The sequence below is a fragment of the Somniosus microcephalus genome, chromosome 3 (genome assembly GCF_052327205.1).
Source record: "Somniosus microcephalus isolate GS21.2 chromosome 3, FLI_Smic_1.0, whole genome shotgun sequence".
In the NCBI taxonomy this organism is placed as follows: Eukaryota; Metazoa; Chordata; class Chondrichthyes; order Squaliformes; family Somniosidae; genus Somniosus; species Somniosus microcephalus.
The window spans coordinates 312,258,434-312,819,784 of record NC_140989.1 but is presented as its reverse complement, the minus strand read 5'-3'; the positions used below and the strand labels follow the sequence as shown (position 1 = coordinate 312,819,784).

Sequence of the window (561,351 nt, the reverse complement as noted above, 5' to 3'; positions counted from 1 at the left end):
TGGCAAGGCCAGCATTTATTGCCCATCCCTAGTTGCCCTCGAGAAGGTAGTTGTGAGCTGCCTTCTTGAACCACTGCAGTCTGTGGTGAAGGTACTCCCACAGTGCTGTTAGGGAGGGAGTTCCAAGATTTTGACCCAGCAACAATGAAGGAATGGCGATATACTTCCAAGCCAAGATGGTGTGTGACTTGGAGGGGAACTTGGAGATGGTGGTGCTCCCATGCGCCTGCTGCCCTCGTCTTTCTAGGTGGTAGAGGTTGCGGGTCTGGGAGGTGCTGCCGAAGAAGCCTTGGTGAGTTGCTGCAGTGCACCTTGTAGATGATACACACTGCAGCCACGGTCCACCGGTGCTGGAGGGAGTGAATGTTTAAGGTGGTAGATGGGGTGCCAATCAAGCGGGCTGCTTTGTCCTTGGTGGTGTTTAGCTTCTTGAGTGTTGTTGGAGCTGCACTCATCCAGGCAAGTGGAGAATATTCCATCACACTCCTTACTTGTACCTTGTAGATGGTAGAAAGGCTTTGGGGAGTCAGGAGGTGAGACACTCGCCACAGAATACCTAGTCTCTGACCTGCTCTTGTTGCCACAGTATTTGTGGATGGTCCAGTTAAGTTTCTGGTCAGTGGTGACCTCCAGGATGTTAATGGTGGGGGATTCTGCGATGGTAATGCCTTTGAATATTATGGGGCGGTGGTTAGACTATCGCTTGTTGAAGATAGTCATTGCCTGGCACTTGTGTGGCGTGACTTACATACCACTTATCAGCCCAAGCCTGAATGCCGTTTAGGTATTGTTGCATGTGGGCATAGACTGCTTCATTATCTGAGGAGTTGCGAATGGCACTGAACACTGCAGTCATCAGCGAACATCCCCATTTCTGACCTTATGTTGGAGGGAAGGTCATTGATGAAGCAGCTGAAGATGGTTGGGCCTAGGACACTGCCCTGAGGAACTCCTGCAGCGATGTCCTGGGGCTGAAATGATTGACCTCCAACCACCACAACCACTTTCCTTTGTGCTAGGTATGACTCCAGCCAGTGGAGAGTTTTCCCCTGATTCCCACTGACTTCAGTTTTACTGGGGCTCCTTGATGCCACACTCTGTCAAATACTGCCTCTGATGTCAAGGGCAGTCACTCTCCCCTCACCTCTGGAATTCAGCTCCTTTGTCCATGTTTGGACCAAGGCTGTAATGAAGCCTGGAGCCAAGTGGTCCTGGTGGAACCCAAACTGGGCATCAGTGAGCAGGTTATTGGTGCCGCTTGATAGCACTGTCGACGACACATTCCATCGCTTTGCTGATGATTGAGAGTAGACCGATGGGGCGGTAATTGGCCGGATTGGATTTGTCCTTTTTGTGGACAGGACATACCTGGGCAATTTTCCAAATTGTCGGATAGATGCCAGTATTGTAGCTGTATTGGAACAGCTTGGTTAGTTCTGGAGCACAAGTCTTCAGCACGAGATGTTGTCGGGGCCCATCACCTTTGCTGTACCCAGTGCGCTCAGCCTTTTCTTGATAGCACGTGAAGTGAATCGAATTGGCTGAAAACTGGCTTCTGTGATGGTGGAGACCTAAGGAGGAGTCCGATATGGATCATAGAAACATAGAAGATAGGAGCAGGAGTAGGCCATTCGGCCCCTTGAGCCTGCTCCGCCATTCAATGAGATCATGGCTGACCATCCAAATACAGTACCCTGTTCCTGCCTTCTCTCCATATCCCTTGATCCCTTTAGCCTTAAGAAATATATCTAACTCCTTCTTGAATATATTTAATGAATTGGCCTCCACTGCCTTCTGTGGTAGAGAATTCCACAGGTTTACCACTCTGGGTGAAGAAATTCCTCCTCATCTCTGTCCTAAATGGCTTACCCCTTATCCTTAGACTGTGACCCCTGGTTCTGGACTCCCCGACCATCGGGAACATCCCGCATCTAGTCCATCTAGTCCTTTTAGAATTTTATAAGTTTCAATGAGATCCCCTCATTCTTCTAAACTCCAGCGAGTATAAGCATAATCGACCCAATCTCTCCTCATACGTCATTCCTGCCATCCCAGGTATCAGCCTGGTGAATCTTCGCTGCACTCCCACCATGGCATAAACATCTTTCTTCAGATAAGGCGACCAAAACTGCACACAATACTCAAGATGTGGTCTCACCAAGGCCTTGTACAACTGCAGCAAGACATCCTTGTTCCTGTACTCAAACCCTCTCGCTACGAAGGCCAACATACCAATTTCCTTCTTAACTGCCTGCTGCACCTGCATGCTTACCTTCAGCGACTGGTGCACAAGGACACCCAGGTCTCGTTGCACTTCCCCTTCTCCCAATCTATTGCCATTCAGATAATAATCTGCCTTCCTATTTTTGACACCAAAGTGGATAACCTCGCATTTATCCACGTTATATTACATCTGCCATGCTTCTGCCCAATCACCCAACCTGTCCAAATCATACTGGAGTTTCTCGGCATCCTCCTGACAACACACACGCCCACACAGCTTTTATGTCATCTGCAAACTTCGAGATATTACATCTAGTTCCCTCGTCTAGGTCATTAATATATATTGTAAATAGCTGAGGTCCAAGGACCGATCCCTGCGGTACCCCACTAGTCACTGCCTGCCACTCGGAAAAAGAGCCGTTTATTCCAACTCTTTGCTTTCTGTCTGCCAACCAGTTCTCTATCCAAGTCAATGCCTTGCCCCCAATCCCATGTACCTTAACTTTACACGCTAATCTCTTATGCGGGACCTTATCGAAAGCCTTTTGAAAATCCAAATACACCACATCCACTGGTTCTCCCTTATCTATTTTACCAGTTACATCCTCAAAAAATTCCAGTAGATTAGTCAAGCATGATTTACCCTTTGTAAATCCATGTTGACTTTGTCTGATCCGGTCACAGTTTTCCAAGTGCTCTGCTATTACATCTTTTATAATGGACTCTAGCATTTTCCCTACTACCGATGTCAGGCTTACCGGTCTGTAATTCCCCGTTTTCTCTCTACCACCTTTTTTGAATAGTGGGGTAACATTAGCTACCCTCCAATCCATGGGTACTGTTCCAGAGTCTATCGAATTTTGGAAGATGACCAGCAATGCATCTACTATTTCTAGGGCCACTTCCTTAAGTACCCTAGGATGTAGATTATCAGGCCCTGGGGATTTATCGGCCTTCAAATCGTCAATTTCCCTAACACCATTTCCCTACAAATACTGATTTCTTTCAGTTTCTCCCCTTCATTAGACCCTATGTTCCCTGACATCTCTGGGAGGTTATTTGTGTCCTCCTTTGTGAAGACAGAACCAAAGTATGTTTTTAATTGGTCAGCCATTTCTTTGTTCCCCATTATAAATTCCCCTGATTCTGACTGCAAGGGACCTACGCTTGACTTCACCAATCTTTTTCTCTTCACATATCTATAAAAGCTTTTACAGTCAGTTTTTATGTTCCCTGTAAGCTTACTCTCATACTCTATTTTTCCCCTCTTATTTAATCCCTTTGTCCTCCTTTGTTGAATCCTAAACTGCTCCCAATCCTCAGGTTTACTGCTTTTTCTGGCCAATTTATATGTCCTCTCCTTGGATCTTATGCTATCCCTAATTTCCCTTATTAGCCACAGTTGAGTCACCTTTTTTGTTTTATTTTTATGCCAAACTGGGATGAAAAAATTCTGTAGTTCACCCATGCGATCTTTGAATGTTTGTCATTGCCTATCCACCGTCAACCCTTTGAGTGACATTCTCCAATCAATCCTACCCAACTCGCGCCTCATACCATCGTAGTTTCCTTTATTTAAATTCAGGACCCTAGTCTCTGAGTCAACTACTTCATTCCATCTTAATGAAGAATTCTATCATATTATGATTGCTCCGACCCAAGGGGCCTTGCACAACAAGATTGCTAATTAATCCTTTCTCATTACATAATACCCAGTCTAAGATGGCCTGATCTCTAGTTGGTTCCTCGACATATTGGTCCAGGAAACCATCCCGTATACACTCCAGGAATTCCTCCTCCACAGTATTGTTACTAATTTGGTTAGTCCAATCTATATGTAGATTAAAGTCACCCATGATAACTGCTGTGCCCTTATTGCACGCTTCTCTAATTTCCCGTTTAATGCCATCCCCAACCTCCGCATTACTGTTTGGAGGTCTATATACCACTCCCACTAACGTTTTCTGCCCCTTGGTATTTCTCAGTTCTACCCATGCAGATTCCACATCATCAGAGCTAATATCCGTCCTTACAATTGGCGGCGGAGGAGCGAGTACAAAGGAGGCGGCGGCACAGGTAGGTCCCACAGCAGCGGCGGACCTGGTTGGAGCGGCAGCGGAGGAGCGAGTACAAAAGAGGCGGTGGCGCAAGTAGGCTTACTAATCTCAGAGCGGGAGAGAGAAGTAAAAAGTAATTGAAGTGTGACATCACCAGAAAGCAGGTAAGTGATTGGTTGGTGAGTATTTCTCCCTTTTTTCCAAACTTAAACTCTGTGGTTTATAGTTTCTAAGCTCTCTGTGGTGTAGCGGGGACTGCTGTTAAACAAGGGCCCTTAAGTTTATCATTTAACTGTAGTGTAATTGGTGGTATTGATTTGATTTAATTTAATTTGAATTAATTAAAGGGTAAGCCATGGCAGGAGAGCCCGGCCCCGTAGTGTGCTCCTCCTGCACTCTGTGGGAAATCAGGGACACTTCCTGTGTCCCTGATGACCATGTGTGCAGGAAGTGTATCCAGCTGCAGCTACTGACAGACCGTATTGCAGTGCTGGAGCTGCGATTGGATACATACTGGAGCATTCGCAATGCTGAGGACGTCGTGGAAAGCACGTTTAGAGAGTTAGTCACACCGCAGGTAAAGGTTGCACAGGCAGAAAGGGAATGGGTGACCACCAGGCAGAGTAGCAGGCGCAGGCAGGTAGTGCAGGACTCCCCTGTGGTCATCCCCCTCTCAAACAGATATACCATTTTGGATACTGTTGAGGGGGATGGCTTATCAGGGGAAAGCAGCAGCAGCCAACTTCCTGGCACCAGGGATGGTTCTGCTGCACAGGACGGGAGGAAAAAGAGGGGTAGAGCTATAGTAATAGGGGATTCTATTGTAAGGGAAATAGATAGGCGTTTCTGCGGCCGCAAATGAGACTCCAGGATGGTATGTTGCCTCCCTGGTGCAAGGGTCAAGGATGTCTCAGAGCGGCTAGAGAACATTTTGGAAGGGGGGGGTGAACAGCCAGTTGTCGTGGTGCATATAGGTACCAACGATATAGGTAAAAAACGGGATGAGGTCCTAAAAGCTGAATATAGGGAGTTAGGAGGTAAATTAAAAAATAGGACCTCAAAGGTAGTAATCTCAGGATTGCTACCAGTGCCACGTGCTAGTCAGAGTAGAAATAGAAAGATATTTCAGATGAATACGTGGCTAGAGGAATGGTGCAAGGGGGAGGGATTCAAATTCCTAGGACATTGGAACCGGTTCTGGGGGAGGTGGGACCAGTACAAACCAGACGGTTTGCACCTGGGCAGGGCCGGGACCGATGTCCTAGGGGGAGTGTTTGCTAGTGCTCTGGGGGAGGGTTTAAACTAAAATGGCAGGGGGTTGGGAACCTGAGCAGGGAGACAGAGGAAAGGGAAACAAGGATAAAAGCAAAAGACAGGAAGGAGAAAAACAAAAGTGACAGTCAGAGAAATCAAGGGTTTAAATCAAACATAGCCACAGTAAATAATAATTCTAAAAGGTCTAAGAGCGTTAAAAAAACAAGCCTGAAGGTTTGTGTCTTAATGCGAGGAGCATTCGTAATAAGGTGGATGAATTAGCTGCGCAAATAGAGGTAAATGAATATGATTTGGGATTACGGAGACATGGCTCCAGGGTGGTCAAGGCTGGGAACTCAACATCCAGGGGTATTCAATATTCAGGAAAGATAGGCAAAAAGGAAAAGGAGGTGGGGTAGCATTGTTGGTTAAAGAGAGGATTAACACAATTGTAAGGACGGATATTAGCTCTGATGATGTGGATCATCCACTTGGCAACCATCTTCAGCCAGAAGTGCCAACACTTCAGCCTTGTCTTTTGCACTCACGTGCTTGGGTTCCACCATCATTGAGGATGGGGAGATTCATGGAGCCTCCTCCTCCCATTAGTTCTTTAATGGTCCACCGCCATTCACGACTGAATGTGGCAGGATTGCAGAGCTTTGATCTGATCCATTGATTGTGGGATCGCTTAGCCCTGTCTATAGCATGTTGGTTATGCTTTTTAGCATGCATGTAGTCCTGTGTTGCAGCTTCCCCAGGTTGGCACCTCATTCTTGGGTACGCCTGGTGCTGCTCCTGGCATGCTCTTTTACACTCCTTATTGAACCAGGGTTGGTCCCCTGGCTTGATGGTAATGGTAGAGTAAGGGATATGCCGGACCATGAGGTTACAGATTGTGGTGGAATACAATTCTGCTGCTGCTGATTGCCCACAGCACCTCATGGATGCCCAGTTTTGAGCTGCTGGATCTGTTCTGAATCTGTCCCATTTAGCACGGTGGTAGTGCCACACAACACGATGGAGGGTGTCCTCAGTGTGAAGACGGGACTTCGTCTCGACAGGTAGATTGGCAAGGACGAGGTCAAGTAGGTTTTTCCCCTCATGTTGGTTCTCTCACCAACTGTCACAGGCCCAGACTGACAGTTACGTCCTTCAGGACTCTACCAGCTCGGTCAGTAGTGGTGCTACCAAGCCACTCTGGTGATAGACATTGAAGTCCCCCACCCAGAGTACATTCTGTGCCCTTGCCCATGCTTGACCAGAAGCCATGAGACTTCATGGGGTCTGGCATCAATATGGCTTACTTGGTTTTATAAATAGAGGAATAGAATATAAAAGCATGACATCATGCTAGAACTTTAAAGTGAAGTGAGTGATGGGCTGTCTTTCAAATGAGATGTTAAACTGAGGCCCATCTCCATGTTTAGGTGGACATAAAAGATCCCATGGCACTATTCAAAGAAGAGCAGGGTGTTCTTCCAGCATTCTAGTCAACACCACCAAAGCATATTTACTTGTTTTTTTTTTATTTCTTTGCTGTGTGTGGGACCTTGCAAATTGGCTGCCATATTTGTCTACATATTAACAGAGACTGCACTTCAAAAATACTTCATTAGCTGTGAAATGCTTTGGGCATTCTGAGGACATAAAAGTGTGAGTTCTTAGATAGGCTGGTCAATCATTTAGCAGTGCCCTGCAAACCACCTTGGTTAATTATAAGATTACCAAGAGGCTTGACCATTCTGAACTCCATTGCCAGGTGTGTTATCTGGAAGCCACTTTGGCCCCAAGGTGACTTTCTTTCCCCACCCCCAGGTTAGTTAGCGGCTGGTTGTTAGACAACTCCAACAAGAGTCAACAATCTTGGGGTGGAGGGAGAAATAAATAGACCTTTTTGGGAGGTCTGAGGATGTCATCCTGAGCTAGTTTCCTGTTGTCTCTACGAACTGCTTTACAAGCAACATTGCTACATTTCTGGGAGTAAATAACATGACTGCCTTTTCAGCCAGGCATGGAGGATTAAAAATTACATAGCGCGCCGACAGTTGAAGCCTGGCCCTGCGTGGATTTCCTGTCAGTGGCCCGGTTCAGCTCCCGGCGCGCTGTGCTTGCGTGATCCAGCGGCGTAGTTAGTTCGATGAGCCGGCTGGGATCACGTGAGAACTGGGCAACCAATCGGAGGTTGCAAAAGTTCATTCATGAGTTTGATAGTAAGAACTGTCAAACTCATGAAAACTCCGGGCGCCCAAAACAGTACTTAAACTTGAAATAAAATTTTAAGAAACATCACACTATTTAAATCAACTATAAATAACTTTAAAAAACTATTTTAAACAATAATTTTAAATTTTGTAAAAAATAATTTTATAAAAAATCGGGGCTAAAAATACACTTACCTTACTGTAAAGTCTTTAAAAATAATAAACCAGTGGAAAAAATGTTCTAATTTTAATTAATAGACCACTTACCTTTTAAAATGAAGTCCTTACGTCTGCTTTTTTCATTCGTAAAAAGTTGAGGCCTTCACGCACGGGCAAACCTGTAAAAAAGAAGGAAGTTCAACGCGCACGCACAGACTCCTGCACGCACGCGTTCGACCTCTGAACCCCTTGGTTCAGAGGATCGGAAATGCCAGTTTCCCGCGCATGCGTAGTGCATGCAAGAAACCGGCACTTCCATCAGGTCCACGCGTGGGTACTCCGTCCGTACTCACGCGTTGGGACCCGAATTACTAGCAAGATCCCTTTGATCTCTCTGTTGTTTTCCCATAATTGTATCTCATTTACATAAATGTCCTGGACTCAGAAACGCAATGCAAAGTGGTCAAATTTGCTGGTGATACTAAAAGGAGAGGTGTAGGGATTTAGAGGAAGCATCTCGGAAATTACAGTGAGCTGCGTAAAATATATATATGAGAAGATGAAATTTAATGTGGACAAGTACAAGGTACTACACAGCGGCAAGAAAAATAAGCAATGCACATACTTCATAAATGCTGCTGCAGCTAGGGATGAAGTTGAAATTGAACTAGGAGTCTTAGACTCAATGCTAAATGCATCCAACCAATACAGAACAACAATCAACAAAGCCAATAGAAAGTTGAATACAATGCTGAGGAAGTTGTGATCAAACTGTACAGTGGTCTACACCACTACGTTTCTGCACTGGACTACACTACCTGCTGTGTCTCTATCTGCTGCTAAAAGATTTGTACTTTTTAAACTGCGCTGTGGCTGCTGAACTGGTTCTACTGTTTTTTCAGCTCTGCTGGCTTCTAGCTAGCAGTTGTGCTTCACTTGCTGTCTGGTGTCTCGTTCTACTGGTTTTCAGGTTTGCTGGTCGCTGGCTTGTGGTTTTACTTTTGCTTTGCTGCTTTGATCTACAGTGCCCGCCAACTTGCGTCAATTTCGCCATCTTCTTTCTACACCACTACCAACTCTCATTCCTACAGCTACAACCTCCATCCTCGAACTCTCTACCCTTCAAATAGCTTCTGGACTTCACTCGCCTGCCTTGGACAGCAGTTCGTCGATGCTTCTTACCTGCCCCATCCTGCTTATGTCGGCTTTGTCTTTCCATGGGACTGTTATGTTCATTAATAAATAGACATTCTTATTATGAACACAGCTAGCTTTTGCTAGTTACTATATTGAGCACATGTGGACTGGTACAGTATCTGTAGAGGCTTCCATCTTGACTGTTGCCTTGTGGGTAGCCTAGTGCCTCATGGGTAATGTAGTCTTAATATATATACAGCTGGGTAGTGTAGTCTTATACATACAGCTCTACACAGCTCTACGGCTCCACCTAGTGTCCACTATAGAATGACATGTTATTGATCGTTACATCCCCCTTTCTTTGAGGTTTAACAAAATCAATATCAATCAACTTTCAAGAAAACAATAAAGATAATATCAGTAACACTTTTGTTAGTGCTCTATAAACATAAACATTTTCAAAACAGTCAACACATTTTCAAAGCTTTACATTGTACTCAAAGATTAAGTCTATCAGGCTCTTTTACTTCACGTGTGGATCTTCTCAACACGGGTAAGTCTGATGTGTCTTCATGAGATTGTTCTGGCGGTGAATGACAAGATGCAGTTGCGGCATTGTCATCAATCTGCTCTTGTATAGATCGAGGTCTCCTTGCGATCTTTGCTTGGAGAGGGTTTCAGTGTTTCCTTCACTCTTCATGCCATAACTCTCAATGTAGTCAATGCACTCTCGAAAAACTGCTGGCAGCTGGATCCCATCATACAGCATAGTCCTCTCAGCAGCCTCGGCTAATGGAACACCAAAGATTGGCCTGAGGGAAGAAGGAGTATCCACCGGAACTGCTTCCTGCTCTGGTGCAGGCTTCTTCTTTTTCTTTTTCTCTTTCCACTGCTTAACAACATCTGCTGCGGTTATATCTTTGGACTTTTTCTCCTTGTGTTTTTCCTCTTTGTGCTTTTCTTTGACCTTAAAGTCTTTTCCTTTCTTCTTGGAGAAACTAGGCTTTTTGAAGACATGGATACCCTTTGGCCTTTTCATCCTTGATGGGCTCTCTGCTTCATCACCTGAGTCATCTGGTCTGCTTATGGCACAGTTTATACGGTAGACTCTCTTGACCAGTTCTAAGTCTTCACAAGCTTTGTCACCTAGTATCGAATCAAGTCTTTCAGCCACAACAGAAAACATGAGATGATGCACTTTGTCTTTGACTGTCACTTTGAGTCTGCATACACCTAAGCTATCTATTTTCTGTCCATTATAGCTCTTCAGTAGTACTGACTTTTTCTGTATTTTGGGCTTTTCTTTCATATTGTTAATGTCACTCATACTGATTAAGTTTGCTTTTGCCCCAGTGTCCAGTTTCAATGTAACTAATGCTCCATTTATCTGCAGTGGGATCATCCATTTGTCCTCTTTTACTGCATTAACTTTATGTTCAGCATTGTCTATTTCTGAGGGCTGCACATTTTCTGTATCTTTTTTGATATCATCACATGACACCATTCCTACAAAAAATGTCTCACTTAAATCAGTGTCCTCAATCACATTAACTCGTTGCCCTTTCGTTGTTTTTACTTTTGAAAAGCATTGTTTGGCAAAGTGATTCTTTCCATTACACTTTGTGCACATTTTTTCAAATGCTGGGCATTGTCTTAACTGGTGTTTGTAACCACAGCGTTTACAATTAAAAATTTCATCCTCCGATTGCTTTTCATTTCTGTTGTGCCCATGCTTCTTCCCCTTATAGGACACAGCACCGACAGCAGCATTATCACTCGTTACAATCGCATCATTATTGATTTCACTGAAAGTCTTCTCGTGCTTTCGAGCTAGCTCGCTGGCTTGGCATATTTTCACCGCATTTTCCAAATTTAGTTCGGTTTCTCTCAACAGACGTTCCCTGACTTTTTTATCATGAATACCAAACACAATCTGGTCACGAATCATGGATGCTTTGAGCTCAGAGAAATTACATGTCTGTGCTTTCAGTTTCAGATCAGTTATAAAGCTATCAAAAGTCTCATTTTGCTGCTGTGTCCGAGAACAGAAGATGTATCTTTCATAGGTCTCATTCTTTTTGGGAGAGCAATGTGCATCAATTTTTTTTAGCACATCTTCTAATTTTTCTCTGTTCTCCACTGGATTAAATACAAATGTATTAAATACCTCTATCGCCTGTGGGCCTGCAACCGTAAGCAGCAACGCTATCTTCCTTGCGTCTGGCTTCGTACCGAATCCGATGGCTGCAATGTAGAGTTCGAATTGTTGTTTAAAAATCCGCCAATTGTAGTCGATTTTTTCTGTGAGATTCAAACGCTCTGGTGGCTTCAAATTCTCCATGTCGCTTTTCACAATTTTCAGCAGATCTTCACCACCCTGGTACCATGTTATGTTCATTAATAAATAGACATTCTTATTATGAACACAGCTATCTTTTGCTAGTTACTTTATTGAGCACATGTGGACTGGTACAGTATCTGTAGAGGCTTCCATCTTGACTGTTGCCTTGTGGGTAGCCTAGTGCCTCATGGGTAATGTAGTCTTAATATATATACAGCTGGGTAGTGTAGTCTTATACATACAGCTCTACACAGCTCTACGGCTCCACCTAGTGTCCACTATAGAATGACATGTTATTGATCGTTACAGGGACCTCTGACTTTGATCCTGGTCTTCCTACTATTGTCTCCAACCTATTCCCTACTACCAGGAAATATGTATCCCATTAATTACTACATTTAAACAGGCCTATGTAACCTGAGCTTTCCCCTGTGACCATTCGCATGCGCACTTTGGCTGCTGCTTCGGACCCGAGCCATTCAATATTTTTCCACTTTTTCCCCCTCTTTTCCTTTTCTCTCTATCCCTCTCTGACCGCTCTCTCCTGTCGTTCTGCCTCCTTTCATCTCTCCTCTCTTGGATACTCTGCCCTCCCAAATCCCTACCCCAACCCTTCATTACTCTTCGACTTTCCTACTCTCCTGCCGCCATCCCAGGCTTGACTCCCTCTTAGATAAGCCTACAGCTTCCCTCTGTGCCTCTCTTGGCATCCGAGGAAGGGCCCATCGAGGTATTCGTCGCTGCCTCCTCACGAGCAGCAATCTCAACTGTCCCATTCTACTCTCGCCGACCTTCCCACCCAGCGTGCTCACTGGGGGCAAATCTTACCAATCGCCTCCCCATCCAACTCATTCTCCCCGCCCAGCGCTGACCCTGTGGATGCTGGCAGTGGGGCAGCCATCACCGAATCTCCCCACAGAATGTCCGTTCACTTGCGAACAAGGCCCTTGCCATCCATGAGCTTAGCGTGGATGATTGCATCGACATCATGGCCCTGACGGAAGCTTGGTTGAGGGGTGATGACACCTTATACTTAAATGAAGCCTCCCCGCCTGGCTATACCTTCCACCACTTGCCCCGCTCAGACTGCCGTGGTGGCGGTGTGGCTCTCATCACCAAATCACACCTTGGTCTGCCCCCTACTCTCCGGCACTTTCGCCTCCTTTGAGCATCTCCCTTTATTCCACCCCCTCACCTCTCATTTAAAATTCTCGTTCTCTATCGCCCGCCCAAGTACCACAAAATGTTATTACCGAGATATGTTCACTGCTGTCCTCCCTCAGCCTCTGCGCCGAACGATTTCTCATCCTCGGTGATTTCAACCTCCATCTCAATTCATCATGTCTCTCTCTCCTCTGAATTCACTACCCTCCAATCCTCCCTTAATCTCTCCCTCCATGTAAATTCTCCAACCCACACACGGCCACCCCCTCGACCTTGCCATCTCTCGTGGCCTCGCTACTCCCATCGTGTCAATCGCAGATAGGGCCATCTCTGACTGCTTCCTCGTATCGCTCTCCACCCACATCCCCTTTCCACCCCCACCCCCGCCCCCCCACCCAATCCTACTTCCTGTAAGAAATAGCTGTTAGATTCAAAGATGGAGTTTTAATTCTTAGAACAGAGACTGACAACATGCAGCCAGGAAAAGATGGCAGAAATGCCAGCGAGGTCGAATAACAAGCACCAGAAGACCCTCTCTAGGGCCTTCGATGGTGAGCATGGGATCACTCTTAAAAGAGCGTTCGACCAGCTGTTCGGCTTTCCCTTCCACCATCTGTGTGCAAGCCCTTGGGGTGTCACTTTTTATTCTCTTTTTAGGGGTGGGCCTGAGGCCAAGTTATTGACAAGACCATTTAACCTGTTGAGGTTCCTCCAAAACTTCATCAACCAATGACAGCTTAAGTTCTTTGTCTTGGTGTTTGTATGAAAGCCCTCCCCAGGAGAAGGTCTCATTACTTCATCCTTGTTTTTACATTTTGAAGGTTCCTCCATTGGAATCCATCTTATCTCTTTTTACTCTCTTCCCCCTTTTTCCCAGCAAGTACAAGGCCCGGCCCTGTCCCTCTTAATCATGGCCCCAGCCAGAGCTGTCGCTCATTAACTGGTCGCTATCTCACCTTCATCTAGTAAATGGCCCATTCTAAGATGGATACCTTATCCTCCTCAAATTCCTTTCATTCTATGTCTTTTCCTAATTAACTTTTAATTATCTTCACAAGCAGTTCTGCTAAACAAACTCCAAATTCTATCTGTGGCGATTATAATATGGTTATTAGTAATAATGGAAGAAACATAGGCTGGGCCTTCACTGGCCAAATTAAAGATACATTAACAAAGTCAAAACCCTAACTTACAAACAACAGATAACTAGCCTGGCAGGACCATCCTATGGGCCCCCGTGTGGAATGTTTATGTTTCACCTAATCTAACTGATTAAAAAGACTGTCTCAAATTCTAATGCAAGCTTCCCAGGAAAACGAAACTTATCATTTAAAAGCCATGCACATTTTTAGGCACTCCCTAGTTTCTAACAGTCCCCACATTGAGAGGGAGAAAAACTCTATTTTGACCTCTCATTTACGAACCTCTACCAACCGTGCCAACTCTAAATTATTGCTTTGACGGTTCAAATCACTATTCCGGTGTTCCAATTCTACCCCGCCTGGGGTATCCTCTGTTTCTTCTATCTTTCCTGATCTTACCCCGCCTGGGGTCTCCTCTACATTGCCTCTGATTTTCATCCGTCATTAATTCATTAGTACAGTTAGTCATCATACTTATAGATATACATTTGGCTTATGCATCAAAGTCTTACTACACAGGTTACATATATCAAATATACTGTCATTACAAGTTGGAGAACTACCAGAGCGTGTGAAATGATACAAACCTATGGGTGAGCTGATATATAAACCCCAATATCCACCAGTGTGAATCGTCCCTGATGCTGTCAATTTCAATATCTATTCTCGAGTTGTCTTGCTCCAAAACATAAAATTGCTTTAGGGGGGAGTTCAGTCGCATCACGAGCTCACTGAATTCCTCAGACAGCAGGAGAATGTCGTACCTGAATTGTGCCACATAATTGTGCAGCTCATATTGATCGTATTGGCTTTTCCCACGCTCTGTTACCTACAAAACACAATTATTACAGTCACAATTATAATTTAGTCTTACAATCATTAGCACGTCAACTAAGTACATATATATCAAGCGACAATGATACAAAACAAAGAATACAGAAATTGTGAAGAAAGCTACAGTTTATCATCTAACCAGGAATACTTATTCTTTCACTGTTTTCAACTGATTGATATGGTACCATTTAGCCACCTTGGCCCTCCCTTTTTTCCCAGGGAATTGGACCAGATAAACCGAAGGACTGGCCCTGTCAATAATCGGGACGGGGCCATTCCACTTTGGTTCGAAGCAATGTTGCTTCTTCCCATAGTTTAGTACCATTACAACATCTCCCACTTGATACTCAAATGGTCGGACCTTCTTGTCGAAGTATTTCTTTGCCTGGTTTTTTGATATGCCTGTTTGTGTAGCTACAAACATGTTAGTTTGTTCTATGTTCTCTACCACCATTTCAAGCCATTTTTGGTTGGCAATTCCCTGTACTAAGGTTGTGGCTGAAGGGGTTAACAGATGGGCTGGCATTCGCATTAGTCGCCCGGTCATAGCCTGGTAGGGTGAGATACCCGTTGTGCTATGCGGGGTGGCTCTAATAGCCATTAGACACATTGGCAACATACTGGACCATTTGGTGGGGTGATCTGCACAAAATTTGTTTAACATAGTTTTCAGAGTTTGGTTTCCTCTTTCCACCACTCCAGATGATTGTGGGTGATGGGAGATGTGAAGTTTATGTGAGGTACCCATTATCCGTTGCAATTCGGTAAAAATTTGGGCGGTAAAGTGTGATCCCTGATCACTATCAACTTGAATTGGCACTCCCCACCTGCAGATCACCTCACCCAATAAAAGGCGAGCTGCTGTCAATGCGGTGTTTGTTTTACATGGAAAAGCCTCCAGCCATTTAGTAAATTTATCAACTATAACCAGACAATACCGCAAGCCCGAAGGTCCTGTAGGTAAGGGCCCTATAAAATCAATTTGAAGGTGGGTCCACGGCCCATTGGGAGGAGGGGGACTGTGCAACAGTGCCCGATTAGTGTGGGCACTTGGATTGTGCTGTAAACAGGGCAGGCAACGATTCACCCGATGAGTGACAGAGTGGGGAATGCATTTATACTTAAGTTCTCGGTCAGGCATGACTATTGCAAATCCAGTAAGGGGCTTTTCGTCCCTGTGATAGGATGACCCATCAATGTAGACGTTCTGGGCGTCACTTAGCGGAGTAGGAGAGACGGGGTGATGGTCGAACTCCTGTGGTGGAAGGGGGCACTCATGGCTTCCCCCCTCATACAGTAGGAGCTGAGGTAGTAAAGTTGTCTGCCTTGGCGTTATTTCCAAATCTCTCTGAGCTAACAGAAGTGTCCAGTGACTGAGTCGGGCAGAGGAGACCAAAGTGTCCCCTGGTTTAAGTAAAAGATTCAAAGGGGTGTGGGGGCTATGTATGATCATTTTGTTCAGCCCAGTAATAAACGTGAAGTGTTTGACTGCCCAAAAAGTGGCTAGCAGATGTCGCTCACACACAGTGAAATTCTTTTCCACGCCATTCAAAATACGGAGGCGAATGCGATTGGCATAAGTTTACCCTGTACCTCTTGGCACAGAACAGCACCAAGACTCTGATCGGTGGATCCCACCTCCAGGTGGAAAGGCTTCTCTCGGTCAGGGCTTGTCAGGCATGTGGCTTGCATAACAGCAGTTTTAAGGAGGGACACAGCCGTTGTATGTTTGGTGGTCCAGTCACGGGCCACAGCGTCCTCTTCACCCTTTAACAGTTCATATAATGGTTTGGCTAGCTCCGCAAATCTGGGAATAAGTGAGCGCTGGTATCCCACTAGGCCCAGGAAGGAACGAAGTGCAGTTTTGGATGCGGGCAATGGTAAACGCTGAAATCACCTCAATCTTATGCTGGTCAGGGCTAAGTCCCTTTTGTCCCACAGAAACCCCTAAAAATGTCACTTCTGGCTGTAACAATTGTACCTTTTTGGGGTTAATTTTCAGCCCAGCTTTTAGAAGAAGGTCTAATAGCTCTTCCATTAATTTAATATGAGTCTTTTTGTCAGGCGTTGCAAGCAAAAGGTCGTCAACATACTGCAGCAGGCAGTCGGGTCTCGAAAAAGGTTTCAGTGCCTGAGCCATCCATTTGTGGAATATAGTTGGGGCGTTGTGAAAGCCTTGAGGTAAACATGTCCAAGTATAACTTTGATCTTCAAAAGTGAAGGCAAACTTGTACTGATCTTCTGACTTAACAGGAATACTCCAGAAGCCGTTTGAAATGTCAAAGGTGGAGAAGCAGCAGCTACCTGGTGGAATCTGGGACAGGAGAGTGGGGGTCTCCCGAACAACAGGGGCGCAAGCTGGGGTTACCGAATTAAGCTTGCGATAATCAATTTTTAGATGCCAGCTATTGTCTGGCTTCTTAACTGGCCAGGTTGGAGAATTAGTGGTAAAAGTGCCAATGCGGATAACACCCTGCTTTAACAATGAATCGATAGTAGACCGAACATAAGGTTTACTCTCAGCCGGAATGGAATACTGCTTAACAGGAGGGTGTGAGGGTCCATTAATCTCCTCATCTCCCGACATCCTACCACAATCATGTTTGGACTTAGCAAAAACCTCTGAAAATTTATGAATTAATGTATTATCCATGGGGTCTTCAGTCCCGGGAAGGGTGAAATCCTCGGGTTTTTTAATTGCATATATTGAATGGGCATCTGAAATAGGTGTCAGTGGTCCCTCATTAAAGAGCCACCAAAGACAATCATTAGCATAGTCGAGGACAGCACAGTGTTTATGCAACGTGTCACTTCCGAGGATACCTTTCTGGTCATGGGTGGTCATATATACAGGAGAGGTGACATCGATGGAATTCCCATCAATGGACAAGGCTGTGGAGCTCAATCCCTGATTAGCTAACTGAGTAGAAGCATTAAAGCCAGAGAGGTTTAGGGTGTTGCCAGAATGGGAAAAGGGAGCGGGGTCATGTAAAATAGTCACGGCAGAACCGGAATCCACAAGCATTACATGGTGGCGGCCTCCATGATCAGTGGCCCGGACAAAAGGTCGTCCGTCCTCCCCGTACCAGACACGAGAAGACGTGGGCACCGTGGAAGCCTCTGACTGTCACTGGGGCCGTGAGTCAGGGAGCGCATCTCCACTGTGAGAAACAACCAAAACGTTTTGCTCCCCCCCCCCCCCCGCCTGACTGTGCTTCATGGCCTCAACTACTGCCAAAAGGTGTTCGAGCTGCTGCTGCAGAGAGTTCAAATCAGACCCGTTACCTTCACGGATTGGGGGTTGGTAGCGTGGGCCATTATTTGGACGTCGACTATTGCGGCAGTTACGATCATAGTGTCCGGGCTTATAACAGTTATAACAGATTACGTGGCGTTTGTCTCCCCACTGGGGAGGGGTTTGTGGAGTCAGAGGACCCTCCACCACCGACACTTTGGACTCAGGAGGGGTGAGGGACGATTTAACTCGGTCCCAAGCTCGAATGCAAGCGTCCTCTAGATCAGCCCACGGGGTTCCCTGATGAACAGTAATACCAAGAGCGTCCCTTACAGGGGGTAAGAGAGCATCAATGAATGTCGGCTTAAATCCCTCCGTGTCCCAAAACTCTTGACCATTATAGTTTTTCTGTGACTGGTTGTACAAATCATAAAATCGATTTGCAAAGGATGCTCATTAGCCTCTTGCCGGGCGTCCCCAGCCGCACGGGTGAAATTAACTGCGTCCATGCCCAAACGGGAACAAACTGAATCCATAACATCCCACCACCCGTTACTTTTATCATAGATTTCCCGTGAAAGTGATAACTTGAGTTCCCGTGAAATGCATGACAATAGAACTTGTTTTAAGTCTGTCAACTCTAACTCAGGGTGACAGTGACGGAATGTACCCCAATCACTTGTTAGGGCGACTGGGTTCGTCCCCCAGTTTATTGGCCCCATTTCTTCGGCTAGTGCTTTGCACTCTGCCGGGGTCAAACTTCTACTGGTGGTAGTGGTTACTTCCTCATTTGGGGGCAGGTTGTAGGCTACAAAAGAGGTATCATTATTGAATTCATCATCCGAGGGTGTAGGGTCACCAAATTGGGTGGTAGTAGTGACTATGTTAACCTGCTTGGTTTCTACCAGGGCAGTTTGTCCTGGATAGGGAGGCAGAGGCACAGAGGGTGAGTTGGGGTTACTATTGCACTGGGCTTTACTTGTTAGATCATCCCAGTTAATACTGGGATCCCCTGGTTTAAGGCAACTAACGGCCGCAACAGCAGTTGTTTGTCTCCCCAGCTTTCCCTTCAATTCCATAATTTTTAATTCGCAGTGAGTATGGTCAGTGCTCACCAGAGGGGGTTTTTCAAGCAATTCTCTCAAGGCTCCCCTGGCGTCCTCAAGTTGTGAGATTAGGGATTCATTTTTTATTTTTAAAGCCTTGTTATCCTCAAACACCTGATGGTGGCGTCTTGAGGCAAGTCGTGCCTCATCTGCCAAGGCTTGTTCTTGATGGAGAAGTGTACGGAATATGACATGTCGGCCTTGCCAGTCCTGTAAGTCTCTTTCAAGTTGTGCATTTCTCTCTTTCAGGAGTACAACTTCGCCTCCCAAGCGAACAGCACACAAGTGGGCCGCGTAAGTCAGCCTATTCCTGGCTTCCTTAACTTTACATTTCTTCGCACCCACCTGGAAAACTATCTCACCCCAAATCTCAGAGTAACTCTTCTCACTCTTCTCATCTCCCTGCACTATTCTGATTACTGCTTGGGCCCCCGGAGCCCCTAACTTATCCGAAAGACTGTTCACAACCTTTTTACTTTACAACCCGATAAGAACGCCTAGTAACTTTATAGACCAAACCCATCCTCAACTTGTTTTGACCACAACAACCCTGTTGCGCCTCCTGGCTGGCTCGCCAATTTGTTGAGATTTATGTATCTCTGGTAAACAGGATCGAGTGCAAACCAATATGGTGGGTATATTGTGTTTAATCAGTGTTTAGGACGGAATATAACACACTAGTAATACAGCAAAAACATACGACCATGACAAGCAGCTGGTACCGGACCCGATCAGACAGACGGCTGGCAAGAGTGAACGGTTCTCTGGCTTCTGGCCTCTCTCTCTCTCTCTCTCTAGGGCCTTCGATGGTGAGCATGGGATCACTCTTAAAAGAGCGTTCGACCAGCTGTTCGGCTTTCCCTTCCACCATCTGTGTGTAAGCCCTTGGGGTGTCACTTTTTATTCTCTTTTTAGGGGTGGGCCTGAGGTCAAGTTATTGACAAGACCATTTAACCTATTGAGGTTCCTCTAAAACTTCATCAACCAATGACAGCTTAAGTTCTTTGTCTTGGTGTTTGTATGAAAACCCTCCCCAAAAGAAGGTCTCATTACCTTGTTTTTACATTTTGAAGGTTCCTGTGGTGTATGTAACCTGTACCACCTTAAGAGACTACCTTAAGAGATGGACTACTTTCTCTTGGCTACTGTATATTGTAGTACCGGTGGTGACCACACCGGTATATAAACTCTGTGTAGTAATTTGCTAAGCAGTTCAGCCCTGACCTTCGATTAGTAAAGACCTGTTTAAGTTATTCTTGTTGTCTGTGTCCAGTGATTTAGAATAAGCATATCTGGGACACTCAGACTCAACAGTGGCGACGAGTCTGATCTTACCCTGCGGCAGTTTTGCATCCAAGGCAGCTTCGTCCTCAGAACGGGCGTCGAGAAGAGGCATCCGCCCTCATCATCCTGCTGAGCACCGCATCGCACGGGAGGCATCGAGAACCCGGGTTGAAATTACTGACCACGAAGTCCTCCATCAGCGACAGGCAGTGATCATCCTTCTACCACGGTGGTGGGTAAGCCGATCTAGCGACACGGGCAGAAAGTCGGCCGTGTTGTCAGTGGAGAAGGGGAGGGAAACCGGAGGAAAAAGGGCGGAGAACTCGACCGCAGCCGGTGAAAAGGGCCGGGCTGCAATCGGGGCCGAGAGGCGCAGCGACAAGGGCAGCGTTAATGCCACGAGAACCGTGGAGAACTCGACCGCAGCCGGTGTAAAGGGCCGGGCTGCAATCGGGGCTGAGAGGCGCAGCAACGAGGGAAGCGTTAGTGCCCACGAGAACCGCGGGGGAGCAAAAGCAGCGTCGGGGAAATTAAGAACCGCTGGGAGGCGAGAACGGCAACAGCGCGGTCACCGCCATTGTAGCCAGCGGGGGAAGAAGACAAGCGCGGGAAGCCGCCATTGTAGTCAGCGGGGGAAGAAGACAAGCGCGGGAAAAGCCGCCAAGCGCGGGAAGCCGCCATTTTAGTAGGCGGGGGAAGAAGACAAGCGCGGGAAGCCGCCATTTTGGAAAAATAAAATATTTAAAGAAACTCTCAAGGATGCCTAAACACGGTAACATCACTGCTTTTGATAGCGATGTTGAAGATTGGGCCACGTATGTAGAACGCATTGAAGTTTATTGTACAGCAAATGAGGTACCAGATGATAAGAAAGCACTAACCTTATTAAACTCAATGGGTGCGAAGACGTACGGGTTATTGAGGCACCTTGTAACACCAGATAAACCGACGGATCAGACTTTCGCGAATATTGTTACTATCCTGCAAGAACATTTAAACCCCACGCCGTTGCTGATAGTGGAACGATTTAAATTTTACAGAAGAACGCAGCTGAAAGAGGAAAGCAACGCTGAATTCTTAATTGAACTGCGCAAGCTATCAAAGTACTGTCAGTTTGGTACAGGACTAGCAGATGCTCTGAGAGATAAATTCGTGTGTGGATTATTAAAAGAAGGAACACAAAAGCGACTGCTAGAGGAAAAGGACCTTACGCTTGATAAAGCTGTCACCATTGCAGCATCGCACGAGGCCGCAGCAAGAGGCACCGCGGAAATGCAGCTAAAGTCATCGGAACTCAGCACCAATCAAATGGCATTGGGTGCAGTAAAGTGTTATCGTTGCGGAAGGACAACGCACGATCAGAACCAGTGCTGGTTCAAAAATCAGAAATGCAGAAAATGTGGCAAGCTCGGTCACATAGCTAAAGTATGCCGGTCAGGAAAGAAGACCAGCAACAAAAAGTCACCGCAGGAAAAGTGCAAAAAGGTACACAAGGTGACAGAGAACAGTTCGGATGAACAGAAGATGGATTCAGACTCCAGCAGTAAGGAACTGGGTTGTCTAAGAATACATAATGTGGGTAACACAGCAGACCACCAAACTATCTGGGTCACACTTCAGATAGCAGGACTCCAAGTGAAGATGGAATTGAACACTGGATCGGCATTGACGGTCATGAATAAGCAAGATTACAAAAGGTTATTTCCACACATTCCCCTAAGGGATACGGAGATTGTATTGAAAACATACACGGGGCAAAGAGTATACCCCATTGGAAAGATAAAGGTAAAGGTGGTCCACAAGGGTAAAGAAAGCCGAGGAATGGACTTATATGTGTTACCTGAGGGAGGTCCACCACTACTGGGACGGGAATGGATCAGGAGAATAAATATGGACTGGCATTCCTTAAAAGCACTAACTGTAGATTCCGGTAAAAAGGACGATGTCAAACCTAAACGACTGTCCAGAATATTGGACGATGCTAAAGAGGTGTTCCAGCAGGGACTGGGAACACTGAAAGGAATTACGGCAAACATCAAGGTTGAAGAACATGCAAACCCGAAATTTTTCAAAGCGAGACCGGTACCTTATGCGATACGACCTGCTGTGGAAGCTGAGCTGGAAGGACTAGAACGTTCCGGAGTACTGTCAAAGGTGGACTGGAGTGAGTGGGCCACGCCCATTGTTCCCGTCATGAAGCGTTCATCGAGTAACAAGCCGGGGGAACTGGGGAAGGTTCGCATCTGTGGCGATTTCAAGATCACTGTTAATCCGGTGCTTCACACGGTGCAATATCCGCTTCCACGGATTGAGGATATCTTCGCTTCATTGTCTGGCGGGAAACACTTCACCAAGATAGACCTGGCGCAGGCGTACTTACAGATGGAAGTTGATGAAGCGTCACGCCAGTATCTCACGATCAACACGCATAAGGGCTTATATCGGTATAATAGACTGGTTTTTGGAGTGGCATCGGCTCCAGCGATTTGGCAAAGGGCCATGGAGCAGGTATTACAGGGAATTCCAGGCACACAATGCTACCTGGATGACATTCTGATTACAGGAGATGATGATGAGGAACACCTTGCAAATTTGGAACAGGTGCTCACCAGATTGAAAGAATATGGACTTCGAGTTAATCGCCAGAAATGTGAGTTCTTTCAGAAGCAAATCTCGTACTGTGGTCACGTCATTGACCAGGAGGGGCTTCACAAGTCACCTGACAAGATCAAAGCTGTTGTGAAGGCTCCCGCTCTGGAAAATGTATCCCAGTTGAGGTCGTTCCTAGGGTTGATTAACTATTACCATAAGTTTCTGCCAAATTTATCCACGGTGCTACACCCGCTGAACGCTCTTTTGCAGAAGGGAGTGCCATGGAAGTGGAGCGAGGACTGTAAGCGGGCCTTTCACAAAAGCAAGGCATTGATCACCTCTAAGGAAGTGTTGGCTCACTTTAACCCAATGCTGCCTATTCGTTTAGCTTGTGATGCTTCTCCATATGGTATTGGGGCAGTGCTCTCACATAAGTTGCCAAATGGCTCGGAAAGACCAGTCGCATTCGCATCCAGATCATTGACCTCCGCTGAGCGCAACTATGCTCAGATAGATAGGGAGGCTCTCAGCCTTGTGTGGGGAGTAAAAAAATTTAATCATTACCTGCAAGGGCAAAAGTTTACGCTGCTGACAGACCACCAGCCGTTGGTTTCCATTTTTAACCCTAAGAAGGGTGTTTCGGTGATGACAGCGCAGAGGCTCCAGAGATGGTCCCTTTTCCTAGGGGCACATCAATATCAGATCAAATTCAAAGGTACAAAGCAACATGGTAATGCTGATGGGCTGTCGCGCCTGCCACTACCTACAGCGGAAGAGGCACCGACAGTTGACCCTGTTGAGTTATTTCACTCGACCATCATCGAATGTTTACCAGTCACCAATGCAAGTATTGAGAGAGAAACCAGGAATGACCCGACACTGTCTCGGGTCTACGAATTGACAGTGAAGGGATGGCCAGCTCATGGTGAACCACTGTTACCGGCATTCTCAGCCAGACGAGAACAGCTGTCCGTCTGTCAAGGAACATTGATGTATGGAACAAGGGTGACTATTCCTCCTAAATTAAGGGAGAGAGTTCTAAAGGAACTGCATGAAGGTCATCTGGGGGGGAGTCAAGATGAAAAGCCTTGCTAGGGCTTATGTGTGGTGGCCAGGTATCGACCAACAAATAGAGGATCTGACTAAAAGCTGCTCAGGGTGCCAAAAAGTTCAAAATGCACCTCCAATTGCACCGCTGCATCCATGGGAATGGCCTTCAACCCCATGGCAACGTGTACATATTGACTTCGCAGGTCCATTCATGGACTCCATGTTTTTAATTGCGGTAGACGCACATTCTAAATGGCCAGAAGTGATTAAGATGGCGACCACTACCTCGGAAAAGACGATCGCAGTTCTAAGAACGATATTCGCAAGAAATGGATTGCCAGAACAAATATGTTCAGACAACGGACCGCAGTTCGTGTCAGAAGAATTCCAGAAATTCATGAAGAAGAATGGGGTGAAACATTATACCTCTGCCCCATATCATCTGGCTACAAATGGGTTGGCCGAGAGATTTGTACAAACGTTCAAAAAGGCGATAAAGCCCATGAGCGAAGACCAGATTCCACTACAACACAAGGTGGACAATTTCCTAATGGCATATCGAAACGCCACTCATGCTGTGACAAATCAAAGCCCTGCCATGATGTTCTATAACAGGAGGTTGCGGTCCAGGTTGGACTTGTTAAAACCAAATGTGCAGAGGGAAGTCGAAAACAAACAGTTCCAGCATATAAATAACAAGACCACTCGGAGTTTCGAAATAGGACAACCAGTGTTAGCCCGGGACTATAAGAATGAGAAATGGCAATCTGGAACAATTCGTGCCAGACAAGGACCCCTGATGTACACGGTGGATATTGGTGAAAACGTAATACGACGCCATGCTGACCAACTTGTAGAATCGAGAACAAGGGTCGAACCCATGACTACGACAGAGACACCAGTGGAAGAAGTTAGTGAAGCATCTGTATATTGTAGTACCGGTGGTGACCACACCGGTATATAAACTCTGTGTAGTAATTTGCTAAGCGGTTCAGCCCGGACCTTCGATTAGTAAAGACCTGTTTAAGTTATTCTTGTTGTCTGTGTCCAGTGATTTAGAATAAGCATATCTGGGACACTCAGACTCAACAGTTCCTCCATTGGAATCCATCTTATCTCTTTTTACTCTCTCCCCCTTTTTCCCAGCAAGTACAAAGCCCTGTCCCTCTTAATCATGGCCCCAGCCAGAAGCATCTACCTCAGACGCCAATGTATCTGATGATGTCCAATCCATAAGAGATTAACTAGATGAGTCACCCCAGCAACGAGAATCAGAGACCCCTGAAAGGCGTTATCCAACTCGGATCAGGAGGCCTCCTCAGAGACTGAATCTTTGAACAGTTTTGCATGAAGTTGTATATATGTTATCCATGTTATGTTTAAATTGGGATGTACACTGTTAAGCTAAAAAGGGAGGAATTGTGGTGTATGTAACCTGTACCACCTTAAGAGACTACCTTAAGAGATGGACTACTTTCTCTTGGCTACTGTATATTGTAGTACCGGTGGTGACCACACCGGTATATAAACTCTGTGTAGTAATTTGCTAAGCAGTTCAGCCCGGACCTTCGATTAGTAAAGACTTGTTTAAGTTATTCTTGTTGTCTGTGTCCAGTGATTTAGAATAAGCATATCTGGGACACTCAGACTCAACAGTTCCTCCATTGGAATCCATCTTATCTCTTTTTACTCTCTCCCCCTTTTTCCCAGCAAGTACAAAGCCCTGTCCCTCTTAATCATGGCCCCAGCCAGAGCTGTCGCACATTAACCAGTCGCTATCTCACCGTCATCTAGCAAATGGCCCATTCTAAGATGGATAACTTATCCTCCTCAAATTCCTTTCATTCTATGTCTTTTCCTAATTAACTTTTAATTATCTTCACAAGCAGTTCTGCTAAACAAACTCAAAATTCTAACTGTGGAGATTATAATATGGTTATTAGTAATAATGGAGGAAACATAGGCTGGGCCTTCACTGGCCAAATTAAAGATACATTAACAAAGTCAAAACCCTAACTTACAAACAACAGATAACTAACCTGGCAGGACCATCCTATGGGCCCCCCGTGTGGAATGTTTATGTTTCACCTAATCTAACTGATTAAAAAGACTGTCTCAAATTCTAATGCAAGCTTCCCAGGAAAACGAAACTTATATAATTTAAAAGCTATATACATTTTTAGGCACTCCCTAGTTTCTAACATTTATGACCGGTGGGCACCGCAGGGACTGGAATGCATCATCACCCCCGGCCAACCAAATTTTAATTTAAGTTGTTACGTTTTCTTTAATGTTTTTTTAAGTTACAGTTTATCGTGTGCACCAAAAGAGTACACCAGTCTACTGGCAGGATTACAGACAGCAGCAGCTCCACACAGGCCAATGGGGAGCTTCAGCGGACCGGAAAGGAGCATCAGTGAGCGTACTGAGTCTGCGCGGCGGCAGCCTGGAGACGGGCCGTGTGTCGGATGAAGGAGGCGGTACCGATCTTGTCCCGGGCCTCCCTCAGTGTGGGCACGCAGACCTTCCAGTCACTCAGCCTCACTGCTCCCCTTGCAACCTTCAGTCGGGGTTATTTAAAAAAAGAAATCTTGACAGTCTGTGGAGGTGTTTGTAAGTTTCTGGGGCCCCGGGGCGAGTTGTACAAACTTGCCGCCTGTCGGATGCACCATGTTTGCTGTCAAAAACAGAAAGAAGCCGCCGGCCAAAGGCCAGGGCGCAGCAGCAGCTAAACAGGTAGGTGCATCGAAGAATGAAACCGCTTGGGGTTTGTTTTTTGGAGTGTTTCCAGCAGTGACTGCGAGTCTAATTGGAGATGGGGAGGGGGCAGTGAGATGTTTGCGGAGTTTCACACTGTCATTGGTGGGTTTGCTGCAGTTTGTTTATCAAACACGTCCTGTTACCAATTGCATGACGTTTTGCAATAATCCTAGACAAGTTAAATTGTTCTACCAAAGCTTTTAAGGTTTTTTTTCAGTGCATCTTTATGTTGACAGCGATTTGATATGCTTGCACTTGCTGCTATTTTAAAAAGGAACAACATGGAAGGGAGAGATGCCCGTCTAAATTTTGCAAACTGCCAGGAAATATCCTGTTTATACCATGCTTGGGTGGGATGTTATTGCACACATTTCAGAGCAATGTAAAGAATGATATCCAGCAAAAAAAATTCTGTTGTATACTTTTGTTCCAGGGATGTGAGTGACCCCAGCAAGGTTGCATTTATTGACCATCCTCATTGCCCTGAGATGATTGTTCTGGGCTGCCTTGGATTGCTGCAGCCCTTGTGGTGATGGTGCTCCCATGATGGTGTTAGGCAGGGAATTCCAAGATTTTGAGCCGGTGACAATGAAGGAATGGTGCTATATGTCAAGTAAATGATAGTATGTGGTTTGCACTCATCAAGGTGAGGGATGTTGGTGCTGGGGAATAGAGCTTTTCCTATTTCAGTCAGCATCAAGCACTCCCAGGCACAACTGGATGCAGAATACAGCTTGTTCGACTCTGCCCCAACAGCATGCCTCAATCCCAACCCCAGAAAAGCACCCCTACTGTACCAGCGAGACAGTTTCATTTCCCACACCAGCTATCTTTTTTTAATTTATCCTTTGAGTGAGATTGCCAATTAGTTGTAGGGCTATGCTTACTAGGAACTAGATTGAGCCTACCCAAACTTATTTCAAATAGGGCTTGTACAGGCTGCAGACAGAGGGGACTTTTGTCCCATTTGTCTGAGCTTGATTTGAATCCAGGACCAGTGGTGAAAGACCAGTTCTAAATCAATACATCACTGAGTTCCTGTATGATGCAATTTTAAAAGTAAATTTCTGTGTATATTTGCTGATGTTTTGGTTTTTATTTTACCTTTTTTCAATTTTTTTTCATTTTGGTTTGCTTTCTGGTAAGCTAGGCGGTACATGGATGCAGGTAATATTTCCAGACAGTTTACAATAACAATATTGTTTGCTAAATAGTGATGGTGGCTGACATATATTGGTTAGCACTTTTCAAGATTGCTTTTATCAGTTGCAGGTGGGTATTATACATTGCATGGCAGGGCAATTCAATTCAGATGTAAAATTTGCATTGCTTTATTATATATATATATATGGGGTCCTTACAGGCAGATTAAGATATGCTTATCGGGAACAGTAGCATAGTGGTTGATAGGCAATAAATGCTAGCCTTGCCTAACGAATAAATAGTGGTGGGGAGATATGCTGAGCGGAAATTAAAAAAGTCAAAGAAAAATGAGAAGGCAAAAGTGCAGGGTAGCAATAGGGGTAATGATAACCAGAGTGTGATGGGAAGGGACAGAGCGTATACACGAGTGCATCAGAAAGAGGGGTCAGAGTAGGGAAAAATGGTAAAAGGACAAAATTAAAAGCTCTATATCTGAACACATGCAGCATTTGTAATAAGATAGATGAGTTGACAGCACAAATAGAAATAAATGGGCATGATCTGATAGCCATTATAGAGATGTGGTTGCAAGGTGACCAAGGCTGGGAACTGAATATTCAGGGGTATTTGCCATTTCGTAAGGATAGGCAGAAAGGAAAAGGAGATGGTGTAGCTCTGTTAATAAGGGATGAGATCAGTGCAGTAATGATATGATATTGGCCTAGAAGATCAAGATGTAGAATCAGTTTGGGTGGAGATGAGAAATAAAGTCACTGGTGGGAGTGGTCTACAGGCCCCCAGACACTCTAGGACAGAGTATAAATCAAGAAATAATAGAGGCTTGTAAGAAAGGTCCGACTATAATCATGGGAGATTTTAATTTTCATATTGATTGGACAAAGCAAATTGGCAAAGGTAGACTTGTGGAAGAGTTCTTAGATGGTTTGGTTTCTTGGAACAATATGTTGTGAAACCAACCAGGGAGAAGACTATTTTAGATCTGGTAATGTGTAACGAGGCTGGATTAATTAATGATCTCGAAGTGAAGGATCCTCTTGGGAAGAGTGATCGTAGCATGGTAGAATTTCAAATTTAGTTTGAGGGTGAGAAAGCTAGGTCTCAAACTGGTGTCCTGAACTTAAACAAAGGTAATTACAAAGATATGAAGGCAGACTTGGTTAAAGTGGACTGGGAAAATATATTACAGGGTAAGACTGTAGAAAAGCAGTGGCAAACATTTAAGGAGATATTTCATAACTCTCAGCAAAGCTATATTCCAGTGAGGAAAAAAAGACTGAGAAGGATGAACCATCCGTGGCTAACTAAGGAAGTAAAGGATTTTTAAAAACCAGCAAAGGACGACTAAAAAATGATAGAGAAGATAGCTTATGAGAGTAAGCTAGCAAGAAATATAAAAACAGACAGTAAGCGCTTCTACAGGTATATAAAAAGGAAGAGAGTAGCTAAAATAAACGTTGGTCCCCTAGAAGATGAATCTGGGGAATTAATAATGGGAAACAGGGAAATGGCGGAGACTTTGAACAAATATTTTGTATCGGTCTTCACGGTAGTAGACACTAAAAGCATCCCAATAATGGATAATCAAGGGGCTATTGGGGGGGGGGGGGGAACTTAAAACAATCACTATCACTAGAGAGAAAGTTCTAGGCAAACTAATGGGACTAAAGGTGGACAAGTCCCCTGGACCCAATAGCCTGCATCCTAGAATCTTAAGAGGTGACTGCAGAGATAGTGGATGCATTGGTTGTAATCTACCAAAATTCCCTGGATTCTGGAGAGGTCCCAGCGGACTGGAAAACCGCAAATATAACGCCCCTATTTAAGAAAGAAGGGAGACAGAAAGCAGGCAACTATCGACCAGTTAGCATAACATCTGTCATTGGGAAAATGCTGGAGTCCATCATTAAGGAAGTGATAGCAGGACATTTAGAAAATCATAATATAGTCGAGCAGAGTCAGCATGGTTTTATGAAAGAGAAATCATGTTTAACAAATTTGCTGGAGTTCTTTGAGGATGCAGCAAGCAGGGTGGATAAAGGGGAACCAGTAGATGTGGTGTATTTGGATTTCCAGAAGGCATTCGATAAGGTGCCACATAAAAGGTTACTACACAAGATAAGAGCTTACGGGGTTGGGGGTAATATATTAACATGGATAGAGGATTGGCTAACCAACAGAAAACAGAGTCGGGATAAATGGGTCATTTTCAGGTTGGCAAACTGTAACTAGTGGGGTGCCGCAGGGATCAGTGCTGGGGCCTCAACTATTTACAATCTATATTAATGACTTGGATGAAGGGACTGAGTGTAATGTAGCCAAATTTGCTGCTGATACAAAGATAGGTGGGAGAGCAAATTGTGTGGAGGACACAAGGAATCTCCAAAAGGATATAGATAGGCTAAGTGAGTGGGCAAAAATCTGGCAGATGGAGTTTAATGTGGGAAAATGTGAGGTTATCCACTTTGGTAGGAAAAATAAACAAGCTAATTATTATTTAAATGGGGAGAGATTACAAAATGCTGAGGTACAGAGGGATCTGGGGGTTCTTGTACATGAGTCACAAAAAGTTAGCATGCAGGTACAGCAAGTAATTAGGAAGGCAAATGGAATGTTGGCCTTTATTGCAAAGGGAATGGAGTATAAAAGTAGGAAAGTCCTGTTACAACTGTACAGAGCATCAGTGAGACCACACCTGGAGCACTGCGGACAGTTTTGGTCTCCTTATTTAAGGAAGGATATACTTGCATTGGAGGCAGTTCAGAGAAGGTTCCCGAGGTTGATTCCGGAGATGAAGGGGTTGTCTTATGAAGAAAGGTTGAGCAGGTTGGGCCTATACTCACTGGAGTTTAGAAGAATGAGAGGGGATCTTATTGAAACATAAGATTCTGAAGGGGCTTGACAGGGTAGATGCAGAGAGGATGTTTTCCCCTCGTGGGGGAATCTAGAACTAGGGGGCATAATTTCAGAATAAGGGGGCACACTTTTAAATCGTAAATGAGGAATTTCTTCTCGGAGGGTCGTGAATCTTTGGAATTCTCTTCCCCAGAGAGCTGTGGAGGCTGGATCATTGAATATATTTAAGGTGGAGATAGATTTTTGAAAGGTAAGGGAGTGAAGGGTTATGGGGAGCGGGCGGGGAAGTGGAGTTAGGCCAAGGTCAGATCAGCCATGATCTTATTGAATGGTGGAGCAGGCTCGAGGGGCCAAATGACCTCCTGCTCCTATGTCTTATGTTCTTATGTAAAAGAAAAACAGTCTCTGTATTGCTTGCCTAATAGCTAAATGGGTAAATTCTGCCCGGGCCTCCAAACAACTGGTGTGGTATTGAATGTTACAGACCAGGATGGCTCCAGGTTTGATGCCTGATTTGTGATGAGTTAAGTTGAGAAGATCTGATAAAATCCTGAAGAGAAATAGTGACGCAGGAGTGATTTTTGAATATTCTTGTAATTTCAAGATTAGATTGTAGGGTGGACCTCACTGACACAACTGTTTACTTAATATGTGTACATTATAGCTTACTAGGAATGATGGTGTGATAATGTTTACCATTTAACTGGGTGAGAATATACAATTTTAGACAAAGAATGTGACAACTTGCGATGAGAGGGGCTGCTAATTTAATGTTTGTGTATAATTGAAAATAACTTCACTGTATATTTTAGTTTAATAGGCATCTGTGAGAGTCTTGTGACACTGATGTTCTTACTCTCTTTGACACAGCTTGGCCTGTTTGTAGACTTTTCATCTGAAGATATGATGATGGATACAGAAGAGGATGGTGACGATGGAGATCTGGAAGCAGAATTAGCTGAAATAACTGGAAAGAAGCCTGTCACTAAACCAAAGCCCAAAGGAAAAAGTTAATATAATCTGTATTTATCATCTACTTTTCTGGTTAATCCTTGGTTGTAATTAAAAACTGCTATTACATCCTGAACACTTTCATTTTTAAAATAAGTTCTCTAAGTTAAATACTTGGTCTAAATAGTGGAATTACATTAAAAAATTTTAATGAAAAGTAAGAAAGCTAAGCCCATTTAAGGTATGAGCACTATACAAATGTAAATTATTTTTGTTATGGTGTAGACTTAAGAGCTGTCCTGAAAAGTAGTAATATTTTCATTGGGAAAAAGTCAGCAACTGAACTTTGACATCTTTCTAAGACATTAATTATTTCACATTTTAAGAGATGAAGCTGAAAGCAAAAGAAAACGTTTCAGGAAAAATTGCCTGGAAAAACATATGAAAACTCCAATTGATTAACTGTTAAAGGGAGGACGTTCTGCTGAATTGCCATCTAATCTTAAATGTTATAGCAACTTTTGGTTAGAGACAACTTGGAGCAGACATTTTGTGAAAAGGCTTCTCTTCTAATGTGTGTGTTTTTTGATCATTATGTGTACTTTACTTCCTTGGTTACTGCTTATTGGTTATTAAAATGTTGTGCAACACGGGTGAAAACGATGGACTTCAGCACCATGGAAACAGCAGCAACAATGTATGGAGAGGGGAGCTGTCATCGCAGTCAGCTCAAACAATTGGAACAACTGCTCCAGGGCAACAGAAGAAAGCAAGCACAGATGATGAGCAGCTTCCAAAGTGCACATCTTGGCAAAGGGCAAGCAGCATTCAACCGTGTTCTAGATGGAGAGTAGGGGTGGGTTTGGCACATCTTGTGCGAGTCAACATTCTTAGCAACCACCCTGATGAAGTCAAAAGTATCGCTCACGACTGCTGGACAAAAACCTAGAAACTGTACTAAGATGTGCTCTCTCTGACAAATTGATTACAGAATTCCAAACTTTGTTGAAAGAGAAAGATTGCAAAGTTCTACACTGAATGGCGGTATATATTTGTTAAGAAAATATACATGTGAATTACATTTACCTGTATTGTGTATAAGGCATTTTCTATTAAAATTAGTGCAGTTGGCTAAAACAGTGTCACGTGTAGGCACACCTGTGGCTAGTCAGAGAATTCTATTGGCCAACACTGGGATAGGAGACAATGTGTAGGCATCTCTTACTATAATATTAAGGATTGTGTGAGAGTGCAGTAGAATACATTTCCTTTTTAATTTGTGCATCCATTGTTTTGTCTTCTAGAAGCTTCATGTATTTGTCAGTATTGGCTCTGGTGCCTAGTCAGGTCTGCCGCACATGAGCTTTTTTGGTCTTTCCAGTTGTCAAGTTAGGTGTCGGGGAATAGAGTGTGGGGGGATTGAGAGTAACTGAAACCTAAAAACAGCAATGGTACCTTTTGGGAGAGGCAGAAGGGGAAATGGAGATGGTATGAATGGGGGAGATGATGAGTCCAACTGTATTTTGTAACAAGTGCAGAGGATTGTGATTTAAGGACTAAGATACATGGTAATCATTTTAACCTAGTCATGTGAACCCTTAGAATGCTAATGCGAACCATGAAAGCAAAGTTTAAGTGGTTTGTAATAATTTTCTGAAACTCTGCATCTTCGCATTTGCTTCCTGGTATCCATTTACAATTATTGGGGTTTTTTTGGGGTGGGATAGTCACCGTTGGGGCATAATGTTTTAATGTGTGATGGCATTTAGAAATGTACCAGTAAGTTAAAGTAATCAGCATTTGATCACTGTAAAAACTCTGCATCATAAAGCACTAAATACAGCTTTCTTTTGCTATTCAAAGTCAAACATCTGTAAAGATAGCACTTTATGAAGAACATAGTGCTATAAATGAGAAAACTAAAATTGGCAGATTATACCTTAAAGCTGGCTCTAGCACTGTAATAGCTTTTTCAAGAGGAAATTAATAGCCCAACTGTTTTCCATCGGTGTGTAAAATAGCCTCTGGCATATTGCAGCTGACTGGCTGTTGATTTATGTTTTCTGCAGCTGAGGCACACAGCTAGGTCTTGTGTGACAATACCCAGCAGTTCTGCAATTTCCATCGTTGAGTATTCTGCCAGTGGACCAAATACACAGCTATTTTAATAGGACATAATAAACTGAGAAAAGAAGGCATATATAAATAATAAACGGGTAGTAGGAGCAGGGGTGGGGCCGATTAGGGACCAAAAAGGAGACCTACACATGGAGGCAGAGAGCATAGCTGAGGTACTAAATGAGTATTTTGCATCTGTCTTCACCAAGGAAGAAGATGCTGCCAAAGTCATAGTGAAGGAGGAGGTAGTGGAGATACTGGATGAGATGAGAATTGATAAAGAGGAGGTACTAGAAAGGCTGTCTGAACTTAAAGTTGAGAAGTCACCAGGACTGGATGGGATGCATCCTAGGATGCTGAGGGAGATTAAGGAGGAAATCGCAGAGGTACTGGCTATAATCTTCCAATCCTCCTTAGATACGGGGGTGGTGCCAGAGGACTGGAGAATTGCAAATGTGTTCAAAAAAGGGTGTAAGGATAAATCCAGCAACTACAGGGCAGTCAGTTTAACCTCGGTAGTGGGGAAGCTTTTGGAAACTATAATCAGGGTCAAAGTTAACAGTCACTTGGACAAGCATGGATTAATTAAGGAAAGCCAGCACGGATTTGTTAAAGGCAAATCGTGTTTAACTAACTTGATCGAGGTTTTTAGATGAAATAACAGAGAGGGTTGATGAGGGCAATGCGGTTGACGTGATGTATATGGACTTCCAAAAGGTGTTTGATAAAGTGCCACATAATAGGCTTGCCAGCAAAGTTGAAGCCCATGGAATAAAAGGGACAGTGGCAGCGTGGATATGAAATTGGCTAAGTGACAGGAAAGAGTAGTGGTGACCGGTTGTTTTTCAGACTGGATGAAGGTATACAGTGGTGTTCCCCAGGGGTCGGTACTGGCACCACTACTTTTCTTGTTGTATATTAATGACTTGGACCTGAGAGTACATGGCACAATTTCAAAATTTGCAGATGAGACAAAACTTGGCAGTATAGTGAACAGTGAGGAGGATAGTGATAGACTTCAGGAAGACATAGACAGGCTGGTGGAATGGGCGGATACGTGGCAGATGAAATTTAACACAGAAAAGTGCGAAGTGATACATTTTGGTAGGAAGAATGAGGAGAGGTAATATAAACTGAAGGGTACAATTCGAAAGGGGGGTGCACGAACAGAGACCTGGGGGGGTATATGTGCACAAATCATTGAAGGTGGCAGGGCAGGGCAGGTTGAGACAACAGTTAAAAAAGCATACGGGACACTAGGCTTCATAAAAATAGGCATAGAGTACAAAAGCAAGGAAGTTATTATGAATCTTTATAAAACAGTGGTTCGGCCTCAACTGGATTATTGTGTCCAATTCTGGGCACCGCACTTTTGGAAGGATGTGAAGGCCTCAGAGGGTGCAGAAAAGATTTACGAGAATGATTCCAGGGATGAGGGACTTCAGTTACATGGATAGACTAGAGAGGCTGGGGTTGTTCTCCTGCGATCAGAGATTGATGGAGGTGTTCAAAATCATGAGGGGTCTAGACAGAATAGATAGAGAAACTGTTTCCGTTGGCGGAAGGGTCGAGAACAAGAGGACACGGATTCAAGGTGATTGGCAAAAGAACCAAAGGTGACATGAGGAAAAACTTTTTTACGCAGCGAGTGATTAGGATCTGGAATTCACTGCCTGAAAGGGTGGTGGAGGCAGACTTGATTGTGGCTTTCAAAAGGGAATTGGATAAGTACCTGAGGGGAAAAAAATTTGCAGGGCTACGGGGAATGGGAGAGGGAGTGGGACTAGCTGAAGTGCTCTTGCAGAGAGCCAGCACAGGCTTGATGGGCCAAATGGCCTCCTGTGCTGTAACCATTCTATGATTCTAAGAAATTTAGTGAGCCGGGCCTATCTTCCCTGATCTTATGCATTTTATCCACAGCGCCTTTGCCAATGGACCATATAGAACAAATGGCGGAGGAATGTATGAAGGATGTTGATGACATTGACGATCATGATGATTTGGAAAATGATGAAGAACTCTTGGTAAATGAAGCTTTAGGGCATAACTCATTTGGATATGGACAAAATAAATAAGTACAGTACTGAGGACCGTGATACATTAGAGTTCCAATAAGAACTCCATGTTTTCATATATTCTGCTGTTTGCAGTAATAGAACAACTTTATATTTCATTACGAACGTAGACACAAAAATTGTCTCATTGTTGTCATGGAGTTAATTCTGACATTTAATCTCTGGATAAAACTTTTTTTAAATAGATATTTTTAATAGGCTACTGGAGGAATTCAGTTTTTTTCATTAAGTGTTATTTCTAAACATTTTGCACGGTACATAAATACCATTTATTATGCTTAAAGCTGCAGTGTTGCTTTCTTTTCAAACGTTTTCACTCTAATTTACTTCCCTTTTTCCCCTTCCTTTTTGAAGGTACTGGCATTGTGTGTACTCAGATGATGAGTGTCAGCAGGCTTTTCAGTTAAATGTGGAGTCACATGTCCTCAGCTGATGCTTACACAAGTGCACTTATCCAGAATGAGTCACTGGATAGGCGTCCTAAGCAGGAATCGTGGCTGATTCCCGCTCCCCCCCCCCCCCCCCCGGTCTCCTAGCCCCTAGTCCAGATGAAATCGCCCAGCTCCATGCAGACCTTTCACCTTGCTGGCTCAGAATCCTGTCAGGTGGTGCTTTAAACCAGTAAGCCATGTAGGAAATTGTTGTAGTGTCTCTTTTGCACAGTGAATTAAGAATTGGCCAACCTGGCATTGGGTAAAAAAAGCTTGGTTATCCATATAGCAATTGTTTTAGTAAACAATTTGGAACTATGGCATTTCTCTTATAGCTTATCATATGTGTGTGTGTTAATCATGTCTTCAAATAAGCTGGAGATGTTTGGAGCCATGGATGATTCTTTTATTCAGGTTATTCTCAGAATAGATTTTTGAAGCCAAAATATGTTAATTCTTTACTCAGAGTTAACCTTTTATATAACCACCTCAGGATGCAGCCTGTTAAATTATATCCATTGATTCCACGTGTTTTTGTTTCACAAATCAAATCTTGTGCAAAGCACCTCCCCCTCTGCTAGCTTGAACTTGTTGTTTGCTTTCCAAACAATGTTCCCTTTAAGCTGCGCGTTGTGGCCAATCAGTGCTCTGGAGGACCCACATAGCCGGCTCACTGGCTGTTCAGTGGAAAAACCGCGCATGTGTGGAATTTTGAATGGACTGCACAGCCCATTAAAGGGGCCATGCGGCCCAAAAAAATTGGAGGGAACATTGCTTCCAAAGGGTTAAAGTATGGGAAGGGCCTACAATATTAATATTCTAATTGAGAATTTTTGTTTCTATTAAGCAAACTATATTTTGCAGCAGTTAATTTGTCAATGGTACAGTAATGGATTGCATAATGGTAAACAAAGGATAGCGTGCAAAAGAAAAATATGTGGTATTTAGTTGTCTGCTTAAACCATATAAGGAAAATTATTTATTTTATAATTAAGGCAGAGCTGATGGAAGTGGTTGGGGAGGAGGAAGAACCACCTGCAAATTCACCTGTTCCCACAGACTCTACTCCAGGACCAATAAATCAACTAACTGTTTTGCAGCCTCAGGTAAACCTTGTTTTTTGTAGTTTTAAAAAGGAAAGCTTATTCTTGTATCTTTTCTAAAACTATGTACTTAAAAAAAAAAAAAAAAAAAAAAAAAAAAAAAAAACTTCTTAGTACCACACCATGTGGTGCTTTTATCTGCAGAACCTGTAGAGCCGAAGTTTAATTTTACAAAGTAAGCTGCAGTGTCATTGGGAGAGTTCAGATACCCTTCAGTTTCAGAAATCTTTTGCAGTGCTGCAAATGTCTTAGAAGTTAATCATCGTTTGACGCATGAAATTTAGAATAATAAAAATATACTTTCCTAAATTAAGTGTTTTCTTACAAAGAAATCACTTGAACTGCAGTTGCAAAAGCCTCCTAAACTTTGATTACTGTGGTACTAGAATGACTCTGACTCTAGTATGGTTGGTGTATGATTATGAATTTCTGCAGTCTCAAACACACTACCTTTCCAAAGGGGGAAACTTCTGATGAACAGCATTGCAATTCTTAATCCACATGAGTAGAGAAATGGCACTGAGCAGCTATCAATGGGATAGCGCCAGAAGCTGGATCACAATATTGACATCTTAATTTCTAGCAACTTGTAGAGGAAGTTGGGTTAGTTATTCTTAGCATGACTTGGTCTCAGTTCAGACTCGCAGTAAAATAAACCCACTATATCTTCCATGAGGTCTTTGTGACATTTTAAAACTAGCCTAATCTTTATTTTACACTGGTTATATTTTAATCTGTACAGTTTATCCTTGAATAAAGCATCCATTATAAATGGGGTTGTAAAAATTGACTGCCGTGGCGGAGCTTATGTTATGCCATATAGCAGTATTAAGTAAATCTATTCAAAAAGCTGTATAAACAGCAAGGCATATCAGTCAGGCTATGAAAATAATTAGATCACACTGACACAGCCTATACTAACAGTATTAGTACAATAATGTGTTTTGCAGGTAAGTGGAACATAATATTGACCCATTTTATAAAGCCACAGATCACTTTTTAAAAAATCCTGGACAGATTTAGGCTAGATATTGTTTTCAGAGTATCTTATCCAGGCGAAGGAAGTAGTGGTTATTTAATCCTAAATATTTACATTGTATCGGTGACTAAATATTTAGTGAACAGAAAAAGGACTTGTATATATTTACAAAAAGTTAAATCACTTAAGTAAAAATGAAATCCTATGCATATGGTCTGAAAAATGTAACCCAGTTGCTGAAAGTTATTTTCTTTTTCCAAGTCAAGTACAGTTCCTGTGAATGCTGGTGGATTGCAAGATACACTGGAAGAACGCATTCAGATGTATAGAGTTGCAATTAGTAATGCAAAGCAAACTGGAGAAACATCAAAAATGAGAAGATATGAACGAGGGCTGAAGGTATGCTTTAAACTATTGATAATTTGTATTCCATCTTCCATGTAGCTTTTAAGCTATGAAGCTAGGGTGGTTCTGGTTTCTCTAGGACTGTTGCCAGAGCTGCTTTACAATCAGTTGATGGGAAGCATGTTTTTGTAGCACAGCCAAAATACCAATGCTGGTTCATGTCTAACCCCCACCTAAAAGATTAAACTAGGTTGCTGTGAGTCTCCTTTTTAGTGAATTGGCCAAGAGTTAACAGAACTGCTTGAATGACAGTTTGCACTAGGACAGTATTGTTACTGGGATTATTTTGGTTAGTTTCTTCTACATTGCTTGAACATTAAATCCTAACATCTCTTTTGCACTCATGTACTCATCCACTAAGGCATTTTCAAATTATTCTTTGTAATAACCCTATTACTCTGTCATTGTACTTTCATAGCTAAAATTGGGCATTTTGGGTGTAAAAGCAAGAGCTTATGTTGTGTTCTCTTAACCTATTTTCTAATTTGCTATAGGAGCTGTTCATAATTAGAAGTGTGATTTCTCAAGAATATTGTGGAGACGTTTGTTCCATCTTCACTGAAATAGTTTGGATCAGTTATTTGCAAAACCCTTTTGTAGTTTTGTCAGAAAGATGACCATTTCCAAACTTAAATTTTGTGGTTTATAGTTTCTAGGGTCTCTGTTGTGTAGCGGGGACTGCTGGTAAGCAAGGGCCCTTGAGTATATCATTTAATTGTAGTGTAATTGCTGGGATTGATTTGATTTAATTTAATTTGAATTAATGAAAGGGTAAGTCATGGATGCACAGCTCGGCACTGTGGTATGCTCCTCCTGCACTATGTGGGAAATCGGGGACACTTCCTGTGTCCCTGACGACCATGTGTGCGGGAAGTGTATCCAGCTGCAGCTACTGGCAGACCACATTGCGGCGCTGGAGCTGCGAATGGATACATACTGGATGCTGAGGACGTCGTGGATAGCACGTTTAATGAGTTGGTCACACCGCAGGTAAAGGCTGCACAGGCAGGAAGGGAATGGGTGACTGCCAGGCAGAGTAGTAGGCGCAGAGGTCCCCTGTGGCCATCCCCCTCTCAAACAGATATACTGCTTTGGATATTGTTGAGGGAGATGGCTTATCGGGGGAAGACAGCAGAAGCCAACTTCCTGGCACCGTGGGTGGTTCTGCTGCACAGGATGGGAGGAAAAAGAGTGGGAGAGCTATAGTAATAGGGGATTCTATTGTAAGGGGAATAGATAGGCGTTTCTGCGGTTGCAAACGAGACTCCAGGATGGTATGTTGCCTTCCTGGTGCAAGGGTCAAGGATGTCTCTGAGTGGCTGCAGAGCATTTTGGAAGGGGAGGGTGAACAGCCAGTTGTCGTGGTGCATATAGGCACCAACGATATAGGTAAAAACCGTGATGAGGTCCTAAAAGTTGAATATAGGGAGTTAGGAGGTAAATTTAAAAAATAGGACCTCAAAGGTAGTAATCTCAGGATTGCTACCAGTGCCACGTGCTAGTCAGAGTAGAAATAGAAGGATATTTCAGTTGAATATGTTGCTAGAGGAATGGTGCAAGGGGGAGGGATTCAAATTCCTGGGACATTGGAACCGGTTCTGGGGGAGGTGGGACCAGTACAAACTGGACGGTTTGCACCTGGGCAGGACCGGGACCGATGTCCTAGGGGGAGTGTTTGCTAGTGCTGTGGGGGAGTGTTTAAACTAAAATGGCAGGGGGTTGGGAACCTGTGCAGGGAGACAGAGGAAAGGGAAACAAGGATAGAAGCAAAAGACAAGAAGGAGAAAAGCAAAAGTGGCAGTCAGAGAAATCAAGGGTTTAAATCAAACATGGCCACAGTAAATAATTCTAAAAGTGTTAAAAAAACAAGCCTGAAGGCTTTGTGTCTTAATGCGAGGAGCATTCGTAATAAGGTGGATGAATTAACTGCGCAAATAGATGTAAACGGATATGATATTGGGATTACGGAAACATGACTCCAGGGTGACCAAGGCTGGGAACTCAACATCCAGGGGTATTCAATATTCAGGAAAGATAGGCAAAAAGGAAAGGGAGGTGGGGTAACATTACTGGTTAAAGAGGAGATTAACACAATTGTAAGGAAGGATATTAGCTCTGATGTGGAATCTGTATGCGTAGAGCTGAGAAATACCAAGGGGCAGAAAACGTTAGTGGGATTTGTATACAGACCCCCAAACAGTAATGCTGAGGTTGGGGATGGCATTAACGGGAAATTAGAGACGCGTGCAATAAGGGCATAGCAGTTATCATGGGTGACTTTAATCTACATATAGATTGGGCTAACCAAATTAGTAACAATACTGTGGAGGAGGAATTCCTGGAGTGTATACGGGATGGTTTCCTGGACCAATATGTCGAGGAACCAACTAGAGATCCGGCCATCTTAGACTGGGTATTATGTAATGAGAAAGGAATAATTAGCAATCCTGTTGTGCGAGGCCCCTTGGAGCGGCGTGATCATAATATGATAGAATTTTTCATTAAGATGGAGAGTGAAGTAGTTGACTCAGAGACTAGGGCCCTGAATTTAAATAAAAGAAACTACGATGGTATGAGGCACGAGTTGGGTAGGATTGATTGGGGAATGTCACTCAAAGGGTTGACGGTGGATAGGCAATGGCAAACATTTAAAGATCACATGGATGAACTACAGAATTTGTTCATCACTGTTTGGCATAAAAATAAAACAAAAAAGGTGACTCAACTGTGGCTAACAAGGGAAATTAGGGATAGCATAAGATCCAAGGAGAGGACATATAAATTGGCCAGAAAAAGCAGTAAACCTGAGGATTGGGAGCAGTTTAGGATTCAGCAAAGGAGGACAAAGCGATTAATTAAAAGAGGGAAAATAGAGTATGAGAGTAAGCTTGCAGGGAACATAAAAACTGACTGTAAAAGCTTCTATAGATATGTGAAGAGAAAAAGATTGGTGAAGTCAAGCGTAGGTCCCTTGCAGTCAGAATCAGGGCAACTTATAATGGGGAACAAAGAAATGGTAGACCAATTAAATACATACTTTGGTTCTGTCTTCACAAAGGAGGACACACATAACCTCCCAGAGATGTCGGGGAACATAGGGTCTAATGAGAGGGAGGAACTGAATGAAATCAGTAATTGTAGGGAAATGGTGTTAGGAAAATTGACGGGATTGAAGGCTGATAAATCCCCAGGGCCTGATAATCTACGTCCTAGGGTACTTAAGGAAGTGGCCCTAGAAATAGTAGATGCATTGCTGGTCATCTTCCAAAATTCTATAGACTCTGGAACAGTTCCCATGGATTGGAGTATAGCTAATGTTACCCCACTATTCAAAAAAGGTGGTAGAGAGAAAACGGGGAATTATAGACCGGTAATCCTGACATCGGTAGTAGGGAAAATGCTAGAGTCCATTATAAAAGATGTTATAGCAGAGCACATGGAAAACAGTGACCGGATCGGACAAAGTCAACATGGATTTACAAAAGGTAAATCGTGCTTGACTAATCTACTGGAATTTTTTGAGAATGTAACTGGTAGAATAGATAAGGGAGAACCAGTGGATGTGGTGTATTTGGACTTTCAGAAGGCTTTCGATAAGGTCCCGCATAAGAGATTAGCGTGTAAAATTAAGGCACATGGGATTGGGGCAAGGTACTGACTTGGATAGAGAACTGGTTGGCAGACAGGAAGCAAAGAGTTGGAATAAACGGGTCTTTTTCCGAGTGGCAGGCAGTGACTAGTGGGGTACCGCAGGGATAGGTCCTAGGACCCCAGCTATTCACAATATATATTAATGATGATCTAGACGAGGGAACTAAATGTAATATCTCCATGTTTGCAGACGACACAAAGCTGGGCGGGCGTGTGTGCTGTGAGGAGGATGCCGAGAAACTCCAGTATGATTTGGACAGGTTGGGTGATTGGGCAGATGCATGGCAGATGCAGTATAATGTGGATAAATGCGAGGTTATCCACTTTGGTGGCAAAAACAGGAAGGCAGATTATTATCTGAACGGCAATAGATTGGGAGAAGGGGAAGTGCAACAAGACCTGGGTGTCCTTGTGCACCAGTCACTGAAGGTAAGCATGCAGGTGCAGCAGGCGGTTAAGAAGGCAAATGGTATGTTGACCTTCATAACGAGAGGGTTTGAGTACAGGAACAAGGATATCTTGCTGCAGTTGTACAGGGCCTTGGTGAGACCACACCTTGAGTATTGTGTGCAGTTTTGGTCGCCTTATCTGAGGAAGGATGTTCTTGCCATGGAGGGAGTGCAGCGAAGATTCACCAGACTGCTACCTGGGATGGCAGGAATGACGTATGAGGAGAGATTGGGTTGATTGGGCTTATACTCGTTGGAGTTTAGAAGAATGAGAGGGGATATCATTGAAACTTAAAATTCTGACAGGACTAGACAGACTAGATGCAGGAAGGATGTTCCCGAAGGCGGGGGAGTCCAGAACCAGGGGTCAGAGTCTAAGGATAAGGGGTAAGCCATTTAGGACAGAGATGAGAAGGAATTTCTTCACCCAGAGAGTGGTGAACCTGTGGAATTCTCTACCACAGAAGGCAGTTGAGGCCAGTTCATTAAATATATTCAAGAAGGAGTTAGATATATTTCTTAAGGCTAAAGGGATCAAGGGATATGGGGAGAAGGCAGGGACAGGGTACTGAATTTGGATGATCAGCCATGATCTCATTGAATGGCGGAGCAGGCTCGAGGGGCCGAATGGCCTACTCCTGCTCCTATCTTCTATGTTTCTATTTTGTAAATTTTAACATTTGTATTTAAATATAATGTAGCAAGCATTATACGATCTTCATCTGGTTTCCTCTGTTTAACAGACATTACAGACTATGCTGGTTTCTGCAAAGAAAGGTAAAAAGATAGAGGAAGCAGAAATTCCTCCTGCAGTGGCTACTGGTAAAAGCAGTGCTACAGTACCCCAACCTGATGGCTTAAATGCAAAAAGTTTGGAAGCAGAATATGTGGAAGATAGAGTAGCTGAAATACGTCAGGATATGCCAACACCAGCAAATGAGGCACTACTACCGGTGAAGTCTTCAGTGCCTGAACCTGCCAGCATTCTTGCAGAGTCTGTAACTTCTGTTCAGTCAGAGATCATTGATGTATCCACTACTGCTGATACAGCAATTAATGATGGCTCAGGTACTGTATCAAATTATTATAAATTTGCAGGACTTTCTCTTGATTTAAATAAATTAGGTGGAGCCCATGATGGGGCAGATTATACATGTGTGGAAGTGAACTTACTCGACTTGTTGCAGGATATTTTTTGTGACTGTTGGGGGGAGAGAGAGGGGGTTGGTAATGCTGGAAGCATAAGCAATTTGTCAACTTATACTAGTTTGATGTGACACAATATCCGTCTGATGTGACACAATATCAGTCTTGGCAATCAATTTTGATTTAAGCTTGAATGCAAATTAGGAATACCACCCGAAACAGTCATCTGAAGCCAGTTTTGCTACAGATTGATTTGACAGTGCTTTTTAAAGGTAGTTTTGTTTTTATGCTTTGCAGGGTGTGATGATACAAAGACCAAAGTATTATTGATTGGAAGACAGAAGGAATATAAATTGGCTGCACTGAGAGCAAAGCAGCAGGGAGACATCACAAAGGCTAAAGAATACATGAAAACCAGCAAAGTAAAGCTTTTGTCATTTTTTTAAATAAATCCATTGACTTGTAAAGTAACGTAATATTTGGCATTGAAGATATGCTGAAATGTAACCATTACAAAACCCATTTCTGAAAAATGTTTACATTTGATTCCATTTTTCAACATTTTGAATCTACCATCAGCAGAGACTACTTCATGGGCGCTGGTGTGTTTTAGTATTAGTGAAATAGTTAAATATCTGATGAGTAGCAAAGTTGTGTGATAATAGAAATTGTCGATGCCATTGGGTGGTTTGACAAGTTTTATATCTGACTATCAAAAATGAGATCATATCAATTGTGCCAACAAAGGAAGTGACAGTAGAGACCAGGCACCATCCCAGAGGGAGGAAGGGAAAATCAGAATTGCCCGAGCTACACTCAACTTTTCAATAGGCAATTAAGAGTGGCATTGGTTGAGACTTGGGATCAGTTATCCAACCATATTTTTTGGGAAGAGTATGCTGCAAAAAGACCTGGGGAAGACAGAAAAATTAATTTACAAACACATTGTAGTACATCAGCAGCCATGAAATATTTCTCAGTTTAAAAACTGAGTAGATTCATTGTAAAATATATTTAACATATATATGAAAAAATGGTTAGTCTAGCAGACATCACTGTTTATTACAGATGCAAAATAGTCTAAAAATGCTGGCTGCTTTTGACCTGCAGCCCAAAACCGATGAACACATTCCAATCTCTAGTTCTCTGAACAAGCAGCGATTAACAGTTAAACTCTGACTTGACCCTCTGTTTACTGAACAATAATTGGGCTTTGTGGCTTTGAAGGAAAACAGCTCTACTGTTGCAGAATAATATATTTTGAAACTCCCCTATCCATATAAAACAGTGTATCATCGGAAATAAAAACAGAAAATGCTGGAAAGTCTCGGTGTGTCAGCAGCATCTGTGGAGAGAGAAACAGCTAACGTTTCAGGTCAGTGGTTCTGATGAAAGATCATCGACCTCAAACGTTAACTCTGTTTCTCTCTCCACAGATGTTACCTGACCTGCTGATGGTTTGCAGCATTTTCTGTTTTCATTTCAGATTTGCAGCAGCTGCAATATTTTGCTTTAGTACATCATTCAAGTTAGCTGTGAGCAATGCCATGACCAATTCTGTGTGGGTTTTTTTGGTTGAGAAATCAGACTGGTGAGATCACTGATTTGGTGACTATTGCTTTATTGCATGTGAGCACTATAAAGTCTTGACACTATCATGTCAAAACTTTGGTTGAGTACCACAAGGATTTCTTAACCGTTAATATAGGAAACAATTATGCCAATAAAATATTTATTTTCAAATCTATTGGAAGATACGGTAGTTTAAAATCTTTTCATTTTAGAATGTCTGATTCATTGGATGTATCTGACATCTGTGCTGTTGGAGGAAACCATCATGTTTACAATAGAGTAGGTTTCATAAGCCAACAAATATGGAAAAATGGCCAATATGCAGTAGTTTTTTCTACCTACCATTTGTGAACTTGGAGGAAATCTGAAATTTTGTTTTGAAGTATGCTGTGCATTGTATTTAAGTAGTGTGTGTTTCCCATGATTTTAATTTTCACAAACCTTCAGGTGCTATACATTTTCCTTGTGGCTACAAAGGCTATTTTTATCTCGGATGGCTCTGTCATGTAATGTTATGCATACAGCTCCACCTACAGATGCAATTATTTTGGACTGTGGCGACCACGTACCATTTTTAATATATAATAGATTTAAAAGTGTAAGTGTTTTCCATTTCATGTTTCTTCAGAAGTTTGATGTTGCAATAAAAGCTTTGGACAGTGGGGAGCCTGTGGATCTGAGTAATCTGCCACCATCACCAACAGGTGTGAATACATAGATTTGTAATATTGTAGAATTATTGCCTTCATTATTGTCTAGTTATAAAACTTGTTATTTTTCTGTGATAGAACATTGCAATTTGGGGGAAAAACAAAATCTCTGGGTTTTATTCTTTTTAAACTCACATACACACACAAAATAGTGACTTTTGTATTACTACACAGGTGATTTAAGAAACCGTTCATATTACTCTGATCCGAAGCTAATCACAATAGGTTCAAAGCTGAGGTAGGCACATTGTGCCTCTCACTATCAAGTGCAAATGCATAAGTGCCTCTCACTATCAAGTGCAAATGCATAAGTATCACAGCAATTCATTTCAGCTTTTCAAACATTGAATTGCTCTCTCTGGACAGTGGCATTCACAAACTGTATGTTAAAATGCATGAAAATTGCTTTCATATATGTACAGATTTAATGACCATTTCTTCAATTGAGGCCTCGTATGGGCAGCAATTATAGCAGCCCTGAACCATTCTTTGGTTTTAATGAAAACTCTCCCCTGAAGTTGCAGACTCGTACTGGGTAAGTACTACAATTGTCATCAATCCTTTAGTATTCTATCCAAATGAGCATTAAAAAGTGAGTGTTAGTAGTCTGTTTGACCATGGGACATCACCGTGAAGCCTGATCTTTACCCAAAATCCCCATGCATGCATTATTCAACAGGCACTCACTGGATAATGGTCAGGAGCAGGAACCCTGGTTGTCTAATGTATATAAGATTATTAACCTCTTTCCAGCAAAATGACACGAGTCAACAAAAGTGCTCTTTCCACCACCCTGACTACTGGACCAGCGGAAGTAGTTTGGGAGCCCTTATAAGAATTGCTCTGTGACACGCCTGCCTCCTGTTTTTGGATTGCCATAATCAAACACTAGAAGTGGGTTATAATAGCAAAATACTGCGGATGCTGGAAATCTGAAATAACAACAGAAAACGCTGGAAAAACTCAGCAGGCCAGGCAGCATCCATGGAGAGAGAAACCGAGTTAACGTTTCTGATCTGGGACCCTTCATCAGAACTGGAAAAAGCTGTTGCATATCCAGCTTTTTCCAGTTCTGATGAAGGGTCCCAGACCTGAAACGTTAACTCTGTTTCTCTCCACTAGACATGTGTTGTTATTCAAGGGGTCCCGGGACACCCATTCCCTGGAAAATTTCAAAATGTACATGTAAATTGGTACAAACTGTGATGTGATGGGGGCGGGCGGGAAGCAGATCTGCACAGTAATAACAGCTTCTTGCCAAAATGCAATGGCCTGGCCTTTCCTTTCCCATTACCTCTTTTCTCTCCCCCTCTCAAAATGTAGCGCATGTATATTACTGGCAGAGTGGTCAATGGAAGGGCTTGTTCCCAATCTAGGAGTTTGGGAGACAATTGTTAGCACATGTTAAAATTACTTAACTAGATAAATAAAATAAATAAAAGGTGGTGGATCGAGTCAATAGTAGCCTTCAAAAGGGAATTGGATAAATACTTGAAGGAGAAAAAATTGCAAAGGTATGGGAAAAGAGCAGGGGAGCTGGCGTGGACTCGATGGGCCGAAAGGCCATCTTCTGTACTGTACTATTCTATGATTTCTATAAGAAAAGCAATACATCAGAGCTGTGCAAGAATGTGGTTCTACATTGGCGCCCCTTAAATCGGTTCTCATGTAACCGCAGGATCTGCAGGCGCCTTAAGCTGGCCCTGCGGCTGAGATCCGCTGACTCGAACGGTACCTGCAGCCTTCCTAATCTATATGGCTCAGTACTACATTTTGCTGTGCATTTATTCACAGCTATCAGGAGTGCTCACATTCTGATTTTTAAATTAATTTCATTTAGGTTGGATTTCTGCGCAGTGCAATTTATTTTGGCAAATATAAATTTCAATAAATATCTTTGAGGAAAAGAAAGAAAAGCAACCTTTCATTGAGATGCTAGATGAATGTCTGATCCATCCTCCACATAGTACTGCTGTCATATTGGCTCCTGTGCCTGATAGACACAAAAATTTGCCCAATTTTTGGTGTGTGTGTATAGATATTTTCACATGCCAGACGTGAAAGCAATTTCATGTTTGAAATACTCATGACCATTTGAAATTACTTTTATTTTCTCATTTTTAACTAGTCATAATTAATAGGCTGACTAGCCAGAACAAATCAGTATTAAGTAAGCAAAATAAATTCATGGTATCTGTTCTTCAAACAAAGCTGATCGACTATTTACAGCTTGGACCAACCACTCTCAAAGCACAGTTCTGCCTCCTGGCAGACTATTAGAAATACGTGCTACAATTGAGTTAACGGATGATCTGTCAGATTAAAGATTTCCTATGCTTTGAAACTGAAACAGAAACTGAATACAAACTTGTTACCATATATCAAAATGACATTCTTTTAAAAATGTTTTCATCTGTAACAATTTATTTATTTAAATATTTTGACAGATACTGCAGCCCAAGAACAATCATTCGGTCCTTCCAGTGTAGTAACTCTTCCTGATCAGCAAGGATTGGATCCCAAAACTGAACCTCAAGTCACTGTAGAATCTGGTATGATATATTTAGGTGTACAATGTTGATGTACTGCATTATTGACACCTGACACATTGTAGCCTTTGTTGTTTTCATGAGAAAAATAAACAATTCAAAATTATATTAAAATACAGTGGATCATGCTGTGAGAATTTGAAGCTTTGGGACATATCTTGCATTGAAGCTTCCAAGCTTTGGGTTCCTCAGTATTTAGTGCAAGCAGCAGCAAGAACTGGCTCAACTTGGGAAGCGCAGCTGGGGCTGGTTACAGGAAATGAATTGATGATGACATTTTGGTGGTTTTAAACTAAAAATGTTGGTGTTTCAGAGCTGCTGCTATTTGACATGTTTATTCAGTTATGCAATGCACATGCAACAATAGGAAAATAAATATTTTAGTTTGCTTAGTTAAAGCCTTACAGAATTGTTTTTGGATCTAGTTTTTCCCCATTGTCACGGCGCCACAAAATTAACCAAAGCCTGCGAGTGATTTAATTTCATTTAGAAATATCTGCTGCTGCTGTTCTCAACCTTAAATTTTGATTCTTGACTAATTAGCCTTAAAACTATTGGACTGGAATGATGTATAATTTCCTTCCTACCAATGAACTTTGCAGACGAGCTTCAAAGACAGTCAAAGTCCTAAATTTTGAGCATGTTCAACATTAAACGCTATTTCACAATTTGTGCAATTCTGTCATATTTAGGCAGGGTTTCACAATTGTACAAATAACAAGATAGTCTCTGTGCATACAGCAGAATAATAGATAGTGTGTTATAAAGTTGCTACGCCTTGGGATTCAGCTGACGTCCTAAACCTTTGCTCTTATTCTTTATATACAACCCCACGAATCTTGAGAAAGTATTAGAACATCATAAAACGTTATCCAAGCCACCTATTTAAATTCTATTTTGTCATTTTGAGATGTGTGTATGCTTTTATTTCCCCCTGTATCGTGACCAAACTTTGGTGTTTTTGGGACTTAACCTTTTCCAACAGTTGCAATGTTTTTAACATTCAAGTTTGAATCTGCCATTCACAGTGAAGCAGTTATTTTTCCTTAACATAATGTTTGCCTTCCATTAAGTGAGTTGGGTCAATGGCACTGTGCGTGTCTGCCTAATAAGCTTTGCCATAGTGAAAGAAGGTGGGTGCTTCCTTGCAATTCTCCACATAGTGAGATGCTACCCGAGGTACTAAGCAGACACTAGTTAACCCTTGCTAGTCTGTTGATGATTATAGAAACATAAATGCTTCGGAAAAGGTGGTCTGCCTTAATCAGAAAATGGTATGTGGGATTTAGTCACGACTCACACCTGCGGCTGGGGTAAGAGGGAAGGGGCAAGGAGGGAGGGGGAAAACACTGCAATAACAGAAAATGCTGGAAACACTCAGCATCCTGCTGGGTGTTTCCAACATTTTCTGTTATTTCAGATTTCCAGCATGTGCAGTATTTTGCTATTGGAAAACACTGCAAATTGAAGTAGACAAATGGTTTCTTAAACTGGAAGTTAAATTAATTAAATATGCATGTAAAATCTTTTGATAGCAGAATACAAGAATTTCTGTTGAATATTTAACTATAGTGGGGACATTTTATGTTTGTGATTCTAGGCCTACCTCCACCACCCAAAGATGTTCTAGAGGCTCTACAGCAAAGAATGGAGAAATACAAAACAGCAGCAAGTCAGGCTAAAACTAACGGGAATGACCGTAAAGCAAGGATGCATGAGAGAATAGCAAAGGTACATAAATTCTTGGGGGGGGGGGATAATAGTCTTGACAATTTCTCTCCCGTCTCCTTTTAAATGTGTTGATTTCTTGCTAAGGTAAAGTACCCCCAGGTGCCCTTGGTTATCTTGCCTAATTAGTCATTATTCATGTGTGAGACTTCTTCGTGTGTGAGCAGGCTATTCAATTCCAGTGGTGATCATTTAACAGATGCACACTCACACTCACTCTGTGGGAGCTATTTTTGGGAGGGAATCCCAGTTGACGAGCAAAGGGTCACAATGAAGACCCTCTTTGTTGTATGTACTAGATATCATGATCCTCATACACATCCTCTCATTCATTTCCCCAATCATTTGAAAGGCTGAACTGATGAATACCCTGCTGAGATTCAATCAATGGAAAGATAAGAAACTGGTTTATTTTACAGAATACTTGTGAATGAAACAGGCTGCTTTTTAAAACTTCTATTACACTTCCCATAATATACAAGGTACCCCACACTATCCTGGATAGCAGGCTAAACATTAACTTTTTTCCTTTCTGCTCAGCCAAGTTGACATCTGACTAGTTCTATCTTAATTTCCAGCCTAGGCTGAGCCTACCTCCTGCAGCGACTTCCAAATTAACATTGAACATGTGGGTCTTTGGTTGCACAGAAAGTTGCAGGCATGTCCTCCAATTCCTTCCCTGTCCAGGGATTGGCAAGTAGAGCTGCCAATTAAACCAGCTACTGCCCCCACAGCACCCTGGTGGAGGTCCGTGCCCGATAACTTCTGATGTATGTGCATGAATTCCGTTCCTCTCAACATCTCCAGTGTGAATTCATACCGGAAGTGTCTTAAAGATGATATCAAAACTCCTATTCTAGATTTTTAAGGATAACTGATTCGATGGTTGGCTAATTAACTATTGGGTGAGTTAATTAATATACCAATTCCTTTCTTTGACTTGATGACTCCAGTCTGTCTTCCTCTGCCAAGGTGACCGAAAGGATCCCGGACCATTGAGGACTTGCCCTTAAAAATCCTGAACCTGAATTCCTATCAGAAACCTAATGGCTAATCCAAAACTCCCTGTTGGGTCAAATAGCCACCGATCCCTCGTCATAACACTTGTGTATTTAGAGCTTGAGAAGAAAGTTGAGAGGAGCGGTGGCGATAGTAGCATCAATAAAATAAAGACAAGAAAGATTGCGATCAGGTAGAGACAAATGGCTTTTTTATTCATTCCTGGGATGTGGGCATCGCTGGCAAGACCAGCATTTATTGCCCATTAATTGCCCTTGAGAAGGTGGTGGTGTGCCGCCATCTTGAACCACTGCAGTCTGTGTGGTGAAGATACTCCCACAGTGCTGTTAGGGAGGGAGTTCCAAGATTTTGACGCAGTGACGGTGAAGGAACGGCGATATATTTCCAAGTCCGGATGGTGCGTGAATTGGAGGGGAACTTGGAGGTGATGGCGTTCCCATGCGCCTGCTGCCCTTGTCCTTCTAGTTGGTAGAGGTCGCGGGCTTGGGAGGTGCCGCTGAAGAAGCCTTGGCAAGTTGTTGCAATACATCTTGTAGATGGTAAACACTGTAGCCACGGTGCTTCGGTGGTGGAGGGAGTGAATGTTTAAGGTGGTGGACGGGGTGCCAGTCAAGTGGGCTGCATTGTCCTGGATGGTGTCGAGCTTCTTGAGTGTTGTTGGAGCTGCACTCACCCAGACGAGTGGAGAGTATTCCATCACACTCCTGACTTATGCCTTGTAGATGGTGGAAAGACTTTGGGGAGTCAGGAGATGAGACACTTGCCGCAGAATACTCGGCCTCTGAGCTGCTATTGTAGCCACAGTATTTATGTGGCTGGTCCAGTTAAGCTTCTGGTCAATGGTGACCCCCAGGATGTTGATGGTGGGGGATACGGTGATGGTAATGCCATTGAATGTCAAGGAGTGGTGGTTAGACTCTCGCTTGTTGGAGATAGTCATTGCCTGGCACTTGTGTGGCGCGAATGTTACCTGCCACTTAGCAGCCTAAACCTGAATGTTGTCCAGGTCTTGCTGCGTGTGGCACACTGCTTCATTATCTGAGGAGTTGTGAATGGAACTGAACACTGTGCAGTCATCAGCGAACATCCCCACTTCTGACCTTATGATGGAGGGAAGGTCATTGATGAAGCAGCTGATGGTTGGGCCTAGGACACTGCCCTGAGGAACTGCTGCAACGATGTCCTGGGGCTGAGACCATTCAACATGCTTTTTTTTAGATCATGTTCAAGAATGCAAAGTTTCCCAAGATAGAGAGTAGTATTTGAGGCTTGGGCACCTTATAAAAGAGTTGCTGAGGAGCAATGCATTATTTGGTACAAAAGCGGAAGCCCCCAAGCTTCCTGGAGGCAGGTTTAGCACTGAAAATCTGGGCGTTCTGTTAAAAATCGGACTCTTTTTCTCTTTCACACCCACACACGCAAGGGCTATTTTTACATGTATTAAGTTATTTGGATATTGACCAATTGACAACATACTTAATTCTGATGGAATGTGTGATAGATAATTTCCACCTTTTTGTTAATTTTGAAGCAATATCAAGATGCCATCAGAGCACACAAAGCTGGAAGGAAAGTGGATTTCGCAGATCTTCCAATACCCCCAGGCAAGTAATGATGCCGATATTTGTGTCTTCAAAAACAGGAATCCATGTTTGTATATACGGGCTTTAAATGGGTGCGTTTGTGGGAACGTGATTTCCCACTATATGCAATGGACGTTTTATATGAATATAGCTATGTTCAATATTTTTGTCTGCCCCAAACTATTAAACGTAGTAAGATTCCACTGTACTTGCACATTCACTTTTATATTTCAAGGCAAGCTTAAGTGCTTCAATAAATCCTTTCCACTTAAAGGGGATTAAGTATACACGGTGTTGCACTTTAACGAGGTGTGAACTACTTTTTTGCTCAAAAGTGCCAGCACATTTAACAGGCTGTAAGCAGTGACTTTTTAATTGACAATAATGGTAATGGAAAATGGTTTGTGCTATTTGCCTAATTTAAACTATTGCCCGATGTAAACGTGGGTGGTTTATTTTGTTGGGACTGTACCTCTACATAAAACCTACTTGACATGTTTTCCAGGTAATTCTGTTCCCTGATATTGCTAAATATTTGAAGCAGAGGAAGATGCAGACTGAGGAAAGAGCAGATAAAGCAATAAACTAAACAAAGCGAACTAACCTGCCAACTGAAAATGTAAAAGTGACGGGTGTGATTTTAGTTTTGAGCGTTATTCGGTGGGCAGGGTGTGCACGGCAGTCACCTGGAGGAGTCGGTATGAGCCTCGTGTTGGTCCCGGGTCCTCAATGTAATGTGATTGGCAAGATGCCAGCGCGAAATACGTACCCCAATAGGCAGGAAATTGATCACGGTGCCAAATGTGAAAGGCCTGCAGCAGCATCTTCAAAGGGTGGGATATAAGCATTGGGAATGAAAACATTTTCGATGTGCCAGTATCTTGTGTGCAGAACTTACAGCAGAAAATGCATTAAATGTGGAAGCTTTTAAAGCTCAATACCCGCCAGAAACTGCCATAAAAATGTCTCCCAGAACTTCATCCAGCATTTCCTGACTGCAGCTGAGAATCTATTACATTTTTGCAGGAAATGAGGCTGCCTTCCAACTAGCCCACCAACCATGGATGGTATAGGAGCTGGTGATATTCAGGCTGGCTGAGATGAAAATGGCATTGGGGGTCCTAATTATATCATCTGAACCTGATAAGCATATATGCATGAGCCTCCCGCCCCTTTCAGGCAGGAGCTGTGGTTGCCAAGATTTAATTCTGCCCTAAAAATTCTGTCTAAATCTGAACTGAGTTGGTGCTTCGACCAGTTGTGCAATTTTAGGTCTGCTACTTCCCCATTCTTAGCACAAACAGGGTGGTATTGACACAGATATCAACCCCAATACCTTTTTAAGAAGCCATCCATACACATTTATATTATCCCTCTCAAATGGAAGCAATGAAAAAGCTGCAAGAGTTACATAGGGCTCGAATTGCCAAGCCCCTTGGAGGCAGGAGTGGTGGGAAAATTGCAGAATCGGGGGGCAGGAACCCATCCCGCCCCCAACCCGCCTCCGTGCCAATGTCCCAGGAGGCGGGTATCCGACCTGTGCTGGGAGCCGCCTCCCCGAGGCGGGAAGGGGATTAGTGCCAATTAATTGCCTGTTACCAGGTAGTTAACAGGCAGTTTTTTGCCTAATCCCTATTTTTAGCCCTGAAGTGTGGGCTTCCCGACGGCTCCGAACCACGCCAAGTTAGCGAGGTGGACCGTCGGTTTGGAGGGGCCGAGATGTCCATTGTGCAGGTGAGTGATGGGTGCATGTGTGCAGAGGTAAGTGTGTGAGGTAAGTGTAAAGTGTTTTAATAAGTTTTACTTACCTTTACTTTCTCCTGCAGGCTTCCTTCCTACAGTTCTCGGGAGTCCCTCAGTTCACCGGCACAGAAAGCAGAATGGCCGCTGAACTGTCAAAAGCTGCAGCATTCTGCTTTCTGGTCTGGAGAGATCTCTAACTGAGTCTGAGTAGAAGGACTCAAGTTAGAAGACAGATTGTCAGTGTTTGACAGCTTCACAGAGCTGTCAAATGCTGATTTTTCATCTGTCAAAAGCTCTTGACAGATGAAATGTCAATCGCTGACGTCACCAGTAACCAGCTGTCCCTTAATTGGCCTGCAGAGCCCGCTGGGTGGGCTTAACAAGGTCAATCAAGGGAAAATAGCGTGGGTTGACCGCAAGTCGATGGAGGCGGGACTACAACCCAAAAAGTGGGAGTACCGCCTCCATCACGTCCCCATTGACAAAATCCAGCACAGAAACAGGCCATTCGGCCTAACTGGTCCATGCCGGTGTTTATGCGCCACACGAGCCTCCTTCCACCCCTTGTCATTTAACCCTATCAGCATATCCTCCCATTTCTTTCTTCATGTGCTTATCTAGCTTCCCCTTAAATGCATCCATGCTGTTTGCCTCAACTACTCCTTGTGGTAGCACATTCCACATTCTTACCACTGTTTGGGTAAAGAAGTTTCTCCTGAATTTCCTATTGTATTTATTAGAAGGGTCACAGACCTGAAACGTTAACTCTATTTCTCTCTCCACGGATGCTGCCTGGCCTGCTGAGTGCTTCCAGCATTTTCTGTTGTTATTTCAGATTTCCAGCATCCGCAGTATTTTGCTATTGTATTAGACCTCGGTTTAATATCTCATCTGAAAGACGGCACTTCCCTCAGTGCTGCACTGGAGTGTCAGCCTAGATTATGTGCTCAAATCTCTGGAATGGGACTTGAACCTTCTGACTTAGAAGCGAGAGTGCTACCACTGAGTCAAGGCTGACACAATAAAAGTGCAATTTGTCTTGCTTCTTTTATATGCGTTCACCAGAACTGTAGTTGTAAACCGGTTTGACTCATTTCTGTTAAGTGCATAATTTGGACATTTTAGACAATTGTATGCACAAAGCATGGGGCTAATGACGACTAACTCTTTGGGAAACCAAGCAAGGTGGTACTGCTATATGATGTGGTTTATAACTTTGTCACAGATTATGCAAAGTGAATGTTTTCCCCAAACCAACTTTCACCTCCCTCTTCCTTTTCTGAAGACATTGGGGTTAAAACTGGTCACCACCAGTAGTGCAAAACGGGAAGTATTGTTTCAGCTGCCCCATATACTCCCCACCCGATATTCAGTTCTATTGACTTCAATAACGTCGTCTTAGCGCTACCGTCCAAAACGCATTTCACTCCATTGACTTTTTTTATTATGGCAACCCAGGCATCAGTCACTGCCTGGTTAAACTTGCTGTGAAACTATGATTATGATTATTTTAAAAATAATTGAGTAATTGGTCAATAAGTTCATTTAGACAAGCTGTGTTGACTGAGGTTGTAATTATAACTTAAAATTAGGTTGTGCTATTCTGCAGAGGGAGATCATAGACATGATTTCCAACACAGTTCACGGACTCGGCCAGGTTCGAGGGTGGAGAGGAGGCTCCGAAGGAAGATGAAGCATTTGTCACAAGGAAGAGAACTGAAAATCTTGGGTTGAGTCAACTTGGCTGCTTTAACACTTCTCCCTAGTATGGAATGAAAGCGATGGGCAGTGAAATTATCATTAGTAACCAGAAAATGAGTTTCTAAATGGTTAATTAATGTTGTTTTAAGATTAATACTTTGTCTTTCTTTAGGATTCCCTCCCATTCCAGGATTGGAAGGGACATCTGGAGACTGTGGTATTGCTGGAACGCTTGAAGCTGCATCCAGACTAGCTACTGCAAAAGTGGAGGAGGATGAGGATGAGGAGGATGATGATGAGGTACTGCATGCAATCAAACCTACAGAGCAAATTGCTTTTCCTGTCTCCATTTTCTCCTTTCTCATGAAGGTGCGGATGCCAGCTGCCCTCCAGTACCGTGTCAAAGTGGCTGTTCTTTATATGCAAGGCAAGATATTTCACTGAGAGCTGGAGAGGTATCACAGGTGGGCCTGGTCCTGATTCTCTATATATACACCGACACACAGACAGTAAGGGAAGCTATCTCAGTGTGAGGGGGTTTGAAAGTCACTCAGTGAAGGAGGGTGGGAGAAAGTACCTTGTGGGTGGTTGGAAAGGTACCTCAACACAAAGGGGTGCGAGGGGAAACTATCTCACTGGAGGGTGAGGAGGCTCCAATTTTACTAACATTAGCAAAGCTTAACATTGAAAACCCCATCACATGTAACAAGTATTTCCAACAAATGTGGACACTTATGGGAATTTCCATAGAAAATCCTATGTCAACCTGGTTCTAAGATACTGGCAATGGAATGCTGTAATCCACCTCCCCCCCCCCCCCCCCCAAAGACTGTTTATGTTCCTGTCTGCATCATTAAATCATGCTACTTTAAACCTCTTGTTTGGATTTTCATCACCCATTAGGCATGAAGTGACTTCCTTTGATTAGCCTCTGTGTTTTTAAAACTGGATGTGTTGGGAACCATTTTTGTGCATCTTTAAGCACTTGCTTCCTGAGCATAGGTTTGCTTAATAGTATCAGGACAATCTGGAAAAGGTTCAGAGGAAGGCTATTTGATTAATACCTCATTTAGGGGCCCTTAACTATTAGGATAGGGTTCGGCTCTGACTTTTTAATCTGGAGAAACATAGATTTTGAGGGAATATGGTTTAGGGCTTTACAGTAATGTAGATTAGATTCTGTTCACGTGGATGGGTTATTTGAGCTAGATATGCAGGAGAGGACTAGCAGGCATCAGTATGAGTTATAAAAGCAGAGAGATGGCTAGGTAACAGGAAATATTTCTTTTCAGATTTGTTAACCTTTAGAATAGGGGGTAAGCCATTTAGGACTGAAATGAGGAGGAATTTCTTCACCCAGAGAGTAGTGAACCTGTGGAATTCTCTGCCACAGAGGGTGGTGGAGGCCAGTTCATTAAATATATTCAAGAAGGAGTTGGATATATTTCTTAAGGCTAAAGGGATATGGGGAGAAGGCAGGGACAGGGTACTGAATTTGGATGATCAGCCATGATCTCATTGAATGGCGGAGCAGGCTCGAGGGGCCGAATGGCCTACTCCTGCTCCTATCTTCTATGTTTCTAATAGGTTGCCAGTGAGTGTGGATTTGCTGCAGACTTTCAAAAGGAATTTATAGAAGGTAGGGGGGTTTACTGGAACTAGTCCTATCAGTTACTAGCGGTCTGCTGGAGCTTACTTGATTGCTGTCGGGGATTGGAAAGGAATTTCCCAGAATTTGTTTCCCCTACATTGGTCTAAGATTTTTTTTTGCCTCTCTGGTGGGATTGCATGATGTGGGGATTGGAGTTGATGTGTGTAAAGTGCACCATGTCCTTTTTCATATGTTCGTATCAAAGTAACAGATTGGAATTGGCTTGCTATAAATTATTCTTGCACCCTGTTAATTGAGTGTTGTCTGTTACCTTTTTCTTGTCTGTTACTTTTTTCTTGTCTCTGAACTGTTTTAAATTTATTGAAATCAATCCCCTTACCCAGAGAAACAATATGCTTTCCTTCAGCAATTGGGTGCATCATGGCATAGATAGTCTGTGCTACGGAATAGTAGGATACAGGCACTTTCCTGTAGTAAGTGATAAGTTGCTAATCTTAAGTGGGCAGTCTTAATAGTTGTCGAGCAGAATCAAGTTGTTTCCCCTGAAGGAGGGAAAACTAGAGGATGTTTCAGCTGTTATGTATCTAATAGTCACAGGTTCAAGAGTGGCTCAGACCTGAGAACTGTTGCTGTATACAGTATTAGGATTTGGAGACTGAAGGAAAGATGGCTTGCAGAATTGGAGAGAGGAAGGTTTGCATTTTGATGACCTATTTATCCAATTGGATTGATCTTGTACCTAAATCCATTTAGTTTTTGAGATACTAAGGTAGAACATGGACTAAACTGGATTTGAAGTTTTTTTTTATTCTGCACTACTCTACTTCAACATTTCAATTAAGATATAATTGCATATTTTGAATATTGAGCATACATCATGTGATGAAATATTCCATTCATCACTGCCTGTGACTGTGGTTGGTTTCAGTTTCACTTCCCTTACCTCTGTTCCGTTTCCTCACCATTGTATTGTACTATGTGTAGGGCTCCGCCCATACCTGGCCCCTATGTAAGCTGGCCCAGCCTGCAGCACATCCAGTACGGCAGAGCTCTGGATGGAAGATACCTCTCTCCTGTGTGTTACCTTCTAAGTCAATAAAAGCCTTGTTTTGTTTCGCTAACATCGAGTCTCGGATTTATTGAGGCACATCACATCATACTGTACCACACAGACAACTTCTGCAGTTTAGACTGTTAGTGCTAAGAAACGGTTAGTAATAATGAGCCATTTGGTCATCCTACAGCTTGAAACTGAATTCACACAAGGAATATCTGTTCTGTAGTAGATCTGAACTCTTGCTTATCTTGTGTGCTTTATCGTAGAGTGGAACTCCTCAACCAGCTACACAGCCTCCAGTTGCAAAGAAACCGGCAAAGCTTCCAGTCGATGCAGTACAAACAGCTGGGCCAACCTTACCGGCTGCATCAGAGGAAAGACAGTCCCCAAAACCAGTAAAGAAGCCAACACCAAACGATCACCTGATTCAGCTCAGTTCAATCGGTATATTTTCTTTTTAATCACTGTAGCATCTTAATTTTAAGGCGGAGTAGACATGCGACAAAATAAGCAGGCATTCTTTTGTTTGTGTGAAAAGGCTAATCTCCAAGTGATCACCTGAATGAATTGGAATAACACTCCTACCGGTCAGAGATACATGTGCAAGGAAGCACTTGATCTTCACTCAGTTTTTTCCTGCATGTCCTGTCATGTCAGATAAAGATCTCAGCTGAGTAAGGGGCTGGGACTTCTGTCCCCCTATTTAGTGCCATTGTGAGCTAGTTTAATGGGCTTTCAAAAAAACTGCATGAATAGTGAATATTTTTTTTAATGATTGGTCAGTGTTTGAATGGAAAATGCAGGTTCCAGTGTTTTACTTTTCTCTCTTACAATAACGAATGTAGTTCTTAAGGCTTTTGAGATCAGTAAAGGAATTGTCAGCTATACCATATTTCACCTAATCACTGCTTGTGTTTTTCTGTAGCTCAGCAACAATTGGAATTTCTTGAGAATAGGAAGAAGCAGTACATGAAAGCTGCTGTGCAAGCAAAACAAAAGAAGAACATGGAACAAGCAAAACATTTCCTTAGAACTGCCAAAGGCTTTGATCCAATGATTGTGGCTGTCCAAAGTGGGAAACCAATTGATATTTCCAAGGTTTGACAAAGCTGATGGGTAATAATGTAGATAACTTTTAGTCATCAAGCTACTGTCCTTTATAATGCATATCCTAATGGTAAGGGGTAAGATTTGGATTTCAGCCCTGCCCCTGCACCTTCACTGCCTTCAGCCACCTAGGTCCCATTGTGTGGAATTCCCTCCCTAAACTGCTCCATTTCTCTACCTTCCTTTCCACTTCTAAGACCCTTCTTAAAACCCACTTGTTTGATCAAGCTTTTGGTCACTCCTCCAAATCACTTCTCCTTTGGCTTGGCGTCTTTTTTCCTTCATCTCTGTGAAGTCTTATGACATTTTGCTACATTAAAGGTGGGTGCTATATAAAGGTAAGTTATTGTTGTAGCATGGGGATCAATGATGGGCCCATTGCATTTTACAGTACATATAATTGATTTGGAGCTGAGGACTGAAACATATCTGTCATAAGTTTGGAGATGACACCAAATGGAAGAGAGGAGTTTTAGTAATTGGGATAGGTTCAGAAGTAGGCTGATGAATAGCAAATGTGAACAAATACAAGGTAACAAGACTAGAGAAGGGAAATCAACAGTGAGAATATAAGCTCAGTGGCTAGGATACAATAAAGGAGAGGGATCTGAGGATATTGGTAGATAGCTCACTAAAACCAACAGTGCAGTGTGCTGTAGACCAGTTAGCCTGACATCAGTAGTAGGGAAAATGCTGGTAACAGGGCACTTAGAAAATAATAATATGATTGGGCAGAGTCAACACGGATTTATGAGTGGGAAATAGTGTTTGACAAATCTGTTGGAGTTTTTTGAGGTTGTAACTAGCAGAATAGATAAGGGGGAACCAGTGGATATGGTGTATTTGAATTTTCAGAAGGCATTCGATAAGGTGCCACACAAGAGATTATTGGGGGTAATATACTAGCATGGATTGAGGATTGGTTAACGGACAGAAAACAGAGTAGGAATAAACTGGTCATTTTTGGGTTGGCAGGCTGTAACTAGTGGGGTACCGCAAGGATCAGTGCTTGGCTCTCAGCTATTCACAGTCTATATTAATGATTTGGATGAGGGTACCAAATGTAATATATCCAAGTTTGCTGATGATACAAAGCTGGGTGGGAATGTAAGTTGTGAGGAGGATGCACGGAGGCTTCAAGGGGATATGGACAGGCTAAGTGAGTGGGCAAGAACATAGCAAATGGAATATAATGTGGAGAAATGTGAAGTTCTCTACTTTGGTAGGAAAAATAGAAAAGCAGAGTATTTTTTAAATGGTGTGATTGGGAAATGTTGGTGTTCAGAAGGACCTGGTGTCCTTGTACACTAATCATTGCAAGTTAATCTGCAGGTACAGCAAGCAATTAGGAAAGCAAATGGTATGTTGGCCTTTATTACAAGAGGATTTGAGTATAAGAGTAAAGATGTCTTACTGCAATTATATAGGGCCCTGTGTACAGTTTTGGTCTCCTTACCTAAGGAAGGATATACTTGCCATAGAGGGAGTGCAATGAAGGTTCACCAGATGGTTCCTGCGATTGGGGGGGATTGTCCTATGAGGAGAGATTGAGTAGACTAGGCCTATAATCTCTCGAGTTTAGAAGAATGAGCGGTGATCTCATTGAAACATACCAAATTCTTAGAGCTTGTCAGCGTAGATACAGGGAGGATGTTTGCCCTCGCTGGGGAGTCTAAAACCAGGGGTCACAGTCTCAGAATAAGGGCCATGATGTGAAGATGCCGGTGTTGGACTGGGTTGGACAAATGTAGGAAGTCACACAACACCAGGTTATAGTCCAACAGCTTTATTTAAAATCACAAGTTTTTGGAGCGCTGCTCCTTCGTCAGGTGAAGTGGAGAGAAGCATACAGGCACAGTGATGCGCCATCAATTACTCAAAAGACTGAAGTTGAGCGAGTAACAATCAGGCTTTTATTAACTAAAGAATGAAGGTCTTGTCTCGAGTGGTCGACCCGTCCAGAATACTAAGGGACTGGGAGGTAGTCACTTATATACCTGGAATAGTGGGAGGAGTCAGCCGAGGCATGTCCAGACCTGTACCTAGTGGAATACACATACAGACACAGACAGGTATGACAGTGGTTTACCACACACAGCATATATAGTCAGAGAAAACTGCAGTTTTCTCTAACTATATATGCTGTGCCTGTATGCTTCTCTCCACTTCACCTGACGAAGGAGCAGCACTCCGAAAACTTGTGATTTCAAATAAAGCTGTTGGACTATAACCTGGTGTTGTGTGACTTCCTACATCAGAATAAGGAGTCAGCCATTTAGGACTGAGATGAGGAAAAATTTCTTCACTCAGAGGGTGGTGAATCTTTGGAATTCTCTACCCCAGAGGGCTGTGGAGGCTCAGTCATTGAGTATTTTCAAGACCGAGATCGATAGATTTTTGAATATTAAGGGAATCAAGAGCTATGGGGATAGTGCAAGAAAGTGGAGATGAGGTAGAAGATTAGCCATGATCTTATTGAATGGCGGAGCAGGCTCGAAGGGTCAAATGCCCGACGACTCCTATTTCTTACGTTCTTACGTAGCAGTAAGGAAAGATAACCAGATCTTTGCATATATAGTCAGTGGGATAGAGCACATACACCAGCAGCTAATGATTTTGTACAAGGCTTAAGTATGGCTGTGCCTAGAGTACAGTGTACTGTTCTGAATGCCATATGACAGCAAAGCTATCCAGGCACTGAAAGCAGTACAGATGAGGACAACTTTTTAAGCTTAGAAGAGTGAAGACACATCGACAGTTTAGATGTAATTACTTTATACAGAGGGCAGCGAATGCATGGAACACACTGCCCCAGGGTTTCCATCCTTGGTTACACCTCATTCATCATCCATGTGTTAGTACTTGGCGATGTCATCTGCACATGTACACTAATTCTGCCTCTCTGCTGCCCAACATTGTCTCCAGGACAGTTGCTGGGCAATCATTTTGCTCATCTAACACCATCCTGGATGAGTCATAACTTCTTGCAACTCACCATTGGCACAACTGAAGTCATCTTGAGTCTTGCCAGCACCTCTGTGTCTTTGACACTGACTGTATCAACCTCACTGGCTATTCACTCAAGTTGAGCCTGGTGGGCCAACATTGGTATTTCTTTTGACCTTGAGTTGAGGCTTTTAACCCACATCTCCAAGACTACTACTCCCACCTCCAAATATTGCTTGCTTACATCCTGACCTTACCTCCACCTGCTAAAATCCACATTTGAGTCTTAACACTTCAAGGACCAATTTCTCAAGTGCTTTCCCCATCTCCACCCCACAAATTCAGCTAATTCAGGTTGCTGTGGCTCAAAACCTTTCCTGCACAAAGTTCCACACACCCATAACCTCGGCCTCATTCATCTGCACTCGTTGCCTGTGCCTAAGCAAATTGATTTCAAGTTCCTGAACTTTATTTTCAAATCCCTTCATGAAGTTTCCCCACTTTATCAGGGTAATATTCTTCAGCCATACGTCATAGCGATCATGTATGGGTGGCTTCAGACTACTACTTGTTCCTCATCTCCTGCATTTTACCAAAGAGGCTGATCTTTGAGTCCTCTGAAACTCTTTTGTAAAACCACCTTGCTTTGCACTCTCTCTCCCTGGCTTTGAAAGTCTCCTTAATCTATTTTTTCAACTATAACTTAAGTTACTCTTACTTTCTGCTCAGTGTCCGATCTTCTTAGGCAGTCCCTCGGAACTGAGGATGACTTGCTTCCACATTAAAAATGAGTTCTCAGGTGACTGATGAGCCCAATGCGGGACCGACAGTCTCTGTCACAGGTGGGGCAGACGGTGGTTGAAGGGGCGGGTGGGTGGGGTGCTTGGGTTGACATGCGTTCCTTCCGCTGCTTGCGCTTGGCTTCCGCTTGCTCCCGGTGAAGAGACTTGGTGTTCAGCGCCTTCCCGGATGCTTCTCCTCCACTTTGTGCGGTCTTGGGCCAGGGATTCCCAGGGGTCAGTGGGGATGTTGCACTTTTTCAAGGAGGCTTTGAGGGTGTCCTTGAAGCATTTCCTCTGCCCACCTGGGGCTCTCTTGCTGTGTCGGAGCTCCGAGTAGAGCGCTTGTTTTGGGAGTCTCGTATCGGGCACGCAGATGATGTGACCCGTCCATCAGAGCTGATCGAGCATGGTCAAAGTTTCGATGCTGGGGATGTTGGCCTGAGCGAGAACACTGACGTTGGTGCGCCTATCCTGCCAATGGATTTGCAGGATCTTGCGGAGGCAACGTTGGTGGTACCTCTCCAGTGCTTTGAGGTGCCTGCTGTACATGGTCCATGTCTCTGAGGCATACAACAGGGCGGGTATCACTGCTGCTCTGTAGACCATTAGCTTAGTGCTGGGTTTGAGGTCCTGGTCTTCAAACACACTCTTCCTCAGGCAACCGAAGGCTGCACTGGCACACTAAAGGCAGTGTTGGACTTTGTCATCGACGCCGGCCCTTGTTGACAGTAGGCTCCCGAAGTATGGAAAGTGGTCCACGTTGTCCAAGGCCTTGTCGTGGATTTTGATAATGGGGGGGGGGGGGGGGCAGTACTGTGCGCCGGGGGCAGGTTGGTAGAGGACCTTTGTCTTACGGATGTTTAGTGTAAGAACCATGCTCTCGTATGCTTCGGTGAAGGTATTGACGATGGTTTGGAGTTCCGAGTGAGCGCAGACGCAAGCGTCGTCTGCATACTGTAGTTCGACGACAGATGATGGGACGACCTTGGATCTGGACTGGAGGCGATGGAGATTGAACAGTTTCCCGTTTGTTCTGTAAATTAGCTCCACTCCAGCGGGGAGTTTACTGAGGGCGAGATGGAGCATTGCAGCAAGGAAGATCGAGAAGAGCGTTGGTGCAATGACACAGCCTTGCTTGACCCCGGTCCGTACGTGAATTGGGTCTGTGGTGGAACAGTTGGTCAGGATCACGGCTTGCTGTCGTGAAGCAGGCGGGGGATGGTGACAAACTTTTGAGGGCAGCCGAATTTGAGGAGGGCACTCCATAATCTCTCACAGTTGACGGTGTCGAAGGCCTTTGAGGTCAAAGAAGGCCATGTACAGCAGTTGGTGCTGGTCCCTGCATTTTTCTTGTAATTGACATGCGGTGAAGAGCATGTCCATTGTGCCCCTTAGTGGGTGGAATCCGCATTGCGACTCTGGGAGGAGCTCTTCGACCACTGGGAGAAGGCAGTTGAGGAGGATTCTTGCGATGACTTTCCCTGTGGCAGACAGCAGGAAACTTTCGATTTACCGGCACCTAAATAACCGGAAATCTCGGTTAACCGGCAAAATTCAGGAGTAGGTTCAAGTAACTTTTATTACTTGCCTTCCTCAATTTGTTGCTGTGCAAGGGTGTGGCTGCAGCTGTTGCTAAGCTACAGAGACGCTTGCAACTTTTGTGGCCATTGTTCTGAAGCAAGCAACCGGGTTTGTTGCTTTATATGGAGCTCTCAGCTCCGTATCTTTTACTGTAGCTTTTGGTTATCCGGAATTTTTGATGAACCGGCACCACGTCAGTCCCGTCCGTGCCGGATTTAAAAAAAAAAAAAAAAAAGTTTCCTGTAATTACCGCAATCGGACTTGTCACCTTTCTTGAAGATGGTCACAATTATGCCATCTCTGAGATCCCCTGGCATGTTCTCCTCCTTCCAGATAAGAGAAATTAGTTCATGAATTTGTGCCAGTAGTGCTTCTCCGCTATGCTTTAGTGCCTTGGCAGGGATTCCATCTGCTCCTGAGGCCTCCTTGTTCTTCAGTTGTAGGGTGGCCTTTTCAACCTCATGCCGGGCTGGGGTTGTGCTGATATGGTGGCGGGTAGCATGCTGCGGGATGGAGTTGAGGACACTCGCGTCGAAGACAGTGTCTCGGTTAAGGAATTCTTCGAAGTGCTCCTTCCAGCGGGCACTGACTGCCTCTCTGTCCTTGATGAGTACCTCTCCGTTCTTGGCCCGCAGTGGGGTAGGACCTTGGGTGCTTGGGCCGTAGATGGTCTTGACTGTGCTAAAGAATCCACGCACGTCGTGGTTGTCGGCTAGCTGCTGGATCTCCTGTGCTTTCTCCACCCACCATCTGTTCTTTAGGTCGCGAGTTTGTAGAGCTGCTTTCTTGCTCTCGAGTTGTGTTGCTGTTTCCAGATCAGGTATTGTAAAGTATATGAATGTATTTTGCTATAGTGTTGGGGTATTGTAAGAGATGGAACAAAAAAGGAAAGAAAATCGTCACAAGGTGGCAAGACCCTGCAAAATGACTGCGCTGTCACTAATTAATTTAATGTTAACTTTTAGTGTGATTTAAAAAAAAAAAAAAAAAAAATTATAATCAACCCAAGTATATTTTCTTTACAGGATAGATATGCTACAAAAAAAGAACATTGAGTATATGGTTATTCCCTTTCCAGGTTCCTTCACCCCCTGAGGATGATGATGATGATGACTTTATAATGGTGCATCACAAAGATGTGCAGATTTCACCAAAGATGGATGAAGTGTACACACACCTTATGAAGCTTCTGAAGGAACAGTATGAGGTATATGATGAGACATATTCTGTAGTGCATACATAATTGCCTAATTCACTGGTAAAAGTTCATTGTGTTTACAATATTACATAGTGATGGTCCTAGTGGTGTAGCACAGGTTGCATTACAAAATATTTACAACACACTTCTCCACCATCCCCCACATGATGACTTTACATCTCATTCTGGGAGATTCTGAAAGAGCTTCAGGTATTTAACGTGATGAAACAAAATGCATGAGTGAAACAAGCTATGTCTTATCTTGCCCTCCAGCCAAATTGAAGTCGAGAAACATGATGCTTTGTTCTCTGGTGATGAACTAGAGGAGATGGGAGAAAGACAATTTACAAAATGGGAGCAGAAGGAAGAGAAATAAGAAAATATAAATACATGTAATTGTATGCAAAATGTCAACTTTATTTCAAAAACAAATGCATGGCTATTTGGTTGAGGAAAAAATCAGTGAGCTGTGATTGTTAAACATATTTTATTTTAGTCCTTAAATGGCTGTTTCTGCTCCCCTGACCATCTTGTGGATAAAGCCAGGTCTGTGCTGAGTTAGTTGACCTTACCCAGGATACCAGTAAGGATGAATCACTTGATCTCTGCACCGCTGGCTAGGAAGGGAGAGGGGGGGGGTGGATTTTGGCCAGTATTACTGTCCCTAATAACTATCTAGTGAGTCCTGCTGGAAAGTGCATGTGTGAGCACCGGATAAGGCTCTGCCTGATGCCTTCCATGGTTGAATAATCTGCCAGAACTTGCTGTGAAGAGTGGCCACTGAGCCGAGATATTAGAGAATTACTAATACCTGTGGAACGGTAGCCTAACTGGAATCGGTATCTTCAGAACAGGGGCTGGGGGTGGTGGTGGGGAACTGCCTAGATAAGTCTGCTACACCGAATATCTTACCAAAGCTGTCTTCCTGCTTTTCCCTTTCACATTTGATTTTTAAATCTCTCCTTTTAAATCTAGAAATGTATGACCTATTCCAAGCAATTTACACATCTCGGTAATGTGACAGAGACTACAAAGTAAGTGCAAATGGTGTCCTTAATCCATTTGGAGCATGTAATTGTAATAGAAATTATAACTTGTAACCAAACAAATCATAAAAGTAGCAATGATAAAGTAATACTTTCTACACAAACAGAATAGTTATGTCTAAGAATATAATTGAAACTTAAGAATATATGCACATTGGTTTAGCAGTATCCTTGCATCAGAACATGTTTTTATTATTCTGACACCAGTAATTTTTAAAGCTTTCACCTCTAGTTACATACACTTTATGTGAAAATGTACATTGTTGGTTTTGTAGATTTGAAAAGATGGCCGCTGATTGTAAAAAAAATATCGAAATCCTTAAACTGGGACAAGCTCAAGCTTTGGATCCACCAAAGTACCATTTTGAGGAGAGAACCTTTAAAACTGTACGGTATGGATTTCTGCTTTTGTAAATAATTGTAATTGCAGCATCTTGCAGTTTAAAAAGTAAATTTGCTTCTTGAATGGAGAGAGTGATTCTTGAAATTGAGAATAACTTCCCTGAGGGTGTTGAATATGATCTATTTTGGTTTGGATTGTAAAGGCAACGCCACATTTCCACAATATCTGGAATCCTGTTGTTGGTTTTGCAATCTGGACTAATAATAAACTTGGAAGCTTTCCTACGGTAATTGGTGAGCATCTCATAACTGAGGTTACCTCTCTGTAAAATTTAAAGATCGCAGAACATGGCGAGATGTGCCATTTGAACAAAAGAAGTTGGTAACACAAACAGTAGTAGCCTTTTGTCTGTTACCAAATCAATCGATCATTACCAACATAATCTTTCATTAACAAAACAAACGCCTCCCAGCCCGGCAACTTCTATTGCTGAGAAGGAGAAAAGCAGCAAGTTCCCCATCAATTTGCACACCATCCTAATTTGGATAAATGGTGCTATTCCTTCATTGTCACACGGTTGATTGAAATCCTGAAATTCCATACCTAGCAATGTTGTGGGAGAACCATCACTACAAGGACTGCAGCAGTTTGAGAGCCCACTACTACCACCACCATATCGGGCAACTAAAGACGGGCAATAAAGGAAGAGTCTTGCCAGCATTATACACATCCTGAATAGATTTTAGAAAAAATTGCATTTCTTCACCTTTATCGTTATATTATCATGGAGTGTGACACTGAGATGCCCAAGCAGGTTGATGGGTGTCTCCTTGACCAACCATCATCTGACCTGTTCCATGTTATGCTGTTACCGCTCTGCCATTTATGAAAACGTACAGATATACAAAATGATTCAATGTGAAGCAACTAAAAATTGTTGCCCTACAACAAGAATTTAGTACTTGTTCATTTGAGAGATGAGAAAACTGGAGGGGAAAAAAGAAAGCAACATTTTATTCAGCATTACTGTCAATATTCTGATTCTGAATAAACGTAACAGACTAAACAAAAGGTATTTTCCTTTTTTTTTCTCCCCCTTAAATTTTCTCTCCCCTCCTGAAGGTATTGTGTTGGGAGTTGGGTTTCACGGGTATCGAGTGACACTTGGCTACATTCACGTGAGCTTCGATAGTATCACCATATTAAATCCTCCTTGTAGGTTGACACCTATGAGGATTAGTGCCATAAAAGTTCAAAATGGCTCACTTTGAGAAAAATGTAAGTTGGTATTCAGTTTATTCTACTTGTGTATTATCTCCTAACAGTGAGTAGCTTTTCAAAAGCCAAAATTGCCCTGTTCCTTCCTACGGGTGACTGTTTGACTTAAGTTTTACATTGTATGATTATATGCTACTAGGCAGACCAAAATATTCTGCTTTATTTTGTAGGATATTTTCAGACATCAGCAGTACTGAAATGCTTCTCATCATTGTAAAAGGAATAAATCTCCCTGCTCCTTCAGGTAAGGCAAAATAGCGCCCCATGTAACAGTAGCGTAATGCAAAAGTAGCTGATAATGGCTACATTGATAAACTCATAGTTTCTAGTAACAAAAATAAACATTGGCATATGAGTTAGGTTCGAGGGGCCGCATAGCCTACTCCTGCTCCTAATTCTTATGTTTGACACATTTGCTTTTTTTCTAACGAGAGTTTAATTGCAGTCTAGACTAATAAGATGGAAATCGTCTCTTCCTACTAGTTGGAAGGGTTTAATTGAAATTAATTTGGATGGTATGAATTAGCTTTCTAATGGGCACAAGGTTGCAGCATAAAGCAGTCAGTAATTGGCTAAAAATTAGCATTTCCACTCAGAAAAGCCACTAGGATGTCTGGTATCGCAAATGAAATGTCACCTTGTAATAGGGATTGTCCTTCAGAAATCAAGGATGAAGCCACATTAATATTTGGCATTCTTGTGCTGTAACCAACATGGGCATGCTTGATGCTGAAACTGAATTCAAAAAAGAAGTAAAATGTTCCATTCCCCAGCACTGACATTGTATATTTTTATGAGCACACCAAAAATAAAAACATAATAAAGTAACACCTCTGAAAGGTTTGTTTAATAAAGGTATTGTATAACTGAGCCATACAGACCATAACATCCTATTTTCAGTCTCTTGTCTGTACTGAGTTAACTGATTTCAGCTGCAGCAGTATTAAGTGCTACAATTGGCCTCCGTATGCATGAGCTTTGGGAGGGAAAACGCAGGGTTCCCAATTGTGTTTGCTGTCCAGTGGCTTCTGAACGTATGCATATGTGGACATTAGGTGAGTATTGTGGTAAACCACTGTTTGTATTCCTGTTTGTCCTGTTTGTATTCCACTGTGTACATGCCTGGACATGCCTCGGCTGACTCCTCCCACAGGTCCTAGTATAAAGGTGACTGCTCCCCAGCCCTTGGTATCCTGGACCGGTCGACCACTCGAGGCAGACCTCCATTCTGTTGTTAATAAAAGCCTTTAGTTACTCTTCTAACTCTCAGTCTTTTATGAGTAATTGATAGCGCATCAATTTTATTAACAACATTTTTATAATGGAGAAGATCCTCACACCAGCATGCCTGGACTTAGATCATCGGGAGGCGGACTCATCCACCAAGTTTACTCACTGGCTTAAGTGTTTCGAAAAATTCCTGACCGCCTCCGAAGCAATCAAATCGGACGAGGACAAACTGGATGTCCTGACCTCCAAAGTGAACCACCGAGTGTACTCGGTCATCCAAGACGCGACCTCGTACGCGGATGCTATCAAGCTCCTCAAGGACCAGTACACGCGCCCAGTGAACGAAGTGTACGCCAGGCACCTCCTGGGGAGTCGTAAACAACAACCTGGGGAATCGACCGTGGAATACCTTCAGGCACTGTCTGTGCTTGGCCGGGCCTGTGGTTGTAAGGATGTAAAGGCCGCCGTATACACAGAGGAACTTATCCGGGACGCTTTTGTAGCGGGCCACAGATCCAATTACACACGACAGCGACTGTTGGAGCAGAGTAACCTCGACCTCAACAAGGCCTCTGAACTCGCACTATCGTTGGATGCAGCCTACCAGGGCATGGATGCCTACTCCTCTGCACCGTGGACGCCGCGGGGAATGACAGCCTGGGACACGGTAGGACCGCCTCATAGCGCCGTGCCACCCCAGCCACACCCCAACAACGGCCCAACTACCGCAGCAGTGTCCCAAGGCCAGACAGCAGTGCCCCAAGGCCAGAAATGCTACTTCTGTGGCCAGGCAAAACACCCCAGAGCGCGCTGCCAGGCGAAAAACGCGATCTGCTCGGGCTGCGGGAAGAAGGGACACTACGCTAGCGTCTGCAGGGCCAAAGCCACCCCGAACACCAGCAGCGCTGCGTGTGGGCCATGCGGGCCGCCATTTTGGACCTCCCCGGCCGTGTGCGAATCACCGGTACAGCAGCCATTTTGGACGCCTCCAGCCACATGGGGATCATGGACGCCGCCATCTTGGACGACAGCCGGGACGCAGCAGGCCCCCGACACCGCCTCATCTGATACCCGCAGCGACACACCGACCCCTACGCTGGCATCCGTTACACTGGACCAAGCGAGACCGCACCAACTGGCCAGTTCCACAATGGACATTAAGGTAAATGGTCACGATACAATCTGCCTTTTTGACTCTGGGAGCACGGAGAGCTTCATCCACCCCGACACGGTGCGGCGTTGCTCTCTCCCAGTCCTGCCTGCGCAACAGCGGATTTCTATGGCCTCCGAGTCCCAGTCGGCGGACATCGGCGGCTACTGCGTGGTGACACTCGTAGTAGACGGGACCGTGTACGATCATTTTAAACTTCTGGTCCTGCCTGACCTCTGCGCTGCCGTCCTGCTGGGGTTAGATTTTCAGTGCCACCTTAAAAGTGTTACGATGGCGTACGGTGGACCCCTACCCCCACTCACAGTCCGCAGCCAGCAGCTTCCAAATTGCCCGCCGCGCACCAGGTGCAACCTCTCCACACTCAGAGTCACCCCCCCACCACTGTTTGCTAACCTCACCCCCGACTGTAAGCCCATCGCCACAAAGAGCAGGCGATACAGTGCCGGGGACAGGGTTTTCATTAAAACCGAAGTGGAGCGGCTCCTGAAAGAAGGGATTATTGAGGGCAGCACCAGCCCCTGGCGAGCCCAGGTTGTGGTCGTTAAGACCGGCGAGAAGCAGCGCCTGGTCATCGACTACAGTCAGACAATAAATCGCTACACCCTGCTGGACGCCTACCCACTCCCCCGTATAGCTGATATGGTCAACCAGATCGCGCAGTACCGCGTCTTCTCGACCATTGACCTGAAATCAGCGTACCACCAGCTCCCCATCCGCCCTGAGGACCGCCAGTACACTGCCTTTGAGGCAAACGGCCGCCTCTATCACTTCCTTAGGGTTCCCTTTGGCGTCACCAACGGGGTCTCCGTCTTCCAAAGGGAGATGGACCGGATGGTAGATCAAAATGCGTTGCAGGCCACTTTCCCATATCTGGACAATGTGACCATCTGCGGCCGTGACTTGCAGGACCATGACGCAAACCTCGAAAAATTCCTCCGCACCGCCCAACTCCTAAACCTGACATATAACAAGGAGAAGTGCATATTCCGCACAAACCGCCTCGCCATCCTTGGCTGTGTTGTGGAACACGGAGTCATCGGCCCCGACCCCGACCGGATGCGTCCCCTTATGGAACTTCCACTGCCTCAAGGCCCTGAAGAGGTGCCTAGGGTTTTTCTCCTATTACGCCCAGTGGGTCCCCTACTATGCGGACAAGGCCCGTCCGCTGATCAAGTCCACCTCTTTTCCCTTGACGGCAGAGGCCCGCTTAGCCTTCCACCGTATCAAGGAGGACATTGCCAAAGCCACCATGCACGCAGTGGACGAATCCATCCCCTTCCAGGTGGAAAGCGACGCGTCCGACTTTGCCCTGGCCGCTACCCTCAATCAGGCGGGGAGACCCGTGGCCTTCTTTTCACGAACCCTCCAAGGCCCGGAGACCAGACACTCCGCTGTTGAGAAGGAGGCCCAGGCGATTGTGGAGGCTGTGCGTCATTGGAGGCACTACCTGGCCGGAAAACGATTTACCCTGCTCACTGACCAGCGTTCAGTTGCTTTTATGTTTAACAACAAGCAGAGGGGCAAAATCAAAAATGACAAGATCTTGAGGTGGAGAATCGAACTTTCCACCTACAACTACGAGATCTTGTACCGGCCCGGGAAGCTAAATGAACCCCCGGATGCGCTATCGCGTGGCACCTGCGCCAGCGCGCAGATCGATAGACTACGGGTCCTCCACAATGACCTCTGCCACCCGGGGGTCACCAGGTTCTTCCACCTCATCAAGGCCCGCAACCTGCCTTACTCTATTGAGGAGGTCAGGACCATGACCAGGAACTGCCAAGTCTGCGCTGAGTGCAAACCACACTTTTATAGACCAGACAGGGCCCACCTGATAAAAGCCACTCGCCCCTTCGAGCGCCTGAGCGTTGATTTTAAAGGGCCTCTCCCCTCCTCCGACCGCAATGTGTACTTCCTCAATATTATTGATGAGTACTCCCGTTTCCCGTTCGCCTTCCCCTGCCCGGACATGACCAGTGCCACGGTCATTAAATGTCTGAACAACCTCTTCACCCTGTTCGGCTTCCCCAGCTATATCCATAGCGACCGGGGCTCATCGTTTATGAGCGACGAACTCCGTCAGTACCTGCTAACTAGGGGTATTGCCACAAGCAGGACCACCAGTTACAACCCCCGGGGGAACGGACAGGTGGAAAGAGAAAATGCGACAGTTTGGAAGGCCGTCCTGCTAGCCTTAAAGTCTAGGGGCCTTCCAACCTCCCGCTGGCAGGATGTGCTCCCCGATGCGCTCCACTCTATTCGGTCTCTGCACTGCCACTAACGCCACCCCTCATGAGAAAATGTTCGTCTTCCCAAGGAAGTCCACATCAGGGACATCGCTACCGCCATGGCTGACGTCCCCAGGGCCGGTCCTACTGAGAAGACACGTGAGGACCCATAAAACGGACCCCCTGGTCGAGAGGGTCGACCTCCTCCACGCCAACCCCCAGTATGCTTACATCGCATACCCGGACGGGCGGGAGGACACAGTCTCCATAAGAGACCTTGCACCCTCGGGGACCACAGTAACCCACTACCACCCCCCCCACCCCACGATCCGATATCCAGCCCCAGCAGACGGCAGGCCTGGGCCCCGCGACCCGCTCGACATCTACGAGGACGACACGCCTGTGCCACAGCCTACGCTGGACTCGACGCCGGAAGCTTCACTACCCCTGCCGTCGCCACGCCGATCACAGCGGCAGACAAGACCTCCGGAGAGACTCCAATACACTAACTTTTAATACACTTCACCCCGCCGGACTCAATTTTAAACAAGGGGTGAATGTGGTAAACCACTGTTTGTATTCCTGTTTGTCCTGTTTGTATTCCACTGTGTACATGCCTGGACATGCCTCGGCTGACTCCTCCCACAGGTCCTAGTATAAAGGTGACTGCTCCCCAGCCCTTGGTATCCTGGACCGGTCGACCACTCGAGGCAGACCTCCATTCTGTTGTTAATAAAAGCCTTTAGTTACTCTTCTAACTCAGTCTTTTATGAGTAATTGATAGCGCATCAAGTATAGAATAAGAATATAAGAAATGGGAGTAGGAGTAAGCCATACAGTCCCTCGAGCCAGCTCTGCCATTCAATAAGATCATGGCTGATCCTCGACCTCAACTCAACTTTCCTGCCCAATACTCTCATCCCTTGATTCCCCTAGAGTTCAAAAATCTATCGATCTCGGCCTTGAATATACAGTACTCAACGACCGAGCACCACAGCCCTCTGGGGTAGAGAATTCCAAAGATTCACAACCCTCTGAGTGAAGACATTGCTCCTCATCTCAGCCCTAAATGGCCGACCCCTTATCCTGAGACTGTGACCCCTGGTTCTAGACTCTCCAGAATGAAGCTCGGCTACTGTGCCTTCGTTCCCCAGGTCAAATAATGTGCCAACAATTGCTGTCTATGTCCACTCATGAAGAATGAGCATTTGGGCAACATACAGGAGAATAGCTGGCAACCAAGGAATTGTACCCCATTATCAGTCAGCATCTTCAGGAGAGGAGTAGGACAGGAGACCATAATTACAATTATATAAGAAGTCAAAGATTAAAGTATTATGCTTTGTCATTTGGGCCCTGTGCAGTTGTAATCCAGGCTCTGCTTAAGAGATATGTTCACCTCAAGATAAACATTGGCCCTGAATTTCTGATTGGAGGCATCTGCACGCAGAAAGCCTCCAAACGGAAAAAATCTACGCACTTATCTGCTGGTTCTGTAGGTCCCGAGACTTCCGATCCTGGAAGAGAGGCCCAGGCAGCCCAGGGGCGCACGCGGTTCGCAAGTGTCCCTGGGATCACGTGGGCCACGGGGAACCAATCAAAGAGAATCCCCCTGCACACTTTTGACAGGTCTCTACGCATAGATCTGTCAAAAGTATGAATGGGGATCACTTAAACACAGTTAATCATTAAATACATTTTTTTTAAATCACATATTTAAAATTAGTTAAAATGACATTAAATTAAATATTTTAAACAAATTCAATATTTTGAAAAAATATTTTTTTTACGGGGCTAAAAATAAACTTACCTTTTTAAAAGTATTAAAAAAAATTTTTTTAAATTTTTTAAATTAAAACTCTTATGCTGGTAAAAGCAGGCCTTACGCCTGCTTTTACCAGATGTAAGATTTTTAAAGGTTTTCAGCGGGCGGAGATTGTGCCGAAAGTGGAACTCTGCCCGGAGGCCCTTTCCAGGGCAGGCAGATGCCTGCAACTGGCACTTGCGAGGCCCCTACGGGTGCATACACACCCGTGGGGGTCGGAATATCCAGCCCATTGTTTTTTGCCAACTATTCGTAGCAATGTCATTTAAATATTTTATTCTTGGGAGAAGATTAAAGTAATATACAGTACTGTGGAAGATTCTATATAAGTATTTGCGCTGTGGGATCAGTGGGTCGGTACTGTCTTTGTATATAATAAAAAAAAAGAATTATTGCATTTTTCTTAATTGAATAAATTATATAAAATAAGTTTGAAAATCCAAATTATCCCTATTAAATGACCACCTGAGTCTTTGGGAGCTCTTGAGAGCCAGATATAGCAACATTGCCTTGCTACCTTTTGATTGTTATGAAGAAATTTTCACTCATTTTGTTGCTTTGATTTTAATGTTAGCTTGTCATCACTACAACCGAAATTTCTTTTAAATTATGCATAAATGATAATACTGCTACAATATCAAAGTAAATCTATAAAATTGTATCTAAGGTTTTGTATTTCACACAGATTGTTTCTTCACAACACTGCTGCATGCCTCCAATGTCTAGTCAAATATGCTGTTTCTCTTTAAATATGTTGTAAAAGAAAAATACAGAAAACTTTGGTTTATCCGGAGGTTGTATGTCCGGAAACCTCGATCTAACGGCAGAAATCAACAGCCGTTTTGGTTAGGTTTTTTTTTTCTTCTAGCATTTTTTTTTAACAGTCAGGCTCTGGAAAGTGTCTCTGTAGCTTAGCAACAGCTTCAGAGATGCTTCCAAGGTACGGGCTGAGTGTTTACAAGCTGTTGCTAAGCAACAGTGTTTGTTGTCAGATACGGAGATGAAAACCTCCGTATCCTTCAACATTAGCGCTGGTCTATCCGGAAGTTTTGATAGATCGGCAGCAGCTCGGTCCCGTCGGTGCCAGATATCGCGAAGTTTCCTGTAAATTGTAAATGTAAAACTTAGTGTATATTACAAAGCCTGTGGTACTAGACACCAGTGAAAGGTGTATTGTAGATGACATTCCTGCATCGTGTGCTGTTAATAACCTTGACTTAACTTGTTTGTAAAACCCTTTACACAAATGTCTATTTTTAAAAAATCAACTAACCACAACACATTTATGAAGTTAAATTGAATTTATTTTCTATGTTGTGACTTGGATGAGGAGCTAATTCCTACTGGGAAACATAGCTTATTTTGTTTTATTTTACACAGGTGTGGCCACACATGACCTTGATGCCTTTGTAAAGTTTGAATTTCAGTATCCTAGTACAGTGAGTAAAATTGTGTAATAAATATTTAGACTTTACATTCTGGTTGCAATCTAGCAACAATGTTCTTCTTCTCTTCAGTTACAGACTGCACTTAATTCCAAAAAGTACAACAGAAATTTACAAATGTAAATCACTACGTATTTGTGAATATATCTTGTTGATTTTAACTAGTTGAATATTAATATCAATTTTTATTTCATATGATAATTATTCACGAAGAAACTATAAAATATATAAATGTTACTGTTAACCGTAAGCTACAGCCTTTTTTAACAGGCGCAAGCCCAACGAAACAAAACGACTGTGATCAAGAATACTAATTGTCCAGGTATGAGACTAGCAGCTTTTCTCTGTTTTCAGGAAGGAGCTGTATGTTTGTATCATTTTTGTTTAAATATATTAATATTCTGAATCTGAATAAATGTGTAGCTTGAAATGACATATTTTTGATGAGGCCATAATGTAAAGCATAACTTTTTCAATGACACTTTCGTATTTTGCCATTCTATTTTATGATCTATTCAACTAAATTTACAACTATAGTTCTTTGTGTTGATTTTATGCCCAGATTAATTGTTAATGTAACCAAGTCCAGCTATCGCAAATATGTTACTTACCTGTACTTAGTGCACCATTGAGGGACAGTTGCAGTCATGGTCCTTCTGATTTTTTTTTGATGAGTGGTGTGTATCTGCACTTTTTATTCAGATTTCCATGAACACTAGGAACTACAGACCCACTGTTCTAGAGTCTCAGACGATTTCCATTCTAAAGTACACAAAGTATGAAGTTTACCAATGGCCTGCTGGGTACTGAAAGAGGCACTGCTCAGTATTGTATAAACCTTGGGGTTCTAGGTTTGTTTTCTGCTTTGTGCTGTGTTAGCTGGGGGTAGCAGTGGAGGCACCACATTGGCCTCAGTGAGCCTAGGCTATGGAGCAGAAAAGTCAGCTAGGGGTTCTGCTGATAGCCCTCTAGTGATCCCATTGAAATATTTGCATGAGTGTCGGCTAAGAACAAGATTGAGCATGAGTGCAGGAGAGGAGAGAAAATTGCGGGGTAGAGAATACAAAGTCCGTTATTGAACTATTTTATAGTATGCAGTCTTTAAAGGCTCTGCATGAAAAAACTTCCACTTTCTTACAGCCTATATATGTATATTATTATTTATATCCATTATAGGTTTTGTTATCTGAATCGGGGAAACAGCCTCTCAGCATCTACCTTGTCATGCTCGCTTAAGAATTTTATACGTTTCAATGAGATCACCTCTTATTCTTCTAAACTCCAGAGAATATAGACCATTTCTACTCAATCTCTCCTCATAGGACAGCCCTTTCACCCCAGGAATCAATCTAGTGAACCTTTGTTGCACCCCCTCTAAGGCAAGTATATCCTTTGGTAAGGAGACCAAAACTGTGCACAGTACTCCAGGTGTGGTCTCCCCAAAGCAAGACTTCCTTACTCTTGTACTCCAACCCTCTTGCAATAAAGGTTAACATACCAGTTGCTTTCCTAATTGCTTGCTGTACCTGCATGTGAACTTTGTGATTCGTGTACAAGGACTCTCAAATCCCTCTGAATACCAACTGCTTTTTAAAAAAAAAAAAAAAAAAAATCTGCTTTTCCATTCTTCCTACCAAAGTGGATAATTTCACACTTTACTTCATCTGCCACTTTTTTGCCCACTTACTTAGTCTATCTATATCCCTTTGCAGCCTCTTTATGTTCTCCTCACAGCTTACCTTCCCACCTGTGGTTAGACTACAGTGTTGTGTCCAATTCTGGGCACCACACTTTAGGAAGGATGTCAAAGCCTTAGAGAGGGTGCAGAAGAGATTTACTAGAATGGTACCATGGATGAAAGACTTCAGTTACGTGGAGAGCCTAGAGAAACTGGGGTTGTTCTCCTCCTTAGAGCAGAGAAGGTTAAGGGGAGATTTGCTAGAGGTGTTCAAAATCTTGAAGGGTTTTGATAGAGTAATAAGGAGAAACTGTTTCCAGTGGCAGACGGGTCAGTAACCAGAGGACACAGATTTAAGGTGATTGGCAAAAGAACCAGAGGTGACATGCGGAAACATTTTTTTATGCAGCGAGTTGTCATGATCTGGAATGCACTGCCTGTAAGGTGGTGGAAGCAGATTCAATAGTAACTTTCAAAAGGGAATTGGATAAATACTTGAAAATAAAAAATTTGAAGAGCTATGGTGAAGAGATGGGGAGTGGGACTAATTGGATAGCTCTTTCAAAGAGCCGGCACAGGCACAGTGGGCTGAACGGCACCTGTGCTGGATTATTCTATGATAAATTAATCTTGAATGAGACATGTAGCTTATTATAAGGTTCTGCATTTTAGAATTAGTGTGAGCACAGTGTTAATGCCCTGTAATTACGTTTTTATATGAAGAGATGATCTAAGGAGGATGATTTTATATTTTTGTGTGCTGACTGCACTAATGTAAAATACCTAGCCTGTTTGTGATTTGTTGCAAGACTATTTGGTAGTTGAAATCAATTAGGAATGTGCATTTCAAATCCTTTTAGCATGTTTTATCCAAACTCTGTGAGGTTCTATGTGTCATATAGTTTTTTTTAAAAGCATTTTTTTTTCTTCCAGAATATAATCAGAGTTTTATGCTCAATATTAACAGAAACCACCGAGGATTTAAACGAATAATTCAGACCAAAGGAATTAAGTTTGAAATATTTCATAAGGGGTAAGAACAGCAACGGGTAGTGTATTCTGCATAAAAATCCGAGTGTATCTGTTCTTTTGTATGACGGTGCAGGGATGTTACAAAAATATTTTCTGCCACAAGAAATTTGTGCTTGACTTTGGAGCAGGAGGAGGAGTTTCTTTTGAGAAGCTTTCTACTGTTTGTGTCGTGTATATTTTTACAATGGTGATTCTATTTGGCAATTTTGGTAACCATGTATTGTTGCTAACTTACCAATTTAAAAAAAAAAAAAAAAAAATGTCCTCTAACCAATTACTCTCTTCAATGAGACTAGAATCCTAGAAGTTGTAAGCATCTTTTGACACACCACCTAGTTTCCCCATGGCACACGCCAATCCCAACAGAGAATGCACTGGAGACCTATTCCAAGGCTACTGCATGTCCTGCTTTGCAGTTGACCACTAGGAAAGCACCCAGGGACGACTGGCCCTTCTGTATGTATATACGTATCTTTCTCCTATCATATAAAGATGCAGCTGATCTCCCTAACCTAGTTCAGATCAATCACTATGAGGGAGACTGCAGCTTGTGTCCTAGAATACCCAACGCTGTGCCATGGTTATTTTATTTCTCTGTGAAAGCACCCTTTAGAGTTCCATACTAGCCTATTGCTTTAATCTTTTGTATTTGTATTAGTCAACCACTATTTCTATACTTAGTACTGTTCTGTTTTTTAGCACAGCAATTTGGAGGCAGGTAAATATTGTTTTGTTTTGCAAGATTATTTCTGTTAGACATGATTAATTGCTTTGACTTTTTACAGCGGATTTTTCAGGAGTGACAAACCAGTGGGAACTGCACAGCTAAAACTGGACAAACTAGAAACTGAATGTGAAGTCAGAGAAATCGTTGAGGTAAGATACTTGATTTTGATAAATTTGTATGTTTTAAAGTAACCAGTACTTGAAACCCTTTCAAGCATCCCATGTGTCAGCACTTTCAAGTTATGTCAAAAATAGTTCACTGAAAATAATACCAAAAAAATTATTTATTTATTTCTATTTCTTTTTCTTACAAATTTTACACATGAATTAATTTAGTTTGCAAAATAACTAGTACATCAGTTTCACTAATTTTCAATAATATTGCAACCTTTGAAGGAAATAACGCTGGCTGGACAGCGTCATAAATGCTGGCAGTCCTTTGGTATCTGGTCAAGTGGCCATTCTACATGCATGTGGGCAGACTATTCAACCATAGTGGGCATCACAGACAACCCTGCTCTTTTCATCACCCAATGCACATGCATCCAGCAGGGTTCATGGGATAACAATCAAGAGCAGAAACCCTGGATGACTTTTCCCATTCCTTACCCTATGAATGCTGAAGCTAATCATCTTGTCCCCACTGTCACCTGACTGAAATCAGTAAACTCAACACACACCGGGAATTGAACTTGAGGCCTTTCACGTATAAATAACTTAGAGCTGCACCATTCTAGTATTTAGCCGCTGTTATTGTTCTGTTTTTATTGCTTCAATTTCATCACTCACCAGTTGTATGAAAATTGCTTATTCTGTTTTAGTATGTGTTACATTGTAAAATGGGTTGGTGTGGTGGAACAGCATGTTGAAGTCTCAATGTGTGATAAAATACCTGTTTCTCTTTTCCATGTGGTGAGTTAGTCGTTTTAGGCTTTTTTTTTTTAAGAAGGTGCCAGGCAGCACTTTCCTAGCTCAATAACTGATCATTAATGATACATATTAAGGAAAACCTCACTGATCTTTATCATTGATGTCAGCAGAGTGACTCCAGCATTGTGACCACCTCAAATGGAGAGCCTCCAGGTTGGAGAATAAAAGAGATTTAAAAGTGCAATTTGTATCATTCCACATGAGAGATTCATTTCTATGTTTCTCTTTCCTAGAATTCCGATGCTTCCAGCAATAAGACTCCACCCCCACCCAATTCTATCACCAATAACTTTTCATAACAATGTGGAATTCAGGCACAACATCTCTGTACAGAGTCCCGCTATCTTAATTCAGATTCAGCATGTGAATCTTGGGCTGCCCACCAAAAATTAAGTGTAATTTTTTTGTGTGTGCATATTGGATGTTGCACTTTTGGGAAGTGGACATAAATCCAGTGGGCATTTCTGTCTCTGAATTGATCCTGGAATTAACCCTACTCCAAAGCTGGGACTGATTCAGAGTGCAGAAATCACCACACCTATACAGGCATTCGGAGGTTAGAATTTGGATTTGATCTGACTTCTCATTGCTAGTATTGTCCATATATACTTGGATCAAATTTGATGAGAATTGAGCTATGTACCATGGCCCCATAAACACACACGTAGCAAAATCTAAACTAACATTTCCCTGTGCTTTTAACCTGCAGCAGACTACAATCATACCCAAATTATACTGCACTTTTTGAAACCAGCACAACTCTTAATTCCGTCCAAATCTGGTTTCAAAAGTACTGTATAAATTCAGGATGCGCCACAAGACCAGAATAAGCAAGGTGTGCTATTTAGATTCTGATTTTGCAGGGAGGTAGCTGCAGTATGCTTGGAAGTTAGTTTGCATTAGAATATATTGTGTAGGCAGATTACTCCTGATAATTGTAAGTCATTTTTTGTGCTGAAAAATTTGAATGATCCAATAATTCAAATTAAGCAGAGGGAATTTAGTGTTTAAAGAAATTCTAATTATCAGGTACTCTAAAGTAAGCAATTTGGAATTGAGTATATTTTATTACATATCAATGCACGTGAGATTATATTGTTGCGCAAGGCATTGTGATCGATAGGTGTGCCCTAAAGCTTTTTAATGTTTTAACAGAGGGGCTTCTCCAGTGGGTAAAACAGTTGGTAACTGAGTCAGACAGTCCAGAAAGGTCACAGGTTTGATGCCTGGTGTGTGCTGAGCTATCTGATCTCAGCAGGGGTGCTGCAGTTGACCTCGTTACCCTTGTGTTATTTCTATTGCAACTGGAACAGCACCATTCAGATTCTGACAACAGAAATATAACCAGGGTATAAGTCTGTGTGCTGCATGCTGTTAAACATAAGGAGATATTCTCTGGTCTACAGAAGACCAAGGGGGAATAATAGCTTTTTTTTTTGTGGCCCATGTCATTCTGATTTCAAGACAGAGTACATCTGGAGTAGAATTAATTCCACCGCAAATTCACATCAGCATTATTCATCCCACTAAGGAGCTGGTATTGTAGAAAATGAACATTTTATTCAATTACAAATTGAATATCTCACCAACTGCTATTTGACTTGCAAATTAACAAATGCAATTTCAAAGCTGGTGTAAAAAAAATTCAATGTGGGAAAGTTGAGTTGTGAAAGCCTGGAAAGTAGTTACTTGAGTAATGAGGTTAACTGTATGAGGACAGAGAGGGCTGTAGGGAACTAGAAGAGGTGTCAGTCTGAAATATGAGAAAAGATGAAATTGTTCAATGCATCAGCTATTTTTTTTAACTGAAGTCCTCTCTAACAGTAATCGAATTATAACACAAAATCCTGTGGCACAGAGAAGGGAGTGTTTACTTTTTTAATTACAATTATTCTTTAGTCACAATTTGTTGACCTATTCATAGCAATATGTGTTCATTGTGGTCATGAGTGAGTGATATTAATTGGCTGGGGTTGTGGCTGAGCCTGGGGACTGACAGCAGCTTATGCTGCTCGTGTGTACTGCCACTGTATTAGCGCTTGGTGAGTTGATTGTTTGTTTACTTTGCGTGACTTGGCTAAAGTCTGTGTTTAAGTCCATTTAGAGGTGGAAGAGCTTTATCGTTTTGAGTTTCTACTGTTTTTCTCAAATACAATTTACTAAAATATTTAAGTATAGCTGCTGCCATTTTTAAATTGGCATTATAGACCAACATTGTTTAAGTTAAATGACAACATTTCAGATGCTATCAATTCTAAACTTCATTTGCAGCATGTCGCATTTTATTGGCCCAGAAATTCGGGTCTCCACGGGTGAGTACGCACGGGGTACTCACCCATAGGCCCAATGGAAGTGCCGGTTTTCTGCATGCACTGCGCATGCGCGGGAAACCGGCACTTCCGATCCTCTGAACGAAGGGGTTCAGAGGTCGAACGCGCGCGCAGGAGAGGCTGCGCGTGCGCTTTGAACTTAGGTTTTTTTTGCAGGTTATCCCGGGATCGTAAGCCTGCAGTATTTAGAAATGTAAAAAGCAGGCGTAAGGCCTGCTTTTTACAAGGTAAGTGGTCAATTAATTAAAATTAAAACATTTTTCCCACAGGTTTATTATTTTTAAATACTTTAAAGCAAGGTAAGTTTATTTTTAGCCCCGTTAGAATAAAATTATTTTTTTCAAAAATTTAAATTGTTTAAAAGTTATTTAATGTAATTTATAGTTTATTTAAAAAGTGTGATTTTTAAACATTTATTTGAAGGTTTACTGCTATTTTGGGGCCGTAGTATTCATAAGTTTTGACAGGTCTTCCTGTCAATCTTATGAATGGGCTTTTCCCTCCTCCGATTGCCTGCCCATGACTCACGTGATCCCAGGGGACGCATCGCACTAACTACGCCCCTGGGACATGCACTGCGCGCCGGCAGCTGGGCCAGGCCCCGGAGCGGAATTCCACGGGGCCCTACAGCTCAACTGCCGGCGCGCAAAGTAAGTGCAGGTCGGGGGCTTACACCCGTGGGAAGCCCCCGACCCGAATTTCTGGGCCAATACTGATTTGTGCTGGCTATCACAAACTGCTATTTCAATTATTTTTAAATGTTGCAACAGTATTTGTGGATGATTTTTCAATTCTATAGTATTTTTCTAGGACTGTGTTTGAATCTCACGTTTGTTTTCCTTACCTTAGATTTTTGATGGTAGAAAAGCTACTGGTGGTCGATTAGAACTGAAAGTTAGGATCAGAGAACCTCTTAGTGGACAGGATTTGCAAATTATCACAGAAAATTGGCTGATCCTTGATCCAGCCACTAGGTGAGAACATCTGTAAATAATTTTCCTTCGTATGATTGTAGATATGCATTTTAAGTTATGAAACTTGTGATGGATATTGCTTATGGTTGCCTCTCAAACAATAGATGGTCTGCAAAAATATATTTTCCCATTTCAAATTTTTTCTCCCCCATTAATTTTTTTGTTAGTTTGTGCCATGCATCATTGAGGGAAGAGGGAAGGCAGTATGAGAGCAGCAGCTTTTACACCGAGTTGTCCTCTCCCTTTACAAAAGTGGTATCTGCTCTGAGAATTGGGGGTGTGGTGGGAAAGAGAGGAAGTGGAATCTAGCGCTTCTAGCCACTTCGTAAAAGTATTAATTACCTGACTTTTATGTTTGTCTAGGGCGCAGGACTAAAATGACTGCCTGAACTTCGTCAGGTATGTTGCTTGTTTGTTTTTGGCTTCCTATAGTGCACCAGCTGGTCTTTGCTTAGCGCCTCAGCCCAGAACCACAGCTGAGATTCAAGAATTCAGCAGGATGAGGATCGAACACTCGCCTCACTGCTCAGTTGCACTAGTATGTTAATGTCTTTATTAACTGATGGTGACTTTAGATGAGTACATGAAGAGAAGTTTAGATGACATGTTATAAAATGGATATTGAGCTTTAAAATTAAGTTTGGAGAAGTGCTGTTTTGATGAAGTGCTTTATTGGGTCAAAATTGTTTCATAAAGGAAATAGCCAGATTGTAACAGTATCATCTGTGGCCTGAATATGGTTTGTTTATAGAGTAGGGTACTCTGTTTGTTTATCTTTGGGCCAGATCTGGCTGTAGCAGGGCATCTCGTGACATGCCCAGTTAGTTAGACTTTTTTCTGTACTCTTCAGCGCAAAAACATTTTGCACCGTAACTTGCTGGGAGTGCGAGCTGATAACGAGGCATCTGGGACCTTGGTGAACGGCAAGACCAACAGTGTATCTTAGTAACCAATGAGATGTAAGAATTGAGAAACAATACAACTTGAGATGGAGGGTGAATTAGTCAAATCAGGTACAGAAAGAGAAATAGAAATAAAGATTGCATTGAGAGAAAAAAGAGACAAAGGAAAAGTAAGTTTTTTTTGGTGACATTTTTAAAATCTCCAAGAACAATTTACCACCCGAAGGAATGAGACTCCACAACTTATATTGTTCATTTTTTGGACCAGAGAGGTTGATTGGCATTGCATTAACAATGATCACATCGTTAAATGCACTTATGCTGTCAATTACCCATCTTAACTTTCTGTGGCATGTTTAATGTGCAAATCCAGCAAGTTCTTAAAAATAACTGGAGACTAAGGGCAAAATGTAATTTGTGCAAAGCAAACAGCGGAGCGGCATAAATCACCAAGTACTGGAAATGTGCAACTCACGGTGTATCACTTAATCCCCTGAACTTGCTGGCCGATTTGCACATTAATAACTGCGTGCGTCATTAACATGCCATTATTTTTACAGCAAGATCCGGCCCTTTATTCTAGTGGTTTAACCAGAATAAATAATTTGTTTAGGTACAAGCTGTGGAAGGAAGCTCAGTGTCAAGTGCACACATTGATGTGCACTTCTGATCTTATCCTAAATGTTTAGCTTGTAGGAAACATATATAGGAATTTGAAAACAAACAAGAGTCTCCTCTACATTGGGGAGACCAAATACAGATTGGGTGACTGCTTTGCGGAACACGTCCGTAAGCGTGACCCCAAGCTTCCGGTCACCTGTCATTTTAATTCACTGCCCCATTCCCACTTAGACCTCACTGTCCTCTTGCATTGTTCCACAGAAGCTCGGCGTAAGCTCGAGGAACAGCACCTCATCTTCCATTTAGGCACTTTACAGCCTTCCGGCCTCAATATCGAGTTCAACAATTTCAGATCATAACCTTGGCCCCTATCATATTTATATATATTTTTTATCCACTTTTGGTTTGTGCCTTTTCTCTTTTTTCTCTCCCACATGACAGCTGTCTTTCATTCTACTAGCGCATTTCACACTTCATCTAGAGCCATCTTTTGTTTCTTAATCTGTCCTATTACCATCTCGTCTCGCCTTGAATCTCTCAATGTCTCTTCTCACCAAACCGTCCCTTTTGTTCTTTCATCCCCTCCCCCATTTCCCAGCCCCCAACTTCTTTTCATCTGTTTCATTTCCTGCTTTTTTTTCTCCGTTCTGAAGAAGGGTTTCGACCTGAAACGTTAACTCTGTTTCTCTCTCCACGGATATTGCCTGGCCTGAGTTTTTCCAGCTTTTTCTGTTATTTAGTTAATGGTAAAAAGGCTGTAGTCTTTGAAGACAGCTAAATTGTAGCCAGCAGGACCTGATAACAGGTGGATGGAGGTCTTAAAGAAAATTATATTTTAAGGGAAGGTTGCTAATTGACACCCATCACTGGCTTTGTGTCTCAAGGACACATTTCAAAGTTGTGAAATCTCAATTTTTAACACTTGCATTTTGTCTAAATCCAAAATACACTTCAAAGACTTAAAGCAAATTGATATATAAATAACCACAATGTTATCAAAAATCTGTCTAATGCTTCAGCAGGCTTAACAAAATTATTTTAATTTGTTTAAAAAAAAAAATTCCCATCATCCATAAAGGTATTGACTCCCTCAATTAAGAAAAAGGCCAATTAGCCATTATTTGTGTGTGAGTCTTGACAATGAGTGCAGGTTATCTAATTATGGAGGACATTATGGCAAGCCCGATTTTGTCTTTGCCCACTTTCCACATGCGCTTCCACTTGAGATAGTTGTATAATGATCAGGATCAAGAATTCTGCTCGATAAGATTGATTGATTTATTTAGTCCTTGTTTCCCTAATCGAAGAGTACTGTGGCTAATTATAGCCTCAGTCCTGACTGAGCTCAGTTAACTCGGGACAAGCTGGAAATCAAATCTGGGACTCTGGTCTGTATAGTTCAGAGAAGATTTTACACATGAGCCATCAGAACAGCTCTATTTCTTGAAGCCAAGAAATCATAATGACTAAACTCTTGGTTGTGTCTCCGTTATGTCCATCTTGTCAGGTGTTTTCTATCTTGTTCTTCAATACGTATGCATTGAAACTTTTGTAACCAAACACGAGTCCATTGATTGCTTGAAAATCCTGTACCAAAACCCTGCTGTATTATTGTTATGCCGGATAGTGAACCATGCCAAAATATTTTGGCAGGCATGCCAGTTAACAAATCATGAGTAACACACCGTGTTGCAGTCACCGCATTCATATGAAACAGAAAATGGAAGACAAAAATTATTTAACAACAAAAGCAGTAATACATTGGATTTTTCTTTTTTTGTAGGTCAAATGGTAAAATTGATGCACCTCTTTCGTGACTGCTACAGTAAAGAACAGAATCTACAAGTATCAACTGCTGCTATTGAGTGCCATATACATACAATGCCAAAGATGTTATGAAAGTCTATTTAATGCTGTATTTCTTTATTGCAAATCTGTACATTCAAAACTATTTTGCTGTGCCCTGTTTCTTTAAAGGTAAAGGTAATGTAGAAAAACCCATGATTGTGAAAAATAAATTTAGTAATAAATTTGCTACATTTTAACTCAGTAAAAATTCTGTTATATCCTAGGCACATTGTATTTTATTACTTGGATTTAGAAAGCTTCCATGGAGGTCAAGAGGCTGAATGTGTTAAAGCTCTTTAGGAGTGGTCTGTTTTGAGAACTGAAAATCAAATGCTGATTGGAAATGGAGGTCATAGGATGCTGACAAAGTCCCTAAACCTGAAGCCAAAATAGATGTTTTTGTACTTTGTAAGTGGTATTTAGGTAAATGCAGAAATCTGTCCTAGGCTTTGTTTGCACTATATCACAAATTTCTCCAAGTGAGAACATCGGTTTCCTTTATCTTTCTTTTCTTTGATATATTTTGCATAAATTTTACAATTAGTGAAATTCTAATATTGCCCTGATAATGATCTAAAACAAGAAAAAGAAAACATTGCCATTGTGGCCAGTAAGTAACCATAACTGTTTGACATAAGTACAGGAAATTGTGCGCTATCCGGCACCGATGGGACCAAGCTGTTGCCGTTCCCTCAAAACTGCCGGCCACTCCAGCGCTAATGTTGAAAGATACGGAAGCTTTTGAGCTCCGTATCTGTCAACAAACCCTGTTGCTTAGCAACAGCTTCTAAACCGTCCAAGTGTTTCTGTAGCTTAGCAACAGCTTCAGCAGACCTTGCCTGTCGAAAAAAAACCTAACTAAAACAGCTCCTGATTTTTGCCGGTGGCTCGAGCATTCCGGACAGTTAGCCTCCGGATAACACAAAGTTTCCTGTATAATATTGCAACTTTCATATCTGTGTGAAGTGTTGCAGATGCAACAGTGGCAATATAACTTGGGAGTTATGTCCGCAAAGACAGTCTTGAGTCATCTGGATTTTGCATCAGGTGTTAAGTCTAGCCCAGTGCAAAGCTACATTTAAAAAAAAAAAAAAAAAATACCCTGGGGTCCATTAGAAAAATATTGAAAAGTTTATAGAAGACTGGTATTGCCACCTGTTATAACATTGACAATTAGACACCTGGGGAGCAGACCTCTGTACATGAATCCAAGCACAGATGCCCAGAGCTTTGTTACTGCTGAGTAAGGTGCAGTCAGCAGCGTAACAAGTATCACACTGTACGGATACCAGCTCAAACCAGTACTTGAGCTAGGACTGTTCCTAGATCTACAAGAAACTGTCAATTTAAACACAGGTTGGAGAAGGTATTGTTTTAAGGTTAACATTACAGTTCGTTGTAACTATGAAGATACCATTGGATGCACATAATTAGGATGGAGGAACTTGTGCTTAATGCATTACTTGGGTCTGTGTCACCATTGAGTACTCCCAGTGTATAGCAAAGAATTCTGATGAGGTCAAACTTTCTCTTTGTTGCACCACTAATAGAAACATAGAGAAACATAGAGATAGGAACAGGAGTAGGCCATTCGGCCCTTCGAGCCTGCTCCGCCATTCAATGAGATCATGGCTGATCTTCATCTGAGATCATAGCTGATCTTACCAGTTCAGTACCCCGTCCCCGCCTTTTCTCCGTAACCCTTAATCCCCTTAGCCTTCAGAAATATATCCAATTCTCTCTTGAAAATATTTATTGAATTAGCCTTCACAGCCCTCTGTGGCAGGGAATTCCACAGGCTCACCACTCTGAGTGAAGAAATTCTTCCTCATCTCTGTTTTAAATGATTTGCCCGCTATTTTTAGACTGTGGCCCCTGGTTCTGTGCTCCCCGGCCATTGGAAACATTCTCTCTGAATTCAGCCTGTCCAGGCCTGCCATAATTTTATATGTTTCGATGAGATCCCCTCTCAATCTTCTAAACTCCAGTGAGTACAAGCCCAAACTATTTAATCTCTCTTCGTAGGTCATTCCCGCCATTCCAGGTATCAGCCTGGTGAATCGCCGTTGCACTCTTTCCATGGCAAGAACATCCTTCCGCAGATGGGGCGACCAAAACTGTACACAATACTCCAGATGCGGTCTCACCAGCACCTTGTACAGCTGTAGTAAGGTATCCCTATTCCTATACTCGAACCCCCTTGATATGAAGGCCAACATACCATTTGCCTTCTTGATCGCCTGTTGCACCTGCATGCTCTCCTTCAGTGACTGGTGCACAAGAACACCCAGGTCCCTCTGCACTTCCCCATCTCCCAATCTATTGCCATTTAGATAATAATCTACCCTCCTGTTTTTACCCCCAAAGTGGATAACCTCGCATTTATCCACATTATAGTGCATCTGCCACGTATCCGCCCATTCCCCCAACCTGTCCAAATCGCACTGTAGCCTCCTGACATCCTCATCAGAGCCCACCCCTCCTCCTAGTTTAGTGTCGTCAGCGAATTTGGAAATATTGCATCCAATTCCCTGATCCAGATCATTTATATATATTGTGAACAGCTGGGGTCCCAGGACAGATCCTTGCGGCACCCCGCTGGTCACTGCCTGCCACTCCGAAAACAAGCCGTTTATTCCAACTCTCTGTTTTCTATCCGCCAGCCAGTTCTCTATCCACGTTAATACTTTGCCCCCAATCCCATGAGCCTTAATTTTGCATGATAATCTTTTGTGTGGAACCTTATCGAAGGCTTTCTGGAAGTCAAGGTACACCACATCCACTGGCTCTCCCCCATCTATTTTACCAGTTACTTCCTCAAAAAATTCCAGCAGATTAGTCAAACACGATTTACCCTTTGTAAATCCATGTTGACTCTGTCCGATCCTTTCCCCATTTGTCAAGTGCTCCGCTATTTTATCCTTAATAATGGACTCTAGCATTTTGCCCACAACCGATGTAAGGCTTACTGGTCTATAATTCCCTGCTTTCTCTCTACCCCCCTTTTTAAATATTGGGGTAACATTAGCTACCCTCCAATCCACAGGTACTGTTCCCGAGTCAATGGAGTTCCGGAAGATGATCCTTAGAGCATCTGCTATCTCCAGGGCCACCTCCTTAAGTACCCTAGGATGTAGTTTATCAGGCCCCGGGGATTTGTCGGCCTTCAGTCCCCTCAACTTACCCAACACCATATCCCTAGAGATACTAATTTCTGTCAGCTCCTCCCTCTCATTAGTCCCTATGTTTGCCGATATTCCTGGGAGGTTATTTGTGTCCTCCTTTGTGAATACAGAACCAAAGTATGAGTTTAATTGGTCTGCCATTTCCTTATTCTCCATTATATATTCTCCCGAATCGGACTGCATCTTGCAGCCAGTTTCAGAATAGTACACCCTACTGCACTGTACGAGAAATGTCACTGTAGACTTAACTAGCATCTCTCTGCCCTATTTTCATAGAAAGTTGTGAACCTAGACAACGCTGGTCCAACTCCATGAATTCTTAGTGTTAGGAGGTGGGGTATGGTAAATACTCCAGTTGTCAGCATCGGTTATGCATCATGCAGATTAAAGTACAATATTAACCCTAAGAATGTAGATTGAGTTAAGTGGTATCAAAATGAAGATTTTGGTTTAAAAGACATCTTACAATTGGAAGAATTCACATAGCCTCACACCATAGTGCAAGTATAAGGAATGAAAGTTTGATTAAATAAAATAATTCATCATTTTAATTGAATTCCTATCATCTCCTTTTCCAAACCTGCGTAATGTACTCTGCTAAAACGTTGTCATAAACATATTGAAGTACAGTTATAGTTAAACAGTAGGGTGATGGTCATCTGTTATTTTTACCAGCTTTTCACAAACCTACACAATACAGGCTATGCCTGTTGTATTTTGGACAGGTACACAAGGATAATTTACAGCCTTTGAATGCAGATTGGTCTGAATATATAGAAATATGGTGTACTTTTCAGGGTTGTGCAAATATTTTTTGTAATGGGTGATCAATCTAACAGGGCTATCGTTTTAAGTTTGCCTGAAATGTAAATAGTTATGTTTTAATTTTGCCTGAGGTATTGATTTAAATGGAAGTGAGACACTTGGTAAAGTTTGAGTCTCTGATGTATATCACACTGGAGCAATGCTTCTATTCTGATAGGTAAAGTAATGATTTTGAACTTGATTTGAACCACAAATATCAGTACTGAAACAGCCTTTTGATGTATATTTGTGATCAGAAAGAACAGCCTAGTGAATGTGGCAAGACAAGGGGAGGAAGACAAGCATGTGTGCTGAACAAATGAAAGACTACATACAGGAATATGGATGCTCTCTCTGACTGAAGATTACATTGGTTCAGTCACAAACATTTCAACCAATCAATGTTTACTTAGTACACACCATGGGACTTCTAGTGCACTCCTGCCCTAAGACAAAAGGCTGAGATCCAAACATGCTGGCTCCTGACCTCTGATGAGTTTCTGTAGGGCCTTGTTTGGGGCAGAACCTGCATCCACCCAAAACATAGGCCCAGTGTTGAGAGTAGTGCATAGCTATGGGGTGGGGAGGAGCCCCAGCCTGGCAGAAGACAAGTATGTCCCAATGAATGAAGCAAATGGCTGATGGAGGGTGGAAGTGGGGCCCATGAATGGTGTATTGAGGTTGAAGTACCTAGCTCCTCAGAAATAAAAACCACAACAGCCTGAGATTCCAAACAAACTGTTGTCTGTTCCCTTCAGAATTGTATTTCAAATGTGGTGGAATATCCCCCTTTGATGGCAACAAACTTTAAGAAGTGTCCACATTGAAACTGAAGCTGCAAATCTCGGTGTCAACAGGATTTCTCTAGGCCCATTTCAGCAGAGAGCATCCATAATCCAGTATGCAGTCTTTCACTTGGCCCAGCACATGCAACTCTCCCCTTGGATTGCTAATTCACCAGGCTGTTCTCTTTCACCATAATTTCAGTTATACTATTTTCAAAGGATACACAAGCACACATCAAAAGGCTGTTCACGTGCTGATGGTGGTGGTTCAAAATGATTTTCAAACCATCCATACTTCAGTGACTTGTCTTATTTATTGTAAAATTTACAGACGGGAGAGAGCAATTCTCATGCCCGAGTCTGATCATAGCTTCAAGAACCCACTCTAGAAACTTGAGCATGCAATCTCAGCTGACATTCCACTGCAATACAGAGAGAGTGCTGTAGAGTCAGATGTCATTTTTGGATGAGATGTTAAACTGAAGTCACAGCTACTCTCATTTCTTTGCTGTGTGCAAATTAGCTTTCATTTCCCTACAAATACTTCATTTGCTGTAGTGCTTGGGGACACCCTGAAGTTGTGGAAAGGGGCTATATAAATGCAGGTCATTCTTTTGTTAAAAGGTTTTGCTAAACTGAGCTTGAGTTAATGCAAGTTCACCTTTCTCTCCCCACACACCACACCCCCAAACTTCCTTGTTTTTGATTAAGTAGAGTGTGGATCCTTCAGCTGTTCTCAAATCAGTTAAAGCCTTCACACTATCTGAATACTGAACTATTGTGCTATTTTCATAGACATGACCCAGCCAATGCCCCCAATACAAGCATTTCTCAAGACTAATAGAACTTAAAAAAAATTTTTTTTTTAGTGACTGCTGTAATTTAATTTATTTTCTATTTAATTTAATGATTTCTTCTGGATAAAAAATTTGAATACTTTACCATGTGATGTCCTGATTTATGAACTTTGAGGCAATTAATCCCCCCCTTGTGTCCATGTACATGTACAGATCAATGCCTTTCGAAAATAAAAATGTTCAATGTAGCATTTTCCCTTGCTTTTTTGGCAAGTGAGGAGCTTTGGACAATTTATTTTTGTTGCTTTCATCTCTGCTCTCAGGTGATTTACTTTTATTCTTACTTATAGAAAGTCATAGCAATTATTAAAGGCACACCCTCCGGTATTAATCTCAATTTACTATGCCTACCTACTTGCCTATCTGAAGTCCTTAAAACATATTGCCACCCTTCAGATCTATGCCCATCTCTCCACCCTGACTGCCCTTCTCAGTACTGAAATGGCTCTACCCAAAGTTATAAACAATGTGTGAGGGAGACTGTGGTCCTGCATTGCTTCTCAACCTCTTTGCAATGGTTAATAGTTGACCATTCCATCCTTTGCCATCATCTAGTTTTGTGGGACTGCTGTTGGATGGTTTCATTCTTGCCTATCTGAATGTAGCCAGTGCTTCTCCAGCAATGGCTTCTTTTCCATCCCCCAGTCACCTACAGAGCTCCCGAAGATCTATCCTTACTCCTCTCTTCATCTATGTCAGTGTCAGCTGAGGCTCAGTGGGCAACACAGGCACCTGTGAGTTCTAATAAATCTAAGCTGACACTCCAGTGCAGCACTGCACTGTGAGGTGCTGTCTTTCAGATGAGATGTTAAACAGAGGCTCCGCCTGCTCTTAGGTGGACGTAAAAGATCCCATGGCACTATTTTGAAGAGCAAGGGAGTTATCCCTCAACATAACAAAAAACAATTATCTGGTCATTATCACATTGCTTGGTGGGAGCTTGCTGTGCACAAATTGGCTGCCACAAATCCCACATTACAAGTTACTACACTCAAAGTACTTCATTGGCTGTGAAGCACTTGGAGATGTCCGGTGGTCATGAAAGGCACTATATAAATACGTCTTTTTAAAAAAAAAAACAGCCACCACTTAGTGACGCAGCTGCAGGGTTGGATTAGCCTCCACCTCTAGTAACACTGCAGAATTGCCTGTTTGTGGCACTACTTCAGTCCCTTTGCTCCCAAAACCCTTACTGTAAGTTCAATATTCTGCCAAACAATCTATCCCTCCGACTTGAGCCTTTTGTAAATCCCTTTGTCCTGCCGTTTGCGACAGCAGCATTTTCTCCTATAGAATTTAAGGTTAAGGATGAGGAAGGCCATTAACCAAGATCCTAAAGTCCTTCCATTACAGTAGCCAATTGTTTAATCACTAAGAACATTGGCATCTTTTAATGTATGGAATATCCTTGTGTAAACAAGAATTTCCTGACCACCTTAAATTTACATTGAATCATTGTTCCCCTGTCCAACTCTTGCCACTTATCTTTGTGGTTACCTTTTCCATTCCTAGAACTATCATTTTCTTTCACAAATGAATACAAGTTGATTGCAGAAAACACAAGTTATTTGTATTTCATAAAATCTTTATCTGGGTGTTAGGTATAGTATGGTTGCTGCCCTTGGGGGAAAAAAAATCCCCAAATCAAATGAGATTTTATTATGTATGATACATCATTGGGCAATGTTAGTCAGCTGCTGAGGCAGGCTAGTGTTTTAACCAGTCAAATCCTTAGGGTTAGTGAGGGAGGTCTTGGATTTGATCCCAAGTGTCAGCATCACTGCCAAGGCCAGAATTTATTGCCCATCTCTAATTGCCAAAGGTTTGATACAACCAAGTAGCTTGGTCTAAACTGCAACTGGTACCAAACCTAAAGGGAACACCATCTGGGAAACAGTACCAACTGCTAAGGCAGTAGTAACACTGATACTTTAACTATTCAAAAACTGTTGGACAGCAATAGACCCCTAGAACTTCAGCAAATTTAGGACTAGTTCTGGAAGTAGGTAAGCCCCAAATGATCCAAGAATCTTACCAGCCATGAGTTAATGCAGAACATGGCATGGTCAGTAGAACTTTCCTGGGAGCATTGTATGCTAAACTTAATTATCTATAGCCAAGTCTTAGTACACCTGAAGGGCCTGCTTGTCATCAGGATAACCTTCCAGTAATTAAGATTGTTACACCAGCCATTCCACAGTATCTGAAGAAACTTGCTGAAAACTTTACAATGTAAATTTTAAAACCAGACAACAATTTTGAATTGTGAAAAAATGGATAAAAAGGAGCAGCAAATGAGCCATATGCATGTACAAGAGTTAAAAACTAGTCAGTGACAGGAGAAAAACTAAGGATACAATTCAGAATGAGGCCTTGTATACATTGAACTGGGGAAGAGCACCTGACCACAATAGCAACATGGCATGCCCTGCTTGAAGGGACAGAGTTGTTGATGATTTCTTCCTCTCCCGCCCCCAGGACAACAGCAATCCCTATTTTTGTGGGGTTTGAATTAGTGAGGAATAACAACTTTTCAATCTTAAAATGAAAGTGTTCTAAAAAGGTACAAGTAAAAAAAGTTAACTCGTGGTTTAAGATTTCTCCCAATCATTGTGTACCTGTTGCACAACTAACAGGAACTGCAAGGCATCACAGAATACTGTTTTAACATAAAAAAGTCACAGATTTATGCAAGAATAATTTTTATTGCTGTTGTGTATTTAACGTGATAAATACTTAATATGCTATTCAATGAGGTTTTATTAGGAAACCATTTATTTGTAACCAGTTTCTAAAGTGCACATTTGACTACTGCCAATAGAAAAACTAAAAGGAAATGGAACAGCATTTCATCTAAATGTACAATGATTCTGTATATTTATGTCTCTTATATGCAAGGTAAAACCATATTTCCATTCAAAAAGTAATATACAGTTGAAGGAAATAGGCCAGACTAAGACATTACACCTACTTACTAATTCTTAAGCCAACGCTACACTTTTTAAATAAAGGAAACATTTATTTCCCTTATATTAACTATTCTTGAATTGCAGGTGTTTCTAAATGCAAGAAAACAAATATACAGAGTATTTGGCTTTTAAATAACCACATTTTACATTTACTTACAGGAGTTCATTTGCCCAGGATTCTGCTTCATTCCAGCACCAAGGATACTTTTCTATACTTGGGAGACTGTCCGTAATAGCCCAACAGAAGCAGTTTCCTTCCATGGAGGCTTTAAACACTAATCCCTGTTTATATGAACAGTTATTACCTGAGGTGCTCGTGCACCAGCAAATACAATTAATACAGCTGATACGAAATGCAGTATGGCTGAGGAAGTCATTAAAAGGTCTTTTACTTTTAGACTAATTTGTTTATACACTACTTTTATTTCATGGCTAGAGATTACCACAATGTTCCCATTATGTGGTTTACAAGGCATAGGTTAAGTGCTTCAAAACTTCAGACATACATTATATACAAACTAAATAGATTAACTGCTGATTGTGTCAGGAAAGTAGTGATACTGAGGTCAGTGAGTATTGGTGTCACCTTATGCATCTCTATACCATTCTCATGATGTAGTGTCACTATAGCCACTGATGTGTTCTCATTTTACTTCAACTTGCAAACCAGTCTCAAAATCCTCAAGAATGATATGCTGTCAATCCAGGCAATGTAAACTAGTAGCAGAAATTCAAATTCTTTCATGCTTCAGTACAGTATCAGTCCAACAAAAGAGCAAGTCCACATTTTAAGGAAGTTGAAAGGCAGGTAGCCTGACCTGCATTACAATAACCACAATGGTCCATGGTGCATAGTAGATTCAGCAATAATGGAGCACCAATTCAATTTTATCATACCAACAGTTTAAAGTGCAAATGTTTCTAGTCATGGAGCAATGCACACCAGTGAGATGGAAAAGATTTTTTCAGGTTTCTAAGAGAAGCTCTCCAAGATGTAAAAGATGAGCTCCATCACAACTGGCCCTTCACTTAGCTGACAAGCTCCACCATGGATTACAGGGACCAAAGCACTGTCCAGGTCATTCATGTACTGTGAAGGAAGGGGCTGTCCATTGCTACCAGCTTGATATCCAACCTGAATAAGTAAATGAAGAGTCATGAATGTAGATTGACCAGTTTTAAAAATGAATTTCTCCAATGTTATTCATCGAAATTAGACAGTTTGCACACAGAAAAAATATTCAACTCCACTTCATTATAAGCAATGATCAGAAAAGCACAAGGACAATGCTCTACGTCTAATCTCCTTCAGCCCCCCCCCCACCGCCGAGATATCTGCGCACCTCAAATTCTGCCCTCGAGCATCCCTGATTATAAATCGCTCAACCATCAGTGGCCGTGCCTTCTGTTGCCTAGGCCCCAAGCCCTCCCTAAACCTCTCCTTTAAGACGTTCCTTAAAACCTACCTCTTTGACCAAGCTTTTGGTCATCTACTAATTTCTTTGGCTCGGTGTCAATTTTTTTGTCTTACAACACAGTAAAACGTCCCATGTTAAAAGCACTATATAAATACAAGTTGTTGTTCTATTCAGTATTGAATCAGGAATGAGTCATTCCTTAAAATGCTTCAACTAAGTTTCCATTTACTTCCCAAGTGGCAGTCTAATTCATAACTGAAAAGTACTAAACTCCACTGAACTCTTGGCTTCCTTTGCTATTTTAAAATCACATTTCCTGGTTCTCCACGTCCATGACAGACTCCCAGCACTATTTTAAGCTTGCATCTCATTCTGTTCTCTTTCCCCCAATCTTCTTCTCATTCCCAACTCCACCTCAAGTTTAATGAACCATGAAAAGTGCCTGTAAGGCAAGTCAAGACCCAGTACCGTACTTGTTGCCCCTCTCTGATGCTTCTGATCTTTCCATGATTAAACACAATCTGGACAATTCATCCGTGCAGTTTCACGATTCTTTATACAAGCATTACTTTTAGATTTATAGTTTATGGATCTGTAACATCAACATTCTAGCTTTTTTGAAAGTGAGGAAAACATGTTATTAAAATTTAGTTTGTTTGAGTACCTGGTCCGAATCAAGTGTGACACGGAGACCCAGTTTTGCCTTTCCGTCTTCTTTCAGCAGTTTAAGGTGGGGGCAGAGTGCTAAGCAAAACGCCTTGGCCACGTTCTCTGTAAGTTTGCTATGATCAGCTGGGTCACTTAGACCACTGGGCTGGTCCTCACTCTGCAGGAAAAACACCTTAAAACAGGAAAAGATTATTCAAGTTTAAAGACTTTACATGAGCCAATATGCAATTGTGTAACTGGAATTCATAAACTAACAACAACTTGCATTTATATAGCGCCTTTATCAGTAAAATGTCACAAGGCACTTTACAGGAGCATTAACAAAATTTGACCGAGTCACATAAGGAGATATAATGACAGGTGACTAAAAGCTTAGTCAAAGAAGTAGGTTTTAAGCAGCATCTTAAAAAAAGGCAGATAGTGCAGGAGAGGTTCAGGGAGGGAATTCCAGAGCTTCGAACTGAAGCAGCTGAAGGCACGGCCGTAAATGGAGTATTAAAAATCTGGGATGAGCAAGAGGCCATAATTAGAGACGCACAGTGATCTCAGAGGGTTGCATGGCTCAAGGAGGTTAGAGCTAGGGAGGGGCAAGGCAATGGAGGGATTGGAATACAAGGATGAGAATTTTAAAATGATGTAGTAACCTATATATACTTATAAAATTGCAAGATACTCACTTTCAGGAAAATTAAATGCCCATCAGCACCTCACCCAGTTGTGATATGTCATTGCAAGCACTGCTCTACCCCAAGTCAGCAAGATCCAAAAGGCAGTTAAAGACCTATAGTCTGGCAAAGCTGCAGGTCTCAACTGACTTGCTATACTTCTATAAAGCCTTTCTCCATGTGCTGAGACACTCCTGTTACTGGAGCTTTGCCATCATGTTCTAGAGATGAGTGCCTTCAATGGCACTTCAAGAGCTGCCACTTACAAGAACAAGGACCCATTTTATGCATTTCGTACAGATTTGCAATAGTGACCATCAAATACTGGCCCCTAGAACAGGTACAAAAATGGACTCATGGGTTGCTGCACCCAGACAAAATGGTGCCATTCACAGAACACCAATAGGCACTAATCAATCAATGAGGTACACCACTGCGACAGCACAAATATCGCAGAATACTCTTCCTTGATGTAGAAAGGCGTCGGACGAGCCAGGCTGCAGCAAGTGACCTTCAATAATACTCAGGAAATCGATCAAAATCTTGTAAATCACACCCTGCTTCAGTGAGCATCTCTGTACAGTATCCCACCATTAAGCATTGAGGCAGGTCTGTTGCAGTTCCCTCTCTTTTTGCTGTGTACAGAACTAGCAACACCCAAAGAGTAAACTCACATCCATAAAGTACAGAGTGGAACAGAACACAGCATTACTATAGACCAACGATGTACTATTAAACATTAGCAACACTACTACCTCCCTTCACGGCACATTCTGAGACAAAGGACTTTTGGCAAACCTTGATGTACAAATTGAACTACTCCAAAGTTTATGACACATAATATTCAACTTACTTACTAGAATCTTACTGTTTTAGTCAGGCTTTCAACCTTCTACAGAAGAAACCATACTCCTTCACCCAGCCAGCACATATGCTAATCGCCACAGGCGGAAGAGCCTACCATCACTACTTCTAGGAAGGGCAAAGTCTGAAATCCTGCCTCCACTGTCTATATCCAATATCGTCTCCAAATCTCAGACAGGCAAAAGAACATGCAAGAATCAATCTCGACTTTATGGCATAATGGAAAGCTCCCAGGAGCACTTACACAGAGCAGGTTTATTCAAAGCAAAATTAAGATAGGGATAGGGCCACTAAGGAATGCACAAGATAAACTCCCAGGTAATGACAGTGGGATGGCAGAAATATTGAACAATTACTTTGCCTCAATATTTCCCAGTGAGACTAACAGGGTGGACATGACATTAGAAGAATAGATCAAAAAGGATATCAAGACATTTAAGATAGAAGGGAAGGATATAATTGATAAACTAGACAAACTTAGAGAGGATAAAACACCACAATAGACTCTGGAACGGTACCCATGGATTGGAGGGTAGCTAATGTTACCCCACTGTTCAAAAAAGGTGGTAGAGAGAAAACGGGGAATTATAGACCGGTAAGCCTGACATCAGTAGTGGGGAAAATGCTAGAGTCCATTATAAAAGATGTAATAGCAGAGCACTTGGAAAACAGCGATAGGATCGGACAAAGTCAACATGGATTTACAAAAGGTAAATCATGCTTGGCTAACCTACTGGAATCTTTTGAGGATGTAACTGGTAGAATAGATAAGGGAGAACCAGTGGATGTGGTGTATTTGGACTTTCAGAAGGCTTTCGATAAGGTCCCGCATAAGAGATTAGCGTGTAAAGTTAATGCACATGGGATTGGGGGCAAGGTATTGACTTGGATAGAGAACTGGTTGGCAGACAGAAAGCAAAGAGTTGGAATAAATGGGTCTTTTTCCGAGTGGCAGGCAGTGACTAGTGGGGTACCGCAGGGATCGGTGCTAGGACCCCAGCTAGTCACAATATCTAGACAAGGGAACTAGATGTAATATCTCCAAGTTTGCAGATGACACAAAGCTGGGTGGGCGTGTGTGCTGTGAGGAGGATGCAGAGAATCTCCAGGATGATTTGGACAGGTTGGGTGATTGGGCAGAAGCATGGCAGATGCATTATAATGTGGATAAATGCGAGGTTATCTACTTTGGTGGCAAAAACAGGAAGGCAGATTATCTGAATGGCAATAGATTGGGAGAAGGGGAAGTGCAACAAGGCCTGGGTGTCCTTGTGCACCAGTTGCTGAAGGTAAGCATGCAGGTGCAGCAGGCGGTTAAAGCGGCAAATGGTATGTTGGCCTTTGTAGCGAGAGGGTTCGAGTACAGGAACAAGGATGTCTTGCTGCAGTTGTACAGGGCCTTGGTGAGACCACACCTTGAGTATTGTGTGCAGTTTTGGTCACCTTATCTGAGGAAGGATGTTCTTGCCATGGAGGGAGTGCAGCAAAGATTCACCAGACTGCTACCTGGGATGGCAGGAATGACGCATGAGGAGAGTGTGGGTCGATTGGGCTTATACTCGCTGGAGTTTAGAAGAATGAGAGGGGATCTCATTGAAACTTATAAAATTCTAACATGACTAGACAGACTAGATGCAGGAAGGATGTTCCCGATGGCCGGGGAGTCCAGAACCAGGGGTCACAGTCTAAGGATAAGGGGTAAGCCATTTAGGACAGAGATGAGGAGGAATTTCTTCACCCAGAGAGTGGTGAACCTGTGGAATTCTCTACCACAGAAGGCAGTAGAGGCCAATTCATTAAATATATTAAAGAAGGAGCTAGATATATTTCTTAAGGCTAAAGGGATCAAGGGATAGGGAGAGAAGGCAGGGACAGGGTACTGACTTTGGATGATCAGCCATAATCTCATTGAATGGCAGAGCAGGCTCGAGGGGCCGAATGGCCTACTCCTATCTTCTATGTTTCTAGTCCAGATGGATTGTATCCATGCATACAGAACAAATCCAGTGAACTATAGACCAGTTAGCTTAAAGTTGACGGTAGAAAGATATTTGAATCTTTACTCAGATGTAACAGAAAAACATCTAGAACCAAAAATATAATAAAGAACAGTCAACACAGATTTCAAAAGGGAAGATCATCCTTGACCAACCTTATTGAATTCTTTGAAGTAACAGAGTACACAAGGGTAATGCAGTGAAATGTAACATACACGGACTTTCAAAAGGCACCGCATAGTGGGCTCATGGCTACAGTCAGGGCACGTGGTGTCAGAGGGCAAGAAGAATGGATGGCAAATGCTACAAAATAGAGAATAGGGGTTAACAGTAGTTATGCAGCCTGGCGGAAGGTGGGGAGTGGCGCCGAGAACACTTGCTCATCATTTGCATAAATGATTTGGACTCGGGAATCAGATGTACTATATCAAAATTTGCAGACACCACCAAATTGGGGGTATAGTTAATACTGAGGAAGACTGCAACAAAATATAAAGAAAAAAAAAGGTGCTGACTAGCAGAATCAAAGCAGGAGGCGATCAGCACCTCTTTCCTCCCCCAACCAAAAAATACACAGAGGTGCCCATCCCAAGATGCCCACGAAATTAATGCAAAACAATGATGCTGACCAGAAACAATGTATTTAGGTACATTTTTCCATTACCTCTGTCCATCTGATGACCTTGCCATTTGTTTTGAATTCTGACCCATGAAATATCTTCACACTTGCAATTTCATCCATGGATTTTCCATCAATTGGACTGACAACACTACAATTTTAAATCAAAAAGTTTAAATCAATGCATTGATAATTTAGTAAATTACATTCAGAAGAACAAGCGCTTTTATTACAAGCATTCAGTATAAAGCTGCATTTTGCTGAAGTCTTGTCATATTCGGAAAACAAGCATCGGATTTTACAGATTATTAGGAAGTCTGTTCTACCCCCACGAGCAACTGCACATGGATAGCAAGTATAAATCAGATCAGTTGCCAAACAAAGGTGACACTCAAATACAGTGTGGCATTCTAAATGGCTGATTACATGCACAGCCATTTCAAACCTCAATGCCCAAGGCCAGCATTGTAAAGTGATCTGTCTAGATTTCCACTTCCTTCTATCTCCAGAAAAATGTGCAGTAAATTCAGGTAGGGAGCAGGAGGGTATGAGGTTTATAGCTCTTCAGCACCATCATTTTGTATTGCAGTGACTGATATTATGCCTCACGAGACTACACAAATTCCTGAACATTCTCAGTGAGAAGTTATTCTGCTAGTTGTATTTTACAAATAAGTTATACTAGTTTTCCCTCACTGCCTAGTATTTTAAAACCAAATATTTACCCTTTGTTGATATTTTTGTCATCTTCTGTCCACTGGATGTTAACCTGTTCCTGTGGTTCTTCTGCATCAATTTTGCCACAGGTTATGATAAAATCTTTCATCTCTCGTAGTGCCTGTCGCAGAGAATCCATTGTTTCAGCTGAGATTTGTACCATCATACCATCTGAAAATACAGCATTCAAATAAACATCAGTTTACAGCAAAATAATCAGAACAAAACAGCACAGATTGTCAACCAAGAATTTTGAACAGGATGCAAATTTGCATATTTTTGTAGCAAATGTAAAGGTAGTATTGGACAGAGTTAAGAAACCATCCAGAATTATTTGAGAAGCGTGCAAAAGTTATTGAATTTAAAACAAGATTCTAAATTTATTAACCCCCACCTTGAAGAATATACTTTTTATCCTTGTGTAAACAATGATGGGATGGTAACAATAAGAAGCCCGTGTGTCCAATTACAATATAGAACTTGCACTTTTCGATTGGACAAATCACAATCAATCCTGGATCTATGGCATGACACATTGGTGCTCCAGCGTAGTGGTTAAAATATCACCTCTGTAATGACAACTGTGGAGGGATGGAACCAATGTGCTCCCCAAACACAAGTTCTGAACTATACAAAAATTAGCTGCTAAAATTGATCTTTTCCCCTTAGTTGCATATCAGTCTTCTCACTGAGGACACCCTTCATCGTGTTGTATAGCACTACCACCATGCTAAATGGGATAGATTCAGAACAGATGTAGCAGCTGAAAACTGGGCATCCATGAGGCGCTTTGGGCGATCAGCAGCAGCAGAATTGTATTCCACCACAATCTGTAGCCTCATGGCCCGGCATATCCCTCACTCTACCATTACCATCAAGCCAGGGGACCAACCCTGGTTCAATAAGGAGTGAAGAGCATGCCAGGAGCAGCACCAGGCGTACCTAAAAATGCAGTGCCAACCTGGGGAAGCTGCAAAACAGCACTACATGCATGCTAAAAAGTGGAAGCAGCATGCTATAGACAGAGCTAAGCGATCCCACAATCAACAGATCAGATCAAGGCTCTGCAGTCCTGCCACATCCAGTCGCAAATGGTGGTGGACCATTAAATAACTAACGGGAGGAGGAGGCGGCGGCTCCATGAATATCCCCACCCTCAATGATGGTGGTGCCAAGCACGTGAGTGCAAAAGACAAAGCTGAAGCATTTGCAACGATCTTCAGCCAGAAGTGCCAAATGGATGATCCAGATTGGCCTCCTCCTGAGCTCCCCACCACCACAGAAGCCAGTTTTCAGCCAATTCAATGCACGCCACGTGATTATCAAGAAACGGCTGAGCGCACTGGATTCAGCAAAGGCTATGGGTCCAGACAACATGCCGGCTGTCGTGCTGAAGACTTGTGCTCCAGAACTAGCCGCGCCTCTAGTCAAGCTGTTCCAGTACAGCTACAACACTGGCAACTATCCGACAATGTGGAAAACTGCCCAGGTATGTCCTGTCCACAGAAAGCAGGACAAATCCAAATCGGCCAATTACCACCCCATCAGTCTACTCTCAATCATTAGCAAAGTGATGGAAGGTGTCGTCAACAGTGCCATCAAGCAGCACTTACTCATCAATAACCTGCTCACCGATGCTCAGTTTGGGTTCCGCCAGGACCACTCGGCTCCAGACCTCATTACAACCTTGGACAAAAGAGCTGAATTCCAGAGGCGAGGCGAGTGTGTGTACCATCTACAAGATACACTGCAGCAACTCGCCAAGGCTTCTTCAGCAGCACCTCCCAAACCCGCAACCTCTAATACCTAGAAGGACAAGGGCAGCAGGCACATGGGGACACCACCACTTCCAAGTTCCCCTCCAAGTCACACACCATCCTGACTTAGAAGTATATTGCCGATCCTTCATCGTTGCTGGGTCAAAATCCTGGAACTCCCTCCCGAACAGCACTGTGGGAGTACCATCACCACACGGACTGCAGCGGTTCAAGGCGGCAGCTCACCACCACCTTCTCAATGGCAACTAGGAATAGGCAATAAATACCGGCCTTGCCAGCGACGCCCACATCCCATGAACGAATTTTTAAAAATGTAGTACTATTACCTTCTACAATGCTAGACTTGGCCAGGTAGCCAGAAGATGATTTCAGAGCACCGCTGAACACAAAAAAGCTGGCCCCCGTTACTGCAAAACAGAATTACAGAAAACTAGTCACATACTAACTGTGGGTCATCTTAATGTATATTCACAGCTATCAAGAGCTAAGCAATGACAATACTACCTTTTTACAGACTCTATTTGACAAAAAACAGTTACATTACTCTTATAAACACTCGGAATAGAAGTTTCATACAGAGAAATGCATGCCAACACAAAAATAAACCAAAGTGTTGGAATAATTTTGTTTTATCATGTTAAGACAAGGCACCTCACAAGCACTTACCTTTTCTGGGCTGGTTGTGGATACTGATGGCCTGTGTCTGGTAGTTCCCATCATCATTCTGAACACACACTAAGTGTGAATCTGCCTTCTCATTGAAGCAAGCTCCGAATGCTAGCACATGCTCATTGGATTTGTTCATCGCTTTCATCATCTTCATCAATTTGGCCCCATAACAAGGAGAGACAGCTCAACATAACTAGTCTTTAAAGGATTAAAAATGCTACATGTACAAATTCCGTTACGGTCTATACAGAATCCATTTTTGCACCAGATAATCTAAACTGCACGTATGACACAGATGTGAACAGAATTTAAGCACAACATCCAAAACTGTGCTCAATGCCAAGCTTTAGGATAATTTCAAAAACAGCTGCCTTTGTATGTTTTTATGGGTTACACATACTTCCCTAAAATTAACAAGGGAACAGTATCTGGTACACAAACGTGGGAATGACCAGTATTGAGATTCCTATCCAGTTAAATTAAATGATTTAGTAAACATTGGCAGTATTGACCATAATGTAAGGTGGTTGGGGAGACAGAGGTGGGCGAGAAGAACGCTCGATCATTAACTTACCTAAAGTGGCACTTGATGCAGTTCTGCTTTCCTCCCACCAGATGCTGCATTAGTGTTAAAACACCACCACCTCCCTTCCATCTCATGAGCACCTCCCACTTAAAACTCTAGTGCCCTGCTTATATTTTGGAACAATTTCAATTATTTACTCAGACAGATAGCACTCCATAATTTACTCAGCTATTACAACCCAGGTCGCTTAGCTCATTGTGTTCAGTCGGGCCCTTTATTTTATAATCATATTTTAGCACCAGTATTTCTCTATTAATTCTCAATACCAATTGCTTCACAATTTCATATTTTATAGTGAAATCCAACAGGTAGTATTTCTTTGCTTTCCATCTCATATCTGGCCTTTTATTTTGTCCTAGGATTTGCTAATTTACAATTTTTCTCCTCCCCTCTCCTTTTGAATTATGCACTTTTTGTTCTGCACACCACTAAGATAAATCACTACTGTACATTCAAAGATCACAGATGAAAAGGACATTCAATCCATCCTTACAAAGAAACCTCCTGAAAGACCCCAGTGTTATTATCTCCACTGCCCTGTCCAGAAAATCATTCGAGGTTTGTGAAAGTTGTTTCATTGCTTGCATAGCATAATACTGAACTATATAGAAGAGATCTGTGGTCCGTACTGAGTCAGTTAATCTCAGCATGCGCTGTGGCAGAGGCAGAGGCAGAGTTTTTAGGGGGAGGAAAAAAACAAACACGGTTTCCACTCCAATCTGTATTTAGTGCATATGGGATGTGCAAACATTTAAGTCAGTCATTATCAGCTTTCAAATAATCGAAATATAGTACCTCATTGTATCGGTTGCTGGGAACGTTGATACATGTCTTCCTCACTTCCATGTCCACAACAAGCCCCTGCACAACAGGTAGCTTGTACTGGTAATTCCTGAAATCCTGAATGAAGAGCTTTATAAGTACAGTATTAATATATTAACAGTCAGGCCTAGAAATTCAGTATAGCCAGTTTTGGGGCGGTAAAGTCGGGCGGGCGCTAAAGTTTGCGCCCGGCGCAAAGTCGAGGGCACTTCGCCGATATTCAGTAGCTTCGCCCCAAGAGGTTGCTGGAGCGCTAAAACTGGCGATGCACGACTATCTTTAGGCGCTAAGCCGGCGGTGCTGAGGGATAGCGCCGAGGCCGGGCGCAGCGCAGGTGCGGTCATTTCTTGATTGACAAGAGACACCATGGCGCCGGGCAGCTCTTAAAGGGGGAAGGGTCGACTTGGTCTGCTGCAACGGCCTGCACACTGCAGCCTTCCAGCTAGGCCTGAACACTGCTGGTGAGCAGAAGGAGCCATGGCAACGGTACAGAAGGCCCGTGAGCGTGCCCTGCGCTTCTCAGCCCATGACTTGAAGGTGATGGTGACGGCCTTGGAGAAGAGACAGCACATCTTGTTCCCGGACACTGGCAGGAAGCCTCCCACCAGCGTCTATAGGAAAGCCTGGAGGGAGGTCGCCCGCAGGGTGTCGGCCACCGGCGATGCCCCCAGGGACAATGTCCAATGCCGGAAGAAGTTCAATGACCTGACCAGGATTGTCAGGGTGAGTACCCTTTCCAGTCTCCTCATCCTTGCATGTACACCTGACATGATGGGCAAAGGGACCTGAAAGCCCTAATGGCCAGCCCTCAGCCAGCAGCTATGGGACAGTCATGAACATCAATTGCACATTCTGCACTTTACACCATGGGAGGCAGTGCACACCACATCAGGGCTACACACTGGTCAAGCTATTCCACCATGGGAGGCAGTGCACACCACATCAGGGCTACACACCGTACTTACAGGCCGTCCTTTCTCTTGCAGGCAAAACTTGCAAACAACCGAAGGCACCAGGAGGAGACCGCCCCCAGATCCAGGAGCTCACTCCCCTGGAGGAGCGCGTGAGTCGCCTCATGGGAGCCCGGGTGATTGGGCCCGTCGCCTGTGGAGATGCCGACCCTCTTCTGGGCCACAATGGTAAGGACATCACCTTTTGGACCTCTCTCGTCGCACTTGCGCATCCGATCTACCTCCTTTGCCACTGTCCGACCAATGCGCTGAATGCCACCAGTCATGCCTCCCTTGCTGACGCCCTCTCCTCACTCTAAAGCTACTCTTGTGCCTTCCTGCTTTCAGCTGGTGATGAGGAGCTCCCTGAAGCTGCCAGTGACAGCCCCTCCGAAAAGGAGGAGGAGGAAGGCGGACCATCAGGGCAGCACTCAGGTCCGGCTGCAGATGCCGAAGTAGTGGACACGTCTTCCCTGGAGGAAGTGTCGGAGGGGAGTAGAGCTGCTGGGACCAGTGGCGTCCAGCAACCCAGGAGGGCTGCGGTTGGTCCGCGGCCTTCCCCCCAGAGGGGGGGGGAAGGGTCGGAGGGGAGTGCAGTTGCTGGGCCCAGTCGCCGCCGGCAACGTGGCAAGGGTCGGGCAGCTCGGCCCCCTGCTCCCTAGCGGGCGAGTCCGGACTCCAGTCCGGGCACGTTCAACTCAGAGGAGGCGCGCCACCTCGATCAAATGGCCCAGGATTCGGATCGCCGGCACACCGAGCTGATGGGGGTAGTGGCACGGATGCCGGAGGCGATCGAGTCCCTGGCTAGCAGTGTGCGCGAGTTCGGGGCCTCACATGCCGCGAGTGGCCGGCTGATCAGTGATGCCGTCCAGACAGTGGCTGCTCTGTTGCGGTCGCAAACCAGGGCAACAGGGGCACTCACTGCTGCCACACGCGCTGCGTCAGCCAGGCATCGCCTGGACACCCGCCGCGCTGCAGCAGCACAGCGGGCTGCCCTTCGGCAGATTGGTGCGCATGCTGCAGTGCGGGCCCGGGCGAGTGCCAGCGTGCCACATCACCAGCCAGCGCCTCCCATCCGCCAGCTTGCACACATTCCTCCAGCCGTCACTGCCACTCCCCCAGTGGAGCCTCAACGGCAAGTGGCTGCGAATGATGTTGGCCAGGCACAGCTGCGCCAATCACCAGCCGGCCCCTCGAGGGCCAAACCCCGTCTAGGCCGCCCCCCCCAAGGGCATCTGCCGGAAGGACATCTGACCCTCAGGAGCCTTCCCCCAGCCTCGCAGCAGCCACTGGGCAGAGCTTGCGGAGGAGCAGCAGGCCGGGCAGGGGCCCCAAAAGGCTCGACAAGGTCTCGCCCTCGCGGCCCAATAAGTAGACGGTGTGGCCAAGTGTTATTTTATATGGCGATGGCTATGTTTCTTTTGGGGATGGTTTTGTTTTGTTTCTGGGGATGTTTTTTGGGTTAAGGCAGAGGATGAAGGCCATTTTTGTCCAAATGTTCAGTTATTCCTCCCCAGGTTGTGGGAGTGAGTCATTTGATGTACTGTTTTTTGGGGCCGTTGAATGTTTCTGGGTTTCATGTGGGAAGGGGTTTCATTGGTCTAAAATAAAGATTTCTCTTTATTCAGAGAGTGTCCATGTTTGTTGTTGTGTTTGTTGCCTTCGCCGGCTGAGGGCTTGCGGAGCGGCTGCGTTCATGTTCCTTCATGGCCACAAGGCATTCCCTGACAGGGGGTTTAGAAGTGATGTTCAATAAGCCGCCGACGGACGGCCCTTGGACCTTCTCGCTCCCTCCTGGGATGGTACTCCTCCTCCTCCTCCTCATGCTCCTCCTCCCGAGGTGGTGGTCCAACGTGAGGTGGCAGTGCCCGAGTCCTGCGGAGAGCCAGGTTGTGCAGCATGCAGCAAACTACGACGAATTGGGAGACTCGGTCCGGCGAATACTGCAGAGATCCGCCGGAGCGATCCAGGCAGCGGAACCGCTGCTTGAGGACGCCAATTGTTTGCTCGATTATGTTCCTGCTCGCTTGATGACTCTCGTTGTATGCCTCTTCAGCAGGGGTCCTGGGCGCGCGGAGCGGGGTCATGAGCCAGGTACACAAAGGATAGCCTTTGTCCCCGAGAAGCCATCCTCTTGGGGGAGGCTGTGCCTCGAACATGTCACGCACAGTTGTCTGCCGCAGGATAAAGGCATCGTGGCTGCTGCCTGGAAAGCGGGCATTGACAGCTAGGATGCGCTGCTTGTGGTCACACACCAGCTGCACATTGAGGGAATGGTAGCCCTTCCGGTTGCGATAATCCTCGGCATGCTCCACAGGTGCCCGCAAAGCCACATGCGTACAGTCAATGGCGCCCTGCACCAAGGGGAAGGCCGCGAATCTTGCAAATCCCAGTGCACGCTGATGCTGCCTCTCCAGGGCCATGGGGAAGGAGATGAATTGGCGTCTCCTTCTGAAAAGGGCATCGGTCACCTGGCGGACGCAGCAATGCACGGCGAACTGGGATATGTTAGCAATGTCCCCAGCAGCGGATTGGAAGGAGCCGGTGGTATAGAAGTTCAACGCCACCGTCACCTTCGCTTCCACCGACAGAAACGTCCTGCTCCTGAGCTTTGGACGCAGATCTCTGCGAAGCAGCTGGCAGATCTCTGCAACCACCTCCTTTCGGAATCTCAGCCTTTTTACACATCGCGCGCCACTCATGTTGAGGTAGGAGCGCTGCTGGCGGTATGCCCTGACTGGGTAAGGCCTATGTTGCCGACGCCTGTTGCCCCCTCTGCGTCTAGCCAGGGCTGTCCCTCTCACACCACGTCTGCGAGCCCTACGGACATGGCGCTGAAACTCAGCGTTGGCACCCCATGCAGCCCCCATAATATGCTGCCAAACAGTCAAATATCCAAGAGGCCACTTGCAACACTCTGGCCTGAAGCCAGAAATACCTGAGCTAGTGTTGGCCCAAACCAGAAAGCTCTCTTCCTTGGTCTCTCTCCAGAAATCCGTTGCACAAGAGTGTTTGCTGCAAAATGGCTGCCCTTTATAGTGCAGGGTAAGTGCCCTTTAATTTGCGCTCCCCGGGGCCCGCGTCGGCTCTGTTGCGTTCCACCAAACAAGCGTTCGGGCCGCCGGCCGCACAATATAGGCGGTCCCACTGAAGTTCTGGATCGGGGCACGCAAAGGGCGTTGCACAAGGGTATGACGTCATTTTCTGCGCGCACAGGTGAGCGCGCGCTAAGACTTTGCGCCGGCGCTAAAAGTCTACTTAATTTGGGGCGAGGCGCAGATCGCGCTGCGCCCGGACGCTACACGCATAGCGCCCGAAATTCACTTCTCTTAAGGCGCTAACGGCTGGCGCAACCAACTGAATTTCTAGGCCTATATTTCAGAACAATTAATTCATTTGCAATTGTTAACACTTATGTACTTCCAAAAGAAAATCCAGATAATAAAACTACTGCCAAGCTATCAATAAATGCTGCAATAGTATCCAGTGAAATGAACAGGAAAAACCCAAAAATAGTTCTGAAGAGCACACGTCACAATCTTTGAGAAGACGCCCGTATTAATATGAAATTCAATGTCAACACAACTGGCTTTCAGAAGTACAATGCAAATAGCCAACCTAAACCGCCATTGGACATCTATAACCACCGGTAATTAGGTTACATTTTCCTCTGGAAGAATTTAACTCAAATAAATTTACTTCATAAAATAAATTCATCAGTATTTGTTAGAGAATAGCGGCCCACTAGCATTTAAATGTGTAGGTCATGGAACTCTGGTGTGACAAATGCTTTTCTATAATCCTCATCAATTCTTATGCCACCTGCTCTACTTTATGACCACTGTACCATATCCTTCCAAATATACAATCTCACCACTTACCCTGTCCAACACAATCAACAACTACAGTGTTTTCAATGACTGGTTATATACAAGCCATCTGGTGAACTTTAAATCACTCTCAAGAAGTGCCCTGATGTGAACCCATTCCTGTTATCAGCAACTGACATTGAGCGCTATGTAGCAGCAAATGACATCAGGTGGACAAGAGTTACCATAGTGATACAAAAAGAAAATACTGCAGATACTGGAAATCTGAAATAAAAACAGAAAATGCTGGAAATACTCAGATCAGGCAGCATCCGTGAAGAGAGAAACAGAGTTAACCTTTCAGGTCGATGACCTTTCGTCAGAACTAGAAAAAAAAACAGGAAATGGAACAGATTTTTAAGCATATATAGTGGCTGTGAAAGAACAAAAGGGAAGGCCTGTGATAGGCTGGAAGGCAGGAGAGATTACGGCTGGAAGGCAGGAGAGATTAAGAGACATTGAGATATTCAAGGCAAAAGGGGATGGGGAGGGTGAACAGCCAGTTGTTGTGGTGCATATAGGTACCAATGATATAGGTAAAAACCGGGATGAGGTCCTAAAAGCTGAATATAGGGAGTTAGGAGGTAAATGAAAAAATAGGACCTCAAAAAGGTAGTAATCTCAGGATTGCTACCAATGCCACGTGCTAGTCAGAGTAGAAATAGAAGAATATTTCAGATGAATACGTGGCTAGAGGAATGGTGCAAGGGGGAGGGATTCAAATTCCTGGGACATTGGAACCAGTTCTGGGGAAGGTGGGGCCAGTACAAACTGGACGGTTTGCACCTGGGCAGGACCAGGACCGATGTCCGAGGGGGAGTGTTTGCTAGTGCTGTTGGGGAGGGTTTAAACTAAAATGGCGGGGGTTGGGAACCTGTGCAGGGAGACAGAGGAAACAAGGATAGAAGCAAAAGACAGGAAGGAGAAAAGCAAAAGTGGCAGTCAGAGAAATCAAGGATTTAAGTCAAACATGGCCACAGCAAATAATAATTCTAAGGTCTAAGAGTGTTAAAAGAACAAGCCTGAAGGCTTTGTGTCTTAATGCGAGGAGCATTCGTAATAAGGTGGATGAATTAGTTGCGCAAATAGATGTAAACGGATATGATATAATTGGGATTACAGAGTGACCAAGGCTGGGAATTCAACATCCAGGGATATTCAATATTCAGGAAAGACAGGCAAAAAAGGAAAAGGAGGTGGGGTAGCATTGCTAGTTAAAGAGGAGATTAACACAACAGTAAGGAAGGATATTAGCTCTGATGATGTGGAATCTGTATGGGTAGAGCTGAGAAATACAAAAGGGGCAGAAAACATTAGTGGGAGTTGTATACAGACCCCCAAACAGTAATGCTGAGGTTGGGGATGGCATTAAACAGGAAATTAGAGATGTGTGCAATAAGGGCACAGCAGTTATCATAGGTAACTTTAATCTACATATAGATTGGGCTAACCAAATTAGTAACAATACTGTGGAGGAGGAATTCCTGGAGTGTATACGGGATGGTTTCCTGGACCAATATGTCGAGGAACCAACTAGAGATCAGGCCATCTTAGACTGGGTATTATGTAATGAGAAAGGATTAATTAGCAATCTTGTTGTGCGAGGCCCCTTGGGTCGGAGCGATCATAATATGATAGAATTCTTCATTAAGATGGAGAGTGAAGTATTTGACTCAGAGACTAGGGTCCTGAATTTAAATAAAGGAAACTACGATGGTATGAAGCGCGAGTTGGCTAGGATGGATTAGAGCACGTTACTTAAAGGGTTGACGGTGGATAGGCAATGGCAAACATTTAAAGATCGCATGGATGAACTACAGAATTTGTTCATCCCTGTTTGGCATAAAAATAAAACAAAAAAGGTGACAACTGTGGCTAAGGGAAATTAGGGATAGCATAGGATCCAAGGAGAGGACCTAGAAATTGGCCAGAAAAAGCAGCAAACCTGAGGATTGGGAGCAGTTTAGGATTCAGCAAAGGAGGACAAAGGGATTAATTAAGAGGGGGAAAATCGAGTATGAGAGTAAGCTTGCAGGGAACATAAAAACTGACTGTAAAAGCTTTTATAGATATGGGAAGAGAAAAAGATTGGTGAAGTTAAGCGTAGGTCCCTTGCAGTCAGAATCTGGGGAATTTATAATGAGAAACAAAGAAATGGCAGACCAATTAAATACATACTTTGGTTCTGTTTTCACAAAGGAGGGCACAAATAACCTCCCAGAGATGTCGGGGAACATAGGGTCTAATGAGAGGGAGGAACTGAATGAAATCAGTATTTGTAGGGAAAAGGTGTTAGGGAATTTGACGGGTTTGAAGGCCAATAAATCCCCAGGGCCTGATAATCTACATCCTAGGGTACTTAAGGAAGTGGCCCTAGAAATAGTAGATGCATTGCTGGTCATCTTCCAACATTCTATAGACTCTGGAACAGTTCCCATGGATTGGAGGGCAGCTAATGTAACCCCACTATTCAAAAGAGGTGGTAGAGAGAAAACAGGGAATTATAGACCGGTAAGCCTAACATCGGTAGTGGGGGAAAATGCTAGAGTTCATTATAAATGAGCACTTGGAAAACAGTGACAGGATTGGACAAAGTCAGTCAACATGGAATTACAAAAAGGTAAATTGTGCTGGACTAATCTACTGGAATTTTTTGAGGATGTAACTGGTAGAATAGATAAGGGAGAACCAGTGGATGTGGTGTATTTGGACTTTCAGAAGGCTTTCGATAAGGGTCCGCATAAGAGATTAGCGTGTAAAGTTAAAGCACATGGGATTGGGGGTAAGGTACTGACTTGGATAGAGAACTGGTTGGCAGACATGAAGCAAAGGGTTGGAATAAACGGGTCTTTTTCCGAGTGGCAGGCAGTGACTAGTGGGGTACCGCAGGGATCGGTGCTAGGACCCCAGCTATTCACAATATAGATTAATGATCTAGACAAGGGAACTAGAGGTAATATCTCTAAGTTTGCAGACAACACAAAGCTGGGTGGGCGTGTGTGCAGTGAGGAGGATGCCGAGAAACTCCAGGATGATTTGGACAGGTTGGGTGATTGGGCAGAAGCATGGCAGATGCAATATAATGTGGATAAAAGCGAGGTTATCCACTTTGGTGCCAAAAACAGGAAGGCAGATTATCTGAACGGCAATAGATTGGGAGGAGGAGAAGTGCAACGAGACCTGGGTGTCCTTGTGCACCAGTTGCTGAAGGTAAGCATGCAGGTGCAGCAGGCGGTTGAGAAGGCTAATGGGATGTTGGCCTTCATAGCAAGAGGATTCGAGTACAGGAGCAAGGATGTCTTGCTGCAGTTGTAGAGGGCCTTTTGAGACCACACCTTGAGTATTGTGTGCAGTTTTGGTCGCCTTATCTGAGGAAAGATGTTCTTGCCATGGAGGGAGTGCAGCGAAGATTCACCAGACTGATACCTGGGATGGCAGGAATGACGTATGAGGAGAGATTGGGTCAATTGGGCTTGTGCTCGCTGGAGTTTAGAAGAATGAGAGGTGATCTCATTGAAACTTATAAAATTCTAACAGGACTACACAGACTAGATGCAGGAAGGATGTTCCCGATGGCGGGCGAGTCCAGAACCAGGGGTCACAGTCTAAAGATAAGGGGTAAGCCATTTAGGACAGAGGAGGAATTTCTTCACCCAGAGAGTGGTGAACCTGTGGAATTCTCTACCACAAAAGGCAGTTGAGGCCAATTCATTAAATATATTCAAGAAGGAGTTGGATATATTTCTTAAGGCTAAAGGGATCAAGGGATATGGGGAGAAAGCAGGGACAGGGTACTGAATTTGGATGATCAGCCATGATCTCATTAAATGGTGAAGCAGGCTTGAGGAGCTGAATGGCCTACTCCTGCCTTCTATGTTTCTATATGGTAATGGGACAGGTTAAGAAACAAAGGATGGCTCTAGGTGAAGTGTAAATTGCGCTGGCAGAATGCAAGACAGCTGCCCTGTGGGGGAGAAGAACAGAACAAAAGTGTGGATAAAATATATATATATCTGAAATTGCTGAATTCTATGTTGAGCACCTCCGTTCAGTCCGTAAGGGAGACCCCGAGCTTCCGGTCGCCTGTCACTTAAATTCACTGCTCCACTCCCACTCAAAACTCACCGTCCTCAGCCTCTTGCATATATATATGATCTGAAATTGTTGAATTCTATGTTGAGTCCAGAAGGCTGTAAAATGCCTAATCGAAAGATGAGGTGCTGTTCCTCGAGCTTACGCTGAGCTTCCGTGGAACAATGCAAGAGGCCGAGGACGGTGAGTTTTGAGTGGGAGTGGAGCAGTGAATTAAAGTGACTATAAAAAATATTTTATCCACACTTTTGTTCTGTTCTTCTCCCCCACAGGGCAGCTGTCTTCCATTCTGCCAGCGCAATTTACACTTCATCTAGAGCCATCCTTTGTTTCTTAACCTGTCCCATTACCATCTCCTTTTGCCTTGAATATCTTTTAATGTCTCTCAATCTCTCCTGCCTTCCAGCCTATCACAGACCTTCCCTTTTGTTCTTTCATCCCCTCCCCCATTTCCCAGCCACTACACTTCCTTAAAAATCTGTTCCATTTCCTGCTTTTTTCCAGTTCTGACGAAAGGTCATCGACCTGAAACGTCTGTTTCTCTCTTCACAGATGCTGCCTGACCTGCTGAGTATTTCAAGCATTTTCTGGTTTTATTTCAGTTACCATAGTGAGTTTGCTTATGGAATCTTATAAACTAACAGAAAATTGGAAGATATTTCCTGTTTGACTAAACAGGTGCTGGAAGCACAGAGGATAAAGAGGGTTTAACCATTGACCACATATAACTGGAGGTCTATAACCTACTCATTTTTGCAACATTCAAATGACCAAACCCATCATGGTAATGATTTATTATCCTAGCAAATTATTCCTATAGTTTTGTACATAATGACTGTGACATCATATTTTTCAAGGGAAGGAAGCCAAGGGCCTTGTTCTAGAATAGGACCGTTAACGACTTACCGCAAGTAGGTTCATGATTGTATGTCCAGTCTCTCCGAACAGAGGTTTACGAAAACGCACACTGAACAATGGACATGGATAAACTGCAAAAGAAAGAAAGTACTCATCAGAAGATGCCGCTTCATTCTTACCCGAATTGGCCAATACATGTATGCTCAGTTACTTACATCTATATTCTGCTCCAAGACGTAGCATAAGACGAATGGGGAAAACCTTAGCCCAAGGAGTTTCCCATTTCTGAATTAGAATGCCAAACAAGTAAGGTGGGTTGGGAAGCACCAGGTCTTGCAGGGACTGAAAAGTAGCTGTAACATACAGGAATCCACCATGTTCCCTACTGCCAAGAAAACTCTGGGTAAAGAAAGAATGACCCAAGTCTCCCACCACATTACCTACAAACAGAAAAACAATGTTAAGTTGTAAACTGAAATTATGTAGCAAGAGGCAGCTGAAGTTGCATCTGTGCACAATCTTTGTAAATACAAAAAGTGAGTGGAGATGTTCAATACTAAGTTATATGTACTCAGCATAATTTAACAAAAGGACTTCTATCAAAAAGAAGTTGAACTAAATTATGTACTACATTACTGCTCTGCATGAATGCTCTCTAGTGGAGAAAACATGTTCTCAGATATGCTAAGGTACATATCCTGGCACATAATTCAGTTCATTACAATGAGCCCATTAGTAGGAGCGTGTCTAGGTCATTTGATTATACCTGCCAGAGCATCCTGATAAAGCTGTATGTAGTGATTGAAGATGTCCTTCGGGATGCATTTCTCATCAGGTAAACACTGCAAGAGAATGACTATCTCTGCCTGCCCCACAGCATGCATTCCCTTTGTGGTGAAGGACCAACACTTCCTGTTTACATCTGAGAAAACACATTGCATTAAACGTTCCATTTATGATTGTGAAAGCTATGGTTATCAGACACATTCGCCTCGATATAAACAGCAGCAAATGATTACAAGTGCATTTTCTAATTTTCAAAAATGTGACGCTCTGCAATTCACTCAGTAATAATTTCTTCAATTTAGGACTATTAAAGGTAACCTAAGTACAAAGTAGTAAACTGTATAATTTGTGCTATGAAAAAAGTTAAACCCAGGGGTCAAGTGACAAAGGGATCAGGACTATACAGGGGTGTATTATTTTTCCAACAACATTAAGGTTACCCCAATGCTTATTACGATCACTGTTAGCCAAATCATAATACCAAACTCCCAATCATTCTTGCATTCGCTAGTTATCCTGTATTTCAGACCAGTCCAATTTTATCCTCAACTGAAGTGGACAGTGGTTGGAAAACATAAGGGTGCACACTGTTCCTCCTTCAATCATTTGTTATGCTTTATTTGGAAACCAATACTTTGAGAAATCTATCCATGCATTTGCACACCTGTTTTTTTCATGGTATTTTATAAAGCACATGAACCCATGTGTACAAAATTGCTCCAGTTCAGAGCAACAAAGACAGATGCAGAAAAAGAGGGTCCATTTTGATATTTGGACGACTTCAAAATCTGCCTAACTTCTGACCAGTTTTCTGTCAGTAACACATGTTCATAAACATTGGGTGAGATTTTCATAATTGAAACCAGAAACTTACAGTAGGAAAAATAAAAATCTATGGCTAGAAGGGGGAACAAATACAACAATGAAAATCTGCTGTCTCATGCTGGCTTTTAATCTCCACCAAAAGAATGAAGTAAGTCTTTACTTTATGGTCATCAGGTGCAACACTACACATGGCAAATGTATCCAATGGTAGCTCATGGACCACATGGAGTGCCAAGCCCTGGCAATCAACTCTTGAAGTCCATGCAACTCCGCCCCATTTGCACAAATTTCTTGTGTTGGCTTGTCCTGTTTGAATGTTGTGGGCTTGCAGCTTTTAGCAGTGTTGCCTGATTGGCAGCTAAGTTCAAAATCAAAACACAGATCTGTTTGTTTTACTAACTGAAGATAGATACAAAGTAATGGGAACATGGATTTCCAACTTTGTGGTACTGAAGGTTCTAAAGTACACAAAAAGACAACAAAACACATTTTGCACCCTAGGATTCAGAACTTAATCTGGTCCCATTTCATTTAATGAGGTTATAGCTTTAGATTGAGATTTTTTGATTTTAGATATTATTTAATTGTAAAATTGATTTCTAAAAGACACAAGTTGTAAAGCAATCTGAGGGTTTAGTCATACTAGAGAAATGAAAATACATTACTTACAGTTGACAAGTTTGACCATAACAAGCAAGTTGGCATTTAAAACAAAAACAAGAGGGTCAGGGCTTCCTTCTTCCAACTGCAGCATTAGAGAGATCTGTGAGGGTTGTTCCTCTACTGCATAATCTAGCACAAAAAATAAATTTCCTTTTTTTTTTTTTTTAAAAAAAGCATCTCATCAATACTTTCACAAATGTTAGTGTCTCACACAATTAATTGGTAACTTAAGTAGGTGAAACAATCTTCAGTTTTCAGAGTTCAGAAACTTACAGCCTTTCATTTCTCCTCTCCCTCATCACTCCCCTGAAACAATACATGAATCAGATGTGGAGGAGGAACAGGGAGAAAAGGAGGTGGTACCTATGGGACTGAAATGGTTTTAAACTGAAACTTTAGCAAAGAAAGCTCAGAACCAAGTCAATGGTACAGAACAATTTTGCAATTGGCTGCACTGGTTTAACTGGCTACACTCCATCAGTACCCCCTACACACTTGGCTGTCTCCAAGCCTTGGCGCTCGTCAACCCAATCCTAAGCTCTCTAAACTTTGCTAAATGAGGCATGTCCCTACTCGCTAGGTGGGAGACAGTATGAACTCCATATTGAGCAAACAAAAATTCTTCCTGTGTGGATTTCTTAGCAGCTTGCAGATTCTCAAACATGAGGGGAATCCTAATGCAGCTTATCCTTTGGAGTGTTTTACTGTGCAAATACAGCTATCTAGGAAGCACTTGAATTGCAGCGAGAGATAAGCGGAGTCTATTAAATATAAAAACCATGACAGATGGTATCTATGCAACAGGTTTAACTTTAGGACACCCAAGATAGTTTGCATATAAATCATAAAACTATGGCAATAACATGCAAGGTCGGTGAGTGAACAGTACACTGATGCAAAAACAAACTTTAACACTAAGTCACATGATAAGTAGATATTTGTTTACATCACACTATTTGTATTCACAACTCAAGTGAAGTTTATTGGATTGTAGATTCCAATTGTTAATTTGCTCCATCAGACTGCAGAAGCAAGAATCAAATGTATAACCACACTTACCTCCTTTGACACCTGTGGAGATGAGAATAGGTGGGAGCCCATCTTCTGGGACTAAATTAATTGCACTTCCAACGGGACTGCCGATCGGAGCTGTACTACCAGTCGATGATGTAGCCACATTCTAAAACAGAATAAAATTAAAAAGGCTCAGTTATTAACCAAAGCATGTGACTTACATTTGAAATGAGTTTACTTTCTTGCACTGAATTTAGAAAAAAATTATAGGACTGCCATTCAGGTAACCAGAGGGGAAAAAAGACAAATTTAAATAATAAAACTTCCAGCATGGTGTACTGCACTTTGATGGGCAAAAATGAGCAAAGAAAGCAATGTTACATTGTATCATTTTAGTAGCTCAGGAGAAACAGTTCTAAAGTTAATAGCTAATTTAATAAAAGAGACGGTTGTTTGATTTTAGTTTTCACTGTTCTCTTTCCCCCTTCCCCAAACATTTTCAATACTACAATATCCTTTGGTAACTGAATGAACCAGTTATCGCAATAGTGCGTCAACTAGTGAGGGCTACTTTATTTCCATCTTTTGAATAAAAACATCTCCACGTATTACAGGACTAAATCTAGCTTGCCAATGTGCACAGTCCAATAGACACGGTCCCTTTAAAGGCAGTATTGACACCAAAACTGTGCCACCGGTACAGCTAACATACAATTTGCTGTATAAAGGCACACATCTTGTTTTAATGTAGCAATTTCTTAAATATACATATACAATACTATGTCTCTATACTGTATATTTATACACACACAAATAACTTATGTAGATAAACATGGCTACAATATTGTACAAACACCCTTGAGAATAACTAATTACAGGAAACTCTCGTTTAAACAGCACCTAAATATCCAGAATTCTCTATTAACCGGCAAAATTCATACTCCGAAAACAACACCTCAATAACCGGAAATATTGCCGCGTCCGAGTCTCCCGCGGTGGCCAAGTTAGTCAGTGGGGGTAGTTCTCCAAACTGCCACTACTTGGCTTCTTGGCGCTGTCGGAAGTTCGAACACCTCAATAACAGGAGTCGGACTCTCCCGCGCTGCCAGTAGTCTCTTCCGATTCACCATTTTTGTGTGTGTGTCTCTCCATCTTTATCGTGAATTATCTCCTCCATCTTGCATTATGGAATTCCCAAAAGTTGGTCCAAGCAAAAGGACTTGGAATAAGTAGTCAACTACAGTACTGTATAGTCGTTTACTGTAAGTTTTGTTTTACAGTTGCGTAATTAAGTACAGTATTGCCAGTTGAAAGTAATCTGTAACTCTTTAATCAAGCATCTTCCACCATCCATTTAAAACAACATTCTGTAGGGGAGTACCCAATTACTGTATACTGCACGTCTTGATTTTTTTTATTTTTGTTTGTTAAAAATAGCCTCGGTAGATAACCCTCTCAGTCATCCGGAATTTTTAATCAACCGGCACCATCTCGGTCCCGTATACCAAAGAGTTTCCTGTATTTTTTTTTTTTTTTTTTTATAAATATAAATGGTAACTTCTCTTCGGCAGTCCCTCGGAACCGAGGATGACTTGCTTCCACATTAAAAATGAGCTTGCATGTGACTGATTAGTCCAATGCGGGACCTACAGTCTCTGTCACAGGTGGGGCAGACGGTGGTTGAAGGGGCGGGTGCTTGGGTTGACGTGCACTCCTTGCGCTTGCTCCCGAAGAGACTCGAGGTGTTCGGCACCTTCCCGGATGCTTCTCCTCCACTTTGTGCGGTCTTGGGCCAGGGATTCCCAGGTGCCGGTGGGGATGTTACACTTTTTCAAGGAGGCTTTGAGGGTGTCCTTGAAGCATTTCCTCTGCCCACCTGGGGCTCTCTTGCCATGCCGGAGCTCCGAGTAGAGCGCTCGTTTTGGGAGTCTCGTATCGGGCATGCGGACAATGTGACCCGTCCATCGGAGCTGATTGAGTGTGGTCAGAGCTTCGATGCTGGGGATGTTGGCCTGAGCAAGAACACCGACTTTGGTGCGCCTATCCTGCCAATGGATTTGCAGGATCTTGCAGAGGCAGCGTTGGTGGTACCTCTCCAGTGCTTTGAGGTGCCTGCTTGTACATAGTCCATGTCTCTGAGGCATACAGCAGGGCAGGTATCACTGCTGCCCTGTAGACCATGCTTAGTGCCAGGTATGAGGTCCTGGTCTTCAAACACACTCTTCCTCAGGCAACCGAAGGCTGCACTGGCACACTGAAGGTGGTGTTGGACTTCGCCGTCGACGTCTGCCCTTGTTGACAGTAGGCTCCAGAGGTATGGAAAGTGGTCCACGTTGTCCAAGGCCTTGTCGTGGATTTTGATAATCAGGGGGCAGCACTGTGTGGCGGGGGCAGGTTGGTAGAGGACCTTTGTCTTACGGATGTTTAGTATGAGGCCCATGCTCTCGTATGCTTCGGTGAAGGTGTTTACGATGGTTTGGAGTTCGACCTCCGAGTGAGCGCAGACGCAAGCATCGTCTGCATACTGTAATTTGACGACAGAGGATGGGACGACCTTGGACCTGGAGGCGACGGAGGTTGAACAGTTTCCAGTTTGTTCTGTAGATTAGCTCCACTCCAGTGGGGAGCTTACGGAGGGTGAGATGGAGCATTGCAGCAAGGAAGATTGAGAAGAGCGTTGGTGCGATGACACAGCCTTGCTTGACCCCGGTTCGTATGTGAATCGGGTCTGTGGTGGAGCCGTTGGTCAGGATCACTGCTTGCATGTTGTCGTGAAGCAGGCGGAGGATAGTGACAAACTTTTGAGGGCATCTGAATTTGAGGAGGACACTCCATAATCCCTCATGGTTGACAGTGTCGAAGGCCTCTGAGATCAAAGGCGGCCATGTACAGCTAAGCTATAAATGCCAACAACTTGCTGCTATTCTATGAATAGGACTAGGGATCTGCATCCACCTGAACCAACAAATGGCACTTTGGCTTAATATTTCATTTAAGGGTTGACAACTATATACACCAAAGTCTTTTGGGTGAGTGAAAATAATGAAGTTCAGCGTGAGGAATGACAGACTTTACAAGAGTGAGCCAAATAATCACAGAATTGTACCTTAGTGGTAGGCAGAAGCCTAGCCACCTTGGTCACACTGAAATAGCAACATTTCAGTAGATTTGCCAAAATAAAGACTCTCACCTGCTAAGTAACTTCAGATTAGTCAAAATACAATGCCAAATCAAATGAAATGCCCTTTAATTGTTTGAAGATTTCCAGATTAGTAACTGAACATATGTTGCATTGCTAACCATTTAGCCAATATCTGCTTAACAGACACCAGTGCATATGTTCTGCATGACAACTATCCAGATTTGCAAAGTCGCCAAAATCTGATCAATGTAATAAATAAAGTACTTTTAAGATCTATATAAATGAAACTATGCTCCTTTTCCAGAAGTAGATAAATCATGGAACTGTGATTTTTTTGTTGAAAGTGAAATTCAGAAAATTAAAGTACTGTAGCAAATTAAAATAAGTGAACAGCTCAAAATTAATGCAAAATGAAGTATAGTAGGCAAATCACATTTTCCTGGAATTCACCAACTCTCTGACAAATGCACACCACCAAAATTGCTTTTTTTAAATTAAAAAACGCACAAGGAATTTCAAATTGCAGCAGTACAATTTGCTAGTGGCAGGGATTAGGGGGTAGGGAAGAGCGAAAGAGATACTACAAAGGTTAGAGAAGTATAAAATGCAAATAAATTCCAGAAGGAAACTAATAGGACTAGATTTCTCTGCACCCTTCATTAAAAATGTGATGCCACACAATGTACCTTCCAAATGAAATGGTGCTTTGCATACATACTATGCTATTGTAGCTTTTCAAGAAACAAATAGAACAAGGTTTCTAACCAAGAGCAAATGTTGGAAGTAGCCCAGGATGGGGCAGGGCAGCAGGAGAGAGGATGTCCCAAATATAAGGATCTAGGTAGTTCAGTTTACTAGCAGAGTTTTCATAATGTAAGGTTGGAAGCTCTAAGCTAGTAGCCAGTCCCTTTTCTATAACTAAACCGTGAGACATTTGCTGAGTCCAGATGAACGATCTGACCCTCCAACTGTGATAGAAGGTCATTCTTTAAGTGGCACTGAATCTTAAAATTCAGCATATGAATCAAGGTTTGCAAACCTAAGGAATCAAAAGGTTTGCACCTTCCAGTGCTGAATTGGAGGGAAACTATAAAGAAATCTGAACTGCCAGAATGATAGAATGCAGACCATCCATGGAATCAAGTAACAGAATTTTGGAAGCAGTTTGTTGCTCAAGACCAAAAGCCAATCCAACTCTATAGAAGCTAAATTCTGGACAAGCAACTGTACCAGCTAGAATATTGTCTACAATAGCAAAATACTGTGGATGCTGGAAATCTGAAACAATAGAAAATGCTGGAAACACTCAGCAATTCAGGTAGCCTGAAACGTTAACTCTGTTTCTCTCTCCACGGATGCTGCCTGACCTGAGTTTTTCTAGCATTTTCTGTTATTTTTATAATATTGTCTATTCTGTCTGACTATTGGGCCATAAGGTAACTTACACAATTCTAACACCACTAACAACCTGAACCATATAGAGACCAAGGGATCAAAAGAAAGTCTTCCCCAATTTGTTAAGTCTAACCATACTGGTGTTATTTTAACAGAAGTACTGTATACACATGCTTGGATTCTAATCCACAGCCAAAGTTCAGCAAGGTTAATCATAGCAATCAAAGGCTCCGTTTATGCCACTTTGACTCTGCTAGAGTTAAGAAAGCTAGGGATATCTTTCAGATCCCAACTATACCTTTCTTAGGATTCCAGAAGATCTTCTACCCAATTTGTAAAGTTTCTTAAGCAGATGGCACCTCAGAATGCCAAGGAAAACCCAAAATCCAACACTTCTAGGGTTATGGATCGGACATTATTTGCTTTGGCCATCAAAGACAGAGTTTACCCAATTCTCATCACATTCCCTGTGATGGCAAAGCATAATTCTTAAGGCCATCTAAAAAGAGAACTTCACTATTAAGTGTAAACTTAATGAAATACACCAAAAGGAATTAAGTTTGAATATCAGGCAAGAATAGCAAACAAGTGGGTCTGCTAAACTTCAGTCAATCTCTTCACAGTTGGGATCATTTAGTTCTTTATAATTGAATTAAACACTTAAAATTTGCAATATACTAAATGACTTTAAAAAAAAATCCATTTAGAAGCTCACCAGCTATATGCACATTAGAGTAGCAGCATTCATTCTCCACCTATCACAAGCATTCAAAATCAGCATAGGCTACAATGCAATTTTACAGATCTCTGACCCTCAAAAGCATGTTATTCTATCATAAGGCTTTCCCTTTTTATACATTTTATCTATTTTCTACTGGGAGAAACTAAATAGCAACATTTACAACATACTTTTAAGTTCTGAGATCCTGACCCTCAAGCAAAATCAAAAATGTGTTCATATCTTCCCAAAGAAGAGCTTTGATGTAACAACTTGCATTTACATAGGCCTGGATTTTGCAGTCGGTGGTGTACCTACAGAGTACGCTGCCGGCATCCGAATAGAATGCGCACTTACCTGATGGGGACCCTCCTTGGCGAACTTGCTGTTTGACGTTGCGTACTAGAGGGCAGCGTATCGTCCACGGATCCCAGGGGCGCAGCATGTGCGGAAGCGTACATGGGATCACGTAGGCCTGGTGCTCTAATCAGCGCCGAGTTTCCTCTTAGTGTTGAGAGATACGTGGGAACCATTGCATCAGGCTTATGAGAAAGGAGGGTGCAGACTGGCATCTTACAGGCTGAATGTTGCATAGTCCACTCACAGAACGGGCATGGTCAATGACAACAGCAACGTACAATGACTTTAAAAGCTTTGTCAGGAAATAAGATATAAATATGTAGTTAGGTTTCACATTTCGTTCTTTATTTGGGATTTAGTATTGGTTAAATTCAGTCCGTCACCACCACGAGATACAGAGAACTGAACAGTGGCACTCAGATTGCCCCACACAAGGAAGATGATTGTGGTGATTGAAGGGCAATCATCACAGCCCCAGGACATCGCTGCAGGAGTTCCTCAGGGCAGTGTCCTAGGCCCAACCATCTTCAGCTGCTTCATCAATGACCTTCCCTCCAACATAAGGTCAGAAATGGGGATGTTGGAGGGAAGGTCATGGGGCTGATGACTGCACAGTGTTCAGTGCCATTCACAACTCCTCAGATAATGAAGCAGTTCATGCCCGCATGCAACACCTGGACGACGTTCAGGCTTGGGCTGATAAGTGGCAGGTAACATTCGCGCCACAGAAGTGCCAGGCAATTACTATCTCCAACAAGCGAGAGTCTAACCACCGCCCCTTGACATTTAACGGCATTACCATCGCCGAATCCCCCACCATCAACATCCTGGGGGTCACCATTGACCAGAAACTTAACTGGACCAGCCACATAAATACTGTGGCAACAAGAACAGGTCAGAGGCTGGGTATTCTGCAACAAGTGTCTCACCACCTGACTCCCCAAAGCCTTTCCACCATCTACAAGGTACAAGTAAAGAGTGAGATGGAATACTCTCCACTTGCCTGGATGAGTACAGCTCCAACAACACTCAAGAAGCTCGACACCATCCAGGACAAAGTAGCCCGCTTGAATGGCACCCAATCCACCACCTTAAACATTCACTCCCTCCACCACTGGCATACCGTGGCTGCAGTGTGTAGCATCTACAAAATGCGCTGCAGCAACTCGCCATGGCTTCTTCGGCTGCACCTCTAAAACCCGCAACCTCTTCCACCCAGAAGGACAAGGGCAGAAGGAGCATGGGAACACCACCACCTCCAAGTCACACACCATCCTGACTTGGAAGTATATCGCCGAGTCAAAATTCTGGAACTCCCTACCTAACACTGGGAGCACCTTCACCACACTGATTGCAGCAGTTCAAGGCGGCGGCTGACCACCACCTTCTCAAAGGCAATTAGGGATGGGCAATAAATGCTGGCCTTGCCAGCGACATCTACATCCCATAAACGAATAAAAAAGGCAAAATGACAGCACCAAGCTTCAACATCGGGATTTTAATAATGGAAATTAAATGTGTAGACATTAAAACAAATAAAAAGCTCTTGGCAATTATACGAAGCTCACGGCCAAATTATTCAAGCGGAGCTCAGGTGCTTCCATCTGTTGTAATGTTCCAATTTCACTTTTATGTGTGCTAAATAATGTTAAAACATGCTGAATGATGCTTTGGATCTTTTGAGGTATCCCCTTATGCTGATGCAAACAAGCCCTGCCCCTGTTGAATCAGCTGTAAAATTTTCGTATGTAATTGCTGGGCAGTTGGTGAGCAATTGACAGATTGCAAGTTCGGGATTTAGCGCATGTGGAAGTCCCGGATTTGTGGTCCATTTCAAAGGCAGTATGGCGGCATACTCGGAGATCATACTCACCGTAAATTCTGGCCCATAGTATTTTAATGTAGAAAGCCTCAAGACACTTTACAGAGCGGAAGAAAAATAAAATAAATCAGATAAAGAAACAGACACGAAGCCACAGTGGGAGAGTTATGAAAAAGCTTGGTCTAAAAGATGGCTTGAGAAAGCTTTTCAAAGGTGGAGAGAAAAAGAGGCAGGAGTTTATGGAGGGAGCTCTAGACAGTAGGGCCAAGGTGACTGAAAACTCTCACCAATGTTGCAGCAAAAGGAAAGCAGATGCAAATAAAAGAGGCAAGAGGACCTGGAAAACGAAATGTCTGCTAGAGTGGATAAAAGACTGGAGGTGATTGCAAAGATAGGATGGGGCGAGGCCACAAACAGATTCAACGAGGGGGTGACAGGCAAGCACGACATACTGTGCAGCAGTATTATGGGCGATTCTATTCTTGACAAGTTCTTTTATTGGATGGTAATTTAGAAAGCAGTGTACCACAATTCTGTAGCATAATATGCAATAGAGCAGCACCACAACTTTGTGAATGACATATATGGCCACAAAAATCTACCCAATATACTACCTGAATAAAGGCAGTACCTGGTGAGAATTGGTTGAGAGAGAAAGTAGAGCGCAGTGGTGAATGGCTGTTTTTCAGACTGGAGGGAAGTGTGCAGTGGTGTCCTCCAGGGGAGGCATGAGGACCAGTGCTCTATTTGATATATATTAATGATCTGCACTTGGGTATTGGGGGGGTGGGGTGGGTCACACAATTTAAAAGTTTTCAGATAACAGAAAACTTGGAAATATAGGCCTAAATTTAATACTTTGGCGGGTTGAGTGTGGGGGCTCGCAAGCGGTCAGGAGACCCGGTTTCTCACAGGAACTGCCGAATTAAACAGCAGGGCCTGATATGCATTTGAAGCCTGTTTCCCACCTGCAGCCAGCCAGATGGAGGCGCTGGCTGGCTGCAGATGGGTAGGCCTGCAGCAGTAGGTCAGAGAGAGGAGGGAGAAAGGGATTGCATGGGATCCAGGAGCTGATTGGGCCGGGGGGGTGCGGGTGGTCCAGAGCACGATCGGAGGGCCAGAGGAGCATGGGAGGGGAGGCAAACGACATCGAGGGGCATTGTGGGGGGTGGGGGTTAGGCAAGGATGCTGGATACAGGAAATAAGTGTAAAGGCACTTAATCCCTGGATCCAGCAGTCCTCACCTATTAGCTGGCGGGTTGCACGAGGCCAGCAAAACCCAACCAGCGACAGTTAAATTTAAAATGGTGGTTAAATCTAAGGCACGCCAGCCTCATTACAATATTTAAATGGGCGACCCGCCTTCTGGGAGTGGGTTGGTTGTCCGCCCCCCGGCTCAACTCCGTTAAAACCGGAAGTGGGTTCTGGTCGGGATTCAGATTTTTAACACTTCAACTTCCCACCTGACCCCATCTCATCCCTTTTTTTGGATTAAAATTCCCCCATAGTGAACAGTGAGGAGGATAGCAGCAAATTTCAGGAGGACATAGAGTGGTGAAATGGGCAGATACATGGCAGATGAAATCTAATGCAGTGATGCTTTTTTTTTTTTTTTATTTTTTTATTTTTTTTTAATAAGAGGAATGAGAAGAGGCAATATAAATGGTAAAAGTGAAAGGGGGGTACAGGAACAGAGCGATCTGGGGTTCACATACATGCATATTGTGGCAGGACAAGTTGATAAAGCTGTGAAGAAAGCATATGGGATTCTTGGCTTTATAAATAGAGACATAAATACAAAAGCAAGGAAGTTATGTTAAACCTTAATAAATCACTGGTTAGGTCTCAGCTAGAGCACAGTGTCCAATTCTGGGCACCACACTTTTGGAAGGATGTCAAAGCCTTGGAGAGGGTGCAGAGGAGATTTACCAGAATTATTCCAGGGATGAGAGACTTGGAGAAATTGGAGTTGTTCTCCTTGGAGCAGAGAAGGAGAAGGGGAGATTTAATAGATGTTCAAAATTATATGGGGTTTTGATAAATAGAGAAACTGTTTCCACTGGCAGGTGGCTCAGTAACTAGAAGACACAGATTTAAGCTAATTGGCAAAAGAATCAGAGGGGAGGTGAGGCAAAATGCCACAGCACTGAAACAGCCCTAACCAAAGTCACAAACGGCATTCTGCGACTGTGGTGCAGTTTCCCTCCTAGTCCTCTCTGCAGCATCCAACACGGTCGACCACATGATCCTCCTCCGATGCAACGCCTCTCCCTCCATTGTCCAGCATGGTGGACTGCCCTCATTCAGTTCCACTCTTGCGTATCCAACCATAGCCACAGATCACTAGCAATGGCTTCTTTTCTTGCCTGGTTACCTCTGGAATCCCCAAGGATCTATCCTTGGCTCTTTCCAGATGTAGGCTGATGACACCACCTCTCTCTACTCGTGCACTGCCAAACCGCTGATCTAACATCCAATGTTAAATGAACCACAATTTCATCCAGCTAAACATTTGGAAGACGGCCCTAACTCCACTTCCACTCAGTCAAAGATTGTCTACTTCCACCTCAGTCCATCTGCCATCGAAATACTCATCAATGTCTCATCTCGAGACTCTACTATCCCAATGTTCTCCTGGTCACCTACTCATCTTCCACCCTCTGTAAATTTCAGCTCATCCAAAATGTTGCTGCCAGTGTCCTATCTCACACAAAGTCCCACTCACCACTCACTCATGTCCTCAATTTCCTACATTGGGGGGGGTAGGGGGGGCCTGGAACCAATGTCTCAAGTAAATTTCTCAATCGTGTTTGATCACTTCATGGCCACGTCAGTCCCCACCTCCAACACCCTCCAGCCTGAACACGCTCTGCCTGTGACTTTGGTCACTTGTGCATTCCTCCCTCCCTGCACCCTACCATCATTGGTGGCCTTGCCTTCATCTCGGGCCTAACCTCTGGAAGTCCCTCCTTAAACCTCTCTGCCTCTTGACCCCACCCCCCCACCTTTTCCTTCTGTAAGACAGCGGTTCTCAAACTGGGGTCCACAGACACCTAGGGGTCCGTAGAGACTTTCCAGGGGGTCTGCAAAATCATGCAAAGGGGACCAGTTACTGCGATGGTGCAGGTCGCGTGCTGTTATTTTGATTTCCTTCATCCACTCGAGCAGTGCAGCTGAAAGCTCGCGCACCGTGGAGTTCAATGCCCGGCCTGGGACCCTGGTGCACTTGCATAGCGAGACACTGATAAGCGATCGCCAGGCAGGCAACTGGGGCCAAGGCAGCTCTGGAAACAAATATGTAACCGGATTAGTGGGGCCTCGGATTGACCGAGAATCCAGAGAGAGGAGAGGCCCCAAGAGCCACCAGGAACAGATTTGCAGGGCTGGGGGAGGGGGAGGGTAGAAAGGAGCCACCACATCAGCCTTGTCCAAGGGCCTGGAATGACGATCAAGCCGAGCTTCATTCACTGAATACAACTGCGGAGCCTGTGACTGGACCCAGACTAAAGCCACGGTCCCAGTTACTGGCGGTGTCCCGATGGCAGAAATGCCACACACCAGGCAACGTGTCAGCAATATTGCAGCACAGACAGGCTGGTAAACAAGAGAGAGGGAGGAAAAGACCTTGAAACACTCAGCAGCAATGCAGGGAGTAGGTGGGTGGTTACACTTGAAACAGTGCCAGTGTTCCCAACCGGTGCCACTGAGCCTAATCCCACTCCAGGATGTTATTTATATGGACTTCCAGAAGGCATTTGATAAAGTCCCTCATAAGAGACTGTTAACTAAGGTAGATGCCCATGGAATTGAAGGCAAATTATTGACCTGGCAGGAGACAGAGTAGGGATAATGGGCAGGATGTGACTAGTGGTGTCCCGCAGGGATCTGTGCTGGGGCCTCAACTATTCACAGTATATATTAATGACTTGGATTATGGCACAGAAAGTCACACATCCAAATTTGCCAATGACACAAAGATAGGTGGCAGTGTAGATAAAAGCATAACCTGGAATACTGCGTGCAGTTTTGGTTTCCATATTTAAGATATACTTGCTCTCGGGGCGGTTCAGAGAAGGTTCACTCGGTTGATTCCAGAGATGAGGGGGTTGACGTATGAGGAAAGGTTGAGTAGGTTGGGACTCTACTCATTGGAGTTCAGAAGAATGAGGCGCGATCTTATCGAAACATAAAAGATTGTGAGGGTCTTGATCGGGTGGATGCGGTGAGGATGTTTCCACTGATGGGCGAGACTAGAACTAGGGGGCATAATCTTAGAATAAGGGGCTGCCCTTTCAAAACTGAGATGAGGAGAAACGTCTTCACTCAGAGGGTAGTAAATCTATGAAATTTGCTACCCCAGAGCGCTGTGGAAGCTGCAACATTAAATAAATTTAAAACAGAGATAGACAGTTTCCTAGCAGACAAGGGAATTAGGGGTTACGGGGAGGGGGCAGGGAAGTGGACGTGAGTCTAGATTCGGATCAGCCATGATCCTATTGAATGGCGGAGCAGGCCCGAGGGGCCATATGACCTACTCCTGCTCCTACTTCTTATGTTCTTATGTACAAAGGGATATCAATAGATTGAGTGAATGGGCAAAGCTGTGGCAAATGGATTTCAATGTAGGCAAATGTGAGGTCATCCACTTTGGAACTAAAAAAGGATGGAACAGGGTACTTTCCAAGTGGTGAAAAGCTAAAAACAGTGGAGGTCCAAAGAGACTTTTTTTTGGGGGGAGGGGGGGAAAAGAGTGACAGTCCAGATACACAGATTATTAAAATGTCTAATGGAATGCTGGCCTTTATATCTGGAGGACTAGAATACAAAGCGGTAGAAGTTATGCTGCAGCTATACAAAGCCCTGGTTAGACCGCACCTGGAGTACGGAGAGCAGTTCTGGGCACCACACTTTAGGAAGGATATATTGGCCTTGGAGGGAGTGCAGCGTCGGTTTACCAGAATGATACCCGGACTGCAAGGGTCAAATTACGAGGAGAGATTACACAAAATAGGGTTGTATTCCCTAGAATTTAGAAAGTTAAGGTGTGATCGGATCGAAGTTTAAGATATTAAGGGTAACAGATAGGGTAGAGAGAGAAACTATTTCCGCTGGTTGCGGAGGCTAGGACTATGGGGCATAGTCGAAAAATTAGAGCCAGACCTTTCAGCAGTGAAATTAGAAAACGCTTCTACACACAAAGGGTGGTAGAAGTTTGGAACTCTCTTCCGCAAATGGCAATTGATGCTAGATCAGTTGTTAAAATTTTAAATCCGAGATTGATAGATTTTTGTTAACAAAGGCGGGTATATGGAGTTAGATCACAAATCAGCAGTGATCTCATTGAATGGTGGAACAGGCTTGAGGGGCTGAATGGCCTATTCCTGTTCCTATGTCAGGGAGGTATCATGCGATGAAGTATTCAACAGGCATGTTGCTGAACCTGTAGGGTTACCTTTCGGGAGGGAACATAAAAGTTTACATATCACCAATCAAATCAATGTTCACTATATTGGACAGCCCTGGCAAAATTTCATGCAAGTCCCTTTAACAGGACACTGATGAACTTTACACTCAGAAATGTAAATGTGCAAGGAGTTTATAGTGTTGGCCCGTATTTTCCGATCGCAGGCCTCCAGTGGGCGGAGGCCTGCGATCTGGTAAAATCTACGCCCTTACTGGAGGACTCCCGGGACGCACACGCTTCCGATCTTGGGCCTCTCCAAACTACAAGTGCGCAGGGCCCATGTATCCCAGAGACGCATGTAGTTCACAGCGTCCCTGAGATCTCGTGGGCCATAGGGAGCCAAAGAAGGCAATCTCCCTTCATATATTTGACAGGCCTTCCTGTCAAGTGTATGAATGAGATCACCCCAAAAACATAGTAAAATTTTAAATACATTTTTTTTTTTTTTTTTTAAATCACATTTTTAAAATGACTTGAAATTACTTGTATTTTAAACAAAAATTTAATTTTTTGAAAAAAATTAGTTTTTTTACAGGGATAAAAATAAACTTACTTTTTTTTTTAAAAAGTATTTTAAAATGATAAATCAATTAGTGAAATTTTTAATTTTTTAAAAACTTTTTTCCACTCTTATCCTGGTAAAAGCAGGCGTAAGAATTGTAAGGGTTTTCTGTGGGTGGGGGGTCTCCAAAAAGTGGAACTATCCGCCCGCAGAGGCCCTTCTCCCGGGCAGCCAGAGGATCTGTGAAGACCATTCTTGACAGATCGGAAATGCCGCTTTTCAGCACATGCCTGAAACCGGCATTTCCGATGTCCCTACGGGTGGGTACACAGCGCATACCCACCCATAGGGATCAGAATATCTGGGCCATTATAATTTAGAGGGGGGGGGGGGGGGTCCGTGATTACTAATCCATTTGAAAAGGTGTCCTTCAACCAAAAAAGTTTGAGAACCACTGCTTTAAGACACTCAGTAAAACACACCTCTTTGCACGTGCTTTTGGCCACCCCTCCCAATATTTTCTCCTTTGGCTCGTCATTTTTTTGATTGTGCCCTTCTGCGGGAAGTTTTTCTACATTAAAGGAGCTATATATATTAAAAAGTTGTTAATATAGAACTTTGTATACAATTTTTCTTTCAATACAATGTTGCTATCCTTTCCTGTTGTCCCCACACCATGTACCAGCTGCAGTCAACTTGCTCCGAGGCCTCTGCTAACATCATGCTGTATGAGCCAATGAGGCACATAAGATTCTCTGTGGATAAGTGCTTGCATACTCCACTGTTCTCTCTCAGCCATGTCGTTATGGGAAGAGGGGTCATGGACATAAACACAAACACATACTACCATCAAGAATTGTATGCTAGGAATAAATGCCAGACTAGTATGATGGATTTTCCACTCCCTCCAACCCTGAAGTAAAATCAAGCTTCATCCCTCTCATTCCACCCAGAATCCTCAGTGCTACTGAGTTACTTCGGAGATTGGAGGTCCTAGCAGAGCACGAAGGAGATGGTCAGGACCATACCACTTTCATGTCCTCATATTGCATGCAAAAACAGGAATAGAAAACATGTACATCAGTGCAAGGTCATTAGTAGGAGAAGCAAACACACTAATGCGCAAGATGCAAAGCAATTCAGAGCACTCAAGTTGTCCCTTGAATTTTGTTCTATTGCCCCAACCCTCTCTCTCTCTCTCTCTCCCTCCCCCTTCCCCGCCCCCGCCCCCCAAAAGTGACAAACGCGACTACCCTGGATTCTGTACTGGACCAATCTCAACCTCGAGGTGAAACCATTTTTTCTTTAAACTTGCGCTTACCCTACAAAGGCATCAAGGATGAGGGTTGGATCTGATACTCCTGATGCATTTAGCAGACTTTTCCCCATCCCAGGAAGGAGCAACTGAATGGAACAGTAATCGAGGACTTTGCATAGGTCTATGCTGCAGCCACTCTTTATATTAGCTCGTCTTGTTTCTCAAGCTGCTTCTTTTTGGACCTTCCCAGTAATCTTTTGCAGAACTCAAAGGCTGTGAAGTTGTGATCCACGAAAGGCAGATACACTGGTCAGGTCAGTCAGTGTAAAATTTCTTCCTGCAGTTTACACAAATTTTCAAGTCAGGACTTTGCAAGATCATCATAAAGAAAAAAGAGCTTGTTAGGAAACAAAGTTTGTGCCCGTCCGCCCAAACAGATGTGGGACACTTACTGCTGCTGTTTGAGAAGTTGTAACACAAACTAATGACAAACACAAAATAGAGGCAACAGGGAAGTACAAGGTGAAGTCATATGATGTAATCTTAAAAAGGGACAACTTAAAACTTCCAAACTATGATGATATACTCATCCAAGTTATGTCTTTTTTTTTTAAACCATTAAAACTTCTTGCTTTTCACTCCTTTCTCCATATACTGGAGTACTTTGCCTACTGTATGTAGTCATCTTTAAAGCATTTGGGGTAGATAATGAAAATTGTAGCATAAACAATCCTGTTTGCAATTTACATTTTCCACAAACCTAATATACATGCAGCTTGTGCTGCTCAAAATCATACCGATAACACCAAGCAATAAAGGTACACATGCACCAGAGGGTATGTTTTAACATTTATAAAAAGGGATGTTCAGTTTGCACAGTACTGCACATCAACTAGACACATTCTAGAGTCCAATAAAGATCAAGGAATTTTATACCAAAATAATATCTTTTAAAAAAATCTTAGACCATTTTCACATCTGCATAAGCTAGAGTGTGTTTCCAACTATATGCAGTTTGCACCTGAACATGCTAGATTTTCAAAACAGCATAGGGAGCCACCCAGACACAAGACAACACTGAAATACGGCTGCAAAAATGGACAATATTTACAGGAGAGACAAGACAGTGATAATTACTTTGACAGACATAAAAATACAATGTAGGAATACTCAAACCAATTCAAACAGGTTTAGTAAAGTGCAGGACACAGATGAAAGCTGTTTACAGTGATCTTGAGAATTACAATTGACAGGACAAGTTACATACATAGGATATACAGCACAAAAACAGGCCATTCGGCCCAACCAGTCTATGCCGGTGTTAGATGAACTGAACAAATTTTAGTCTTCTTGCCTCCTATTTGTATATTTCACAAACTGCTTCAAATAACCAATCCAAGATAAACAATTATACAGTAACTTTAAAATAAACGAGTAAAATGTATAGTGTCAAAAAAACAATTCTGGTAATATAACCATCCATACTGTATCCATGTAAATATCGACAATCATCTACAACTAAAGCTAACCCATCAGAACCGACCACTAGACGGACTGGCGATAACCTGAAGATCATGATTAACGCAAACCTTGGGGAATGTATAAATGCCGCAAATTTTCCTGGGGAAACAAATTTTATACAGGTTGTGCTATTTAATGTATTATTACAGCAGTGTTAGCCACATGTGGTTAATTGGGAATCCAGAAGTGGCTAATTGTATTTTTGATTAGTAACTAAAAAATGAGTATTAGGTAGTTGGGCAAGTGATATCAATACTCATTCGCATGGCGTTTACACATGTACTTAAGCTTTTTATGTGTTTGTTGTAAAATGGTATGATGAAAAGCAGACTGTGCAAACATTTTTTGATCATTGTGTGTACTTCACTTCCTTGGTTACTGCTTATTGGTTATCTGCTAAAATGTTGTGCAACAGGAGTGAAAACGGTGGAACTCAGCACCATGGAAACACCAGCAACATTGTATGGAGAGGGGAGCTCTGATCACAGTCGGCTCGATCAATCGGAATAACCACTTCAGGTCAGAAGAAAGGAAACTCAGCCAACAAGAAGTAGCCCTAATAGGACAAGTCATGGCAAAGAACAAGCAGCATCCAAACGCATTCTATATGGAGAGCAGAGCAGGTCTGGCGCATTTCATTGTGCAAATCAATATTCGCAGCAATCACTCTTGACAAAATCGAAGTATCGCTCGCAATTGCTGGATAAGAACGTAAAAGCTGCACTAAGATATGCTGCCTCTGATAAATTCATGCCAGAACTTCAAACTTTGGTCAAAGAGAAAGATTTCACTGAATGGAGGTAGAAGTTTGTTAAGTAAATATTCACGTGAAATACATTGATCCATTTTGTGTATATGGCATTTTCTACTAAAACTAGTGTATGTGGCTAAAACAGTGTCTCCATAGCCATGCCTGTGGCTAGTCAGCAATTTCTATTGGACGACACTGTTCTGTAGGCACTTAACAAATTACTTAAGTTTATTGTGCAAAAAAGTTACTTAATATTGTAAACAGTTTTGGTCTCCTTACCAAAGGAAGGATATACTTGCCTTAGAGGGAGTGCAATGAAGATTCACTAGACTGATTCCTGGGATGAGGGAATTGTCCTATGAGGAGAGATTGAGTAGACTGGGCCTTTATTCTCCAGAGTTTAGAAGAATGAGAGGTGATCTCATTGAAACATAAAATTCTTAAAGGGCTCAATAGGGTAGATGCTGGGAGGATGTTTCCCCTGGCTGGGGAAGTCTAGAACTAGGGGTCAGTCTCAGAATAAGGGATCAGCCATTTAGGACTGAGATGAGGAAAAAATTCTTAACTCAAAGGGTTGTGAATCTTTGGAATTCTCTACCCTAGAGAGCTGTAGATGCTCAGTCATTGAGTATATTAAAAGGCAGAGATCGATAAATGTTTGAATACTAAGGGAATCAAGCGATACAGGGATAGTGCAGGAAAGTGGAGTTGAGATAGATCAGCCATGATCTTATTGAAAGGCAGAGCAGGCTCGAAGGGCTGGATGGCCTACTCCTGCTCCTATTTCTTATGTTCTTAATACAATTATATTTGCATTGCTATGAACAAGAGTTTTCCTTTTGCATGTATACGCACAAAGGTTTCATCCAAGGGTGTACTACATTTTTAAAAATTTGCTTATGATATCTGGGCGCAGCATTTATTACCCATCCCTAATTGCCCTCGAGAACGTAGTGGTGAGCCGCCTTCTTGAACCGCTGCAGTCCGTGGTGAAGGTACTCCCACAGTGCTGTTAGGGAGGGAGTTCCAGGATTTTGACCGAACGACGAAGGATCGGCGATATACTTCTAAGTAAGGATGGTGTGCGAGTTGGACGGGAACTTGGAGGTGGTGGTGTTCCCATGTGCCTGCTGCCCTTGTCCTTGTAGGTGGAAGAGGTCGTGGGTTTTTAAATGTCACTATTTAAACTTTATTGTACACAAGCAGTCCCAAAACATTTCTAAATGAGTGGCATTAGGTGCAGATCCATTTTCCAAAAGTACACAAAAATGCAAAGACTGTTTACTGTAACACAATCTGAGCATTGAGCAAGTTACGTGGGGTCTGTTTCCAATATTCACATAACTGAACTTTGGATCAGTGCAATAATTAATTGTGTTTATTGGATCATACTAACAATTATGTTTAATCTACAGTAATCATTTGCTTCTATTCTTTCATCCAGTTCTGAGAAAAAATGGTAACTGAAAAATTAATTGAACTAGAAACTTCTCTGTAATCTGGTATTTGTGTCTGTAACTTGATGTTCTCAGTAATGCTGGTCATGAGTCAGAGATTTGATTAGGTTAAAACACTCGTATGTCATATGATCACCTAACTCAAGCATTTTACGTAGATGTTATTAAAAATGTCTTCATATTTGTTTAATAAAAGACTACTTTATCTCCCCTGCCATTACAGACAGAAAGTCAAGACCAAATGCAGTCTTCAGGTGAAGAGTTGGTAAAAGGCAGTTGATAATTGGACCAGGACATGCAGACATAGTTCAATTCACATTTTAAAAGTCATATCTTCGGTCTTTTAAAAAAAATCTAATTTGATATAAGAACATAAGAAATAGGAGCAGGAGTAGGCCATTTGGCACTTCGAGCCTGCTCCGCCATTCAATTAAGATCATGGCTGATCTTCTACCTCATCTCCACTTTCCTGCACTATCCCCACATCCCTCGATTCCCTTAATATTCAAAAATCTATCAATCGCTGTCTTGAATATACTCAACGACTGAGCCTCCACAGCCATCTGGGGTAGAGAATTCCAAAGATTCACCACCTTTCAAGTGAAGAAATTTCTCATCAGTCCTAAATGGCCGACCCCTTATTCGGAGTCTGTGACCCCGGGTTCTAGACTCCCCAGCCAGGGGAAACATCCTCCCTGCATCTACCCTGTCAAGCCCTGTAAGAATTTTGTATGTTTTTAATCTATAAATTAAAAATCTTGCTTCTGCTAACACTTCCTGTCAATTTTTCTATTATAAATTCCTATATCCACATTTATGATGGAAAGTGCTTATGTAAACCACCTATGTAAACCTGCCACCCTTCTGCACCACCAGTAGTGGGAAGTGTAATTACAGCGTGACAAGGTTATATAGGCAGCTTCCATCATAAATGTGGATACTGGAATTTATAATGGTAAAAGTTGACAGGAAATACACACTGATCTAAGATTTTTAATATAACATGCATCGATAGAGGGCGTCAGAGTTCAGGATCATTTGACCATTTTCTCATTGAAAGAATTTTAAAGGTTTTTTAAAATGTGTTTTTAAAAGCACACTGTATTCCTCCAAATTAAGAGATCTGAGATGGTAGGAGTCAAGATGCTAGTTCTGATGTTTTTTCTTCAGACTGTAAATACTAAATAATTTGGTAGCTTGTCTCCATAATTGATAAAACACATCATACCCATTGTGTTGGAAGGTTTTTGATCCCTTTCTGGTTCTGAACAGTTGGAAATAAAGTAAAGTAGTGTCAGACACCTAAAAAGCAACCCAGTCTTTTCAATAGTAGATACAGAGATACAAAGGCCCCAGAAAAAGCAAACTCAATAGGTCAGTATGCAGAGGAGTTAAGTCTGTTTAAATCAATCAAATGACCTACTGAAAGGGGGTGAGGGGTAACGTAGCATGTACATGATTTTTATATTATGCAGAGATAGATTTTATCAATTAAACCAAGTGAATTTGATCATAACTATTGCTCTGTCTGTTCACCTTACTGTGGAATAAAGGATCTTGACAATTCGAATCAAGCCTCCCCTCAGCTCATGTCAACTCATTCCACCTTTGAAGAAATACACATGCAAGAGAGATATATCTGATCCTGGTCACAAGAGGGTTCCATTGATACACCCCTGGGTAACGCTATTGTACAAGTAGATATAGGGCAGTGCAAGCCTACGCCCATAAAATTAAGATGCTTAGATTGTTTATGGGAGCAACTGGCGCCACTGAACCAGAGAAGATATCTACGGCAGACCCAAATTCATAACCGATGGCGAGTGCTACATCACAAGACACTCCACCAGTGATCAAGGCAGCTCACAACCCAAGAGAAATGCATGCCCTACTGAACTGTCCCATTAATTTATAATTATTATAAATGAAGTTCTGCATGCTTACCAGTATTATCATGCCTTGCTAACTATTTTTATGCTTCAGAAGGGCTAATTAAATGCAGCCTTGCCTCAAAATAGTTTCTTCAACCCCAGTGTGGCATAACACAGCTCTGTTGTAGTGATAGTGAATACAGAGCACTACCATAACCCACTGCTCGCCACCATGGCTCGATTAAAACTTAATCAAATCGGGGGAGCGCTACATAAAATTTCCATTTCCAGATTAAACCCAACCAGCAGCTCAACATGGTACCAAATGGCCAACTCCCAATAAGCATGCAGGCCAAGACATTTAAGGATTACACTTAATAAATGTACTTCCTTGAAGAACAAAATCACCTCCAAATTATTTTTTCTGCATACAACAGAATAAACAGAGATGTTAATATGGCACTATTTCCAAACTGGTATCCTTTAATAAGACTCTTACCTCAGAGGCTGTAGTTTTGGTTGCAACTTCTTTGCCAGGATCATGCGATACTGCCAAAGGTCCTGTCGGGGATGGTCCACTTGCTGACAGTTTTGCTGCATCTGCAACTTCGCCATTAGGTAAGATTCCATCAGCAAACCAGACACGCCGTTGCTCCTTTGGCTGAGTCACTAAACAAACGCAGTGGTCAAAATCAAGGCCAATTAAATTAATATTGTTCAGTACAAGCCAAAATATACATGGGCAGCAAAAAGACAGAAAAGCATATGCAAGAAGAATGTTAGTTTTCTCACATTCAATATTTTTGCTTTCTCAGGCCTACCTTCAACTAAAGATGTAGCAACTGTAGTTAACAGGAAATGACTGGACAGTAGAAGGTAAATTACTTAATGAGTGGGAAACAAATACACTCAAGTCCCAATCACATAGCACATAAATTACCAAAATCTAATTCTTAACAGTAACACCTCAGTCAAAAAAGTAAATCAGCTTCAACAGGACAAAATAAGCAGATCTTGACAGAGCAGTATGAACTTACAAAAGCAATCACGAAAAAGCATTTGGTTTATGTTTGTATGGTGATCTTTGCCGATCTATTAGCTTTGTCTGTTCGATCAAACAATTGTTGGGCTGAGGACATTCTACAAATACTTTCAGATAGGTTCTTGAAGTGAAGATATATCAGATGGTACAGAGTTCTTACTGATTTCCATAGTAGATCTAACATTTAAAATTGGAAATTAAAATACTGACACCTGAATTAAAACTAATTGGACCCCAAGATGTGCAACTTATTTCCTGCATGGACCATATGCACCTCCAGAACTCCAAATATTAATTGCATGGAGCATTTAAAGACAAAAATTCAATTTCTCCTACTGAAAATACTGATGTACTACAACTTATGAGCCATTTCTGGTGATAAATGTGCGATATGTAATTTCTATGGGCCTCAAAAAAAAAACTACCATTGAATAAATCTACTAAGCCCAGAATAAACAGTCAGATATTTGAATGACACAGCTGTGCTCACACTTCCCAAGTCTCTCCTGAAGGCAAATGGCACGGTACTGCTCCAAATAAGACATTTACTCTGCTCCCCCACCCGAGGGGAGTCAGCTCAAGCCAAAATTCAATCTGAAGTTCGAAAATATGTATAAGCTCTACTTTATACAAAGAGAATGCTTTTTGCGATAAAGTCAATCCGACCTCAATGACACAGTGGTGCAACACATTGGCTCTGAACTCCCTTAGTCTTTAAACTGCAGTGGGAGGGTTTTCAGGTTGGACAGGGGCTAACCGGGGTTGAACAAAAGGATAAGATCCACTTACAGCAGCCACTTTCAACGACATCGAATCCACCTTGAACAGGGACCTAAACACCATGTTTTCTGAAATGGAGGCTCACGCCAAATCCCCACAAAACAAGTCACTGCATTCCATCTTAATAACAGGGACGCTAAGTGCACCCTGAAAGTGACCTTCTGCGGCAACACTGACATGATCTCACTCCGACATATCTCAGTGACGTTGGACCGCCACTAACCTTCCACGGCCACCTGAAGGTAGTTGCCAAGGCGAAGACAAGGGTCAACCTGGCAAGCACAAACTGGGGAGCATCAGCATTATGGGCATCATACCCGTGCATCGGTATGAACCAGAAAAGGCCACACTCGACTTGATGTCCAACTGAACAGTGCAATGCTGTGCATTACTGGAACCCTCAAGTCAACCCAAACACCCTGTCTACCCGTGGTGTTGCACATCGCTCCCAGAGATGCTGCAACCCTCCAGGAAGTCCAGAGGATCATGGAAAATGAACGTCTCCCCATTCACTAGGACCTCAACAACATCTCTCACCACTGCTTGAAGTTGCACAAGCCCTTTTGGACCCACGCACTTAACCTTCGACAATGCAACTTCAACCCTGATGAAGAAGTCACAAATAACACCTCATGAAAGACCTGACGCAGAAGATCTTCCATGAAGCTTATGGACAACCCTAAACCGCATCCACACAAACCATGGCAGATGCGGATACTTGATGCACAAATTAAAAATTTTTCCAGTGTGACTGTGGTCACTCAGACCATGGAACATATTGCAATTCAATGCCCGATTCACAAATACAAAGGAGGCAACACAGTGATACATTCCGCTACTCCTGACGCAATTATCTGGTTTAACCAACTAAATGATTATAGTTGTTGCTCTACATCTACATCAACCATACAAAATAACATCCCATTGGGCCTGTACCAGTGTTTTCTGGTTTGAGAGGAAGGAAGATGGAGAAGCTTGAAAGGGCAGGCAGCCACATTCTTTGCACTTGACATCACTGAAGGTGCGAGTGGCAGAATGATGCAATCGGATAGAATTTCCTCCAGTACCACCTCAACCCACTGCATGTTGCAAGGGTATGATGTGATGATGGTGGAATGGGCAAACAAATGATAGATGGAATTCAATGTGAGATGGCACATTTTGATAAAAATAAATAAATGTAATAATTATACTTTGAATAGGGGGAAAACTACAAGTTGTAGAAGAGCAGAGGGGTTTGAGGGTTTAAATTTCAAGACATCAAAAGCAACACCTCAAGTTGACCAGGCCTTAAAAAAAGCTATTGGAATACTGGGTTTTATGGCAAGAAATAAGGGGAAGCGCGAGTAACTGCCCTGGACATCAAGGCAGCATTTGACCAAGTGTGGCATCAAGGAGCCCTAGTAAAACGGTAGTCAATGGGAATCAGGGAGTAAACGCTCCACTGGCTGGAGTCATACCTAGCACAAAGGAAGATGGTTGTGGTGGTTGAAGGTCAATCATCTCAGCTCCAGGACATTGCTGCAGGAGTTCCTCAGGGCAGTGTCCTAGGCCCAACCATCTTCAGCTGCTTCATCAATGACCTTCCCGCCAACATAAGGTCAATAATGGGGATGTTCGCTGATGATTGCACAGTGATTCACAACTCCTCAGATAATGAAGCAGTCCATGCCCACATGCAGCAAGACCTGGATGACATTCAGGCTTGGGCTGATAAGTGTCAGGTAACAAGTGCCAGGCAATGACTATCTCCAACAAGCGAGAGTCTAGCCACCTTGACAGTCAATGGTATTACCATCGCCGAATCCCCCACCATCAACATCCTGGGGGTCACCATAGACCAGGAACTTAACTGGACCAGCCACATAAATACTGTGGCAACAAGAGCAGCTCAAAGGCTAGGTATTCTGCAGCAAGTGTCTCACCTCCTGACTCCCCAAAGCCTTTCCACCATCTACAAGGCACAAGTAAGGTGTGTGATGGAATGCTCTCCACTTGCCTGGATGAGTGCAGCTCCAACAACACTCAAGAAGCTCGACACCATCCAGGACAAAGCAGCCCGCTTGATTGGCACCCCATCCACCACCATAAACATTCACTCCCTCCACCACCGACACACTGTGGCTACAGTGTGTACCATCTACAAGATGCACTGCAGCAACTCGCCAAGGCTTCTTTGGCAGCACCTCCTAAACCACAACCTCTACCACCTAGAAGGACAAGGGCAGCAAGCGCATGGGAACACCACCACCTCCAAGTTTCCCTCCAAGTCACACACCATCCTGACTTGGAAGTATATCGCCGATCCTTCATCGTCGCTGGGTCAAAATCCTGGAACTCCCTCCCTAACAGCACTGTGGGAGTACCTTCACCACGCGACTGCAGCGGTTCAAGGCGGCGGCTCACCACCACCTTCACAAGGGCAACTAGGGATGTGCAATAAATGCTGGCCTTGCCAGCGACGCCCACATTCCATAAACGAATAAAAAAAATAATGTAGCATAGAAGAGTCAATGTAATTGTGAATCTATATAAAATGCTAGTAACACCACAGTTAGAGTGCTGTGGGGAGTTTTGGAAGACATAATTACAGCACGGAAATTGGCCATTCGGAGCAACCAGTCCATGTCGTTGGTGTTTAGTCTCCACAAGAACAGTAGTCCTAATTCCATGTACCTGTTTTGTTCCCATATCTCTTTATTCCGCTTTTGTTCAACCACCTAGCTCACCTATTCTTAAATGGTTATAAGGACCCTGAATTTAACTCCAGGTGGATTCCCCAGTCAGGCCCGAGATAAAGTTACAGTAGGGTCTCAATGATGTCATCGGGCCACAACATGCATATGTACAGGAGGCCCATGTTGGCTCCAGGCGTGTCCTTGCTGCCTGCTCAGGAGAGCAGGTTAAAATTGCAGATGTTGCAATCATGGAGGCTTTTGGACATGCAAGAGCCAGCGTGATTTTAATTGCCCACCTGCCAGGTTTCTGCTGAGCAAGTAGGGTTAAAATGCCCCCCCCCCCTCCCTGCTTCAATCACCAACCCCAGTAATGCATTTCATAACCTCACAACCCTTTATGTTAAGAAATAAAGTTCCCTTGCTCTGTACCAAATCTCAAACTTAATCTTGTATTCATGTCTCCTTGTTCTAGACCCCTCAAATCACTGGAAACAATCGGTTTCTATCAGCTCTCTCCCATCCTTTCAGAATTTAAAACACCTCCATCAAACCACCTCTTAATCTCCTCTGTTCTAACAAAAACAGCTCCAATTTTTAAAAATCCTCTTGTATTTGTATTTACTTATACCAGGCAGCACCTTGGTGAATCTGCATTGCGCTCTGTTGCCTCAACATCCTTCCCATAGTGTGGAGCTCAAAACTGCAGTGTAAACTACTGCCAGGTGGTGGATGTGGGGCCTACCAACTTATGGCAGCCAGCCTCAAAGTCACCTCTAGACTAAGGAAAGCAGCCGGTTGTTTGTCTGGACGGGCCCGCACTAGGGCCCAGCAGCTTGCCAAATCACAACTTCTTTTTCTTCCTCTCTTTCTGCCCGACTTCGTAGGCACCCCAGCTACACGGATACTGATGCCCACTGTATTCTAATTGTCTGACCCAGAAATTCTGACAGGTTCATGGGTGTAACTGGCCAGTGCAGAAGACAATATGTTTCACTATTCAACATCTGAGTGTGGTTGTAGAGATTTTGGGGTCCACTGTATTTTGGGTTGCAAAGCAGTGAAAGGCAGTTCACATGACAAAAAAATATAAAATACATTATAAAACAGTGATACATTCAGGAAAGTGAAACCACCCTTCATACAACTGCCAGGTTGGAAGTCAGGATTGAAATTTTTGAGGAGCTAGGTGGTGCAGTGGATTAGCACTTTTACTTCTTTTAACCTCTGGTACCTGGCTTAGAATCATGCCCAGATCAGTAGATTGAAAATGTTCTGATTGCTGCAAGGCTCTTGCATAAAATGAGTTTGGGAAATCTTAAACTCAGTTCCTAATGGGCACAGAACCATGGCAAAAGACAGTCTATAATTTGGTAAAAAACAGAGAATATCACTCAGAAGTGTGACAAGAATGGCTAGCACCAGAAATGAACAGATTCACTAGTGCAGCACAGGCTGTCTTGCATTATAGATAAGGCACATTATAGGGCAGCAAAGGACACTTTATTTTAAATTTAGTTATGCTGTATACACTATGCTGGCATGGTGCTTAAAATTTTAAAAAAGTTCTATACTGGAGCTTCTCTCACCAAAATACACCACTTACATCAACAGGGCTCAACTCACTCAGATCTGTTACTAATACGTTGATAAGAAGTCACTTCATGTATTTTATATACAAAATTGCTACCCAGACTATACTCACTATAGTTAAAAATATCTTTTAAATCTATAAATAAAACTGGGTAACCCAAATACTATATTGGCCTAGTATAAAATACAGAATTCCAATTTGAGGAAGACCTCAGTGACTCAATTGGGCTTAGTTATCTATCACATACAATAAAATACAGGAAACTTTCTGGTATCCAGCACTGACAGGACCGAGCTGGTGCCGTACCATCAAAACTGCCGTAGAAACCAGCGCTAATGTTAAAACATACGGAGCTTTTGAGCTCCGTGTGAATCAACAAACCCTGTTGCTTAGCAACAGCTTCAAAACAGTCGGCCGCAGCTTAAAAGTCTCTCTGTAGCTAAGCAACAGCTTCAGCTAGACCTTGCAGAGCCTGACTAGAAAAAAAAAAGCAACGAGAAGTAAAAAAAACTTATAGGAAACGGCTCCTGAATTTTGCCGGTAGATAGAGCTTTCCGGACATTTAACCTCTGGTTAAACAAAAGTTTCCTGTATGTATTCCACAGTTCTCCATTGAGGGTTTCACTAAATACACTAACAAGTGTTCACAAAGTACAAAGCGCCTTGCAAAAAAAAACTGCATAGTTGCAATGGAATAATGCAAACATCTGGATTTGTCATACAGCTCATTAAAAACTATAGATCAGCATTAAAAGTTAATATAAACTATTTTCCATACAATGTATTTTACACAAGCTATTACCTACCCTTTTCATGCTGTGTGTTAAAAGCATTTTTTTTTAACTTGTAAGTTAAAGATGCTGAAACTACTCAGTTAAATAATGACATTTTACTCAAAACTTAAATGCAATTTGAATATGGCCATGAAGGTCAAATAGAATTACAGAAAACTTTACTAGCAGCATTCCTAAAAAAAGTCATTTAAAAATTCTCCTTCTACACCCCACTTTTGATATTTGCACAAGAACTCCATGTCCTCCAATAGGAAAACACACTCCACTAAAAGATCAGAACATTTACAAAAAAAACCAGAAATCAATTCCAAGCTCATGTTTTGCAGAACACATATTTAAGTACAAGATTAGCATTACCTTCTGTGCCTGGGTGTTTCAGAACTCCCACAGGTACCATGACTGTGGGTGGTGGAGAACTTAGTGCCCCAGAGGCCTGAGCTTGTTGCAGTGGTGGAATAGTAGAACAATACTCAGCAGGATTGTTGGGATTTGGGCTTGAAGCCGAGGCACTATACATATTCTCCCAGGCTTGAGCTGCAAGAAGTAAATAAAAAAGTCAAAACAAAGAATCTGTAGTTATTATGATTTAAAGCATGAGACAATAAAAAAAATTCATAAATTTGTCACAAGATGAAAGGTACCTTGTGAAAATAGTTGTGTTTTAAATATATCAATTAGAAACATAGAAGATAGGAGCAGGAGTAGGCCATTCGGCCCTTCGAGCCTGCTCCGCCATTCAACGAGATCATGGCTGATCATCCAAACCCGAGCACCCGGTCCCTACACCGACAGCCATCCCACCCAAGCCCTATCCCCGTAACCCCACGTATTTAATCCCCCCTAACACTAAGGGCCAATTTTTATCATGGCCAATCAACCTAATCCGCACATCTTTGGACTGTTGAAATAGAAGCTGGCAAATTTATGAGCTTCAGTCACAAGTTCAGAACCTATTACAGAAAACTGTGCTATCCGGGACCGACCTGTTGCCGTTCCCTTAAAACTGCCGGACACTCCAGCGCTAATGTTGAAAGATACGGAAGCTTCTGAGCTCCGTATCGGTCAACAAACCCTGTTGACAGCTTCTAAACAGTCCAAGCATCTCTGTAGCTTAGCAACAGCTTCAGCAGACCTTGACTGTTGAGGAAAAAAGCAACAAGAAGAAAAAAACTAATGAAAACGGCTCCTGATTTTTGCCGGTGGCTCGAGCATTCCGGACAGTTAGCCTCCGGATAACAGTTTCCTATAATTCACTTTCTGCATTGCTGGTGCCAAGGGTGCACCAACATTCAAGATCTCTACTTCTTCAAATCTGTTTAAAATGTATATTTGTAATGTGAAAAGCAAGGCATGGACTACATGCCCCGTTGCACTTCAGGCTTCTGTCTCAAGTGACAACTCTGAGTTCTAAGCCAATAAGCATAAATTGCTAACTTAGGATCAGCATCTCCAACCTTTTCCAATTCTGATGAAAGGTCATAGGCCTGAAATGTTAACTTTGTTTCTCTCTCCACAGATGCTGCCTGACCTGCTGAGCAATGTTCCCTGTAATAATTTTTTTTTGGGTGGGCAGGCCCTTTAACTGGCTGTGCCATTCAATTTTTTACGTATGTGCGGTTATTGCCATTGAAAAGTCAGTGAGCGGCCTGCACGGGACCTCCAGGCGCAGCTTAGTGGGACCGTTGAAAGGGTCGCAAAATTTCCCCTATTTTTCCCTGAAGATTGAAAAATATTGGTCTACATCGTGGACGAAGAATTGGGTGATGTGACTTGTCTACAATGTTTTAAAATGTGCCTAGAACCGCAAAAGACTGCGCTGAGATGGAAAGAACGTGGACAAAACGGGAGTCAAAGAGCTCTGTGGAAAATATTCACACACCTTAAGACAGTACTTTTATTAATAAGATTGTTCCCTGGCGTTTGGGCAATCACAAAAGGTTTTAAAATGGCCACAGAAAGCATTGGCCAAGAAGAATGGGGCTTGAAAAAGGCAGCTCGAGTTGTCTGCGAAAAAGTGGGAGGATACAGTGGCAGTCAAAGACCTGCCAATCAAAGGGAGGTTCCCTTCAGAAGCACTTGAAGTTGCTTATTGACATAAGGGATTACAGCCCACTTGAGACCAACCGCAGGACAATCGATTGAAACTGCTTCCGTTTACACAGCAATTCAAAGCACTCTCAGTCAATGAGGCACATTGAAACGGATTTTGAATGGGAACAGTTTAAGCATTGAATGGGTTTAAATCACCCATCATTCTGGGCAACAGGGCAGTTGCATTCCCTTTTGTTTTAGCCCAAGTGAGCGGGAACATTTCGGCCCCACAGTGCAGACACATTAACCCATTCCAACCACTTTGAATCAACCAATCATGAGCGTTTCTTTTGTGTATTGGAACTTTTTGGGCACAAATTTTCCAGACAGGCAAACAGCAGGGGGCTCACCAGGTATATAAAAGATAGCTCCTGAGAAGCTATCGTTCTGTTTTTTACTTCCTGGGACCATAGGTGAGCTTCTCTCTCTCTCTCTCACTTACTTCGCTGGACCATGTGAGCAGAGTTTCTGACTCCTCAGCAAAGCAACCTAGTAAGGAGTTACGTGATGGTGAATTAAGGGGATATTGCCAAGATTGTTTAATTAACATTGTAGCCATTTAATCCCTCGTTTTTACCGTCTGCATTCCCCCATTTAAGCAATTTTACTGTAATTACTGTGTTCGTGTGGTATAGTTTATAATTTGATTGTAGTTCATTTAGTTAATAAAACTTGATTTTTTCTCTCATCATCCAAACCACATGTCCGTTTTAATATCATTAATTATAAGTCCTTCAGTCAGAACTGGAAGGTGGGGTAGCGATTCAAAACCGCTGTTTGAAAATTGGTTTATTGGAAATTGGTTTACAGTGTAGCAGCAGGCTGCCTGACCAGGTGAATTACCGTAAACCAGGTAAAAGATTGGAATTGGTCAGAGTGCAGGCAAAGGCTGCAAGACCAGGTAAATTACCTGAAACCAGTTAATAGATGCCCCCCTACACCGTTGCTGCTGAGTATTTCCAGCATTTTCTGTTTTTATTTCAGATTTCAAGCATCAGCAGTATTTTGAAACAGCACTATTGACATTCCCAGTATCCCTAGGAAACACATTTTGTTAAACGTTTATATCTTAAATAATATGGCATCACATCTAAAAGGTTGCATATTTGATATGATGTTGATTTCACTCAAAGGTAACATTTATAAACATTAACGAGATCTAGCAAATGTGCAGTAACCACCTGATCTTTCAGATTCTTAGCTGGTTAAAATGTCAATATGGTCACCAATAGGCACTTAATCTATTCTCATCCACAATTCAGCATCTACTACAGGAAACTTTCGATTAACCGGCCCCTAAATAACCGGAACGCTCTATCCACCAGCAAAATTCAGGAGTCGGTTCAGGTAACTTTTTTTTACTTTCAGTTACTTTTTTTACTCCATTTGTTGCTGTGCAAGGGTGTAGCTGAAGCTGTTGCTAAGCTAGAGACGCTTGCAACTTGTGCCGATTGTTTTGAAGCTGGCAACAGGGTTTGTTGCTTTATACGGAGCTCTGAGCTCCGTATCTTTTACTATAGCGTTTGGTTATCCGGAATTGTTGATGAACCGGCAACACGTCGGTCCCATCCATGCCGGATACCAGAAAGTTTCCTGTAGTTAGGAGCGACAAATGACAAAAGCTTGGTCAAAGAGGTAGGTTTTAAGGAGCATCTTAAAAGGAGGAGAGAGAGCTAGAGAGGTTTAGGGAGGGAAATTCCAGAGTTTAGAGCCTAAACATCTAAAAGCACAGCCACCATTGGTGGCGCGATTAAAATAGGGGCTAAGAGGCCAGAATTGGACTCCTCATTCCTTGCTCATCAGATGAAGAGCTCCCTTGGAGAGGCCTGTGGGGCGATTTTCCCTGGATACTTTAGGCACTAAAGAGCCTCCGAGGTGGCCAAGAGGACCTCGAGCTGCATCACAAATTTAGCCCGCCTTTACTGCAAAACACCATCTTGGTAAAGGGGTTGAAGCACACGCTAGGAACAGCCGCCCGGAGGTTTGTTAAAGGTCCGATTCACAATTAAATTGCCTGCTAGCACTCATTAAAGAGGCAGCTTGGCATTTTGGTGGCTAACGCTTCAATCAGTGACCTCTCCCAACAGTGACCAGCTGAACATGAGTAAACAAGTCGTTGCTGAGGATTTCATGCGCTACTTAAAACTACGCTCAATTTTCACTGTTCATTTGCAGCTGGACGTTTGAAGAGATCTTTTGAGACACATCAGGAGACTTTCTGGAACATTTTGTCAAGACTCCACCAACACTATCAACATTTATTCTGGAAATTCTCCGAGGACTTCGCCTAAACAGCTGTGCTACTCTACCTAATAGGAGTCACCAGGAGAAAGGGAGTGCTTGGTCATGGGCATCTTTCTAGGGGTCCCTCATGGTCTGGAGGAGGACATGAGGCCAGGTACAGCAGCACCAGCTGCTGCAGGAGAGAGGGTTATGAAGGAGAGGTGGGCTCTTTCTCCACACCCCACCCCCAACAGGTACAGGACATCCCTCCTCCTCTGGATCTCTTCCACCAGGAACTTCACTTGTTAGCACAGCACCCACTTAGTGCTCGTTTTTACCATTCTCCAAAATAACCCGTGGTCTCCAACTTGTAGTCTGGGAACTATGCATAGTATCCCCCCCCCCCCCAACACAGTGCAATAGGGAAGTGGGGGGATCCAAAATCAAAAAATAAAACATGTAAAATTTATTGGGGAGGTAAGGAAGGAAAAGGAGGGAAAGAAGAATATTTTTTCAACAAATAACTGCTCCACTTGCAAGTGTTTTCATGAGAGCGGTTATAAAATAAGTGTGTAAAAATTGGCGGCACAGAAATGCTCATCAGGTCAATCTCTTGACTGTTGAAGTTCTAAATAATGAAAAGTTTTTAAATTTCTCAATATTAGTATAATAAGGGGTAGTATGAGGGGTTTGGAATAGGAGCAAAAAGAAAACTGCAAGTTAGAGGACAAAAATATGAAAATTATCTAATTTAACTAATCTTGGCAGCAATCATGTGATTCTGTGTTTCCATAAACCATTTCCATTTAAAAATGCTTTCAATTCAGCAACTCTCCAGTTAGCATTCTAGAAGACTAAATTTGATTGGCATGCCACAATTGTCAAGAAATAATTACTTTAGCAATCAGTTGAGAACTGGGTTCTTCATTTGTCATTAGAAGCCCAGACCCAAGTCAAAAATATCTTGCCTTTCCTTCAAATGTTGCCTTCTGGAGCCAGGAGTTCTACCATAGGTTAAATTACATCAAGTACTCCAAATGTTGATTGCAGTAAATCTTATGTAATATTTAGCTAGAGAATTTACAGTAGTGACGACTAGCATGCCATCCAGAAGAACAAGGCACAAAACAGTCAGTGTTTTCATAACTACAACATGATCTGCAAAAATAGATCTGCTCTTCAGATTTAGATTGCAGCCCACTTTTCATATACTTTATCATTAAATCTGTCTGGAATGGATTTTATAACAATTAGATCTAGCATGATGGAGCCTCCAGCGAAAGTCTGCGCCAACACCTCTACACCCCGGACTGTCAATCTACTTCATTATAGTGTGTGAACCACGCATACTGCATTTAAATTCTTTTGTGAGGATGAATGAGAAGGAGGGAGTGCAGCAGAGTATTAAAGGTGGACTGTAACTGGGGAAATAAGGGCCGTATCGTCTACACTTAAAACTTACCCTGTGAAGTATTGTGCTTGACGTTTGAATTAGGCTCAAGGGTTTTGCTGCGGTTAGTTTGCCGTTAGCCTCTCCTCTGAAGCTGGGGCACGCTTTCACGCAGTCATTTCCCTTTAGAAAGTGGCCACTGTTTGTGAACCCTGACAGTGTCAGGGGGTTCGTGACCATGGGGTGGGAGCGGGGAGTTGTTACTGAGCCAGATACCTTCCTCACTCCAAACACACTTTCCAGTAGGAGACAATGGAGCTGGAGCGGGAAAGCTGGCTGAGTTCCTTACTTAAATAATGACACAGGTTAACAAAGCCATTAAAAGAGTAAACCAAGCACTAGGGTTTATTTCTAGAGGGATTAAATTCAAAAGTAGGGAAGTTATGCTAAACCTGTATCAAGCCTTGGTTGGACCACACTTGGAGTACTGCGTACAGTTCTGGTCACCATATTATATAAAGGTGATAGAGGCACTGGAGAGGGTGCAGAGAAGATTTACAAGGATACCAGAAATGCGAGGGTATACATATCAGGAAAGGATAAACAGGCTGGGTCTTGGAGAGGAGGCGGAGGGGTGACCTAACAGAGGTTTTAACATTATGAAAGGTTTTGATAGAGTACATAGATAGAGAATGTTTCCACTTGTGGGGAAAAGCATAACTGGAGGCCATCAATATAAGATAGTCACCAACAAATCAAATAGGAAATAAAAACAGAAAATGCTGGAAATACTCAGGTGGTCAGGCAGCATCTGTGGAGAGAGAAACAGAGTTAACGTTTCAGGTCGCTGACCCTTCGTCAGAATAGGGAATTCGGAAGAAACCTCTTCACCCAGAGAGTGGTGAGAATGTGGAACTCGCTACCACAGGGCATGATTGAAGCAAATAGTATAGATGCATTTAAGGGGAGGCTAGACAAGCATATGAGGGAAAAGGGAATAGAGGGTCATGCTGATAGATTTAGATGAGGAAAGACGGGAGGAGGCTCGTGTGGAGCATAAACGCCAGCATGGACTGGCTGGGCCGAATGCCGTTTCTGTTCCGTATATCCTATGTAATCTTTAATCTACGAGTCCCAAACTGATCATGAATAACAAGTTCTGTCAAACATGGAAAAATTAGATACAGGTAGACTATCCTTTATCCGAAAACCTCGGGACCAGCCGTGTTTCGGTTTTAGGAAAATTTCGGATTTCGGAAGGTGCGCGAAAACACTTCGGTTTTCAGAGGTAATTCGGTTTTCGGGAGTGCGGATAAAGGATACACTATCCCTTATCTGAAAATAACGACTATAAATACTGTAGTTACAGGGATAAATACTGTAGTACAGTTTATTTGTAAGGAAAACATTCAGTAAAACTTCAAACATGTACAGGTACAAACTAAGCTAAATGCCTGTACATAAACATGCAATAAAAAGGTACATTACATCTGGCTTGAGGATCTTGGAGAAGATGGTACATCAGTGTTGTCATCATTGTCATCAGGTTGGAGTTGGACATCTGAAGATGGGCCAGGAAAAGGATTCTCAAGTGATGAAGCATGACTACGACAGACGGCCTTTTTAAAGACTTCTTCCAGTGTCATCTGTCTCATTAACATTGGTTTCGGTCTAAGCAGTCTCTCTTTAATTGAGTAAACTTGCATAATCTCTTGCTCACTGATAAATGCACGTTTTTCAAGGCCAGCAATTAACTGATCACACATTGTCACCATATCGTCTATGGGGATTTTTTCACCTGTGTTCACAATGTCATCATCATCATCGCTACTGTCCTCATGCTTGTCTTTATTTAACACCATTTCAGCAATTTCCCCATCACTCAATGAATTCACAACAGGTGCATCATTGTCAATGTTCAGCACTTCTTCGATGTCAGCTTCCTCTAACGTATTTACACTTTCGGATGATAAACCTTTGGCGTAAGTGAGGAGGTTTGATATCATCTTCTCCTGACTGACAGGAAATCCTTCAAACTCGTCATCTGCAGGTCCATCTTCATGAAACATCATTGAAGGCCAAAGTCTGTGCCAAGCATTTGTTAATGTTGGTTTGTCAACATCGTTCAAAGCATTAGCAACTGCATAAATGGCATCCTTAACATTGAATTCTTTCAGGAAGCTTTGGATTCCTTCGCCTCTGTTGATTGCATCAAGCATAGAGTTCAAAAAAACGTCTTTATACTTGCTCTTCATGGAGTGTAAAATTCCTTGGTCACAAGGCTGTATTAAAGATGTCACATTAGGGGGAAAGTTAATGCCGAAAACATAACTTTTCACAAGAAGTTCAGGAGGGGGATGTGCGGAGCAGTTGTCCAGGAACAATAAAATTTTGCAGTTTTCTTCCAGTCCAACTTGCCTGCAATGAGCTCGTGTCGCTGGTACGAAGTGGTTATTGAACCAGTGAGAAAATATTCCTCTGGTTACCCATGCTTTCCTGCTCGCATAATAATGCACAGGTAAATTGCATACACCTTTCAAACATCTCGGATGTTGGCTTTTTCCAATCACTACCAACTTTAACTTGTGTGTGCCTGCAGCATTGGCACACCCAAGAACAGTCAACCTGTCCTTAGCATCCTTAAAACCTGCTGGTGCACTCTCATCAGCCGTTGCTAATGTTTTTCTAGGAACGTAGCACCAGAACAGGGCTGTTTCATCAGCATTGTAAATTTGTTCAGGACCGAGGTTTTCATCCGATATTTTTGCAAACTCATCTATGTAATTTTCAGCTGCTTCATGATCAGCAGAAGCTTTTTCACCACAGATTTTCAGATATCTTATACCATGACGCTTCTTAAATTTATGCAGCCAACCTTCTGAATATTCACACTCAACTTCAATGTTCAGTTCTTCATGGTATATTCTAGCTTGCTTCATGACCATCAAACCAGTCAGTGGCACACGTTCACCTCTGCGTTGTCGAATCCACTCAATCAGCACACGGTCAAGATCTTCATTTTTTGCCCTATGCAATGTTTTCCTAATTTTCATTAGTTTATGGTCATCACTGTCAGTGTAAAATTTCAACAACTTGTCTTTGTTTCTTTAAGTCATATACGGTGGTACTTCCCACACCATATTCTTCAGTAAGATGTCGCACAGACACACCACGATCAAGCTTCTGCAATAACTCCACTTTCTGCGATATCGATAATGAGCGATGCTTCCTTCTGCTTCTCACTGTTACCCATTGGGGTATCTGCAGCTCTTTTTAGCATTTTCACAAATTGTTAAAAGCCAGCAAATATCTACGAGAGCAGCAAATATCTACGAGAGCAGCAAATATCTAAGAGAGCAGCAAATATCTAAGAGAGCAGTAAATATCACAGAGCAGCAGAACACCTGCGTGGGTCAAGCATCGGGTCATGCTTTGCGCCACTTACGGCTTTCAGAGGTTTTCTGGTTTCGGATGTGCGGATAAAGGATGGTACACTATCTCTTATCCGAAATTGGGTGGGGTTCGGCGGGGGTGGGGTACGACGGGGGGGGGGGGGGGGTCGGGTTCGGCCAGGGGGGGTCGGGGGTGGGGGGTCAGCGGGGGTCGTGGTCGTGCACATTTCGGTTTTCAGAAGTCATGCTTTGCTCCACTTTCGGCTTTCAGAGGTTTTCTGGTTTCGGATGTGCGGATAAAGGCTGGTACACTTACGCTGAGCGATTTCGGTTTTCAGAAGTGCGGAAAAATGCTACACTATCCCTTATCCAGCTAGGCCTGTAAGTCGTGCGCCACTCTGGTCATGTCGTGCGCACGACTTACGCTGACCGAAAAAACCTTCGGTTTTTAGAGGGTTTCGGAAGTCCGGATAAAAGGGTAGTCTACCTGTACTACATAAATTTTATGCACAGAGTTCATAAGTCATTCTACACACCTCTGTTAAACTACCAGTATGTTTGAAAGTGCCTATACTGAATGAATTAGGTAAATACAGTGATAACCACAAAACAACCTTAGTAGACAGAAGCTGGAAATTTATAAAGGCATTTCAACAGAAAAAGTAGAAAATCTGCATTTTATTGAACTTTTCACATTACAAATTTTTGCATCAAATAATTTGAGATCTTATTCAAAAGTAGGTTAATAGTGCTGAAACATTCAAGGATGAAATTGAAAGATTTATGGGTACTTGTAGACAACACCCAGCATGCCTGATAATTCTGGAACAGCAAACGGAATACTCTACAGCCAAAACATTAAAAGTAAGAATTGGAGGAAGTCATGCTTAACTTGACCAAACAAACTTTGGCCACCAAGACATAAGGGTGTCAAGCCCTAAAAGAGCCATAAAACAGATACCTACAGCCAAAGAAGAGTTATGAGATAACTGGCAAGATTTGGGGTTTTAAGCCTTGAACAGAGATGATCGAAACAGAACCTCAGGAGGCAAGAGTGAATGGTATATAAAATAAAAGGTAAATCCACATTACTTCAAATTAAACAGTGACAGAAGGACAAGGGGGACATGCATTTAAAAAAGTAAATATGAACAATGTTGCAAAGTTCTTCATACAAAGAGTAATCAATATGTGAATAGACTGCCAGGCAGGGTAACAGAAGCAAAAAAACTTAACTCCAAGAAGCAATTGCATATGGTGATTGGGAAGGGCAGACATAACTAAGTTCTGTCTGAATGGATGCGTTTTCCTCATACATAACTAGTGAAATTCATTTTTTTAAGTTTGTTTTCTTCACATAAAAGCAAGATAGGCAAAACTGCTTGAGCAGTCACCCCCCAGCTATGGTGCAGTTTATACCTGCTCTTCATTTAACATACTAGTTAATTGCAGTGAATCTTATATAATAGGAAATAGAACCAATTGCTTTATACAAATTAGTGTACATCCAAGTACATAGAAACTAATAACATCTCCAAATAATCCTTCCCCCACCAAACTACCATCTTGGCCAGATCTTGTCCACAATGCTTTTATTGTACAAATGTAGGACACAGCTTGTACGGTCAATCCTCAGTTTCCAGGCACGCAACATTTCTTGAACTAATGTATTCATCTGAGTATCAATATCTTCATTCACATTTGCAAATTAAATTGCTTTAAGGTTTACTGTGGGACAGAACTGCTATCAAGTGAACTTGTCAGCTTCTATTTATTGATCATCAGCTATCAGTTACTTAAACACCGAGTGACTTCATAACACTGGAACAGTACAAGTATTCATCTGCAGAACAAATTGAACTAAGAGTGCTCTGCTTTTACTTCATTCTGGGACTTAAACCAGCACACATGAATCACCAGTCTTCTAATGTCAAATTAACTTGGAGTTATTAGCACGTGGAGCTATTATCACGTGAAATTCACATCACATTTTAGGAGACTGTGCAAGACACAGCTATAAAAGATTAATAGGCTCTCAGGGCTGGCCTTATGTATTTAGACAGAGCACTATAATCTGGGCTCAGTGCACACCCTCATGCAAATTGAGTAGGGCAGCACCCTTTACAGTATATTGCTGGCTCCCAATGGGCCAGCACCAGTTTTTTGTTTCTCAGACTGTATGGAGTAGATAGTCACAAATCTAAACTATTTATAATATGTACTAACTTAGAATTGGTTCTGGAATGAAATTTACCCTCAAAATGGATAAGCTTGAAGCTAGGACCAATTTGGAATATAGAAATTGTTGAGTTTACACTGCGACTCAAAAAGGTCAAGTTTTGGATCGGATCCAACCTTCAAATCTTAATGCTCTCTGGCTTTCAGTGAGGAGGCAAAGGGAGGTGAAGGAAAAGAGTGATGATAAAGTGGAACCGGTTTTCCAATTTGGGACAGGGAGGCAAGAATAAAACCTAACCAACTATGTGTAGTTGGTGGTTGGACAAGGGAAGAGAGAAATGGTCTCTCACGAAAGTACATCTTCCATGAGTGGCATGGCTGTCTGCAGGCTGAATGATTCCTGTTTGAGGAAAGTAGCGTGGGGAGCAGGAATTTTTTTTTTTTTTTTTTTTTTTTTTAAATATATAAATACATTCGAGTTTCATCCTATTTCTAAAATACATGCTTAAGACAATGTTGCCCCAGGCAAGACAAGCTTCACAATTGTGCTTGTGCATTTTTATATAAATAAAAAGCATTGTAACAAAGCCCATCTATATGCACTCTGAATATAGTTAAAAACACTACACAGATGCTAAACTGTGGGGTCCTTTCAGCTTCTTGAAGAATAAGAAGTTAGAATAAAGCTTAAAGGGTTAAATGAGGACAGGTTGCATATAATTGGCTTGTATTCCTTTGAGTTTAGAAGGTTGAGGCGTGTTATAATCAAGGTGTTTCTAAATGATAAATTAATTTGATAGGGTAGATACAGAGAAACTCAAAATCATAGAAACTTAGTGCACTATTTGACTCGTTGTGCTGACTCTGACAGAGCGGTCGAGCTTAGTCCCACATCCCCACTTTTTGTCCGTAACCCTGTAAAGTTCCTCATCCTCAAGTACCTGTCTAACTCCCTTTTAAAAATTATTTATGGAATCAGCTTCCATCACCTTTTCAGGTAGAGCATTCCAGATCCCAACAACTCAGTGAAATAAATTCTCATCTCCCATTTGACAATGATTTTGAATCTATGACCTCTGGTTATTGACCAACTCGCCAGAGGGAATAGTTTTTCTCTATCTACTTTATCAAAATCTCTCATCATCTTGAAAACCTCTATTCAGTCACATCTTAACCTTCTCTGTTCCAAGGAGAACAATCCTAACTTTTCCAACCACTCCTCATAACTGAAGTCCCTCATCCCTGGTAACATCTTCTGCACCCTTTCTAAGGGCCTTTACAGGTTTCCTGAAGTGTGGTGCCCAGAATTGTCCACAATACTCCAGCCGAGGCCTAATGGTGTGGGAAACCAGAACAAGGGGGCATAATCTTAAAATCAGAGCCAAGCCAGTCAGAAGTGAAATCAGGAAGCACTTCTTCATACAAAGGGTAGTAGAAACCTGGAACACCCCCCCCAAAAGGCTGTGGGTGCTGGATCAATTGAAACTTTCAAGACTGAGATTGATATAATTTTGTTATGCAAGGGTATCAAGGGATATAGCGCAAAGGCAGTTAAATGGAGTTGAAGTACAGATCAGCCATTATCTAACCGAATGGCGGAACAGGCTTGAGGGGCTGAATGGCCTACTCCTGCTCCTATGTTATGAAAAAGTAAAACACTCAAGAATCACTTCTGAGTATTGTGATACTCAGACACCACTTTTAGACAGGAAGCTCAACTTGATTAATGTACCCAAACATTTAAACGGTAAAATAAAAGTTGGTATAGCCTATTTTAATATTTCATCCTTTACAAACCACACTACAGGCCAGAAAAAGGAAAGTAACTTACAACTTGTAAGGACAGAATGGCAAGTTACACAAACGCGGGCCTCTTTCATGTCCATATAACTTAGCTTGCACTTCAGACTGCAACATGCTGCACAGAAAACCTACAGAATAGAAAGGAGGCGTCAAAAAAGTTCACACAAAAATAGTCAATTGCATAAAACAATAGTTGTCAAAAAGACTTAAAATGATTGAATTCTAGCAACGTTCCAACTTTGATCTTGTAGCAATGTTCCAACTTTGATCTTGTATATGGCAAAAATATTTATGCATTGAACTCAAGCTATACAATTTTGTTAAAATAGAAATGATAAAAGCCAATTAGAGTCACTAAAGCCAAGAATAGTAGTGGATGCTTTGACCTGCAGCACTGTTGCATTTGTCACTGAACACTCCAAGTTAATCTCATCTGCTTCAAAATAGTAGAACATGCATATTGAACTGTCCCACCATTTTAATTCCAACCTCTCAGCCTGAACACAAGAAACCACCTTATGATGTGTCTGAAAAGACTGTTAGGCACCATTAAGTATAACTAGAGAGAAAACCAGAAAGAACTGATGACTGTGCTAGAATCCAATAACTGCACTTTGTTATGCCACAATTAAAATCATATACTAATGAAAAGATAAAGACAAAAATTACTAAAAACTGTTCTAAACTGTCCAAAAATCAGATCTAGATTATAATTTTTTTTTTTATATTCTGACTCACACCCTAGAATTGACTAACTGGTCAAACCTCAGGAATCTCTTGCCGACAATTATTTAGCTCATCTGAACCCAACTATCTGCTATGCCTAGGTAGCCTCTAGCACAGTTTCATTCTAATTCAGAGCTTGTGGTTTCAAAGTTCAAATTCAAATGCTCTGTATAAGATTTTAATTTATTGTCCATAAACTACTTCTCAATACCATTAGGTCTATTTTACTTAGGTTACACAATTAGTTCTTAGCCTATCCACCTAGTGATATGAAAGTTCCTGGTGTGTGGGGTGTTTTTTTTTTTTTTTTTTAAAGTAAATTTATTCCAGTGCCCAACTAGAAATTTAAAAATACCCAAGAAATGTTAAAAAACTGAAACATAACCATTATTAATACTCTTTCCAAGGATATACATGTCCAGTTTCCATAATCACAACTGTAGTTCATGCATATCTTGTTCCCAGACATTAAAAGGTAAAAGGTCTTAAAATCTAGAGGCACAATTGCTAAATCATTGACATGCAAGAACTGAAGCCACATTCTGCTTTTAAAATCCTCCCTTCAAGTGTTTGATGGGACAATGTAGAGGGAGTTTTGCTCTGTATCTAACCACTGCTGTGCCTGGCCTAGGAGAGTTTGATGGAGCAGTGTGGAGGAAGGTTTACTCTGTCAGCTATAGTTCAGAAGTAGCACGATTGCCCGAGTCAGAAGGTTTATAGGCTCAAGCCCCACGACAGAGAATTGAGCACATAATCTAGGCTGACACTCCAGTGCAGTACTGAGTGAGTGTTGTAATGTCAGAGGTGCCATCTTTCAGATTAGGCATTAAACTGAGCTCCCATCCAATGTTCCTGCTAAGCTGTGCAGTTGTCTGCAAGGTCCCCCGCAGGCTGCGCTCACTGGCTTTCACATTGTAGATACTGCACATGCGCAAAAATTTGAATGGGCTGCACAGTGGGGAAGGCAGGCCGTGCAGAAGGCAGTGCAGCTTACGGGGGGCATTGGTCCTACTTGCTCTCTCAAGTGGACGCAGAAGATCTCATGGCACTATTCGAAGAGGAGCAGGGGAGTTCTCGGTGTCTTGGTCAACGTTTAAACAGAAATTTCTCTCATTACTGCTTGTGGGACCTTGCAGTGCACAATTTTGGTTGCAGCATTTCCCACAATATAAACAATGATTACAATTCAAAAGCACTTCATTGGCTGGGAAGTGCTTGGTACAACCCAAGGTCATGAAAGACACTATATAAATCCAATTTTCTATTATCCTCCTCTGAAGGTGTAGATTCTTTGTTTGGATACAGTCTGGGGATTCCACTCATCAAAGTGGTCATCCGTAAACCTGGAGCATTGGCAGGCTATTTGATTGGTGTGGGATAGGGGCTGAGCCTTATCCCATCTTCACCAAACATCCACACATATGCACTTCAACAAGGGTCACTGGATGGTGCTCAGGAGCAGAAATCCTGGCCAATTTTCTCAGGAGCATTTGTCTGAAAATCAGAGCAAGCTATTCTGACTATCTACTTCACTGAGGCTACATTTGGAATGTGTGCACTTTTGGGGTTGATTTTGAAGAAATTAATAAAGAATATTGATGCATTGAACAAGGTTCAAAAGAAAACAATTTTAAAGGACATTTCTGGGATTTAATGGTGCAAGTTAGAGTGACTTTCTGAACATAGCTGTTGGCTAAGAATGTCTTCAGTGCTGCAATCAGTTTAACATGAGTTGTGGGGAAGTTACTGGAATCCATCATCTGGGACCAAGTGACTCAGCAGTTGAACAAGTATGAGCTCATCAGAGTCAGCATGGATTTGCAAATGGTACGTCATGTTTGACAAATCAAGTTGAATTTTCTAGGATGTCACTAACATGCTGGATAGGGGAGTGACTATGGATGTTGTCTATATGGACTTCCAGAAGTCATTTGATAAAGTTCTGCACAAGAGATTAGCAAAAATTAACGCACACAGAATCAAAGGTAACCTTATGACATGGGATGGTAATTAGTTGGCAGGTAGTAGGGATAGAAGCCTATTGCTCCGATTGGGATGATGCGATAAGTGGTGTTCCCCAAGGATCTTTACTGGGTCCTCAATTTTTCGCCACATATGTTAATGACTTGAATGAATGAAGAGGGTGTTGTATATCCATGTTTTCAAATGACACCAAGTTAGAAGACACAGCAAGTTGTGTGGATGAGAGCAGGTAGTTACAATGGGATATAGACAGATCAAGAAAAACTATGGCAAACGGAGTTCAATGTGAGGCAGTATGAGGTTATCCATTTTGGATCAGAGAAAGACAAATTGGAACATTTTCTTAATGACGAGAGACCAGGAACCATGGAGAAGTAAAATGATTTGGTTGTCCAGGCAATGTTCCCTGTAATTTTATTTTGCCTTGCGCGGCCCCTTTAACAGGCTGCGCGGGCCAATCAAAATACCGTGCATGCGCGGTTTTTATACTGAAAAGCCGGCTGCGCGGGTTCCCTGGAGCGCAGCTTACAGGGAAGATTGTGTCCAGGTACACAAATCAGTAAAAGTTAGTGCACAGGTACAAAAAGGCTAATGGAATGTTGGCCTTTTTCTCAAGAAAGCTGGAATACAAAGGGGAGGAGTTATGCTTCAATTGTATAGAGGCATTGTCAGAGCCTATCAGGAGCTTTGGGCACTGCACCTCAGGAACTCACCTTGGAGAGGGTACAGCGCAGATTCACCAGAATTATACAGGTGCATAAAGAGTTAAATTAGGAGGACAGGTTGCATAAACATGGGTAGTATTCCCTTGAATTTAGACAGTTGAGGGGTTAACTAATTGAGGTGTTTAAAATGATAAAGGGATTTGAAAGGATAGATACAGAGGAAACTCTGCCCTCCAGTGGGGGAACCCAGAAGGGCTGCAATCTTAAAAATAGAGCTAGACTATTTAAGAGTGAAATCAGGAAGCATTTTTTCCCCCCACACAAAGGCTTGTGGAAATCTGGTGCCCTGTTCCCCAAAAGGCTATGGAGCTGGGTCTCGGCTATGGGCACTAAAGACAGTATGCACTCAGCTCCAAAGAATGCAAGCACTACAACAGTGACCGATACCAAGGATATGGTTACCAATACTGTCTCTGGCAAGAGGAAAGCATTACTAGTACTACTACTGCAGTAATGGATAAGACCAACGAGACTGTCCAAAGTAAAATGATGATCACGATTATGCAGACATTGCAAACGCTGCCCTAGGGTCCCATATAGTTAAGATGTTAAGCAGCGGAATATATTTTGCCAAGCACAAAGGCACTTGAGGATGTCCATCTGTCTCAGATAAGTAAGCTGAGAAAGCAAAAAAAAGTTGAATTTGAAGCTCAAACCAAGAAGCCAATAATGCAATCAGCAGCCGATACAGCACTGATGTGCCAACTTTAAACATTAGTCCAGAGCCTGTCCATTTAAACAAATTCTTGTGACGGTAAGTGGAACCTATGCTGACTATAACAAGCTGGTACCGAAGCCATTCCTCTATTACCATATACGATGGTGTGGAGATGCCGGAGTTGGACTGGGGTGGACAAATGTAAGAAGTCACACAACACCAGGTTATAGTCCAACAGCTTTATTGTGGTGGAGGGAATGAATGTTTAAGGTGGTCAATGGGGTGCCAAACAAGAAGCTGCTTTGTCTTGGATGGTGTCGAGTTTCTTCAGTGTTGTCGGAGTTGCACTCATCCAGGCAAGGGGAGAGTATTCCATCACACTCCTGACTTGTACCTTGTAGATGGTGAAAAGGCTTTGGGGAGTCAGGAAGTGAGACACTCGCTGCAGAATACCCAGCCTCTGACCTGCTCTTGTTGCCACAGTATTTATGTGGCTGGTCCAGTTAAGTTTCTGATCAATGGCGACCCCAGGATATTGATGGTGGGGGATTCGACAATGGTAATGCCGTTGAATGTCAAGGGGTGGTGGTTAGACGCTCGCTTGTTGGAGATAGTCATTGCCGGGCACTTCTGTGGTGCAAATGTTACCTGCCACTTATCAGCCCAAGCCTGAATATCGTCCAGGTCTTGCTGCATGCAGGCATGGACTGCTTCATTATCGGAGGAGTTGCGAATGGCACCAAATACTGCGCAGGCATCAGCGAACATCCCCACTTCTGACCTTATGGAGGGAATGTCATTGATGAAGCAGCTGAAGATGGTTGGGCCTAGGACACTGCCCTGAGGAACTTCTACAGCGATGTCCTGGGGCTGTGATGATTGACCTCCAACCAGCACAACCATCTTCCTTTGTGCTAGTTATGACTCCAGTCAGTTGGAAATTCCCCCCCGGTTCCCATTGACTTCAGTTTTACTAGGGCTCCTTGATGCCATAGTCAGTCAAATGCTGCCTTGATGTCAAGGGCAGTCACTCTCACCTCACACCTCTGGAATTCAGCTCTTTTGTCCATGTTTGGACCAAAGCTGTAATGAGGTCTGGAGCCGAGTGGACCTTGCGGAACCCAAACTGGGCATCAGTGAGCAGGTTATTGGCGAGTAAGTGCTGCTTGATAGCACTGTCAATGACACCTTCCATCACTTGCTGATGAGTAGACTGACGGGGTGGTAATTGGTCAGACTGGATTTGTCCTGCTTTTTGTGGACAAGACATACCTGGGCAGTTTTCCACATTGTTGGATAGATGCCAGTATTACAGCTGCACTGGAACAGCTTGGCTAGAGGCACGGCTAATTCTGGAGTACAATTCTTCAGCACGACAGTTGGGATGTTGTCAGGGCCCACAACCTTTGCTGTATCTAGTGCGCTCAGCTGTTTATCACATGGAGTGAATCAAATTGGCTGAAGGCTGACTTCAGGAGGAGGCCGATATGGATCATCCACTCGGCACTTCTAGCTGAAGATGGTTACAAATGCTTCAGCTTTGTCTTTTGCACTCATGTGCAAAATCGTATTGTTGATCCACGAATGCAAATACAAAAGATTACAGGAACAATTTAAATGTAGAAAGCTCAATTATTTTACAAGCAAACAATTCCAATAAAATGCCTAGAGCACAAATCAATTTTTACACTACACAATTTGATTCATTATGCTTATTTAGAACACACACACACACACACACAGCCAGCAACACTATTTGGGGGAAATTAAGTTACTTCACCCCTCAAGGGACTATTTTCTATGAAAATCAAATTCAATTAAATAGGAAACGATTATGGGGGAGGGGAAAATCAATAAAGCAACCAACGATCATCAGCTTGAAACTAACAAGTTTTTAATCTAAAACTTCCCAAATCCCTCAACGAGCTTCATTTTTTTAAATACAAAACCATCAGAAGCTTACAGTTCATATATTTTATGTAGTAGGTATACCTAATCCAGAATTCATGAAAAATTGAATGAAAAGTAAAATGCAAATTGGAGTATTGTGTACAGTTTTGGTCTCCTTACCCAAGGAAGGATATAGAGGGAGAGCAACGAAGGTTCACCAGACTGGTTCCTGGGATTGGGGGAATTGTCCTAGAAGTGCCAAGCAATGCCTATCTCCAACGAGAGAGAGAGTCTAACCACCTCCCCTTGACATTCAATGGCATGATCATCGCCAAATCCCCCACCATCAACATCCTGGGGGTCACCATTAACCAGAAACTTAACTGGACCAGCCACATAAATACTGTGGCAACAAGAGCAGCTCAGAGGCTAGGTATTCTGCAGCGAGTGTCTCACCTCCCGACTCCCCAAAGCCTTTCCACCACCTACAAATGTACAAGTAAGGAGTGTGATGGAATACTCTCCACTTGCCTGGATGAGTGCAGCTCCAACAACACTCAAGAAGCTCGACACCATCCAAGACAAAGCAGCCCGCTTGATCGACACCCCAACCACCACCTTAAACATTCACTCCCTCCACCACTGGCATACCGTGGCTGCAGTGTGTACCATCTACAAGATGCACTGCAGCAGCTCCTCCCAAACCTGCGACCTCTTCCACCTAAAAGGACCTTCACTGTCGCTAGGTCAAAATCCTGGAACTCCCTACCTAACAGCAATGTGGGAGTACTGTAGGGGGGCTTCTTTTAACTGGTTTAAGGGAATTCACCTGGTCTGCAGCCTTTGCCTGCACTCTGACCAATTCCAAATAAACCAATTTTAAAACAGCGGTTTCGAATCGCTACCCCACCTTCCAGTTCTGACTGCAGGACTTATAATTAATGATATTAAAACGGACACGTGGTTTGGATGAGAAAAATCAAGTTTTATTAACTAAAGGAAACTATAATCAAATATCAAACTATACCACACGAACACAGTAAAATTGCTTAAATGGGGGAATGCAGACGGTAAAAACGAGGGGTAAGTGACTGCAATGTTGATTAAACAATCTTAGCAATATCCCCTTAATTACCATCCCCCAACTCCTTACTAGGTTGCTTTGCTGAGGAGTCAGAAACTCTGCTCACATGTGGTCCAGCGAAAAGGAGAGAGAGAGAGAGAGAGAGGCTCACCTGTGGTCTCAGGAAGTAAAAAAAGAGAGCAATAGCTTCTCAGGAGCTATCATATATACCTGATGAACCCCCTGCTGTTTGCCTGTCTGGAAAATTCACGCCCAAAAAGTTCCAATTCACAAGAGAAAAGCTGTGATTGGCTAACTCAAAGTGGTTGGACTGGGTTGGTGTGTCTGCACTGTGGGCCTGAAATGTTCCCGCCCACATCTGGAGATCACCTGGGCTAAAACAAATGGGAATGCAACTGCTCTATTGTCCAGAATGATGGGTGATTTAAACCTCATTCATAAACGGTTGCAGATCAAAATCCGTTCCAGGGTTTCAATCTATCATTGTCTGTGAATGCTTTGAATGGCTGTGTAAACAGAAGCAGTTTCAAATCGATTGTCCTGCGGTTTTCTCTCAAGTGGGTAATTGCTCGAGTCAATAAACAACTTCAAGTGCTTCTAAGGGAACCTCCCTTTGATTGGCAGGTCTGACTCTCAGCCCCTGTATCCTCCCACTTTTTCCACACAGACAACTTGCTGCGAGCTGTTTTGCTGCTTTGTCCTTTTGACCAAGCTTTCTGTGGCCATTTTAAAACCTTTTGTGATTACCCAAACTCCAGGGAACAATTTTATTACTAAAAGCACTGTCTTAAGGTGTGTGAATATTTTCCACAGAGCTCCACGACTCCGGTGTTGTCCACGTTCTGTCCATCTCAGAGCAGTCTTTTGCGGTTCTCGGCACATTTTAAAACATTGTAGACAAGTCACATCACCCAATTCTTCGTCCACGATGTGGACCAATATTTTTCAATCTTCAGGGAAATAGGGGAAATTTTGCAAAACCCGTACAGTACCATCACCGCATGGACTGCAGCGGTTCAAGGCAGCTCACCACCAACTTCTCAAGGGCAACTAGGGATGGGCAATAAATGCCGGCCTTGCCAGCGACGCCCAGATCCCATAAACAAATAAAAGAGATGGAGTAGGTTAGGCCTATATTCTGTAGAGTTTAGGAGAATGAGGGGTGATTTCATTGAAACATACAAAATTCTTACAGGGCTCGACAGGGTAGATGCAGGGAGGATGTTTCCCCTGGCTGGGGAGTCTAGAACCAGGAGTCACAGTCTCAGAATAAGGAGTCGGCCATGAGGAGCAATTTCTTCACTCAGAGGGTGGTGAATCTTTTGAATTCTCTACTGTAGAGGGCTGTGGAGGCTCAGTCGTTGAGTATATTCAAGACTGAGATCGATAGATTTTTGAATATTAAGGGAATCAAGGGATATGGGGATAGTGCAAGAAAGTGGAGATGAGGTAGATGATCAGTCTTGATCTTATTGAATGGCAGAGAAGGCTCAAAGGGCCAAATGGCCTACTTCTGCTCCTATTTCTTATGTTCTTATGTCACGTTCATTATTCTGTCATGGACATGTAAATCACAAATAAAAACAGCTGACCAACAAATTTCAAGTAGTGCGCTTGCATTTACAAACTTTGAAATTCAATGCTGTTCCTTAAAGTAATTCTGACTGTCTTAAGTGTTAAAAACACTTTGTTCTTACTGCGTAGCCACAAATATACACTTCAATTTTTTTGGACAACTGCCATTGTGAAGCATTAATAGAAAACTCAAGACAGCAATTTAAATCAATTTTGAGGATCGGAGTTAAAGTTTCAAGGTTGTAAAAAGGACACTTATTTACTTACGCTGGGCTGAAAACATTGGATGTCAAGGAATAAATAGCTCCCTTGCGCATGAAGAAATGATTCAAATCTCGATTTTGATATTACAAAGAACTCAAGAAAGAGCTTGCATGTGTATAGCACCGTGTGTATTTTTTTTTGTGATGTCCCAAAGCACTTTACAATCAATGCATTACTTTTCAAAGTCACGTTTATGTAGGCTAACTGAATTTAACTCATTCTTTTCTAGGACATCAGAAATCTTTACCTCCTTACTCTACAATTTCTCCAACAAGCTATGGTCTTTTGAAACCAAAATTGGCATCGTCCAATAAATAGCTCTTGATTTAACTAATTGGTCTCCCACTCTTAAACCTGGAGCTGTGGCTCTTCATAACTTAAAAAAGAGAAATCTAGGTAATTATAAAAATGCCAGCTAAGTTTGATATTCCATTCATTAGCTACTCTGCATTGATGATTCAATGTACTTGCAGATTCACAACACTTGATTTCCGTTTACCAATTATAAAGGCTTAACTATTATGGTCAGTTCACTAAAGTGAGTTTTGCAACAGTCACATACTGCAATCCTCAGTCAACATGTGCAAAATGCACATTAATACAGTTGTACAATGATGTCCTCCATTTCTATTACCTAACCACATTTACAGGTGTGGCCAATGAGGTGCAGCAGATGGAGGAAATGAAGATGGTTGAGGCACATCAAAAGGGACAAGAGGAGAATCCACTGAAGATATACTGATGGCACTAGGACAGACAGGAATTAAAATTAGGGTAGTTTATATATGTTTTGACTTTCAAAAGGGTTTGATAAAGGGCACATAAAAATGTAAAATGATTAAGGCCCATAGCATTAAAGGTAATGTGGTGACAAAGATACAGGGATGGATGAAAGACAGTAAAAAAAAATGTTCACAAATGTGCTATGGTAAAGAATTCATATATCCATTGTAATAATTAGGCCCAAGTCTCTAACTATTTTGTAAACCAACAATATTAAATACAATAGGACATGAACTAGATTTCCTTCTTTGGACTGGAATTTTACTAGTCAATAACCTCCATTCTACTTGCAAAATTGCTTACAATGAAAGCAAAACAGGTCAAAATAGAAACTATGACAAGTACTAGAATACCATAAGATGTAGTCAGGCAAACGTTCTAGCAAAATGCTGCCAAAACGGAAAAATCTAACGGGTAGTTCCAGCTGTCTTAAGTACAAGCATGCTACACTGAACCGGTGAGACTCAAATTACCCACTACAGGCTACAATTCCTAGCCAGGCTGTTGGAGGAGGTGCTGAGCAGAGAACAAACAGTGACCAATGAAGGATAGGGCAATAAAAAGCATCTTTTGAGCGGTTCTAGTGTACCACTAAATTTTACAGCAGCAAACAGGAGTTGAGGCACCACAAGTCATCTCCTGTTAATCACTGTAAAGCAGTGGCATTTCCAACTCAAAATAAAAAAATCTACTTTTTTGGTAGTTTTCCAAAAGTATACCACAGGTCAGCCACTGGATTCACATCCTGTTTAAATCATATAACTGTTTAAAACTGTTGCAAAATGTAAGCATACTTAAATCAGAAAGACAACTCACCTTTCCACACGCTCTGCAGTGATGGCGCCTCTTTGTGAATGTAAACTTCAGCTCACATTTCATGCAGTTTGGTGCTTGGGAATCTGGTACCCATACTGGAGCCACATCACCCAGTGTTGTAAATGGCTTTCTGAGGGGTCCTGGAAACTGTCCAGCTCGCAGGTCATTATCAGGACTTTCAGATCCCAAAGCATAATCCGAGTTGACATCTTTGGAAGCCCCAGCATAACACACTCCTAATTCATCACCATTACTGCTGCAATCCGGTAGTAAAGCACCACCATTCAAAGCACACAAGGAGGAATCCTCAGGGGGGTCTGTTTTATCAATAAAACCTACATTTTTGTTTTTTGCATTGTGTGCAGGGTTAGATGAGCCTAAGTCATTCAATAATTGGTTAGTCAAAGGTTTTGGGATCTGTAGTTTCAGGTTCAAAGGTTGCTTGGGTCTAGCACCTCCAAACGGAATACTGATTGGTTGTGCATTATTTAGAGCTAATTTTGCTGCATCTTCAAGTGCACAAGTCACTGTAGCAGACTGGTTGGGAGTGTTAAAATAATTATCTTTCAACTGATCAGCAATATCTGTAGAAATACTTAATCTGGCCAAACCATTAGCCACTCCTGCTTCCATTACAGCATTTTCCCGGTGTTGGGTGTAGTTGTAACTTTCTGACTTACTCTCCTCAATCTCCTTCTCTTCAGTAACTGAATCCTCCTTTAAAGGCAAAGATTTAGAAACACAGGCTGTGGTTGAACTTGAGATGGATGTAGTGTCTAATCCATCATACGAACAGCAAGGTGTTGACACCTGTTCCTTCATGTCAGCACACAAGGTACTTGATCCTTCCAACCAATCTTCACCAGGAACCACAGATTCTGCCAATGGTTTTGTTAGATCTAAAACAATCTCACCATTATTTCCAGAGTCCTTCTCCATAATTTTGTTTTGTAATAATGCATCTTCTTCCAATGCGTGATGACTGCTTGGTCTCATGTGCTGAGTTAACTGATCAAGTGTTGCTTCGGACTGAGAGGATGACATTTTACTTGAATGATAAGACAGGTCAGTGGTATATCCCTGCATGAACAGAATGTCATTACTTTCACTGGCTTTTTCGCAAACAGTTACTTCATCACTTATACTCATCTTACTGATGTCATTCTCGAAATGGTGACCATCATCTCCACAATTACCATAATTTGAGGAATTATATTGTACTGCAATCAGATTTGGTTTGTTGTTGACATAACAGGACTCCGATTGTTGAGATTGTGTTTTTTCAGAGTCTATTTTTAGCCCAGTAAAATTAGCCAGGTCACCCAATATCTGTGTATTAGCTATTCCATCCAGATTTCCATCCACATCATCTCCAGTTTTTACAACTGAATTATTTTCAATGCGTGTTATTGACTCATCTTTGAGTTCTGTAACGGCATCATTTGCTTCAGTTTTTCCAGAGGATGAATCACTTAATTCATTTGTGTCAGTAGTACCATCCAACCCAGACAATACATTCTGTTCACAAATAACTGATAAATCATCAACCATCCAAGACTCCTTTGAATTAGGAGACACATTTTCTAAATCTGTACAGTTCCTTAAACTTTCAAATGAAGATTTTACAGACAACTCATCTGTACAGAGTGTGTTTAATTGTTCAATACTTTTCATTGGAACAGTCTTCTCAGTTTGACCATTCAGGTCAGATAACAACTGGCCACTTTGTAGGTTTGTGTTTTCTACTATAAAGCTGTTAACATTCAACATATTTTGGCTGTTTGAGTTGTCCTCCTGCAATAAGTCACCACACTGTGCGGGATGGCTGTCAGAATTCTGTACAATTAACCCAAATATACTTGAAGAATTCATATCTTCAGAAAAACTCAGTTCATTTCCACAAGCAGACTTCACTGATGATTCAAAAGAATTTGGCCAATGATCACAATTATTGTTTTTGTTAGTCACAGGAACTCCTTTGTCATTAATCCACTGCACATCAAGCCCTAGATTTTCTGTGGCATCATTTCCATTAAGACAGTGATCCCCTCCCCCAAACACAGCAATCTCTGATTTAGGTGAAGAACAGCATTTTAGTCTTGCTTGCACCTCACTGGACAATGCTCCCACGTTCACATTAGACAAGGCTGGATTTAGTGACAGCAGATGAGAGGGTGGATCCAAAATCTGACTCCACTTTGCTTCAAATACACTTGGGGACTCAGTCTCATCTAGAAAGAGAAAATAATCCAGCTGTTATTACACATATAAACCTACGTTAATCCTACACAGCTATTTAGTGTTATTAACTTATTCTTGTCAAATGCACAATAGTCATACACCTCTCCTTGAATCAACTCGGATTACCAGAGAAATGTCCATCAAAATGACACCTGAAAGGTATCCACGAAAGGATGACATTTCCACTTTCTCTTACATTTATTAATTTACATTCATTTCCATTTAATGCTCTTAAACAGGCAATACAAATTCATAGAAAAATCTCAGATCAATGTTTTATATAAATGATTTAGAACATTTCACTGGAGCTTCAGCAGCACCAGGGAATATTTTGCAAGGACAGTTTGTAATAACAAAGACCAACTGTTCAGTTGAACACGAACCTTCATAAAGTATCGCAGAGTAGGTGACTGCTTTGCGGAACATCTCCGTTCAGTCCGCAAGCGTGACCCTGAGCTTCCCGTCACTTTAATTCTCCGCTCCACTCGGACCCCTTCACTGTTCCAATGAAGCTCAATGTAAGCTCGATTAGGCACTTTACAGCCTTCCGGACTCACTGAGTTCAACAATTTCAGACCATAACCTCTGCCCCCATTTTGTCCAACAGCTGGTGGTGATTCTATGGTTCCCATTGACACCTCTTCTCGACCCATCTTTTGTTCCTTTACTTGTCCCATTACCACCCCCTTTTGCCTTGCACCATCATCCTTTTTGTCATTCAATCTCTCCCTCTCAGACCTTCACTTTTGTTCTTTGCTCCCATCCCCCCTTTTCCCTGCCTCTGTACTTGCTTAAAACCAGGTACTTGCTTAAAACCAGTTACATTTGTAACATTTTCCAGTTCCAAAGAAAGCTCATCGACCTGAAATATTGGCCGGAATTTTCTTTACCTGGGTGGGTCCAGTGCAACCAGTGGCCATGGAGGGTCGCAACCCTGTTGCTGGCTCCATCCTGCTCCACAGAACGGCTTTACGTTAATAGGGCCTATTAAGCCCACCGTGCGCGTTACCCCACCCAATTAAATGGTGTGGGCCTGGTGACTTCATTCATGACGCGTTTTCAGCCGGGATCTTTAAAGGGGCCATGGCCACATTAGATTTGAATAGGAGAGTAAGCTAGCAGGGAACATAAAAACTGACTGTAAAAGCTTTTATAGATATGTGAAGAGAAAAAGATTGGTGAAGTCAAGCGTAGGTCCCTTACAGTCAGAATCAGGGGAATTTATAATGGGAAACAAAGAAATGGCAGACCAACTAAATTCATACTTGGTTCGGTCTTCACAAAGGAGGACACAAATAACCTCCCAGAGATGCCGGGGAACATAGGGTCTGATGAAAGGGTGGAACTGAAAGAAATCAGTATTTGTAGGGAAATGGTGTTCGGAAAATTGATGGGACTGAAGGCCGATAAATCCCCAGGGCCTGATAATCTACATCCCAGGGTACTTAAGGAAGTGGCCCTAGAAATAGTAGATGCATTGCTGGTCATCTTCCAGAACTCGATAGACTCTGGAACGGTACCCATGGATTGGAGGGTAGTTAATGTTACCCCACTATTCTAAAAAGGTGGTAGAGAAAAAGCAGGGAATTATAGACCAGTAAGCCTGACATCGGTAGTGGGGAAAATGCTAGAATCTATTATAAAAGATGTAATAGCAGAGCACTTAGTAAGCAGTGACAGGATCGGACAAAGTCAACATGGATTTACAAAAGGTAAATCATGCTTGACTAACCTACTGGAATTTTGTGAGGATGTAACTGGTAAAATAGATAAGGGAGAACCAGTGGATGTGGTGTATTTGGACTTTCAGAAGGCTTTCAATAAGGTCCCACATAAGAGGTTAGCGTGCAAAATTAAGGCACATGGGATTGGGGGCAAGGTATTGACTTGGATAGAGAACTGGTTGGCGGACAGAAAGCAAAGAGTTGGAATAAACGGGTCGTTTTCCGAGTGGCAGGCAGTGACTAGTGGGGTACCGCAAGGATCGGTCCCAAGACCCCAGCTGTTCACAATATATATTAATGATCTGGATGAGGGAATTGGGTGTAATATCTCCAAATTTGCAGATGACACAAAGCTGGGTGGGAGGGTAAGCTGTGAGGAGGATGTCGTGAAACTCCAGTACGATTTGGACAGATTGGGTGATTGGGCAGAAACATGGCAAATGCACTATAATGTGGATAAATGTGAGGTTATCCACTTTGGTGGCAAAAACAGGAAGGCAGATTATTATTTGAATGGCAATAGATTGGGAGAAGGGGAAGTGCAAAGAGACCTGGGTGTTCTTGTGCACCAGTCACTGAAGGTAAGCATGCAGGTGCAGCAGGCGGTTAAGAAGGCAAATGGTATGTTGGCCTTCGTAGCAAGAGGGTTCGAGTACAGGAACAAGGATGTCTTGCTACAGTTGTACAGGGCCTTGGTGAGACCGCACCTTGAGTATTGTGCGCAGTTTTGGTCGCCTTACCTGAGGAAGGACGTTCTTGCCATGGAAGGAGTGCAGTGAAGATTCACCAGGCTGATACCTGGGATGGCAGGAATGACGTATGAGGAGAGATTGTGTCGATTGGGATTATACTCACTGGAGTTTAGAAGGTTGAGAGGGGATCGCATCGAAACCTATAAAATTCTGTCAGGCCTGGACAGACTAGATGCAGGAAGGATGTTTCTGATGGCCGGGGAGTCCAGAACCAGGGGTCATAGTCTAAGGATAAAGGGGTAAGCCATTTTAGGACTGAAATGAGGAGGAATTTCTTCACCCAGAGAGTGGTGAACCTGTGGAATTCTCTGCCACAGAGGGCAGTGGAGGCTAGTTCATTAAATATATTCAAAAAAAAAAGAGTTGGATATATTTCTTAAGGCTAAAGGGATCAAGGGATATGGGGGGAAGGCAGGGACAGGGTACTGAATTTGGATGATCAGCCATGATCTCATTGAATGGCGGAGCAGGCTCAAAGGGCCGAATGGCCTACTCCTGCTATCTTCTATGTTTCTATGTTAATGTAACATAGTACTGTCAGTGCACTACAGCACTGGAGTGCTGCAAACATTTTGACAATGACTACACAGAGGCAGAGGGCTGCACGCAGGTTCTCCGATGACTCCCTCCATAAGAGGGAGTGAGAGCACGCAGGAAGGTCCTCTTCCCTTCCAATGGACGGAAGAGACCTCCCTAGGAGAACAAAACAGCCTGGTTGGAGATTGCAGAGAACGTCACCAGCAGGGATGTGGTCAGGAGGACCTGGGTGCAGTGCCAAACATTTCATTCATCTCATTAGGTCAGGAAACACAAGTACAAAGCCACACTCAACTTCATCCTGCTGTGCCTCTCATTACATCCCCGTCACTCTGCCTTACCAACCCTAGTCCTGCACATCCTTACTCACACCAACATACCTTGCACATTATCACATCCCCATCTCACTAGCCACCCCTCACACTCACCCTAGTGCAATCATGTCAACTAACAACAGAGGCCACTTGGCTTTGGCACTCCACTCCATCATAGTCTCCCTCTAAAGATCTAACCCATCCATTCCTTACACTCATTCCATCACTCTCACTCAACCTTCTCTTTCCCTCCTTGCAAGAAAAGAAAACCCAAATTAGGAGGGGGGGGGGGGGGGGGGGGGAGGGAACCGGTGGTGACCCTCCAATCATTTGCAAACCTTATAACACCAAAGGCTGCTGTTTCAGGAATATCGAGTCGCTGAGCAGCTGGGAGACGGAGAGAGGGGAACATCTCGGCAATCTGGTGACAAAATTACATATCATACAGCTACATGGCATACATCAGTCACTCATATGGGGACTGATGTCAGCAGCCAGTGAATGGTCATCATGTGCATAATGATATCTGTAGCCATTCTTCATATAACATATCAAATTCCTCTCTTTACTCTCCCACAGGTCCATCAAGAGCACCCCTCCCCCCACCCCTGTCCAGGAGAAAGAGGAAGACAACTCTTCAAAGGAGCCTCCAGTCTCTGAGGGTGCACCATCACCAGACACAACCACACCCAGCACCAGTGCAGATATGTACACCTGGGTGGGTCCCATGCGAGATAGAGTAGTGTTGTCACCTGGTGTCTCAGCTTACAAGTGAGCAAGAGCAGATGGGGACAGGGACAGCAGTGGAGAGTCCTCGCCAGAGGGCGCAGGACACTCCTAGTTCTGCTCAGCTACAGGCAGACGCGGAGCCATCCAAAAGAGAGTGCGATCCTGGCAGTGCAGAAAGAAGTGTAGGGGGCTGTGACAGGTTTTGCGTGCGTGATGTCTGCAAATGATGAAAGAGCCCAGTACACGAGTGCAAAAGACAAGGCTAAAGCGTTTGCAACCATCTTCAGCCCGAAGTGCCGAGTGGATGATCCATATCGGCCTCCTCCGGAGGTCCCCACTATCACAGAAGCCAGTCTTCAGCCAATTCAATTCACTTCACGCGATATAAAAAAAAAAACAGCTGAGCGCATTGAATACAGAAAAGGCTATGGGTGCTAACAACATTACGGCTGTTATGCTGAAGACTTGTGCTCCAGAACTAGCCGTACCTCTGGCCAAGCTGTTCCAGTACAGATACAACACTGGCATCTACCAATCGATTTGGAAAACAGCTCAGGTATGGCCTGTCCACAAAAAGCAGGACAAATTCAATCCGGCCAATTACGGCCCCATCAGTCTACTCTCAATCAGCAAAGTGATGGAAGGTGTTGTCTACAGTGCTATCAAGCAGCACGTACTCACCAATAACTTGCTCACCGATGCGCAGTTTGGGTTCCGCCAGGACCACTTGGCTCCAGACCTCATTACAGCCTTGGTCCAAACATGGACAAAAGAGCTGAATTCCAGAGGTGAGGGGAGAGTGACTGCCCTTGACATCAAGGCAGCATTTGACTTGAGTGTGCCATCAAGGAGCCCTAGTAAAACTGAAGTCAATGGGAATCAGGGGGAAAACTCCACTGGCTGGAGTCATGCCTAGCAGAAAGGAAGATGGTTGTAGTTGTTGGAGGTCAATCATCTCAGCCCCAGGACATTGCTGCAGGAGTACCTCAGGGCAGTATTCTAGGCCCAACCATCTTCAGCTGCTTCATCAATGACCTTCGCTCCATCATAAAGTCAGAAGTGGGGATGTTTGCTGATGATTGCAGTGTTCAGTTCCATTCGCAACTCCTCAGATAATGAAACAGTCCATGCCCGAATGCAGCAAGACCTGGATGACATTCAGGCTTGGGCTGATGAGTGGCAAGTAGTGCCAGGCAATGACTTTCTCCAACAAGTGAAAGTCTAACTACTGCCCCTTGAAATTCAACAGCATTACCATCGTCAAATCCCCCAACATCAACATCCTTTTGGGGGGGGGGGGGGGGGGGGGGGGTCACCACTGATCAGAAACTTAACTGGACCAACCACAAATACTGTGGCTACAAGGGCATGTCAGAGGCTGAGTATTCTGCAGCGAGTGCCTCCCCTCCTGACTCCCCATAGCCTTTCCACCATCTACAGATGCACAAGTCAGGAGTGTGATGGAATACTCTCCACATGCCTGGATGAGTGCAGCTCCAACAACACTCAAGAAGCTCGACACCATCCAGGACAAAGCAGCCCGCTTGATTGGCACCCCATCCACCACCTTCAACATTCACTCCCTGCACCACTGGCGCACCATGGCTACAGTGTGCACCATCTGCAAGATGCACTGCAGCAACTCACCAAGGCTTCTTCAGCAGCACCTCCCAAACCCACAACCTCTACATCTAAAAGGACAAGGCAGCAGGCACATGGGAACACCATCACCTGAAAGTCCCCCTCCAAGATACAAACCATCCTAACTTGGAAATATATCGCCATTCCTTCGTCGTTGCTGGGTCAAAATCCTGGAACTCCTCCCGAACAGCATTGTGGGACTACCTGCACCACAAGGACTGCAGCAATTTAAGATGGTAGCTCACCACCACCTTCTCACAAGCAATTAGGGATGGGCAGTAAATGCTGGCCTGCCAGCGACACCCACATCCCAGGAATGAATTTTTTAAATGTTCAGAGAATGAAGGAGTCCATCTCCAACATGAGCACCACCGTGTCGCAGGCGATGGCGACTGTAGGCTCCTCCATGGATAGGATGGCCACCTACATGGAGCAGCTAATGCACCACTCAGGAGCACATGGTCTCTATGGAGAATAGATTGCAGAGGCTCAGACCTCCTCTCTAGGAGGATGTCAGCGTAGATGTGGGTCCTCATGGCCCAACTGATGTGCAGCAAGGTGCTCTCCAGGTCGTTGGCAGCAGGGAAGTGAGCAGACTGCCTCAACCTCTGCTGAAGCCACAGGGCTAGCACCTCGTAGAAGATGACACACAGGTAGATTCACAAGGGTTTTATCCAAAGATTATGTAAAGTTTCCGTAATGGGCAGTCAAACATAATATTTATTTTCACCACTTTCCTGTCTTGGACACATTTGTGTGCACCTTTGGAAGTGTCTTAGTGAGTTGCAGTGAATGGGAGACATAACAGTACCTCTAGCAATGGTAGCGAGTGTGAAAGGAATGGCTTGGTCATTACAGGGATCCTTTATGGTGTTGGTGTGGGATGGTGCCAACCTGGCACATCATGTGGCAGCCAGAGTGTACAGCGTCAAGTGAAGTAAATCTGGATATGAGGAGGCCATCCCTGGCAGCAATGTGCTCGGGTGCTGATGCCCTGTGCAGCATCAGTGATTGCAGAGAAGGTTGGTGTTGTTGCTGGTGCTGTTGTTCTGCCTGGTGCTCATCATGGTCAGATTCGGAGGACCAAGGCGAGACAGTATAAACGGCACCTATGTTGATGGAATAGATGGCAGGTGAAGTACAGATGACAGAAGCAATGTCAATGTTATAATAGGTTTGAGTTCACAAATTAATATAATGCAAAAGAGGAATTATATAAAGTTTTATTTAAATTGCTACAACTGCTATTTTCATATCTAAAATATCTAATTCTTCCAGGATTTTTTTGGGCTTGAATTCAGAATTATAGTAGCTTTATAGTACATCTGATGCTCTCAACTAATCAGCTGGAGCAATGGCCACTCAACTCCTGCCTCACATTGACAGACGTGGTTCCCGAGCAGCGTGGTTCCCATGGCCATGCATGTAAATTAAAAATGTTGGGGGGAAAAAGGCTCTTAACTGTCTGAAAACAATGTTATAATGATTTCAATTAGGTTGCCCGCCGCCACATGCGCCCGTGGGAGCTGGATTCCGACCCGCTCCCAAAAATAACTTTTCTCTCCCCCCCCCCCCCCCCCCCAACCATTCCTGCCCATATGGACCCCAGAAAATTCTGGCCATTAACTCCGTTTCTCACTCTCCACAGATGCTGCCTGATCAGCTGAGTATTTCCAGCATTTTCTGTTTTTATTCCTTCATAAAAGTACTTCTTTGCTGATGTAAAAATTGTAAGTCAAATTTGACTGGATATTGTGTTAAGAAACCACACTTTTCCACCACTTTACAGAGTACAGTAAATATCTTTAGTTTTAGAAAACTCAAGCACAAGCTATTGATATGGGGAGGCACCAAAACACTACCAAAAAACAGATGACATACAAAATTTGTATGAAAACTGAATTCAAACAGATTAATCCAGAGTTTTATTATAAGCATAGGCCACTGCCATTTGTCCCCTTGCATCTGTGAAAGAGCTATACATGGTCCCATTCCCCAGTTCTTTCCTATACCCTTTAAAAAATTACTTTACAAATATTTATCCCAGTCCCTTTTAAAAGCTATTATAGATTACGCTTCCACCATTGTTTCTGGTAGGACATTCCATGCCCCAACAACCTTCTGCATAAAGTATTTCTCTTGCCCTCTTCCTTTGTTCTTATGATAATCTTAAATGTATACCCTCTATAGTTACCAACCAACACATCAGTGGAAATAATTTTCATGATTTACATTATCAAAATGTCTCAATTTTGAGGAACTCTATTTGATCTCCTTGTAATCTTCCTGGTCCAATGAAAAGGAGGCCAATTTCTTGATTTTAGTGTTTAGAGCAAACAAAGTGCAAATGCTGGAAATCTGAAATAACACAAAATGCTGAAAGTACACAGGTCAGCATTTATGAAAAGGCACATGAATGATGGTTGAAAGTTTAAAACAGGCATTTTGGTACGATTGGGGATAAAAATGAGAAAAGGGAAATAGGCCAATGACAGATGGAGTATATGGGTTGATTACCTGCAAACTGCTTGTTAGAATGCTGTTGATCAATAAAGTGATGAAGTCATAAAAAGGACAAAAGAATGTGCAAATAATATTAGGGTGAAAAGACATAGACCTAGGCAAAAACAAGAGGCAAGCAGCAAATACATATCAGAAATTAAAAACAAAAATGCAAGCAAAGCAGTACCGAGAGAAGTAAAAATAGATCAACCTGTGTCCTGATGGAGCGTACACCAGCCTCTGCATTCACTAGATCACCCTCATGCATTTACGCCACCTACGAGATTTCTGCCCCCCCCCCCCCCCCCCGCCATAAGCACATTTTCCCATCATCTCTGTTTTCCAGAGGGACCAATCCCTTAGTGATACAAGAGATAGAAAGACTTACATTTATATAGCGCCCATTAGAACCTCAGGACGTCCCAAAGCATTTTACAACCAATGAAGTACTTTTGAAGTGTGGTCACTGTTGTAATGTAGGAAATGCAGCAGCCAACTGCACACAGCAAGGTCCCACAACAGCAATTTAAAAATTCTGTTTTAGGTGTTGGTTGAGGGATAAATGTTGGCCAGGATGCAGGCAGAACTCCCCTGCTCTACTTTGGATAGCGGAATCTTTAACGTCCACCTGAGGGGGCAGGTGGGGCCTCTGTTTAATATGTCATCTGCAAGACGGGACCTTCCAACAGTGCAGCACTCCCTCAGTACCCTTATTCCGCCACCCTTACTTTGAGACGACTTCCCTCAGCATCTTCCCATGCAACTACAGGAAATGCAACACCTGTCCCATTTATCTATTCTCCTAAACCACTGTCAGGGTTAAAACACCCCTTCCATTTGATATCAATCGAGATATACTTTGTGTTTCCTTCAATCTATAATACTGTATTCGCTTCTCAGTAGTTCTTTCGGCACAGTACATTCAGGAGACCCAATATAGATTAGGTGACTGCTCGTTTTATTATCTGTTCTTGGGATGTGGGCAACACTTGCACGGCAGTATTTATTGCCCATCCAGAGTTGCCAGAGGGCAATAAGAGTCAACCACAGTGTGAGATAGTCACATGTAGGCCAGAGGAGAGGCACGTTCAATTACCTGAAGGACAGTAGTGAACCAGTTGGGTTTTTACAACAATCTGGCAGCTTTCATGGTCATTTTCTGTTGCTAGTTAAATAAACACAAATTACCATATTTATTGGATTCACAGTAGGGTTTAAAAACTCAAGCTCTGGGTACTCCCTACTGAACATCTCCAATATGTCCACAAGTATGATACTGACCTCCCTGCAGCTTGCCATATGAACTCTCCTGCCCATTCCCTCTCTGGCATCTCCATCCTTAAATTGGAAAAGTATAGCAGATGCAATGAGATCAATGAAAACTTCAGGAACAAATATTGTACTTTATCTTTCTGCAACTCTCTGGACTAAATATCCTTCAGTAACTTCAAACCTTACCTATAACCTCCACTTTCTTCAAAGCACAGGGTGCTTGTGATGTGGGATTGGTCGGTCAATTATCTGGAGAAAGGAGGTGGCCAGACTTTTGAGATGGAGAACCTTTGTCATCACACAATGCTGGCAGTGGTCCAAGTCTGTGGTGTTCAGTGGTTTTTCTCCCCTCTCTTCTGAGGAGTGGCAAATCCACATGTTTTGATAATAGTTTCAGTTCAACTTCTGATCCATTGCATTCATAGCCTGGTTCCCCTCCCCCCTTTTTATTTGTGTGGGCCTTTCCATGTCTTTTCACCCTAGATTATTTGCAGTCTTTGGTGTTTCTCTCCCCACCTCCCCAATGATGTTTTGTGTCATTTAACAGTTTTCTATTACTTTGCAGGTCAGTAAACTCATGTATTCCCTCTATGCAACTGGCATATCTCTTGATATTCTCCTACTTTCTCTCTCAATTTTTTTCTCCCAACCTTATTAAAATCCATATTTATCTTTCAGGTCTTCAGTTCTGATCAAGGGTTACACACCTGAACCATCAATAATGTAGACTTCAATCTTTACAGATGCCAAGTGACCTGCTGTGTATTTCCAGAATTTTCTGTTTTTATTTTATAAATTAAAAATATTGTACTGTGGTATGAAGGGTGTCACAGAACATCTCAAAGATGGGAATAACTTTAAATACAGATTAATATGGAAAATAGCTAGTATGCATAACAGAATGAAACAATAACAGCCACAAATTCAAATGATGCAAGTGCTACCAAACTACAACATGCTTAATAGAAAAACAAACTCAGCCATATACTAAAGTTAAAAGTACACAACTAAAGAAAATATACTAATGCAACATTCCTTTGCATCAGTGTAAAATTTCCAAAATACTAAATCTGAATAGCACTGATAAGACAACATACAATTGTGCAGAACTCCTTAAAATACATACTTGAACTGTCATTTTACAAAAAATAAACAAAACTATTTATGTCCCTTCCAACACAACCTACTCATGTCTGAATGCTGACACTTGTGTAGCAGACAACATTTTTTCCTCCTGTAAACCACCAGTCCCCAACATCTACTCTGTATACATTTCACTGAAAGGTTAAAAAAGGTAGAACGATATAGGTGTCTTACACTCGGATCTCTCTTCTGGTTTGTCATTCCTACTTGCATTAAACATTTCAATTTCATTGCAAACAGTAACATTTGAATGCTGCAGTCTAAGGTCTGTGACAATTTGTCCAAATTGAGTTTTTATTATTCTCCAGTCAGAATTCTCTTTTAATAAGCAGTGTTATTTTATTATACATTCATATTATACAAATCTGGTGCCAAATCCAATCTAATTCTGAATTATAATAGATTTTATAATAGATATTAGAATTATAATAGATAGAAAATAAACAAAGCCATCTCTCCAAAAACTTTTCCTAAATATTGTGCAAAATGTTAAATATTAATAGAGTAGGTGATTCCAAAGCTATATATGGCATGTTTGTTTGGAAATACAACCAGAATAGACTAAAATTGCAGTATCTTCTGATACAAGCCTGAAGTTCCTTTTGCTTTTGTTTATAATCCTCCAACAATTCCTTTACTTGTTCGTAAACCCCTTTATCAAAGGGCACTTGTAATTACTACTGTTACAGTTTCCGAGGGAATCTAACAAATGCAAACAAACAAGCCAGCAAAGAAAGATCCCCTAGTTCAAGAGCATCCGCTGCATTTTGCTGCTGAAATGGGGCAGTCTGGAGCAGGTTCAAAAACAAAACAGAAAAGGAATGTCCCTGAAAGACCATGAACACAGTGTTTGTCACAACACACTGGTGAGGCCCACTGGTGGACAAAAAAAGTCCTAAAAAGCAAAGTCTCCACTTGTGTAGTAAGAAGCCATAGGTCAACAAATGAGGTAAGAGACAGTATCAAGCTAAAAGAAAAAGCTTACATAAATGCAAGGAAAAGTGGAAATATACAGCAAACTGGGAGTGCTATAAAAATCAACAAAGGATACAAAGAAAGTAATGAGGTGCAAAAGGGGATTATGAAAAAAAAACTTGCAACGGATATCAAAGATAACAGCAAAAGTTTTTATAAATAATAGAAAGGGAGTGGTAAAGGACAACTTGGTAAAATGACGGATGCAGGCATGACTATAATGAATAATAAAGAAATGGCAGAGGTTTTAAATGAGTACTTTGTATCCATTTTTACAGTGGAGGAAGAGAACCAAATGAAAGCAAGGAAACTTAAAAATAAGTCATGGGGAGGATCTTACTGGATTTAATATAAGTTTTAAAAAATGGTAATGGAGACTGTAATGGGGCTCAGACAAGACAAATGTCCAGGACCTAGGAACATAGGAACAGGTGTCGGCCATTTAGCCCCTCGAGTCTGTTCCGCCATTCAATGAGATCATGGCTGATCTGTGACCTAACTCCATATACCTGTTTTTGTCCCGTATTCCTCAATACCTTTGGCTAACAAAAATCTATCAATCTCAAGAGTTAAAATCAACAATTGACCTAGCATCATATGCCACTTGCGGAAGAGAGAGTTCCAAACTTCTACCACCCTTTGTGTGTAGAAGTGTTTCCCAACCTCATTCCTGAGACCTGGCTCTAATTTTTAGACTATGCCCCCTAGTCCTAGACTCCCCAACTAGTTTCACTCGATCTGCCCTATCTATTCCCCTATCTTGAAAACTTCAATCAAATCACCCCACAACCTTCTAAATTTCAAGGAATACAACCCTAGTTTGTGTAATCTCTCCTTGTAATTTAACCCTTGGAGTCCAGGTATCATTCTGGTAAGTCTACGCTGCACTCCCTCCAAGGCCAATATATCTTCCCAACGTGTGATGCCCAGATCTGCTCATAGTACTCCAGGGGTGGCTTTGTATAGCTCCAACGTAATTTCTACCCCCTTGTATTCTAGTCTTCTAGATATAAAGGCCAGCATTTCATTAGCCTTTGATTATTTTCTGTACCTGTTCATGACATTTTAATCATCTATGTACATGGAACCCATGTCTCTTTGGATCTCCACTGTTTCTAGCTTGTCACCATTTAGAAAATACTCTTCCATCCACTTTTGACCGAAAAAAGGATGACCTTACATTTGCCTACATTGAAATCCATTTGCCACAGTTTTGCCCACTTAATCTATTAATAATATCTTTGTGTTTCCATCCACAATGTTGCCTATCTTTGCATCATCAGCAAAGTTAGATATGTGGCTTTCTAGCCCATCATTTAAGTAGTTAATAAATACGGTGAATAGTTGACACGCCAACACAGATCCTTGCAGGATACCACTAGTCATATCCTGCCAATTAAAGTATCTGCTCATTATACCCACTCTATGGGGCGATTTTCCCACCGGAGGCGGGTTTCAGTTTGGGTGGGTTTGAAACCTGCCTCCACTGATGGGAAAAATCGCAAATTTTTGAAACCTATGATTGGCCACTTGATTTCAGAGGTGTGGGATGCCCTTGCTCAATTAGTGTTTTGGGACTGAAACTCTCCTCTGTTGACAGCACTTTTCCAGTCTGATTTTATGGCTTCTTACTCCCTTGGGTCATTCCACAGCATTTCTGCATCTCCTGCACCACCTCCAACATCTTTTGAGAAACCACTATGTCCAATCCCAAGGCACGGGCCTACCAGAGGCTCTCGGATGAGGCGCTGCAAATGTTGTTGGAGGGGGTGACAGCTAGCATGGAAGTGCTCTTCCACTCATCTCGGAGGAAGAGGCCTGCCAAAGAAGCCAAGGCTGTGAGGGTACAGCTGGCAAGGGATATAACCTCCAGATCTGTGTATTGATGAAATGCCATCCCTGTTGGAAAGCATTAAAATGATTTGAAGTCAAAACGTTGGCATTATGCCATCTATTCTTTCACCATAGGCAGCTCCACATTGCGGGCACCGCCACACTTGCGTTGTCAGGTTGGTGGCCTGAGTGAAAGGAGGCCAGAGAGTCCATTGTCAATGATGTCCTAGGATGGAGCAAAGGACATGTGCCAACTTGGGCAACCTATGCAAATCTAGCCACGATACGTTCATCCGTTCGGACTCTGACTCGGACCATGCAGAAAGAAAACGAATGGTTCCCATGCTACTTGTAGATGCCTCCTTTGGGGAAGCGCTCATTGCAAGCGGGGAGAGGGTCTTCCAAGGAGGTCCCACAGTTGATGGAATCAAGCTGCAGCACCTCCGACTTCGGAAGGCCTTCTAAAAGTGCTCAGGGGCCTTTTAAAGCCAAGGTCTGGCACCTGCAAGTAATCCTTGGTGCAATAAACGATGTCTTGTTAGACCTGCAGCAGTGAGGAGGCCACCCACAAGTCAAACCGCCAGGTTTACGAGGTGCGTGGATCATGCCGAGAAGCTGGAAAAATCACGAGGGCCTCTCAAAATAGGCTTAGAGAGGCCCTTAATGAGCATTTAAGGATGTTAAATAGCGCAATGGCCAGCTGGAGGTGGGAGCATTTCCCGACCTCCAAAACCGGCACCGGCAAAATCCCACGGAGGCAGGTTCCAAGCCCGACCTCTTTGAATCTGATTTTCCCACCTCCACCGACTTCAGAAAATCGCCCCCCGTCTCCTGCCGCTCTGCCAATTTCCTAACCAGGTCAATAATTTGCTTTCAATTCCATGAGCTACAACTTTAGTTAACAATCTCTTATGAGGGACTTTATCAAATGCCTTCTAGACACTTCACTGTCCACTACTTTAGGCACCTCTTCAAAAAATTCAAAACAGGTTCATCAGGCATGACCTACCCTTTACAAATCCACGCTGGCTCCATCTGATCAGCTGATAATTTTCACGGTGTTCAATCACTCTATCCTTAATTATAGACTGATGGTTTCCACCCCAGGTTGCTAAAAGAAATAGATGAGGAAATTGCAAATGTATAAAGTCATAATTTTCCATAGGTTTCTAGGTTTAGGAATTGTGCCCTTGGATTGGAAAACTGCAAATGTCACCATTATTTAAGAAGGCAGGGAGGTAGAAACCATGTCAGGTTAACATCAATTGTGGAGAAGTTACGGTAATCTATCATCAGAGACAGAGTGATTGGCACTTGGACAGCTGATCAAGAGAACCAGCGTGGATTTGTGAATGGTAACATCATGTTTGCAAATTACACTAAACTAGGAAACACTGAGTTGTGTGGATGGGAAGATGGGTATTACAAAGGGATGTAGCCAGATTAAGGGAGTGAGCGAAACTTTGGCAGATGGAGTTCAATGTGGGGAAGCACAAGGTTATCCACTTTTGATCAGAGAAAGACAAACGGGAATATTTTCTTAATGGGGCGAGCTTATGATCTGTTGAGGAGCAAAGACATTTAGGTGCCCACATACACAAATCATAAAAACCTAGTGCACAGGTACAAAAAGTATTCAAAAGGGCTAATGGACTGTTCGTCTTTATCTCAAAAGGGGGTCAGAATTCAAAAGTGAAGTGATGCTTCAGTTGTACAGAGCCTTGGTCAAACCCCACCCATTTACTGTCAATTCTGGGCACCAAACCTCAAGATACGATAGCAAAATATTGCGGATGCTGGAAATCCGAAATAACAACAGAAAATGCTGGAAAAACTCAGCAGGCCAGGCAACATCCGTGGAGAGAGAAAGAGAGTCAACGTTTCAGGTCGAAACCCTTCGTCGGGACTGAAGAAACACAGGAAATGAAACAGATTAAAAGGGGCTTTGGGGGCTGGGGATGAAAGAACAAGAGAAGTGAAGAGACATTAAGAGGTATTCAAAATGAGACGAGATGGTGCTAGGACAAGTAAAGAGACAAAAGACGGCTCTAGATTAGGTGTGAAATGTGCTGGCAGAATGTCAAGAAAGATCTATTGGCCTTGGAAGTGGTATACCGTAGATTCACCAGGATGATACCAGAGCTTAAGGGTTAAATTATGAGGACAGGTTGCATAAAATTGGCATGTATTACCTTGCGTTTAGAAGGTTGAGGGGTGATTGAATTGAGGTGTTTAAAATGATAAGGGATTAGATAGGGTAGATAGAGAAACTATTTCCACTGGTGGGGGAATCTAAAACAAGGGGGCAAAATCTTAAAATCAGAGTCAAGCCAGTCAGGAGTGAAATCAGGAAACACTTCACACAAAGGGTAGTAACAATCTGGAACTCTCCTTCAGAAGGCATTGGATTCAGAGATTTTTGTTGGGTAAGGTTATCTGATGTACAAACCAACCATGATCTAACTAAATGGCAGAACAGGCTTGAGGGGCCGAATGGCCTACTCCTGTTCTTATATATATGCAAAGGTGGTGGCGAGTTGCCCACATGGTGGTGAGGTCACAGATACATATGAGACACCATGGAGTCTTCCTTTTTGCTGAAATGCTGGCACTCAAAACGTTGCCTGACTAATCGAGAAGGTTGAGATGGGCTACTGAAAAGCCTCACCTTGCTCATCTTCACTTACACTGCAGCAATGATAGCCCAACCCTGTAGTACCAGTACAGAGAAAGGTCTCCAGCACCAGGGCCTGACCAGGCTGACCTATTCTTTGGTACACCTCAAGGATACATTGTAGTGGCAGCTGTAGATGAAGTGGGGCTAAAAGGCCACACTTTTCTGTTTTATGGCAGATACGGTGGAAGGGGCAAACAGTGGATACGGCGCACATAAACTTTCAGAAAGCCACTGACAAGGTAGAACACAGGAGACAATTAAGGGGTATGGAATTGTTTTGTGGGGGGGGGGGGGGTGGGGAGGAGTTAGCAAACAGGATTAAAACTGGTTAGAAGGGAGTAAAGAGTAAGAGTTAAGGGCAGTCTCTCAGTGGTTGGAAGTGTGCAACAGTATCCAATAATGTTCTGTTCTGGGACCACTTCTGTTCACTGCATACATCAATGATTTGGATATAAGGCTAGAGGGAGTGGTGCCCAAATTTGCAGACAATACTAAAATAGGACACATAGTAAATAACTGAGGAACAAAGGAAACTGCATGGGGATATGTGCAAGATGGTGCAATGGACAAAAGTGACAGATGGCATTCGATACCAGTATATGTGAGATGGTACATTTTGGTTAAAAAACAAAATTATACTTTGAGTGGAGAAATGTTGGGTGTTGTGGTTGGGCAGAAGGATGTGTGTGCAAGCACAACACATTAAAAACAGCACCTCAACTCGATAAGGCCATAAAAAAGCTAATGTACTGCTGAGTTTTTAATAGAATGTAAAAGTCATGATGCAATGGGGAATGTGCACAAAACCTTAGTAAGACCACAGTTGGAGCTGTTTTGAGCTCAACACTATAGAAAAGATGTTGGGACAATCACAAGGATGCTTCCTGGTATGAGGAACTACAAATACAAGGAAACACTTGGAAAAATTGGAGCTGATTCCATTAGAGCAAAGGATATTATTGGGTGATTTGATTTGAATTGTTTAAAATTATGAACAAATGGGACAGAGTAAATAGGAACAGGCTAGAACAGGGGTCTAGAACAAGGGGACAAAGATACAAGATGACGTGCAAGAGATTTAAGACACAGCAAGAGCAATTGAATTTTTTTTGCCCCACACAGAGTTGAGCAGCTGTGATATGCACTACTGGATTTAGTGATTAAAGCAGAGACCCAGTCACATTTTAAGAATAGGTTAAATAGGTGGTTAAAGGAAAGGAATATAGAAATAGGGCAGGCACATGTGGCTATGGACTACAGCTTCTGTGGAGGTTAAAACACTAATACAGACTAGTTGTGCAGAATGACCTGTTTGTGGTGTAATTTGGATGTAATTCTTGTCGGGACTGGCACAAGGGGAAGTGCCTTCTCCATGTTGGTATTTTCTCTTTTGCGCAGAGTTATCTTGTAGTAACTGGGCAAACTTTGTAGCTTGCATTGGTCAATGCACCTGCATGTCGATGTGTGAAGGAATAAGCCATATAACCTATTCAGACAAACACACCATCTTATGAAAGAATTCTGGCCTTAGTAAAACATGACAAACTGGGTTTGGAAATTTAGAAACCTAACTGTGAAAGCATTCTGGCTATTGAGAGAAGACCGTTGTTGACCCTGAATAAATAACCTTATTGAAACAGAAGGTGAATGGCTCAGACAAGCTGACCTTTTAGGAACAAAACAATGGTTCACCCTGGATAAGGAGTTCTAATTTAAACTTCGTAAAGATAGCACATAAGATAAGGAACATCTGCCCTCGTAAAGATGACGAAGTAAGGAACACCTGCCGTCACACCATTTTTATATGGTCAACCCAGGACACCAGGAGATGAGACAAGATTCTGTAATGCTACCAGCTGATGTAGCAGTGGAGAATTGCAGAGGTTGGCAGAAAAATGACTAGGGATAATTAACTTACATCAGCAGAAAACCTGAAGAGAGATACCATTGGAAAAAAGGTATAAATATTGAACTCTCAAATGGGATATGAAATTCGCTTTAATCGGGCAAAGCGATTCTCGGCTAGAGCGGCTCTGTAGTCTACCACTCTTTGTACCTTGGGGATCAAAGGTATTTGATATTGATGATATCCTGTATAAGAAACCTTTAAGAACTGTAATACTGTAGCAAAGTTAAGATTTAAAAGATTCTGTTAAAAAGATGGTATGTTTTCTCTTTTTAAAACTGTTAAAGTTGCAATTGACTGATTCACCAACTGTAAATTGCATGTCGGTTCTTTAATAAATCTATATATTTTTAGAATTGTCTCAAGACTTCTATATCAAAAACTCACGAACTCAATCTCTCTACATTCTTTGGTGAGGAGTTGCAGAATTCTGAGGGAGTTTTCCGGACCCTCATAATATCCGGGACGTTACAGTCTAGCTAAACTTATTAAAAACGCTATCTGGAGAACAGTAACATTCTCGGGTTGTTCCTTTCCTTTAGGGAGAGATAGCCCGGACCTTTAGACTCAATTAAGCATCTATAGGATTCGGCTACCTCAAACTTTAGTTGAAAGTGAACGTCTGAAAAATATGCCTGATCCAGGGTCGCCCTAAAGGGGCTAGGACTAGTAAATATCCCTTCAGATGTAGAATATCAATACAGTATCAACTGGTGGGAAAGGAGTCAATCAACTCCAGAAAAAAAATTCAACATGCAAAGAATTTTAAAATAAACCCAAAACAGAACTGCAGAGCAGACTTGCGAGTTGTAAAAACCTTGATCATCACTTTGAAGAACACTCGAGTGCCAAATGTTTATCCAGGTGAAGAAAACAAAGCGACTCTCAAACACACAAGCAGACTTTATTTACAGCACAGGAACAGGGAACCATGTGGAGACACTGACCTAGGTCAATGCACACCGACACAGAAAACATCTTAAAAAAAGGAGACCGTTCATTGACATGATTTCCCTAGAACATAGGCTACTGCTGGTTCTGCTCCAGCAGTGTGTGGAGGATGGTGAATGAATAGAACATTAGTTAAGAAACTGACATTTTTCTTTTACTGTGAAACCTTTGCAATTTGGGAGAATTTGAGGCACCGTTGGATGATACAACAATTGTACTTCTTATCCCCTATAACAAGGATGTCCAAACTTGTTCCCTTCATTAGCCACTTACTCATTATGGAGTCTGTGGACCACAAAAATAGACAACATTGAGAACCCGTTTAGGATGACTCCGTTTTTTTAACGCTCATCACATTGCACAGGAGTACATAGGATATACAGCACAGAAACAGGCCATTCGACCCAACCAGTCCATGCCGGCGTTTATGCTCCACTCGAGCCTCCTCCCGACTTTCCTCATCTAACGATCAGCGTAACCCTCTATTCCCTTCTCCCTCATATGCTTGTCTAGCCTCCCCTTAAATGCATTTATACTATTCGCTTCAACCACTCCCTGTGGTAGTGAGCTCCACATTCTCATCACTCTCTGGGTGGTTTCTTCAGAATTCCCTATTTGATTTCTTGGTGACTATCTTATATTGATGGCCTCTAGTTTTGCTCTTCCCCACAAGCGGAAACATTCTGTGTCTACTCTATCAAAACCTTTCATAATTTTAAAAACCTCTATTTAGTCACCCCTCAGTCTTCTCTTTTCAAGACCAGCCTGTTCATCCTTTCCTGATAGGTATAAGCTCGCATTTCTGGCATCATCATTGTAAATCTTTCTTGCACCCTCTCCAGTGCCTCGAAATCCTTTTTATAATATGGCAACCAGAATTGTACACAGTATTCAAAAGTACGGTCTAACCAAGGTTCGATACAAGTTTAGCACAACTTCTCTACTTTTCAATTCTATCCCTCTAGAAATAAACCATAGTGCTTGGTTTGCTATTTTAATGGCATTATTAACCTGCATCACTACTTTGTGATTTGTGTATTCGTACTCTGAGATCCCTTTGCTCTTCTACCTCATTTAGATTTTTATTTTCCAAGTAATATGTGGCCTCCTTATTTTTCTTAAAATGTAATACCTCACATTTATGCGTTGAAATTAATTTGCCAATTATATGTCCATTCTGCAAGTTTATTAACGTCTTCTTGTAATTTGTTGCAGTGCTCCTCGGTATTGACTATCCCCCCAATTTGGTGTCATCTGCAAATTTAGAAATTGCATTTTTGATTCCGAAGTCTAAACCGTTAATATAAATTGTGAACAACATTGATCTCGGCACTAAAACAAAAGCAAAATACTGCAAATGCTGGAAATCTGAAATTAAAATAGAAAATGCTGGAACTACTCAGCAGATCAGGCAGCATCTGTGGAGAGACACTACCACACCCACCCCCCACCTAAGGTGGTAGACTTCTTTCATTTCCCTCCCCCTCAATTCCACACTGACACTCCTATGCACAGCACAGCTCCAAGTTGCCACCCCTGCTCTAGGTGACTGAATACTACCGAGAGAATTTCCACATTGTGCATCAGCATTTAATCACTTGGAGCGACAACAGGAGTTAGGTAGTGGCAGCATTGCTGAGGAATGGTGAGATGAGCCTGGAGATGCACTTACAGGATTGAGATGAGCAGACAGTGCTGCTGTACGCTTCAAGCCAGATAGCTTGAGCTCGCTGGTTGGGTCCCGACCGCCTACAGTCTTCAAGGGCAGATTTATTTACAAATATTTTTACTTCCAGAATAAAAAATAAAACATCATCAATACACAGCTGAAGAAATGAACTTACCTTCATTCTGCTCAAATTCATCCAACACCTTGTCCAGGTTAAATGCCTCAGCCTGGAAATAGTTCTCCATTTGTTAATATTCACTACCCTGTACAATGCCCTCAGTCTGCCTGAACCTGTCAAAATACAAAAAAAAGAGAAACACCAACCCATCATTCCTTCATCAGTGTCAATGTCCTGTTCATTTGTGACTGGAGTTGATCTAACCTGCAGTTTCACACCAGCATCCACTCCTTGGGTGTATACCTCCTCTTTACAAGATCCACCAGAACTTCTGACCATTTGAATACAGTAAGTTTCCTATTCGAATTTGCACTTCCTTTATTCAGACAAGTTCGACCCTTTGTCATTGGCCATTCGATTTTAAGTCAGGAGCATTGAATTGATGTATAACCACTCAGGCTATTTTACGCCTGATGTGACAGCAACTCACTCAACCTCACGGTCATCCATTCAATTTAGACCATGCTTCATATTTTTGTATTAAAATGATGTGAACCGAGGTGGCATGGGGATATGCAGATATAGAGAGATATATGTAATCCAACTAACATTTACAAAGGATAGTTTGAGCCTGAATGATATCTGTGAACTTCCCACTTTAGTTTTCTCAATGTTACATTTCAGTTAACAATGCAACTGATTTATTTTTCTGAATCCATGGAACACTACCAGATTACTAATAATCAGGATGTAACTTTGTTACAGGTCTTCTGATCTGCACTCTTTCCCCCAGTCTCATCTTATTTTCCTCTGACGGATTTGAAATGGACTATTGTTACATGCAAATGTTTGTGCCAACTACAACAAAGCCTAATGTGCTGACCTCAGTTCTAAGCAGATCAGGTTTTCTTAATCTGTCCACTGGGATTTTGTGGGCTAAGTGTTCCAGTCTATAGCCCTCAACTGGGTTTCTGGATCCATTCAATTTCTACACTGAATCCATATACACAGTACCCCTTAATACGAATTAAAATTATAAATGCACTCCAACCAAATCATTTAAAACCCAAATCCATGTCAGAGTTACTGCATCCCTCCTATGGTACAGAAACAGTCCATTTCAGATCTGCCAGCAAATTCATTATCTACAGCAGGAACACATGTGACAAACCCAAAGGCCCAACAACTGCAACCACCACCTCCTTAAATTGGAGCCCATCCAAGACACCTGGAAAAACAATATACAGAAACTTTGGTTTATCCGGAGGTTGTATGTCCAGAATACTCGATCTAGCGGCAAAAATCAGGAGCAGTTTTCTGTAAGTTTTTTTAGATCTCGTTTTTTTTTTTTCCCCCCCAGTCAGCCACTGCAAGGTCTGTAGCTATAGCAACAGCTTCAGCTACAGACGCTTGCAGCTGCAGCCGACTCTTTAGAAGCTGTTGCTAAGCAACAGTGTTTGTTGTCAGATACGGAGATGAAAACCTCCGTATGCTTCAACATTAACTTTGTATGTCCGGCAGTTTTGATAAGATCGGCAACGCGCCGGTCCCGGATATCACAAAATTTCCTGTATCACGGACCTGGTCTCTGCAGTAACTTATCTCAAAAGCAGCCCTCAAGATTCACACAAGCTGCTGAAATAAAACAAAGCAGCACTCTTGCCCCAGAAAAACCCCCAGCTTCAGCCCTCCCCCAAACTGGGAACTCACCTTCCCATTACACAACAGCGCCAGTAACCCAATTCAGCAAGCAGACGCAATCAATGAACAAAATAATCCCAAGACCCATTACCCTGAGCACAACAAATAGCACCAAAAATATCCCCACAAAACAAGTCTGACTGCGCTTTTAAAACTATAATGACTTGACATTCCTCCGAAAAGCTTACATTGACAAAATGATAGCCGTGCTATAAGACTTTCTACTCAACATATCTCAGTGAAAATGGTTATGTTCAGTTACAACAGTACAGATCTTCAGCCTTTACTGAGCTACTACACAGAAGTCGTGACCACGGAAATGTGGATGGTATTTAAAAGGAAGTAGAACCTGTACCCATGGTTTAAAAGGCCCAGGACATACCAGTAATCTGAAGCCAGGCATATTTATCTTGGGACAACAAACCAAGGCCAAACATTCTACCCAAGATATATTCTGGATCATTTATGTGACCCACGGAAACATTCAGAATTGAGAGTCTATACCCGTGGTACAAAAAGCAGAATTTATTCATCCCTGTTTGGCATAAAAATAAAACAAAAAAGGTGACTCAACATTAGCTAACAAGGGAAATTAGGGATAGCATAAGATCCAAGGAGAGGGCATATAAATTGGCCAGAAAAAGCTGCAAACTTGAGGATTGGAAGCAGTTTAGGATTCAGCAAAGGAGGACAAAGGGATTAATTAAGAGGGGGGAAATAGAGTATGAGAGTAAGCTTGCAGAGAACATAAAAACAGACTGTAAAAGCTTCTATAGATATGTGAAGAGAAAAAGATTAGTAAAGTCAAGCGTAGGTCCCTTGCAGTCAGAATCAGAGGAATTTATAATGGGGAATAAAGAAATGGCAGACCAATTAAATACATACTTTGGTTCTGTCTTCACAAAAGGAGGACACAAATAAACTCCGAGATGTCAGGGAACATAGGGTCTAATGAGAGGGAGGAACTGAATGAAATCAGTATTTGTAGGGAAATGGTGTTAGGGAAACGGACGGGATTGAAGGCCGATAAATCCCCAGGGCCTGATAATCTACATCCTAGGGTACTTAAGGAAGTGGCCCTAGAAATAGTAGATGCATGGCTAGTCATCTTCCAAAATTCTATACACTCTGGAACAGTTCCCATGGATTGGAGAGTAGCTAATGTAATCCCACTACAGGAAACTTTGTGCTATCCGGCACCGAGCGGTTGCTGTCCCATCAAAACTGCCGGACAAACCAGCGCTAATGTTGAAACATAGAGATTTTGAGCTCCGTATCTGGCAACAAACCCTGTTGCTTAGCAACAGCTTCTAAACAGTCAGCCATACCTTGCAAGTGTCTCTGTAGCTTAGCAACAGCTTCAGCGAGACCATGCAGAGCCTGACTGGTGAAAAAAAAACCTAACGAAACGGCTCCTGATTTTTGCCGGTGGCTCGAGCATTCCGGACAGTTAACCTCCGGATAAACCAAAGTTTCTTGTATTTAAAAAAGGTGGGAAGAGAAAAAACAGGGAATTATAGACCGGTAAGCCTGACATCAGTAGTGGGGAAAATGCTAGAGTCCATTATAAAAGATGTAATAGCAGAGCACTTGGAAAACAGTGACAGGATCAGACAAAGTCAACATGGATTTACAAAAGGTAAATCATGCTTGACTAATCTACTGGAATTTTTTGAGGATGTAACTGGAAGAATAGATAAGGGAGAACCAGTGGATGTGGTGTATTTGGACTTTCAGAAGGCTTTCAATAAGATCCCGCATAAGAGACTAGCGTGCAAAGTTAAAGCACATGGGATTGGGGGGTAAGGTACTGACTTGGATAGAAAACTGGTTGGCAGACAGGAAGCAGAGAGTTGGAATAAACGGGTCTTTTGCCGAGTGGAAGGCAGTGACTAGTAGGGGTATCGCAGGGATCGGTGCTAGGACCCCAGTTATTCACAATACAGGAAACTGTGCGCTATCCGGCACAGAGCTGTTGCCATTCCCTCAAAACTGCTGGACATACTAGCGCTAATGTTGAAAGATATGGAAGCTTTTGAGCTCCGTATCTGTCAACAAACCCTGTTGCTTGCTTCTAAACATTCCAAGCGTCTCTGTAGCTTAGCAACAGCTTCAGCATACCTTGCAGAGCTTGACTGTTGAGGAAAAAAGCAACGAGAAGAAAAAAAACCTAACGAGAATGGCTCCTGATTTTTGCCGGTGGCTCGAGCATTCCGGACAGCTAGCCTCCGGATAACACAAAGTTTCCTGTATATATTAATGATCTAGACGAGGGAACTAGATGTAATATCCCCAAGTTTGCAGACAACACAAAGCTGGGTGGGCGTGTGTGCTGTGAGGAGGATGCCGAGAAACTCCAGTACGATTTGGACAGGTTGGTAGATTGGGCAGATGCAGTATAATATGCATAAATGCGAGGTTATCCACTTTGGTGGCAAAAACAGGAAGGCTGATTATTATCTGAATGGCAATAGATTGGGAAAAGGGGAAGTGCAAAGAGACCTGGGTGTCCTTGTGCACCAGTCGCTGAAGGTGAGCATGCAGGTGCAGCAGGCGGTTAAGGCGACAAATGGTATGCTGGCCTTCATAGCGAGAGGATTCGAGTACAGGAGCATGGATGTCTTGCTGCAGTTGTACAGGGCCTTGGTGAGACCACACCTTGAGTATTGTGTGCAGTTTTGGTCGCCTTATCAGAGGAAGGATGTTCTTGCCATAGAGGGAGTGCAGCGAAGATTCACCAGACTGATACCTGGGATGGCAGGAATGACGTATGAGAAGAGATTGGGTTGATTAGGCTTATATTCGCTAGAGTTTAGAAGAATGAGAGGGGATCTCATTGAAACTTATACAATTCTAACAGGACTCGACAGACTAGATGCAGGAAGGATGTTCCCGATGGCAGGGGAGTCCAGAACCAGGGGTCACAGTCCAAGGATAAGGGGTAAGCCATTTAGGACTGAGATGAGGAGGAATTTCTTCACCCAGAGAGTAGTGAACCTGTGGAATTCTCTACCACAGAAGACAGTTGAGGCCAATTCATTAAATATATTCAAGGAGGAGTTGGATATATCTCTTAAGGCTAAGGGGATCAAGGGATATGGGGACAAAGCAGGGACAGGGTACTGAATTTGGATGATCAGCCATGATCGCATTGAATGGCAGAGCAGGTACAAGGGGCCGAATGGCCTACTTCAGCTCCCATCTTCTAATAGATACTAAAATTTAAACTGACTTCTCAGAAACACCTAATTTGAGGTCCTTGAACAAATCCGGAGTCTAGAAAGACAAACTTGTCATAATTGACTCTTTTCTAAAGAACTAGAAATACTGGTCTAACCAGCAGGCGAGTTTATGGACCAGGATAAGAATATAAGAAATAGGAGGAGTAGGCCATTCAGCCCTTCAAGCCTGCTCTGCCATTCAATGAGATCATGGCTGATCTGCTGCCTCAACTCCATTCACCGGCCCTATTGCCATATCCCTTGATGCCCTTACTAGTCAGAAATCTATCGACTTCTGTTTTGAATATACCCAATGACTGAGCCTCCACAGCTCTCTGGGGTAGAGAATTCCAAAGATTCACCGCCCTGTGTGTGAAGACATTTCTTCTCATCTCAGTCCTGAATGGCCTACCCTTTATCCTGAGGCTGTGGCCCCCGATAGTAGTTCTACAGTAGTCAATAAACTAGACCATGTTGGAACAATTGTTTCTGCAAGAAAATGTATGGAATGCTGGAATTTAAGATTGTAAATGCTAAATTTGATCATTTGTCCAAAAGCATGTTATTCTTATATGGAACACCAGAAAGAGCAATGATATATTTTAGTATGCCTAGAGTACATATACTACAAAACTTGCTCCGTGGGAGATGAAATACAAGGGTATTAAAATATTCATGCAAAAATCATATTTTGTTACCAAGTACTTATTACCAGCAAGATTAGTTTTCTTCCTTCTCCTCACTCTATTTTTAAAAAGTTCATTTATATATTTTTTTAATCATCTGGTAGAACCAAGTCTCTTAAATGGGAAATGTAATTTTCACTGACATACTGAAAATCTAATGCTTTGATACAGACTGCCCTTATACCTTCTTAATAATTAGTTATTTGCAGCTCGGTGCCACATTTTCTCACTGCATTAAAAGTAATCGTAGCAAATTCAAAATCATTCATACTTTCAAAAATCAGTATCTATAAGAAATTCAATACTAACAGGCCTAGCAAGCCACTCCGTTGTACCAAACCGCTACAACACACCACATGGACTGCAGCGGTTTAAGGAGGTGGCTCACCAACACGTTCAAGGGTAATTAGGGATGGGCAATAAATGCCGGTCTTACTAGTGACGCCCACATCACAGGAATGAATTTTAAAAAATTTTTTTAAATCTTGCTGTTTACCAAACTCCCTACTTTTGAAGTAGTTATCAGCGATGTGCTGCACCTGAACTGGGCTGAGACCAAGGTCCTGGTGGAAGGAATAAATAGAACTGTAGCAAGAACTTTAAAACTAGCAAAAGGGGATAGTTCAGATTGAAATAACCACCTATAAAAGGAATTTACAACCCAGACACAGGCCATTTGGCCCAACAGGTCCATGCTGGTGTTTATGCGCCACATGAGCCTCCTCCCACCCTTCTTCTAAACCCATCAACATATCCTTCTATTTTTTTCTCCCTCCTGTGCTTATCTAGCTTCCCCTTAAATGCATCTATGCTATTCACTTCAACTACTCATGTAGTAGAGTTCCACATTCGAACCGCTCTCCAGGTACATAAATTTCTCCCGAATTTCCTATTGGTTTTGTTAGTGATTACTGTATCTTGCATCTATGGCCTCTAGTTCCGGTCTCGTCCCAAAAAGTGGAAACACCTTCTCTAAGTCTACCAAGCCCTTTCATAACCTTAAAGGGGGAAAAATTTGGTTGATTTGCGCCTCCCGTTAGCGCAAAGGGTGCCAACAGGGTGTAAAACAACTAGCGCCTGGGCGCGGTGCCGCTAACACCTCCGGTGAAATTCAGTGGGAGGTTAGCGGCAGCGGTAATAGTTAAGAGGACGTCATCGGCGTGCGCAGCGCCCCAACTTACCGCCGGACGCTATGTCCGACGGGGTCAGGGGGGCCGACCTGCGGCCAGGTCAGCACTAATTAAAGGGATGGTGCCGGGTGGCCATTTTTGTTGCTGGCCGCCTGCCAGCACCTGCCCGCTTTGTCGTCATCGTTCCCCCCCCCCCCCCACTGCCGAGTACCGGCTGTGCTCCTTCTTGGGGCGCTACCGGTGAGTTTTGGGCGCGGGGTGCTAACTTTTTCGGGGTGCTAAAAGTAGCACCCCGGCAAAGTTAGCACCCTAAAGAGTGGGTACGACCCAATTTCCACCCCCCCAAATATCTCTATCAGGTCATCCCTCTAACTTCTCTTTTCTAGAGAACAAAAGAGCCCCAAGCCTGTTCATTCTTTCCAGGTAGGTATAACCTCTCAGTTCTGGTATCATCCTTGTAAATCTTTTTTGCACCGTCTCCAGAGCCTCTATGTCCTTTTCAGAATATGGAGACCAGAACTGTTCACAGTGCTCAAAGTGTGGTCCAACCATGGTTCTATACAAGTTTATCATTTCTCTGTTTTTCAATTCTATCCCTCTAGAAATAAACCCCAGTTGCTTTGTTTGCTTGTTTTTTTTTAATGGCCTTATTAACCCATGGCCAGCGTTAGTAACCTAAACATAAGTAAGAGGGATGAGAGCACAAAAAGAGAAAAAGATAAGAAACTCAGGGAACAGAAAAGGTTATATAGAAGTAATAAAGTACTACTTGCTTCAACAGGTGTACACCAGTGACAAACTCCAGTTCTGCCAATTGTCCCAACCACACCACCTAACCAAATCCTGTGTTATTTTTCCATATCCCTCCAGTATACTTGCATTCTTACTTCCATCATTTTTATAAAAAGACAAAAAATTTAATATTTAATATATCTGCCATATCTTCATCTTCCAAATTATCTTTTTATATCATCTTCTAGTCTTTTATTCCATATTCTCCTTTAACCCTTCAAATCATTTTCTCCTCCCCCACTACACTATAATCCTCATGACTTTCTCTAGTATTATTAGCCGTTAGTGTCACATGCCTCCCTTTTAAGTTGTTTAGCTTTAATCTATTTATTGAAGAATAATTCGATCCTTTATGAACCCCTTTTGGAATATATCAATTTCTACTCAATCCCTTTCTCATTTAAAGTTCTACATCAAAACTTATGAAATGCCCCTTTTGTCTCAGCCAATTTTTTTTCCCCCTCAGCTGTTCAATAAGCCCCTTGACCATGTTCACCTGGCCCAGTCTATTGTCTCAAGTGGATGTAAAAGATCCCATGGCACTATTTTGAAGAGGAGCAGGGAAGTTATCCCTGGTGTCCTGGCCAATATTTATCCCTCAACCAACATCACTAGAACAGATTATCTGGTCATCATTACATTGCTGTTTGTAGGCTGCTGCGTTGCCTACATTACAACAGTGATTGCACTTCAAAAAGTACTTCATTGGCTGTAAAACGCTTTGGGACGTCCAGTAGTCATGAAAGGTGCTATATAAATGCAAGTCTTTCTTTCTACTCACAATTACAGGGTCCCTCTTGTCCTCACCTTCCATCCCATTGAAGTAACTGTGGCCAGAGTTTGACTGGAAATTGGTTACGCAGGGGTCACAGAAGTGGAATGTTTATTTGTCCATGACATTTGATGTTTGTTTTAATGGGTATAGATACCAAGGGGGGGGGTTATAGTCAAGCAGCTCAGGGATGAGGAGATCAGGGCAATGCAGCAGAGAGGCTTCATTATTCTTGCGAAGGCAGCTAAAGTCACTGCCTAAATTGCACAAGGCCTGGGGTGTGCCACACCTGAAGAAATGGAGGTTAGAGACAATTTAAGCAGAGGGTTTGATGGATCTGCTCTCGGAAAGTAGCACACCACATGATTCTTGGGATTTTACAGTCTAAGAGAGGCCTGGATAGCACAAATTGAGGGGGGCTAAAGAAGGTGCAGCTTGGCAGCCATGCCTGAAAGCTCAAGGAAAGACAGACAGAAAGCTCACCCCTTTCCTCACACTGAATTTAAAAGGGCATCATATCTGGCAGTGTGCGTTAAGTCACCCAGGAATTTTACCACAAATCATGCAGCATTTTACACCTCTTTCCAGCTTTTGTGGGAAAAATAAATCACAGGTTGGTCATTAACATACATGACTTTTAACCACTGTCCATCCCTTCCACAGTTTTGTTCATTATTACAAAGGGCCCAAGAACATAAGAAATAGGAGCAGGAGTAGGCCATTTGGCCCTTCGAGCCTGCTCCACCATTCAATGAGACCGTGGCCGATCTTCTACCTCAACTCCATATCCCTCGATACCCTTACTAGTCAGAAATCTATCGACTTCTGTTTTAAATATACCCAATGACTGAGCCTCCACAGCCCTCTGGGGTAGAGAATTCCAAAGATTCACCACCCTCTGAAGAAATTTCTTCTCATCAGCCCTGAATGGCCTACCCTTTATCCTGAGGCTGTGGCCCCTGGTTCTAGACTCCCCAGCCAAGGGAAACATTCTCCCAGCATCCATCCTATCAAGCCCTGTAACAATTTTGTATGCTTCAATGAGATCCCCTCTCATTCTTCTGAATTCAAGAGAATACAGGCCTAGTTTACTCAATCTCTTCTCATACAACAGTCCCGCCATCCCAAGAATCAATCTCGTGAACCTTCGTTGCACTCCCTCTATGGCAAGTATATCCTTCCTTAGGTAAGGAGACCAAAATTGTACACAGTACTCCAGGCGTGGTCTCACCAAGGCCCTATATAATTGGAGCAAGACTTCTTTACTCCTGTACTCAAAACATCTTGTAATGAAGGCCAGCATACCATTTGCCTTCCTAATGGCTTGCTGCACCTGCACATTCACTTTCAGTGACTCATGCACAAGGACACCCAGGTCCCTTTGAGCATCTGCATTCCCCAATCTTTCACCATTTAGCAAATACTCTGCCTTTCTGTTTTTCTACCAAAGTGGATAACTTCACATTTATCCACATTATATTCCATCTGCCATGTTCTCGCCCACTCACTGAACCCGTCGAGATCCCCACGAAGCCTCTTCACAATTGACACTGCCACCTAGCTTTGTATCATCAGCAAATTTGGAAATGTTACATTTAGTCCCCTCATCCAAATCATTGATATAGATTGTGAATAGCCGGGGCCCAAGCACCGATCCTTGCGGTACCCGACTAGTCACAGCCTGCCATCCTGAAAAAGACCCGTTTATCCCTACTCTTAGTTTTCTGTCTGTTAGCCAATTCTCAATCCATGTTAGTATATTACCCCCAATTCCACGTGCCCTAATTTTGTTCACCAACCTCGTGTGGGACCTTCTGAAAATCCAGATACACATCATCGGTTCCCCTTTGTCAACTCCACTAGTTACATCCTCAAAAGAACTCCAATAGGTTTGTCAAACAGGATTTCCCTTTCAAATCCATGTTGACTCTGCCCAATCTTGCTATTAGTTTCTAAGTGCCCAGTTATTGCATCCTTTATAATAGATTCCAGCATTTTCCCCAACTACTGATGTGAGGCTAACAGGTTTGTAATTCCCCGTTTTCTCTCTCCCTCCTTTCTTAAATAGCAGGGTTACATTTGCTATCCTCCAATCTGCAGGAACTGTTCCAGAATCTATAGAATTTGGGAAGGTGACAACCAATGCATCCACTATTCCAATGGCCACCTCTTTCAAAACCCTAGGATGTAGATCATCCGGTCCTTGGGATTTATCGACTTTTAGTCCCATTAATTTTGCTAGTACTGGTTTTTTTTTTTTTTTTTTTTTAAACTAATAATTTCTTTAAGTTCCTCATTCTCGTCACACCCTTGGTTTTCTTGTATTTCTGGGAGGTTTTGTGTGTCTTCCTCCGTGAAGACAAACAGTATTTATTTAATTTCTCTGCCATTTCCTCATTATAAATTCTCCCGTCTCTGACTGTAAAGGACCTACATTTACCTTCGCCAGTCTTTTCCTTTTCACATACCTACAGAAGCTTTTACAATCTGTTTTTATATTTTTCGCTAGTTTGTGCTCATATTCCATTTTCCCTTTCTTTATCAATTTCTTGGTCCCCCTTTGCTGATTTCTAAAAAGATCCCATTCCTCAGGCTGGCTGCTTTTTCTGGCAACTTTATAAGCTTCCTCCTTTGACTTAATACTAGCTTTAATTTCTTTTGTTAGCCATGGTTGGATCACTTTTCTTTTTGGGTTTTTATGCCCTAGAGAAATATATGTTTGTTGCAAATTATGCATTATTTCCTTGACTGTTAGCCATTGTATGTCCATCTTTGTGTAGTCTCTCAATCTACCATGGCCAACTTGTTCCTCATACCCTTGTAGTTTCCTCTGTTTCTTTTTGTTCTTAATGTTAAACCTATCCCTTTCTCAGACACGAGTGTACCTACTGTGAATTTCCAGTATTTTCGCTTTTATTCAAGGAACCATGGACGTTCTGTACCTACAATACAAAATATATTGCCCAGATTCCACATCGATTTGACATGGCCATTGTTGCATTCAATTGTGCAAACCAAAAATCCCTCATGGAATTTTTGAATGCAAAGGAATTTGAAGAATATGACTTGACCTTCATAGTTGCAAATTGAACATTTTTCTCTCAATGGACTGCAGTGAAATTTGATATTGTGTACAGTTGAGAATTTATTAAATCCATTTAATATTTTCTGCTGCAAGCAAGTTTTTTTTTTAATGCATACAAGAGTACATTATCTAGAAAAATCACCTGCTAGAAATCAGAACTAAAAGTGGAAAACTAGAGGCGCAAGGCACTCTGACAAACCTACTGTGCCTTTCCAGTATTCCAGCCCAACAAATTTATTCTGGAAATCATGCAATTCAATCAAGAATAAAGTGTAGATTGTAGAGATACAGCTGGAAGACATGGGGAAAGGCAAAAACGAGCAAGATCTTAGACAAGCCAGGATGGCAAAATAAGAGTCTATTTCTGATTAATGCAATTAAAAGTATCTCAGATTTGTAAACATAATGACCTAGAAATTCATCTCTGGCGGTGTCGGATCGGCCGCCCGTTATATGCAGCACCTGATATTCAGTTCCATTGGCTGCGTATAACGGGCGGCCGATCCAATACCACCCATTTTGCGCCATTGCCCGAGATGAATTTCTAGGCCAATATTGTGGTGTATGTGCCTTTAAGAGCCCCCTGTGTACTGTAATGCCGGTAATGGCCACTCGGGCTATATAAGCCTGTATAGTGTCTTGTATCTGTTAGTTCACCTCCAGACTTTGTTCAGTAAACACCTGTGAAACCAACTCCTGCATTCCGTGTCTCCATTAACACACGGATACAACAGTGGCGACGAATTGGAAATGGACTTACCTGCATTTCGGCAGCACCTCAAGGAGATTGATTCCTCAGACGAAAGTCGAAGAAAAACAAGAAGAAAAAAAAGTGGTTTCACCAGCTAGCCGAGCTGGTGGCAGGTACTGCAATAATCCTTCCTGGGCGGCGGGCTGGGGCTCCATCGGCTGGCTCTGCAGCGGGGCCGAGCAGCGAAGGCGGAGGCAAACAGAGACAGAGGGTGGAGCACTCGGGAGACGGCCGGCGCTGCAAAGCAGGTCGGCGTTCGGACCAAGCAGAGGGAAGGAAAAGTCCCAGAGAGTCCGGCAGGAACGAGTCTCCACCGATTAAAAATACCTATGTAAATAAAAACCGCGGAGAACAGTGTTGTCAGCAGCGGCAGGCGCCATTTTTTTTCTGCGGGGAAGAAAGGAAAGCGCGGGAGGCGCCATTTCTTTTTCAGGATGCTTAAGACTGGCAATATTACTGCTTTCGATAGCGATAGAGGATTGGACCATATATGTGGAAAGAGTGGAGGTATATTGCACAGCAAATGAAATAGAGGATGATAAAAAGGCATCAGTACTTCTAAATCTAATGGGCGCAAGGACATACGGGCTGTTACGAAACTTAATCACTCCAGCCAAACCGAAGGACAAGAATTTTAAGGAGACTGTTGATACCCTACAGGAGCACTTAAACCCAACACCGCTGCTGATAGCGGAACGATTCAAATTCTTCAGGAGGAATCAGCACAATAATGAAAGTAACGCTGATTACCTCACCGAATTAAGGAAGCTGTCAAAGCACTGCCAATTCGGGGCAGGACTGGCAGATTCTCTTCGAGACAAATTCGTCTGCGGTCTCCTAAGCGAAGGAACACAGAAAAGGCTACTTTGAGAAAGATTTGACACTGGACAAGGCTTTCAGTGTGGCTGTATCATACGAAGCAGCCGCAAGAGGAGCTGCAGAGATACAGCAAAAGCCACAGGACTTCGGCACCCATGAAATGACACGGGGTTGCGAGAGATGTTATCACTGCGGCAGATCCACCCATGACCAGAGGGACTGCTGGTTCAAGGACAAAGCATGCAGACAATGCGGAAAGTTTGGACACATTGCACGTGTATGCCGATCTGGAAACAAAAAATCCACGGACAAGAAAAAAATCAGTAAGTACAGAAAGGTACAAATGATGACGGACAGTAGCTCCGAAGACCAGAAGAGCGATAGCGACTCTGGAAACAAGAGACTAAGCTGTCTCAAATTACATAATGTAATTGCCAAAGATGATTACCAGACCATTTGGGTTACCCTCACGATAGCGGGGTCCCCAGTTAAAATGGAGCTAGATACAGGATCAGCTCTGACCGTCATAAGTCGACGGGATTACGAGCGGCTATTTCCACATATACCTTTGAAAGACACATCCATTATCTTGAAAACATATACGGGGCAGAAAGTATACCCCAAAGGGAAAATAAGGGTGCCTGTTGTATACAACGGCAAGGAAATACAGAAGTTGTATTTATACGTTCTGCAAGATGGTGGTCCACCGCTGTTGGGACGTGAATGGATCAGGAAGATACGTTTAGACTGGCACTCCATTCAGGCACTGACGGTGACCAGTAACAAAAAAATGACGACGTCATACCTGAACGATTAAAAGACATCTTGGCCAACGCCAAAGAAGTGTTTCAACAGGAACTAGGAAACTTGAAAGGCGTAACCGCCTCAATAAAAGTGGAAGATGCGGCAATTCAAGTTTTTTAAGGCAAGGCCGGTGCCATACGCAATTCATCCAGCAGTCGAGGCAGAGCTGGAGAATTTGGAAAAGGCAGGCGTATTATCCAAAATAGATTGGAGTGAGTGGGCAACACCCATCGTCCCGGTCATGAAGAAAACGTTGAATAATGATAAATCTGAAGAACAGAGAAAAATTCGCATCTGTGGGGACTTCAAGGTGACTGTAAACCCGGTCCTTCACACGGTACAGTATCCTCTTCCGAGGATAGAAGATATTTTCGCCTCACTATCCAGAGGGAAACGTTTCACCAAAATTGACTTGGCACAGGCATATCTACAGATGGAGGTTGAGGAGGCCTCTAAAAAGTATCTCACGATAAACACACACACAAAGGCCTGTACCAGTACAATCGACTGGTTTTCGGAGTAGCATCAGCTCCAGCTATCTGGCAAAGAGCTATGGAGCAAGTCCTCCAAGGGATTCCGGGGACTCAATGCTACCTAGACGACATCCTTGTAGCAGGAGAAAACGACAACGAGCACCTTGCCAATTTGGAGCAGGTGCTCACTAGGCTGAGAGAACAGGGCCTACGAGCAAATCGCCCCAAGTGTGAATTTTTCCAGAAACAAATATCATATTGTGACCACATAATTAACGAGGAAGGGTTGCATAAGTCACCTGAAAAAATTGAAGCGGTCATAAAAGCCCCAGCACCTGAAAATGTCTCACAATTAAGGTCGTTCCTGGGATTGATAATTTATCATAAATTTTTACCGAACTTATCAACTCTTCTGCACCCTCTTAACGAACTGCTACAAACGGGAGTAATTTGGAAATGGAGCAAAGACTGTAAACGTGCCTTCCATAAATGCAAAGGCTTGATCACGTCCAAGGAAGTTTTGGCTCATTACAACCCATCACTGCCAATCAGACTGGCGTGCGATGCATCCCCTTACGGCGTAGGAGCGGTATTATCGCATAGATTCCCTGATGGCTCGGAGCGGCCAATAGCTTTTGCGTCACGCTCATTGAACTCAGCTGAGCGCAACTATGCCCAGATCGACAGGGAAGCACTCAGCCTGGTATGGGGAAGTGAAGAAATTCAACCATTACCTACACGGACAAAAATTTACCTTGTTGACTGACCATCAACCCCTCGTCTCCATATTCAACCCTAAAAAGGGTGTTCCCATTATGACAGCGCAAAGGCTACAGAGGTGGTCCCTTTTCCTAGGGGCACACCAATATGACATAGAATACAAAGGATCAAAACAGCATGGGAATGCTGACGGTTTATCGCGCCTACCGTTGCCAACGGTAGAAGAGGCACCTACAGTGTACCCAGTGGAGATGTTCCACTCAACCATAGTGGAATGTCTACCAGTGACAAATTCTGCCATTGAAAAGGAAACGAGAAATGACAACTCTCTCACGAGTCTACGATTTAACGGTGAAGGGATGGCCAGCACATGGCAAACCACTGTTGCCAGCATTCTCGCAAAGAGGAGAACAGCTGTCAGTGTGCCGAGGAACCTTGATGTGTGGGTCCAGAGTAGTGATTCCACCCAAACTCCAGGATAAAGTGCTAAAGGAGCTTCACAATGGGCATCTGGGTGGAGTGAAAATGAAGAACCTAGCCAGAGCGTTTGTGTGGTGGCCAGGTATCGATGGAGACATCGAAGAAATGACCAAGAGCTGCCGAGGATGCCAGAAGGTCCAAAACGCCCCACCACAAGCCCCTCTACATCCATGGGAGTGGCCCTCATCTCCATGGCAAAGGGTACACATCGACTTTGCTGGTCCATTTATGGACTCAATGTTCTTAATCGCGGTTGATGCACACGCCAAGTGGCCGGAGGTAATAAAGCTGCCTGAACAGATCTGTTCTGATAATGGACCGCAATTTGTGTCCGAAGAATTCAGGAAGTTCTTAAGAAACAATGGGGTTAAGCACTACACGTCCGCCCCATACCATCCCGCCACCAATGGATTGACTGAAAGGTTTGTCCAGACCTTCAAGAAGGCCATAAAGGCCATGGGTAATGAAGACATAAATCTACAGCATAAGGTAGATAACTTCTTGTTTGCATACAGGAATGCAACACATGTGGTTACAAACCAAACTCCCGCCATGATGTCCTTCAACAGAAGCCTAAGATGCCGGCTGGATTTGATCAAGCCAAACATCAGAAGGGACGTGGAGAACCGGCAATTTCAAGGCATGAATGAAAGGCCAACTAGAACCTTCCAGATAGGTCAACAAGTTTTGGCCCGGGACTACCGTACCGAGAAATGGCAGCCTGGAACTATTTGCACACGACTAGGACCGCTGATATATACCGTGGACATTGGAGAAAGCATAATAAGGCGCCATGCTGACCAGATCATAGAGTCATCCGAAAAGGGGCAACCTACACCACAACTCTATACGCCTAATGATGAAGCAGAGATACCCATAGTATCTACCTCCGATCCGGTGATACTGGAACCAGATGAACCAGACACTGGCATTCAAGCCGAATCGACCTTGCCAAAAGAACCTACTACACCACCAAAAACTACTACACCACCGAGGCGTTATCCGGACCGAGTCAGGAAGCCTCCAGAGAGACTGACTTATAATTGATTAACTGCAGCAAATGTGTAGATTATTGTTCTTGTAACATGTTAATCAATGATTACTTAAAATGTTACGTACTGGTTGTCTAAAAGGGGAGGAATTGTGGTGTATGTGCCTTTAAGAGCCCTGTGTACTGTAATGCCGGTAATGGCCACTCGGGCTATATAAGCCTGTATAGTGTCTTGTATCTGTTAGTTCACCTCCAGACTTTGTTCAGTAAACACCTGTGAAACCAACTCCTGCATTCCGTGTCTCCATTAACACACGGATACAACAAATATATTTCAAGTAATAGATCAGTTTGTATGACATCTGTCATTGGGAAAATGCTGGAATTCGTTATTAAGGAGGTAATAGCAGGACATTTAGAAAATCATAAGACAATCAAGCAGAGTCAACATGGTTTTATGAAAGGGAAATCGTGTTTGACAAATTTGCTAGAGTTCTTTGAGGATGTAACAAACAGGGTGGATAAAGGCTGAACCAGTAGATGTTATGTATTTGGATTTCCAGAAAGCATTCGATAAAGGTACCACATAAAAGGTTACTGCACAAGATAAGAGCACACGGGGTTGGGGGTAATATATTGGCATGGATAGGGGATTGGCTAACTAACAGAAGAGAGTCGGGATAAATGGGTCATTTTCCGGTTGGCAAGCAGTAACTAGTGGGGTGCCACAGGGATCAGTGCTGGGGCCTCAACCATTTACAATCTATATTAATGACTTGATTGAAGGGACCGAGTGTACTGTAGCCAAATTTGCTGAGGATACAAAGATAGGTGGGTTAGCAAGTTGTGAGGAGGACACAGAGTCTGCAAAGGGATAGGTTAAGTGAGTGGGCAAAATTTTGGCAGATGAAGTATAACGTGGGAAAATAGGAGGTTATCCACTTTGGAAGGAAGAATGAAAAAGCAAATTATTTTTTAAATGGAGAGACTACAAAATTCTGCAGTACAAAGGGATCTGGAGGTCCTAGTACATGAAACACAGTTAGCATGCAGGTACAGCAAGTAATTAGGAAGGCTAATGGAATGTTGGCCTTTATTGCAAGGGGTATGGAGTATAAAAGTAGGGAAGTTTTGATGCAACTTTACAGGGCGCAGGTGAGACTGCACCTGGAGTACTGCGTACAGTTTTGGTCTCCATATTTAAGGAAGGATATACTTGCATTGGACGCAGTGCAGAGAAGGTTCACTAGGTTGATCCTGGGGTGATGGGGTTGATGTATGACAAAAGGTTGAGCAGGTTGGGCCTATACTCACTGGAGTTTAGAAGAATGAGGGGTGATCTTATTGAAACATAAGATTCTGAGGGGGATTGACAGGGTGGATGCTGAAAGGATGTTTCCCCTAGTGGGGGTATCTAGAACTAGGGGGCATAGTTTCAGAAAAAATGGAGGGAAGATAGATTATGAAAGTAAATTAACAAAAAATATAAAAAGATAGCAAAAGTTTCTATAGTTATATAAAAAGAAAAAGGGTGGCTAAAGTAAATGTTGGTCCCTTAGAGGATGAGACCAGGAAATTAATGGTGGGAAACATGGAGATGGCAAAAACGCTGAACAAATATTTTGTATCAGTCTTTACGGTAGAGGATACTAAGAATATCCCAACACTGGACAGACAGGGGGCTCTTTTGGGGGGGGGGGGGGGGGGGGGGGGGGGGGGGGGGGGGAAGGGAGGAGCTAAATACGATTAAAATCACTAAGGAAGTGGTACTTGGTAAAATAATGGGACTCAAGGCGGATAAATCACCTGAGCCTGGTGGCTTACATCCTAGGGTCTTGATGGAAGTGGCGGGAGGGATTGTGGATGCATTGGTAATAATTTTCCAAAACTCCCTGGACTCAGCAAAGGTCCCGGCAGATTGGAAAACTGCAAATGTAACACCCTTATTTAAAAAGGGTAGTAGGCAGAAGGCTGGAAACTATAGACCTGTTAGCCTAACATCTGTGGTTGGTAAAATTTTAGAGTCCATTATTAAGGAAACAGTAATAGGACATTTGGATAAACATAATTTAATAGGACAAACTCAGCATGGTTTCATGAAGGGGAAGTCATGTTTGACAAATTTGCTTGAGTTCTTTGAGGAAGTAACATTCAGGGTGGATAAAGGGGAACCAATGGACGTAGTGTATTTAGACTTCCAAAAGGCATTTGACAAGGTGCCACACAAAAGATTATTGCTCAAGATAAAAAATCACAGGATTGGGGCGGGGGGGGGGGCGGTAATATTCTGGCATGGGTGGAGGATTGGCTCTCTAACAGAAAGCAGAGAGTTGGGATAAATGGTTCATTCTCAGACTGGCAATCAGTAACTAGTGGTGTTCCGCAGGGGTCAGTGCTGAGTCCCCAACTCTTTCCAATCTATATTAACGATTTGGAGGGGGAGACCGAGTGTAACATATCAAAGTTTGCAGATGATACTAAGATGGGAGGGAAAGTAGTGAGTGAGGAGGACATAAAAAACCTGCAAAGGGACATAAACAGGCTAAGTACAATACTGGAAAGTGTGAGGTTATGCACTTTGGCAGGAAAAATCATAGAGCAAGTTATTATCTTAATGGCAAGAAACTGGAAAGTACTGTAGTACAAAAGGGATCTGGGGGTCCTGGTGCACGAAACTCAAAAAGTTAGTATGCAGGTGCAGTAAGTGATCAAGAAGGCCAATGGAATGTTGGCTTTTATTGCTAGGGGGATAGAATATAAAAACAGGGAGGTATTGCTGCAGTTGGACAAGGTATTGGTGAGACCGCACCTGGAATACTGCACACAGTTTTGGTGTCCATACTTAAGAAAAGACATACTTGCTCTCGAGTCAGTACAAAGAAGGTTCACTCGGTTAATCCCAGGGATGAGGGGGTGGTCATATGAGGAGAGGTTGAGTAGATTGGGACTCTACTCATTGGAGTTCAGAAGAATGAGAGGCGATCTTATTGAAACATAAGATTCTGAAGGGGCTTGATCGGGTGGATGCAGTGAGGATGTTCCCAATGATGGGTGAAACTAGAACTAGGGGGCATAATCTTAGAATAAGGGGCTGCTCCTTCAAAACTGAGATGAGGAGAAACTTCTTCACTCAGAGGGTGGTAGGTTTGTGGAATTTGCTGCCCCAGAAAGCTGTGGAAGCTACATCATTAAATAAATTTAAAACAGAAATAGATAGTTTCCTAGAAGTAAAGGGAATTAAGGGTTACGGGGAGCGGGCAGGAAATTGGACATGAGTCTAGGGTCGGAATGGTCGTGGCCCTGTGGGTAGTGGAGCGGGCCCAGGGGCCGTGTAGCCTGGTTCTGCTCCTACTTCTTGTGTTCTAATTCTGTTAGATTTCAGGAGATGGTTTTATTCCTGTTCCTGGCTGGGGTGGGGTGGAGATCGCCTTTACAGAAGGCAAGTACTGTAGAAAATATAGGGACAGAGTGATCTCCTGGATGAGTTTCGATCGCCTAGATGGGTCGGAGAGGAATTGCCCAGATTTTTTCTCCCAAATTGGCCATTGTTTTTTTTTTAAATCTGGTTTTTCGCCTCTCCCGGAAGATCACATGGGTTCGGGTGGGATGGAGAGTGATAGTAGATTTGAGGTTAGGATCAGATCAGCCATGATCTTATTGAATGGTGGAGCAGGCTCGAGGGGCCAATTGGCCTACTCCTATTTCTTATGTTCTTATGATGACCAAAAACTTGGCTTAAGAGATGGATTTTGAGGAAGTTTTAAAGGATGGAGAGGTGGCGGTTTATGTATAGTGGGACGGAACTGGCGGAGGGAGTTTAGGTGTACAATTAAATCATCAAGGATGAAGAGTCACTTGCAGAGATTTCAGTAATGAAGATACTATGGACTTAGGAGGTCAATCAACAAAGATGATTTTGTGTGAGGCATAGTGTGATTTGGGCATTGCAGGTAATTGAATGTGTAGGAGTTAATTAGGTTATCGGGCATATATGGTACATGAAAGCACTTGGCTCATTGGACATTTGAAACATCTGATATCTGATAAAGTTTTATCAGGTTATCATTGCAGTATTATTTTTCACATGAGGTAGCAATTTACTGCCCATGAAAAACCTACTATAAATCAAATAAATATATTTTCCCCGTACAGCCACAAGACAGGATAAAACCTGATGATCTTTTGCACAATGAAGCAGACACTACCAGTGTTCTATGGCTGGATAGGCCATCCCAGTCATGTGATCTAGTATCAATTAAAAATAACTACAAAAATCAAAAGCAAAAACATTGAGAAGTTGTCCAGTTCATATCAGTTAAAAACATAGATCCAGGCTCCATTAATAGAGACACCTAGAATTAAAATTAGTTTCTAAAGTAGATAAAAGGAGAAAAATAGATGACGGGTTGGTTTTCGCTCCTTCCAAACTGGCCACCACCCACCTCCCCAATTGGGACTACTAAAAATGGGGTGGGGGGGGGGGTGTAAGAAAGAGAAATCCGAAGCCCGATGGTCATGCATTTTTAACACAAGTGCCAAGCATAAATAAAAATTATAGCTGAAAGTGCACCATTGTCACTGAGGCAAAATCAATTCCTTGATCTACAGCCCAAAACTTTAACCTCTCTTTTCCTTTTACAGATGTTAATTGATCTGCTGTGCATTTCCAACATTTTAGATTTCCAGAACTTAGTTTTCTTAATCCAGGTTTCAAAACTGCTGCTTGAAATTGTGCTTTTTAAAGTCATAACACTCAGTTTTCAAACTGCTACTTAAATGAATGTGAAATAGAGACCTTGTTAAATGATCTCCCCAGTTTAGCAACTGCTACTCATTCCAGTAAGTTGAAATTCTTACTACTGCAAATTACGATTTTACACTGTTTCAAACAGCAATTAAGAGTCGTTAAAATCAAGTTATATTTAATAACTTTAAGATTAGCATAATCCCACATCCTGTTACAATTTAGTAACACTTCTGGCATCGTTAATGCTTCGATAAATAACTTTTGTTAATAGGTAACATCTGCAATATATACTTATAAGTCTAATAGGTGGCACTTTGGTACTCCTATTTTTCCTGTTATTCCTACTTGCTCGAGAGGTGGCACTGTAATCACTCTCAGCCTATTACAACAAACACTGTTAAAAGATGTACCATTTGTTCCAACTAGGGATGGATTCGATCAAGCAAAATCTGTCGATACCAAACTGACTGGAGTAACAAACTGCCAAATGTAGAAGACTACAGGAGGCAGATTAATAAATAAAAATTAGGCAACACATTTTAGAAACCAGAAGAATAAAAATGAGTCAAATTTCTCAAACAGTGAAGGCACCGGGGGTCTAGGTACGCAGATACACAAGTACTTAAAAAAAGTGGACAGGTTAAAAAAACTATTAAGGCAGCAAATAGCTATTATTACAAGAGGGATTGAATACAAAAGGCAGAGGTAACAACTGTTCAAAATGATGTTTAAGCAATATCTGGAATAATGTGCATCGTTTTGGACTCCTCACTATAGGAGGGAGAAAACGTGCACAATTACCACAATTATATTACAAATGAGGAGTTCAGAGCAACTAGGGCTATGTTCTCTTAAACTAAGTAGATTGAAGAAGATTTTAATACAAGCATTTAAAATGATAAAAGGAACAAATTAAGCATAGGTAATTTCTACTGGTAGGTAAATCAAAGGCAAGGGCCATGATCTCAAAATAAGCACTATCTATAAAGAGTGAGTTTAGAAGTATTTTCAGTTTTCGAAATGTGGAATGTTTTGCCACAACTGGTCATCGTTGAAAAGAATGATTAAAACAATCAAAAAGATATTGGAGAAATACTTTAAAATATTAAAAGAACAGAGCAAAAGAAAAATGGAACGGTTTAAAATCAGCTCCCAGGAACAACCTAAATTCAATACAGGGTTGAATGGCAACCTTTGGTGCCAAAAATTTGTATTTTTCCATCATGGTGAAAAGTAGAAAAAAATTGAAGGTGCAGCAGTCACTTTTGTTAGGGAGGCAGGGGCAGAAGTAAAGCAAACTTTTGAAGTGAAGATGCTAAAGAGTGAAAATTGCTCCCAAAAAAAAGTACTCATTTAGCCCTCGACATTCAGTGGCATTACCATCTTCGAATCCCCCACCATCAACAACCTGGGGGTCTCCATTGACCAGAAACTTAACTGGACCAGCCACATAAATACTGTGGCTACAACAGCAGGTCAGGGGCTGGCTATTCTGCGACGAGTGTCTCACCGCCTGACTCCCCAAAACCTTTCCGCCATCTACAAGGCACAAGTCAGGAGTGTGATGGAATACTCTCCACTAGCCTGGATGAGTGCAGCTCCAACAACACTCAAGAAGCTCAACACCATCCATGACAAAACAGCCCGCTTGATTGGCACCTCGTCCACTACCTTAAACATTCACTCCCTCCACCACGCCATGTCTTCAGTATGTTCCCTCTAAATTTTTTTTCATGTGCAGTCCATCTCAATTTGCTGCATCTTTTCCGATGACAACAGCTGGTGAGAAGCTTGCGCAGGACCTCCCGATCGATGCGAGACTGCTCACCTGCGCAGCTTCGGGGGAGCATTGTTCTCTACCATCTACAAGATGCGCTCCAGCAACTCACCAAGGCTTCTTCGGCAGCACCTCCCAAACCCACGACCTCTACCACTAGAAAGACAAGGGCAGCAGGCTCATGGGAACACCACCACCTCCAAGGTCCCCTTCAAATCACACAACATCCTAACTTGGAAATATATCACTGTTCCTTCATCGTCGCTGGTTCAAATTTCAGGAACTCCCTACCTAACGCCACTGTGGGAATACCTTCATTACATAGACTGCAGCAGTCCAAGACGGCGGTTCACGACCACCTTCTCAAGGACGATTAATGCGGGCCTCGCCAGCAACACCCACATTCTGCGAATGAAGAAAAGAAAATGAATGACCCAGATTTTGCAGTCAGCGGCAAAATGATGGTGCTCACTGCTGACCTCGAAGAAAGCTGCCCACAAAGATCTAGCGATCTCTGCGGCATGGATTTCACCTCTCCCGGTGTTCATTTCATTCACAAAGGTTATTCAGCAATAATTCTGATTTAGTATGCCATTAAAAAAAAAGTTACACCTCATTAACTTTAAGGGTTTTTACAGCGAGAATAGTGTAAAAAGTCAAATCAAGTGATTTCTAAAGATTTCCGTCTGCGGGGACGTCAACTGCGCACCCTGTGGAGAAGCAGGGAATCACTGACAGCAATTTCTGGATTTCCATGTGTAACTGCGCGTGTGCAGATACCAGAAGCTGCTGCCTGTTTCAGAGTAATGACAGTGAAGGCTGACAGTTTCGCTGTCATTACAACCACAAAATCCGGGCCAATGTATTGGTTTTGTCCTACTTGTTAAAAATTGTACAAAATTACTTTCTCACTATTTTGCAGAGCCTGAAACTCATTAGACATTTTAACAGAATTTTCAGAGTGCATGATAAAGTACTGCTGAATAATTCCATAAAGTCAAATATTTAGGAGCTCAGCAAAGGAGGCTGAATAGTGCAATGTAGAATATCACGGAATTATACTTCCATTTTTCTTCCGCAATCACCAACTGCTTATTTGGATTGATCATTTTAGCTTGATAAAAATCAAAGCAAAATGCAATGCTAACTTTATTCTAACCATCTCCATCCAAAATGAGGCATTACTGAGCTATGATAAAGCATGGCGAATTTCATTTGGATATCAAGAGGTCATGGAGAAAATGACACAGAACTGGCTGTGTTTTGGCATTTTAGATTCAACATTATAACTGTCTACCAATTACAATTTAATATAATGTAGAAAGCAGGCTGCGTGAAGGACTTTTCCTCCAGTAGTATTAAATATAAAAATCAGAGACTTTGTCACTTTTCCTTTACATGTAACAAGTAAATTGCTCTACATTTAACTATAAAATTGACCCATCAAAATTAACTATTTTTAGTATCATTCCCTCACTAGCAAAAATTTCCTTGGTTTTGAGTATAAAAAGAAAGCCATATCCCATAAAGGTGAAAATAACATTTTTGCAAGATTCCCTTTTCTCATTCAAAACAACTTTAAAAAAAACATCAATTTCCAGTCATCATTTCCAAGTAACTTAAACAAATGTCTTCCAATGATACTGGCTGCAAGGAAGTGTACAAGATCAAACTTGGAACTCACCTTTTAGTTTTTCTCTCCCAGTGGTAAACAATCTGGTCTCAACTTCCCTAGGCATAAGAACACAAGAATTACAAGCAGGAGTAGGCCATACAGCCACTCAAGCCTGCTCCACCATTCAATAAGATCCTGGCTGATTTTCGCTCTCAACTCCACTTTCCCGCCCGATCCCCATGTCCCTCGACTCCCCTAGAGTCCAAAAATCCATCCATCTCAGCCTTGAATATACTCAACGATTCAGCATCCACAGTTCTTTGGGGTAGAGAATGCCAAAGATTCACAACCCTCGGAGTGAAGAAATTCCTCCTCATCCCAGTCTTAAATAGCTGACCCCTTATCCTGAGACTATGCCCCTAGCTCTAGACTCTCCAGCCAAGGAAAACAACCTCTCTGCATCTATCCTGTCAATCCCCCTCAGGATCTTGTATGTTTCAATGAGATCACCTCATTCTTCTAAACTCCAGAGAGTATAGGCCCAATCTACTCAATCTCTCATCATAGGACAACCTTCTTATCCCAGTAATCAGTCTAGTGAACCTTCATTGCACCACCTCCAAGGCAAGTATATCCTTCCTCAGATAAGGAGACCCAAACTGTGCACAGTACTCCAGGTGTGGTCTCACCAAAGCCCTGTACAACTGTAGCAAGACTTCCTTACTCTTGTACTCCAACTCTCTTGCAAAAAAGGCCAACATGCAATTGGCCTTCCTAATTGCTTGCTGTACCTGTATGCTAACTCGGTTTCCTGTATGAGGACATCTAATAGTTTCTCACCATTTAAAAAATATCCTGATTTTCTATTCTTTCTACCTCACAATTCCCCACGATGCTCCATCTGCCACCTTACTGCCCACGCACTTGTCTATATCCCTTTGCAAATTCTGTGTCCTCCTCACAGCTTACTTTCCTACCTAGCTTTGCATCGTCAGCAAACTTGGATACATTACACTTGGAATCCTCACCCCTCCCTTAATGGCACATCATAGATCAGGATTCCAGAATAGAGAATTACAGCTGCAAACCTGGTTTCACTACTCCTTTGCAAAACACTGCAAAAGCCACAAACAAAAAAGGCCAATCAAATAGGTGGCAGCCATTTAATTTCTTGGTGTACAAGGATATTTTGTTAAGTTTAAGTCAATTTACCTTCATTACATTAGTTTTAGAAAACAAAATGACAGAAAGCACACTTTAATCATGCATTACTACGAACTAATGATTTTAAAAGTCTTGTAGCTCAGAGCACAGTTCTGCTGCATGCCATCTCAAACTGAAATTCCACAGCTAAGCAGGTGATGCATAGAACCATGGAATTTCATCTCCAGGTTCAAGTACATACATAAACTTCTGTGCTTAGTTAATATTCTCCATACCTTCAATTAACTTAGTCTTATTATTCATACCAACCATTATTCTATCCACCACATGGATTTGACTATTTATTTGAATGCCAACAATTTTATTTTACTGTTAAGCATGCTTTCTAACAAAAACAATTTTTGCATTGTTAAAACAGGTAAAGGAATATGCAAAATGAACAATTCAATATATTTTACCTGCATAATATGCAAAAATAGTTTTATAGATTTACATAAAAGGTAAACTATATATTTGCACTAAGACGTTGGGGCAGAAATTCCTCCCCAAACGCGCGAGTACGGAAGGGGTACTCACGTGTCTGGCCGGAGGAAATGCCGGTTTTCAGCATGCACAGCGCATGCGCTGAAAACCGGCATTTCCTCTCCTCTCACCCAAGAGTTGAAGAGGCTAGCGCGTGCGCTGTAGGGGGCAGCGCGTGCGTCTTGGATTTCCTCTGTTTTGGGGGATTTGCGCATGTGTAAAGGCCTCCGGTCTTTACGCTTGTAAAAAGCACACGTAAGTATTTATTTTTACAGGTAAGTGGTGTTTTAGTGCAATTTAGAAAAAAAAATTCCACAGGTTTATTATTTTAAAGAATCTACAATAAGGTAAGTTTAGTTTTAGACCCTTTTTATTAAAAAATTATTTTTCTCAAAAAAAAATTGTTTAAATTATTTTTTTAAACTTATTTATACTTAATTTAATGATTGGGATGTTTTTTTTAAATTTTATTTAAAGTTTAAGTAGTGTTTTGGGGTGCAGTACTTCATGAGTTTGACAGTTCTTACTCTCAAACTTATGAATGAAGTTTCCCCTCCCCTGATTGGCTGAACAGTGCTCACCTGATCCCAGCCGGCACATCGCACTAACTACGCCGCTGGGTCAGGTTAGCACAGTGCGCCGACATCAGAACCTGGCCACTGACGGGAAATCCACTGCGGGCCAGGTTTCAGATGTCGGCGCGCAGGGTGAGCGCACATCGGGGGCTTGCACGCGCGGCAAGCCCCCGACACCAAGTTCTGGGCCCATATCTATCCCCTAGTTTTAGATACACAAAGGCAACAGTAACTTATCAAGATTTGTATGAATGCACCTTACGAGAGTTACTGAATATTGGGAAGACCAAAGCCATCGTCGTCAGCCCCGGCCACAAACTCCGTTCCCTAGCCAACAACTCTATCCCTCTCCCTGGCCACTGTCTGAGGCTGAACCAGCCTGTTCGCAACCTTGGTTTCATATTTGACCCAGAGATGAGCTTCTGATCACATATCCACACCATCACTAAGACCACTTATTTCTACCTCCAACATCGCCTGACTCCACCCTCCACAGTCTCAGCTCATCTGCTGCTGAAACTCTCATCCATGCCTTTGTTACCTCTAGACTTGACTATTCCAACACACGCCTGGTCAACCTCCCATTTTCTACCCTCCGTAAGTGCAAACTCATCCAAAACACTGCTGCCCATGTCCTAACTCGCACCAAGTCCGATTCACCCATCACCCCTGTGCTCGCTGACCTACATTGGCTTCCAGTTAAGCAACGCCTCAATTTTAAAATTCTCATCTTTGTTTTCAAATCTCTTCCAGCCCTAAAACCCTCAGATATCTGCACTCCTCCAATTCTGTGGCCTCTGGAGCATCCTCGATTTTAATCGCTCCACCATTGGCAGCCGTGCCTTCAGCTGCCGAGACCCCAAGCTTTGGAATTCCCTCCCCAAACCTCACTGCCTCTCTTTCCTCCTTTAAAGATGCTCCTTAAAACCGCTCTCTTTGACCAAGGTGTCAAATTTTGTTTGGCAACGTGCACGTGAAGCACCTGGGGACATTTTACTATGTTAAAGGTGCTATATAAATACAAGTTGTTGTTGTTCAGAAGAAGTTTACTGCAACTTACTCGCAGGCAAGAAATTTCTGTATTTTTTAAATTCCCACTAATTTTCCCGCCTCCTTTCCTACAGGCACTTACTAATTATGCAGCCCCGCAGACTCCCATGCCAGCCAGTCCTTTGCCCAAATGGCCAATATTAATAAGTGTGAACAAGTGTGCGGGCTTTTGGGTCACAGGTAGAAATACAGGCAAGCCCAAACCCATCAGCATCAGATATGCACACAATTCCAAACAGGGTGGAGTACCATAAGATAGAAAACAGAACAGGAAAAGGAATCTTGACTGATTACTCCTGCTTAATCTGTGGCAGTGGATTATAGAGCCCCTACAGTCACATCAACTAACAGAAGAAAAAGTACTGAACCTGCGACTTTTCTGATCTACATGACTCAGTGTGTAGCTGAGTCATCAGAAGCAATTCATGCTGAAGACAAATTCATCATTCATGGCTTAAAGCTTAAAATGTTGAAAAAACATTTTAAAAACAACGATCTAAAGAGATACAACATTTAAATAAGCGAGTGACCTGTTGAGTACTTTGGTAACAAGGTTACACAACTGCAATTGCTTCACAGTAATTTTGCATACCTGTTCATGCATGTAGGTCACAGCTGTTCTTTTATCCGCTCAAGTCACCTTCCAAGCAGCCAATTGGTTTCTCAGTACTAATGGAGCCTCAACCTGCAAAGTATTTAGTAAATTCAGATGTTTAAGAGTTGCAATCACTCTACATGTAACAAAGCAAAACATATTAACTGAGAATTAAACTTTAGAATGGGTGAAATGTTGTCGGAGTCACTTATTGGAGTGTATAGCATTTAAAAAACTTTAGTGCACTCGGTGTTCCAACTTGTATGCATTCCAACAGATTGTCTGGCTTAGTGAGTTAATACCACATCCAGAGATGAACTTGATAATTACTCGTCTGAGCGTTTCTCCTTCTAATCATTATGTCGTGACCCTTGAAAAGCAGCACATGGTCAGGAATGGACTCTGCTTCATGTCCCTAAAAATAGCCTGCCAACAATCACTGTGTAGGATCACAATGAAGAAGTGCCACTTGGCCAAAGTGCCAGTGAGCTGCTGGTGCCTGTGAAACAATAACCCAACATGAATCAACACCCTCAGGAAAGGGAACAAAACTGGGGGAAATAGGGGAGAAGGTAATTTAACAAAAATCTTGCAGTTTTTATATTATTGGGAGAAAAATATTTGCTTTGCTGACGACTCACTTTCATGTGACATGCTGTGTGAACATCAATAAAACTTTTGTTGGGTGGGGCAGATTTATACGCACAACATAATGTATTTTATTGTGTAATTGAATTGAACTCAGGATATTCGGACCAACAACTTAATTGCAGTTAATTAAAAGTATCCTGATAAAACTTGCATTACCACAGTCAAAAGAGCAGAGAAAAATAATTTCTTAAGGAGCAAGTTTTATTAATCCAGAATTAAATTTTGACATGGGCCAGAATGTGCTACAGTACCTTAACCAAAATCTATTTTTAAATGACCCACCGAGAGTCTGGTCCCAGAGGAAGAAGTTCTGGGACCCAGTTAGAAGATCTGGGAAGAAATCAAAATAAAAAGACAACATGCTTCCCTTGATGAAGATGGGTGTCAGAGGTAAGGCACTGCAGTCACTCGTCCAGTGCAGTTCAATAAGGCCACTGACACATTTCTGTCCACTCAAAAACTAGGAAGTAATCTGAAGAGGCATGAAATTATTTATTTTGTTGTATAAAAGTGCAAGTACAACCAGAGAATAGGAAATAAAGCTTAAAGTACAGCATAAAAGGCTCAATAGCAGCACTCTTGCCTCTAACTGAGATGATTCAAGCCCCACTCAAGACTTAAGCACTTAACCTGGGCTGACACTTTAGGGCAGTACTGAGGGAGTGCTGCACTGCAAGAGGTGCCATCTTTTGGACGAGAAATTAAACCAGGTCATCTACCCTCTCAGTGGGATGTAAAATGTTCCAGGGCACTATTCGAAGAGGAGCAGGAAAGTTCTTCTCATGCCCTGGCTAACAATTAATCCTGAGCCAACACCACTGAAACAGATTATCTGGTCAATTATTTCATAGGAGAACTTCCTGTGCACTAAAATGCCTACCATGTTTCCCTACATTACAATGGCGACTATACTGCAAAACTACCTAGTTGGTAATGAAGCGCTTTGGGACATCCAGGTCACGGAAGGTGACACAGACACAAGTATTTTTTTTCTCTCTTTCTTTCTTTCTTTCAAGGCTCCTAAGCAAGGTTGCATCCTGTGGGCAGATATTAGGCTAGATAAATAATTGGTTGTATTTGCATAGACAAAATGGCCCAGTTTAGAGAAGAGACACTCAATTCAGTGTTCTCATCAGGACAGGCTGAAAGAACTGGGACTTGAGCCTTTTCCTGTCCGTGCTCCACAGTTCATGTGCATAAGGAATACGATATCTCACAAGCAATGAATTCACAAATGAATCTGCCCCATTCACAATTGTGCAGGGTGAAATATACAAGCTAAGTAACTTAGAATTCTATTACTGCAACTATTAAGGGTGTGGGACGTAGATTTTTAAATTGTGGTACATGCACGATACAAGAGGAAACAGTGATCCAAAAGTAAACGATAATAGTACTGATGGAAATTTTTCTATGAAGAACGAGGAGAGGCAATATAAACTAAATGGTACAATTTTAAAGGGGGTGCAGGAACAGAGAGACCTGGGGATATACGTACACAAGTCTTTGAAGGCAGCAGGACAAGTTGTGAAGGTTGTTAAAAAGGCATACGGGATTCTTGGCTTTATAAATAGAGGCATAGAGTACAAAAGCAAGGAAGTTATGCTAAACTACTAAACACTGGTTAGGCCCCAGCTGGAGTATTGTGGCCAATTCTGGGCACCACACTTTAGGAAGGATGTCAAGGTCTTGAAGAGGGTGGAGAGGAGATTTACTAGAATGGTACCAGGGATATGGGACTCCAGTTATGTGGAGAGACTGGAGAAGTGGGATTGTTCTCCTTAGAGCAGAGAAGGTTAAGGGGAGATTTGATAGAGCTGTTCAAAATAATGAAGGATTTTGAAAAATAAGGAGAAATGGTTTCCAGTGGCAGAATGGTCGATAACCAGAGGTCACAGAGTTAAAGTAATTGGAAAAAGAACCAAAAAAAAAAATCTTTATTCAGCAAGTTATGATGATCAGAAGGACAGTGCAAGTAGATTCAATAATGAATTGGATAAATACTCAAAGGGGGAAAAACTTGCAGGGCTACGGGGAAAGAGCAGGAGAGTGGGACTAATTGGATAGAGTATAAAAGGCTCCAAGAGACCAGGTAGGCCTCAGTGCGGCGCGAGTGGTGGCAGGAATCGCAGAGCGGCAAGTATAAAAGGCTCCAAGAGACCAGGTAGGCCTCAGTGCAGCGCGAGTGGCGGCAGGAATCGCGGAGCGGTGAGTATAAAAGGCTCCAAGAGACCAGGTAGGCTTACCAATCTCCGAACTCAGAGAGAAGGAGAGAAGTAAAAAGTAATCGAAGTGTGATGTCACCAGAAAGCAGGTAAGTGATTGGTTGGTGTGTATTTCTCTCTTTTTTTTAAAAAACTTTAACTCTGTGGTTTATAGTTTCTAAAGTCTGTGGTGTAGCAGGGACGGTTTGTAAACCAGGGCCCTTAAATATACCATTTAACTGTAGTGTAATTGGTGGGATCGATTTGATTTAATTTAATTGCAATTAATTAAAAGGTAAGTCATGGCAGGACAGCCCAGTGCCGTGGTATGCTCCTCCTGCGCTATGTGGGAACTCGGACACTTCTCGTGTCCCTGACAACCATGTGTACGGGAAGTGTATCCAGTTGCAGCTACTGGCAGGCCGCATTGCAGTGCTGGAGCTGCGATTGGATACATACCGGACCATTCGCGATGCTGAGGACGTTGTGAATAACACATTTAATCAGTTAGTCACACCGCAGGTAAAGGCAGCACAGGCAGAAAGGGAACGGGTGACAACAGGCAGAGTAGTAGGCGCAGGCAGGTAGTGCAGGGGTCCCCCTGTGGCCATCCCCCTCTCAAACAGATATACCGTTTTGGATACTTGGGGGGGGGGGGGGGGGGTTGGGGGTGGGGGTTGGGGGGGGGGGGTTGGGGGGGGGGGGTTGGGGGGGGGGGGGGGGTTGGGGGTGGGGTTGGGGGGTGGCTTACCAGGGGAAGGCAGCAGCAGCCGCCAACTTCCTGGCACCAGGGGTGGCTCTGCTGCACAGGACGGGAGGAAAAAGAGGGGCAGAGCTATAGTAATAGGGGATTCTATTGTAAGGGGAATAGATAGGCGTTTCTGCGGCCGCAAATGAGACTCCAGGGTGGTGTGTTGCCTCCCTGGTGCAAGGGTCAAGGATATCTCAGGGCGGCTGCAGAACATCTTGGAAGGGGAGGGTGAACAGCCAGTTGTCGTGGTGCATATAGGTACCAACGATATAGATAAAAAACAGGATGAGGTCCCAAAAGCTGAATATAGGGAGTTAGGAGGTAAATTAAAAAATAGGACCTCAAAAAGGTAGTAATCTCAGGATTGCTACGAGTGCCATGTGCTAGTCAGAGTAGAAATAGAAGAATATTTCAGATGAATACGTGCCTAGAGGAATGGTGCCAGGGGGAGGGATTCAAGTTCCTGGGACATTGGAACCGGTTCTGGGGGAGGTGGGACCAGTTCAAACCGGACGGTTTGCACCTGGGCAGGGCTGGGACCGATGTCCTAGGGGGAGTGTTTGCTAGTGCTCTGGGGGAGGGTAGCAAGGATAAAAGCATAAGATAGGAAGGAAAAAAACAAAAGTGGCAGTCAGAGAAATCAACGGTTTAAATCAAACATGGCCCCAGTAAATAATAATTCTAATAGGTCTAAGAGCGTTAAAAAAACAACCCTGAAGGCTTGTGTCTTAACGCGAGGAGCATTCGTAATAAGGTGGATGAATTAGCTGCGCAAATAGAGGTAAATGAATACGATTTCATTGGGATGGCGGAAACATGGCTCCAGGGTGACCAAGGCTGGGAACTCAACATCCAGGGGTATTCAATATTCAGGAAAGATAGGCAAAAAGGAAAGGGAGGTGGGGTAACATTACTGGTTAAAGAAGGGATTAACACAATTGTAAGGAAGGATATTAGCTCTGATGATGTGGAATCTGTATGGGTAGAACTGAGAAATACCAAGGGGGAGTGATAGTGGTATATAGACCTCCAAACAGTAATGCGGAGGTTGGGGATGGCATTAAAAAGGAAATTAGAGAAGCGTGCAAAAAGGGCACAGCAGTCATCATGGGTGACTTTAATCTACATATAGATTGGGCTAACCAAATTAGTAACAATACTGTGGAGGAGGAATTCCTGGAGTGTATACGGGATGGTTTCCTGGACCAATATGTCGAGGAACCAACCAGAGATCAGGCCATCTTAGACTGGGTATTATGTAACGAGAAAGGATTAATTAGCAATCTTGTTGTACGAGGCCCCTTGGGTCAGAGCGATCATAATATGATCAAATTCTTCATTAAGATGGAGAATTAAGTAGTTGACTCAGAGACAAGGGTCCTCAATTTAAATAAAGGAAACTACGATGGTCTGAGGAGCGAGTTGGGTAGGATTGATTGGGGAATGGCACTCAAAGGGTTGACTGTGGATAGGCAATGGCAAACATTCAAAAGACCGCATGGATGAACTACAGAATTTGTTCATCCCAGTTTGGCATAAAAATAAAACAAAAAAGGTGACTCAACCGTGGCAAACGAGGGAAATTAGGGATAGCATAAGATCCAAGGAGAGGACATATAAATTGGCCAGAAAAAGCAGTAATCCAGAGGATTGGGAGCAGTTTAAGATTCAAAGGAGGACAAAGGGATTAATTAAGAAAGGGAAAATAGAATGAGAGTAAGCTTGCAGGGAACATAAAAACTGACTGTAAAAGCTTTTATAGATATGTGAAGAGAAAAAGATTGGTGAAGTCAAGCGTAGGTCCCTTGCAGTCAGAATCAGGGGAATTTAGAATGGGGAACAAAGAAATGGCAGACCAATTAAATACATATTTTGGTTCTGTCTTCACAAAGGAGGACACAAATAACCTCCCAGAAATGTCAGGAAACATAGGGTCTGATGAAAGGGAAGAAATCAGTATTTGTAGGGAAATGGTGTTTGGGAAATTGATGGGATTAAAGGCCGATAAATCCCCAGGGCCTGATCATCTACATCCTAGTGTACTTGAGGAACTGGCCCTAGAAATAGCAGATGCATTGTTGGTCATCTTCCAACATTCAATGGAATCTGGAACAGTACCCATGGATTGGAGGGTAGCTAATGTTCCCCCACTATTCAGAAAACGGGGAATTACAGACTGGTAAGCCTGACATCGGTAGTGGGGAAAATGCTAGAGCCCATAATAAAAAAAGCAATAGCAGAGCACTTGGAAAACAGTGACAGGATCAGACAAAGTCAACATGGATTTACAAAAGGTAAATCGTGCTCGACTAATCTACTGCAATTTTTTGAGCATGTAACTGGTAGAATAGATAAGGGAGAACCAGTGAATGTGGTGTATTTGGACTTTCAGAAGGCTTTCGATAAGGTCCCGCATAAGAGATTAGCGTGTAAAGTTAAGGCACATGGGATTGGGGGCAAGGTATTGACTTGGATAGAGAACTGGTTGGCAGACAGAAAGCAGAGTTGGAATAAACGGGTCTTTTTCCGAGTGGCAGGCAGTGACTAGTGGGGTACCGCAGGGATCGGTCCTTGGACCCCAGCTATTCACAACATATATTAATGATCTAGACGAGGGAACTAAATGTAATATCTCCAAATTTGCAGACGACACAAAGCTGGGTGGGCGTGTGTAGTGAGGAGGATGCCGAGAAACTACAGGATGATTTGGACAGGTTGGGTGATTGGGCAGAAGCATGGCAGATGCAATATAATGTGGATAAATGTGAGGTTATCCACTTTGGTGTCAAAAACAGGAAGGCAGATTATCTGAATGGCAATAGATTGGGAGAAGGGGAAGTGCAACAAGACCTGGGTGTTCTTGTGCACCAGTCGCTGAAAGTAAGCATGCAAGTGCAGCAGGCGGTTAAGAAGGCAAATGGTATGTTGGCCTTCATAGCGAGAGGGTTTGAGTACAGGAACAAGGATGTCTTGCTGCAGTTGTACAGGGCCTTGGTGAGACCACATCTTGAGTATTGCGAGTAGTTTTGGTCGCCTTATCTGAGGAAGGATATTCTTGCCATGGAAGGAGTTCAGCGAAGATTCACCAGGCTGATACCTGGGATGGCAGGAATGATGTATGAGGAGAGATTGGGTCGATTGGGCTTGTACTCGCTGGAGTTTAGAAGAATGAGAGGGGATCTCATTGAAACTTATAAAATTCTGGCAGGACTGGACAGACTAGATGCAGGGAGGATGTTCCCGATGGTCAGGGAATCCAGAACCAGGGGTCACAGTCTAAGGATAAGGGGTAAGCCATTTAGGACAGAAATGAGGAGGAATTTCTTCACCCAGACAGTGGTAAACCTGTGGAATTCTCTACCACAGAAGGCAGTAGAGGCCAATTCATTAAAATATAGTCAAGGAGTTGGATATATTTAAGGCTAAAGGGATCAAGGGGTATGGGGAGAAAGCAGGGACCGGGTACTGAACTTGGATGATCAGCTGTGATCTCATTGAATGGCGGAGCAGGCTCAAGGGGCCGAATGGCCTACTCCTGCTCCTATCTTCTATGTTTCTATAGCTCTTTCAAAGGGCTGGCACAGGCACGATGAGCCGAATGGCCTCCTCCTGTGCTTCTATGAAATCTACAAACTCAAAAATGGCACTCTAACCAGCTTAAAAATCAAACTTTGGGTGAAAAAAGACTAATGGCATTTAGGAGATGGGTCTGCACCCAAAATGTTAACTTTTTATTTGCTCCACAGATGCAGAGTGACATGCAGTGTGGTTCCAGCATTTTCCGTCATACAATTCCAAAATTCATAGGATTTTATGAATAGGAGAGCTGGCAACAGTGTTTGCACTGACCATCACTGGTACTCATTTAAAAAAAAATAGAAACTGCAACCTGTTCACAAGGAATAGCTCCTCACATCTTTTTTGCCGTTTGGTGCTGCCTCCCACATGTTTCCCAGGTTCGGGCAGTGCTCTGCACTCCTTGGCTTGGCATTGCTCTTCTACCACTGTCCTCTGCTGTTAAGACTTCACCGCGGTGCACACTGCCCTGCTCCACTCACCCCTATGGCTTTTGCATAGTAGTTACCTTCATAATTTCCCACCACCCTGATTTGCTCCTCTTCCACAATCTTCACCAGAGTTCGCTCGCTGAAATTTGTGTTTCTTCTTCAGTTAGTAACCTTGGAAATATGCCACGGATGGCCCAGGGTTTATTACCCTTTTTACATTTTGATAAAATCACATTTTTTGAAATTTGAGAATCAATTCTGACTGGTGTATGGGTTGCAGTACCACTCCATTGAGTGGCCTCGGTGCCTTAATCCTCTGAGTAAATGTTCCTTGTGCCACCGATTGCAGGCCCACAGATGCAAATGTACCATGGTTGATTCTGTTGTTCTTCCACTAGCAGCAGAGACAATGATGGATTGGTCCCTGCCTTGTGCGGGTGCCTCTCCGCAGCCTTCCTTCCATTGTTCGGAGTCCACAGATGTTGCACAGACAGAGAGCAGATAAAGGCTGGGAGGAGATAGGCTATCTTTATTGCTTGATTGTGGATTGTTTGTAGTCTCCATTTGTGGTAGACTTATGCACTAGACTGGATGGCTGTAGATTTGGAAAGTCATAAGGCAAAACCTGGTGGAAAATGCTGTGCCCACTGACACTAATTGCACACACTGCCAGGAAATTCAACATCGATCAAATTAGCTCACTGGGAGATATCAAACGGAGAGATAGCGTATTGCGTGTCAAATCTTGGCAAAAGCCTTTTCCAGAGCCAGGAACACTGCCAATGTGCACTCTTTCTTGCTAAAGACTGAAAGGATGTGCTCAGTCATAGCAATTTGTTACTGTTGCTTCTTCCTCTTCTGAACCCTGATTGGTGTGTGTTGAAAAAGTCAAAGATCTTACAGTGATGTTGGAGGGGGTATGTGCTGACTCTCCTGCTGTTTGTTACAGCATTTTGAACTTTTCAGGTCAAGAGGATTGGCAAAGGCATCTGCCCAATTGGTGTAAAAAGGCTTTTGTGCATGTATGCATGTAGAAAACAAGCTGCCCGGTGACTTCAAGGGCATGATAATGGGAACTTGCAGGCCAGATCTAGCTGACAGATGTGTGTTGGAAATCCCTGACTTGCTTTACTAAACACTGCAAATGTTGCATTTATACCAGCAATTCTCAAAGCAATATAACTAAATCCAAAGTACACCAGTCTGCGTGTAATATTGGCACTCACAATTTATTGAGACCACATCTGGAGTACTGACACTTCACGAGATGGTCAAGGCACATGAAATAGCTCAAAGGGTAAATGAATGATACAGGAGTTTTTAAAAAGAGTCGTCCCAGAGCATGGAGCCTAGGTGGCTGAAGGCACGGCCGCCAATGGTGGGGCAAAGGCAGGGGGTTTCACAAAAGGCCACAATCAGAAGAGAATTCAGACAGGGTGGATTGTAGGGCTGTAGAGGGGTTACAAAGCCAGGGAAGGGCGCGGCCATGAAGGGTTTTAAACACAAAGATGAGAATTTAAATTTAAATCGGCTAACTTAATTCATTCTACTAAAAGCTCGAATAGTGAACAGGTCAAAAATAATGAACCAATTAAGTTTGGGGGGGGGGGGGGGGGGGGGTGTAAAAATCAGGATTTCAGCAAACCATCTCCAAAGCAGATCAAGAACACTTACCAATTTAAAGAAATTAACACTTGCAATGGCAATGTGGAAAAAGTGCCATAACAAAAGTACAAAACTACAGAAATTAAAAAAAAGAGTCCTACAAATCAGATTGAGGTTTTCAATATTTGACTAGTTCTGAACATGATAATAACCAAGTACAGTACTGGGAAGTAAGAAAAGCATCTTTACAAATACGTATAGACTACAATATAATTGTTACACTACAAGAACCAGACAGTAATACCCTCCAGTCAGTAACATCCTGAAAAACAAGTTACACCTTAATGTCAAGTACACACATGCTAAATTGCATGCAGCGACTATTTAAAAAAAGTTATGGCCAAACAATATAGTTATCTCAGAATTTGAGTTAATTTGCAGACGCCTTTCAAACAACAAACACTGTCACAAGGTGCCTAAGCAAACCAGAGACCAGGGGAGCAGTAAAATAAATCTGCTGGGATTAGCTAGAAAAAAAATCAAAAAACAATACTTCTCAAAAATCAGCAGCTACAGCTTCCCCTGATGGCTTGGTGCATTTATCCAATGATCAAATCATTTAGACCATCTAGTGCCCAGGTTCGATGTTAACTGACTGGAGGGTAGTGGTAGGAGTACTAGAATTTGCCTGGGTTTGTGGAAACTGGGAGTGGGTAGGGCAAGAGGTAAGGAAGTTTTAAAAAGTTAGCAAGGGTTCAGACTTCTAATCACTATCCAGTGACCCCTACTGAAAGAGTACACAATGCCATCAGGTATTTGACAGTCTCGACTCATGAGCAACAAAGTACCAGAGAGCAAGAGGCAATCACGGGGTCATTCTCTAGCAAGGCGTAAATGCCATCAGAAGGCAAAATGTTGGCAAGATTTATGAACAGCACCTACTCCTATATAGTATAAAAACAAATAACATTTAATACATAAACTTTGTGTATGTGTGTTTATGGTATAAAATGAGAGCTTTAACAGGTAGTTCAGTTCCCTTTTTGAATGATAAAAATCACCACTTGCAAATCTATTGGAAAAATTATAATGAAGGTGTTCTGCCGAGAGAAATGATGTCCTGAAATTCACAATCTGAAAAGGTACACTTGTCCCACAGATAAAGTTTATTCCAATTATACTCCAACTGGGATCACCTCAAAAAACATAGAACTGTCCAATTTACAGTAAGTTATCAAGATAGTTGTACGCTACTTTCACTTCAGGTGATTAAAAAGGGAATCACAAGAACATTAAACAGTTGTATTTTGTGCACTTAATCCCAAACAGAACTGGGATAAGAATATCAAATTCAAGAGACTATTTTTTTCCCCCCAACAGAACATTATTCTTTTCACATTTTATCTCTCAAATTTCTGTTTAACAGCAAGTGATGATATCAGGGAAACTGAAGAAACAATTACTCTACCCCACAGCATTGTGAAGTTCAGCATCAGTAGGTACATTCATTAACACAGACTGTTTCCATGACTTGTCATTTCAGCCAAGTAGATTAAAATCAACTACAGCACCAATTCAGGCTTAGCAAATAGAAATAAAATAAAAGATACAGAAGTTAAAATTCTTGGGCATTTGTTTTAAACAGGAGCATGTGGCAGCACAGCAGAAAAGTGACAAATGTGCCACAGACTTAAACTACAGGAGCTCTCCATCACTTTTTTCAGGAAAGCTGAGTACAGGTGAATCTATACTCTTGTCCACCTCCTCAGAACTGGCTTGCGGTGCCTACTAGTCTTCCCAGGAAGGAAGATGAGGGAGGGGAAAGGGATATTTCTGATTGCTTTTTCAAGCACTGTTAAAAAGCAATGCAAGGTAATATCTTATCACTCACCGTCTAGGCTCCTGTGAAGGATACCAATTTGAGTGAAGTACCAGAGGGCTACTGGCATTATAGAACTGTAACTCAGCATTAATCAATGCCTCCATAAAAGCATTAGAAAATAAGGGAGCTATTTCCCAATAACAAAAGGACACCAGTAATCTCAAGACTTTTCACGTACAATGTAAAGAACTTGTAGCAACAGGAAAAAAAGATTTGCAGAGTGGCAACCTTGGTGAAATGCATTATGCGTCACTGACAAGTGACATCGCAGCAGATTTACAGTAACAGCAGCAGTTTGACTGCATACTCTGAAAAGATAGAATAGGTATACTAGAGTACACACACACCACACACCACACACCACACACCACACACCACACACCACACACCACACACCACACACCACACACCACACACCACACACCACACACCACACACCACACACCACACACCACACACCACACACCACACACCACACACCACACACCACACACCACACACCACACACACACACACACACACACACACACACACACACTTTTCCACTCTTCATAATGCAGCTTTGACAATTACCACTTCTATATACTATATGTCTACTTAAACATCACCAATCCATTTCTCAAAAACAAAATGCTAATACAGGTACTTTGTTCCCTTCACTGAGTGCCACATACCTTCAGCTTCCATCATCTCTTTGGTTACCTTTCCCCTATATACCATGTTTATTTTCTCTACTGAAAATTTGAAAAATTATAAATTCAATAGAGTAGTTGCCGAGTGGCTAATTCATTTGTAAGATTCTGCAGAATTTTAGAAACCACATGGACTTAAACTTTTAATTAAAAAGCACCAAAACTGCTCAATTAAATGACATCTTGCAACTCTTTCACTATATCAAGTTTTTTTTTAAACCAACACAGATGGGTAGCACACACAGTTCCCTTATAATTCCACATCACAACAACCCGAATATGCTCCTGCAAAACGCAAGATCCAGATCAATCTGCAGCATCAAAATAACTCCTCAGGCACCGAACTTCAAAAGCAAAACCAAAAGGCTGCAGACCTGAGCTGGGAGTGAGAGAGATATAAAGGGCACGGCAGAGGACCTGAGCAGGACCCGAGCTGGGAGCAAGAGAGATACTTCTTCACACTCACTGGTCCGTTGTAACAAGTAATCGAAGTGTGACGTCACCAGAAAGCAGGTAAGTGATTGGTTGGTGAGTATTTCTCACTTTTTTTCCCAAACTTGGTCTCTAAATTTAAGTGCCTTGGTGTAGATTAAAAGAAGTGTTCTCCAAATTTTAAAACTAATTAATTGAGATGGGAGACCAGGCAATAATGTGTTGTTGCATGTGGGAGCTGGTGGCCACCATTGAGGCCCACAGCGACCACATCTGCAGCAAACGTTGGCTGCTCGAGGAATTCAGCTCAGAGTTGATCAGCTGGAGTCCGAGCTTCAGACACTGTGACACATTAGGGAGGGGGAGCGTTACCTGGATACTAAGTTCCAGGAGGCAGTCACACCCACTAGAGTAATTACTTCCAATTTGGCCCATGGTCAGGAACAGGAGGGTGTGACTACAAGCAAGGCAGGTATTGGGATCCAGGAGGTAGTGATGGAGGAGCCTCAGCCCTCGGCCTTGTCCAACAGGTACGAGATTCTTGCTCCGTGTGTGGACGAAGGTAGGGACTGCAGGGAGGATGTGCAATCTGACCACAGCACCGTGGTGCAGAGAGTCATTCAAGTCGGGGGGGGGGGGGGGGGGGGGGCAGTAAAAAGAAATGTTGTAGTGATAGGGGACAGTACAGTTAGGGGGATAGATACTGTTTTCTGCAGCCGAGAGCGCAAGTCATGAGCCACATAGGTACCAAATGACATAGGTAGGACAAAGAAAGAGGTTCTCGGGGAGTATGCGCAGCTAGGGGCTAAATTAAAAAGCAGAACCACAAAGGTAATAATCTCTGGATTACTACTCGAGCCAATTTGCAGAGTAAATAAGATCAGAGAAATGAATGAGTGGCTCAAAGACTGGTGTGGGAGAAATGGGTTTCAATTTGTGGGACACTGGCACCAGCACTAGGATAAGAGGAAGCTGTTCCGTTTGGACAGGCTTCACTTGAACCATGCTGGGGCTAGTGTCCTGGCAAATCGAATAACTAGGGCTGTAGAGAGGGCTTTAAACAAAATACGATGGTATGAGGCGCGAGTTGGGTAGGGTTGATTGGGGAATGTTACTCAAAGGGTTGACGGTGGATAGGCAATGGCAAACATTTAAAGATCGCATGGATGAACTACAGAATTTGTTCATCCGTGTTTGGCATAAAAATAAAACAAAAAAGGTGACTCAACCGTGGTTAACAAGGGAAATTAGGGATCGCATAAGATCCAAGGAGAGGACATATAAATTGACCAGAAAAAGCAGTAAACCGGAGGATTGGGAGCAGTTTAGGATTCAGCAAAGGGGACAAAGGAATTAATTAAGAGGGGGAAAATAGAGTATTAGAGTAAGCTTGCAGGGAACATTAAAACTGACTGTAAAAGCTTCTATAGATATGTGAAGAGAAAAAGATTGGTGAAGTCAAGCGTAGGTCCCTGGCAGTCAGAATCAGGGGAATTTCTAATGGGGAACAAAGAAATGGCAGACCAATTAAATACATACTTTAGTTCTGTCTTCACAAAGGAGGACACAAATAACCTCCCAGAGATGTCAGGAACATAGGGTCTACTGAGAGGGAGGAACTGAATGAAATCAGTATTGTTAGGGAAATTGACGGGACTGAAGGCCGATAAATCCCCAGGGCCTGATAATCTACATCCTAAGGTACTTAAGGAAGTGGCCCTAGAAATAGTAGATGCATTGCTGGTCATCTTCCAAAATTCTATAGACTATGGAACAGTTCCCATGGATTGGAGGGTAGCTAATGTTACCCCACTATTTAAAAAAGGTGGTAGAGAAAAAATGGGGAATTATACATCGGTAAGCCTGACATCGGTAGTGGGGAAAATGCTAGAGTCCATTATAAAAGATGTACTAGCAGAGCACTTGGAAAACAGTGACAGGATCGGACAAAGTCAACATGGATTTACAAAAGGTAAATCATGCTTAACTAATCTACTGGAATTTTTTTGAGGATGTAACTGGTAGAATAGATAAGGGAGAACCAGTGGATGTGGTGTATTTGGACTTTCAGAAGGCTTTCGATAAGGTCCCGCATAAAAGAGATTAGCGTGTAAAGTTAAGGCACATGGGATTGGGGGCAAGGTACTGACTTGGATAGAGAACTGGTTGGCAGACAGGAAGCAAAGAGTTGGAATAAACGGGTCTTTTTCCGAGGGGCAGGCAGTGACTAGTGGGGTACCGGAGGGATTGGTGCTAGGACCTCAGCTATTCACAATATATATTAATGATCTAGACGAGGGAACCAGATGCAATATCCCCAAGTTTGCAGACGACACAAAGCTGGGTGGGCGTGTGTGCTGTGAGGAGGATGCCGAGAAACTCCAGTATGATTTGGACAGGTTGGGTGATTATACTGCATCTGCCATGCATCTGCCCAATGTGGATAAATGCAAGGTTATCCACTTTGGTGGCAAAAACAGGAAGGCAGATTATTATCTGAACAGCAATAGATTGGGAGATGGGGAAGTGCAACGAGACCTGGGTGTCCTTGTGCACCAGTCGCTGAAGGTAAGTGATGCGCTATCAATTACTCATAAAAGACAGAGTTAAGAGAGTAACTAAAGGCTTTTATTAACAAAAGAATGAAGGTCTGCCTCGAGTGGTCGACCGGTCCAGAATACAAAGGGGGCTGGGGAGCAGTCACCTTTATACTAGGACTTGTGGGAGGAGTCAGCCGAGGCATGTCCAGGCATGTACACAGTGGAATACAAACAGTGGTTTACCACAGTAAGCATGCAGGCGGTTAAGGCGGCAAATGGTATGTTGGCCTTCGTAGCGAGAGGGTTCGAGAACAGGAACAAGGATGTCTTGCTGCAGCTGTACAGGGCACTGGTGAGACCACATCTTGAACATTGTGTGCAGTTTTCGTCACCTTATCTGAGGATGTTCTTGCCATGGAGGGGGTGCAGCGAAGATTCACCAGACTGATACCTGGGATGGCAGGAATGACGTATGAGGAGAGATTGGGCTTATACTCACTGGAGTTTAGAAGAATGAGAGGGGATCTCATTGAAACTTACAAAATTCTGACAGGACTGGACAGGCTAGATGCAGGAAGGATGTTCCCGATGGTCAGGGAGTCCAGAACCAGGGGTCACAGTCTAAGGATAAGGGGTAGGCCATTTAGGACAGAAATGAGGAGGAATTTCTTCACCCAGAGAGTGGTGAACCTGTGGAATTCTCTACCACAGAAGGCAGTAGAGGCCAATTCATTAAATATATTCAAGAAGGAGTTGGATATATTTCTTAAGGCTAAAGGGATCAAGGGATATGGGGAGAAAGCAGGGACAGGGTACTGAATTGGGATGATCAGCTATGATCTCATTGAATGGCCTACTCCTGCTCCTATCTTCTATGTTTCTACAATGCAGTCAAGCAGAGTCAGCATGGTTTTATGAAAGGGAAATTATGTTTAACAAATTTGCTGGAGTTCTTTGAGGGTGCAACGAGCAGGGTGAATAAGGGTGAGTCAGTGGATGTGGTGTATTTGGATTTCCAGAAGGTATTCGATAAGGTGCCACATAAAAGGTTACTGCATAAGATAAGAGCTCAGAGAGTCGGGGGTAATATATTAGCATGGATAGAGAATTGGCTAACTAACAGAAAGCAGAGAGTCGGGATAAATGGGTCATTTTCCAGTTGGCAAACTGTAACTAGTGGGGTGCCACAGGGATCAGTGCTGGAGCCTCCACTATTTACAATCTACATTAATGGCTTGGATGAAGGGACCGAGTGTAATGTAGCCAAGTTTGCAGATGATACAAAGATGGGTGGGAAAGCAAGTTGTGCAGAGGACTCAAAGAATCTGCAAAGGGATATAGACAGGCTAAGTGAGTGGGCAAATATTTGGCAGATGGAGTATAATGTGGGAAAGTGTGAGGTTATACACTTTGGCAGGAAAAATAAAAAATAAAATTATTTAAATGGAGAAAGATTACAAAATGCTACAGTTCATTAGGGACCTGGGGGTCCTTGTGCATGAAACACAAAAAGTTAGTATGCAGGTACAGCAAGTAATCAAAAAGGCAAATGGAATGTTGGCCTTTACTTCAAGGGGGTTGGAGTATAAAAGCAGGGAAGTCCTGCTACAACTGTACAGGGTATTGGTGAGACCACACCTTGAGTACTGCGTACAGTTTTGGTCTCATTTAAGGAAGGATATATTTGCATTGGAGGCAGTTCAGAGACATTCACTAGGTTAATTCCAGAGATGAGGGGGTTGACTTATGAAGAAAGGTTGAGCCTATACTCGTTGGAATTTAGAAGAATGAGAGGTGATCTTATTGAAACATACAAGATACTGAGGGGGCTCGACAAGGTAGATGCAGAGAGGATGTTTCCCCTCGTGGGGAAATCTAGAACTCGGGGGCATAGTTTCAGAATAAAGGGTCGCCCTTTTAGAACCGAGATGAGGAGGAATTTCTTCTGAGGGTCATAAATCTGTGGAATTCTCTGCCCCAGAGAGCTGTGGAGGCTGGGTCATTAAATACATTTAATGTGGAGATACAGATTTTTGCAAGATAAGGGAGTGAAGGATTATGGGGAGCAGGCATGGAAGTGGCTTTGAGCCCAAGATCAGCCATGATCTTATTGAATGGCGGAGCAGGCTCGAGGGGCCAAGTGGCCTATTCCTGCTCCTATTTCTTATGTTATGTTCTTAAAACAATAAATGCGGTGGTTTGAAAAAAAATCAGGTTACATAGGAAAATAGGAATTGCTGAACGAAAAAAGGCTAAGTTCACCTTCTACCATCCCAATAGTCACATGGTACATCAATAATGGCATTATTCACTAATTATAGCAATCAATCTCTATCAATTGATCTACAACACACCCAGACACGAGGCAACAAAACCCCCAGTGGTGAAAAGCTTTGGGAACCATAGAGCCAAAGTCATCTGCTCCTCCCGAGCATGCTGCACTTACCATACGTCATCTCAAATTACTCATACACTGTACCCCAAAATGTTAAATCCATTTAATTCGCACTTGAATGAATCAAAACTTCTTCCACCGTCTCCCAAGGAAGCCTGTCCCACAGATTTACCATTCGCTCACTGATATGTTTCCGTAGAGTATCTGCAATTCCCTCCCTTGTTTCCCTTAAGATTGGCTGTTCTGCAACCATGCTGGTAGTTATGTGACTAGATGTTACAACCTATCTCTGCAAAACCTTGTGGGTGGGTGGTATGTGTGGGTGGTATGAGAGAGTGGTGGGGGCGTGTGTTCATTTTAAATCCATGGCCCTAATCACCACGAATAATTATAACTCTCCCCAAGTTATTCGGTATCACAATTCCCACGGCATTCAATCAATGGCATTTTTAATCGGGACACCTCCCCTACACGTACTCGTTTCTGCAAACATAAAATTACACTTTTTTTAAAAAAACACTAAAAAATATGCTTTTGTTTCTACATCAGATGCATTTCACTGCCAGGAAAGATGCTTGCAATTTCCAGGTTGTTTTGTTCCATTTATATTTTACTCGTCTTCCACCATAGCAGAACAGGTGTATCAAATTGCACTCCACCTGAATGCATGATAAAGTCTGAGAAAAATTCCTGCTCGTCACGATCAGACAGGAAGGATCACAATTTGAGTATAACACTAGGAATAGGCTCTTAAGATACAGCAGAATTTTTCTTCTACTGAATCCTCAGAACAGGTTGAGTAATCAAAATGAATGATGGCAAATTATAAGCTGAGCGACATTTCAAATAATGATGTTTACAAGAATCATGTAAAATACAAGTTTACAGTTTAGAGAAGTTCTAATAAGGAATGACTATGGAATTTACTGTAGTTTAGGGCTCCAATTCAAAATTTACATATTCCAGTTACATGGACAATTCTAAATACTACAGCACAGTTGTTACACATTTAACTTCCTACCTAGTGAGCAATATAGACACAGATTAAGGGTGCAAATGTTTAATAGATCATATGCTGTAACATTTAGGACCCTATGTTTATGTATAAACAGCTAATTTTACAGCCACTGATCTAACCTAAATACCTTATAAACAGCACTCAAAAGGATCTTATTTTAGGTACTGCTTCAGAGACGGGGAAGAAGGCAGTGAAATCGTATCATGAATACTAAAAAATGCACAATTTATTCTGACTATTTGCTCCAAGATACAGCAAGGGATCAAATGGAGTCAAACTTTATGTTCCTGTTAAATTATCATGGGTGCTGCTATTGCACCTATGATCTGCATGGTTCCAAAAGGTCTGGTATAATTATAAATATTTTATTCAAATGAGCTTTCACAAATCTTTGATGCAGTCCATCATTAACCGGTGATCAATTTTAGGCTGATCTGGAGGCATTTTGTCAATGTGAATCAGAGACACAGTGAAATAATTAAAAGGATTGTTGTGTAAAATAAGAAAACTAACATTCTTAAAAAACTTCTGAATTTCACTGCAACAGTTCAATCTGCGGTTTGGTTCTCCTCAAAGTAACCACAAGTGGTTTCACATCTACACTACAGTCTATAAATAAGGAGATAGGAAATCGGTCCAAAATCAATTTAAAAATCAAAGGAAGAAATAACTAGAACCAGAAAAAGATTTTACCTAAACATCAATTTCTGTGAAATAATAGTGCAATTTCCATCAAAAGGTGCAGTCCAGGCTGTATCCCACAATGCACGATACAAAAAAGTACAGGAAACTCTCCTTTAACCGGCACCTAAAATATCCAGAAACCTCTCTTAACCGGCAAAATTCAGGAGTAGGTTCAAGTTAGTTTTACTATATATTAGTGGCTGTGTAACTGGGGTTCCTGGATCTGTGGCCGTGTAACCGGGGTTCCTGCACCTGCGGCCGTGCAACAGGGACGCCTGGATCTGTGGCCGTGTAACCGGGGCTCCTGCACAAGTGCCGTGTAACCGGGGCCCCTGCACCTGTGGCCGTGTACGGGGCTCTCGTACCTTGGTAAGTATACCTCTCTGTAATCCAGATTTTTTGATCAACCAGCACCACGCCGGTCCCGGATAAAAAAAAAAGTTTCCTGTACTATATGTACCATTAGCCAAAACAAGCATAAGCAGCCTAGATGGTCACAGAATAAAAATGGTTATATTTGAAGAAAAGCATTTCTGTACAAATATTCCCCAGACAACTGGTGTTGCAATCTTTGATCTGCATCCCTGATGCCCAACATGATGGGAGAGCTAATGTACAAACAGGATTTAAAAATGTCACTACAATAGCTTCTGGCCAATCTTCAGTTACCACTTAACTACCAGCAGTGATTTAAATTGTACCATTTGGTTCACAGCAAAAATAGAGCAGGTGCTCTTCACTTCCATCCTCAAAAATGGTGCATTGCCACCCTTTTAAAATGCAGACTAAACTGTAAATTAAACCAATTCAATATTTTCTGACAATTTAAGATCTTGAACATGTTCTGCACAGCACTACCTGCAGAGGTCTGCTATAACTATCAACAGTCTCTTGTAAAAAACATGCACTACAAGTCAGAACACAACACTCTGGTCCTTCAGTGAGCAATTCAGCTTATTTCTCAGCATCTCTGTATTCATTTTCATGGGTTTACAATTTATTTTGGCGTTAATCTAACCGCAGTAAAATGCATTTTTTAAAACAAACTAAAAATAAAGTATTCCAGGTTGCATACAATCAAATGCATCAACAACAACTTGCTTTTATATACTGTCTTTAACGTAGTAAAGCACCCCAATGAAGCTTAATAAGACAAAAGTGGACACCAAGTTAGGAAGGATGACAAAAAGATTGGTCAAAGAGGTGGCTTTTAAAGGAGGGTCTTAATGGTGCAGAGGTTAAGAGAGGGAATTCCAACGCATAAGACAGACAGCTGGAGGCTCGGCCTCCGATGGTGACACGGAGTGGGGTGGCTGCACAACAAGCCAGGAGTCGGAGGAATGCACAGTTCTAGGGATGGGGGGTTATAAAGCTGGAGGAGATAACAGAGATAGGGAGAGGCAAGGCCATAAAGGAATTTCAACAAAGAGAATTTAAAATTGGAGGCGTTGAAGGATTAGGACAGGGCTGATGGGTGAACGGGATTTGGTGCAGCTTAGGATACAGGCAGCAGGGTTTTGGATGCGCTGCAGTTTACATGGGGTGGACGATGAGAGGCTGGCCAGGAAAACATTGGAATAGTCGAGTCTAGAGGGGATAAAAGCATGGTTTAGGATATTCAGCAGATGGGCTGAAACGGGTGGAGGCGGGCAATGTTAAAGGTTAGAGGTGAAATGTGGCTTTTGTGGGGTTGGAAGTTCAGCTCGGGGTCAACTAGAATGCCAAGGTGTCAAACCGTATAGTCCAATGCGAGACAGCAGCCAGGGAAGAGGGGTTGACTCAGTGACTAGTGTTTGTGATGGGGGCCAAAGACAATGGCTTTAACTGGTGAAAACTGCCACGCATCCAGGACTGGATGTCATACGAACAGTCTAACAACGTAAAGGCAATGGGGATCAAGACAGATGGTGGAGAAGTAGAGCTGGGCGTCATCAGCATACATGTGGAAGCTGACCCCACATCTTTGGATAATGTTACCAAGGGGCAACATGTAGATGAAGAGGAAGGGATCAACGATAGATCCTTGGGGGACTCGGTAGATAACGGTACAATTGGATATCCCAAGATACTGATGGTAAAATTAAATTTTACTACAACTTAATCCATCTCATTTACCCAGTAGTGAAATTGAAGTTTTATATTTATTGTATCCCAAAGACAAGAGTAAGTTTTACTGCTAAAAATAGACTGAGAAATGCCATTCAGCTCATTAGTTCTACATTAGTCCACATGTTGTTCTTAACTTCATTTGCCCTGGAAGCTTCCACAGTAGAATTTGCTCGTTATCTTTTGAAGGAACCTAAAGACTCCAAATTTACTGCATTAATTTATGCAAGGTGGTCTCCAATCACCTGTTTAGCATGCACTTTCAGCCATATCTTCAATTAATTTCAGATAACTTATTAGCTTCAACTTTAATCACTTAAAAAAAACATTCTAGTGGTTTGCTTATTCAAAAAACATTTCATGGAATCAAAATACAATGTACAAGGCAGCAAGTTCTTCAACTGCAACCATCTACAATAATCCCATTTTCCTTTGGTGTCATCGAACCATAGAATGGTTACAGCACGGAAGGCGGCCATTCGGCCCGTTGAGCACCTGCCAGCTCTCTGCAAGAGCACCTCAGCGAGTCCCACTCCCCTGCCCTTTCCCCGTAGCCCTAAAAATGTTTTTCTCAGGTACTTATCCAATTCCCTTTTGAAAGCCGTGATTGAGTCTGTCCCCACCACCCACCCAGGGTCAGCCTTGGCTCAGCAGTAGCATGCTCACCTGGTGGTCATAAATTCGAGTCCCCTTCCAGAGACTGGAGCACATCATCTAGGCCGACAATCGAGAGCAGTACTGAAGGAGTGTTGTATTGTTGGAGGTGCTGTTCGAATGAGACATTTAACCAAGGCCCATCTGCGCTCTGCAGGTGGACATAAAAGATCCCATGGTACTATTTAAAAAGAGGAGCAGGGACCTAACCCTCAACCAACATCACTAAACCAGATTACCTGGTCAATGTCTCATTGCTATGTGAGGGACCTCGCTGTGCATAAATTGGCTGTCACATTTCCCTACATTACAAAGTACTTAATTAGCTGAATAGTGCTTTGGGATGTCATGAGATGGTGAAAGACACTTTACAACTGCAAGTTCTTTATTTCTTTTCCTGTATCTTCTCCACACACTTGTACAATTCCCTTTTAAATTGTGTTATAATCTCTGCCTCAATAACCACTTGTGGTAAAGCAGTCCCATATTCTAATCACCCTCTGAAAAAAATCTTCTAACCTTTGTTTCCACCGCGCCCCCCGCCTTCTACCACCAATCATAAATGTATTTCCTCATTACCAACTCAACCATCAGGGTGGGTGAAATATCTATTTACTTTCTCAAAATCTTCAATTTTGAAAGCCTATATTTCCACCTTAAATCTTTGCTGTTCTAGTGAAATAAACCACAATTCTCCATACATTTCTTCATAAATCACAATCGCCATCACAGCCTTTCAAAATCTTAAACCCAAACTGTAATCCATATTAAAATTACAAACTTAATTTCTCAACCCTATAACAAGTGGCGTAAATCATTCATGGCACATACCAAGGTTAAAAACCTACCAAATTCACCTACTGCAGATTAATATCTCAAACTTAAATACTCACTCCACGAAGTAGCCTGACTTGCTTTACGTACTAAATTCATAGAACTCAGAACTAGCACTGCATCAGCAACCCCATTCTGGTGACAGAAAACTGTTTACTACAAGCTTTTTGTTCCTTTCCAGCAATAAATCGGACAAACTAGCTTTTGTCGAGAAGAATTGCTTTATATTCAACAATTCCGGAAGGAAGATAAAATTTGACAAGGGCCACTCCACTCACTATTTTGTAGCTTTCGGTTCACTTGTATGTAGTTTTTTTTATCTCCAAAAAGAAAAAAAACATACGCAATGAACCTCCAGCTTTACACAAAACCATTCCCATAATTTACAACATTTATGAACAAAGTTGCTGAGAGATAGAATTCTTCTCTAGACATAGCAGAGGGGAAAACACATACTGAAGCCAACCACTGATATTTTACATTTGTTTCGGGTCCGAAAAGCATCCTGCAATATTTATCCCTGTCGTTATTTGCAGTTTACAACAGAAACCCCGAGGTGAATAATGAGAAAACTTATAGCACGATCCTGCGGCACATTTTGGGGGAGGGAAAGACGGTAACAAGTCGCCTCCTCCCCACGGTTAGGAGTTCAACAAATCTGCACTTGGGAAATGCCAATGAAGCCTACGTGTCTTCGGAAGGTGCGAAACAAATACACAAGAATACAATTTACAGATACGCTCATCAACTAAAGCCGAGTCCAATGAATTCGTTGTCAAAATGCAGCAGCGGTGCCGTAAAGTCCAGGGCACAATTTACACCCTTCAAAATAAATGACTGCTCTCCCCTTCTATTGCTGTGCATGATCGATTTAATCCACAGCATTTAAATCTCGGGCTGGTAACAAAATTCAAATATTTGCAGCTTACTAGACACCATCCCCCCCTACCCCCAAGACAAAAAAAAACCCCACCGTGTTAATAAAAGTAAACGGTGGACTATTCTTGCACTGTGCCTTCCTAGGCCCAGCCGAAGCATCGGAGTATGTGCTTCACTCATATCCGCAAAGCACAGGCTGGCCCACGGCAGCGATCTCCTCGCCAGTCGCATTATCCACCGAGCCTTTGGGCTCGGAGGGTGGCCAGCTCAATCCAACCGTTCACATTGCTTCTGGCGCTTTCTTCCTTACCAGACGCGGGCTCATCGCTTCTTATGCAGGGTGAAGATGTCGCCCGGCCACACTGGTGTGGCTTTTATTCGCTCTGCATCTCAATGGCCGAAATCCGCAGCATTTCCCAGCTCCACCGTCGCCACCAAACTCAACAGCCATCCATCACGCGCTTGACGTTTGGAAAATACGAGCACAAACCCTCCAACCGCCAATCCGACCGCACCATCCAATCTGACCAATCAGCGCTCGCTATCTCCCACACCCACCGCCCACTCCCTATCGTCGACCAATAGCAATCTTCTCCACAATCGCGGCTGAGCAAAGCGCCAATGACAAGGCAGGTTTGAAATGGCCGACTCCCATTGGCACAGATCTTATCTGCTTTTTGGGGACCAACCAATCGAATCTGTACTCCCCGCCAAAGCAGTTCTGATGAAGGATTTGTTGCGAATGGTTCCAGCCGGCTTGGTGCATTTGTTGTTTCGCGTTTGTTAAATGTGCACGAGGGAGAAGAGGAAAGAATCACAATCACGGAAATACAAAAAATAAATAAAAACATCCCTTATAGTATTCAACCAACATCACTAAAACACTAAATCTGGACATTGCTGTCTGGGCGCTTGTTGTGCGCAAATTGGTTGCAGCGTTTCCTGCAGTACAGCAGTGACTGTACAAAAAATTACTTCATTGGCTGTAAAGTGCTTTGGGATCTCGTGAGGTCATGAAAGCACTATATAAATGAAAGTTCTTTATTTATTTGTCGGTGCACCATGCTTTTTACCCAGAATTAAAAGTTAAAATTAAAGATAATTCCATTTTAACAGTCTTTGCCCACTTTCTTACTCTCTTAGATTACCTGTGGCATGTCTCGGCAGCAGAGGCGAAGAGTTAGGGGTAGAGACAGTAAGTATTACAAGATTGCAATAAAACACTCATGAGGTAACAGGTGTGAGGAAGGAAACTTAGCACTGAACAAGCAGCATGTCACGGTCCTGGATTTAACCTCAGGTGGCAATTCAGAAGGTTAATAGAGTTAGGTGCGGTGGTACATAGGAGTTTATGGGAATCAAAAAGGATGACTTTGTTTTTTCCAGCATTAAGCTTGAGGAATCTCGACAGATTCAGTAATTAATATGCAGTAAGCAGTTGGAAAGATAAACAACTGCTTTGGAATCAAGAAGCAGAAAGATAAAGCTGAGTATCATCAGCATGAATATGGAATCAGAAGTAACAGTCTTCCTTTCCTGTTGAGAAGTGCTTGGTTGCCATTTGGCACCACTCTGCAGTGAAATAGCCAAGATCAGGAGCTGCGAGTGGAAAATCAAACCAGTGCCACATCATTGCTTAAGAACATGATTTTAGCACAGTTTACTGGAGTCCTAGGTTTTGTTGGTACCCTCCCCTCCTTGGAATGCTGAACAGTCTCCCAGTCTGGAATAATGTTTCAATCTTTTTGGGGGAATAATGTTTCAATCTTTTTGGGAAAATTCTGTTGACTGGGCAAGGGTAAGAGGGTTCTGAATCCAGTCATGCACGGATCCCAGGAAAAGCTGTGCTTCCGACAACTGAAGAAAATATTTTGATTCTCGACATCTTTACATAAACTTGAGGTCATCTAAAACTCAGTTGCCCGTGTCCTAACTTGCTGACCTACATTGGCTCCCAGTTAAACAGCGCCTCGATTTCAAAATTCTCATCCTTGTTTTCAAATCCCTCAATGGCCTCGCCCTTCCCTATCTCTGAAATCTCCTTCAGGCCCACATCCCACCCAATCCACCCCCCCATCCACTTGTAAATCTTTTTTGCACCCTCTTAAGTGGGGGGGGGGGGGGGGCAGTGCCTCAATATCCTTTGTATAATAATGGCAACCAGAACTGTACACAGTACTTCAAGTGTGGTCTAACCAAGGTTTGATACAAGTACAGCATAACTTCTCTACTTTTGAATTCTATCCCTCTAGAAATAAACCCTAGTGCTTGGTTGGCTTTTTTATGGACTTAACCTGTGTCGCAACTTTGTGATTTCTGTATTTGTACTCCGCGATCCTTTTGTTCCTCTACTCCGCTTAGATTCTTATTTTCCAAGTAATATGTGACCTTATTTTTCATACCAAAATGTATTACCTCATAATTATCTATTTTGAGATTAATTTGCCAATTATATGCCCATTCTCCAAGTTTGTTAATTGTCTTATAATTTGTTGCAGTCTCCTCAGTATTGACTATCCCCTCGCAATTTGCTATCGTCCGCAAATTTAGAAATTGCGTTTTTGACTCCAAAGTCTAAAGCATTGATATAAATTGTTAACAGCGGCCACAGCACTGATCCTTGAAGGACCCCACCTCTTGCCACTCTGAATAGCTACCTTTTACCCCTATTTTATGCTTTGTTTTGAACCAGCTAGCTATTCATTCTGCTACTTGTCCCGACTCCACCTGCTCTGACCTTATTCATTAGTCTATTATATGGTATCTTATCAAAGACCTTTTGGAAATCTGGATATATTACATTACCCTTGTCTATTTTCTGTTACCTCTTCAAAGAATTCAATGAAGCCAGTCAAACAAAACATTCCCTTTTGAAATCTATGCTGACTATTCATCAGTATATTTTTGGTTTCTAGATATTTTATTTTCTCCTTTATTAGGGATTTCATTATCTTTCCTACCCCCAGTTAAGCTGACTGGGCTAGTCACCTGGACATGTTCTTTCTGCTAGTCCTCTGGCAATACACCTTTTTCTAACAAATTATTAAATATGGGTAATAGTACCTCTGCTATCTCTTTCCTAGATTCTTTTAAAATGTGCAGATGCAATCCATCCAGAGCAGGGGTTTTATCCTCTTTGAGTTTGATTAGTTTAATATTTTTTTATTTTAAATGCAGTTGTATCATTTTAAATCTCATCTTCCAATGTCCTGTCCACCTGACCCTGGTAAATACCAAAGCAAAATAATCATTTAATATTTTGACCATTTCATTATCGTTCCTTGTGATTTTATCCTGGCTGTCCTTTAGTGGCTCTATTCCCATCCCGATTGTTAATGTTTTAAATTAAACGGTGAGAAGAACAGCATTAGGGCAGAAGGACAGATTAAGATCTTTTGTCCAAATAAGAGTTTTATATAGTAATGCATGCATGGAGTATAAGAAATACATGGAGTGAATTAGAGGTTCAACTATAGCTCAGAGAGTATGACATGGTGGCCATTACTAAAACATGGCTGCAAGCTGGTCATGATTGGCAGTTAAATATTCCAGGTTAGAAGGTCTTTAGAAAGGATAGAGAAACTGGAAGAGGAGGATGGGTAGTCTTACTGACTAAAGATACTATTACAACATTAGTAGGAGAGGATATAGGTAAGGGAAAGAAATCAGCAGAGACTCTAGTTAGAATTTAAACAAAAATCATGTTAATGCAAATACCTTGTAACGCATTTCATGGTCAACAAGTACATTATCAAATGTGATAGAATGTCACTATATTGAATCTCAGACAAACCTAGCAATTGATTAATAAATGGTGCAGATTTTTTCCCCCCAAAGTGTAAACAAAAACTCAGATGAGCTGGATCGTCAGTAACATATATTGGTTTATTCAATGTACTTAGGTTTAGACGAATAGTGGATTTCTTGGACTAAATTATTTTCTATTGTGGCTTAACAACATAAGCCAGGGTTGGCAATGGGATCTTCCCACGAACTCAGTGGCTGCATCATCAGCTTGCATTTAGAAGGCCAGAATTTCTTATACATTATTCTAGGCAGCTCTATAGGAAACTTTAGAACAAGTCAGGATTTGTCTATTAAGCCCGCCCACTAGCCAAAGCCAACACTAGTTTCTTTCTGATTGACATGTATTGCATTGGGTCTTGGGTGACCGCCTTCCTCACTCCCCAGTCCTAGTACGTACCTCTAACACATTGCCTGCTATTTTGCTATGTAATCTGAACTTTAACATATACAAACTGAGTAAATCAGCTAAGGAACATCTGTAAAAGCTAGAGCTTGGTAGACATACCAGATACACAGAACTGGATGAGATTTGTATAAAGAGCAAGACAAAAAGGGACCAAAAAATTGGAGTCAATCAGAAAGGTAGAGATAACAAAACTGTGATAGAATGAGTGGATGGCAAGCAGATAAATAAGGCAGAGAATTATAAGACACACATTTTAAGAATTTATTTTTACCTGCTGCTGCTTAAAGCCATACACTGCTCAATACCAAAAGGAGTCAAGTGTCATATCACAGATATAGCTATTTTCATTGCGGCTGGTGAAGTATCAGTTACTTCACCATGAATAAAATATATGTTTGATTTGCAAGTGGTGTACTACTTTTATCTGATCACTATAAACCAACCCCCACTAAGTGTGCATATGTATGCCAGGAGAGGTTGCAAATGTGCTCAGTGGATGTCCTCAAGTCAACCAACCTGCTAACACTTGCCACGGTTCACACATGAATAATGGGCAGTTTGGCAAGGTATTGGAAGCTGACCATTATTGGGAACTGTACCTCAATAAGCAAGTAAACGCCTTCAGGAGAGGAAAATTAGCAGGAAAAAAATTAGAAGCAGCATAGCATTTAACGGTGCTTCAACTGTTCTTGTTATGCTAAGATTTCTATGCTAAACATATGCTGTTTCACTATGAAACAAGATTGCTGTCTCCAGAGACTCACTCACAGTGGTCATCTAACAAAGCAGTAAGCTGGTCACAGATCAGGTATGATCTCATTGAATAGCAGAACAAGCTCGAGGAGCTAAATGGCCTACTCCTGTACCTATGTTCCTATAAGCAGCACTGCAGCATCCAATTGAACAGTTATAGCCTACCACCACAGGATTCAACAGATTTATTTGACACGGTTATGTTTAATGTGCCTACAAATTCAACCAATTGAGCTGCTAGACAGGTACACATACAAGTCTGCAGTAAACAGGCAGCACAAATGGGATGCTCTGGCCTCCCTGTAAGTTGGATACATCACAAAAGTACATGCCACCATATGCACAATGATGCTGAACATCAGATCTCAAAATGTAGTTGGGTGTAGCAGTCTGACATGAGTAAGGAAACATTATTTAATCTTTCTCACAATAGTGCTACATTGTTGTCTTTCAGATGATGTTAAACCAAGATCCCATCTCCTTGCCCAGGAGGCAAAAGATCCCCTAGCACAATTCAAAGAACAGGGCGTTTTCCCACTGTCCTGGCCCACATTCATCCCTCAACCAACACCATCAAAACAGATGAACTGGTCAATTATCTAATTTCCTGTTTGTGAAACCCTTGTGCGCACAATTTGGCCTTCAAATGTGCCTACAAAACAAACTGCACTTTAAATGTAATGAATTGGCTGTAATCTGCTTTCGGACTGGCAGAGGATGTGAAAGGCACTATATGTAGCAAATACAAGGTAAATTAACAATTTTTATTTAATACAATATTCATTTTCCACAATGAAATTACAACTATTTGTTAATGTGAGCCTTTACACAGGTGTAACTACATACATTGAAACACTATACATTACCATATTGTGATTTGTGGAAAGTCATTGTCTTGGTTCTTCACGTATTGTAATGTGGTTAATCAAGGTAGAGATCCACAATAAATCATACACAATGAATTACACGGAGTGTGCAAAAACTTACCTTGGCGATTTAGATGAAAATGTATTAGACTTGAACACAAGAACTCTGCTCAATGAGAATTGAAGTACTCTCCACAGAACCCAAAAGTAGCAAGCATTTTGCAGGGTGACGTACACTACTATCCACAACCGTGTAAAATTTGGGAGCTACAGTTCAATTATTGTATATAAGAGGTCATGTTATCAGATTCATATGTAGAAAATCATATTTTGATAACTATTATTCATTATTTTTAACCTAACCTATTCAAAGCCACTTTAATGCTACAAAAAAAAATCAAGGCTAATTTTCTGCCCAACCAAAATCTGCAGCACGTCTGTCTGGGGGTTTTGAGGATATCAATAATTTTTAAACTACTACATAAAACAGTACTAACCTGCTGGCTTTTAAAATTGTTTATAAGAAAATTACTATGCTTAGATTATGACCCATGTGCTGCATAACTATTCAGAGTAATAGTTGCCAGTTAAAACCTCAGCGCCTCAACCGACTATTCAAGCCAGAAAAAACAGTAATCAATACCTGTTCAGTGGACATCAATCTTATGATCCTTATTGATGTGCAGTTTATTAATCTGCATGTCACACCTTGCACAGTTGACCTGCTAAACCTGGCTCAGAGTTTGTGTAGAATCATCTGATTATGGATCTGAGATCCATATGCTTATACAACCCTCATGCATTTCATAGTTTACATACTTCATCTTCAGCTGACTTGTGCAAAGTGTAAAATCGATATAGATTAACAAACTTCAAAATCAATGGGAATTAGACAATCAGTGTCAAATGACAATTTGGACTCTCAACACTTGGTATTGGAACATCGGGTAGGACAATTACATTGGGGAAAACGGTTTTGGAAAAGAAACAATAGTCCTGACCATATTTAATGGGCAGAAAGCATGGTTCTTCAATGATTATTTCACTTGACTTCAATAATTTCATCTGCTATTTTTAAGAAAAAGCGTGAGATTTCCTCTAGCTTACTGTGTGTAAATGTACTGTCTAGACCTGATACATTTCAAGTTTGATCGCCATTATGCTAAGCAAATTTGATCTTGGCCTGAACACTATAATTGGCCTGTTTCCCTGCATCAGGAAGAACGCTAGAGGCACCAATCCTGACTGAATTCCTAGGATATCAGGTACAAGGTGCATGTGTAGCTAAAGTTGGGCTCAGCAGTGATGTCCGCCACGATTGAATCATATGTGAATAATGGCCATTTGGGATTTACCCAGTAGAACCAGGAGTCATTTCCTATACAAAGAAAAAAATCAGTGGCGTTTTAAATATTAGGCAGAGTCTCAGTCCACAACCGTGTTACAGCCACCATGTGTCTGTGTGTGTGTAGGCCGAGTAGAAAACAATTCTACATTTTCAACCACCTGCAGCTTGACACTACTAAACATGGTACAACGACAGACAGAATAGCCTCACTATCCTGTCCGCCACTCCTGTTGATCTGGAGGAAGACGTGGATACTTGGCTAAGGGGTGTGCTTTAGAAAATAAAGGCTAAAAATACCCTCTCGAGAAGATAAAATGAAAATAAATCAAGGTATGTGGTTTAAGCTACTTTCAATAAGTCAAATTCAACTGAATCAACACTAAAATGAAATTATTCACACAATATGCAACAAGGAATTAATCAATCTATTTTATTTGCAGGTCATGAGGGAAAACCTTAAATAAGACTTCTTCTCCAGCTTACTCACCAATGCATTTGCAACCTATTCAGGTTGCTTTTTAATGAAATCTCACCGTCTTACAAACTTCAGACCAAAGGATTCTGTTTTTAAGTGCAAAATGCAAACAAGTGATTTCAACCAATTGAAAGATGCTGAACATTCAGCATAATTAAAATACAAAATGCCTTAGTTCACTGTATTTGCAAACTGTGATTTTTCACTCTTTAATATAGTAAAACTTTGGAATAAGTTTCCTTGTTGGTACAGTCTTTATCCTAGTCTATGGTCTGCCAGCAGCTTTAGTTGGCTTCGTTCTTTGATGCTTCATCAAAATTTTCAACAAGATCTGCAAAAACAAAAAGCATGCACAAGTTTAAAACATAGCTGGTGCACTATTTACTTATGAAACATTTTCATTCTGATTTTAATAGATCAAGACAAAAAATGGTAAAATATATTAATATAGAAATATTCAAGCAGCTTCAAAGACTGGAGCACCAATATATAACGGCAGAGTGGTGGAATATTGATTTGATGCCCCGATGGCTCTAAATTCCTGATTTCAGGCTGTCACCGTGCCATTACTGGGCCATTTTTGATATCACCTGGCAGCTGTTGTTTTCCCACAGAAAGCACATGGCACAGGAAGACAACATACTGGGGAAGACTTAGATGTAGCAGAGTGTATGGATGTTTAGCAAGAGCAGAACACAATAGAAAGGGGGCAAAAGCAAAGAGTAACATACTCTTGAGAAAAGTTTCAATGGCAAACTCCAGGAAGACTCACCGTAGATGGTTGCGGAGTTTCGCATAATAAAGGACTACCAGATCAGGCCAGCTCCTCAGTGAGGACCAGATTATGCCATTCCGACAGCTAAAAAGCCTGAAACACACCTTAATATGCGACCTAGGCTGACCACTGAGGAGGAATGGCAAATGGCATGGAGACAAACCCTAAACTTGCTGCAAAATGTAAGAAGGCTAATTCAAAAATCAAACATTTCAACTTGCACATGCTCCAAATTCCACCCCTCCATACCAGACTGCTGAAGTGCCTGCAGCTACAAAAACACACTTCTCCACAAATTACAGTCACCCTCCTACATCCTGCAATTCTGGTTAACAGTCCAGATCACCAGGAACACAGCTGGTCACACAAAAACATAGTAAAACATCCCAAGGCGTTTCAGAAGCGTTATAAAACAAAATTTGACACCAAGCCACACAAGGAGAAATTAGGGCAGATGACCAAAAGCTTGGTCAAAGAAGTAAGGAGCATCTTAAAGGAGGAAAGAGAGGTAGAGAGGCGAAGAGGGTTAGGGAGAGAATTCCAGGGCTTCGGGCCTTGGCAGCTGAAGGCACGGCCACCAATGGTTCAGCTATTACTATCAGGGATGCGCAAGAGGCCAGAATTAGAGTACAACAGATATCTGGGGGGGGTGGCTGAAAGAGATTACAGAGATATGGAGGGGCGAGGCCATGCAGGGATTTGAAAACAAGGATAAGAATTTTAAAATCAAGGTGTTGCTTAATCGGGAGCCAATGTAGGTCAGTGAGCACCAGGGTGGGGGGGGGGGGGGGGCGAACGGGACTTGGTACAACTTAGGACACGGGCAGCAGAGTTTTGGATGAGTGCAAGTTTATGTAGAGTAGAATGTGGGAGGCCAGCTCGGAGTGCGTTGGAATAGTCACGTCTAGAGGTAACAAAGGCATGGATAAGGGTTTCAGCAGATGATGAGCTGAGGCAGGGGCGGAGTCAGGCGATGTTAGGGAGGTGGAAATAGGCTCTCTTAGTTATGGCGCAGATGTGGTCAAAAGCTCATTTCAGGATCAAATCTGACACCAAGGCTGCGAACAGTGTGGATCAGCCTCAGACAGATGTTAGGGAGAGGGATGGAGTCAGTGGCTAGGGAACAGAGTTTGTGGCGGGGACCGAAGACAATGGCTTCGATCTTCCCAATATTTAGTTGGAGGAAATGTCTGCTCATCCAGTACTGGATGTCGGATAAGCAGACTGACAATTTAGAGACAGTGGTGGGGTTTGAGAGGAGTGGTGGTGAGGTAGAGCTGGGTGTGGTCAGCGTACATGTGGAAACTGACGCGATTTTTTCGAATGATGTCGTCAAGGGGCAGCATGTAGATGAGCAATAGGAGGCGGCCAAGAATAGATCCTTGGGGGGCACCAGAGGTAATGATGTGGGAGCAGGAAGAGAAGCCATTGCAGGTGATTCTCTGGCTGTGATTAGATAGACAAGAATGGAACCAGGCGAGTGCAGTCTCACTCAGCTGGACGATGGTGGAGAGGCATTGGAGGAGGATGGAGTGGTCAACCGTTTCAAAGGCTGCAGACAGGTCAAGGGGGGATAGTTTACCTTTGTCACAGTCACATAGGATGTAATTTGTGACTTTGAGAAGAGCCGTTTCGGTACTGTGGCGGGGCGGAAACCTCATTGGAGGGATCCAAACATTGAGTTCCGGGAAAGATGGGTACAGATTTGGGGGGGGGGGGGGGCCACATGTTCAAGGACTTGAGGAAAGGGAGGTTGGAGATGGGATGGTAGTTTGCGAGAACGGAGGGGGTCAAGCGTTGGTTTTTTGGAGGAGAGGGGTGATAACGGCAGATTTGAAGGAATGGGGGGGGGGGGGGGGGGGGGGGGGGAGAGACAGTACCCGAGGAGAGAACACCATTAACAATGATCAACTAACATGGGAGCCAGAAAAGGAAGTTGGGTGGTCAGCACACGGGACCTACGCAACACCAACCCACCCATTCGCCATGAGACAGCGACCATAACCACAGGGGTCCTTCCAAATGTCCCCAAGCCTGACTAACCTCCAAAATCCAAGACTGAACAAGATACCCGTGTCCCGACCTGCAGTGCTGTGTGTGGGGAGCTTGGATGTGGCAATACATTCTTTCTGCAAGCACCATGCAGTAACTTCATAAACTATATATGGGAATGTACACTCAAAGAATGTATATATTTAGGCGCACAATCTTAATGACCTCAAAATATATTTGCATATACCTTTAATTATACACAGTCTTCATAAAATGTGAATGTCCTCTTTGCAGAACCCAGGTAAAAAAAATATTTTTTAAACTTTACCTTGCAGTACAAATCTAGAGTGATGCATGTTTTTTTTAAATAATCAGAGAGGATGGCAGAATTTTTAAAATGGTCAACTAAACATATCCTGGTGCTCAGACATCCTCCAAAATTCAGATGGCCACCGGCATACAGAAATGGACAAACTGGTCAATGGTAGAGTTCAGTGGTTCTGTTGCTCAAGTATATACATTTAGAGACACTGACAATGTAATGGGAAGAATTGTACAAAAAATTTAAGTGCTAACATTACTTTGATAAGAGTGCTCTGGTCAATAAAGTAACCAACAGCCCATGATCAAGGTAAATACTAGTTCTCATCTACCTGGGACGTCATCATCTTCTTCATCAATGTCTTCAGCTTTGGGTGTTTTATTATCCAAAACTAGATTAAAGAAAAAATGAATTGTTTAACTCAATAGCAAAAACAGCATTCAACAAATTTAACATGTTAACAAAATGCTTCCATGTAGAGGACCGATTGCCACTGTGGATTGTAACAATGTACTTTCATACACCTTTCTTAAGTTAAGTCAAACACATGCACTACAGCCAGCAGAAAGCCACTAAAAATCATTTGCATGGTTCAAAATGATTAAGATTCTACCAAATTGTGATGATTTTAAAATTAAATTGCCAGTAGCAAGTTCAGAGATAAAACAAAGGCAGGCCTGCTATAAGGCAGCAACAACCCTTTAAAATAAGCTCAAGTATCCTAACAGCATGTCAATCAATTATATATCAACACCAATAATTAAGTTAACATTTAAAACAGATTTAGAAACAACTTAAAGATGCCCTGTTCTTGGTCTAGTTTACCCCAGAAATGTAGCTTCTTAGAAAAGGGGCAGTTCGGATCTCACAAGTGTGTTTTTCTTAAGTTCGTTACTGCCTCAGAACTGCACTAGATTGTTACCCTAAATAATGTGCTCAAGTCTCTGGAGTAGGGCTTGAATCCATGACCTTATGACTCAAGAGGCGAGTGCTGCCACTGAACCAAGGTTTACACATCTGAGCCTAAGTCTCTCTACTCCTTTCAAAGTTCTAACATTTTGTGTATTCTTCCTTCCAAAATGTATATTTCTCCACATTAAATTTGTTGTGATATCTAACTGCCTCATCTACTATCCTAAGTCTTCCTGAACATAGTCCTCTTCAGTTACCCAGGTTCCCTATTTTTGTGTCGTCTGCCACTTTGAATGTCCCAATATGCAATTATTATTTATATATTAAGAGCAATAGTCTGACCACTGAGTGACACCATTGTTTACATCCCTCCAGTCTAAAAAAAATGCATTAACCAATACTCATTGTTTTTTTGCCCTTTACATTCATATCCAGGTGGCCACATTCACTTTAATATCATATCCAGGTGGCCACATTCACTTTAATATCATATGCCTTAATTTTATCAACAAGTGTCCTATGTGGCCACTTAAATACTTTTTGAAAATTCATATACACAACATTTACTGCATTTTATCAGCACACTGTTATTTCCCAAAGAATTAAATTGGCAGACATGACATGCCTTTACAATCTACTGACCTTAGCCCATATATTTCCAAGTTTATTAACATTATTCTGTATTATGGCCTCTACAAGTTTACGCACGACCAATTAGGTTAGACTAATTGGTCCATAGTTACCTTGTTTATCTCTTTCTGAATATAGGTGTTACACTGGCAACCTTCCAGTCTCCAGCACAACTTCTATATCTAAGGAAGCTTGAGAGATTGCGGCCAGAATCTGTTATTTACCCTCTACTTCTCTCAGCATTCTAGGTTGCATGCAATCAGGGCTTTTCCAGGGGTATCTTTTCCACTTTAAATTCCACCATTTTTTTCCAGTACTATTTCCTCATCACAAAACAAGGATGAGGAAGGCCATTTAGCCCAGTTTAGTTCATCCATCCAAAATCATCCCAAAGTCATCCAATTGGTTTTTAAATGTTTCCATGGTTCTCACCTCCACATCGCCACCAGAGAGTCAACTGTAATGTTGATTACGGTGCATGAAGAATTTCCCAATATCTGGCCTAAATTTATCCTTTTAGTTTTAATCTGTGGCCCCTTGTTTTATTTTTGTGATTAACTTTACAGTACCACACTCCAGGACCTCACCTCGATGGACCACCTCAAACAAGTACCTACTGTTTCATATCCTCCAGCTAATTTTTTATCTATACTCAAGATTTACCCTGAATACCCACAAACTGGAGTTTAACTAAGCCTTTTGTGTGGAAATTTCTGGAAGTATAGGTACAACACTTTGTATTGGGACGTCACTTCCTCAAAGAAGTCAACAATGTTGGTCAGACAGGATCTCTCTCCCATCCCCATAATAATCCATATATTTTGATATTCTATTCGTTCGGTGGTAGCACTCTCATTTTTCTTGATACCCTTTTGCTTACCATCTGTATTTTCTGTAGTCTGTTTGATTTTCTTTCATATTATTAACTGTAGATTTGTAATATGCCAGAGTCTCTTTTTAATTTTCTCTGGTCATTCAAGGAACACCAACATTTGCTGCACTTTAATTCTTGTGAGAATGTGTCTAGTTTGTACCCCAAGCATCTCTTGGTTGAACATTTCATTGTCTGTCTACTGTCTCATCTGCCATTTTTATCTTATTGAAATAGTTTTCTTCCCTCTAGTCAACTGCCTTTATCTTCAACTGTTCCCTCATGTTTTCAGATCAAACCTAATTATGTTACGGACGTCGTTTCCTAGCTGTTTCCCTATCCCTACGTTAGCAACTTACCCCACTTTATTTTATAAAACAAGATCCAACACCATTTTTTTCCTTGTTGGACAAGAAACATATACTGATCTAGAAAGCAATCCTGGAACCCCCCCCCCCCCCCAAATCTTTGCCAGCTATTTATTTTTTCCCTAGTCTATCTTTGAGTGATAAAAGTCACCAATTATTATGGGCCCACTGCTCCTGCATTTTTCTCTAATTTGTCTACTTCTCAAATCCTCTATTTTCTTTCTGTTCGTGGTCTAAAATATACTCCTAATCAACTAACAGTTCCATTAACTCTAACCATATAGATTCAACTTTTTGCTCCTAACGATCCTCTCTCATCCCTACGCTCCAGTGCTGTAATGGAATCTTTGCTTGAAGCTGCTACCCCTCCTGCCTTTTTCTTACTCTATTCCTCCTTTAAAGTTTGTAGCCAGGAATGTTCAGCTCCTACCCCTAGCCTAAGCCAGTGTGAAAACTTCATGTAGCAATGTACATTGGAGTCAAACAAGACTGCAGTTACTATCAGCACATGTAAGCAAATGCTAACTAAGTTTTTGTTTTGGGCGACTATGGAAAATACGTACTGCACTATGGGCACTAAATCCTGGCTCAATTTATAATAATAAATAAATGCCTTAGCTCAGTGGTAGCACTCTTGCCTGAATCAAAAGGTCATGGATTCAAGTCCCATCCGAGACTTGAACAGAGTCTAGGCTGACACGCCAGCGTAGTACTGAAAGAACAAGGATGTCTTGCAGCAGTTGTACAGGGCCTTGGTGAGACCACATTTTGAGTAGTGTGTGCAGTTTTGATCGCCTTATCTGAGGAAGGATGTTCTTGCCATGGAAGGAGTGCAGCGAAGATTCACCAGGCTGATACCTAGGATGGCAGGAATGACGTATGAGGAGAGATTGGATCGATTGGGCTTGTACTCGCTGGAGTTTAGAAGAATGAGAGGGGATCTCATCGAAACTTATAAAATTCTAACAGGACTAGACAGACTAGATGCTGGATGTTCCCGATGGTCGGGGAGTCCAGAACCAGGGGGTCACATTCTAAGGATAAGGGGTAGGCCATTTAGGACAGAGATGAGGAGGAATTTCTTCACCCAGAGAGTGGTGAACCTGTGGAATTCTCTACCACAGAAGGCAGTAGAGGCCAATTCATTAAATATATTCAAGAAGGAGTTGGATATATTTCTCAAGGTTAAAGGGATCAAGGGGTATGGGGAGAAAGCAGGGACCGGGTACTGAATTTGGATGATCAGTCATGATCGCATTGAATGGTGGAGCAGGCTCGAGGGGCCTACTCCTGCTCCTATCTTCTATGTTTCTATGAATGCTGCACTGTTTGGAGGTGCCGTCTTTTGGATGAGACAATAACCCTAAACCCGATCTGTCTTCTCAGGTGGACACAAAAGATCCCATGGCACGAAGAGCAGGGGAATTCTCCCCAATGTTTTGGCCAATATTTATCACTCAACCAACATCACTAAAATAGATTATTTGGTTATTATCTCATTGCAGTTTTTGGGACTTTACTGTGTGCAGACTGGCGGCCACGTTTCCTACATTACGACAGTGACTACATTCAAAAGTACTAAATTGGCTGTAAAGCGCTTTGGGACGCCCTGAGGTTGTGAAAGGCGCTATATAAATGCAAGTTACTTTTGGTAGTGTTATCTAAAAAATCTCAACTGGATTTTTGTCTTGTAATCCACTGGGACCCATCTAATATTCTCGATTTACAGGCAGTGCATAAAGCTTCAAATTGAAATACTTGCTCAATGTATATAGAGCAAAACTCAGTGGGCCTACTTAGCCAGCATAGATCTAATATTCCTTTGGGAGATGAGCATAGATCCAATATTCTCTGTGAAGATGTCTATCTTTGTACTGCTTTCTTAGCTTGGAAAACCCATTGCACATGTTCTTGTGACAAAATATGAGTAAGATCAAGCTTTTAATTTAAGAATCCAACAATACAAGTACATGCAATTGCACATACCACTCTTTATTTAAAAATTTCTTCGACATACCTTGCCGTGGCAACTGCTCAGCTAACTTTCTAAGACTTGTTAGACTGTCAGCTCCAAGCTGGCTGAGAATGCCTGGAAGCATTTCCGTGATCTGTTTTGTCTCAGCATGGCCGGTAATAGCAAAGGTATTGGCAGATAACGAGGCCTGCACTTTGGGGTTATTGAAGTGAATGACCTGACCATCATCTTTAATCATATTCACCTGTTTGGCACAAAAAAAATCATGAAATGTGAAGTTTCTGAAAATAAAATATTTTCAATATTACTGTTAAATGGCAATTTCAATTATCTGTTAGTCAGGGGAATCGGGTGATCAGCATAAATCATGAAATTCGCCTCTTCCACTATTATACAGGACTTTTCAAATTTTCATCCTATCTTGATGAGGGTAATGCGGTTGACGTGATGTATATAGACTTCCAAAAGGTGTTTGATAAAGTGCCACATAATTGGCTTGCCAGCAAAGTTGAAGACCATGAAATTAAAAAAAAGGGGTAGCATGGATATGAAATTAACCAAGTGACAGGAAACAGAGAGCAGTGGTGAACGGTTGTTTTCGGACTGGAGAAAGGTATACAGGGGTCGGTCGGTACCAGGACCACTGCTTTTCTTGATATACATTAATGACTTGGATGAACAGGGCAAAATTTCAAAATTTGCAGATGACAATACTTGGAAGTATAGTGAACAGTGGGGAGGATAGTGATACAACGTCAATGAGACATAGACAGGCTGGTGGAATGGGCAGACACGTGGCAGATGAAATTTAACGCAGAAAAGTGTGAAGTGATATATTTTGGTAGCAAGAACGAGGAGAGGCAATATAAACTAAAGGGTACAATTCTAAAGGGGGTGCATGAACAGAGACCTGGGGGTATATATGCACAAATCGTTGAAGGTGACAGGGCAGGTTGAAAAAGCAGTTAAAAAAGCATACGGGATCCTGGGCTTTATAAATAGAGGCATAGAGTACAAAAGCAAGGAAGTTATGATGAACCTTTATAAAACACTGGTCCGACCTCAACTGGAGTATTGTGTCAAATTCTGGACACTGCAATTTAGGAAGGATGCGAAGGCCTTAGAGAAGGTGCAGAAAAGATTTACGAGAATGGTTTCAGGGGTGAGGGACTTCAGTTACATGGATAGACTAGAGAAGCTGGATTTGTTCTCTTTGGAGCAGAGAAGGTGGAGAGGAGATTTGACAGGTGTTCAAAATCATGATGGGTCTAGACAGAATAGAGAGAGAGAGAAACTGTTCCCGTTGGCAGAAAGATCGAGAACCAGAGGATAGAGATTTAAGGTGATTGGCAAAAGAACCAAAGGCGACATAAGAAAAAACTTTTTTATACAGTAAGTGGTTAGGACATAGAACGCACTGCCTGAAAGGGTGGTGGAGGCAGACTCAATCGTGGCTTTCAGAAGGGAATTGGATAATTACCTGAAGCAAAAACATTTGCAGGGTTACGGGGAAAGGGTGGGGGAATGGGACCAGCTGAAGTGCTCTTGCAGAGAGCCGGCACAGGCTCGATGGCCCGAATGGCCTCCTTCTATGCTGTAACCATTCTATGATTCTATGATTACAAAAGCAGAGACCCTTGCTGCTGTATGGTTTCTCAGTGCCAGCAGCCTCCATTACCCAAACCAATTAGTCATTTTCCTTGTACAAGACCAGGCAGTGAGGGTTCACGTTATGAATCATGAAGTGACAAAAAGGGGAAAATCGCAGCCATGCCCAATTCTATTCACATCCAATATCCACACGCCCATATTTTCCAACAGGGGTCACTGTACAGCTATCAGGATTCGGAACCATAGCCCAGGCCAATTTGTACTGCCCAACGTGCTGTTTTGATTAACAGCTAACTTAGCAAGTCTAGAGAATGAACCATGTTGTGGCACAGTGCATTTAACATACAAGTTAACAGAAAAGCTACAATACATCCTTTAGGTAGTTCACCAGAACAGTCATCTGCTTTGACTAATTCTGCAGATGTATTTTAAAGTTGTTAAAGTGTATCTCTTCTCACCTTCCCAATAGGAGAAGTAACTTTTTCCATTTGTATTTTCAAGTTTTAAACTAGTCTCTATGTTGGCAACACTGTTGTTCAGCTTGTGGAAGGACACCAGTTTACACTGCAAGCACCCACAACTAGTTCCTAATCTCAGAAGTACAACCTCAGGAAAGAGTCACCCAGGCTGTTGTGCAGTTCCAAGCTTCAGAGTGGCATAGCCAAGCAGCAGCCCATGAAAGGTTTACACAAGAAATACCTTAAAAAGAGAGCCAATTTTAAAAAGTCCCAATGCACTAAACAAGCAGTTCTAAAACTATGGGACATGGGCTAGTGGTTAAAGTGAATCAGAATGCTTCAGCGTTGTTTCCAATTCTTAAACGCTCTCTCTCAGCAGCGTCCTCCTCCAGCCGCGATGGTGTTGCTGCTTTCCTCCCGCCAGAGTCCAATCTAGCTACTATAACTAGATCTGCAGAATTTATTTTAAATATACAGGTAGACTACCCTTTATCCGGACTTCCGAAAACCGAAACCCTCTAAAAACCTTCGGTTTTTAGAGGGTTCCGGTTTCGGAAGTTCGGATAAAGGGCAAGTCGTGCGCACGACCCCCGCCGACCCCGCCCCCCGCCGACTTACGCTGAGCGTCAGCGTAAGTCGTGCGCACGACCCCCCCGGCCCCGCCCCCCCCCCCCCCGCGGATCGCAACAACCGCCGACCCCCCCCCCGCCGACCCCGCCGGCCCCGACAACCGCCGGCCCACCTTCCGAAATCCGAAATTCTCCGAAAACCGAAACTCGGCTGGTCCCGAGGTTTTCGGATAAAGGATAGTCTACCTGTATCAAACAAATTGTGACAAAAAAGTGAATCTTTCCCACATCTATGAAACTGTGCTGGAAATGTCCATCCTGTGCTTTAATATGTAGAATCAAATACCAATGGCCTGTCTTGAGATACAATGAAGCTATGAGTTGCAACAAAAAAAAAGTAAATCTGAATCCCAGCTCCCCTAATGCCTGCCAATCTTAGCAAATTCAAGCCCATATTTCTATAAAGTTTACAAATTGCCTGACTTTTTGTTTCTAATTAAGCTTCAATTGTTTCAATCCTCACATTCTCCTCTTCTTAGGCAGTCCCTCGGAACCGAGGACGACTTGCTTCCACATTAAAAATGAGTTCTCAGGTGACTGATGAGTCCAATGCGGGACCTACGGTCTCTGTCACAGGTGGGGTAGACGGTGGTTGAAGGGATGCATGGGTGAGGTGCTTGGGTTGACGTGCGCTGCTTGCACTTGCTCCCGGGGAAGAGGCTCGAGGTGTTCGGCGCCTTCCCGGATGCTTCTCCTCCACTTTGTGCGGTCTTGGGCCAGGGATTCCCAGGTGTCGGTGCGGATGTTGCACTTTTTCAAGGAGGCTTTGAGGGTGTCCTTGAAGCGTTTCCTCTGCCCACCTGGGGCTCTCTTGCTGTGTCAGAGCTCCGAGTAGAGCGCTTGTTTTGGGAGTCTCGTGTCGGGCATGCAGACGATGTGCCCCGTCCATTGGAGCTGATCGAGCCTGGTCAAAGCTTTGATGCTGGGGATGTTGGCCTGAGCGAGAACACTGACATTTGTGCACCTATCCTGCCAATGTCAACGTCAGTATCTTCACATTCTGCCCAAGTCATGACACCACGAGTTCCTTACATTGCACACGTTTTGCCAGTGTGTAAATGCAAGTTTCTTTTTAAACTTCTGCCGGGCTCACCAGGGTGAAACAAAATCTCAATTGCTCACTAGGGACTGTTGTCTGAATATCCAGATTCAGAACCTGGAAGACCAGGGGAGCCCTCAAAGTTCAGAATGTGGAATAATCAAGAGAGCAGATGAGGAGACTGATTTTGTACTGAGTAAAAGAGTCAATGACCTGCTGAATATAGAAGTCGTTACAACAACAACCACCTTTTGTTGCCTAGGCCCCAAGCTCTGGAATTCTCTGCCTAAACCTCTCTACCTCCTTTAAGATGCTCCCAAAACCTCTCTCTGACTAAGCTTTTGGTCACCTGCCCTAATGTCTCCTTATATGGCTTGGTGGTAAATTGTGTGTCTTATAATACTCCTGTGAAGCGCCGTGGGACATTTTACTACGTTAAAGGCGCTATATAAATACATGTTATTGAGTAAAAGAGCCAATTACCTGCTGAATATAGAAGTAGTTATTTTTATTAGTGTTGGTCAACATTGTCGGATGGGGCTAACTTTTGCAGAAGGTGAGACACTTTCAGGCGTTTTACAATGGGGTCTGGCCTGAAAGTTTTAGGAGCCATTATGCTAAGGTGCTGAGAATACAAAAGCATGATGCCAGTAGAAGGGTAAAGTTTGAGATTATTCAATTTTAGGGTGGGCCGGGGGGGGGGGCTGGGGCATCTAAAGATCAATGCATTTCAGGTTCTTTTAATTTCTCAGAAATTTTCCAGTTATTAACATTTTCTCCCATTCCCTTCGCTCCAGAAAGCATGGAGTTCTTGGTGAGGGTACTGTTTCAGAAGCATTGGGTACCCTCCAGCACTTTGTCCAAATGGCCATGACTCAAGTGTGAGCACCAGCGTGCTTTTCAATCACAGCTGACAACAAAGCTCAATCGTACTCTCAGTTAATGTTCACACACATGCTTCCAGCTGGATTGCAATGAGGAACAGAAATACTGGCTAATCTCTCACTTTCCTCCCCCACTAATGGATGTGCAGCCAGAGCAGAATAAGCAAAGCACCCCACCCCGTGTAAAATAGACTACTAGTGCCTACCGTCAAGGGTCACACTTGAATACGGTTATTTAGGTAAGGCAATGGAGGGTGGCCCTTGCTAATCCAGAGGCACAGAGCCAACTGAAGAACAGGTTATGGTAGCCTAGTATTTATGGTACTGGACTAGCAAGTTGAGAGTTCAAATCTCACCATGGTAATTTGTGAGATAGCACCAGAAATTACCATGAAATGCCAGATTTTTTGTATAAACACAAATGATTCACTAACCGCCACCCCTACCTGATCTGGCCTATATGTGACTCCAGTCCCACATTACATAGTTGACTCAAAGCCCGCAGGGAGCCTAAGGACGGGCAAAAAATCTCACCACATCTCGAACAAATAAAATACAAACTCCACAATATCACCTTATCCGAGATCAGTGGACTCAGACATTAAAGTTTAAATCTGGAAGCTTCCTAGTCTCTAAAGTTCAGATTCTCACTCGATAAACTTCCTCAGCTATTGGGGGTTTAACGAAAGCTTGACCCGAGACGTTAACCCGACCTTCCTCTCTCCACAGATGCTGAGTGTTTCCAGCAGTTTCTGTTTTTATTTAAGCTATTGGGGGGGAACCTTTAGAATTTATAAATTCCATTTTCAACCATAAAGTCAAGAGCAGCGATCAACTAAGTCAGCAAAAATAGGGACCAACTGCAGACCACTAGTACGATAGCAAAATACTGCAGATGTTGGAAATCCGAAATAACAACAGAAAATGCTGGAAAAACTCAGCAGGTCAGGCAACATCCGTGGAGAGAAATTTGAGTTGACGTTTCGGGTCGGACCCTTCTTCAAAACTGGAAAGAAAAGAAACTAGATCGAAGGCAGGGCTGCGATCGGACAAAAGAATAAAAGAAACAAAAGTAGTAAAAGAGATTAGAAGCTAGCCGAGATGGTAATAGGCTGGGATTAGGTGTAAAGTGTACTGGCAGGGCAAAAGATAGCTGCCAGGTGTGAGAGAGAAACAAAAAGGGGGGGGGGGGGGGGGAAAGGAGTGGAACAATTACAAGAAAAAATGAAATGGGGGCCGAGTTTATGATCTGAAATTGTTGAACTCGATATTGAGTCCGGAAGGCTGCAAAGTGCCTAATCGGAAGATGAGGTGCTGTTCCTCGAGTTTACGCTGAGCTTCCGTGGAACAATGCAAGAGGCCAAGGACGGTGAGGTCTGAGTGGGAATGGAGCGGTGAATTAAAGTGACAGGCGACCGGAAGCTCGGGGTCACCCTTACGGACTGAACGGAGGTGTTCCGCAAAGCGGTCACCCAATCTGCGTTTGGTCTCCCCAATGTAGAGGAGACCGCATCGTGAGCAGCGAATACAGTATACTAGATTGCGAGAAGTACAAGTAAATCGCTGTTTCACCTGGAAGGGGTGTTTGGGGCCCTGGACAGTGGGAAGGGGGGAGCTATAGGGGCAGGTGTTACATCTCCTGCGCTTGCATGGGAAGGTGCCAGGCGAAGGGGAAGGGCTGTTAGGGGTGATAGAGGAGTGGACTAGGGTGTCTCGGAGGGAGCGGCCCCTGCGGAATGCTGAAAGGGGAGGGGAAGATACGTTTAGTGGTGGGATCACATTGGAGGTAGCGGAAATGCCGGAGGATGATCCGTTGAATGTGGAGGCTGGTGGGGTGAAAGGTGAAGGACAAGGGGAACCCTATCGTGGGTTCCGGGAGGGAGGGGCAGGGGTGAGGGCAGAAGTGCGGGAGATAGAACTGACACGGTCGAGGGCAGTGTCAACCACGGTAGAGGGGGAAATCCTCGGTTGCGGAAAAAGGAAGACATGTCTGAAGCACTGGTGTGGAAGGTGGCATCGTCGGAGCAGATACGGCGGAGACGGAGAAACTGGAGAATGGAATAGAGTCCTTACAGGAAGCAGGGTGGGAGGAAGTGTAGTCCAGGTAGCTGTGGGAGTCGGTGGGTTTGTAGTGAATATTGGTCGATAACCTATCACCCCAAACAGCTCTTCCCCTTCGCCCGGCACCTTCCCGTGCAAGCGGAGGAGATGTAACACCTGCCCCTATACCTCCCCCTTCCCACTGTCCAGGGCCCCAAACACCCCTTCCAGGTGATACAGCGATTTACTTGTACTTCTCGCAATCTAGTATACTGTATTCGCTGCTCACGATGTGGTCTCCTCTACATTGGGGAGACCAAACGCAGATTGGGTGACCGCTTTGCAGAACACCTCCGTTCAGTCCGTAAGGGTGACCCCGAGCTTCCGGTCGCCTGTCATTTTAATTCAACGCTCCATTCCCACTCGGACCTCACCGTCCTCGGCCTCTTGCATTGTTCCACGGAAGCTCAACGTAAACTCGAGGAACAGCACCTCATCTTCCGATTAGGCACTCTGCAGCCTCCGGACTCAATATCGAGTTCAACAATTTCAGATCATAAGCTCGGCCCCCATTTCATTTTTTCTTGTAATTGTTCCACTCCTTTCTCTCCCCCCCCCCCCCCACCCCCCCCTTTCCTTTTGTTTCTCTCTCACACCTGGCAGCTATCTTTTGCCCTGCCAGTACACTTTACACCTATCCCAGCTTATTACCATCTCGTCTAGCTTCTAATCTCTTTTACTTCTTTTGTTTCTTTTATTCTTTTGTCCGATCGCAGCCCTGCCTTCGATCTAGTTTCTTTCTTTCTTTCCAGTTTTGAAGAAGGGTCCGACCCGAAACGGTCAACTCAAATTTCTCTCCACGGATGTTGCCTGACCTGCTGAGTTTTTCCAGCATTTTCTGTTGTTATTGCAGACCACTAGTGTTACTAGGTAAGATTTGTGGTGAAAAAAACCCCCCAATGTAATCAACATAACTACAATGGAATCATGTTATGCACAACAGACTAAAATTGGAAAAAGAGTTACTTGTAACAAGGCACAAGGTCAGGAATGCATCTTACATTTCACGTTGGTGATCAGATAATGAAGTGAATATGCAAAACGTACCTCCTCAATTCCAGCAATATTATTAACTGCCAGCTTCTTCAGAGAGCTTTGCAATTTTTGTCGTCAGCTGTAGCTGTTCTGTGCACTACCTTCTTCTTTCTGCGAGCTGTGCCCTGAAAAATTGCATTGATTGCAAAGTTAATCAGGCTAGCCAGCCACTGCATGTTTAAAAAACTAGCAATCCGTGCATCAGATTTAATTTCAAATATAATTTACCTGTGCAGGACACAAACATTTTACACACTTAAAGCAAAGCTTCTTTGCAACCTGAAAATAATACATTATTTTTACATGAGCATGGCAATAAAGTGGTATACACGAGTAAGCAAAACGTGATTTATTTTAAATGTCCTTTGTTCAGTTAGTGTTATAATTTTGTTCAGCCTAATAGGCGACAATCAGATTCTTTTTCCAATGCTTCAGTGACCAAATCTAACTGTACAAATTTCTCTCACGGGAAGCAGCTAAAAAAAAAAAAGCAGGAATGCATCAGGCAAATAATCAAGAGACATAAACCCTCGGACTACCACATTATGCCACTAGACTATTCTCATGTAACAGCAATCTTGATCTGTTGATTGACCGCTGGAATGAAGCTAAATATAAGCAATCCATCCATTCACAAAAGCTAGTGCCTGGACTGCGAAAACTAAAGAGGTGTCCACAGGAACACAGAGGCAAAAATGTATTACTAGTAGCCATCTTAGGTTAAAGGTATAACACACAAATTAGTAATTATGGTAAGCAATACTACAAATTAAAGATGGTAAAAGATTTATTAGTATTGCAAGAGTCATATTGGGTCCAGTTTTATGCAATCACACCTAATATAGAAAAGCAGCAGTATTTTGATGCTTGCAAGTTATTTATAAAATTGGATGTTAACTATATTAATCGACAGGTCTTTCAGTCAAGTTAAAATTTTGGATTACTTCATTAAATTAGAAAAGAGAAGGCTTTGATGTAAAGTAACTGCAGTGTTTAGTGATGCAAGAGCTTTCAAAGTCAGTAGTCAAACCTAAATACAGCCTGGTTGCGCAGTATACACAATACATGACCTTACACCGCAGTGGGACATGGGTTCATACCCAGAAGTTCCCACACACTGAGCTCTCAATCTTAGTTGGGAGATCCAAACCAACTGTTCAAACTGAAAGGTTAAATCCACTCTTGCACACCCTGAATTGCCTTTCGAGAAAGGAATGACAAGGGAAAATATTTATGTTTAGCTTTACTTGCATGTCCTAAATGAACGTAGTCATGGTAATTACTTTGGTGCGTACCTACCTTAGTGAGAAAACTTTTAAAAATTAAAGCAATAGAGCCAAAAACATGCACGCTATTGTAATATAATAGTCAAATTTATGATCCGTAACAGCTACGTCTTTTGTGGAATGTTCGAAACCAAGCCAAATACTACCCATTACTTTGAAAAATATGCCAAATTGCACCACAGATACAGTGGCAACACGGAGTTCAGATCTGACCCCTACAACACTCTGACTTCTTTATCTTGCCTGCATTGCTGCAGGGAAGCAATTTAACAGAAAGAGGGAGAATCTACTAAAGGGGTACACTCGCAAAAATCCAAGGAAACTTATTTAAATTGAGACGGTAATAAATAAAATCTGGAGTGCCCAAGAACTTTATTGTTGCAAATGGCTCTTCAAGTGAAGTATATATGAATGTAAAGGACTGCAAAATTCTTCTTGTAAAAACTCAGGTATAAATGGAGATTTTAAGGGTAAAGCAAACATAATTCAGAAAAACAAAGCATTTTGACCAAACCTTTTCTAATCAGAAATAAAACTCCAAAATTGGTAGTATACTGTGAAATTCACACCTTCAACTTTCTGAAAGAGCTTATCATAATTTAGACGTACATCAGTGGTGCTATGCACACTTTGGTTTATGTAAGATACACATTGCCCCTCACTCCTGAATACAATGGCCCAAGCTGGGGTAAGGTCCCTGGCACAGTGCAGACATCTTGTAATGCAACAAAGGGGCAATTCTTCCTGCCTGAGCCAACACGTAAATCAACTACAGAGGAAAGCCAAGCCCAATCCTACTGTCACCCATAGTCTGCTCATGCACCTTCCAGCAGAGATCAGTGGATAGTGAGCAGGAGTAAGAACCCTGGATGATTTCCTACCCACTCCCCAGACCACTGCAAGTTGAGAACATGCAACTCAGAACAGTTGAGTAGTGTGGCACAGTACCACACCACATAGTGCATTTAGCAATAGGCCATCAGGATCCAAATGCACACTCAAACAGGTCTTTTTGACAGAACGTCTAACTTTTCTTTTGCCAGTTAATAAAGAGACATGGAGAAAAAGCTTGAAATTAGACACTCAAAAATGCTGAAAATAATATTGTACTAAGGTCACCATTATATCTGCAACTTGAAGATCAGATTGCATTGCCCATTTAGGCACAACATCCTTTCCAGCAGTCACCACTAGCAGATATTTTAGCTGATATTCATTAAGTGAGGAACAGGACATATTTGCACCAAGTAACAGCACTGATCACTCACATGACAAGACACCTGCCAAATGAATAAATCCCCCTTCAAGTTCAAGCCCAATGCGGCTTAACCCTAAAGCCAGACTAGCACTCCAGCACCAGTTTGAATTCTCAGTGCAAGGGTAACTGTACTTTTAATAAAGTAAGTGTATGCCTCCAAGTTGTCACATAATCCAAAAGGAAACAGTTACATAAAGGCTTCCTTTGTTATTACATTTTATACTACGAAATTGCTAATCAAACCAACCTGAGAGGAGACCTTTTCTGTAGAATCCCACCAATGACGTCAGCAACACAAAGATTTCCTTTGGTATACAGGCTCATTTTGTAATTAATTGACATGATTTGGGCATCATGGCAAGTCGGCATTTGTTATCTATCCTTTGTTGCCAAGAAGGTTGTGGTGGGCCGTCTTCTTGATCTGCTATAGTCCATGTGGTAAAGGTGCTCCCACAATGCTTTTTTTGTAGATGTCTTTGATATAACCAGGCCACTTTAAGATTCAATCACAAAGTCTCCCAACCTTCCCAAAGTTCATCACATACAATGAACTGTTTTGAAGTACAAGCACGCTTAGTAGGCAAATGCAGCAGCCATTTTGCAGACAGCAAGACCCCACAAAAACAGCAGAGATGAAAGGGCAGTTTTTTTTCCACTTTGTGCTGTTGGTTGAAGGGGGATAGGACATTTACTATTCTGAAAAATACTGTCATGGGATCTTGAACATCCATCTAAACCACCAGAATAGGCAACCAGGGCCTCAGCTTCACATCTCATCTAAAGGATGGTACCTATAATAGTGCACGACTCCCTCAGTTCTGCACTGAAGTGTCGTGTCAGGCCAGATTACATGCTCAAGTCCTGGAATGGGCCCTGAACCCACAACTTTCAATTCAAGAGGCTAGAGTGAGCACATCACTGAAATAGGTATCTGCCAACAGCTGACCAATAGAAAAAAAGATGAGCTGCAAGGAGGTACATCTTAGTGACGCAGGAAGATACATCTCTCATAACTCATGCAAGTCAGGTGTCAGATTTGGCTCAGTGGCAGCACATGTACAAGTCAGAAAGTTGTGGGTTCAAGCCCGAGTCCAGAGACTTGAGTGCATTAGGCAGGCATTTCACTGCAGCACACAGTGTCTCGCACTGCTGGAGGCATCATATTTCAAATGAGACATTAACTGAGGCACCCTCTCAGGTGGACGTTAAAGGTCCCACAGCACTGCTCCAAGAAAAGCAGGGGAATTCTTCGGATATCCTGGTTAATATTTATCCTTCAACCAATGTAACCAAAAAACAGATTACCTGGTTGTTTATCTCACCACTCTGTGGGACTTGTGCACAAATTGGCTGCCACATTTCCCGACTTTACAGCAGCAATTCAACTTCTAAAAAGTACTTTATTCGCTGTGAGGCACTTGGGACATCCCACAGCCCTGAAAGGCGCTTTATAAAATGCAAGTTTCCTCTGAGTCTATCACCCTTTAAGAGGGCAATAAGAGTTCTTTCATTCAAATTACGTGAATTGCGTGGACAAGCTCAAGGCATAGACCAATAAAAAAAATGTTTTTAAGTTTCCGTACAAGTCACACCCGCCCCTACTTTCACATATATTGCCATTCCTTCATCATTACTGGGTCAAACTCCTGGAACTCCCTATCTAACAGCATTGAGAGTGCCTTCACCACACGGACTGCAGCGGCTCACCACCACCTTCTCCAGGGCAACTAGGGGTGGGCAATAAATGCTGGCCTTGCCAGCGACGCCCATATCTTGAGAATTAATTTTAAAATATTAAAAACATGAAAAACCCATAACAGACTGATTTTACTGATCAGGACGGTCCCACGATATTAGCCAATCTCAGCCAGGACCACAGTGCGTTCATGACAGCTGTCTTCAACAGCTCCGGGCTTTGGAGGCACAGATTAGGTTTATCTATCTCCATTTAATAATCTTTGCATACAGGCAAAAACTAACAAAAAAAACACAAGCCTTAAAATGATGCAACACACAAATATATTGACAGATTAATAGAAAAATGTAACCCTCGGCGAAAATTAGCAAAAGGCAGTAAGTGGCTTCCGTTGTATAAGTAATTGTAAATGTAATTAGACAAAGAGCTCACCTTTCCTCCTATCCGGACCTGAGCCTGTAATTTAGCTAATTTTTCCTGATTCATAGTGTTTAATCTAGGGGAGAAAGAAAAGCAAAGAGTTGTTCAAATTATCTATATTTACATCTAAATTTCTTTGCACATAGCAAATATGAAATTTAAAAAATCTATTCCTGGTAATTCAAAATCACGCTTCTGCTCAAAAATTTTCAAATCATCCAGTAGTTCCAATACCTGCACATTTACGGCTACTTTTCTGTAAATATAGATGATTCTTAAATTTATTCATCGCTTCACTTTTTTCCAATAATCTCGGGAGTGGGTATTTCAGTGGCATGTCTCAAACACCCAAGTACAAATGGACGGTGCAAAACTGAAAACTTCAGCTGCACTCACGCTGTGTCGCTCTTGAACGTTACCGACAGCAGCAATACAGCCCGCTCCGGTTTTTAAACTCAAGTGTTAGAAAACGACCACATTTCTTCGGTCGGACACAAGGTTATTACACTTTCCCCGCCCGCCCCGCGCCACTCAAGTCAGGTCGCGGCCTAACGTGAACAACAACCAGCCACTAAATTAGCGCAAACAACCCGCTTTTAAAAACCCATCTTCCAACTAGTTTTTTGTTTTCACGCCACAACCCGTCCTTCTCCCCGTCCCCCGGCCTCGTCTCCCCCTCCCCCTTCAGCGCTTAATTCGCTACTACACGGATTTCATCTCGACCTTATCCAAGGGCCGGCTGTCCGGCGAGTTACAGTCACGCGAAACTTTTCGCTCTCACTCACAAACCTTGTTGTGTTTGTCCGGACCCAGAGGAAACACGCGGTGAGCAAGATGGCGGCCGCGGAAAGAGATGGAGATCGGGAAAGGGGGCCGCGCGCGCGTCCGCCGCGTCACTCGGCACGTGACGCGTCCTGCGCGCCAGTTCCGTCACACGGACCCCGCCCTCCGCGCCGTCTGCTCATGCGCAATGGCAAGACACGTGAACGCTTGATGGGAAGCCGAGCCGCCAGGAGACGCTGGGTTGCGCCAGTGTCACCCAACAAAAGCGGTGCCCACCCACTCCCCGCCTTCAGAGGGGCACAACTAATAAAGGAGAATTGTGAAAGTAAAGTAGCAGTTGGTTCACATATTGTATCAAGAAATTTTACCGGCCCAGTTAATCTCCTTTGGAACAGTTGTATAGAATTACGTAGCATTTACAACACAGAAACAAGCCATTGCACGGCACGCCCTGGTGTTCCAGTATGCCATCCGGCGGAGGTGGGGGTCCCCAGTGGAGGGCTCTCTGCGGGAGCCCTTCCCCGTTCCGTTGGGGATCTGGCGTGAAGAGTGTTGCACGGAGCAGTCCCGTCAAATAGATTTTTTAAAACAGATTCACATTCTCATCACTCTCTGATTAAAGAAGTTTCTCCTGAATTCTTTATTGGATTTATTAGTAACTATCTTAAATTTATGTCCCCTAGTTTTGGATTTCACCACAAGTGGAAACAACTTTTCTCCATCTACCCTATCGAACTTCTTCATAATTTTAAAGACCTCTATCAGGTCACCCCTCAGTCTTCTTCTGGATTTCAGTAAGGCTTTTGATAAAGTCCCGCATAGGAGACTGGTCAGGAAGGTAAGAGCCCATGGGATCCAGGGTGCCTTGGCACATTGGATCCAAAACTGGCTTAGTGGCAGAAGGCAGAGGGTGATGGTGGAAGGTTGTTTTTGTGACTGGAAACCTGTGTCCAGTGGGGTACTGCAGGGATCGGTGCTGGGTCCCTTGCTGTTTGTGGCCTACATTAATGATTTGGATGTGAATGTAAAAGGTATGATCAGTAAGTTCGCAGATGACACGAAAATTGGTGGGGTGGTAAATAGCGAGGAGAGAAGCCTCAGGCTACAGGACGATATAGATGGGTTGGTCAGATGAGCAGAACAGTGGCAAATGGAATTTAACCCTGAAAAGTGTGAGGTGATGCATTTTGGACGGACAAGGCAAGGGAATACACAATGAATGGTAATACCCTAGGAAAGACAGAGGATCAGAGGGACCTTGGTGTGCATGTACATAGATCCCTGAAGGCAGCAGAACAGGTGGATAAGGTGGTTAAAAAGGCATATGGGATACTTGCCTTCATTAGCCGAGGCATAGAATATAAGAGCAGGGAGGTTATGATGGAGCTGTACAAAACGCTGGTAAGGCCACAGCTGGAGTACTGTGTGCAGTTCTGGTCACCACACTATAGGAAGGATGTGATTGCTTTGGAGAGGGTGCAGAGGAGATTTACCAGGATGTTACCTGGGCTGGAGTGCTTGAGCTATGAAGAAAGACTGGACAGGCTGGGGTTGTTTTCCTTGGAGCCGAGAAGTCTGAGGGGGGACCTGATTGAGGTGTACAAAATTATGAGGGGCATTGATAGGGTAGATAGAAAGGAACTTTTCCCCTTAGTAGAGGGGTCAATAACAAGGGGGCATAGATTCAAGGTAAGGGGCAGGAGGTTTAGAGGGGATTTGAGGAAAAACTTTTTCACCCAGAGGGTGGTTGGAATCTGGAACTCACTGCCTGAAAGGGTGGTAGAGGCAGGATCCCTCACAACATTCAAGAAGCATTTGGATGAGCACTTGAAATGCCATAGCATACAAGGCTACGGACCAAATGCTGGAAAATGGGATGATTAGACAGGGCTTGATGGCCGGCGCGGACGTGATGGGCCGAAGGGCCTCTTTCTGTGCTGTATAACTCTATGACTCTATGACTTCTCCTTTCTAGAGAAAAGAGCCTCAGCCTGTTCAGTCTTTTTTGTGTCTGGGTGGCTTCCTCCTCCTCTAACCATTCCGTGCCTCTGCTTCCCTATGCTTCTTTGGATAACAAAGTTGTGCATCATGCAGTAGACTACGACGATCTTCGAAACCTTTAAAGGGTTGTTCTGTAAGACACCCTTGATCTGTCCAGATATCCAAAGCACTCAATTAAAATGCCTATACTGTAGTCAGTAATGATTCCGATGCCTCATTCTTTTTTCACTCTGCCACTGATCATAGCTGCCAGGGTTAAAGATAGTAAGTAGACTTGTTCTCCTAAAAGCCATTGGTTAAATAATCCTACCTGTGTTGATTGTCTTAAAATGAAGGTATGATAACTGCTGCCTGATTTTTGCTTTATTGTATTCTGATGGTCACAGAAGACATGCATATTGTTGGAGTACAAGTGCTTGTAATTGATAAAGGTGATGGGATTGTGTGTAGAAGCCCATAGGGTCATATGTGTCCATCAAATACGCCTCATAAATTTTGGGAAATCCTAGCATTTGAAACACTTTGAACAAACTCTTATTCTGCTGCTGTTTCCCATGAGGAAATCTCTGCTGGAAAAAAGGAAGAATATTAAAATATTAAAGCGAGCGAGCAGGAAAGTAAGATTAGACCAAGTGGTGAAGAACACTGGTGAAGACTTGATGGGCTAAATAGTCTGTTTCTGAGCTGCAACATTTTATGATTCTACAATCCACTTCTTCTTCCAAATAACACAAAAATAGAGAATCCAGAAAGATTTTTTTAACCCCTACCCCTCCCCAAAAGATAATAAAAGAAAACACTTATCTAACTATAGTTTCAATGTGATACGGGAGGCACATGATTGTCTCTACGAGGCTGTCACCAAAAAAGTAGACCAGAGTGTTTGATATGCTAATTAATCATAGAAGGGACAGGTGTACAGCATTTGGCAGTTGCTGGGAATGCACAGACTGGGTACTCTATTGTTTGTACCAAAAAAAAAACAAATTGACTGTAAACAAAAGTTCAACTAAAACTTAACAAATCAAATTAAAATGTGGTTATCCGGGTTGATGATGCACTCCAGTCCCCGCGGCGCCCACCGGTCGCGGAAATACTCAAGCGCACCGGCGGACACCGCGTGCTCCATCTCCAGGGCCACCCGGGCGCGAACATGGCCGCGGAAGAGAGGCAGGCAATCCGGCTGGACGACCCCCTCGACCGCCCGCTGCCTGGACCAATTGATGGCTCTTTTAGCCAGGCCCAGGAGCAGGCCCACAAGGAGGTCCTCCAACCTGTCTGCTCCCCTCCGCACCGGGTGACCGTAGATCAAGAGCGTGGGACTGAAGTGCAACCAATAATCGAGGAGCAGCCCCTTCAAGTAGTGAAAGAGGGGTTGCAACCTCTCACACTCCATATAAACGTGAAACACGGACTCCTCCAGGCCGCAAAAAATGCAGGCGGCCTGGGAGTCCGTGAACCTACTTAAAACCTTATTGCACGGGACCGCTCCATGCAACACCCTCCAGGCCAAGTCCCCGATGGGCGCAGACTGGGTAAGGTGGGAATTGTTTCAGTTTAAATGGTGTCATGTGCAAGACGTTCCATTATATCTTTAAAAAACTGATTTGATTGAAAGTATTTGGAAGCCTCAGGCTGTGATTATTACACAAACAGTTGGCCAGTTCTTTAGACATAAATAAAAAGAAATGCCAAATGCTAGAAATCTGAAATAAAACAGAAAGGCTGGAAATATAGAGCAGATCCATCAACATCTATAAAAAGTAAAGACCGATCAACATTTCAAGCATAGACATTTTGTCCAAATAGAAAATTGAAAGAGAAGCCAAAGAAGACTTATTAGTATTCAGTTCTGAAGAAGTATCTACACCCAAAACATTAACCTGTCTTTTCTTTTTACAGATACTTATGGAATTGCTGTGTATTTCCAGTATTTTCTGTTTTTGGCCAGTTCTTTATTTGATTTGTTAGAAATGCATGTCTGTGTCATGGCAACGATACCCATCCAAACCTCAGTTAAAGGAATCTGAAAGAAAAGAAAGTTTATAAGAATTTCAAAACACTTTGTAATTTTAATCTCAGAAATAGTTTAAAGTATTGCTATTTCATCTGCGGATTTATTTTTGCTTCTGTGTAATTTAGTATCTTGCATTAAATGCAATTTGTAGATTAGTAATTTTTTTATTCATTCTCGGGATATGGGCAAAGCCAGCGTTTATTGCCCATCCCTAATTGCCATTGAGAAGGTGGTGGTGATGAGCTTTCTTCTTGAACTGCTGAAGTCCATGTAGTGAAAGTATTCCCATAGTACTGTTGGGTAGGAAGTTCCAAGATTTTGACCCAGTAATGATGCAGGAACGGCGATATATGTCCAAGTTGGGATGGTCTGTGACTTGGAAGGGAACTTGGAGGTGATGTGTTGCCCTTGTCCTTCTAGATGGTGGAGATTCTTGGGTTTGGGAGGTGCTGTCAAAAATGCCATGGAGAATTGCTGCAGTGTATCCTCTAGTTAGTGCACACTGCAGCCACAATGGTGGAGGGAGTGGATGTTTAAGTTGTTGGATTGGTTACCAATCAAGCAGACTGCTTTGTCCTGTATGCTGTTGAGCTTCTTGAGTGTTGTTGCAGCTGCACCCATCCAGATAAGTGGAGAGTATTCCATCACACTCCTGACTTGTGCCTTGTAGGTGGTAAAGAGGGTTTGTAGCACAAGGAGGTGAGTCACTCGCCACAGAATACCCAGCCTCTGACCTGCGATAGTAACCATGGCATTTATGTGGCTGATCCAGTTGTGTCTCTGGTGAATGGTGATTCCCAGGATGGTTGAGGATTTGGTGATGGTAATGCCATTGAATGTCAAGGGGAGCGGTTAGATTTTCTTCTGTTAGAAATGGTGATGACCTGGCATTTGTGTGGCACAAATATTACTTGCTACTTATCAGCCCAAGCCTGCATGTTGTCCAGGTCTTGCTGCATGCGGGCATGGACTGCTTCATTACCTGAGGAATTGCAAATGGAACTGGACACTGTGCAATCATCAGCGAACATCCCAACTTCTGACCTTATGATTAAGGGAAGGTCACTGATGAAGCAGCTGAAGATGGTTGGGCCTAGGACACTGCCCTGAGGAACTCCTGCAGTGGTATCCTGGGGCTGAGCTGATTGGTCTCCAACTATTATAACCATCTTCCTTTGTGCCAGATATGACTCCAGCCACTGGAGAGTGTTCCCCTGAACCTTCTATCACCTTGCTGATGATTGAGATTGGGCTGATACAATGGTAATTGGCTAATTTGGATTTGTCCTGCTTTTTGTGGATAGGACATACCTGGGCAATTTTTCACATTGTTGGGTAGATGCCAGTGTTGTAGCTGTACTGTAACAGCTTGGCTAGCGGTGCCAAGATTAGTCTAATTAGTCTAAAATAAATGATCTGTCAACTTGGTGTTTCTCCTCCTATCAGAAAGATCAGGAAGATACAGTGGGGAGCCTGCACTATTTCTGATATAATCCAGGAACAAAAAGATAGATTGTTAGCCCTCAAGCACAGCCTTACTACATTCATTACACGTAAAGGCCACGAAATTGGGACATTTAGCGCCGGCCAAAAGGCTGACTTGACAGAAAAATGGCGACCACCTCACTTCCGCCCGCTTCCAGCATGGAATGTGGTGATCGGCATTTTGGGCAGGTCAGCAGCACTGCTGTTGCCTGTGCTTGCTGCAGATATTTAAATGATCCAGATTGTGATGTCAATCGGCATGCAATGCCTGAATTGATGCACAATCTGTGATTTTTGACATCACCACTCTAAATACCGTCCCCTCCAATCCAAGCATGGAAGAACATTGGCTGTTAAAGGAATGCCTCTGAAAAGACCACTTGCTCCCAGTCCTGGGGGCTCTAGTTGCAGTCCCCCTTGGGCGGCAACATCACATGGAGATGGAGCAGAGGCAGCAAAGGGGGCAAGTTGCTCGCAGAGGGAGGAGGAAGCAGAAGAGGAAGAAGCAGAAGAGGAAAAAGCAGAAGAGGAAAAAACAGAAGAGGAGGAAGCGGAAAGAAGGAGGCGACCCAAACAACCCCTTTCTGGCCGGGATATCTGGGATCGTATCATCCACCTGCAGTACCAGTGAACACAACTCCAATTCCCCTTTCAACATTTATCTCACACCTTACCTTTCCTCTGTTACTGACCATCGCAGCATACTCTTGGTTACAACGCTGAAATAAAAGCCACCATAAAGTAAACTTTCCAATCTAACTTTATCCATGTATGCATCCAATATTACATCAAGAAATCAACTAATCACCTAGTGACTGTCTTCACGTGTACCTTTGCCTATCCTAGTGATGTTACGCAGTGCTACCCCATGGCTGCAGCATGGCTGGTGGAAGGCTGCTGACTTTCAGTGGGAGGCACTGCAGATGGCCTTGCAGGATGACCTCAAGGTACTGGTGGCTGGAAGTGTGAAATCAAGTGACGATGTTTCTTCTTTTTCTTCTTCACTCACTTCTCCCTCTTCTTGTTCAACTATTGGCTGGGCAGGTTGCATTTCTTGGGTGTCTGAAATGATGAAGGCACCAGGGTAGGGTTGTAGTGATGGGAGGGGGGTACAGCAAGAGGTGCATGCTTACACCATGTGCAGATCTAAATCAGAAGAGATTGTGGGATGAGGGGGAAGTGGGATGTGAGAAGGAGGATAGCGTATGAGGACACCGGCATCTTGTATCCTTTCAGCCCCACCACTGACCAAGGGCTCAGCCATGCCCCTGCCAAGAATGGCCAGCACCATCTCCTCCAAGGTGGTGAGATGAAGCTAGGAATGTGAGGTGTGCCTCGTGTTTGGTAGAGATTGTTGGTAGGTGAGCGATGGCGGGGGGGGGGGTGGCGTCGTTGAGCAGTGTGTGAGGCTAGTGGTGCAGTTGGTAGGAGACGGCTTTTGAAGATTCATTCACTGACCTTGACCACTCATCTGAGGTCATCAAACTTCTTTGGGCACTGGAGCCAGGTCCTGGAGGCGTCACTGCTGGCAGTGACAGCCTCATCGATCTGGTCCCACATTCCTTTTTCTGGAGGGCTTCCTGGCCCCCTGTGGGTAGAGGACCTCTCTTCCAGTGTTGACCACCCCCCCTGTACAAAGCTCGAGTGCTGCGACTGAGACCCCAGGAGCCCTTTCCCTGGCCTGTTGCACCATTTGTGTTAGTGCTGAAACACTTTTAGCTTTCTTTATCTGCAGAAGGCAGTTCAGCTTTAAGAGCTTTAAGTAAAGCTTTGGCCCCTCTGCTGAGCGCAGAGCCAGTCAGCAGCGCGTTCTGCGCTAGGCTATGCACTCCTATCGTGGTAATTATCAGGCAGCACCTGACAACAGAGTCAGTGGAGAGGTTGAGATAGAGCTTGGTGTCGTCACCTTACATGTGGAAGCTGATCGCACATCTGCAGATGATGTCGCCAATGGGCAGCATGTACATGAGGAATAGGAGGGGGCCCAAGAACAGATTCTTGGGGGACTCCTGGAGATAATGGTGCAGGGATAGGAAAAGAAGCCATTGCAGTTGTACCTCACTTTTAAGTTTTAGCATGATTTTTGAGTTGTCAGCTTTTATGAGGCTGCTTGAGCTTATCCACGTTTTGTAGATTGGCAGGCATGTGGTTGTGAACTGTTTTGGGGATGTCCTGAGGACGTCATAAGGTGCCATGCAAGTCCCTATTATTTATTTTACTAAAATTTATCATCAGTTAAGTTTGAGTCTGGTAGCAACCACATTCATGGAGCTTGCGCATATTTTTCCTGGCGTGCCACACATTAAGAACAGCCGACACTTTGCAATCCAGGCGAGCGATGGCAGATCTGCTGGGTCCCCATCTGGGAGCGGGGAGATGTTTGAAATTCCAGTCCAGAAAGTGGTACACTGCGTTCCAATGCGTCACTTCCGCTCTGTTCCTCGTTCCATTGAGTTACCGGCGAGAGGGTCAGAGCTGATCATGAGGCTGCAAACCTTCTCGCATCTCACCGTGCTTTGCATTCTTCTGATCCGCTCCCAAACATCTGAGAGTGAAAGGCTCGGAAGAGGTAGGTCGTTTTTTTTAATGGTGGCTTTGTTCTCTTTTTTTAATCAAAAACTCTGCAAGCCTGAAAAATACCAATTGTGTGGCTACGGTTGACTCGTTTCCTATATTTATGTCATTCTTATTCGGTAAAACGTCCGGTGGGGTAATGCAGCTGAAAATGTATTTTTTTGTTTTGGAGCCAGTCATTGCTCAAAAATGGAAGGGAGAAGAGTTTAATAACACAGTTCTTTCTAGTGTATCCATGGAAGGCAAATAGTTTATTTAATCTCCATTTTGTCTTTCAGTACCCCACACCCTACAGAACCATAAGCACAGTCCTTACACGGACCAGCAGTGTATAGTATCAGTCAAGTTAAAATGATCCAGTCACATTGAACAGGGTCACGTTCGAGTCACGTTTGTGGTTTTGGATGTAAAAGTTTGACTCCGTGCAATTCAACTTGTTGGAGATGGGAATTCACAACAATAACAATGATGTGTTTCAGGATTTGGAGATCACATTCACTGGAGAACACTGGATGATGGGAAAAAAGAAGCTGAAGCCAGGTGTGTAAAACTAAATGGAAGCTTCCTGTTCATGTTGGGAATTGGCGTTTGTGACTTTAAATTTGTATAATTACTTGGTAATTGACTTCTTTCTCTTAAAACATTCTAGTTAGTAACAAAATGCAACATTTTGTCTTGACATGATTTTATAAAAATGTAATTACTGAATTACACCTGGTCATGTTTCATTTCAATGTCAGCATTTACTATCCTTTTAAGTATGTTTGATTTAGTGCCAAGTCTATAGAACAGGCAGGTGCATGATTTTGATAATATAAAAGTACCAGGAAGAATATGGTATTTACAACCAGCAGGACTGGTTGTTCCAGTACATTTGTGCACAGCACCTCACTTCCTGGAAGTAATTTTCTTTTTTGGAATATGCAGATTTAAGACACTTAATTTTTCAGTTACCTCACCACAAGGTGTCAGTAATTATCTTTCCAAAAGGAAACACATTCTTCACCCCATGCAGCAACTGTTGCAATGGGTCAGAATTTACTGTAAAAACAGTGAGGCTAATGATGCTCACCGTTATTTATGCGCAGGTGCAGATATGGCGTTAAACATGAAAATCTGGACGTTGCTGTGCAAAAACGGCATCTCGCTGTCTGGGTCCTCATTCAATGTATTGAGTGGCATGAAGTTCCTGCATGAAGTTCCTGTACTTGTCGTAGATATGGATTAAACTCTCCATGGAAAGTTAGGACTTGTATATTTCAGTCTAAGTATCATTTTTAACGGTTTGATGAGTCTTAATTACTGCCAAACAACCATTCTGGCACCAAAAATTAACTTTTACAAGTGTGAAGTCTCATTCCTTCAGCTTTTAATTGTTGGAGATTTAATTTAAAAAAACTTTTTTTCTTTGTTTCTCTTTCCCTTTCTCTCTCAATCCAATCTACCTATCTTTCTTTTTATTTTGCTTTCTGTACCTGATTTGACATTGAATTCACGATTCTAACTTACAATTCCTGGTTCAGACACTGTTCTGTGCTGTTCATTAACAATTCTTCAATCTGATTGGTTAAGCAGATACACAGCTGCTTGTCCTGTTCACACAGGTCCCAGATGCCCTGTAGAGGGCGCTGTGTTGTTTAGAGATCTCATTTGCGCAACTTGTTGTGCAAAAGCTCATGGAAATTTAACCGGCAAGGGCAAGGCTAACGAATGGCAGGCACTGTTCTTTTGTCGGTTATAGTAAATTCTGGTCCATTATGTGTGTTTTCTCATGCGGCACTACTCCTGGTTAAGTGGCAGGTGATCTGCTCCTGTTGCTTTCTCTAGCTGACTACTAGGAGGAATGTGAGAGATGGGTGACTGATCCTCTTCCTTTTTTTTCTGATTTGGGAAGCATCTGAATTCCAGTTTATGGCTTAGTTCAAATTAAATATTAAGTGGTATTTTAACTGGATGCATCTGGAGAGGTGAAGAGAAATGTCTTTACACTGGGTTGGAGCATGAATGCGTTGCCACAGGGAGAGATGGAGCCAAAAATAATTGTTTCTTAAAAGAGAAAAATGAATAAATATTTAAAGCAGCGGAAGATATGGGGCAAGAGGCAGCGCGATTAATTTTGGATTGCTCTAGCAAAGAGCTGCCACGGACATGATGGGGCAAATGACCCCCCCCCCCCCCCAGTCTGTAAGCCTCTATGAAGAAATATATATCATAAAATTGATTCTAGTGGTTGCCAGAAGTACAGAAAGACCTAGAGAAATTGAGCTATGGACAACACAGAGCCCGCAGTCTGTGCAACCAATGATTTCGCAAATGTGTTTTTTAAATGTCTGTGAACCAAGTGGTGAAAATTTCAGGTTGAGTCTGTCTGAGCATGTGGCACAGCCAAAGAACTGTTGGGTGAAACTTTGTTGCCAATATACTCTCAGATAATACAGAATCTTGATGTGCAGCTAGCAACTGTGTGTGTGCCTGGAAGTTTACCATAAATGCAAGCAACTGTCATGGTATCCCTCCAGTTATAATCCTGAGATTATAATTGGAACATTTTTGTGGGGAATTATGGGTGAGAAGTTTTGCGTGGTTCCCCCCACCCCCCACCCAAATAGTTCTCTCCTTTCATGAAAATATCGATTCTTTGCCGGGTTACAATTTTTGCCAGGGTGCCCTACGTATCTACCTATCCCAAGTAGTTATTTTTTTATATTTGAACAAAGATTGTGAAAGCCAGTAGGCTATTTGTCTGCATGGGCACACAACTGAGTCCAAACCTGTGTTTGCAAAATGTCCACATATGCACAGTAAGGAGCAGGATCCTTGGGGATTTTCCCCTCCCCAGCTCCGGGCCATCGATGCCAATAGTAGTATCCTAGGGTGAGATGGGGGAAATCAAATTATGTATGTGGCTGGGATAAACTAACTTCGAACAGACTGGGGTTTGAATCCATAACTTTCTTGGTCTGGGTGGCTCAGCTGCTGAGTTGTCAAAGGAGAATGTGAATCTCTGTTTTAACATACTGTAGCACGAAGTACTGCAGGTTTTTTTTGTAATGCACTGAACTGCCTTTCACACCTACACCTGAGCTTTTATGGATTTTGTTGGTGAGCAGAGGAAACTAATTAAAAGAACATAGTCTGAAAGTTGACACTTGGAAAGGCAGTTATAAATAAAAATGTATAGCTGTATGACAGAACATGCATCACTTATGATACAAATAGCCTATGGCACAAGTTGCTGTGAGGTATATGGCCTGTTTCATTTTGTAATGTACTTTCTGCAATCCATTACCTCCTGAATAGGCATCTTGGTTTTATTCATTAAAGTACCAGTTGTGAGGTTCCCCCATTGGGCTCAGCTGGTAGAAGCTGTGTGCGACTGAACCATACAAACAAAAAGACCTTGGGTTTGATTGCTTATCTGTGCTGAGTTAGTTGCTTTTAGCTGGGAGCAGTTTGCAGTAGGAGTGGTACAATTGACCTTGGTGTCCCTGGGTGTTGAGAGAGAAGAATCAACCTCATTGATCATTATCCCGTGAACCTTGAAGAATATTTGTGTGTGTGGCTATTGGGTATAGACAGGACAGCTTGCCAGCGCTCACTCAGATTACCACATGAAGAACAGCACCTGGTATCTATCGAACTCTACCCTGGCCTTAAGGATAGGAAAAGGGAACGAGAGGGAGAGTGGTTGAAAAGCAGTAGCCAAGACATTTGTGCAAATGATGTGGCATTTGTTTACCCAGTAGTATTGGTTTAGTTTGTAGATTGCAACATTTCAAACCTCTCAACTTAATATTCATATGAAAATTTAGTAACCATTAAGGTGAGTAATTGTAGTCATAGACAGTAAAGATTTCTTCCTCCTTTTTCAGTGGCCTACCATTGATGTTGATTATACACAAAAGCTGGTGTGGTGCATGTAAAGGTAGGTTCCAATTTTTGGATTGTGCTATGATTTTAAATTGCTTTTCTTTTAACGATGCTAATTTATTTGGCTTAATTACTTTGGATGCTCTTAAGTACCTTACAGCTACAGAGAGGCTCTTGTAAAGTTTTTTTTGTGAATTGTTCTTTTTCTACTAGCACTGAAACCAAAGTTTGCTGATTCTCAGGAGATCTCAGAACTGGCTCATAACTTTGTCATGGTGAATATAGAGGTATGAATATTTTTGATTTAGCCTTCTGAACATATGAAAATGAGGGACAGGTAAGGACTGTCTGGTCCCTCAAGCCTGCCCCACACCGTCATGATGCCTGAAGCATCAGGATTAGATAACCACTGCCCACCGGCAGCCATGTCATCTCCTGGGAGAGGAAAAAAAAACGAGGCCAAGTAGGGAAACAAAATCAGGCAAATTCCCCTCCGACCTCCTTGGGCAATTAAAACTAATCCAGGAGACCATGGGCTGGAATTTGCAGTGGGTAATAATGTCGTACTAACAGCATTCGCCATTATTACCCCTTTGAAACTGACTGCAACTTCAGGATGTAGCGTATCTGCATCTAAATGTGGAAATCCTGAAGTTGCGGTCAGTCATTCACTGCTCTGACACTGGCTGCGCTGTGCACCCCCCCCGCAACCCCTCATAGCTGGAAATCGGTGAAACTGGTGATATCGCTGTTAAATACCCCATTAAATATTGGGCCTTGTTGGATTAGGTGTAACTGGGGTTTTAACAGGCTATTTACTGCTAAACAAACGATATGGTGCTAAAAACTTAATTTTAATTTTGTTCAATATTGAATAGTGACATTTCTCCATTGTGATGTTCGCTGATGATTGCAGAGTGTTCAGTTCCATTCGCAACTCCTCAGACAATGAAGCAGTCCATGTCCGAATGCAACAAGACCTGGATGACATTCAGGCTTAGGCTGATGTGTGGCAAGTAACATTCGTGCCACACAAGTACCAGGTAATGACTGTCTCCAACAAGCGAGAGGCTAACCACCACCCCTTGACATTCTACGGCATTACCATTGCCGAATCCCCCACCATCAACATCCAGGGGGTCGCCAATGATCAGAAACTTAACTGGACCAGCCACATAAATATTGTGGCTACAAGAGCAGGTCAGAGGCAGGGTATTCTGCGGTGAGTGTCTCGCCTCCTAACTCCCCAAAGCCTTTCCATCATCTATAAGGCACAAGTCAGGAGTGTGCTGGAATACTCTTCACTAGCCTGGATGAGTGCAGCTCCAACAACACTCAAGAAGCTTGACACCATCTAGGACAAAGCAGCCCGCTTGATTGGCACCCCATCCACTACCTTAAACATTCACTCCCTGCACTACTGGCATACCGTGGCTGCAGTGTGTACCATTTACAAGATTCACTGCAGCAACTCCCAAACCCACAACCTCTTCCACCTAGAAGGACAAGGGCAGCAGGCGCTAGGGAACACCACCACCTCCAAGTTCCCCTCCAAGTCACACACCATCCAGACTTGGAAATATATTGGCGTTCCTTCATCGTCTCTGGGTCAAAATCCTGGAACTCCCTCCCTAACAGCACTGGGAGTACTTTCATCAAACGGACTGCAGCAGTTCAAGAAAACAGCTCACCACCACCTTTTGCAGGGCAATTAGGGATGGGCAATAAATGCTGGCCTTGCCAGTGACGCCCAAATCCCAGGACTGAATTAAAAAAAAAAAAAAAAGTGATAATTACAATTTTTAAGAAACTTAAAAGAAATTAACTTTTTTAAAAAAGTTTGTTCATGATATTTCAGGTTCTACCTTAGCCACAATCTTTGTTTTTGCTCTCTAACATTTTTAAAAAGTCAGGATAAAAGCAGGTTCTCATTTCCTGCATCTCTGTGAGCATTCTGCAATGTGATTGGCTGCTTACTCAGCTTGTTGACGTCACAACAGATTGCATTAGGGAATCCCCACTATAATGCACTGAAATCACTTGTGCGATGAAAAAGGCAAACCTCTCGCCACAGAGATCGCAAGATCTCTCTGGGCAGCTTTCTTTGGGGCCAGCGGCAAACACCTTTGCTTTGCCGCTGACTGCAAATTCCGGGCCAATGTTTATATTGCCTGGTATTTCACCTACCTTTTAAAAGACATGTTCTCTTCCTGCTTCCCTCCAGCCAGGAACTAGCCAGCTCTCTTTTTTTGGAGGTATGCAAAGAGTAGGCACTCGCTGCATGTGCCGACAACTTGTTCCATAGGTCTTCTATCTTCTGGGAAAAGAAGAAATGCGTAACATCTAACCTAGCCCTTGCATAACTTATACGCATCACCCATAGTCTTCTCCAATCTATCACTAGGAACACAATATAGGTCTCTTACAATTATACCTCTCAAATCACCCCGAAGTCTACGCATCTCTCGGGTCAATAGACCCAACTTTTTCAGCCTATCTGAACCTTTCCAAAGCCTCTATATCACGCACCATGTGAAGGGATCAAAACTGGATGCAGTGTTCTAAATGTGGTTTAACCAAGGTCTTGCACAAGGATAAAATGATTTACTTTATTTAATATTGAGTAGTGAAACAATGGATATTTCATCCTCTGCTTTTGTAGGATGAAGAGGAGCCAAAGGATTCAGTTTTTAGCCCAGATGGAGGCTACATACCTAGGATCTTATTCTTGGGTAAGAACAAAGTATCTTTATGACTTCTGCTTGGTACCTCCGTGTAGCAGCACAGCTGAGATGAAGGAAGTCTGGGGTTAGGGGATATAAAACCTGTGTACCCAATCTGTAGCCCTAAACACTGAGGCGCTACTATACTGTATAGAGCTATATATTAATTTTAGGCCTACAATTACTACTTGCATACATAGAGGAAAAAAACAACTTCTTGCCAACCAACTTTCTTGTCTTAATTATACCACCACTGGATTTTGTGATGTCAGGGTGGACTTAATTGCTATTAATAAGACAGTTGAAATGCAGTGGCGGACATTTAAGGAGATATTTTATAACTCTCAACAAAAATATATTCGTGAAAAAGAAAGATTTTAAGAGAAGAGAGCACTATCCATGGCTAGCTAAGAAAGTAAAGGATGGTATCAAATTGAAAACAAAGGCATACAATGTTGCCAAGATTGGTGAGAGGCCAGAGGATTGGGAAATTTTTTAAAACCAGCAAAGAATGACACAAAAAAATAATGGAGAGAGAGATGAATTATGAGAGTAAACTGGCAAGAAATATTAAAACAGAAAGTAAGAGCTTCTACAGGTGTATATAAAAAGGAAGAGAGTAGCTAAAGTAAACATTGGTCCCTTAGAGGATGAGAATGGAGAATTTAATAATGGGGAAATGGCAGAGACTCTGAACAAATATTTTGTATCTGTCTTCACAGTAGAAGACACTGACAACATACCAATAATGGATAATCAAGGGGCCACAGGGAGGGGGGAACAAAGACTATCACGAAGTAAAAAGTACTTGGTGAAATAATGGGACTAAAAGATGACAAGTCCTCTGGACCAGATGGCCTGCATCCCAGGGTCTTAAAAGAAGTGGCTGCAGAGATAGTGGATGCATTGGTTGCAATATACCAAAATTCCCTGGACTCTGGGGAGGTCCCAGCGGATTGGAAAACCGCAAATGTAACACCCCTATTTAAGAAAGGAGGGAGACAGAAAGCAGGAAACTATAGACCAGTTAGCCTAACATTTGTTGTTGGGAAAATGCTGCAGTCCTTCATTTAAGGAAGCAGTAGCAGGGCATTTGGAAAAATCATAATGCAGTCAAGCAAAGTTGGCATGGTTTTATGAACGGGAAATCATGTTTAACAAATTTGCTGGAGTTCTTTGAGGATGTAATGAGCAGGGTGGATAAGGGTGAGCCAGTGGATGTAGTGTATTTGGATTTCCAGAAGGCATTCGATAAGGTGCCACATAAAAGGTTACTGCATAAGGTAAGAGCTCACGGAGTTGGGGGTAATATATTAGCATGGATAGAGAATTGGCTAACTAACAGAAAGCAGAGAGTCAGGATAAATGGGTCATTTTCCGGTTGGCAAACAGTAACTAGTGGGGTGCCACAGGGATCGGTGCTGGGGCCTCCACTATTTACAATCTACATTAATGACTTGGATGAACGGACCGAGTGTAATGTAGCCAAGTTTGCGGATGATACAAAGATGGGTGGGAAGACAAGTTGTTCAGAGGACGCAAAGAACCTGCAAAGGGATATAGACAGGCTAAGTGAGTGGGCAAACATTTGGTAGATGGAGTATGATGTGGGAAAGTGTGAGGTTATCCACTTTGGCAGGAAAAATAAAAAAGCAAATTTTCATTTAAATGGAGAGATTACAAAATGCTACGGTTCAGAGGGACTTGGGGGTCCTTGTGCATGAAACACAAAAAGTTAGCATGCAGGTGCAGCAAGTAATCAAAAAGGCAAATGGAATGTTGGCCTTTATTGCGAGGGGGTTGGAGTATAAAAGCAAGGAAGTCCTGCTACAACTGTACAGGGTATTGGTGAGACCACACCTTGAGTACTGCGTACAGTTTTGGTCTCCTTATTTAAGGAAGGATATACTTGCATTGGAGGCAGTTCAGAGATGATTCACACGGTTAATTGCAGAGATGAGGGGGTTGACTTATGAAGAAAGGTTGAGCAGTTTGGGCCTATACTCATTGGAATTTAGAAGAATGAGAGGTGATCTTATTGAAACATATAAGATACTGAGGGGGCTCGACAAGGTAGATGCAGAGAGGATGTTTCCCCTCATGGTGAAATCTAGAACTCTGGCATAGTTTCAGAATAAAGGGTCGCCTTTTAGAACGGGGTTGGGGGGGGGGTCCAGAATTTTGACCCAGCAGCACTGATTTTTGGAAATCTATGGTTAATGGTTCAACTAGTTAACATAAGTCAACTAATTTCTAAAACTACTTGATAAGCAGTTTGACAAATGCATCCAGTCTTGTTTACATAATGTCAGCTAGTCATAGGAACTAGTTGCCAATCTGATCAGATTTTCTATTTAGCATTGGGTTTTCTGGTTACCAGCATACGAGAGAAGTAATGACACAAACTCAATTACAGGCAAGTGGGACAGATGAATTACACTTTACTCTAAATTAACCTCTATTAATAGATAGGAATCAAATTCAAGTAACTGTTCAGTAACTGGCCTGTTGATGATCAACTAATCCTGACTTTCTCTTTCATTGATTCCATTTTACTATTGGTTACATTGCAGATGCCAGAGGTGAAGTTCATCCAGAGATCATTAATCAAAATGGAAATCCCAAATACAAATATTTCTACAGTTCTGCTGACCAAGGTGGGTATGCAGCCAATATTCAGACATTTCTTCATAGAACATTCTCTCTCTTTCTTTCTTTCCACATTCTTGGTAGTTGCTCAGCTCATTAGTTTCACATTGAAGATGGGAGAATGGACAAGGAGAATTGCAAACCACTCCTGGCTTCCTGCTTTTGCTGGCCATGTGTTGGAAGATGGGAGCGATTTTATAAGAAAATACTTGACCATGCTTTGTCCTACTGACTTGAGTTGCTCAACTTGGCAATCAAACTTTGAACTAATGTACTTATTTTATCTATTGGTAAGTATGTTGCTGTTCATACTCCCCTCTTTATTTAGGAGTTGAGGAGACTGAGGCCATTTTGAACATTCTCTTTTACCTTAATTCCAAAAGTGTAATTGTACATCTGTATGTATACTGTGTAAAAATCAGCACCCTGTAAAACTGCAATCAACTGATGGAGAAGCAGCATTATGTCTGGAGTGAGGATGGGTGGAATTTTGTGATGTGATCCAACAAGCTTTGAGAAAAGAAATGTTTGAAGGTAGCTGAAGTTTTTGACTTTTTGGTTATATTGTGAATTTCCTGGTTCCTGCCTCCACGCCATTTTAACCTAGGTGTGTCTGATTGACCCGAATCAGTCCCGCCTGCAACAGGCAGGACTGGTCTTTAGGGCCCTTAAACAGCATTGATTGGTCTTTATAATCCCATTTTAACAGGCCCTTGCCTGTTTAACCCTTTTCCCACGTAAAACGCGCCTGGTGGGGATCACGCCTGTGAAACCTGGCGTGAACACTATTGGCTTGCTGACTATCAGCTGCAGGTCCAACATTAAAGAGGAGATTTGATCAGTCATCATTTGCAGGTGGCAGGACTTTGTTGTCTCAGGTCTGGGGCAACTTTTACCAGGCCTAACCACACCTGTGGAAGGTTGGAGCCTCACACACTTCTCCAGTGTGACCTCCTGGGAGACCCCCCTCGCCACCTTCACTCAGCGCTTCCTCAACTGAGGCACCTACCAGAAACATGGGAGGCCTTTTTTTCCTTCCCCTCTTGGCATTAGAGGAGCTCCAGCCCCAATCGTGAAATGGCACACGCCACAACTGCAGAAGTTGCCATCAGAATTTTTATGAAAAACACACAACTGATGGCATTTTTACAAAATACAAGCATTTCACCCAACTGACTACCCTTGTGACTATTTGTGCTTTATTTTCCTCTTACGCATGCTCCTACGTAGTGGTTCCCCTGTGGCTTCAGCAGATGTGGAGGCCCCTTGCTCACTTTCCTGCTGCTCCTGTCTCGGCACCTTTGGCGGGCGTCCTCTGGGGTGGCGAGCCTGCGAGGGCTCGCCAGCAGTCTGCTGCTCCTGCAGCTGTGCAGGGGTTGAGACCTCTATCTCCGTTGGGTGTGTACTTCGGCAGGGCTCTGCAGTGGCATGGAAGTGTGAGCGCTTGGAGAGGAGCCCCGACCTCCTTGAGGTCTGCCACCAACCTCCCTCTCATGGGTCAGGTCCCCCTCAGTGCCTGCAAGTGGCTTGAGAGCAGCTTGCTGCACATCAGGGGAGCCATGGGGACCCGTATCTGCAATGGCAGTCCTACTCGGAAGGACTTCCATGAAGGTCTGGTTTCTCTGTTCAATAGATGCCCATCGCTCCTCGAGATGTCATTCTATTCTGAACACTCACCATGTTTTCCATACCCTGGCGAATAACCTCCTCCATGGCCGTAGCCCTCCTCTCCTCTCCTCTACCGTTGCCAGCCTTGCCACGGAGGCAGCAATCATTTCCACGTAGGTAGCCATTCTTTCCGTGTTGATGCGTTCATGCGCCAATGGCTCCACAAAGGCTCTGCTCATGTTCGCTATGGACTCCTCCATTCACTCCATGCTCGCAGCGACCCTAGAGACAAAACCTGCCAGAGACTCCTGCATGTGTGCCTGGAGTTCCATCACCTCTAATCTTACAGATGGATCCAGAGGCAGAGGGTCGACTTGCAGCTGAGTCGAGCTGGCAGAGTCCTGCACCCTCTGACAAGGACTCCACTGCTGTCCCTATCTCCACAATCTGCTGATGCTCACTTGTGAGCTGTGATACACCAGGTGTAAACTCTACTCTGTCCCGAAGGTCCCACCGAGGTGTGAGTGTCTGCGCTGGTGCTAGGTGCGCTTATTTCTGCTGACGCTGTGCCCTCCGAGGTTGCAGATTCCTCGGAGGAGTCTGGCTGCTCAGGCTCTTCCTCCTGCACAGTGGGGATGGGGGCTCTCGATGGTCCTGTGGGGGAGTCAAGGAAAAAGTTAGAGATGTGATGCCAAGGTTACATGCACATTGCATTTTGCAGATGACCATAAGTCCATATGATGTAGCTTCAGAATCATTATCAGCAACTCATGCAATGCCAATGAGAGAGATGGAAAACTATTCTGTCACCAGCTTGCGCGGATGCTCCTGCCTGTCCTTCCCCAACGTCTACATCTCGGTCAGCCCGGCAATCTCCAGGGCGCCTTCCTCCCAGGGGGTGAGCTGGGCTAATGAGGGCGGCCCTCTTCCTGTCCTGGCTCGCGCTCTCCTGTTGTGAGCTCTCTTTTTCCTGCAATGAGGGAGACAAGTGGAGGTTGAGTGAGAATGAAGGAGTGAGTGCAGAGATTGCATAGCATAGATACTTAGGAGACAAAGATGGAGTGAGGTTGTAATACCAAGGGCCCTCCCTGTGTGTTGTTAGTTGTGTTCAGAGCATCCGAGTGAGAGGGAGTGTGAGGGCTGCATGGTGGCATAGTTCTGTGAATGTGAGCATAGAGAGAGAGGGAATGGGTAAGGGTGCATGGATGTGAGTGTCTAGTGGGATGTGCAGGAAGAGATTGCTAAAGCTGAGTGCTGGTGAGGGAAGGCAATGGGGATCAGATTGAGGGTGATGGAAACATCATACAGTACTTTTCCAGTGCAAAGAAGGTCATGGAATTTTTTCCTGCACTGCAACCACGTTCTTCGTGTGAGCCCCAAGCAGTTGACTTGACCTGCCACCTGTAGCCACACAGCCTTGGTTTGACTGGGAGGCCTCTTCCTCCCTGAAGAAGGGAACAGGACCTCCCTGTGGGCCCTAGCACCATCCAGTAATGCCTGCAGTGAAGCCTCATCAAATCTGGGGGCAGATCTGGCCCTCCTGCTGGCCGTTGCTCCTGTGCCATCTTAACGGTGAAGTTTGGGAGCCTGCAGAGGAAGCGAGGCTTGCTGTGGACCTTAAAAGCAGCAGCAATGATGACATTTTCTGCGACTTTCTGACTGGAAATACTCAATTGCCAAGGCTTCCCACATGCTGGAAATCAATTGGCCAATTGAGTTAAAATTGCATCAATCTCCTAGACCCATTTAGAATCGTGTGGGAATCACTAAATTCGGGGAACCCGCCAATTCCCCGCACCGGAGATGAAAATCGACCCCAGTGAGTTCAACTGGGGCAGTAGGACTTTGGAGCTGGGAGAATTCAGGGCTCCCAACTTCTGATCAGGGCTCGGTGGCACCTTCTGGAAGGTGCATGCATGTAGACATCTGATGAGTAAATGATTGGACAGAGCATCACGGCTAAACCCAATCAAATAGCTTGGTAACCCTCGCACACACAGAATTCCACTTGGGCAGGTCTTAAGTCAGCACCCTCAGAAGAGGGAGCGAACAAGAGAATGAAAAAATTGAGAATTTGAAATAAAATAATTTAGTCCTAATAAACAAATTGGACCTTTCAAAAATAGCTCCATCAAAATGTATATCTTTTACTGCTCTTTAAACTGTAAGCTCTTGGAGCTTCCAAAAGTCCATTTAACTGGAACACTTGACTTTCAGGAAATGTTGATAGCTATTTTCAGATTTGACCGGTGTTACGAGTAAGATGTTTTGGGCTTTTAATATTTTTTTTAAATGTCATTCAGTTAAGAGTTTTTTTTAAACCAGACTGAATGAAGTTGCCAATTTTTATCTCTGGTCTTTCATTGGTCTTTTAAAAAATCTATTTTCTGCCTGTATGTAGTGGTGTTCGCTATGAAGGAAGCCCAAGAAAAGCTGACTGGTGATATCTCTACAAAGCATCGATACACCGACGAATTTTGAGTTGATCTGCCAATAGCATTTGAATGCTGCCTGACAACAAGAGAGATCATTAGCGTTGTGTGAAGCCATTTACCAATTTATCATCGTAATATTGTTCCACAGTTAAATTTTGTTTTTATTTACTGGTTTTTAGCTCCTGAATAAATCCAGAAGTAAAACATTGAACTCTCTCATCTTTGGGAGATCACCTGCTTGAAGCACTATTGAGATAGCTTACCAATGTTAAATAAATTGCATTCCTGTTATGAAAGTATATTAATACCTGTATTCTGGTTGTCCTATAGGGTAACAACTTTTAACCACTCATCTGCTTGTATTTTTCACTTCTCTGGAAAGTGTCACTCAAATCTGTCATGGCAAGCATGTCCCAGCAATATGTGTGGGTTGTAAAGTTAGGTGAAGTTCTGAATAATTATGTGTACAGTTGGAACAATTTGTTTTCAAATGTGAAACAAATGATTAGTGCTGAAAAAATATTCAGAGTGTGCAGTACAACAACTGTGTGCTTGTTAGAATATTTGTCAGAGCTCGTGATGTATTTGCCATGGATACCTGCTGCCTTTCCTCCAGGCTGCAGCTACCTTGACCGATTATCAATGTAGTTCATTGACCAACCTATCAGGCATTATACTTCAGCAGCTTGGGAAAGGGCTATAAACCATTCCCTCCCATTTCCTAAGACTGACTTTACTCAAACTTGCCTGGTGAGAATTTGAGCCTGTATGTCAGTTGATATTTAGATGGCAACTCTGAATTCTGTATCTGGAATCTTAATGGTCCAGGTAAAAAAACACCTGCAGATGTGATTTTCAATTGAAGCAGCAGTTCTTGTAGTCGAAGGCCCTGAAATCATGCCATGGTGTTATAACTTTAAAAACATTTCATGCATTTGTCTGAAATTCCTTCCTCTGCTCTTTTAGCACTGAAGGATGGTTTGACCAAACGGGTGGGAGCCCTGAATTTGGCAGCACTGCACTGTTGCTGCTGGCATTTGGAAACATGGGGGAATCCTTTGGTCTGGCATCCCTGTAGAGAGGAAACATGATGTTTGGTAGACACGGGGAAAGGGGATGGAATGAGAATATTGGCTTGCTGTTGGATTCTAGATGTGTATCAGCAGTGAGCGAAGGGGAAGCATGAGCCTGCTAACACTGGCTGGGAACCAGGTCTCGGGTCTGGCAGTAGTGATGGTTTGTAACTTTCCAATCTCTTTTAAAATGGGTAATGCCTGTGCATTGCAGAGCTATTTCAGATCCTAGTATCTTGCAGCATAATTGTACGGTCATGTTTATAATAGTTTCCTCACTGATCGATTTAATTCTTTATACTTCCTAAATTTAAAATGTTGTATACAGTTCTGCTATGTGCATCATATCGAATTATTCTGGCAACTGGGGGACTTCCCAGTAGCCGTACTTCTGAATTCAAAAGATTTTGAAAGGCTTCGAAAGATCCACTGAATTGGGAATTCTGAACAGCTAGGGATCTCTATGAAAGTAACAGCTGGGATGCAGGACCACTGATCTGGATTCAAACCATAAATATTTTGGATTAATTTCACACTACTTACTTTTGCATTTTACATTACTTTAATGGCTTGAGGTGCTAGAAAACTTTGTTCTGTTCCTAGAACTGTATTTCTTTAGCTTAACATTGTGTTCAATTAACTTGTTAATGGATGCCATATTTATAATGCAGAATGTTTCCAAACCTCTAATAGAATTTTAGCCTAGTGGGGTCCATATGGGGTCGAATACGAGCAACCCCCAAAGCAGAACCATGCAACCCAGTGCATCTGAAGAATTTGGAGATGACCTACCATGAAAAATTACAATAGTGAAGTTAAGAAAATCAAATCAGAGCCAGTGTCATTTCTGTATTTCCTTTTAAACTTTTTAAAATCTTGTGTGTTCTGTATTGTTCAAGAAACAAATCGGAGATGGGCTTGCAAAACAAAGTTTTTCTTTCTGTTGATCTGTATGAAGGGATTCCTTGGCCTATACTTTAGAGTGTGTACTGTAATACAGAAAGTTAATTGGAATTGGACTAAAGTGGTGTTTTCTCACTGTACTGTATTTTTGATACATCTTTTGGAATGAAAAATATAAAACTAAAAGAAAAGAATACGTAACTCTGTCTCCTTCAGTTTAAATTGATTTGTTTCAAAATAATATTCCGTAGTCATTTTCAATAGTGTGATCTGATTACTTACCATCCAAGCAGACAGCTGGGCAGCATTGGAGCAGCTAGTTGCTTCTGTAGGATGGAGGTTTACACTTCCATTAAGCAGCCCTCCGTGCTCTAGATGAAAACTGTTAGAACTGCTAATGAAAGCCAGCAAGTTTGGATGGCTGTCAAAGTTGGAACTTAACCTTGCAAGCCTCTGGTTGTGAATCCAACACTTGTTGTCAGAGGCGCTCATTATGTGATGTTGGGTGAGGTTTAAGTTTGAATGCTTGGAGAGAACAAAAAAAAACATCCTTTGTTACAAGACTGTTTTCTGTCTGCCAGCCTAGAATTGTTTTTTGGTATTGGTTGTGGAAAAATTAGTGACCTATAATGACCCAGACTCCCAACTGAAGGCACATGGATAAAGGCTGGAACATTTTGAGAACAATGTCAGTCTTCACATTTTCAAAACTTAAGGATTTGAATTTTACAGGAAACACCCCTCCTAAGAAATTAGGAATGATTATTTAACAAAGTTTTTTAAAACTCTTTCTAAAGTGACTGATGGGCTACACAGAGGCTGCTGCTATGTTGTGTAAAACAATTTCCCAACTTGTAAATAGGAAAACAAGATGTAATCGACCATGTTTCTGATTATGGCTTTGCAAAAGTAAGTATGCTCATTTTAAAAGTGAAGAAATTATTCCTTTTTTCTAATCTCCAAATTTTTATTTTCAAGACACTAACTTGTTGGCGTACAATTCCAAAGGTGCTGGCAGCCATCCAGTACCTCATCCAAGTTAACCATCATGTAGCCTAGATAAGTGAATGGGTGCAGTCTGTTCCTCCGTGGAGGACATCTCCGCTATGCCTCGTCCTGTTCTCACCAATGCATAAGCACTTTCCAGTCAGGCTCACCGGACAGTAATCAGGTACCGGGACCCTAATTTTTCCCCTCCCTTGCCCAGCGGTACTGCAACTACTACCCATGTAGAGATTTTTTTTTAATGTATTCATTCGTGGGATCTGGGCATCGCTGGCAAGGCCAGCATTTATTGCCCATCCGTACTTGTCCTCGAGAAGGTGGTCGTGAGCCGCCGCCTTGAGCCACTGCAGTCTGTGTGGAGAAGGTACTCCCACAGTGCGACTTCATATCTGTAGCATAACTAAGAGTGCCTATTTCCACCTCCGTAACATCGCCTGTCTCCGCCCTTGCCTCAGCTCATCTGCTGCTGAAACCCTCATGCATGCCTTTGTTATCTCTAGACTTGACTATTCCAACGCACTCCAGGCTGGCCTCCCACATTCTACCCTATGTAAACTTGAGGTCACCCCAAACTCACACCAAGTCCCATTCATCCATCACTCCTGTGCTCGCTGACCTACATTGGCTCCCAGTTAAGCAACACCTCGATTTTCAAAATTCTCATCCTTGTTTTCAAATCCCTCCGTGGCCTCGCTCCTCCCTATCTCTGTAATCTCCTTTAGCCCCACAAACCCCCCGAGATGTCTGCGCTCCTCTAATTCTGCACTCTTGAGCATCCCTGATTATAATCGCTCAACCATTGGTGGCCGTGCCTTCTGTTGCCTAGGTCCTAAGCTCTGGAATTCCCTGCCTAAACCTCTCTGCCTCACTTCCTCTCTTTCCTCCTTTAAGACACTCTGTAAAACCTACCTCTTTGACCAAGCTTTTGGTCACCTGCCCTAATTTCTCCTTATGTGGCTTGGTGTGAAATTTTTTGTCTTTCAATACTCCTGTGAAGCACCTTGGGACATTTTGCTACGTTAAAGACGCTATATAAATACAAGTTGTTGTTGTTAGAGAGGGGGTTCCAGGATTTTGACCCAGTGACGATGAAGGAACGGCGCTATATTTCCAAGTCAGGATGGTGTGTGACTTGGAGGGGAGCTTGCAGGCGGTGGTGTTTCCATGCACCTGCTGCCCTTGTCCTTCTAGGTGGTAGAGGTTGTGGGTTTGAGATCAACAAACTCAGCATACTGTGGGTAATAGACTGGGGTAACTGGAAGCAATTATTTGTGTGGGCAGCAAATTAGCTGATATTGCAGTAGTAGCTGGGAATGAGCCACAGATATACTGCTTAGGACTGCAGTGGCTTTGCTAACCATGAGCAGTGCCATTCGTATGTTGCAAAATGGCTCCAGTGTTCTTTCTGCAGATGACAAAGCTCGAACCTATTGATCCATTACAAACTGAGGCAGTTGTCGTCATTCATTGGCAGGTAGGTGTGCCAAGGCTCTTGAGATGGTCAGAACCTGCTTCTTGTGCCCAATGCAACTATGAAATACTATAATTGAGGCACTGTAAAAATGAACTTCCCATCAGGAATTTAAAAAATGGTGCCCAAAGCATTTTGCAAAAATAAATATCTAACAATTTTATAAATATAGAAAAAAGCTCATGACTACTAAAAAGGTACTATAAGCATTGCAAAAGAAACATATGATACCTATGGCAATTTAAGAGTTCCTTTGCCATGGAGCTTTCCTTGCTCCCATTCCCAATAGGTACACAATGGAAAAAGCACAAACTCTACAAATACACAGAATTTTGCTGTGTTTATTTAATATTTTTGCATCAAATTTGGGGCTTTAATGAGTCTAAGGCATAAAACGGGTGTAAGTCCACTATTTCTTAGACCCATCCATCTTTTCGTACAACCCACTTTTTTGACTAAGTTTTCAGCTACCCATCCTAATCTCCCTCCATGGCTCAGCGTCTGTTCCATTATCTATTCCTTTTTTTGTCCTCCATGAAATGTCTTTGGATAATCTTTAAGTTAAATGTGCTTTCTAAATGCATTTTGTTGGTGGTGTTGTATTGCAGCCTCGTTGGAAACGAATGCAGGGCCTCTTCCAATTCAGCACTCCGTCTGCACTGGTTGCGCACCTGCTCTCCTGGTGCAAAGGAGCACTGAATTTGCCCCTGTATGTCTTGATCCAGCATCACTCATTCTCCACTTTGCCTTCCTTCCACATGTTTCCTTCTTTTAAGAGAGACAAGATTGTGAACTTGACATTTGTGGAAACACAATTGCAAAGTGGTATTCTGCCATCTTGTGGCACAATGTGTTGGAACATGTCATTTTGCCAATGCAGATTTGAACTAAACTATTAAGCCAGGCAATAAATGTTGTCTTTGTTATAACAGCAGGCCCTGTACAGTTCATGCCATAGACAGTCCACTAGTGTCCTTATTATTTTCTTCCAGACACTCGTTATTTTCTATAAAGTGCAGGGAATTCTGGTATATCTAATGGCTCACAAAGCATTTAAGAGCTGTTCACAGTAGAAGACACTAACAACATCCCAAAAATGGATAACCAAATGTAATGTAGCCAAATTTGCTGATGATACAAAGATAGGTGCGAAAGCAAATTGTGTGGAGGACGCAAAGAATCTCCAAAAGGACATAGATAGGCTAAGTGAGTGGGCAAAAATCTGGCAGATGGAGTTTAATGTGGGAAAATGTGAGGTTATCCACTTTGGTAGGAAAAATAAAAAAGCAAATTATTATTTAAATGGGGAGAGATTACAAAATGCTGAGGGATCTGGGGTCCTTGTACATGAATCACAAAAAGTTAGCATGCAGGTACAGCAGGTAATTAGGAAGGCAAATGGAGTGTTGGCCTTTATTGCAAAGGGAATGGAGTATAAAAGTAGGGAAGTCCTGTTACAACTGTACAGGGTGTTGGCGAGACCACACCTGGAGTACAGCGTACAGTTTTGGTCTCATTTAAGGAAGGATATACTTGCATTGGAGGCAGTTCAGAGAAGGTTCACGATGTTGATTCCGGAGATGATGGGGTTGTCTTATGAAGAAAGGTTGGGCCTATACTCACTGGAGTTTAGAAGAATGAGGGGATCTTATTGAAACATATAAGATTCTGAAGGGACTTGACAGGGTAGATGCAGAGAGGATGTTTCCCCTCGTGGGGCAATCTAGAACTAGGGGGCATAATTTCAGAATAAGGGGGCACCCATTTAAATTGGAAATGAGGAATTTCTTCTCTGAGGGTCGTGAATCTTTGGAATTCTCTTCCCCAGAGAGCTGTGGAGGCTGGGTCATTGAATATATTTAAGGTGGAGAGAGACAGATTTTTGAAAGGTAAGGGAGTCGAGGGTTATGGGGAGCGGGCAGGGAAGTGGAGTTGAGGCCAAGATCAGATCAGCCATGATCTTATTGAATGGCGGAGCAGGCTCGAGGAGCCAAATGACCTACTCCTGCTCCTACATCTTATGTTCTTATCATCTGCACATCATATGAGATTGCTCAATTTACCTCTTTTTTCCATGGTTGCTAACATCGGTGAAATGGCAGGAGTGTATTTTATGAAGAGGGGGACAGATTGAAAACCTATATAAATTACAGAGCTATGTTTTTTATTTTTCAGATTAAGATACATCAACATAGGTTACATATTTAAACTAAAATGAGTGACTCACTGTGAATAAGTGCCACTTGAAAGGTCTGATATATAATGGCATTAGGGAAATCAGAGCAGGAAATGGAAGTAGCTCCCTGCCCTGACCATAATATGATCTTACAGTAAACAGAGACCATGAAGCTGTACACATTAGTCTACCTAATATTCTCCTTCAATATTTAGTGATATTAAAGATCGATCATAATGTGGTTAGTGACATGTACCAGAATGGGAGCAGACTGCATAAACTTGGCTTGTATTCCCATTGAGTATAGAAGATTGACGGGTGATCTAATCAAGGTGTTTAAAATGTTAAAAGGATTTGATAAGGTAGATGTAGAAAAACGATTTCCTCTGATATGGGAATCAAGAACTAGGGGATCTCATCTTAGAATTAGAGCTCGGTCATTTAGGAGTGAAATCAGGAAGCACTTTGTCACACAAATCCAGAACTCTGCCCCCAAAAGCTATGGATTCTGGGATCATTTGAGCTTTCCAGCCTGAGCTGGAGATGTTGGGTAAGGGTATCAAGGGATTTGGAGCTAAGGCGGGTAAATGGAGTTGAGGTACAGATCAGCCTGTTGTTATTTCAGATTTCCAGCATCCGCAGTATTTTGCTACAGATCAGCCTTGCTCTTCAGTATTATTTTCTTGTAATCCCACTTATTTTCTCAGTGGTTTCTACAATAATTTAAAAATTTTAAACAATTAACTATTTCAGTACAAAATTACACTGACAATGAATACAAACCAAATACTGCACTTTTAACATCCCCATGTTGTTTTGGATGTGACACTGACCAAGGTGTGGTCTATCTGATGTCACCAACACTTCAGGAAGAAAGTTAGAAAGAGTGATGCGTGCGGCGTGACGTTCCGTGCGTGTTTTAAAAAAAACACCACGTCGTCGACAGGGCGGGGAGACGTTTATATTCCTCGGCTGACGTCTTCTAATCTCATCTGCCCCACCACGGCAGCGAGATGCCTGGATCGTGCAGGAATACCCTCACTCGCTAAAAGCAGCGGCTCCTCACAGCCATCTGCTTGGGATAGCTGGAGCGGCAGCGAAACTCTCTGCTGTGGGATCGCCCTGGCGGCTTCATGTCTGTTTCCATTAAACCTTGAATAAGAATTTTTTTTTGATATCTTCTGACTTGTATCCGGGTTAGCCCAGTTATTTCAGAGAAGCTGGGTCGGACAGCACACAATAAGGTGAGCGTCTCATTTATTTTTACATCTTCCGTAAGGACATGTTTCATTTCCCAATTCTGATTGATCAGACGGTAAGTAGACCAGCATGGTTTGTATTTCCAATTCCCCTAAAAGCTGATATTACTCTTATGTTTTTCTTTCTGAACCCCGAAGTATTTTGTTTTCGGGCAGCTGATCGCTTCTGCTCGGCGGTGTTTCTGCTCATAGACTCACTTTCAGCGCAGGCTTTCATTGTGCATTAAGATCGCAGCGAATTTGCGATGCATTTCCCCCGACTCTCTCAGCACCTCCGCCGTGTTCTGCACCCGAGCCGTCAACCAGATGGCAAAACAAGTATTGCTTTGGAAGGCAAAGCAATTTCCGTCCGATGCAAACAGGATACCTTTTTAATTCACCTCTAGAATGTGATATTTTAAATTGCTACAAGCAGTCTAATACACACATTGAGTACCACTGTGAAACAACACTGCTTTATGTTGAAAAAGCCTATCTAGTCTGGTCTAACATTGTGCGATGTTAAATCTGACAGGCTGCTCATTGTGGTTTTACAACTGGAATCAAAGTGTTTGACCCATATTTGCTATTGTGCAAATAAAAGGAGTAACAATTTCACCCAATCCCCAAAGGGACTTAAATAACGTCAATCCATCTTGTCATGTTTTTGTCCTCCGATGCCAGATAGTAGTTGATTTAACTGTCGTGACTGCAATGCTGTCTATTGGAAAATTATTTAAGTGTGCACCTGGTACTTTCTGGATCGTGCGCCATGTGATGGACAGTTCTTAAGGGATTTAGAACAATAACATACTGGCGAAATAGAAGATCTCCATTTCTATTAACCTTAAATAAAATCAACCAACTGGGTTTTAAATTCCTTTGCTTTTAGGATTTTTGCAACATTGCTGGTTACTTGCCCAGTGTAAAACTTCCAGATCGTGCTATTTCACATGGAATTTCAGCAGTAACAGCTGTGAAGAACAGCAAGATTACCAGTCACGGCTAATCGCACTTATCTTCCTGTTCCTCCCAGATGTAACAGTGAGGCCTGTGGGACTATAGAGCTAAATTATCTAGCTACAGCGGAAGAAGTACATAGTAAAGATTTTTTTAAAACTGAACGTTGGGAATCTGAAATAAAAATCAGGAAATACACAGCTTGCAATCAATTGGAAGAGAAAAACAGATGAACTCCCAACTGTCTAGCTTTAGCCCTCCATTTGCAATGATACTTGTACAACGATCAATCTGCTCATCTACTCCCTTTCCCCCACCTATGATTCCATTGTCCCCAGTAAAACCCTTGCTCTCTTCCACCCTGTTTGTTTCCCCTGGTATGGCCTCCATCTTTGCTCCCTCAAGTCCAAAGGGCGCAGATTTGAGTGTATCGGCACATAATTAGTCTAGCCATCCAACACCATATCTGACTGAACTACCTCAAGCGCTGTCAGGCCTCGCCATTCACTACCACAGGATCATTCTGGAGAACAGAGATAACCCCCAGCTTCTTTTCTCCACTACATTGATCTACATTGGCTCCTGGTCCCTCAACAACTCAAATTTAAAATTCGCATCCTTATGTTTAAATTCCTTCACGGTCTCATCCTTCCTATCTCTGTGACCTTCTCCAGCTCTACAACCCTCTGAGAACTCTGCCATTGGTGGCTGTGGCATCAGCCATCTACGCCCTACACTCTGGAATCCCCCCCCCCCCCCCCCACCAAACCGCTCGACCCCTTCGCCTCTCTCTCCTCTTTTAATACCCTCGATAAAAACCCACCTCTTTGACCAAGCTTTTAATCTAATATCTCCTTTTTTGGCTCAGCATCTATATTTTGTCCGATGACACTTCTGTAGAGTGTTTCGGGACTTTTTTTCTATGCTAAAGGTGCTATATAAATACAAGTTGTTGTTGATGTAATGTTTCTGTTGAAGGGCTCTGATGAAGGGTCACACCCAAAACATTGACCTGTCTCTCCCTCGGTGCAGTACTGAGGGAGTGCTGCACTAACAGAGGTGTCGTCATTTGGACGGGGCCTATCTGCCCCCTCAGATGGACGTGAAAGATCCCATGGTACTGTTCAAAGAAGAGCAGGGGAGTTTTCCCGGTATCCTGGCAAACATTTTTCACTCAAACAGCACCACCAAAAACAGATTTTCCAGACATTTACCTCATTGCTGTCTGGAACTTGCTGTCTGCAAATTGTCTGCTTCATTCCCTTACATTGTAACAGTAATGACACTTTCAAATACTTCATTGGCTGGGAAGCACTATGGGATGTCCTGAGGCCTTGAAAGACGCTATATAAATGCAAGTTCTTTTTTTAATATAAAACCTTAATAAGAGAAGTTAGAGTACTGTGTGCAGTATTGGGCTCAACACTTTAGGAAGGATATCGAAGCTTTAGAGAGGGTATAATGTAGATTTAGTCGGTGGCTGCCTGGTATGAGGGAATACAAATAAGAAGAAAGACTTGAAAAATTGGGGCTTTTTTTGTAAAAACAATGCAGATTACTGGGCAATGTGATAGAAGTGTTTAAAATTATGAAAGAATGGGATAGAGTAGATAGAAGCAGACTGTTTTAGTAGTTGAAGGATCTAGAACTAGGAGCCATAAATACAAGATTAAATGCAAGAATTTTGGAACAGACAACAAGAGAAACATGTTTACATAGAGAGCTGTGAGGCTGTGTAATCCACTTCCTTAGTGTTTGAGGGCCATAAATACAAAATTAAATATAATAATTTTGGAACAGACAACAAGAGAAACATGTTTACATAGAGAGCTGCGAGGCTGTGTAATCCACTTCCTTAGTGTTTGAGGCAGAAACTATGTCAATATTCAAGATTATATTGGATAGGTCGATGAAGGAAAAGGAGATAAAGAGATATGGGAACAAGGTGGGTAAATATGATTAGGACTGTTTTCTTGTGTGGAGCGTGAGTGCCGGCATGGACTGGTTGGCCTTAATGTGTTTGTAACTTCTACGTATTTCAACGACTGCTTTGGATTCTGGGAGACTGGCATTGGTGAACTGGTTCCTGGTGTTTATATCACTAAACCTGGCTCCCTTATCCTGGCAGCAGATTCACAGACCCAGTCTTTTTAGGTGTTTATGATTACTCCACCGGGATATGGGACTCAGATTTAACAATGTTAAATGCTGGGAGCAGACTCACAGAATCTGGACTAAATGAATGCCGGTATAAAAGCTGCTGAATGACTTGCTGTGCATTTCCGGTTTTCAATTAAAGTGGAGGGAAAGTAATTTCTGATTGAAATACCCCTACCCCCTCGAACCCCTCTCCTATTTTATAGTGAAACATTACACTGTCAAAAGCCAGGGAGTCCTCCCAAATTGGGTCTTCATCTTGCTGGGCTGCTGTGAGATGTCATTGACAGGAGGTGTCACTTTGCATCCTGGAGTAATTCCATTGAAATAATGGCAGGCTGTTATTATCAGACTGAACTAAGAGCTGATTTAGGGCATTCTATCATTTGGGAATGGGGGATACTCCCTAATGTATCTCCACAGTTGTTTTCAGTGGAACTGCACTGGATGCACAGGGACTCTTCCCGTCAACAGTGTCATGGACTGACCTAGCAAGAAATGGACTGATCTGATGGATCTCTCTGCAGGTCAGATAATTTATGTTTAGTTTATAACATTTTTTTTATCATTGCATTTTTCTACTTTAACAACTCCACAGTTTTCAACATGTAGGTTCCTCAGTAAAATGGATTGCTGAAGTCAATAAACCATCATTAAACAGTAAATTTCAATCATAATTAAGTACACCTCTGTTCTTTACAGTAGTTTGGTAAGAATAATTCTTACATAGAATTTACAGCACAGCAACAGGCCATTTGGCCCAACTGGTCTATGTCGGTGTTTATGCTCCACACGAGCCTCCTCCCACCCTACTTCATCTCACCCTATTAACATATATTCCTTTCTCACTCATGTACTTACCTAACTTCCCCATAAAAACATCCAATGTTATTCGCCTCAACCATCTGGTAGTGAGTTCCACATTCTCACTGCTCTCTGAGGGAATCCCTGGCCCAAGACCGCACAAAGTGGAGGAGAAGCATCCGAGAAGGCGCCGAACACCTCGAGTCTCTTCGCCGGGAGCAAGCGGAAGCCAAGCGCAGGCAGCGCAAGGAGCGCACGTCAACCCACCTGCCCCATCAACCACTTACTGCCCCACCTGTGACAGAGACGGTAGGTCCCGCATTGGGCTCATCAGTCACCTGCGAATTCATTTTTAATGTGGAAGCAAGTCATCCTCGGTTCCGAGGGACTGCCTAAGAAGAAGAACTCTCTGAGTAAAGAAGTTTCTCCTGAATTCCCTATTGGATTTATTAGTGACTCTTTTATAATTAAGGCCCCTAGTTTTGGACTTCCCCCACAAGTGTAAATATCTTCTCTACGTCTACCCTATCAAACCCCTTCACAATTTTAAAGACCTCTATGTCACCTCTCAGTCTTCTCTTTTCTAGAGAAAAGAGCCCCAGCCTGTTCAGCCTTTCCAGTTGTATGTACCCTCTCAGTTCTGGTACCATGTTTGTAACTCTTTGCACTTTCTCCAGTGCTTTGATATCCTTTCTGTGATATGCAGATCAGAACTGTGCACAGTACTCTAAGTGTGGCCCACAACAACAGCAACAACTTGTATTTATATAGCGCCTTTAACGTAATAAAACATCCCAAGGCACTGCACAGGAGTGTTATAAGACAAAAATTTGACACCAAGCCACATAAGGAGAAATTAGGGCAGATGACCAAAAGCTTGGTCAACGAGGTATGTTTTAAGGAGCGTCTTAAAAGAGGAAAGAGAGGTAGCGAGGTGGAGAGGTTTAGGGAAGGAATTCCAGAGCTTAGGGCCCAGGCAACAGAAGGCACGGCCACCAATGGTTGAGCGATTATAATCAGGGATGCTCCAGAGGGCAGAATTAGAGGAGCACAGATATCTCGGGGAGGGCTGGGTGTGGTTGTGGGGCTGGAGGAGATTACAGAGATAGGGAGGGGTGAGGCCATGGAGGATTTGAAAACAAGGATGAGAATTTTGAAATCGAGGCGTTGCTTAACCGGGAGCCAATGTAGGTCAGTGAGCACAGGGGTGATGGGTGAATGGGACTTGGTGCGAGTTAGGACACAGGCAGCCGAATTTTGGATGACCTCAAGTTTATGTAGGGTAGAACGTGGGAGGCCAGCCAGGAGTGCGTTGGAATAGTCAAGTCTAGGGGTAACAAAGGCATGGTTGAGGGTTTCAGCAGTGGAAGAGCTGAGGTGGGGTGGAGACGGGCGATGTTATGGAGGTGGAAATAGGTGGTCTTAGTTATGCCGCAGATATGTGGTCAAATATGACACCAAGTTTGTGAACAGTGTGGTTCAGCCTCAGACAGATGTTAGGGAGAGGGATGGAGTCAATGGCTAGGGAACAGAGTTTGTGGCAGGGATCGAAAAAAATGGCTTTGGTCTTCCCAATATTTAATTGGAGAAAATCTCTGCTCATCCATTACTGGATATCAGACAAACAGTCTGACAATTTAGAGTCTGTGGAGGGGTCGAGAGAAATAGTGAGGTAGTGTTGGGTGTTGTCAGCATACATGTGGAAACTGACGCTGTGTTTTTGGATGATGTTGCCAAGGGGCAGCATGTAGGTGAGAGATAGGAGGGGCCAAGAATAGATCCTTGGGGGACACTAGAGGTAACGATGTAGGAGCAGGAAGAGAAGCCGTTGCAGGTGATTCTCTGGCTACGATTAGATAGATAAGAATGGAACCAGGCGAGTGCAGTCCCACCGAGCTGGGCGACGGTGGAGAGGCGTTGGAGGAGGATGAAGTGGTCAACCGTGTTAAAGGCTGCAGACAAGTTGAGAAGGATGAGGAGGGACAGTTTACCTAGTCTAACCAAGGTTCTATATGTTTAACATAACTTCTCTTGAAGCTCATCAATCACACCCGCTATTTCAAAACCATCTTTCAGCTTATCTACCCTGTTAACATCTGGAGAGATATTTTGCACATGTATAGTGGTGATTATTATCATAGAAATGGACAAGAGCACAGAGGGTTTCTTCATCACCCTAATTCTAACAGTGACCTAAGCTATTGTGATAATCTTCACTTGTCATTGTGGCTGTAAAAAAGAGTCCTGATCCTCAAATGGGTAATTTTTGGTAGGTTTTAATTTTGTTAATGTAATCTACTGTTCAAAGTAAGATTTTACTTGCTTTGCAGACACAACCAGAGCAGTCACACAAAGAGGAAAATTGTTCATTTTTCTGAGTTCCTGAAAATATTAAGCAAATTAAATGATCAAATAGGAACCTGGAGCAAAAGCATGACAATTAATTGAATTCACTGTCCTTTAGGTGGAACTATGCCTCCACCTTCAAGATTGTTAGAGCAAGCCTTATTAAAGAGCACTCTAGCCGGTTGGTTAGCGCCTCCCGTTAGCGCCTCTAGGGGGGGGTGCTAACAGGGCGCTAGCAACTTAGCGCCCAAGTGCGGTGATTTTCGCGCCGCTCGCGATATTGACCTGTCGTTTTGCGGTGGCGCTAACCACTACCGCCACGATCGCCTGCGCCCGCAGATCACGATGTCATGCAAGCGTACAACGTCCTGGACTGGAAATTGATTCACGCCCCCTGCCTTAGCGCCTGCCGCTAGGAACGACAGGTAGAGGGGAACATTTTGAAGTCGGGACGGGGCTGGGGGAGTGCTATTTAAAGGCGTTTTTCTTGTCGGCACAATTTTTGGTATACGCAGGTTGAGAGGGAGAGCGATGTCTGGAGAGTTAATGCTGTCCTAAGGAGTTTTGGTCCTCAGCACCACTTTTGAGGTTCCTATTTATCTGAGCTGCATATTTAGCACATTTAGAAGATTTTATGGGGGCTGTCGTAACTCGGGGCGTCGTCCTCCAGCTTCACCTTCGGAGGCAGCAGAGGCACAGAGATAGCGTGGCAAATGTGGCCAGAGGGAGGAGGGCCAACAGACCTCTGCATAGGAGACCTTACCCTCCCAGGGTGTTCCGGGATTAATTCTCCTATATTCATTTGTCTGAGGAGCAGTGTTTAGAAGGCTGTGCTTCAGCAAGGAGGTGGTCGCTGAGCTCTGCCACCTCCTGCAACCAGAGCTCCAGCCTCAGCTCAGGAACAGGACGTCTCTGTCTTTGGAAGTGAAGGTGACAGTGGCTCTGAATTTCTATGCCAGCGGCTCCTTCTAGGCTTCAACTGGGGACATAGCGAATATCTCCCAGTTCACTGTCCATTGCTGCATCTGGGAGGTGACAAATGCTCTGTACAAAAGGAGAAGGCAGTACATCTCTTTCCCCATGACCCGGGACAAACAGCGTGAACGCGCATGTGGCTTTGCTAGGATAGCGGGCTTCCCCATGGTTCAGGGCGCCATTGACTGCACGCATGTGGCATTGCGGGCACCTCATGAGAATGCAGAGGTGTTCCGAAACTGCAATGGCTTCCACTCTCTGAATGTCCAGTTGGTGTGTGACCACAGACAGCGCATCCTCGCCATCAATGCCCGCTATCCTGGCAGCAGCCACGATGCTTTTATCCTGTGCCAGATTGGTATCCTAGCCCTCTTCCTACCACCGTGTCAACCTAGTGGATGTCTCCGTGGGGACAAGGGTTATCCACTCTGCACCTGGCTGATGACACCGCTCTGTAACCCCAACACTCCTGCTGAGCACACATACAATGCGAGCCATAACGCCACCAGGAACCTCATTGAGCAGACGATCGGTGTCGTGAAACAACAGTTCCGGTGTCTTGACCACTCTGGAGGAGCCCTGCAGTACTCTCCCGAGCGAGTCTCGCTTTTCATTGTTGTGTGCTGCATGCTTCACAACCTTGTAATTATGAGGGCCCAGCCATTGCCACCAGGGATTGGTGCACCACCTCAGGAGGAGGAAGAGGGCGAGGAGGAGGAGGAGGATGAAGAGGAGGAGCAGCAGCTCCAATGTGGGAGGGAGGCGCTCAATGTTGCCTCTGCAAGGACCGTCCATGAATGCCTGATAAGACACCGCTTCTAACGAATGACAGAGAAGATGACTTCTGGGATGAAGAAGCACATCATTGCAAGCATCCCGCAGCCCCTATTGCCAGGCAAAGCTCCAATGAGTCAAATCAACAAAGTTGTAAAGTAACAATAAATGTTTTAATTTATATTACAAACTCTACCTTATGCTCGAGCACAGATTGCTGGCCTGCTGCGGCGCCGTCAGATCCCCGGTGGACTGTGGGTGACCCAGTGAGGATGGCAGCAGTCAGTGATTGTGTGACATCAATCTGAGACTGCATGAGAGCAGTCTGAGACTGGATGGTACCAGCCAATGACTCGATTGCAGTACTAAGTTGTTGTGTTGCGTCGGCCTGTGCCGCAATAGATGCTGCCACTTCACCCATTACACGTGGCATGGGCTCTGGGTCCCCACGGTTTCCCTGCAATTCAACCATCCTCTAACGAGGAAAGGATGGGTTCAAGGGTTTGCGCACAGACGACAGCTGTGCTAACGGCGGACTCTTCCACGCTCCTAGCCAGTGCATCCATGTTGTCCGGCACCCTTGTCATTGCACCCATGAGCTCAGTGTGCATGCTCAAGGCTTGCGTATTCATGGCCGCGATGTTGAGGTCCTCATCCGAGTCCTGTGCAGCAGAACTCGTGCACCTGCTCACCCTCCGGGGAGATGGCCCCCGAGCTTCCTTTCCCCCATGGCGTTGCTGCATCCCGCTGGGTCCAGGAGCTTCACCCACATCAGATCCTAACCCCCTGCTCCCCTCCAGTGAACGCGTGGCTCCAGTATCGGCTGTCTCGCCCTCGGGAGACGCAGGCGGTGAGGCTTCGGCTTCCTCTTCCTCCACCTCTGGTGCATCACTGCCACTGGCAGGTTGAGGGACAGGCTGGTCAGCTGATGGTTCACGATCTGAAAACAGGAAGGCACAAGAGTGGCTTTAGCGTGAGGGCAGGGTGGCAGGAAGGGAGCAAGGACTGGAGACAGTTAGTTAGATTGAAAGTGCAAAAGGCTGGTGTTGTGAGGAGGAAGTGGTATGAGAGAGGAGCGAAAACTGATGAACATACCATTGCTGTCCCCAAGGGAGTCGACCTCTCCACCGGCCATGGTGCCTACGACCTGGCTTGCAATCAGTCTGTGGACTCTGTCCTCCAATTCACTAAGGGGTTGTAGGTCCGCCTGTCCTCCTCTCGTCCGCTGGGTCTCTCGTCGATTATGTGAAAGATTGGCCTGCAAGAAAAAGGACAGCGTGTGAGTGAGTGTGCAGCCATGTGTTTAGCAGATGTGCCTATCATAGTTGAATAGCCATTAATGTCTGCAAGGTGTGGGATGTGCATGTGAGTTTTATGAGATGGCCATAGTTGTTGGATGAGTGTTGGGCATTTGGGTATTTACACCGTCTGGGCACAGAGTGAAGTTGAGATGGTGGGATGTAGAGGTATTGAAAAGCAGGTACTCACCCTGACCACCCGAGTGAGGTTGTTGAACTTCTTCCAACACTAAGTATATGTCCTCGGCACCAGGCTCTTTGATGACACGTGTTGGGCCACCTCCCTCCACACTCTTCGAAACTCCCGGGGCAATGGCCTCCTGCCACTCTCTGGGAAGAGCATTGCCCATCGCTGTTCAACAGTGCCAACCAGAGCCACCAATGCCTGGTCGCTAAAGCACCGAGCTCTCTCCCTGGGCCTATCCATCACAACTTTAAGCACAATGGTGGTTAGGTGTTTGCAGGCTGAGATTCAACACTGCAATTAGCAGGGTGTGTCTGGGCAGCAAGATGGCCCCTCCCCTTCAAGAACTGGATGGTGCCAGTCTGTCTTGAGTTCCATGGTAATTGACATCACCTGAGCTTCGGTAGCGTTTTGAGGTAGTGCCTCGCTCCCTGAAGTTAGCGCCTTAAGAGAGGTGTGTAGTGCTTGATTTCGTGTTCAAATCACCTCTAGGGGCGATGGAGGCGAATCTGCGGTCGGCGGTGATAATTAGTGCCGAGCACTAAACTTTGACCCCGGCCGATAGTAGCGCCACAAAATAGGCAATACCCAATTTTCCCCCCTTAATGTAGACATAGACAGGTTTTCAGAATGACAGACAAGTGGCAGAGGCAATTTAATGTAAGAGTGAGGTAATACATTTTGAGAGAAAAAATAAGGAATGGGGTATATACTTAATGGAAAATGGTGAAGGATGTTGGTGAACATAGACCTGGGGTTTGAAGTACATAATACCTTGAAAATGTAAGTAGATAAAGCCATAAAAAGGCCAGTAGAATTTGGGTTTTATAAATTCTTCATTTCACTTCTCCCTCTTTGGCAACTACTTGGTACATGGTGCAATGGTTTTGCTCATGGTTGTCCTTCTCCAAAATGTTGTCAGTACAGAATACCTGTTTGTCAATTCAACACTGTCAGGTAATTTCTGTACTGCCTCCTGTCTCCTCTTTCTTCCCCAATGGATTGTAACCAACTTCCTTTCCTCACTAACTTGCTCTGCCTCCAAGATGTCCATCTCCTGGAATGTGTATTCCAAGGAACCTTCAGCCTCCCATATGTGACAGAGTGTCTCCATCTTCTTCCCAAGCTCAGAAACCTTAAGTTTGAGTGCAAGCAGTTGGAGACACTTCCTGCAGGCGTGGTAATCCCAGATACACAAAACATCCAGGAACTCCCACATCAGGAAAGTATTGCACATCACAGGCTTCACTGTCACAATCTCTCCCTCACCCCATCCCACCCCGTAACAAAGCAAACTGTTTCCCCACCTCTTTGATCAAGCTTTCTAATCTCTCTTTCTTTGGCGCAGCATCCATTTTTTCCTTGCGCCTCTGTGAAGCACTTTCTGAGTTTTCTCTATGGTAAAGGCATTATATAAATGCAAGTTGTTGTTTTCTTAAAAGTTCAATAAAATCAAACACAACTTAATGTCACCTGCAAACCTGGATATACAACTCCTATTCCTTCACCCAAGTTGTGTGGTGAGAAGCTGAGGCCCCAGTACAGATCCCTGGGGAATAGCACTTGTCACACCCTGACAGAAAACATTCCTTTTATCCCTACTCTTTCTTAACTTACACAATAGCGCAACTGCCACAGGGAATAAAACAGCCAATCAGAGAATAGTTAATCACACCACTTATATAATTAATTGATTAACCTATTACAGATTCAAATCAACTATAGGTAAAGCACCAGAAACTCAAGATTAAACAACTCTTAAATAGTTGTTAGTATTAAAAAAAAATGATGCCAATCAAAGTCAAAATACTGCCCAAACTCATTTTGCTTGGGACCCCTAAAGACATTGTAGATACAGGTACTTACATCTCATGTATCTGTCACATATTTCAATCAATTTAACAGAGGTGAATTCCCTGCACATGCCAGGGGTGCATACCAGGAAGTTCCACACCCCCAGTCCCAATTTCTCATCCATTCATTTTAATAGATGGAAATTTGTGGGATGGGGACATGTAATTTACTGATATGTGCTGCTGGTGTACACTGGAAATATCAATACTGAAAATCTCCCTAAATATTTTAACCACTGGTATCCAGCCCCCTAAAATTCATTCTGAATTTCCATATGTTTCAGATTGAGTCACCACCTGTGTAGGGATAGCAGTTTGCTCTGACACTCTCTCACCTACCCAGCGCTGATCTAAATCCAGCTCATGAATCAAATTGAAACAGGAAGCTGTAAACAGTATGATTAGAATCCCCAGTTGCCCACAGTAAGCACCAAACACCTGGCAGACTGCTCTGGTTCAGGGCAGAGGTCAGTAAGATGTTCAAATTTAGTTTGGATCTCTACAATAAAAACTGAATTTTGCTCCTAATGTAAACAAAGGTATGGACAGAAGTGGCAAATACTATCATCATGCCAACAGCACAATTACATTTACTCAGCTTCATATTATTTTATAGAGTGATTTAATGATGGTGAAGTTACACATACAAATTTAAAATACTTACCCAGAGGCTTTGAATCTATGTAGTATCTGATTATATGCAAGTCCTTACCTTTATATAGCCTTTCGCAATGGAACAAACTAGTTGTTTAGATGAAAGGAACCATCTGTTAATTAAATCAATGAAGCCACCTTACTACTTGGATTTCAGACACCATTTGAATGTCAGTCAAGGAGACAAACAATTCAGAGCCTGTTGCATTTGATCACAAATATTTTACGTATTCCTAGGCTCAGTACGTGTATTTTTTAAGAACTGCTCTACGCAGAAGAACGCAAGGGAATAGCTGGAGTGCTTTTTATGCCATCTAGTGAGATATCTTATTAAGCCAAGACATGCCCATCTCTAGCAAGTAAAGTATATTACAGATAATGTCAATTAATATTTCCATCAGCAGGAAATACTGTAATTTAAACTAATTGTACTGAGTGAAGCCTTTTAAAACTGACATTGTGCAGCTCATCTTGCTTTTGTGCATTAATAGAGTGGTAGGATGCAGGCTCACATCTACAATTTCTCCATTTGCTGATTTCCGAGTAGCTTCCCTAGAGAGAAAGAGAATTTGAAAGCAAGGACCTACCAACACTTCCAAATTCAGAAGGCAGTCCACATATGAGATTGCAAACTCACCCTCCTGCCTTAGGATCACAATCACATGCCTGCATATGCCAATAATTCCCAGCATTTCTCTTGCTTTCAACAGCATGAAAGAGAAATAAATGAGAAAAAGACAGTAAAAAGATCGAGCACGGAGAAAAGAATACATTAATCCTACTTGGCTGCCCCCTATTAAAATGAATAGTAACTGAACTGGCCTTTTTGAATTGTAATATTGCAGTTATATGTTTCTTCTGATAAACACATCCCTTAATAAGAACATTTTAATTGTTTAATTGCTAGCAATGGTCTATTTTAGAAATTCACAGAACATTATTTATCAGAAGGCGTTAGTCCCTAAAGCAGCCATATTCAACTGAAGCTGGAATGGGGAATGATTGACACCTCTGGGCTCGCATGTAGGATTAACAAAGGATCCAGATCCTTCCAGGTTCAGTGTAGGCAATTGGCAAGTGGGCCCTTGCTGACATCAGCTGAGAATTTCTGTAGTCCCTACTGGCTTGAAATGGCAGGTTTCCACAAGATGTACAGTACAGGTTATTAATCCCTTATCCGAAACTCTTGGGGCCAGATGTGTTTCGGAATTCGGATTTTTTCGGATTTCAGAACGGCAGGGGTATCTGCAGCTCTTTTTGACATTTTCACAGTGAAATTAAACTCAAAATCACAAAATAACAAAAAATATCAGAGAGCAGCAGACGCACGTGTGACTGGTAGCAGCGCTGAGACACAACTGACGCCTCACACCTGCGTGGGTCAAGCATCGGCCGCGTCGGGTCATGTTTGGCGCCACTCGGGTCATGTCGTGCACACGAGTGACGCGCCACGAAAAAACTTTCGGTTTTCAGAGCTTTTCGAATTTCGGAATTGCGGATAAGGGATTGTGGACCTGTATAATGATTTAAAGCACCAGAACTATACATGGAAGACCTGAGGCATGAGGGGAAATTTTCACAGTACTTTTCACTTTCAGGTTAGTACTTATCATAATAGGAAGAAAGATTTACATCTACATACCGCCTTTCATGACCTCAGGATGTTCCAAAATGCATTACAGCCAATGAAGTACTTTTTGAAATGTAGCCACTGTTCTAATGTAGGAAAGTTAAGGAGGAATCTTTGGTACATGCATAAGGTGTTTTTTAACTCGGATAGTTGCTACTCTGTCACCTCATGCTAAATGATTACTACTGTGGTAAAACCTCCTAATAAGTGATACCTTCTTGTTCATTATTGCTTAGTTATAATATGGCTTTATTTCAGAATGCCTGTTATACAGCTTTATGACAGATTTCTATTTCATTGGCCTTTTTTAGATGGCTTCTGCAACAGACTCTAGATATGGACAGAAGGATGCATCAGATCAGAACTTTGATTACATGTTCAAGCTTCTCATTATTGGAAACAGCAGCGTGGGAAAGACATCTTTCCTCTTCAGATACGCAGATGACACATTCACATCAGCCTTCGTCAGCACTGTTGGTATTGACTTCAAAGTGAAGACTGTTTACAGAAATGATAAACGGGTCAAGTTGCAGATTTGGGTAGGTGGTGTTCATGTTGTGCGATTCTCCCTAAATTGGTGAAATACAGATAAGGATTAGTTACTACATGAAGTTTAACTAGGTAGCTCAATATGGTAATAAGCTCAAGAAATACTGAAAATCAACACTGTAATATTGGCCCTGAAATTGCGGTGTCTGCGACGGCGTGAGAGTGTGCTGTCGTAATCCCTTTGAAATGCCCCACAAGTTCTGGATTTCTGCATGCTCAAAATCCGGAGCTTGTGTTGACAGGCCTTCTGCGGGGGCTCTGAAATAGCAATTGCTGGCGCAGAGTTGGGCTAATTGCCCAGTGACTGGCCAGCAATTGCCCACGTAAGTCTTATGGTTGATGCAAGTAGGCATAGGGCCTGTTTGCATCAGAGTAAGGGGATATCTAAGGCTTAAGTTAAACATTTACATACCCCAAATTATACACATAAACTTTATTAAATGAGTTTATGCAAATATTGGCCCGGATTACAGTTTTAATGATGTGTGAAATTCTTATCAAAAAATTTAATTTTTATTGAGTTTGGTGGAATAAAGGTCATTATGATTAAAATTAAAATTCTGTTAATTGTATAATTTTTACATTTCAAGATTCCATTGCATATCATCAGGGGATTCCCTTCGTAAATGAGTACAATGGAATTCTCCTTTGTCATTGGAGGACCGGACCCACGTGATCCCAGGTACGCATCCGAACCACCTGCGTCCCTGGGATCGCAACTTTTCGCAGCCTGGGTGCCAGGAGGCAGTTTCGTAATTGTGTCGCGGGTCGGAGGCGTACTCCGCAGGTATGCCTCCGACTGCCATTTCTAGGCCATTATGTTGGCGGTGACTTTTGTTGGATTATAGTTCCACAGAGGGTGGACTGCTTTTAGTGGCATTGAGAAGAGAGGAGTAGCAGACTGGCCCATTAGTAGCTGAGCTCAGGTAGGGATGGAACAGTGGGGATTCAGAGAGGGAAGTAGAGACTTGGGGGTGGGGGGAGGGGAAGGGACAGTGGGGGGAGCAGGGGAATGAGAGGAATGCAGTACTGAGTGAAGAAGGCCCATTTTGTGCAGATTTTTGTTACCAAATGCTGACTCATTGACATGTTGACTGTACCTCAAATGCTATTACTGTATATTTAATCTGCTGACAGGAATACTGTGGCATATTTTTGTTATTTTCTACTTTTTGAGCAGCATTATGAAATAGATTAAAATTCACTGTTAACATTCTGGTCTTTCACATATTTATGTAAAATAAATCAGCCTGTTGGTTTGAAATTTGCTTCCACTCACCAAAGTATGTAACAGTTTGCCTTCCGGAAGGGAGGAGAAATGCATGTGGGGGCACATGTGAGATTACAGTATCCAGTTCACCTAACAAAGAGTTTAATTTTAGACTATCCTATATTGGGATCGTAGGAGATGGGGACCTGCTTACAGGAGAGACCAAGGAAAATGAACCCAAGAGATTATCTAGTGCAGACCCAAAATTTATAACAAGCACCATATAAAGTGGGGAGCATGGGAATTCTTTTGGGGTTCTGATAGCATTGCATAATTTATATACAGAAGACGAGTTTACGAGAGGCCAACAAATGCAGGTGCGACAAAGCCCGAGGTGTTATGTCTGTACCTGTTGCTTCCCTGGGATCTGTATTTACAGAGCTTGACACACCTACTGAGACATACCAGGAGAGACCAGTCGTTGCTGCCTCTGTTTCACAAGACTAGCTGCCACAGGGTTGTACCATTGTACCAGGATAACCTTCAAACAACACATGGAACAGGGACTGTTCCTTACATAGTAGGGGAGGTTACCACATCAGGACGCTTTCATGCAACTATATGCTTGCAATCCAGCACAAGGGATATCTGCAACATTAGTCAGTTGGTAATACAGAGCGGTATGAAACAACAACAACTTGCATTTATATAGCACCTTTTAACGTAGTAAAACGTTCCACGGTGTTTCACAGGGCTATTATCAAACAAAATTTGACACTGAGTCACATAAGGAGATATTATGGCAGATGACCAAAAGCTTGGTCAAAGAGGTAGGGTTCAAGGAGAGTCTTAGAAGAGGAAAGAGAGATGGAGAGTCGGAGAGGTTTAGGCAGGGAATTCCAGAGCTTAGGGCCTTGGCAGTTGAAGGCACGGCCACCAGTGGTGAAGCAATTAAAATCGGGGATGTGCAAGAGGCCAGAATTAGAGGATCACAGATATCTCGGAGGGTTATAGGGCTGGAGGAGGTTACAGAAATAAGGAGGGCGGACCATAGAGGGATTTGAAAACAAGGATGAGAATTTTAAAATTGAGGCGTTGCTCAACCTTCCTTTGTGCTAGGTATGACTCCAGCCAGTCTTCAGCCAATTCGATTCACTCCACGTGATATCAAGAAATGGCTGAGCACACTGGATACAGCAAAGGCTATGGGCCCTGACAACGTCCCGGCAACCGGGAGCCAATGTAGCTCAGCGAGCACAGGGGTGAGCAGTGAGCAGCAGAGTTTTGGATGAGTTTAAGTTTATGGAGGGTGGAAAGAAGTGACAAGTGTTAGGTTTGCAAGGGGAATATCTTCATCACTTTTCCTGTGGAAAGGTAAAGTGGACAAGGCATACAGCTGCTACTGCTTCATGCATTAGTTGTTTTTTGGGTGGCTGAGTTCACTTGAGGGTTGGACATTGTAGTTGCTGCCAGTGTTACTGTCCGTGCTTTTCATGAACAGAAAAGGGTTTACACTGAATTGCTATTCAGGTAGAATGTCACTACAGAAATATCACTATGCATGGCATTGGCTGCTACCCAGGAAACAGCCATGATGCCTTCACTGTGCAGCAGTCCATATTGCCAGTATTATTTGAAAGAGAACAAATGCTGGATGGATGGCTCGTAGCAGAACAGGGCTATCCTTTGCTTCCATAGCTGCTGACCCCACTGAGAAAGCTCGTAACAGCAGAGCAGCATCTTGACTGGGACACCTAAGCATAATTATGCTATTTCTCAGTTGCCACCTTCATTTTTAAGAAAAATGTGCTGTGCAGCTAAAGACTTGTGCAAAAGGCAATTCCTCAAATGGTACCTCGCAGAGGGTGCGGCGGTTTCCAGCTTAGGTTTGTGCCAAGGTTGATGGGTCGAACAAAGAAATGTGAGCGAGTTGGGGATGCGTGTTCCTATTCAAAATAATAGGGTTCACAATATTGAATGTAGATGTTCACAGATTTATTAAGCATACAGTAATAACTATTATTGACAATAATGAAACATACGTTTAACAGCAGCTCTTATGACAAAACCATGCCAGTTTTAGCTGGAAAATTCAAAACACGTTACAGTTTTGAGCTCGTGTACTTGGTTGGCCAGACTTTCGAATTCCAAACTGTCTGTTCTAACACCCACTCTTTATACCTTTTTTCCAATCCTGCTAGGTGACAATTTGCATGTCCCATGGCATTACCTAATACATGGTTATCGATCAACACTAATTTGATTGTCCTGTCTTTGCAGCACACAGATCCCTAACTCCCTAACATGTTACACTCCTTAACTATCTCAGGCAGGTCCTTTATCGTTCGGTTTTGAATGAACAAAGAAAGCTTCTCTGCCTGGTCTGTGTCTGTGCAATAACTTGTTATCAACTAAAGCTCTCTGACTGGAATGTCTTTTAATTAGGGTTACTGTCTAAACTGACTGTTGCTTTTCACTGCATTCTATATTAAACAAACATTTGTCCAAAATAAAGCAAGCCTGTCTTATGATTCCAGTTTCATTCTTCTAATAGAAACACACTTAACAGGCAAAAGCTAAAGTTAATACGAAGAGAAATCAGTATCAGTACAATACAAGCAGTCTGATTAACCATTTTCTTACAAGTGTAATTGAGGAGTACAGTTATCTTTACCTCACTCCTAATACCAGCAAACTTCATCCTTAATAAAAACAGAAAATGTTGGAAATACTCAGCAGATCAGGCAGCATCTGTGGAGAGAGAAACAGGGTTAACATTTCAGGTCGATGACCTTTCGTCAAAACACTTAATCCTTATTTAGAACCAGATAGGAGGGATTTGAAGTAATTGGTAGGAGGTTTAGATGGGATTTGAGGGGAAATTTCTTCACCCAGAGGGTGGTGGGGGTCTGGAACTCACTGCCTGAAAGGGTGGTAGAGGCAGAAACCCTCACCACATTTAAAAAGTGCTTGGATGTGCACTTGAAGTGCTGTAACCTACAAGGCTACAGACTAAGAGCTGGAAAGTGGGATTAGGCTGGATCGCTCTTTGTCGGTCACAATGGGCCAAAATGGCCTCCTTCCGTGCTGTAAATTTCTATGATTCTCTGATCGGATTGGCTTAGTCAGTGATCTTCCTTCAGCAGCTTGCACCTGTGATGTTAATTGAGGGTGGCATTTGGCCTCAAATAAGACCACTCTCCTTTGATAAATCTACTGCAGCAGGACTTCCAACCCTTCAGCATTAAAAGTAGCAGTACTGCCCACATGTCTCCACTGTACCATTGTGAACAATTAGTCAACCCTTCTGTCACCACCACAACTTGCTCTTTAATGGCAACCTCGAAGGACTGTTGCCTTACCATCTTTTCTGCTCCCCAGCCAAGTGTGCTACAAGACAAGCTATATAGGAAAGCTTTTCAAGTGGCTGTAGCCTTTCCAGTTGACCCCTGTTTGAATATTTTAATTAAGCCCCTGCCAGCTTCCAGCAGGAGTGCTGGATGTCTAAATTGACATTCACACGAAAATCAGAATGGGTGGATTTCCACTGGTAAGTCGACACTTTCCCCCTCTGATTTTCATGGTGTAAACGAGGTGGTAGCGAGTCAAAAATTAGCCCATGTGTCAAAGGATTACACCACTCAATAAACATGTTTTGTTATAAGCCATTACGACAGTACTAAAACTAAACAGCCATTAGAACTTATTTTTCTTAATCTAAAAATAACAATGGAATTCACCCAATTTTATTGAACACTCTTTATTTGCCATTTGAAGATTAGTTTGTCTTTAAATGTTAACACTTTTTTCTCTCAATGGCAGCAGATAATCTATTACTGGAAGAAACACATTTTAATTATTTATAAAAATAATTATGCCTTGTCATGCAATTGGGGGGATAGTCAATACTGAGGAGAACTGCAACAAATTACAAGAAGACATTAATAAACTTGCAGAATGGGCATATAATTGGCAAATGATTTTCAACACAGATAAATGTGAGGTTTTACATTTTGGTAAGAAAAATAGGGAGGTCACTTATTACTTGGAAAATAAGAATCTAAGTGGAGTAGAGGAACAAAGGGATCTCGGAGTACAAATACACAAATCACTAAAAGTATCAACACAGGTTAACAAGGCCATAAAAAAAGCAAACCAAGCACTAGGGTTTATTTCTAGAGGGATAGAATTGAAAAGTAGGGAAGTTATGCTAAACTTGTATCGAACCTTGGTTAGACCACACTTGGAGTACTGTGTGCAATTCTGGTCACCATATTATAAAAAGGATATAGCGGCACTGGAGAGGGTGCAGAGAAGATTTACAAGGATGATACCAGAAATGTGAGGGTATACATATCAGGAAAGGATGAACAGGCTGGGACTCCTTTCTCTTGAAAAGAGTAGGCTGAGGGGTGACCTAATAGAGGTCTTTAAAATTATGAAAGGTTTTGACAGAGTAGATACAGAGAGAGTGTTTCCACTTGTGGGGAAGAACAAAACTCGAGGCCATCAATATAAGATAGTCACTAAAAAATCAAATAGGGAATTCAGAAGAAACTTCTTTACTCAAAGAGTGGTGAGAACGTGGAACTCGCTACCACAGGGAGTGGTTGAAGTGAATAGTATAGATGCATTTAAGGGGTGTGATGAAATATTCCATTCATCACTGCCTGTGACTGTGGTTGGTTTCAGGTTTCAGTTCCCTTACCTCAGTTCCGTCTCCTCACCATTGTATTGTATATTGTAATGTATTGTGTGTAGGGCTCCGCCCATACCTGGCCCCTATGTAAGCAAGCTCAGTCTGGCCTCATATCCAGTACTGCAGACCTCCAGATGGAAGATACCTCTCTCCACTGCGTGTTACCTTCTAAGTTAATAAAAGCCTTGTTTTGTTTCGCTAACATCGAGTCTCGGAATTATTGAGGCACATCAATTTTATTAACTTATTTTTCAACACAATGGATCAACTCCTAAAACCCGAACGTTTGGATTTGGACCAGCATGCTTCGGACGCATCGGCACGCTTCGGACACTGGTTTATGTGTATGGAATTCTTCCTGGACAATTCCGCAGCCGTCAAAGACGCTACGGACGCTGCGAGTATGAAACTCGGAATTCTGCGGAATTGGGTAAGCCACCGGGTTTACCCCCTCATCCAAGACGCCGACACGTACCTGGCCGCCTGCGACATCTTAAAGGCGCATTACCAGCAGCCTACGAATGAGGTGTATGCTAGGCATCTGCTCGCTACTCGCGCACAGCGACCTGGGGAATCGGTGGAGGAGTTCCTAGGCACCCTGAAAATGCTTGGTAAAGACTGCAAGTGCCAAGATGTAAAAGCCGCAGTGTACACTGACGAGCTTGTTCGCGATGCCTTTATCACAGGCCTCAGCTCCACTTACATCCGGCAGAGACTGCTGGAAAAAACGGGATTGGACCTGAAACAGGCTGCGGACACCGCGCGATCCCTGGATGTGGCCCAGAGAAACTCGGACGCCTACTCTTCAGCCCGCGCCGTCCACGCCGCCACGTGTGCACCAAGGGCGCCGCCATCTTGGAAGGCATCTTCCCCGCCCGGCAGCCCAACACCGTCGGGGCCCCGCTCTCCCCCCCAGAAGCCCTACGACAGCCGCGACGCGTCGGGGACCCAACTGCTACTTCTGCGGGCAGCCAAAGCACACCAGAAACCTGTGCCCGGCGAAAGGCACCACCTGCTTTAAGTGCGGTAAGAAGGGGCACTTCGGGAAGGTGTGCAGAGGGAACCCCGCCGGAAAACCCGCCACCGCCGCGTGTGCGCCGTGGGAGCGGCCATCTTGGACGCCATCTTGCCCGACCTCGTGGGGTCCGCCATCTCATGAGCAGACAGCGTGGACGCCATCTTGTCTCGATCAGGGCCTTACAGTGGCATCGGTCACAGTGGACCAGACCAGGCCGCACCCGCTATCCAAATCAATGGTGGACATCGAGGTAAACGGGTGCCGGGTTGAATGTTTAATTGACAGTGGAAGCACGGAGAGTTTTATCCACCCTGAACTGGCACAACAACTCTCCCTAAAGGTGGTCCCTACTCAGGGTACCATCTCTATGGCTGATAAAACCCAGACATCGACCATTCTGGGTTACTGCACGGTACAATTGTCCGTTAACGGAACTGTATACGATAATTTTAAAGTATTAATCATGAAGAATCTATGTGCGAGCGTGATCTTGGGCCTGGATTTCCAGTGCAACCACCAAAGCATCACGCTCAAGTACGGTGGGTCCCAGCCGCCCCTCACAGTGTGCGGTCTGGCTACCCTGAAGGTAAAGCCGCCTTCGCTATTCGCGAACCTTACCCCTAACTGCCGGCCAATAGCGACCAAAAGCAAGGAGGTACAGCTGGGAGGACAGGCGGTTTATCGCGACCGAGGTAGACAGGCTCCTGAAAGAGCGCATTATTGAACGCAGCAACAGTCCGTGGCGCGCCCAAGTGGTAGTGGTAAGGGGTAGCGAGAAGAAACGGATGGTGATCGACTATAGCCAAACGATCAACAGGTACACCCAACTAGACGCCTACCCACTACCCCGCATATCAGAAATGGTGAACCAAATCGCCCAATACCGGGTGTTCTCCACCATCGATCTCAAGTCAGCGTACCACCAGCTCCCTATCAGACCAGAGGACCGCCCGTACACCGCCTTCGAGGCGAACGGACGCCTCTACCAATTCCTCAGAGTCCCCTTTGGGGTGACGAATGGGGTCTCGGTCTTCCAGAGGGAGATGGACCGCATGGTCGATGACCACCACTTGCAGGCAACCTTCCCCTACCTCGACAACGTCACCATCTGCGGTCACAACCAGCAGGATCACAACTCGAACCTCGAGAGGTTCCTGGAAACCGCACAAAAACTCAACCTCACCTACAACGAGGACAAGTGCGTTTTCAACACCACGCGTCTCTGCATACTAGGCAGCGTGGTGGAGAATGGGGAAATCGGACCAGACCCCGACCGATTGCGCCCCCTACGGGAGCTGCCCCTGCCCAACACTCCCAAAGCCCTGAAAAGGTGCCTGGGGTTATTTTCTTATTATTCCCAATGGGTCCCCAACTACTCCGACAAAGCCCGCCCCCTCTTGAAAGCATCCTCTTTTCCGCTCTCTGCTGAGGCCCACGCCGCCTTCAAAAGCATTAAGCAGGATATCGAGCGGGCCACGCTACAGGCAGTGGACGAGAACACTCCTTTTCAAGTGGAAAGTGATGCGTCTGACTTTGCCTTGGCGGCCACCCTCAACCAGGCGGGGCGGCCCGTAGCTTTCTTCTCGAGGACCCTCCAAGGGCCCAAGATCAGACACTCCTCCGTAGAAAAGGAGGCCCAAGCCATCGTGGAGGCAGTGCGCCACTGGCGCCACTACCTAGCCGGCAAACGCTTCACCCTACTTACCGACCAGCGGTCGGTAGCGTTTATGTTCAATAATAAACAGAGGGGGAAGATTAAAAATGATAAGATTCTTAGGTGGCGGATCGAGCTCTCCACCTTCGAGTATGACATCATTTACCGGCCAGGGGCCCTTAACGAATCCCCTGACGCCCTCTCACGAGGGATGTGTGCCAGCGCCACCGGGGATCGGCTACAGACCCTCCACAACGACCTCTGCCACCCAGGGGTCACGCGGCTGTTCCACTTCATAAAGTCCCGTAACTTACCCTACTCGATTGAGGAAGTTCGGTCTCTGACCAGGAACTGCCGCACTTGCGCTGAGTGCAAGCCTCGGTTCTACCGCCCAGATAGAGCCCACTTAATCAAAGCTACACGGCCCTTTGAGCGGCTCAGCTTAGATTTCAAGGGCCCCCTCCCGTCAGTCGACCGCAATGTTTACTTCCTGAACATTGTGGACGAATACTCCCGTTTCCCATTCGCCTTCCCCTGCCCAGACATGACCAGCGCCACGGTCATTAAATGCCTCAACAGCCTGTTCTGCCTGTTCGGTATGCCGAGCTACATCCATACGGATAGGGGGGTGTCCTTCATGAGTGAAGAGCTACGCCAGTACATGCTGTCCAAGGGGATCGCCACGAGCCGTACCACCAGCTACAACCCCCGGGGTAACGGTCAAGTGGAGCGAGAGAACGGGACAGTATGGAAAGCAGTCACTCTAGCTCTAAGGACCAAGGGCCTCCCTATCTCCCGCTGGCAGGAAGTCCTCTCAGATGTGCTTCATTCGATACGGTTGCTATTGTGTACTGCCACTAATGCCACGCCTCATGAACGAATGTTTGTCTTTCCCCGGAAATCCACCTCAGGCGTATCCATGCCGTCATGGCTCTCCACCCCAGGTCCGGTATTCGTGCGAAGGCATGTGAGGGGCCACAAGACAGACCCTCTCGTGGAGCCAGTGCACCTACTCCACGCCAACCCCCAATACGCGTATGTCCGGCACGCCGACGGAAGGGAGGACACCGTGTCCATAAAAGACGTCGCCCCAGCCGGTAACGACAACAACCACGGCAATAGCAACAACAACGATCACAGCAACTCTTACCCACCCACTACTCTTTCATCACCCCCGGAAGAACATCGACCAACGGCACCCCCACCAACTACCCCTTCAACAACCCTGGCGGCACCCCCGGCAGAGACCCAGGAGGCCACCGGGGACACCCAGCCGACACCCGCGACACCACAACAGCCACGTCGGTCGCAGAGGACTATCAAACCCCCGAGCAGACTAAATCTATAGAAGGGGTGAATGTGATGAAATATTCCATTCATCACTGCCTGTGACTGTGGTTGGTTTCAGGTTTCAGTTCCCTTATCTCAGTTCCGTCTCCTCACCATTGTATTGTATATTGTAATGTATTGTGTGTAGGGCTCCGCCCATACCTGGCCCCTATGTAAGCAAGCTCAGTCTGGCCTCATATCCAGTACTGCAGACACTCCAGATGGAAGATACCTCTCTCCACTGCGTGTTACCTTCTAAGTTAATAAAAGCCTTGTTTTGTTTCGCTAACATCGAGTCTCGGAATTATTGAGGCACATCAAGGGGTGGTTAGATAAGCATATGAGGGAGAAGGGAATAGAGAGTTATGCTGATAGATTTAGATGAGGAAAGACGGGAGGAGGCTCGAGTGGAGCATAAACACCGGCATGGACTGGTTGGGCCGAATGGTCTGTTTCTGTGCTGCTTATCCTATGTAATCCTATGTAATGTAGGTATTATTAAAATCAGATACATTCCAGTTCCCTTTGTGCTAATTAGGATTTATTTTTAAATAAAATATATATTTTTTAAATAAAAATAATTTTATTTGTTTAAAAATAATTTTTAAAAGATTTCTTTTAATACTTAAAAAATGCTCTTCAGATTAAAGTTATTTTACATTCCTCTGCAGCCATTGGAGAATAATGGTCACCTATTGGGCCCCGAACAAAAATGGCCTAAGTATTGATTTCACATCTTCCGCTGACTTGTAAGTCGAGATGGGATTCTGAGATCTTGTATCCATTTATATCATACTGCCGCTGCCTCTGGCAGCCCTGACACTGGTGACATTGCTGTAATATAAATGAGCTGCTGGTAGCATGAAGGTACCACCTTAAGAGGATGAATTTTTCCTGTACCACAGGCCACATCTGGCAGCGTGAGCTTCCGTGGTCATCATTTTTTCAGCTGCCCGTATGGGCCAACGATGCTGTTTCATATTGTCACCTTGTACAAAGCTTCACCAGACATTGTGAAAGGTCTGCAGCCAGAAAATCTTAGGTAATTTTACAGCTGCAAACTCACCCATGTGCAGTTGTTTCTCCATATGTTGAACACTATAAATAGTTACCAAAGCATTGACAGTGTCAGCATATTGTAGAACTGCTCCTACTAGAAAGAGTCAGTTGTCTTTCTATCTTTGTCTTTCGGATGTTCACTGACCTGTTGTGCAGGATGAGAAGCCATTAACATGTAAAATCAAATGTAAGTGATCTGAAAACTTTCTTATAAATAATGGATTCAAAGGTGCAGAGGGAGATACTGAGCCAGATCGAAAGATCTTGCTGATATTCTCCATGTTTTAGCTTAAGGTTTATTTCCTTGGCACCAATAAAAGTCTTGTTTTGGGAGAGCGATGCTATAATGACCTCTGGATGCCATCCAGCCATGTTTACTTTAATTCACTTGGCACTGCTTTCCTCTGTTTACTTAACATACCCGGCACCATTTTCCCTGAAATAAAAACAGGAAATGCTGGAGATACTCAGCAGGTCAGGCAGCATCTGTGGAGAGAGAAACAGAGTTAACGTTTCAGGTCGATGACCCTTCGTCAGAACTGGAAAAAGTTAGAGATGTAACAGATTTTTAAGCAAGTGCAGGGGCAGCGAAAGGGGGGAGGGGAGGAAAGAACAAAAGGGAAGGTCTGTGGTAGGGTGGAAGGCAGGAGAGATTAAATGACAAAAGGGATGATGGTGCAAGGCAAAAGGAGATGGTAATGGGATAAGTTAAGAAACAAAAGATGACTCTTGATGAAGTGTAAATGGCAATGGCAGAATCATCAACAGCTGCCATGTGAAAAAAAAATAGGGGCAAAGGTTATGGTCTGAAATTGTTGAACTCAATGTTGAGTCCAGAAGGTTGTAAAGTGCCTAATTGAAAGATGAGGTGCTGTTACTCGAGCTTACGCTGAACTTCGTTGGAACAGTGTAAGAGGCTGAGGACAGGGAGATCAGAGTGGGAGTGGAGTGGAGAATTAAAGTGATAGGCGACCGGAAGCTCGGTCACGCTTACGGACTGAACGGAGGTGTTCCACAAAGTGGTCACCCGATCTGCGTTTGGTCTCCCCAATGTAGAGGAGACTGCATCGTGAGCAGTGAATACAGTATACTAAATTGCAAGAAGTACAAGTAAATTTCTGTTACACCTGCAAGGAGTGTTTGGGGCCCTGGACAGTGGAAAGGGAGGAGGTAAAAGGGCAGGTGTTGCATCTCCTGCGCTTGCACAGGCAGGTGCCGTGGGAAGAGGATGGAGTGTTGGGGCTGATTGAGGAGTGGACCAGGGTGCCACGGAGGGAGCGGTCCCTTTGGAATGCTGAAAGGGGAGGGGAGGGGAAGATATATTTAGTGGTAGGATCACGCTGGAGGTGGCAGAAATGATGGAGGATGATCCGTTCACTGTGGAGGCTGGTGGGGTGAAAGGTGAGGACAAGGGGAACCCTATCGTGGTTCTGGGAGGGAGGGGAAGGGGTGAGCGCAGAAGTGTGGGAAATAGAACAGACATGGTCAAGGGCCATGTCAACCATGGTAGAGGGGAATCCTCGGTTGAGGAAAAAGGAAGACATATCGGAAGCACTAGTATGGAAGGTGGCATTGTCAGATCAGATGCAACAGAGACGGAGAAACTGGGAGAATGGAATAGAGTCCGTACAGGAAGCGGGGTGGGAGGAAGTGTAGTCCAGGTAGCTGTGGGAGTCAGTAGGCTTATGGTGAATGTTTGTCAATAGCCTTGTTCCCTTTTCCCTCTTTACCTTAACTTGCCTGGCACTGCTTTCCCATTTACTTTAACTTGCCTGGCGCCACCCTCCATAGTCTCATATGATATCAATTTAAACCAATTCTTCAGTGCTTGCATCCTGTTTAATGAAGTCATTATGAGTATCTACTTCAATATAAGTGGTTTAATCAGGCAGGTTTTGGTGCTATAGATACCTTTTATAAATCCACAATGAGGCTATTCTGCTAACATAACAATAGTCTGTGAAATTAAAAGTGATTGTCTGTGAAGCACTTTGGAACATTTCCGAGGGATGTAATGGTACGTTCTGTGGAAGCAAGCCTTTCCTTAATGTATCAAGCTGGCTTCAAGATTTTAGTGGGTCAGGAGCAGAACTAAAGAATGTGGCAACAGTTCAGAAGAACCATAAAAAGGTGAGTGTCCGCTGGCATCAGAATTACAAAGATTGGGTCATTTGTGTTAATGAGCATAGTTGACAGCAGGAGAACCAAGTTTAAACTGGCTGCATTCTTCTAATGTAACAGCATTATTACACATTGAATAAACTGTACAATGTAATCCAATCCTATGTACAAGTACACACACACACACTTCAGCAAGAGTCACTAAATAGAGAACTGGAGTGGAACCCAGCCTGATTATATTTTTGTCCTCTCTTGCACATGGATGCTGAGACTAACTGTAGCATGCTGTGCTAACTGAGCGCAGACAAGGCATAAACCTGGAAACTCCCTGGTCTGTATAGCTTGAAGCTGCACCAGGCCATATAGCCATGGGGGAAGATCATCTGCACGACAGTTTTTACAGGAGATTTGAGATAGTTTGACATTAATATCCCTGTGGTGTAGTTTCTGGCTAAATTGTGCTGCAGACAGTAAGCAATTTGGGCTGGCAGTGAATTAATGTGAGAAAATAGTAGTTTGTGAAGTGAAAGAACACAAATGTAGAATGATTAAAGATGCAGGAGCATTTTTACTACGTTATAAGAAAATATATATCATTGTTTGAGAGATTGATTGTTACCATGTGTTATCATTGTACACAGTGACTGGTCAACTGACAATACACAGTACAGAAATTATTTTTGAATTGTAACTGTTGTAAAATATATATTTTGCAGTTCTGGTAATCAAACAATGGTTTACATTTGGACTATGCAGACAGAACAATGCATTTCATATTGGATGTTTAAAAATGATACAATGTATTGCATTTTTCTTGGATTTATTATGTTATAATACTTACACAGGGGATAAAGTAAAGTAGTGTAGAAAGCATGTTACAGTATTCAGATTAAAATGATATTATTGTGTCTTGTGACATCTTGAGATTTCCTTAGTGATGTATCATAGAAGTAATTACTGGTTACACTAATCCTACTGTGATCACAGTGGAACATTTAGCCAGGTAATTTGTTAAGAGTATAATGCCAAGCTGTCACTTAGCATTATTCAACACAACTTCAGCAGTATGACCCTTATTTACTGTGAAGCAGGAATGTCCAAGTTTTGGGAGTTGGTGCCAGATGTGTGCACCAAAACCAGCCTGTGGGCCACATATGATTACGTAAAATGCATATCCCCCTTGCACAAAATGCAATCCTTTAGCTACATAGAATTCAAGCTCTTTCAAGCTCGTCCCTTATTCCTCATCCTCTCCTAATCTTCCTCTTCCCTTCTTTTCATCTGTGCTCCCCTCCTTTGTCTCATCCTCCCTATTCCCTATCCTTCACCTTCCCCAAAACCCCCTCCCTCATTTCTCCACCCTCCCACTCCTTTCTTTTCTTCTGGGAATGGGACTGGAGGGGTAGTAATGGTTGGTCAAAGTCCATTAATCAGGGAAAAGGGTTTTTCATCCCTCCAGGACCAGGGAGTTTAAAGAGCTCAAGCTGAAATCAGCTTTTTGCTTTAGCCCACTCCTGTTCCGCATTTATGTCAGTTAAGCTCCAGAGGTGCCTGGAGGAATGGCATGCTAATAGTGAATTCTGTTGATCCTCACAACACCTGCTATTCTGCAAAGGAAACAAGCACAAGAAAGGATGTGAGGATTCAGCTGCTATCAAGACCAGCAGAAGTTCCAGAGGAATATGGCTTGGATACAGCACATCAACAACATCATTGCTAGTTGTGGGTCTTCTGGAGTCTTCAGCTCCAAACGTTTTCTCGACTGCACAAAACCTACATCCAGTCAGTCCTGGAATATTGCCATCCAGTCTAGTGCACGTCAGCTGCAAATGGAGACTACAAACAATCCAGAATCGAGCAATAAAGATAGCCTATCTCCTCCCAGCCTTTATCTGCTCTCCTGTCTGTGCAACATCTGTGGACTCCGAACAATGGAAGGAAGGCTTCAGAGACTCCGGCAGAGAGGCACCCGCACAAGGCAGGGACCAATCCATCATTGTCTCTGCTGATAGAGGAAGAAGAACAGAACCAACCTTGGTACATTTGCATCTGTGGGCCTGCAATCGGTGGCACAGGGAACATTTACTCAGTGGATTAAGGCACAGAGGCCAATCAATGGAGTGGTACTGCAATCCATACACCAGTCAGAACTGACTGTCACAAATTTCAAAATATGTGATTTATAAAAAGGTGAAAAGGGTAATATACCCTGGGCCATCCTTTAGCATATTTCCAAGGTTACTAACAGGTTTTGTGCACAAGTTAGCACCAGAAGGGACTCTGTGGCTGGATGAAAAGAGCTCATGGACAGTTTGGCTGGCAGGCGGGAGGGAACACTAGTTGTGGGAGGCCGCAGCAGATGCTGGTCCTTGGCAATCAGGAGTGGTGGTGGTGGGGTGTAAGAACAGCAATTGGGAGGGAGGGGGAAGGAGGCCTGCGATCAGGAGGTCTCGGGGGAGGCCTGCCATCGGGAGGAATGGGGGGAGGCTGGAGATCGGGGCTGGCCGAAGGCTTCCTTGAGGGGCCTGGGGAGAGCATTCCAGCTCTTCCTGGCTCTCGAGGAGTGCTGTCTTAGCTTGGGGATCTGGCAGCGCCCGCCTTGGTTCAGCTGCCGAGAATCCCACAGCTCGGGCCGCCAGTGGTATAGTAATTAGGCCCCTGCCTGCATATTGCGGGAGCCTCGTCCGTGCCCTGATTCCTGCACTTTAAAATTTAAAGGGGCTGGATTGATTGGGGTCGGGTTGCCTGATCTTAATATTTTATCCCCCCACCTGATCCTCTCCCGCCTGTCGGTGGTGGGGTGAGGGGGGGGGATTAAAAATCAAGGCCTACGTTTCGATTGATAAAAATCAGCAATTAACAGATGTTCTTGGAACAATCCGTTCAACAAAAGCTAACTTACCAAAAATTCAACTAACACAGAAATGGTTAGATTTGTAAAGGTAGAATATAGCATTGATCAACTTTGTTTAGTGTATTAACGAATGCAAGGATTAGGATTTTTTTTTTCACTATTATGCTCGAAACATGAATTTAGTTTAATAGGAAATAATGGTAAGTGTTTTGATACATTTGACTTCCTTGCTTTGATATGACTTATGTTTTTCTCACATATGTGTTTATCAAGAATTGACTCCACCAGGAAATTAAGCAGATTTTTCACTATTGAAATGTCCTTACTTCCCTAGCAATATACTGTGTTACCAAATGGATATGTGATTTTGCCATATATTAACTTTATTTTTGTAGTGTATGTGCCTTTAAGTCAGAACTACTTTTACAGCTCCTGTATACTGTAGTACCGGCAGTGACCACACCGGTATATAAGCTTTGCGCATGCCTCTGTACCCCCAGTCTAGAGACTACCCTCCTCCAGTAAAGACCTGTTATTTGTTAATGTACAGCATCCGTGTGATTATTTAATAATAGCATATCCACTGAACCACGGATCCAACAATTTTAATTGAAGGTAAGACTCTGGGCTTGATTTTGCCAGGCCCGAGGAGGTGGGATTGGAGGCGTGTGAGGTATTAAAATCGCAAAAAATGGCAGACGGCTCCGATCCCGCCTCCAGCCCGCCTCCGAGTAATTTTCCCAGAATCGGTGTTTCAGACCCCGTTTCCAGCCTGCCTCCAAGAGGCGGGATAGGCCCTTAAGGCCCTTAACAACCAGCCTGCCTCTATAATCCAATTTTGAGAGGCCTTTCTAAATTTAACACTTTTCCCCCGTGGTGCACGTCTCCTCTGGAACACGCCAGTTAATCCTGGCGGCCTCACAAGTGGATTGCTTACTAACAGCTGCAGCTCCACCATTAAAAAGGAGTTTTCAGCAATGATCATTTGCAGGTGGCAGAACTTTGTTGTCTCAGGTCTGGGGGAACTTTTAGCGGCCTACTCATTGTTGTGGAAGTTTGGAGCCTGACACCCATCTCCAGTGTGACCTCCTGGGAAAGCCCTCCCCCACCTTGACTGAGCGTTTCCTCAACTGAGGTATATACCAGAAGAATGGGGACCATTTATTTCCTTTCCTCCTGGACATCAGATTCGGACGAAGACCAGCCGTGGCAGCAGCAGAACCCTGAACAACAGCAGCACCAACAGCAGGAGCAACAACAGGAGCGCCAAGCTGCTGCTCACCCACCTGAAGCGGCACAGGCCAGAAGGCGCCAGCGCATGGAAGCACGTCGCCGCAGGAGATACCCCCCAAACAGGGTCTACAGACAGAGCAGCAGTGCCAAAGGAGGCTCAGACTTTCGCGAGAGGTAGTGGGTGACATCTGCGCAATGCTGCAGCAAGACCTGGAGCCCAGAGGAGCGGGTAGACACCCCTTACCAGCGGCCATCAAAGTCACCACCGCACTCAACTTTTTTGCTTCAGGCTCATTCCAGGGATCAGCAGCAGACATCAGTGGCGTCTCCCAGGCGGCCACACACACTTGTACCACGCAGGTAACCGATGCCCTTTTTGCCTTTGTGCACAATTACATCAACTTCTCCAAAGATCAAGCAAGTGTAAGCGCGTGTGCGGTTGGATTAGCTCATCTGGCAGGCTTTCCAAGGATGCAGGGCATCGTTGACTGCACACATGTGGCCCTTAGGGCTCCCCATCACAATCCAGGTATTTTTGTCAAATGCAAGGGCTTCCACTCCCTCAACGTGCAGCTGGTGTGTGACCACAAGAAGGAAATTTTGCATGTTTGCGCTGGCAGTTGCCATGACTCCTTCATCCTGCGCCAGTCTAGTGTGCCTCCGCTCTTCAGTCAGCTAGACCAACTTCTCGGATGGCTACTTAGAGACAAGGGCTATCCCCTGAAGACGTGGCTAATGACGCCGTTGAGGAGCCCATCCAACAAAGCTGAGGAGCGCTACAACTCCAGCCATATTTCCACCAGATCCATAATCGAGCAAACCATCGGCTTGCTGAAGATGCACTTCAGATGCCTTGATAGATCAGGTGGAGCCCTGCAGTACTCAGCAGCCAGGGTCTCCAGAATCATCGTGGTCTGCTGTGCACTTCACAACATGGCACAGCATCGTGGCTTGCAGATGCCTGAAGAACAAATGGCTCATCGCTTAGCCTCCTCAGGTGAGGAGGACGAGGAGGAGAGCGACAATGAACAGCTTGCGGAGGCGCATCAACCAGCGGCAGCAGCACACGAGCACATTGCTGTCCGGGATGCAAGGCACGCACTCATCTTGGCCAGATTTGCTTAGCCTGCACAATCAAACTCTTTTGCTTCGCACCTTCTTATCAGACCCTTGACAATGGCCAAGAACCTACAGATTCCTATCACTCTGACCACCATACTGACAATTGCAAGTCGCCCTAAGCCCTCAATGTGGAAGTCCCATTTGCGAAATGACACACGCCACAACTTCAACAGTTTGCCATCAGAATTTTTTATTACAACAAGCAACTGATGGCATTTCAAAAATAAACACAACATAACACCCAAGTGACTACCCTTGTGACTACTTGTGCTTTATCTTCCTCTTACGCGTGCTCCTACGTGGTGCTTCCCCTGTGGCTTCAGCAGATGTAGAGGCCCCTTGCTCACTTTCTTGCTGCTCCTGCCTCGACACCTTTGACGGGCGTCCTCTGGGGTTGCGAACCTGTGAGGGCTCGGCAACAGTCTGCTGCTCCTACGGCTGTGCAGGGGCTGAGACGCTGATCTCAGTTGGGTGAGGACTCTGACCGAGGGCTCTGCAGTGGCATGGTCGTGTGAGCGCTTAGAGAGGAGCCCCCACTTCCTTGTTCTGTCACCAACATCCCTCTCATGGGTCAGCCCCACTTCAGAGCTAGCAAGTGGCTTGACAGCACCTTGCTGCACTTCAGGGGGGCCATGGGGACCCATTTCTGCACTGGAAGTCCTACTCCAGAGGACTTCCATGAAGATCTGGTGTCTCTGCTCAATAGCTGACCATCGCTCCTCAAGAGATGTCATTCTATTCTGAACAATGACCATGTTTTCAAGACCCTGGCGACTAAACTCCTCCATGGATGTAGCCATCCTCTCCTCTACCGTAGCCATCCTCTCCTCTACGGTAGCCAGCCTTACCACGGAGGTAGCCATCCTTTCCACGGAGTTTGCCATCCTTTCCGTGGTGATGCGTTCATGTGCCAATGCCACCACAAAGGCTCTGCTCATGTTAGCGATGGACTCCTCCATTCGCTCCACACTCACAGCGACCCTGGAGACAAAACCTGCTAGAGACTCCTGCACCTGTTCCTGGAGTTCCAGCACCGCTCTCTTTCTGGATGGACCCGGAGGCACAGGGTCGACATGCAGCGGAGCTGAGCTGGGAGAGTCCTGCACCCTCCGACGAGGACTCTCCACTGCTGTCCCTGTCTCCACCATCTGCTGATGCTCACTTGTGAGCTGTGATACACCAGGTGACAACACTACTCTATGTCCCAAAGTTCCCACCGAGGTGTGAGTGTCTGCGCTGGTGCTGGGTGTGCTTAATTCTGCTGACGCTGCGCCCTCAGAGGTTGCAGCTTACTCTGAGGAGTCTGGGGGCTCTGGCTGTTCCTCCTGGACAGTGGGGAGGGGGGCTGACGATGGTCCTGTGGGGGAGTAAAGGAAAGAGTTAGACATGTGAGATAAACGTTGCATGCACATTGAACTGTGTAGATGATCATAAGTCAATCTGTTAGAGCATCAGAATCAAGATCAGTCACCCATGCAATGTCAATGAGAGAGATGAAAAACTATTCTGTCACCAGCTTGCTGTGATGCGTCTGTCTGTCCGCCCCCCACTTGGGAATCCTCCTCCACTCCCACGATCTCCAGGGCCACCTCCTCCGAAGTGGTGAGCTGGGCTATTGAGGGTGGCCTTCCTCCTGTCCTCGCCCTCTCCATCTTATTGTGTGCTCTCTTTTCCTGCAATGAGGGAGACGAGTGGAGTTTGAGTGAGAATGAAGGAGTGTGTGTAGAGAATCCATAGCATAGATGCTTAGAAGGACACAAAGATGGAGTGAGGTGGCAAGACCAAGAGCCCTCCCTGTGTGTTGTAAGTTGTTTTCATAGCATCACAATGATAAGGAGTGTGAGGGCTGCATAGTCGAATAGTTAAGTGAATGTGAACATACAGAGAGAGGGAATGGGTAAGGGTGCAGGGATGTAAGGGTGAAGTGGGATGTGGAGGAGGAGGCTGACAAAGCAGAGTGCTGGTGAGGAGAGGCGATGGGGATCAGATTGAGGGTCATGGGGATGGAATACTCACTTTTCCTGTGCGGAGAAGGTCATGAAACCTCTTTCGGCACTGCAGCCAGGTTCTGCTGCATATTGAAATTGCACTCGCCTCCTGTGACACTTGAAGCCACACAGCTTTGGTCTGCTGTGGAGGCTTTTTCCTCCCTGAGGAAAGAAAGAGCACTTCCTTGTTAGCTCTTGCTCCCTCCACCAGAGCTTGGAGGGAGGCCTCATCGAATCTGGGTGCACACTTGGGCCTGGTGCTGGGCATAGTAGCAGTAGTAATACCTCAGAGGTATATGGTCATAAAGTTGTAAGGCTGAAAAAGAACCAAGGCTGTTTGCAGGCCTTAAATCCAGCTGCATTGATGACGTCATCGGGGGTGAGTTTCAGCATCAAAAGACTCATTGGGCCAGGGGCTCCCACACGCTGGAAATCAATTGCCCAATTAGGGCAAAATCGCACTTTTGTCCTGCCTCACATCGGAGGCGGGATCCTGACATGCCGACCACCTGACACACCCCCAGCCCGCCCCCAATGACAAAATCCAGCCCTCTGTCTTTTCCAAATCATTGTCTCCCCAGTAGGGTCTCCCTGTGCAACACATCATTTCAAGCCAAAACAATAGTTAGAGTTGAGAAACAATAGAGGTGCCATCACACTACTATGTGTATTCTAGAGGCTGCCAACTAGTGGGAAAGATATAGAGGAGCAAATTTGCAGTGAAATTACAGAGAGGTACAAGAACTATAGAGTAGTGATAGTGGGGGAGTTCAATTATCCTAATATAGACTGGGATAGTAATAGTGTAAAGGGCAGAGAGGGGGAAGGATTTCTTTAGTGTGCTCAGGAGAACTTTCTTGATCAGTATGTTTCCAGCCCAACGAGGAAGGCTGGATCTGGTTCTGGGGAATGAGGCGAGTCAAGTAGAGCAAGTGTCAGTAGGGAAACATTTAGGGAACAGTGATCACAGTGTCATAAGGTTTAGATTAGCTATGGAAAAGGACAGGGAGCAATCTAGAGTAAAAATACTTGATTGGAGGAAGGCCAATTTCAGTGGGTTGAGAACGGATCTGGCCTGGGTAAATTGGAATCAAAGATTGGCAGGCAAAACTGTAATCGAACAATGGGCTGCTTTTATAGAGGAGATGGTTCGGGTACAGTCGAGGTACATTCCCACAAGGGGGAAAGGTAGGGCAACCAAAGCCAGAGCTCCCTGGATGACGAAAGAGAGCGAGAGTAAGATGAAGCAGAAAAAGGGGGCGTATGACAGATGTCAGGTTGAGAATACAAGGGATAACCAGGCTAAATACAGAAAGTTAAGAAATGAAGTGAAAAAGGAAATAAGACAGGCAAAGAGAGAGTATGAGAATAGATTGGTAGCTAACATAAAAGGGAATTCAAAAGTTTTCTGTAGGCATATAAATAGTACACCTGTAGTAAGAGGAGGGGTGGGGCCGATTAGGGACCAAAAAGGAGACTTACGCATGGAGGCAGAGGGCATGGCTGAAATACTAAATGAGTACTTTGCATCTGTCTTTACCAAGGAAGAAGATGCTGCCAAAGTCATAGTGAAAGAGGAGGTAGTTGAGATACTGGATGGGTAAAAAATTGATAAAGAGGAGGTACTAGAAAGGCCGGCTGTATTTAAAGTAGATAAGTCACCAGGACCAGATGGGATGCATCCTAGGATGCTGAGGGAAGTAAAGGTGGAAATTGCAGAGGTACTGGCCATAATCTTCCAACCCTCCTTGGATATGGGGCTGGTGCCAGAGGACTGGAGAATTGCAAATGTTACACCCTTGTTCAAAAAAGGGTTTAAGGATCAACCTAGCAACTACAGGCCAGTCAGTTTAACCTCGGTAGTGGGGAAGCTTTTAGAAACGATAATCTGGGACCAAATTAACAGTCATTTGGACAAGTATGGATTAATTAAGGAAAGCCAGCACAGATTTGTTAAAGGCAAATTGTGTTTAACTAACCTGATTGAGTTTTTTGATGAGGTAACAGAGAGCTGGTTGATAAGGGCAGTGCAGTTGATGTGCTGTACATGGACTTCCAAAAGGTGATTGATAAAGTGCCACATAATAGGCTTGCTAGCAAAGTTGAAGCCCATGGAATAAAAGGGACAGTGGCAGCATGGATACGAAATTGGCTAAGTGACAGAAAACAGACAGTAGTGGTGAACAGTTGTTTATCAGACTGGAGGAAAGTATACAGTGGTGTTCCCCAGGGGTCGTTACTAGGACCACTGCTTTTCTTGATATATATTAATGACTTAGACTTGGGTGTACAGGGCACAATTTCAAAATTTGCAGGTGACACAAAACTTGGAAGTATAGTGAACAGTGAGGAGGATAGTGATAGACTTCAAAAGGACATAGACAGTCTGGTGGAATGGGCGGACACGTGGCAGATGAAATTTAACATAGATAAGTGTGAAGTGATACATTTTGGTAGGAAGAACGAGGCGAGGCAATATAAACTAAAGGGTACAATTCTAAAGAGGGTGCATGAACAGAGAGTCCTGGGGGTATATGTGCACAAATCATTGAAGGTGGCAGGACAGGTTGAGAAAGTGGTTAAAAAAGCATACGGGATCCTGGGCTTCATAAATAGAGGCACAGGGCTCGATTTTGTCAATGGGGAGCTTTTGGAGGCGGGACTCCCACTTTTTGGGTTGTAGTCCCGCCTCCATCGACTTGTGGCCAACCCACGCTATTTTCCCTTGATTGACCTGGTTAAGCCCGCCCAGTGGGCTCAGCAGGCCAATTAAGGGACAGCTGGTTACTGGTGATGTCAGCGATTTGACATTTCATCTGTCAAGAGCTTTTGACAGATGAAAAATCAGCGTTTGCCAGCTCTGTGAAGCTGTCAAACACGGACAATCTGTCTTCTAACTTGAGTCCTTCTACTCAGACTCAGTTAGAGAGCTCTCCAGACCAGAAAGCCGAGGCTGCAGCTTTTGACAGTTCAGCGGCCATTCTGCTTTCTGTGCCGGTGAGCTGAGGGACTCCCGAGAACTGAAGGAAGGAAGCCTGCAAGAGAAAGTAAAGGTAAGTAAAACTTATTAAAATACTTTACACTTACCTCACACATTTACCTCTGCACACATGCACCCATCACTCACTTGCACAACGGACATCTCGACCCCTCCAACCCCTGCAGACCGACGGTCCACCTCACTACAGGAAAAGTTCTGATATCCGGCACCGACGGGACCGGCGTGTTGCTGATATATCAAAAGTGCCGGACATGCAAAGTCAACGTTGAAGCATACGGAGATGAAAATCTCCGTATTTGACAACAAACACTGTTGCTCAGCAACAGCTCGTAAACACTCGGCCTGTACCTTGAAGCGTCTCTGAAGCTGTTGCTAAGCTACAAAGACGCTTTCCAGAGCCTGCCTGTTAACAGAATGCTAGGAGAAGAAAAAAAAACTAACTAAAATGGCTGCTGATTTCTGCCGTTAGAGCAAAGTTTCCGGCCATACAACCTCCGGATAAACCAAAGTTTCCTGTAACTTGGCGTGGTTTGGAGCCGTCAGACAGCCCACACTTCAGGGCTAAAAATAGGGATTAGGCAAAAAACTGCCTGTTAACTACCTGTTAACAGGCAGTTAATTGGCACTAATCCCCTTCCCACCTCGGGGAGGCGGCTCCCAGCACAGGTCGGGTACCCGCTTCCTGGGACATTGGCACAGAGGCGGGTTGGGGGCGGGATGGGTTCCTGCCCCCCGATTCTGCAATTTTCCCACCACTCCCACCTCCAAACCCGCCACCTCGGGGCTTAGAAACATAGAAACATAGAAGATAGGAGCAGGAGTAGGCCACTCGCCCCCTCGAGCATGCTCCGCCATTTAATGAGATCATGGCTGATCATCCAAATTCAGTACCCTGTCCCTGCTTTCTCCCCATATCCCTTGATCCCTTTAGCCTTAAGAAATATATCTAACTCCTTCTTGAATATATTTAATGAACTGGCCTCAACTGCCTTCTGTGGTAGAGAATTCCACAGGTTCACCACTCTCTGGGTGAAGAAATTCCTTCTCATCTCTGTCCTAAATGGTTTACCCCTTATCTTTAGACTGTGACCCCTGGTTCTGGACTCCCCCGCCATCGGGAACATCCTTCCTGCATCTAGTCTGTCTAGTCCTGTTAGAATTTTATAAGTTTCAATGAGATCCTCTCTCACTCTTCTAAACTCCAGCGAATGTAAGCCCAATCGACCCAATCTCTCTTCATACGTCATTCCTGCCATCCCAGGTATCAGTCTGGTGAATCTTCGCTGCACTCCCTCCATGGCAAGAACATCCTTCCTCAGATAAGGCGACCAAAACTGCACACAATACTCAAGGTGTGGTCTCACCAAGGCCCTGTACAACTGCAGCAAGACATCCTTGCTCCTATACTCGAATCTTCTCGCTATGAAGGCCAACATACCATTTGCCTTCTTAACTGCCTGCTGCACCTGCATGCTTACCTTCAGCGACTGATGCACAAGGACACCCAGGTCTCGTTGCACTTCCCCTTCTCCCAATCTATTGCCGTTCAGATAATAATCTGCCTTCCTGTTTTTGCCACCAAAGTGGATGACCTCACATTTATCCACATTATACTGCATCTGCTATGCATCTGCCCAATCACCCAACCTGTCCAAATCACACTGGAGTTTCTCGGCATCTTCCTCACAGCACACACGCCCACCCAGCTTTGTGTCGTCTGCAAACTTGGAGATATTACATCTAGTTCCCTCGTCTAGATCATTAATATATATTGGGAATAACTGGGGTCCTAGCACCGATCCTTGCTGTATCCCACTAGTCACTGCCTGCCACTCGGAAAAAGACCTGTTTATTCCAACTCTTTGCTTCCTGTTTGCCAACCAGTTCTCTATCCAAGTCAGTACCTTACCCCCAATCCTATGTGCTTTAACTTTACACGCTAATCTCTTGTGCGGGACCTTATCGAAAGCCTTCTGAAAGTCCAAATACACCACATCCACTGGTTCTCCCTTATCTATTCTACCAGTTACATCCTCAAAAAATTCTAGATTAGTCAAGCACGATTTACTTGGAAAATCGAGCCCATAGAGTACAAAAGCATGGATGTTATGAGGAACCTTTATAAAACACTGGTTCAGCCTCAACTGGAGTATTGTGTCCAATTCTGGGCACTGCACTTTAGGAAGGATGTGAAGGCCTTAGAGAGGGTGCAGAAAAGATTTATAGGATAGTTCCAGGGATGAGGGACTTCAGTTACGTGGATAGACTGGAGAAGCTGGGGTTGTTCTCCTTAGAGCGGAGAAGGTTGAGAGGAGATTTGATAGAGGTGTTCAAAATCATGAGGGGTCTAGACAGAGTAGAGAGAGAGAAACTGTTCCCATTGGCGGAAGGATCGTGAACCAGAGGACACAGATTCAAGGTGATTGGCAGAAGAGCCAAAGGCGACATGAGGAAAAACTTTTTTACGCAGCGAGTGGTTAGGATCTGGAATGGTGGTGGAGGCAGATTCAATCGTGGCTTTCAAAAGGGAATTGGATAAGTACCTGAAGGAAATTTTTTAACAAGACTATGGGGAAATGGCGGGAGAGTGGGACTGAATGAAGTGATCTTGCTGAGAGCCGGCAGGGCTTGACGGGCCAAATGGCCTCCTGTGCTGTAACCATTCTATGATCCTATTCTATCGCTGATCTGCTTCCAGGCTTCCACTAATGTTTCCCTGTACTGATTCAATAGCAGCCAAATACGACCGGTCTGTTGCATGATTTCACTCCTGACCACCAATTGTTCCTCTATCTCAGTCCAGAAACACACCAACAGCTACAGTGACATGCAAGCATTAGGAACTGAAAATGTGGAGATTGCGGGCTCAAATTCATACCCTGAACCCTACAACACCATGCACAGGTGCACAGCCCACCATGCTGCCTGTCCTGTGTTTTTGCAGGAGTTAAGGAAATTAATAAATTGTGGTGGATTTTGTTTAAATATGCAAATCAGGTCTGTTTTCTCATTGAAGATTTTGGTGTTCTTACAAAGCTAAGTATGGTTCTGGCAGTTGAACAAGGTCATCTATATACATTACTGGATGTAGCCCGGCAGTGCAAATATACCCATAGGGACTATAAAATTGATCCTATTGTACCTTTCAGGTTTAGTTATGTGCACATGTGTGCCTTTACTTAATTAAGAAAGACAAATAAGTGCATAATGCTAAGAGAGGAATCAGTCTTAGCCTACAGAAGATTTTGTCCACTCTAATCCTGCAGAATGTGTCATTGTTCCCATACTATAATCAATAGTGTTAGTGATTACTTACGTTTTAGTGTATTATACAGTATAGTGGGACCAGTAATGTGATGTTCAGTGCCCATTGTACCAGGTGTCATGTTATTGTGTATGGAGGCATGAAGACTACTCGCACAGTTTGCTCAATGTGGACGGCCAGCATGTAACATACTGAGCACCTGCAGACAAAGTGTGCACACAGTTAATTAAATTAAGGGGCCTCCTCGTAATGTGACTTGAGCATCTGAGCTTTAGACACAGAGCACCCATTTAGAACAAGTGCTTCAAGGGATCCCATGGGGAAAGGGAGCAAATTTTGTGCTTGGGTAGCCTTCTTCTTAAAACAGGATCACCTTTACTTTATGCTCTATCTTTCCTCAGGCTTCCAGCAACCAATTCTTCAATGGGGACTTTGTACCCCACCAATTGTAAATACAAATATGGCAACACTCCATGGGCAACTAGCAGCTCTTCACTGGCTGATGCTGCTCTACACGCTGGCTCCCAATTCACATGCCACATTGTGCTGAATGCGTCATGTGTGCCATCAAATTACGTAAATGAGCGAACCTCCTATTATGGTCCTGCTTGGTACAAAACACACAAAAATGGTAATTGAGGAATATTTGAAATAGATTTGGAAGATTAGAGGCTTATACTTTGATAAAAAAAACTACACAGGAAAATGCTACTGCTGACTAAGACACAGGAGGGAGTAATGTTATCGGGTAGAGAAAGAAAAGTAAACATAATAAAAAATTCAATTTTGGATCAGAAACTGGCAAATGATAAATTTAATTGCCTATAGTTTAATGCAGTGAGTATTAATTATAGGTAGATGTAGTGAAAATATTAACATTATTCACATCACCTTAAGCGAGTTGTGAACAGATGATGAAACTGAAGATATGTAGAATATTTCTCAAAGTTAGATCGATAGATTAAGTTTTATTGGAAATAAAGTGCAAGTAAATCAGCATAATAAAATAGAAGAGAGGGAGAATTGTAAACAGGAGAGAATGGGGAAAAAGGCAGGCAAGCAGAAATAGAGTATTTCATTTTTAAATTTAACATTAAATTTTTTTTGTTTGTTTTGTTGTGTAGGATTAATGGCCCAGATTTTGCTGGAGTGGGGCAGCTCGTGGCGTGCCGCGTTAGTTAGCCTTTTTCACAAACTTTTCAGCCCGAAATTTTTTTGCCCTGTAAGTTGCTGGAAGTGCGAGCTGATAACGGCCCAGCGAGGGCAATGGGGCATCTGGGGCCTTAATGAATGACAGGACCAACGGTGTATCTCCTTAAACAATAAGATTTAAGGATTGAGAAGGAAACCGAGAAATGACGGAGAAGGACGGCGAATTAGAATCAAATCAGGTACAGAAAGAGAACTAGAGAGGGAAAGAAAGAGAGAAAAAAGAGACAGAAAAGTTAATTTTAAACATCTCTAGGAACAATTTACTACTGAAGGAATGAGACTCCACAGTTTAAATTGTTCCCTTTCTGGACTGAAGAGGTTGATTGGCATTGCAGGAATGCAAATCTACAAAGGTACTTGTACTGTTAAGTAGCAGCCCTAACTTTCTACGGCTAGTTTAATTGGCAATTAATGCGCAATTGCAGCAACTTCATGAAACTCATGGGGAGGTTGAGGGCGAGCTGCAGTTTCCGTGAGGCTAATGGCAGAGCGGCACAAATTGTCCAGTAGCTTGTGGTGATTCACAATTCATGGGGTATCTCTTCCTCACCACAAGTTGCTGGATGTTTCACAGATTAATAACGGCGAGCGCCATTAAACTCGCCGTTATTTTGGCAGCTTCTGGGCCAATATTAGAGTAATAAAGATACAAATTATATTTGCATAATATTATTATAATAGGTTTTGTTTCACTGTAACAGTGTGTGAGCTGAAAACATTTAAATAATTCAAGACCCAAAGAGCCTGAAATTTTTAGGCTAAAGTTTGAGACTTTCATGTCAAGCTTGAAAGGGCACTACAGCAACAATGAATTCTGACCAGAAGTAGAAATTCAAATCATTGTTAATTTAGGAAATGTGGATAAAATTGAGTGACTTGAAATGTCATTAATTCTGAATTTAGAGCAGTATTACGCAAAAGAGGCATTAATCAGGTATTACACATCATCCTGGAAAAATGCCCCCAGCTGCATTTGGAAATAAAACAAATTGCAAATATCATTCGTGCTTTGATCTTCCATATCAGAATTAGGGCAGTATCTTTTGTAGTGTATGTAACTGTTCTACCTTTAAGAGAACTATTGTATGTAACCGTCCACCTTTAAGAGAACTATTTTAGGTGTGGCACTACTTTATCCTGGCTGCTGTATACTGTAATACCGACGGTGACCACACCGGTATATAAGTGCTGTGGCAGAATTTATTGGGCAGATTCGCCCTGACCTTCGAATAGTAAAGTCCTGTTTAAGTTACTCTTGTAGTCTGTGTATTACTTCGCTATACAACCCACAGACTTTACAGTGGCGACGAGTTCGATCTTACCCTGCGGCAACAATACTTCTGAAGAAGTAAACGAGCGTCGAGAAGAGGCACCCGCCCTCGTCGTTTTGCTGAGAGAAAACTCGAGTCTGCAGACCAAGAAAGGAGGAAGATTTCAAACACGAAGTCTTCCATCAGCAACAGGCACGGATTGTCCCTTCTGCCACGGTGGTGAGTGAGCCGATCAACACGAGAAGCAAGTCGGCCACGGTGACTGTGAGTAAAGGGAAAATAGAAACAAATAAACGGAGGATAAGGGCGGTGCACTCGACCACGGTCGAGGGGGAAAGGAGCCGGACAGAAGTCGGGCCCAGAGGCGCTGAGACTGGGGCAGCGTGGAGCAGAAGCCGCGGTACAAGCAGGCTGGGGAGCGTCGTGAGACGACTAGACCGCGACGGCGAAAAAGGCCGGACAAATACCGCGACCACGAGGCGCTGCGACCGGGATCGTAAGGCGCGGGAAGATATAAACATAAATAAGCCACGGAGAACTCAGCCACAGCTGGGGAGGAAAGCACCGGACTGCGAGAAGCTGGGAGGCGCGATTGGGGTGAAAAAGGCCAGACAGTGACTGAGGCCACGAAGCGCTGCGACCGGATCGTAAGGCGCGGGAAGAGATAAAAATAAATAAACCGCGGAGAACACAGCCGCAGCCGGGGAGGAAGCACCGGACTGCGAGAGGCTGGGAGGAGCGATTGGGTGAAAAAGGTCGGACAGTGACCGAGGCCACGAAGCGCTGCGACCGGGATCGTAAGGCGCGGGAAGAGATAAAATAAATAAATCGCGGAGAACTCAGCCGCAGCCGGGGAGGGAAGCACCGGACTGCGAGAGGGCTGGGAGGCGCGATTGAGAGCCGCGCGAGCGGGAGAGACAGAGCCCGAGCGAGAGCCGCGCGAACGGGAGAGACAGAGCCCGAGAGAGAGCGAGCGAGAGCCGCGCGAGCGGGAGAGACAGAGCCCAAAGAAGACTGAGCGAGATCCAGCCCAGCGGCTGAAACTGTTCGCCGTCAACGGGTTGTACCCAGCACCGGAGAGACAGAGCCCGAGCGAGGGAGACTGAGCGAGATCCAGCCAGCGGCTGAGACCGTTCGCCGTCAACGGGTTGTACCCAGAGCCAGTTGCCCGGCCGAGAGAAGGGAACGCGCTGAAGCCGAAGCGCAGGCTGCGAACCCCGAAAGCCAGCGGCCGTCGCCCGAGGGAAAAGCTTACCCCTCCTGCCAGGGGAAGAAAAGCGGGAACCGCCATCTTGAAAGTGGGCGGGGAAAGAAGATAAGCGTGGGAAACCACGGGAAGCCGCCAGTAGGCGGAGAAAAAGACAGAAGCGGGAACCGCCATTTTGAAAGGGGCGGGGAAAGAAGATAAGCGTGGGGAAACCGCCATCTTGGAAATTTTTTTTTTTTAAAAAGAGTTAAAGAAATATTTCGTTGTTGTTTATCAGGGAGGTGAAGATGCCTAAGCGTGGTAACATCAACGATTTCGATTCCGAGGTAGAAGATTGGGCCACGTATGTAGAACGCATTGAGATATATTGTGAGGCCAATAAAATAGAGGATGATGATAAAGCTATAACCTTGCTAAACTCGATGGGGGCGAAGACATATGGGCTATTGAAGCATCTTCTAGCACCAGTTAAACCGGCGGATCAAACCTTCGATAATATTGTTGCTGTTCTGAAGGATCACTTGAACCCCACACCGCTGATGTTGGCGGAACGATTCAAATTTTATGCGAGAACGCAACGGAAAGAGGAAAGCAACGCGGAATACTTGGTCGAACTGCGTAGGCTAGCGAAATACTGCCAGTTTGGAGGAAATCTGACAGAGGCATTGCGAGACAAGTTCGTGTGCGGGTTGTCGAAGGAAGGAACGCAAAAGCGACTGCTCGAAGAGAACGACCTTACACTGGATAGGGCTGTCCTTATTGCAGCATCACACGAAGCCGCAGCGAAAGGAACTGCGGAAATGCAGCTGAAGGCAGCGGTCCTCAGTGTGGGTCAAATTACTTCGGGTGCAACGAAATGTTATCGTTGTGGGAAGACAACACACGACCAGAACCAATGCTGGTTTAAAAACCAGGACTGTAGGAAATGTGGCAAACTGGGTCACATAGTCAAAGTATGCCGGTCAGGGAAGAAGACCAACAACCAAAAAAAAAAAGCCATCACAGGAAAAGTACAACAAAGTACACAAGGTGGTTGAGAAGAGTTCAGATGAACAGAATTCGGATTCAGACCCAAGTGGCCAGGAACTGGGTAGTCTGAGAATTCATAATGTGAGTAAGGAAGCTGACCTACAAACTATCTGGGTCATGCTAAAAATAGCCGGAGTCCAAGTGAGAATGGAATTGGACACTGGATCAGCCCTATCAGTCATAAATCGAAGGGATTACAACCGGCTATTCTCACCTATACCCTTGAGAGATACCAAGTTCGTATTGCAGACATACACGGGGCATAAAGTATACCCCATGGGAAAGATAAGAGTCAAGGTGAGAGACAGGGGCAAAGAACACCCCGGAATGGACTTATACGTACTACCTGAGGGAGGACCACCACTTCTAGGACGGGAGTGGATCAAGAAAATAGACATGGAATGGCACTACCTCAAAGCAATAACGAGTGAGGACTCGGGGCAGACAATCAGCTCAGACTCTGAAACGGATGACGATAAGACCAGCCCAAGCATGAAAGACAAGTCTAAAATGAACTTGCTGACTAAGGTTGGTAGAACGAATGTGGGCATAAAGGCTTATGCTCCAGAGGAGAACAAAGCTTCAGAACAGAATTCCTCTGAACAACAACAACATAGCTTGACAGAGAATTCTGAGTCTGTTCAAGTTACAGACATATATATTACTGAGGAACATCGAGCTCGAACGCAAACTTATTTCAGATTACGACAGCAATTAGAACAATTGAATTGCCGTCTCGAGCAAGAGATGAAAGCAATGAAAAAGTTCTATGATACCGAATGGGAGAATCTGGAAAGACAACAGAAGCAGCTGGGGAAGAAAAGGGAGCAGGAGCACACAAACCGTCTGCACGAGGAGGCCAAACGAATCAAAGCTGATTCGGCTTCTGAAGGGGCGTGCTCCAATCCGGTGGAACAAGATGTGCCGCAACTGAAGGCGCTGGTTAGCAGGTTGCAGGCAGAAAAAGCTGAGTTGGTCGACATGACTTCCGAGCTCCTACTGAAGTTGGGTGCAGCATCACCGGACGATTCATTTGTGGAAATTCGAATGATGGGGGCTGCGGATGATGGCGAAGTAGAAGCAGCAAAGGAGCCCCAGGACAAGGTTCTAAACAGCCCTGCAGCTAATGGAAAAGGGATGAGGACAGAAGAGTTAACAGTCAGCCAACTCCTCCAGGGCAAGGTTATAAACAGCCCTGTAGTTAATGGAAAAGGGATGATGGCAGAAGAGTTAACAGTCAGCCAACTCATTCATATGCTGAGGGATAAAACTCTAAAATGGGAAAAACTTAAATACGAGCCTCAATCTTCAAAGGGAAGGGAGCTCTCAAAAGTCATTGGAAGAGCTGAGGTGGCAACCCAGACTGAGAAGTCTGCAGCAGAACAGCCCTTGGATGCCAAAAGTACGCTGACGCACGGCAATGTAGAACAACAGAATACTGAAACAGCTACTTCAGTAGAGGGATTGAATAGTCCGATCAATCAATCTCTGAATGAAGTTGAAGTATTGAAATCACAAATGAGGTCATTAGTAAAAGACTTGCAGGAAGCCCAGAAAAAGCGGGATGAATCTGAACGCATGATGAAGTCTCTTCAGGACAGATGTCGGGATTTGGAACAAAAGTCGGCTAACGTCCAGCTGGGTAAGGAGGAAATAGAAGACCCTCTCGCTGGCCTAGCTCAGGACGACACCGAATATTACCATGATCTGTTGAGTGACACTGAATATTACGAGGACCTGGTCTGCCCAGCTTGTGCCGAGAACTCCCAAAGTGCCGAAATCAGGATGAATCACTTAAAGTCTAAGGAACATAGGGAGATGGTGGCGTTACAGCTGGCAGCTGACAATGGAGCCCCGAGAGTCTCCAAGAAGCAAAAAAGGAAAAGACGAAGCAGAAGATGATAACCATCTGAACCATTATTACCTCTACCCGATCACACACGTGGTCCCCCGAACGGAGCCAAATCAGTTGGAAAGTAGGAACATTTCCCAAGGCAATCCAACTGTTTTTTTTTGTATGTTTTAAAAAAGTCAGCAATGCTGGTTCAGAAGCGATGGAAGTAAAGCTGTTAAGTCTAGGGAAGGACTATGGGATGAGTCCCTCTAGCAAGGTGACCCGACTACACCACGGAGGCGTGGTCCGGACCGAGTCAAGAAGATCAGAGACTGAATCTGTGAACTGTTTCCCGCAGAGACTGAATCTGTGAACTGTTTCCGCAGAGACTACCTCTGTGAACTGTTGTAACATGAAGTTGGATATGTTATGTTATGTTAATGGGGAATAAGTATGTTGTAAGCTAAAAAGGGAGGATTGTAGTGTATGTAACTGTTCTACCTTTAAGAGAACTATTGTATGTAACCGTCCACCTTTAAGAGAACTACCGGTATATAAGTGCTGTGGCAGAATTTATTGGGCAGATTCGCCCTGACCTTCGAATAGTAAAGTCCTGTTTAAGTTACTCTTGTAGTCTGTGTATTACTTCGCTATACAACCCACAGACTTTACATCTTTCCCTCTCTTTCCCTCTCTCTTTCCATTTCTTCTTCCTGGCCCAATTCAAGCCATTTCTCTGAATGTCTTATTTATTCAGCCATGCTGTCTTTGCCTCACTGTAAGGGGGAAAATTCGGTTGCTTTGTGCCTCCCGTTAGCGCCCTAAGAGGCGCAAAGCAACTAGCGCCCGGGTGCGGCGCTGCCAACACCTCCCACAAAATTCAGCGGGAGGTTAGCGGCGGTGGTAAACATTAGCGCCCTGCAGCGCTGCGCCGCCGGCGATGACGTCATCGCCGTGCGCAGCGCCCTGGTCGCGATCTTTGGTAGCGCCCCCTGACTTACTGCTGGACGCTATGTCCGACGGGGTCGGGGGGCCTACATGCGGCCAGGGCGGCGCTAATTAAAGGCGAGGTGCCGGGCGGCCATTTTTGTTGCTGGCCGCCTGCCAGCACCTGCCCCCGTTGCCATCTCCGGCCTCCTGAACAACCCCTCCACTGGGTGCTGGTTGCGCTCCGTGAGCCCGACACTGCTCTTGAGTGTCGGGCTCTTTGGCCGGCACTCCGATCCCTGGTGGCCCAGCTGGGCCCCAGGTCGCGCTGCGCTAGGTCCCTCCCCTTTAAGAAGGAGAGGAAGGTCTGCATTACTGCGGCATGTAGCGCTGCGATATTCCCTTGCAGCGTCCCAAGAGGGAGGTGGGGTGCTTCCAGTAGCACCCCGCTTCCCTCTTGGGGTGCTACCGATTAATTTTGGTCGCGGGGGTGTTAATTTTTTCGGGGCGCTAAAAGTAACGCCCCGGCAAAGTTAGCGCCCCAAAGGGGGCGCGACTCAATTTTTCCCCCTAAGAATAATAAAAATGCTACATCCTCTCTCTTCATTTGCTCATTTCCTTTTTTATTTAGTTTTATCTCCTTTTTATTCTTTTTACAAGTATTGTCTCCTTGCTGGGGTGCAGTTCCAGGATGTAGGGTGGGAGCGGGGGAGCATTATTCTTGTATAAGCATCAACAGTGTGTGTAGGTAGGCTAATCAATCATGGGGTATCACAACCAAATCTGCTGCTGCCCTCACCTGATACCTGCACATGCACTGTCCAGCAGGGATTGCTAGATAACGATCAGGACTGGAATGCTGGCTGATTTTAAAACCTCTCACAGCAGCACTGACCAATTATAGTTCCTTTTCCAACAGCCCAGAGATCAGCAAACTTTTGCACGGAGTTTCCCCTCCCTAAACCCCGTGCCCTTTTCACCTCCTTTAAAAGCCTCCTTAAAACCCAAATCTTTGACCAAGCATTTAGTCAGCCCTCTCTTTCTTTGGCTCAGCCTACATTTTGTCTGTATTTCTGTTGAAGTGCTTTTCTATATTAAAAGTGCAATATTAATGCAAATTATTGCCCTGCTCTGTATGGCTCATGCTTTATGAATGGCCAAAATCAATCCTAATATTTTATTTTGTATTATCTATACTGAAGTAAGTTTGAAAGTCACTTTTTTAATGAATATGTACAAGTTGTTTGTAAGTATTACAGATATAGCAATGTACAGTTGGATGAGAAAGCTTAACAGTGAACGCTTCATCCTTGGGCTTGAGTTGTTATTATAAGGAAAGAAAGTGAGTGCAAATACTGGAAATGAAGACCAGTATTGCTAACTATGAGCAGCATTTGGACCAAATAGAGAAAATTAGGCTGTAAGAACATTTGAGTGTTGTGATGAAGTTTATTTTAATTATTAAAGACAGCTAAACATGAGAATGAAGAACATACATGTTGCAGTTTGGACAGAATAAAAGACAGAAGGATATGTTGATAATAAGGTTGAATAAATTAACCGTGTGATGTTCTTAGTCAGGTCTGATGGAAAGATTTGCCTTAGTGGATTAGTATAGAATTCTCAAAGGGACCAGTCCTCGAAGCTGCTCAATTTTCTTTCTTGTGTATATATAGATTAATCAATAATTTATGTAGAATTACTACAAACTGTATGTATCTTGGGATTCTTATCAAATGAAGTGTTCATTTGGTATATGTTTCAGTTAAAGAATAATGGGCCAGAATGAGAGTACGCCGTCAAACCGCCTTTGAAATGGACACCGAGTTCGGGATTTCCGCATGCGCTTGCATACGGAATTCAGACCACATGCTAAGAAATAATGATGCAGCAGCAAAGACAACTTAAGGCTGTCATTATACACAAAAAATAATTAACTAATAATAATTTTGCAAATTCTTAAAAAAAAAAGCCATAATTCACCCAAACTGCCTCCCAGAAGCAGGACACGAGCCCTCCCCAGAAATGTAAACCAGCATGACCATCACTCAATGTGGGCAGGAGCCCTTCCCCATATAAACCAAACGAACCCTTGTGATGCAACCAAACAAATCCTCTCGATCCTTTAGCGTGCACTAATCTCCAGCGTAAGCACCCTGCAAATTATCTACTGACCTTGCAAGATCTGGATAGGTGCAACAATTTCCAGAAATATGTGTGCAAATGTTACTGGAGAAGATTTTTTAAAAAGTGTTCATTCTGGGGAGGAAGATGAATAATGAGGAAAAAAAATATTTTCTGCAGTTATTTAGGCAATAACGTATTATGGAATTGCAAAACAGCAATTAATCATTGTGTCCTATTTGTCATAGTGGATTAGTATTCCAACCTGTGATGCACTCAGCTTATTAGGAAAGTGTAACTGTACCATTATGATTTATGTCTGCTTTTGTTCACTGACCCAAGAGTTCAGTTAAAATGCTACAATATATTTATCAAAAAACAATATAGCAAACAATCTATTTTGGGTGATTTTAATTATTTAAGCAACGCAGTAATATATAGCATTGTGTGCAAAAGCAACAAAAGACTAAAACTTGGCATTATGTTAGTGTACATAAATAGCATGCTTGACGTCTTGGTGCATTGTTCTTATTGGGGATGCTTCCATGATTCAGTGCTCCCAAGGAGGAATGGTGCTCGGAGGGAGCACATTTCAGGAAACCAGGCACTGTGCACCCAGGATTTCTAAAAATGCAGTCCTTGCGAGCACCGTTCTTTGCTCGGAGTACTGGATCATGGAGTCACCAATGTGATCCATGAAACTCACAATGGCATTTTTGTTCCAAATGTTTTCTTCTCTTTTTCTCTCCTTCTCTCCTGAAGCTGCTAACACTTGTTGGGATACTCTTCCCCAGGTACCGGCAGCCTTCCCGTACCAAGTGGTCATTCTTTATGTGTGACTGTGTGAGCACAGAGAGTGAGTATTGGCAGGCTGTTCGACTGCAGGGGCATCATAGTTGAACCCAATCTTGTTCTCGCCCATCATCCACACGCACACTTTTCCAGCGGGAGTTGCTGGACAGCAATCAGGAGCAACAATTCTGGCTGATTTTTTTTTTGCATTTATTTTAACCTGGGATTGCTCAGGATGAATGCAGCACCTTCGCTGCTGCCCTGGCTGCGGTCTGCTAATTCAGCAAAGACTGGGATAAAACCTGGGACCTTATCTCTCTGTAGGCTCAGTTTCATATCTGGTCATGCCTTTCCTCACTAAGCCATCAGAGAAGCCCAGCACTTTCAGGCAAACATATTTAATATTAATTCAGTCACAACTTTGTTTTTAAATAAATCTACATACAGTATTTGGAATTCTTTGCTGCTTTCCCTGTTCTATCCATCCACTTCCAGCACCTGTGTCGCTTTGTTTGGGAGAGAGGGAAAGTGCATATCAACAGTGAGCTAACTGTAGAATTGTGTCGTTAGTTTGTCGTTCCAAGTGATCTGCTAATGACAGAAAAACATATTTACATGTCTTTCTGTTGAATTTCAGCACAATCAACATCACCAGCTGGAACGGTACCACACCCACTTGCAGCTTAAAACCCTACCAAACCTGATTCAAACCAATACATACTTTTGTTTTTAAATGGCAGTAATGGTACTAACACTGTTGAAATTCCTTCAACACTAGTGAAATGGCTCTCATATTGAGGAGCAAATGTTGAAAAAAGTTATTAAGTGGTGAAGTTTGTGATATTCGTGAGTGGTCTTAACAGTGAGGTTGAGCCTACACCTATGCGAGAATTGAAAGTGAAACAGAACTTTGTTTGTTGAATGTCTTGTCCGTGTAGCTGTCCTTCCCCTAAAGTCCTGATCGCCCAACTTTCCCTCGTGGCCCCTATGCTAACTGACATTGTGAAAGGTTCCCTCTCGTCAGGCACTGCCGTCCTCTCTTTCAAATGCGCCATGATCACACTCTTCCTCAAAAAGCTCACTCTTGATGCCTCTGTCTTTACAATCCATCACCACATCGCCAACCTTCCTTTCCTAGCCCAGCTCCTTGAACATGTTGTTGTCTCTTGGCTCAATGCCGACCTATCCTGCAACTCCGTTTCGATCCCTCCAATCTAGTTTCTGCTCCTCCTACAGTGCAGAACTGGCCAAAATCAAAGTCACAAATTACACTTTCTATGACTGATGATGCATTATCCTTCCTCACCCCTCGCGATCATTTTGTAGCTTTCAGCATAGCTAACTGTGCCATCCTCCTCCAACACCATCTTCTGCTGGCTATCTTTGTGGGGCTGCCCTCACTTGGTTCCACTCTTGCCAATCCAATTGTAGCCAGAGCTTCTTCATCAATGACTTCTTTTCTCACCCTGCACCATCACCTTGGAAGTACCTAAAGGATCCATCTTTGGCTCTTTCCTCTTCATCATCTACATGTTGCCCTTCAGAAATACTATCCACACACACTAGGTAAGCACCTACATGTACGTCCATAATACCCAGCTCTATCTCCGGCACCTCTTTTAATCCCTCCATGCTGTCAGACTCCTGCTATCCAAAACTGCCACTTGTATCTGATCTCTCTCAACAAGTCCCATTCGCTCAGAACCCTCATTCTTGCTGACTTACATTGACTCGTCGTCTAGCAAAGTCTTAGATTACCTCTTCTAGCTCTACAATGCTCCTCTGATTCCAACCTCTTGTGCATTCCCACTATTGGAAGCTGTGCCTTAAGCTGCCTAGGCCCTATTTTCTGAAATTCCCTTCCAACTCCCTCCACCTCTCTCTTCTCCTTTAGGACTCTCCTTAAAGCCTACCTTTTTGACAAAGCCTTTGATCACCCCTCCTAAATCTCTCTCTCGCTGACTTAGTGTTTGCTTTTCCAAAGTCTTTGTGAAATATCTTGGGATATTTTCTGTGTTAAAGATGCTGTCTAATTCCAAATTGTGGTGGCAGAATGATACATTGCTGTACAAAAGTCAGCTATTTTTCTGCGTCACAATTTTTAAAAGTTTTTTTTTCCAAAGCAACACACCTGCAGCTGTAGCCAAATTCTCGGCTCATTCTTCAATTGCTTAGTCTGGCCAGAGTCTGGCGAGGCAGCACACAAATGCATCCATTATTACTTAAATATAATTCTCACAAGTTAAAATGTAACTAAGTCAAGCAAGCCCAGAGTGGCAAGTTCCACTGCTCTGAGTATTGGATAAACTGCATTATGGGATTCAAGACAATGGAAAATATAAATTTTAAATATGTGGGACCTGTGGGATTTGTTAATGTAAGCAGTGCTACTAATTATTTCAGTTCGCGATGGCCTTGACAATCTAAATACAGCAGCATTAGACAATGAAAATACTGGAATGACACAGATCAGTCAGCATCTGTGACAAAGAAAAGGCAGGTTATGACATTTCAGATTTGTACCTCTCATCAGACCCGAGTCCTGATGAAGGGGACACACTTGAAATCTAGTCTTGTCTTTTTACGGACGCTGACTGACCTGCTGTTTATTTCCAGTATTTTCTGTTTTTATTTCAGGTTGACAGCAGTTTTTCCTTTTTATTTTATCATGAAACACCAACCAGATCTTTATAAAATACTTGAGGACCTGGATGTTTTCACCTGTCTATTATTGAGCTGTAAATTGTTAGATAATCATGACTGTCATTTATTCAATCTTGACTGCTCTCAAAAGGTAGTTGGTTTTGCTAGATGTCTCACTGGGTTGGGGAATTTCGCTCCGCCCTGCAGGAATGCACCACCTGTTTACTAATTATGGAGTACGGTTAACGCAATGGTAACTCAGTTCCCTAAGGTTTAGTCAGTAATGATGTGACAGAGGGAGTTGGGAGTTGCTATGATTAAATTAGCAAAACAATGTCATGGTTTTCCTATGGAAGATGATACAGTTTGAAAAAAGTTGGATCAGGTGGCTGTTTGATAACATACAGATAAAACATGATGGGTATAAGGATAGAATTGCACTTGGTGGGAACTGTCCTGCCAGCAGTAACTGAGTGAGGGGAAAGTAGAAAATTAGGTGTTATCAAACCTGCCAGCTCCCTGCTTGTTTCGCTCACTGCACTATCTCCCGCTCCTGGTTTTCTGCTGGCATTGTTTTCTTTCATACAGATTATGCAAGAGCCTTATTTAATATTTGTATTTCATGCTAATCAGGGCATTGTGATGCAGCCTTGACTTCCTGTGTTTTGGGTGCAGCCCTGATACCCTGCTGTCTGCAGTCTGCATAGGCAATACATGGATATTGTCTATTAGTTCATACCTTGTATATCACTGTCGGGACCACTGTGGCATCCGTGATCACTAAGCAAGCACCATATATTATTGGGCCAGTAATTCCGGTCCCAACGCGTGAGTACGGACGGGGTACTCACGCGTGGGCCTGTTGGAAGTGCCGGATTTCAGCATGCACAGCGCATGCGCGGGAAACCAGCATTTCCTCCAAGGGGTTCAGAGGTCCAACACGTACTCTGCGCGCACGCGTTGAACTTCCTTCTTTTTGACAGGTTTGCCCGTGTGCAAGGGCCTGAACTTTTTAGACATATAAAAAGGAGGCGTAAGGACTTGATTCTTTAAGGTAAGTGGTCTATTATTTAAAATTATAACATTTTTTCCACAGCTTTATTGTTTTTAAGGACTTTACAGTAAGGTAAGTTTATTTTTAGACCCGATTTCTTAAAAAATTATTTTTTCAAAAATTTGATTAATTGTTTAAAATAGTTGTTTAAAGCTATTTATAGTTTATTTAATTATTGGGATTTTAAATTTTTTTTTATTTAAAGTTAAACTAGTCTTTTGGGCACCCGTACTTCTCATGAGTTTGACAGTTTTTACTATCAAACTCATGAATGAAGTTTCCCCTCCCCTGATTGGCTGCACAGTGCTCACCTGATCCCAGCCGGCACATCGAACTAACTACGCCGCTGGATCAGGTAAGCACAGCGCGCCGACATCTGAACCGGGCCAGTGACAGGAATTCCAAGCAGGCCCAGGCTTCAGATGTCGGCATGCCGGGTGAGTGCACATCGGGGGCTTGCACGCGCGGTAAGCCCCCGAACCTAATTTCTGGGCCATTGTATAACAATGCAACCTGCCACAGTGAACAGGAGTAATAATTTTTCTTGACCCATCACCAAGCGTTATGGGACACTTTACTACATTAAAGGCACTATATAAATGCAAGTTGTTAAGAGTCTCTAAATGAAACTATTGAGAAACTCACATTAAGTGGAGTTTCCATTTGTCTGAAATGGAATGTAGTCTCTCCCCAAAGCGGCACACCCCGTTTACCTGAAGAATTCATGTGCGGGCTGGCAAGAGCCAAGGATTACAGGATACTACTACCTAAATCACGCTGCTTAACAGCACAGAACACTGGTGATCTTCCTATTCGTTGTACAGCTGGGATCATCTAATCTGCTTGAGCATTGGTTGGAAGGGTATCTCGAGGCAAATGGGAAGAATCCTAGCCCCCAATGACTGGTTTACCCTTCTTATCCAATCAATGAGCCAGGCTAGCTTGTCAATCATCAACTGCACCCTGGAGTACTGTGGACTTAGTGGCTCGGGTATTAAATGGCACTGATTTTTTTATTAGAGTGGTGAATCAATATTGGAGGTGAATTTCCACGGGTTCTCCTGCTGGTCCTCCCGGTATAACTTTGGCGGAAGAGCTGTAGAAACCCCAGAAAAATGGTGTAAATAGTGCTTACGCCACTTTTCTGGGGTTTCTGTATAGGAACAGGAGTCGGCCATTCAGCCTTTCGAGCCTGCTCCACCATTCAATTAGAGCATGACTGATCAGTACCTCAACTCCATTTACTTGCTGGTTCTCCATATCCCTTGATACTCTTACCTAAGAAAAATCTATCCATCTCAGTCTTGATCATTTCAATTGACCCAACTTCCACAGCCTTTTGGGGAGAGAGATCCAGATTTTCACTACCCTTTCTGTGAAAAGGTGCTTTTTGATTTCACTCCTAAATGGCATTACTCTAATTTTAAGATTATCCCCACTTGTTCTGATTCCCCCACCAGAGGAAATAGATTCTCTGTATCTACCTTATTGGATCCTTTAATCATTTTAAATACCTTGTTTAGTTAACCCTTCAACCGTCTAAACTTGAGGGAATACAAACCAAGTTTATGCAAGCTGTCCTCATAATTTAACCCTTTAAGCCCAGGCCAGAATATCTTTTCTGATGTTCGATGCCCAAAACTGAACACTGTATGCCAGATAGGCTCTACCAAGGCTCTGTACGACTGAAGCATTACTTTCTCACATTTTTCTCTCTCTCCCTTCTTAAATAATAGTGACATTTACAACTTTCCAACCCAAAGGCACAATTGCTGAATCTAGAGAGCTATTGAAAATTATGACTAATGCAACTGCAATTTGCTCATCTATTTCTTTTGATACCCTGGGGTGGAATCCATTAGGTCCTGGAGATTTGTCTACCTTCAGTCCCATTATTTTCTCCATTCCCATTTTTTACTTAGATTAAATCCAATAAGTTCCTCCCTTTGAATTATCTTTAGGTTCCCTTGTACCGCTGATATTTTGTCCTCTTCCTCCACTGTGTAAACAGATACAAAATACTAATTTAACAAGTCTGCCATTTTCTTATTATCCATTGTAGTCTCGCCATCTTTAATGGGCCCACAATACCCTTCACCGTGCAATTCCATGTAGTAGCGGCGGCCGTTAAGTCCAGTTTTCTTGAAAAAATGGCAGCTGCCTCGCTTCCGGTGCGGGACATGGCAGCCGCCATTTTGGAGAGGTCAACAGCGCTGCTATTGCCTGTGCTCCCCTCTTTCAATGCATTTTTGCAGATCGTGATGTCAATTGGTGAGCAACGCCTGAGTTGACGCATGAGTCAATTTTGGACGTCGCCGCACTCCATAAACATAGAAAAAAAACATAGAAAAACATAGAGATAGGAACAGGAGTAGGCCATTCGGCCCTTCGAGCCTGCTCCGCCATTCAATGAGATCATGGCTGATCTTCCTCTGAGATCTTAGCTGATCTTACCAGTTCAGTACCCCGTCCCCGCCTTTTCTCCGTAACCCTTAATCCCCTTAGCCTTCAGAAATATATCCAATTCTCTCTTGAAAATATTTATTGAATTAGCCTTCACAGCCCTCTGTGGCAGGGAATTCCACAGGCTCACCACTCTTTGAGTGAAGAAATTCTTCCTCATCTCTGTTTTAAATGATTTGCCCGCTATTTTTAGACTGTGGCCCCTGGTTCTGTGCTCCCCTGCCATTGGAAACATTCTCTCTGAATTCAGCCTGTCCAGGCCTGCCATAATTTTATATGTTTCGATGAGATCCCCTCTCAATCTTCTAAACTCCAGTGAGTACAAGCCCAAACTATTCAATCTCTCCTCGTAGGTCATTCCCGCCATTCCAGGTATCAGCCTGGTGAATCGCCGCTGCACTCTTTCCATGGCAAGAACATCCTTCCGCAGATGGGGCGACCAAAACTGTACACAATACTCCAGATGCGGTCTCACCAGCACCTTGTACAGCTGTAGTAAGGTATCCCTATTCCTATACTCGAACCCCCTTGATATGAAGGCCAACATACCATTTGCCTTCTTAATCGCCTGTTGCACCTGCATGCTCTCCTTCAGTGACTGGTGCACAAGAACACCCAGGTCCCTCTGCACTTCCCCATCTCCCAATCTATTGCCATTTAGATAATAATCTACCCTCCTGTTTTTACCCCCAAAGTGGATAACCTCGCATTTATCCACATTATAGTGCATCTGCCACGTATCCGCCCATTCTCCCAACCTGTCCAAATCGCACTGTAGCCTCCTGACATCCTCATCAGAGCCCACCCCTCCTCCTAGTTTAGTGTCGTCAGCGAATTTGGAAATATTGCATCCAATTCCCTGATCCAGATCATTTATATATATTGTGAACAGCTGGGGTCCCAGGACAGATCCTTGCGGCACCCCGCTGGTCACTGCCTGCCACTCCGAAAACGAGCCGTTTATTCCAACTCTCTGTTTTCTATCCGCCAGCCAGTTCTCTATCCACGTTAATACTTTGCCCCCAATCCCATGAGCCTTAATTTTGCATGATAATCTTTTGTGTGGAACCTTATCGAAGGCTTTCTGGAAGTCAAGGTACACCACATCCACTGGCTCTCCCCCATCTATTTTACCAGTTACTTCCTCAAAAAATTCCAGCAGATTAGTCAAACACGATTTACCCTTTGTAAATCCATGTTGACTCTGTCCGATCCTTTCCCCATTTGTCAAGTGCTCCGCTATTTTATCCTTAATAATGGACTCTAGCATTTTGCCCACAACCGATGTAAGGCTTACTGGTCTATAATTCCCTGCTTTCTCTCTACCCCCCTTTTTAAATATTGGGGTAACATTAGCTACCCTCCAATCCACGGGTACTGTTCCCGAGTCAATGGAGTTCCGGAAGATGATCCTTAGAGCATCTGCTATCTCCAGGGCCACCTCCTTAAGTACCCTAGGATGTAGTTTATCAGGCCCCGGGGATTTGTCGGCCTTCAGTCCCCTCAACTTACCCAACACCATATCCCTAGAGATACTAATTTCTGTCAGCTCCTCCCTCTCATTAGTCCCTATGTTTGCCGATATTCCTGGGAGGTTATTTGTGTCCTCCTTTGTGAATACAGAACCAAAGTATGAGTTTAATTGGTCTGCCATTTCCTTATTCTCCATTATATATTCTCCCGAATCGGACTGCAAGGGACCGACTTGGGATTTTACCAGTCTTTTCCTCCTGATATACCGATAAAAGCTTTTGCAGTCTGTCTTTATGTTTGCTGCAAGTTTACTTTCGTATTCTATTTTCCCCTTCCTGATTAATCCCTTTTTCCTCTTTTGCTGTATCCTGTACTGCCCCCAATCTTCCGGTCTGGTGCTTTTTTTTGCCAGTTGATATGCCCTTTTTTTTGATTTTATGCTGTCCCTAATTTCCCTCGTTATCCACGGTTGAGCCACCTTTTTAGGTTTATTTTTATGCCAAACCGGTATAAACATGTTCTGGAATTCTTCCATTCTATCTTTGAATGCTTGCCATTGTCTATCCACTGTCAATCCCCCCAGAAACACCACCCAATCAATCTTACCCAATTCCCGTCTCATACCCTCGTAATTCCCTTTATTTAAGTTCTGGACCTTAGTCTCTGATTCAATTTCCTCACTCTCCATCTCGACTGAGAGCTCGATCATATTATGATCGCTCTGACCCAAGGGGCCTCGTACAAGAAGATTGTTGATAAGTCCCTTCTCATTGCACAATACCCAGTCTAAAATGGCCTGATCTCGAGTCGGCTCCTCGACATATTGGTCCAGATAACCGTCCCGAAAACATTCCAGGAATTCCTCCTCCTCAGAATTTTTACTAATTTGGGTAGTCCAATCAATATGTAAATTAAAGTCACCCATGATGACAGCTGTGCTCTTATCGCACGCTTCTCTAATTTCCCTTTTTATGCCTTCCCTCACCTCCATATTACTAAAGCCCTCTCCTAACCAGACATGGAAGAACGTGCGTGCTGCAGTTGTACAGAGACGCCGTCAGTGCTTCTTAAAAGGACACACACATCATTCAGGTAAGTTTTGATTTAAGCTTTTGGAGTGTTTTTTTAATATTTTATTGCAGTAGTGGCTTGGTGCAATGCATTTTAAAAGTTGTTAAAGTATGCAGGGAGTGCTACTGGACACTTGCAAGTCTTTGGATGTTAAAGGAAAGCCTCTGAGAAGACCACTTGCTCCCAGTCTTGGGGGGGAATAGTTGCAGTCCCTCTTGGGCTGCAACATCACATGGAGATGAAGCAGAGGCAGCAAAGGGGACAAGCTGCTTGCAGAGGGAAGAGGAGGGAGCAGAGGAGGAAGACGCAGAAGGAAAGAGACAATCCAGACATCCCCTTTTGGCAGGCTAACCGGTTAGCTCACCAAAGTCAGATCCAAGATGGCGGACTAAAGTGCTGCCAGTTGCACGTATTTAGCTTTGCCACATCAGCACTTTTGAAATGGAGGCAGGAGGTGAAAAGCGAAAGCCCTGATCATGGAGAGTTTTGCTGCCTTCAATGGCAAGGGCACTGGTCCTTCATACTACAGGGTTGTTCCGAAGGTGCCATGAAGGTGTAATGTTAAGCCAGTTCAATTGCCTTGGGATCCAAAGAGTGCTTGGGCACAATGGATGCAAGGCAGATATTGGTGCAGTTGGTGGGTATTGGGCTTGCTCTGAGGCACCCAGCCACTCGAAGCAATCCTGAACATTAAGTGCGCTGAAGGTTCAAATTTTGGTCATTGACGTCGCTATTGTTTGAATCTGATGGCAACCAATTTAAAGAAAGAAAGAACTTGCATTTTTATTGCCCCTTTCACGTCCTCGTGATTTGTCAAAGCATTTCACAGCCACTTGAGTGTTTTTGAAGTGTAGTCACTGCTGTAATATTGGCAAAAGCGATAGCCAGTTTGCACACAGTTCTTCTTCTTCTCCTTCTTAGGCAGTCCCTCGGAACTGAGGATGACTTGCTTCCACACTAAAAATGAGTTCTCAGGTGACTGATGAGTCCAATGTGGGACCTACAGCCTCTGTCCATGAGGGTCCTGACGTTCCAGGTCCCGAACTTCGTTTTAAAGGGTGGAAGATGCCTGTGCGTGGATTCTTTTAACGTGGGATGGCCATTGCACACCAGCTACCACATGGGCTTGACAGAGCAAGGTCTTGGTCCAATGGCAAGGGGATCCAAGACGATTGGAGACCAGGCTCTGCCAAATCAGCCTAGCGCGCGCGCACACACACACACACACACACACACACACACACACCACACAGTAAAGTCCCACAAACAGCAATGAGATAAATGACTAGTTAATCTGTTTTAGTGATGTTCGTTGAGGGATAAAATGTTGGACAAGACATCAGGACAACTCTCTTACTCTTCTTCGAATAGTGCCATAGGATTTTGTTTATCTGAAAGGCGGTATCTCCGACAGTGAGCACTTGCTCAGTACTGCACCGAATTATAAGCCTAGGTTATGCGCTCAAGTCTCTGAAGATTAGAATCTTTATTACAATTTTCTCTCCCATTCCACCCCTCGCACAATTTACCCTTCCCTGCATTCATGTACAACAGAGACGTGATCTTAAATATGATATTTTATATTGCTCACATGGGTTGGTACTGAGCCAAACTGACCATGAAGATTCCAAGTTTGATCGCGGATCTCAGTTGAAGAAGTGATGGCAGTAATAAAATTTGCTCCCAGCCTGGGAATGCTGAGGCCAAAAGAATCAACCAGTCACCCCTTCTATAAAGTGTACGTGTATAAACATCAGGGAAGGACAAAATAGACTCGGCTATGGTGACTCGCATGGTTGAATATCCAGCTGACACCCATTGCCTAGGTTTACAAATAAAAAATGTCTATTTGGGTGATGTATGGGATGGCTGCCAGCAATAATGTCAGTCACTTCAAGAGAGGAGGGGAGAGGAGGGGAGAAAATTGAAAACAAAATGCTATCTTATACCGCACTGAATGGAAATAATATTGCAAATGGAAAAAAAATTTGAATGGGGTTTACTGTAATCAGAATTGTTCTTAAGTGGGTTATGGGTGTGAATAAACCTGCTCAACCCTATCTAATCAATAATTTAGAACAGGAACAGTACAGCAGATTGCTAAAATAATTTCAGATAGATTGCACATTACTCCAACAATCACTCACCATTGCACAACAACAACATTGCAATTAAATAACTAACTAAAATAACTCATGCTATTGGGAAACATGGAAAGCTGAATGTAGAAGGGAATTAAATGTGGCATTCTGAATGCTAACTTGCCTCGGGTTGTTATTTACCATTTATAACATGATTGGCAGCAGATGAAATTGGGCGTAAATAATAAGAACTATGAAGACTAATAAGTGCATAATTTAGCGACACAGGCCCCTGAATTTAAATGGAACAAACTGCAGTTGCTTATTTTCATCTAATTTATTTCTGATTTAAAAAAAAAAAAAATCCTTTTTGCGCCATCAGTCAGACAGGTGTGTGACTCTGGGTCACTAGTTTCTTAAGGGCTTTTGTCAATGTTCCTACACAAAGCTACTTTGGAGGAAGGTTGTTTGCTTCTCCCACCCACACATCTGCCTCTATCTAGATTGTCAGAAACTCCATGTGTGTACGAATGTAACTCCAGGCTGGTATATGAATTGGGTGGAATCTCCCAGAAACTACCTTCTGCTATTTCTCCAATGAATAGGACTATCCGGACCTTCTGAGCCTGGATGCTTCACAGGGAAGAAGGCATATCAGCATGATTACCCAATCTCTTGTTTGAGATGAGTTAATGGATAGGATTTCCATGTTTCGAGCAGAGTAGCAACAGGAAAAAAATTATGCCCGCTCCTCCGACTTTGCCATAACCCCAAATCATTTCCTTGTATTGGGGTTACTTGGACATGCAGGTTGGGCACTTGACGGGATCCCACCTGCCCAGGTCTTTTACCGCTCAGCTTCTCTATTCTACCCAATCGGAATCTTCCCTCCTCTTTGTTTCTGAGCAGTGAGTGATGCAGCTGTGTGGGAAATAATTGGAACAGATGGTCTTTGGAATCCATTTGTGGATGGAAAATTGACAATGAACTCACCCTATTTTTAAAAACATTTTGTCCCCTTTTTGATGCTATGTCCACATCCACAAAGCGAAGTGACCTGCCTGATCAGGAAGTCAACCTGGTAGGGAATCACGAGAAGGAGTACACATTCTACTGTTTGTGGCACAGTGCGTTGGTATACCCAAATTATTGAACGTCTTCAAAAATGAAAAAATTGGTTTAATTCAGTCTTTTGTGATGAATTTAGCCCATAGCTTAAAGATAGTATGATCTCATTACACATGCTTTTTGCTGCATAGCTGTGGCGCTAGCTTCCTAGAACTTACACTAGTATAGGATCAAAAACAAAATGTCATTATCTCTGATTTTTGTGTTTCACAGTGAGAATAGTATTTGTACCCAGTGGAAATTCAGGCTCAGGAATTTGTATTAAAATCTTGACAAATCGTAGTACTATGAGCTGCAGTAGAATGTGAATTATAATCTTAATTAGAGACATTAATAATAGTGTCTGTTTGGTCAGTTGGATTACGATAAAATTAAGTTTAACATGACATAACTTACTTGTGAGGAAAATATTAGCACTTCCAGTTTTACAGGCTGACACCCTGGATACTTCGGCCTTTACCCGAAGGCTTTCACTCACGGAGGGGACCAAGGCGCACTGGCCTATACTTTTGATCCTATACTAGTGTAGGTTCTAGGAAGCTGTGAGGTTCTTCACTTCGTTAGGAAGAATAGTAAAACAGAATGGGGGAGAAATTTGGTGGGCTGCGCCACCAGTTAGCGCCTAAAGAGGGCACTCAGTGGCTTTAGCGCCACTGGCCACGCCTCCCGCGATATTTAGCTGGGGCGCTAATGGCGGCGTTAGCCTGTTGCGCTGTGCTGCCGCCGCCGATGACGTCATCGGTGTGCGCAGCACCCCGCTACCGCCCCGATCGCGATATTTGGCAGCGACCGCCTCTGTAGCGCCGCTCGCTAATCGCGCCCGGTTCACGGGGCCTACCCGTGGCGGCAGTGGCGCAAATTAAGGTGGAGGTGCGGGGCGGCCGTTTTTTTCGGCGGCCGCCTGCCAGCACCTCCGTCCCCGGCCTCCTGTTCTCCCCCCGCAGCATTGCCGGCTGCTTTCCGAGAGCCCGGCACTTCTCCTCGGTGCCGGGCTCTTTTGCCGGCACTCGCGATCGCTCATCGCGCTGGTGCAGGCCCCTCCCCCTTAAGAATGGGAGGAAGGCCTGCAGTACCGCAGCGCGCCGTGCCGCAGCGTGTGGCGCTGCGGCACGTTGCGCTGCGATATTGAGTTTCAGCGCCCTAAGAGGGACGCGGAGCGCCTCGAGCCTCGCCCCGTGTCCCTCTTGGGGCGCTCAAGCTGAATTTCCGGCGATCGCAGCGCAAAATCTGGCGCCCAGGCGAGCTTGGCGCCCCGTTTGCAGTTCCACCCAATTTCTCCCCCAATATCTTTTAAATGGTGAGAAACTATTAAATGTTGGTGTTCAGAGAGATTTAGGTGTCCTCGTACAGGAAACACAGAGTTAGCATACAGGTGCAGCAAGCAATTAAGAAGGCATGTTCGCCTTTATTGCAAGGGGTTGGAGTACAAGAGTGAGGAAGTCATGCTACAACTTTACAGGGCTTTGGTGAGACCACACCTGGAGTACTGTGCACAGTTTTGGCCTCCTTATCTGAGGAAGGATATACTTGCCTTAGAGGCGGTGCAACAAAGGCTCACTAGATTGATTCCTGGGATGAGGGGGCTGTCCTATGAGGAGAGATTGAGTAGTTTGGGCCTATACTCTCTGGAATTTAGAAGAATGAGAGGTGATCTCATTGAAACATACAAGATTCTGAGGGGGATTGACAGGGTAGGTGCTGAGAGGTTGTTTCCCCCTGGCTGGAGAGTCTAGAACTAGGGGGCATAGTCTCAGGATAAGGGGGTCGGCTATTTAAGACTGAGATGCTGTGCGCAATTGGCTGCCGCGCTTCCTACATTACAGCAGTGACTGCACTTCAAAAGTACTTCATTGGCTGTAAATCGCTTTGGGACATCGGGTGGTCATGAAAGGGACTATATAAATGCAAGTCTTTCTTTCGTCTTTCTTTTTACCAGTTCATTTAAACTGTTGCTTGAGGGTGGAATGTTGGGTGAACTTCCCTGCTCCTCTTCATATAGTACCATGGGACCTTCAGTGGCTTCCACCGGAACAAGCAGATGGTTTGAGGTCTCATTTGAAGGACAGCATCACTGACAACACAGCACTCAGTGTAGTACTACACTGAGTGCCAGTCTAGATGATACGTGTCAGCTTGGCTCAGTGGTAGAACTCTTGCCTCATAATCAAAAAATCATGGCTTTAAGACCCACACCAGTACTTGAGCACACATTCTAAGCTGACACTTCAGTGTAGTAGTGAATTATCAGAGATTCCATCTTTTGGTTGAGATGTTAAACCAAGGTCCCTGTTTGTTCAGGTGGACATTCATGCCTCAAACAACACCACCAAAAACAGATTAACTGGTCAAATAGGCAGGGAAAGGTCTAGGGACGTGTCACCATACCATAATTTGATATAAAAATTAAAAAGGCGAATGAACAGTCAAGGGTAAAGGTGCTTGACTGGAAAAAGTAAATTTCACTGAGATAACAAGGAAATTAGCCCAGAAAAATTGGAAAGAAAAAGTACCAGAGAAGACAGTGCACATGCAACAGAAAACTTTCAAATCAGAGATGATTAGGGCACGGACTACACATATTCTTACAAGAAAAGGAGCAAAGCTGGCGCTCCTTGGAAAGAAATTTAAATGACACTTTGAGACATATGATAGGGCTAATAATGCAAAAGAAAATCAAGTGGAATATGGAAATATGAAAGGAAGTAAAAGAGCTGATTATAAAGACTAGGAGGAGGTATGAAGAAAGGCTGGCAGGTAACAGAAAGGGAAATAGTAAAGAATGGCTTCCCTGGTGGCTCAGTTAGCAAATGCACTGTCCAGTGTGGTACCGAGCCATACAGATCAATATCCCGTCAAACCTTCTGCCTTTCTCCCTTTGTTTTAATTTTATGATAGTTGGCAAAAAAATTACTACCTCAGCCAAAGAAACTCATGGTTTTGAGGAGGATTTTGAAGGTGTCGAGAGGTGTAGCAAGGCAGAGGGGGTTAGGAAAAGAGTTTCAGGGAGTAGGGGCATGTTAGATCTACCACTGATTGTTGAGTGTGAGCTGGGAAGTAAGGCTGGAGGAGATTGCAGAAATAGGGTGGGGCAAGACCATGGAGGGACTTGTAGCTAGGAATGAGGACTTTGAAATGAATACACTAATGGGTGCGGAGACAATGGAGGTTGCTGAGGACAGATGTGATGCGTAAGTGGGACTTTAGTATGGGATAGAGTGTACAGCTGATTGCCTAGGTAATTATCATGATGCAATCTAGAACAGATTCATCCAAATGTAAGTTAGTTTATAATAACTGCGGATTTTTTTTCCCGTGATACTTCAGATTTTCTATAATAAATTAATTTTATGCGCAATACCCTATCAAGCAGTGACTGGCGATAAAAGTCACTGTGGTTGGGATTGGTCTAGACAAAGAAAATAATTGGTGGGGGAAGGTAAGAAATTGCAAATTGGACTGGTATTTATTTAAAAAAATTATTCCACTTCTTTCCTTCGGGCGAGTTCGCTTTGAAAAAAGAACGAACTGCTTCCAGCAGACATGCTACTGCAACTTTTCTTTTATTAAAAAAAATATATTTTAAAACTTTCTTTTCAAAATGAGCAACCTTTTCACTTTTTAGTGAGTGAACATACCAGAGGTGCAACCACATATAAAGAGTTGACGGAGGGCTGACCTCGGGGGAAGTTCCAGAATAGAAAGACTGGGAAAAATGGATATAACCTAAGCCCCAAAAAATGTTAGTCTTGGAGGGGGCAACTCGTCCCTCCCCAGCTGTTGCATCTATGCAAAACAGCAGTTCAGATGGATTTACAGTGATCATAAGAATGTAGAAATTTAAAATACCGAGGATATACTTTACCAGGTCTATGTGCAGTAACTATAAAATGAAACATACAGCCCAATATTCAATAATATTTCAAATTATATAGATGTTCAATACCTAATGTAACATCCCAATTTATTTATTCATCTGCAATGATTTTCTCTGCGGTTTTGATGTGTGCTGTCTTGTCTCAGAAGTCATAAATTAAATGTGTCCCTATGAAATGTTTTGAAAATTAACTGCAGATTTTGAGATGTAGAAAGCACAGAGCTTCTGTCAACATTATACTTATCTGAACCATCTGTCAGTTGATGAGCCTGGTTTATATTTCCCTGTAGATTTGCTGCTTTGTTTCTGTTGAAATTGTGTTCGTTGGTGCAATACTAGTTTCAGAAATTTTTCACGTATGAAATACTACGTTTCTGCAAATTGTTTGAGAGACCGTATCTCATTTTCTACAAACAGACCGTGTGATGATTTAAATTGTCTCAATGCATATCATTCCGTCACTTGCATATGAAGCCATTCTGATAAAACTGAAGCATTTCATCCTCCCTAAGGTGCTTCAACATTTAAAAAATAAAATGGAGGGGGATGGATATTCCACGGTCATAATGATAGTGAGCTCTGTTTTCCATTTAAATGATAAAAATTGCTGCACTGTTTTACACGATGTGTTTCCATTGGTGCAGAAGCTGGTTTGATAGCAAAAGTCCCTCCTCGTGTTATTTTTGATAAGGTTTTTATCTTTTTCCACCCTTTTTTTAGATTCCGCACACTACATACTATTCTCTGCGGAAGAGGGACAGGTAATCTGATTGCAGCTGCCTCCGGCAGGGTCTATGACAACCGTCAGCTTGTTTCACGTCCTTGAAATTCAATGTCACTCACACAAGAGGATTAGTGATTATGATGCTAATGCTGATAACTTAGCAAGAAACAATCTGCAGTTGATTACTGGGAGATTCTATGTCTGTGTATATCTTATCTATATAAATAGTGGGGGCGGTACTGTAGTAGTTATTGTATTAGACTGGCAACCCAGAATCCCACCATGGCAAGTTGCAAAACTGAGTTCAATAAATCTGGTAATGTATTAGCTAGAACCAGGAAAAATGCAACTGGTTCACTAATGTCCTTCAGGGAAGGGCATTGTTACCCGTACCTGGTCTGACCTACACAATAGTTGGTTGGCTCTTAATGTCCTTTAAAGTGGCCTAGCAGCTGCAAGACAATTACTCAGAACAGAATCATAAAAGAAATATTGGACAGACCAATCAGCATTGGATCAAGACAAGACTCAGGCAATCCCACCCCAATCAACCCTGCAAAGTCCTCCTCACTAACATCTGGGGGTTGATGCCCAAGTTGGGAGAGCTGTCCCTCAGATTAATAAGCAGCCTGACATAGTCACATTCACAGAGTCACACTCAAAGTCATATTTATCAACTAACATCCCAGACTCATCCATCGTCATCCCTGGGAATGTCCTGTCCCACTGGTAGGACAAACCCAGCAAGTATGAGGGGGTGGCAATGGTTGTGGTGGGGGTGGGGGGGGCAGTGATACACAGTTGGGGAGTGTGGTGCTGGGAGTCCTTGAAATTGACTCTGGATTCCATGAGGTTACATGGCTTCGGGTCAAACAAGACCAAAGAAACCTCCTGCTGATTACCACCTCTCAATTGATGAATCAGTACACCGAGGAAACAAGGACACAGAATGTTCACCACCAAGAGTGACTGAGTAGTATCACCACTGACTGTATTGTCTGAGTCCTGAAGGACATATCTGCCAGACTGGATTTGTGTCAGGTGGTGAGGGAACCAACAGAGGGGACCAATCTATTTGATCTTGTCCTCATCAACCTCCCTGTCATGGACACATCTATCCATGAAAGCATTGGCAGGAGCGACCACAGTACAGACCTTGTGAATACAAAGGCTGCGAAATTCAGGGGAGTAGCGCCAGCCATTAAGGCCCATTTTGCTGAAAAAATGGCGGCCGCCTCGCTTCTGCCTGCTTCTGGCGCGGCACATGGCGGCCGCCATTTTGGAGAGGTCATTAGCGCTGCCGTTGCCTATGCTCGCCTCCCACATGTAGAATATGCAGATCTTGACGTCAATTGGCGTGCAACGCCTGAATTGACACCGAGTATGATTTTGGACGACACCGCTCTGCATACCATCCTCTCCAAACCACGCACGGAAGACCATGCATGCAGCAGTACTACAGAGATGCTGCCAGCGCTTCTTAAAGGAACACCCGCATCTTTCAGGTAAGTTTCGATTTTAGCTTCAGGACTGTTTTTATTTCATTCTCTAAATCTGCCCTCTTCAGCATTCCTGATTATAATCGCTCAACCATTGGTGGCCGTGCCTTCTGTTGCCTAGACCCCAAGCTCTGGAATTCCCTGCCTAAACCTCTCCGCCTCGCTACCTGTCTTTCCTCCTTTAAGATGCTCCTTAAAACATACCTCTTTGACCAAGCTTTTGGTCACCTGCCCTAATTTCTCCTTATGTATCTCTGTGTCAAATTTTTTGTCTTTTAATACTCCTGTGAAGCGCCTTGGGACGTTTTACTACATTAAGGGCACTATATAAATACAAGTTGTTATTTTATTGGAGTAGTGGCTTGGTGCAATATATTTAAAAAGCTGTTAAAGTGTGCAGGGAGTGCTGCTGGACGCTTGCAAGGCTTTGGATGTTAAAGGCAGGCCTCTGAGAAGACCACTTGCTCCCAGTCCTGGGGGCTCTAATTGCAGTCCCCCTTGGGCTGCAACATCACATAGAGATGAAGCTGAGGCAGCAAATGGGACAAGCTGCTCGCAGAGGGAAGAGGAGGAAGCAGGAGAGGAGGAAGCAGAAGAGGAAGAAGCAGAAGAGGAGGAAGCAGAAGAGGAAGAAGCAGAAGATGCAGTCACTGACCTTGACCACTTGTCTGAGGTCATGAAACTTCTTTGGGCACTGGAGCCAGGTCCTGGGGGGTGACACTGCTGGCAGTGACGGCTTTGGCAATCTAGTCCCACATCCTTCTTTCTGGAGGGCCTCCTGGTCCCCTGTAGGTAGAAGACCTCTCTTCCAGTGTTGACCCTCTGCACAAGGCTGAAGTGCTGCGTGTGAGACCCTGGGTGCCCTTTCCCTGGCCTGTTGAGCCATTTGTGTTGGTTCTGAAGCACTTTTTCCATTTTTTATGTGCAGAAGGTAATTCAGCTTTAAGAGCTGCAGACTGCCTAGTTTGGAATGATTTTAATTTTTTTTTCAGAAGGCAGTTCACCTTTAAGAGCTAGAGACTGCCTTGAAAACTAGCAGCCTTGCTTTAAGGAAATGCAACCTTGGGCCTCCTGCTGAGCACACAGCCTGTCAGCAGCACGATAGTCACTAGGGTGTGCGCTAAAATCATTTAAAGCAGCAGGAAGCACCAAATTGACGTGTTGCCTGTGCTTTCTAAATGGGCCCGAGCAAATCTCGCCTTACGGTGCCCGCACCCGTTTTCGGGCCTTATCGAATTTCCCAGCCAAAGTCTTGTTTTTACAGTGAGGACACCCTCCATAATATAACGTGACACTACCACTTAACTAAATGGGAAAGAGAAGGGAAGATCTAGCAATCCAAAAGGTAAAAAACGCTATATAAATGCTAGTTCTATCTTCTTTCTTTCTGTAGATGTCTGTGTTCAGCCAATTTGGTTCACTTCTTGTGACATTAGCAAGCAACTGTACACAGTGAAGACTATGAGCCCTGACAACATCTTGCCTGTAGCGCTGAAGGCCTGCTCCTCAGAACTAGCCCCCCTCTCCCAGCCAAGCTATTTCAGTGCGGTAATGACACTGGCCTCTACCTAACAATGTGGAATACTGGTCGCATATATCCTATTCACAAAAAGCATGACAAATCTAACCTGGCCAATTACTGCCTCCTCCCAATCATTAGCAGAGCGATGAAAGGAATAATTTATCGTGGCATCAAGTGACACTTACCCATAACCTGCATGGCGATGCTTATTTCAGGTTCCGCCAATATCACTCAGCTTGAAACCTCATCACAGATCTGATCAAGACATGGACACAAAAACTGAATGTGAAACAAAAGTTCAAGGTAACTGTCCTCGACTTCAAGGCAGTATTCAACTAAGTATTGCACCAAGGAGCCTTAGCAAAACTGAGCTCTATAGGGGTCAACAGAAAAATTCTCCAGTGGCTGCAGTCGTTCGTGATACAAAGGAAGGTTGTCGTAGTTGTCAGTTCCTCAGGGCAGCAGGCTGACTCCAATCATTTTCAACTGCTGTTATACAGCAATATCTAAATGTTAACAATATCCAATGTTCTCCTGGATAGTCTCCCATCTTCCACCCTTAATAAACTTTAGCTTGTCCAAAACTCTGCTGCCCATATCCCATCCCACCCCAAGTCTTGCTCACCCATCACCCCTATGCTCATTGACCTACATTGGCTCTGGAACCACCAACGCCTCCAATTTAAAATTCTCATCCATGTTTTTTAATCCCTTCTAGGACTTGCCCCCCCCCATCCCCCCATCTCTGTAACCTCCTCCAACCCTACAAGATTCCAAAACTTTCCATTCCTCCAACTCTGACCTCCTATGAATCTCCCCTCCCTTTGCTCCGCTATTGGTGGCTGTGTCTTCAACCATCTAGGCCCAACACTCTGAAATTTTCTCCCTAAACTTCTCCACCTCTCCACCTTCCTCTTCTCCTTTAAGATCCTCCTTAAAACCCAGCCCTTTAATCAAGCTTTTAGTCACCCCTCCCAATATCTCCTCCTTTGATTCAGCATCTATTTTTGTCTGATTATACCTCTGTGAAGTGGTTTGGGACATTTTTCTTTGTTAATAAGAATGAACAACAATGACATAATTCTTGGAATTAGGTTATGATGATTGATCAATTTGAGGTCACTTTTTGACGGACACTAATAATACATTAAAATAGTTGATGAAAGGAGTCTGAATTGTTTGATTTGTGCTGTTTGCAAAACTCTGAATTGAGTACTGCTGCAGCCAGTCACATCTAACACCTGCTCAAAGTAGCTTCTATCACTGATTCAAGAGCAAAAAATGTTTTTATTTCTATCACTGTTTAGTACTTTTCAGCACCTTGCCGTTCACCAGCAAACCAAGCTCCTATCTTGGTACTGAATTCCAGAGGTGAGGTGAGAGGGACTGTCCTTGACATCAAGGCAGCATTTGACCAAGTGTGGCATCAAGGAGCCCTAGTAAATGGGAATCAGGGGGTAAACTCTCCACTGGCTGGAGTCATACCTAGCACAAAGGAAGATGGTTGTAGTTGTTGGAGGTCAATCATCACAGCCCCAGGACATCGCTGCAGAAGTTCCTCAGGGCAGTGTCCTAGGCCCAACCATCTTCAGCTGCTTCATCAATGACCTTCCCTCCAACATAAGGTCAGAAATAGGGATGTTCGCCGATGACTGCACAGTGTTCAGCGCCATTCACAACTACTCAAATAATGAAGCAGTCCATGCCTGCATGCAACAAGACCACTAGGTGGTGGCCTATAGAATACACCTAGTAATGTAATGGCACCTTTATTGTTTCTTAACTCTAATCAAATAGATTCTGTCCTTGACCCCCCAGGACATCCTCTCTCTCCAGCACTGTAATATTCTCCTTAATCAATACTGCTACCCCACCCTGTTCTTTCCTTCCCTATCTTTCCTAAACACCTTATATCCAGGAATATTTAGTTCCCTATCCTGCCCTTTTTTGAACCAGGTATCCGTTATCGCGACAACATCATATTTCCATGTGGCTATTTGCGCCTGCAGCTCACCAATCTTATTTACCATGCTTCATGCGTTTACATACAAGCACTGTAAACATATCTTAGACCTTCTTGTATTCTCTCTTAGTCTGACTCCACCTAATACCGTACTATTTCTTACTCTAGTGATATCTGTCTCTCCCAATCCTTTGTGCACCTTGTTTCTCCTTTCTAATGTTACATCCTGGTGCCCATCTTCCTGCCAAATTAGTTTAAACCCTCCCCAGCAGCACTAGCAACCCCACCCCCCGCCGTGAGGATTTAATGGTATGTCATGGGGAGGTGGTTAGGCTCTCTCTTGTTGGAGGTAGTCATTGCCTGGCACTTGTTTGACACAAACATTACTTGCTAATTATCAGCCTAACCTGGATGTTGTCCAGGCCTTGCTGCATGTAGGCTCGGCTGCTTCATTATCTGAAGAATTGCAAATGGAGCTGAACAGTGCAATTATCAGCTTACAGTCCGACTTCTGACATTATGATGGAGGATAGATCATTGCTGAAGATAGGTAAGCATAAATAAGATCAGGAATCTTATGTGGCACAGTGAATGTGGATATCAGCATGTCACAACAAGAACAACAACTTATATTTATATAGTGCGATTAATGTAATAAAACGTCCAAAGGCACTTCACAGGAGTGTTATCAAAAATAATTTGACACCGAGCCATATAAGGAGATGTTAGGGCAGATGAGCAAAAGCTTGGTCAAAGAGGTAGGTTTTAAGGAGCGTCTTAAAGGAGGAAAGCAAAGTGGAGAGGCTGAGAGATTTAGGGAGAGAATTCCAGAGCTTAGGACCTAGGCAGCTGAAGGCACGACCGCCATTGGTGGAGTATTTAAAACCGGGGTGCTCAAAAGGCCAGAATAGACGGAGCAGAGAGGTCTAGGGGGATTCTAGGGCTGAAGGAAACTACAGCGATAAGGAGAGGCGAGACCATGGAGGGATTTGAAAACAAGGATGAGAATTTTAAAACTTGAAGTGTTGCATAACTGGGAGCCAATGTAGGCCAGCAAGCACAGGGGAGATGGGTGAGTGGGACTTGGAGCAAGCTAGCACATGAGTGGCAAAGTTTTGGATGACCTCAAGTTTATGGAAGGCAGAACTAGGGAGGCTGGCCAGGAGTGCATTGGAATAGTCAAGTCTAGAGGTGATAAAGACATGGATGAGGGTTTCAGCAGCAGATAAGTTGAGGTAAGGGCAGAGACGGGTGATATTACGAAGGTGGAAATGGGCAGTCTTAGTGATAGAATGGATGTGAGGTAGAAAGCTCAATTTGTGATCAAATATGACACCAAGGTTGCGAACAGACTTGCTCAGCCATAAACAGTTGCCAGGGAAAGAGATTGAATCAGTGGAAAGGGAATGGAGTTCGTGGCGTGAACCGAAGACAATGGCTTCGGTCTTCCCAATATTTAATTGGAGGAAATTTCTACTCATCCAGTGCTGGATGTCAGACAAGCAGTCTGATAGTATAGAGACGGCGGAGGGTTCGAGAGTGCTGGAGGAGAGGTAGAGCTGGGTATCATCAGCGTACATGTGAAAGCTCATGTTGTGTTAGAACATAAGAAATAGGAGCAGGAGTAGGCTATTCGGCCCCTCGAGCCTGCTCCGCCATTCAATAAGATCATGGCTGATCTTCTACCTCATCTCCACTTTCCTGCACTATCCCCATATCCCTTGATTCCCTTAATATTCAAAAATCTATCAATCTCTGTCTTCCCTATCTTGAATATACTCAACGACTGAGCCTCCACAGCCCTCTGGGGTAGAGAATTCCAAAGATACACCACCCTCTGAGTGAAGAAATTTCTCCTCATCTCAGTCCTAAATGGCTGACCACTTATTCTGAGACTGTGACCCCTGGTTCTAGACTCCCCAGCCAGGGGAAACATCCTCCCTGCATCTACGCTGTTAAGCCCTGTAAGAATTTTGTATGTTTCAATGAGATCACCTCTCATTCTTCTAAACTCCAGAGAATATAGGCCTAGTCTACTCAATCTGTCCTCATAGGACAATCCCCCCATCCCAGGAACCGGTCTGGTGAACCTTCGTTGCACACCCTCTATGGAAAGTATATCCTTCCTTAGGTAAGGAGACCAAAACTGTACACAATACTCCAGGTGTGGTCTCACCAGGGTCCTATATAATTACAGTAAGACATCTTGGCCTAGAAATTGGGTATAGCCCCGCTTGGGGCGTTAGAATTGGCGCTGCGCAAAGTTTATAGCCAGACGCAACTTATCACCACCTCGCGCGATATTGGGTTGCAGTGCCCCTAAAGGTGATTGAGGCACTAAATCAGGCGCTGCACGCTACTCTTAAGGCGCTAACCCGGCGGCGCAACTCAATTTCGCCGCGGCGGGGCGCCGCGACGGTGCTGTCAATAATCACTTTCCCTGAGACACACTGGCGCCGGCCAGCTGTTAAAGGGGCAGGTCAATTGGCATCACCAGACACACTCACTGCCTTAGAGTCATAGAGTCATAGAGTTTTACAGCACAGAAAGAGGCCATTCGGCCCATCGTGTCCGCGCCGCCCATCCATCCCTGTCCTGTCTAATCCCATTTTCCAGCATTTGGTCCATAGCCTTGTATGCAATGGCATTTCAAGTGCTCATCCAAATGCTTCTTGAATGTTGTGAGGGTTCCTGCCTCTACCACCCTTTCAGGCAGTGAGTTCCAGATTCCAACCACCCTCTGGGTGAAAAAGTTCCTCCTCAAATCCCCTCTAAATCTCCTGCCCCTTACCCTGAATCTATGCCCCCTTGTTATTGACCCCCCTACTAAGGGGAAAAGTTCCTCTTTATCTACCCTATCTATGCCCCTCATCATTTTGTACACCTCAATCAGGTCCCCCCTCAGCCTTCTTTGCTCCAAGGAAAACAACCCCAGCCTGTTTAGTCTTTCTTCATAGCTGAGGCGCTCCATCCCAGGTAACATCCTGGTGAATCTTCTCTGCACCCTCTCCAAAGCAATCACATCCTTCCTATAGTGAGGCGACCAGAACTGCACACAGTACTCCAGCTGTGGCCTCACCAGCGTTTTGTACAGCTCCATCATAACCTCCCTGCTCTTATATTCTATGCCTCGGCTAATGAAGGCAAGTATCCCATATGCCTTTTTAACCACCTTATCTACCTGTTCCGCTGCCTTCAGAGATCTATGTACATGTACACCAAGGTCCCTCTGACCCTCTGTACTTCCTAGGGTCCTACCACTCATTGTGTATTCCCTTGCCTTATTTGTCCGTCCAAAATGCATCACCTCGCACTTTTCAGGGTTAAATTCCATTTGCCACTTTTCCGCCCATCTGACCAACCCGTTTATATCGTCCTGTAGCCTGAGGCTTTCCTCCTCGCAATTTACCACCCCACCAATTTTCGTGTCATCTGCGAACTTACTGATCATACCTTTTACATTCTCATCCAAATCATTTATGTAGATCACAAACAACAAGGGACCCAGCACCGATCCCTGAGGTACCCCACTGGACACAGGCTTCCAGTCACAAAAGCATCCTTCGACCATCACCCTCTGCCTCCTGCCACTCAGCCAGTTTAGGAACCAACGCGCCAAGGCACCCTGGATCCCATGGGCTCTTACCTTCTTGACCAGTCTCCTATGCGGGACTTTGTCAAAAGCTTTACTGAAGTCCATGTAAACCACATCCACAGCATTTCCCTCATCCACCCCCCTAGTCACCCCCTCGAAAAATTCAATCAGATTTGTCAGACATGATTTACCCTTGACAAAGCCATGCTGACTATCCCCGATTAATCCTTGCCTCTCCAAGTGGAGACTAATTTTGTCCCTCAGAATTTTTTCCAATAATTTCCCTACCACAGATGTTAGGCTCACTGGCCTGTAATTCCCTGGTTGATCCCTGCTACCCTTCTTGTATAATGGTACTACATTAGCTGCTCTCCAGTCCTCTGGTACATCCCCTGTGGCCAGAGAGGTTCTGAAAATTTGTGTCAGAGCCCCTGCAATCTCCTCCTTTGCCTCCCACAGCAGCCTGGGATACATCTCGTCCGGGCCTGGGGATTTATCCACTTTTTGGCCTGCTAAAACCGCTAGCACCTCCTCCCTCTCGATGCTAATATGTTCAAGTATGTCACAGTCCCCTTGCCCGATTTCTATGTCTGCATCGTCTCTCTCCATAGTGAACACAGATGCAAAAAATTCATTTAAAACCCCGCCTACATCATCTGGCTCTACACACAGATTGCCACTTTGGTCCCTAATGGGCCCTACCCTTTCCCTGGTTATCCTCTTGCCCTTAATATACTTATAAAACATCTTAGGATTTTCCTTTATTTTGCTCGCCAGTGTTATTTCATGGCCCCTCCTCGCCCTCCTAATTTCTTTTTTAAGTATGCCCCTGCACTTTTTATACTCCTCTAGGGCTTCTTCCGTCTTTAGTCTTTTGTAACTGCCAAAAGCCCCCCTTTTATTTCTAATGCATTTTTGTATATCCCTTGTCATCCAAGGTTCCCTTTGCTTGTTGGTCCCACCCTTGACCTTTACAGGAACATGTTGGCGTTGTACTCTCTCTATTTCCCTTCTGAAAGTCTCCCACTGTCTTACATAGATACATAGATACATAGAAGATAGGAGCAGGAGTAGGCCATTCGGCCCTTCGTGCCTGCTCCGCCATTCGATGAGATCATGGCTGATCCTTTAATTCAGTATCCCGTCCCCGCCTTCTCTCCGTAACCCTTAACCCCTTTTGCCCGTAGAAATATATCTAATTCCCTCTTAAATATATTTAATGAGCTGGCGTACACTGCCCTCTGTGGCAATGAGTTCCACAGGTTCACCACTCTCTGAGTGAAGAAATTCCCCCTCATCTCTGTCCTAAATGGTTTAGCCCTTATCCTTAAATTATGTCCTCTAGTTCTGTTCTCACCCGCCAAGGGAAACATTCCTTCTGCATCCAGTCTGTCTAGACCTGTCAGAATTTTATACACTTCTATGAGGTCCCCTCTCAATCTTCTAAACTCCAGTGTGTACATCCCTAAACTACATAGTCTCTCCTCATAGGTCATTCCCGCCATTCCTGGTATCAGCCTGGTGAATCGCCGCTGCACCCCCTCCATGGCAAGAACATCCTTCCTCAGATGAGGCGACCAAAACTGTACACAGTACTCGAGGTGTGGTCTCACCAGTGCCCTGTACAGCTGCAGCAAGGTATCCCTGTTCCTGTATTCTAACCCTTTTGCTATGAAGGCCAGCATACCGTTTGCCTTCTTGACCGCCTGTTGCACCTGCATGCTCGCCTTCAGTGACTGGTGTACAAGAACACCCAGGTCTCTCTGTACTTCCCCCTCTCCCAATCTATTGCCATTTAAATAATAATTTGCCCTCCCGTTCCTGCACCCAAGGTGGATAACTTCGCACTTGTCCACATTATAGTGCATCTGCCATTTATCCGCCCAATCGCCCAGTCTGTCCAAATCGCTCTGGAGCTTCCTGGTCTCTTCCTCTGAGCCCACCCCCCCTCCTAGTTTAGTGTCGTCTGCAAATTTGGAAATGCTGCATCCGACTCCCTGATCCAGGTCATTAATGTAAATTGTGAACAGCTGGGGGCCCAGGACAGATCCCTGTGGTACCCCACTTGTTACTGCCTGCCATTCAGAAAATGAGCCGTTTATTCCAACTCTCTGTTTTCTATCTGACAGCCAGTTCCCTATCCACGCCAAAACTTTCCCCTTTATCCCATGAGCCTCAATTTTCCATGCTAATCTTTTATGTGGGACCTTATCGAAGGCCTTTTGGAAGTCCAGGTACACCACATCTACTGGCTCTCCCCCATCTATTCTACCAGTTACTCCCTCAAAAAATTCCAATAGATTAGTCAAGCACGATTTACCCTTTGTAAATCCATGTTGACTCTGTCCTATCCTGTCCCCATTTGCTAAGTGCTCCGCTATTTCATCCTTAATGATGGACTCCAGCATTTTGCCCACAACTGATGTAAGGCTTACAGGTCTGTAATTACCTGCTTTTTCCCTACCCCCCTTTTTGAATAGTGGGGTAACGTTAGCTACCCTCCAATCCATCGGCACTGTTCCCGAGTCTAATGAATTCTGAAAAATCATCCTTAGTGCATCCGCTATCTCTAGGGCCACCTCCTTCAGTACCCTAGGATGCATGTTATCAGGCCCTGGGGATTTGTCCACCTTCAATCCCTTTAGCTTCCTTAACACCATATCCTTAGAGATATTGATTTGCGTCAGTTCCTCCTTTGCCAATGTCCCTATTTTTCCCGATATCCCAGGGAGGTTTTTTGTGTCTTCCTTCGTAAAGACTGACCCAAAGTATGCATTTAGTTGATCTGCCATTTCCTTATTTCCCATTATATAGTCCCCCGTATCTGACTGCAATGGACCAACTTTGGTTTTCACCAGTCTTTTCCTTTTGATATACTTATAAAAGCTTTTGGAGTTAGTTTTTATATTTTCCGCCAGCTTGTTTTCGTAAGCTATTTTGCCCCTCTTGATTATGCCCTTTGCCCTCCTTTGCTCTATCTTAAACTGTTCCCAATCTTCCGCTCTGGCGCTTTTTTTGGCTATTTTATACGCCCTATCTTTGGATTTTATGCTGTCTCTAATTTCCCCTGTTATCCACGGTTGAGTCACCTTTTTAGATTTCCTTTTATGCCAGATTGGTATAAACAATTTTTGCAATTTTGTCATTCTATCTTTAAATGTTTGCCATTGTTTATCTACCTCCAGTCCTCCCAGGAACGTTGTCCAATCAGACCTACTCAGTTCCCGTCTCATGGCATCATAATTCCCCTTGTTTAAATTCAGGACCTTAGTCTCTGAGTCAATTTCTTCGCTCTCCATTTCGAGTGAGAAATCGATCATGTTATGATCGCTCTGACCCAAGGGTCCCCGTACAACAAGATTACTGATTAGTCCCTTCTCATTGCACAGTACCCAGTCCAATATAGCCTGTTCCCGAGTTGGTTCCTCGACATATTGATCCAGATAACCATCCCTCAAACACTCAAGGAATTCCTCCTCCTCATTATTTTTACTGATTAGGCTAGTCCAATCTATATGTAAGTTAAAGTCACCTATGATGACAGCTGTGCTCTTATTGCACGCTTCTCTAATTTCCCTCGTGATGCCCTCCCTAACCTCTATTTTACTATTTGGAGGCCTATATACCACTCCTATTAATGTTTTTCGCCCCTCGCTATTTCTTAGCTCCACCCATATAGATTCTGTATTAACTGAGTTAATATCCTTCCTTTCAATTGCATTTATCCCCTCTTTTACTAGCAATGCTACCCCTCCTCCCTTTCTTTTTTGTCGATCCTTCCTAAATACTGAATACCCCTGTATGTTAAGCTCCCAGCCCTGCTCACCCTGCAACCATGTTTCCGTAATCCCAATTAGGTCATAATTATTAACCTCTATTTCCACAGCTAATTCATCTACCTTGTTCCTGATGCTTCTCGCATTAAGGTATAAAACCCTCAGGCTTTTTTTATGCTCACATTTTTTATGAATTAGTTTGGCCCTTTGTTTTTTGTTCCTCACCCTTTTATCATTTATTTCTGTCTGCCTTTCACTTTCCTCTATTTCACTACATAGGTTTCTAGCCCCCTGCCATACTAGTTTAAATGCTCCCGAACTGCTTTATCAAAAATTACCCCGAGAACATCAGTTCCATCTCTGCACAGGTGTAGACCGTCCCTTTTGTATAGGTCACACCTACCACAAAACTGGTTCCAATGCCTCAAAAATTTAAAACCCTCCCTCTTACACCACTGCTCAAGCCACGTATTTAGCCTAACTATCCTGTTCTCTGTACTCTTACTAGCACGTGGCACTGGTAGTAATCCAGAGATTACTACCTTCGAGGTCCTACTTTTTAGCTTGGCTCCTAACTCCCGAAATTCTACTTGTAGGACCTCTTCCCTTTTTTTAGCTACGTCGTTGGTACCAACATGTATCACGACAACTGGCTGTTCCCCCTCCCCCTCCAGAATGTTCTGCACCCGCGCCGAGACATCCTTGACCCTTGCACCAGGGAGGCAACATACCATCCTGGAGTCTCGGTCGCGACCACAGAAACCCCTATCTATTCCCCTTACAATCGAATCCCCTATTACTATAGCCCTGCCACTCTTTTTCCCTCCCTTCTTTGCAACAGAGCCAGTCATGGTGCCATGAGCCTGGCTGCTGGTGCCTTCCCCCGATGTGTCACCCCCCCCGACAACAGTACCTAAGGCGGTGAACCTGTTGCTAAGGGAGACAACCCCAGGGGATTTCTTGATGTGGATTTTCCTATAAATAGCTGCTCCCAGTCCACTTTGGCCAGATCCTGCCTTATCATATTAAAATCGGCCTTCCCCCAATTTAGAACCCTTATTTCCGGGCCGTCTTTGTCTTTTTCCATGACCACCTTAAATCTCACCGAATTATGGTCACTGTCGCCAAAATGCTCTCCTACTGACACTTCCACCACTTGCCCGGCTACATTCCCCAGAATTAGGTCCAGTATCGTCCCCTCTCTTGTAGAACTTTCTACATGTTGGCTCAAAAAGCTCTCCTGGATGCACTTTAAGAATTCTGCACCCTCTAAGCCTTTCACACTCTGACTATCCCAATTTATATTGGGGAAGTTGAAATCCCCCACTATTATTACCCTATTATTTTCGCACTTTTCTGAGATTTGCCTACATATCTGTTCCTCTATCTCCCCCTGACTGTTTAGGGGCCTATAGTACACTCCCAGCAAAGTGCTTGTAGGCCTTCAAAGCGGTGGGAGCCTACCTGTGGTGCACCAGCCTAGCAAGACATGGAAAGGGTGAGGCAGAGGGTGGAACGCCTCACTGATGGGGCATTGGATGCTTTGGTTGGCGCAGTGGAATCAAGGCCAAGGAAGATGGTCGGAATGTGATTTATGTTTTGGACAGTCTCCCGGGTGTGAGAGGCAGTTATGTGTCAGTGTATTAGTTTTCCTTTCTGTTGCCATAGCTTTCTCATGTTTGAAGGAACCACATTTTGTGTAATGAAACACTTTCTTCATTTACAATGGCCATGCCTGCTATTTACATGCATCTTGCCCTTCACAGGCTTGGGGGTATCAGACCGGTTCCATTCCTCTTCTTGGAATGGCAGCAAGCATTCCGTGAGAGGGGCCTAGAAGCTACTTCTGATCGGCCTCTGACGCGCAGCCTGAGAAGAGCCGCTCGTGTAGAAGTTCAGGCCAGCAGGCATCTTCTCAGCCACCGACAGAGATGTCCTGCACCTTATCTGAGGCTGCAGATCTGGCTGAAGCAGTTGGCACAGCTCAGTCACCACCTCCTTTCTAAATCGCAGCCTTCTGACACACTGCTCCTCCGGCATGTTCATGTAGGAAAACTGCTGTCGGAAAACCCTGGCAGCGTAAGGTCTGCTGTGGCGATGTCTGTTGGCCCTCCTCCGTCTGGCCATGCCCGCCCCCCTCTCCCAGCATCTCAGTGCCCTTTCCAGATGATTCAGCAGCAGGACATTCCCCTCCAATGCAGCCCCCATAATAAGTGCCCACAGGAAGGTTCCCCGTTGTCAAGGCTCACCAACAGCAAGGTGATGGTCAGAAGGCTGAAGATCGTCTGCCTGCGCTGGCTCAGTGGTCAAATGGCTCTCAGTGTGCAGCTCAGCAACTCTTTGTAGCTCTCGAGGAAGTTGTGCTCCAAAAATGGCTGCCGCTTTTAAACCACACCAGTCCCCTTTAAATAATGCTCCTCTAGCCTGAGAGCGACTTGGTAAGGTTCCAACAAGCTGTCACTATTGGCGCCAGGCGGAACAGAGGCGGGCGCCACTCAATTTCCGGTCCGGGGCTCCAAAAAGGCGTTGCACACTGAAATGACGTCATGATCTGCCTGTGCCCGCGAGCAGGCGCTAAGATTTAGCGCCGGCGTTAAAACCCACTCAATATAGCAAGAGGCACTGGGTTCACTGCGCACGGGTGAAAATTGGCTAACGCCCCACTTCTCGACCTCTTTAGGCGCTAATCGCTGGCGCAACCAACCGAATTTCTCCCCCCTTTACTCTTATACTCATATCCTCTTGTAATAAAGGCTAACATACCATTTGCTTTCCTAATTGCTTGCTGTACCTACATGTTAACTTTCAGTGATTCGTGTACAAGGATACCCAGGTCCCCCTGAACACCAACATTTCCCAATCTCTCACCATTTAAAAAATACTCTGATTTACTATTTTTCCTACCAAAATGGATAATTTCACATTTTTCCACAATATATTCCATTTGCCATGTTCTTACCCACTCACATAACCTGTCTATATCCCCTTGAAGCCTCCTTGCATCCTCCTCACAACTTACATTCCCACACAGCTTTGTATCATCAGCAAACTTGGATATATTACATTTGGTACCCTCATCCAAATCATTGATGTAGATTGTGAATAGCTGAGGCCCGAGCACTGATCCTTGCGGTACTCCACTAGTTACAGCCTGCCAACCCACAAATGACCCGTTAATTCCTACTCTGTTTTCCGTCCGTTAACCAATCCTCAATCCATGCTAGTATATTACCCCCAATCCCATGAGCCCTAATTTTGTTTAATAAGATCTTGTGTGGCACCTTATTGAATGCCTTCTGAAAATCCAAATACACCACATCCACTGCTTCCCCCTTATCTACTCTGCTAGTTACAACCTCAAAAAACTCTTAACAGATTAGTCAAACATGACTTCCCTTTCATAAATCCATGTTGACTCTGTCCAATCCTATTATTATTTTCTAAGTGCCCAGTTACCACGTCCTTAATAATAGATTCTAGCATTTTCCCTACTACTGATGTCAGGCTAACTGGTCTGTAGTTCCCCGTTTTCTCTCTCCCTCCTTTCTTAAATAGTGGGGTTACATTTGCTACCTTCCAATCTGCGGGAACCGTTCTAGAATCTATGGAATTTTGGAAAATGACAACCAATGCATCCACTATCTCTATAGCCAACTCTTTCAAACCTTAGATGTAGACCATCAGGTCCTGGGCATTTATCGGCTTTCAGTCCCATTCATTTCTCCAGTACTGCTTTTTTACTAATACTAATATCTTTCAGTTCCTTATTCTCACTAGACCCTTGGTTGTCCACTATTTCCAGGAAGTTTTTTGCATCTTCTTCCATGAAGACAGACACAAAGGGCTGGATTTTGTCAATGGAGGCGACTTGGAGGCGGGACTGCTGCTTGTCATGTCAATGTCTCGCCTCCATCCTCGCCTGACCATCCAGAGAGATTTTCCCCTGATTGAGCTTGTTAAGCCCGCCCGGTGGGCTCAGCAAGCCAATTAGGGAAGAAGTCACTGACAGATCATGTCAACGTCAGACGTGTTATCTGTCAAGACTTCTTGAAAGAAGAAATGACAGCGTTTGACAGCTCTGTGAAGCTGTCAAACACTGACATTCTCTTGAGTTTGATTCATTTTTGTGATGAGGACTGAAAAAACATTGTAAAAAAGTAAATTTCAGATGTTTGATTGATCGGAGGAGTCCATCAACCATTACCTGAAATTGACAAGGTGGATGTCCGCTCTCCCGATCCAGCACGGCTAAAGGCTACAGAAGTAAAAAAAGGTAAGTGAACACTCTTTTAAACTTATCACTCCACACTTGCACCCATCACTCACCTCTACACCTTACTTTCAGGTGCCTCCGACCGCTGCAGACCTCCTCCACGTCTCCTCCAACCCGGCGGGGTTCTCCGAGGTCGGGAAACCTTCACCTGTGAAGGTAAAATGGCACTAATCCCTTTTTCTGCCTGTTAACTACCTGTTAACAGGCAGTTAAAAGGATTAAAAGCTTTTCCCGCCTCCAGGAGACGGGACCCGAAGCTGCACATCCTCCCGCCCCCAATTTCTCCAATTTTACGTGCTGTCCCGCCTCCATGCCTGCCTCCTCGGGGCTTGGAAAATCGAGCCCAAAGTATTTGTTTAATTTCTTTGCCATTTCCTTATTCCCCATTATAATTTCTCCTGTCTCAGCCTGTAAGGGACCCACATTTACTTTAGCTAATCTTTTCCTTTTTACATACCAATAGAAGCTTTTACAATCTGTTTTTATGTCTCTCGCTAGTTTACTCTCATATTCTATTTTCCCTTTCTTTATCAATTTTTTGGCCCTCCTTTGTTGAATTCTAAAATTCTCCCAATCCTCAGGCTTACTACTTTTTTTGGTAGCATTATAAGCCTCTTCCTTTTATCTAATACTATCTTTAACTTCTCTTGTTAGCCACGGTTGGACCACTTTTCCTGTGGGGTTTTTGTGCCTTAAAGGAATGTATATTTGTTATAAATTATGTATTAATTCTTTAAATGTGTTGCCGGATGATGTCACCGAGGGACAGCATGTAGATGAGAAATAGGAGGGGGCCAAGGATAAACCCTCGGGGGACACCAGAGGTGACAGTGCGGGATCGGGCAGAGAAGCCATTGCATGTGATTCTATGGTTACGGCCGGAAAGATAGGAATGAAACCAGGCGAGTGCTGTGTCATCCAGCTGGATGGAGAGACGTTGGAGCAGAATTTTGTGCTCAACCGTGTCAAAGGCTGCAGACAGGTCCAGAAGGACGAGAAGGGATACCTTTGTCGCAGTCAATTCAGCCACAGCAAGATACTCTTCATCACATTTCTCCGCTTGTTCCTATGTGCTCTGGAGCTCCTATGTTTAACTGTTAACTATTACAAATGGCAAGGTCAGCGTTGACTGAAATATTTTCATTATATTCATGGGAACATTATCAAATGCAACATTTATCCCCCTTCCTTTCCTGAAAATGCTGATTCATGCTGCACGTAGTTCCACAGATGTTGCAAACCCTCCAATTCCTCACTCACATGCCTATTCTTCATTTGTAAACCTAGATAGTGTGTGTAGGCAGGCTATTCAATTATTGAGGCATTATAGCTGAGCCTCATTCTGTCCCCTCATGATATCCGCATGCATGTAAGGGTCGTGAACCAGAGGACACAGATTTAAGGTGATTGGCAGAAGAACCAAAGGCGACGTGAGGAAACACTTTTTTACGCAGCGATTGGTTATGATCTGGAATGCACTGCCTGAAAGGGTGGTGGAGGCAGAATCAATCGTAGCTTTCAAAAGGGAATTGGATAAGTACCTGAAGGGAAAATAATTGCAGGGCTACGGGGAAAGAACGGGGGAGTGGGACTAGCTGAAGTACTCTTGCAGAGAGCCGGCACGGGCTCGACGGACCGACTGGCCTCCTTCTGTGCTGTAACCATTCTATGATTCTATGATTCTATGTACAATGTAGCAAGGGTCGCCAGACCACAATCAGGAGCAAAAAAGTAGACGATTTTCCTTTTCCTATTGCAGCATCTCTAGTGCTATTCCAGTAGAGATAGGCTAACTCAGAATAGACTGGGACTTGAATATAGGAATTTGCTGATCTGTATGTGCTTAGTACCACATTGGGCAGTGCAGTTACTGCCATTAAGACATCTAGCAACAGGTATTCAGCCACTCAAATGGCTCCTGGATTCGCGCCTGCTCCATAACTGACTCCGAATCTGAACATTGCTTTGTGGATTCATCAAGCTGACTCCACACTATCTATAAGTCGGCTTCATCCCCATCGCAAGGCTTCAGAATTTAACTTTGGACTATTTTGTATCATCTCCCTGTCCTCTGTTTACAATCATGACATGTCTCACATAATCTCTATGCCAATACCTATGCAACTTAAATTCATTCTGTGTCCATTTGAGTGTGAATTTTGGCTGCTGCTCTGGACTCCAACCGATTACTTCCTCCTACCTTACTGTCACCTGCCAAGTAACCTTTCACCTCTCCCCTTCAGGTACTTTGCCCCTCCCAATCGCTACCCCAGCCTATCCCTACTCCTCTGGCTTCCTACTCTTTTGCCACCATGCCAGGCTTGATTCTCCCTTGCACAAGCCCACGGCTACCCTCTGTGCCTCTCTCAGCATTTTCCAACTGGCCCTCCGAGGTGCCCGTCACTGCCTCCTTCTGAGCAGCAACTGCTGCTACCCCATCCAGCTCTCTCGCCAACTTACCCGCTCTGCTGGGAGCTATCCTCACTATAATCCTTCCCATCCCATTCACCCTCCCCCAGTGCTTCCTCCTTGGACTCTTGTCAGTGAATCAACAATCTTCGACATTTTCTCCCAGAATTTCTGTTCACTTGTGAGCAGTTCTGACCATTCAAGATCTTTTTGTGGATGATTGCATTTGCATCCTGGCTTTGACTGAAAAGTGGCTGACAGGTGGCAACACCTTGTCAATTAACCAAATCTCCCTGCGTGGCTCTATTTTCAACCATCTCCCTGCCCAAACCTCTGTTTTATTCCTCATTCCTCTATGAAGCACCTCGGAGCAGTTTTCTACATTAAAGGTGCTATATAAAAATGCAGGTTGTTGTTCCTGCTTGATCTCATTTATGACTTCCTTTGAACCAGGCAACTTAAAAAAGTACAAAAGCAAAATACTGCGGATGCTGGAAATCTGAAATAAAAACAGAAAATGCTGGAAATACTCAGCAGGTCAGGCAGCATCTGTGCAGAGAGAAACAGAGTTAACGTTTCAGGTCGATGACCCTTCGTCAGAACTGGAAAAAGTTGGAGATGGAACAGGTTTTTAAGCAAGTGCAGGGGCAGGGAAAAGGGGGAGGGGAGGAAAGAACAAAAGGGAAGGTCTGTGATAGGATGGAAGGCAAGAGGTATAAGAGACAAAAGGGGTGATGGCGCAAGGGAAAAGGAGATGGTAGCTTAAAAATGTTACTGGAAGATTTAAAAAAAAAAAGCCTGTTGCATTATATTTTTGTCCTTATTCTCATATCCTGTATAAAACAAATAAATATTGTGCAGCCTATTTTAGTACTTAGAAACTTTGGGAGAAGCTCTGTTGACGGATACTAGTTACTACAGCAGCTATGTAGTGCTTTCATTAATGAGTCTACCAAAAGGAGTCAAACCCGCATTGTGAAGTGAAATTGTAGCTGCAGCTTGTACAGAACAATAACCTACGTGCTGTGGAGCCAAAGGTCACTGCATTTCTGCTGGATGATATGTCTCGACAGGAACAAAGCTCCAAATCACAGGTTACAATGTCACTGATATTATCAATTAAAAATACAGCTTTAAATTTTAATGAAATGGTAATGGAAATGGATCCTCATTAATTCAAACCTTCTGGTTGTGAATTTCACTGTCTGAGCTGGTTGAAGCAGTATTTTGCACTGCATATTTCATTAGGAACATCTTATAGTTACATTGAAACTAACTTCCTTCTTCAGTGGCGGCAAGTAGGGTGGGGCGAGACGAGACGATGAATAGATTTTAAAGTATGAACAAGGATTTAAAAATTGATGTTACCCCATTGTTGACATTCAACTGGGTATAGGGAGCCAATGGAACTTGGAGAGAATGGAGTAATACGACATAGTGGGGGGTTATCATGTGAACTATGACATTTTGTATCAGTTGAAGATTGTGGAGGATTGAGGTTGGGAGGGCAACTGGGAGGAGTATGTTAATGTGAAGCCTTGACGTGAGAAAAGCATGGACTAGGGTTCCAGCACTGGAAGGAGAGAGATGGGGTGGAGGCAGACGATGTTGTGGAGATGGAATAAAGTGCTTTTGGGGATGGAAGCTGAGCTTCAGGTCAAATAAAAAAAAAGTTCCGCACCTCCTGATTCAACTTCAGCTGGAAGCTAAGAATACAGCTAACATAAAAGGGAATTCAAAAGTCTTCTATAGGCATTTAACTAGTAAACGGGTAGTAGGAGGAGGGGTGGGGCCGATTAGGAACCAAAAAGGAGACCTACGCATGGAGGCAGAGGGCATGGCTGAAGTACTAAATGAGTACTTTGCATCTGTCTTCACCAAGGAAGAAGATGCTGCCAAAGTCATAGTGAAAAAGGAGGTAGTGGAGATACTGGATGAGATGAGAATTGATAAAGAGGAGGTACTAGAAAGGCTGTCTGAACTTAAAGTTGATAAGTCACCAGGACCGGATCGGATGCATCCTAGGATGCTGAGGGAAGTTAAGGAGGAAATCGCAGAGGTACTGGTCATAATCTTCCAATCCTCCTTAGATACGGTGGTGGTGCCAGAGGACTGGAGAATTGCAAATGTTACACCCTTGTTCAAAAAAGGGTGTAAGGATAAACCCAGCATTTGCAGGCCAGTCAGTTTAACCTCAGTAGTGGGGAAGCTTTTGGAAACGATAATCAGGGACGAAGTTAACAGTCATTTGGACAAGTGTGGATTAATTAAGGAAAGCCAGCACAGATTTGTTAAAGGCAAATTGTGTTTAACTAACTTGATCGAGTTTTTTGATGAGGTAACAGAGAGGGTTGATGAGGGCAATGCGGTTGATGTGGTGTACATGGACTTCCAAAAGGTGTCTGATTAAGTGCCACATAATAGGTTTACCAGCAAAGTTGAAGCCCATGGAATAAAAGGGACAGTGGCAGCAGTGATTCAAAATTGGCTAAGTGACAGGAAACAGAGAGTAGTGGAGGAAGGTATACAGTGATATATACAGGGGTTGGTACTGGGACCACTGCTTTTCTTGTTATATATTAATAACTTGGACTTGGGTGTACAGGGCACAATTTCAAAATTTGCAGATGACACAAAACTTGGAGGTATAGTGAACAGCGAGGAAGATAGTGATAGACTTCAAGAAGACATAGACAAGCTGGTGAAATGGGTGGACACGTGACAGATGAAATTTAACGCAGAAAAGTGCAAAGTGATACATTTTGGTAGGAAGAATGAAGAGAGGCAATCTAAACTAAAGGGTACAATCCTAAAGGTGGTGCATGAACAGAGAGACCTGGGGGTATATGTGTACAAATCGTTGAAGGTGGCAGGGCAGGTTGAGAAAGCAGTTAAAAAAGCATAAGAGATCCTGGGCTTCATGAATAGAAGTATAGAGTACAAAAACAATGAAGTTATGATGAACCTGTATAAAACACTGGTTCGGCCTCAACTGGAGTACTGTGTCCAATTCTGGGCCCCGCACTTTAGGAAGGATATGAAGACCTTAGAGAGGGTGCAGGAAAGATTTACGAGAATGATTCCAGGGATGAGGGACTTCAGTTACGTGGATAGACTAGAGAAGCTGGGGTTGTTCTCCTTAGAGCAGAGACAGTTGAGAGGAGATTTGATAGAGGTATTCAAAATCATGAGGGATCTAGACAGAGTAGATAGAGAGAAACTGTTCCCATTGGCGGAAGGTTCGAGAACCAGAGGACACACATTTAAGGTGATTGGCAAAAGAACCAAAGGCGACATGAGGATAAACGTTTTTACGCAGCGAGTGGTTAGGATCTGGAATGCACTGCCTGAAAGGGTGGAGGCAGACTCAATTGTGGCTTTCAAAAGGGAATTGGATAAGTACCTGAGGGAAAATTTTTTTGCAGGGCTACGGGGAAAGGGAGGGGGAGTGGGAGTATCTGAAGTGCTCTTGAAGAGAGCTGGTATGGGCTCGATGGGCCGAATGGCCTCCTTCTATGCTTGTAACCATTCTATGATTCTATATTGATTTGAGGCAGGAGGCTCAGAGATCCTTACGGAAGCTGCAGGAGGGCTTCATTATTATTGGCAATCAACTGGAGACATTTTTGGTTTATCCAGGTCTTGATATCAAATGGGCAATTTGAGAGCGAGTCATTGGAAGAGATAGTACGATAGCAATGGGTGTTGTCAGCATACATGTGGAATTTGACCCCATACTTGCGAGTAATGTCACCAAGGGGTACCATGTAAATAGTGAAGAGGAGGGGCTAAGGATGGACCCATGGGATACACGAGAGGTGACCATGCGAACAGAAAAGGAGAAGCCTTTAGCAGCAATGTAATCGGATGAAAGTAAAATCAGAGGAGGTGGACTGAAGAGGAGAGAGACTGGAGAACACTACAGTGGTCTGCAGAGCAGTCGGGGAGGATGAAGAACAATATGGTCACAGTCACACATGATATCATTTATGACTTTGATGGGTGCGGTCTCAGTATTATGGGCAAGGTAGCCAGACTGGAGGGACACTAATGAAAGAGAGGTAGAGTGCAGGAATTTCCTCAGGAATCCCAAAGTGCCTCACAGAATTACTATTGGAAGTTTCGACAAAGTTGTTCACATTAACACAAAATAATTATAGATGAGAAAGGCCAGTGGGCCCATCTTGATTCATCCATCCAGGGACACGGTAACGCCCCCCTCCACTCCCCCCACCCCCACACATTGTAGTATCCAATTGCTTCTTAAATAATTCCGGGGATTTTGCATCTACTACTCGATCTGGAAGTTTATTCCACATGTTGGTCACTCTTTGCGTGGAGAAGAATTTCTTGATATCAGTTCTAAAATTTCCTTTTGCTAGTTTGAACTTGTGTCCCCTAGTTCTACTCCAACAGTTTAACTTAACAGGGTAACCTTTTCTATAACCGTTAACAATCTTACATACCGCTAAGATCACCTGTCAGATGCCTCCCTTTCAGGCTGAAAAGCCCAAGTTTCTCCAGTCTTTCCTCATAACTCAGACCACTGACACTAGGGATCAGGCTTACGGTTCTTCACGGCACTGCCTCCAGCGCTTGAATGTCTCTCTTGTTTCTTAGCAACCAGACTGGACGTAGTGTTCTGACCAGACCACGCTACAATTTGATCATTATCACCTCTGACCTATATTCTATTGTTTAGACTATGTTGTTCAACATTCTATTGGCTCTGTTGATTGCGGCAATCCATTGGCTAGACATGTTTAGTGTCGAGTCTACTATGACCCTTAGGTCTCACAGCTTCACCCTTAGCTATTTCAACACCATTTACGAAGTACAGGTCATCTATTTTTCCTTCCTGTGTGTAGTACTTAGCACTTGTCTGCAATAAATTTCATCTGCTGTTGTCATCTTGCATATTTTGTCCACCTCCTTCTGTCATTTCTGAGTTCCACTGGCACCTCCTAGTTTGGTATCATCTGAACATTTGACCACCTTGCATTGTTCAGCTATAAGCAAGTTGGAAATGTAGTTGTGGGGCAACAACAGGGTCTTGGGCTTTGGAGCAGAAGGGACGATTTGAGATAGTTGGAGAGAGTGAAAGGGTTTCTTGAGGAGGAGAATAATAATAATAATGGTGATCTTGACGCAGGTGGGGACAGTGCCAGATGAGAGAGACAAGTTGACAATGTCAGCCAGTATGGGGGTCAGCAGGTGAAGTTGGGTATTCAGGAATTGAGAGGAGAGCAGATCGAGAAAACAGGTCATCTCATGGCTAAGATGAGTGAGATGAAGACTAAGGGGGAAAAGGAGAAGAAACTACAGAGAATAAGAAGGGTGAAGGGAATGAATGAAGTGGAGGGCAGATGGGGAGCTGGGAGTGGCCACTTTGCATATGGCCTTGGTTTTTTGATGCACAAAATCCATGAGCTCCTCATATTTTAAGTCCAAGGTGAGGATGGAGGGTGACGTGGAAGATTCCTGAGGAGATGGTTTGTGGTGGCAAATTGGAGTTTGGAGCTGTTTTTGATCTCTAGGATGATCTTGGAGTAGGAAGTGTTTTCACCAGGGAGATAGAATGACAGTGCAGCCTTCGGTGGTCCACTCCAGATTAAGTGTCTTGCAAAACATGTTAACGTGGCAACTTTTCCTTTAAACTGCACAGACTTGTATATTGATTACTTGTATTGCTTGATAAAACATGACATTGGCTACTTACGAATCAATCGTAGTAGTAGGTTAGGAAATAGGATGAACTGACGAACACCTCCCCATCAATGGGCCATAATTTGCTGTCAAAATAACGGTGAGGCTAATCGCGCTTGTCATTATTTATGCACAAATGATATAGCGACTTCAAGCGAGGGCAGATGCGTGGTTAAACACTGAAATCCAAAAGTTGCTGTCCGAATTGGGCTGCTCCGCCATTAGTTTCGTGAAGACAGCGTCTCACTGTCTGGCTCACCATTGAACTGCATTGAATGGCATGAAGTTGCCATATTTGCGCAGCAGATATGAACTAAACTCGCCACCGAAAGTTAAGTATTTTCCATTTCAGTCTAACCAAGTGTTAATTACTGCCAAACAACCTCTCTGGCACTGAAAATTAATGTAAGAAGTCACACAACACCAGGTTATAGTCCAACAGTTTTATTTGAAATCACAAGCATTCGGAGCGCTGCTCCTTCGTCAGGTGAAGTGAAAATTAACTAATACAAGTGTGGAGTCTCATTCCTTCAGGTTTTACTTGTTGTTGGAGATATAAAAAATGCAAAATGTAAAAATAATTTTTAAATTTACTTTTCCTTTCTGCCGTTTTCTTTTTCTCTCTCTCAATCCAGTCTTTCTTTCTCTCTCTTTATTTCTCTTTCTGTACCTGATTTGGCATTGAATTCACCCACTCTAACTTACATTTTCTTCTCAATCCTTGCATTGTTAATTTCACAATCCTTCAAACTGATTCGTTAAGGAGATACACGGTTGTTTGCCCTGTTCACTCAGGTCCCAGATGCCCTGTTTCCCTCGCTGTGATGTTATCAACTCGCACTTTCAGCAGCTTGCCACGCAAAAAATTAAAAAACCTAAACGTGCACCTAACCTAACTAACCTAACTAACGGCAGATGCCGATAGATTCACTCCTACAGCAAACTATGGCCCATTAATATTTTCCTGATTGAATCCAGAAAAATCGTTATTTTAAAGGTTATGTTATCAATGTTTTAGCTGTGGTATTACATCAATGAGCATCATGTACAAAAAAAGGAGATATGGCAGACAAAATATCTGACAAGCAGGGTAGGCCTGAACTAGTAATATGATTAGAATCAGTAGCTACAAATTAATAAGAAATATATCATTATTGCCTGACATAATTCTGTTCTTGAAGGCTGTTTTTTAGTTATATACCAAGCAGGATCTCTGGCACCAAAGAGAAATGGATTAGCCAGGTGGAATAGTTCTCAACTGACAGCATCATTTGTCCTGAAATATCAGCTGTAGATTGCTTAGTGCTTCGTTGATCGAAAAAGGAAGAATACTGGTGTATGAGCTGCCATGCTAACTTTTTGGCTCCATTTTTTACACATCCTTTTTCTGAATTACTTACAGTGTAGCCTTTTTAATGCACTAACCCAGGACACGTATATGAGAGGAGTTAGGTTATCGTGCTTACAGTTAATATGAATGTGAACTCTAACTTGTCACATTAATGATTTACCAGATTTTAATCAAACTTTACAAATGTCACTTTGGTATTAGTCACTGACTTCCTTTTGAAAGCACACACACTCCAAACAGACCGCACACATTCTTCTCACATGTTTGTAAGAAACAACATGGTCCATTAACCACATAAAGATATATTGCCAGATCAGTGTCGTTATAGTTCCAAATTGGAGCAACAAAGATTTATTACCAGGGTATTCTAATAAATCTAGTTACTCACTGAAGAGCAGCATTTGTGGACAGCTGGGAGGAGGTTGCCTACTTACTCCTTGATTGCAATTGGTATGTGACCTGGGCAGACCCGAAAAAGAGAGGAAAAATGGATTCAGTTTTTGCACGCAGTACTGAGACCACCCTGGTCAAAGTCATAGGGGCCGATTTTCCCACAGGTGCGGGGAATTGTCGGGTTCCGACACGAATCTAAATGGGTCTGCCAGCTGGATGCAATTTTCCCTCAATTGGCCAATTCATTTCCAGCATGTGGGCACCCTTGCTAATTGTCTATTTCCAGTCAGAAAGCCCCACAGTATGATGTCATCATTCGTGGTGCTTTTAAAGTCTACAGCAAGCTTTTCAACCTCTGCAGGCTTCCCAACGAGCCGTCCAGTATGGCAGAGGAGCCTGCAGCAGCTGTTGCCAGTGGCAGACCCCAAGCTGCCGCCAAATTTGACGAAACCTCACTACAGACATTAGTGGATGGGGTTAGGGCCCACAGGGAGGTCCTCTTCCCTAGCTCAGGGAGGAAGAGGCCTCCCAATGAGACCAGGGCTGCTTGGATGGAGGTGGCTGCAGAGGTCAACTCTCAGGGAGTCACCCGTCGGACCTGGATGCAGTGCAGGAAGCGATTCCATGACCTTCACAGTACAGGAAAAGTAAGTATGAAGTTTCCATCACCCTCAACCTGATCCCCATTGCCTTTCCCCAATAGCACTCAGCTTCAGCACTCTCTTCCTCCACATCCCACTTCACAGTCACATCCATGCACCCTTACCCATTCCCTCTCTCTCTATGCTCACATTCACATAACTATTCCACCATGCAGCCCTCACACTGCCTCTCACTCTGATGCTTGGAACACAACTGACAACACACAGGGAGGGCCCTTGGTCTTGCAGCCTCACACCATCTTTGTCTCCTTCTAAGTATCTATGCTATGCAATCTCTACACTCACTCCTGCACTCTCACTCAAACTCCACTTGTCTCCCTCATTGCAGGAAAAGAGAGCTCACAACAGGAGAGAGCGAGCCAGGACTGGAGGAGGCCCACCCTCAATCGCCCACCTGACCCCCTGGGAGGAAGGAGTAATGGAGATTGTCGGGGCTGACGTGGCTGCGGAAGCTGGGGAAGGAGAGAAGGAGCAAGCCCGCAAGCTGGTGACAGAATAGTTTTCCATCTCTCTCATTGACATAGCATGAGTCGCTGTTATGATTCTGAAGCTACATCATTTGGACTTATGAGCATCTGCAAAATCCAATGTGCAAGTAGCCTTGGCATCACATCTCTAACTCTTTCCTTTACTCCCCCACAGGACCATCCAGAGCCCCCGTCCCCACTGTCGAGGAGGAAGAGGCTGTGCAGCCAGACTCCTCAGAGGAAGCTCCAACCTCTCAGGGCGCAGCGTCAGCAGAAGTAAGCGCACCCAGCACCAGCGCAGACACTCACACCTCGGGGGGGCCTTCGGGATATAGAGTAGTGTTGTCACCTGGTGTTTCACAGCTCACAAGTGAGCATCAGCAGATTGTGGAGACAGGGACAGCAGTGGAGAGTCCTCGTCGGAGGGCGCAGGCCTCTGCCAGCTCAGCTCAGCTGCATGTCGACCCTATGCCTCTGGGTCCATCCGCAAGAGAGGAGGTGATGGATCTCCATGCACAGATGCAGGAGTCTCTGGCAGGTTTTGTCGCCAGGGTTGCTGCGAGTGTGGAGCGAATGGAGGAGTCCATGGCGAACATGAGCAGAGCCTTATTGGAGTCATTGGCACATGAACGCATCACCACGGAAAGGATGGCTACCTCCTTGGTAAGGCTGGCTACCGCCGAGGAGAGGGGGGCTGCAGCCGAGGAGAGGGGGGCTGCAGCCGAGGAGAGGAGGGCTGCGGCCGAGGAGAGGAGGGCTACGGCCATGGAGGAGCTTAGTCGCCAGGGTATGGAAAACATGGTGAGTGCTCAGAATAGAATGACATCTCTTGAGGAGCGATGGGCATCTATTGAGCACCGAAACCAGACCTTCATGGAAGTCCTTCTGAGCAGGACTTCCAGTGCTGAGACGGGTCCCCATGGCCCCCCTGATGTGCAGCAAGGTGCTCTCCAGCCACTTGCAGGCGCTGAGGGGGAGCTGACCCATGAGAAGGAGGTTGTTGGCACACCTCAAGGAAGTGGGGGCTCCTCTCCACGCGCTCACACTTCCATGCCACTTTAGAGCCCTTGGTCAGAGCCCCGCTGGAGTCCACACCCAAGTGAGATAGGCATCTCAACCCCTGCACAGCCGCAGGAGCAGCAGACTGCTGGCGAGCCGTCACAGGCTCGCCACCCCAGAGGACGCCCACCAAAGGTGTCGAGACAGGAGCAGCAGGAAAGTGAGCAAGGGGCCTCCACATCTGCTGAAGCCACAGGGGTACCACTACGTAGGAGCATGCGTAAGAGGAAAATAAAGCACAAATAGTCACAAGGGTAGACACTTGGGTGAAAAGTTTTGTTTATAGTTTTAATGCCATCAGTTTCTTGTACATAAAAAATCTGCTGGCAACTGCTGAAGTTGTGGCGTCTGTCATTTGGCAAATGGGGATTTCACATTGAAGCCTTAGGATTACTTGCAGATGTCAGCAAGCTGGTCAAATAGGTAGAAATGCGCAAGGATGGGCCACTGTCCATGGTCAGTTAAGAAGCAGTGAGGCTACAGTGTTTGATGTACCAGACTAAGCAAATCTGGCCAGGATGAGTGCGTTCCTTGCATTCCGGCCAGCAATGTTCTCGCGTAATGGTGCCGCTGGTTGATGGGCCTCTGCAGGATGCTAGTTTCCGGCCTCCTCTTCCTCCTCCTCAGCATCATCCTCAGCATCATCCTCATCCGAGGCGGCTCTGTGAGGAGCCTCTTGGTCCTGCGGAATCGGCAAGTCATGACGCTGTGCCATGTTGTGAAGTGCACAGCAAACCACAATGATTCTGGAGACCCTGGCTGCTGAGTACTGCAGGGCTCCACCTGATCTATCGAGGCACCTGAAGCGCATCTTCAGCAATCCGATGGTTTGCTCGATAATGCATCTGGTGGAAATGTGGCTGGAGTTGTAGCGCTCCTCAGCTTCGTTGGCTGGTCTCCTCAACGGCGTCATTAGCCAAGTCCGCAGGGGATAGCCCTTGTCTCCAAGTAGCCATCCCTGAAGTTCGTTTGGCGGACTGAATAGCGGAGGCACGGTAGACTGGCGCAGTATGAGGGAGTCATGGCAGCTGCCAGGGTACTTGGCACAAACATGCAAAATCTCCTTCTTGTGGTCACACACCAGCTGAACGTTAAGGGAGTGGAAGCCCTTGCGGTTGACAAAAATTCCTGGATTGCGATGGGGTGCCCGAAGGGCCACGTGTGCAGTCGACGCCCTGCACCCTTGGAACGTCTGCCAGCTGAGCTAATCCAAGCGCTCGCGCCCTCACACTTGCGCGATCCCGGGTGAAATGGATGTGATTGTGTGCGAGGGCAAAGAGGGCATCACTTACCTGCGTGATGCAAGTGTGTGCGGCCGCCTGGGAGATGCCGCTGATGTCTGCTGCTGATCCCTAGAAGGAGCCTGAGGCAAAAAAGTTGAGTGCGGTGGTGACTTTGATGGCCACTGGTAAGGAGTGTCGACCTGGTGCTCTGGGCTCCAGGTCTTGCTGCAGCATTGCGCAGATGTCAGTCACTACCTCTCACGAAAGTCGGAGCCGCCTTTGGCACTGCTGCTCAGTCATGTTGAGGTAGCTCACCCTGTGTCTGTAGACCCTGTTTGGGGGGTATCTCCTGCGCCGACGGCCTTCCATGCGCTGGCCCCTTCTGGCCTGTGCTGCCTCAGGTGGCTGAGCCGCAGCCTGTCGCTCCTGCTGTTGCTGGTGCTGCTGTTGTTGCTGGATCTGCTCCAGCCTCCTCTGCTGTTGGAGATCCTCTAATGCCAAGAAGGGAAGGAACAAAAGGCCTCCCATGCTTCTGGCAGATGCCTCCGTTGAGGAAGCGCTGAGTTAGGGTGCTGAGAGTGGCTTCCCAGGAGCTCACACTGGAGAAGTGTGTGAGGCTCCAACCTTCCATAGCTGTGCCAAAGCCTTGAACAAGTTGCCCCAAGCCTGAAACAACAAGGTCCTGCAACCTACAAATGCTGCCTGATTAAATCTCTTCTTTCCTGATTGACCTGCAGCTGAAAGTAAGCAAGCCGACATTGTTCACGCCAGGTTTCATCAGTGGTGTTCCCACCAGGCGTGGTTTACGTGGGGAAAGGCTGAAAATTGCAAGGGCCCCTTAAAATGGCATTATAGATGCCAATTATTGCTGATTAGGCTCCCGCCGACCAGTCCCGCCTGCTGCGGGCGGGACTGATTCGGGTCGCTTTGAAATGCCGGGGCGAAAGTCGGACGGGGAGGGGAATCAGGCGGGGGGGGGTCGTGACCCCCTATTTCTGCGATTTTTTTTTTTCTTTTTTTTTTTTTTCCTTTTTTTTTTTTTCCTTCTCCACCCCCGCACGCCTGAAATCCCGCCTGACGGCTCCAGGAAAATCGAGGCCATAGTGACATTCTGTGTGACTGCAAACACAGCTCTCTGTTACTCCTTGTTCTCCTCAACCTCTATACTGCCTTCAGTACTGTTGATCATTCTATTTTTCACCAATGCTTGTCCCCTGTGGCCTGCCTCTGTGGCACCACTGTTGTTATTTCACTCCTACCAGAACAAACTCAGTCACTATATTTCCTCCAATAATTCCTCCTTCTGCACCTGTGTGAGCACCATACTTTGTACCTTCCTGTTAATCTTCTACATGCTACACCTTGACAAGATCACTTGCAAGCACATGGTCAGCTTCCACATCTATGCTGACGACACTCGACTTCTACACCACCACTCTTGACTCCAGCACTGTCACTGTATAGCTGACATCAAATCTGGATGAGCTAAATGTCCTCCTCCTCAACGTCAACAAGACCCAAGCCTTCTCGTTCAACTCTCACCAGCATCTACATGCCACTGCTCCAACTCCATCAACTTCCATGGCTACCCACTCAGGTTGAACATGGTGGTGGGCAATCTTGGCATTCTGTTCAATCCTGAGCTGAGCTTGAAACCCTACACCTAGTCCTAATCTTTAAAAAAAAATGTTAATGACTGTTTTTTCCATACAATCTTCGGGCTGCCCCGGGACAGCCAGGGACCCTTTGGTCATTGGAGGGTCCCAGGCAAGCCCCACCACCAGGTTGTGTGGGCACCCCTCTGCTTAAGCACCCAACAAACAGGAAAGTGAGGTGGGAGACAGGGGTGCCTCCTCCTGCCTCATTACAATTCTTATACTGGTCCTGCGCCTATTCCAGTTATGTGCAACTGGGGAAGTTCCAGTAATTTTGGGGCAGCGTCATTGGGCCGGAGACCTGACCCAACAGATCCCTGCCTCGATTTCTTCTTTGCTGAGTCTGGGAATTGATTGTTCCCCAGCTGCAACGAAGAACAAAAATTTCCCTTATTTTCCCATAGTCTTTACTTCCTTCTCTGTTTTCCATTTTAATCTTGTTTTAGATACTTCAAAGTTCAGCCATCAACACAAACAAACTAATGCGGTGCACAAACTATGCATCATAATACCTTCCTGCAAATTAATGAGCTCCAGTCAAGTATACATTGACACAGTGCAGAACACATACTGCTATCGATTTCCTTTATTAAAATTAATGGAATATTGAAGAAACATCACAGCTGAAAGCATTGTGCTTAACAAAGCCATATTTTAAATAAGCACTGTGCAAACTTGATAAAATTTACAGTATGCTGTGCCTGGCCATCCCTATAATTAAACGCTTAATTCATCTCATTGGCTATCCTCCAAAGGTAGATAAAATAAACAATAAATTTGTTCTATTATGTTGACTTCAGGAGTTGGCAAGTGTAACGAACAGGCCAGCTTTCGCTGCTAGTGTGGAGCTGACATAGTATCGTGCAGATAATGGAACAGGTGAGGCTCCACTTTGACAGGACGTAAAGCAACTCACAAAATGCATTCTGTTAAAAAGGGCCCTTCGACACACCCGACCTCCTCCTTTCAGACTACCAACCTAACCCATTACAGCATCTCATATTTCTTAAATGAATCCTCAAATGCTCTTACTCAGAAATTGTTTCCGCAGATGATCATCCTCTGCATACAGAAATATTTCCTGACGTTTCATTTACATTTGCCCTTTACAACTCTAAACCTGTGCCCTCTTGTCACACTGTCCTGGCTTCTGGATTACTTTTTCTGTTTCATTAAGGTATAAAAATTCCTTCCTTTTGAGGCTTAAGAACCCTAGTTTATCAGGTCATTCCTCATAGTTCATCCCTTGAAAACCATGGATCACGTTGCTCTCTTCGACACTGCCTGGATGGCCACCTTACGGTACAGCAGCCGGAACTATACACAGTACTCCAGCGTACAATCTGTTAAGGGCATTCTGCACCTTTGACATAATTCTAGGGATTTAACCTAGCATCCTATTGGATTATATATAGCTGTCGCACACTGTTTATAGTGTGGGCAGAGGAAACGCTTCAAGGACACCCTCAAAGCCTCCTTGAAAAAGTGCAACATCCCCACCAACACCTGGGAATCCCTGGCCCAAGACCGTACATTTTGGAGGAGAAGCATCCGCGAAGGCACCGAACATCTTGAGTCTCTTTGTCGGGAGCAAGCGGAAGCCAAGCGCAAACAGTGGAAGGAGCGCACGTCAACCCAAGCACCCCACCCACCGTCTGCCCCACCTGTGACAGAGACTAGGTCCCGCATTGGACTCATCAATCACCTGAGAACTCATTTTTAATGTGGAAGCAAGTCATCCTCGGTTCCAAGGGACTGCCTAAGAAGATACATGAACAATGATTCAACAATATTCTAAGTCTCTCTTAATTTCCCCTTTGGCAAGTTTTGTCCAGCTCTGTCATTGTCAGATGTCGTGTTTCAGGACTTTTGATGATTTTTTTTCTTCACGGAAAGGATTTGTGAATGAGTTATGTTTAAGTGTTATGTTTTAAAGCAAAGTGACTTTGCACAGATTGGAAAAAGCCACAACTACATGCATTGAAGATGCATTTTAAAGCTAGATGTGAAATATTGCAGCTCACCATCTACTTCAAACAGAGACAATGAGAGTCAATTGACTCATCCCCAACTCACTGAGCTACAATGGTCCCTATTCATTTTGAGATGGTGTCTCAAGACCCACACTCCAAAGTGGAAGGAGAGATAGTCGGTTTTATTGGCAAGCCTATTGGTGATTCACTGAACAAGGAACAAGTCAGATGGACACCCCTCCGCCTTGCTGGGACCACAGAGAGAAAAAGGACAGCCAGTCAGCCAGCTAGGTCTGGGGACAAAATAAAGGTCTAACGAGGGGATGTATCTCAAGCCCAGAGCTGGTCAGAAACAGACTAGGAAATGTTGTGAGCCCGCTCGCAGGATAGTGTGCTGTATTTTTATTATTTCCTTTTTTGTTCTCAAGGATAGTTATGTAATTGATTGACTCAAGGAGAGATTTAATTATAACTAACAGTGAAAAGCATCAGAAGATCAATAGTCATTTTCATCATGATGATGCTTGTCATTGGCTCGGATTTTGTTCTGAGCAGCGAAGCTTTCGCCGTTCACCTCATGTACAGTTACCCAGAGAATTTTCGTGGGCGTGTCAGTGGAGACTTCTACTATTCCCGCGTTTGATCCTGTGAGGTGCCCTATACAGGGAACATGTGGCGTCTGTGAGCTGGACAAGCAGTACGGAGGCTCTTCAACCAATCCGATTGATGAATCCCCACTGAGCCACACAGACTGCAAACCAGGAAATAAAAAAAACAGGAGTTATAAATTACATTTAAATCATTGTACAGGAAGTGAAATAAAGATTGAGGAATACACATGGAATTAAAGGAGAGAGATAAAAGAGAAAAACAGAAAATCTAAAAAATAATTTATTTTAAAAAATCTGCAACATTAATTTTCTTCTGAGTGAATGAGACTCCACACTTATAAAATAAATTTTTCAGGGCCAGAGAGGTTGTTCAGCCATAATTATCACTTATTACACCATTAAGAACTCACTCCTGTAAGCACTAACACTATCTTTTTCATCCGTCTTTAGTGCGGACTAGTGGGTAATTGCCCTAAGTTCACGCCATTATAGTGATTTCAGTGCCAAGTCCATCAGCAAGCACTGCAACAGCACACTCTGTGGAAGAGCAGGGTATCTCTGACAGCAACTTCTGGATTTCGACTGTTAACCTTGCTCTTATTAGCACTGCAAAATCCAGACCAATGTGATTTATCTTTGATTTTTTGTTTGAGATGTTAGTGCTGCTTAATGAAATATTTTCCATTTCAGGCACCCAGGGCTGGATTTTGCCAATGGGGTCGCGTTGGAGACGGGACTGCTGCTTGTCGGGTTTTAGTCCCGCCTCCATCGACTTGTGGCCAACCCACACTATTTTCCCTTGATTGACCTTGTTAAGCCCGCCCAGCGGGCTTAGCAGGCCAATTAAGGGGAAGTCGGTTACAGAGAACATCAGTGTATGACGTTTCATCTGTCAAAATGAGTGGTGGAAAAATGGGAATAATCCTCTTAACTGCCTGTTAACTACCTGTTAACAGGCAGTTAAGTGGCAGTAATCCCCTTCCCGCCTCCAGGAGATGGGACCCGGCACGGGTCAGCTACCCACCTCCTGGGAAGATGGCACGGAGGCGAGTTGGGGGCGGGATGGGCACCCACCCCCAGATTCTGCCATTTTCCCGGCAGTCCTGCCTCCAAACCCGCCTCCCCGGGGCTGGCAAAATCCAGCCCCAGTGTCAGCATCAGGTATAACACAGCTAGATACAAAGTAAATATTCCTCTACTCTGCCCCTAAGCCCAACGCAAAAGATCACCCCTACTAAATAAATAATCAAAATTAAGGTGGAAGAGTACCTGTATGAAAATAATCTGATGAATGACAGACAACATGACTTTATAAGGGGTAGCTCTTGATTGACCATTTGTCTAATCAGCAGATTGTAAAATTCTAGCCAAAGGACTGTTAGGACTAGACAAGTTGCTACTGAGACTTGTCAAACCAAATCAAAGGAGGTTTATTTGTGTTGAGTCTGAGTGTCCCAGATATGCTTATTCTAAATCACTGGACACAGACAACAAGAATAACTTAAACAGGTCTTTACTAATCGAAGGTCAGGGCTGAACTGCTTAGCAAATTACTACACAGAGTTTATATACCGGTGTGGTCACCACCGGTACTACAATATACAGTAGCCAAGAGAAAGTAGTCCATCTCTTAAGGTAGTCTCTTAAGGTGGTACAGGTTACATACACCACAATTCCTCCCTTTTTAGCTTAACAGTGTACATCCCAATTTAAACATAACATGGATAACATATATACAACTTCATGCAAAACTGTTCAAAGATTCAGTCTCTGAGGAGGCCTCCTGATCCGAGTTGGATAACGCCTTTCAGGGGTCTCTGATTCTCGTTGCTGGGGTGACTCATCTAGTTGATCTCTTATGGATTGGACATCATCAGATACATTGGCGTCTGAGGTAGATGCTTCAGGTTCACTAACTTCTTCCACTAGTGTCTCTGTCGTAGTCATGGGTTCGACCCTTGTTCTCGATTCTACAAGTTGGTCAGCATGACGTCGTATTACGTTTTCACCAATATCCACCGTGTACATCAGGGGTCCTTGTCTGGCACGAATTGTTCCAGATTGCCATTTCTCATTCTTATAGTCCCGGGCTAACACTGGTTGTCCTATTTCGAAACTCCGAGTGGTCTTGTTATTTATATGCTGGAACTGTTTGTTTTCGACTTCCCTCCGCACATTTGGTTTTAACAAGTCCAACCTGGACCGCAACCTCCTGTTATAGAACATCATGGCAGGGCTTTGATTTGTCACAGCATGAGTGGCGTTTCGATATGCCATTAGGAAATTGTCCACCTTGTGTTGTAGTGGAATCTGGTCTTCGCTCATGGCCTTTATCGCCTTTTTGAACGTTTGTACAAATCTCTCGGCCAACCCATTTGTAGCCGGATGATATGGGGCAGAGGTATAATGTTTCACCCCATTCTTCTTCATGAATTTCTGGAATTCTTCTGACACGAACTGCGGTCCGTTGTCTGAACATATTTGTTCTGGCAATCCATTTCTTGCGAATATCGTTCTTAGAACTGCGATCGTCTTTTCCGAGGTAGTGGTCGCCATCTTAATCACTTCTGGCCATTTAGAATGTGCGTCTACCGCAATTAAAAACATGGAGTCCATGAATGGACCTGCGAAGTCAATATGTACACATTACCATGGGGTTGAAGGCCATTCCCATGGATGCAGCGGTGCAATTGGAGGTGCATTTTGAACTTTTTGGCACCCTGAGCAGCTTTTAGTCAGATCCTCTATTTGTTGGTCGATACCTGGCCACCACACATAAGCCCTAGCAAGGCTTTTCATCTTGACTCCCCCAGATGACCTTCATGCAGTTCCTTTAGAACTCTCTCCCTTAATTTAGGAGGAATAATCACCCTTGTTCCATACATCAATGTTCTTTGACAGACGGACAGCTGTTCTCGTCTGGCTGAGAATGCCGGTAACAGTGGTTCACCATGAGCTGGCCATCCCTTCACTGTCAATTCGTAGACCCGAGACAGTGTCGGGTCGTTCCTGGTTTCTCTCTCAATACTTGCATTGGTGACTATTCGATGATGGTCGAGTGAAATAACTCAACAGGGTCAACTGTCGGTGCCTCTTCCGCTGTAGGTAGTGGCAGGCGCGACAGCCCATCAGCATTACCATGTTGCTTTGTACCTTTGAATTCGATCTGATATTGATGTGCCCCTAGGAAAAGGGACCATCTCTGGAGCCTCTGCGCTGTCATCACCGAAACACCCTTCTTAGGGTTAAAAATGGAAACCAACGGCTGGTGGTCTGTCAGCAGTGTAAACTTTTGCCCTTGCAGGTAATGATTAAATTTTTTTACTCCCCACACAAGGCTGAGAGCCTCCCTATCTATCTGAGCATAGTTGCGCTCAACGGAGGTCAATGATCTGGATGCGAACGCGACTGGTCTTTCCAAGCCATTTGGCAACTTATGTGAGAGCACCGCCCCAATACCATATGGAGAAGCATCACAAGCTAAACGAATAGGCAGCGTTGGGTTAAAGTGAGCCAACACTTCCTTAGAGGTGATCAATGCCTTGCTTTTGTGAAAGGCCCGCTTACAGTCCTCGCTCCACTTCCATGGCACTCCCTTCTGCAAAAGAGCGTTCAGCGGGTGTAGCACCGTGGATAAATTTGGCAGAAACTTATGGTAATAGTTAATCAACTCTAGGAACGACCTCAACTGGGATACATTTTCCGGAGCGGGAGCCTTCACAACAGCTTCGATCTTGTCAGGTGACTTGTGAAGCCCCTCCTGGTCAATGACGTGACCACAGTACGAGATTTGCTTCTGAAAGAACTCACATTGCTGGCGATTAACTCGAAGTCCATATTCTTTCAATCTGGTGAGCACCTGTTCCAAATTTGTAAGGTGTTCCTCATCATCATCTCCTGTAATCAGAATGTCGTCCAGGTAGCATTGTGTGCCTGGAATTCCCTGTAATACCTGCTCCATGGCCCTTTGCCAAATCGCTGGAGCCGATGCCACTCCAAAAACCAGTCTATTATACCGATATAAGCCCTTATGCGTGTTGATCGTGAGATACTGGCGTGACGCTTCATCAACTTCCATCTGTAAGTACGCCTGCGCCAGGTCTATCTTGGTGAAGTGTTTCCCGCCAGACAACGAAGCGAAGATATCCTCAATCCGTGGAAGCGGATATTGCACCATGTGAAGCACCGGATTAACAGTGATCTTGAAATCGCCACAGATGCGAACCTTCCCCGGTTCCCCCGGCTTGTTACTCGATGAACGCTTCATGACGGGAACAATGGGCGTAGCCCATTCACTCCAGTCCACCTTTGACAGTACTCCGGAACGTTCTAGTCCCTCCAGCTCAGCTTCCACAGCAAGTCGTATCGCATAAGGTACTTTGAAAAATTTCGGGTTTGCATGTTCTTCAACCTTGATGTTTGCCGTAATTCCTTTCAGTGTTCCCAGTCCCTGCTGGAACACCTCTTTAGCATCGTCCAATATTCTGGACAGTCGTTTAGGTTTGACATCGTCCTTTCTACCGGAATCTACAGTTAGTGCTTTTAAGGAATGCCAGTCCATATTTATTCTCCTGATCCATTCCCGTCCCAGTAGTGGTGGACCTCCCTCAGGTAACACATATAAGTCCATTCCTCGGCTTTCTTTACCCTTGTGGACCACCTTTACCTTTATCTTTCCAATGGGGTATACTCTTTGCCCCGTGTATGTTTTCAATACAATCTCCGTATCCCTTAGGGGAATGTGTGGAAATAACCTTTTGTAATCTTGCTTATTCATGACCGTCAATGCCGATCCAGTGTCCAATTCCATCTTCACTTGGACTCCTGCTATCTGAAGTGTGACCCAGATAGTTTGGTGGTCTGCTGTGTTACCCACATTATGTATTCTTAGACAACCCAGTTCCTTACTGCTGGAGTCTGAATCCGTCTTCTGTTCATCCGAACTGTTCTCTGTCACCTTGTGTACCTTTTTGCACTTTCCCTGCGGTGACTTTTTGTTGCTGGTCTTCTTTCCTGACCGGCATACTTTAGCTATGTGACCTAGCCTGCCACATTTTCTGCATTCCTGATTTTTGAACCAGCACTGGTTCTGATCGTGCGTTGTCCTTCCGCAACGATAACACTTTACTGCACCCAATGCCATTCGATTGGTGCTGAGTTCCGATGACCTTAGCTGCATTTCCGTGGTGCCTCTTGCTGCGGCCTCGTGCGATGCTGCAATGGTGACAGCTTTATCAAGCGTAAGGTCCTTTTCCCCTAGCAGTCGCTTTTGAGTTCCTTCTTTTAGTAATCCACACACGAATTTATCTCTCAGAGCATCTGCTAGTCCTGTACCAAACTGACAGTACTTTGATAGCTTGCGCAGTTCAATTAAGAATTCAGCGTTGCTTTCCTCTTTCAACTGCGTTCTTCTGTAAAATTTAAATCGTTCCGCTATCAGCAGCGGCGTGGGGTTTAAATGTTCTTGCAGGATAGTAACAATATTCGCGAAAGTCTGATCCGCCGGTTTATCTGGTGTTACAAGGTGCCTCAATAACCCGTACGTCTTCGCACCCATTGAGTTTAATAAGGTTATTGCTTTCTTATCATCTGGTACCTCATTTGCTGTACAATAAACTCCAATGCGTTCTACATACATGGCCCAATCTTCAACATCGCTATCAAAAGCAGTGATGTTACCATGTTTAGGCATCCTTGAGAGTTTCTTTAAATATTTTATTTTCCCAAAATGGCGGCTTCCCGCGCTTGTCTTCTTCCCCCGCCTACTAAAATGGCGGCTTCCCGCGCTTGGCGGCTTTTCCCGCGCTTGTCTTCTTCCCCCGCCGACTACAATGGCGGCTTCCCGCGCTTGTCTTCCCCCGCTGGCTACAATGGCGATGACCGCGCTGTTGCCGTTCTCGCCTCCCAGCGGTTCTTAATTTCCCCGACGCGGCTTTTGCTCCCCCGCGGTTCTCATGGGCATTAACGCTGCGCCTCTCGGCCCCGATTGCAGCCCGGCCCTTTTCACCGGCTGCGGTCGAGTTCTCCGCCCTTTTTCCTCCGGTTTCCCTCCCCTTCTCCACTGACAACGCGGCCGACTTTCTGCCCGTGTCGCTAGATCGGCTTACCCACCACCGTGGTAGAAGGATGATCACTGCCTGTCGCTGATGGAGGACTTCGTGGTCAGTAATTTCAACCCGGGTTCTCGATGCCTCCCGTGCGATGCGGTGCTCAGCAGGCTGATGAGGGCGGATGCCTCTTCTCGACGCCCGTTCTGAGGACGAAGCTGCCTTGGATGCAAAACTGCCGCAGGGTAAGATCGGACTCGTCGCCACTGTTGAGTCTGAGTGTCCCAGATATGCTTATTCTAAATCACTGGACACAGACAACAAGAATAACTTAAACAGTTCTTTACTAATCGAAGGTCAGGGCTGAACTGCTTAGCAAATTACTACACAGAGTTTATATACCGGTGTGGTCACCACCGGTACTACAATATACAGTAGCCAAGAAAAAGTAGTCCATCTCTTAAGGTAGTCTCTTAAGGTGGTACAGGTTACGTACACCACAATTTGAAAATGATAATCAGCCAATAATTGAGCACAGTTTTTATTGTCTGGCATGTATGGAGCATACAGAAATTAGAGAAGCATGTAGCAGAAACAGTGTAGTTATCTATCAAATACAAGCATCCTTAAAATCAACCCTGTAGTTATGTAGACCAGCTCACTCAACGCTGCAAAATACTTTTGTTCTGTATCCAGGGTAATGACAGTCAACATAGGAATAGGAGTAGGCCATTCAGACCCTCGAGTTTGTTCTGCCATTCAATTAGGTCTTGGCTGATCTGTACCCCATTTACCCACCTTTGTTCCATAGTCCTAGATACCCTTATGTAACAAACATCTATCTGGAAAATGTCAGTTTACTCAGCATCAACAGCCTTTTGGGGGAGAGAGTTCTGGATTTCCACTATCCTTTGTGTGAAAAAGTGCTTCCCCATTTCACTCCTAAATGGGCTAGCTCCAATTCTAAGATTGTGCCCGCTTGTACTGGATTACCCCACAAGAGGAAATGGTTTTTCTGTATCTACTCTATCGAATCCCTTTATCATTTTAAAAACCTTTCTCCTTATTGTTCTACAGCGACTCCTGCTTGAAAACCTATTTGTGTGAAGCTTGTGAGGACAGCATTGGATTTTAGCTGTGATGTACTTTGTAACTGAATAGGCTATTGACACTCATTGTCTGGGCTTACACATGGCAAATAGCCACGGTGAGGATTCAGAGTGTTGCTGGCACCTGTGGAGCTGAAGCTCAGCAAATGTCATTATCTTCTGTGGAAGAGGGTTAGAAAATGGGAGAAAAACCTCCCTGTGTATCAGCCCACCATGGGCAGAATATTTGCCACTGAATGGATTTTGGGTACATAAGGGGCTTTGCCAGTCTCTGGTTATTTTTCAGTATTATAGGTACAAAGTGGAACACAACATTCAATGCAGTCATTGGCAAATCCAGTTGTGGTATGCATCTTTTGAAAAATGAAGGGATTTACTTTAGAAGCCAGTGTTAATGAGCAACTATCCTGAATAGTTCATGATGAATTTCATGTGCATCTGGTGAAGCTGGATAAACATTACCAGCCAGCTAATTTAATTACCATGTTATGTGTTTTTTAAATAATCACTAAATAAGGACATTTTGCTATTCAAAAAATAGATCTATACAACATAATTGCTCTGTTTTATAATTGTATTTGCCATAACATTTAGGCTAAATTATTATTCAGGTTGTCACAGAAAATCTCTTGCCAGACTTTTCTAAAAGTCTATTTAAAAATCTCATTAAGTGGCAGTTACATCTTTAAAAGGGAGACTAGATGCTGATAGTATTTCATGAAGCAGAATGCTTGCAGACAATGTGTCAAAAATCAGTGTAGGCTCACGACGTTTTCCGGTCCTGGCTTTCAAAACTGTTCATTAACTTTTAGAATTTAAATTGCATTGTAATATGCAAATAAGAAAATTATACTGAATTACTCCAGTGGGTGAAATAGGGTTTGACGATCATAAATTGTATTTGCATGCCTGTGATATTTACAGTACACTAATAAAGAGATAATCAGTCTGTTACTTTTGTGTCTTTCTTGTCTTTCTGAAAGCACTGTGGGATGTCTTCTTCTTCTTCTTCTTCTTAGGCAGTCCCTCAGAACCGAGGATGACTTGCTTCCACATTAAAAATGAGTTCTCAGGTGACTGATGAGTCCAATGTGGGACCGACAGTCTCTGTCACAGGTGGGGCAGATAGTGGTTGAAGGGGCGGGTGGGTGGGGTGCTTGGGTTGACGTGCGCTCCTTGCGCTGCAAATGAGGATGTAAATGAGGCCTGAGAGTTAAAACAGCCTGTTGGCGCAGGTGGGTTTGACACTCACCCTGCCCCACCACCCGCCTGAAACCCACTGCAGTTAAAATCCTCCCCAATATAACTATTTGAAGGGTGTCTTGCAGCCGGCATTCTAACAGATACTCCTGTTCTGTTTCTATGGGGAATTCCCAAAAACCTGACTTGCCCCAGATGTCCAGCAATCTTTCACTCACAGCCTTGTGTTGAGCACATCTGCTCACAGAGGGCCAGCTAGCCTTCTTCCTCACTTGCAAAACCCTGGATTCAGATCTCACAGGACCTGCAATATGAGCAGCAATGCTTTTAGCTGTCATTTAAGAGTGTGCCAAGCACCCTGCAAGGTGTGGCAGAAAAAGTGAATATGATCACCACCCCAAACTATGCAGATGTGCATGACCACCTATCTGATATTCAGTCTACCATGGAGATGTGGCAAATTTAGGGACATCTGCATTAGAGCACCAGTGAAAGAAATCCATTGAACTCATGAATGCTCACAAAGCCACTATGGAAGCCTTGGGCTCCAGTCTCTAAGAGGCTGTTCTCTCTGGCTCCAAGATGTTGGAAGATCAGTTGGAAAGAGCCAATCTATAGAGATTCACTGGCCTCAGTAGTACCTAGGGCCGCGATGTTGCTGAGCTCGGTGGGTCTGTGGCGGGTGACATTGGTGGTGGGCCCCGACCCCGCTGCTGGCTCCATCCCAGCCTCTGAAATGAATTTCCCTCAATGTGGCTTGTTAAGCCCACCCAGCGCGTTTCCCAGCCAATTAGAGGAAGCGGGTCTGGTGATGTCATTTGTTGACACGCCATCAGCTGGTTTCCTTAAAGGGACCAAGTCCAAGTTTGTTTTGACATTTGTGCTGTCAGTGTTCGATAGCATTGAGGTGCTGCAAATACTGACAATGACTGCACAAAGGCACAGGGCTGCACCCAGGCTCTCTGGAGGGAGTCACAGCACGCAGGGAGGTCCTCTTCCTTTCCCATGGGTGGAAGAGACCTCCCAGGAGCTCAGCGCAGCCTGGTTGCACATTGCAGAGGAGGGCACAAGCAGGGATGTGGTCAGGAGGACCTGGGTGCAGTGCCGCAAACGTTTCAATGATCTCAGCAGATCACAAAATGTTAGTACAAAGCCACACTCCGCCTCATCCTGCTGTGCCTCTCATCACATCCCTATCACTCTGCCTTCCGTACCCTACTCCTGCACATCCTTACTCACACCAACTTACCTTGGACCTCCACCCATCCCTCTCCTTCTATCTATATTATCACATCCCCATCTCACTAGCCACCCCTCACACTCACCCTCATCCTAGTGCATTCATACCAACTAACAACACACAAGGGTAGGCACTTGGGTGTTTTATGCACTGTCCATGTAAAGTTTCTGTTAATGTGGTGTCAAACATTGAAACCTTTATTTTCAGCACGTTGTGTTCTTGGACAGATTTGTGTGCACCTTTGGAAGTGGCTTAGTGAGTTACAGTGAATGGTGAGACATAACGGTACCCTACCACAATGGTGATGAGTGTGAAAAGAATGGCTTGAGCATTGTAGGGATGCTTTATGGTGTTGGTGTGGGGTGGTGCCAACCTGGCGCATCATGTGGCAGCCAGGGTGTACAGCGTCAAGTGAAGTAAATATGGCCATGCTGAGGCCATCCCTGGCCTCCCGGGCAGCAATGTGGTCGGCTGCTGATGCCCTCTGTCCTGTGCAACTTCAGTTGGTTGCGGAGAAGGTTGGTGTTGTTGTTGATGCTGCTGGTGTGCCTGGTGCTGCTGGTGTTGGGGCTGATCATGGTGGGAATCTGAAGACTAAGGTGAGAGAGTATAAAGGGCACCCATGCTGATGGAATAGATGGCAGGTAAAGTAGAGACGACAGAAACGATCTGTCAATGGTGAGAGAGGTAATGAGGTCAGACTGAATGGAGACTTGTGTAAAGACTTGCAGCAGCCTGAATCTGTTGTGGAAATGCAGTGAGGAAGAGCTTGTGGCTGAGGAAAGATATCTCTGTAAGCTGGGAGCTTTTACTTGACATTTGAAGTGGTCAACTCATCAGCGGATTCAATGGCCACTGACCTCCCGCCTCAGCTTCACAAACATGGTCTACCAACAGCGTGAAACCCGTGGGCGACCTGTCAAATTCAAAAGGTCAGTTTAAAATCATTGTTAAGTGGCTGTAAACAAGGCACTAATGATTTTAATTAGCTCCCCCGCCGCTGCGTGTCGGGTCTGCTCAGCGCTCACAGACCCGACATTTGGTAAAGGCGCGTGGCGGCGGGTACACAGCGGGGTCCTGACCTGCTCGGGTAAAAAACACTTTCCCACCCGATCCGCCACCGATCACACCCGCTGACCCCCGGAAAATCTCGGCCTAGGTGTCTGCTGTCGCGCAGAGCACTGGACATGCTGAGGCAGTGCCCGGCAGCAGGGGCAAGGCTGGAGCAAGCATAGCTGAGGCAGCTGGAATGTAGGCTGTGCAAAATAGGCAGGGATCCAGCTATTTGATATCTTCCTGATTTCCTGGCTCCAGTTTGTATTAGCTATTCAGCATGGCAATGATGCTGTAATATTGCATTATATATTATAAAATTAGAGCATTTCTAAAGTACCAGTAACTGCAATGATTTAATTAGACTATGTAATAATTATATATTTAAGTTTCTAATCAAAGTGATTTGAGACCTGTAAATTATATATTAGCAGAACTGCCTTTTTTAATCACTGTGTTTGAGTTGAGGTATTGCTGGGCATTTGATCAGTAGGGCATCAGTAATAGGACAGTCTGTTCAAATTAAACCTGTGGGTGGTAATCTTAAATGATAATTTGAAAATTTGGCCTTGTTGGATGTTAGTGTCTGAATTATTTCAGTGTTGCTCAATTCACCCTTTTGAACAAATTAAACCTCCAAGACTAGACAGATTAAACCTGTCTGTTGCCACCAAAAAGAATTTACTTAACCAGGGAGGAATAAATTACTTGTGAGTCTGTCTTGCGGTTGTAAGAAGTTGAATTTGGCCTCACTCAATCCAGCTCCTGATGGCAGAGGCTTATAGCACAACATGAACCCAATCTGCACCCATAGCAGTCTCACTGAGAGAAGTTACGTGACGTCTGGTGGGAAATTACACTACGTCTAACAGTGCTACACCTGATCTGGGAATGCATTTGCTGACATTGGTTTCCTGAAATAGAAAGTATTGATTTCTTAGCACTAATATCCCTCACTTTGGTGTACACAAAATTCTTAAAAAGTGACATGCAACAAAGTCAGGGACAAGATACCAAGCTCCTCCCAACGCATGAATAAGTTCTGTATTTCATATTGAATGTTCTATTGGTACAATAAAATTATACCATATATATACACAGTAATTATTAATGATGACTGCTATGGGTGCAGAGAACACTTTAATTCTCACTGTAGTTACTTACAGGAGCAACCTTTACCACTCTCCCGGCGTAAGTGGTCTCTATACTGAAAATCCTGTCACTGGATGAATAATAAACCTCATTAGCTATCTTGGCCTGGAACAGAGATACAGGAAACCTTCTGGTATCCGGCACGGACGGGACCGACGTGTTGCCGGTTCATCAACAATTCCGGATAACCGAACGCTATTGTAAAAGATACAGAGCTCTAGAGCTCCATATAAAGCAACAAACCCTGTTGCTTCAAAACAATCGGCACAAGTTGCAAGCGTCTCTGTAGCTTAGCAACAGCTTCAGCTACACCCTTGAAAAGCAACAAATGGAGTAAAAAAGTAACTAAAAGTAAAAAAAGTTACCTGAACCCACTCCTGAATTTTGCCGGTGGATAGAGCGTTCCGGTTATTTAGGGGCCGGTTAATCGAAAGTTTCCTGTAGTTCCAACTTTGAATCATGGTGCACAATTGATGCTTTAACTCTGTGACTCAGTGTAACAACTTTGGGTACTTTATAGAACTATTTGCATTTTCTCACTGGTTCAGTTGTCCTTTTTGATCTGTAATGTGAACCTTTTCAGTAATCTCCCTTTGCAGAGATTGTGACCTAAAAGTACAAAAATGTAATTTGTAACCCAGGCTGGATGCATAAGTTTCAGCTGACAGGTTAACATGTCGTACTCTCACTCGGCACACCAGCAGTACTGAGGGAGTGCAGCATTGTCAGGAATACAGTACTCTCTTTCAGATGAAATGTTAAACCAAGGTCCGGTCTTCCCAGTTAGGTGAACTTAAAAGATGCCGTAGCACCATTTGAAGAAGAGCAGGGACGTTTTCCTGGTGATCTGACAAGTATCTTCACTTAACCAAAACCACCACCAAACAGATTAACTGATCATTCTTCCTGTTTGTGGGGCCTTGCTTTGCATAAATTGGCAGCTTCGTTTGCCTATCTAACAACAATGATTACACTTCAAAAGTAATTAATTGGCTGTGAAGCACTTTGGGACATAAAGGGACTATACAAATGCAAGTTCTTTCTATGAAATTAAAGAAGCTAGGGGGAGAAATTCGGTTGGTTGCGCCACCCATTAGCGCCTAAAGAGGCCGAGAAGTGGGGCGGTAACCAACTAGCGCCCGGGCGCAGCGAACCCTGCGCCTCTTCCCATATTGAGCGGACATTTTGCGCTGGCGCTAAATTTTAGCGCCCGCTCACAGGCGCAGGCAGATCATGACGTCATTTCAGTGTGCAACGCCTTTTGGGCGCCCCGGACCGGAAATTCCGTGGCGCGCCCCTCCGTTCCACCTGGCGCTAATAAGGACAGCTTACCTGGAACGTTCCCCAGTCGCTGTCGGGCTGGGGGGGCGTTCTTTAAAGGGGACTGCTGTGGTATAAAAGCGGCAGCCATTTTTGGAGCACAACTTCCTCGAGAGTTACAGAGAGTTGCTGAACTGCACACTGAGAGCCATTTCACCACTGAGCCACCGCTGGCAGAAGAACTTCAGCCTTCTGACCATCACCTTGCCGTTGGTGAGCATTTCAAACGGGGAGACTTTCTGTGCGCACTTATTATGGGGGCTGCATTGGAGGGGAACATCCTGCTGCTGAATCATCTGGAAAGGGCACAGAGACACAGGGAGAGAGGGGCAGGCATGGCCAGACGGAGGAGGGCCAACAGACGTCGCCACACCAGACCTTACGCTGCCAGGGTTTTCCGACAGCGGTTTTCCTACATGAACATGTCGGAGGAGCAGTGTATCAGAAGGCTGCGCTTTAGAAAGGAGGTGGTGACTGAGCTGTGCCACCTGCTTCAGCCAGATCTGCAGCCTCAGATAAGGTGCAGGACATCTCTGTCGGTGGCTGTGAAGATGACTGTTGTCCTAAAATTTCTACGCAAGCGGCTCCTTTCAGGCCGCAACTGGGGACATAGCCAACATCTCGCAGTTTGCGGTGCATTGCTGCATCCGTCAAGTGACTGATGCCCTGTTTAAAAGGAGGCGGCAGTACATCGCCTTCCCAATGACCCCAGACAAGCAGCGGGAGCGCGCAGAGGGCTTCGCAGCAATAGCGGGCTTCCCCATGGTGCATTGACTGCACGCACATGGCTTTGCGGGCGCCTGTATTGAATCCGGAGGAGTATCGCAACCGCAAGGGGTTCCATTCCTTGAATGTCCAGCTGGTCTGTGACCACCGACAGCTGACCCTCGCAGTGAATGCGCAGTTCCCAGGCAGCAGCCACGACGCCTTCATCCTGCGCCAGACTTCTGTTGCAGACCTTTTCGAGGCCCCGGCTCACCCAGGAGGCTGGCTTCTCGGGGACAAGGGCTATCCTCTGTGCCCGTGGCTGATGACCCCGCTCCGGTTGCCCAGCACCCCTGCTGAAGAACGCTACAATGCAAGCCATCAGACGACAAGGAACATTGTGGAGCACACAATCGGCATGCTGAAGCAGCGGTTCCGCTGTCTGGACCATTCCGGAGGAGCCCTGCAGTACTCGCATGAGCGAGTCTCCCACTTCGTGGTTGTATATTGCATGCTGCATAACCTCGCTATCCTACGTACCCAGCCAATGCCACCAGACATTGAAGCACCAGCAGAGGAGGAGGAGGAGGAGGAGGACCAAGATGGGAGGGAGGCACAAACTGGAAGGGCCATCCGTCAGAGGCTGATCAGAAGTCGCTTCTAGGCCCCTCTCACGGAATGCATGCTGACATTCCAAGAAGAGGAATGGAACCGTTCTGATACCCCAAAGCCTGTGAAGGGCAAAGTGCATGTAAATAGCAGACATGGCCATTGTAAATAAAGAAAGTTTTTTATTTTACAAAATGTGCTTCCTTCCAACAAGACAAAGCAATGGCAACAGAAAGCAAAACTAACACACTGACACATAAGTGACTCGCACACCCAAAACATAACTAACATTCAGATCAGCAACTTCGGCCTTGATTTCTACAAATAAGACGTTTCAGCAGCACCTTCTACTCTTTCCCACTTGATGGTGATCTGCTTCTCTTGCGAGATTGGCCCCTTCCCTCCCTGCAGCTCCTCCGTAATGGGACCCCAGTGGCTGCAGCAAGGCTGGGGGAGGCCTGCTGACTGTCCGAAAGCACAGATGCCCCTGAGGGATGGCCTGGACAACCTCTGGGCCTGGAGGGCCCGGCTGCTGACTGCTCCAACTGTGCATGGGTGGAAGCAGTCTGTCCTGCAGGTGGTGGCAGCTGCAGTGGAGACGTGCCAGCGGTGGCATCAGGAATGCTGTCATCCTGAGAGCGGACAGCAGCTCCCTGGTCGGCCGACACACTGGCACTCTGACGGGGCAGCACCGCAGCATGCGCAGCAATCGGATGGTCCACAGATTGCTGGCCTGCTGTGGTGCTGCAAGGGCCCCGGGTAATCCTGCCTGATCCAGCGAGGGTGGCAGCAGTCAGTGGTCACGTGGCCTCAATCTGCGTCTGCATGAGACCAGCGAGTGACTGCGTGGCAGCACTCAGCAGTTGCGTGGCAGGTGCCAGTGCTTCGGTGAAGCCCTGGACAGTCCTTTCCAGTGCTGTTCCGAAGTCCTGCGCACTCCTTGCCTGTGCTGCGCCGAAGTCTTGGACACTCCTTGCCAGTGTCTCGATGGATTCAGGCATCCTTGCCACTGCAGACATGAGCTCAGTGTGCCTCAGCCCAGCCTGGGCGCTCATTTCTGCGAGGGCACGCACCTCTTCTGCGTTCTGTGCAGCAGCACTCGCGGCCTGACTCGCCCTCCGGGGAGACGGCCCCCGAGCTTCCCTACCCCCCTTGCGTTGCTGCAGCCTGCTGGTTCCTGGAACTGGTTCCTCCTCAGAGCATTCCCCCCCGCTCCCCTCCAGGGAAGTAGTCTCCCCAGTCTGCAGAGGGGCTGGCTCACCTGAGGGTGGTAGGGATGGCCCGGCTTCCTCCTGCCCGTCGCCTCCGGAGTCAGTGGCAGTGGCAGCTTGAGGGCCCGGCTCCTGAACTGGTGATGCAGCATCTGAAAGCAGGGAGGTTGAAGAGTGGCTTTAGCGAAAGGACAGGGTGGCAGCAAGGGATGCATGAGTGCTGCAATGCACTGACTTGGGTTCAAAGTGAAAAAGCATGCTGGTGGGGGGAACAAGTGGAAGGAGAGAGCTCAAAAAGGTGATGACCTTACCATCGCTGTGCACAATGGGGTCGGCAGCTCCAGAGGTGACAGGACCACTCATCCGGCTTCCAGCAATCTGCTGGACTCGCTCCTCGAGATCTGTGAGGGTCTGCAGGTGAGGCCGGCCTCCTCCGGTACGAAGCTGCTCCCTACGGTTCCTGGCCAGCTTGGCCTGCAGGAGAAAGGACGGGAAGTGATGAAACATGCTGCCCTGAGCTGACATTACATGCCCCCCATGGTAGAATAGCCCTTACTTTATGCATTGAGCTGAATGTGCGTGTGTGTTTCCAGAAAGGGCCATGGGTGCTGGCTGACAGATGGCCATTGGGACTTCGCGCACCCTCTGGCCATAAAGTCAGGTGCAGATGGAGGGATGAAGATGATTGTGAAAAAGGCACTCACCCTAACGACCCGAGTGAGGTCGTTGAACTTCTTCCTGCATTGCACAGGAGTCCTGGGCACCATGCTGCTGGAGGTGACTCTTTGGGAAACATCCCTCCAAGCTCTGCGGTATTCGCTCTGATGAGGCCTCCTGCCATTCTCGGGGTACAGCACAGCTCGCCGGCGCTCCACTGCGCCAACCAGATCATCCAATGCCCCATCGCTAAAGTGCTCCGCTCTCTGCCTGACCCTCTCCATGTCTTGGAAGCTTTGAACGCCACAGGTAGGTCACCGCCGATTTTGAGGCCTACAAGGCGTAGAGTGTGGCTGCTGATGTTAATTGACCCACCCCTTTAAGAGCTGGCCGGTGCCAGCGTGTCTCGGGGAAATCGATTATTGACAGCACCTGCGCTGCGCCTGGCCGCCGAGAAATTGAGTAGCGCCGCCGGGTTAGCGCCTTAAGAGTACCGTGCAGCGCCTGATTTAGCGCCGCAATCACCTTCAGGGGCACTGCAACCCAATATCGCTCGAGGTGGCGCTAAACTTTGCGCACCGCCAATACTAGCGCCCCAAACGGGGCGATACCAAATTTCTCCCCCCTAGTTTCTTAACATCTTTAGCTCCGACAAGTCTTGATAAGAGCTTGAAACAGGTTGGTTAAACCCTCTGAACACAGATCAAAGCATCTAATAGACTGGGTGATCATTTTGATTGGCAGTGTCTGAGCCTTGTGATAAGTGGTACGGTCAGCAATTAGCTGTAGTCTTTTGGTGGACAGTGCTGTGACCAGAAGCCTCTGATTGGGGGTTTAATTTGCAGTGCAGCAAATCAGTATATAGTCCATAGCCAGAAGAGGGTCCGGTCTAGTTTAACTTTGTGGTAGCATTTCACCGCCTGAGAAATGAACAACCATTTCTGCGATCTAGTTACGGTTAAAGGCAGCTTAAGGGAAGAGTCTTTGTTGTTGCTATTGTGAAGGATAGTGAAGTTTGTATATTGCTGTAAATACAGTCTTTTGCACTAAGTACTGTTCATTTACCCGTTCCTTATGGAATAAATTGTCAGTTTATAGCTTGAATCTTGCTCTAATAGAGTGTATATTCAGTCTGCCTACCAAAGAGATTCCTGCCACAGCTCATGCCACATTCCAGTAGTCGGTGTATATTAGGAAGCATTTTCTGTTCTATCCTTGTGCTTTGAGGTTGTTTCCTTTAGGCACCGGATCATAGAGGACGTGATATCCACCTCTGGGAGTGGTTGAACTTGAATAGAATATGTAGCATAAAACCCCAAAATGTAATGGGTATCTTCAGTCATTAGTGATACAATTTGAATATCCGTGAAGAGTGGGATTTATTAATCGTAATGCTCTTTTTCCTGGGCGAATTCACAAGGAAACCAATTAACAGTCTTATTGATTAATTATTGTTCAATTGAGAAATTATAATTCAACATACTCCACACTTCTACAATGCAGTTAATATAGATTCTGGGTACTCGATCACATCAACAGAACATGAGTCACCTTTATTAAAGTTTAAACATTTAATGCTGTCACAGAACCCACAACTACAAAATGAATAAAGGCTGACAATACAGAATCTTAATTCAGTAGCATTGCAATTGATGTCACCAACAGAGAAGCAGGAGCTTAGCATTTATTAATACTTAGATGAAAGATTGAATTTAGTGAGCAATAAGTTAAATGTCCTCCTGATTGTCTTAATCTGCACAATTTTAATTTGGTTTCATAATGGCATTTCATTTGTTGGAACTACTAGAGTAATGAATTAAGACTTTGTGGGACTGAACGCTGCTGTCATCTCAATGCTGATAAGAGATACAACATGAATTATTCATGTTAAAAGAATAGAAGTTGAACAGATTCTAAAGAAGGTCCGACTCTAGGGAGTTGGCCGCCTCTTTGTGTACCAACACACGATTCTAAATATAGTAATGTGGGGTAGGAATGGTGAAGAATCACTTGCATTCTGAATTGCCTAATACAGGTCGGGTCAAATCGAAATTCATTACTTGCTCTAGCCACTACTAACAGAGCTGAACTTTAATGTGATTTTGACCATTATTTTGTTATAATAGATCCAGAGTTTACTAAATCTGGGAACATTACTTCAATATAAATCTCAGTAACTCTGTGTTGACAGAACGGTGAATGAGCTCAAGATTTTAAAGGTATTACACCTATAGGTGCTGCAAATACATTGGGCTGGATTTTGTCAATGGGGCGCATTGGGGGTGGGACTTCTGGTTTTCAGGTTTCAGTCCCGCCCCCAACGATGTCTGGCCAACCCACGCTATTTTCCTTTGATTGACCTTGTTACCGGCCAATTAAAGGAAAGCCGGTGACAGAGGACGTCAGCGTATGACGTTTCATCTGTCAAAATTTTTTTGACAGATTAATTATCAGCGTTTGACAGCTTTGAGGAGCTGTCAAACACTGACAATCTCTGTTCTAAGGTGAGCCCTTGCACAAAGACTCACCAAAACCTCTCTCCTCAGCAGAAAGCAGATGGCTGCTGCATCTGAGAATGCAGCAGCCATTTTGTCATCTCTGCCGTTGAGATGAGGCACCTCCGGATCCCCAAGGGTTGAAGCCTGCAGGAAGAAGTAAAGGTAAGTAAACTTTTTCTTAACACTTTACATTCACCTCTCATACTTACCTCTCCACACTTGCACCCATCACCTGAACAGCGGACTTTTCGACCCCTCTCACACCCGCAGACCCACTGCTTGCCTCGCTGACCCTGGCGAGGTTCGTAGCCGTCGGGAAGCCCGCACTTGCAGGGGTAAAATGGGGATAAGCCTCAAAACTGCCTGTTAACTACAACAGGCAGTTAATTGGCTCTAATCCCCTTCACGCCTCAAGGAGACGGATCACTGCGTGAGTCGGGGACCCGCCTCCCGGGAAGATGGCATGGAAGCGGGTTGAGAGCGGGGTTGGTACCCGCTTCCAGTTTCTGCCATTTTCCCAAGAGTCTCGCCTCCATACCCGCCTCCCCAGGGCTGGGAAAATCCCCCCCATAGAGTCTGGCCGCGATTTTATCGGCACTGAGAGGGCGGGTTTGGAGGCAGGCCAAAGGTTAAAATAATTTTGATTGACAGCGGGGTCTGATCCCGCCGTCAACCCGCCTCAAAACAATTTTCCCAAGTGTCGGATCCCCGATTTGCACATGGACCCGACACCTAGCAGCGGGAAGAGGATTAAAGCCAGTTACCTGCCTGTTAACAGGTAGTTGAGAGTAGTTAACAGGCTATTTTAAAATTTTGTCGCTTCTGCCTCGGGCTTCCCGACGTCCGGACACCACGCCAGGTAAGTGGGGTGTGTTGTGAGTCTGGTGTAATGTTACTGCATTGATGACAGCTGCAGAAGTGATGTGAAGGATCCAATGGTGCACTGGTGAGTCTCAGAGGTAAGAAAATGTTGGGAAAATCATTTTTAATGCATTTACACATTTCTTTAGGTTACACATTTTGAAAACGATGTCTAGTGCCACCTCATTGGGAGAATCTCTCTCACCAGTGACAGATCGCTCCTGTCACCTCACCTGCAGCTGCCATCTGTTCCAGCCTATGGAGGGAGTCACTGGAGAGCCTGGGTGCAAGAGGTCACCTTTGTACAGTGATTGTCAGTGTTTGCAGCACCTCAATGCTGTCAAACACAGAAATGAGCTGTCAAAAAAAATTGTGCGTGGTCCCTTTAAGAAAACTGGCAGATGACGTGTCATCAAATGATGTCATCTGACCGGCTTCCTTTTAATTGGCCGGCAAGCCCGCAGGACGGGCTTAACAAGGTCAATCAGCGTAAAATCACGTCTGTGGGCCGGATGCAGTTGGGGGCGGGACTGGAAGCCGGAAACCACCTGACCCGCTCCCAACCCGCATCCAACGACAAAATCAAGGTCTATAGAGTCATAGGGCTGGATTTTCATTGAGGAGGTGTGTAGGAGGCGGGACTACAACTTTTGGGGTTGTAGTCCTGCCTCCATCGAGTTGTGGCCAACCCACGCGATTTTCACATGATTGACCTTGTTGAGCCCGCCCAGTGGGCTCAGCAGGCCAATGAAGGGCCACTCGGCAACAGGTGACATCACAGATTGACATTTCATCTGTCAAGAGCTTTTGACAGATGAAATATCAGCGTTTCACAGCTGTTTGAAGCTGTCAAACACTGACAATCTGTACTCTAAGTTAATTCCTTCCTCTCAGGATGATTTGGAGAGCTCTCCAGAACAGAAAGCTGAATGCTGCAGATTTTGACAGATCACGGCCATTCTGCTTTCTGTGCCGGTGAGATGAGGGACTCCCGAGACCTGAAGGAAGGAAGGCTGTAAAGGTAAGTAAATGTAAGTAAAACTTCTTTAAACACTTTACACACACCAAACACACTTACCTCTGCACTCATGCACCCATCACTCACCTGAAAACCGGACATCTCGACCCCTCCAAGCCCTTCATCCCGACGGTCCGCCTTGCTAACTTGGCGTGGTTTGGAGCCGTTGGCAATCCCACACTTCACCAATAAAAGTAGGGCTTAGGCTAAAAACTGCCTGTTAACTACTTGTTAACAGGCAGTTAATTGGCACTAATCCCCTTCCCGCCTCAGGGAGGCGGGTCCCAGCACAGGTCGGGTACCGGCCTCCTTTGAAACTGGCATGGAGGCGGGTTGGGGGCGGGATGGGTTCGTGCCCCCCGATTTCAAGATTTTAGCCTCCAATCCCGTCTCCATGGCTCAATGAAAATCCTGCCCATACAGTCATAACCACACAGAAGGAGGCCATTTGGCCCATCGAGTCAGTGCCGGCTCTCTGTAGAGTAATCCAGTCAGTCCCATTCCCCCGCTCTATCCCCATAGCCCTGCAAGTTTATTTCCCTCAAGTGCCTATCCAGTCTCCCCTTGAAAACATTGAGTGTCTCCGATTCCACCACTTCTGTCGGCAGCGAGTTCCAGGTCCTCACCACTCGCTGCGTAAAAAAGTTTTTCCACACATCCCCCTGTATCTCTAGCCCAAAACCTTAAATCTCTGTCCCCTAGTCCTTGTACCATCAACTAGTGGGAACAGCCTTTCCCCGTCTAGCCTATCCAAACACATCATAACCTTGTACACCTCTATCAAATCACCCCTCAACCTCCTTTGCTCTAATGAAAACAAATCCAGCTTCTCCAACCTGTCCTTGTAGCTAAGATCCCCCATCCCCGGAACCATTCTGATAAATCTCCTCTGCACCCTCTCAAGGGCCTTCACATCCTTCCTAAAGTGTGGTGACCAGAACTAGACACAATACTCCAGTTGTGGCCTAACCAGCGCTTTATAAAGGTTCAGCATAACTTCTCTACTTTTGTACTCAATACCTCTATTTATGAAGCCCAAGATCCCATATGCTTGGCTAACCACTCTCTCAATATGTCCTGCCACCTTCAGGGACCTATGCACATTAACTCCCAGGTCCTTCTGTCCCTGCACACTCTTTAAAACTGCCATTAAGTGTATATTGCCTCTCCCTGTTCCTTCTGCCAAAATGCATCACCTCACACTTCTCTGTATTAATTTCCATCTGCCACTTGTCTGCCCATTCTGCTAGCCTTTCTATGTCCTGTTGCAGCCGATTGGTATCATCGTCACTGTTTGCCACACCCCTAAGTTTGGTGTCATCGGCAAATTTAGAAATTCTACTTTGTATTCCAATATCCAGGTCATTTATATATAGCAAAAAAAAGCAGTGGCCCCAGCACTGACCCTTGGGGAACACCACTGTCTACCATCCTCCAGTCTGAAAAACAGCTATTTACCACAACCCGCTGTTTTCTCTTCTTAAGCCAAATCCTTATCCAAGCTGCCACTGACCCACCTATTCCATGAGCCTCAATTTTGTTAACCAGCCTTCTATGTGGTATCTTGTCAAACGCCTTCCGAAAATCCATGTAGAAAACATCCATTGCATTCCCTTCATCAATCTTCCCTGTTACTTCATCAATAAATTCAATTAGATTAGTCAAACATGATCTGCCTTTTACAAATCCGTGTTGGCTCTCCTTAATTAGCTTGAACCTCTTCAAATGCCCGTTAATTTTTTCCTTGATTATTGTTTCTAAAACTTTACCCACCACTGATGTTAAACTGACCAGTCTGTAGTTACTAGGATTATCCTTACACCCTTTCTTGAACAATGGTGTCACATTTGCCACTTTCTAATCCTCAGGCACTTCCCCCGCCTCTAGGGAAGATTGGAAAATTATGACAAGCTCTTCCGCTATCTCCTCCCCCAATTCCCTTAGCAATCTGGTAAGGTAAAGTAATAAAAAGGGCAAAAGCAGGAACTAAGTGTCACAAAACATATTTGAAAGTTCTCTATCTGAATGCACGTAGCATTCGTAACAAAATAGACGAGTTAATGGCACAAATAACTACATATGGGTATGATCTTGTGGCCATTACAGAAACATGGCTGCAGGGTGACAATGCCTGGGAATTAAACGTACCAGGTTATTTAACGATCAGGAAGGACAGGCAGGAAGGAAGGGGAGGTGGGGTGGCTATGTTAATAAAGGAAGGAATCACTGTAATACAGAGAAATGATATTGGGTCAAAAGATCAGGATAATGAAACAGTTTGGGTGGAGGTAAGGAATAATAAGGGGAAAAAAACACTAGTGGGCGTAGTCTATAGGCCTCCGAACAGTTGCAACTCTGTTGGACGGAGTATCAATCAGGAAATAGTTGAGGCTTGTAATAAGGGAACATCTATAATTATGGGGGATTTTAACTATCATATTAATTGGACAAATCAAATTGGGCAGGGCTGCCTTGAGGATGAGTTCATTGAGTGTATTAGGGATGGGTTTCTTGAGCAGTATGTAACTGAACCGACCAGGGGGCAAGCAACCTTAGATCTGGTCCTGTGTAACGAGACAGGATTAATTAAAAATGTCCTAGTAAAGGATCCCCTTGGAATGAGTGACCATAACATGGTTGAATTCCATATTCAATTAGAGGGTGAGAAGGTTGGATCTCAAACAAGCGTGCTAAGCTTGAATAAAGGAGACTATGAAGGTATGAGAGCGGAATTGAGTAGAGTGGATTGGGAAAATAGATTAAAGGGTAAGACGATACATGATCAGTGGTGTACATTTAAGGAGTTATTTTACAACTTCCAAAAAAAATATATTCCACTGAGAAGAAAAAGGTGTAAAAGAAAAGACAGCCATCCGTGGCTAAGTAAAGAAATTAAGGATAGTATTCGACTAAAAACAAGGGCATATAAGGTAGCCAAATCTAGTGGGAGGATAGAGGATTAGGAAAACTTTAAAAGACAGCAAAAAATAACAAAAAGATGGATTAAGAAAGGGAAGATAGATTATGAAAGTAAATTAGCAAAAAATATAAAAACAGATAGTAAGAGTTTTTATAGTTATATAAAAAGAAAAAGGGTGGCTAAAGTAAATGTTGGTCCCTTAGGGGATGAGACTGAAATTAATGGTGGGAAATATGGAGATGGCAAAAACACTGAATGAATATTTTGTATCAGTCTTTACAGTAGAAGACACTAAGAATATCCCAACACTGGACAAACAGGGGGCTTTTGGGGGGGGAGGAGCTAAACACGATCAAAATCACTAAGGAAGTGGTACTCGGTAAAATAATGGGACTCAAGGCGGATAAATCACCTGGACCTGATGGCTTACATCCTAGGGTCTTGAGGGAAGTGGCGGTAGGGATTGTGGATGCATTAGTATTAATTTTCCAAAACTCCCTGGACTCAGCAAAGGTCCCGGCAGACTGGAAAACTGCTAATGTAACACCCTTATTTAAAAAGGGCAGTAGACAGAAGGCTGGAAACTATAAGAACATAAGAACATAAGAAATAGGAGCAGGAGTAGGCCAATTGGCCCCTCGAGCCTGCTCCGCCATTCAATAAGATCATGGCTGATCTGATCCTAACCGCCAATCCACTATGACAGGACTATCTCCTGAATCTAACAGAATTAGACACACGAAACAGGAGCAGGATCAGGCTACACGGCCCCTGGGCCCGCTCCGCTACCCACAGGGCCTTGACCGATCCGCACCTAAACTCATGTCCAAATTCCTGCCCGCTCCCCGTAACCCTTAATTCCCTTTTCTTCTAGGAAACTGTCTATTTCTGTTTTAAATTTATGTAATGATGTAGCTTCTACAGCTTTTTGGGGCAGCATATTCCATGGACCTACCACCCTCTGAGTGAAGTAGTTCCTCCTCATCTCAGTTTTGAAAGAGCAGCCCCTTATTCTAAGACTATGCCCCCTAGTTCTAGTTTCACCCATCATCTGGAACATCCTCCCCGCATCCACCCGATCCAACCCCTTCACAATCTTATATGTTTCAATAAGATCGCCTCTCATTCTTCTGAACTCCAATGAGTAGAGTCCCAATCTACTCAACCTCTCCTCATATGTCCATTATGACTGGTTAGCCTAACATCTGTGGTAGGTAAAATTTTGGAGTCCATTATTAAGGAGACAGTAACAGGACATTTGGATAATCATAATTTAATAGGACAAAGTCAGCATGGTTTTATGAAGGGGAAGTCATGTTTGACAAATTTGCTGGAGTTCTTTGAAGAAGTAACATATAGGGTGGATAAAGGGGAACCAGTGGACGTAGTGTATTTAGACTTCCAAAAGGCATTTGACAAGGTGCCACACAAAAGATTATTGCTTAAGATAAAAAATCACGGGATTGGGGGTAATATTCTGGCATGGATAGAGGATTGGCTATCTAACAGAAGGCAGAGAGTTGGGATAAATGGTTCATTCTCAGACTGGCAATCAGCAACTAGTGGTGTTCCGCAGGGGTCAGTGCTGGGTCCCCAACTCTTTACAATCTATATTAACGATTTGGAGGAGGGGACCGAGTGTAACATATCAAAGTTTGCAGATGATACTAAGATGGGAGGGAAAGTAGTGAGTGAGGGGGACATAAAAAACCTGCAAGGGGACATAGACAGGCTAAGTAAGTGGGCAGAGATTTGGCAGATGGAATACAATACTGGAAAGTGTGAGGTTATGCACTTTGGCAGGAAAAATCGTAGAGCAAGTTATTATCTTAATGGCAAGAAACTGGAAAGTACTGAAGTACAAAGGGATCTGGGGGTCCTGGTGCACGAAACTCAAAAGGTTAGTATGCAGGTGCAGCAAGTGATTAAGAAGGCCAATGGAATGTTGGCTTTCATTGCTAGGGGGATAGAATATAAAAATAGGGAGGTATTGCTTCAGTTGTCCAAGGTATTGGTGAGACCGCACCTGGAATACTGCATACAGTTTTGGTGTCCATACTTAAGAAAAGACATACTTGCTCTCGAGTCAGTACAAAGAAGGTTCACTCGGTTAATCCCGGGGATGAGGGGATGGACATATGAGGAGAGGTTGAGTAGATTGGGACTCTACTCATTGGAGTTCAGAAGAATGAGAGGCGATCTTATTGAAACATATAAGATTGTGAAGGGATTGGATCGGGCGGATGCGGGGAGGATGTTCCCGATGATGGGTGAAACTAGAATTAGGGGGCATAGTCTTAGAATAAGGGGCTGCTCTTTCAAAACTGAGATGAGGAGGAACTACTTCACTCAGAGGGTGGTAGGTCCATGGAATATGCTGCCCCAAAAAGCTGTAGAAGCTACATCATTACATAAATTTAAAACAGAAATAGACAGTTTCCTAGAAGAAAAGGGAATTAAGGGTTACGGGGAGCGGGCAGGAATTTGGACACGAGTCTAGGTTCGGATCGGACATGGCCCTGTGGGTAGCGGAGCGGGCCCAGGGGCCGTGTAGCCTGATCCTGCTCCTATTTCGTGTGTCTAATTCTGTTAGATTCAGGAGATGGTTCTGTGATAGTAGATTGGCGGTTAGGATCAGATCAGCCATGATCTTATTAAATGGCGGAGCAGGCTCGAGGGGCCGATTGGCCTACTCCTGCTCCTATTTCTTATGTTCTTATGCAAGCCATCTGGACCAGGCGACTTATCCACTCTAAACATACCAGCCTTGCTAGTACATCCTGTCTATCAATTTTCACCCCTTCCATTGCTTCTACCTTTTCCACTGCTACCGATATTTTGTCAGCAGCCACCTCCTTAGTAAACACCAATACAAAGTACTCATTGAGTATTCTAGCCTTGCCCTGTGCCTCTAAGCATATAACGCTTTCTTTGTCGCTAATAGGCCCCACCCCTCCTCTGACTACCCGTTTACTGTTTACATGCCGGTCGAAGATTTACAAATTTGCAGGTGCTTGGACGGAAAGCACAGCTGAACACACAAGAAAATCAACCTAATCTTCTCCTCCCCCCCACTGAACAAGTGGTTCCAGTAGTGGTGAGTGGGGCACTCCAATGGCAGTGGGGGAAGTGCAGTGGCGGGGACAATACGTAAATGAGTATCTCCAGTAGCAACCTGGGGAAACCTGTGGTATTTTTTTTTAAACTATGTTAATTTTAAATAATACAGGTCTCCCAAGTCACTGTTTATGAAATCCTTTTTAGAAATCTCTCTCCCCACCATGACTGGAAGTATCCCACTGCTGCTGTGCCACCCAATGCAGATAGATTGCTCCACTGCTACCCCTCTCCCCTGAACTGCCCCAGAGCTAGCATACCCCAACATCCCTCTCCCACTTACACCATAACCTGCCACCTTTTTCCCGCCAAGCACCTTCAAATTTGCAAATATTCCTCACCAAACAATTAAACTTGATGGACATCAAGCTGTGTTTACTTACAGCAATTAGACCGAGTGACCTGCTCAACTATAACTATATAAAGTATTACAAAGTACTTATAGCACAGGAACAGGTCAGTCGGCCCAACTGGTCCATGCTCCACATGAGCCTCCTCCCACCCTTCTTCATCCAACCCCATCAACATATCCTTCTATTCCTTTCTCCCTCATGTGCTTATCTAGCTTCCCCTTAAATATATCAATGCTATTCAACTCAATTATTCACTGGGGTAGCAAGTTCCACATTATAACCACTCTCCAGGTAACGAGGTTTCTCCTGAATTCCCTATTGGATTTATTAGTGACTCTCTTGTATTTATGGCCCCTAGTTCTGGTCTCGCCCGCAAGTGGAAACATCCTCTCTACGTCTACCCTATCAAACCCGTTCATAATCTTAAAGTCACCTCCTCAGCCTTCTCTCTTCTAGAGAAAAGAGCCCCAGCCTTTTCAATCATTCCTGATAGGTATAACCTCTCAGTTCTGGTATCATTCTAGTAAATTATTTTTGCACCTTCTCCAGTGCCTCAATATCCTTTACTGGCTGTTCCTCTCTTGGTGCCGCACCCACTCACCATGTTGCTGCTGCTGCTCCCGGCTCTGCAGGAAATACTGGGCGCCACGCTCACCCCATTCTCCTGTCTCCCTCTATTCCCCACGCCCGAGCCCCAATCCCCCTGTCCCCAGTCTCCCTCAACCCATCAACCCCGACCCACATTGTACAGTCTCCCTCTCTCCCCGACCACCATTTCCCCAGTCTCCCTGAGTTTTGCCCCACTCCGAGCTGCAGTCCCTTACCCCCATTCCCTGTTCACCCTAGTCTCGCAGCACTCCCCCTCCGCATCTCTCTCGCTTTACACCCCCAGACTCCCGGCAATCAGCTGGTCCCGTTTCTGGTCATCCTTAAGCGGTGCTCGGCCATCTGTGGCAGCAGAGGGGGGTGGTGACATCACCGAGCCGGAGGTTTCTCTGCAGCAGCAGCCAGAGATTTTATGGGCCTGGCGGGGTTGGGCTGTCTTTACTTGGAGAGTGCATTTAATCTGCTGTACATTCCACAAATTAGGCCTATTTATATAGTCATAAATTAGATCACTTACATAACAGATATCAATTGTAGTTATGTATCAGGTGCGTTGCTATCACATAGGATTTACAGAACTTGACATTTTGATATCATTTGCATACAGTTGTGGTACTCCAACTGTTTACTGAAGATAGGGTTTCATTATATTGCCAGTGGCTGGCTTCTGACTTTCAGTGCATTGTTTGGAGAAACCCAGCTGTGTGAGCAAATCATTAAAGGGATTCAGGTCTCAGTTGGATCCTGACTATCTCCCAAGGGTACTGCATGGATGTGTTGTTACAGACTTTCATTCTGTTCATGAAGATACAGGAATCAATTTTCATCATTTTCAAAGAGGACAGTCTTAACTCACGATATAATTACAGTGGGGGCAAAAATAAATTACCTGAAAACATATCTGTTTTGTACAATGAGGAAAAATCCTCTAGTAGATCACCGATATTGATCGTTTGGGAAATCTGAATTTATTGCACATCGCAGATGACCAATAACTTTTAATAATTTTATGTAACCATCAATACAAGCCTGTAAAAGTTAGTGTTTAGGAAGTCCCTCGAAGTGTCAGCTGGTGGGCGCACTGCCCAGTGAAAAACCAAGCCATAAAAAACAGGATGCCATCTTCTTTTGGAACTGTCATATTCTGCTCAAATCTTGGAAAGAGTTTCTGTACAATGAGTTTCTCTGTGATCTTGGTAACACTGATTCAGAAGCTTATTTCATTGTCTAAACATTTCCTCCATCGTCTGATCCAGGGAGCACGGGAAAAATACATAAAACATTATCTGAAAAACAGTTCCATTTTCTTTCCCTTTGTCCCTTTAAGTTGGACTTCAAACGACTTCCCTTTAATGTAGTGGCCGGAAGTTCATCTGAGCAGGACTGCCATCCAAGCATCGGGCTTACAAATGAGCCTGCTAAAGACTTTCATCAGCACGTTGCAATGCATACTTCTCCAGCTCACACAGAGCAAGAAATTTAGCAAGGGCATACAGCCTTAACAACAACACCAACAACTTGCATTTAGATAGCACCTTCGATGTCGAAAATCATCCCAAGGCACTTCATCGGGCATAAGGAAAAATGAGTGTTGAGCCAAAGAAGGAAAGATTAGGAAGGGTAACCAAACCCTTGGTCAAAGAATGTCTTAAAGCAGGAGAGGCAGGTGGCAAGGCGGAGGGTTTTAGGGAGGGAATTCCACAATGTGAAGTGTAGGCGATTGAAGGCATTGCCAGCAATGGGGGGGAAAAGGAAGTGCTAGAGTCAGAAGTATGGAGAGTTTGGGGTGGGGGGCTGTTGTAGGGCTTGCAGAGGTTATAGTGATAGGGAGGAGCAAGGCGATGAAGGGACTTAAACAAAACACAAGGATGAGAATTTTTAATTTGAGGAGATGGGGAACCAGAGGTCAATGTAGGTCACTGAGGATGGGGGTAATGGACAAGTGGGACAAGATAGGTAAAGAAAAACATCATAATTTACTTTTGACTTTGTCCTTGATGGGTTATTTGATTGTAGTGATTTGTGGATTAGATCCACTGTAGTATTCGGCCCTGTTACACATCATTTGTTTTCACTATGCTCGGTCAGGTTTGCTGAATGCTAGGTGGCTGGATGCTTATTTCAGATGATACCTTAAACTTTAACTTTCCTATTATAATTGATAAATGTAATACTGTAGTATCTTTCTTTTAAAGAAAGACTTGCATTTATATAGCACCTTTCACGTCCAGCGGACGTCCCAAAGTGCTTTACAGCCAATTAAGTAATTTTGAAGTGTAGTCACTGTTGTAATGTGCGAAAAGCGGCAGCCAATTTGCACCCAGCAAGTTCCCACAAACAGCAACGTGATAATGACAAGATAATCTGTTTTTGTTATGTTGATTGAGGGATAAATATTGGCCAGGAAACCAGGAATAACTCCCCCGCTATTCTTCGAAATAGTGCCATGGGATCTTTTATGTACACCCAAGAGAGAGCAGGCGGGGCCTCGGTTTGATGTCTCATTCGACAGTGCAGCACTCCGTCAGTACTACTTTTAAGATGCCAGTCTCCTCATTAAGCTAAATACAAATGCATGAAGATCTTATTCAGGAAATGAGGTAGCTAGCCTAATCTCAAAACCGTTACCTAATTTCCCATTTTGACAATTTACCACCGCACAGTCATTGTGGAGACGAAGTCCCATCTTCACACTGAGGACACCCTCCATCGTGTTGTGTGGCACTACCATCGTGCTAAATGGAATAGATTCAGAACAGATCTAGCAGCTCAAAACTGGGCATCCATGAGGTGCTGTGGGCCATCAGCAGCAGCAGAATTGTATTCCACCACAATCTGTAACCTCATGCTCCGGCATATTCCTCACTCTACCATTACCGTCATGCCAGGGGATACCCTGGTTCAATAAGGAGTGTAGAAGAGCATGCCAGGAGCAGCACCAGGCATCCACATCCAGTCGTGAATGGTGGTGGACCATTAAACAACTAACGGGAGGAGGAGGCTCCATGAATATCCCCATCCTCAATGATGGTGGAGCCCAGCACGTGAGTGCAAAAGACAAGGCTGAAGCGTTTGAAACCATCTTCAGCCAGAAGTGCCAAGTGGATAATACATATTGGCCTCCTCCTGAGGTCCCCACCATCACGTGATATCAAGAAGTGGCTCAGCGCACTGGATACACAAAGGCTATGGGCCCTGACAACACCCCGGCTATCGTGCTGAAGGCTTGCGCTCCAGAACTAGCTGCGCCTCTAGCCAAGCTGTTCTAGTACAGCTACAACACTGGCATCTATCCGACAATGTGGAAAACTGCCCAGGTATGTCTTGTCCACAAAAAGCAGGACAAATCCAATCCGGCCAATTACCTCCTTATCAGTCTACTCCCAATCATCAGCAAAGTGACGGACGGTGTCATCGACAGTGTTATCAAGCGGCACTTACCAATAACCTGCTCACTGATGCCCAGTTTGGGTTCCGCCAAGACCACTCGGCTCCCGACCTCATTACAGCCTTGGTCCAAACATGGACAAAAGAGCTGACTTCTAGAGGTGAGGTGAGAGTAACTGCCCTTGACATCAAGGCAGCATTTAACCGAGTGTGGCATCAAGAAGCCCTAGTAAAACTGAAGTCAATGGGAATCGGGGGGGAAAACTCTCCACTGGCTGCAGTCATACCTAGCAAAAAGGAAGATGGTTGTGGTGATTGAAGGTTAATCATCACAGCCCCAGGACATTGCTGCAGGAGTTCCTCAGGGCAGTGTCCTAGGCCCAACCATCTTCAGCTGCTTCATCAATGATCTTCCCTCCAACATAAGGTCAGAAATGGGGATGTTCAGTGCCATTCACAACTCCTCAGATAATGAAGCAATCAATGCCCGCATGCAACAAGACCTGGACGATGTTCAGGCTTGGACTTATAAGTGGCAGGTAGCATTTGTGCCACAGAAGTGCCAGGCAATGACCATCTCCAACAAGCGAGAGTCTAACCACCGCTCCTTGACATTCAATGGCATTAGCATTGCTGAATCCCCCTCCATCAACATCCTGGGGGTCACCATTGACCAGAAACTTAACTGGACCAGCCACATAAATACCGTGGCAACAAGAGCAGGTCAGAGGCTAGGTATTCTGCGGCGAGTGTCTCACCTCCTGACTCCCCAAGGCCTAGGCACAAGCCAGGAGTGTGATGGAATATGCTCCACTTGTCTGGATGAGTGCAGCTCCAACAACACTCAAGAAGCTTGACACCATCCAGGACAAAGCAGCCCACTTGATTGGCACCCCATTTACACCTTAAACATTCACTCCCTCCGCCACCGGCGTACCGTGGCTACAGTGTGCACCATCTTCAAGATGCACTGCAGCAACTCGCCAAGGCTTCTTCAGCAGCACCTCCCAAACCCACGACCTCGTCCACCTAGAAGGACAAGGGCAACAAGCGTTTGGGAACACCACCACCTCCAAGTTCCCCTCCAAGTCACACACCATCCTGACTTAGAGGTATATCGCCGATCCTTCATTGTCGCTGGGTCAAAATCCTGGAACTCCCTACCTAACAGCACTGTGGGAGTACCATCACCACACGGACTGCAGCGGTTCAAGAAGGTGGCTCACCACCACCTTCTCAAGGGCAATTAGGAATGGGCAATAAATGCTGGCCTTGCCAGCGATGCCCACATCCCATAAATGAATAAAACATTTTTTTTTATCCAATTCTCTTTTGAATGTTACTATTGAATCTGCTTCCGCCACCCTTTCAGGCAGTGCATTCCAGATCACAACAACCTCTTAATGCTTCCTCATGTCGCCTCTGGTTCTTTTGACAATCACCTTAAATCCGTGTCCTCTTGTTACTGACCCTTCTGCCACTGGAAATAGTTTTTCCTTATTTGCTCTATCAAAAACATTCATGATTTTGAACACCTCCAGGACAGATTAATGTAGAATTAATTAAATATTGATGGTGGCTTGCAGGAGAAGTAAAATAGTTGAGAATTTATTGTAAAGGTTTGTTATTTTGCAAAAGTAAATGCTGTTCAATAAGTAAATGGAAAACTGCTTATAATAGATTTGAGATGGCAAAGATATCAATGCATACTTAGCAGTAAAACTCAAACTACAGCATCAGCCTGGAGGAATTACACTATCAGCCTGGGGGAGTTACACTATCAGCCTGGGGGAGTTACAGTATCAGCCTGGGGGATTTACACTACCAGCCTGGAGGAGTTACACTATCAGCCTGGGGGAGTTACACTATCAGCCTGGAGGAGTTACACTATCAGCCTGGGGGAGTTACACTATCAGCCTGGGGGAGTTACACTATCAGCCTGGGGGAGTTACACTATCAGCCTGGAGGAGTTACACTATCAGCCTGGGGGAGTTACACTATCAGCCTGGAGGAGTTACACTATCAGCCGGGGGGAGTTACACTATCAGCCTGGGGGAGTTACACTATCAGCCTGGGGGAGTTACACTATCAGCCTGGAGGAGTTACACTATCAGCCGGGGGGAGTTACACTATCAGCCTGGGGGAGTTACACTATCAGCCGGGGGGAGTTACACTATCAGCCTGGGGGAGTTACACTATCAGCCGGGGGGAGTTACACTATCAGCCTGGGGGAGTTACACTATCAGCCTGGAGGAGTTACACTATCAGCCGGGGGGAGTTACACTATCAGCCTGGAGGAGTTACACTATCAGCCGGGGGGAGTTACACTATCAGCCTGGGGGAGTTACACTATCAGCCTGGGGGAGTTACACTATCAGCCGGGGGGAGTTACACTATCAGCCTGGGGGAGTTACACTATCAGCCTGGGGGAGTTACACTATCAGCCGGGGGGAGTTACACTATCAGCCTGGGGGAGTTACACTATCAGCCTGGAGGAGTTACACTATCAGCCGGGGGGAGTTACACTATCAGCCTGGGGGAGTTACACTATCAGCCTGGGGGAGTTACACTATCAGCCTGGAGGAGTTACACTATCAGCCTGGGGGAGTTACACTATCAGCCTGGGGGAGTTACAGTATCAGCCTGGGGGATTTACACTATCAGTTACACTATCAGCTTCCTGCTCTTTTCAACTGGAAAACAAACTGATGAAAAAAATTGCACAATGGCACCATCGACACGGTTAAAGTGTCCAGCAAGAACTTTTATGATGCTTACTCACAAATCTAGTCCAAAACTTCAGTTTCTTGCCATCTATCTTATCATAGTACAATACAGAATAACATAATACTTGCTTGTAAATTAAATAGCACTTCCAAATACAGCTCTTTACACCTGGATGCGGTTACTTGTTGTCAGGGTCAGGGTCATTCTTTGATTGCGCCCATTGGGGGAGAGAGAGGGAGGGGTTTTGCTGGGCAGTGTATTGAAGCAGTGCTTGGTACCAGTGGGTAAAGATGAAGTCAATGGGTTGTATAGTAAGCTGTCCATTTAATAGTCAAACTTGGGATTTCTTTGGCTGATGAGCTTGGGGTGGCTGTGTAGACCCACTGGAAGGCGAGGAGTTAATAAACCTAGGTTGGCACAGGAAATGATTAAGCGTTTTAGATATTCACTAGCCAAACCTAGATGAGCTATCTGTGTGTGTTGCTAGGATATGTTGCTGAAACTTAATAATTTTAAAGCTGCTTTATGAAGGGTAGTAGAATTTAATATAATTTCAAAGCTCCTGGACCACAAGTTCCGTAAGCATTGTGTTTGAATCCTGTGAAATGCCAGCCAATCAGTGTGATTAAAAGTTTTGTTCATATCATTTGTACCGACGTCTTCAGTAAATCGTGAAACAGATAATAATCATGGGGGATTTCAACTACCCTGATATTAATTGGACAGAAGAGGTAGGTAAAGGGGATAAGGAAATGGAGTTCCTACAATGTGTACAGGACTCCTTATGTAAAAAGCCCAACAAGGGAGGATTCGCTATTGGATCTAGTAATGGGAAATGAACCAGAGCAGATAAGAGAAGTAAAAGTAGGGGAACATCTAGGCAATAGTGACCATAATATAATATGTTTTAAGATGATAATTGAGAAGGACGAAGACTCGGGTAATAGATTGGAGAAAAACTGATTTTGAGGGGCTGAGAATAGAACTTGGGAACATTAAATTGACAACAATATTGGCAAACAATGACACAGAACAACAATGGAAACATCAAAAATGGTGTTCAACAGAGCCTAGGAAAAATATATTCCGCTAAAAAAATGAACAAAATGTGCACTAATGGGACACCATGAATGAATAAAGCTGTAAGGGAAAAATTGAGGCTAACGAAAAAGGCATACATTAAGTACATGGACAGCAGGGGCAAGCATGATAAGGGAGAATATGAAGAGATTAGGAGAGAAGTCAAAAAAATTAGGAAGGTAAAGAGGAACTATGAAATTAAATTATCAAGAAACATTAAACAAATAGTAGAATATTTTATAGGCACATAAATAAAAAAAGGAAGGTCGGGATGCGAATAGGGCCACTAAGGGATGGACAGGATAATACCACAGGCAACGATAGAGTGATGGCAGAAATATTAAATAATTACTTTGCTTCTGTATTTACAAGAGTGATATTGGATCATGAGATTAGTAATGAAATAAATGTATTTAAAATAAAAAGAGGAACTATATTAAGTAAACTAATCAAACTCAAAGAGGAAAACCCCCTGGTCCAGATGGATTACATCCGCACATTTTAAAAGAAACTAGGGAAGAGATAGCAGAGGCATTACTACACATATTTAATAATTCATTAAAAGAAAGTGCCAGAGGACTGGCAGATAGCTAACGTAATGCCTATATTTAAGATGGGAGATAGGACATGTCCAGGGAAATATAGACCAGTCAGCTTAACATCGGTGGTAGAAAAAAGAATGGAATCTTTACTAAAGGAGAAAATAAAAGAACATCTAGAAGCCAAAAATATAATAATGAATAGTCAGCATAGATTTCAAAAGGGAAAGTCTTGCTTGACCATCCTCGTTGAAATTTTTGAAGATGTAGCAGAGAGAGTAGACGAGGGTAATGCAGTAGATGTAATTTATCTAGATTTTCAAAAGGCCTTCGATAAGCTACCACGTAATAGACTAATGAATAAGGTCAGAGAATGCGGAGTCAGGGGACAAGTAGCAGATTGCATAGCTAGCTGGCTTCAAGACAGAAAGCAGAGAGTAGGGATAAAGGGTAGCTATTCACAGTGGCAGAAGGTGTTCCACAAGTGGTGTTCCACAAGGATCAGTGCTGTGACCACTGCTCACAATTTATATTAACGATTTAGACTTTGGAATCAAAAGCATAATTTCTAAATTTGCGGATGACACCAAATTGGGTGTGGGTGGGAGGATAGTCAATACTGAGGAGGACTGCAACAAATTACAGGGGGACGTTAATAAACTTGTAGAATGGGCATATAATTGGCAAATGAATTTCAACACAGATAAATGTAAGGTATTACATTTTGGTAGGAAGAATAGGGAGGTCACTTATTACTTGGAGGGGGTGAGTCTGGGTCGGGTAGAGGAACAAAGGGATCTTGGAGTACAAATACACACATCACTGAAAGTAGCAACACAGGTTAATAAGGCCATAAAAAAAGCAAACCAAGCACTAGGGTTTATTTCTAGAGGGATAGAATTGAAAAGTAGGGAAGTTATGCTGAACTTGTATCGAACCTTGGTTAGACCACACTTGGAGTACTGCGTACAATTCTGGTCGCCATATTATAGAAAGGATATTGAGGCACTGGAGAGGGTGCAGAGAAGATTTACAAGGATGATACCAGAAATGCGAGGGTATACATATCAGGAAAGGATGAACAGGCTGGGTGTCTTTTTGCTTGAAAAAAGAAGGCTGTGGGGTGACCTAATTGAGGTCTTTAAAATTATGAAAGGTTTTGATAGAGTGGATACAGAGAGAATGTTTCCACTTGTGGGGAAGAGAATAATTAGAGGCCATCAATATAAGATAGCCACCAAGAAATCCAATAGGGAATTCAGAAGAAACGTCTTTACACAAAGAGTGGTGAGAATATGGAACTTGCTACCACAGGGAGTGGTTGAGGCAAATAGTACAGATGCATTTAAGGGGAGGCTAGATAAGCATATGAGGGAGAAGGGAATAGAGAGTTATGCTGATAGATTTAGATGAGGAAAGACGGGAGGAGGCTCGAGTGGAGCATAAACGCCGATATGGACTGGTTGGGCCGAATGGCCTGTTTCTGTGCCGTATATCCTATGTAATCCTATGTAAAAATTATCTGGCATTGATCAAAGAAACAAGCTGCTGGGGGTGGTGATTTTGATAGCCAGCTTTGTCTCAGGTTTATGAGGAGGGGCAGAGTCAATGACTGGCTTTAGCCATTTGATTAACAGCTCTGTGGTCGAAACCTCTGATTGGGGTTAATCTGCCTTTGTACAAGCCCAGCTAGTCAGTCTACAGCCAGCAGAGGGTCTGGGCTAGTTTGACTCCACGGTAATGTTTCACCAAGTAAGGAGTGAGCAATTCTTTTCAGGGATCTAGTTATGTTAAAAGCTATCATAAGGGTAAAACAGTGGTATATTATCATAAATACAGTACCCTGTCTTGCACTGAGTACTGTTCATTTATCTGTTCTGTGTTAAATAAATTATCTTACTGGTTTATATCCTGAGTCTTGGTCAGATAGAGTGTATAAAGGCAAGGAGAATCACATGGAGGCACATGGTATATTTCTATAAGCCAGCGTACAGTGACTCAACAACAACAACTTGTATTTATATAGCGCCTTTAACGTAGTAAAACGTCCCAAGGTGCTGCAGAGGAGTATTACAAGACAAAAAATTTGACACCCAGCCACATAAGGATAAATTAGGGCAGGTGACCAAAAGCTTGGTCAAAGAGGTAAGTTTTAAGGAGCGTCTTAAAGGAGGAAAGAGAGGTAGCAAGGCGGAGATGTTTAGGCAGGGAATTCCAGAGCTTAGGGCCTAGGCAACAGAAGACTCGGGTTCTCTGTTCAATCCCTGGATCTCGCTATAATTGACTTGGCTATTAGGCAAGTTCTAGATGGTGGGGATGCTGAATCCAAGTAGATAATCTACTGTAAAAACCAAAAAACATAACATGAACATTTGGGTTCCACTAAGCAAGAAAATCAATCATAACTGACAGCATTTTTTTAAGCTGCTTCAGCCAGAAGACAGGCAGAGTTGGACTAAGCTGATTAGCAGGGAATTAGTGTAAGTAATTGCTGCACGATGAGATGCGTACGTTCATCAGAGCCGACTGCTGTGGAAACAAAGTGCACTCAAACTCATTAGGCTCGAGCTGCATTTTTTTTCACCAGCTGCAATGGAACTGCAGTGAAGCATAACTTCAATTAGTGATGTGCAATTGGTGAAAATTATCTGGAAATTTACTATTACAGTCAGTAAGCACAGGGGGAAACACCTGCACATGAACTAGAATTTGGTAAACCCATTAAAATCGTGTCATTCCTTGAGTACATTCAGCATTTTTATGTTGTATCAATATGAGAAGATTAGATATTTATGTTGTAATCATTTTAATGAGGAATCAAAAGTTAAGGTCCAAGGTCCACAGTGCAGGTAGCTGTTACGTCCATGTAATAATAAGAAAAGGACTGCAGAGAACGGTACAACAGGTGTTTACTCAACGTGGTTCAAACTGCAACTGAAACAACAGATTACTACTCAGCGTTATATACAGTTGTGGTCACTGCCGGTACTACAGTATACATGAGCTGTAGAAAGTAGTTCTTCCCTTAAAAGGTACATACATTACAATTCCTCCCCTTTTAGATTAACAGTACCATAACACTCATTTAACAATTAAATATCAAACTAATTACAATGAACACTTTTAACATGCAACATTAGCTGAAAATAGTCTATTTATAAATTCAGTCTTTGGGGAGGCTTCCTGATCCTTTCTGGATAGCGCCTTTCCCGAGTGTCTTGCTCTTGGTGCGGAGGCGATTCTGGCCCCCTGTCGTCGGTTGGTTCATCAGCTTCCGATGCTACTGTTTCTGGGGTAGATGCTACCTGTATGTTGGGTTCCTCACCAGGTACGTATGGGCGAGGCATGGGGTTGACTTGTTCCTGTGACTCTAGGTTCTGGTCAGCCTGGCGTCTCACGATGCTCTCCCCAACGTCCACTGTGTACATTAGTGGGCCCTGCCGAGTGCATATCGTTCCTGGCTGCCATTTTTCTGTTCGGTAGTCGCGGGCCAAGACTGGTTGCCCTACATTGGAGCTCCTTGTTGGCTTCTCATGGATGTGCTGGAATTGCTTACTCTCAACATCTCTTCGTACGTTTGGTCTGAGCAAATCCAGGCGAGATCTTAACCTTCGGTTAAAGAACATCATGGCTGGGACCTGGTTGGTGACTGCATGTGTCGCATTCCGGTAGGCGAGCAGGAAATTGTCCACCTTGTGCTGCAGCGGAATGTTGTCATTGTACATAGCCTTTATTGCCTTCTTAAAGGTTTGTACGAACCTCTCAGCCAATCCATTTGTGGCTGGATGATACGGGGCGGATGTGTAATGCCTTACCCCATTCTTTTTCAAGAACCTCCGGAACTCTTCGGACACAAACTGTGGTCCGTTGTCGGAGCAAATCTGTTCTGGCAAGCCATTCCTGGCAAAAATGGTCCGTAGGACTGCAATAGTTTTCTCCGTGGTGGTGGAGGACATTTTGATGACCTCAGGCCATTTCGAGTGTGCATCCACGGCTATTAAAAACATTGAGTCCATGAATGGACCAGCAAAATCAATATGCACCCGTTGCCATGGAGATGAGGGCCACTCCCATGGGTGTAGAGGGGCCTATGGTGGTGCATTTTGGACTTTCTGGCATCCTGAGCAGCTCTTGGTCAGGTCCTCGATTTGTTTATCGATTCCCGGCCACCACACATAAGCCCTGGCTAGGCTTTTCATTTTTACCCCTCCCAGATCACAGAAATCACAGAAACCCCACAGTGCAGATAGAGGCCATTTCAGCCCATCGAGCCTGCACTGACACATATCCCACCCGATCCCCGTAACCCCTACACCAACACATATCCCACCCTATCCCCGTAACCCCACGTATTTAATCCCCCTAACACTAAGGGTCAATTTATCATAGCCAATCAACCTAACCCGCACATCTTTGGACTGTGGGAGGAAACCGGAGCACCCGGGGGAAACCCACGCAAACACGGGGAGAATGTGCAAACTCCACACAGACAGTCGCCCGAGGCCGGATTCGAACCCGGGTCCCTGGCGCTGTGAGGCAACAGTGCTAACCACTATGCCACCGTGCTGCCCCTCATGACCCTCATGAAGCTCATTGAGCACTCTCTCCCTTAACTTGGGTGGAATTACCACTCGGGATCCACACATCAAGGTCCCCCGGCACACTGACAGCTGTTCTCTCCTTGTTGAGAATGCTGGCAACAGTGAGTCGCCATATGCTGGCCATCCCTTCACCGTCAAATCATATACCCGAGACAGTGTCGGGTCATTTCGGGTTTCCTTTTCGATACAAGCGTTAGTGTAAGAGCCATAAAAGCTTAAGAAAATACTTTAAAATAGTGGCTAAATGGCATAATACAGTTAATTTACCTGACCGACTTATTGTATTAAGAAACCCCCTATTTTCTTGCTCCAGTAGTATAGTCCGACACCCCCTTCATTCTTGCCACAATGGAACAGTCCCTAAGCCACACATGGGTGCAGCCATTTTACAGTTTAAACTGCACGTGGTGAAAGAGGCAGAAGCTGTGAGGTTTGGAGCAGTACAGTTTTTGACCGTGTTCGTTTATACGTGTTTGCTTTGTAATTCCGTTTGTTAAGTGTTATAGTAAACAGTTTAAAAGACAAAGCTACGTTTGGGAACGTTTTATTTCGACACGCGTCTACTCGTTGTTAAAGGCCCCACAGCTCAGTGGCCTGCCTGTTTGGAAACTAAGAAGCGCCACTACATTAGTCAAAAACTTGCTCCCTAAGAAGGAAGGGACGGAATCGTCGGCGAACGTATACATGAATGGTCACGGAGCCAGACGACAATATAAGAAAGCGAAGGTACAGTGACTGTTACTTGCTTTGTTCATTCTATTGAGAAGCTAAATAAGAGCTGCGGGTAAAATGGCCGAGGCCTTGCAGAGCCAGGAGCTTCCCTCAGCCAGAAGGATTGCTAGCCAAAAGAGGGAAATAAAGCTCACCCCAAAGGCAATGGAAGAGAAGTTACATAGAAGCATAGGTGCAAGGAAGGCTAAATTAGCTCAGATAACTGGAAAAATGAAGATAATTGATCGCCTCATGGAAGATAATGCTAATATTAAGAAAGCTGAAGACATAATGTATTACGATTTCTCCAAGCTGCATGAAGAATTTAATGTACTCAATGAAGATGTATTAGCACTTCTGTCTGAAGAAGAGGGAAACGATGATCAGCACAACTGGTTTGATCTTAAATCAACCAGCATTAAGGACTATATCAAGGCCACGGAACAGTGGATTTTAAAGATTCGTCAAGATGCTGATACAGCAGAGAAAGATAAAGTTGACGATGAAGTCGGACCAGACGATAGCATTTCAGAGACTTCCGCCAGACCGAGCAAAAATCGAAAAGAAGGTAGCTCTGTTTCTGGACGCAGGTCAGTCGCTTCCACCACAAGCTCGTCGCGACGCATGAGAGCGGAGGCTGAACGGGCGGCGTTGATGGCGCGCGCAGCATCTTTAGCGGAGAAGCAAGCTCTTGAATGGGAAGAGGCCCGACTGCAGGTCCAAGAGGCCCAACTGCAGGCCCAACGGGCCCAGGTGCAGGAAAAGAAAGAACAGCTGGAGATAAAAACAGCTATCGAGGTCTCAGACGCCAGGTTGAGTGCGTACGAAGATTATGAAGGCTCACGGGATGGCGGGAGCCACTGCCAGTCAACGTTGTCACATAGAGTTGGATCCAGGGCACCTTCAAGAGTTACAACAGAGCCCGAAGGCAATCCCCTGGCATTACAGCGTGGAAGAGTGGCCTCTCCACTAACAGGAGCACGTGATGCTACCCCAGACGTCAGACGGTCTAGACTAGACCCTGCTGATGACCACCAGAGGCCTGAAGACACAGGGAGAAGCCTATACCGAGTGATGCAACGTCAGAACGAAATTACAGAGATGCTTGTAAAACAACAGAATCTGTTTCGACTCCCTCAAAGAGACATACCAGTGTTCCAAGGCGACCCACTCAAGTATAAGCCCTTCATCAGATCCTTTGAACAAGCCATTGACTCCAAAACAGAGAGCAGCAGTGATAAGTTGTACTACCTGGGACAGTACACCAGTGGTAAACCACAAGACCTGGTCAGAAGCTGTGAACACATGAGACCGGACCGGGGATACATAGAAGCCAGGAAGTTGCTGCAGGAGCACTATGGTAACGAGCTGAAGATAGCCACTGCATATATTGAAAAGGCTACCAAGTGGCCACAGATCAGATCGGAGGACGGAGAGGCATTGAACGCATACGTTCTTTTCCTCATAGGATGTCGCAACACCATGGAGGATGTTGAATTCATGGAAGAGATGGACAATCCTACGACTATGAGAATCATCATCTCTAAGCTTCCTTACAGGATGAGAGAACAATGGAGAAGAACAGCCTTTGAGATAATGGAGAGACGGAAAAGTAGAGCCAGGTTTGCAGACTTAGTGAATTTCATAGACAAACAGGCTAAAATTGCTAGGGACCCATTGTTTGGAAACATCCAGGATGTCAGCCCGACTACTGATGGAAGAGTGAAAGCCAAGCCTGTTGAATCAAAGACTCTCAGGAAAGGTGGTTCCAGGGGAAGCAGTTTTGCAACTATCGTCACTCAGGCCGAGGAAGAAAGGCCCCAGAACTCCTCTACCAAAAGGAGCAGCACAGGGACGTCTGCTGATGCCTTTCAGAAGCCATGCTTATTCTGCCAGAAGAATCATACATTGGATTTCTGCAGCGACATCAAAGCACAGCCACATAAGGACAGAATCGAATTCCTGAAGTGCAACGGCCTATGTTTTGGATGTCTCTCTCAGGGGCACCTGAGTAGAAACTGTAAGCAAAGAACAACATGCAGAGAGTGCACTCGGAAACATCCCAGTCTGCTGCATATCCATAAAGAAGAACAAGTCCCTAAGAAGAGTGAAGAAAACAATACCGACGAGACGGTTGTTTCAAGTGCTCTGGTGTCGCTAGAACCAGAGACTTGTGGACTTACTGGGGCCGGTGACAGTGATTGTATTCTTGCCATCGTACCAGTAAGGATCAAGTCTAAGAGGAGTGAGAAGGTTGTGGAGACTTACGCCTTCATGGATCCAGGTAGTTCAGCAACGTTCTGCACAGAATCACTCATGCGACAGCTGAACGTTAGAGGCAGAAGAACAGAAATCCTATTACGCACCATGGGTCATGAGAAGGCAATGCAAAGTTATATCCTGTCAGACCTAGAAGTGTGTGGACTTGAAGAGAAGGACTTCATAGACCTGCCTAATGTTTTCACACAGAGGGAGATTCCTGTTAGAATAGGGAACCTAGCCCTGCAGAAGGATGTGGATAGATGGCCTTACCTAGAAAAGGTGCGTCTCCCATACATTGAAGCAGAAATTGGCCTATTAATTGGAACCAATGCCTACAAAACTATGGAGCCATGGCAGGTGATAAACAGCAAGGATGACGGACCCTACGCCGTCAGGACAGCCCTTGGATGGGTAATCAATGGACCGGTAAGGAGAGATGATGGCAACAAGTCGAACAAGGAGGAACGACAAAATGTCACAGTTAATCGCATCTCGATCGCAAGCATCGAAGAGCTGTTGATACAGCAGTTCAACGCAGACTTCTCAGAACGCAGCTGTGAGGAAAAGACAGAGATGTCACAAGAAGACCATCAGTTCATGGATTTGATGACAAGGTCTACACAGTTCATTGATGGCCACTATCACATTGGTTTGCCACTGAGAAGACAGACCGCGAAGATGCCGAACAATCGCTGCATAGCAGAGCAACGCGCCATCAGTCTAAAGAGAAAGCTGAACAAGAACCCCGACTTTCACGAAGACTACAAAGACTTCATGAGAAACATCATAGCGAAAGGCTATGCTGTAAAAGTGCCTGAAGAACAGTTGAACAGAGACGATGGAAGGGTCTGGTACATTCCTCATCACGGGGTGTATCACCCAAAGAAGAAAAAGATCCGTGTAGTGTTTGACTGCGCCGCCTCATTCAGAGGAACTTCACTGAATGATCAGCTGCTTCAAGGTCCTGATCTTACTAATACCCTCATTGGCGTCTTGACTAGGTTTAGACAAGAGCTCGTTGCCATGATGGCAGACATAGAATCAATGTTCTACCAAGTCAGAATCCCTGATGAAGATGCTGATCTTCTGCGTTTCCTTTGGTGGCCAGATGGCGACGTTAGTCAAGCGATGGTGGAATGTAGAATGGCCGTACACTTGTTTGGAGCCACATCATCTCCCAGCTGTGCAAGCTACGCTCTCAGAAAAACTGCAGAAGATGGCAAAGGCAAAGCACCATCAGAGGCCGTGGAGACAATCTTCAGAAACTTTTATGTCGATGACTGTCTGAAGTCCGTGTCAACAGAAGACGATGCCATTGCACTGTCAAGAGACCTTAGAACTCTGTGTTCGAATGGAGGATTCCATCTGACTAAGTGGATAAGCAACAGCAGAGCAGTTCTAGCTTCTATCCCAGAAAAGGAAAGAGCCACTGAAGTCAAAGATCTGGACCTGAGCCACGATGTCCTTCCTATCGAGAGAGCTCTTGGTGTACAATGGTGCATCGAGTCAGACACGTTCAACTTCAGGATAATGGTGAACGAAAGACCATCCACAAGACGAGGGATTCTCTCCGTGGTCAGTTCCATCTACGACCCTCTCGGATTCCTGGCACCACTCATTCTGCCGGTGAAGCTGATGCTACGAGAGCTGTGTAGAGACAAGAGAGGATGGGATGAAGATATCCCAGAAGGTCAAGCTCAGAGATGGCACAGATGGCTGACAGATTTGCAACAACTTTCTAGCTTCAACGTCAGTAGATGCATCAAGCCCGCGAGTTTTGGAGTTACAAGGACGGCTCAACTACATCATTTCTCGGACGCCAGTGAGGACGGCTATGGCACGGCTACTTACCTCTTGCTGACAAATCAACAGGGCCAGAAACATTGTGCCTTCCTCATGGGGAAATCCAGGGTGGCTCCGCTGAAGCAGGTCACCATCCCGAGACTGGAATTGACGGCAGCGGTTGTTGCAGTTAAAGTTGACCAGGTGATGCGTAAAGAGTAACAGCTCCCATTAGAAGAATCTGTCTTCTGGACGGATAGCACGACGGTGCTGAAGTATATAGAGAATGAGAAGATACGCTTCAAGACCTTCATAGCAAACAGAATCTCATCCATTAGAGAAGCTACACAACCATCTCAATGGAGGTATGTAAACACCTCATTAAACCCAGCAGATCAAGCCTCACGGGGATTGAAGGCTGAAAACTTCACGAGGAGCGAAACTTGGATACAAGGCCCAAGTTATCTGCTGGAAACAGAGAGATCATGGCCAGAAAGACCAGATATGCCAAGTCAGATTGCTGAAGACGACGTCGAAGTCAAGAGATCAGTCACAGTAAATCTCATAAATACGAAAGAGAATTTCGACACAGTGAACAAGCTTGTTAACCATTTCTCAGGATGGCACCAGTTGAGGAAAGCAGTTGCATGGTTCCTAAGGTTGAAAGAGTTGCTGCTACACCGGAGCGGTAAGAGAAAAGAGTACCGAGCCACTATCAGTCAGTCTGAAAGTAACCCTGATAAGCAGAGAATGCTTCTACAGCAGTACATGCATCAGCACAAGACCACATTGGGCAAGAATTCACTGACCGTGGAGGATTTGGCCAAGGCTGAGAAGGAGATAGTTCGCTTCAGTCAAAGACAAAGATACCCAGAAGAAATCGAAGCTCTACAGCGAAATACTCCAATCAAGAAAGGCAGTCATATCTACAAGCTGGACCCTACACTGCAAGATGGAGTACTGAGGGTGGGAGGGAGACTAAACAAATCTGCTATGCCAGAGGAGGCCAAGCATCCTGCTATCCTTTCTAAGGACCTCCGGGTTGCTACTCTCATTCTTCAGCATATACACCAGAGTATTGGACACAGTGGGAGGAATCACGTGCTTGCGAAGCTAAGACAAAGATACTGGATTCCAGGAGCTAATTCCGTAATAAGAAAAATACTCTCTGAATGCATTGTTTGCAGACAGTTACACGACCCTGGAAAGACCGATCACAAAGCTCTGCCTGCTACAAGAAGTAGCGTGAAAGGTTCCTGAACGAAAAAAGTGGACATTTATATTGTAAATATGTTGAACTCATTAGCTTATGACTCTTAAGAATGTTTGAGTAATTGATATGCTTCATGTGCCTAGTCAATTAGGGGCCGGAATGTAAGAGCCATAAAAGCTTAAGAAAATACTTTAAAATAGTGGCTAAATGGCATAATTCAGTTAATTTACCTGACCGACTTATTGTATTAAGAAACCCCCTATTTTCTTGCTCCAGTAGTATAGTCCGACACCCCCTTCATTCTTGCCACAATGGAACAGTCCCTAAGCCACACATGGGTGCAGCCATTTTACAGTTTAAACTGCACGTGGTGAAAGAGGCAGAAGCTGTGAGGTTTGGAGCAGTACAGTTTTTGACCATGTTCGTTTATACGTGTTTGCTTTGTAATTCCGTTTGTTAAGTGTTATAGTAAACAGTTTAAAAGACAAAGCTACGTTTGGGAACGTTTTATTTCGACACGCGTCTACTCGTTGTTAAAGGCCCCACAGCTCAGTGGCCTGCCTGTTTGGAAACTAAGAAGCGCCACTACAGTTAGTTACCGGTAGGTATTCAACTATAGTCAAATGGAATATTTCGACAGGATCCACTGCTGGTGCTTCCTCCGCAGTAGGCAGTGGCAGGTGTGATAGCCCATCGGCATTTCCATGCTGTTTCGTGCCTTTATATTCAATCTCATAGTGGTGCACCCCTAGAAAAAGTGACCATCTTTGTAGTCGTTGCGCAGTCATCACCGGAACGCCCTTCTTCGGATTAAAAATGGAGACAAGAGGCTGGTGATCAGTCAGCAAGGTGAATCTCTGCCCGTGCAGATAGTGATTGAACTTTTTCACTCCCCACACTAGGCTGAGTGCCTCCCTGTCAATCTGGGCGTAGTTACGCTCGGCTGAGGTTAGTGATCGTGACACAAAAGCTATTGGCCTCTCTGAGCTGTCCGAGAATTTGTGCGACAGCACCGCTCCAATGCCATAGGGTGACGAATCACAAGCCAACTGAATTGGTAACGCTGGGTTGTAATGGGCCAATACCTCTTTCGATGTGATTGGTGTTTTGCTCTTCTGGAAAGCTCGTCTACATTCGTCATTCCACTTCCATGGCACCCCAGTTTGCAGTAGGGTGTTCAGTGGGTGTAGTATTGTAGACAAATTTGGCAAGAACTTATGGTAGTAGTTTACCAGCCCGAGGAACGACCTCAGTTGTGACACATTTTCCGGTGCTGGAGCCTTGACTACTGCCTCAATCTTCTCTGGGGACTTATGTAACCCCTCTTTATCGATAATGTGGCCACAATACGAGATCTCTTTTCTAAAAAACTTGCATTTGGGGCGGTTAGCTCGGAGCCCATATTCCTGCAATCTAGTGAGCACCTGCTCCAGGTTGGCAAGGTGATCACTGTAATTTTCGCCCGGGACCAGGATGTCGTCCAAATAACACTGGGTCCCTGGGATCCCTTGCAGGACTTGTTCCATTGCCCTCTGCCAAATAGCCGGAGCTGATGCTACCCCGAATACCAGCCGGTTGTATTGGTAGAGACCTTTATGGGTGTTGATTGTGAGGTATTTTTTTGATGCTTCTTCTACCTCCATTTGCAGATACGCCTGGGCCAGATCAATCTTAGTGAAGCGTTTCCCTCCAGATAGCGAGGTGAAAATATCTTCAATCCGCGGAAGTGGATATTGTATGGTGTGAAGGACCGGGTTCACTGTTACCTTAAAGTTCCCACAGATGCGAACCTTCCTTGGTTCCCCAGGTGTGCTGCTCAACGACTTTTTCATCACAGGGACGATGGGTGTAGCCCACTCGCTCCAGTCTACCTTGGACAGTACACCTGAACGTTCCAGACTCTCCAGCTCTGCTTCGACGGCTGGGCGGATCGCATGAGGTACCAGTCTGGCCGTAAAAAATTTTGGGCTTGCGTTTTCTTCAATTTTAATCGTCGCTGTCATGCCTTTTAGTGTTCCGAGTCCTTGCTGGAACACTTCTTTCGCGTCAGTTAGGATCTTTGACAGTCGCCCAGGTGTGACGTCGTCATCCTTTTTGTCAGCCACAGTCAGTGCCTGTATGGAATGCCAATCCAGTTGTATTTTCCGGATCCATTCACGTCTCAGTAATGGTGGTCCTCCATCTTGCAATACATACAGGTCTAGTTTTGGTGTTTCCTTACCGTTATATATAACGGTCACCCTTATTTTTCCTTTGGGGTAGACTTTTTGCCCCGTGTACGTCTTCAAAATAATTTTTGTGTCTCTCAAGGGTATGTGTGAGAATAGCCGCTTGTAGTCCCGTCGGTTTATGACTGTTAGAGCTGATCCTGTGTCCAATTCCATCTTTACCTGGACTCCTGCTATCTTGAGAGTGACCCAAATGGTTCGGTGATCCTCCGTTGTGATCACATTACAGTATGTAGTTTCAGACAACTCAGTTCCCTGCTTTCGGAGTCGTTATCACTCTTTTGTTCATCTGAACTATTCTCCGTTATCTTATGTACCTTCTTGTACTTTTCTTTGGTCGGTTTCTTATTGCTGGTTTTCTTTCCCGACCTGCAGACTCGTGCTATGTGTCCTACTTTTCCACACTGTCTGCACACTTTGTCTTTGAACCAGTAATCATTCTGGCCGTGTGTTGTTCTGCCGCAGCGATAGCACTTCTCTGTTCTATATGACATTTCGTTTGTGCCATATTCTTGCGGTCTCTGTTGTATCTCTGCAGCGCCCCGTGCTGCTGCTTCATATGATACCGCAATGCTGAAAGCCTTTTCCAGCGTAAGGTCCTTTTCAGATAAAAGCCGTTTCTGGGTTCCTTCACTTTGAAGCCCACACACAAACTTGTCCCTTAAGGTATCTGCCAGTCCCGCTCCAAACTGGCAGTGTTTCGATAGTTTGTGCAGTTCTGTTAAATAATCAGCATTGCTTTCATCCTTATGCTGGTTCCGTTTGTGAAACTTGAATCTTTCTGCTATCAGCAGCGGTGTGGGGTTTAAGTGGTCCTGTAGGATTGACACTATGTTTTCAAAATCCTTTTCTACTGGCTTCTCTGGGGTTACTCGGTTTCGTAGTAAGCCATACGTTTTTGCACCCATTGAATTCAACAATACCAGCGCTTTCTTGTCATCTGGCACTTCATTCGCCTTGCAGTATACTTCTATGCGTTCAACATATGTCGTCCAATCTTCGACTTCATTGTCGAACGCTGTGATACTGCCACTCTTCGGCATTTTTGGGTGTGGTTAGACTGGCTTAAAATGGCGTCTCCCGCGCTTTCCTTTCTTCCCCGCTGCGGCTTAAAATGACGTCTCCCGCGCTGCTGCCAACGCCGCTCTCGGCGGTCCTCGTGGCAAATGGCAACGCCCTGTGGGTTTCGTGCGCTGCTCCTACGCTGCTGCTAACGCCACTCTCTGCGGTCCTCATGGCAATGGCAGCGCCTCGCGTTTTCCTGCGCGCCTCTCTCCCCCGTTGACGCTGCTCAGCCCTTGAACACCGGCTGTGCTCTGCTCTCTCTCGCCTCTTTCCCCCATTGACGCCGCTCGGTCCTGAACTCCGGCTGCGCCCTGTGCGCTCTGCCCTCTCTCTGTCCCCCGTCGACGCTGCTCGGCCTTTTTCTGTGCCGCTCGGTCAGGCTCTAGCCCGTCGCTGTCCGGGAAGGGTCTGCGCAGTACCTGTTGCCAGCCCGTTTCGCTGGACCATCGTGACTGGAAAGCCAAGCCTGGCTCTCGACAGCCTCCCCTGCGATGCTCAAATCTCCGCTGGATGACTGGGCGGTTGCCCGTGGTCGACGCCCGTGCTTCTGGACTCGACCTTCTTCCACTGTTCTCCAGGAGCGAATCCCTGGGAGGTGATGCAGAGTTGCAGGTAGGTTCGAACTTGCTCGTCGCCACTGTTACGTCCGTGTAATAATAAGAAAAGGACTGCAGAGAACGGTACAACAGGTGTTTACTCAACGTGGTTGAAACTGCAACTGAAACAACAGATTACTACTCAGCGTTATATACAGGTGTGGTCACTGCCGGTACTACAGTATACATGAGCTGTAGAAAGTAGTTCCCCCCTTAAAGGTACATACATTACAGCAGCCACCAAGTCTGAAAAAGTAGGAGAAAAGAGAAATTCAGTCAAAAGCTAGTGACACCAGTTTTAGGTTTCAAAAGTTTGTAGATTTTAGGAGAAAAAGTTTAAAGGCCGTAAGGAATTTCACAATTTTGAGAATGAGTTATGCAAGTAGGAAACGTTGCAATGAGTTTTGATTTTAATGTAGTGAAGGGAATGAGCATGTAGGGTAAAGTATTTGGACCTTAAACAATATTACAGGAAACTTTCTGGTATTCGGCACGGACGGGACCGACGTGTTGCTGGTTCATCAACAATTCCGGATAACCGAACGCTATAGTAAAAGATACGGAGCTCAGAGCTCCATATAAAGCAACAAACCCTGTTGCAGCTTCAAAACAATCGGCACAAGTTGCAAGCGTCTCTGTAGCTTAGCAACAGCTTCAGCTACACCCTTGCACAGCAACAAATGGAGTAAAAAAAGTAACTAAAAGTAAAAAAAAGTTACCTGAACCGACTCCTGAATTTTGCCGGTGGATATAGCATTCCGGTTATTTAGGGGCCGGTTAATCGAAAGTTTCTTGTATCAATGTTCTTTGTATGGCATCTCCTGTTCTTGGTGCTGATCTGGATTTTCCTGCTGTTGGCAGTGGGCCCGTCCCAACATCCGCCAATGTTTAATTGCCGCCACCCTGAGGCAGTTTCTTCCCTGAACCTTCATTAGCCATGCAGGGCAGTTTGGAGACCAGAAAACTGACCTGGAAGGGAGAGAAATACGGTTCTGGTGCAGCCAGTTAAAAGGCAACAAGAAGAAGCAGCAGCTTCAGGGGCGTGAGCAGCTGTGAGGGTCTCCCAGATTCTCCAATGCGTCAATGGAGGTGCTGCTGGAAGAAGTGCGGGTCAAGGGGGTCTGTCTGATGGGCACCTGAGGGGAGGATGCCAGATTGAAGAGTGGTGGAAGTGTGTGGAGGGAGGTGAGGTTCACTGACTTCACAAGGGTGGCCAAGGTTAGTCAAGGCTCTGTTGCCAATAACATCATCTACCACTCATACAGCCTCATTCACCTCTTTACCCATCATACTATTTCTCTCTCAGTACGTGGGTGACGTAAGAAAACTCACTAAGCACTTGGTTGAGTATAAAACAAGGCTTTAATCAACTGTTTCACAACCATGAGATTCTAGTTACATCACTAGTTCCTGGTTACAAAAATGTCCTGGGCAAGCTGGGCCCACGCCCGAGTATTTATACTCCTTGGACGGCGCCACCAGCTGGCCGCCCAGTGTTATTTCATGAGTCATTTCTTCATGAATGGTAAGATTCATGACAGTGGGTGTAGCGGAAATTCACTTCTGCAAAGGGCGACTTCGCCAAACAATTAAGCACTTTTTTAATCAAAGAAACCCTCTCAACTCACTTTGGCTGCTTCGAAAGAGCTGGATTAAGAATCAAAGGGCCCTGGGCACCCTGGAGAATGTTTAGTGTTCAGTAACAAGTTGGACTGTAAATAGACAGGTGTTCTCTATTTTTGTTGATTTTCATTTAGATATTTCAGAATAAAAACAAAAATAATTTCATTCTAAGTCGGGTAGTATTCCTGGTAACCCTGTCAGAGCCAAGGATTAACATGGTTGACTGAATAGGTTGTGACTGCAGATTCCCAGCCTCCTGCACCTGATCCATTTTCCAGGCAGGGCATGTGATAGGGACAAATGCCACAGGCTCATTGTCAAGTCTGATCTCCAGGCAGATGGGACTAATGGCAGCTGCAGCATTTCCCTAAAAAGGAGAGCGGGGAAATGAAAAGTAAGAGCCAGGCCTGGGAGGTACAGGCTCTTCATGATGACTGATCTCAGGGGAAATTCCAACCACCTGGGAGCAGGATGTGTGCTAACTGTCCTGGCAGCGGAGGGGGAAAAGGCCAGGAAGAATCAGGGTAACATCCTGAAAAATTATATTGAAATAAAAAGGGTTGAGCATACATTTTAAATGAACAAATGGTAAATAAGGCACAGATCATTTGTTTAAATCAGTTTGTGATCCATTTCACTTCTCAGGGCTAACTCATAGCAAGTATGTTGCAATTTGTCTGACGATGTTTCTGTATATGAAATACATTATTTGTATGATGTGAGTTAACTCTAAGTTTGATGGACCCTTGGGTGTTTTGTGGTATAATTTACTCTCAAAATTAGACATAGTCCTTGGGAAGAAGAATGTCACATTATAGCTCAAAACAAAAATGATATCACGGAATTGCCCATCGAATTCTGTTGCTATACAGAAGGGAATAATAAGTAGGAAGACAGAGTAGAGGGATGGACAACGAGCCAAGAGTTAGTGTTTAGGTGATATCAAGCTTGGGTTTTGAAAGATGGTCAATTGTAGGAGGAAGAAGAGACTGAAGGAGATGAGGAGTGTCATCATTTCAAATCCTAGGGAAGGATTCGTTAGATTAAGAGGCCATAAAAAATAAATCATTTTCATTTCCCTTTTCTTATTTCCAAAACCAGCAAACAAGGGGCCCCGTGCAAAGTGCAATATTATTGCAATCAAATGTAATCAGAAACCAAACACACCAAACAGCAACTGAGGTCAATTCAATAACTGAATCAATAAAAGCCAAGACATTATTAAAGGAAAACAAACCATAAATTAAAAATATATGAAACTAGCAATTTATTCTCTTCCAGTGACTTTCATTCTACGTAGAAAATGTAAATTTTTAACAGCAATATTTAGAAAAACAAATTTCATAAACGTACATCTGCTCCCTGTGTTCGTCTTGAGAGAGCGCTCTGTGCTCACATGACATCAGTCAGTATTCTGTTTGATTTAAATGATCAGATGGCGGAGTGGTTTGGTGATTGCAGATGCTGCTGAGTGCTTCCAGCATTTTCTGTTGTTATGGTGATTACACTCCTGGCCTAGTGATTAGGACATAGGATTGCTCCTGTGATTCTTCACATGCTCGGCCTGATTTTTATTATCGGCCGACATTGGGCAGGCAGTGGGCGGAGCGATCGTGCTGCCCACCCCATGCCCTTGCGGATAGCTGGGCCTCATTTGGATCTGATCAGCGAGCTGTGAGCTCTGAACCAGCACTCACAGGCAGCTCAACGATCGGAGGGGCCGGTGGGGTGGGGGGCGGCGGGGGGTGGCGTGGTGGGAGTGGGAAATCTGGCAGCTCCTCCATAAAGCCAAGCCAGAAGCAAAGACTTAAGGGGGGCAATTAATCTGTGGGCAGGAGGGGGGTTGCGGGGTGGATGGGTGCACAAGTGGAACAGCAGCCGGCTGGAAGATTTTTGTGGGGGTAAGTTTAACACCCCCACGAAGGGCGGGAGAGGGTCGGGTTAAATTGTTAAAAATGTGAAACCTGACCCCAACCCGCCATGAACGCGCCTTCTTCCAGTTTAACGGTTGCTGGTCGGGTTACCCAGGGCTCAGGAAACCCAGCAGCCGAAGGCAGGTGGGAGCTGCTGGAACCAGCAGGTAAGTGCTTTTCCAGCACTGCTTGTGGGCCAGGAGGAGCAGGAGTGCTTTCTCTCCACCCCTGCATTTTGTACCCCCCACGAACAGTAAACCATCCCACGATCTCCCCCCTCTACTTTTAGCCCATGATCGCTCCCTTCCTGCGATCTGTCCCCCACAATCTCTCCCCTCCTGCGATCTCTTCCCTCCCGCAATCTCCTCCCACGCTCTCTCCCCCTGATCTGCGTCTCTCGCCCCACAATTTCTCCCTCAACTGCTATCTCTCCCTCCTTGCTGCAGTGCTCCGAGCGCCCCCTCCCCCAGCCCCCACCCCCACCCACCCCATAAACTCTAATCTTCTCGAGTTACACATTGATGCGCCTCAATAACTTCAAGGCTCAAAGTTAACTGGATAAAACTAGGCTTTTATTAGCAAAGAAAGACGCCTGTGTCTTCACCTAGCATTCTGCTGTTCTGCTGCAAGACAAGCCTGGGCTTGTCTTAAGTAGGGCCAGGTATGGGCGGAGCCGACACACCCAATGGGGAGAAAGGGGGCGGTGCACTATATACAATACAATACAGGAGCAGGCAATACAATATATGTAGTTAAATACAGAGTCTGATGAATGACATATTTCATCACATTCACCCCTTCTACAGATTTAGTCTGTCCGGGGGTGTGATAGTCCTCTGTGACCGACGTAACGGTTGCGGTGCTGCGGGTGCCGGCTGGGTGTCCCAGGTGACCTCCTGGGTCTCTGCCGGGGGCGCCACCGGGGTTGTTGACAGAGTAGGTGGTGGGGGAGTAGGTGGTGGGGGTACCGTTGGCTGGTGTTCTTCCGGGGGTGATGAAAGAATAGTGGGTGGAGTGGGTGGGTAATAGTTGTTGTGGTTGTTGTCGTTGTTGTTGTAGTCGTTGTCGTTGTTGCTGTTGTTACCGGCTGGGGCGAGGTCTTTTATGGACACAGTGTCCTCCCGCCCGTCGGCGTGCCGGACATACGCATATTGTGGGTTGGCGTGGAGCAGGTGCACTGGCTCCACGAGAGGGTCCGTCTTGTGGCCCCTCACATGCTTCCGCAAAAGTACCGGACCTGGGGTGGAGAGCCATGACGGTATGGATACGCCTGAGGTGGATTTCCGGGGAAACACAAACATTAGCTCATGAGGCGTGGCATTAGTGGTGGTACACAATAGTGACCGTATTGAGTGGAGCACATCTGGGAGGACTTCCTGCCAGCGGGAGATAGGGAGGCCCTTGGTCCTTAGAGTTAGAGTGACTGCCCTCCATACTGTCCCGTTCTCTCGCTCCACCTGACCGTTACCCCGGGGGTTGTAGCTGGTGGTACGGCTCGTGGCAATCCCCTTGGACAGCATGTACTGGCGTAGCTCTTCACTCATGAAGGACGCCCCCCTATCCGTGTGGATATAGCTTGGCATACCAAACAGGCAGAACAGGCTGTTGAGGCATTTAATGACCGTGGCGCTGGTCATGTCTGGGCAGGGGAAGGCGAATGGGAAACGGGAGTATTCGTCCACAATGTTCAGGAAGTAAACATTGCGGTCGACTGACGGGAGGGGGCCCTTGAAATCTAAGCTAAGCCGCTCAAAGGGCTGTGTAGCTTTGATTAGGTGGGCTCTATCAGGGCGGTAGAACCGAGGCTTGCACTCAGCGCAAGTGCGGCAGTTCCTGGTCAGAGACCGAACTTCCTCAATCGAGTAGGGTAAGTTGCGGGACTTTATGAAGTGGAACAGCCGTGTGACCCCTGGGTGACAGAGGTCGTTGTGGAGGGTCTGTAGCCGATCCCCGGTGGCGTTGGCACACATCCCTCGTGAGAGGGCGTCGGGGGATTCGTTAAGGGCCCCCGGCCGGTATATGATGTCGTACTCGAAGGTGGAGAGCTCGATCCGCCACCTAAGAATCTTATCATTTTTAATCTTCCCCCTCTGTTTATTATTGAACATAAACGCTACCGACCGCTGGTCGGTAAGTAGGGTGAAGCGTTTGCCGGCTAGGTAGTGCCGCCAGTGGCGCACTGCCTCCACGATGGCTTGGGCCTCCTTTTCCACGGAGGAATGTCTGATCTCGGGCCCCTGGAGGGTCCTCGAGAAGAAAGCTACGGGCCGCCCCGCCTGGTTGAGGGTGGCCACCAAGGCAAAGTCAGACGCATCACTTTCCACTTGAAAGGGAGTGTTCTCGTCCACTGCCTGTAGCGTGGCCCGCTCAATATCCTGCTTAATGCTTTTGAAGGCAGCATGGGCCTCAGCAGAGAGCGGGAAAGAGGATGCTTTCAAGAGGGGGCGGGCTTTATCGGAGTAGTTAGGGACCCATTGGGCATAATACGAGAATAACCCCAGGCACCTTTTCAGGGCTTTGGGAGTGTTGGGCAGGGGCAGCTCCCGTAGGGGGCGCAATCGGTCGGGGTCTGGTCCGATTTCCCCATTCTCCACCACGCTGCCTAGTATGCAGAGGCACGTGGTGTTGAAAACGCACTTGTCCTCGTTGTAAGTGAGGTTGAGTTTTTGTGCGGTTTTCAGAAACCTCGCGAGGTTTGAGTCGTGGTCCTGTTGGTTGTGGCCGCAGATGGTGACGTTGTCGAGATAGGGGAAGGTTGCCTGCAAGTGGTGGTCATCGACCATGCGGTCCATCTCCCTCTGAAAGACCGAGACCCCATTTGTCACCCCAAAGGGGACTCTGAGGAACTGGTAGAGGCGTCCGTTTGCCTCGAAGGCGGTGTACGAACGGTCCTCTGGTCTGATAGGGAGCTGGTGGTACGCTGACTTGAGGTCGATAGTGGAGAACACCCGGTATTGGGCAATTTGGTTCACCATCTCGGATATGCGGGGTAGCGGGTAGGCGTCTAGTTGGGTATAGATGTTGACTGTTTGACTATAGTCAATCACCATCCGCTTCTTCTCGCTACCCCTCACCACCACCACTTGGGCACGCCACGGGCTGTTGCTACGTTCAATAATGCGCTCCCTCAGGAGCCTGTCTACCTCGGTCGCGATAAACCGCCTGTCCTCCCAGCTGTACCTCCTGCTTTTGGTCGCTATTGGCCGGCAGTTAGGGGTAAGGTTCGCGAATAGCGAAGGCGGCTTTACCTTCAGGGTAGCCAGACAGCACACTGTGAGGGGCGGCTGGGTCCCACCGAAATTGAGCGTGATGCTTTGGTGGTGGCACTGAAAATCCAGGCCCAAGATCACGCTCACACATAAATCCTTCATAATTAACAGTTTAAAATTATTATATACAGTGCCTTTAATGGACAATCGTACCGCGCAGTAACCCGCAATAGTCGATATCTGGGTTTTGTCGGCCATAGAGATCGTGCCCTGAGTAGGGACTATAGTTAGAGAGAGTCGTTGTACCAGACCAGGGTGAATGAAGCTCTCCGTGCTCCCGCTGTCAATTAAACATTTAACCTTGCACCCGTTTACCTCGATGTCCACCTTCGATTTGGATAGTGGGTGCGGTCTGGACTGGTCCACTGTGATCGACGCCACTATAGGGCCCTGATCGGGACAAGATGGTGGGCCACACGAGGCCGGGTAAGATGGCGTCCACGATGTCTGCTCGTGAGATGGCGGACCCCACGAGGTCGGACAAGATGGCGTCCAAGATGGCCGCTCCCACGGCGCGCACGCAGCGGTGGCGGGTTTGCCTGCGGGGTTCCCTCTGCACACCTTCCCAAAGTGCCCCTTCTTACCGCACTTACAGCAGGTGGTGCCTTTCGCCGGGCACAGGTTCCTGGTGTGCTTCAGCTGCCCGCAGAAGTAGCATTTGGGGCCCCGATGCGTCGCGGCGGTCGTAGGGCTTCTGGGGGGAGAGCAGGGCCCCGACGGTGTTGGGCTACCGGGCGGGGAAGATGTCTTCCAACATGGCGGCGCCCTTTGTGCGTACGAGGTGGCGTGGGCCGCGCGGCCTGAAGAGTAGGAGTCAGAGTTCTTCTGAGCCACATCCAGCGATCGCGCTGTGTCCACAGCCTGTGTCAGATCTAGGCCCGTTTTCTCTAGCAGTCTCTGCCGGATGTAATTAGAGCTAAGGCCTGCGATAAAGGCATCCCGAATAAGCTCGTCTGTGTATACCGTGGCTTTCACATCTTTGCATTTGCAGTCTTTGCCAAGCACTTTTAGGGTGACTAGAAAGTCCTCTAGCGACTCTCCGGGTCGCTGTGTGCAGGTAGCAAGCAGATGCCTGGCGTACACCTCGTTGGTAGGCCGCTGATAGTGGGCCTTTAGAATGTTGCAGGCATCCAGGTAGGTGGCGGCGTCTTGGATGAGTGGAAAAACCCGGTGGCTTACCCGATTCTGCAGGATCCCGAGTTTCACATCTCCGGTGGCTCTAGAGGCTGTGACGACTTCGGAGTTGGCCATAAAAAATTCCAAGCACTGGAACCAGTGTCCAAACCGTGCCGATGCATCTGAAGCATGCGGGTCCAAATCCAAGCGTTCCGGTTTCAAAAGTTGATCCATCGTTGAAAGTTTGCTAATAAAATTGATGCGCCTCAATAACTTCAAGGCTCAAAGTTAACTGGATAAAACTAGGCTTTTATTAGCAAAGAAAGATGCCTGTGTCTTCACCTAGCATTCTGCTGTTCTGCTGCAAGACAAGCCTGGGCTTGTCTTAAGTAGGGCCAGGTATGGGCGGAGCTGACACACCCAATGGGGAGAAAGGGGGCGGTGCACTATATACAATACAAGGTAAAAACACAGGAGCAGGCAATACAATATATGTAGTTAAATACAGAGTCTGATGAATGACATATTTCATCACACACATTCTCACCACTCTTTGGGTAAAGAAGTTTCTTCTGAATTCCCTATTGGATTTCTTGGTGACTATCTTATATTGATGGCCTCTAGTTATGCTCTTCCCCACAAGTGGAAACATACTCTCTGTATCCACTCTATCAAAATTTTCATAATTTTAAAGACCTCTATTAGGTCACCCCACAGCCTTTTTTCAAGAGAAAAGAGATCCAGCCTGTTCATCCTTTCCTGATATGTATACCCTTGCATTTCTGGTATCATCCTTGTAAATCTTCTCTGCACCCTCTCCAGTGTATCTATATCCTTTTTATAATATGGTGACCAGAACTGTACGCAGTACTCTAAGTGTGGTCTAATCAAGGTTTGATATAGGTTTGGCATAACTTCCCTACTTTTCAATTCTATCCCTCTAGAAATAAACCCTAGTGCTTGGTTTGCTTTTTTTATGGTCTTGCTAACCTGTGTCACAACTTTTCGTGATTTGTGTATTTGTACCCCGAGATCTCTTTGTTCCTCTACCCCACCGAGACTCCCACCCTCCAAGTGATAAGTGACCTCCCTGTTCTTCCTACCAAAATGTAATAGCTCACATTTATCTGTGTTAAACTTCATTTGCCATTTATATGCCCATTCTGCAAGTTTATTAATGTCCTCCTGTAATTTGTTGCAGTCCTCCTCAGTATTGACTATCCCCCCCCCAATTTGGTGTCATCCGCAAATTTAGAAATTGTGTTTTTGATTCCAAAGTCTAAATCGTTAATATAAATTCTGAACAACAGTGGTCCCAGCACTGATCCTTGTGGCGCACCACTACCCACCTTCTGCCACTGTGAATAGCTACCCTTTACTCCTATTCCATCCATTGGCATATTAATATTTATTTTGATATCTATATAATTAGGGATATGCATTTGATCCTTTAGTCAGGCGAAGCTGACATTATAAAAAGGGTTTTCGATTTTGAGTCAAAGAAGTTTCACTAAAGCAGAATTGCAATGCAAGTATGTATATGCATATTTGTGTATATTTATCTATATACATTCTAAAAATTTAACTTCAACTTCGACTTCAGTATGAAAATTAATAATAATTACTATGTAATATTCTGAAATTTCTGTTCTTACTCAAACTCTTTGGGTTGGATTTTATGAACCTCCGTGGGTCCATGGCGGGCGATGTCGGTGGCGGGTCCCGGCCCCGCTGCTGTCTCCATCTCGGCCTCTGAAATGAATTTACCCTGATTGGGCTTGTTAAACTCGCCCAGCGAGTTTCCCGTCTAATTAGAGGAAACGGGTCTGGTGACGTCATTTGATGACATGTCATCAGCCGGCTTCATTAAAGGGACCATAGCCAATGTTATATTGACATTTGTGCTGTCAGTGTTCTACAGCATTGAGGTGCTGCAAAAACTGACGAGCACTGCACAGAGGTACAGGGCTGCACCCACGCTCTCCCATGACTCCCTCCATATGCATTTGGAGGGAGTCACAGCACACAGGGAGGACCTCTTCCCTTCCCATGGGCAGAAGAGACCTCCCTAGGAGATCTACACAGCCTGGTTGCACATTGCAGAGGAGGGCACAAGCAGGGATGTGGTCAGGAGGACCTGGGTGCAGTGCCGCAAACCTTTTAATGATCTCAGTAGATCACAAAACGTTAGTACAAAGCCACACTCAGCCTCATCCTGCTGTGCCTCTCATCATATCTCCATTACTCTGCCTTTCCTAACCTACTCCTGCATATCCTTCTCACACCAACTTACCTTGCACCGTCACCCATCCCTCTCTATCTACATTATCACATCCCCATCTCACTAGCCACCCCTCACACTTACCCTCATCCTAGTGCATTCATACCAACTAACAACACACAAGGGTAGGCACTTGGGTGTTTTATGCAATGTTCATGTAAAGTTTCTGTTAATGTGGTGTCAAACATTGAAACCTTTATTTTCAACGCTTTGCGTTCTTGGACAGATCTGTGTGCACCTTTGGAAGTGGCTTAGTGAGTTGCAGTGAATGGTGAGACATAACAGTAGCACCCCCCACCCCCCCCCCACCCCCACAATGGTGATGAGTGTGAAAGGAATGGCTTTGGCATTGTAGGGATGTTTTATGGTGTTGGTGTGGGGTGGTGTCAGTCTGGCACATCATGTGGTGGGTAGGGTGTACAATGTCAAGTGAAGTAAATCTGGCCATGGTGAGGCCATCCCTGGTCTCCCGGGCAGCAATGTGGTCGGGTGCTGATGCCCTATGACCTGTGCAGCATCAGGTGATTGCAGAGAAGGTTGGTGTTGTTGTTGGTGCTGCTGGTGTGCCCGGTGCTGCTGGTGTTGAGGCTGATCGTGGTGAGATTTTGAGGACCAAGGTGAGTGAGTTTCAAGGGCACCCATGCTGATGGAATAGATGGCAGGTGAAGTAGAGATGACAGAAGTGATCTGTCAATGATGGAAGAGGTAATGAGTTCAGACTGGATGGAGACTTGTATAAAGACTTGCAGCATCCTGAATCTGTAATGGAAATGCAGTTAGGAGAAGCTAGTGGTTAAGGGAACATTTTTCAATTGGCTGGGAGCTTTGACTTGATATTTGAAGCTGTCAACTCATCAGCTGATTCAATGGCCAATGACCTCCTGCCTCAGCTTCACAGACAAGATCTAGGCACAGCGGGAAACCGGTGGCCAACCTGTCAAATCCAAAAAGCTGGGGAAAAAACATTGATAAGTGGCTCGAAACAAGCCACTAATGATTTTAAGTGCCTCCCCCACCGCTGCGTGTTGGGTCTGCTCAGCGCTGACAGACCTGACATTTGGTAAAGGTGCATGGTGGCAGGTTCACAGCGGGGTCCCGACCCGCCACCGATTGCGCCCGCTGACCCCCTGTAAAATCCAGCCCATAGTTTGTAATATACTGACTGCAGTTGATATAAGTGGTTCTCAATTCCCTGTTAGGACTGACAGATGGGAAATGAAGGATTGGCAGATGGGAGACGCCAACCACATTTATTTTGTAACAGTTTGTCAAAAGGTGTTAAGTGCCAGAGCCAATCAATAACCCCAAAGTCCAGATCCTGAGAATATTGAAGGCTCAATTTCAGTTCAGTGTTTATATGATGAATGAGTCAAAATCTTATTTGAATACTTGGTTACACTGCTTATTTTTCACAAGTATTTGACCACCTTGTTGTGTTGTGCAATTATAATTTTGCATTCTGGTCTGCTCTCCTTGAGTGGATAACTGCTTTCCAACAATGTATTGCTTCTTAGCGGATAATTTCCCCTCTCTTTCAGGCTTATTACTTACTATACGCCATTTCTGTACAGAGAAGCCATCTCCTAGGTCATTCCTAATGATACAAAAAGCAAAGTACTGCGGATGCTGGAAATCTGAAAAAAAAAGTTGGAAATGTTCAGCAGGTCAGGCAGCATCCGGAGAGAGAAATAGTTTCTTCCTCCACAGATACTGTCTAACCTGTTCAATGTTTGCTTCCTAAAGATAGCTTGGGTCTTTGGCCCAAAGGCAATTCTTCATTTGTGAATCTAGATGATGCGTATTGCCAGGCTATTTGACAGAGTAGGATTTACAGCTGAGACCAACTCTGTCCTTAACTGACACCAACAAGGGTCAGTGGAGAGCAATAAGGAGCTGGAATCTTGGCCTCCTCGCCCCCCATCCCCCCGCACCCCCGCATAGTGCACTGAGGCCAGTGACACCACCCACTGCTGCCCCAGCTGAGATCAGCTAACTGAGCACAGATCAGAATGGGTTCAGTTCTGCACCATATGGTGAATTTGTTCACTGAACCGTCGGGGAGCCAACATTTAAAAGAAAATTAAATTGCATAAATTAACAAAAGTAGTGACATTCAATCATTTATTCTTTCAAGTGAAGTTGCACAGATTTTAAAAAAGCACAGACTGCACAATGGAGATGGGGGCGGTGTTAAAAGGATTAATGAGCCAATTATCCTTATTGTTATCTACAACAATCAGCAACATTAAGCAAATTTGAAGGCAAATTATTGACCTGGATAGGAGATTGGTTAGGCGGTAGCAGACAGAGAGTAGGGATTATGGGTATATACACAAATTGGAAGGAAGTGACTAGTGGTGTCCCCCAAGGATCTGTGTTGGGGCCTCAACTATTCACTATATTTATTAATTACTTAGATAACACAATAGAGAGCCATGTATCCAAGTTTGCCGATGATACAAGGGTTGGTGGCATAGTAAGTAATGTAGACAGGAGCATAAAATTACAAAGAGACATTGATAGATTAAGTGAGTGGGCGAAACTGTGGCAGATGGATTTCTATGCAGGTTAGGGTGAGGTCATTCATTTTGGACCAAAAAAGGATAGATCCGAGTATTATTTAAATGGTGAAAAGCTAGGAACAGTGGAGGTCCAAAGAGATTTAGGGGTCTACGTGCACGGATCACTAAAATGTAGTACTCAGGTACAAAATTAATCATAAAGGCTAATGGAAAGTTAGTCTTTATAACGAGAGGGCTTGTGAATAGAGGTATAGGCTTCATGAATAGAGGTATAGGGCTGGATTTTCTCAATGGAGACGAGTTGGAGGTGGGACTGCTGCTTGTCGGGTCAATGTCCCGCCTCCATCATCTTCTGACCAACCAGAGGGATTTTCCCCTGATTGAGCTTGTTAAACCCGCCCTGCGGGCTCAGCAGGCCAATTAGGGGGCAAGTCACTGACAGAGCACGTCACCGTCTGACGTGCTATCTGTCAAGACTTCTTGAAAGAAGAAATGTCAGCGTTTGACAGCTCTGTGAAGCTGTCAAACACGATATTCTCTGTAGTTCGATGAACCCTTGTGTTCAGGACTCATCAAACCTTTCAACTTTGTAGATTTCAGATGGCTGTTGGGTCGGAGGATCCAACAGCCAGTCTGTGAAATCGACAAGGAAGATGTCGGGTCTCCCGATCCAGGGTGGATGAAGGCTGTAGACAGAAAACAAGGTAAGTGAACATTTTTTAACATTTAACACTCACCTTCCATACTTACCACTCCACACTTGCACCCATCGCTCACCTCTACATCTTACTTTCAGGTCCCTCCGACCCCCACAGACCTCCTTCACGTCTCCTCCAACCCGGCGGGGTTCTCCGAGGTCGGGAAGCCGTCACCTGAGAAGGTAAAATGGCACTAATCCTTTTTTCTGCCTGTTAACTACCTGTTAACAGGCAGTTAAAAGGATTTAATCCCTTTCCCGCCTCAAGGAGACGGGACCCGAAGCCGCACATCTTCCTACCTCCTGGCAAAAGGGCACAGAGGCAGGATGGGGGCGGGTTTGCCATCCGCCCTCACTTTCTGCTACTTTACCGGCAGTCCCGCCTCCATGCCCGCCTCCTCGAGGCTGAGAAAATCCAGTCCATAGAGTACAAAAGCGTGGAAATTATGATGAACCTGTATAAAACACTGGTTCGGCCTCAACTGGAGTACTGTGTCCAATTCTGAGCATCACACTTTAGGAAGGATGTGTAGGCCTTAGAGAGGGTGCAGAATAGATTTACGAGAATGATTCCAGGTATGAGGGACTTCAGTTATGTGGCTAGACTGGAGAACCTGGGGTTGTTCTCCTTGGAGCAGAGAAGATTGAGAGGCGATTTGATGGAGGTGTTCAAAATCATGAGGGGTCTGGATAGAGTAGATAGAGAGAAACTGTTCCCATTGTAAGAAGGGTCGAGAACCAGAGGACACAGATATAAGGTGATTGGCAGAAGAACCAAAGGCAACATGAGGAAAAACTGTTTTACTCAGCGAGTGGTTAGGATCTGGAATGCACTGCCTGAAGGGTGGTGGAGGCAGACTCAATCACGCCTTTCAAAAGGAAGTTGGATAAGTACCTGAAGGAAAGAAATTTGCAAGGCTACGGGGAAAGGGCAGGGGAATGGGACTAGCTGAAGTGCTCTTGCAGAGAGCCGGCACGGGCTCGACAGGCCAAATGGCCTCCTTCCGTGTTGTAACCATTCTATGATTCGATGGGGGAAAAATTCTGTTGCTTTGTTCATCTCATTAGCATCCCAAGGGGACGCTTACGGGGTGCAAGGCAACTAGCGCCCAGGCGTGGCACCACTAATGCCTCCCGCAAAATTCAGCAGGAGGTTAGTGGCGGCAGCAGCCGGTAGCGCCCCATGGCGCTGCGCCTTGCAGAGATGACGTCATCGCCGTGCACAGTGCCCCGGCTGCAAACTTGGCTCGCGCCCCTTGACCTACCACCTCAACCGGGTCAGGGTGGTGGTTTTGCGGCTGGGGCGGCGATAATTAAAGGGCAGGTGCCGGGAGGCAATTTCTTTTTGGGCCGCCACCTGCCCCCTCTGGCCTCCTCCTGCAGGGTACTGGCCACGATCCGCCAGCCCGGCACTCCTCTTGAGTGCTGGGCTCTTTTGCCGGCACCCCGCTCCCCGGTGGTCCAGCAGGGCCCTGGTGTGCGCTGCGCTAGGCTCCTCTCTTTTAATTAGGGGAGTGAGGCCTGCAGTACCGCGGTGCTACGTGCCGGCGTGGGTGGCGCTGCTCCACGTAGCGCCGCAATATTCAATGGGAGTGCCCCAAGAGGGAGGGGGAGCGCTTCTAGTAGAGCCCTACCTCCTGCTTGGGGTGCTATCACTGAATTTCAGGCACGGGCGCGCTAATTTTTTCGGGGCATTAAAAGTAGCACCCCAGCGAAGTTACTGCTCCAAAGGGGGCGCAAGCCAACTTTCCCCCCTATGATTGATCTACTCAAATCCCTTTATCATTTTAAGCACTTCAATTAGATCATCCCTCAACCTTCTAAACTCAAGGGAATACAAGCCAAGTTTTTGCAACATATCCTCATAATTTAACCCTTTAAGCTCCAGAATCATACTGGTGAACCTGTGCTGTACCCACTCCAAGACCAATATACCTTTCCTGAGGTACAGTGCCAAAAACTGGACACAGTACTTCAGATGGCGTCTGACCCAGGCTCTGTACAACTGAAACATCACTTCCTCACTTTAGAATTCCAAGCCCCTTGAGATAAAGGCCATCATTCCATTACCCTTTTCAATTTCTTTTTGTACCTGTGCACTAACTTTTAGTGCTTTGTATATATGGACATCCAAATCCCTTTGCTCCTCCGCAGCTACTCGTCTCTCACCATTAAGAAAATATTCCGATTTGACTTTCTTAAATCCAAAGTCGATGACCTCACACTTCCCCCACATTGAGCTCCTTCTGCCATCCTTACATTCTGGTGCTGTGATAGAATTAATCATTAACATTGCCATTCCACCCCCCTTTTTCCCTCCCTATCTCCTGAAAATGTTATAACCGAGAATGTTAAGTTTCCTGTCCTGTCTGAATTTATGCCAGCTCTCCATTGCAGCTATTATATCATATCCTTCCATCATTATTAATGCTGCTAAATTAATCATCAATTTCAGTTTGAATGTTTTGTGCATTAATACGCTGAACCATGTGGTGACATGTTCATGTAAAATGCCTTTGTGCGCTATTTTAACATAGTGGTTAATCCATTCATTTTAAAGTAAACCCTCAACCGAGGGAGACAATGCATATCGTGTATGGTTTGTTGAAAAGAGTGAGTTCAGTAGACTGGCTCTTATTTATCTCATATGTTCTTATGTTTTGTATCATTGATGAATACAGTTCAGCAGTGTGTGCGATTTGGAGCATTTAGGTCACTGGCCTGAGCGTCTCCGGCTTATCTCAAAAGTGCATGCGGGTAATCGGAAGGTTCAGTAGGTCATACATGGTTTTGTGGCAAGTGCTTACAGTATACTTAAGGATTTGTGTACAAGTATTGATTCATCCCCAGTGGCTAGATGGGTATGTAACATTTTGCAAAGAAAGTGCACAATGGGATCCACAGCTACATAATCTGAAAACCCAGCTGTGACACCTAAAATGACTGGGGACAGTAAAAAAGAAAGAAAACTATAACCTTTCGGGTGTGCGTCCTTTGTCAGAACTGTAAACTGAAAGATAAACAAGCATTTTAGTAAGGTTGGGAAAAAAAGCAGTATATTCAATTGGCTTATTTGATCAAGACCCTCGTTCCCAAAAAATGTGTGAGCTTCAATATCAAAGGCAAAGGTTTGTGCTTATCCACAAAACATGACTGAGAGCTGACTGCATCCTGTTGTCATCTACGTTTGTGTGCATGCACAGCTTGCCTATTCCAGACAGTTCCCATAGTGACAGTCAGTAAAAAAACAGCCGATGGGACAACACTGTTGAGAAAAATGTTATCGTCAGGAAACAGATGCATGAAAAATAGTAGATAACGAAATACAAAACTTGATCGTGTGAAGAAAGTGATCTTACTAGAGAAGGTTTGCAGTGGCTCTGCTGGTAATTATTAAGATCTACGTAGAAAAAGCTCTTCCACACACAATTAGTACTAATCATCAAGATGTTGTTCAAAACTGCATAAAGAGTGTTCACCTTTTTCTCACCCTCCTGAATGTTAAAAAAAACAAAGCACAAATCCTTAATCAACAAAGGGAGACTTTTTTTTAATGAGTTTTCTAGCCAGTTCCTTTCAATAACTTTCCTCCAAATATTATGAGGCAGTAAACAAATCTCCCATCGGTTGCTTCGAGGCCAACTCGTGGCATAAATTACCTTTGTTCTGAAGAAAAAGGCGATAGTTGCTTTACTGTTAAGAGATTCTTTGTATTTGTCACCATAATTATAAAACATTATTATTCTGCTTCTAAGAATTTAAATGAAAGAAACAATTCTTTAAAGCAAATGCTCCTTTATAATGGATGGAGGTTTATACATTTTTGTTTTGCAAATATTTGAAGAGGTTGCTGCTACTAACGTTCTGAGCTTTGTCTTTTTTTCAAAGAGATTCCTATTTTGCACTTAGTTTGTTAGAAGCTGCAGGTCATGTAATCTCTGGGTCAGGGGAATCCTGTCTGAAAAAAACAATGTCACTTATGTGTGGAATGTTAATATTTTATTAGGATGTTTTCTTTTGCATTCAGGATTTATCTTTTGAAACCAAAGGGGCGATTTTCAATTCATGGCTGCCCATTTCTTGCCTGAAAACGGGCGGAGAGCAATTGAAAATCGGAGGGACGCCTCAGATGCCCCATTAACGTCCGAGGCCTGCCTGATGCAATTTTCAGGTAAACGGGTGAGCAGCCTGCCTGCCTGAAACAGGCAGAAAGCTGCTTAAATATGCATATCGGAGTCCTACTCTGGTTGTACAACCACGATTGCAATTCTCAGGTACAAATGGATGGAGTATGCGACAAGTGCGCACCGCTCTGCCTAACCAGCGACTTTTAAAGGGACCTTTGGAGGATGCTCAAAAAACGGGCCGGAAGACATTATTTTTTTGGTGGTCTGGCCTGTTCGAGGTGGGTCATGTCCCTACCCCAGCTTGAAACCTGGCCAATTTTCCGCTCTCACAACCAGTGAGCTGCAACCCTGGAGCTTGCCAGTTCTGTGGTAATGAGGCCGAGCACGCAAAATGACTTGGGCCTCACGCTGGCACAAATGGGCGGGTACAATTTTAAAATCACCCTCTAAGTAGCAATAGATTCTGTGGAATGGTTTTGTAGTTTCAAGATGACAAGACAAGGAAAAGAAATATACAATACTGCTTTTTCTTAGAACTAGAAACAAAACTGGGAATAAAACATTATTAAACAGGCAATTGAGAAGAAAACCCCATTATCCTTTGTTTATGACTGATTCTCTGCTGTGAAATACACTGTGGACTCAGAATCCAGCACAGAAGGTTATGAAGCACCTTATTGTTAACAATAGGACTCCTGTGCTGACACAACTGGTAACTTTGCTATCTAGTGTAGAACTGAGCCATACACCAGGAAGGTCCCAGGTTCTGTGCTACATTTGCTGATCTCAATGCTGTTGGGACCATTGCTCTCCCCAATGTATAAATAATCTGGACTTGAATGTAAGGGGTATAATATCAAAATTTGCAGTGGGCACAAAAATAGGGCGTGTGGTTAACTCTGAGGAGGACTGAAATGAACTGAAGGAAGACATAGGTTAGTAGAAATTTAGGGCTGAATTTTGCCAGCGCTCAGAGGGCAGGTTCGGAGGCGGGTCCGCTGTCAAAATGGCAGTGATTGACAGCGGGGTGGAAGTCCGCTCTGAACCCGCCTCCTTGTTAATTTCCCAAGTGCCGGCCCTGCCTACGGTTTGCAGACCCAGCACTAAGGGTAATTAAGCAACATTTTACCAGGTCCTAACGATTTTTCCATGTTTTTTATGAGGTTCCCGGTGCTCAAGGATCATGTCAGGTAATTGTGTCGGGTTCTCAATGACTGCATTGCTGTGAATAGCTGACAGCTGCAAAAGTGGTATAATAGCTACCATTTCACAGCTGTTCAATCTCCAATCTTAGAGTCTGGAGCCTTCAGGATTTGGAATACACTCTTCAGCAGGCGGGCTTAACAAGGCGAATCTATGGAAAATCATTTTCCGAGAGCGGCTGCAGACAGGAGCAGGACCGGAATCCGCCAACCAGCTCTCCCACCGCCATCCCGCCTCTTCAGGGAAAATCATGCCCAAAGTATTTGTTTAATTTCACTGCCATTTCCTTATTTCCCCATTATAATTTCTCCTGTCTCAGCCTGTAAGGGACCCATATTTACTTTTGCTAATTTTTTTCCTTTTTACATACCTATAGAAGCTTTTACAATCTCTTTATATGTCTCTCGCTAGTTTACTCTCATATTCTATTTTCCCTTTCTTCATCAATTTCTTGGTCCTCCTTTGCTGAATTCTAAAATCCTCCCACTCCTCAGGCTTACTACTCTTTTTGGTCTAATACTATCTTTAACTTCTCTTGTTAGCCACAGTTGGAGCACTTTTCCTGTGGGGCTTTTGTGCCTTAAAGGAATGTATATTTGTTGTAAATTATGTATTAATTCTTTAAATGCTAGCCATTGTTTCTCTAGCATCATATCTTTTAAAGTAGTTTCCCAATCTATCATAGCCAACTTGCCTCTCGTACCTACATAGTTTGCTTTGTTTAGATTTAAGATCCTAGTTTCAAACTCAATATAAAATTCTATCATATTATGGTCACTCTTCCCTAAAGGCCCCTTTACTACAAGGTTATTAATTAACCCTTCCTTGTTGCACAATACCAGATCTAAACTAGCCTATTCCCTAATTGGTTCCTCAACATACTGATCTAGAAAACTATCTTGCATACATTCCATGAATTCGTCCTCCACACTATTACTGCAAATTTGGTTTGCCCAGTCTATATGTAGATTAAAGTCCCCCATGATTACTTTATTACCCTTGTTACATGCGCCTCTAATTTCCTGATTTATACTCTGCCCTACATTACAACTACTGTTTGGGGGCCTATAAACAACTCCCACCAATGTTTTCTGCCACTTGCTGTTACTTAGCTCCACCCAAACTGATTTTACTTCTGATTTTTGGAGCTAAGATCCTTTCTCTCTACTGTCTTTATCCCATCTTTTATTATCAGGGCTACCCTCCCTCCTTTTCCATTTTCCCTATCTCTTCTAAAAGTTAAGTATCCTGAAATATTTAGTTCCCAACCTTTGGCTATTAGATCAAACCTATTAAATTCTACCTGCACTATTAATTCATCTATTTTGTTGCGAATGCTTCACGCATTCAGAGATAGTGGGCAGGATTTTCATTGAGCCGTGGAGGTGGGATTGGAGGCGTGTGGGGGGTTAAAATCTCGAAATCGGGGGGGCACGAACCCATCCCGCCCCCAACCCGCCTCCATGCCAGTTTCAAAGGAGGCAGATACCCGCCCTGTGCTGGGATCCGAACTCCCCGAGGCGGGAAGGGTTTAGTGCCAATTAACTGCCTGTTAACAGGTAGTTAACAGGCAGTTTTTAGCCTAATCCCTATTTTGAGGGGTGTCGTGTGGGATTCCCGACGGCTCCAAACCACGCCAGGTTAGAGCAGGCGGGCCGTCGGGTTGAAGGACTTGGAGGGGTCGAGATGTCGGTGTTCAGGTGAGTGATGGGTGCATGAGTGCAAGGGTAAGTGTGTTTGGTGTGTCTAAAGTGTGTAAAGAAGTTTAAATTACCTGTACTTACCTTAACAGCCTTTCTTCCTCCAGGTTTCGGGAGTCCATCACTCAGCCGGCACTGAAAGCAAAATGGCTGCGAGCTGTCAAAAGTGACAGCTTTCATTGCCGGTGAAAGTTCTAACTGAGTCTGCGTAGAAGGACTCAGGTTAGAAGTCAGACTGTCAGTGTTTGACAGCTTCAAACAGCTGTGAAACACTGATATTTCATCTGTCAAGACATCTTGACAGATGAAATTTCAGTCTGTGACGTCACCTGTTGCTGGGTGGCCCTTAATTGGCCTGCTGAGCCCGCTGGGCGGGCTCAATAAGGTCAGTCAAGGGAAAATCACGTGGATTGGCCAGACGTCGATGTAGGCGGGACTAAAACCCGAAAGTTGTAGTCCTGCCTCCTTCCCGACTGCTGAATGAAAATCCAGCCCTATGCCTCACCATTCACTGGAACTCACTACAACACTTCGAAAGGTGCACAGAAATCTGTCCAAGAAGGCAAAGTGTTGAAAATAAAGATTTCAATGCTTGACAACACATTAACTGAAATTTTAATTGAACATTGGCTAAAGCACACAAGTGCCTACCCTTGTGTGTTGTTAGTTTGAATGATTGGACAAGGATGAGGGTGAGTGTGAGAGGTGACTAGTGAGATGGGGAAGTGATAATGTAGATAGAGAGAGGGATGGGTGGAGGTGGAAGGTAAGTTGGTGTGAGTAAGGATGTAGGGTAGGGAAGGCAGAGTGATGGGGATGTGATGAGTGGCTCAGGAGGATGAGGTTGAGTGTGGCTTTGCAGTAACGTTTCGTGGTCTACTGTGATCATTGAAAGGTTTGCACCACTGCAGCCTGGTCCTCCTGACAACACCCCTGCTTGTGCCTTCCTGTGCAATGTGCAACCAGGCTGCGTTGGTGTCCTGGGGAGGTGTCTTCCGCCCATGGGAAGGGAAGAGAACCTCCCTGCATGCTGTGACTCCCTCCATATGGAGGGAGTAATGGAAGAGCCTGGGTGCAGCCGTGCACCTTTGTGTAGTGCTTGTCAGTGTTTGCAACAGCTCAATGCTGTAGAACACTGACAGCACAACTGTCAAAGTGAATGTGGCCGTGGTCCCTTTAAGGAAACCAGCTGATGACGTGTCATCAAATGACGTCACCAGACCCGCTTTCTATTAATTGGCCGGGAACCTTGCAGGGCGGGCTTAACAACCCCTATTAACGGAAAATCTTGTTGGAGGCCGGGTTCAAGACAGATGTGGAGTCCCCACACACATAGATACATAGAAGATAGGAGCAGGAGTAGGCCATTCGGCCCTTCGAGCCTGCTCCGCCATTCAATGAGATCGTGGCTGATCATCCAAATTCAGTACCCGGTCCCTGCCTTCTCCCCATATCCCTTGATCCCTTTAGCCTTAAGAAATATATCCAACTCTTTCTTGAATATACTTAATGAACTGGCCTCCACCGCCCTCTGTGGCAGAGAATTCCACAGGTTCACCACTCTCTGGGTGAAGAAATTCCTCCTCATTTCAGTCCTAAATGGCTTACCCCTTATCTTTAGACTATGACCCCTGGTTCTGGACTCCCCGGCCATCAGAAACATCCTTCCTGCATCTAGTCTGTCCAGGCCTGACAGAATTTTATAGGTTTCGATGAGATCCCCTCTCAATCTTCTAAACTCCAGTGAGTATAAGCCCAATCGACACAATCTCTCCTCATACGTCATTCCTGCCATCCCAGGTATCAGCCTGGTGAATCTTCGCTGCACTCCTTCCATGGCAAGAACGTCCTTCCTCAGGTAAGGTGACCAAAACTGCACACAATACTCAAGGTGTGGTCTCACCAAGGCCCTGTACAACTGCAGCAAGACATCCTTGTTCTTGTACTCGAACCCTCTTGCTACGAAGGCCAACATACCATTTGCCTTCTTAACCGCCTGCTGCACCTGCATGCTTACCTTCAGCGACTGGTGTACAAGAACACCCAGGTCTCTTTGCACTTCCCCTTCTCCCAATCTATTACCATTCAAATAATAATCTGCCTTCCTGTTTTTGCCACCAAAGTGGATAACCTCACATTTATCCACATTATAGTGCATTTGCCATGTTTCTGCCCAATCACCCAACCTGTCCAAATCGTGCTGGAGTTTCACGACATCCTCCTCACAGCATACCCTCCCCCCCAGCTTTGTGTCGTCTGCAAATTTGGAGATATTACATCCAATTCCCTCGTCCAGATCATTAATATATATCGTGAACAGCTGGGGTCCTAGGACCGATCCTTGCGGTACCCCACTAGTCACTGCCTGCCACTCGGAAAACGACCCGTTTATTCCAACTCTTTGCTTTCTGTCCGCCAACCAGTTCTCTATCCAAGTCAATACCTTGCCCCCAATCCCATGTGCCTTAATTTTGCACGCTAATCTCTTACGCGGGACCTTATTGAAAGCCTTCTGAAAGTCCAAATACACCACATCCACTGGTTTTCCCTTATCTGTTTTACCAGTTACATCCTCAAAAAATTCCAGTAGACTAGTCAAGCATGATTTACATTTTGTAAATCCATGTTGACTTTGTCCGATCCAGTCACTGCTTTCCAAGTGCTCTGCTATTACATCTTTTATAATGGACTCTAGCATTTTCCCCACTACCGATGTCAAGCTTACCGGTCTATAATTCCCCGCCTTTTCTCTACCACCTTTTTTGAATAGTGGGGTAACATTCGCTACCCGCCAATCCATGGGTACCGTTCCAGAGTCTATCGAGTTCTGGAAGATGACCAGCAATGCATCTACTATTTCTAGGGCCACTTCCTTAAGTACCCTGGGATGTAGATTATCAGGCCCTGGGGATTTATCGGCCTTCAGTCCCATCAATTTTCCTAACACCATTTCCCTACAAATACTGATTTCTTTCAGTTCCACCCTTTCATCAGACTCTATGTTCCCCGGCATCTCTGGGAGGTTATTTGTGTCCTCCTTTGTGAAGACAGAACCAAAATATGTATTTAGTTGGATTGCCATTTCTTTGTTCCCCATTATCAATTCCCCCGATTCTGACTGCAAGGGACCTACGCTTGACTTCACCAATCTTTTTCTCTTCACATATCTATAAAAGCTTTTACAGTCAGTTTTTATGTTCTCTGCAAGCTTACTCTCATATTCTATTTTCCCTTTCTTAATTAATCCCTTTGTCCTCCTTTGTTGAATCCTAAACTGCTCCCAATCCTCAGGGTTATTGCTTTTTCTGGCCAATTTATATGCCCTTTCCTTGGACCTTATGCTATCCCTAATTTCCCTTGTTAGCCACGGTTGGGTCACCTTTTTTGTTTTATTTTTATGCCAAACTGGGATGAACAAATTCTGTAGTTCATCCATTCGGTCTTTGAATGTTTGCCATTGCCTATCCACCGTCAACCCTTTGAGTGCCATTCCCCAATCAATCCTACCCAACTCGCTCCTCAGACCATCATAGTTTCCTTTATTTAAATTGAGGACCCTAGTCTCCGAGTCAACTACTTCATTCTCCATCTTAATGAAGAATTCGATCATATTATGATCACTCCGACCCAAGGGGCCTCTTACAACAAGATTGCTAATTAATCCTTTCCCGTTACATAATACCCAGAGTAAGATGGCCTGATCTCTGGTTGGTTCCTCGACATATTGGTCCAGGAAACCATCCTGTAAACACTCCAGGAATTCCTCCTCCACAGTATTGTTACTCATTTGGTTGGCCCAATCTATATGTAGATTAAAGTCACCCATGATGACTGCTGTGCCCTTATTGCACGCATCTTTAATTTCTCTTTTAATGCCATCCCTAACCTCTGCCTTACTGTTTGGAGGTCTATAAACCACTCCCACTAACGTTTTTTCCCCCTTAGTATTTCTCAATTCTACCCATACAGATTCCACCTCATCAGAGCTAATATCCTTCATTACAATTGTGTTAATCCCTTCTTTAACCAGTAATGCTACCCCACCTCCCTTTCCTTTTTGCCTATCTTTCCTGAATATCGAATACCCCTGGATGTTGAGTTCCCAATCCTGGCCTTCCTTGAGCCACGTTTCCGTAATCCCAACCAAATCATATTTGTTTACTTCTATTTGCGCAGCCAATTCATCCACCTTATTACAAATGCTCCTCGCATTAAGACACAAAGCCTTCAGGCTTGTTTTTTTAACGCTCTTAGACCTATTAGAATTATTATTTACTGTGGCCATGTTTGATTTAAACCGTTGATTTCTCTGACTGCCACTTTTGTTTTTCTCCTTCCTATCTTTTGCTTTTATCCTTGTTTCCCTTTCCTCTGTCTCCCTGCTCAGGTTCCCAACCCCCTGCCATTTTAGTTTAAACCCTCCCCCACAGCACTAGCAAACACTCACCCTAGGACATTGGTTCCAGCCCTGCCCAGGTGCAAACCGTCCGGTTTGAACTGGTCCCACCTCCCCCAGAACCGGTTCCAATGTCCCAGGAACTTGAATCCCTCCCCCTGGCACCATTCCTCTAGCCACGTATTCATCTGAAGTATCCTTCTATTTCTACTCTGACTAGCACGTGGCACTGGTAGCAATCCTGAGATTACTACCTTTGAGGTCCTGTTTTTAAATTTATCTCCTAACTCCCTATACTCCGCTTTTAGGACCTCATCCCGCTTTTTATCTATATCGTTGGTGCCTATATGCACCACGACAACTGGCTGTTCACCCTCCCCTTCCAAGATGTTCTGGAGTCGCTCGGAGACATCCTTGACCCTTGCACCAGGGAGGCAACACACCATCCTGGAGTCTCGTTTGCGGCCGCAGAAACGCCTATCTATTCCCCTTACAATTGAATCCCCTATTACTATAGCTCTACCCCTCTTTTTCCTCCCATTCTGTGCAGCAGAGCCACCCCTGGTGCCAGGAAGTTGGCTGCTGCTGCCTTCCTCTGATAAGCCATCCCCCCCAACAGTACTCAAAGTGGTGTATCTGTTGGAGAGGGGGATGGCCACAGGGGACCCCTGCACTACCTGCCTGCGCCTAGTACTCTGCCTGTTGGTCACCCGTTCCCTTTCTTCCTGTCCAACCTCTACCTGCGGTGTGTCCAACTCCGTAAATGTGCTATTCACGTTGTCCTGAGCATCGTGAACGTTCCAGTATATGTCCAATCGCAGCTCCAGCGCCACAATGCGGTCTGTTAGTAGCTGCAGCTGGATGCACTTCCTGCACATGTAGTTGTCAGGGACACAGGAAGTGTCCCTGAGTTCCCACATATCGCAGGAGGAGCAGATCACGGGGCGTCACCCGCCACGGACCCGCCGAGGTTGGAAAAATCCAGCCCAGAGGTTCAGATACAGAAATCTTTAAATATAGGAGGACAACTTGATAAAGTTGTAAAAAAAAATCCTAGTTTTTATAATTGGGTCATGGAGTACAAAAGCAAGGAGGTAATACTAAACCCATACAAATCATTGCTTAGGCTACAGTTAGAATACTGTGTCCAGTTTTGGGAACTATGTTTAGGAAGGATGTTACAAATTTAAGGTCTACACTAGATTCAGTGTCGCCTGTCACCCCAGTAAACAGACCCCGTGTCCTGTTGGTTCTGGAGCGTACATTTACTGCCCTATATGTAGTTAACCAATAGCATAACCCAGGGATTGTAACAGTAAGACCCCTCATTGTGCATGCCACCACGTGTGATATCCTGTCTTTCAGAAGGTGAACTAGTAAACACATGTGAGACAATGCCAATTCTGAACCAACAAACTGGTTTATTTTACACAAAGTATATGAATGAACACAAATACAGCTTTTAGTGAGATGCAATCAATTTGATATAAAGAAAGAACTTTTAGCACCTTTCATGTCAGGACGTCCCAAAGCCCTTTACAGCCAGTGAAGTACTTTTGAAGTATACTCACTGTTGTAAGGTAGGAAATTGCTCTTTATACCATCAAAAAAATAAAAATAAAAATACATGATTTTGCTCTTTGATGTGGGCTAATTCATTTTACAAGTCATTAATTTCTGGACTGACTGGCATCAACATTCAAAAGTAAGACTCTGACTGTTTTATAATCAAAATGAACTAAGACTGCCTTTTTAGAGAGAGAGAGAAATACAAAAGCGTGCCTGTTGACACCTACGATAGCAAAAATACTGCAGATGTTGGAAATCCGAAATAACAACAGAAAATGCTGTTGTTATTTCGGATTTCCAACATCTGCAATGCTGGAAAAACTCAGCAAGTCAGGCAACATCCGTGGAGTCAAACCCGAAACGTCAACTCAAATTTCTCTCCACGGATGTTGCCTGACTTGCTGAGTTTTTCCAGCATTTTCTGTTGTTATTCCTGTTGACACCTACTTTAGTTCTTTGTGTCAAAGATTGGCTTGCTGAGCTGCCAATAAAAGGTATCATCTTAAATGAGAAACTTCCCATCTTGGTGTTATCTGTTTAGCTAAGCCATTTGCAGGGTGCCTGTGATTGAAAACCAGTCTCTTCTTCTTAGGCGATAGCAAAATACTGCGGATGCTGGAAATCCGAAATAACAACAGAAAACGCTGGAAAAACTCAGCAGGCCAGGCAACATCCGTGGAGAGAGAAACAGAGTCAACGTTTCGGGTCGAAACCCTTCTACAGTTTTTAATCTTTTTATTTCCTGCCTTTTTTTCTCAGTTCTGTAGAAGGGTTTCGACCCTAAACCTTGACTCTGTTTCTCTCTCCACGGATGTTGCCTGGCCTGCTGAGTTTTTCCAGCGTTTTCTCTTCTTCTTAGGCAGTCCCTCGGAACCAAGGATGACTTGCTTCCACATTCAAAATTAGTTCACAGGTGACTGATGAATCCAATGCAGGACCTACAGCCTCTGTCACAGGTGGGGCAGACGGTGGTTGAAGGGGCAGGTGGGTGGGGTGCTTGGGTTGACGTGCGCTCCTTGCGCTGCCTGCGCTTGGCTTCCGCTTGCTCCCGGCAAAGAGACTCGAGGTGTTCGACGCCTTCCCGGATGCTTCTCCTCCACTTTGTGCGGTCTTGGGCCAGGGATTCCAGGTGTTGGTGGGGATGTTACACTTTTTCAAGGAGGTTTTGAGGGTGTCCTTGAAGCGTTTCCTCTGCCCACCTGGGGCTCCCTTGCCGTGCCGGAGCTCCGAGTAGAGCGCTTATTTTGGGAGTCTCGTATCGGGCATGCGGACAATGTGACCCGTCCATCGGAGCTGATTGAGCATGGTCAAAGCTTCGATGCTGGGGATGTTGGCCTGAGCAAGAACACTGACGTTAGTGCGCCTATCCTGCCAGTGGATTTGCAGGATCTTGCGGAGGCAGCGTTGATGCTACCTCTCCAGTGCTTTGAGGTGCTTGCTGTACATGGTCCATGTCTCTGAGGTATACAGCAGGGCGGGTATCACTGCTGCTCTGTAGACCATGAGCTTAGTGCTGGGTTTGAGGTCCTGGTCTTCAAACACGCTCTTCCTCAGGCGACCGAAGGCTGCACTGGCACACTGAAGGCAGTGTTGGACTTCGTCGTTGACGTCTGCCCTTGTTGACAGTAGGCTCCCGAGGTGTGGAAAGTGGTCCACGTTGTCCAAGGCCTTGTCGTGGATTTTGATAATTGAGGGGCAGTACTTTGTGGTGGGGGCAGGTTGGTAGAGGACCTTTGTCTTACAGATGTTTAGTGTAAGGCCCATGCTCTCGTACGCATCAGTGAAGGTGATGACGATGGTGATTGAAAACCAGTCTAACATTAAAGGAGCAAACCATTTTATGCCATGAATACTTCTCCATTGTTTCAAACTGATCTGGTATGTGAGAATACAAAATTCTTAATAGCTGCTTCATCTGGTACTCCAGCTCGTGGTCCTAATCAACATATTGGGTAAGCTTTGTGTTTCTGGGAGATATTCCTTTGTGAACTGAATTTAACTTTAAAGCAACATCATAGTATAAATCAAACTAATCCCTTCAAAGCCAAATAGGTAAAAATCTCAAAATGCTACATAAGCCAAGACGATGGATAGGGTGCACAGGAGATTCTTTAAGTTGATGCATGAGATCAGGGGCTTTAGTTTTGAAGAAAGATTGGAGAAACTGGGCCTCTTTTCATTAGAATAGAGAAGGCTAAGGGGGAGGCTTGTTAAAAAATTGTTTAAAAAAATTATGATGGATAAATCAGGAATAAAAGTTTTCACTGGTCAATGAGTCTGTACCTCAAGGGGTCTAGGATACAAGATCACCAGCAAAATGCTCCACCAGAAGTTATTTTTTTATTCATTCCTGGGATGTGGGCATTGCTGGCAAGGCCAGCATTTATTGCCCATCCCTAACTGCCCTTGAGAAGGTGGTGGAGATCCGCCTTCTCGAACCGTTTCAATCCCTGTGGTGAAGGTACTCCCACAGTGCTGTTAGGGAGGGAGTTCCAGCATTTTGACCCAGCGACACTGAAGGATCGGCGATATACTTCTAAGTCAGGATGGTGTGTGACTTGGAGGGGGTGGTGTTCCCATGCGCCTATTGCCCTTGTCCTTCGAGGTGGTAGAGATCACGGGTTTGGGAGGTGCTGTCGAAGAAGCCTTGGCGAGTTGCTGTAGTGCATCTTGTAGATGGTACATACTGCAGCCACTGTACGCTGGTGGTGGAGGGAGTGAATGTTTAAGATGGTGGATGGGGTGTCAATCAAACGGGCTGCTTTGTCCTGGATGGTGTTGAGCTTTTTGAGTGTTGTTGCAGCTGCACTCATCCAGGCAAGTGGAGAGTATTCCATCACACTCCTGACTTGTGCCCTGTAGATGGTGGAAAGACGGGACTTCATCTCCACAAGGACTGTGCGGTGGTCACTGTTACCAATACTGTCATGGACAGATTCATCTGCGACAGGTAGATTGGTGAGGACGAGGTCAAGTAGTTTTATCCCTCGTGTTGATTCTCTCACCACCTGCTGCAGGCCCAGTCTGGAAGATATATCCTTCAGTACTCGGCCAGGTCGGTCAGTAGTGGTGCTGCCGAACTACTCTTGGTGATGGACATTGAAGTCCCCCACCCAGAGTACATTCTGTACCCTTGCTGCCCTCAGTGCTTCTTCCAAGTGGTGTTCAACATGGAGGAGTACTGATTTATCAGTTGAGAGAGGGTGGTAGGTGGTAATCAGCAGGAGGTTTCCTTGCCCATGCTTGACCTGAAGCCATGAGACTTCATGGGGTCCGGAGTCAATGTTGAGGACTCCCAGGGCCACTCCCTCCCGACTGTATACTACTGTGCCACCTCCTCTGGTGGGCATGTCCCGTCCCACAGGGATGGTGATGGAGGAGTCTGGCTGAAATGTATGATTCTGTGAGTATGACTATGTCAGGCTGTTGCTTGACTAGTCTGTCAGACAGCTCTCCCAATTTTGGCACAAGTCCCCACAAGGTGTTAGTGAGGAGGACTTTGCAGGGTTGACTGGGCTGGGTGTGCTGTTGTCGTATCCGAAGCCAGTGCCTAGGTTGATGCCAGGTGGTCCATTCAGTTTTATTCTTATTATTGTTTATTGTAGCAGTTTGGTACAACTGAGTGGCTTGCTCGGCCTTTTCAGAGGGCAGTTAAGAGTCAACCACATTGCTGTGTGGTCTGGAGTTACACAAGCCAGACCTGGTAAGGACGGCAGATTTCATTCCCTAAAGGACATTAGTGAACCAGATGGGTTTTTACGACAATCCTATAGTTTCATGGTCACCATTACTGATACTAGCTTTTCATTCCAGATTTTTTTAATTAACTGAATTTAAATTCCCCAGCTGCCATGGTGGGATTTGAACTCACGTCTCTGGCTCATTAGTCCAGGCCTCTGGATTACCAGTTCAATAACACAACCACTATGCTACTGTACCCCTACTGTGGAAACAGAATCCATAAAAGCTTTAAAGATGGAACTGGATAAATATTTCAAAATTAATCTGAAAGGGAACGGGGAAAGGTAAGGATAATGGGACTAAGCAAATAGCTTTTTGAGAGAGCTGGTACAGGCCCAGTGGGGCAAATGGTCTCCATCTGTGCTGTAAAATTTAATGATTCCCCTTCTAGAGCCATGTTGGCTGTTATTTGCCAAATTATTCTCATACACCTAGTCCTTAAGTTTTCTCTTGATGATCAGTTCCATTAGTTCTGTAGTTGGCCGGGTTAGATTTGTCCCTTTTCTTGAATATGGGTACTACATTAGTTTGTTTCCAATCTAGTGGGATCTCCTCACCTCCCAGTGACTCTCTGATGCGCTATCAATTACTCATAAAAGACGGAGAGTTAGGAGAGTAACTAAAGGCTTTTATTAGCAAAGAACAGAGCATGCCTCTCGTGGTTGACTGGGTTCCAAGAAGGCAGGGGGCTGCAGAGCAATCACCTTTATACCTGGGCCTGTGGGTGGAGCCAGGGGCGGAGCCAGCAGAGACATGCTGAGGCATGCATAGGTACAACAGTGTGCAACAACAACAACAACGGTGAACAACAATAACAGTGGTTTACCACATTCACCCCTTGTTTAAAATTGAGTCCGGCGGGGTGAAGTGTACTAAAGGTTCGTGTAAGTAAGTCTATCAGGTGGCCTTGTATGCCATCCTGATCGTCGTGGTGGCGGCGGTGATGGTGCAGCATCCAACGTTGAATCTGGCGTCTCATTGAGTGGTTGGGTGGTCAATGACGGGTCCTGGGGCTGCGGCATGCCGTCTAGCGGGGTTGGGTTGTGGGTAGTGGTGGATGGCAATGGTAGTGTTTCAGGGGCACCCGAAGGTGCGAGATCTCGTGTGGAGGCTGTGTCCTCCCGCCCGTCCGGGTACGCTACGTAAGCGTACTGGGGGTAGGCGTGGGTAGTGGTGGGTGGCGAGGGAGGTGTTTCGGGAGCACCCGAAGGTGCGAGGTCTCGTATGGGGACTGTGTCCTCCCGCCCGTCCGGGTACACCACGTAAGCATACTGAGGGTTGGCATGGAGGAGGCTCACCCTCTCGACCAGGGGGTCCGTCTTATGGGACCTCACGTGCTTCCGCAGTAGGACGGGTCCTGGAGAAGTCAGCCATGTCGGTAGCGAGATCCCCGATGTGGACTTCCTGGGGAAGGAGAACATTCTCTCGTGAGGGGTAGCATTGGTGGCTGTACAGAGCAGTGACCGAATGGAATGGAGCGCCGCAGGGAGGACCTCCTGCCAGCGAGAGGTCGAAAGGCCCTTAGATTTCAAGTTTAAAAGGACTGCCTTCCAGACCGTCGCATTCTCCCTTTCCACCTGGCCATTCCCCCGGGGGTTGTAGCTGGTGGTCCTGCTTGTAGCAATACCTCTCGCGAGCAGGTACTGCCGAAGTTCGTCGCTCATAAAGGATGAGCCCCTGTCGCTATGGATATAGCTAGGGAAACCGAACAAGGCGAAGAGGTCATTCAGACATTTAATGACCGTGGTACTGGTCATGTCTGAGCAAGAGATGGCAAACGGGAAACGGGAGTACTCGTCAATTATGTTGAGGAAGTACACATTGCGGTCGGAGGAGGGGAGGGGCCCTTTAAAATCGACGCTCAGCTGTTCAAAGGGGCGCGTGGCTTTGATCAGGCTTGCTCTGTCTGGCCTATAAAAATGCAGTTTGCACTCGGCACAGGTTTGGCAGTTCCTGGTCATGGTCCTGACCTCCTCGATGGAGTAGGGCAGGTTACGGGATTTGATGAAGTGAAAAAACCTGGTGACCCCCGGGTGGCAGAGGTCATTGTGGAGGGTCTTCAGTCTATCAACCTGCGCGTTGGCGCATGTGCCACGTGATAGGGCATCTGGGGGCTCATTGAGTTTCCCGGGCCGGTACAAGATATCGTAATTGTAGGTGGAGAGTTCGATTCTCCACCTCAAGATCTTGTCATTCTTGATTTTGCCCCTCTGCTTATTATTAAACATAAAAGCTACTGAACGCTGGTCAGTGAGCAGGGTAAATCGTTTTCCGGCCAGGTAATGCCTCCAATGTCGCACAGCTTCCACAATGGCCTGGGCCTCCTTTTCGACAGAGGAGTGTCGAATCTCGGGGCCCTGGAGGGTCCTTGAGAAAAAGGCCACGGGTCTCCCCGCCTGGTTAAGGGTTGCAGCTAGGGCAAAGTCGGATGCGTCGCTCTCCACTTGGAAAGTGATGGACTCATCCACTGTGTGCATCGTGGCCCTTGCAATATCTCTTTTTATGAGAGTGAAGGCTGCACAGGCCTCTGCTGTCAGGGGGAAGGAGGTGGACTTGATGAGGGGTCTGGCTTTGTCCGCATAGTTGGGCACCCACTGAGCATAGTACGAGAAAAACCCTAGGCATCTCTTCAGTGCTTTTTGGCAGTGGGGGAGGGGGAGCTCCATAAGGGGGCGCATCCTGTCGGGGTCGGGGCCGATGACTCCGTTCTCCACTACACAGCCAAGAATGGCAAGGCGCATGGTACGAAACATACACTTGTCCTTGTTGTATGTTAGGTTCAGCCGTTGGGCCGTACGGAGGAATTTCTCTAGATTAACATCGTGGTCCTGCTGGTCGTGGCCGCAGATGGTGACGTTGTCTAGATAGGGGAAAGTGGCCTGGAGCGCGTTCTGGTCAACCATCCGGTCCATCTCCCGTTGGAAGACTGAAACCCCGTTGGTGACGCCGAAGGGAACTCTGAGGAAGTGGTAGAAACGACCGTCAGCTTCAAAAGCTGTGTACTGGTGGTCCTCAGCCCTGATGGGGAGCTGGTGGTATGCCGACTTCAGATCAATCGTCGAGAACACCCGGTATTGTGCTATCTGATTGACCATGTCAGATATGCGGGGGAGTGGGTATGCATCTAGCTGGGTGTAGCGATTGATCGTCTGGCTGTAGTCAATAACCAGGCGCTGTTTTTCGCCAGTCTTCACTACCACCACTTGTGCTCGCCATGGGCTGGTGCTACTTTCAATAATCCCTTCCTTCAGGAGTCTCGCTACCTTGGATTTAATGAAGCTCCTATCCCCGGCACTGTAACGCCTGCTTTTGGTAGCGATGGGCTTACAGTCGTGGGTGAGGTTAGCGAACAAGGAGGAGGGGGGGACTTTAAGGGTGGAGAGGCAGCAAATGGTGCGCGGCGGGCGATTTAAAAGCTGCTGGCTGCAGACTGTGAGTGGGGGGAGGGGTCCGTCGTACGCTAATGTGACACTCTTAAGGTGGCACTGAAAATCCAACCCCAGTAGAACGGCAGCGCAGAGATGTGGCATGACCAGAAGTTTAAAATTTTTGTATTCTGTGCCCCATACTGAAAGGGTCACTACACAGTAGCCAACGACGTCCGCTGACTGGGCTTTGGAAGCCAAAGAGATCCGATGGCGCGTCGGCAGGACCGGGAGAGAGTAACTGCGCACCGTGTCGGGGTGGATAAAGCTCTCCGTGCTCCCGCTGTCAAAAAGGCAGGTAGTGGCGCGGCCGTTTACCGTAATGTCCATCATGGACCTGGACAGTTGATGAGGGAGAGATTGGTCCAGCGTCATGGAGGCCAGCGTATGGTCGAGCGGGTCGATGTGGTCGTCAGATGAGGCGGTGGTTGAGTCCGGGTCCCCCGTGGTTGAAGTTGGAGACGTCCAAGATGGCGGACAAAATGGCGGCGCCCATGATCCCGATCCCCACGCGGCTGGGGGAGCCCAAGATGGCGGACAAGATGGCTGCCCCCACGGTTCGCACGCGGCGCTGCTGGCGTTAGCGGTTTTACCTTTGCAGGCGCTGACATAGCGTCCTTTCTTCCCGCAGCCGGAGCAGGTAGCGTTTCTCGCCGGGCAGCGTGCTCTGGGGTGTTTTGCCTGGCCACAAAAATAACATTTCTGTGCCTTGGACATCGCAGCAGCAGTTGAAGGTGGCGGTCCCATGACCCAAGGTTGTGGCATCCACGTTGCGGAGCGGTTAGGGGAGAAGGCGTCCATATTCCTGTGGGCCGCGTCGAGCGAGAGCGCGAGGGACACTGCCTTTCTCAGGTCCATTTCTCCCTTTTCCAACAGTCTCTGCCGGGAGTAGTCGGACCTTAGACCCGCAACGAAAGCATCTCGGATCAGTCCCTCCGTGTGTGCTGCAGCTGATACTTCTTTGCAATCGCAGCCTCGGCCGAGTATCCGTAGTGCCCGTAGGAAGGCCTCCACCAATTCCCCGGGCTGCTGTCTGCGGGATCTTAAGAGGTGCCGGGCATAGACCGTATTTACCGGGCGTGCGTATTGCCCTTTTAGCAGATCGAGAGCCGCCGCATAGGTCGTCGCGTCCTGGATTATTGTATAAACTTGGTGGCTCACCTTTGAGGCCAGGATTTCCAGCTTGTTTTCGTCCAGGGTCACAGTTGAGGCTTGCAGCTAGGCCTCGAAGCAACGCAGCCAATGCGCGAATTTGGTAGCCGAACCCACTTCTTGGGGGTCTAGGTCCAGGCATGTTGGTCTGAGGGCTCGCAGCAGCTCCTGCTGCTCAGCGTTCGTTGTCGACATTTTGTTTTTGCTAATAAAATTGATGCGCTATCAATTACTCATAAAAGACGGAGAGTTAGGAGAGTAACTAAAGGCTTTTATTAGCAAAGAACAGAGCATGCCTCTCGTGGTTGACTGGGTTCCAAGAAGGCAGGGGGCTGCAGAGCAATCACCTTTATACCTGGGCCCGTGGGTGGAGCCAGGGGCGGAGCCAGCAGAGACATGCTGAGGCATGCATAGGTACAACAGTGTGCAACAACAACAACAACGGTGAACAACAATAACAGTGGTTTACCACACTCTCATGGTAAGTGTCAGCACTTCAGAAATGTCTTTCCTAACTTCTCTTGGTACCTTGGGATCGATACCATCAGTCCCTGTGGATTTGTTTTTTTGACTAGTTTAGGATTATCCAGAAGCTCCGTTTTGTTGATGTTGAAGTCTGTAAGTCTGCATAGATGATTCTCATTGATGGAGGTCATGTTACTGTTGTCTTCTCTAGGAAATACTTCATGGAAGTAATCATTGAGTAAATTAACTGTTCTCTGTTCATTTTAATTTGCATCCATATTGACATTCTTTAAGGCTCTCAGCTTTCCCTGACTATCCTCCTGCTGTTACAGTATTAGAGCAAATTATTGCGATTGCAGTTCTAGTCCTGTCTTCGCCCTCTGCTCACCTGTTTAACATGCATCTGAAGTTTCTAGTGTTATTCCCAGTGAATACTTTCAGCCTTCTCTCTGCAGCCTTTGTGAAGTTTACTTTTCTTCCTTATTTCACTTGAATTATTTTGTCAACCCATTTAGGTTCATATTTTGAGTCTATGCTTGCTAATCTTAGCTATGTATTTGGGCTAAATGTTTCTCATTATATATTTGACTATATTTCATTTGCTCTCAACTGAGGTATTAACAAACAATTTCCCCAGTCAATCTGCTTCAGTTGTTTCCTCAGGTCTTATAATTGGACTTTTTACAATTTGCGCACTTGAGTGTTGAGCCTAGACAGTGTTGAATCCCAAATCATATTAAACTCAGTCAAGTTATGGTTGCTATCACACAGAGCTGTCTCGACTTCCATTTCCTCCATGCTATCAGAGTTACTTAACATGACCAAATTGAGCTGAGTGCTGACTCTTACAGATTCCTCGATGCATGGAGTTAAGAAGCAGTCATGGACTTATTAATTTGACTAAACCACTTGGGTATTCCCAATTTATATTTGGTTGGTTAAAATCCCCCATTAAATAATTTCACATATCCTCCTAATCTCTTAATATATTCTGTCTTCCCCCTTATCTGAGCTATAGTGTTATTTAAGCCCTCTTTACATTAGAAATCCTCAGCCAAAGAATTTTGTTGGGTAGTTTTTTTTCCCTTTCTATAAAGTCTACTTTCTTTACCTCCGAGATGTCTGAACCATCGTCTGAAGATACTACTGAACCTTGATTCCTTTAATCTCAGGTTATAAGTAACATTAAGGGGGAGATCTTTCTGGTTTTGTTTTCAAGATTTAATCACTTTGCTTGACCAATTGTTCCTTTATATTAACTGTGATCTTTAAAATAGCAAGGAACTCAAAGTTTGTCTTTTGTCCCACAATTCAACAGTAAACCACATTACTCTGTATTAACAGAGAGGTTTGTTTTACAGGACACAGCTGGTCAAGAGCGATACAGAACCATTACTACTGCTTACTACAGAGGAGCCATGGGCTTCATACTTATGTATGACATCGCCAATGAAGAATCCTTTAATGCAGTGCAGGACTGGTGAGTTTAAGCTGTATTTTTTTTCCTCTCTTCATTCTGTCAATACATTCACTTGTGTTCACTTTTTTAAACAATTCCCTCCATCCCTCACTTACATTTTCTTATACATTATTCCTGATAACAAATAGCACTAATTAACCTGTCAGTTGGTGACCTGTTTAAAGGCCAGTACAAATGCTGCTCTTGAATTGTCCATTAGGTGAGTTGACCCACCTTCATCTTCAATATAAAACTCAGTGGCCAGTGGTTAAATGTATCATCCAGCGTGATGCTGAATCGACAAACCAGGAAGGTCTGTCCTGAGCTAGCTGATGTCATCCGGGATAGGGGTGGGAATAATACAATTGGCCTCAGCACATCTGGGAAGGAAGAGGAAAATTATTCAGGGTGCCAATGATTTGGTTTTGTTTCTCTCCACCTGACTATATGTATAGATTGAATAAAGTTGCTGATTTCCTACAATAAGTAACTAACAATCAAATTAATTGGAATAAACTATTACAGTCATTTCTTTTAAGTAAACAGTTTGAGGAATTTCTTGGTTGTTCCTTCAAGGTCTTTACCTGAAATTGAAGCTGAGGAGCTGGACGACACCATTCCTGCTGAGTACATGCTGCTTGAGTCCCTGAGCCCACTCTGCACGTTGTCCCTTCTACCTTACCTGGGAACTCCAGGTGTAGACTTTCCTCAGGCCCATGTAGTTGGTCCTCTGAACTGCTGGTGTCCTGGTTCTGGTGTGGAGATGCCGATTGTAATTTTTTGTGAAAATCATGTATAGTCTATTTGTAAAAATCCATATCTGCAGAAAGTGAAATGAATGGTGTTTGTGATTATGGTGATTCAGATCTAGCTCTTAACTACTGATATATCATTGTCATTTACAACCATTGACTTTTAGATTTATTGTCTGCCCAATTAAGATACTGTTTTTCCCTCATGTATATTATAAATAGCAATATATACATTCATGCTACAGTTGTGGTTAATTGTGTGTTCAACATCTTATCATAAAATCTTGGAGTGTGAAAAGCACGGAAACCGGTCATTTGGCCCATCAAAACAGATCCTTATTTTTGTTATTGATTTCCCTCCATGAATATCACCATTTCAGTCCTAAACATAGGATGAAGACCCATTGAACTAATGGAAGAACTGACTAAATTACATCTTGTTTTTGCTTACATAACAATAGTTACATAACATCTACAGTACAGAAAGAGGCCATTCGGCCCAACTGGTCTATCTATGCCACTGTTTATACTCCACACAAACCTCCTCCCACTAATGATGTCATCCCACCCTGCACCCATATCCCTTTATTCCCTTCTCCCTCATGTTTGCATCAAGCCTCCCCTTAAATGCATCAATGCTGTCTGCTTCAACCACTCCTCGTGGCAGTGAGTTCCACATTCACACCACTCTCTGTAAAGAAATTTCCCCTAAATTCCTTATTTGATTTGTTAGTGGCTGTCTTATATTTATGCCCAAATAACAACAGAAAATGCTGGAAAAACTCAGCAGGTCAGGCAACATCCGTGGAGAGAAATTTGAGTTGACGTTTCGGGTTGGACCCTTCTTCAAAACTGGAAAGAAAAGAAACTAGATCGGAGGCAGGGCTGCGATCAGACAAAAGAATAAAAGAAACAAAAGAAGTAAAAGAGATTAGAAGCTAGACGAGATGGTAATAGGCTGGGATTAGGTGTAAAGTGTACTGGCAGGGCAAAAGATAGCTGCCAGGTGTGAGAGAGAAACAAAAGGAAAGGGGGGGGGGGGGGAAAGGAGTGGAACAATTACAAGAGAAAATGAAATGGGGGCCGAGCTTATGATCTGAAATTGTTGAACTCGATATTGAGTCCGGAAGGCTGCAGACTGCCTAATCGGAAGATGAGGTGCTGTTCCTCGAGTTTACGTTGAGCTTCCGTGGAACAATACAAGAGGCCAAGGACGGTGAGGTCCGAGTGGGAATGGAGCGGTGAATTAAAATGACAGGCGACCGGAAGCTCGGGGTCACCCTTACGGATCACCCTTACGGATATTTATGCCCCCTTGTTCTGGACACACACAGAAGTAGAAACAGATTCTCCACATCTGCCCTATCAAACCCCTTCATAATTTTAAAGGCCTTTATTAGGTTTCCTCTTATTCTTTTTTTCCTGAAGCTTACTATGAAAAAGAAGGTGGCTGAGTACCTGCTCGCACTTCTAACTTGTGGTGACACCGTATGCAGATTACAGGTCTATGATTCGTCAAATCTCAGGGTATATAAATTAGGACATCAGAGTGTAAGGGATAAATCCCAAGATTCATCCACTCTGAAATGTGTTTACACTACAAAGTCATTTATTTATGTGAAGTGCTTTGAGAAGATACTCTGCCCCAACCCTGACATACTTCCCTGGGTCAGGGGTCATTTTGTATGCACAGTAGGCTCCTTACAGGATTCCCGCCACTAAGATGGAGTCTGCCACTACCCAGAAAAGGTGGTCTGGGCAGTTAAAAGAAGAGCCCCGAAGATCAGGAACTCGGCAAATTAATAGGCCCCAGCAGCAACTGATGCCGATGCAGCAAGTTAAGTGGGGGCTGGATTGGAGGGGTCGTGGTCACTATAAGGCCCTCCATTGGGAGGCCTTAGGTCCATGACCACCAGATCCTGGGGCTGGGGAAGGAATGGCCAGTCGTAGTCCCAGCAGGGGAGTGAAATCTAGGTCAGGGTGATAAGACAGCCATAGGCCCCACCACTGAAAATTTTCCCTCATTTTCCATTGAGATCCTACCCCATTTTGGGTGGGATTGTGGTGAAAGATCCAGCTCCCTATTTCTACTCCATCTCCAAGACCACTTGCAATTCTGGAGCTTTGCCTGTCTCATTCAGCTCCCCTAACTTCCTGTTCATTGCTCACCGTTCTTCCTATAATGTACCTTGCTACATTTCATGACATAAAAGTTGTTATTGAACAAGGTTAAACATCCATCGTAGAGTTATGCATCATGTGTTACTATAAATTTATTCATAGCTCTTACTGGACTCTGGCACAACCAAAGGAGGATATTTGTTGAAGGTGCAGAAATAACACAGCCATCTCGTTCCAAATACTGAGGAGATCCAATTATTAAGAATAAGTGGTAATAGTGGTGAAAATCATTTCAGGTTATCGTTTCTTGACCAAATATGGTGACTTTTGTCAGAAGACAAAATTGTCTTAAATGGAGCTGAGATTTTTACTCATTTTATTGCTGCTTAGAAACAAAACAAATTACAATCTAAAGCATCAGAAACTAAGAGCCATAGCTAGGATGAAAAGGGTTAAGATTATAAAGCGTCAGACTGTAAACAGAATGGCTGAGAAATAGCTTATGATATTTACTGTAGGGATGAGTGTGAAACTGAATAGATATTGAGCTGTGAAGCGTTCTAGCTTTAAATAGGTCTCTTTTATTACATTTTAAAAGCTACAATCTGTATGAGCAATTTGATGATAAATCCCTTTGCTTGTTTTTTATTGCATCTTTATCTTAATTATTAATTAGTGGGGGTGGCGGTTGTCAGCCAAGATTGGCAGCCGGAGGAGCATGTGGGGGCGTGGGGCCTCGGGGGGCATCGGAGGCCTGGTGGGAGGATCAGATGCCTAGGGGGGAGGCCTGGTGGGGAGGATCGGATTTCTGGGGGGAGGCCTCGTGGTGGGTATCAGGAGCCTCGTGGTGGGTATCAGAGGCCTGGGGGGGGGGGAGGAAATCAGAGTGGGGGGGGGTCTCCGATCGTGGGGGGTGGTTTAGGTAGGAATGCTGGATCCAGCAGGAAAGACCAGTCCTTACCTTGCATTAGTTGGCGGGTTTCACGGGGGGTGCAAAAACAAACCAGCTAAAGTTAAATTCAAAATGGAGGCTAAAGCAGAGAATTCCAGTCTCATTATAATGGCAACAGATTGGCTTAACCGCACCCGCACCCCCCCCCCCCCCCAACCTCCACCTCCGTTAAAACCGGAAGTGGGCAGGTTAGAGGCGGGTTGAGGTTGGGATTCAGATTTTTAACACTTTAACTAACCCCCATTGTGTCTCTTTCCTGCTTGGGAACTGTGTTGACTGGACAAAAGAGGCTGATTAAATATTCACATCTGTATCTATTTCATCAGCTAAACATCTTACCCAAGAAAAGATGGCAGTTCCAGTACATAAAAAATTGTCACTTGTTAAAAGTCAGAATCTGTCTTGGACAACGGTGCTGTTTGTTTTTTCATCTCTTGTGTAGTCAGAGTAACTTCAGAGGTTGTGATCTGAAGCAGGTTGCATTGTTTACTGCGATGTGCTATATACCACAATGATTTTCTCATTCGCTTCAGTGCGTGACTGCTGCTCAATAATCCTTATTTACCAGAATCTTGTTCTTTAGTTTCAGTCTACTCTGAGCTTAAGAGTGTCTGGAATTGGTTTCACTTTGTTTCACTCAATTTAATTGATTTATTTCCCTCCCCCTTTGACTTCACTTGTTTTCTTGAGATGTTTGACTTTCCACCAGTTTTCTGTAGATTTGTTTTTCTGTATGTCACAAAATGTTTAATCAGTTCTTCCTTCCCTTCCTTCATTCCATAGGCTATTTTTCAGTCAACTTGCAAAATATGGTGTTTGACATTTTTTGTAGTGATTGTATCCATATTACTAAATATTTTGAAAAATGATCAGGCTTCCAGTGATCAACTTTTTCCCAAAGACCAATTCAGCATAGGGGAAGTGGGTAGATTATCTCTGTGATAGGTATAATGAAATTGTAAAGTCATTGTAAATTTCATTTTTACTAACAAGCTTATGATTTTGTTACACAGTGCACGGGGAAAACCTTCCCCTTTCCCTTTTTTCCCCGTTAGTGACATTGCTGTTTCTTCCTCATGTTGCTGATTTAACTTTAGGTTAATAGCCCATGATAGAAAATCAACGGAACATTGAGCATGAAGAAATCTATGCAAATTATTTGGAATTATAAGTATCTTAAAAGTACCACCCTGAAATCATGCATTCTGTTACCTTCAAGTGTTAGAACACTCCACTGCTCACAAGCTTCCAGATCTCTGCACCATTATATATACAAGATGCAAAGAGGCACGTGGGAATGGCTCAGGATTACTGTCACTCTAGTTTTCTATTCCTTTCTGTTGGGAAATGTCCAGTTTCTGTTTGGCAGGTATCACTGTAACATCGATGACTGCACAGATACAGCCCACATCATATCATTCTGTGTCACAGTGGATCAGAGTTCTTATGTTCTGCAGGGCAGAACTATATTTTTAATTTCATAATTCATATTTTGTCATGGATCTAAGATCTATATTTCCTTCCTCAACCAACACCATCAAAAGCACAGATTAACTGATCATTCATATCACTGCTGTTTATGGGATTCTGCCAATACAAAAACAGCTGCTGCATTCACCTGAGTTACTGCACTTCAGAAGCAATTTATTGTGTGAAGTACTCTCAGATGTTTCAATGCGAAAAACACTATGTAAAAGAAAGTATTATTCATAATTATTATACTTCTCTATAGCAATGCCAGTTGCTCGGTTACATTACCCATTTAGTAGAGAATAATGAGTGTCCAGTGAAGTAGTACCGGGCTGTAATCCGATCGTTCTTTAAGTACATCATCCAACTCTAACATTAGATTATCTTTTTGAAAGCACTATGCTGTGTGTATAACTGGCTATTTAAAAAGAAAGACATGCGAGGATTTATTAACATCTTATCACTTCTTTCAGTAATTCACATATAATGAATTGCTGTATTGTTGGCCGAGGAAAGACCATTGACCAGGACATCAGGAGAACACTCTGCTCATCTTCAAATAGTGCCACTAACGTGGACTGTTAGTCAGTGCCTTGGTTTAACATCTCATCTGATGAACAGCATATGGCTACAATGTAGCATTTTCTCAGTGCTACGCTGCAGTGTCAGCCTAGATTGAGCCTAGAGTGTCAGCTCGAGTCTTGGAGCGAGGCTTGATTTTAATCATCTGACTTAAGAGACTAGAATGCCCCCAGCTGAGCCAAGATGACACAGTTGATTCATTTTAAAATGAAATCTTAGTTTTTCTTTTATGTATTTTGGGGCTGTTACTTAATCTAACAGATTGAATGTAAAACTGTATTTGGCTGTTACAAGTTCAGATCTGCCATAGGTATCTACTCAAGCTCAGTGGTGTCAGTCGCTGCCTTAAGTGACCTAGTTACCTGTGTTTTGAAGGAAGTTGACTCCTATTGCCCTGAATCTGCTGGTGCGGTAGCAGGAGTATAGCAATGAAACTCCTTTGTGATCTGGATCAGATCTCCATGTACTCCTTTAATCTCTCCAAAGACTTTATTCCACAGTAGGTAAAACATATCGAGTCACATGGCCCAACTTTTATTCACATGCCATTATAAAAATAAAGAACACACATATGCTAGTCCACTTTGGTGGGCCCTTTGTTAGGTAGGGAGGTCCAGGATATTGACCCAAGTGATAATGAAGGAACGGCAATATATGTCCAAGTCAGGATGGTGTGTGACTTAAAGCTGAACTTGGAGATGATGGTGTTCCCATGCTTCCATGTTCTTCTAGGTGATGGAGGTCGCGGGTTTGGGAGATGCTGCCGATGAAGCCTTAATGAATTGTCGCAGTGCATCAGTTAGTTAGTACACACTGCAGCCATGGTGTGCCAGTGGTGGAGGGGGTGGTTGTTTCAGCCAGTGGATGGGGTGCCGATCAAGCGGACTACTTTATCCTGGATAGTGTCAAGCTTCTTGAGTGTTGTTGGAGCTGCACCCATCCATGTAAGTGGAGAATATTCCATCACACTCCTGACTCGTGCCTTATAGGTGGTAGAGATGCTTTGAGAAGTCAGGAAGTGAGCCACTTGCTGCAGACTACCCAGCTTCAGACCTGCTCTAGTAACCACGGTATTTATGTGGCTAGTCCAGTTCAGTTTCTGGTCAATGGTGACCCCATGGATCTTGATGGTGGGGACTCGGCGATGATAATGCCATTGAATGTCAATGGGAGGTGGTTAGGTTCTCTCTTGTTGGAGATGGTCATTGCCTGACACTTGTGTGCCACTTATTAGCCCAAGCCTGGATGTTGTCCAGGCCTTGCTGCATGCGGGCATGTACTGCTTCATTATCTGAGAAATTGTGAATGGAAGTGAACACTGCAATCATCAGCGAACATCCCCACTCCCTACCTAGCAATCATCGGCGAACATCCCCACTTCTGACCTTATGATAGAGGGAAGGTCATTGTTAAAGCAGCTGAAGATAGTTGGACCTAGGACGCTGCCCTTTGGAACGCCCATAGCGATGTCCTGGGGATGCGTTGATTGGCCTCCAACAACCACAACCATCTTCCTTTGTGCTAGTAATGACTCCAGCCATTGGAGAGTTTTTCTCCTGATCCTCATTGACTTCAGTTTTACTAGGGCTCCTTGGTGCCACACTCGGTCCATTGCTGCCTTGATGTCAAGGACAGTCACTCTCGCATCAGCTCTGGAGTTCAGTTCTTCAGTCCATTTTAAGACCAAGGCTGTAATGATGTTTGAACTTGAGTGGTTCTGGCGGAACCCAAACTGAGCATCAGTGAGCAGGTTATAGATGAGTAAGTGGCACTTAAGAGCACAGTTGACTATGGATACATATGTAAATGAGGGGCATGTTTCAGCCCCCCACACTGAAAATTGATATTGCAGAGCGGAGCAGGAGCCAGACCTGCTCTGCTCAGATTTCAAAATTGGTCACCATACGATTGCCACCAAGAGGTAAGTTTTTTAAAAAGAATACAAAAACAAAATTGTTGCTCCACTGACTCAATGGTATACCAATTGCCCTCCCCCTTCGGGACCTACTTTTGGGCCACGGCCCACAATTCAATTCTTCAAATGGGTGCGCTGCCCCTGGAGGCGCGACATGCATCAACAGCTCGCCCAATTAATATTAATGCGGCTTGAGCCCCAATCTTGGGGCAGCCTTGGGCTTCCCGTTTCAGCCGTGCATGTGGCTGCGTCGCCGCCTTCACGCCCAAAACCAGGCGCCAACGAATTTATACCCCCCTCGTGTCTGGGTCCACTGATGGGAAAAATGGCCGCAGAATCCTGAACTGTGACGCTGACATTCACAAAGAAACTTACTCGTCTCATCATTACTGCAGATGTATATAGATTGAGCTGATTACAGGGAATCAGTTCCATGTCTGTTGTATGTAAACAAGACTGTGATAAAGACTTAATCATTTAAAAAATAATCTTGGGAAATCAATGATCCATATTAAAACTGCTCCCTTTACAATTTAGAGACTGCAGGTTTGAATTACTTTGATAATTGATTACACCATTTGCAGATGTGAGGAGCTTGGTCACTTGTAATTTACTTGTGCTTTACAATAACAACATCTTCCATTTATATAGCGCCTTTAACGTAGTAAAAGTCCCAAGGTGCTTTACAGGAATGTTAGCAAACAAAATTTGACGCCGAGTCACATAAGGAAATATTAGGACAGGTGACCAAAAACTTGTTCAAAGGAGCGTCTTAAAGGAGGGGAGAGAGATAAAGAGGCGGAGAGGCTTAGGGAGGGAATTCCAGAACTTATGGCCCAGGCAGCTGAAGGCACGGCCACCAATGCTGGAGCAATGAAAATCGGGGATGCGCAAGAGCCCAGAATTGGAGGAGTGCAGAGATCACGGAGGGTTGTAGGGCTCGAGAAGGTTACAGAAATAGGGCGGGGTGAAGCCATGAAGGGATTTGAAAACAAGGATGAGAATTTAAAAATTGTGGTGTTGCTGAATCAGGAGCCATTCAACGTTCCTTTTTAGCTGCTCTAGAGACCCCACGCAGCCGGTGAGCTGGCTTTTAAATGCAAAAACCACACATGTGCGGATCTTCACGCAGCACCTTAAAGGGGCCGCACAGCCCCAAAACAAATTAGAGGGAATATTGGAGCCAATGTAGGTCAGCAAGCCCAGGGGTGATGGGTGAATGGGACTTGGTTTGAGTTAGGATTCGGGCAGCAGAGTTTTGGATGAGCTCAGGTTTATGGAGGGTGGAAGGTGGGAGGCTGGCCAGGAGTGCATTGGAATTGTTAAATCTAAAGGTAAGAAAGGCATGGATGAGGTAGGTAGAACATCTCCTGAAATTGTACTTAAGTGGACATCAGGTGAGTACAGAATCAAACTTGGCTGTGTGCCCTCCACAAGCCCACTGACACTCACTGCTTAGATTCACAGGTGAAGCATTAACACAAGGCCAAGAAAACTGCTAGCATCCATGAAACATTTCCCCAACACGAGTCACTGCCTTCAGGAAAATAAAGAGTTGAAAAGAAAAATTGTAACTCTTATCTCAGTATCTGTTAACATTGCGTGCTCAATTATTAAAACGTAAGAAAGCATAAAGCAAGAAAAGGCCATTCGACCCACTACTGAATGAGGGGGGAAATTCTTCTGATTTTCAGTCTGTCTTGAGATTTGTTAATTTTGTACTTGTGTTTTCTTGTTCTGTTTTTATATTGACATTATCTGTGCCTCTCAGTCCCTTTTTAATTCTCTTTTCTCCAGTGAAAGTTTAGTTCTGTGAGTTTCTCTCCATAAGTCCTAAGTCCTTCAAATAAGTCCCACTTCCCTGAACCCTGTCCAATATACCAATGTCCTTTTGAAGCTAAGGTGCTCAAAATTGTACACAATATTCCAGACAGGGTCTCATTGCTAATCTGTACAAAAATAGAATAGCTTGTTTCATTTATAAACAAATGGCTTTGGAGTGCATCCCATTACTTGATTAAGATTCACATTAACTGGATTCTTTTAAATACAGGGATTAAGGGCCATGATCACACCCAAATACTTTTCCTTTTCGCTTTCACTAAAGAGCTCACAAAATGGGACGCCTCATTGTCTGCAAATATTTCCTGTTTCATGTTTCAACTGTGCATTCATCGACATTAAAATCTATCAGTCATTTCTTAGACAATCTGCTCATTTGGTGCAGGTCTCTTTGAATGCTGTCAACTGGATTTATACTGCTTACCTCACCATATGGTAATTTGATATCTTCAGCAAATTTATAACATTATAAAACAAGTACTCACCCCATATTGTTTGAATACAGCGAGCAAGAGACCCAAAACAGAGCCCTGCAAAAATGGTACTCACCCCAAATGAAGCTCTTTTTGCATTTATTATCCTTCCCATTTTACTTTCTATTGCTAACACAGTTTTCAATCTTGTTGGTTAATTTCTATTACTTTTATGAGCCTTAGACTGCTCTAAAAGGCTCACACATAGAACTTAATCAAGTTGCCTCTTGAATCCATTTATACTGTCCGCTTCAACGGCCTTTCTTGGCAACACATTTATGGAAGATAGCAATAAGCATTTGCAGCCAACTTTTGACAAAACTTGCCCACCTATTAAAAACATGGGAACATAGGAACAGGGGCAGGCCATTCAGCCCCTCGAGCCTGTTCCGCCATTCAGTGAGATCATGGCTGATCTGAATTCCACCCCCTTCCCCCGCAATGGGAAGGGGATAAGCAACTATATGACATATAAGAGTGAAATTCACGATATGAGTTCATTTGCCATTTGCCTGTGGTAGGTGGCATTTCAAAATGTGAAACAAATCGTGCTTCCGAGGCAGTGAAAATTATAATATGTGACTGTACTTACAGGAGCATTTCTTCATAAATTACACATGAAAGAAAGTAAAAGCAATTGCTGTTCATAGAGATTATTTGTGCAATTCGCTGTTGATTTCCATCGCTTATTTAAACAGGGCAACCCAAATCAAAACCTACTCATGGGATAATGCACAAGTCATCCTCGTGGGAAATAAATGTGATATGGAAGATGAGCGCGTAATTCCTGCTGAAAAGGGAAAACATCTGGCTGAGCAGCTAGGTAGGTGATTGCTTTTTTTCCTATTAGTAATTATATGATACGGTGATAATATTTCCAATTCATTCTTTTAAATCCTACAGCTTGCATAATTTATACAATGGTGTGTTTTTGAAGGGTGTGGTAAGAAGGTTGTCGGCATTTTATTACTAGTGTGTTAATATGGTATCTAGTTTTGTTAACCATAATTAAAACATTAAATTCAGGTTGGGAACAACTGATTGGTGCAGTTGATTAGAAATCATCCCGTTCACCTCTGGGAGCGGAGTTCAAATCTAGTTTAGATTGATGAGCTGAAGTTTGCTCTCTGATGGCTTAGAGGATCCAAAGTGAAAGAAAGAAAGACTTGCAGTTATATAGCACCTTTCACGACTACCGGACGTCTCAAAGCGCTTTACAGCCAATGAAGTACTTTTTTTTTTTTTTTTTTTTTTGAGTGTAGTCACTGTTGTAATGTGGGAAATGCGGCAGCCCCCACAAACAGCAATGTGATAATGACAAGATAATCTGTTTTTGTTATGTTGATTGAGGGATAAATATTGGCCAGGACACAGGGGTTAACTCCCCTGCCCTTCCTCGAAATATTGCCATGGGATCTTTTACGTCCACCTGAGAGAGCAGACGGGGCCTCGGTTTAATGTCTCATTCAAAAGACGGCACCTCCAGCAGTGCAGCACTCCCTCGGCACTGCACTGGAGTGACAGCCTAGATTTAGAAACATAGAAACATAGAAGATAGGAGCAGGAGTAGGCCATTCGGCCCTTCGAGCCTGCTCCGCCAGTCAACGAGATCATGGCTGATCATCCAAACCCTAGCACCCGGTCCCTACACCGACAGCCATCCCACCCAAGCCCTATCCACTAACACTAAGGGTCAATTTTTATCATGGCCAATCAACCTAACCTGCACCCTGGAGTGGGACTTGAACCCACAACCTTCTGACTCAGAGGTGAGAGTACTACCAACTGAGCCACGGCTGACACTGAAAGCCAATTTCTAACAGGTGCCAACCCTCAATTTTGTGAGCATATTCAGACTGTGCATATTCAGTACTACTTGGCAATACATTGTGAAGTGAGATAACAGAGATGGGTGGTGTGAGAAATGGGGAATATCACACTGATGCATGAGAGATGCTTTTTGAGGATGGCTGTATGTTGTTGGGGAAGTGTAGAACTGTGAGTTATTCACTAATGCCAGGTGCCAAAAGTAAAAATGTTTCACTCCCCACTTTGCACAAACATTCATGAACCCTGAGTAATGTTCATAGAGTCATGACACCAGTCTGCAGTTCTGACTATAAAGTAAAAACTCACTGGTACTTCAAATAGAAAATTGATCTCCCATTCCAACAAGCAAGTCTCCTGCTCCATGTTGTAGCAGCCATTTTGCAAGTAGTTAGCATCAACTTCATTATCTATTGCATTACTGAGCTACTAAGGGAACATGAAAAGTTTTAAAAAGAGAGTGAAAGGTAGAAATATTTTTTTAAAGTTCAGTAAGGCAGCCCATTGATGAATCTCTGGAGGGTCACTACATAATTCTGTCTCACTAGCATGGTTTAGTTTTGTCACATTCTTTCATTTTCTTAGTGCACTTCAAGGCTTGATTCAATAATTACCTTGCAAATACTTTAATATATTGGTTACACTTTGGAAAAATGCAATAGGGAAATTCCATGCACTAAAAAATGAATTTCCAGAATTTAAAAAAACGATTACAGAACTCAAACTCATCAGAATCAGGTAAAGCAGTGTTTTGTATCTTTAGAAAGTTTGAAATCAGTCTAACATTTTTTTCAATATAATGTTAAGAATTATTATCAATGAATGTACTCACATACACACAAACACAACTATCAATTTTATTAATGAGCTTTTATTATAGGTAACTCACTCAAGTAAAACAAATCACTTACATTGCAAAACCTATGTCTTGAAGATTATACATAGCTTTGCCTGCATGGCTTTGGGGGTTGAGTCAGGACTTTTACTGCTACAGAATCACAGAATCACAGAAACCCCACAGTGCAAATAGAGGCCATTTCGGCCCATTGAGCCTGCACCGACACATATCCCACCCGATCCCTGTAACCCCTACACAACACATATCCCACCCTATCCCTGTAACCCCACATATTTAATCCCCCTAACACTAAGGGTCAATTTATCATAGCCAATCATCCTAACCCGCACATCTTTGGACTGTGGGAGGAAACCGGAGCACCCGGAGGAAACCCACGCAACACGGGGAGAATGTGCAAACTCCACACAGTCACCCGAGGCCGGATTCGAACCCGGGTCCCTGGCGCTGTGAGGCAACAGTGCTAACCACTATGCCACCGTGCTGCCCCTTCATTTGTGCTGCTACCTTCATTCAACTCTGCTCAAAGTACTGCTTTGCACTCTAGAAATGGAGGATGAAGACATGGCAGAATCTAGGTTGAAGGCTCTGAGAATAAGGCATCACCAAAGGTATTTCCCTATATGCAGACACTCACTCACTAAGATCTACAGAAGGTTTTATTTAGGCATCACCACAGCACACAGTAGAGGAAGTGGAACAGGCCAGCAGCCATTTGCCAAACCACAACTGATAGCCCATAACTTTCAATAAATAAAGGTTGACTCACCAAATAAAGTCACTTCACACCTGCCTTTTCTCTCTGTGCCATACCCTCACAAAGTCCCTCACTTTCCAAGACTTCTGTTGAGGTCTTTCATAAGACATTTCCCCTCTCACCATCCAAGTCCCAAAAGTTAAAAGCATATACAGAAATGAACCCATAACTCTATGTAATTGAATTGGGTGAGAAAAATGGAGATATATTGATAATACAAATTTTCACCTGCCATTGTATTAACATATTTAGCACACAGACGCCCATGCAGCGGAGGTTGAAACGGCCCATGTATGGATATGTCAATGATTGGGACCAAAAGCTGGCAATGCTTCTCTGTCAAATAAATATTTGTTGTCTTCCTGTACCTGTGGTCTCTTCAGTGAGGACTGCAACGTTCTCTGGATTTTATTATGAGGCCGTCAAAACCTACTCTTCAACATGTACATCATCAGTAGAATGAGTTGGTTACAATAAATGGTGTTTAAGCCTATTACCTTGGTACATGTCTGTGTGTGGGTGGGGGGAGACGGAAAGCAAAGCTGGTGCAATGAGTTGCAGAGAAACAAGTTATCCTCCCAATTCATTCTTCACCTCCATATGATGTTATTCTCATGCTTAATAATAGTCAGGCAGAATTTAAAGACCATCTGTTCATAATTCGGCTTTTAGTCATCTGCTAACCTAGAATTGAAAATTTAATTCAAAAGTGAACAGAAATTGCACATATATTTCTTTTTTCCTCCCTAACTCAGGGACACGGAGGTCAATTGCAGCGACCCCAGGCCTTATTTCCCCAACTGACATGTCCTCACTGCTGTGAAGTGAATATCATTGCCCGGGCTGAGGCACATTGCCCGGGCTGAGGCACATTGCCCGGGCGGAGGCACTTTGCCCGGGCGGAGGCACTTTGCCCGGGCGGAGGCACTTTGCCCGGGCGGAGGCACATTGCTGAGGCAGTGTAGAGTGAGCTTTGGGACACATCAGTGGATGCGGCAGTATCGTCCAGCTCTGAACATGAAGGGGATGGGCACATCTGCTGGCATCCATCTAGAGACGTGCACATTTCATCGCTCTCAGCATACAGCCCTCCAAAATCTCTGCGCTCCTCCAACTCTGGCCTCTTGTTCATCCACTGCTCTCTTTGCCCCACCATTGGTGGTCGTGCATTCAGCCATCTAGGCCCTAGACTCTGGAATTCCCTCCCAAACCTCTTTGCCTCTTCACCTTTTAGATCCTTCTTAATGTCTACCTCTTTGATCTAGCTTTTAATATCTCCTCATAATATCTCCTTGTTTGGCTCAGTGTCAATTTTTGACTGGAAATGTAATTTATATTTATGACCTCTAGTTTTGGACTCCCTAAAGTGGAAACATTTTCTCTACGTCTACCCTATTCAACCCCTTCATAATCTTAAAGACCTCTATTAGGTCACCTATCAGCCTTCTCTTTTCTAGAGAAAAGAGCCCTAGCCGGTTCAGTCTTCCCTGATAGTTATAACCTCAGTTCTGGTATCATCCATGTAAATCTCTTTTGCATCTTCTCCAGCGCTTCTATATCCTTTTGTAACATGGAGACCAGTTTTCGTTCACAGTGCTCCAAGTGTGGTCTAACCAAGGTTCTATATAAGTTTAACATAATTTCTCTGCTTTTCAATTCTGTCTCTCTAGAAATGAACCCAGTGCTTGATTTGTATTTTTATAGCTTTGATAACCTGCAATGCTATTTTTAATCATAGAACCTTACAGCACAGAAAGAGGCCATTCAGCCCATTGTGGCTTTGCCTGTGAATCTGTACCCCAGAACACTTTGCTCCTCTGCCCCATTTAGACACGTAAGGAGTAGGTGACCTCCTTATTCCTCCTACAAAAATGCACCACCTCACACTATCCACATTGAAATTAATTTGCCATACATTGTGGATAAATTGACTAAAAGGCCATAATTTTAATCGGGAGGCATGTTGGGAGCAGGGTGGGGGGGGGGTGCTATGAAGCAGCCAGGAAACCCGGGAGAACGGGTTCCCCGGGAGAATGGGATTCCCGCAGGCCCTGACAAATTTAACAGCAAGGCCTGATATGCATTTCAAACCTCTGTTTCCTGCCTGCAGCACTAGGCTGCAGAGAGGAGGGAGGGAGGTATCAGGTGGGGGCCGGGGCGTTGGTCGGGGGCTGGAGTATCGGGGGGGATGGAAGGAAGATCGGACTCTGGAGCATCAGTGGAGGGAGGGAGAGAAGATCAGAGGCCGGACTCAGGAACATGGGGTGGGGGGAGGGAGGGAAGATCAGGCTCTGGAGCATCGGGTGGGAGGAGGGAGGGAACATCGAGGCCGGAAGAGGATCGGGGGGCGGGGGGAGCAGGGAGGGAGAGAACACTGAGGGCCGGAGGATTGGGGGGGAAGGGAAAGAACATCGTGGGCTGGTCTGAAGATCATCGGTGGGGCAGGGGACGGTATGGGGGAGGCCAGGAAAGCGATCGGAGGCCTCGTTGGTGGTGGTGGGGGGAATTGGAAGCTTTGTGGGGGGTCTCCAATCACAGGGGGTGGGTTAGGCAAGGACGCTGGATTTAGGAGGTAAGTAGGTAAATGTAAAGGCACTTACCTCCTGGATCCAGCAGTCCTCGCCGTCAACTAGCTGTTGGGTTTCCTGAGGCCTGCGAAACCCGACCTGCCACAGTTACATTTGAAATGCAGGTTCAATCTGAGGCACAGCAGCCTCATCGTTATAATATTTAAATGGGAGACCCGTCTTCTGGGAGCGGGTTGGCTGCCCGCCCCCCCATCCCGCCTCTGTTAAAACCGGAAGTGGGCGGGTTGGAGGTGGGCTCTGGACAGGATTCAGTTTTTTAACACTTTAATTTCCCATACGACCCCAACCCACCCATTTTTTGGGGGGTTAAAATTCCCCCCAAAGTGTTCCTCAAGCTGCTGGATGATATTTGTAGCTCTGGTCTATTTTCCCATCTGGAGAGATGAGGTGAACACCTGAAAAGTGTAGAGGGTTGGGTGGGTGGAGAGGAGAAGGAGGGGAAAAGTAACACAGAGAAAACCTGTATGAATCACCCTGTACATTTCTCTCTCTTTTTTTTTTACAGGGTTTCAGTTTTTTGAGGTCAGTGCCAAAGAAAACATCAATGTCAAGCAGGTCTTTGAACGTCTAGTAGATATCATATGTGAGAAAATGTCAGAAAGCCTGGATTCTGATCCCTCAATGGCCAGTGGCGGCAAGCACGCACGGCTGACAAACAACCCGCCATCAATGCAGCAGAACTGCGCCTGCTAGTGATCGCTGACCTTGGTGACCTCTGACCTTTCCCTACTACTTTTTTTTTCAGTTTCTCTTTATAGTTGCATGTGGTATGGAGACAACCAAATCCCTATTCGTTCACCGTTATACAGATAGTGGGACTAAGATATTTATTTATTATCCTTTAAAATATGTTTAAATGTTACTGTTACACAAAGTGGACATTCAATGGCATTAAAAGTTCTACTATCTTACTAACTGATGCTGATATAGATGTATCTGAAACTGAACCATTTCAGTCCTTCTGAACTGGAAATCGAGACTTCGTAGCTAAATATTTCAGTGCTTGCTGTAATGAATTCATTCTCTATTGTCCTTTAGCCTGGGAAGTTGTAAAGAAAGCATTGTTAAGTAGTAAATCATAGTAATGCTATTGAATTCAAAGAGAAGCTGTCAGATTTAAGTGAATAGATTGATGGAGCAGTTAAAAGTTGAAATATTGGCAGAAGACTCCCTCTGGTTACTTTGGCACCCTCTATAAAACAAACTTCAAACAAACATAAACTAAAAGGAAGAAATATAACAATCATTAAAAGTTATTCCTGGAAAAGTAAGCCCACTATCGGACTTCAGGGCTATGATTTCCCTTTTCTGTAAATTCCATTTACATGTGATTATAGTGCTGTAATTTATTAAACTTTTAGCACCAAAATCTACAATTTTCTCACCATGAAAACAAGCATCATTCTCAGTCTGAGACACGGGCCAGGACTCTCCTCCCAGTGGCGGTGTTTCGTGGGCGAGTCTTCTGCACACCCCTCCAATATCGCAGGAACCCTCATCCAGTTTCCTTGATTGGGCATCATTAAGGATGCAGGGGGGGTGCTCCCACAGCCAAGACGGAGCCTGTCACTGTGAGGGTGCAAAATCCCAGCAATGCTGCAGCAGGACCGCTGTTCTGACATCAGAGGAACCAGGAGCACTGTTAAAGGGGCAGAAGCATCCTGAAAATCAAACCAATTGTACCGGCTAAGACCAGAGTTTTCAGCAGCTGAGTGTTATGGGCGGGGGGGAATGGAGGAAGAGGGGATTGCTAAAACTCCTCGGAGCCATTACCGCTGCATCCAGGGCCTACTGCCACTTTCCCCGTGGCAGCACCGGGAAGCAGTGGTAACATGGACTGGCTGGAGGGATAGCTGCTGGAATTCCACCCTCCCCCCCCCCACCCCGTGCCCTCCTCCCCTGCAGCTATTTATATGGCAAGGTGGGGAAGGAGAAGCCCGGTGAGGGATAGAGGGCATACAGGTCAGACAATAAAAAGTCTCCAACAAGAAAAAGTCTAGCCACCTCCCCATGACATTCAATGGAATTACCATCGTCGAATCCCCCACCATCAACATCCTGGGGATCACTATTAACCAGAAACTTAACAGGACTAGCCGCATAAATACTGTGGCTGCAAGAGCAGCTCAGAGGTTGGGATTTCTGTGGCAAGTGACTCACCTCCTGACTCCCCAAAGCCTTTCCACCATCTACAAAGCACAAGTCAAGAGTGTGATGGAATACTCTCCACTTACCTGGATGAGTGCAGCTCCAACAACACTCAAGAAGCTTGACACCTTCCAGGACAAAGCAGCCCGCTTGATTGGCATCCCATCCACCACATTAAACATTCACTCCCTCTACCACCAGCGTACCGTGGCTGCAGTGTGTACCATCTACAAGATGCACTGCAGCAACTCGCCAAGGCTTCTTCGGCAGCACCTCCCAAACCCACGACCTCTACCACCTAGAAGGACAACCTAGAAGGGCAGCAGGCGCATGGGAACACCACTGCCTGCAAGTTCCCCTCCAAGTCACGCACCATCCCGACTTGGAAATATATTGCTGTTCCTTCATCATCACTGGGTCAAAATCCTGGAACTCCCACCCCAACAGCATTGTGGAAGTAACTTCACCTCACGCACTGCAGCGCTTCAAGGAGGTGGCTCACCAACACCTGCTCGAGGGCAATTAGGGATGGACAATGCCACCGACTCCCACATCCTGTGAATTAATTTTTAAAAAGACAGTGAGGCAGCGATAGGCCTCACGGCTCGTATTTTCCTTAATTCTCCGCCACTATCCCAACCAATTTCGGGCAGGATTACAGAAAAGAATCCAACTATGGACTCTTTGTACTGTTAGATATGGAGCTGTTACAACACCAACAACAAAAACAGCTTGCATAAAATTCCTCACATTATAAAATCATCTCAGAATGCTTTACAAGGTGAGAGCTGCACATTGAGCAGGAAAAAAGGCAAGTTATTTAGGAGAATGAAGGCGCAGTAAAAGAGTAATATGCACTAATATGAAAATTTTCATTTTCAGGTGTAAATTATTTCCAATTTTAATAGCACTGCTTTAAGAATCTCATGCTAATAGCACTCAATTTTCCAGTCTAACCTCATTTGCAGAATTATTCACAACTCCAGGTGCAAAAATGCAGGTGGATCCACTGGTAGGAGAGAAAAAAATGTGTAAGTCAAATTTAAAGGGAGGGAGACAATTTGAAGGGTGTGTCACAAGGAAAGAAACAAACATTTAGAAGGCTTATAGAAAGCATTAAAATGCATCTTAACCCATCAATAACCTTTTCAAAGGCTGAAGAAGTAGTGAAATAAGAAGTAGCAGGCCAGCATGAAGGGAACAGGACCATTAAGTACAGGCACGAGTTTGCAGACAATTGACAGTGCAGCTCAGCACCTGGCCTCCTCTATAATGGCCGTTGAAGTCAAGATGACGCTGTATGAAATGCTTGCGAGGAGGGTTTTCCTCTATGCAACTCCACAGCACCATCCCATAGCCTCCAAGAAAGTGCAGACAAGTTTCAGGCCACAGTTGAACATGACTGATTCTGCATATGTGTAAGCTCTGTGCTGCATTGTAGCTGCAGGTGTCCTTGCAGCAGATGCCCTCTACTGGTCCAAACCCTCAGAAGGTAGATTTTCAGTCATTCCCACAGCACAATGCGCTTCCCTGCCCTCTTTTACATAGGCCAACAACGCTCCCACTCACTTCAGGCAAGAGCTTCTGCCGCCCGCCCAAAACCAGTAGGAATCTGGGGGATAAGAAGACAAAGACTGACCCCTGTGTTTCCTCTCTTTAAGATTTGCTGTGCTGTCCTGCAACCTGATGGTTTCCTTTTGTGACTGAGAGGAAAGGTTAGAAACTGCTCTCAGTTTGATGCTCGAAGATGCTGGATTTTAAGATTCCAGTCTCTTTGGAGACATTAGTTTCAAATCTACCATTGCCAGGAGATTTCATTCAAATAGGAATTTGCAGAACATTTTATTCTCAAAATAGGATCTACTCCCAAAGTCTCAACCGATTGCTACTGTATGAGCAGCCACCAGGACACGTGTGTACGTTTCCCAGTGACTCTTGTACTGACTCTCTCTCTTTCCCTGTGGGGAACCTCCTGGCCTCCACTAGATGCCTCTCCATGGCGGAAAAGTTAAGATCATTAAATTACTGTACAGCAAAATCTCAGGCAGCGCCCAGTCCTGGACTTTGTGGCGCAGCACATTGAAGCTCAAGTGTGTCACACCCTTGTAGCTGGCTTCAGTTCTTTTGGAAAAAAATTTATGAAGCTTGAAAGATTTAGTAGTTAGGATTGCCTGTGATGTTCATATTTGTGTCATTGTGCGATATTCTATTTATCAAAGTGCTAAAGTACCATGATAGGCTGGATACCACATTACTCTTTCACCTCTAGCACGCAGGTTTGAGCCCATCTCCCACTGAGGAGATGAAAGCAACCATCAGCTCACACTTATTTACAAACATCTGCATTTTTAAATACCGTACACATAACACACACACTTATCCTACTACTTATTTGGTACATTGGAATCAAACAGAATAAATGATGGGTATGTAAAGATCCAAGCATTTCGGAATCTCCAGCAAGTTTGAGAGCATTTAATACCTTTGACACTTGATTGACTCTTCACTCTCATAAAAGTTTCCTCAGCCTATAGTTCCCAGTGATCATAAGTCCACAGGACAAATTGCCCATAATGTGGCATTAATAACTCCATCATACTGAACTATTGGGTAACAGTGCTGGTCCCAAAAATGAAAACATTACTGATGGTGGCAGTCTGACCTTGATTTTAGAAACTTTAGTAAGACTGCATCCAAAAAGTGGAATTGCATTGGGTATTCTTTGTGCCAGGCGCAGTATGACTGCTGCTAGCATAAAGGGCCACTTTATCATTTTTATTTACCTGGCTCTTTGTACCATTGCAATGACAAAATATACCAGCCGTATTGGAGGCCAGTAAGTTGCTTACTGTGCATGTGGTATAGTGAGGCTGGGTGTGTGGTGTCTAGTCTCACCTTCTCCGCCCTCCGCCCCCTAAACAGTGGTACAAGCAGCTAGTATAATTGGGTACTTCCTGCTCTAATCCCTACACAAATGGTGCCTAAACTGTGCCAGTGTCATTAATAATGAGGGCATTAGTAGCATTAAATTACCAGTCTGACTCCAAGAGATCAAAGAATAGCCTCAAACTCTTATACATTAATAATGGGCATTTGAATAAGACAACCAGCACCGTTGGAACTGTACCCCAGCTAGGAATTGACAACTTCAGGAGATAATGGGTGAGGAGAAAGTTGGCAAGCGCAACAAAAAGGGGGTCAGACAGATACAGTACTGAGGGTGGGGCTAAAGCACACTGTGGTAGCAGACTAAAAGGAGCTATACTTTGCATGCACTCTTTACTATTTCTGACCTAAGTGTGTTTAGTGCTGACATTTGGTAGACAATGGGGAAAAAAATTCATTACCTCACCTTGATGAGCACAAAATTTATTCTTCCCACCTTTTCTCGTTTGTTTTTAAAAACTGGCGGGGTTTCTTACAAGACATTTTTACCAATGAAAATGTCCCTTTCATAACGGAATGGACTTCTAGTTAGTGCAGGGCCCACAGTTAAAGGCCCTGAATTTTCAGGTATGTTTCAGTGTAATTTGCTGTATTCGGGGTGGATGGGGCGGGAGGAGCAAAAATTGGGGCCGGACCCAGTGCCGCCAGCTTTCCGCCCCATTGGAATTTGGGTTTATTGGAGTTTCCACTGGAAGTGGGGGCGGATTCTTATTTGCCCCCTTCCATGTAGCTGTCAGCAAAAGAGGTGGGGCTGGCAGAATGATGTCATCCACCCAAATTCCTGCTGGTCCCGCCTCAGTTGTCTCCAGTGCATTGTACGCCCGTGTGGCCTGACCCTGGTAGAAGTGGGGCCCTCAACAATTTAAAAGGCAGTTTTCTGAATGAGCATAATGTCTGAAGTTTCTGGCTGACGCAGCTGAGAATACTGCGGCAAGGTTCCACGGTCAGTTTCCACCCTCTTCTAAACCCACCCCACTGCCGCAGGCACTTGGGCTGTGCCATAAAGAATAGAATTTATGTGTATGCCTCTGGCCTTGGAAAGTGGAATGGGGACTGGGAGCAACGTGCCAGTGGCCAGAAGTCCCAGTCCCTCATTATTACAGCACATGTATTTGTCGAGCCAAAATCTTTCTAAGTCATTTTTTCATTTTAAACTGAAAAAACAAACTTTCATAAGGAAAGCTTTCTATTCCGTTATGGAGCTAGTTACCTGAGTTAAGTTATAGTCTGATTTAAAAAAAAGTTGCATTGCAGAATGTGTAAATATTATATACTGTATATAGAAAATCTGTGTCATGTTGTCACTTGGTCATCTGTATTGTGTCTTGATGTGCATGTCTGTGATCAAAGATCTTTTACCCTGTCAAAATATCTTGAGGAGAAAATACACAGCACTCTTCTGCACTGGAGAGTCAACATGCTCTGTACCTTGTACTGCAAAGCTTGAAGTCACTTATATGATGGTTTTATCCAGAACATAGACTACTTTTCTAAACCTACCTACTTATATTTTTAAACAATATACAGACTCTCCAAAGTGTAAGAAAGATTCTTAATAATAAGAAGAAAAAATATATACTTTAAAACATATAAATGCACATAATGAACTGGAAGGTGGGGTTTGGCGTGAAACTAACCCAGTGACCATTTTCATGAATGATATGGTGCAGCATTGGACTGGATGGAATGAATTTCTATCAGGCAAATGCCTACTTTTTTGGCACTGTTATTCTGCTGGTACAGACCTGAGCCTATTATCTGCTTGGAGCGACGTGGAGTTAGTTAGCAGTGCTGAGTTGCAGTGCCACCTCCATGTCACTTTCCACTCAGTCTCAGCTTGTTCACTGCCATCCAGCTGTCTGTTAAATGTACTGTTAGCGGAGCCAATGGAGCAGTCAGCTCTTCGCCAAGGTAAAACGGTTTAAAAATGAAGTTTACAAGTTCATGGACAACCAACTTGGGAACTTTCAAATTTACTTTACCTTGGTTATATTTATTTACTGCAGCTGGTGCAAAGCCAAAGCACTGTTAGACTATGTCCTTGTGATCATTTCACATCACTTACCAAAATTGAGTCCGTCCTTGAACTCACTTGCGAGCAGCATCACACGGTTTGCTCCAAAGTGAAGCCAGAACTGCATTGGACCGGCTTAAAGTGTTTAGTATAACTGACCTCTAACAGTGCTCGCTTGCAAGCTCGAAATTCCTGCTTACAATTGGAGGGAATGAGGATAATTTTGACTTTGTGCGATAGTGTAAAATGGGTGATAACAAATCGGCAACCCGTTTTACATCTCTCTCGATTTTTATTTCTATTGACTTCAATGGAAATAAAAATCGGGAGAGCTGTAAAACGGGCTGTCGATTCGTTATCACCCATTTTACCCTATCGCAGAAAGTCAAAATTACCCCCAACGAATTGGATTGTCAAAGGTAACTGCAATTTTTTACCATACGTATGGTTTTCATATCAAAGCACTTAAAGGAAGAAAAACATTTGAAATTCTCAAAAAGACTTTTTATTTTAAAAATTGTTGTTTTAACTACCTTCTTTGATTGTACTAAACAAATGTTGCATTAACAGCATTTCCTCCCTGCCACAGAGCCCCATTAATATCAATTGTTTTGTTCCACAGAGAAAGTGCTTTATATTGATCCTCATTTAGTCTGTGAGAATACAGTGCAGTCTCTGCACTGACGTGATCAAGTTATTATGATAAAACTTCAACATTAACAGCACTGGAAAAGTTGACTTCAGCCATTTCCCTACAAACCTTTTCCTGGTGACCTGAATGTTAATTTTAGGGCAAAAATATACAGCAATCGAAAATGGAAACTAACATTTGAGGTTGTATAGTAAATACTCTTACTCTATTTAAGAAAAAAATGCGCAACATCGTAGTGATGTAATTGAATGACTGATTGCATCTACCAATATGAGTTCTTATAATTTCAGTTAAAAACTAAACTGTAAACAATGAATGTCATGACACAAACATTCCCACAACAGCATAGACTTCCCCTGATTTCCTACTAGGATTTTAAGTTACAGCAAGGGCAGAAATTTAGCCTGTCTATAAATTACCATGCATTGATTCAGGTTTTCACTTTACAGACAGGTTTGCTGCAGCTGTTAAATGAATATGGTCGCTGGCGGTCTTCATTATTTATATTTTAAAAAATAGGAGCAGGAGGAGGCCATTCGGCCCTTCGAGCCTGCTCTGCCATTCAATATGATCATGGCTGATTTATAACTGATCTCAAATCTTCCAGTTCATTGTTGCTGGAATACAGTGTTGTGATTAAGGTGAAGGGAAAAAGATTTTCAAATCACAGCACAGCTATCTGTATAAAGCTAAATGTTTCCCATTGCTTTGTAAAGCCATTAAATCTGACTGCTATACATTCCAAGTTTCAAACTAATGCCCCTACACAGGGCAAATAGGCCAAATAAGTGCAATATGAAACTGAAACTGTGTATATGTGAGTATTGTGTGTGAATATTTTACTTACAATTATTAACTGGTAGTTTCTGTAAACATTCTTTTTATATCAGTCTGGTTTGTTTTAGTAAAGAAAGACTTGCATTTATATAGCGCCTTTTATGACCACCGGACATCTCAAAGCGCTTTACAGCCAATGAAGTACTTTTGAAGTGGAGTCACTGTTGTAATGTGGGGGAAAAAGCACAGTAAACATTTACATGAGCTATTTCTTGTTTGACTTCTACACAATTTAGTCTGAAGATGATGCTGGTTTACTTTGAAGTTACAGTTCCATGTAGGGATAAATAAAGTAAATGCATATTTATTGTTTTGTGTGATATTAAGATGTGCATGAGACATAACTTTTCATGTATTATGTACATGAGACATAACTTGCCTAAAGTTTTCAAGTGTAATCCTGTACTTTTATGCTTTAAGAGGAGGAGCAGCTTACTTTAGATACTAACAGTGCAGTACTCCCCCTAGCTTCCACTAAAGAAACAAAAAGTCAGTGGAGTGGAGCATTCAGTAATTGCAAACTCACTTTACGAAACCATACAGAGAGAAATTCAGAAACGCAGCCTGATCCAGAGTTGTCAAAAATAAAATAACATTGGTATGATTGCCAGGAATTTTAATGCACCTCTCCTGCACTTCCAATGGTCACCTCACAGTCCCCAGAAAGCATTGTTTATATCCCTTTAAATTCTACCTGAGTCCTACCCTTGGCAGGGCAAATCCCCTGTCTGTCCTATTGCCCACTTTAAAGTCATACATTCTGTCCTTATTTTTATATTATCATCATAAATTCTGATGTCCACATTTAGAATGGAAGCTGCCTATGTAAAGTTGGCACGCTGTAATTAGACCCTTCCACCAATGGTGACACCTCCACTAGCAGAAGAATGTAATTACAGCGTGACAAATTTCCATGTGCAGTTTCCATTATAAATGTGAACATAGGAGTTTATAATGTAAAAAGTTGATAAGTGTGTGCAGGCATAAAATATTTAAAGATAACTTGTGTTATTGTAAATGTTAGGCAATCTGAGAGTATACTCAGTTAGCTTTGGTTTAGATTTTTTTCTCATTTGTGAGCTCACAATGCAGCTTACACCCATATTTGGTTCTCCTATTGAAAGCAATTGGCCCATAGCAAAGCACCTTTCTTGTCCTCTCCTGCTTCAGCCATTAGAGCTGTCTGAGAGAGATGTGTTCCAATCCAAATTAGTTCATGATCACTATCGATTTTTTTTTCTCCCTCCTTCTGTGCTGGAAACTGCGGTGATTCCTGAAACTCGCTCCCAACAAAGAGGGGGATGCGCTCACTTCCAAAAGAGGGGCTGATGGATTTGCTTTTAATAGAGATGCAGATAAACTTTAGGTCCGGAAATTGCGGTCGGCGGCATAGCTAAGGAGTACGTCGCCGACCTCCGAACGAAATCCGCACTTACCTTGTGCGACGCCCCAAGTGAAAACTTGCTTTCAAATGCTGCAGAGCTGTGCTCAGCGTAGTGGCCCACGGATCCCAGGGATGCACTGTTGTGCATAAGCGTACCTGGGATCTCGTGGGGCGGTGCTCCTTTTACTAGCCTATCAGGAAACATAGAAAGCCCTGTGCATTACAACTTGTAAATTAAACGGTGTGATACTAATTAAATGTATTGAACAAGTACAGTACTTGGCTTTAAAAAGCACAGGGAATACTTTGGAGTATGTATAGTTATTTACTGGAAGACTCTGCAAGATTAAAAAAAATTAAAACAATCTCAAACCAAGCCTTTACATCTGCCTGGTAGGTTCTTTTACATGTTCCTTTTTAATTATTATACAATTTTCTCACCCACCTCCCCCCCTCACTTACGCTGTGCAAACAGGCTCCTGCACCTGTTTGCACAGCTGTAAAATTTTCCAGCATAATTGATGCGCAGTAGGTGGGCAATTAGCCCAACTTTTCGATTTCAATGAGGACTTGAAAGTCGCAGCGGAACATCTGTCTATTCGGAACGTGACAGATCGCAAGTTCTGGATGCAAGCACATACTGAAATTTTGGATTTGCGGCCAATTTCAAAGGCAGTATGACGGTGTACTCCGAGAGTATGCCATCATACCGACTGCAAATTCAGGGCCAACGTTACTGACAGTCCTGGATCACAACCAATGTCCTTCAGGTTGGGAGGCTCCACTGCTTGTTACTACTGTTGTACACCTTATTTTCTTTTTGATATGCTAAGATAAGTTAGATGTTTATTATAGCTGTAAGTTCGTGTTAATAGCCACAAAATATGTATCAGCTAATGTTTATCGTTTACCCACACCAATCTGTTCTGAACCAAAGAGATTTAATTTTTCCAAAAACGTTGGTATGGGCAAATGGTGAATTGAATATTTTTTAACTTTTCTTTTAATCAAGTTCTTTTGGGGGATGTTCCCCATTCCTCTTTTTTTCTGTAATTTTTTAAATTGTTTCTTTGTTCATCTGGAGACCTTGATGGCAGACACGTGGCTTGCTCCAAGGCTGGTTTCTGTAGCTGGCCAGGAGTGACCCTTCCCTCCAATAATCTGTTGCCCTGCTGGATAACATTGCAACTTATGCTCGGCACCTCCTGCTCAGCATGATTCTGCAATCAAACACGCAAACAGATTTTAACCCTGCCCACCCACCAGAAACCGGATGGACAGACAGTTAAAACCGCCAGAGGGATTTACCTGCTGAAGTCCTACTGTCTTCTCCCACGATCCAATTTTAACCTGCTCTTCTGAGCAGGCAAGAGGGACACCCGCAAGTGGAGTCCATTTTTAAATATGCACATTGGGCTCTGATGATGTGATCAGGAACGAGCAGCAATTTTAACTGGAGGCCTACTTGGGAAAGTCGTTGTGGTCCTCCAGGTTCCACAAGGAACATTTAGGTTTCCTCTGCCCTAGGGGCTTCCCATCGCTCCCCCAAGCACGAGGCCCAACCATTTATCTGTGTGCCGAGTATCATTCCTTCAGTCTCCAGAACTGGCATCCTGTGACCTGCCGCACCCCCTCCAGCCAGCAATTCTGGCAGGAGACTGACTGGGCTTCTGCAGCTGAGGCCCAGGAGTGAAAACCTACCGAGCCTAAAACTGCCACGGTCAGGATGGTTTGTCGTCTGCCTCAGGTCCGGCCCGCACAACTCCTGCCCTGAGTTAAAGTCGGGGCTTCAATGTTGGTGCTCCCCCATGGTGATTTCAGTTGTGCTATTAAGCCTCTAGCATCATGCTCAATTTAATTTGCAGTAGGCATATTTGTAGGATCTTACCTATCATAAAATGCATCCATTGAAGTTATTGCATTAATATTAAATAGTCCAAAAGCATAAAGATTTTCTGGAGATGTTGACTGCTACTTTATGAGGACATGACCAAAGAGAGGCAGAATGCAGGTTTGTCTCCTCTGAATTTCCCAGATGGTGATTTCCGATCCTCAGCTGAGGATCTTAGGAAGGCGTTGAGCCAATTTCAATGGAAAGAGATGTTTCGCTTGAGGAAATAAGAGAAATTTGGATGGAGAGCAACCCATGCTGTGCTTATCTTCTGCACCATCTAATGGGCAGTTATAGACTGGCATAGGCAGAGGCCTGGGAATATGTTGTGTGCTTACCATGCCAGTTAGCAAATAGTGTATATCATGGAAGAACCCAAGGAGATTGGACAAAATAACCTACATAGTGGAAGAAAAAACAACCACAGGCATTGGAATGATTCCTTTCTCCCTCAGTGCTTATTCAGCTTTCCCTTAAATGCATCTAAGCTATTCGCCTCAACTTCTCCCTGTGGTAGCGAGTTCCACATTCTAACCACTCTCTGGGTAAAGAAGTTTTTCTTGAGATCCCTACTAGATTTATTAGCACTGTACTTTCAAAGATTCCTGGGAAGCTTCCCAGGTGGCTTAGTGAGTAAATGCCCTGCTTGGTGTGGTACTAAGTCTTTAAGACCACAAAGGTCCCGTGTCTGATCCCCAGTCTATTATGAGTTATATGATCACATATAGAACAGCAACAGGGATACGACGACAGGGGAAAGGAAGGGAAAAATCAGCTCCCGATCTGGCTCAGCAATGATGCCCCCACAGTTCAATAGGCTACCAGCACTTGCAGTAAAGGCTTGTATGTGAAGAATGGTATCTAGAATGAGATAGTGGAAGGCTGCCAAAGCCAGTAGAACAATATTGCAGCATGAGTCAGCGTGTCCTGGAAAAAAGGATGCAAGTTGAGAGAGGAAACAAAAGAAAAGGAGCTGGACACACCCTTCACAGAGATCTCACATTTCTTGTGCAGTCCCCTTTATTATTTAGTATACAAGTTGCTGAAATTTGCTTTAGGTGTTTCACAGAATTGTATTCCAGAAATTGTTTTTATTTACTGTTTAGATTTTTCAGTCGATACTGTAAATCTTGTCTGTAGTTTAGTTAATACTGTAAATATAGACTTCTCAGGAACGCTATTTACATTACTTTTGTACTAATATATAAAATAGATCAGCCAGTGACAAAATACAATTTCCAGTGTTAAAATTTTGTTGTTTTGTACACAATTAAATATTTGTAAACATTATCTGAAGCTAGAAAAAATAACTTGATAGTTCTACAGAATTGCAGGCGAGAATGTATATATTCTGCCTGTTACCTCAGTCTATTTACATTAATTATCTTTTGTGACAGCTCAGTGGATAAATGCACTGTGCAGCGTGGAACTGAAAATACAGGTCAGGAAAATCCCAGGTTTGATCCTCAGTCTGTGTGGAATTAGCTGAGGCCAGGGTGGCAGTTGAAGCACTATAACTGGCCTCAGGACTCCTGAGCTAGGTTTGGGGAAACTTCACAGATTCTTACTCCTAATTGCTGTCTAATGACCCCTGCTGGAAAGTACGTGTGTGCATGTCAGACGTGGACATGATCAGGCTCACCTGTGATACCCTACATAGCTAAATCGTCTACTGGGACTAATTGTTAAGTCTCATAAACTAAGAATGGCTTATTAGCGAGGAACTGGAGGGCTGATGGTGCTCTTAGAACTGTACTTTCAGCACCTTTAATCAGTAAATAAATGGTTTAAAATTGCATTTTAAATGCTCCAAATACTTGGACATAAAAGCAATGAGTTAGACAGGCTGAAAGACCCATTGGCCTTTCTAAGTTTTTGATCCTATGCCTGTTTCGGGATTTTAAAATTTCAGACTAAATATAGTGGTGTGTTAATAGCATTAGTCAGGGATAATGAGCATACAGCAGTTTCTAGCCAGGCAAAGTACAATAGCAGAGTGTACTGGAATGCAGCAACACAGCATGTTTCATTGAGGCTGGATACATCTGGATTCAAACTCTTATTGATGGGATGATCTAATTATTCTGGGTTTGTTTTTTAACTTTTTGAGCAGAGTTTTTCTTTTGTTGTCAACAAGTGCTCCACCATTCTTTAATTCACTTTAGCGTGCATACACAAAAAGGCACATTCAAAAACATGCAAACACCCAGATATAATATATAATAACTTTTACCTCATCATCTAAAATAGTATATGAAGTATATGTATTAATAATGAGTGTCTGCATTGTCTTTTTTGAGATTGACTTTTTTCAGGTAGTTTCACCCCTTCTCCTTTTGTGGGTTCTTTCCATTTGATTCCCAGTCACAGGGACAGGCAGATAACCTGCTGCCAAGGTTCTGCCAATGTTGCTCAAAAACCAGGTGCTTGGAGACGTACAAGGGAAGTTTCTGGCGATTGCACTTGAGTTCTCCCTCCCTGTGGCCAAGTGCCTGGTATCTATTTGGCTACTATGTTGTCGTGGCTGAGCTTGGGAAGTCAGCACGTTGTATTCTGTCAGTTCTGGTGCAGTGCATTGAGCCTCCGGTGTATTGTGCTACTGTGTCACCTGCATCTGTTATTATAATCAACTTCTTTTTATTTAGTTATTTCTTCACACCCCACTCTTTAGATCTTCCTGCGTCATGCACATAAAGGTAGGTAACCTATTCCCAAGCTTGAAGGAAATTCATTAAAGTGATGCAGGTTGACCTTGCTCCTGATTTTCCAAAAGGAAAGTGCCATGGCTAAGTCTCTGTGAATCACCTTGATGGCATGGCAAAAATTAACAATTGGGAGTAACTCTATTTCAAACAGAGCACAGGCTGATTGGGCTGTTATTCTTACATGGGAAGTTAAGTTATTTTAAAGAATGATTTACACCTGGTGATTAGCATTGTAGTATTAACATTTTACAGCTGTCAAAATCCATTCCTACTTCTTAAAAATATTCTTTTGCAAATTTTAATGATTGCTAAAAAAAGAATTCGAGAGACCCACAAAAATTCCATAAATCATAGCAATCAGGAATAAACTTTAATCTTGTTATACTTTTGATTTCAGTGCTGAATTGCTGGTGCAGTTGTCAAAGGGTTGGATTTTACCATTTGAATCAACCAACAGATATAAAATCAAAAAAAAGTTAAATATCGCGAGCAGCTGCATCATTAACCATTCTTTTGTTTTGTACAATCTGTGAGCTTTGCTGGTACCAGAGATTGGACAATAGGTCGAAATATAAGTGTTAGTGATGCGAAACAATGGTAGCCTGCAGTGAAGCATTTAAACAGGGAGATGGCTGCAATACAAACTATCTAACCTAAACAGGTATCTTTGTAGTTTTTCTGTCTTGATTTTAATTTTGTTTTTCTTTCTATTTATGACTGCCTTATATTATTCACTAAATGGGGAACTGTTGACACAAATCTATATCTTTACCTTCTGTAATGCAATGTGTTAAAAAACCCAAGCTCTGTCTGGCCATGCAACATATTTTGAAAGCAGGTAGATATCCAAATGCCACCTTCTCGGGTTTGGTAAATAGTTATGAGGCCAAAGAATGGTGTCCTATGAGCCTAACGCATTACTCTGGAAACATGAAGACACTTTCCTGCTGGAGGACATAAAGGCACTGTCCTGTATTGTTACGTAACTCAAAGATAATGTCAAAGAATGAAGTCTAAGATACCCTCTTCAGAAGGACATCAGATCGTTATCTCTTATGGAAAGTAAATTGGGAAATTTTTACAATATAAGTAATGAATGTTTTATATAGAAATTAGATCAAAAAATATTTTGATTTACATTTTGTATTCATGTATAAATAAATAGAAGATGTTGAAAACTAAATCTAAACAGCACCAATACATCAAATTTCCCAATTTACAGTATTACTGAAACATTCCTTGTTATATTTTAGTGAGTAAAACATTAGGTTTAAACAGTACTTAACCAGTGTTCAGAGATAGATATGAATGTTGTACAAAAGTAAAGAGGTAAACATTTGAAACATTCAGTGTTGCTTCTGTTGATATTTGTAGTGCAAAAATGTCAGAAGTAAACTTAATTCAGGTCCTGTTCTCTTTTATTTTCCCTTCTCAAGAATGTAAAAGTGTAAAAATATGAGGTGCTTGCTTTGGTAGTTTGTTACAGTTTCAAAAAAAGCTGTGGTTATTGATAAATGCTTGAAAAAGTGGTCATGTGTTTTTAAATTTTCCTGTGTCTTTTAAAAAAACCCCAATAAAGTTTAAAAGCTATGAACAAAGCTGGATCAATTTACTGGAATTCTTAGAACTGTGTTTTCTTCTTCAATGCTCTATTTGCTGAAAATCATAAAAGAACTTTGAGGCAAATTTTCAAATGTCACAAAGAACTTTTATTGGCGACCTACATTGCAACACCTTTCCATTTAGGGCCAGTTTTCAATAATGATGTAAAGTTGCAAGGAATTTTTGGTATATCGGGGATTAAGCATGGACTGCTGTAAATGATTTATCTGCAAATTACCAACGGTATCATAGTGAGTTTGAAAATACCAGGATTTGATGTTTTCCTACCCATTGCCAAAATGATAAGAGGAATCTCGCTGTTTCTGGATAAATTGTCCAGCAGTATGCCAATCGCAACCCTCACTGTGCAATCCCATGGTAGGTGGTTTCAATTCTAGTTCTCATTGAGACAAATTTATGTTACTAATGTTTCATAAGAGTCTAAATAAGAACATAAGAAAGCAGGGAAGGAGAAAAGGCCATTCACCCCATCAAACCTGGTCCTTCCACAGAATATGGATTCTACTTTGCTACAGGCACCCATTTGATCACCTGAAGGAAAAATCCTCTCTAGCCCCTAAAGAAAGCATAATTCCAGAAGATCAATTCATCCTTGTTTCTCCACTATTCATCTGGCTGGTTGCTTTTCCTTGGTTTGAACAGGACAGGTTGATAAATACAGGACTAAATATCATATAATGTAATGAATCTAGCTATATAATTTGAGTATCTGGTAGTACCAGATTTCACAGTTTCCCACAACAGTTCTGAATCTAAAATCAGTAACAATGATTGACAAATTCAGTCAGAATGTTGGACTCAAGTAATTCTAATTGATATAATATACAAAGGAAGAGAAAAGCAAAGTTTTCAGTGGGAACTGAAGAAGTTGTAGGAGCACTTAGATAGTGATTTTGTTACTATTTCTTGTACTTAACTAACTTAACCCCCTTTTTATTTATACTTAGCATTTTGTATTTTTTTCTTCAGCCTTATTCTTCATTTCCATTTGGTTTAATTATTTTTTCTTTTCCCTCACTATTCTATTTTTTGGAATATAGGGGAACATCATATTTATAATTGAATTTGACCTGCCGATCACTAAATCAGGAATAATATTGGCCCAGAAATTCGGGTCTCCACGCGTGAGTACGCACTGGGTACTCACGCGTAGGCCCAACGAAAGTGCCGGTTTCGTACATGCACTGCGCATGCACGGGAAACCGGAACTTCCGTTCCCTTGAAAGAAGGGGTTGACAGGTGGAACGCATGCGCCGGAGAGGCAGCGCATGCGCATCGAACTTACGTTTTTTTTGCAGGGTTCTCTGGGAGGATAAGTCTCCAGGAGTTATACTTTTAAAAAGCAGGCGCAAGGCCTGCTTTTAACAAGGTAAGTGGTGAATTAATTAAAATTAAAACATTTTTTCCACAGGTTTATTATTTTTAAATACTTTAAAGAAAGGTAAGTTTATTTTTAGTCCCGTTAGAAAATGTAATTAATTTTTTCAAAAATTTAAATTATTGTTTAAAATAGTTATTTCATGTAATTTATAGTTATTTTAAAAATGTGATTTAAAAAAAATTTATTTGAAGTTTTAGTTATGTTTTGGGGCTTATAGTATTTATAGGTTTGACAGCTCTTCCTATCAAATTTATGAATGAAGCATTCCCTGCTACCATTGGCTCTCCATGGCCCACGTGATTCCAGGGGACGCTTCGAACTAACTGCAACCCTGGGATACGCAAGCACTGCATGCTGGCAGTTGGAGGAGGCCCAGGATCGGAATCTCACGCGGGCCCACAGCTTAACAGCCGACGCGCTAGGTAAGCGCAGGTCGGAGGCTTGCACCCGCGGGAAGCCTCCGACCCGAATTTCTGGGCCAGTATATCAAAAACCATGACATGAAGCTTACTGAGAAAGTCATCAGTTTTCAGCTCAATTGTAGTAAGCAACTTAAAATTGCTATATTCTTGACATTGGCTGCATTTTCCACTGCTACAGAATGCAATGCTGAGATTGACTGTGTAATGATAGTGTGTGCCCTCATAACAGCTTGTGACCCTGTCACAGTTTCTTGAGCTGAATTGGAATGGACATGTGTGAAAAAGGTTCAATTTATACAGAACTAGGATGTTCAGGTTGAATTTGCCCTGGTAGCAATGTGAATTCATCATAAATATCCCAGTACAGAGGAGCTAACTCAGTCCAACACATCTGCCGTGCCTCCAGTGACATTGGGGGGAATTTTTCGAAAGGTCAACGGGTGCGTTCAGTGGCGGATCAGGTGGGAAATGTTTTTATTGACAGCGGGTCGGGACCCCGCTGTCTACCTGCTGCCACGCGCCTTTCTCAGATGCTGGGTCTGTCAATGCTGAACAGACCCGACACACAGTGACATGGGAGGCAATTCAGGTCATTATGATCTTGTTAACAGCCCATTAAGAAGTATTTTGAGTTCACCTTTACATTTTATGAGGTCACCCACGGGGTCCACGAAGCTCGGGGATCTCGTCAGGTAAACAGGTCAGGAGTTGTATGACCATGGAATCATCTCATTACTTGACAGCTGAAAATGTGCTATAAAAGCTCCCATCTCACAGCTGTTCACTTTCCAAGCTCAGAAGCTGTTGCTTACTGCATTTGGAAGACAGATTGAGCTTTATGCAGGTTGCAAGTGTTTGGAGTAAACATTCTATCCAGCGTCACCTCATTGGAACAAGCTCTCATATCAGTGACAGATCGCTTCTGTCATCTCAAGTTCACCTGCCATCTATTACATCAGCATCGGTGCCCTTGAAACTATCTCACCTTGGTCCTCAGAATCCCACCACGATCATCCCCAACACCAGCAGCACCAACAACAACAACAACTTTCTCCGCAAACAACTGATGCTGCACAGGGCATCAGCATCCAACCACATTGCTGCCCAGGAGGCCAGGGATGGCCTCACCATGGCCAGATTTACTTCAATTGACGCTGCACACCCTGGCTGCCACATGATGCGCCAGGTTGGCACCGCCCCACACCAACACCATAAAGCATCCCTACAATGCCCAAGCCATTCCTTTCACACTCATCACCATTGTGGTGGGGTACCGTTATGTCTCACCATTCACTGCAACTCACTAAGCCATTTCCAAAGGTTCACACAGATCTGTCCAAAAAGGCAAAGTGTTGAAAATAAAGGTTTCAATGTTTGACACCACATTAACAGAAGCTTCACATGAACATTGCATAAAACACCCAAGTGCCTACCCTTGTGTGTTGCTAAACATAGAAACATAGAAGATAGGAGCAGGAGTAGGCCATTTGGCCCCTCGAGCCAACTCCGCCATTCAATGAGATCATGGCTGCTCATCCAAATTCAGTACCCTGTCCCTGTCTTCTCTCCATATCCCTTTAGCCTTAATAAATATATCTAACTCCTTCTTGAATATATTTAATGAATTGGCCTCAACTGCCATGTGTAGTAGAGAATTCCACAGGTTCACCGCTCTCTGGGTGAAGAAATTCCTCCTCATCTCTGTCCTAAATGGCTTACCCCTTATCCTTAGACTGTGACCCCTGGTTTTGGACTCCCCGGCCATCGGGAACATCCTTCCTGCATCTAGTCTGTCTACTCCTGTTAGAATTTTATAAGTTTCAATGAGATCCCCTCTCATTCTTCTAAACTCCAGCAAGTATAAGCCCAATCGACCCAATCTCTCCTCATACGTCATTCCTGCCATCCCAGGTATCAGTCTGGTGAATCTTTGCTGCACTCCCTTCATGGCAAGAACATCCTTCCTCAGGTAAGGCGACCAAAACTGCACACAATACTCAAGATGTGGTCTCACCAAGGCCCTGTACAACTGCAGCAAGACATCCTTGTTCCTGTACTCGAACCCTCTCGCTACGAAGGCCAACATACCATTTGCCTTCTTAACCGCCTGATGCACCTGCATGCTTACCTTCAGCGACTGGTGCACAAGGACACCCAGGTCTCGTTGCACTTCCCCTTCTCCCAATCTATTGCCATTCTGATAATAATCTGCCTTCCTGTTTTTGACACCAAAGTGGATACCCTCGCATTTATCCACATTATATTGCATCTGCCATGCTTTTTCCCAATCACCCAACCTGTCCAAATCATACTGGAGTTTCTCGGCATCCTCCTCACAGCGCACACGCCCACCCAGCTTTGTGTCGTCTGCAAATTTGGAGATATTACATCTAGTTCCCTCGTCTAGATCATTAATATATATTGTGAATAGCTGGGGTCTTAGGACCGATCCCTGCGGTACCCCACTAGTCACTGCCTGCCACTCGGAAAAAGACCCGTTTATTCCAACTCTCTGCTTTCTGTCTGCCAACCAGTTCTCTATCCAAGTCAATACCTTGCCCCCAATCCCATGTGCCTTAATTTTACACGCTAATCTCTTATGGGGGACCTTATCGAAAGCCTTCTGAAAGTCCAAATACACCACATCCACTGGTGCTCCCTTATCTATTTTAACAGTTATATCCTCAAAAGATTTCTGTAGATTAGTCAAGCACGATTTACCTTTTGTAAATCCATGTTGACTTTGTCCAATCCTGTCACTGTTTTCCAAGTGCTCTGTTTTTACATCATTGATAATGGACTCTAGCATTTTCCCCACTACCGATGTCAGGCTTACCGGTCTATAATTCCCCGTTTTCTCTCACCCCACTGTTCAAAAAAGGTGGTGGACATTAGCTACCCTCCAATCCATGGGAACTGTTCCAGAGTCTATAGAATTTTGGAAGATGACCAGCAATGCATCTACTATTTCTAGGGCCACTTCCTTAAGTACCCTAGGATGTAGATTATCAGGCCCTGGGGATTTATCGGCCTTCAATCCCGTCAATTTCCCTAACACCATTTCCCTACAAATACTGATTTCATTCAGTTCCTCCCTCTCATTAGACCCTATGTTCCTTGACATCTCTGGGAGGTTATTTGTGTCCTCCTTTGTGAAGACAGAACCAAAGTATGTATTTAATTGGTCTGCCATTTCTTTGTTCCCCATTATAAATTCCCCTGATTCTGACTGCAAGGGACCTACGCTTGACTTCACCATTCTTTTTCTCTTCACATATCTATAAAAGCTTTTACAGTCAGTTTTTATGTTCCCTGAAAGCTTACTCTCATACTCTATTTTCCCCCTCTTAATTAATCCCTTTGTCCTCCTTTGCTGAATCTTAAACTGCTCCCAATCCTCAGGTTTACTGCTTTTTCTGGCCAATTTATATGTCCTCTCCTTGGATCTTATGCTATCCCTAATTTCTCTTGTTAGCCACGGTTGAGTCACCTTTTTTGTTTTATTTTTATGCCAAACTAGGATGAACAAATTCTGTAGTTCATCCATGCGATCTTTGAATGTTTGCCATTGCCAATCCACCGTCAACCTTTTGAGTGACATTCCCCAATCAATCCTACCCAACTCGCGCCTCATACCATCGTAGTTTCTTTTATTTAAATTCAGGACCCTAGTCTCTGAGTCAACTTCTTCACTCTCCATCTTAATGAAGAATTCTATCATATTATGATCGCTCCAACCCAAGGGGCCTCGCACAACAAGATTACTAATTAATCCTTTCTCATTACATAATACCCAGTCTAAGATGGCCTGATCTCTAGTTGGTTCCTCGACATATTGGTCCAGGAAACCATCCCGTATACACTCCAGGAATTCCTCCTCCACAGTATTGTTACTAATTTGGTTCACCCAATCTATATGTAGATTAAAGTCACCCATGATAACTGCTGTGCCCTTATTGCACACTTCTCTAATTTCCCTTTTAATAATGCCATCCCCAACCTCTGCATTACTGTTTGGGGGTCTATATACCACTCCCACTAATGTTTTCTGCCCCTTGGTATTTGTTAGTTGGTATGATTGCACTAGGATGAGGGTGAGTGTGGGGGGTGGTTAGTGAGATGAGGAAGTGATAATGTAGATAGAGAGGGATGGGTGGAGGTGCAAGGTAAGTTGGTGTGAGTAAGGATGTGCAGGAGTAGGGTAGTGAAGACAGAGTGATGGGGATGTGATGAGTGGCACAGCAGGATGAGGTTGAGTGTGGCTTTGCAGTAACGTTTCGTGATCTACTGAGATCATTGAAAGGTTTGCGCCACTGCAGCCTGGTCCTCCTGACGACATCCCTGCTTGTGTCCTCCTGTGCAATGTGCAACCAGGCTGCATTGGTCTCCTGGTGAGGTCTCTGCCACCCCTGGGAAGGGAAGAGAATCTCCCTGCGTGCTGTGACTCCCTCCATAAGCACAGCTGTCAAAATCAATTTGCGTATGGTCCCTTTAAGGAAACCGGTTGATGACGCGTCATCAAATGACGTAATCAGACCTGCTTCCTTCAATTGGCCGGGAAACGCGCTGGGCAGGCTTAACAAGCCCAATCAGAGGAAAATCATTTTGGACAGCGGGCTGGAGCCAGCAGTGGGGTTGGGACCCGCCACTGACATCGCCCGCCACAGACCCGCCGAGGTTGGTAAAAATCCAGCCCATTGTCTGAGCAGATTGTCTGGTGCTGAAGTGGCAGCTGCAGCCAGACCAGCACCTCAGAAATAAGAACACAAAATGCTGGAAACACTCAGCAGGCCAGTCAACATCTGTGGAGAGAAAAGACGTTTGAGGGATGGATCCAAGATTCCAGCTGTTTTAATTTTTGTTTTGATGTTTCTGGTAGATTTAAATTTCTTTCCCTTTTGCTTTATCTACTTTTCCCCCCGCAAACCCATTTCTGCCAGATGTTTCCAAACAGAAAACGCTGGAGACACTTGTTGAGAAAACATGAATCAGTTGACATTTCAAGTATAAACAGTACAGATGAACAGCATTTAAGAAGGAAGAGAACAAGAGACAGGGGGAAGGATAATAAAAAAAAAACCTCACACACACAATGACCACACACACAGGAAAATACATAGAATGACCTGTAAAGTGCTATAGTGGTTAAACGAAATGGTTAAACAGCAAGCATGATATGCCTAAGAGACAAAAGGAAGCATAATCAGAGAAATCAAAGACATATTTAATACACACAGGGCGCAATATTGCCAGCCCTGGGGAGGTGGGACTGCCGGGAAAATGGCAGAATTTGGGGGCGGGTGCCCAACCTGCCTCAGTGCCATCTTGCCAGGAGGCGGGTAGCCATCCCGCGCCAGGTCCCGTCTCCTTGGAGGCGGGAAGGGGATTAGTGCCACTTATCTGCCTGTTAACAGGTAGTTACCAGGCAGATAAGAGGGTTATCCCCATTTTACCCACAAAAGTGTGGGCTTCCCGAAGGCTCTGAACCTAGCCAGGGTCACTGAGGCGAGTAGTGGGTCTGCAGGGGTCGGAGGGGTCCAAAAGTGTGCTGTGGAGGTGAGTGATGGGTGCAAGTGTGGAGAGGTGAGTATCTGAGGTAAGTGGAAAGTGTTAGAAAAAGTGTACTTACCTTTGTTTCTTCCTGCAGGCTTCAAGAGTTGGGGATGCGGAGAGTCTCGCACCTCCGCAGTAGAGATGACAAAATGCCGTTGCATTCTCCAATGCAACAACCATCTAATTTCTGCAAAAAAAGAGGTTTGATGAGGTCTTGAAGTCATACATTGACGTTCTCTGTAACCGGCTTCCCCTTAATTGGCCTGCTAAACCTGCTGGGCAGGCTTAACAAGGTCAATCAAGGGAAAATAGCGTGGGATGGCCACAAATTGATGGAGGCGGGACATCGACCTGCCAAGCAGCAGTCCCGCCTCCAACGTGCCCCCATTAACAAAATCACCCCCACAGTGTGAGAAGAGCTACAGGGGGATAGGTAGGTGGCATGGGAAGCATGATAAACTGGCAAAGTGGAGCAGGCTCCTGGGGTCTGATGGAAGAAAAAAGTAGATCGACACCAAGAGTGCAGACCACCCCACCAGCACGGTCTTGTGACAAGGGGGTGGAGATCTCCACCCCTAGCACCAACCTGCTCACCTCCCTCCCTGGAAACGACGGGACAGCCATCCCACACTGTCAGGAGAGGAATCACACTTTATTAGACATTTGCTTCAGTTCTAGGACAGGTGGGAGAGATTCCTGCAAGAATGAGTTTTATCTGACAGAGAGGGAATAGCGAAAATTCAATATAAAAAACTAGAATTCCCGATTGGATTAGGGCAGATTTTAGAAAGATGAGGAGCAAGCTAGCTGAGGTGAGATGGAGGGAGAAATTGGCGCAAAGGGATTTTTTTTCAAAAAGAGATTGTAAAGGTACAAGTAGTTTCAGGATGCTATGGATAAATAAAAAAGTTAGTGGTGCTGTCACTGAGCCACCTGAAGTTTTGGATGTGATTTCGCCCATGCAACATATTTTATAGTTCCCCATCTTTTCTAAAATACCTTGGTGCCTCTTAAATTTATTTCTAAAGAAGACAAGCAAGCCTGAAAGTGACTGCTGATGCTCCTCTTGGGCTAGCTCCTAGAAGGTGTGAAAGTGGCAGAGTGCCTTGCCTTTCAATTTCCTCCTTCCTCACTCTCTGCGTAAGCACCCAACCTCCACTCTGATGTATGACAACTGTCTGAAGACCAAACTGCTAAACACATTACACAGCTCAGGATATATATGAAATCTCTTCTCCTCTCATGGGTATTTAAATAGAAAGACTATTATGACTATTGTATGAAGAATTATTGTTCTTATCACATGCGTCAAAGACTTTTATCAAATGGTAATACTCAGCATATCTTGTACTACAACGGAATCTTGTGTTCATTCCACTGGTTAAGAATGCAATGTTTTTTCACATTAACCGATAGCGATACTGTTTTTCTTCCTAATTATCTCTCTCTTTTTCCTTGAAGGATCTTGACCTTCTGATTCCGTGGGGGGAATTTTAACTCCAAAAAATGGGGGGTTTGGGTTGGGTGAAGAGGCTAAAGTGTTAAAAATCTGAATCCCGACCCCAACCCACCTCCAACCTGCCCACTTCCGGTTTTAATGGAGGAGGGACGGGGGGCACGCAATCAACCCGCCCGCAGGAGGCAGGTCGGCAATTTAAATATTATAATGAGGCTGCATGCCTCCTGTTGATTCACGATTTCAAATTTAACTCTGGCCAGCTGGATTTTCTGTGCCTTGGGAAACCCACTGGCTAAAGGGAGGCGAGGACTGCTGGATTCAAAAGGTAAGTGCCTTTCCACTTACCTGCTGGTTACAGCGTACATGCCTCGCCAACCCCCCGCAATCGGACACCCCCATTCCGATCTCCACCCGACCTCCCCCACGAGGCCTCCGACCTCCCACACATGGCCTCTGATCTCACCCGCGAGGCCTCTGATTTCACACACCCGATCTCCAAACCCCCCGCCAGCCTCCGATCCCGAGGCCTCTGATCTCTGATCCTCCCCCCCCCACTGGCCTCCGTTGTTTCTGCCTACTTACCACTCCTGAAAATCACCGTCACTATGATGAGCCTGTATGGTGCCCCACAGGTGAGAAGAGATGATATCGCTAAAGGTCAGCATGTAGATGAGGAAGAGGAGGAGGCCAAGGACAGATCCTTGGGGAGCTCCAGAGGGAATGGTGTCAGGGTGGAAAGAGAGGTCATTGCTGGAGATGCTCTGGCAAGGGCAATGCCACTGAGCTAGACAATGGAGGAAAGACAGTGGACGAAGATGGTGGGGTCGACCGTGTCAAAGGCTGCAGAAAGGAGGGACAGTGCACCATGGTCATAGTTCACAGAGGATGGCATTTGTGCTTTTTGTTAGGGCTGTCTCAGAGCTATGGCAGGGGTGGAAATCTGATTGGAGAAATTCAAACATGGAGTAATAAGAACAACAACAACTTGTATTTATATAGTGCTTTTAAAGTAGTAAAACGTCCCAAGGCGCTTCACAGGAGTATTGAAAAACAAAATATTTGACACCGAGCCACATAAAGAGAAATTAGGGCAGGTGACCAAAAGCTTGATCAAAGAGGTAGGTTTTAAGGAGCGTCTTAAGGAAGGAAAGAGAGGTAGTGAGGTGGAGAGGTTTAGGCAGGGAATTCCAAAGCTTAGGGCATAACAACAAAAGGCACGGCCACTAATGGTTCAGTGAATATTGTAGTGTATGTACCTTTAAGAGGAACTATGTTTTTTTGAAGCCCCTGTGTACTGCAGTACCGGTAGTGACCACTCGGGTATATAAGCCTGTATAGTGTCTTGTATAGTTAGTTCACCTCCAGACTTTGTTCAGTAAACACTTGTTAAATCAACTCCTGCATTCCGTGTCTCCATTAACACACGGGTTCAACAGTGGTGACGAGTTAGAAATGAACTTACCTGCAATTCGGCAGCACCTCAAGGAGATCGATTCCTCAGACGAAGGTCGAAGAAAAAAACAAAAACAAAAAAAACGGTGGTTTCACCAGCTAAACGGGCTGGTGGCAGGTAGTGCACTGATCCTTCCTGAGCGGCAGGCTGGGGCTCGATCGGGTGGCTCTGCAGCGGGGCCGGGCAGCGAGTCGGAAAGCAGAAGCAAACAGAGACAGAGGGTGGAGCACTCAGGAGACGGCCGACGCTGCAAAGCAGGTCGGCGTTCGGACCGAGCAGAGGGAGGGGAAAGTCCCAGAGGGTCCGACGGGAACGATTCTCCAAGTGACGGAGAAACTGTTTAAAATATATGTGTAAAAAAAAATAGAAATACCGCGAAACGCTGCAAGTCGCAACGGGAACCGCGGAGAACAGCGTTGGCAGCAGCGGCGGGAAAGCGTGGGAGGCGCCATCTTGACTCGGCAGGGAAGAAGGAAAAGCGCGGGAGGCGCCATTTTTGATTTTCAGGATGCCTAAGACTGGCAATATTACTGCTTTCGATAGTGATATAGAGGATTGGACCACATATGTGGAAAGAGTGGAGGTATATTGCAAGGCGAATGAAGTAGCGGATGATAAAAAGGCAAGGCTACTTTCTGAGAAAGATTTGACACTGGACAAGGCTTTCAGTGTGGCTGTAGCATACGAAGCAGCAGCAAGAGGAGCTGCAGAGATACAGCAAAAGCCACAGGACTTCGGCACCCATGAAATGACACGGGGCTTCGAGAGATGTTATCGCTGCGGCAGATCCACCCATGACCAGAGGGACTGCTGGTTCAAGGACAAAGCATGCAGGCAATGCGGAAAGATGGGACACATTGCACGTGTATGCAGATCTGGAAAAAAATCCGCTGACAGTAAAAAGGTCAATAAGGAAAAGTACAGGAAGGTACAAATGATGACGGACAGTAGCTCCGAAGACCAGAAGAGCGATAGCGACTCCAGAAACAAGAGACTAAGCTGTTTCAAATTACATAATGTAATTGCCAAAGAAGATTACCAGACCATTTGGGTTACCCTCATGATAGCGGGGTCCCCAGTTAAAATGGAGCTAGATACAGGATCAGCTCTGACCGTCATAAGTCGACGGGATTACGAGCGGCTATTTCCGCATATACCTTTGAAAGACACATCCATTATCTTGAAGACATATACGGGGCAGAAAGTATACCCCAGAGGGAAAATAAGGGTGCCTGTTGTATACAACGGCAAAGAAATACAGAAGTTGTATTTATACGTTCTGCAAGATGGTGGTCCACCATTGTTGGGATGTGAATGGATCAGAAAGATACGTTTAGACTGGCACTCCATTCAGACACTGACGGTGACCAGTAAGAAAAAAAATGATGATGACGTCATACCTGGACGATTAAAAGAAATCTTGGCTAACGCCAAAGAAGTGTTTCAACAGGAACTAGGAACCCTGAAAGGCGCCACCGCCTCAATAAAAGTGGAAGATGCGGCAATTCCCAAGTTTTTTAAGGCAAGGCCGGTGCCATACGCAATTCGTCCAGCAGTCGAGGCAGAGCTGGAGAATTTGGAAAAAGCAGGCGTGTTATCCAAGGTAGATTGGAGCAAGTGGGCAACACCCATCGTCCCGGTCATGAAGAAAACGTTGAATAATGATAAATCTGAAGAACAGAGAAAAATTCGCATCTGTGGGGACTTCCAAGGTGACTGTAAACCCGGTTCTTCACACGGTACAGTATCCATAGAAGATATTTTTGCCTCACTATCCGGAGGGAAACGTTTCACCAAAATTGACTTGGCACAGGCATATCTACAGATGGAGGTTGAGGAGGCCTCTAAAAAGTATCTCACGATAAACACACACAAAGGCCTGTACCAGTACAATCGACTGGTTTTCGGAGTAGCATCAGCTCCAGCTATCTGGCAAAGAGCTATGGAGCAAGTCCTGCAAGGGATTCCGGGGACTCAATGCTACCTAGACGACATCCTTGTAACAGGAGAAAACGACAACGAGCACCTTGCCAGTTTGGAGCAGGTGCTCACGAGGCTGAGAGAATGGGGCCTACGAGCAAATCGCCCCAAGTGCGAATTTTTCCAGAAACAAATATCATATTGTGGCCATGTCATTAACGAAGAAGGGTTGCATAAGTCACCTGAAAAAATTGAAGCGGTCGTAAAAGCCCCCGCGCCTGAAAATGTCTCACAATTCAGGTCGTTCCTGGGATTAATAAATTACTATCATAAATTTTGACCGAACTTATCAACGGTTCTGCACCCTCTTAACACACTGCTACAAACGGGAGTAATTTGGAAATGGAGCGAAGACTGTAAACGTGCCTTCCATAAATGCAAAGGCTTGATCACGTCCAAGGAAGTGTTGGCTCATTACAAATCAAATCAAAATCAAATCAACTTTTATTGTCATTGTTAGTGCACAAGTGCAGTACAACGAAATGTAGGCTTGCGGCTCCCGAGAGTGTACAATTTGGATTAGGACACTTAAACATTTCCCTGATGGCTCGGAACGGCCGATAGCTTTTGTGTCACGCTCATTGAACTCAGCTGAGCGTAACTATGCCCAGATCGACAGGGAAGCACTCAGCCTGGTGTGGGGGGTGAAGAAATTCAACCATTACCTACACGGACAAAAATTTACCTTGTTGACTGACCATCAACCCCTCGTCTCCATATTCAACCCTAAAAAGGGCGTTCCCATTATGACAGCGCACAGGCTACAGAGGTGGTCCCTTTTCCTAGGGGCACACCAATATGACATAGAATACAAAGGAACAAAACAGCATGGGAATGCTGACGGGTTATCGCGCCTACCGTTGCCAACGGTAGAAGAGACACCTACAGTGGACCCAGTTGAGATGTTCCACTCGACCATAGTGGAATGTCTACCAGTGACAAATTCTACCATTGAAAAGGAAACGAGAAATGACCCGACTCTCTCACAAGTCTACGATTTAACGGTGAAGGGATGGCCAGCACATGGCGAACCACTGTTGCCAGCATTCTCGCAAAGAAGAGAACAGCTGTCAGTGTGCCGAGGAACCTTGATGTGTGGATCCAGAGTGGTGATTCCACCCAAACTCCAGGATAAAGTGCTAAAGGAGCTTCACGAGGGGCATCTGGGTGGAGTGAAAATGAAGAACTTAGCCAGAGCGTTTGTGTGGTGGCCAGGTATCAATGGAGACATCGAAGAAATGACCAAGAGCTGTCTAGGATGCCAGAAGGTCCAAAACGCCCCACCACAAGCCCCTCTACATCCATGGGAGTGACCCTCATCTCCATGGCAAAGGGTACATATCGACTTTGCTGGTCCATTTATGGACTCAATGTTCTTAATCGCGGTGGATGCACACTCCAAGTGGCCGAAGGTAATAAAGATGTCCTCCACCACCACGGAAAAAACCATCACAGTATTAAGGACCATATTCGCCAGGAATGGGCTGCCTGAACAGATCTGTTCTGATAATGGACCGCAATTTTTATCCGAAGAATTCAGGAAGTTCTTAAAAAAACAATGGGGTTAAGCACTACACGTCCGCCCCATACCATCCCGCCACCAATGGATTAGCTGAAAGGTTTGTCCAGACCTTCAAGAAGGCCATAAAGGCCATGGGTAATGAAGACAGAAATCTACAACATAAGGTAGATAACTTCTTGTTTGCGTACAGGAATGCAACACATGTGGTTACAAACCAAACCCCCGCCATGATGTTTTTCAATAGAAGACTAACATGCCGGCTGGATTTGATCAAGCCAAACGTCAGAAGGGACGTAGAGAACCGGCAATTTCAAAGCATGAATGAAAGGCCAACTAGAACCTTCCAGATAGGTTAACAAGTTTTGGCCCGGGACTACCGTACCGAGAAATGGCAGCCTGGAACTATTTGCACACGACTAGGACCGCTGATGTATACCGTGGACATTGGAGAAAGCATAATAAGGCGCCATGCTGACCAGATCATAGAGTCATCCGAAAAGGGACAACCTACACCACAACTCTATACGCCTAGTGATGAAGCAGAGATACCCATAGTATCTACCTCCGATCCGGTGATACTGGAACCAGATGAACCCGACACTGGCATTCAAGCCGAATCGACCTTGCCAAAAGAACCTACTACACCACCGAAACCTACTACACCACCGAGGCGTTATCCGGACCGAGTCAGGAAGCCTCCAGAGAGACTGAATTTGTAATTGATTAACTTCAGCAAATGTGTAGGTTATTGTTCTTGTAAAAATGTTATTTAATGATTACTTAAAATGTTATGTACTATTTATCTAAAAGGGGAGGAATTGTAGTGTATGTACCTTTAAGAGGAACTATGTTTTTTTGAAGCCCCTGTGTACTGTAATACTGGTAGTGACCACTCGGGTATATAAGCCTGTATAGCATCTTGTATAGTTAGTTCACCTCCAGACTTTGTTCAGTAAACACTTGTTAAATCAACTCCTGCATTCCGTGTCTCCATTAACACACGGATTCAACAAATATAATCAGGGATGCTCAAGAGGCCAGAATTAGAGGAGCGCAGATATCTCGGGCAGTTGTGGGGCTGGAGTAGATTACAGAGATAGGGAGGGGCGAGGCCATGGAGGGATTTGAAAACAAGGATGAGAATTTTGAAATTGAGGCATTGCTTAACCGGGAGCCAATGTAGGTCAGCGAGCACAGGGGTGATGGATGAACGGGACTTGGTGCGAGTAAGGACATGGGCAGCCAAGTTTTGGATGACCTCAAGTTTACGTAGGGTAGAACATGGGAGGTCAGCCAGACATGCATTTTAATAGTCAAGTCTAGAGGTAACAAAGACATGGATGAGGGTTTCAGCAGCGGATGAGCTGAGGCAGGGTGGAGTCGGGTAATGTTCCAGAGGTGGAAATAAGCAGTCTTAGTTACGCTGTGGATATGTGGTCAGAAGCTCATTTCAGGTTCAAATATGACACCAAGGTTGCGAACACTGTGGTTCAGCCTCAGACAAATGCTAGGGAGAGGTCCCACATAGCTGGACGTCGGTGGAGAGCCATTGGAGTAGGATGGAGTGGTCAACCGTGTCAAAGGCTGTAGACAAGTCAAGAAGGACGAGGAGGGATAGTTTACCTTTGTCACAATCACAAAGGATGTCATTTGTGACTTTGCTGAGAGCCGTTTTGGTACTGTGGCAGGGCCGGAAACCTGATTGGAGGGATTCAAAGATGGAGTTGCGGGAAAGATGGGCACGGATTTGGGAGGCGACAATACGTTCAAGGACTTTGGAGAGGAAAGGGAGGTTGAAGATGGGGCAGTAGTTTGCAAGGACGGATGGGTCAAGGGTTGGTTTTTTGAGGTGAGGGGTGATGATCACAGAATCACACAGAATCACAGAAACCCCACAGTGCAGATAGAGGCCATTTCGGCCCATCGAGCCTGCACCGACACATATCCCACCCGATCCCCGTAACCCCTACATCAACACATATCCCACCCGATCCCCATAACCCCTACACCAACACATATCCCACCCGATCCCCGTAACCCCACGTATTTAATCCCCCTAACACTAAGGGTCAATTTATCATAGCCAATCAACCTAACCCGCACATCTTTGGACTGTGGGAGGAAACCGGAGCCCCCGGCGGAAACCCACGCAAACACGGGGAGAATGTGCAAACTCCACACAGACAGTCGCCCGAGGCCAGATTCGAACCCGGGTCCATGGCGCTGTGAGGCAACAGTGCTAACCACTATGCCACCGTGCTGCAAATCTGCTCTGGCAAACCGTTTCTGGCAAATATGGTCCGTAGGACTGCAATCGTTTTCTCTGTAGTGGTTGAGGACATTTTTATCACCTCAGCCCACTTCGAATGAGCATCCACTGCTATTAAGAACATTGAGTCCATGAATGGACCAGCGAAATCAATATGCACCTGTTGCCATGGAGAGGAGGGCCACTCCCATGGGTGTAGAGGGGCATGTGGTGGTGCATTTTGGACCTTCTGGCATCCTAAGCAGCTCTTAGTTAGGTCTTCGATTTGTTGATCGATTCCCGGCCACCACACATAAGCCCTAGCAAGGCTTTTCATTTTCACTCCCCCCAGATGACCTTCATGTAGCTCATTTAGCACTCTCTCCCTTAACTTGGGTGGAATCACCACTCTGGATCCACACATCACTGTCCCCTGGCATACTGACAGCTGTTCTCTTCTGGATGAGAATGCTGGCAACAGTGAGTCACCATGTGTTGGCCATCCCCTCACCGTCAAATCATATACCCGAGACAGCGTCGGATCATTGCGGGTCTCCTTCTCTATATCCGCGTTCGTTACTGGCAATCGTTCAATTATTGACGAATAAAATATCTCGATAGGGTCCACTGCTGGTGCTTCCTCCACAGTAGGCAGTTGCAGGCGCGATAGCCCATCAGCGTTCCCATGCTGTTTCGTGCCTTTATATTCTATTTCATATTGATTCGCCCCTAGAAACAGGGACCATCTTTGTAACCATTGTGCAGTCATCACTGGAACGCCCTTCTTAGGATTAAAGATGGAAACAAGTGGTTGGTGGTCAGTCAGCAAGGTGAACTTCTGCCCATGCAGATAGTGGTTGAATTTTTTTACTCCCCATACTAGGCTGAGGGCCTCCCTGTCAATCTGGGCGTAGTTGCGCTCGGCTGAGGTTAGTGACCGAGATGCAAAGGCTACTGGCCTCTCCAACCCGTCTGGGAATTTGTGCGACAGCACCGCTCCAATACCATAGGGTGATGCATCACATGCCAAACAAATTGGTAGCGCTGGGTTGAAATGGGCCAACACCTCTTTTGATGTGATCAATTCTTTACACTTCTGGAAAGCTCGTCTATGTTCGTCATCCCACTTCCATGGTACCCCTGTTTGCAGTAGGGTGTTCAGTGGGTGTAATACCGTGGACAAATTTGGTAAGAACTTGTGGTAGTAGTTTACCAGCCCGAGGAACGACCTCAGTTGTGACACATTTTCCGGTGCTGGAGCCTTGACTACTGCCTCAATCTTTTCAGGGGACTTATGTAACCCCTCTTCATCGATGACGTGGCCACAATACGAGATCTGTTTCTGGAAAAACTTGCACTTGTGGCGATTAGCTCGTAGCCCATACTCCTTTAATCTGGTGAGCACCTTCTCCAAGTTGGCGAGGTGATCACTGTCATTTTCGCCCGTGACCAAGATGTCGTTCAAATAACACTGAGTCCCTGGAATCCCTTGCAGGACTTGATCCTTTGCCCTTTGCCAGATAGCCGGAGCCGAGGCTACCCCGAACACCAGCCGGTTGTATTGATAGAGACCTTTATGAGTGTTAATCGTAAGGTATTGTTTTGAAGCTTCTTCTACCTCCATTTGCAAGTACGCCTGGGCTAGATCAATTTTGGTGAAGCGTTTACCTCCAGATAGCGAGGCGAAAATATCCTCAATTCGTGGAAGCGGATATTATACCGTGTGAAGGACTGGGTTCACTGTCACCTTAAAATCCCCACAGATGCGGACCTTCTTTGGTTCCTCAGGCGTATTACTCAACGACCTCTTCATTACAGGAATGATGGGTGTAGTCCACTCACTCCAGTCCACTTTGGACAGTACTCCTGAACGTTCCAACCCTTCCAGCTCTGCTTCGACAGCTGGTCTGATCGCATAAGGCGCTGGTCTGGCCTTAAGAAACTTTGGGCTTGCATTTTCCTCTATTTTAATTGTTGCTGTTATGCCTTTTAGTGTTCCTAGTCCCTCCTGGAACACGTCTTTTGCGTCAGCATTTTTGACAGTCGTCCAGGTGTGACGTCGTCATCCTTTTTGGCCTCAACCTTCAGTGCCTGTCTGGAATGCCAGTCTAATTGTATCTTCCGGATCCATTCACGTCCTAGCAGTGGTGGTCCTCCATCTGGCAATACATATATATCCATTTTAGGTATTTCCTGGCCTTTATATATCACTTTCACCCTTATTTTTCCTTTGGGGTAGACTTTTTGCCCCGTAAACGTCTTCAAGACAATCTCTGTAGCTTTTAAGGGTATATGTGAAAATAGCCGCTTGTAGTCCCTTTTGGTTTATGACTGTTAGGGCTGATCCTGTGTCCAATTCCATTTTCACTTGGACTCCATCTATCTTGAGTGTAACCCAGATAGTCTGGTGATCCTCCATTTTGGTTACCTTATGTAGTTTCAGACAACCCAGCTCCTTGCTTCCGGAGTCTGTGTCACTTTTCTGTTCGTCTGAACCACTGTCCATCACCTGGTGTACCTTTTTGTACTTCTCCTGTGGAGATTTCTTACTGTTGGTTTTCTTCCCAGACCTGCAGACTCTTGCTATGTGTCCTGCTTTTCCACACTGTCTGCACACTTAGTCCTTGAACCAACAATCCTTCTGGTCATGTGTTGTTCTGCCGCAGCGATAGCACTTCCCTGTTCCATAGGACATTTCATTGGTGCCATATTCTTGCGGTCTCCATTGCATCTCTGCAGCTCCCCTTGCGGCTGCTTCGTGTGATACTGCTATACTGAAAGCCTTGTCCAGCGTAAGATCCTTTTCTGATAGAAGCCGTTTCTGGGTTCCTTCACTTTGTAGCCCACACACAAACTTGTCCCTTAACGTATCTGCTGGTCCCGCTCCAAACTGGCAGTGTTTCGATAGCTTGCGCAGTTCTGTTAGGTACTCAGCATTGCTTTCGTCTTTGTGTTGGTTCCTTTTATGGAACTTAAATTGTTCTGCTATCAGCAGCGGTGTGGGGTTTAAGTGGTCCTGTAGGATTTCTACTATGCTTTCGAAATTCTTGTTCACCGGCTTCTCTGGGGTTATTAGATTTCGCAGTAACCCATAAGTTTTTGCACCCATGGAATTTAACCAAACCAGTGCTTTACTAGCATTTGGCACTTCATTCGCCCTGCAGTACACCTCAATACGTTCCACATATGTCGCCCAATCTTCAACTTCATTGTCGAACGTAGAGATACTGCCACTCTTCGGCATCCCTGGGTGTGATTTAACTGTCAAAAATGGCGCCTCCCGCGCTTCCCCTTCTTCTCCGCTGGCACAAAATGGCGTCTCCCGCGCTTTCCTTCCTTTCCACGCTCGCCCTTCTTCTCCGCTGCGGCTTCTAAAAATGGCGTCTCCCGCGCTCTTCCTTCTCCGCGGCTCAATGGCGTCTCCCACGCTCTCCCTTCTTCTCCCCGCGGACACTGTTCAGCCCTTGAGCCCTGGCTGTGCTCTGCGCGCTTTTTTTTTTTCTCGACGCCGCTCGGTCCTGAACCCGGCTGTTGCTTTACCCTCTCTCCGGTTTGTTTATTTTTTCTCGACGCCACTCAGTTTTCAACCCCCGGCTGCGCCCTATGTGCTTCACCCTCTGTCTTAGCCCGTCGACGCTGCTCGGCTTTCTCTCCGCCGTCGGTCGGCTCCAGCCGCCGCTGTCCGGGAAGGGTCTGCGCTGGACCTGTAGTCAGTCTCTTGCTGATCGTCGCGGCTGGGGAACCAAGCCCGGCTCTCCACAGCCTCCCCTGCGATGTTCACTCTCTGCCGGACGACTGGGCGGTTGCTCGTGGTCGACGCCCATGTTCCTGGCCTCGACTTTTTGTTTTTGTTTTGTTACACCGCCCTCCCGGAGCGAATCCTCGAAGGGAAATGCAGAGTTGCAGGTAGATTCGAATCGACACTTGTCGCCACTGTTAGATCCGTGATCCTGAGAGTATGCTGTTTTTCAATAACCACACGGATGCTGTAACTTAACGATAAACAGGTATTTACTGGAGGAGGGTAGTCTCAAGACTGGGGGTGCACAGGCATGCGCAAGGCTTATATACAGGTGTGGTCACTGCCGGTACTACAGTATACAGGAGCTGTAAAAGTAGTTCTGTCTTAAAGGCACATACACTACAGGAACGGCCAGGGTAAGGGAGAGAAATTGTTTTTATAGGGACTAGGGCATCAAAGGTGGTGGTGAGGATGTGGTTGAGCAGATCAATAGCTGCAGAAATGTCGTTGTGAATGGAGGGTCAAAGGCTGGACAGTTGGGATTTCATAAGTGCAGTTGTAAGAGAGTTGGGAGAGAGTTTTTTCGAGGGGCGGACCTGGTGATGTGGGTGGAGAGCGATACAAGGAAGTGGTCAGAGATGGCCTTATCTGCGATTGACACGATGGGAGTAGCGAGGCCACGAGAGATGGCAAGGTCGAGGGGATGGCCGTGAATATGGGTTGGGGAGTTTACGTGGAAAAATGGGCATGGATTTCAGAGGTGACAACATGTTCAAGGACTTTGGAGAGGAAATGGACGTTGTAGATGGGGCACACCAAATTGGCAGACATGTACATGCTTGCTATCATATTTATTATTCTCTATTATAGTGCTATTTCTTATTACATAGGATTACATAGGGTATACAGCACAGAAACAGTCCATTCTGCCTAACCAGTCTGTGATAAAAATGCTAACTTCCGGGAAGTTATGTCATCACTTCCTGTGAACTATGAACTATGAACTGTGTACATACCTCACTTCCTGTAAATGTCACTTCCTGTTGGACTGGTATAAATACTGGTCTGTTCAGTATTGTAAGAGGCTTCTACCAGAGGCATGGTAAAGACCTCTCTTGTATATAGTGTGTTTATAAGTTACTTAAAGCTTACTTTAAAGTTACTTGATGGTAAGTCTCCTTTTTCTTACATCAATTTAAGTAACTTAGTATTTACACTGACAAATACTAGACCTTCAGACAAACTCGGAAGTTAAGGATCCAGGGAACCACCCATCATGGAGAAAATCCTTAGACCTATTCGTCTGGACTTGGACCCGAATACACCAGCAGCTGGCAGGGTATGGAAGCATTGGTATCGTACTTTTGAGAATTTTCTGGATGAATGTAAAGTGGATGCTCCTGCTAAATTGAAGATACTTGTCAATTATGTGACCCCAAAAGTGTTCGAATATGTTGATGACTGGGATAATTACGAAGAGGTGATTCGGGCACTTAAGAAACTGTATGCGAAGACCCCAAATGAGGTCTATGCTAGACATCTACTGGCCACAGCCCGACAAGGGCCAGGGGAATCAATTGACGAATTCCTGCAAGAACTTCGCAGGCTCAGCGTAGATTGTAACTTTCAGGCAGCCTCAGCTGAGCTGTACCGCCAAGAAATGATTCGTGATGCTTTCATCTGCGGGATTGCCTCTCCATTTATACGCCAGCGTCTACTAGAAAGTAAAACACTTGAGCTACAAAAAGCTTTTGAACTAGCTTGTTCACTGGATTTGGCAAAGAGAAATGCAGACCTCTATCAGCTGCCCAGATCTCGATCTGCTGCTGTAGCTGCAACCAGACAATTCAAGCGGTCTCAGGTGAACCCTATCATGGGGGAATCTAATTCTGATAATTCTGATGAAGAAGAGGAGGACGACCCCACTTTAGCAGCCTCTTGGCAATCTAGGAAGGAATGCTTCTTTTGTGGAGATGCTTTTCACCCTAGGAAAACCTGCCCTGCTCGCAATGCAATCTGCAGTTATTGCGGGAAAAAAGGACACTTTGCTAAAGTTTGCCTATCAAGGGCCTCTACGAGGGCCAATCCAGCTAAGGCCTACCGAACTGCCCCAATTAGGGCCTATCAAGATGCTCCAGCTAGGACCTATCAAGCTTCCTCTCGAGCTCTCTCCCGAAGAAGCACACCGAGAGTTTTAGCCACTCTCTGTGCAACGACACCAATTACAGCTGCTTGCCCACAGAACCTGTCTCAGGCAGCCACAAAAATTTCAATTAAAGGGCATACCTTAGATGCCTTAATTGACTCAGGAAGTACTGATAGTTTCATTAAGGAACAGATTGTTGCGAAATTGAAACTACATGTCTTCCCATCGGACCAGGCAATTGCGATGGCCCAGTCATCACTTAATACCAGAATCTCCGGCTTTTGTGTTGTTGATATGACACTTCATGGTCGTATGTATCCCTCCACCCGACTTTCAGTGCTCAAAGACTTATGTAGTGATCTCCTCTTAGGGCTGGACTTCCAAAAACAGCATAAGAAACTCACCATTGAGTTTGGTGGATCCAAACCCGGACTTACTATTTCTAATATACCATCTAAACAACCATTTTGTGCATTATCAGCAGCTTCACTTGATGAACCCTCATTATTTGCCAGTATTCCGCCTCAATGCCAACCGATAATAACAAAATCGCGGCGCTTTAATCAGGGAGACCAATCTTTTATTGCGGCTGAAATCTCTCGACTTCTAGCAGAGGATATCATTGAACCATGTTCGTCGCCCTGGCGGGCTCAAGTCGTCATTGTCAAGAACCCTCTAAAACCTCACAAACAGCGACTATGCATCGATTATTCACAAACCATCAATCAATATACCGACTTGGACGCCTACCCATTGCCACGCATTGATGATATGGTTAATAAACTGGCCGAATACAAAGTGTTCTCAACTTACGATTTAAAAAGTGCCTATCATCAGTTACCCTTGAAGGTCTCAGATAAGCAGTACACAGCCTTTGAGGCTAATGGACGGCTGTACCAATTTCGTCGCCTCCCATTCGGGGTTACTAATGGAGTGGCTGTCTTTCAACGGGCAATGGATGGCCTGGTTAAGCAGGAAAACCTAAGGGACACTTTTCCCTATCTTGATAACATTACCATTGCAGGTCACGATCAACAGGAACACGACTCCAACCTCCAAAAATTTCGGGATGCCCTCCATCGCCGTAATTTGACCCTGAATGAATCCAAATCTGTTGAGTCGCAACCGACCATCAACATCCTTGGCTACTGCGTAGGCAATGGTATCATTAAGCCAGACCCAGAAAGACTTCGCCCGCTCCAAGAGCTCCCGTCACCTAAGAATCCGGCTTCTTTACGTCGGGCTCTCGGTCTGTTTGCATACTACGCTAAATGGATTCCTCATTTTTCGGACAAAATCCAACCCTTGCTGCATGCTAGATCATTTCCACTGGGAACAGCGGCTGTTGCAGCCTTTAACCTTCTCAAAAAACAGTTGGAGAAAGCGGCTCTTCACTCCATCGATGAGAATCTCCCTTTCGTGGTTGAATGTGATGCCTCGGAGGTGGCGATCTCGGCTACTCTGAATCAGGAAGGTCGTCCTGTAGCATTTATGTCCAGGACCTTACAAGGTGCCGAGCTACATTATCCTCCGGTTGAGAAAGAAGCCACAGCCATCATAGAGGCAGTACGGAAGTGGAACCATTTTCTAGCTCGCCAGCACTTTACATTGATCACGGACCAACGATCAGTCGCCTTCATGCTCGATAATCGAAAACGAACCAAAATTAAGAATAATAAAATACAACTTTGGAGGATGGAACTGGCCTCTTTTGGTTATACCATTCTCTATCGGCCTGGCAAGGAGAATGTGGCCCCGGACACCCTCACACGGGCATTCTGCTCCACTATGTCATCCTCCACTCTCATGGATGTCCACAATGGTTTGTGTCATCCTGGCGTTACGCGCATGCTACATTTCGTACGATCACGGAATCTCCCTTTTTCCACTGGAGATGTAAAAAAAATATGCTCAGAATGCCGGCTTTGTGCGGAATTAAAACCTCAGTTCTTCCGCCCCTCAGATGGTATACTCATACATGCAACCCAACCGATGCAACGACTTAGCATCGATTTTAAGGGCCCAGTGCCCTCTTCAACTCGGAACACATATTTGCTCACCATGATCGACGAATATTCACGTTTTCCGTTTGCCTTCCCCTGCTCCAATATGCTGGCGTCCACAGTAATCTGCTGCCTTGAGCAGGTATTTTCTCTCTGTGGCATGCCGGCTTATATTCACTCAGATCGGGGTCCATCCTTTATGTCAAGGGAACTCAAGGACTACCTCTCAGAACGGGGAATTGCTACAAGCAAAACAACACCATACCATCCCATCGGAAATGGGCAGGTAGAGAGGTATAACGGTATCATCTGGAATTCCGTACGTCTCGCTTTAAGATCTCGGGGCCTACCAGACCAGCAATGGGAAACAGTGCTTCCGGATGCATTGCACTCTATACGGTCCCTGCTTTCTACAGCCACAAATACTACACCTCATGAGCGGTTCTTTGGATTCCAGCGTCGCTCATCTCATGGAACATCACTCCCGTCATGGCTAACTACTCCTGGACCTGTATTACTCCGAAGATACGTTCGGACGTCTAAAAATGACCCTCTTGTAGACGAGGTCGAACTAACCGATGCCAACCCCACCTATGCAAACATACGATATTCCGACGGCCGAGAATCTACCGTATCATTACGGGATCTGGCTCCCTGCCCACCAGGACCGAGTGGGACATCGGGTGATGGCATTTCACCAGGAAACTCTTGGGACCTATCGGGTACCCCTCTCCAGGATCCTGATCGGACACCAACTAGCTTGGTGCCGGTAGAACCCCGTGCTCAAGGTTGCGACCCTCCCAGTACCGCGCATGAAAGTACTGATCCGCCACAGACCAGCTCTGCACCTCCCTCTGAACAGAGGCAGACCGACTTTGAACCTATTGGGGCTCGTACTCGAAGCCATGATCTCCCCGACCCTTCACAGGGCAATCCAGGCCACACAGACTCTGACCAATGGCCAACCGCATGTAAGCGGACCAGCGACCCTCTACGACGGGAATCCAAACGGGTGCGACTCTTCCTTGTTCGGCGGCTGCGGACCAAAAGGTAGACCACAGCCTCCTAATCCTGCAGGAGGGAAGAATGTGATAAAAATGCTAACTTCCGGGAAGTTATGTCATCACTTCCTGTGAACTATGAACTATGAACTGTGTACATACCTCACTTCCTGTAAATGTCACTTCCTGTTGGACTGGTATAAATACTGGTCTGTTCAGTATTGTAAGAGGCTTCTACCAGAGGCATGGTAAAGACCTCTCTTGTATATAGTGTGTTTATAAGTTACTTAAAGCTTACTTTAAAGTTACTTGATGGTAAGTCTCCTTTTTCTTACATCACAGTCTATGCCTGTGTTTATGCTCCACTCGAGCCTCCTCCCGTCTTTCCTCATCTAACTCTATCAGCATAACTCTCTACTCCCTTCTCCCTCATATGCTTATCTAACCGCCCCTTAAATGCATCTATTCGATTCGCTTCAACCACTCCCTGTTCCACAGTTCCACATTCTTACCACTCTATGGGTAAATCTTCTCTGCACCCTCTCCAGTGCCTCTATATCCTTTTTAAAATATGGTGACCAGAATTGCACGTAATACTCCAAGTGTGGTCTAACCAAGGTTCGATACAAGTTTAGCATAACTTCACTACTTTTCAATTCTATCCCTCTAGAAATAAACCCTAGTGCTTGGTTTGCTTTTTTGTGGCCTTGTTAACCTCTGTTGATACTTTTAGTGATTTGTGTATTTGTACTCCTAGATCCCTTTGTTCCTCTACTCCACTTAGATTCTTATATTCCAAGTAATAAGTGACCTCCCTATTTTTCTTACCAAAATGTAATACCTCACATTTATCTGTGTTGAAAATCATTTGCCAATTATATGCCCATTCTGCAAGTTTATTAATGTCTTCTTGTAATTTGTTGCAGTCCTCCTCAGTATTGGCTATCCACCCCCCCCCACCCAATTTGGTGTCGTTCACAAATTTAGAAATTGTGTTTTTGATTCCAAGGTCTAAATCATTAATATAAATTGTGAACAACAGTGGTTCCAGCACTGATCCTTGTGGAAAACCACTTCCCACCTTCTGCCACCCTGAATAGTTACCCTTTACTCCCACTCTCTGTTTTCTGTCTTGAAGCCAGCTAGCAATCCATTCTGCTACTTGTCCCCTGACTCCACATTCCCTGACCTTATTCATCAGTCCATTATGTGGTACCTTATCGAAGGCCTTTTGAAAATCTAGACAAATTCTGTCTACTACATTACCCTTGTCTACTCTCTCTGTTACCTTTTCAAAATATTCAGTTAGGTTGGTCAAGCAAGACTTTCCCTTTTGAAATCCATGCTGACTATTTATTATTATATTTCTCGTTTCTAGATGTTCTATTTTCTCCTTTAGTAGGGATTCCATTATTTTTCCTACCACCGATGTTAAGCTGACTGGCCTATAGTTCCCTCGACATGTTCTATCTCCCTTCTTAAATTATTACGTAGCTATCCACCAGTCCTGGGGCACTACACCTATTACTGTGCTAAAAATTGTTTTCACTCATGACCCTAACCTCTTACTCTTACATGGTACTACTTCAGTGTCAGGAAGTTGTGAGGTTTTTGGTTGGAACTGTACCTACGAAGCCCTCGAGGACAGAGGTGGCACTCATCTCAGAGATAAAAATGTCCTTGTAGGGACTGCTTCCAGATTCATATCACTTGCGCAAACAATGCTTACAGGGCCCAGACCAGAAGTTCCCTCCTGTGCTGGCATTGGAAAGGATCCAGTGACACAGGCGCATTGTCACTGCCATAAGAACTGGCGCCATCTGTAACCACTCCTTGCTGCCCACTAGTGCCTTGGCCAACCTGGTGAGGTCATTAAAACTTATTTACCAAAATCAGCGACTGCAGATAATCCCAATTTCCCTCCCTGCCAGCAGCAAGGACCCAGTCATGAGCATGATTCCCGCTCCAATCCTGCCCTGCATATGAAGTCAGGTCTTCCCAAGGAAAATGTAGTCAAATGGTGATGGGATCACATAGCCAGGTGGAAGTCCTGCTCCACCATCTCTTTGAAGATCTAGGAAAATCCAGACCTCTGCGTCCCACTTTCATGAGGTTTGACTTCTGTGCACAGTGCTATTTCTGTGCAGCTGCCAGCAATGCTGTAATTCTCCTTCTCTCCAAGCTCCAGAGAGTCCAGGACCTTCCGACTACCTAATTGTCCCTACCGCCTCATGGATCCAAATTCCATTACGACTGGGGTAAAGCTGCTAAATATGCCGCAGGTTTAGTAGCAATCTGCCTGGAGATAACCGCGATTGTGGCAATCAAGCTGTTTGGTAGCAAAGTTACCCTCAATAAGAAACAAACACACAGGACTTTGCCAGTATTGTGCCTCACCGTGCAATCGTCGGAACCTGGAGTTAATCAAAGTTAACTACTTAAAGACTGAGAGTGGCAAGTGTAAGAAATCCCCTGGAGACAGGCTAACCTTACTCTTTGTATTCCAGATTTCAGGAGAGGATAACAATATCATCAAGCTCCAGCTTTCAGCCTAAACTAGTTGAACTAGATGGTGATGGAGAGTCTGGTCTACTCTCAAATAGTAACCAATACCATTCCATGATTGGCCAGCAAGAACTGCACCTTGGGTGAGTTGTAACGTGCTATCTCTGCCTCTAAGATGGAGTACACTATTATAATGAGGCTTAGTTCTGAATTTATTTTTAATTATACTCATATTAATTACATATGTAATCAAACTCTGGGCCTCTGGGTCAGTGTTTAATATCGGATTCTGTAGCAAGAAATTATAACAACAGAAGTCTAACAACGTGGATATAACAGATGAAAAGTCTCTCCCTGTGGTGGTAATTTAGGTTTATTGTCTGGGCTGCTAAGCTGCCCTCATGAGAATGGATGATCTTTCTCAACAAATGTATTCACCTCGTCTTCTTAGCAGAAAAAATAAAACACTATTTGTCCCTAACGCCTCATGGATCCAAATTCCATTACGACTGGGGTAAAGCTGCTAAATATGCCGCAGGTTTAGTACCAATCTGCCTGGAGATAACACCAGTTGTGGCTATAAAGCTGTTTGGTAGCAAAGCTAATTTAAATTTGAAAAAATCAAAATGAAAAATATAGCTTGTATGACTGACTATTGTAAGTAGGTTTGGATTTGACTGTAAGTGTTAGATCAGAGTCTTATCTCTTATCAGTTCCTTCAAGTAAAAGTACAATCCTTTGACTCCATCTGCTGGCAATGCAGTGACTGCAATTATTTTTTTCCTAAATAATAAAGAATATTATGTTTGGGTTACAACAATCGGATTAAAGTGGCAGTGCCAAGTCATGAAAGAATGTTTGGCGCACCTTTTTCTCATTTGTTTTCAAAAACACAATATGATGATATAAATTACTCTGACATTCGTTGTTGCCCCAATTACCGATGACACTATTGTGCTGAAAAAGGCACCTGACTTATCCAGCTCTCCTAGCTTTCTCAAGAGGAAACACTGGTCTGCCCCTCCCACTGCAAAGCCAGGGAATCCCCTCCACCCACTGACTGCCGGGGACCGTTCCCATGGGTCCCAGGCTGCGGCCAGGTAGTCAATCTGGCCGGGTGTCGGGTGGGACTTTGCAAATATTTATTCAAATGATCTTAACGGCAGGGAATCCATGGGCTGGATTTTCATTCAGGTGCGGGTTGGTGTCGTGTAATCCGCATTTCGTGTTATCCACACGAATCTAAATTGCCCAATTGAGTTCCAACATGTGGGAACCCATGGCAAATGAGTTTCTCCAGTCTGAAAGTCGCCTCCGATGACGTCATCATTGCTGCTGCATTTAAGGTCTGTAACAAGCCTTGCTTCTTCTGCAGGCTGCCAACCTTTTGGCATTTGCTGATACACTGAGCTGGAAGCAGAATGGCCACAGAAAGACCGAGGTCTGCACCCCGTTTCGACGACGTTGCCCTGCAGGCTTTAGTGGAGGGAGCAAGGGCTCACAAGGAGGTGCTCTTTCCTTCATCAGGGAGGAAGAAGCCTCCCCAGCAGACAAAGGCTGTGTGGCTGCAAGTGGCAGAAGAGGTCAACTCCTTAGCAATGACCCGCAGAACCTGGATACAGTGCAGAAAGAGATTTCATGACCTTCAGCGCACTGGAAAAGTGAGTATGAATTTCCCATCACTCTCAATCTGATCCCCATTGCCTTTCCTCACCAGCACTCAGCTTTAGCAATCTCTTCCGCCACATCCCACTTGACACTGACATCCATGCACCATTACCCATTCCCTCTCTATGGTCACATTCACCTAACTATTGGACTATGCAGCCCTCACACTCCCTATCACTGTGATGCTATGAAAACAACTGACAACACACAGGGAGGGCCCTTGGTCTTGCCACCTCATCCCATCTTTGTCTCCTTCTAAGCATCTATGCTATGGATTCTCTACACTCACTCCTTCATTCTCACTCAACCTCCACTTGTCTCCCTCATTGCAGGAAAAGAGAGCTCACAATAAAAGAGAACAAGCGAGGACAGGAGGAGGGCCACCATCAGTAGCCCACCTCACCCCTGGGAGGAGGCAGTCCTGGAGATTGTAGGACTGGAGGACGACGCGCATGTGGGGGACGGACAGACGGGTGCATCACACCAAGCTGGTGACAGAATAGTTTTCCATCTCTCTCATTGACATTGCATGAGTCGCTGATAATGATTCGGAAGCTCTAACAGATGAACTAATGATCATCTGCAATATGCAATGTGCATGTAACCTTGGCATCACATCTCTGACTCTTTCCTTTACTCCCCCACAGGACCATTGAAAGCACCCATCCCCAGTAGCCAGGAGGAAGAGCATGAGCCTCAAGACTCCTCAGAGGAAGCTGCAACCTCTGAGGGTGCAGCGTCAGCAGAATTCAGCGCACCCAGCACCAGCGCAGACACTCACACCTCGGTGGGACCTTCAGGACATAGAGTAGTGTTGTCACCTGGTGTATCACAGCTCACAAGTAAGCATCAGCTGATTGTGGAGACAGGGACAGCAGTGGAGAGTCCTAGTCGGAGGGCGCAGGACTCTGCCAGCTCGGCTCAGCTGCATGTCGACCCTCTGCCTCTGGGTCCATCCACAATATCAGCGGTGATGGAACTCCAGGAACAGATGTAGGAGTCTCTGGCAGGTTTTGTCTCCAGGGTCGCTGCGAGTGTGGAGCGAATGGAGGAGTCCATAGCGAACATGAGCAGAGCCTTTGTGGAGTCATTGGCGCATGAACGCATCACCACGGAAATGATGGCAACCTCAGTGGAAAGGATGGCTACAGTAGACGAGAGGATGGCTACGCCATGGAGGAGCTAAGTCACCAGAGTATTGAAAACATGGTGAGTGCTCAGAATAGACTGACATCTCTGGAGGAGCGATGGGCAGCTATTGAACAGAGAAACCAGACCTTCATGGCAGTCCCTCTGAGTAGGACTGCCAGTGCAGATACAGGTCCCCATGGCCCCGCTGATGTGCAGCAAGGTGCTCTCAAGCCATTTGCAAGTGCTGAAGGAGACCTGACCCATGAGAGGGAAGTTGGTGGCAGACATCAAGGAAGTGGGGGCTCGTCTCCAAACACTCGCACTTCCATGCCACTGCAGAGCCCTCGGTCATAGCCTCACCACAGTCCACACCCAACTGAAATTGGCGTCTCAGCCCCTGCATAGCCGCAGGAGCAGCAGACTGCTGACGAGCCCTCACAGGTTCGTCACCCCAGTGGACGCCTGCCAAAGGTGTCGAGACAGGAGCAGCAAGAAACTGAGTAAGGGGCCTCCACATCTGCTGAAGCCACAGGGGAAGCACCACGTAGGAGCACGCGTAAGAGAAAGATACTGCAAAAATAGTCACAAGAGTAGTCATTTGGGTGAAATTTGATGTTTTATGTGTAAAAGCCATCATATGAATCATGTACATAAAAAATCTGATGGCTACTGCTGTAGTTGTGGCGTGTGTCATTTCGCAAATGGGACTTCCACATTGAGGGCTTAGGATTACTTGCAATCGTCAGTATGGTGGTCAAATTGCTAGGAATCAGTTGGTTAGTGGCCATTGTCGATCCTCAGGTAAGAAGATGCGAGGCAAAAGTGCTTGAGTGGCTAGGCTAAGCAAATCTGGCCAAGCTGAGTACTGCTGCCGCTGGTTGATGGGCCTTTGCAGGATGTTCGTTTTCGCTCTCCTCCTCCTCATCTGAGGAGGATACGTGAGGAGCCACTTGGTCCTCAGGAATCTGCAAGCCACGACGCTGTGCCATGTTGTGAAGTGCACAGCAAACCACGATGATTCTGGAGACCCTGGCTGCTGAGTACTGCAGGGTTCCACCTGATCTATCCAGGCATCTGAAGCGCATCTTCAGCAAACCGATGGTTTGCTCGATTATGGCTCTGGTGGACATGTAGCTGGAGTTGTAGCTCGCCTCTGCTTCGTTGGATGGTCTCCTCAACGGCGTCATTAGCCACGTCCTCAGGGGATAGCCCTTGTCTCCAAGTAGCCATCCGTTAAGTTGGTCTGGCGGACTGAATAGCGGAGGCACACTAGACTGGCGCAGTATCAAATCAAATCAACTTTTATTGTCATTGTTAGTGCACAAGTGCAGTACAACGAAATGTAGGCTTGCGGCTCCCGAGAGTGTACAATTTGGATTAGGACACTTAAACATTTCAACATACATTTGTACAAATATATTAGCATAAATATGACCATAATAAAGTGCATCGGCAGATGTGCAGGCTTTAGTGTTTATTTGTGGAGTCCAGTAGGATGACAGCCCTGGGAAAGAAGCTGTTCCTAAATCTGGTCGTACGGGTGCAAATGCATCTGTAGCGTCTTCCAGATGGTAGGAGGGCGAACAGACTGTGGCTGGGGTGGGTAGGGTCTTTGATGATGGACCGTGCCCTCCGTAGGCAGCGTTTCTGATATATATGTTCTATGGTCGGTAGCCGGGTACCGGTAATGCGTTGGGCAGTTTTGACTACCCGCTGCAGGGCTTTCCGGTCATGGGAGCTACAGCTGCCGTACCATACCGTGATACAGTTTGTCAGGATGCTCTCTATAGTGCAGCGGTAGAAGTTAGAGAGGATCGGGGGTGACAGATTACATCCCTTCAGCCTCCTCAAGAAATATAGGCGGTGCTGGGCCTTCTTCACCAGAGAGGAGGTGTTGAGGGATCAGGAGAGGTCTTCCGTGATGTGGACTCCGAGGAACTTAAAGCTGGCCACCCTTTCCACCTCCGCCCCATTGATGTGGATGGGGGTGTGACTTCCGCCTTTGGACTTCCTGAAGTCCACGATTATTTCCTTTGTTTTCTTGGTGTTAAGGGCCAGGTTGTTGTCGGCGCACCACTTCACGAGATGCTGGACCTCCTCCCTGAAGGAGTCATGGCAACTGCCAGGGTACTTGGCACAAACATGCAAAATTTCCTTCTTGTGGTCACACACCAGCTGAACGTTAAGGGAGTGGAAGCCCTTGCGATTGACAAAAATACCTGGATTGCGATGGGATGCCTTGAGGGCCACATGTGTGCAGTCAACGATGCCCTGCACCCTTGGAAAGCCTGCCAGATGAGCTAATCCAACCGCACGCGCCGTGACACTTGCTCGATCCTTGGTGAAATGGATGTGATTGTGCGCGAGGGCAAAGAGGGCATCGGTTACCTGCGTGATGCAAGTGTGTGTGGCCGCCTGGGAGATGCCGCTGATGTCTGCTGCTGATCCCTGGAATGAGCCTGAGACAAAAAAGTTGAGTGCGGTGGTGACTTTGACGGCCACTGGTAAGGGTTGTCCACCTGGTCCTCTGGCCTGCAGGTCTTGTTGCAGCATTGCACAGATGTCACCCACTACCTCTCGCGAAAGTCGGAGCCGCCTTTGGCACTGCTGCTCAGACATGTTGAGATAGCTGACTCTGTGTCTGCAGACCCTGTTTGGGGGGTATCACCTGCGCCGATGGGCTTCCAAGCGCTGGCCCCTTCTGGCCTATGCACCTTCAGGTGGGTGAGCAGCAGCCTTGCGCTCCGGTTGCTGCTGCTGTTGGGGCTGCTGTTGTTGTTGCTGCTGCTGTTGTTCGACCTCATCTAATATCCAGAAGGGAAGGAAATAAATGGCTCCCATGCTTCTGGTAGATGCCTCAGTTGAGGAATCGCTCAGTGAAGGTGGTGAGAGGGGTTTCCCAGGAGGTCACACTGGAGATGGGTGTCAAGCTCCAAACTTCCACAGCTGTGGTTATGCCTTCTAAAAGTTCCCCCAGACCTGAGACAACAAAGTCCTGCCACCTGCAAATGATGGCTGATCAAATCTCTTTAATGGTTGACCTGCAGCTGATAGTCAGCAATCCAATTGTGCTCCTGCCAGGTTTCACTGTCGTGCTTCCCACCAGGCATGTTTCACGTGGGAAAAGGGTTAAAATCATAATGGCTATAGTAATCTGGGATGTTATGATTAAGGTTATCCACCAGGTGGTGCTGTAGCCAATGCTGCTGCTAAGGTCAGGGGATTGCTTCCTGTTAAGGTCAGCAAAGGTGGAATGCCAGGATGCAGGCCTGATGTTTGTTAATCTGTTTAATAAAATACTCGTACTAGTTCTAAGATATCGCCTCTTCGAGTTCCTTGTTTCACTACATGGATTTATCACATTTGGCGATGAGGTAAAAAGGACCTGGAATAAAGATGCCAGGACGTTTAAACAACAAAATCACGAGCTAAAGTTAGCTACCAGTTGGAAGAGAGCATGGCTGCCATGGTAGGAACGGTTTCCACTTTTGATATTCAAGCACAAACCTGGGAGGAATACTGTGAAGTGTTGGGTTATTTTTGCAAAGCAAATGAAGTAAATGATGCCGGAAAAAGGAAAGCCATTCTGCTTAGTTCAGTGGGAAGCCAAACCTACAGTTTGATGAAGAATCTGCTCAGTCCTGAAAAGCCTGGAGACAAATCATTTGTTGAATTAGTGGCCTTGCTAAAAGAACATTTCAACCCTAAGCCTAGTGAGATGGTAGTGGTTCAAGTTTAATTCAAGGAATAGAAAAGAGGAAGAGAGCGTAATGGACTATGTAGCGGTGTTGCGTAAATTAGCACAAGATTGCAATTATGGGAACAACCTGAAGGAAATGCTGTGAGATAGGCTAGTTTGCGGAATTATGGACGACCGAATGCAGCGGAGATTATTATCCGAGACTGGGCTTACTTATGAAAAAGCATTGGAACTTGCTCTAGCCATAGAGACAGCGAACCGAGATGTAAAAGAAATACAGGGTTCGGACAGGGCTAATGCTAAGCAAGTTGCAAGTCAGGTTATTGTGCACAAGTTAAATATGCATCAGAAACCACAACTTGAGCATGTGAAGGCATGTTACAGATGCAAGGGCGATCACTTGGCGAGTGAATGCAGGTTTCTGGAGGAAAAGTGCCACAAGTGTGGGAAACAAGGACACATAAAACGAGCATGCAGGGCAAAATCACCTGTGGAGGAATCCAAACCAAAAGGGGGAGGAAAGCAAAACCAAGGAAGAGAAGTGAAAAAACATGGAGCACACCACATCAGCGGGGAAGCTGAGGAAGAAGAGGACATGTTCATAATGTATAGCATGTTAGAGAACATTCCAAAAGTGGCTCCTATCACATTGCAACTGACAGTAAATGACTCTAAGGTGAACTTTGAAGTTGATACAGGGTGCAGTGTAACCATAATGAACAGGGCAGAGTACTCAAAATTGTGGAACCGTGCAAAAGTTCCAGAGTTAAAGTCTTGCTCTCTGCATCTTAAAACATATACAGGTGAACGAGTAGCGACATTAGGTGCAGCTAATGTAACTGTGCAACACAGGGACACAGTGGAACAGCTACCTGTAGTTATAGTATCGGGTACCAGACCAAACCTGTTAGGTCGGGGCTGGATAAAAGAACTTAAATTAGACTGGGGAGCAGTAAATCAAATAGATGAGGGCAAACAGTTGACTTTGCAAGAAGTGTTGAGTGAACATGAGAATGTGTTCAAGGAGGAACTTGGCACATTTAATGGCCCCCCAGCTAAGATTTATGTAGACAAGGAGGCACCGCCAAGGTTTTTTAAACAACGACCTGTGCCTTATGCCATGAAACCAAAGGTAGAGGGTGAGCTTGACCGTCTATTGAGAGAGAACATACTGGAGCCAGTGCAATGTTCAGAATGGGCAGCTCCCATAGTACCTGTTTTAAAATCAGACAATTCGGTAAGACTCTGTGGAGATTATAAATTGACAGTAAATCGGGTGTCCAAACTAGAGCAGTATCCTATTCCCAAAACAGAGGATCTCTTTGCAAACCTGGCTGGAGGGAAGAAATTCACAAAGTTGGATATGAGTCATGCATACTTGCAGATTACACTGGATGATGAATCAAAGAAGTATGTTACCATAAATACACACAAGGGCTTGTTTACATATAACCGCTTACCGTTTGGTGTCTCATCTAGTCCAGCTATCTTCCAGAGGACAATCGAAGGTGTGCTGCAAGGGATTCCACATGTTTCCATCTATCTGGATGACATTCTGGTGATGGGAAGAACCGACCAGGAGCATCTGAGCACTCAGAGAGGTACTACAGAGATTGGAGAGGGCAGGGTTACGACTCAAGAGGAGTAAGTGCATTTTCCTGGGGAATGAGGCAGTGTTCCTGGGACACAGAGTGGACACCACCGGGCTCCATCCAATCAAGGAGAAGGTACAATCACTGCAGGACGCCCCTGCGCCTACCAATGTGGCTGAGTTAAAAGCTTACCTGGGACTGTTGAACTATTATAACAGGTTTTTACCAAACTTGTCAACAGTGTTAGCACCTCTTCACAAACTACTGCGCAAGGAGACACAGTGGCAGTGGGGAGAGGAGCAGAGGGTTTCATTTGAACAGTCCAAGAAACTGATGCTGTCGTCGGAGGTGCTGGTTCACTCCAATGCAGAGAAAGACATCATTCTCTCTTGTGATGCTTCACCTTACGGGCTGGGGGCAGTTCTTTCACACCGCATGGAAGATGGAACTGAAAGACCAATAGGGTTTATGTCCCGAACTCTAACACCAGCGAAAAAAAACTATTCCCAGTTAGACAAAGAGGGGTTAGCAGTAATGTTTGGGTTACAGAGGTTCCACAAGTATATATATGGCAGGAAGTTCACCATATGCACCGATCATAAACCTCTTCTCTCTCTTTTCAATGAAATGAAAGCAGTTCCACAGATGGTGTCACCCCGGATCCAGAGGTGGGCAGTGACGTTGAGGGCATATGAGTATGTCATCGTCTACAAGGTGGGCAAGTACCATGGGAACACAGATGCCTTGAGCCGTCTTCCACTGCCAGGCACACCTATCCGTGCAGCTCCAGAGGACATAGTTTTGATGTTGGAGGACACTGACACTGCACTTGTGATTGCAGAGCAAGTAAGAACATGGACAGGTAAAGATCCAGTACTGTCTAGAGTTCGAGAATATGTGGTGAGGGGATGGCCACAGCATCCGGAAGGGACTGACTT

At 44.2% G+C, this 561,351-nt stretch overlaps 6 protein-coding genes across 18 annotated transcripts in view; 4 read left to right on the top strand and 2 right to left on the bottom strand.

Annotated features, from left to right (window-relative positions):
• The first annotated feature begins 26,126 nt into the window (after window positions 1-26,126).
• On the top strand, window positions 26,127-88,579 carry cc2d1b (coiled-coil and C2 domain containing 1B). 8 transcript variants are annotated; one of them, XM_085982956.1, is made up of 25 exons: window positions 26,136-26,518; window positions 31,430-31,568; window positions 35,549-35,652; window positions 37,130-37,240; window positions 38,478-38,615; window positions 43,465-43,789; window positions 44,165-44,289; window positions 46,068-46,143; window positions 48,597-48,701; window positions 50,299-50,429; window positions 52,978-53,050; window positions 56,646-56,773; window positions 59,409-59,586; window positions 60,068-60,240; window positions 66,637-66,765; window positions 67,732-67,790; window positions 68,078-68,194; window positions 69,594-69,667; window positions 77,258-77,316; window positions 77,593-77,644; window positions 79,934-80,033; window positions 80,818-80,908; window positions 84,868-84,992; window positions 85,356-85,391; window positions 88,299-88,579. In XM_085982956.1, exons 1-24 carry the CDS (start codon window positions 26,453-26,455, stop codon window positions 85,366-85,368), a joined length of 2,691 nt encoding a protein of 896 aa, XP_085839082.1. In that variant the 5' UTR covers window positions 26,136-26,452; the 3' UTR covers window positions 85,369-85,391; window positions 88,299-88,579. The 8 variants fall into 8 exon arrangements, 7 of the variants coding, with proteins under 7 accessions (XP_085839086.1, XP_085839083.1, XP_085839088.1 ...); XM_085982955.1 differs by lacking the exon at window positions 85,356-85,391 and having other exon boundaries at window positions 26,135-26,518; XM_085982957.1 differs by lacking the exons at window positions 84,868-84,992; window positions 85,356-85,391; window positions 88,299-88,579 and having other exon boundaries at window positions 26,128-26,518; window positions 79,968-80,033.
• Window positions 88,580-96,679: 8,100 nt separating this feature from the next.
• zfyve9a (zinc finger, FYVE domain containing 9a) lies at window positions 96,680-246,842 on the bottom strand. Of its 4 annotated transcripts, XM_085982953.1 has the most exons (20): window positions 246,650-246,842; window positions 244,639-244,777; window positions 223,003-223,095; window positions 194,593-194,708; window positions 171,552-173,782; window positions 161,076-161,175; window positions 148,328-148,504; window positions 141,585-141,754; window positions 120,870-120,990; window positions 119,817-119,939; window positions 118,303-118,458; window positions 117,752-117,976; window positions 117,585-117,667; window positions 107,741-107,845; window positions 106,357-106,507; window positions 106,017-106,097; window positions 103,921-104,083; window positions 103,241-103,346; window positions 99,046-99,222; window positions 96,680-98,098 (listed from the first exon to the last, which is right to left on the bottom strand). In XM_085982953.1, exons 4-20 carry the CDS (start codon window positions 194,660-194,662, stop codon window positions 97,937-97,939), a joined length of 4,401 nt encoding a protein of 1,466 aa, XP_085839079.1. In that variant the 5' UTR covers window positions 194,663-194,708; window positions 223,003-223,095; window positions 244,639-244,777; window positions 246,650-246,842; the 3' UTR covers window positions 96,680-97,936. The 4 variants fall into 4 exon arrangements, with proteins under 4 accessions (XP_085839079.1, XP_085839077.1, XP_085839080.1 ...); XM_085982951.1 differs by lacking the exon at window positions 244,639-244,777; XM_085982954.1 differs by lacking the exons at window positions 223,003-223,095; window positions 244,639-244,777; window positions 246,650-246,842 and adding an exon at window positions 182,007-182,028 and having other exon boundaries at window positions 194,593-194,644.
• A 7,091-nt stretch (window positions 246,843-253,933) lies between these two features.
• On the bottom strand, window positions 253,934-274,336 carry LOC147122152 (transcription factor BTF3 homolog 4). Its single transcript, XM_085982949.1, has 5 exons — window positions 274,268-274,336; window positions 269,608-269,720; window positions 261,882-262,083; window positions 257,415-257,474; window positions 253,934-254,325 (listed from the first exon to the last, which is right to left on the bottom strand). The coding sequence occupies exons 3-5, from the start codon at window positions 262,075-262,077 to the stop codon at window positions 254,279-254,281; spliced, it is 303 nt and encodes a 100-aa protein (XP_085839075.1). The 5' UTR covers window positions 262,078-262,083; window positions 269,608-269,720; window positions 274,268-274,336; the 3' UTR covers window positions 253,934-254,278.
• Window positions 274,337-282,784: 8,448 nt separating this feature from the next.
• On the top strand, window positions 282,785-298,577 carry txndc12 (thioredoxin domain containing 12 (endoplasmic reticulum)). 2 transcript variants are annotated; one of them, XR_015077697.1, is made up of 7 exons: window positions 282,785-283,110; window positions 283,595-283,655; window positions 286,988-287,040; window positions 287,199-287,272; window positions 287,864-288,028; window positions 289,648-289,717; window positions 292,282-292,327. XR_015077697.1 is itself a non-coding variant. In XM_085982945.1 (7 exons), the coding sequence occupies exons 1-7, from the start codon at window positions 282,918-282,920 to the stop codon at window positions 296,444-296,446; spliced, it is 615 nt and encodes a 204-aa protein (XP_085839071.1). In that variant the 5' UTR covers window positions 282,817-282,917; the 3' UTR covers window positions 296,447-298,577. The 2 variants fall into 2 exon arrangements, 1 of the variants encoding a protein (XP_085839071.1); XM_085982945.1 differs by lacking the exon at window positions 287,864-288,028 and adding an exon at window positions 296,367-298,577 and having other exon boundaries at window positions 282,817-283,110; window positions 292,282-292,365.
• Window positions 298,578-304,015: 5,438 nt separating this feature from the next.
• LOC147122150 (ras-related protein Rab-3B) lies at window positions 304,016-509,407 on the top strand. Of its 2 annotated transcripts, none has more exons than XM_085982946.1 (5): window positions 304,016-304,272; window positions 318,213-318,440; window positions 492,475-492,593; window positions 503,378-503,502; window positions 509,213-509,407. In XM_085982946.1, exons 2-5 carry the CDS (start codon window positions 318,213-318,215, stop codon window positions 509,398-509,400), a joined length of 660 nt encoding a protein of 219 aa, XP_085839072.1. In that variant the 5' UTR covers window positions 304,016-304,272; the 3' UTR covers window positions 509,401-509,407. The 2 variants fall into 2 exon arrangements, with proteins under 2 accessions (XP_085839072.1, XP_085839074.1); XM_085982948.1 differs by lacking the exon at window positions 304,016-304,272 and adding an exon at window positions 307,787-307,910.
• A 24,567-nt stretch (window positions 509,408-533,974) lies between these two features.
• The window catches only part of LOC147122149 (nardilysin-like), a 135,305-nt gene continuing 107,928 nt past the window's right edge, over window positions 533,975-561,351 (top strand). The window contains exons 1-2 of the mRNA XM_085982937.1: window positions 533,975-534,047; window positions 552,325-552,465. Coding sequence (XP_085839063.1) covers window positions 552,437-552,465 — 29 coding nt within the window. The 5' untranslated portion in view covers window positions 533,975-534,047; window positions 552,325-552,436. The remainder of the gene's footprint in view (window positions 534,048-552,324; window positions 552,466-561,351) is intronic.

Coding starts and splice junctions, on each gene's coding strand:
- cc2d1b (XM_085982955.1), top strand. CDS start 26,453: ATGTTTGCTGTCAAAAACAGAAAGAAGCCGCCGGCCAAAGGCCAGGGC. Junction 43,790..44,164: donor AGCAATTAATGATGGCTCAG/GTACTGTATCAA, acceptor TATGCTTTGCAG/GGTGTGATGATACAAAGACC. Junction 56,774..59,408: donor ATGAGGAGGATGATGATGAG/GTACTGCATGCA, acceptor GCTTTATCGTAG/AGTGGAACTCCTCAACCAGC.
- zfyve9a (XM_085982950.1), bottom strand. CDS start 188,377: ATGGAAAATTATGACTTTATACATTTGCAATTTCCTCATCTATTTCTT. Junction 119,940..120,869: donor CTCCACAGGTGTCAAAGGAG/GTAAGTGTGGTT, acceptor TTTTTGTGCTAG/ATTATGCAGTAGAGGAACAA. Junction 117,977..118,302: donor TTATCAGGATGCTCTGGCAG/GTATAATCAAAT, acceptor TTCTGTTTGTAG/GTAATGTGGTGGGAGACTTG.
- LOC147122152 (XM_085982949.1), bottom strand. CDS start 262,077: ATGATTAAAGATGATGGTCAGGTCATTCACTTCAATAACCCCAAAGTG. Junction 257,475..261,881: donor TGAGCAGTTGCCACGGCAAG/GTATGTCGAAGA, acceptor TCTTTAATCTAG/TTTTGGATAATAAAACACCC. Junction 254,326..257,414: donor AGAAGATGATGACGTCCCAG/GTAGATGAGAAC, acceptor TTGTTTTTGCAG/ATCTTGTTGAAAATTTTGAT.
- txndc12 (XM_085982945.1), top strand. CDS start 282,918: ATGTTTGAAATTCCAGTCCAGAAAGTGGTACACTGCGTTCCAATGCGT. Junction 283,111..283,594: donor GAGTGAAAGGCTCGGAAGAG/GTAGGTCGTTTT, acceptor GATGTGTTTCAG/GATTTGGAGATCACATTCAC. Junction 287,273..289,647: donor TTGTCATGGTGAATATAGAG/GTATGAATATTT, acceptor CTGCTTTTGTAG/GATGAAGAGGAGCCAAAGGA.
- LOC147122150 (XM_085982946.1), top strand. CDS start 318,213: ATGGCTTCTGCAACAGACTCTAGATATGGACAGAAGGATGCATCAGAT. Junction 318,441..492,474: donor GGGTCAAGTTGCAGATTTGG/GTAGGTGGTGTT, acceptor TTTGTTTTACAG/GACACAGCTGGTCAAGAGCG. Junction 492,594..503,377: donor TTTAATGCAGTGCAGGACTG/GTGAGTTTAAGC, acceptor TTATTTAAACAG/GGCAACCCAAATCAAAACCT.